At 40.3% G+C, this 509,698-nt stretch overlaps 11 protein-coding genes and 2 long non-coding RNA genes across 31 annotated transcripts; 6 read left to right on the top strand and 7 right to left on the bottom strand.

Annotated features, from left to right (window-relative positions):
- Positions 1-6,872: 6,872 nt before the first annotated feature.
- UGDH (UDP-glucose 6-dehydrogenase) lies at positions 6,873-23,185 on the top strand. Its single transcript, XM_064449308.1, has 12 exons — positions 6,873-7,064; positions 7,630-7,798; positions 10,199-10,300; positions 11,695-11,895; positions 11,981-12,178; positions 12,669-12,816; positions 14,547-14,641; positions 18,134-18,264; positions 18,979-19,112; positions 20,280-20,371; positions 20,462-20,572; positions 21,954-23,185. Exons 2-12 carry the CDS (start codon positions 7,637-7,639, stop codon positions 22,062-22,064), a joined length of 1,485 nt encoding a protein of 494 aa, XP_064305378.1. The 5' UTR covers positions 6,873-7,064; positions 7,630-7,636; the 3' UTR covers positions 22,065-23,185.
- Positions 23,186-27,770: 4,585 nt separating this feature from the next.
- Positions 27,771-38,935, bottom strand: LIAS (lipoic acid synthetase). Of its 2 annotated transcripts, none has more exons than XM_064449306.1 (11): positions 38,456-38,935; positions 37,422-37,594; positions 36,657-36,750; positions 35,797-35,877; positions 35,412-35,568; positions 34,486-34,543; positions 33,106-33,234; positions 32,480-32,625; positions 30,730-30,800; positions 29,834-29,945; positions 27,771-28,897 (listed from the first exon to the last, which is right to left on the bottom strand). In XM_064449306.1, exons 1-11 carry the CDS (start codon positions 38,882-38,884, stop codon positions 28,845-28,847), a joined length of 1,503 nt encoding a protein of 500 aa, XP_064305376.1. In that variant the 5' UTR covers positions 38,885-38,935; the 3' UTR covers positions 27,771-28,844. The 2 variants fall into 2 exon arrangements, with proteins under 2 accessions (XP_064305376.1, XP_064305377.1); XM_064449307.1 differs by lacking the exon at positions 38,456-38,935 and adding an exon at positions 37,924-38,081.
- A 3,296-nt stretch (positions 38,936-42,231) lies between these two features.
- Positions 42,232-64,602, bottom strand: KLB (klotho beta). The gene is made up of 5 exons (XM_009513789.2): positions 63,730-64,602; positions 54,891-55,398; positions 51,361-51,629; positions 48,580-49,723; positions 42,232-46,491 (listed from the first exon to the last, which is right to left on the bottom strand). The coding sequence occupies exons 1-5, from the start codon at positions 64,465-64,467 to the stop codon at positions 46,130-46,132; spliced, it is 3,021 nt and encodes a 1,006-aa protein (XP_009512084.2). The 5' UTR covers positions 64,468-64,602; the 3' UTR covers positions 42,232-46,129.
- Positions 64,603-69,953: 5,351 nt separating this feature from the next.
- Positions 69,954-115,403, top strand: RFC1 (replication factor C subunit 1). The gene is made up of 25 exons (XM_064449304.1): positions 69,954-70,058; positions 75,945-76,073; positions 77,786-77,861; positions 79,925-80,044; positions 93,371-93,603; positions 94,315-94,389; positions 96,155-96,232; positions 97,125-97,212; positions 97,307-97,599; positions 98,720-98,827; positions 99,335-99,514; positions 99,831-99,935; positions 101,096-101,492; positions 102,437-102,546; positions 104,120-104,234; positions 104,693-104,781; positions 105,798-105,935; positions 106,361-106,456; positions 106,634-106,732; positions 107,836-107,990; positions 108,107-108,224; positions 109,154-109,299; positions 109,754-109,967; positions 111,017-111,208; positions 111,768-115,403. Exons 1-25 carry the CDS (start codon positions 70,056-70,058, stop codon positions 111,861-111,863), a joined length of 3,453 nt encoding a protein of 1,150 aa, XP_064305374.1. The 5' UTR covers positions 69,954-70,055; the 3' UTR covers positions 111,864-115,403.
- On the bottom strand, positions 112,704-162,834 carry WDR19 (WD repeat domain 19). 2 transcript variants are annotated; one of them, XM_064449302.1, is made up of 37 exons: positions 162,762-162,834; positions 161,221-161,312; positions 161,071-161,136; positions 158,111-158,236; positions 155,211-155,326; positions 154,499-154,614; positions 153,263-153,343; positions 149,049-149,161; positions 147,596-147,769; positions 146,336-146,406; positions 145,409-145,581; positions 145,197-145,311; positions 144,370-144,476; positions 143,834-143,956; positions 142,916-143,065; positions 142,220-142,367; positions 141,395-141,599; positions 140,664-140,823; positions 139,945-140,055; positions 139,585-139,694; positions 138,664-138,721; positions 137,557-137,703; positions 137,364-137,446; positions 135,959-136,042; positions 134,723-134,869; positions 134,189-134,313; positions 132,695-132,807; positions 131,722-131,790; positions 128,262-128,339; positions 122,235-122,331; positions 120,052-120,176; positions 119,323-119,404; positions 118,530-118,680; positions 116,285-116,408; positions 114,536-114,612; positions 113,680-113,800; positions 112,704-112,882 (listed from the first exon to the last, which is right to left on the bottom strand). In XM_064449302.1, the coding sequence occupies exons 1-36, from the start codon at positions 162,804-162,806 to the stop codon at positions 113,686-113,688; spliced, it is 4,077 nt and encodes a 1,358-aa protein (XP_064305372.1). In that variant the 5' UTR covers positions 162,807-162,834; the 3' UTR covers positions 112,704-112,882; positions 113,680-113,685. The 2 variants fall into 2 exon arrangements, with proteins under 2 accessions (XP_064305372.1, XP_064305373.1); XM_064449303.1 differs by lacking the exons at positions 154,499-154,614; positions 161,071-161,136; positions 161,221-161,312; positions 162,762-162,834 and having other exon boundaries at positions 158,111-158,230.
- A 192-nt stretch (positions 162,835-163,026) lies between these two features.
- On the bottom strand, positions 163,027-230,738 carry KLHL5 (kelch like family member 5). Of its 5 annotated transcripts, none has more exons than XM_064449300.1 (12): positions 230,548-230,738; positions 227,633-227,728; positions 195,842-196,027; positions 187,991-188,127; positions 187,352-187,548; positions 179,495-179,707; positions 175,280-175,466; positions 174,115-174,339; positions 173,661-173,823; positions 169,590-169,802; positions 166,618-166,789; positions 163,027-164,551 (listed from the first exon to the last, which is right to left on the bottom strand). In XM_064449300.1, the coding sequence occupies exons 3-12, from the start codon at positions 195,982-195,984 to the stop codon at positions 164,495-164,497; spliced, it is 1,707 nt and encodes a 568-aa protein (XP_064305370.1). In that variant the 5' UTR covers positions 195,985-196,027; positions 227,633-227,728; positions 230,548-230,738; the 3' UTR covers positions 163,027-164,494. The 5 variants fall into 5 exon arrangements, with proteins under 5 accessions (XP_064305370.1, XP_064305369.1, XP_064305371.1 ...); XM_064449299.1 differs by having other exon boundaries at positions 195,842-196,024; XM_064449301.1 differs by lacking the exon at positions 230,548-230,738 and adding an exon at positions 230,091-230,109 and having other exon boundaries at positions 195,842-196,024.
- Positions 230,739-230,785: 47 nt separating this feature from the next.
- On the top strand, positions 230,786-258,372 carry LOC104051085 (transmembrane protein 156). The gene is made up of 8 exons (XM_064450788.1): positions 230,786-231,055; positions 233,938-234,019; positions 235,961-236,242; positions 237,776-238,036; positions 240,129-240,236; positions 243,400-243,498; positions 248,810-248,914; positions 256,982-258,372. Exons 1-8 carry the CDS (start codon positions 230,786-230,788, stop codon positions 256,993-256,995), a joined length of 1,221 nt encoding a protein of 406 aa, XP_064306858.1. The 3' UTR covers positions 256,996-258,372.
- Positions 258,373-262,185: 3,813 nt separating this feature from the next.
- On the bottom strand, positions 262,186-299,351 carry FAM114A1 (family with sequence similarity 114 member A1). Of its 2 annotated transcripts, none has more exons than XM_064449290.1 (14): positions 298,943-299,351; positions 296,049-296,398; positions 293,829-293,916; positions 284,771-284,884; positions 284,506-284,609; positions 282,877-283,011; positions 280,870-281,022; positions 278,509-278,632; positions 273,207-273,292; positions 271,899-272,066; positions 270,489-270,628; positions 269,117-269,189; positions 266,349-266,402; positions 262,186-264,783 (listed from the first exon to the last, which is right to left on the bottom strand). In XM_064449290.1, the coding sequence occupies exons 1-14, from the start codon at positions 299,229-299,231 to the stop codon at positions 264,682-264,684; spliced, it is 1,980 nt and encodes a 659-aa protein (XP_064305360.1). In that variant the 5' UTR covers positions 299,232-299,351; the 3' UTR covers positions 262,186-264,681. The 2 variants fall into 2 exon arrangements, with proteins under 2 accessions (XP_064305360.1, XP_064305361.1); XM_064449291.1 differs by having other exon boundaries at positions 273,207-273,289.
- An 8-nt stretch (positions 299,352-299,359) lies between these two features.
- Positions 299,360-306,340, top strand: LOC104041712 (toll-like receptor 1). Of its 6 annotated transcripts, XM_064449294.1 has the most exons (5): positions 299,389-299,492; positions 299,918-300,110; positions 301,027-301,181; positions 303,116-303,280; positions 304,251-306,340. In XM_064449294.1, the coding sequence occupies exon 5, from the start codon at positions 304,326-304,328 to the stop codon at positions 306,249-306,251; it is 1,926 nt and encodes a 641-aa protein (XP_064305364.1). In that variant the 5' UTR covers positions 299,389-299,492; positions 299,918-300,110; positions 301,027-301,181; positions 303,116-303,280; positions 304,251-304,325; the 3' UTR covers positions 306,252-306,340. The 6 variants fall into 6 exon arrangements, with proteins under 6 accessions (XP_064305363.1, XP_064305364.1, XP_064305362.1 ...); XM_064449293.1 differs by lacking the exon at positions 301,027-301,181 and having other exon boundaries at positions 299,360-299,492; positions 299,958-300,110; XM_064449292.1 differs by lacking the exon at positions 301,027-301,181.
- Positions 306,341-306,450: 110 nt separating this feature from the next.
- Positions 306,451-318,055, top strand: LOC104050432 (toll-like receptor 6). Of its 2 annotated transcripts, XM_064449289.1 has the most exons (5): positions 306,451-307,700; positions 309,656-309,760; positions 312,649-312,706; positions 313,877-313,961; positions 314,077-318,055. In XM_064449289.1, the coding sequence occupies exon 5, from the start codon at positions 314,167-314,169 to the stop codon at positions 316,621-316,623; it is 2,457 nt and encodes an 818-aa protein (XP_064305359.1). In that variant the 5' UTR covers positions 306,451-307,700; positions 309,656-309,760; positions 312,649-312,706; positions 313,877-313,961; positions 314,077-314,166; the 3' UTR covers positions 316,624-318,055. The 2 variants fall into 2 exon arrangements, with proteins under 2 accessions (XP_064305359.1, XP_009509581.2); XM_009511286.2 differs by lacking the exon at positions 313,877-313,961.
- A 6,556-nt stretch (positions 318,056-324,611) lies between these two features.
- On the bottom strand, positions 324,612-350,473 carry KLF3 (KLF transcription factor 3). Of its 3 annotated transcripts, none has more exons than XM_064449286.1 (7): positions 350,301-350,473; positions 346,125-346,163; positions 339,289-339,385; positions 331,907-332,402; positions 331,442-331,592; positions 326,738-326,898; positions 324,612-325,544 (listed from the first exon to the last, which is right to left on the bottom strand). In XM_064449286.1, the coding sequence occupies exons 3-7, from the start codon at positions 339,343-339,345 to the stop codon at positions 325,363-325,365; spliced, it is 1,047 nt and encodes a 348-aa protein (XP_064305356.1). In that variant the 5' UTR covers positions 339,346-339,385; positions 346,125-346,163; positions 350,301-350,473; the 3' UTR covers positions 324,612-325,362. The 3 variants fall into 3 exon arrangements, with proteins under 3 accessions (XP_064305356.1, XP_064305357.1, XP_064305355.1); XM_064449287.1 differs by lacking the exon at positions 350,301-350,473 and adding an exon at positions 349,742-349,884; XM_064449285.1 differs by lacking the exon at positions 350,301-350,473 and adding an exon at positions 346,741-347,715.
- Positions 350,474-419,729: 69,256 nt separating this feature from the next.
- On the bottom strand, positions 419,730-428,763 carry LOC135313045 (uncharacterized). Of its 4 annotated transcripts, XR_010372612.1 has the most exons (5): positions 428,453-428,763; positions 427,182-427,259; positions 426,830-426,955; positions 423,874-423,938; positions 419,730-421,860 (listed from the first exon to the last, which is right to left on the bottom strand). It is a non-coding gene; the product is annotated as an uncharacterized LOC135313045 (long non-coding RNA). The 4 variants fall into 4 exon arrangements; XR_010372610.1 differs by lacking the exon at positions 426,830-426,955; XR_010372611.1 differs by lacking the exon at positions 426,830-426,955 and having other exon boundaries at positions 423,887-423,938.
- Positions 428,764-428,827: 64 nt separating this feature from the next.
- Positions 428,828-438,302, top strand: LOC135313260 (uncharacterized). Its single transcript, XR_010372877.1, has 3 exons — positions 428,828-428,938; positions 437,217-437,338; positions 437,990-438,302. It is a non-coding gene; the product is annotated as an uncharacterized LOC135313260 (long non-coding RNA).
- Positions 438,303-509,698: the final 71,396 nt, after the last annotated feature.

The raw sequence follows: 509,698 nt of genomic DNA, 5'->3' as shown, positions 1-509,698 counted from the left end.
GCATTGAAGTTTAAAATAATATACAGCTATCCAGAGATAGTGGTAATAAATACCAGAGAAGCAGAAACAAAATCTGAAGTTATTTTTAATAATTGTAATAATTATCATAATTATAATAATTATATTTATAACAAATGCTTTAGGCATTTGAGTCAATTTAGAAACTGTCCAATCTTAATCAGAAATCATTAATGTGTGCTCACCAAGATTTACCCTTTTACTCAAACATGAGGCTATAAATAATACCTAAAACAAAAGCTAAACTTTATGTGTGAGTACACTTGTTAAAACTTTTGTGAAGGATGCACATGCCTATTATGAAAAGTGATGCAGAAAGGAAATTACCTCATATTTAAATTAACTGTGTTGAATGGATCTGCATGAGGCCTGGCTGTTCGAGACCACCAGGTAAGTGGAGATTACTCTGCCCCGAAGTCTGAAAAAAAAAATTGTATCCTATCTAGGATGTTTGGGAGAAATAGATCAAATCATTGCAGCAAAGTGTTCCATGAACAAGAAGTGGGTTCCTTGCGAAAATGGACAACTTACATTCTTTTCTCCTACTACACTTAACTTGTTCAGTACTAGCCAACAGCCTGCGGTGCAATTCAGTGCAAAGATGTGGACCTTGGGGTGGGGGAAGACACTGACTGTCCCATGGTGAACCACATCCTCACTTGTAAAACAGCACATCTCTGTTGGCTTCCAGGGAGCTACACTCATCGACATCAGCTGAAGGTTTGTCTCTTTTCATACAAGAAGAATAACTGAACCTGTGTTACTTGGTCTTGTATCAAAATTATTGCCAACTCTCATAGCAGGCACTTCATAATTAAAATACAATAACTAGAAGAACCTGGCTTCCACATTACCTTTTTAACATCCACGGATAAGAGTGTGGGTCAAAGAGGGTGTCAATAAATATTAACTCATCATATATATCCAGCTTTTTAAAGGTTTCTCTCTTCTTGCTTGCATGGAAGGTGATATTATAAAATATTTTATATGAAGTTAACTGAAAACACAGCAGTCATTTCTAATCAAGGATCACAAGTAGCAAGCTGTAAAAAAAGTCTTTTGCATTTAAGTGTTTTGTTACTACGTCCTCCCAGTTATAAATGATGAAATAGAGGAATAATTTCTGTAACTATGTAGTTTTCAGACTTATACCTGTTTTAAAATTCTTGAAGGTTATTAATTTCTTCTGATGCAAAAAAAAAATATTCTTAAAATGTAAGAGAAGATACTAGAGCTAAGAAAATACATTTCTTAAGCAGACCAACAAAAAAGCCCCACCACTGTACAACATCCTGAAAGTCACGGTTACTGCTTCGGTATAAAAAGTCAATCTTAGAAAAGTAGTAGGAGCTCAGTTTAGAGCAGAACTTGTAGATGAAATGATAAACTGAATATGATTAGCAAGAAAATGATCCACAGAAGCCCCCACAGAACTGGACACTATACCAAGCTCTGCATGTAACCCATCAAAATCTGCTTTGTGGTTGTGGCGATGGCGAGTAAAAATCCAGTTTTGCCAGTTCTCCTAGTTATTTCACACAGCCTTGTTTTCCATCCTCAGTTTCATACAGATGAAATACAAAATCCAAATAAACATTTTTCCCACTTCATCAAATATTAGCTTGCAGTTTGGGTCGCAGGTGCATCTTGGTTCTGACACCTGCTCTGGCTGTATGCTTCTGTTGGGCTTCAGTATGTAGAGGGGAGAGATTACGCCAAATTTGCTTTTAGCTATTCTGTAACAGTGGAGCAAATCTTCACCTTATTTTATGTGAACATGTGTTAAGGCTATGGGACAACTCAGCTGAGTAAACCCTTCAAAGAAGTCATGGTACAAGATGATTTCTCTCTGATGGGGGTGTGATGAAAAGCAGTACCTTATCTGGCTGTTCTTGTTTCCATTGCGTCAGTTTTAGCATTTAAGGCTTCCTTATTGTTGTATTGAAATGGCTGTTAGGCCTGAAATGGCTCTCCTCTTGGGAGATTTAGTATGTCCCACGTGCAGAAAAGCAATACTGCTGCCCACAGCACTGCTTCTGAAGGAACAGCTTTGATGTCTGGTGTAGTGTGTGTAGTTTCCAGAACATCAGAAGGGGAAAAAAAAGGTATTTACAAAACAACAGATAAGGCCATCAAATGTAATCGTGCCTGGGAGGAAGTGTGAACAATTTCTGTCTATACTGAGAGATTTGAATAATCTAATTAGAGGAAGGTCATATCCTGGAAAACAAAACATTGTTGTGCAGGAACTAGAACAAGAGGGTTTGAGAGGACATTCTCGTCAGAGTTTTCAGGGTGGCCTTCCTTTGATTTTTAAATGTTGTTTTAATCCTGCATGGATTTTGGTTTTTATTTATATTGCAATATTGTCCATGAGTCCAGCTGAAATTATTGTCCAGATGTTCTGGGCCCTATACAAAAAGGCACATTGACCCTGACCAAAAGCTCACTGCATTTTGGGACAAATTTTAATAATTGCATTTTGGGGTGCAGGTTGTCACTAACAAAAATATTCTATGAGATTAATCATAAGCTGTTCAGGCAAAGTCTGACCACACAGCAAAGTCGAAGTTCTGTTGAGCCGGAGAGATGGAGGTGAGGAGAGGGCATAAGCTGGGACATGCCAGGCAGAAAATGTCTCTCATAACAACTTGCAACAGTGGCTCTGCAGAGTTAACTGTTATGCTTGGCTCTGAGCACACGGAGGTCGGACACTCGGCTGCCTGCGTCCAACACTGGTGTGTGGCTTGCTTTGCGCAGCTGTTGGAGCCTTTGTCAGAGGAACACGCATGCCCAGTCCCACATGTCCCCGTGTAATCTCTTTAGCTGCATCTCCTTCCTTCCTCCTACCATTGTAAAATACAAAGCATGGGTTGAAATACTGATCCCAGTGGTCTGCAGGCAAGTCTTCTGGGCACTTCTGTGCCTCAGCCTGGGACTGCGGCCAAGTAGCTCTGATTTACCTGTTACACGCAGGGTTGCCTCCTGATTGTGCTGTGTCAAGAGGTAAAGAGAATCTTGACAGACAACAGTGGTTGCTGAATCTGTGTCAGATATCAGTGTCTCAAACTGATTACACAAATACAGATGCTTTTAATTAATGATCAGCTAAATGTGGTGGGGGATTACTCTGACATTAAACACTCCCTAGATATGATACAAAACATCTTTTATATCCAGGGTTGCTTGCTCGCTTTTCCTCTCACCTCTAACATCAGGATGCCAGCCAGGAGATTATGCAGTCATGCACTCATTTGCTCTTTTCTTCTCTTCCCTTCCCCTCATCCCCCAAATCCTTAATAAATCATGATTTCTCCCTCGCATAGCGAACAGCTTGTACACAAGAGGTGAAGAGTGCCCCCTCCACCCACCTTTGGCATTCAGAGCGCCCTTCGCTAAGTGGTTTCTGGAAAGGCGGAGATAAGGCCTTGAGCCCGCTCCCCAGTTTTCCATATAGAGAGAACGTAGGGTCCCATCTTACATTGGTACATGCTCTAGAATTGAGCTGTTATATTAAAAAGACATTACTACTTTTCTTGGCCAAGCTTTTTGAATGAAGCCGTCTTAAATCTTTGGATTGCACACCACTTGATCCTGCTGGTGTTAGCCTTTGCCTGAGCACACATTAAGAGTCAGGTCTGTGAGAGCATATAGCAAAGGGATTGCTCATTTTCAGGATCAGATCAAGATTAGATATGAGGCAGGCAAGGGAACTGCTCAGGCCAGATTAGACTGAGGCAGAAAACGCACCTTTAGGTACCTACAGAAATGTATTGTCAAAACTTGAGTATCTTTTGATTTTATATACCCTTTGGAGTCCATCCCCTAAGACTAGATTATTGACTAGGTTATTAACTCTCCTGTGTGTATCTGTACCCTAAAATTTACAAATATCTCTAGAAATGCCTATTCTCCTCAAGGAGGTGTATATGAATTATGATAACCACCTTTCTTGGACATGGATGCTTCCATGAATTTCAGTTCAGGCTGTTTAATATCAGGGTCTGAAAAGATTATCTCCTAGCAGGATGTGTAAGTGAGCAGCGTTCTTGAAAGTATTGATTACTTACAGGTAAATTATTATGCAAATTACAATCTTTAAAATCCTGGATGAATGGAAGAATGACTCATCAGTCCTATTAGTATCTCTTTCAATTTTCATTCCAAAGTAACACACATGGGAACTTACCTGAAAAAAATGAACACTGAGATGAACCCCACAGTGAGACTTCTGACCCAGGCTGCAATGCATGGAACTTAGTCTGGAGAGTGGCAGTCCTTCACTGGTGCTGTTGTTTAACTGAATGGACACCCTGCTAAGACAACTTTCAGCAACCAGCGAAAGGAGCATGTTAGTTAAAATCTCGAATAATATACACATTAAACTCATAAATTATAAAGCCAAACTGGACTACTATGAACATCTGTTTTGACATCCATAGGATTTGTATTAATTATTTTTTGTACTAGAAAATATCTTTCAGAAAAACTTTTTAGAGATGGACCATCTCTGAATGATTTCAGTGGTTATTAATCTTCACTATTAGCAAACGTCTGTCTTGACTCTGAATTTGTCAACCTTCAATTTATACACATTATGTTTTGCTAATTTGAAGGAAGGATTATCAAATTCCTGTTCCTGCAAGAAACTTTTCCCCTCCCAGCAGTGCGCTAACCACCAGGGTGTAGGCTACAGGGAAACAAAAGCAGCCCTCGTCATCCTTTCTGGGGAAGTTGTGCTGTTCTGCAAGAGGCAATTCAAGAGCTACATCCCAGGCAGGGGCTGTGACAGTGCAGTCTATCAGTGAAAGCTCTTTGCTAAGAGAAAAGAGACAGGGGCCTATTGTCCACTTCCAGGACTGTTCAGACATTTGAAACAGCTCTCAAATCTTAGACTACAACCCAGACCTTCCTCCTCCCAGGAAAGGGCCACGATTACCAGACCGAAAAAATATTGCAACACTTACCATACCAAGACCCTTTGGGCACCACGTAAAGGTGTGAAGTGGATTTGGCCTTGCCAAGAGAGCAACAGGCACATAGGGGAGCAGATGAAGTTCCTAGTAGTACAATTGTATCTGCATTTATGGCTATTCTGAGACCTAAAGAGATAGGCAGGGGTTTTGAAGATGGTGGTGTAGATAAGACTGACTCAGTAGTGACGGTTCACCGAAGTTCTACTTGCTTTGCCTAGGCTTCCCTGGAAAAAAGGATGTGTTCAAAATTAAGACATCTGTGCAAATTAGCAACAAGACAAGGCATTGCTTGTTTTCACTTCAGGATAAACATGGTGAACCCTGCACCTTCAACAGGCAGTTCTTTGGCTAACCGCACTGACTCTGCTAGGATCCCACATGGGGACTGCAAACTTCAGTAGGCTCTTTCAGCAGAAACACACATATTTTACAATACCATTTCTAAAGGACCAGTGAGTTACAGTATGTACTCACTTAAGTGGGCACAGATTCTTCTAGGAAAAGATCAGATCCCCCAGGGTAAAAGAGAAACAGAGTAAAATATAAAACAGGATCAATTATTCCAGTCTATTTTGTATATACTTTTAACATCTATGGACAAAAACACCATATAAGAACAAGGCAATACTTGATTTGTATCATTAACAAGGACAAATATATATATTATCCACCTAATTTGGCAACATTTAACATAGAAATTGTACTCTGTTGACAGCATAAATTACTTCGGTATTGCAGATGCAGCAAAAAACCCCACAGCTTCTAGGAGGTGCAGTAAACATGAATGCAAGAGAGGAGAAAAGGCAGCAGATTTCTCATAATCTTTCAGCTCCCAAAGTCAGATGAGGTATACTAAGAACATGTCACATTTATACAAAAGGAAGAGTAGTATCTGAGAACTTTAATACAACTAGGCACGAGACCCCTGGGCAGTGTGCAGATCACAGGGGCAGGAAAGTGCAAGCTCGTAGTATTTCCTTACTCTGGCAACGTTTGCAACTCGGACTTTAAACACTGTATTTTACTGTTACCTACCCACGTTTCTATTCACATATCTCTCTTGAAACAGTACTACACTATGGGAGAGAGGGCAGTGAGCTTCTCATTTCCCAGTAAGCATAGCTAAAGGACCAAAAATGACTCACACGCGTATTTGACTACCAAAATTTCGTGCTCTTACAAAAGCAGCCTGAGGCGGGAGGGGGACGGCTCAGTACGGCACCCTGCCTGACGCCCTGACCCTGCCGGCGGCACCCGACTGCCCTGGGAGCCCAGGCCTGGTGCACCGCACCAGAGCTGCCGGGAGTAGCAGCAGCGTTTGCGGTGGCGCCCGGAGGAGCTCACGCTCCCCGCTGCGACCTCCCGCCACCATCACCTCTGGGGACAAGGTAGCCTGGGGACACTTCCAGTGGCTCTCGGGGGGGCCAGGCTGCAGCCTAGGCCCCTCTCCCGGAAAGAGGTAGCGAGAACAGCCTCTGGTCCAGCCGCCGTGATGGAAAAAAACCAAAAAATAACCCCAGAATAAAGTCAGGGGAATGAGGTGTAAAAACCCGCAAATGGACACGTGGGGAAAAGGGCGTGGTCCCGCCTGAGGGCGCCCAGCGCCCCAAGAGGCACCGCTCTCCCTCCCTCAGGGCTGAGGGAAGCCACTGCGGCCGGCCACGCCCAGGCCCAGGCCCAGGCCCGAGGCCCGAGGCCAAACCGTGGGTACCCCAGCCGTGCCCGGGGCCCCTGCGGCCCCTCAGCCATCCCCGCGCTGCCGGGATCGGAGCCAGGCCTGGCCGCCTGAGGTGTCCCGCGCCCATTCGCCGGCGGCGCGGCGGGGCGGGGAGGCGGTGGGGCGGGCGGGCTCTGCGCCCGTCTCCGCCCCCGGGGGAAGGGAGGAGCTGGGGCCGGCCTCACTCGGCGTCCCCGGCATGAAACGGCCGCCTCAGCCCCGCGGCGGCCCTTTAAATAGACCGCTGCTGCTCTGCTCGTAGTGGAGCGTCGCCCTGAGCTCACCGAGAGCATCCTTGCTGCAGCCCTCTGGCTCATCCGCGGCGGGACAAGACAGGACCGCGCCCACCCCGGGTAAGTCTCCGGGCTGCGGCTTTGGGTCCTGTGTCCCGGTTCCCCCCTCCCCCGCCACCCTCCCTGGCGGCTCCCCGGCGCGGCGGCGGCCTTTCCCGCCAGCTGCCGCGCCCCAGAGCGCGGGGCGGGTTGCGGCCGGCGGGAACCATCCCGGGGGTGGCGGCGCCTTTCCCCTGAGGGGCTCCGGGGGTCGCGGCCTGGCGCGGCTCTGGCCGCCGTGGGGCTCCGCCCGGCCCTCCCCCAGCGCTCTCGGCTCATGCCCGTTATATCGCGGCGCCTCGGCCTGAGGGATGGTATCGAGCGCCCACGGAAAGCGCTTCCTCCGTGTTCCGTGTGTGCTGGCGGCCCCGGAGCGGGGCAGGCTCCAAAGCCTCCCCGGGCGGGAGGGGGCAGCTGCAGTTCGTCTCAAGACATTAGCTGTAAAAAAATGTTTCCTCTCTGTGGCAGCATAATAAAATCTCAGATCGCTAATTCTCTTTTATTTCCTTGAGTTGTTGGCCAGTATATTCATTAGTAACTCCTGATTCTCTTTTATTCTCCTTTCTCCTCCCCTTCCTCTTACTAGAGCAATCATGTTTGAAATTAAGAAGATTTGCTGCATTGGTGCTGGTTATGTTGGTGGGCCAACCTGCAGCGTTATCGCACAGATGTGCCCCAATATCAAAGTTACTGTTGTGGATGTCAATGAGGCCAGAATCAATGCCTGGAATTCAGATACACTCCCAATCTATGAGGTAAGTGTGTCTCGCTGTTGTCTCTTCTTCCAGCTGGTGTTGCGTTTGTTTCCCTCCCACCACATGGCGTTCACACATGGACTGCTTCTGAAGCTTGATACGTATAGTGCAGTGGTGTCCTTCAAAAAGAGTATCCTGGAGCAGCTGCTTGTCACTGCTGCTCATTAAACCAGATTTTTAAAATACCTACCTGCACTAGACACATTCAGTTATTTAAGAATTGCGTATGAAGGGCCTAGTAAGGAAAAATGTAACTGCATGTATATTGAATTGTGCTAAATCATGCTGACTTTCTTTTGGGACCCAATTTAGTCAGAACATAGTCCTGTTACTCAGTTATAGATATTATCTGCTGTGTTGTAGCATAGTATGAATGTGTAATACCGGGTGGTAAACCTTATTCCCATTATGAATACTGCCAAAATCCAATCCATGCTGCCCATCTTAACCATGTTGTAAGAGGGGGACGGTCATAATCATGATTCACTTGTACGATAAACCTCCAGTCTGGCTTGGGAAGACTAAACCAGAAAAAAAAATGCTTTTAAATGTATCACACTGTCACTCCTTCATTACAGAATGACTTTAATTTGAAGATATATAAAGCATTTTTCTGTTTTGCTTCTCTTAGCACTTGTTATTTTTCACTCTTTTTCACCCATAAAAAAGTCTCTTTCTATCCTTCATTCTTTCAGGAGATAGTGTTTAATAGGTTTGAGTTCTTTAATAGGAGTGAAAAATTGTCTTTACTTTGTTCTCGAAAACAAGGCATGTTGCGTGGTACTAACAGTTACTTTTTTGCTAGAAGTAGTCTTCTGAATCCTGTCTGCCGTACCGCTAATACACATTTCTTCCCCCTCTTAAAACCAAACCTATGCTGTTACTCTTCAACCAAAGATTAATAGACCTCCTTTGTCATACGTATTCAAGGGGAAATACGTATAATGCTCAGATTAGCAGGTGAGACATGAACAAAGATCATGAAAGCAAGTACTTTGTTTTCCATAAACACTTAGACTGAATGAGTTAAAGTAGAGATAGTCTTGGCATGTGTGTGGGTTTTTTTTTTTTTTAAATCACATCTGCTTCCTGGAATGGTGTCCCTTACTTACAAAGAATGTACAAAAACTGCCAAGAATTAGTTCAGACAGTTCTAAAATTGAGTCATTGCACAGTGAGGTTTTGAGGTTTTTTGTTGTTGTTTTGGGTTTTTTCTCTCCAGTGTCAGAAACTGTCTGGGGGGCTGCCTTTCTATTTACATCCCAGTAAGACTGTAGTTGGAACACTTTGATGGGTTGTAACACACACTATTCTGCTTGTGCTGACCTTTTATTTTCCTTTTCAGGAGGTATTTACTATAAAGTGAGACAGCAAAAATGCCTTGCATAAGAAAGCTTCAGCTTTGTTTTCCCCTCTCACCCCACAGTGAACCTTTGCCTTTCTGGCGCTTACTCAGATAGCTGGTGTCATGATAGGCATCTCTCAAGGTGGAGATTTCATTGCAGGTTACAGTGTATGACTTCATTTTTCAAACAAAAGTTAAGGCTTCTTTTATTTATGACAACTACATCTTAGTTAAATAACTTTGTGGACCATTTTAACATGGAGGATTGATCATGTACTCATGGCCTCCTGTTCCTCTCGTCTGTGTGGAGGTGTTAAGAGATGGGAAAGTGTTCTGGCATAGTATGTGTCTCTTGAAAGAGTCTCATCAAATTGTGCCCGTGATTTTTTTTTCACGCTGCAGATGTGGTGCTGTGATAAACTTAATCTGGCCCAAACATGAGTGGCTGTCAAAAGGAGTGGTCTTCATCTCCTGTGTGTCTCTGCTGCCTGCTTTTCACTGGATCTGGGCTTGCTAATTTGGTGGGAGACTTCTTTGTGGGGTTTTTCGTGTGCTGGATCAGGTTTAGATCCAATGTTGGGGAGAAGCAGAGGGGTTGGACAAGATGATCTCCAGAGGTTCCTTTCAACCCCTGCCATTCTGTGATTCTGTGTAGCTGAGGGAAAAGGAGAGTTGGGACCACCTCTTTTGTTTGCAGCCTTGGGAATATTGTAAGACTTCAGTTTGTGAGTCTACTTAATATCACTCTACAGGTATTTCTTTTGTTGTTGCTCTTGGTAATAGAATTGAGCATGGGAATAACTGGAGCCTAAAATCTGTTTGTGCAACAATTCAGTGTGGCCGAAAATTTTGAGACAGCATTTTGAGTGTTTTGAATAAGAAATGGCTTTGTTTTTCACTATGTAAATCTACAGAAGTTTATATCTGACAGACTAAAAACATTCCACACTGAGGAAAAAAGTCTTTCTGTGTCTGAAGTGATGGACATGCAGTTTACTGTTCTTTTAATTGCATTAACCTTAACTGCCTTTTTTTTGCCGCCTGCTTTTTTTCAGCCAGGGTTAAAAGAAGTGGTAGAGTCCTGTCGAGGAAGAAACCTCTTCTTTTCCACCAGTATTGATGATGCCATTAGAGAAGCTGATCTTGTATTTATTTCTGTAAGTTTAGGGGAGAAGGTGGTTGTGTGTACCTTTGATTTTTTTTGTTTGTGTTTTTTTTTTTTTTTTCTTAGCAAATCATTATGTTGCTCTTATGTTGGGAAGGGGCCTTTTTTTGTCATATAGATTGTTAGCAGTGTCATATCAATGTGTCAGTCTTTTCCTTGTCTTTCTGTGCTGTGGGAAAAGTGTTAAAGTAAGCTTTTTATTTTTATCTGTTTCTTAGAACCAGTAGAATGTTTGACAAATGAACAGGCTCTAAGTCAAAATGATAATGTTGATATTTAGTTTGGTTAGATATATGGGGTCTTAGAGAAGAATATAGTGATGATCTGCCACTGCAGTGCACTACTGAAATCTATGGTACTTTAATATTGATATAGTTCCTAGATAGGGATGCAAAGTCATATATTATTGGTTTACAAAGATGGCTTATTTCTAGAAGCTTTTAAAAACCAGTGTATTGATGGAAGAGGGGCTGGCTTCAATATTTTCTAGCTTTAATATCTCTTAAGCTGTTGACGCCACCAGGAAGAGGATCCAGTTAAACATAAACAGTGTGACCTTTTGTAATCTAGAAGGCTGTTCCTAATGCAGAATCCAAAAAGAACGGATTGCTATTCATCTTGATAGGCCACAGTTGAATTATTTTTGTTATGTAAGTCCCCTTTTCTTGAGAGCTTATATTTGTTAGGGCACCTCAGTACAGAGCTCTCTTTCTGATAGTATTTTTCTCCATTCACTAAGTGTAAAATGAATGCTACTTGGTTGGATGACTGCCACTAATACAGCCCATATATTGCCACCTGTCCTTGGCTGAAAACATGCTGTTGTGGTTTACATGCTGTTGCCATTTCTTCTTTCAGCTTGTAATGAAAAGGACCCTCTGTATTAATCTAAATGACGTGTTTTCCCTCATGTTGCCTTTACTGTGTTCTTCAGTATAGCAGTTTTCAGCAGCTCTACACTTAAGTTTCACTGCAAAGTGGGTTTGAACTGTAACTGCCTCACTAGCTGCAAGATTCTGATAATGTGAATTTTCACACCACTAATGTGGGACAGGAATGAAAAGGTGACTGGCTGTGATCTTGAAGAAATCACTGGTGTTTCCAGAATAAAGACTAAGTTTCACTGAAGCCTGCAGAGCTGCTATGAATTGCTCTTGTTTCAGCTCTATTTGAACAGAGGCTAGTAAGCTTCATTTAGAAGATTAAATGGGTAACTAAGGAAAGCTAGTAGCCGTTCATCTGATACGGTAACAATAATTCTGGGGTAGAAGCAAACTGGACTCTGGGAAGGAAAGTGTCTGTCATTCGTAACAATTTAACTTCATTAGTACCTGTTGTGTTAAGAGACCTGTAACATTTCTTCCCCCTCCATATATTTGTAACTAGGTTAACACTCCGACAAAGACCTATGGGATGGGAAAAGGCCGAGCAGCTGATCTGAAATACATTGAAGCTTGTGCTAGGCGAATTGTACAAAATTCAAATGGCTATAAAATTGTCACTGAGAAAAGCACAGTTCCAGTACGTGCTGCAGAGAGCATTCGGCGGATCTTTGATGCTAATACTAAGCCTAACTTGGATTTGCAGGTAAGCGTAATCTTTGAGTTGTGTATTTAAAGACTGGTTGTTGCTTTTGGCTCCTAGCTGTTGTTCTTTATTTCTGTGCCTGTAGGTGCTGTCTAACCCTGAGTTTCTCGCAGAAGGAACAGCCATCAAGGACCTGAAGAATCCAGACAGAGTGCTTATTGGTGGAGATGATTCTCCAGAGGGACAGAAAGCTGTCCGCGCTCTTTGTGCTGTTTATGAGCACTGGGTGCCCAAAGAAAAAATCCTCACAACCAATACTTGGTCATCAGAACTTTCTAAACTGGTTAGTGTTACTCACTGCTCTCATCTGCAATGAGAAAAGGGTGTAAGGGAGGCCAAGTTGAGAAGCAGAAGTTCACTGACACTGAATGATGCAGCTAGGAAAGACAGATGAGGCTGGGAGGACCCAGTACATATGTCAAAGGACATTAATCTTTTCCAGTTATCTCAATTGTGCTAATAGATGATATCAACTTATCATTAAATCCTTTTCTCACTTTTACTGCTGTGTTGTTTATTACAAATTTACTCTAGTGCTGCAGAAACTGGTTACCACCATAAAACATTTCAAACTCTGCAAGCTAAGCATTATGCTAGTTTGCTTAGATCCCATTAACTGGCACTGATGTATTAAACTAGTTCTTACCATTTTGTATCTCAAGAGTTACATAGATATTAAAGTAATCCTTCCAGTAGTAACTCCATTCAGTCTGTGGGCATCTTGGTTTATGGAAGAATCAAGTTCTCTTTACTACGCTTTTTTTTATTCACAGGCAGCTAATGCTTTCCTTGCGCAAAGAATCAGCAGCATTAACTCAATCAGTGCTCTGTGTGAAGCTACAGGAGCAGATGTTGAAGAAGTAGCAAGAGCTATTGGAACAGACCAAAGAATTGGAAACAAGTTTCTCAAAGCCAGTGTTGGTAAACAAAAAAATCCTTTCTTTCTTTTAATTATGGCCTTCAGTTTAGTGGTTTAATAGATCTACTAGTAGTGTTTTGAAGTAAGTCATGCTGTACAAGACTTTAGAGTATCAAATCAATGTGTGGAAAATATTACTGTAGAGTACCAGCATAAATCAGGTTTTCTGGAAAATTTTCTGGGATTGAGGTTGCTCTAGACCCTGGCAATCTGAAACCCAAGAGTTCAGAGTGCATGACTCATCCTGCCTGGGACACTAGAAAGAAAAGTTACAACTTTATTTTTCTGAAGCATGACTGATGGTAGTGCTCTCCAGGATCTCTTCCCCACTGTAACTGCTGTAGTTCTGTTTGGGAGTTGCCAGTGGCCTGAGGAAGGGGATGCCTCTAGGTCAGAATGTGTGATGGCAACTTCTAATTTGTTGGATTAATTCAGTTGTTTATATTTACTAGAGTAAGATGTGATGAAGTGGTGATCAGTACAATAAACTCAAATTTACAGAACAAGACTATTGTCTATCTGTATGGCTACAGTCTTCATGCTAGAAAGTGTGACTTTAAAATTACCTTATTAAATATAACCTCTCATAGTCTATGCGAGAGAGAGAAGTAGATAGCAAATACATTACTAAAATTCCTATTAGGTTATTAGAATTCCTTCTGAAATTCCTTTGCTATATTTAGCATTGGTACAGTCTCACCTTGAATACTTTGTGCAGTTCTGGGCCCTACAACTTAAGCAGGATGTGAAGGTCCTTGAGTATGTACAGAGGAGGCAGCAAAACTTGTGGAAGGGCTGGAAGGCATGTCCTCTGAGGAGTAGTTAAGGACTTTGGGCTTGTCTAGTTTGGAGAAAAGGAGGCTGAGGGGTGACCTCATTGCTCTCTACAGCTTCCTGAGGAGGGGAAGTGGAGAGGGAGGTGTTGACCTCTTCTCCCTGGTATCCAGTGATAGGGCACATGGTAATGGTTCTAAGCTGCATTGGGGGAGGTTCAGACTGGACATTAGGAAGCATTTCTTTACTGAGAGGGTGGTCAAACACTGGAATAGACTTCCTAGAGAGGTGATCAATGTCTCATGCCTGTCACTGTTGAAGAGGCATTTGGACAATGCCCTTTACAACATGCTTTAACTTTTGGTCAGCCCGGGAGTGGTCAGGCAGTTGGACTGGATGATTATTTCAGTTGGAAGGGACCTACAACAGTCTATTCTACAATGTGTTGCTTCTGGGACTCTGCTGAGCAAAGTTCTAGGGGTCAAAGATCCCTCTATTGTCTCAGTTCTCCCTTAGCTGTGGTGATCTTTGGTTCTTGGCAATGGTTAGGTAACCATTTGGGGGTGGGGAGGAAAGAACCTAATCTTAACATAGTTGTTTTGAGAAATATTCATTTAAATCTCTAGGGAGGGAGAGCAAACCAAGGAGCTTGTCCACCCACTTGTAATAACAAAAAGTTAGGGGCTATCTTACCATATGTTTCCCTGAGACTGGGTTAATACTTGCATTGACTTCAGTGGGACCTGAAGCAGATTTTAGGGCTTCTGTAACTGAGAAAGTAAGTAGGTCCAGGAATTGGATTTTGAGAGATCCTTAAGGTTTTCATTTGCTAGCAGTGAAATACTGGGAAAAAAATACAATGCTGACTGTGCCAATGATTGCCAAAAACTACTTGATTCCAAAGACTGGGTTAGAATAGCACCTTAGTCACCTGTGAAATAACAATTTTCTCTTTCAGGGTTTGGAGGTAGCTGTTTTCAGAAGGATGTCCTGAATTTAGTGTACCTCTGTGAGGCACTGAACTTACCTGAAGTAGCCCGCTATTGGCAACAGGTACAAGTTGCTTGCTGATTTTGAGGGGGTGGTGTTTCTTGAGTATTCGGCTTTCAGGCATTGAGCTTCTGAGCATTGTTCACATATAATCTGTGTTTCAGCTTTAAAGTGCAGATACCTTAATGCTAATCACCTTTACATTTTAGGCCCCTCAGCCTAACACTGGTATTTGATACTTGTGGGTGCTTAGGATTTATTGGAGTGAATTAAGTTGTCTGGATCAAATGGATTGGGAAGTTGTCTAGAAGTAGCAGTAGAAAATATGAAGTACAAGCATGTCTGGACTCCTGTCTTCCTCTTGCACTTGGTTATCTCTGTCCACTTTGAATTCAGAGCTTATGATCTTTTCCTCAAGGTCTACTTCTACAGTTCCTCTTCTGAAAGAACTCAGCAGAACTTGCTGGCTTTTTTTAAATAAACATGGTTGATGCTTTTCCCTGATTAACACTAGGAATGGTTGGGAAAACATGGATGCTCTCAGGCATAGCACTAACACAGCGGTAACAGAATGCTCAGTTTGTACTAGCAAGAGTTTCCCTACTAATGGGAGAAGGCACCTCACCCCTTTTCCCAGTCCTGACTAAGAAAGCAGCTTTGACCTGTGTGGTATGGTCAGAAGAGCAGCTTTAGTTTATTGTCCTGATTTAGGCTGAGGTGATCAAGTACAAGGCTGCCTAGGAGATGCCCCAGAATACCAGGCACATGATTTGCCTGCCTTATTGGCAGCTTTCCTTTTCTACAATCTTCCTTTTGGCTAGCTTTTTTCCCCTCCTCACTTTTCTCCATCCCAGTACATGGCCAAATAAACAGCCTGCCCAAAATTACTTTTTCATCATTGGTCAGTTGTGCCACATCCATACTGAAGTCCAGTATTTCTTACACTGTTACCTAGGTCATTGTGGCCATGTGGTACTGGTGATGAGGTTATCTAGGCTCTGTTGGCTTTGCAAGGTTCTATTCCCTAAAAAGTCCCTAATACCCCCCTTTCAATTATTATCTGAAGCTTGGCTGGATCTCACTAAACTCCTCCATAACTGCTTGTAAAATTTAGTTATCCCTCAGTGCTGTGACTTGTATCGGCTTCATACATTATCTGTGATGTCCAATGGCTTTCTACATCCTGTTCAGATAGTTTAACCTCCAGCCAGGGGCTAGTCAGCAGCCTAGTTACATGCTTGCAACTCTAACTCTTATATCAACTGCTTGGCACAAGGAAGACATGGGGTTTATGCTGTCTCCTTCTGAAGAGGTTGAGATTGATGTGGTCCTCAAAAAGTGCACTTCCTTAGGATAGTCTAGCCCATGGTGGAGAGGCTTGCAATCCCATCAGTGAAGCTGAGACTAGTATTGCATGAACCTTGTGCAAGCATCTAGGAGAGGTTTGGTTCAGTGTAGGACTTGGATGCATTGGCATGGTAGGAAAGAGAAGGAGCCCTAGGTTCTGATATTTGCTTCATGAACTACTGCTTTTGCTTGGTATAAGATGTAAGCAGACAACAGGCAAACCCTGGAGCAGCAGGAGCTAACAATTTTCCCTATTCATCAGATTATTATTGAGGTACATGAATAGTCTTGAAAGAGACAAATTGGTTTGGCTCTGTCCTCTGAGATCACAAGGGTCCTTCTCAAAATGCAACCTACTTGGTATCTTGGCAACTCAAAGGCATAGGAACACTTACACTTTGCTCTGTGTGGTGGTGTGGTGTTTTTGTGTTGTTTTTTAATTTAACAAAAGCCTGAAAGGTTACATTGTTAAACAAACTAGTTTACAGTGCTTTTAATGCTCTTATGCTTTCTTATTCTGTTCTAAGAGCAACTCTCTGCAGTATTTCTATATGGCTTATTAAGCTGTGGACAAACCAGATAATAACAGCTTCTGCAGAGTTAGGATAAGGTAGAGTGCTGTGTTCATGTAGTGCAACCCCTTACCTGTACCTTCTGCTTCCTCAGAGCACTGCCATCTTGCAGAGGTCTGTCTACCCCAGCCTGCACTGGTCAAGTCATATAATACACGCACATGTGCACCTGTATAAGCAACTGTATGAACCCTTTGTGGCTTGAGCACTGCACTGTCACCAGCTTATCCCAGTGCATGCACATGGGAGACCTCAGACCAGTCTGAGGACAGGATGCAAATTCTGGAGGATGTGCTGATTAGAGCAGCCCTAGAATCCTAACTTTTATTTTATCTGGCCTTTGGACAGGACAGGGCTCTTTAATACTGAAATCTTCATTCCTTGAAAACGTATCTACAGAAAGAAATGTGTCCCTCTTACCTCATCAGCTGTTAACCTTTGTTCCCCATCACCACCCTGTTGAATTGCATAAATCTCACTGCCTTATTTCTTTTCCTCAAACAAATCTGGTTCACCAGTGTCCTTCTACTGTATAGTTTATACCTTATATATTAACAGCAGCAGCTGTTAATTCTTGATTTGGGTTGAAAGTCTCAAAACCAAGAGGGAAGTCTAGTTCTTTCCAGTCAATGTTGAACGTTAACTAGGTGGGGGAACCTACCTTTCTTATTCTACTAGTGATCCAGTGCCCTCTGTGTCTTAAGGGCTGGAGATCAAAGTATGAAGTGGGCTGGAGGAAAGTACAGGAACAGAGCGAGTGAACCCACTTTCATGTAATAATAAAAGTGAGGCACTTAAAAAATCTGGTTTAACCACACTAGTGTTATATATTGAAATCTGCTTGTGTTTCCTTACAGTACTTAAAGGGGGACTACAGGAAAGATGGGGGCAACCTCTTTAGCAAGGCCTGTTGTGACAGAACAAGGGGTAATGGTTTTAAACTAAAGGCAATTTAGACGATGTAAGGAAAAAATTTTTACTGTGAGGGTGGTGAAACACTGGAGCAGGTTGCCCAGAAAGGTGGTAGATGCCCCATCCCTAGAAACATTCAAGGTCAGGCTGGACAGGGCTCTGAGCAACCTGATCTAGTTGAAGGTGTCCCTGCTCACTGCAGGGGGGTTGGTTGACCTCTAAAGGTCCCTTCCACCCCAAACCATTCTATGATTAAAAAGGCTAAAAATGTTCTCACAGTTGTTATACATGGCATGTAAGGAAGTGTAGCTCTGGCAATGGGATGTCTGTGTGACATCAAGTACCCTAACACTGAAATTGCTTTCCATGTTTCTGCCCAGAATATAGTAAGCTGTAAGATTAAAAAAAAAAAAACAACAAACAAACAAACAAACAAAAAAAAAAACCAAAACAAAAAAACCCTAGGCTTTGAACCGGATAATACATGATAGTATGTGCATATATACATCTACAGTCACTGATTAAAATAGGATTTGTCTCAGAACTTGATAAATTAACTAAATTTATCTTTGGATTACTTATGATACTGAGTAAAAATACTTAGCTTTTCTCTTTTAAGCTTCTGTTAAACTTATGTGTGGGTAGCTTGGCTTGATTGTTAACAGAATCTGTTTATAGTTTAAAATAGCTCCCTTCTGTACCACCATGTTTTACATAATTTCAGGTAATAGACATGAATGATTATCAGAGGAGAAGATTTGCTTCCCGCATTATTGATAGCTTGTTCAATACTGTCGCTGATAAGAAGATTGCTATTTTAGGGTTTGCATTCAAAAAGGATACTGGGGACACAAGGTAAGAAAGTGAATTCAGTTCACTGACGTGGATTCCCTATGCTTGTCACCAGCTATGCAGCCAAACCCCCCAGTTGAATTACCTTAATAAAATAGGTCAGATATGGGACCCTTAATCTCTTGTGACTGAATTGGTTTGTTATAAGGATTAGTCTCTCTTAAATGGGTGAAACAAGTGATTCTTGACCTCTACCACATACCTGAATCATTCAGAAACTAGAGCAGGTAACTCTCTAGTCCTTATTAACTTGTGTAAGCAAAGATAGGTGTTTGACAGAGTCCTCCCGTTCTCCACAGCAAAGAATGAAAACACTTTTGCAACCAGTTCTAAATTGCTGTGTGAAGGCAAAGTTTCAGCTTTGTTTCCCAAAGGTGGTTAATTCTGTTTTCCTGTAAAGCTTAAACTTGATACAACTCTGTCCAACTGCAGTTTGTGGGGTAAGCTTGTAAGCTTGATGCCTTGTTAATTACTATCAGTAGGAGTCCTGGGGCTTAGTATCTCTCTCATGTGATTCAGCAAAAGATACGTAAACTTGTATTCGTATTACTGTCCTTGGTGTCCCTCAAGATTTCAAGTTTGCTGCTGGCATGGATTATCACTAAGATATTAAATGTAAAACTAGTATAAAAGCTCTGGCATTGCATATTATGACACTTGAAGACTTTCATTACTTAGAACATGCCGTCTAGTTCTTTGGTTGATTCAATTCCCTAGAGAGTCCTCCAGTATCTACATTAGCAAGTATTTAATGGATGAAGGGGCAAAGCTCCATATCTATGATCCTAAAGTACCTAAGGAACAAATCATCTTGGATCTCTCACATCCAGGTGTCTCCGAAGATAACCAAGGTAAGAATGCTCATGTAAAGCTTATTCTTTTCCCCTCTTCTTCCCTCCCCACCCTATTCTCAAAATGCACAAGGTCTGTTTAAATATTAGAAATTAATTTTCACACTTTCACCATGGTAATGATGCACTGTTGGCTACACTTATTAGAAGATTGTCATAGTTCAGAGGATTACTGTAACTCTTCCCCCTTTCCCTATAGCTCTGATATACAATGGTATAGAACTAGCATTTATGGACTTTTCTTTTGAGAAATAATAATTTGAATACATGCAAAGAACTTTCTCTCTGCATAATTACAAGAAAAAGAAGAATGCTTAAAGTAGGAGAGACTAGTATTGTTCTGTCAGCTCCTTTGTCTCCTGAGTCGTGTATTGCCTTAGTTCTTCCTTGCATATCTAAAGCAGGAATAAAGAAGTAATTCTGGAATTCAGTGTAGAGTATTCTCCCCTCCTCGTATCACTTCCAAATTAACTTGTTCCCTTAAATTCAAGAAGCCTTTAAAGTAATCATCTATGACTAGAAATTTCTTGGGGAGAAGCAGGGGGTATTTGGGATTTTTTTTTTCTTACTGGGAAGGGGGAGAGTGGAGATGATGGATGGATGAATGGGGGAGAAGGATAGATCTGGCTTCTAGAGGTAAAGAGAATAGAGAAAAATGAACTGTGATGAAGAAGAGTGAAGGGTGTACGTTGTTTGACGTGCCCTTGAGTTAGAGGGGGAGGTGAAGGTTGCCTCTAGGCAGCTGCTGAGGCAGTCAAATGATGAAGGCAGCCCCTAGTGAGCCCTGTGTATCTTCTCCAGTGTGAACTGAGTGATAAACAGGAACTGTCATGTGCTGCTCTGTACGGGGTGTGATCTTTGAGAGCTGGCATTTGAATGCTCCATAGTAACTTCTAATTCTAGAGGTGCTCTTGACTGTTTAAATCAAATTTGAATGCTTAACTTCAAACATCTAAGTGCTCTGACTATTCAGATGTCAGATACAAGCTGCTTTCATTTAAATAAGTGAAATCAAAGTGACAAATGTCTTGACAGAAAACATCTCTAGGTGAGTGACTTGAAACCCTTGTTTGTATAGGGCAAGGAAGGAGACTCATTTGCCAGGAGTGCACCAGATTTATTCTGCACACATCTTTAGCGTCGAACTTTATTTTACTTCTGTTACAGTGTCTCGGTTGGTCACTATCAGTAAAGATCCCTATGAAGCTTGTGATGGAGCTCACGCCCTTGTAATTTGCACCGAATGGGACATGTTTAAGGTGAAGGTTATCTTCAATTTCAACTAAAGAAAAAAAGAGGGAGTGTTTATGCTACTTACTTATTCTATCTGCTTTCATTGCCCTTTACAGGAGTTGGATTATGAACGTATTCATAAGAAGATGCTGAAGCCTGCATTTATCTTTGATGGTAGGAGAGTTCTAGATGATCTTCACAATGAGCTACAAGTCATTGGCTTCCAGGTAATCAGCTGGGTCATGCTGCTTCTTATGTTTATTTCCTTCTGCTCTCTTCCTTTTTGTTCTCTCTCGCTCTCCCTCTAATGACTGAGTAGCAAGGAGAAAAAAACATCTTCAGATAAGGATTTAAAACTAAATGCACCTGAACTTAAGTCTCATCACTAGTCTGTCTTCCTGCATTACGTTACTGTTTTCATAGACTGTTCTGTTAAAATCCAAGCTACATCAGACTATGCTATCAACATTCAGCAGTATCAGCATGCCTGGAAGCACTTCTAGCATAGTCAAATTCTGTCTAATACTAAAATCACCAAATCCCTGAATAATCTGATAGAAGCATCTTGGCCAGACAAAATTGGAACAACATCTATAAGCCAGATCAGATGCACATTTCATTCTGTGTACTCCTGAGTACTGTGATTACTTGCATAATGGCTATAGGCTTTCTCTCTTGATAGTTTTTCCCCTGCTTAAACGAAACATGGTTATTTATCCTGTTTGTGAACAGGCTTGTATAAATTGATTTAACCAGTCAGTTGAAGCTGTTATGGGCAAATATAGTACCTACAGTTCACATGACTGTTTAAACAACCCTTTTCAGAGTTAACTCAGATATCTGAGTTATATCAGAATATATATTAATATATCAGAATATATTAAATTACCTTTCAAATTCAAAATAGTTTAAGTATATTGTCTTTTGATGCTTTGCATCTGACTTGCACTACTGACTGAAGAGGAAAGCTACAGGTCTCCTTACTTACTGGGTGTCTGAACTGTTTTGCTAGTTGGTGTTTTGTCCTCTCCAAGCTCTGTCCTTAGTGATTTACACTTAGTCTGGCCTAGAAATCAGGGGGACCTGTCTCACTCTGAATTTTGTGGTACCTGGCTTTTGTCTGTGTTGGCTTAGTTAAATTCTTTCTCTATAGAGTTGGCTGCCTTTAGCCTTTGAGTTGTATTGTTTCAAAAACAACTCACTGCATTTAGGAGGGGGAAAAAGCTGCTTCTAATTTACTGGATATACATTTTTAGACAAAGGAGGCCGAAATCAAATTTTCTGAATACCCAGGAACACTTAATGATATTTGTACTGACAGTTCTATGGAAGCTGAGGCACGTGAATGTTCAAATTAGCAAGCTGCGGCTTTAAGTAGGCAAAGCAGGCACCTGTGAAAGGCTGTTTTTTTAAACATAAAAACAAAACAAAACTCTTTGGAACTCCAATCACAAACTGTCCCTGGGCACACTGTGCTTTGTGGCTTGTATTACTCTAGACTTCAGGAGATGTAGTCATGGTCTTGGATATAGCTTTTGGATTCCTCATAGGCTGACATGATGATGTTAGTTTGCCACACTCGCTTGTTAAATGTGTTTTCTCTTTCAGATTGAAACAATTGGGAAGAAGGTGTCAGCCAAAAGAATTCCTTTTGCTTCTTCGTGTGAAATTCCTAAGTTCAGCCTGCAGGACCCACCTGTCAAAAAGCCTAGAGTATAATGTTTTAATACGTACTGAAGGAATTCTGTGGACCTTCTTAGTGATAGTAACTGTAAGCCTATGCTTTTTTTAAGGAAGATATTTTTCATAAACTAAAAACCAGTTTTACACTAGAAATGGTACCTGGTACATGTGAACTCAGCCTATTTTCAAATCTCTATTTTTATAGCGATTTTTTTTGTTATTGAAGATGGTACAGACCTGTTTTTAATAATGAATCATCTTTTAAATGGAAAAGCTACTTTCAAACTGCAGATTTCTGCTTCCAGAAATGTTCCTAAACTGCACTTTAATTATTTCAAGTGATATGAAAGCAAAAGAAATAGAATATCTTTTCGTTTAGTCCAGTTCCGGACAGTGATCAGGAACTTCAGTCTCGCCAGTTTTTCATTTCAGGTTTTTCTTTTCCCAGTTGAATGCTTGCTCTAACTGTCAAAAGATAAGTTCTAAGTGCATTTGGTAGGATTTGGGTTGAGCCCTAAAATAGATCTGACTGCGGCAATAATCCCTGATCCTGGCTGGGATCAATTGGCACTGATGCAGTCTAAATGGCATCTGTTGGGAGGCCGGATAGTTCTGCCAGGATCTATCCTATAACTAATAACAATGGACAAGCAGCTATGAACTGATCCACTGGCAAATTTTTGACTTTGATTCTTTGGTTGTCTTGCCTACATTCCATGTGCAGCCACATAAATTATTGATCTAATCAGATTCCTGGGGCAAGTTTTTCATAAGTTTCAGCAACACAATCCATCTTCAGCAGAGGAGCATTCTGCTTGCTTGAATATTGAATTTAAGCAGAATTACCTTAATCAGGTGTAGCGAGCAAGCAAATGCTGACTTCAAAGCTACCCAATAGTTATTTTTTATCTTCCTTTTCTGCTTAAATACTTCAACTGAAAGCAGCTTTCTTAATGAATCTGCAAAAATTATTCTCTGCTGTTAAGAAATTATTAAAAATTCAGCCCCATAACTTAGTCAGCTTGCTACCTCATTTAATTAGCAGGAATGAATACTTCCTATGTTATCTTGATTATTTTGCCTTTACTATTACTTTTATTTTTACTTGGTTTTATTATTCTCAACTGGCCAGTGCTATTAAAATCCTTGAGATGACAGAGCTTGCGTTTGGCTTGTTGCATGGGGTTGTGAAATGGAGGGAAGGACAGAGAAAAATGACCATGAACAGGTTTCAGACTAGAAGGCGTTGATGTCTTAGTTGAATAATAGTAGTGCTGGGATGCTAGAGAATTATCCTCTCACTAGTCACGTAATACCTTCTGAATTTATTAAACAGGTGTGCCTTCAAGTATGCTATAACAATAGTTGAACAGAGCATAAGATCAGTGGTACCTTGGTAAAAAGTGCTATTATCAAAACTGTTTACCCACAGAAATGTAGATACAATTTAAGCTTTAGGACAGCTATTTGAAGATTTAAGGACATGGTATTGTCTACCCAAATTGTTATATAAGACAGCATTATCTGATTGAAATAGCTGTATCACTGAACCAGATGCTTTCAGATTCTACACGTTAATGGCTTCCACATAGGGCCTTACTATGCAGTGATCACTCAGCACTTTGGGCAAATACGCCTCGGGCTTTTTGTCCTATCATAAGGTTCTTCTGTGAGGAATCCTCAGGAGTCACTCAGCGTGAGTGGGAATTATGTGGGCTTAAAATCAAACTGTCATCTTTCATCATGCCATCTCCTCTTCCTGATTCACTAGCTCTCGTATAACACCCACAGAGCAGGGGCAAGCCCATGATACAGTTGTGGTGTTTGTAAGCATTGTAATCCAACTGGTAGATCACCCTATCTTTGCAGATAGGCGTCTTCTTCACTACCTCTGCTCCCGTAGCACCTGGGAGGGCAAGCTGAACATTTCTCCTTGGGGATTAAGAGGAGGGTACTGACAAGTTGTGCTCAAAGGATCTCTTGTCCTGAATTATGTTTAGGGTGGTGCAGCACTGCTTTGGGGCTCATCTTAATTGGGGGTGGGGGCTGGGTGAGTAGAGGCTTCGGAAAATCAGGATGCTCTTTGGAAATTTGCACACAGCTGTAATAGTTGTGCCTCTGTACAGGTCTGGTCCTCATCAGCTTGAAGTAGATGGATGAACCATTAAACTCGTGTGCAGCATTGTTCCTGGTGGGAATGTGCAAGAGCTGTAAGGCTGATCAGTGTTCCTGAGGCTTCTGGTGGCTTTTCACACACTGTCCCAAGGAGATGGGGACTAGCTGTTATACCCTTATTCCTATTTTGTTTCTTCTACAGACTTAGTCAAAGCCTGGATAGTGACTTGTGCCTTAAAGATGATAAATGGGAAAGTTCACTGTAGTGGGATCACTCTAACTTCCCTTTCTTAGGAAAGGGGGAGTGGCAGATCCTTTCTGAAGAGCAACAAGGGGTAGAACTGGTACTGGCATTTCCCTTGCATTCATGGAGAGTCAGCTTTCTTAAGTTTCTTGGCAGCTGTGTTCTTTTAGTGGGGCACTGGGATTGTGGAATGAATCCAGTCTGAACAGCTGTTTGTGCATGCCTTCAGGATACTGAAATACTTACCTTGCATATACGCAAGAGAACCTTACCACAGGCCAAAAGGGCCAGCTTTGCAAGCTTTTGCAGCACCGTGAATCATAGCTGTCCCCTTCACAGTACAGTTGCCAGGGCAATAAAAATTGAAGATGACTTTCAAGCCTTCAAAGCAGGAATGTGTGGTGCATTTAAGAGATGGATTTGAATGCTATTGAGTCTTTGTCTATGGGATCTTGCAGCATGTGGCTCTTGATGAGAATTGTGTGGGATGAGTAATGGTCTCCTGTGCTCTGAAATTCTTTATGGGGTTCTTAATGAAATGCAATTCCACAGTAACACAGCTTTTCACTGCACAAATGTGAATACAACAGCTGAAGCAAATCCAGCTTTAATACAAGCCTATGAATAGTATGGCATAGGCTGCATAAATTAAGCCTTACCCAAGATGTGCAGAGACAAACTGTAAGGTGTACTATTTTTCTTCTGTGTATGTGTATTCAACCCTTTGTGCAGCTAAAACTAGTGTGGTTCCAGGCATATGACAGCCAGGAAGATTGCAAGTGAATAGAACAAACTCTTTTGACCACAACTAGTCAGTATAGGAGCAGTTAGAATGAGATTTCTATACTGGCCAACAAGTTTACACTTCTGTCACTTGAGGTTCTTCTGGGGATCTGGAACTTACAGTAGTGCTCTAATCTTGCTCAACAGCTAAAGTCTGAAATGAATAGTAAAACAATGCAGGAGAGCATAATGGGTTATCTATGATTGCTTTAGGAATACTGGAGTCAATTTTCATTACTTGATTATTTTTTTTTTATTCCAAGATGAGATTTTCTATTGCAAGTTGAACATCTGCAGTAAGTTGCCACATCTTGTAGTAAAGAAGCATAAATACTTGACATTTATTTTTAAATGAAGGGGACGCTGATATTCGTTATTGATGAAGTAGGAAAAAAAATTGAAAACTGTTCTTAAATGAACACTGTGGGTTTGCTGACTTGACCGAAAGACTTGAAGCCACTGGAAGATATAGCAGTTCTCTAGTCAGCTGCATAACGTTTAATTATGCTTCACACAGTGTAACAGATTGATGTAATGATGCTAAAAAAGGCTATTCATTCTTTTAAAGTCTGTGTCAACATGAAGTCATATTCCCAAAACTCAGTTCAATGTTTTCCTGATTGCAAGGAAGATTAATGTTTCTTAAAATATTTTACGGCTGCTTTGTGAAACAAACTGACAGAAAGAAGCAATTGACATACAAAAAGAAAATGTCGCTAAACATGAAACTTCATCACAACAAAATTGAGACAGTTGTGAAACCTGTGCTGAATTTATAACCAGGATTTCAGAGTTTGGTGCTTTAATGTACAGTTATGGAAAAACTTAAATGGGCAACAGGGAAGGAAGATAATTGTAAGAGAAGGATTTCTTAACTAGAAAAAGAACTTTAAGACTTTTAAGACTTGTAATTTTTGAGGGCCTCTCACAATTTGTACTATAAAAAGACCATTAGAAACAAATCTATAAAGTCAAAATGTGGCTGCTTTCCTCAGAAACCACAGCAAAACATACAGTTAGAAAATAGCTTATGTAGCTTCTGAGACTTGGTACCAGCTGGCAGTGTGTTGTGTGATATCATCTTCTAAACCACCCAGCAGCAATTCATAAACTGGAAACAACACTGGACTGTGTTTCATCATAGAATGGTTTGGGTTGGAAGGGATGTTAAAGATCATCTAGTTCCAATCCCCCTGCCAAGGGCAGGGACACCTTCCAGTAGACCAGGTTGCTCAAAGTCCCATCCAGCCTGGCCTTGAACACTTGCAGGGATGGGGCATCTACAGTTCTCTGGGCAACCTGTTCCAGTGCCTCACTGCCCTCAGAGGGAAGAATTTCTTCCTTGTATCTAATCTAAATCTACCCTCTTTCAGTTTAAAGCCATTACTCCTTGGCCTACCACTACATGCCCATGTAAAAAGTCCCTCTCCAGCTTTCTTGTAGGCCTCCTTTAGGTACTGGAAGGCAGCTATAACATCTCCACAGAGCCTTTTCTTCTCCAGACTGAACAACTCCTACTCTCTCCGGAAGCATTATTTCTCTCACTGTAAAGTAGTCATGGTCTCACTGTAAGGAAGTCATGGATAATTACTGTGCAATGCCCTCTTGCCCCAGAGGTTGATAATAGCTGTATGGCTCAGAATTCCTTTTTCCATATTTCTGGTGTTAATATGCTGAAAGGGCAGTAACTTGGTAAAAGCTGCAGTAGTATTACATTAAATCTGCCCTGTAGTGAAGGTGAAAATCATTATTTATAGTAGGATCTCTAATAAAGGCTGGCAGGTGTTAAATGTGTGGGTAGCCTGGAGTTAATGCTGTACCTGTCCATCCCTGCCTGCTGCTGTGGAGGGAATATTGACTTTCCTTGCCATGGCTGATAACCTTCCACTGCTCTGGTATTCAGTATCCTTCAGCTGAAGCAGGGTATTTTTGGCTCAAAGTGTGCGTAGTCTTTCAAAGACTAGTGGTAAGGCTTTTTTTTAATTTTAAAATTTAATCTTTTTTTTTTTAATAGAAAAAGAAGCCTTGCCTTTCCCTCTGCCTTTACAAAGTTCAGCTATTAAGAGTTCTGTTTCTCTGTTCTTCTACTCTGTTCTTCATGGCTCAGGTTCCCCTAATTTACACTTCCATTATACTGTTTAAATAACACATTCCTTCTAGCTTAAGGCTATTGTCTTCATAATGCTTTAATATTGCTCTGCTTCATTTTGTGAAGCATCAATTGTGCATCACTGGCCTCAGTGGTATAATCTGATTTCTGTTGTTCATGACAATATGACGTTTCTCCTGTGGAACTTGCTGATTAGCTGCCCTACTTGTAACATCTGGCAGAGTATGGGGTGGGAGGAGGGTCCACTCATCTTCATATAGGCTATAGTAATTTAGACAAGTACTACAGCCAGCCACAGGATTACCCGCATGCTGGGAGTCTAGGACCAGGTAACAAATTCCCAGCATATTTCCCAAATAATTTCATGAAGATACAGCTTAAGCCAGTTCAAATACTGTAGCTGATGTCCATAGCAGACAACTGAGAATTATTAAGGTGAGATGCACTTCAAACTACCATGACTGTAAAGAGAAGAATTTACAGCCACCAGTGTACCAAAAGCCACGCTTTTATTTCTGCTTGAGCTTAGTATGCTATGAAATGGATTTCACATTTCATCTATGATGCATTCACGTCTCTGCATTCAGATTTAACAGCCAGACCAGGTCTCGGGGTGGGGGGGGATGACACCGCAGGTAACCAGACCAATCAAACACAATCACCCCACCCTTAGACTGTGCTTTTAACGTTCCTTTAATGGTAAGACAATACCCATGAGGAGGAGCATGGTACAGAATGGCAGCAGCCCTGCATACCCCATACTAAAGAAGCACCTGTGCAGCTCAGTCATATACCCACACTAGGCGTAGCTCTAGTTATGCTGTTACGGCCACTCTGATCTTCCATGTCCTTTAAATTATATGATACCTACACAAGGTTAATTCTCTTGCCAGAAAGGGCTTGTTTTCTTCAACGTGATACCTTGGGTTTACCAAGGCTCTCACTTTGAGACATGTAAGCACCTGAAAAGCATTAGCTGTCAGAATGGTACAGCTCGTTTTCTTAAGATGCAGATAGAGATATCACCTCTTGAAGGAGTATTACCAATACTTTCTCTGGCGTGGGTCAAGATAGCCCTAACATGGTACTTCATCACATACACCATCTTTAGAGTTTCTCTATTTTCCAGAGTCCCTGCAGACTTCTCTTACATAATGGTAAGATACACCAAAATCAGTACCTTTCAAATTACCTGTTACTTAGCATCTTTACAAGTACCTAACTGCAGCAATATTGAAGGTAGTTTCAAACCTGAGTACTTAAACCCATCCAATTTTTTTTCAGCTTACATTTCTTCTACCTCAGTTCCATCGCTCTTTCAAAATCAGTTCTATCTTCTGACTTTTTGCTGAGCACCAGAAGTACGATGTAGTTGTAGCCTTGCCAGAGGAATTAGGTAAAATACTGTGAAGTGTTTTGGTGAAAGAAAAGCATTCTGGACAGATAGTAAGTTTATTCATGCATCCACCATCTGGTCTTCTGCATTTCTGGAACTGAGTATAATTATGCGCTGAAAAAAAAGGATCCTTAAAACCGGCTGCTTTAAATAGGTTCACTCTCATTTTCAGATGGCTTTTGTCTTTCTTTTTTCTACCAAGTTCTTCAAGAAGAATTCACCTAATTAAAAGGCAAAAAAAAAATCACCAAAATTATTTGTAGGTATTTCAATGAAATAAGCAAAACAATACATATTCTCATCTAATGTGAATATTCTATTCTACAATACAATTCTCTACAATGGCACTTTCCATACATACAACAGGGATGTAAAAAAACAAAAAAAAACCCAAAACAAACCCCCAGAACTCAAACGCAACCCATAATCCAACAACCCACCGCTATATCTTCAAAATCCTGATTTTCCCCATGCCCAATTTTATGAAATAGCTCTGCTTCTTTGTTCCTTCCAACAGGCAAAGATGAAGTGATTTAATCAAAAACTTCTATTTCATAAAGTACCAGCAGCTTGTAGTGAAACCTGCTATCAATCTCGTTTGAGCTGGCATTAAAACAGTGAGGTGCAAGGTGCCCCAGAAGAGTCTTCTCTGCCCCCTCCTTAGGAAAAAGCAGGATGTTGGACCTACACAACTGTTCCATCAATATCAGCTGCTACTTAATACCCAGTGCTTTGTCAGAAAAAGCACTGCCATAAACGTGTTGAATTATTTCTAGGGCACTGTAAATGAATTCTACCTAAAGCAACAAAATTACATCACAAACAAAGGGCCCAGTTAAACCCTGAAGCGTCCAAGCGGCAGAATGTAAAGGAAAGCTTGCAAATTGGGTACCCTTTATCCCGCCTCATGCATTAAGTATAGTACAAACTAGGTTCGGCAAAAAATCAGCTTAAGCAGCACAGCAGTTGTGCAAATACCAATTACTGTCATTTTGACGCATTCAGCTGACCTACAGAAGCTAGTTAAGTGTAAGTAATTAAAAAGACTCCATGAGGTGTCCTTGAGCTAAGGTGAGCTTTGTTGCGTATTACTTCACCATTTTAACTTACGATATCATAAAATGTTATGTGCAAAAGAATGCTTTTCAGTAATTTACCTGCTTTATATGAGGAGCGCACTAAAGGCCCGCTAGCAGTGTAGTGGAATCCAAGCTCATTTCCCACTTTTTCCCAGTACTTGAATTTTTCGGGAGTGATGTACTCCTCAACCTGCACGACAATTCATTTCGGTCATGTATTAATGCAAAGGAAATGGCTACAGCTAGCATGCAGTGATATGAAACCCCGTTGTACTGCAAGTTCAAAATTTTACAATCTCAAAACTTTCAGCAGTCAAGTCACAAAGTGAATTTTCTCTCTGCTTTATACTAAAATAATGCATTTATTTGCTTTTTCATATTTAACTGAAAAGTTCAGAATTTAATTTCTAGTTGTTACTTTATAATTTTCTTCACTCTGTTTTCAAATGCTCTTTTTGAATAAACCTTTTTTTGGTCCAAGTTAGTAAAAAAACCCCATACAATACTCCTACAAATCTCTTCACCAACAGATATTTCAGCGAAATGCAGTGACAGAACAGAGACTCAAGCTCTGGACAGATGACAGAACGAGAAAATGGTAATTTCCCCAGCTGAAGTGGCACCATGAAGGGAGAGCCTATGAGATAGTGAAGGGGGGCTGGCTTAAGCCATTATGTTTGAGACATACACTGAAACTCTTGTTTTCCAGAAGCATGCCTCAGCCCCAGCTGTCTCCCCAGCTAATAGCAGCAAGTAGCAATGGGAAGCCCACAGAAGATGGAAGGGATTAGATAGCTGAGGTCATTTTTAGCAGAGTCCGAAACCAATGCGGATCAGGTTAAACAAGAAGAAAATTTTTCCCAACAGCCGCAGTTAAGGTAAGGGTGCATATCAAGTCTCAATTTAGAAAGAGGAAACTTGGCTGTGCAAGGTACAGACCATAACGCTGCCTGTAAATCAAAGGCATTTTTTACCTTTAGGTGCCGTTTTGTTGGTTGCATGTACTGTCCTAGGGTCAAACAATCCACATCTGCTTCCCGCAATACTGCAAAAATAAAACTCCCTGTTAGTGGCAGAAGGATCACAAGGGATTGTCAGCAATTAGAAAACTCCTTCCATCCAAGTCTGAACAAAGGTCACTCGGCAGCACCCTGTGGGGTTACATTCAGCTCTCCAGCAAAGGGAACTTGCAACCTCCACGAGTGGTAGCCACGCACCCCTCTGAGCTCCGTGCTGCTGCCAGACCTGAGCTACCTCGTTTAACGCTAGAGAGATCACCGCTGCGCTGCACTCACTGCAGTCACGTGTCTCACTGCAGAGATGACATGCTCTTGTCTTTATCTCATGGCTTTTCATTGTGCCTTCAGGTCAGAGCCTTCATTTGACAGAAAAAATGGATGTACGCACACACACTTGGCACCTCCCCACTGTTTCAAGTGCCTTCATGCTGAAAACACACGGACAGTTCTAAAGAGCTATAAATCCAGGGGAAATCGCTGACATCTTTTGCCAGTTTTATACGCTTAAGGACGTATGTTAATTTTGATGCCTGCAGAATCTCATTAATTTTGCTATAGCATGAGTATGTACCGGACTCAATATACAGCGAATGAGTTCAGGTAATCTCCTTACAGAGGGAAATTCACACCTGATAGTCAGCTAGCCAGAAAAATTACGTTCACTGCAGCTAGTGGGGTATTCCAAACAAAGGGATGGCTGAGCAATCAGCTTAATATCTCAAAATATTTTCTGGCTACTGGGGCTGGTTGCCCCCAAGTCAAACAGAAGGAAAAGACTGTGTTCTGATTACAACACTACGCTCACTGTTAGCCTGGGCTCTCTGTTTAGATTGCTATGGTTCCGTAAAGAAACTGGTTCCACACCAGCACAATTACGCGTTTTCCAGCTCCTACCCACAAGAGGGAAGGAGAACCAAATTAAAGTAACTGGGGTAACAGTTTGTCTCCGAGTACATCCATGCAAGTGGCCTGAAGACAAATAGCACCAAATCTGAACTTTCGTAGTCTTGTGGCTAGGAAATGCTAACCAGGAAGAACGGGAGAATCAGGGACTGTAGTTTTATGTCCCAGATCGTGGGCCAGCTGCAGAAAAACTAGACTGCATCACTGCGTTCTAAATACGGGTTGTTGTACACAAAATAAAGTACCAGGTGGTACTTTCCGGATGTGGGAGAAATGCCACAGGATTTATTAATTTCTTCTTATAAGTGCGTTGCATTCACTTACCACGCTGAGATTTTCTCCTCTATAAAATACATTTTCATGAAAACATAAGAACATGCTAAAGCTCCAGGGGGAACAACTTTTTTTACATCTAACTAAGCCGAAATAAATTATTGTAAACAATAAGGTCTGCTATTTCTAAAAAGGAAAGCACAGTAAGGCCTATGTTGCAAGCCCATTATATAATTATTGCAAAGATAAGAATATTAACATGGTCACACAAAGGTAGTTCTAACTTCCACCGAGATCAAGGGGAGCTGGACCTGCCTGTCAAACTGAATCTGCAATCCCTACAAAGACAAAAGGTTTCAGGAGTTCAACCTTTTTTAACCAAACTTTTCTTTTTTTCCATAAAGCTTAGCAAACATTTCCTGCACCAGCAAACTGATCTGCATGTGGAGGTAAAGATGCTTACGACCATTTTCCAACGCAATAAAATTCATACCTGTGAATTCTGGCATACATTTCACTACCAACTTACGTTTCATTGTTGAATACACTTGTTCATCCGTCTCGCCCAGCCCCAGCATAATGGAGGTTTTAGAGATGACGCCAGGCTGGACCTCTTTGGCGTGCTTCAGCACACGTAATGATTGCTCAAAGTTGGCTCGGGGATCGCGGACCTTCCTTTACGTATTTTCGGCACAAGGGGGAAAATAAAAAGGGAAAGGGTGCGCGGAAGTCAGAGACACCGAGGAAGGTGCCTTCTGCTAGGTTCTACAAAGTGAAAGTGGCAACTTCGCGGGTTTACTTGTTTAGTTCGGCACCGGCTGAGAACCCCCCGCGGGGCGCACGCCGGTTTCGGGCGCGTTTGACTGCCCGAGCCGGGCTCCTCCGCCCCGGGGCGGGGTGGGGCGGGGCCGGGGGCGGCGCCGGCGGGCTGGGGCGCGGCTGCCCCGCCCCGCCACGAGGCCCGGGGCGGGGCGCGGCGCGGGCGCACTCTGCCGGCGGACGGCGGGCACAGCGACGGCGGCGCCGTGCGCGAGGCAGGCTGGGAGCGGGGCCGGCCGGCGGCGCGGCCCGCGCCGCTTCGCCCCGCCCCAGGCCCCGCCCCTTGCCCCGCCCCGCCCCCCCCTCGAGCCGGTTCCCCGCGCCGCTGCCCCTCACCTCTGCAATTCCGGCACCGTTTCCACGTTGTGGGCGTACACGTCCAGCCCCGACAGCGCTACCTTCTCCACGGCCTGAAGGTCCCCGCGAAAATCGGGAGTCAGGCATTCCACCAGAATTTTGGAATTCCTGAAAAGGGGAGACGGGAAATGAATGCGTCAGCGGGATCTGTGTCACTGCTGCTAAAGAACTCAGTGGAGCGAAAAACCAAACAGAACTAAAGAAACGATTCTCTAACAAGCAAAGCAAAGGCAATTTGGGATACCCTTCTAGAGCAACAGATTTCTGCAAATACTTGTGTCACAATTCAAGCAAAACATCGTGTGTTTGATTCCTGATTTTACGGAGGTAAGCTGAAATAGAATGAAAGCCAAACAATAAATACAAAAGCAATTCCAACAGTCTCTAAATCACATTCACTGTTTATACGTGATCTTTCACATGTCTTTCTTGCAGGTTAACTTAACATGGGTTTAATATCACGGCTCCAAAATACAGCGGAGCTGTAACCCTGCCTACTGGGATAAGACGACTCTGCTTTTTTGCCCTGGAATCTAACCTTGGTGTCCAGGAGCCAGAATTCAGCTCAGGCAAGTGCGAAAACTGCAGGAACCTTTTGCGTCCCAAGATAGAATCACAGAATCATTAAGGTTGGAAAAGACCTCTAGGATCATCAAGTCCAACCGTCAACCCAACACTACCATGTCTCCTAAACCATGCCCTGAAGTGCCGCGTCTACACATCTTTTAAATACCTCCAGGGATGGCGACTCTACCAGCTCTCTGGGCAGCCTGTTCCAGTGCCTGACCACTCTTTCACACTGGATAAAGACTCAAATGAGGTTTTACAAATTAAATCTGCAGGTAGATAAGAATGCCATCAAACAGCATTACAGGGCACCGATGCGGCGAGTGAAGAAGGCATAGCTAGGGAAAGTAGGAAGGTAAAATCACAGGCTTAGAAACAGCCATTGTGGGAAAACACACAGCAATCTGATCCCTTCTGAAAGAGACACCCATTTCTTTTGTCACATGGTGACACCATTATCTAAACCCAGTGCTGGAGCCCCAGACTTCAGGAACGAACATACCTCAGAAGTATGTACTCATTTCCTGGTAAACCAGCTGCCTGTTCAAAGAAATATCCAGTGCTTAGCTTGAAATAAGCCTGGGCTAAATTGGAAATGCATCCAAATTCAGAATAGCTTGGGGCCATTATATGAGACAGATAAAAAACAGGAAAAAAGGGACACAGATAGGCTAAAGGCACACTTTTGTATTTGCGTGGCCCCTGGAATAATCCAGACAAAGGTAGTTTTGACCTCTATGCAATACCACATTCTGAAGCTTTAATAATAATAGTAATGCATTAATGATATACCTTTCTTTCAGATGAGAGACTGTCTTTGCAAAGTGTTCTGCACCACCGTCAGGCATATCTAGAAGCATTTCAATTATTCAGTTAACTTTTCAGCTCAAGAACTGTATTTACTCATTAGTAAAGACATAAAAAACCTACACAGTCAAACTTCAGTGCACACTAATAAAGCAGTCAAACCCCAGTCTTATCTTACCACTTATGCTAAAGGTTTACAACAGATATTCTACCAAGCCTTGCTCTGCACAAAGTCTAACTGCGATCGTCTAGGGCAGACTTCAGTTGTTTACTCCAAATTTACCTGTCTCTAGGTTCACTGTCAGCCTGAGCACAGGATGGCTTTATCTAGTTACGCTTTTGGTCTGAGAAACACTTCTGCAATAATTGAAATGTCTGTATTATTGCTCCTTTATTGTAAGCCAGTTTGAAGTTACTGGGCTTCCCACCAAAGTACGCTGAACAGTCTTTACAATGGTTTTCCCCACCTCTGTGGTGTCATCGCAAAGGAGCTACTACAACCCTAGAAAAAGGCAACTTTTAGTTTTGTTACATATAATATATTCAAGGTTTAGTTTTTGGAAGGAAGTTCTGTATTGGTATTGTATATGAAAGTGTGTGGGCATTTTCTTTTGCTCATCAAGTAACAGAACATGGTGTATATGTATGTATTTTGGAAAAATGAGTTATAAAATATTTAGTATTGAAATATTCTTGACATTTAATAACAGTGTAACTGTTATATTTTACCAGACATACGGAAATACTAAGAATAGGTAGAAACTTTCCAAAGCTTCAGCGCTGTCCGCTCTGTTAAAAGAGTAATCCTCAACAATTGCGCTGAGTGATAAACATTTATCAAGGTCTGTGTTCACCCCATGCTAACACTGACGAGAGCTTAGCCTGGAGGAGATGAGAGGCACCATACTAACCGTCTCTGTCCACAGACGTCAGTACAACGTAATCCAAGCCCCACTCAGCTATAGCCTTTGCTGTGTTGTAAGGCTCCTTGGGATCCAGCGGAGGTGGATTTTTTGCTGTCTTTACTGAACAAAATCTGCAGCCTCTAGTGCATGTGTCACCCATCAGCTGAAATAAAAAAGACATTCCTACCTTTACATTTTACACATTGCTATTGCTCAGCTGAGAAACAGCTGCATAACCCAGGTCAGATAAATCCCAATGCTAAGCAAAACAATGAGGAGAGTGAATTACTCTAAATTTCTCGTAATAAACACCACTACAGTAGAGATCCAATGATGCACTACAAACTGCTCAAACATTAATAGAATACTTAAGATATGGTTAATGGCCTACCATAATAGTCGCTGTAGCTGTAGCATATTCACCACCTCCCCAGCATTCTCCAATGTTGGGACAACGTGCTTCTTCACATACCTGAAGTGAAAAGACAGTAATGTACCTGTCTTTTTTCAGTGTTGTTACTGAAAATTATTATTGTATTCTTGATCAATTTCAGTAGTAGCCTACACACAAAACATAATTCCTTCCGTGATAAATGAGGACATTAACAGTGTTACGCACTGTTCTATAAGAAGTCAGTAGAGTACCTAGGAAAAGAATAATTGTTTCCTGATATCCATTACCATTCTTTTCCTGCACTTCACAGTTCGCAAAACTCCTCAACCACATGGCTGCCTTATGAATTAGCACCGATTGTCATTAACATTTTAAATTTTAAAATCAACAAAATATTCACAAACTCTATCACGCATCAAAGCACGACCTTACTCTGACAAAAAAAGGAAGAAAGGCTATCCATGCATATCCAGCACTTCTTACCATCTGGAAGGTGCATTTAATGAAATAGATATATTTCTAGACATTCTTTTCATGCAAAACATGCATGTAACTCTGAAACTCTGTGTGTTGCCATTAAAAACAGCCACACATAGCATCTTCAGATCTCTTTGGTGATGCATGCAGTAAACCCCAGTATTTAAATCACAGCAGGGAAAACATGAAGAACTATCGGATTTGTTTTTATCCTTTATGGGTAAAATTCACTGCTGGCAAAAAGGATCAGCACTGGGCTTGGTTTCAGTGTTGAAGATCATGCAAGACATTATTTCTACCTGTCCTCCACAGAGAAATCATCTTTTACACGTAAAAAATGTCTTATTTCTACAGGAAAACTTGGTTAGTAGTAGATTTACCGTATGAAGGTTTAAACTCCTCAAGGTATTCTTTAGTTTATTGTAGTTCTTTCCCATGGGAATCTTTGTTTTCAGCCAAGGAGGAAGTCGCAGCCTGAATAACATCAAACATAAAGATTAATAAATTATTTACATGGTAAGCTTCCATTAATTTCATAGATCCACTTTAATTTGTTATAGATTCCAACCAGGAAAGGTGTCTTGAAAACCGACGCACCTCAGCAACCAATATTAACATCATTCAGGGTTGTAATGGACTTCTCTCTTCCATGTTTATCATCATCCCAACATTCCAGAGTAGGAGTTTGTTGTCATTGGAAGGTTTAAAACTGTTACCTGTACCGGTGGGATTTAACAGTGCCACAGTGGATGACTGCAACAATTAATGGCAGGGTATGTTACACAGCTATCACAAAGTCTAATCATATTTATAACTGGGAATATGGGGGGTTTAAGCATTTTTTAATTTCGCCTTCATTTTTTGTTTTATTCTATCAATAATATTTTTTCAACAGCAAAGTGGGGTGTCACCTACTGATGTATATTTGTAATTCAATACGGGCCACGGCACAGGGACTCAAGTGAGAAAATACCACATCTTCCTGTTTTGTTATGCGTTTGAAGTTGATGTGTTTGCTTTCTCGAAAAATTACAAAATTGGTAAGCCAATAGGGCAGAATTTAATACAAATACATCGTATACATTTTGTACTTAATAATAACATGGAAGATGGAAGCAATTACAGTTGTTTCACGTCACAATTACCTTTCTCCCTTCTGACGCTTTAAATTGCCTTTATACTCAGCCCACATGCTCTTGTCCGACAAATCTCCAGACACAAAGTCTTGTAGGTCTGGTCCATTTTGCAGAAACTCTTTTTTTTCCTCTGGCAGAGAGCCTGACGCTCCGTACTGGTGACACACCCGGCTCCCGGACACCTAAAAAGCGGAACGCTGTAATTTATTGAATTACGAACGTACTCACCGTATGTGCTAAATCACTACTCATCCTTCTGGGGGTTGACGTACTCTTTGTGTGAGCATCTGCCCAATCGCCTTGAAATTAAACACAGAGCTCTCGCCTTCATTTTAAGTCACAAAGTGAAACACAAGCATGGTCGCAAAGCTTGATCTCCTCCAAAATGCCTTAGTATCAAACTGAGTCACGTAGGTTGGGATATGGATAGCACTGTATGGATAACGTTTACCCACACGACGCTATACAGGAACATGCCGCCCGCCCCCCCGCGGCTCACGGCCCGGCTCACCCGTGCCTGGGGACCCAGCAGCAGCCGCCGGGCGGCCGTGGCGGCGGCGGTGGCAGCCCCGACCCCGACCCCGACCCCGCAGCGCCGGCCCCGCGGCAGCAGCGACATGGCGGCGACTGCCCGCCCGCCGGCCGGCCCGATCGATCCTTTCGGCGCTCGGCCGCCCCACCTGCCCGCCTCAGGCGGCGCAAGCTCAATCGGGCCTCGGCTACTCTCGCCTCTCAGACGGCTACCTCGGCGTGATGACGCCAAGGAGCCGGGTGCGCCTACAAATACGTGATGACGTCAGACGCTACCTCTTTCCGCTGCGGTTGCTGCGAGGTGAGGCGCGGGCTGGCGCTGCCATCCGCCGCCATCCGCGGCCATCAGTCCCCCGAGCTCCCCGCCGGGCCCCGGGCATCCTGCCGGGGCGGAGCCGGGCCCGGCCGCCGCGTCCTGCCCCAAGCCCTGCGGGAGGGAAGCCCCCGGGATAGCGCCTTCCCTCGCCCTCCCCCCCCCCCCCCCCCTTCCCAGGGCCGGGCTCTGTCCCCACCATGGAGCCAGGCGCTGAGGCCGCAGGTCCCCGCCGGTCCCCGCCGATCTTCCGGGGCCGGGACCCGCGCCCGGGCGGGAGGTGTCGGGGCCGGAGTTCATCGCCGTGGCGACTGGGAGCGGGTGGTGCCGCTTTGGCGGGTGCGCAGCGGGGAGGGGCAGGGAGGGCGCCGCCGAAAGGCCTCGCCCTGAGGGGCTGCAGCTTCTCCGCGTTCTCGTTTGCAGAATGAAGACCATTCTCAGCAACCAGACCGTTGACATCCCCGACCAAGGTACGTCTGCCTGCGCCCCTGAAAGGCGCGCTGTGGTGCTGGGCCCGCCACCCTTTAACGTGCCTCTGCCTTTGGTTTCTAGTCAGTGTTTCGCTGAAGGGCCGGACAGTCATCGTAAAGGGCCCCAGAGGAACCTTGCGAAGGGATTTTAACCACATCAATGTGGAGCTCTCCCTCCTGGGAAAGAAACGCAAGAAGGTGAGTGCTGTGGACGTCGTTTCTCTGCCCAGAGATGGAGGGTGGCTTTGCAGGTAGCTTTAAAACTTTCTGACCGTATGGGAGATTGAACCAAAATTCTTACCTGCAGATGAATTGCTTAACTTTTTGCGTTTTTCTGCGTTTTCTGGAAGAGGCTGCTCTCATGGAACCTTGGGGCCTACTCGGGAACTGGGAGTCTTGAAGTTCTGTGATATGTTGGAGTGAATTTGTTGATTGATTTTTTTTTTCTGTAGTTATGGTCAAATAGTTACTGAGAAGGGGATTGCTCGTTAGATGCTGTGTTTTATTAACTGGTTAGTTTTAGTTAGGTGAAGCTAAATCTCTACGGTCTTGAAAGCCACAAAAAGCAAGGGAGAGTGGCTGACTCCAGCTGCTTTTTCGCAAGCATCAGTAGTTTTGTTAAAACACTGGACCCCTACACAGTGTTTCATTAAAAAGTTGATAGATGATACCTGGGAGACTGACTTGAGAACAACCTGTTCACTGTTTAGCATTTGATAAAACATCTTTCAGCTGGGGATGTTAGAATATCTATCTCATCTTCTTTGAAGATTTAGTAACGAAATATGAAGAAAGTTATTTCTTGTACCTCTGGGGCTTTGGACTTAAAAGACGCGAGCTAGGGGAGGCTGTAATTGTCTTTCAAAGACATAAAATACCTTGTGCTTTCATTAGGAAGGCTCTGAAGTAGTTTACCTGAACTTCTCACTCTTAGTTTGTCACAGAAATGTTTCATTTCTAGTTTGTAAGTGTAGCTAAAAACCTTTGCTAATTCTGTTTTTTTTTTTAACATAGCTACGTGTTGACAAGTGGTGGGGTAACAGAAAGGAGCTGGCAACAGTTCGCACAATTTGCAGCCATGTACAGAACATGATAAAGGGTGTTACACTGGTGAGTTTTATTTTGAAGTAGGAGAACTTGTGTCATTTCTGTTACCGACAACAATAGGCACCCTTTTACTTTAGTGAGAGCTTTTCTAAGCAGCCAAGACAGCTTTTTCTCTGTCTTGTTTTTTTCCTTGCATGTGCTGTCCAACTAGTTCTGCAGGTGGAGGGAAGCACGAACAATAAACTCTGGATGTCTCTTGGGCTTGCCTTTCTTAAGAAACTATTTTCAATATATTTTGGTTTGGGGCATCTCTAGTAAGCTTTACCTGCGTTTTACTTTTTGGTTGCATTCTGCTTTCGATATCTGATGATGTTGTTTATCCTAGGGATTTCGTTACAAGATGAGGTCGGTGTATGCTCACTTCCCAATCAACGTAGTTATACAGGATAATGGCTCACTTGTGGAAATCCGAAACTTCTTGGGAGAGAAGTACATTCGCAGAGTGCGTATGAGGCCAGGTGAGCATATCTGGAGGTGTACTTCACTCTTTCTAACCAGGTTTTCTAAACTGGTACCTTTGGGTACTGCCACTGGTAACAGGAGATGGTGAGTGATTGTTGAAGCAGCGTTTGCCTGTCTGAATGTATGTAATCTTATGATACCGTTGCCACTGTTTAGATTTATTATTAATGATGCCTTTGTCATTTATCTTTCGTAATGAGAGCTAGCTAATAACTGGTTTAGAGTTAGTTACTGTAACACGAGTTAAAAGGAGCCCAGTGTTTACTTTCATCATTGTGAGATCTTGACAATGTTTGTAGTTGGTAAACTGCAGATGCTTAATTTTAGATTTGTGTTTCTGTTTTAAATATTGTATATCAACTATTTTTACAGAACATCATATTTTTGGTCTTTGAAGTGTTGTATTTTGAATTTCCTGATTGTGTAGAAGCATGTATGATAAATGTCAAAATTATCGTCCTACCTGTTGGTTTTACATCTTGCATTCTTGAGTTCTAGCAAAATATGTAACACAGTAGGCACTTGATGGAGTTTGTTAAACATCCAAAAGGAGGAGACAAAATATGTCGTAAACACATTTACCTTCAGACTGTAGGGAAGACTCTCCATATCTGTTTTTCTTCTGATAGTTCCACTTCTGGTGAAGGTATGGGTAAGGACAGTTAGTGTGACTGATGGTGTATTGGAGTGGCTTTAGAGGATAGGATCAAACTTGTCCCAAAACACCAGTAGGTACAGTGTGGGGTTACTTACGGTGGCTTTGGCTCTGATGTACTGTGGGATATGAAAGGATGGTTTATTGCATTTAATTTTTTTTAAGATGGCATTTACTTCAGGCATAGCGAAGTGCTAACATCTATTGATTAAATAGATCATGCTGTAAAAACTTGTTTTTGTTACTCTCCTTGCAAATGAGAGTTTCCTGTTAGACTCTTGAATGTCCTAGTGCTTAGTATTAGCAGTGTTGCTAGTATAAACATGGTGCCTGACATGTCAGGGACAGGGTTTTTTTTTTTTAATGACACTTGATTGGGGTGACTCCAGTTTTGTCTTAATGAATGTAAGAATGTGGAAAATGGCACCACCTAGCTGCTAAGCCATGCTGGCAAAATCCCTGGCTTGTACGCAGTGTTGGTGATCAGTGTTGTAATGCGCTTAGTGGCTTTCAGTCCAGAGCACGACTTGCACTGATCTTTTGAGTTCTGAAACTGGGAGGGAGGACAATCTTGGAAGAGATTTGGGGGGCTCTTTTAACAAATTCATAGAAGCTAATTATTGCCTAGAATACTACTTCCCAGATCTGTAAATTGGGACAGGACATGAGTAGTTTCTTTAGCACTTAACGTCTTCACCGACAATGTAATTGTGTGTTTTCCTTTCTGTAGGCGTTTCCTGTGCAGTATCTCAAGCCCAGAAAGATGAGCTGATCCTTGAAGGCAATGACATTGAATTGGTCTCCAATTCAGGTTTGTGACGTAGATGCATGGGAAGAGATAACGATGCAGCCACTTTCACCTGAAGGTGTCAGCTTGGCAAACTGTCTTGTTTTCTGAAACCCTGAGGTAAAGGACAGCTCAGAATCTTTTTTTCCCCTCTAGTCACCAGAATTCCTTTTCATGGTTTCTTACTGCTTTTTTTAAACTTGAGGACATTACTACAAGTCCACAGAAACTTTTTTTTTGGTCAGTATTGATAGTCTTTTTGGCACCAAACTTTTCAGGGATATGATGTGCAGTAATAAACTGTCACTGCCCCAGGCTGCCAAGACGGGCTCAGCGAAATACATTCTGTTTTCATTAGAACTGCCAGGATTTCAGGTTGGAAATTCTTTTCCCCACATGAGTTTCATTTGTTAGTTGAAATATTGGAGAGTAAACAAAGGCTACGAGTTGGTTTGGACCTCTTGCTTTGTGCTAATGGTCTGGTCTTGTCTGCAGCTGCCTTGATCCAGCAAGCCACTACGGTCAAGAACAAGGATATCAGGAAATTCTTGGATGGTATCTATGTCTCCGAGAAAGGAACAGTACAGCAGGCAGATGAGTAAAACTCCAGTAGGTTGGTATCATCTTAATGTGTATTGAACGTATTCCATGTAGAGATGGTTGCTCGATCTGGGCTGCGGTTAGCAGGTTCCCAACGGGGATGCAGTTGCACTTGTAAAAGGCATCATAAGAGGTATCCTAAAACTTAAATTTTGCTAGGTCTCTTGACAGCAGCTTTCAACCTCTCATCATCTTGGTATTATGCCACTGTATGGAGAAGTATCTAACTCTGCAGTGCTGTATTCTGTGCTGGGAATGCTCGTTGCGATGGTGGTGGAGAATTTTAAAACCAGCTGACTTGGCATGAAAGACTGGTTTGCAGCTGTTTACAGAGAATTTCTTAGGCTAATGTTCCCTTGGTTGGACACTAAAAAAAGTGGTCAGCACATAATTCATATATGAAGGTGTTTTGTGTCATTTGTGTGTAAATTCTTGTAAAGGAAAGCCAGTTCAACAAGGACAACTCTTTACACTGTGTATGTACATTTGTTACTGACATTGAGTACAGGGATTTTGGGATAATTTCAGAATGTTAACTGCTAAAGGAATTTGATGCATTTAAGCTACGTATGGTTCCACACACGGTGCAGGATGAGACAGGCTGACTGGCAAATAAAGTAAATGTTGTGTGCCTTCTGAACCTCAGCTTGAGACAGGATGCAGATGAAGCAAGTTTCATAAATTAAAATTTATCACCAGCAAGGTACCAGACACTTGGAAGCTACTGAAAAAATTACTTTTAGTGCTGTTCTGAGTTCCGTGAGGGACGGAACAACTTGTTACCAGCTTGTTACACAGTTGTGAGCTGTTGCATTTGAAGGCATCTTTAAGTAATCTTGTCTGAATAAAATTAAGCAAATCCTTTCATCTATTAATGCCTGTCTTGCATTAAAAGTGTCAGATAAATTAACTTGTCATAGGTCTATAAACTTCCAGTTTCATATTTGCAGTGCTAAAACCTTTCTAAAAGCTCTTAACTTTTTATTTACAGTTGTCTGGATCCTGACACAAGCCACCATGAGACATTGTATCAGCAAGTACCATCTTGAAGGATCTGATACAAAACCCAAACACCGTGAGAGATAAAATAAAGCATATTTCATATCTTGGCCTCTTTTTTTTTTTAAGAACTGAACAATGATTGCCCAAACCGGTTCAAGATCTTTGACTTTTGGAGAAGCAGATTGTCACAGGGTGATGCAAGACACGATTAGTGCTGTGTACACATCGCTTAGCAGTCTCTGAGAGCATTCAGACTGAACGAAGTCTGATGGTTTGGAAACCTTGTGCTGGTGGGGTATGGTCCCAGCGTGTAAAGCCATGAAGTGCTAGTTTTAAATGATAGCATTAAGAAATAGCAAAAGTGTTGTTCTCACAGAAAGGAGTTGAGTGTTCTTTCACATCATTTCAGAACCTCGAACTGCAAAACCGGATTTCTGTGTACAACTTCTGGAAGGGAATTCAGATTAGATTAAAAACAAAACTGGAATTGGTGGAGCCAGATTTAGAAGACCGTTTAAACTAAAAGAGATGGAAGCAGTCCTCTGAAAATACAATGCTTTAGCTATATTGCTGAATTAAGAAAACGAAGGGCTTGGCCTCATGGTTCAGGCAGAGTTTACTGCTGAGTTTTACCAACTGTGGTTTGTGTCCCCTGGGGATGTAGCTCTGTTTTTCCTGGGTTACTAATCTTGCTGTGTAGCAACATACCAAGGAAAGCATCTGCATGCCTAAGAAATGCAGCAAATTGCCCAAAGCACCTGCTTGTATGATTCTGCTGAGTTGGCAGCAGTGTGTGGAACTGATGCCGCTGTGCCTGGGAAAGCAGAGGTACTAAGTTTTGCAGGTGTGTGCTTTGTACCTGGCTTAACATTTTTGAGATGGGTTCATGTGCCGTTTGAATTGTGCAACTAAAGGACTCATCTGTGTTCCCACAATGCACACGGAATTGAGTTTCCCTGTAGTATGTTTCAGTCTGACTCCCTGGTTGTGTGAGTGGTAACTAGCCAGTGTCCTTGGGTGGTGGGAGGATGCATGCACCTCTGACGCTTGCGCTGTTTGGTGAGCTGGTAGAACATGTAGAGTGTCAAATGGGCCAGGGTCCCTCCTCATTTCACTGGTACTTACCTTCTGAATTAATGAGCCTTCTGTGATGTTGACCAATGCTTGAAATGTAATGGAGAAATAGTCTCATGCATTTATGAACTGAGACTCAAGGTTGGGTCAAGTTTTGGGGAGTGTGGCATTCAGCTGATTGCACGTAGCCTTGAAGTAGCACTTACACAAAGTTTCTCGTAGTCTGTAAGTGGCTGTGATACTTTCTGTTCTTGTTTAATTATCATGATACATTACTGTTTACCTTGTGCTTGATGCCATCTTGTGTGTTCAGATGCAGTTGGAAAAGGCAATGTGTTTATGTGCCTCATCTCTTCAGAAGCACCAGGGTATTGATAACGTGTGCTTATCTGTTCTGGGGGTGTTAGGCTGAGGTAACTAGCTTCTAGTTGGAACAGGTTGGGGGGTTCCCTCTGTCTTGAAAATGGTACTAGCCGCTGGAAAATAAGGTTGTAAAGTGGAGGAAGGCATTTAACTGAGGCCTCGTTTTGTCTTTTTGTCCTTTCAGTTTTTAGAGCACCTTCCCTATCCCCCTCCAGAAGTGCGCGGTACCTGCCTGGGCAGCGATGATCTGAGCGTGCAGTTTGATGCAATGACTGAAAAGGCTGGCCAATGTGAATTTTAAATTATGGTACAGTTCACGGAAAAACATTGGGCTCCTTTTGAGATTGCCAAACCAGACCAAGGGAAACCTCTGGGTTTGGTCCCAGAAAAGTTTAAATGAGATTAGAAGGTTCATTGATTCTCTAAGAGCACTATGCCTGGGTTGGTAGCTTTTGTGTAATGCAGCAATAAAAATAAACTCCTTTCATGGTTGTATCCCACCCATGGCTTGCACTGGCACTTGAACAGAGCTAAGAGGAAAACATATATTTATTTCTGTGAAAAAGTGCAATTTAGAATTACGTTCATCACTCTCTTGCGTAGATTAATAGTTACTGTTTATTTTGGTGCTCTCTGCTAGTAAAAATTTTTATGCTGCCCCATTTTTGGAGATGAAAAATAGTGGATTTTATATTATTTTGACTTGTCTCCTGTAGGTCCAGTTACATTTGCTTAAAATGTTAACATCTGATCTATAGTTCACCCGATATGTAAGAGATATGGGTATGTTGGTCGATAATGGAGTTAACTTGGATTTATTCTTGTAGCGGAGCCTTCAGAAGCTGGCCCGGCACATTTCATTCTTGGTGTACTTCATTGGAAGCTTGTGGGTTTTAACAACACTTTTATTTGTAAACCCTAACAACTTGCAGTAATGCTGAACAACATTCATAACATGAATATACATCGCAAGACGCTTTGGTCCAAGGAGGTTCATAGAAAAGTGCATATCGGTTCTCACAGCTTAATATCTCTTTACAAGTCAAACTGTTTGAAAGGTTATTCCAAGGCACAGGAGAGTTGTAAAATTGTCTTTTTTTCTTTTTTTTCTCTTAAATAGATGAATTTTACTTCTACATACAGAAGGTGGATAAAAGTAATTTCACCAGAAAGGAATGTCATCATAGCTCTCCTTCCTGTGCATACAGTTACTTTCCGTTTTCCAACAAAATGCTTGGGGTGTGTTACTGGAGTGACTCACGTAGTGCTTTTCCACAGTTGTCTGATCTGCGCCATCCTCTGCAGAATGCAAACAGTGATGGATCTCACTGACAGTGGGCTTGTGCCCCCTCTTTAAAATGAAACACAGATGCGCTGGATGGCTTTTGCCTTAAAACGTTTTCTTCTTTTTCTTTTGTGAAAAACAATAATGGTTAAAAGCAAAATAAGGGTAGAGAAAAGGCAGCAGGCAAAGAAGATTAAGGGCTTCTTCTGGGAAATGAACAAGCAGAAGCTACACGGCTTTTCTTGGTTGCGGGGATCGCAGACCGAATAGTCAGCAGGAAAGCCGTTGTTGCTTATCAGGTTATTGTAAAATTTTATTGAAGGCTTTCCTTTTGAATCTGAAGTAAAGAATCCAAATCTGGGCTTAGATTTTTCTTCAGTCAGCTTAAATGCATAGTAGCCTTTAATCTTGACTTTATCGATGTAGTATGCTGTGAAGGGGGGGGAAAAAAGAAACAAATGTTTTCAGTAGAATCATAGAGCAGTTTGGGTTGGAAGGGACATTAAAATAATCTATTTCCAACACAGTGCCACGGGAAGGGAGACCACGTACTAGACCAGGTTGCTCAAAGTCCCATGCAACCTGGCCTTGAACACTTGCAGGGATGGGGCATCTGCAGCTTCTCTGGGCAACCTGTTCCAGTGCCTCACTGCCCTCAGAGTGAAGAATTTCTTCCTCGTATCTAACCTAAATCTCCCCTCTTTCAGTTTAAAGCCATTACTCCTTGGCCTATCACTACAGACCCTTGTGAAAAACCAAAATCTTGCATGAGCTGCAGACCTCCTGGTAATGAGCTCAGATTTCAAATAATCTATCCATTTAAAAAGCATGATTGCACCATAAAATATTTACACTTACTGCTTCTAACAGTACTCAGCTTCCACTGTCTTAAGTAGAAACAGTGCATCGTTTTAAACAAAGAGTTAGAATTTGGGAATCTTCTGGACCTACTCTGTGAAAGCTGCATTTGAATGGGGTTAGAGCTAGGAGCTTGCCTTCCTGGGAAAAGCCAGGTGCTGCCCTTCACCAAACCCAGCTGCAGTGACTCAAGGGGAGCACCTGCTCATCTGTGCCATGAGAGGAGCTGTCTGAAAACTCCCGCCCTGCTCCAAACCCAGCTGCTGAGCCCCCCAGCATGCATGACTGTATGTTATACTGCTGCACCCAAGAGTTGGGTGAAAACATTTTAATGAAATCATAAATAGCAGTCCCTGGTACATATATGTCTCTCCAATTCATGTGTAAGCAGAGAGTGTAGTCAGGGATGTGACCCAGACTAAGCAAGAATGTTGTAAACTAGGGGGTTCTTTCTGTGAGTACTATAAAGTATCATGCTGTCCAGAAATTAAAATGGGAATACTATGATGAAGTGCCCTTTAAACAACCTTTTCCTTCAATAACTTACTTCCTTCAATGGTTTATTGTTCTTTTGTTTGCAATGTGAAATTAGCATGGAAAATACATCAGTAAATGCTCATTAGTCCTAAAGGAATTAAGAAGGAGCTAAGCACCGGAGGGGGCCTGCTCTGTTTCTTGTTGATGTCTAAAAATGATGTGAAGCCGTGCTTAGCCACGAGTAAGACCTGTTTCATTTTTATGCGGCTACTTTCTAGAGAGGAGAAACCAGGCTATGTAGACTATGTTTGGGGACAGGTGCCTCAGGCAAGCTTTTAGGCGCCCAACATCCTGACCAGGGAACTCGCTAGCGCTTGCCAGCAGGGAGTAGTGAGGGCAAGGAAGTATTGTGCGTCTCGTTTTGGCTGTATGGTTCAGGTATCGAGGCCTTTCTGGTATCCTGTGGCTTGCTGCTTTCCTTTTAATGTTTGGATGGAGGAAGAGGGATGGGAGGGTTGATGTCCCTGCAGCATTTCTCAGACAATAAACTATTGCTGAAGATCATTGTCTTCAACACTTTTGTCCTCTACCTCCATAATTACTAATTTTTATCAAAGTAAAGAACTAGATTTCTGTAGGTGCACAGGAGAAAGCAAGTAGTGGAACAGGAACTAGAGTTTGACTCTCCCTTCAACAGCAGCTCCTTAAAAATCTGGTGACCTGCTTTATTTCTTCTGTATGCCTGTCCAGGTCTCCTTGGGCTTGCTTGTGCTTTCCTGTTCAATGACTCTAGTTCAGCAGCAAGTCAGGAGGGTCCCACCTTTCTTTGTAGAGTAGAAATTAGAGATATTTCCTGGGAGTTGTTGGTCTGAAGTGCCATCTCCTGCTAACTTCGGAATAACTACTCTGCTGCATATGCACGCCCAGATGGCTTCTCATGTGGTTTAAACTGGAAGCAGCTGGGCTGTGTTTCTTGTGAGAGCTTGATGCCCTTGCTTTGTGTTGTATCTGCCCTGAGAGTGCCTGCAGAATCAGGCTCCTCAGGAATGCTGATGGCTGATTCCTGCGTCTCAAATCAGAGCTGCTTGCTCTGTCTAGGGCAAGTCTTAGGTGCTTGCTTAAGGAACACCTGGGTCTGGGCCATGGAAATGGCTCTGGGAACTTGAGTCTATCATATACTCACCTTTTAAAACCTCTTGTATGTATTTTCCCAAGTAATAATTTCTAAGTTCATCATTGTCTAAGGACTGGTCATCAATTCCGTTTGCTGTGATGTAAATATCGATGTCGCCATAGGTTTTTTTAATCCACTTGAGAACTTTGCGCACTCCCCAAGGCACCACTGCCAGACGCGAAGGGGAGCTCAGGCAGGTGATATCCTGCAGAAATTGGATGTCACGATCAAATTCATACTGGCTCCCGTTCTGAGGTTCGTGAATCACAAATCTGGTGGTGAAATGATTCAGTGCGTAAAAGTCAGCTGCACCTTTGATGAGCTGCATTTCCTCGATTGTGAAAGATGGCAATGAAGAGTACGAGAGGCCTTTTCTGTTTTTAAAGCTGATGTATTCCCTCATGGTAGCTGGATAGTCCCCAGTCTTAAATATGGGATCGGCAAACCAGCCTATTTCAAACTGAAGAAACCTGTCGGCAGCTTTTGAATGAGATTCAAAGTAGGGGTTGGCAGGCTCGGCCCAGTCCGAATGCAGGGACAGGGACACTTTGCCATGCTGAAAGGATCGGTACTGCTCATCGTATATTTTCCAGGCCATGGCATGTGCTATCAGTAAATTGTGTGCTGCCCGGTATGTATCATTGCTGCTCCTATTGTAGACATCGCTTAGCCGGTTAGGCTCATTGATTGTAATCCAAAGTTTAACCAAATCACCAAGTTCCTGAAAACATAAAGCGGCATAGTCTTGAAAAGCGTAGGCAGTAGACCGGTTCAACCATCCTCCTGTCTGCAGCAAAGGAGCTGGCAGGCCCAGGTAGGCGTGAGTTGGATAATATAACGTGACCATGGACTGAACGTTGAGTTTCAGTACTTCACTAATCACGCATCTGTAGTATCTAAGAACTTGCCTGTTGACCACAGACAAATCTCCATTGGGTAAAATTAGTGACCAGTCAAGTGCAAATCTGTAATGGGTGACTTTCATTTTTTCCAGGAGGTCAAGTTGCTTTTTAATGCTGATGAAATCCGTGCACTGTGCTGGTCGGGTTTTTAGCTTCACCCCTTTAACTTTGTGCAGGAGACCGTCTCCCGTGATGTTCCAGAGGTACAGGCTGGAATCACAGAACTGCGGTGAAGAAGCCACGGATTCTGCCTGTGAAAATGAAAATGGTATCTTACGGCGGGGTTTAATTAAATGAACGCCTGCTTATAGTCTGTGTTTCTGCCTGTGTTTGGGTGTAGGATTGGTGCTGGATGTCAGAAGGTCCTGCTCAGAGGCTCCGAGGGGAAGAGCATAACCGACTCACCTGTATGGGCTTTGTGCTGGTGGTTGTCTTACCTGTTCTGTTCCTTCATCTACAGAAAACATTAAATTTGCACTCTCCATTCTATTCAGCTACATGCTGGCATCTGCCCTGCCATCAGCCTACACGACATATATTTTCACACAGATAAACCTCCCAGATTGAGGTCACTCTGTGGTCATGCAAACACAGTTCCCAGGCAGCTGGCAGGAGAGCTGGGTGGTAAGGACAAGCACCAGGGGTGTACGAGGCAGGCACGGATTATTTTGGCGCTGCTGCTGAGATCAGCCTTGTGAAACTGCGGCATAGTGTTCCCTGGTCTTACCGGTAGTCCTTCTGCCTATGCAAACATCTGACACAAGCAGCTTGTAGTGTTTAATATTAGTTATATCTTGACTACCATCTACTAGTTAACAAGGTTAACACAGGATGTATCCTGTGTAGCACAGCACATTTTTTTACTATCCCAATTTTTTAAAAGATTTTTTTGTAGGATTTGTAATACAATACAGTGAAGTTAAAAATATTTAGATTAAATCTGATTTTTTAAAGCAAATGTACTCTTCTGTGCTGTATATTTTCCCAGAATGATTAATAAGTAGAAGCTTTACTTTTTTTTTTCTTACGATTTTCAATGAATAGGTCGGATTATGAAGTTTTGCTGTTATTTTTTGAGGCTGATATTGGCCATTGGATCATCTTTCCGTATGTGATGAGAAAAAGAGCATCCCAACACTGGTCATACATATGGTTAGTTTATCTACCACATTTAAAGTAGAAATAGGTATTGGTAGGAACCAGTTTGGAAAAAAAGATAGTATGATCTGTTTTCAAATGTGAGCTGAAATTACAAAGGCCATATATGCTGATGTTGGCTATTTTTGCGTGTGGTATAAGTCTTTTTAAAGAATGGCTTGTAACCCACTTGTTGAAGTGGCACTGAGAGCCAGGCTCAACCCAGGAATCTGTTTCTGCCTTGTTCAGTAGCTTTAGACGAGACCTCAAGCCTGTGGGTAGCTCTGCTGCTGCCAGCATAACCACCTTGTCCCTGCCCTCTGCCAGCCGCTCTGTCATGCTGTCGTAGGTATCCCTATGGCCACACTGCAAACTGGATTGGGAAACTCCCCTGGTTGAAAAATAACCCAGGAACAATTGGCAGGGTCAACTTCTTGGTCTGAAATTTCCTGATCTGATCTGCCGTGTGGAGACACAAGCAGAGGGAAGGGGGGGGAGGGAGGGGCAGCCTTGGAAGGGATCCTGCAGAGGGGTCTGCTGCTGCAGGAGCACCCAGCACTCTGTGACTAGCTCACCCGAAAACCTGTAAAGTACATTCAATTGAACCTATGCAATTATGGCAAGGCTTAACTTCTGTTTGCAGTGTGCATTGAGATTCCTGAACAAAAGGTGCCATACACAGTCATTTATTCACAAAGTAAAGTCGTTGGTTGCTCTGCATCCAGTGGTTTTCCCAATATTTTATGCTTACCTTGAGAACAGACTCAGTGATACCCCAGGAGAAGTCACAGGAGAACTGAGCTTGCAAACTTGGGGTAGACTCCCTTGGGAAGAAGCCATTTTCTTGTATGATTTGTTTATAATAAAGTGCAGATGACTTGGGAATCCTTTCCTTTTTTTCGCTTTTGAAATCTACATAAAATAATCCGCGCCTGATGTTGTAAGCATGTTGCCATTCAAAGCCATCAAGGAGTGACCAGGCTGTGTAACCAAACACATCTATGTCGTCGTATTTAATAGCTGTTTAAGAGAAAGTAACATCCATGAGACTTATATTTAGGACTCTTAACGTATATAAGGGATATTTATGAGAAAGGTCTATTAATTTTGAAAATCTTCAGGGTTTTCTCAACACTCGTAGGGTTATTGGCCCATTGTAATTCATTGCAAAACTGTGACAGACATTATGTATCTTAGTCCTCATTCATTAAAAAAATACACACATCACTAGTTCCTTAAGAAACTAAATACCGTAGGATCCTTTATTTCTGCTCTGAGCAAACACAAAATATTACACCACATCCAGATTCTAAGTTGCATCTGATGATTTGCAAGTAATAGATACTGATAAAATCAGAGAATCATGACTAAAAATTAAGGGTGCAGCAGTCGATCTTGTTTGTGACTTTGTATTTATCATGAAGTTAAAACTCCCTACCTTTATTTGAAAGATCTCTGCAAACTCTAACATTTAGGAATGTCTATTCAGCTTCTAAATTGAAAAATGAAACGTGTCAGTATGGGACATGTAGTGACTTTAGAAGAAGCTGGGCTGATCAACCCAGAGACTGAAGTGCTTGATTTATTCACAGAATGGGTGCAGCAAATGCATGTTTCTTCAGTCAAATTTAATGTCCCTTCACCTTGCAAAGGGAATATACGTGTAATCTTTCACATATATGAGAAATGACAAAATGACTGCTTTCCTGATTCACCAGGGAGGGCAGCAGAGCTTCCAAAGCAGCTTCTCGCTGGACACCAACTAACAACAATGTTCGTTACCCACCTACAGCATGTGCCGCAGCCTGGAAGAAAAAGTCCAAACTCCATGCCTAGTCATGTTACCTGCCTGTCGCCAGCATTGAGCTAGGAAATAATGCAGGATAACTCCTCACATTAACCTTACAAGGGATGGAATATCAAGGGCAAAGCAGTGACCAAGTGGGGTTGCTGAGGATTTTGACACAGAGAGATGGACAGCCATATTTTACCTGTAGTCCACTGAGAGTAAGCCAAGGAATACAGAGGAGGTTATCTGATATAAAGCTCTATTCTCACCCAACATTGCTTTGCCTTATTTTCTCAGGACATTTCACTTCACATAATTTTATATTTCCACTGAACAACTTTGCCTTAGTCACACTATGCTGCAACTTCTGCAGGAGGTGGTTTTGCACAGTACTTGTATTCGTGCAGCAGAGTAACAAGGTACCCAGCAGTACTCTCTTAGTCAAGCATGCTATTTTACTAGCTTCTGGATGAAGACATCACAAAGCCCAAGAGCTTGCAATCTAAGTACATGAGAAGCTGACAGACAAGGACAGAATACTGGTAAAGAGATGAGGGAATGTAACAAGGCAATACAGTGGCATGTATTTTCAAGAAAAGCAACTTCTACATATTAGGGGAACCATGGGAGAAAGTACAAAAACATCTGAAAATATCAACAGCAAAACACAGAGGTGGAGAATGATGTAGAGGATAAAGAGATAGGCCAGAAGGGCCTTGCAAGTAAGGATGAATTCTTCATGTCTGCAATGAGGAAGGTTGAACAAACAGAAGTAGGCATATAGGGACAGGATAAGTGACAACTGAGAAAACTCTTTTTTTTTCTAGAAGCATACTAAATGGATGGGGTCTAAGTTTAATTGTCAGAGCAAGAGATGTGGCAGTACTTGAGATGGTGCATGTCTAGATGAGAATTTTTGGCTGTTTAAATGCGTAGGGAAAAAAGCACTATTTGTCTATATTTTCTGGTAAGAAGAATTAATAGTTAGGCAGGTGATGGGTAGAGATCCTGTGGATCAGTGTAAGAGTACGCTTGTAGCATTGTCTCCAGTGACAGTGAAAGGAGAGGGCAGAAAAAGAAGTCAGGATCCTCACTGAACATTAGAGTGGGGATGAGAAAATCCTCCTAAAAACCAAGGGGATTGTTGGAGGCAGGAACAAGGGGCTGAAGGTAGGAGAGTTCAGGAGTTAAGCTCCCTGTGTCACCAGAGGTGACATCCATGGAAGCAGAGCTCAAGGCACTTCTGTGTCTGCTATGGGTGGAGCCTTGGAGTTCTTCTGCAGAAGTAGTAGTTTCAGTATTGACAGCCAATAAGCAGCTGTAGTTTGAATTGCATCCTTGTATCATGATCAGGGTTAGTTCATTGCAATGGTGATGTTATACAACACATATTTTCATGACTCGCAGTACTGGAAGATACAGACATACACTACAAAGTTTACAGCACTCTCCTTGAACACACACAGAGTATATCATAGCCTGTTATATGTTATCCTAACAGTCAGCGTCCCATTACAATTTGGCCTATGTAAATGATGCTTTGCGGTTAACATGACCTACCTGATTTTGCTGCAAACAGCAAATTTAAACCTGACTTCTCTGTAAGTAAAAATATGAAAATATGTTCTAAATATTATTCCTGATCAGACAAATTAAAGTTTGCTTCACAAAAAAATGTATTAGTTAAGAGAAAATCCTGTCTTTGAAGCAGAGGTGGAAGCATCTGCATACATAAAAACATAGACATACATAAAAACTGCAGTATGGCATCAGCAGCGGTGCAGCCTGCTGGGAGGATGTCTCTTGGGACCAGCAGCCATCCCCCTACCAGCGCTGAACCTACAAACTGGCTGATGGGGAAAAGAAATACTGGTTTTGCAGAGGCTTTAGGTACTAACAACATTTATATTTCATACAAAATTAAATCTTTGCCTTCAGAGAGCACCCCTGTACACTGGCTTTATGAAGGGAAAATAACAAGATTGGAAGGGTGTCTTTAAAGTGTAGTATCTCTGTTTGGCATGTAATAATCCTGAAGAATGATCACCCTTCTGCTGCTAATTTCCTCTGTGCATTTTATGTTGGAGAAGGACCCCAGTGTGGCAATGACAGTCTGTAATCACTGTCTTGCTCTCCTGCTGTCAAGGTATGTACCTGCACACAGGTTTTACAGTTGGTCTACCAGCAGTGAAAAGTGATATCGAACAGATTGCTTTTCATGAATTTCTGACTCAGTTTTGCACTTATTTAGTTTTAAAATCCAATGCAGATGTTGGACTTTAGCTTTCTGGGACAAGGACTAGGGTTTTTTTCCTGTGTTTGTACAACATCTAGCACCAGTAGATCCTGATCCATGACTTGTACTCATGCAGTATTAATAATTAACTTAGTTGCTATTATTTCTTTAAAAAATTATTAAATCATTTCAGAGCTAAATATCAGAGGATCTTAAAAAGCTGGCCAAAAATCCAACAACTAACTTGTATACAAACCTTGTAAAACTTTATTAATGAAGTTTTTCATCATGTAGATGGCTGTGGTGTCATCTGTTTTCACATGGCTGTCAGTGAACCAGCCATTCTCTGCAATCAAGATTCGAGGACTGTTGTATTCCAGTTTAATCCAGTTCAGTACTTCCCTCAAATTGAGTGACAAATTTTGTCCCATTTTTGGTAGAGTGTTTGGAGGTTTAAAGTTATTAGGACCAAAGGAAAATGCAAAGAAGTCAGCTGTTCCCTTTATGTAGTTTTTCTCATCCTCAGTAAAGCGTGGCAAAAATGATAATTCATTTTTCAGTTCTTCTGGATAATCACCATCCCCGTGGATGGGTTTAGCAAACCACCCGAGTACTCTATCCATAGACTGCTGGCATTTAGAAATGTCCAAAGCATCTTCTGATTTGTTAGGCTCGATCCAGTGGGATCCCAATACTATGGACATCATCCCCTTCTGATACGGTTGAAAGCGTTTTTTGTAGTTATGCCAAACTTTTGCATGAGCCTGGTGAGAGAAAAATAGCATTAAATTGTTACTCTCTAAGAAATCTCCATGTGTGTTGGCAACTAGACAGGCAGGTAGCTGCATCTGATGCACTGCAGACTTCTGTGGAAATATTAACAAACAGTCAAAGCACACTAATTACCCTGCACAGCTGTAATGGGCAATGACTGTTACACTGCAAGGTACCTCCGGATAATGGTAATGCTCCGTATCTCGTGTGCACTGTTCCTATGATATGTTAGGGCTGTGGCTTTTTGCCTTTTAACATAGGTCTAAATTTCATGGGAGGTCCCAGCAGCGATGTGAATGGCTGTTACATGGACACTTTGGGACTATACAGCTGTTAATGCTGGGATTTGAACTCCGTGACCTAGACAATCCCATCTAGGTCTTTCTTTGTCAAGCAGCAACTGCTGATACTGTTAAAATTTTAAACTGCCCTTACAATTGCTCCATAAATTATGCATCTCAAATAATGTTTCCTTTGCCAGTGTTGGCTCTGTGCTATTAACTGCTCTGTGCTATGGGGGTTACCTGGATTTACTCTGATCAAACTACATCCACCCCATCCCTCTTCTTGGGATACACTTCCATTTGTTTTAGTTTCGCCTAATCATATGAGTAAGTGTCCAACTTTTTATGTTTGCACAGTCCCTAAATGTAAAAACTTGGAGAAAGGACCCAGCTGCAAAGTTTGAACCCAAAAGTCAATTTTCAGTTCTGTGCAAGAATTTTGATCTAGGATTTTAGTTAATTTCTTCTTTGAAGCTGCTATAATAATGATTTTTCTGACAGTACATGCAACAGCACAGAATGAAGCTTATTTATTTTAAGTAGAAAGCAACAACACTTTGGTTTTAAAAGGAAATTTGGCAGCAGTATCTCACAAGATCTATTGGCTATGGCATGTTTTAGTACTCATAACCGGTCAAATATTCACTGCCCTAGGACAGACAGAAGTTTTGCTATTCATGTTAGTGACAATAAGAGCATACCTTGTACCACATCTTAATTCCATTTTTCTGATTATCATGTTTTAGAAAGCTCAACATTGTCACACACCAGAATTACCTTCAAACGTCACATTGTTAATTACTGAAATAAGAGAATACAGCCATCAACGTTTACACGAGAGAAGGAATACATGGGAGACGGAGGAACCACTAGCATTGTCAGAGTCCCATGGGAAAAGGGGAGAGCTAGGGTGTCAGAGAAGGGTGCCTCTGGACCACAGCATGGGGACTCTGGATCGCGGTGTGAATCACACCAGAGGATCTAACACAGGGGAGGGGAGCTGACCTCTCCCAGCTGAGGAGTTGTCAAGTAACTCAGGGTTTACCTTATTCCTGAAGTCTGGCTTTGTACTCTTAATCTGGAAAGAAAATAACTGTTTGCACCCAGAAAAAACATTGAGAAGCATTGTGAAACACTTAGAGTGCCGAGTTAGACTGACATCATTACCAAGCCAAACAGCATTGCTTACCTCTGACAATAATTTCAGTTAATTTATCTAAAAACACACAGCCTTGACAGTTTAAAAAAACAAAAGACCTAATGTCAATTAGATATTTGGTTAAGCTAGGGAGTACCAAAGAATTACAGTTTGTGAAATTTTGTATATCAGTTGTTTATGGTTTCTAAGGTCATGCTTGTAACATTTGTTCAAGGTCTATCTTTGAAAATACTGATAAAGTAACATTAACCTTTGAAATGCAGGTTCTGTAGCTGAAAAGAGAAGTCAACAAAATTGTACTCATGAAGCAAATTGCAAGATACAGTTAAAATATTATAAAATGGATTTCTTACCAGTCTCATCAGAAAATTTAAGTGGCCAGTGCCATCTCCTCAGTTACAGTCCTGTCCCGAAGGTTCCTCCACCCTGGGATGGCTGCTGGGGCCAGGCTTGCTTTGTTCTCTGCCTCTAGTGATTTTTCACCTGGTTAGTATATTTTTTTTTCCCCAAACACAGGCTACTAACACCACTGTTTAATCAAAGGTATATGGTTGTGTTGGCACAACAAGAAAAATCCTGCTGAAGTCACCTATATTATGCACAGTGCCAAGTAGCATGACAATAGCACCAGGTAAATCTTAGCAATCACGCATTTCTAGGTGAAGCGGATAAAGACGGCTTTGCCAAAAAACGACTAATTAGAATGCATTATTGACAGCTAAAAGAGAATCAGTGACAACTCACTGCATTCAAATGCACCTTCAAGAGGCTGATTAGAAGAAAGTAAAGTTACTATTAAAAATAATGTCTACAGTAGAGAATACAATCACAGGTATAATTGTACAGGAATAGACCTCAAGTACAAATAAGTACACTTAAAGTGAGTCAATATAAAATCCCCATACACAAATTCATATGTGTCACTGATGTCTCTTAATTCTAAAGGTTAACTCTATTGTAAAAAAAAGTTGTCACTCTGTCTATAGCAGGGGTTTTTACAAATGTAGTAGAGACAATAGCATTTGCTTGTCTATAATTATGAGTTGTTAATTATCTGTAAAGCAGCATAACATTCTCAGATGGAAGGTGCTCACTAAGTGCAAACTATGGTTGATCGAACAAACTGATTAATATAATTTGCTCTTTAAGACAACATATGAAACAAACATCAGTTTAAAAGCTGTATCATACACCAGATTGAGTATTTTGAGTCAATCTTGACTAATCTTTTTTTCAGTTAGACTTTAATCCGTAATCCTTCACTTTCCTTGTTAGATCAAGGACAAATGTCAAGGCTAAGTACACAATGAAAGCAGGATCAATATTGTGTATTTATTCTAGATATATATGACATGTTAATTTCAGCGTATTTTCCTGGTATTAATATAGAAATTATTCTATAGACTTGAAAGTCACCAAGAGTGCTCAGTCAGTATTAACACTGTAAAAAGGCTAGATAAGTCAATTTAAAAAAATTGAGACAACAGTATTGTTCTCTCTTGAAACATTCTCATACTCCTTCAAACTCTGATCCTGTAATTTATCATGTACATACGCAAAGAACTTACTATTGAAAGACCAATACTTTCACATTCTTAAGATATGCCAAAGTCAAGCAATTGAATGTCTCACCAATGAGCACACAAAAGAATGTCAGGGGTATATGGAGCTTTTTTAGTGTGCTGGAGAGCAATAAGAAAACTAAAATTGAAAAAATGCTAATAAAATTATTCTGGCTTTGTGTTTGTTTGGTTTTTAATCTATGAAGACCTAGAATACAGAGTCTCATGATGCTGGTGTTAAACATCACTTTAGAAGAAGGGCAGGTGTGCGTGGCTTATTTGGAGAGTATATTTCAGTTCAAAGCCCTTTTGGTCTGTGGTAAAGATGCCACATAGTAGAGCAAAAGCCCTTATTTTGCAAAATGTCTCTGAAGCTCAATCTTTGTGAAGGAAAAAAGGGCTCTTGAGATATAGGCCACTAAATTTCTATAAGAGTGATTTGAAGGACTGAGGCTTTACTATCAAATTTATTGTATGCCAACCATCTTGCATTTGGTTTGTGTTTTTCTTGATGATTTCCAACAATTTTAAGAAAGCTAACCAGCAAATAACAAATCATACAAAAAAAGTGTGAATCAGTGCTGAAGTTTACATCATCACTGATGGCTACTACTGTGTGAAAAATCTTCCAGCTAAAACATTTACAAGCATAGACAATTCTGCTGTCCACACTAGGGCCATACTTGATGGAGACATACTCGCACTGATGTAGCTTCATCTTTACAGATCCCGAGGAAAGAAAGCACCTTTGGAGGAAGGGAAGAAAGTGTCTGGCTGGATGTAGGTATAAGAATTATTACCCCTTCATTCCATAGAAATTTTTTTTTAAGGAGAATGAATTGTGGGACTTTTCTGGGACATGCTTATCCAAAGGCAGCAGTGTCCACAAAGAGACCCTGGCATAGTGAGAGCTACCAAAAAGCTGGGAGTAATGCAGCTGGGCACAGAGATTAACCTGATCTGTGATGGCTCTATATGGAGGCACCATGTTTGAAAGGGAATTTATTACCTTTTCCTAGAATGTGATATGAAGATGTGTTCATGAAGAAAATCTTTAGGGATATCTTATTCTGGCAGTTTTCTTCTGAGCTTTTCCACTGGGTGGAAAGGAGTGTGAATGATCTTTAACAGGAAAAAAAAAATGGTCCCCTTTCAACCTGTTATGTGGCAAAGGCAGAACTGCCTGGAGGGCACTGATACGGAGGACAAAAAGAAGACCGCTTTGTCTGCAGTTTGTGATCTTTACAAACCTCAATCTAAGTATAAAAGAACATAACTAGATCCAGAGAAAATGGTAATAATATATCAGGTATATATCTCATTTAGCTCCAGCCACAATGATTCGTTTGCTTTATATTTTCTTGCTTCTTGTCAGATTTATTTACTGTAAATCAAAGAAATCAATCTAAGTTTTCTGTGTGCAGTCTTTTTCTTCTCTGCCTCAGTATGAGAGAGGCAAGCTCATAGTTTTTGTATCTTCTTTGATGTGCCTTTCAAATGACGCACAGCAAGTTACATGTTTTCATTAACTGTTTTCTGATGTTGCTTTTGTGAAGTACAGTCTCCTTTAATGAAGAAAGGAGATACACTTTTGATGGCCATTCTCCATCTGGTATAAGATTCCATATGCTCCTCGTGTTAGTGGTAATGATCATACAATTGAATAGAGATTTATCTAAGTGAACACCATAGCAATTTGTAATTGATAAGTGTCAAACTTCAAATTTCCTACTCATTTCCATGGAAGTAGTATGAGACCCTTTAAAATGATCAGTAGCAATTATTACCCCCCGTGTATGAAAAGCATACATAGTAACATGCAAATATGTTTTTAAAATTGAAATTTTGAGTTCTTCTGTAGATTATTTTCCTCATGTGGATCTTCTAAGCACCTTGCTTAGCAGCCTTTGCTTCTGCATTCACTACCCCTCTTTATGGGTCTTGCTATTCATGTAAAGTCAGGACTGTCTCTTAAGTAGATGTATCTGGGGCATTCCCTTAAAAGGATGCAAGGCACAGACAGAAAGCACATGTATTAGATGATACAGCACCTGCAATGCCTTGTGCTAGCCAGCACCACAGGGCTCTGGGGCTTAATGAAGACAGACCAACCCTACTTTAGCTGAAAAGCCTTAACAAGATAATTATCTACCTATTTACCTACCTGAATTAATTAACCGAAGCAGATAATTTTTGAATCACTTCTAAAATGCATGGACTTTTTCCTTACGCTGCCAATTATTTGGGTTTTAAGATGCTGGATTTCTTTAGTCTACTAAAATGTTTAAAATGAACAGAAATTTCTTCAGCCCTCTTCTAGAGACACAAAAATCTCACACAATTGTCAAACTGTTCTTGCAATAAAATAATCCAAAGTCCAAAAAACCAGGGTGTTATGGTTTGTTATATTGTTTTTGTGACTCTATGAAACCTGGCTTCAGTTTATGATTGATATATCATATAAAAGCACTCCTTTATATAATGGTGATTAGTTCTCACACACCACAACTGCAGCAGTGCACTGGTGAATGAAACTAAAAGTAGGACTCATAAGAGAGCCTCGTGTAGTTTATCCAAAAGTACTACAAAAAGACTTGAGAATGATTATTCAGCAATTTGCCATGTAACAGAGTGGTGGCCAAATTAGTTACCTGTTTTTTCGGCTCGGCATATTTCACGGGTGGACCTAGTAATGTGCATAGGGTGGCATGGAGAATGTTGTCTTTCAACAGCCTGTCCAAAATTGATGCCCTGATATGGACAAGAATGTGGCTTTTCCTAAAGCCACTGACATAAATGGGAACGTTTTCAACAGCTTCAACAGGCTTTGCCTCATACTCCCAAAACCTGACGTTTTTGTTGGTCTTTTATTTTTAGGAGGACATTTTGCAGAGGTAAATTAGAAGGCAGCCATAATACAATGTCTGAGAAACAGATTTCCATACACTAGTCCTGAAATAAAAAGCCATGTGAAATTTCTTTAAAGAGAGATTCTTATAACATTCCCTGCGTCTCAAAGAGGAGACATTTCAGAACACATGAATCCTGATTGTGCATCCATACATTATATTGATATGGTATTGTCAACAATACTAAACAAACTGAACATTTAGATACTCACAAAAATCCTTAGGAAAGATTCTGGCTAGTTGGCTTAAAACATATAATACCACCTATGACTTCTGTCGAATGACTGGCTTTAAGTACATTTTAGTAAGAAAAAAAATTTTTATATATATATAAGAAGAGTTGGCCCATGTTGACTGGTACCTCAGGAGCTCCCATTCCACCTCCAGCCCCAAACATCACACTCCAGTTCCTCAAATACATTACTACAAATCTGAGATTCTTCATAAAGACCTAAAAACTTTGGAAATGTTACAGTGCCACAGGAGAGAACTGTTAATACGTTAGGTAATGTTCATGGGGCTGTGAGAAAGATACAACATGAAAATAATTTCTGCCCAAGAATAATAAAATACTAGGTAATAGATTGTGTGTTGCTGAAAGTCTCATTAACTCTTTCATTGAAGTGATCTATTTTATACACAGATTCACAAGCTTTAAAACTAGAACCAACTATCTGATCAAGTGTGAGAGGTAAGTAATATCGACCAAGGAACTTAGGTCACTAATTTTTATATCAGACCCAGCTGTGCTTGGCTTCCTGGAACAGCCAATTGATTCTTCAGCAGAGGCATTGCTCTCTATGTGCTGTCTGCTGCTCACATGGATTTTACAGAGTGGGAAGATGCAGAGACTGCCTAGTTGGTACCCTGGTTTTGATTGTGACACTCAGAAATGAAGGCAAGAAATGCTACTAACTTACGTTGTATCTTTTACATGTATTACATCAAATATATTTTATATAGCACTTGAAAATAAAAAGAATGATTGAGCATCAGTGCTATTTGAGATGCTTCACAAATCTCTATAGTTAAATCATTCTTGTCCTAAGTCTGAAATTAGTTAGTGGCTCGGGATGCTTGATGAGTTGTCTAAGTGTAAAACTTCTATTGACTGCTGCATGAATTTTCTGAAAAATGAGGTTCTGCAGGTTCAAGCCCAGAAGCAAATTCAAGAAATAGAAACAGTCAGCTGCAGAATATTTAGAACTACTCTGGCAATTAATTTTTTCCCACATGCGTACTTATTTCTGAAGGGCAAATACATTCAGTTTTATTTGTTAATTACATTTATAATGTATGGCAGGTAGTAGAGAAATTCTCTTTGTGACAGCTAGAAATGGTTTGAGCAGGGGGAATTATACTAGCTGCTCTATCAAACAGAGAGAGGATAGTGACCTGCTCTGTAAAGTACTTTGAGCACTACAGGTTAAAAAAATGCTGTACTGATATTGTTAATTCTTGTCTTAAATTGCTGTTATTTGAAATTGCTTTAAATTATAGCAAGAAAAGTAAAAATATAAACTTCTATGCATAGGAACTAGCTACTCTGTAGAGTGACATTAGTAATCTATCAGAGGAGATGCTGTAAACTCTGTAATGTTGTTGAGAATACCATGAATGTCTGCATTTTTTTCCTTAAGTCTTTAGTCCCCTTCAGACTTCTCTTTTTGTCCTTCCCAAAGAAAGAATACCATGAACTGAGGACCCAGTACTTCAGCTGTTGAAGCTGCTGATCATGGGATCAAGCCTTTTGGATGTCTAATTCTGTAGAAGACAGCTGATAAATAAAATAAAACTGACATGAAAATTAAAATACTGAGAACATCATAGAAATAATATAATTTTGAAACTCTCAAATACTGAAGGGAGCATTTGTTTTCTTCCAAACTCAAGAACTGCTGACCTTGCTAGTTCAGTGATAAACTTTTTGCAGTATGATCTTACTAAGCTAGAACTTTATATATATATATACACACACATATATACACACACACATCCTCTATTGCTAGTAGAATTGATTCAATATGCAAATAAATGTCATTTTAAACTAGTAGAATAGTCATTTCAGTGTAGTCAAATGAATGGTCACGTCAGTGTGTTTAACTAAGTGAAAAGAATAAGAAAGGAAAATCATGCTCTTTCATAGCGAGATTTTGTAGGCAAAAGCTAGTTTAAATAAAGTAATAAACAAGCACTTTAAAACAAGTAATTTCTGAGTCAGCTGTTGTGACAACTACAATACAAGCAACATGAGGATTAAAAAAAAGACTGCCTTAGCTATGGGTTATTTATTGGTGTTTTTGCATTCCTTGATTTTTCTTTTTTAAACATTGACTATATGATTGATTCATCCCATCATTTCCCGTGGTGGTGCAAGATCAGTTTGTAAAATCTTACTATACTGTACCTTGATCAAATTGTGTCCTACAGAGTAGACGGTTGTTATTCTCCCTCTCTCTCCAGGAGCATGAATACCTGTGCCATACCCATGCCAAGCAATTAAATATGGATTGTGGATTGTAATCCAGTACTTAACACGATCCCCAAAGGTCTGGAAGCAAAAGGTGGCATAGTCATTGAAGATATCAATTACTGATTCATTTTTCCATCCCCCATATTTTTCTTGCAGCATCAAGGGCAGGTCCCAGTGGTACAGCGTAACCACAGGGTCAATATTTCTGTAGAGTAGAGAGTCAATGAGGGTGTTATAATACCGGACTCCTTTTTCATTGGGAGCTGTTACCGCTCCAGTAGGAAAAAGCCTTGACCATGAAATTGAAAACTGGTAAAAAGTAACTCCCAAAAAATCCAGAGCAGACAAATCTTTGTCCAACAAGGTGTAACTGTCACTGGAGGCATCTGTGCTGTCAGCATCCCTGAACTCCGAGTGGATGAAGCTGTCCCAGATCGAGGCTCCCTTCCTGTCCTTCCTCCGGCTGCCTTCCACCTGGAAAGCCCCCATCCCTACACCCCAGAGAAATTCTTTGGGGAATGTGTCATACAAAAACATCTGTGTTTCACTCACGGGGCTGAAGCGTGGGTCCTTTTTCCACACAGATCTTCCCTCTCCAGCAAGCCCAGCAACTATCCTTAAGAAAACTAATGTCCAAAAAGCAACAAATCTCTCCAGTCGTTGGCCCCACATTATGCTGGGTTATAGCACCAGTGTTAAAAGTCAGATTTCTTGCACCGACACTGAAAAAACCTCCATTCGTTTGCTGGAGTCCTCGCCGTGCAGACTGTCTTCGTTTGCCATGAACTGCTGGAGTGTCTTATCAAAGCTCCACTAAAAGCTTGTGATTGTAAAAGCCCTGTCAATGATTAGCCTGAACTGTGAGACTTAAAACAGGTCAGAAAACATCGTAACTTTTAGGGAGGTGGCTGCTGTATGACCACTGAGACACCTATCTGGCTTGTAACTGCAGGAAAATAGGTCGCCTGAACAATATAAACGCTAGTAGCTAGTTTATCATTATTTAAAGCTCGGTCATTCCAGTGGGAGAAAATAGGTGACAGAGGGTGTTAAGGAGCTATCACATCCTTCATTCCTCGTACAGCCGTATTTCAAGGAAATGTGGCAGAAATATGGTTTGGACTGCCTAGTCTCCAATTAAAAGGTGATTTATCCTGTCTGTGTATGGTTGGGAGGGTAGCGCGTCCTTCCTCAGTCCTGCCCTGCTCATATATCCTACTTCTGCTGGAAAATTCTCCTTGGACTCGTGGGAAATTTTGTTGTGGACAAGAGATGTACGCACATCCCACTAATTAATAAAATGCAAAGCAAGTCAGTATTTCTTTCAAACACCTTAAACTGGTTTTCTATCCTATATAAAAGCCTGCTGTACAGCTCTATGTACAGCAGCAGTACAAAATTAACAGGGGTCTTTTCCAGTCCTTAAGCAATTTCCCTGGATTTCTTCAAATAAACACAATTAGCAAAGATAATTAGCCCCAAAAGATGCTATTCCGGTATTGGCCAATTTAACAATCGTGGTATACACAGCTGGGGCATCAGTACAGCAAATATCTTACAGAGTAGTTAAGCAATATAATCATTTAATGTATCTGAAATTACAGCAAAACTACATGTGTTGGGATACAGTGAATGTACTCCATAGAGTAAGACTGATGCCTGCCACTTTCACTTTTCTTGAGGTCCAGCAGAGTGTATCCACACATTGACCACAGTTGCTGACAAGATTTGCGGAACGAGATAGCAGTGTAGAGTAACTTTACATGCAAGAAAGATAGGCACTGAAATCTGAACATGAATGGGAACAACTTACCACCTAGGTATAGCACCTAGGATGAATTAGCCCTGCTGGCATGTATGCCATGAAAGTCCAGATGGACTGCTGGGCTACTGCCACTTTACTGCTCCTGCTACCCATGAGAGTGTGCTTGCAGCATTGCATAGTGCCATTGAGACATACCTTTAGTTTAACAATAAAGCTGATTAATCAATAGAAGATGGAAGACATTTTATTTATTTGTTAGTTACCGTGATTACTGGATGTTTGAATTCAAAACACCCGTGACAGCTGTGTAACACACCCCACTGCTACGTATTGACAAGGTAAAGACAATAGGCTTCTCCCCACTAGCTACAGCAGATCTAGCACCACTGGCATCTTATTGCAGACAATGTGTTGCATCTGCACGAAATGTGAAAGGTGCAGCAGCCACTTGTGCTCCCAGATGCCTGATCTGGAGAGTTATGAACTGGATTTCTTTCCTTATTACTGATATAACTGGGAACGTGCTATAATCAAGATTCTAAAATGTTTTCCAGTACAAGACTCTGAATCCAGTTTCCTACTGTTTTGTCATATTTAATTGTTTGGGCTATAATGTTACTTGATAAAGTTAAAGAGGAAACAATTTAACTGATGAGAGTCATATAGTGACTTGAATTTGGAAGGAGTTTTTGATTAGCTGAGCAAAGAGTTGGGGAAACACTGTCACTGTTATTTTGGAAAACAATTAGCACAGATGCGTGAGATGTGATGGGGCTGTTGAGAAGTGAGGGTGAAAAGAGAGGAGAAGGGGAAAGATTTAATTATTGCACTAGCTCAAGCAGCAGAGCTGGTACAGACTTCAATCCTGATGCTGTACGTGGACATCGATATGGTGCTGCACCGTGGGATTTCCTACCTCTGGCCACGCAATTAATGAATCTGTTTTCCAAATGAATCAGGGCTGGGAGAGGCTGTGGTCTGCGGGGCACTTGCTGTCACTGTTACAGTAGTTGGGAAGCCTAAAGATTATTCAGTTAATTCTTAGCTATCCAATTTCCTTCTCTTCTTTGCCTCTGCCAAGGCAAGTGATTAAAATTGTGAAACCAACTTTTCCCCCGACCACTGATTATGCATTCTCCTTGTTTTAGGGGCTTGGCTCTAAAACCTGGGTTTTGATCTGCAGAAATGATGAACACATTAGTAGAAAGGAGTTTTGAATGTATGCAATGTTAGGCTGAGTAGCCGAGTTAAGACACATTCATTCTGCATAGATATGCAAACTAGAGAGAGAAAAGACCTAAAGACAAAGTTCACTTAGAAGAAGTGTAATGTTTACGTTAACATCAGCTGCTCAGCTCTGCTAGCGTTAGGCGCTCAGAACAGCACGACTTATGTAATTGCCCTCAACAGTGCGATGTAAATCAAGAACTTATCTTTACCTTATACCTTTACTTATGAAGCAAAAACTGTTTGAGATGGGATCAAGCCTTTTCTAAAGGCACATAATTGTGATGGATACTATAGAAAGCCTAATGTAAATAGAAACTAGACCACAGATTTACAAAGAATTTTTGGAATTTTTGGTCTGCAACAAAATGCTAATTCTTTTTTCTACAACATGAGAGAAATTAGATTTTTTTCTTTCCTTTAAAACTAGGGACTCTAATAAGTAGAATATTCCTTACAGGATTCCTCAAATATAGAGCCTAACTTCTAGTAAATGAGTATGTTAATGTCTATTAATGTTATGAAAAGAAGTAGAATTCAACCCAAACTGTCAGTTCCAGGAAACATGTTGTTGTGTTTTCCTAATCATCTCAGCATTATAACACTACACATCTTTGGGGCAATTCCTAACCCCTGAGGCCCTTTGGACACATATGAAGCTCAGAATATCTCTGTTCCATTATAAAGATTTCCTAAATTATCAAGTGTATTGTCCCCTAAAATTATGTTACAGGTTTACCTGCTTTATACTTCAATTAAGTTTCAAATAATTCAAGTTACAAATGCTGTAGAGTAGTACAAGTAAAACATTACTCCAAAACTTACAATGAAAGGTGATTTCATTTTCAAAATTGTATTGCTATATCAAAATAAAAAGGAAAATAAAATGAACGAGAAAAAAATAACAAAAAGAGAATATATTTTATTTTGCAATATAATAAAATTTATTTTTCTTATAAACCTCCTCCTCTCTCAATAAAAGAGACAAAGCCTTCACTAATAATAACAACAGTAGTCCTGGTGTTGTCTAATAGGGGGAAAAAACCCTAAAGCTTGAGAATTAATATTTCAATTATTTATTCATTTATTTTGGAAAATAGCAACATAAAAAGGCAAATAGTCTGTTATTTTCAGAAAAGTAGAAAACAAATCTCATTTCTTTATTTGTCTTAGTTGTAAATAGAATGATGACATTGAGTGTAATTTAGCTACTTTTAAAAAAGCTTTACTTTTAGTTGGGTAATATGCCTTTAAAACGTGACCCATGATCAATTATGAAGCTCAAAAAGGATATCACCTTTATTTTATCTTGCAAAGTGCATCATAATACGAGTATTCCGTTTTGTTTCCTACGGCAGAGCAAGGTTTTTCCCATTTCCAGTGGTTTCATAGCCATGCATGTAGAAACAGAGGTATCCTTTGTCTCCCCACCATACCCAGGAGTGAATTACAGTCATTCCAGGTGTTCAGTCTGATCTCCTTTTGTAAAGGGTTAAACTCTTGCCTTCCAAGAAACATGAACATGTCACAAGCCCACAGATACTGCTCTGCTGGGTGTTATTCTAGGTAGCTCTGTCAACCACAGAGATAACCACCTGCAATAATTCTTTTAGCATTATTTAAACAGTTTGTCTGGCTCTTACGAACGTCAGCCGTTTTAACTCCTCTTTAGTTCTGGTATCAGGAATCAGCACAGCTTTAAAAATTACATAACGAGAAGTAAATATGTAAATACAAACATATTGCTGGAGATGATTTTCTAAAGTGATATCAGTTTTGTTTGCATAGCCATTATAGGTGAGTGCATATGGAATAACTTGCAAAATGGGCTGAAAAGCACAGCCCGTCCTGTGGGTCTGCTTTTACAGCCTCGCTCTGTCATGTGTTTTTTATGCAGAAATCCAAATTCACAAGCTATGCTAATCTTGAAAATATGAGTCCATCTGACCGTGTGCATTCATAAAAGAACAGTAGCAATTTCTATACAAACAGGGTCTTACAATTACCTAAAGGCCAATTTAAAGAATTAAACAGGAATGGTAATAGTTATTTAAATCCCTGTTTTCTCAGATTGGACAAAAAGATCTGACTTTTATCTCTATATAGTTATCTTTGCTGGAGTTTGACCATGCCACCAAGTAGCGGCGTGTCTCTTGTTCTTGAAAAAAAACCCTGTATACAAAGTATACAAATGATAGCACTGGAAATTGCACTGTGAGACAAATAGAAATTGAGCTTGTACTCTTCGCTTTTTTTTATGAGTTGTTTTCTAAATAAATGGCAATATTTTTAATGTCACAAATTCCCCCACTTCTTCTCCAAGACTAGCAATAATAGCAACTCAGTAGGTTGGCAGAATCTAAACGTCAGAGAAGTAATTGAGAGGGGAACTTTTTATTTGGTTTGCACAAGTTTATTCTCTCCCGGTATTGGGCAAGTAGAGGAAAAACATGGAAGAAAACATGCAAGATTTCATTAGAAAGTGATTAGAAATCAAACAGTCGGTGGGTGAAGATGAAGCGTAACTTTCCAGTTTCTCTTGGACTCCTCGGATGGGGACTCCAAACTCTCCTAAGCCTTAAGGCATGGGAGAAAATACCGTGGAGGAATTAAAGCCCGACGCTTCCTGCACAACCAGGAACGAAGAAAGAAGGGACCAAATCACATTTATTACAGGGAACTGACTTTTAGGCGCTGTGCTGATTCAGACAGACTCCTGGTGACTGCACTGCCGAGTTATTAGCTGTCCACCTATTTAGGATGCTTCGTTTGCCCCAGGGCATCGCAACCCGATACACCTCACGGAGGCCTGGCGCTGCTCACTCGTTTGTTAACGCCTGCCAGCTCGGCCCTGTCAGAGGACACACCGACCCGCCGCGGAGCCGCGCGCCCTCAGCCCACCATTTTGACTCGCGCCTCCACGCGGGTTCCGTCCCTCTGCCCCCAGGCCGGGACGGCCGTAGCTACCCAGCCTTCCTGCCGGGGCCCGGTGGAGCGGTTAAAATCCGTTAAACCGCCACTGGCATCCGCACAGAAACCAGGAGCGGGGAGAAAACACACGGCAAGCATACCCCCAACGGCCTCGGCCATACCCCAACGGCCGCGGGGCCCTGCCCCGCCCCGCCCCGCCCGTCGCGGCTGTGACGGCAGCGCCGCGCGCCGGGCTGCGGGAGTTGGCGCGAAGGCGACAGCGGTGGTGGGGGGGTGGTGAGGGAGGCATGGAGCCGGAGTCATCCCGCTAGCGAGACACACCGCCGCTGGCAGCAGCATGGTGAGCCCGCCCCGCCGGGGGCCGCCCCCCCGCCGCCGTTCTCCCGCGGGCGGGGGAGGGAAGGGAGCGCTGCGCGGTGTGGTGTTCCGCCGGCGGGTGGGCGTCTTCCCCGGCGCGTGACTGCAGCCCCGCGGCCGTTGCGGCCCGATGGGGGCTGAGCCGAGGCGGGACCCTCTCCCCTGAGGGCGGCCGCGGAGGCCCCGCGCCGCGGCGGAGCGGAGGGGAGCGGCCGCCGGCCCCGCCGCGCATCCGGCAGCGCTCCCGCGCTTCCCGCCGCTCCCGTCCGCGGGGGCCGAGGCCTGGCTCCCCACGCGTGGCCGAGGGAGGCGCCGGCGATTGTGTCCTTTCCCCTGGGGGTGAAGCGCCTGAGCCTCCCCAGCTTCCCTCCCGCCTCCCGGGAAACCGGGCGGTGAGTTAGGTGTGGGCCCGGACCGTGCCCGGGCGGTGGGGGGGGGAGGCTTCTCTGAACGCAGTCTGCCGAAGGTTTAACTCTTCCTTTAATTTCAGTAAGAGCATACACGAGGGCGTTTCTGCTGCCGAATTGGACGGTGTGCGATATTTGCCGGGAAACAATTCAAGTGGGGAAAAAAAACCACCCTTAAAAGTATAGAAGTAGGCACTTGTTTATAAATAATGACGGATGCAACCCTCAGTAGGACGTAAAGACTTTGTAAATACAAATATGTGTGTGTGTGCGCTTTCTCAAGTGCTGCTCGCTGGTGCAGCCGTTACAAGATAGTATCCCCTCTTCACCTCTGCCTCAGATAAATTTGCCTCTGCTCAGATGGAGTCTCTGTGCGGATGTTTTACTGGCTCGGCTACAAATGGCACTCAAAGACAGCTAGGTTCAACTTTGGGTTTGGACTCTTCATAGACTTTAACCTTGCTTATATTTTACATCTGATGCACAGCAACGATGGGCAGTACAGTCCGAGTCTTTCACAGTACTGACAGAGGTCTGCCAGCACTAAGAATCCTGAAACAAACTGTGATATTTTTGTAGTTTGATATAGGGGTGGCCGATGACTTTAAATTTCTGTACAAGGACCAGTCTGGATCTCCTGTTCTCCTGCTATCACCTCTTTAGAAAACTGATGTTACTGGAAGACTTGCTTTTTCCTTTCCTGCCTTCCTGGGACAGTCTTTCTCCCTCTACCTAGTCTTCTGAATGTCACACATCTCACAATGTCTGGCGCTTCCCTAGATGGAAAGAAGACACCCATCCTTTTGGGGGGAGGATGAGTTGCCTCAGCCCTTTCCCTTTTCAATGCTGAAGAGAAAAGGCTGTACGACCATCAGTGCTGCAGCTGCAGAGATAGAGGCCAAAATGCAGTGATGTTAGTAACCGTGTAACCTGTTCTGCCTGAGCAGTGACAGCACAAGTGTATTGGAATTTGATATCATACCCTTGGAAACAGACTTTTAATGTAATGTCAGATGTAAGTAGCCCCTGTTGGATTGGTTCTGCAGCATCTTCTCAGCTGTGTTGCACTGATGTGTGTAGTTACGCAATGAACTGATTTGTCTTAGAAGGGATTTATTTTCGTACGCAGATTAGTGGCCTGACCCCGTTCACAAGCAGAGAGCTATACTGGTCCAACTGAGGGACTGAATGACCAGGAGTAGGGGCTACTTGAGCTGCCTCCAGCTGCGAGTGACACTCATATGGCCAGAGCTGTAGCATCAGCTGGTGTGCACTTAGAACTGTGACACTGCACGAAAAATACTGTATAGTACCTGTGCTGCAGTTACCACTATTGGTGAACATTAATTAAGCAGGGTTACCCAAGAAAATATTGGGAAGTGATACCACAAATTTGATTTCAGTTAGTGCAGTTTTTCTGGACACACCAGATGTCGGAGCAGAGTTTGCACAAAACTTGCACTGAAATAGGCAACTGTAAATAAATATGATTCTTTTGATGCAAGGCCCTCATGGGCACACTTCAGAATACCTGAAATAAGGTGCAGTACTTTCTATTGCAGTCATTGAGCTAGGTTGGTGGAATCCAGTTTTCTATCTTGTATTGTGTTTTGATGTGTAAATTGAATTATGTGATGTTATTTTGGAAAATATTCTGCCTTAGCGGACACTAGTCTTCTATAAACATTGTGCCTGTTATGGTTAGGCTGAGATGGTTCTGTCATCCAAGTGTTGGAGTAGTTGATCTTTGGTTTAGGATGCTTTTGAAATGCAGGAAAAAAGCCAGTATGGAGCGTTAATGACTTTTAAAACTGATTTTCTTGAGCTGGGTATTTATTAAAGTCTTAAAAGTCACTCTGACAAACCTTTGAGTAACCAGTCTCTGTACTACCTAGCAAAAAGGTTTCAGTTTCTATTAATGTTATTTCTCCTCAGTAAAACTGATGGATACAAAACTTTCAAGAGAAAACTTGCAACCTGACATGATTAATTTCTATGGCCTTCTCTTACTGCGTGAGATGGAGGATTTGAAGCAGTAGTCAAAACTTGCAGGAGCTAGCTGGCACAGCCATTACATCATTTGATTACTAAGATAGCTCAGCAGGAAGCCGTGTACCTGAACACAGCTTTTTAGGCTGTTCAGATGCAGCACCCATGGGGAGCCACACTAATATAGACTCCTCGCTTCTTTAATTTTAGTCTTCTGGGTGAGGGGACCACCTGGGACAGCCATGCTGGCATCTCTAGGATACCCAAGGCTGATGACTCCTTGGGGAAACGTCCCGGAAGGAAACTTGCAATTTATATTGGTACATGCCTTTCCTTATTTCAGTGAGCACAGATAAAAGCTAAACATATGCAGTTTTGCCACCTGGTGAACTAATATTTATATACCAATAAGATGGTCAGTCAGAGTATGTTAAGTAGATAAACCCAGAATAGAGGCAAGTGATCCTACGTGGGACCTAAGCTTATATAATACTTTATAAATAGTCTTCAGACTTGTAGGATGGGAATCAGTCCGATACATACTTATACTGCTTCATTTCTGCAATTAGTTATGCAACAAATTATGGATTTGCCTGGCATTGCTTAATAAATGGCATGAAAAAATTGTCCCTTATTTCACCCTCTTGGGTGAAAGCTTCATTGAAAGATAACTGTTGTTGCACTGTGGAGCATACTTTTCTCCTGAGCAATTCTGAATTCATCATCTGTTATAGTCCAGCAGTGGATAACAAGGTTGTGTTTTCTTGTGAAGAGCAAGGTAGCTGAAGAAGATTGGAGGTTTTGTAACTCTGAAGATTGAAGAAGGTTGTCAGTTTTCCTTTGTAGCTTAGGGCTGTATAGTTTAGTCACTCGGAAGTAGATGGTCTCTATGGGAAATTAAAATTTACTACCCAAATACAAACTTTTATTCAGACACCTCTAGGTGGCTTGTGTGCTTTTATATTCACAGTATTTTCTGAAAAACACCTTAGCACAAGCATGTATCAGTAAAAGAAAAGGGAAAAAAGCTGCCAGTTTTTGAGGACTGAAATGCAGTTTGTGTGAAGAGGATAGAACGAGTTGTGTTAAAATAGGGAGGCTGTTTTGGAATACACAGCTGCTGTAGCACCATGGTATTTTCAAAGAAAACAGTATTTGTATGGATGGTGGTTTCTTAAGAAATAGGTAGAAGATGCTGCTTTGAATAAAACAAGCAAGCAAAATTGTTTATTCTCATTTGATCTGTTGATCTAATGAAATACTACCTGTGTTATGAAAGACAGTAGCAGTTGACTGTCACCCATTTATTTCGGATGTTTGTGAAGTGATCTGGGGAAAATAGCTTGTAAAGTTGACCCGGATTAGATACTATTTTTCAAAAGTTTGAAGTGGCAGTTTAGGTCCTCTATAGCACGTTAAATGTAGCAGGGCGTATAGCCATGACATTCATTTTGTGACTTGAAGGTATTTATGAAGAGCTAACTTGATACCTCATGAGAACTGATGAGGCAGAAAATAATTTACGTGTTAAAATTTGGGCCTTAGCAATTCAGGAGCTGTGATACTAAAATTGTGGAAGAAGCTGGGGCAGACAGGTCAATTTAATGTATTTTCTTTACTAAGTCTGCATTGCTTAAATGGGGAGACAATGGTATTTCCTTGTATAAATGCATTTTTAAAAAATTAAATTATTGCATGCGGTGTTTGCAGAGCAGCTCACTTACTAGTTAACAGATTTTAGTTAAAATACTAGAATTAATAGAGCGTTACTATTGATCTAAAATTAATTCTTCTCCAGGTATTTTAAGACTAAAATTAACAACTATAAAAAAGAAAACAAAACTTAAGGTCACTTTATTTTGCAGCTATGTAGTAAGTATTTAAAATATTTTACTATGTCAAAGATCTAATGAGACTTGTAATCAATTCTTCTCTTGCATATGTTACCTTAAGCCTGAAAGTAAGTCAGTGATAATGATTGAGTGATTGAGTCCATGAACCTGCTTTGAGACCTTTTAAATAGATGCTTTCTTGAAACCTGTTAGCTCTAGGTATCGACACTCAAAATTTCAGAACTTATATAGTACTACATTTATATTGTAGGAGTACATGTAAACTAGCAGAGTGTTGCAAATTTATGCCTCAGGGCATGAATTCCATAGATGGAAATGTGTGAAGTCTCATTAAGGAAGAATGCTTCCCAGTTTACCATTGTCTGTTTGCTGAATCCATGTTATTATATGCAGGTAAAATATAATTTTTACAGGAAATAGCATTTCTGATTCTAGAAAATTGTTTCAAGCTAAATATACTAAATAAATCTATACATGTCCCATATTTTGTGTATGCTTTCAGATTACATAATCCATTGATTCTAAGCCCTGTAGGCTCTGCTAATCCAAATCCAAACTGCCAGGGAGCTAGCTGGTAAGAGAACAGGAGCCTGAAACACCCCTTCTTGACAATCAGATCTATGGACATTTCTTAAGAATTTACTACTTTACTTGTAGTTCCCTGTAATCATCAGAAACTACCCAGATGAACTCTATGATGGGGAACAGCTGTCAGCTGGGTAGAATATAGTCCTGTGCCACACCTTTTACCTGCTGTATATTTAGGCCACATGGGGTACTTTTTTTTTCCTCTAAGATGGCTACTGCCCCTGGAGGTAGTGATACTAACCAGGTACACATTGTCTCAATTGCTTTTTAATAAAATGGAAACATTAGATTTTTTTTTTAGCAGAAGTCAGCTTTGGTTTTGTGTGTACAATATTGCTTTTAAAAATTGAAGGTTCAGCTGCTGATTTTTCAGATTTAGAATGCTTTTTTTTTGGTTGTGCTGTTGTCAGATAATAAAACAAGGTTACACAATGGACCTTTTTGGAGCTCTTCATATTTAATTCTTTCTCTTTATTTAAATCTTATTTAAATTTGTTTCTTGCTGGTTTTTTTTTTTATTGAGATGAGAGCTACTGTCCTAAATGTATAAGAAGGTGGAGGATGCAGTATGTTCCACTACTTGCCTGCTTTCTGGTTCTTGGTCTTTTTTTATCTTTTTACATTGGACACTACTTCATACCTGAGTTGATCATTTAACCTATAAAAATACTTTGGACTAGGTTTATGATGATTAATTGGGGGAAGAATTAATTATACGTCTGTCTTAAGTCACTGTACTTCAGTGCTAATTGAAGTTTGTTTTGAAATGTGTATTTGTGAAGATGTCCAACTAAGGGAAAAATAAACTTTTTTTGATGACTCAAAGACAAAAGAAAGGTGGTGGTGTGTCTGAGCAGCTATGTTTAAGTAGCTGGTCTTTGTTTTCTTGATTGTAAATAAAATGTCCAGGTCAACAAATATATATAAGGAGCTGCTGAGAAAGTAACTTAAGTGCATTGCTGTTTTGTAGTGTGAAACTTCTAAGAGCTATCTGTATTTAAAAATCGATAAATCTGTTTTCCCCTTTACTAGGATATCCGGAAATTCTTTGGTGTTATACCTCCTGGAAAGCAACAAAAACGTGAGACTGTGAAAAAGAGTGAAAAAATCAAAAATGGTGAAGAACCTTCAAGTGGAAAGAAAAAGGGAAAGGAGGCTAAGGTTAGTTATGCTTTTCTTATTTGTGAAGTGTTTGGTTTCTCTGATGTAGGATTGTTCATATCTCTAGCATTTTTTTAAAGTTGTAGTTCTTCCTATATACTCAAAAACCAGACTATGTGTCAGTCATTTTTATAGGCATGTGAGGAAACTACCACTCAGTATTAACCTCTAGCAACAAAACTTTGTAGGTGGTGAAGAAATTTGACAATTTAAAAAATATTTGGGTTGTAGGGCAAAGGAGACGTAGGTAGAAGTTGTTAGGTTAGGTGCTAATGTAGGAACAACCTGATGTATTTGAAGTTATTTTAGCTGTAGCCATAGTTCTCTAAGTAGCTCTGCTTATTTAATTTTTAATTTAATTAAGATTGAGGCTTAAGTGCAGCAGATGCAGGCATGTCATAAAGATGTCATGCCTTCAAGTAAGGTAAAAGTCTGTGGTGTAGGTGCTCTCTGACCAATCTTTGACATGGTGTTTTTTTTAAACACCTATGGGGGAAACATTAACGCTGCCTTTCTTGGACAGGGTCACTTATGTAAATGTGATGCAAAGACCAAATTCTGTAAAATGGCAGGTTAAGGTCAGACTGGGTTCTAGTCTGAGTACTTTTCATGTTAATCATCTGTACTGGTATAAAAAAGAAAGGGAGTGGATAAAGAGGGCTTTAAAATCTCTTAGAGAATGGAAGGATTTCTAATAGGATGGAATGTTTAATGTGAAGCATCAAAATCAAGAAGTAAAATGTTACTTAAAATATTTTGACGGTATAATTTCATTTTTTCAAAGTGAAAGTGAAGAGCCATTTAGTGGAACTGAAAGACAGCAATTATGTGATCTATTACTTTTACTTTGCAATTCTTCAATTATATCAAGGATTTAACAGGTTTCAGATTAGAACTGAATGTGAATTTTAAAACGTGTAGTTATGTTTATTTAGAATTATATTTTTAGAAGCACTTACAGCTGTGTATGACTATAAAACAAGCATAGTTGGTAGTTTGATAGGCCCAGGTCTTATCTCTGCAGCTTGTGATTTTTTTCTAAACATCAAACCAAAACAAAAAAAACTCCAGTCAGAACTTGGGACAGTTTAATACTAGCTGCTGCTAGATTGAACATGTTTGTCGACTGTGACCATTGGTGCAATCTTTTATGGTAGTTGCACTTCGTAATGGGTGAGAGGAGAAGCTGCAAGCAACCAGAACGCCGAATAGGAAGCCAATCTAGCTTCAACTGTTGTATATGCTTTTTTACCTTTTCCAGCTGGCTATATTTTACTCTGAAGTTGTGTTGAATTCTGGTGGTTACAGCAAAGCCATATCCAGAATGGAACCAAAAGTGAAAGCTGAATTCTGTACCAGTAACTTATTGGCCTGTACCACCTCTGTTTCTGGTGGGATCATGCAATTTCTTTCTTGGATCAGAAGTTGGAAGTGCTTGAAAATCTGTTTGTGACATTAAACTTGAATATTTATTGTCAACACAATCATGTATGGTTTGCTTGGAACACGTTTAGCTTTATTGCTGCAGTTTCTTATTTCCTCTGCCCTGCACCTTTCACCCTCCCACTCATGAGTTAGCACAAGACTCTTCGTCAACGTGATTTTGGGAAATAAATAATTTCTTAGAATTTGTTTGAAACTCATAAATTTGAATGTGTAACTGAGCTTGAAAGACCCGTTTACTGATTGAACTAATGGACTGTTATTCTTAGGTGGGTAATTCACCCAGTGAAGATGATTCCAGACCAAAGCGGACAAACAAGAAAAAAAGAATAATATACGATTCAGGTAGTGTTCACAGTTGTTTCTGAATGCTCCTTTGTATCTTTTGCATCAGCATTCAAGCTCAGTTAGGTAAATGGTACATCTGAAAGCAAGCTGTGGTTTGTTTGGTTTTTTTAGTAAATGCAATTAAAAACATTTTTCACAGTAATTATTGCTGGATAGCTAAATATCTTTGATAATAATAAGAGTGCAAAGTATGGCATGCATATAACGTACGGTGCAAAGTAACTTTTACCAAACCCTCTGTTAAAACAAAAACAAACAAAACAAAAAACCTAAACCAAAAAGTCCATTCCCCCGCCCCCTCCCCCCCAAAAAAATTAAAAAAAATTTACTACCTGAACCATCAAAGCTCCAGAACTTTCTTTTTGTTATGAAGAAGTATATACATTGTGGGGAGGTTTAGGTTTCCTGTTCTGTTAGGGATAAACAACATCCTAGGCTGGGTACAGGGGGCTCATCATATAATATAATTTCACATTTCTCTGCGTTCTGTGAACATAATATAGGAGATTGTTTTAAAAGGCTAATTTGTGTTTCCATATGCATCTTTCTCTATTAAAAAAATCTAGTAAATGTTCATCCTATAGTTTTAAATTTACAGTATCAAACACACAGAACATAGTTTAAAGCACTGCTATCACATTCTAAAAATATTCTTTGGAGTATTATAATCAGGGAAACATCTTTTATAGTACTTGTATCTTAAAAAAAATGCCAGCAAACAAACCCCCCCCAAGCACCAAAAAGCATGACCCCATCCAAAAAAGCCCCAAACCCTTGCATATCTAGTTAGCTTAATTTAAAAGCTTGAATTTTCTAGTGTAATCTTTCTGAGCTGTTACATCATGTGACCCTTCTTTGATTGGATTCTAAATCCTGAATATTTCTTGTGAAACTGTAGAAAAGATTTCAGGAGTTTCTACAATTTTTGACTCTTACTGAAGACTGCAGCTTGAATTTTTAGAAGCAATCTTTTTAACTATAGAAGATGGCTTCTCCTTGTAGAAGAAAAATGATCACACATCTGTCAGAGTAATGCTATAGTATACAGAAAAACATGTTCAAGTCTTCAAGAGAAACTGTTCTATAGACAGTTCCTGTTTAGCAGTGAGGAACAGCAGTAGAAATATTTCTGCATTAAAAGGTGGAGTAAAAAAGCAATGTAAAACTCAACTGCTGGTTTTAAAGTGCTGATACTGTCTAGATATTTTGCAAATTCTAGTCCAGTAATAGTAGGGGAGCAAAAGAGAAATGGTGCTCTAAGTTCTTGAAGATGGAAGATTGTGTGTGTTCTACCTTTTTTTTTTTCTTTTAATAATTGCAATATATATTAGTGTTAAACATGGAAAAAGTTAAGCTCTGAAGGGTAGTCCTCTGTTACACTTGCTGGCTGCCTTGGCTTCTTCAGTTTGTCCTGCTTACTTATTTGGATGTTGGGATAAATAATCCATAGTAGTCTAAGTTTGGCATCTTGACAACTTTTGGGATACGGAAAATGGTCAGCAAGGTGAATGGCAGTCTGCCAGCGTTTTGAAAAATCAGAGTACAACCTCAGGGATCTATTTTAGCCTGTTGTTAGCTTTTGGAATAGGTGTCATGGAATACACCAGCATAATATAATACTATATAAACTTAATCAGGCTAATGAATCTATGTTGAAAGTTTGTTGTGGTGCTTTTTTTTTGGGGGGGTGTCAGTGGTGTGTTTTTTTGTTTTTAAGTGATCTGATGTAGTACTCTTGATGGTTGCATTCCTTTTCAGAAAGGTTTTTATACAGGCATAGCAGTTCTTGGAATAAGTAAGAAAATATTTCTTATGTAAACAAAACCCACTGTCTAGACTGAGTTCTGACCAAACTTTGTCATTTATATGCTGGAATAAATGATGGCTAGGCTATTATATGATGGAGAAAAATGAAGATGTGCTCTGACCTTCGATATGATATGTTTTTCTCACTCAATTGAATACGTGTGAAACCGTGTTAACTAATGTTATGTGATCTATTACTTAAAGCCTGTATGTATGTGGTGTAGATCTACATTTATGTTGTGGTCAAAATACAGATTCAGAAGAGGAGGTGCAGTCAGTGAAAAAATCCAAGAAGACACCTGAGAAAAAAGCAGCTACTTCAAAACTTGGTAAAGTTCGAAAGCAGGATCCTGTTGTTTATATTTCAGAGACAGGTAATAGAAGAAATATATCATTATATGTTCAGTTGTAGGGGGGTGGATTATGTTACAAATGGGATGGATTGTTTCAGTAATACACTCTTAAATATGACCATAAAACCTAATACTAAGAAAGACAAATCATGTTCTCCTAAAAAAAAGCTAACCAAAAGCACTTCAGAGGTTTAGCCTCAAGTATTGTAAAGTCAGGAGCAGGGTAGAACTCAGGTGATATTTGCTAGGTTGATTTAAATATGCATATAATTTCATGAGCTAACGCTTCCCTGGTTCCTTCCATAGGGGAAGGAGTTAAGTAAAGGAAATATTTTTAATATAGTTAAACTGCTCACTAGGACACTTTGTGAAGTGACTGTTGGCTGTCATAAATAGGTTTGAAAACCTCGATTTTTATTTGACTTGGTATATGACTTTCCATGTCTTTAATCTCTGCCTAATATGTTGGTGACTGCAAAAGTTCTTGGGTTTAGGAAAAACTGGAATTGGAAAATACAGTCGTAACAAGAACTTGCATTATACCTTGTATATACCGTCCTATGCCATACTTGTGAGTCCTGGATTTCACCTTTCTAAATTCTGTAGCTATTTTTGCCCTTGGGGAAAGGAGTGAGTGTAATTAACCATTCTTGGTCATTTTCAGGTCTCCTGTAGCCTTCTGAAAAAATTGTGACAGTGATTAACTGCTAAGTTCTCAGCAGAATTTGATTTAGATTCAGTCTCTTCTTTTGAAGCTGTATAATTAAACGTAAAAGGCAATCTTAAGCCAAAAGTACCATTCAACTGAACAGATATGGGCAAATTCTGTCAGTTTGATTGAAGAGTCTTATGCATTCGTTTTCATTGTTTGCATGGTGGTTATTCCTTAAAACTGCTTTCAGTGTTGCTTCTTGTGTGATTCTTGACCTTGGTGCTCTCAAGAGGAGTTTGACTGTAAATTTATAGGGAAGACATTAATCTACTATTACGGAAGTTTCATCCAGCAGAATTGTCACTAAGTGTGTTTCCTTCCCACCTCCAAAACAAAAACTGATAGTGATTTCCCCCCCCACCCCGCCCTTCCCATGTCCTTAATTCTATCATGAAGCAGTTTTGTTTCCAATTACTTCCTTAATATTGTGTATTTTCCTCTACTATATTGGAGATATTATGGAAATGTTTTAGTGGCATTAGCTACTGTTGTTTCATAGGTGAATGCCAGTTTATGTAGACTCAGTCTTTATTATGAATTTAGCATCCTTAAAGGTATGCCACCAGAATAGGGGAAGCTACTCAGGTTTTGTGAATTCTGTAAAAATGCATCTGAAAGAAGGTTAATAGAGGTTCTAGTATTTAGCTTAATATTTCAGTACTTCTTGAAGATGGACTTTAAAAGTACTTTTTTTGGCATCTGAGAGCAGTTAGCTGAATGTGTATGCATGTGCATATTTTTGTTATGTAGAGTTGTTTGGTTTTAAAATTTTTTTTCCTTTTTTTATAATTTGAAATGCATATGAGTGCTTGCAACTTCAGGGCTGCTTCTACTACTGGTTGTTCCCTTATCCCATCTTAACTAAGAGATCTGTTAGTGGCACTTAAGCAAAGATTAAGAGTATACGTGGGCTGAAAGAATTCACTTACTAAGATTTTGACGATAGGATGAATTTAATTCCTGTCTTACTGAATGGCATAGATGGCAAGCATCTTAAATTTGACTCAGTTAATTTGTTAGATTAGAAGCTTTTTGAATTGTCTACTGTTCAGAGCTGATAGCATCCCAGTTTAAGTCTCTTGTCATGTTAGGTTCATTTTTTTCTGATTTGCTTTTAAAACAGAAAGGTGTCTTTCTGCACTGGATCTATTGTCTTTCCACATTGATTTGTAATAACACAGATAAACTGAGGTATTTTGCCATTGGATACTGGTTACCACACTGTGCTCACGTGTACAACACAGGCTGTAGAATTTCCTGAGAGTTGCAACACTAGGTGGACACATTTTGGTCGCAGAGGTGTTTCTTAGAGTGGGTGAAGCATTTCTCACTACTTACCCTACCTTAGGCTTGAAGTGAGAGAGACTTAGCTTTTTGTCAGTTGCTGCTGTGGTTAGATGTACTTATTACATCTGGTCTGAGTTCAGCTGGGTCTGTAATGATCAGGTTTTCTGTGTTTGTCTCCTAGATTGGGTTTCACTACTTTGCCGGCATGGATTCTTAGAAACTGTGATAAAATTAACAGACAGGAATATTGATAAAACATAGTTTTCAAGTGTTAGAATTCCAGGAGTTCTTTTGTGATCCCTCTTTGAGTTTTAGGATGCATGAAAAGTAGACACAGTTCCTGGGTATATTATATTTTTTTGTAAGATCATTTCTGAACATAAACATTGCCTCTCTATGATCATACCATGTATTTTTAAAACAAAAAAAGTTGTTTGCTGCAGCATCCCATTAAAAGTGTGGCTCAGGGGGCTTTTTTCCTATACCTTCTTCCTCCTTAGGCTCTTTTCAGAATAATTGTTTCTAAGATGGATTGTGCTTCTTTTACATGTCCTAGATATTTGGCTTAGCATTAGCTGTACTATGTCATGTATTCAAATAAGCTCAGTTTTCCAAAGTATCCTGAACATTTTATCTATCTTATTGGTCCTTTTACTTAAAACTTTGTTTCCTTTGACACTTTTGCCAACAATTCTTTCCTAATTAAAAAGGATCTTTAATGTCATTGATCCCAGAGTAGATAAATTATCAGGTTCCTGGGGAATAAACAGTGCATATTTAGGTTTATTATGCAATTCAAGGTGGTGTAATCAAGTTTTTCTGCACAGGGATACCATGGGAACACAGGTCAAGGTTATTAGTGAAAACCATGGCTCAAGGTTACTCTTTAGATAAGAGTGTTAAGTACACACAAGGTGGCCTTAATAGTCCATGACTAAAACAATGCCTTTATAACCTTGAGACTTAATGCTCAAATTTTGTTTATATTTAATCTGTATAAATTGTTTTTTTGGGCTTAATGGAGCTGTTAAACTGAGGGTGTTTCAGTGGTATTGATACAGCTATTGGCTTGAGGCAAACATGTTTTTATAAGAACAAGAATATAGAAATAGTAGATAGAAAAGATCCTAATGAAATTTGTAGGCATTTGTCCTTTTCTCTTTTTTTAGTGTTATACAGCTGAAAACTTAAGAATATGCTTGTTGGACTCGCTCAAAAGTCAGAATCTCATTCTTGAGGGCTCTGTCAGTGGCAATGTGTTGAAAGAGCCTTTTGGCACCAGTCAGTCAGTAGAAGCTTGGTAGTTAATTGCCTCAACCCATTTTTCAGTTTCATGTGAAGCTTTCTTCCTCTTGCTCGAATTTCTTTTCAGCTCTTCAGTACAAGTATGTGGGATACAGCTTTCTTGAAGAATGTTTGGGGAATTAACTTTTTGGTTTGTATAAGAGTGGATTGATGAGATTATTGCATTGCCTTTTTCTTATTAGCTTGTGAAGTTGTCTTTTTTCTTAAAATGGCAAAAAAAAAAGAAGAATAGTTGATTTTTGTATTTGTATAAGAAATACTATTAAAACAAAATTAAATTGTTTACTGGTGGCTAAAGATAAAGTGAGTTATTCTAGCAGGTAACAACGGGGGAAAAAAGAGCCTTTCTTTTTGATAGAACAGTCTCAGTGGATTGGGAAAAAAATCCAAATGTTTGTTGTATTTGTTTAAAATAACACTTTGTTTGACTGTTTAATGAAGTATGGAACCTTGACCTTTGTTTGTAGAAGTTGACCTGTTATTAAGTTGTGTTGAACATCATCTGGTTTCATCACAGGTGGTTATTTGGCAGGAATTGTGACTTCACTTTTACTGAATACTTAAATCTTCCGTATACATTGTATAGGGGTAATTATGCATATGTAGCAATTGCCTTGACCACTCGAATGTTGCAAAATACAATTTAAAAAGAAAAAGCCCTGTTCTATTGGTAGGCTGAATTATTTACAAAGCTAGAAAAATCAAAGTGGTAGAAACTGAGTAGGTTTGTAGGTTGCTGGAAGACTGTTCCTTGAGAGCTTAGAAGACAGGAAGAGAAGAATAGCTTGTGAATGTGCTTGCTGAATATAGACTCTCTTAATATAGAGAATACTGGGGGTGTGTGTGTGTGGTGTGTGGAACAACAACAACAAAAAACCCCAAACACCAGAAAAAAGTCAGTTAAGTACTGGTGGCCAAAAACCAGTCCCCACATCCAAACACTGGTTCAGATGAGCAACAGATTTTCAGTGAATAAGCGTGTTTTACATGGAAACATTTCATGGGAGAGTGAAAAAATTGTCACTGTTACTTCCTGGGCAATACTGTATATACTTATGGAAATTGCTATACTTATGCAAAAATGCATATGATAAATAGCATTCTGTGTACCAGCTTTCCTCCAAAGTGTTTCCTGAAAGGTCAGTTGAGAATATGTAGTTGGATTGTAAGGGAGTTTGACTTGAAATGCACTTGAGGAATGAGAGTATAGGTTCTGGCAGAAATCCTACGAAGAAACAGGGACTAGTGGTGCAGAGGACGATGTGAAAGGTATTTAGGAGTCAGCCTCATTAAAATTGATTTAGTAGAAGTTGATAATACCAACAGTGCGACATAAGGGTCCTGTAATGGTAAATGTGCTGTTGTATTCAAACATAAGTGGTGAGAGGAGTGTTGCATAAATACAGTAAATGTATGCTACTATCTGGAGTTGAACAGGCAAGTAAGTGGAAAACAGAGGTGTGGATGTAATAAAATATAATATTTTTAATAGACATGATCTTTTTTCTTGTCTCTGCAGAATCTAGAATTACAGCAACATTGAGAAATAAATGTGTTAACTTTAAAAATGAATGGGATTTATTTATCAGAAGACAGTGATTACTTTAGGATTACTTTGTCAGCCTGTATTTCAAATGTGGCAGGACATGAAATAAATTCATTACAGTTTAATCTCTGTAACAATGGTTGTTAGATTTTAAGTTTTTAATAATGGGCCTGTTGTAGCACTTACTTTTAGAAGTACATGGTAATTTTTTACTACTTTTTGGAGGTATGTTAAAAGATGTTCTGGTCAAGTAGCTGGCTAGCTGTAGTACTGTGCTGTTCACTTGATATGTTTGGATTGCAAAATGATTGTTTTAATTGTCAATTTATTTTGAGGAAACCTTCTGGAAAATAATTTTCATAGATCCTTCGTGCTTGTTCCTTCTTTTAAAAATGGCTTCTGTGTAAAAGCTATTGGTTCTGTAGGCTGCTTTTGATATTTTAAAGCCCAAACTATTTTTTAATCTGTTTAGAAAAGGAAACAGGTTTCTTTTCAAATGGATTTTTTTTTTTTCGTAGAACTGTTTAGTGTTTGGGTTGTTAATGTGTATTGATATTAATGGGAAATATAATGGCATGAAGTACCGCTCTATTTAAAAGAAAACACCCCAAACTTCAGGCCTGTAGCAGACTGGATGCGTGAGCCTCTTAAATAGACGCATCGGTAGCTCCATGTGCTGTTACTTTACATTATAATTTCAGAGAGTTAACACTCTTTAATCCTTTTCTTTCCCTGAAAAGCAGTATGAAGTGAATTCTCCTTTTCCTGAATAGCTGGATGCAGAAGTTACCTTGGATAAGTGTAGTAAATGTATCTTAAGTCAAGGAACTGAGATGGTATCCTTAACCCAGTGTTAATTTGATTGCCTGATAGTTCTGTGGAGATAACCTGTTCTTGTAAGTGTTATACTCTTCCATGACTGCAACAAGCACTTTTATTGGGTTTTCTTTCCCTTTACTGTTTCAGTTGAATTTTTGTACCCTTTTAACGGTACAGTGAAAAAATGGAACGTCCTCGCTGTGAACTAGCAGTGAATTGCATGTATGCAGGCTGTTTTTTTCTTTTATTAGAGAAATACAGAGAAATACGCACACATTGTAAATATATTAAGTACCATGAGTGTTTACATTTTGCATTTCTTGGACATACAATGTAGTTGTATGTCTTCAGTGTTGTCTGCCTCATTTTTGATGTTGTGCATCTGTGTTATTTTCCAACTGCGCCCTGACTATTTTTCTCATGCTGGCACTTTGGCTCCTTATGGCATTAGTGTAGTGAAAATCAAGTAGTATGTTCTGCTGGCTATTCATGTGCACATCGGAGCAAGGTGACATTAATGGTCGTGACACTGTAGGTGGTACAGGGTAGTAGAAACTGAGATCTCAAAAGGAGAGCATTTAGAGTAGTACCATGGAAATTGTAGTGTAGGGAACAGCCTTTTTATTTTCAATTAATGTCTCTCTTCCATCTCCAACATGACTTATGAACCCAGCTGAAGATTAGGTATATTAAATTTTTAATACTTAAACAGATTTTAATGTTTTTAGTCCTGTAAGTGCAAATGAATCTTACTTCTCTGCTGTGTGTCCTACATAAGACAGCACATTTTTAAGGTAGGACCTAAGAACATAACACAGAGGTAGTACTTATAAAGTACTTATGAAGTAAGGTAAAACTTTATAAAAATACTGACTCGTGCAGGTTATTTCTGTTTATGAAGTTGCTCTGCCATTGAAAAAAGCAACGCATTGTTCTTTACAACATCAGTAATTCATATACTGGTATTGTAGGCATTTAAGAGTTATGGATACAAATAACTTATTTGCAGGTAACTTTGGTTTTTTTACTTTTTTTTAATAGCAGTTATGGTTCAGAGTTCACATTAATTTATTGGGGCTTTTTTAATGGTATAGGTATTATGTGGTGCACCTATAATGTTATTTGCTCTGTAGTTTTTCAACAGTCAAAAAGGTAAGATGTAGGAGTTAGGGTTTTTTTGGTGTGTTGTGTTTTTTTTTTACAGGTTTCTTTTAGGTTTTTAATTATTTTGACAAAGATTGTGAAAATGGATGCTGGATTTTTGCACTTACTAAAGACCAGTGTTTTCAGAAGATAAAAAGTAGAATTTCAGAAGTTCTTGAGGTTCACGTTGTTTGCTGTAGAGGCTGTCTCTTTGTTTTTTCCAATACTTGCACAAAAGACCTTTGCTTAGAAATACTATTAACTTATTGTAACCATTCAGGATATTGCATTTAAATGATGTTTAAATGAAATTGCTAGTTCCCAGTTTCCTGAACAAACTTTCTGTGACTGTCATACTTAAATTTGTTAAATTTATTTGTTTTAAATTTTTGTGGGACCAGGGAATGAAGCATAGTACCTGTTAAAAATACTCTCTCCTTTGGACCTTCTGGTGCAGCAATTCAGTACTGACTTTTTTCAGTTCCTTTGTAGTGACTATTACTGTGTTGACTGCTAATAGTTTTTTGGAATTACACTATTAGGCATTAAAGTTGCAATTTTCCACATATAAAGCTATTTTTAAGGCCGTTCTTATTGAGCTGCTTGAGTAACTGGGCTTGACTCAGTTAATGTGCTGGGGATTAGTTTAAAATGTAAATGTAAAAGAGGACCTTTTTTTTTTTTTTTTTTTTGGCTAGACTAGTTCATTTTGTCTGAAACAGAACACTCTGTCCTGAGTGGTTCAGTAAGCTGAGCCGCCTGAGCTGCAGCTGGAAAAAAAAGAATGTGTTTATACTTGCCTGGATTATTTTCAAGTTACTTTTTTTTCCTGTTTCCTAATTATTCAGTTGACATTACTGAATATCCCTATCATGCAAGTAACTTACGGCAATTAAACTAGAACATGAAGTTTCATTGCACGGTGGGGATTCAGATCTGCAGCTGTGAAATAATAAAGCTGCTATTATGGTAAAAGTAACCGGTTCAAGTGAATAAAACTCTCTTTAATAAACTGGAAAGAGTTAATGGACCAATAACTTCTCATTGCATGCCAAGGTAGTACACACAGAAGTTTCTATGGCAAGTGTGAGTATTTCATTTGGAAGGAGTTGCAAAATTGATGGTTTTGCAGATGAATATAATTTACTTCAGCTTACAGATATTCAGCCTGCTCATATATTTAAATGGTCCTAAAACTTCTTTCTAAAGATATTTTTAAAAGGTAACTATACATATTTGACTAACAGTTTTCTTTGGTATGTACTTGACAGAAAGGTATCACAGGCTATGTAGTTTGGCACTGAAGTGTATAATTATAATTAGATGTGGCAGTTACTGCATTAAGGTCTTGGATCCCAGAACCTTTTTCCTCAAAGTGAAAAATATGACGGAGGCAAGTTCTTGAAATTATCTTTAATAACTGGAAAATCCATATTGTAAATTGATTTCAGGGAAGTAAAGCTGGAATGGTTCTGGTAAGCTTTATATTTTTATAACAGCTTGGAACCTTGACATGTCAATATAGGAAAAGTGCTAACAATTATGGTTTAAAGTACATGTTTGTAGACATCTAAAATCAATTAGCTTGTTGAGAAATGACATTAAAAAATCTAAATGACTGTACAGACCAGTTTTTTTTAAAATGTAGGTTGCAACTAGGTTTTTAAATGATGAGGAAGATATGAAAGAAAATGCAGTTTGCTAGTCACACATAGCATCTGTTCTTTTTGGAAAGAGTTACAGGGGTTGAGTATTAATAAACTTGATGGCTTTTTTGAGAAGTGGTGGATATCTTAAAGATAATCTTTTTAAAGATTTACTTTAAGCAGAAGATGGATACAAAACTTAGTCCTACCAACTGTTGGGACTGTTGAGTACTGATCAGTGCATATTTAAAATAATCAAAACCTGATACAGTGACTTCTTTTCATACAAACATTATTTTCTCTACCCTCTGTTTTAGCTTGGACTGTTCCTCTAGACTGCAAGTTCTTTAGGACAGGAGTTGTTTTAAGTACTTGTGCAGATGTGGTGCCATTGAAACTGAAGAATGTCCAGAATATTGTAATTTTATACAAGTAATGTAGATTTAATTACTTTTGGGTAAGATCTAGTCCTTTAGCTCTGTTACAAACACCACTTTAATATGCATGTATCATAATAAGTTAGTTATTATTTAACCTGTAGATGCCCTGCCTATATTTTTAGTTCTTTTTATAATATCATAGTAAGAGGTTGTCTCTGCCTTAAAAATTTTGCATTCTAAACAGGAAGCAGGGACATATATTCTGTACTGATGAAGAGCTCAACAGTACAGAAATAATAGATGAAGATGAATAAAATACATTGTTCTGAAGGCCACCTGAGGGTCTCTGCTATGCTGCTTGTCACCATTGTCCCTTCCTGCAATAGATTGCTCCCTTTTTAGATTGGCTGATGTCATTCCTGAATCTGAGCCTTTTAAAATTATCTAATTTAAACAAATTGTTTAGAGCAGCCTAGATAGTTTTGATAGACCTCAGTTAGGGAACAACCATAGATGTTGCTCTGTAATCCGCAGGTGAAACCCTGTTGAGAAGGGGTGAGGTTAGGGAAGAGGAAGAGCAATAATAGTTACAGGTGGGCTGCAGGTGTTAGTTTATTAACCTAATTGTGCTACTGCAAGAACAGCATATAAAATGAAAGCCAGATGTGCTTTAATGTCATGGAATAGTTCTTAAAACCCCCAGGATTTAAGTTGCTAGGGAAGTTTGTCCTTGTACATTGCCTGGCATAATAGGTCCCTGCTTTATGTGTAGTGTTTGCATCCAAGATAATTAATAGCAATCTCCTCCTGGTTGTCATGCCTGTCTGTTCCATTAATTGCATGATTAGCTTTCTCTTTGTTGCATCTACTTAATTTCCAGAAAACTCAACTAGAATACATGGTCTTGACTTGTGTGTGTGATTCAGAGCTAATCCTGAAAAAATCCAGATGAGTATGCTCAGGGTATTCTTTCATGGTATAGCATATATATAAAAAAAATCTGTCGATGTAAATGGGAAATACTATTCTCGGAGTAGTCTTGTTGCACTATGCAAAGATTTTGCAACATAGAAGTGATCTAGTTGATGATAAAATTGATTCCTGTTTCTTCCTTTGTGAAGTCCCTGCCCCTGGGTAAGGCTATCTCAATGGTTCACCTAGCAATTGCTGTAAGAACGCAATTAATCTGCAATTTTTGTAAGCTAGTGTCTGAGTTTTCACTTTTATTTTCCCACAAATTATTGGCTTGCTTGTGTGAGAGAGAATACCTCTCTCCTTTTAGAGGTCATATGCTGAGAAAAGCTGACCTGAACAGTCTTACAGCAATACTAGGTCTCTCTTAATATTTTTGAAGTTGTAAAATAAGTCACCTTCATGCTTGTAAGGAAACTGAAAGTGTACAACTGATAAACTTTGTTCAGGTCTGTGGCAGTAGGCACGTGTGAGCAGTTTGTTTCAAAGAAGAAGTCTCCAGGTTTTACTGAAAAAGTTGATGTTCTTAAGTACTTGAAGTAAGGGGAGTGCCTGGAGATGAGGCAAATTTGTGATGTGCTTATGAATTTACTGAACCTGGGATGAAAATGTAGCCTGAGTATCTGTCCCTTAAAGCATCTTTTGAAACCCACTTAATAGAATTGGGGTGGTTTTGTTTCCTAATGACTACTTTCATGTTCTTATTCTGCCTTTTCTTTATTTACATTTATAGATGACTGTTCATAAGTGCTGTGAGTCTCTTGTCCTTTAGCCACCACTTGCAGTCAATAAATGCGTGTAATCCTGTTGTTTCTAGGAACGACATAATTAAAGCAAAGCTCTCATTACTGGTAATACTTAGTACTGCCATCATAAATGACTCAAATCCACATTCTTTTTAATTAAAACCTAATTATATTTACTCTGTTTTTTTTCTACTCAAGAGAAAGCAATATCCTGTTGTTTTTTGTTGTTAGTCAAATGGTTACAAATGAATAATGAAAAAAATCAATATTGCACACAGATCTGATAACAATAGTGATGGGTAAAGATTCCTTTCTAGTGTGGAACGGTCCTCAGCTTAAGAAAAGCTGAGAGTGGTGGAGCAGAGTAGGATTTGTATCTTCTTTCCAAGACAAATAAATGTAATTACATCTATGTTAACTCTTGAGTTTTAGTAGTAGGTTCATTTTACCTCTGCAAATGTATTTTCTTGTTAAACTGAAAAATTTAAAAGAAGCCAAAAAACTTCTGAAGTTTGAGACAAGCAGTCTCCTATGCAGACCTTAAACTATTGTAAATTAAGAGCCTAAAGCATGTAGTGTCCAAATCTCCCAGATATGTAATCACAGAATGGTCGGGGTTGGAAGGGACCTCTGGAGATCATCTTGTCCAACCCCCCTGCTTGAGCAGGCACACCCAGAGCAGGGGGCACAGGAATGCGTCCAGGTGGGTTTTGAATGCCTCCAGGGAAGGAGACTCCACACCCTCCCTGCGCAGCCTGTTCCACTGCTCATGGCGGTAAGAGATTACTGCTGCCTGGGGAAAATAAATCATGTTGAGAATAGTAAAGCTTTTGGCTTTGTGGTAAAATGTGCTGCTGTCAACTACGGGCCTGGGCTTGAGTTTTCTCTTCCATATATTGCTTTTTGAATTGAATTGACTAAAATGCTACTTGGTCATAGATAATTTTTTATTTTTAGGCATTCTTGATTTAACTACTGAAACAATTTCCTCCCTTACAGGTGTATGTCTGTTTTGTTTTTCTCTGAACTTTCTCTCCCAGGAATAGTCAGGAATATCCCTTTGTACCTGCTGTATTCTGCTTAGTAAATGTTCAGCAGCAGAAAGTTCCAGCTGATGCCTAAAAAACTCTTGTTACTACCATCTATTGAGAAAAGGTGAAATAAAAAATAGTTTCCCTCCATCTTTGTCTAATATAATAGAAATTATAGTTGACAGACATATGACATCATCTAAACTTAGGGAAGAGATTAAGAAAACAAATTTTTGTATGAAAAGAAAAATGGGAGCTTAAATGAGAGGTGACTGGAAATTGAATGTATTTTTGTGATAAACCTGTCAATTTAAGTTCAATTATAAAACAGATGTTTAGAACATTATTTGTTTATGATACGTTGAGGGGAGTGTCTGAAATATCTCTATTTTGGGAAAAGTAAAACCAGACTTCAGTTAGAGGCATGCAAATGAGGTGGCCTCTGTTTCTGTTCCTCTCCTCTTTGTGCTTTATTCTTTCTGTGTCTAATGTTGATTTTTGGGATTTTTCCTGCAGTTAGCTTCTTGGTCCTTGCACACTGAGCTTTTAAAAGATTTCACAAAGAAAGTGCTTTTATCACTGGTCACAAAGTTTGTCTGGTGATGTTTGTCTTCTGTGCTGTCATATTAGTCTAATCATTTGTCAGTGATATCTGTAGGTTTTTGTATGCTTCAGTGATAGCGTTTCATTTGTATAACTGTCAGTAAGATTTCATGACATGACACAAAACTCTTTGAAGTCCTTGGTAATCTTTTTATGTTGATTGATTGTCTGAAGTGTTTGGGTCCAGAATGAATAAATGGCCATCATACCCTCTTTCTCTTTTTCATTGCTGGGAAGACCATGCCCTGGCTGTTATAGAAGAGTCCTAAAAGGAAAGATTGAGTTTTTGTTCAGTGGTCTGTGGGGTAGTTCTTTATGAGACTGTGTATGCCATTTTCCTCCTCCTTTTAAATTAAAAAACTATTTTGTATGCTGACCTCTTGTCTGATTCCTGTGTTCTGTGAAATGACTGCATTTCTTTGAGGTGGTTTTGACTGTACTGGAAGGAGAGTGTGTTTCAGCACAGAAATGTGGAGGGTGTAGAGTAGCTTATAGAATCTCTTAACTAAAATGAAAAAAAAAAAATGGTGTTAACGTGTTTCTTAAAATTTCATAAGCTGTGAGTGGTACTTCAAAAATAACTAGTAAGCTTATTTAAGAATCTTCTTGTAAATACAGTGTTCTAATATTTTCCCCTGGTTTATAGTGTAATATTGAGAGATTCTTAAGAATATACAAGTCTACAAAGCCTATATTAGCTGCTCTGTTAATGAATACTAAAAAGTCATAAAATAAATGTAGCTTTGTACTTCGCCTTTTATGTGAAGGAAGAGTTGTGCTGCTCAATTTGATTTAGCATTAATTAAGGAGGGGGTTGAAATTTCAGTGACTTACATTTTGTTTGTCATCTTCCCTGTGTAAGTAGGGAAGGCATTCTTTGTGAACTTCTCTAAATGAGAGGTAATATATGAACACAAGAAACAAACTTTGAGTCTTAATTTCAATACTTGATCTATTTAGACTTGAGCTATGCTATTAAAGGTGCTAAATACTATGTGTTATGCAACTCAGCCTTTCTTCAAATAACTTCTAAACACCTGCAATATTTTTTTTAGGATCTGAGTTGATGTAATTTGCCAGAATAGTTCTCTTGACTGTTCTATTATAAAAACTTGACTTCTGTGTACTAGAAGTAATAGAGTACTCTTCATGCTTAGATGAAGAAGATGACTTTGTCAATAAAAGAATTTCCCTGAAACCAAAGGAGAATGGGACATCAGCAATCGGTTATCCAGGAACAACTACAGTGATAAAAGAAGATGTAAAACCACAAGCTAAAAGCAAACCATTATCTCCAGTGAAACAGACTCCCACCTCAGCACTTGACTACTTTGGGACAAGTAGTGTCCAGCGATCAGAAAAGAAACTGGTAGCAAGCAAAAGGAAAGAAGTGAGTACTAGTGATGTTCCTTTAGACTGCTCATGTGTCTGATAGCAGATCAGAATGGCTGTCTTAATGACTGCAAGGAGGTACTTAACTGTTTGTCCTACTTAATGTTACTTTTTAATGACCAGTTGAGTATAACTTCAATTCTGATGATATGTGCAGGCATATCAAGTCCTCAAATGCAAGCTTAGAGTAGCATTTCCGTGTTTGAGAAGATAGCATAAAGTTGCTTCTTCTCAAGTGACTTTCCTTAAAATTAAGTAGTTTTCTGAGATTAGTGAGTGGATGGGATGGCTTACTGTTGGGGGCGGAGGGCAGGAGGGAGAGGAAGGAGGTTATTTTCCCAAGCTTTATGGCACACATATTCATAGAATAACAAGGCACCAAATAAAGTATGGAGGAAATTAAAAATTCACAATGTAGTTATTGACTTCTCTTTCAAGCAGGCCAATTGTGATAGCCTCAGAGATGTTCAGCATTGTTTGAAGAAATGAGATATTTATATTATACCATGTTTTTGTTTTGAATAGTAAAATCTCTTGAGAACAGCCTTGTTTAATAGTGTTTAGGTTAGAGAGCTAGGAATAAAATCCTGTATGTCTCATTTCCAGTCCTTTTCTAGAAGTATACAAAATTAATCTGTACATATTAAATTATTATAATTTACACAATATTGGGGAAACTGAACTCATGGTATTTTTTTCATAAATATAGCCTTCACAAAACAGAGACAGCACACTAGATGATGAGGCCATTGCTAGGCAACTGCAGCTTGAAGAAGATTCAGAGGTAAAAGCTCTACAAATTTGCTGCTGTGTGCCAAGAGCAGCTTGTTTAACTTAAAATTATTTTTCCTTAAGAAATTAAGATGGACTTTCCAGGTATGCTATAAATAAGTGTAATAAAATTAATCTGTATGCTAAAATCTTGCCCATATGTGCAAACATAGTCACGCGGTTATTTTTATGGGCATTATTTCAGTCATGTAAACAGAACATCTCAGTCTATTTTCTGTCTTTCCAGACTTCCTTTACCTGTGCAGTTGACGTGTCTGTAATCTTGCTTTTCACACAGAATTCACTTTCTGCTTCCTCATGTGTTTTGTTTTTTGGCCTTTCATGTGGGCTTTATTTTTTTTTCCTTCATTCCCTGGAGTGAAAAATTAAAAGCCATTGTCATCCATGATCTGTTTCACTTGTCGTCATCTGAGTTTTTCTCAGCTATAAGTCGAGAAAAGCGTGAATGACTGTTACGTGCATCTCCTAAACTTCCCTCTTTGAATCAGTGTGAATGATTCTCATATACTAGTAATATTGAGTATCTTTTGCAATAAATACATTGTACATGCAAAACTTGGTCTCATCCTTGACTCCCCCAGAGGTGTGATGAATCTAGCTTTAATCTATTAGAAAGTTAAACAACCTGTCAGGAAAAACAAGGTTGTGTCTTTCTTTTGAACTGACCATACCTATTACACTCTCACTGTCTATAAGTATCACCACAGGAGTGTACTTTATTTCAGGTGTATCTCTGCCTCTGTCTGGTTTGTATTTGGTAGTAGCTGCCATTCCCCTTTGTCACTGTACACAGGGAAGGTAGAGGCATTTCATCATTATGGGCGCACAAAAAAATGTCTGTGGCATACTGGTTTTATAAAAGTCATCTGTTTGAATCTTATAGGATGGCATGTTGGACTTCATGACAATTACGAAAGGATTTTTGTTGTTGTTTTGTTGAAACAATGGTCAATGTTTATTGGCAACAATATACACTCTTCAGGAATAAAAAAAAATGTTTTCCCCAAGGGGCCATATTGGGTAGGGAAGGTAACCCGATGATGAGTTACCACTGTTGATGTTACACTTATTTTGTTAGGTGAAATAAAAATGAAACCAACCTGGCTTTGTTTTTTTACAATTAATAACTAACTTTATGATTTCATGTATGTTATTTGTTCTTACTTTTTCTTCTGCCAAATAAAATCACTTGTCAGTAGAAATATTAAAAAGTTAAAGTATATTTATTTCCATAAAGTAAACAGAACTGGCAACAAGAGCTGGGCTAAGGGCAGTAGCTAAATTCTCCAAACTGCCAGAATGTTTTTCATATGATATGTTTCTAGCAGTAAATGAGAATAAAACATTCGTTATTGAGACACTTGTAATATTTAACAGACATTGTTCCTACTTGTCTTTTGGGACAGCTTTTGGAAGTTTTCTAAAGCCACCAGGCTGCATCTTGGTGCAAGCTGGTTGTTTTTGAGATCCTGCCTTCAGGTTTTGACTGTTTATTAAATAGAAAGGATACAGAAAAATAAAAAATATGAAGGGACAGAAAACCTTTGAAAAAAGATTATACAGGCTTATTAATGTTTCTAGTGCAACAAATCCAATCTCTGCTTTTCTCACTAGATGCACTTTTTCCAGTTATGTGCTGTGTTATTTTAGATAAACTTTTTGTCTTGAACAGCAAATGGTTTTAAAAAAATTATAGTAGAATCAAAACTTGAGACATGAGCTTAAAAATCTTTTTATCTCCCTCCACCCCCTTTCAGCTGGAGAGACAGCTACATGAAGATGAAGAATTTGCTAGAACGTTGGCCATGTTGGATGAAACACCACAGAAGAAAAAGGTTGAATTCTTTTTAAACCTCAGTTTTTAGCAATTGCATTGTTGAGAGTGTTCTTACTTAGACACCTAAGCTTTGTTTTGAGGCTTCCATACAAATGCATTACAAACAGTGAGAAAGTGTGTGCATGAAAATAGCATACTTTTTGTACTTTCCTCCTGGATTTTCCTCGCTCAGTAAATAGTGTCCTTCCTAATCAGAAGCAGGTATCATTGTGTCTTTGTGCTATCTGCTCCTGTTGAAACGGGATTTTAAGCTCTAGTTCTGAGTGAAGTGTGTTGCTGAAGAGAAACGCTTTAGATCAGCATAGCTCTGTGGTTTAGGAGGGCCAGATCAAGTAAAATGAGTCAATGGCACAAGTTGGTGAAACATGATGGGAGTAAAAGGAAGAGGAATACTCTCCTTGCTTTGAGAGAAGGGGCAAGCAGGGATCTTGGCAGTTCTGAGACTAATCCCAGTGGTGGGTATCTTCCCAGTTCTCATAGCTTGTGGTGTAAGGCACAGTAAAATATTTGCTAGGTCTGCTACAGAATACAGAATAGAAAATATTGCTGGGATTTGCTACATCAAGGCTCTTAGAATTTAGGATTGCTGGTTTGAGTATAGGAAGTATTAGTATTTCGAGCCTAATCTGTAAACCAGTTAGGCTCGAAGTTTACTGTAACCTGGAAGTTTGTCTGGCCTGTGACTTAAGGAATGATTATGTTCACAGCTGAGTGCAGAATTTGCTCATCTGCCTGCCTTTGATAGCTATTGTATTCTGATTAGCGACAGGGATCAGCTTTGTTAGATGTTATTCAGTTTGTTGTACTTAACAGTAGGGAAGCTTGGTGTTCGGGACTTAATGGTAACTCGGGACATGCATCTCTGACTTCTGCATTGTGTGTTTGTTTAGGCTCGGAAAGATTCAGGAGGAGAGCAAACAGTACTGAGCACCAAGAGCAGTCCTAACGTGACAAAAAGATATAAGCAGTTGGAAGGAGGTAGGATGTGGAATATAGAAACATTTCAGCAATTTATAGTATCAGTGAGATGCATTCTTACACGTGTGCGGTCCTCCCTCTGCCTCCTTTCAAGGGGAAGCAACAGACTCAACAGGTGAAGCCAAGAGTTACACTGCCAAGCAGCAAACTAAATCTGAACGTTCAAAAGGCTCTCGTTTATCCCCACAATCATCTGATGGTAAAATAGCAAGAGAGTTGACAGGTAAGACCACGCCGTTGAAACCCAGCTCTAAGCTTGTGTCTCTGAAACAAAAAGAAGAGACTGCTGAAAAGGAGAGAGGTTCAGCATCAAAAGAAAAAACTACTTCAGGGAAAGAAGAGAAGACAACACCAAAGAAGGAGAAAATTTCTCCCAAGAAGGCTGAGGTAGGATCTATCAAAATAAATTTAGTTGACTTGGTGGAGTTTGCAGGAAAATAGTTCTCATTTATTATTGTTTGTGTGTTACTTTTGTAGCTTGGTACTTTGAATCTTCTGGGCAATTTTTAAGAATTTGAATTCTGGTAAAGCTTTAAGTTCTAAGCAATTGTAAATATATAGGAAAAAAATTAGCTGGAAAAGCATAAATTAAATCTATGAAGGAACTGGGAGTTACTTAATGCTCAGTAAGGTATGCATATAAACTGCTAAGCCAGTTCAGTGCTTTTTCACATTTAACTTCCCTGAAAAAAAAACAAACGCAAAATGCACGACTTATTTAATGAAAGATTACGGTTTCTGTCTGCGTGGTGACCTTGTGGATCTATACTGGCATTGTTTTGGGGTTGTGGAGCATTTTGGTTTGGTTTTTTCCCCCCTCCCTCCCTAGTTTCCTGTTTATGAAGGATATTTTTTATGGTTGATACGTTATGTAGAAATAGAATTTAGTTTTCTCTTAACCGTCTGATTCAGTAACTGTAATTATTGAGCACACTGTCAGTTATTGGCAACCTTAAAACATCCTTTTTAATCATAAGGTACAAAATATCCAATTTTGACCCTTAAATAACAGTTGTAATTGGGAGGGAGAGCCTGCAACTGTAAAACTTGCTTCCAAAAATTTTTTACTGATTAAAAAGCTTAAATGTCTCTTAAAAGTAGAAATGCTACAAAGCAGACTTTATGTAAGCGTAGGTTTTGTGTATACCTGATCATCGCTCTGAAATGAAATAGGATGTGAATTTAAAGCAACGATTTATGAATTGAGCATGTACATGTGGAATACAGATGAATGTATAGAAACCTGACAATAAGCAAGGGGTACGTATTTTTTTTAAACTCTCAGATGAGTTTTTGAAATCTTTTTAAAAAGAACAGCAAAAAACACCTCAAAACACAAGCACCAAAACCAGAACAAGCTTCGGTATTGCATGTTAATCTGTTTAAAAACAAATGTTATAACTTAGTTTTCCTTTGGTGCATAAAAATATCTTAAACTGTGATGCTTGGGTTTATTTTGTTGTTTTTATATACGTAATAAGTGTATTAATCCCCCCCCACCCCCAAGTCTGTAAGTCCTGAGGACTCTGAAAAGAAGCGAATTAATTACCAAGCCTACCGAAGCTTCCTGAATCGTGAGGGTCCAAAAGCACTGGGTTCCAAAGAGATACCTCAGGTAAGTTTGGCTACAGCAAAATTCTATACGTAGAAGTGGAGTGTGTCATATTGTTCTAAGTGATCTAATAAGTATAAACTAAAATATTTAAAAGCTGATATTTTTTTCAAAAAGGAAGTATGTATTGGAAAAAGCAAAATTGTAATGCAAAACAGTGACTAAATGTAAGGAAATATACCAAGAAATTACGTTCAGTACTTGGTTTATGAAGTAATAATGATGAAAAATAGCTACTAGTCTTAAAGTTGAAGATTGCTGTTACTTATTTTACTGACATGCTATGCTTGAAGCACAGAGTTTTCCAAGGGCAGGTGAACAGTGTGTGAAGCTCTGTTGGTAGCTATTCCTTAATGGCTTTTGATATTCCAAAAATAAGCCTATGCTACCTAGCTAAATAATAGTTATAAAGTTTCATAGGGTACTTGACATAGTAGGGGGTTAAGGTGAAGAGGTATTTGGTAGAACTGCCTCCAGTAACGGAATTTTCTGCAATGCTCTGGTTGTCAGGGAGCTGAAAACTGCTTGGAGGGCCTGACATTCGTAATTACAGGCGTCCTGGAGTGTATTGAAAGAGATGATGCCAAGTCTCTGATAGAACGTTATGGAGGAAAAGTAACTGGCAATGTCAGCAAGAAGACAAACTATCTGGTTATGGGGCGAGACTGTGGCCAATCTAAATGTGAAAAGGTGAGCGTTCCTGTGCCTGAGCAAAGTAGGAATGAAACTGTGAATTGTTTGTTTCTAACTATTGATTTTCAGTATCTCTGCCAAAAAGAGGTAGTATTACCAATAAAGTGCATGTTAAAAAGGAAACGCTGCCTAATGTTCTAGGGCTTTGTTTTGTTTTTATTTATATGTATGCATATATGTATAGATATATATATTTTCAAAAACCCTTTTGTTGTTGTTGTGTTCCTAAACATAATCTTTACTGGAAAGCACTTTGAAGTGAATCATGTAACTCCTGACTTGATTTGACTTTTAATTTTTACTTTTGCTCCAGGCATCAACTTTAGGGACAAAAGTTATTGATGAGGATGGCCTGTTTGATCTTATTCGAACTATGCCAGGCAAAAAATCCAAATATGAGCTGGCAGCTGAAACAGAGGTATGTTATAAACTTAAGGGTGGTTTTTTGTGTTGTTGTGTTTTTTGTTGTTTTTTTTTGTTTTGGTTTGTTTTGGGTGTTTTTTTTTGTTTTTTTTTCTTTGCTTTGATTTTAATTGAAAGGCGTTTTGGTCTTCTGTTTCAGTAGCAGTAAGCCTATGATTGTCGGTTTGACCTTCTAGGTTAAAAGTATCGAAAGTGAATATTTTATATTTGTGTTTAAGGCTTCTGCTTGGGAGCTATAGGGGCTTTTCCCCACCTTTTGTTTTTATACTCTGAGATGATTCTGTATTTTAGGTACCGGGCTGAGAATGTAATTGCATCTCCTTAGATGGTTCCAGTTTTAAACTTTGAGTATATGTTTATTTTTGAAATAAGACAGGCCCAATATAAAATCGTACTGTACACATAGTTTACATATGGTTGTCCTATGTCTACACATAACAGATTTTTTTTTTTGATGTGGTACTTGAGCTAATAACATTACATTTCTTCAGGGAATACTGTGAAAACAGTAACGAGTCTTTTGTATGCAAATTTAAATTTAGTCTGTAGTGGCTGATAAAATGTTATTAATCTCCATTACTCTAGCATGTTGTGCATTCAGTGTAGATGTTGCTTTGGTACTTCTGATGTGGCTAGACATGAATTGTTGTGTGTAAAGATACTATTGGTGTCTTACGGAAAAGCAACTCTAAGCTTACTAACTAATGACTTCCACTCCCTTTGACTTGTTTTGGGTTGAACACGTTCTGGAAGCTTCACGGGTGTCTGGCCCATTTGTTCCAACCTTACAGTCTGACAATCTGACAGGCATCAGTTTAGCTTTTTTTCATTTACTTATTTATTTATTTTTAGTTTTTTTAAATGATGCATCAGGGAGTAAGGGGTTTCAGCCTTGTAAGGGGACTGCTCTTGAAATGACCAGAACATTTCCTGCCTCTTTTTTGTGGGTTGTGGTACAGAACCAGGTGGCATTGTGTTTGAGTGGTTTATTTTTCAGAGAGGAATATTTCTTTATCTGCTCTTGAAGTTTTTTTAATCAATACATAAGCTGTGTTACTTCTTTAGCACTCCTGTACATGTGTTTGAAGACATGTTTATTTACTAATTGGGTTTTTTGAAATTTCCCTTTAATTTTCTTACCTTTATTTTCCTAAGGCAAAGAAAGTGGAGTCAAGACCTAAAAGGACACCACAAAAAGCTGAAGCTGGAAAAAGGAATTTTAGCCCCTTCAAAAGGGAGGCTGATAATAAAAAATATAAGTCTACTCCTGAAAAAGGAGATACAGTCACATCTGTCAAGAAAGAAACCACAGCCGTTCGAAAGCTTATGGACTTTAAACAGCAGACTGTAGAGAAGAAAGAAGCTCCAAAACCAAAGGAGAACTTGGTTTCTGAGGTTAATGAAGATGGAACAGAGAGATTGCTATGGGTAGATAAATACAAGCCTGTGTCTTTTAAGGCAATAATTGGACAGCAGGGTGAGCAAAGCTGTGCCAATAAACTGCTCCGATGGCTCCGAAATTGGCACAAGAATACCTTGGAAGATGGACAAGGTGACCAGCACGGTTAACTTCTCTCTGTGTTCTTCTGTGCCAGTCACGCTGCTTGGTTCCCTGGACTGAGACAGGCTTTTGGGTTAGCAGCGTGACTCTAGAAATTGGGAATGAGGCTGCAGTTGGATGCGTTCTTAGCAGCAGTTGAGCCTTGAGTAGTGGTGCTTTTTTTTTTTTCCTTTTTTGTTGTTGAAGCAGCTGTTCACTTACCACCACTACCCTGTCATGTCCCACCTCCCTCACCCCCAAAAAACCCAACCCAAAACCAGAAAGGTGAACTGCATCTGAAGATATTTTTTTAAGTCTTGTGACAAACCAAAATAACCTACCAGTAATGTATGTAGAAATGGCCTCATATTCAGCTAGTGAATTCTTTCTCACCAAGAGGAATGTTGGCCAGTGCTAACCTGTTTGTACACATCGTGAAAATACATGATAGCAACATGTCTACATGGCTGCCATCATGCACAGGGAAGAGATGAATTTTTAGGGTCCTGGTTCTGCCTGACAAGTAGCCTGTGTCATGAGTAGTGTATCATCCTGTAGACAGTTTTTTCCTGTGATTAAAATAGTGTTTAAGCATCAGTGCTATTGTAGTGGGTAATGGGGTGGTTCTGTGTATGGGTTTGGTTTGGTTTGTGGGTTGTTTTAAGTTTGTTTGTTGTTTTTTATTTTTTAATAATGTGGTGAGAAAATTGCAGAAGTGATTTTATTACATGAGGAACATTTTTGCTATTTTTCACTTTAGAATCACTGCAAGTCTTAAACTAAGAGGGTTTAAACAGTTTTTTCCCAGTTAGGATGCAGATGCGCATGGATTTTTCATATCTAGCCTTAAATGAGGAAAAACTCCAGTGATGCTTGATGCCTTTAAAGATTTACATGAAGTCTACAGTTTGTATTGTAATACATACCTAGGTAAAACCTGGAATCTTCTCTTATAGCAAAGACCAATAAAACTGGAGGCAAAGATGATGGTACTGGTTTTAAAGCAGCATTACTTTCTGGTCCACCTGGAGTTGGTAAAACTACTACAGCTTCTTTGGTTTGTAAGGTAAGTTCATACTAACAGTTGTTCCCAGCACTATTTGTTAGATATTGATGCTGTATGTAGATACAGCGTGCAGGTGGATATCCCCTAAATTAGCAGGGTCTGCTCCCAGCCTAATTCCACCAGCTCAGAACAGGGTTACAGGTGAAAATACGTAGATGTTTAGATACCTTTATCAGATCTGGGGCAAGAACGTCGCAATGGGTGTCTGAATTTTCCTGTTATATTGAGAGGAAGCATATTGGAAATGCTTTTCAAAAATTGTGAGCGTTCGGTGCTAGTTCTACAAGTGCTGAATAGTTGCACTACATTTAGTGGGAGCTGAATTCTAGCAAGCTTTTTTAAAGTTTCTGTACAGGCAGTCATGGTCTTTATATATCTAACAAAGAAGTCTTTCCCAGACTTACTATAAATTTAAATACTACTTTAGGATGAAAGAAGTTGACAGGGCTACACATCCATTTCTAAATATGAATTTAGAAATTAGTTTTTCCTAACTTACTGGAACACTGTGTCATGAGAATCGGCTGAGAACTCCATATTGTAGAAACACCATTAAAGCTAACTAACTAATCGTGGGGTTGTAACAAGTTACAGATTATTTTTGTTCTTCTTTGACTTGCAAGAAGAATGTGATACTACTAGCTTGGAACAGTTGAGAGCTATTGTCAGCTGTCTGATCTTTTTGCTGGGAAGGAGTGATTACTTACCTCAGTATCTGAGTTGTACAGAGAAACTGCCAGTCTCCCCCCGCTGTAGAGCTTTGCACCAGCAAGCTGATGCTACGCCCAAAACAAGACCTGCAGAGAAGCTGTATGTGCTGACTTCTGCTTACTTCTGCACTAGCGTGATCTTTCCTGCTTCTAGTTTCTAACCTAGCTTGCTCACAGCTGCTTCAGGTATCTGCAGAGCACTTTGCTGTACTCCACAGGAGCAGCCAACAAAACTGGGTTGTTCACACGGCAAGAACAAAGCTGTGTGCAGCTCACTGCTGTGCTGCAGCATGCCCCTGGCAGGGGAGTTTGCTGATAAAGGAGCAGCGGGGTTAAGCTCTCTCTGAGACTTGACAAGCAGCCCAGCCTCATTCTGAAGTGCTAGGACTGCTGGGGAGCTCATGTGCTTCCTGGCTGTTAAATAGTTAAAAGCTTGTCTTTTCCTTCAGCTTTCAGAGGGATCTGGCATGTTTCTTGTCCTTACTCTTTGGGCATAAGACTTTAATATGCAGCTGGAAATACCATGGAGCTTACCCAGCCTTGGCTCATAGTTCTGTTTCTATCCCTGGTGGCAGGTTCTGTTAATCCTTCAGAACTGAATCTGTGCCACTGACTTCCCCCCACCTCCATAAAAAATCTTCTTGAGAAAATGTGTTCTGTGTCTGGTTTATAAATATTTTTGGAGTGCTAGAGAAAAGGAGTATATGGAGAGAAAGGAATCAAAGCCACAATTTATATGTGACAGAGGTGTTCTAAGAGCTTTCTTCTGGAGCTCTGAAATATTGTTTCTAATTCTGAGTATCTGTATGCTCTTTCACTGATCTATGTTCTCATTTGTTGTGCGGTTTTTGTGTTTGGACTAGGAACTGGGGTATAGCTATGTGGAGCTGAATGCCAGTGACACTCGCAGTAAGAACAGTCTAAAGGAAGTAGTTGCTGAATCGCTTAACAACACCAGCATCAAAGACTTCTGTTCTGGTATGTCTATGGTTTGAAGGAGAATTTTTGTTGTGTTAACAGTCCAGTTACAGGAGGAACACAGCTTCCTTCTTACACAGTATTGTTAGGAATTTAACTTGCTGAACACATGGAGGGATCCAGCTCTAATAGGGATGGCTTCATTTAGTAAGCTGTTTTATTTCATCTTCACTTGTAGAATTAGGTCCTGCTATCAGTAGAATCAGTTGTTAATCTGCACAAACTACTCAAGAACTCTGCTGTTCTGTTGTATGGGGCTTGTTTCTTGGAAGATGACACGAGGTTATAGTCAGTTCTGTTCTGTGAATGTAGATTCATGTGATCAAGGGGTAGAGCAAGAGGTTCACCACCACCTCAGTTGTCTAGGATGAGCTTACTTAACGTATAAAGCATTGGGTAAAACTGAGCAAGACCCTATTTTATTCCCATCTCATTTTCTTGTCCATATTCATTTTCAGGCACATCCTCATCAGTTAGCGGGAAACATGTATTGATCATGGATGAAGTGGATGGTATGGCAGGCAATGAAGACAGAGGAGGGATTCAGGTGAAACTGCTATAGTTATTAGCTAATGCCATTGCTTAGAGTACATACCATATATAGTACAAAATATTTCAAGCCAGTCCACTGTCCTCAACCCACAGTCCATAAACCGTACTCTACAGAGACTTTCTATCTGACCTATTTCAGAAGTCTGTGTAAGAATTATGTGTTGGGGGAAGGGAAGATACTTCTGTAAAAGAAGCCTGGAGTGATGAACTTGGGTGTGTGCACTTTAGATGTTTATTCCTGGACAAGTGAATCTATCCTAAGGTCTCTGTAGCTGACATCTACCTGCAGTGGGAGGTTTGTAATTGGACTGGGACAGTTGTTCCCTTCGGTAGGCAGTAACACTGAATAAATAGCGTGGCAGAAGCAGTATTATTTTCCTTAGCAGCTCCAGTTTTAGCTTCTGAAGATTTCCTACAGTCATGTGCAATACTGTGACAGTAAATGGCATACAGATCTTTAGCTCAGATGTGGACACTTACATTGCAGGAATATGAAATTGAACTGAATTTCACCTTCATTAGGGCAGGCAGAGTTTGTTCTGGTAAGCCCAAATGCTGAAGCCTCAGGGTGGAGCTCTTTGGGTGGGGAAGAGCTGATCTCTTTACTTCCTGCTTCTTCTTTGTTTGTGGCAGGGTGCAGTCAGGAAGATGTGTGCTCCCTCTGGGCATAGGCCAGGTCAAACTGACCTTTGGAGAAATGAATCTAGTTCTGCAGGTGGACGGTTCTACTCTGGGCTAGCGATCTTCATTGCTTCATGCAGAACAGTCCAAACATGATTACTGGAAGTGGAAAGCGGAAGCGGGAGGACCACAGACTTATTGCGGCTGAGTAGAGCAGCAAATGAAAAAGTAGAAGAGGGGCTAGATTTTTCACTGTGCAGAAACAGTAGGAGGAGTTTTATAGACTTGCATCTGTCAAGGATCTGATTTAAGGCAGGGACTAATGCTGCTTGGTGTGACGTTTTATCATTCTCTGAGGTATCTAATGTAATTGTTGTGTTTAAATCACAGGAGTTGATTGGTTTGATAAGACACACAAAGATACCCATCATCTGTATGTGTAACGATCGCAACCATCCTAAAATTCGTTCCTTGGTCCACTACTGTTTTGATCTCCGTTTTCAGAGACCTCGTCTAGAACAGATTAAGGTAAGGTGGCTGTGGCTGTGTGGGCTGCACTGAACTACCATCAGTAACTTCTGTCTTCATGAGGAAGAATTCATACAGAATTGGAAACACCACTTAAAACTTCATGGATCACCTCATTGAGTTACTCTGCTTTTCGAAATGGGTTGTCTGAGGTTTTTCTTCCCAAAGAATGAAGTATCCCAAAGCCTTTCAGATTTAGAAGTCTATATCCAAATATTTTTTTTAAAATGGTCATGAGCTTTTTCTTTTTTACACCAATGACAATGGACGACATGTTTATGAGAGAAAATTTAAATTATACATGCTTAAAAAAAAACCCTAGAAAAATACAGTAATGCTCTTTCATAGATGTGTCAATGTGTTCTGTAGGGGGAAGAATTTACAGGAATTCTCTAGTGACAGTTTCTCAATTGTGTGCATTACAGGGTGCCATGATGTCTATTGCCTTTAAAGAAGGTTTAAAAATTCCACCACCTGCTATGCAAGAGATAATTCTGGCAGCAAATCAGGACATCAGACAGGTCAGTGCCAGTCCAGCATCAGTGTCTGTTCAGAGAGCCTGTCATGTACATGCCCTTGACTTCAATAAAGTATTTGAACAGTGTTGTTATTTTCATGTATAGAGATGAGGCTGTTTTCTGCTTGAGTCTTCCACTTAAATGCTGTTATGCTACCAGATTGTCAATTTTGTTCTTTAGGTTTTACATAATCTTAATATGTGGTGTGCAAAAGATAAATCATTAACTTATGATGAGGCTAAAATGGATGGCAGCAGAGCCAAAAAGGATATCAAACTGGTAAGTGTAAAATACTGGATGGGCTTTTACTGTCATACTGCTAGATTTTTCTAATCTTGGACTATTTATGTTCAGTTACATGTGAACACATTTCTTTGGCATTTGAGCTGCACAAAATCTGTGTGCGGTTTCAAACAAGCTTTAATGTGCCACCAAGTTGTTCCCCTGTACTCGTCACTGGTGAGGCCCCACCTTGAATACTGTGTTTGGTTTTGGGCCCCTCAGTATAAGAAGGACATTGAGGGGCTAGAACGTGTCCAAAGAAGGGCAATGAAGCTGGTGAAGGGTCTAGAGCCACAAGTCTTATGAGGAGTGGCTGAGGGGACTGGGGGTGTTTAGGCTGAAGAGAAGGCTGAGGGGAGACCTTATCGCTCTCTACAACTACCTGAAAGGAGGTTGTAGCGAGGTGGGGGTTGGTCTCTTCACCCAAGTTGTTATTAGTGATGGAATAAGAGGAAATGGCCTCAAGTTGTGCCAGGGGAGGTTTAGATTGGGTGTTGGGAAATCTGACTCTACTGAAAGGGTTATGAAGCATTGGAACAGGCTGCCCAGGGAAGTGGTGGGGTCACCATCCCTGGAGGTATTTAAAAAACATGTAGAGGTGGCACTTAAGGACATGGCTTAGTAGTGGACTTGGCAGTGCTAGGTGAATAGTTGGACTTGATGATTTTAAAGGTTTTTTCCAACCCAAATGATTCTATGATTCTATATTCTGATATAATCACTAGGCTTTATAAGCATCTTCTGAAGGAAAGCACTGATAGCCTAGATGCAGGGTGCTGTCAAACTTGCCACAAATCATTGAAGAAGCTGTAAATCCAGGACTGAGTATGTATTTTGATGTACTGGTCTCTTACGTAAGATGCAATTACGAAGCTTGTACTTCTCATCCAGAGTCCTTGCTTTAGGCCATAATTCTCTAATATCTGAAGTAAAACTCAATTCTCAAAACCGGTGAAGCAAATACTGACCGTTGAACTTGTACTGATGAGTCCAGATATTGTTGGGTACCACCACTGAAGTAATTTTGTTGATATGGTGCTGTGTCTTATTGTTTGTGTTGACCTGCAACCCACTGACTTCTTGAAATATCATTTACTTAGGGCCCTTTTGATGTTGTCCGGAAGGTTTTTGCTACTGGCGAGGAGGCTTCTCGTATGTCTCTTATAGACAAATCGGATCTTTTCTTCCATGATTATTCCTTAGCACCTCTCTTTGTGCAAGAGAACTACATACATGTGAAACCAGCTGCTGCTGGGTGAGTTATTGCATAGCCTAAATTGACATAGGCTTTCGTGTCAGGGAGTAAAACTAGACTAAAATGTATCTGATATTTCTGCTTTGTAATAATGATAAATTTTGGGTTTTTTCCAGAGGAAATCTGAAAAAACACTTGGTGCTCTTGAGTAGAGCAGCTGACAGTATATGTGATGGTGATATAGTAGACAAACAGATCCGTAGCAAGCAAAACTGGAACCTTCTTCCGACGCAGGTGAGCACTTAACACTCATTTTGTGTCCTTTATGGGTGTCCAGTGTAAAAGACTGATCCCTTGAAATTGATGTTTCAGTATAATTTTACGACCTGTATAGTTCATGTTTCATGTAGTGTGCTGTTCTGCTGGTGAGTAGAGCTGTTCCCCATATTCATATTATTGAACCCATGCTGTATCATGAAATGAAGTCTCCTGACAGTTTGAAAAGCTTGAACTTTCTTTATGAAGCATAGGAGCGCAAGGCATGCATCACTTCTGATGTGTAGTTACAGGCCTACTGTGTTTTATTTATGTGCTTCCCAGGCCAGTATTTCTCCCAAAGCACAGAGGATGGAAGCTCTGTCACTGCTTCTGTTAATCATCACCGAAACACTGACAAGGCCTGTGCTTAAAGGATTATGACTGGCATCAGAGAAAGTATTGTAGATGAAGTTGGAACAGACCTCTGGAGGGTGTCTAGCCTCCCCCGCTTAGCGCAGGTCCAAACAGCTAAGTGCTTAGGAACTTAGCTAGCAGAGTTTATGTAGATTCGTGGCGGTCTTTGGAAATGTCTCCTTCACCGTGTCTGTCTGCTGGAGACTACAGCATTGTTTGTGTGAAGTCAGCTGCTTGTCTGGCTGCGCTTTCAAGTGAGAAACAAACAGGCTTTTTTTTTTTTTAATTTATTGCTTTTAAGCCCCAGATAATTTTGCAGAGATTACAGAACATGGTAATGAATAGGGTGGTGGTACAAGAGATGAAGCTGTAACAGAAAATGGGTTGAACAGAAGCAAGCAATGAAGAAAAAGTTCTCTTAAAATGAGCTGTTTCCACTGTGGAACTGTATTCACTCTCTGCTTTCAGGCAGACAAGTAGGGTAGTGTGTCACGGTGTCAGCAAGACTAATGCATTGTGACGGGAGTTTGGCACGTGTGTTACTTTTCCAGGCTATTTATGCAAGTGTTCTCCCAGGGGAGCTGATGAGAGGTCACATGTCCCAGTTTCCTGTCTTTCCCACCTGGCTGGGGAAGTTTTCATCCACAGGCAAACATGATCGTATCATTCAAGAACTGGCGATGCACATGAGCCTCAGGTAGTACCAACACTCCTCTTCTGATTTATATTGACACAGATATTTAGTTCTCATGTAGTTCATTACCTACTATTAATTCCTTGCTGTGTTTGGTACACACTTCAGTGTATATTCTGTGAGTATGCTGTTGGTGACACTTTCTTAGCATTTAATCTGGACAACAGACAGCAAACACTTTTAGTATAGTTAGTAGTACTGTGCCATTTCCCCCCCCCCCCCCCGAAGCTGTTGTTTCTCTAGGGACGTGTTTCCCTAGAGTGTTTGGTGTTGGAACGCCTTGCATCGGTTATCCTTAATGCATGTACGGCAACAGGAATGGCACAGCACAGCTTGCAGTTAACTTCTAGGGCAGCTGATTGTCTGTTTGCTGAGGCCCTGCCTTACAGGTTGCTTGTGCTTAGAAGCGGGTGGTGGCGGTTGCACAGATTTACTTACTGCTTTCCATTTGACAAAGAACCCAGGCATGCAAGAGGACAGTAAACATGGAGTATTTGTCGTATTTGCGGGATGCGCTTGTCCAGCCCCTGAAAGAGTTTGGAGCAGACGGTGTACAGGAGGCTATAACGTTCATGGACTCTTACTGCTTGATGAAAGAAGATATTGAAAATATCATGGAAATAAGCACATGGGGAGGCAAACCCAGTCCTTTTTCAAAGCTGGATCCCAAGGTAAAATTCAGTAGTGAATTTTTGCCTTCTGTATCTTTAAAAAGAAATCCTAGAATAATAGCTGTGGCATGGATGTGCTGCTGGAAGGCTGAACTTGGTGCAGCTGCAGATGCGTAATGTTATTAACTGCAATTTAATTAATGGTAGTCTTTGCAAATCAGCTGTCAAACATACTGCTGAAGGTTTTAGGGGTACGTCCTAAAAGATAGTCAGGCTGTGCTTGGTTCAGCAGTCTTACACCTGTCGCTTCTGGTGCAAAGGATCGCTGGGAACCTGTTGCATCTGGGGTGTAGAAATGGAACAAAGAAGGGCCAGGGAAAGCCAGTACCTCTCTGCAAGGAAGCTCCTGGCTATACACTGTGTCACCTTCGTGCATTGCACCGCCTTTCTTACCACCATGCAAAGGAGGAAGGACACACAACTGTGTGTGCTGCAGCAGTGTGGGCACTGAACTAGGAGGCTGGCTTGCAGCTGGCATCTTTCACAGTGATGCTCCTCCAGTGTCCAGCCAGGCCACTTCAGTGGTTGGGACCCTCACCTGGTACAACCTGAGCTTAAGCTCAAGTTCCTGCTACAAACTAGACATGTGTGGGATCTGAACCACAATCTCCCCTGTCCCAGGTCAAGTTCTCAGGGAAAGAGAAGAATCTTCTCTGCTGATGGCTGAACCCATGCTACTGTCAGGTGTTTACCCCTCATCTGAATATGCTGCTCCAGTGGGGCATGTGCTCAGTGCTACGGAGGGTAACTGGTGTAAGTGGCTGGGATTAGGTGGCAGCAGGGCAACAGTGCTGAAGTTATTGGGGGCCCTAAGTGAGAAGTACCTGCCGATGCACACTGAGGATTGATTATGTGGGACTCATTTAAAATGAACCTTCACCGTACAGCTCTTGGATGCTTTGTGTCCTTTTGAGTGAGTGTCCTCTTCTACAAATCTTTCATCACATCTTCCCAAAGGAAAGATGATGTGGAGTCGCTACCCAAGAGTTGGCTAGCTAATGATCTACAGTCCCTAAGTTGATGCTCAGTGTTTCCTTTCAACCTAACAGGTCAAAGCAGCTTTTACACGTGCCTACAACAAGGAGGCACATCTGACTCCATATTCACTTAATTCTGCCAAGACATCTAAAAGGCAGTCAGGATCTGCGGTGACCTTAGAACTGAATGAAGACTTGAATGTGGAGGAGATCCAGTCTGATGAGGATGAGCAAGATACTGTCGAAAGTGATGCAATGATTAAGGTGACTTAGTTTCCTCTGTGTTAAACTACCACGCTAAACTGTTTCCGCTTAAGTTAACTTTCTGGGACTTGTGATATCATCTGAATTAAACACAAACCAACCCCACAGTAGATATAAAATACATCATCTCTCAACTTTTAAATTCTTCACTAGTAGTGGTGTGAAGAAGTCTGATTTCTATCCATTGTCTTTTGCTTGAATGTTGGACCAAAGTGAGACATCGCTGCAAGCTCAGGAATGCTGCGTCCAATTCCAAAACTTGGTATTTAGGTGTTGGTGGGGACGGTGCCGTTGGTAAGGAGCAGCCACAGGCCTTCGCTTGTGGCCATCACAGACGGCAATTCCAGTAATACCCTGTGTACTTATCACCAGATCAGGGAACTGCTGTCAGCCGTCAAGCCTGAACCTTGCAGAGTCTTGTACTTCCTGGGGCATTCTAAAACTGGATACATGAAAGGGGAGGGGAAGAGAAGAGATGGCTTTTTCTTTTAACACTGATTGCGTTTTGGCTTTTGTCCAGCTGCAGATAGATTTTAAACTATCTGTATATTCTTTGTAGCAAAAAAAGGTGAAGTCTTCCAAGCCACCAAAAAGAGAGAAAAATGAAGAAACAACAAAAAAAGAAGGGAAAAGAAAAGAGAAAACAAGACAATAAAGAGAATGAGATCTTGCTCTGGATGCAGCTTTGCTTATCGAACTTCTGGCAGGAACATGGAATGGATCCAGTGATGGAGCCAGGGAAGTAGAGCCAGTGCATTGAAAATGCTCCTCTTATAGAGGTGATGTAGCTGCCGCACTCTCTCACTATGCAGTGCTTACTCTGAACGTGCTACAGTGTTACAAGCTATAAATATCCCTGTACAACAGACATGGAGGTGCATGAATATTATGACAACATCATGCTTAGTTACCTGGCAGTTCTGCTAAGTCTTCCTAGGGCTTCACTTTTTTTTTTAAAAAAATAAACACCCTGATATTACGAGGTCAACTCTTGTAAATAGTACATGATGCAAAAAGAAACCCCAAACAAACCACCAAACCCCAAACCAAACCAAAACTGCATATTTGTACATTAGAGAAATTAAGCAGTGTATAAAATTACAATAAAATGTTTCACAGGAGTCATTTAAAATTTTGGTTAAGTTCATGAAGTGTTCTGTCTCCCTCCCTCTCTTTTTTTAGCAAGGTTCTGGCTTTCCAGCATGTATGTGGTTATATTCTTTTCCTACACCTTCCCTTTTGCTTAGTTAAAGACACAGAAAAGCAGTGAGGGATTTAGTTCCAAAACGTCCTTGTGAGTTGTATCTTCAATCAAAACCGGAAAGGAATAGTTAAAAAGTAAGAAATGTGTAATAGAAAATAGTCATGAAAATTCAGAACTGATGTTGGAAAGACAACACTAGTGTTGGGTTTTTTTTGCCACTCACATACCACAGAATGTCCCTTGGTTTGTCTTTGCTGCAGATAAAATGCAAATTTTGCTTGGTAAGACGAGTTAGTTATCAATCAGTTTTATTACTATAATAAATCAAAGTACAAAATTTATCAAAAGCTAAATATTTACAGGCTATCACAAAATAGAAATGACATGGTTGTTATTAAATCTAGTGGAGAAAAGATGTGTAATGTAGTGATAGAGCTTTCCTTGCTGCTTGCCAGAAAACACTTGCAGGTCTGAAATAAAGAGAGGCAGTTAGTTATATCCCAAGATAATAAAGACTGTGATAGCAAACTACAACATTCTCTCAGACTGGGAAAAACTAAAGTTATTGTGGTGTATATATGGTTTTATAATAGCATTTCTACATTACTTTGTCCTATAGGTCGAAGTTTTCACACAAGGTGTTTGCACTAGTAAATCTACCTTCAAATGTAAAAATTACTGAGGAACTTTGTTAACTCATTTTCAGTGACCCAAAACAAAACCCAAGTCTTGGATCTAAGCATATGTTATAGACAGAGGGGTGGTCTCATTCTTTGAAATATAAGTATTCAAGCCAATACTATGTTGTTGTTATCGCATGATGTATTCTTCTGTTTTGTTAAATGTAGAAGCTCACATCATGTAACCTGTGCTTGGGACCTGCTCCTTCCGTGTAGCGCGCGTCTCCCTTCCTACATTTAAACATGTTGGTAGAGCTGTATGATTTGATGATGTGGAGATCTGTGCTGCTAAATCAGAGCTGGTGTTGAGGAATATGTTGCAGAGGACAGTGTGATCAGAGGTGAACTGGTTTAAAGGCCCACAGCTGGAATGATTTAACCACCATGTTACTTGCAGTAGCAAAACCTGCTGCTGTTTGCAGGCCTGAGGGCAAACACATGATAAAGCTGAGCCTCAGTTACCTGAGGCAAGCACCCAGGCTGTAAGTTAAGATTCTTGAACAGGGCATTTCCCTTGCTGGGAAAAAACTCCCACTGTCCTCTAGCATGAGCCCTGTTGAGTAAAAAATACAGGCTCTAACACATACCTGAAGTTATTGGTCTCCTTCTTCTGGTTTGAGGTACTGTGTGCAATCATTTATTTTCTTCAGATGAACAATGTTAATCCTTTCAGAACACATTGGGCATATGTTTTCAGTCTGTAACATGCTGTTTTAAAAGAAGTGTGACTGGTCAAATGATAATTCTAACATTTTCAAAGGAAGAGCTGGGCCTGAGGCAGAAAGCAGAGACCAGAGTTCTGACCTACGCTAATGTGGCAGGCGCAGGCTGCAGCAACAGCTGCTTCTGTCTAGGCAGAGCAAGGGTTTGTTCATTTTTAACATTTGAGAATGGACATCATGGCTGTTTGCAAGGGCACGAGGAAAATTTGGTGATTAAAGCATACACAAAGGAGCTTGGGCTAGAACATGAAGTTTCTGCAGCTTCACAGTTCCTGACAGCTGAACAGAGCTAACCCTTCCCATTCTCACACAGGTGATGACTGGGGAGATGAGATTCTTGCTGCATTAGGCTGGGCCCAGTGCCTGCGTGGCTTGTTTGTGTTGGTGCCTGCTGCTGTGCCTGGGTTCCCCCTACCCCTGTATCAGGTTGTCTTCCTGGAAGGAGCTGAAAACTTACACAAGCCCCCCCATCCACCTTCATTACTCTTCCTGTTGTTGGAGCCCCGCAGCTTGGGCTGGGTTCTTCTGTCATAGTTTTCACTCCACTTTGAAGCGATGTTCTGTGAGTATGTTAGCTGAAACTGCCAAGTCAGGGGGATTCCTCTTCCAGCCTCCCCTCCCCCCCCCCAGCTGTTACATGTTTTTTAGTGCCAAATGAAACAGCTTGCTGCTAAAATATGAACGGACATTGGAATTCTGCAACAGAAAAAACTTAACTTACTTCTTGAATTCTGAATAGAGGGCAGGAAAGTCGCAGTGTGGGCAGACGGTCCAGTCATCTCGTACCATATGGCGACCCTGAAGGCAAAAGCCACAAGTAATTCAAGGGCCTGTGCTGCCCTGGTACACTGGGTGTTTGGTACCTGTTATTGTGATGAAGTCTCGGCAACTGAGCTCTAAAGACAGACCTTGAGGAATTAAAAAACCCAAAGCCATAATGGTGTTACTGTAGTCTGATTACTGCATAACTTCTGTAACTAGAAGAGGAGCACTCAATGAGAAGCAGTGTTTCCATTATAATTTGCATTCCCTTTTTTTTTGATTTAAAAAATAAATCTAAGAATGTATTGAATTACAGCTTTTAAAATTCTTTGAGATTGGCAGTTCTAGAATGTTATCTGTAGCTCTATGTCTAGAGATGCACGTAAATCTGCTGGGATTTTGGTGTTGCATATAGCACCCAAAAAATGCCCCTAAAGCCATGTCACCTGCACTCAGGGGAGTTGTATTCAATACTGTCTGACTGCCTGGCACTCTTTAAACATAAATTATTCCCTCTGTTTTGGTATGGTTTACTAATTTGCTTTTGATAGAAAGAATTCATATGTACCTTTTCAATACTATAAAAACGCACCAGCACCTTGAACTGTATTGAGACACTTATGCTCGAATACGATATGCAACAGTAGACTGTTTTGCCACTGACTCTCCTAAGATACTTAAAAAGCCTTGCTTTTCTTCCTTAATATTTCTGAAATGTACCAGTCATCTCATTATGCTAAACCAATAGAGTAAAAAAAATAGATAATTGCTATTAATATTTTTGTAAGACTTAATTCTTTAGTTTTAATAAAGAATGTTAACTCCAACATTGGATTCCTGTGCAAGTAACTTTTGATTTTTCTGTAATTCTAGTGTGACAAATCACTTGAACCTAATAAAAAAGTGTTAGTTATACAGTAGCTGACCTCAGTATAAATATTCTGTACTGATGCTGGTAACAGTGGGATGCATGGCTCTTCCCCTGGGAAATGCACCCCATCCCTACCTATCCACTCTGAAGAATCCTGAAACAAAAATGTTAGAACTTTGCATTTCTGTAAGGATCAGTAATACAAGAAATGTTGAGGTCTCAGGTGCTGAACTATTAATCTTGGAAGTGCCTAAAAATGCTGTTAGTCTGGCCCTTCCCCAAAACAGATTTTTGAAGCATGGTTTGTTTTTTATTTGAAGTCTTGGCAGCCCGGAGCTTAGGGGAGGAGAGTAGTGCCCTCCACAAGCTCCTATACATGGAAGAAGAAAGGGGGGACATCCATCTCTGCCATTATTGCTGTGCACACCGCAGCAGCTGAGGGCTGGGCAGGCACCGGCACCAGCAGCACAATCCTGTCTGTGCTCTCCCAAACACTGGGTGTGTGCTGGGTGTTCGGAGGAGTCCTGGTGCACGCCCTGCCCTCTCAGCACGTTGAAGTCTTCCAGAACCACTTCATGATCTTACTGTCACCCTCAAGTGCCTGCAACTTGTAAGCGGCAACTAAGGACACTGTGATAGTTAAAGACAACAGGAATGGTCTTCACTGTTTTGGTAACAGCTTGGGGGGTAAAAAAAAACCCCAACAAACCAACCCACAAAAACATCCAGCTTGAATCTACTACCAAACCAAAGATGTTCCGATGAACTTATTTTTAGAAGGAAAGAAAAGCTTTGCACTCGCGTTCTCACACTGCAGGAAGTGCTGCAGACACTTACAGTTGCAATACAGTAGGGGAGATTGTTTTTACAGCCAGGACACAAAAGTTCACACTCTGGGAGCTGGAATGCACAACAGGGACAGGCTGTTGTTGGCTCCTCTGCCTCTGTTGTGTCTGGACGCCTAGAAGTGTGATACAAATGTGAATAAAGATGTTTTACAATGCTGTCAATATTTAGCAAAGTGTTTCTCCTTGGAGTCATTTGCGTAGCTTCCAGTTGCTGTTTTATAGTCTACTATATAATTCCTTTTAACGAGCAACCAAACTTCTTCATAATTATGTAAACGCAGAAAGCAGGTATTTTCCATCTAATTTGAACCAATACAACCTGTTTAAAGCTGTAGCATCATAATACTTTAAAATCTTTCAAACCTCATGGTCTTTTTGTATAGACTATAAAGCTATGGTTTCTGTTTCAGTGTTTATCAGTGACGGGAGTGACCACAAAGACCTGAAGCGACAAGACACAAAACTGGCACCCTGGTAGACTACACAGCTTGTAACTCCGCCTTTCACAGGCTGGTTTTCACCCACGTGCCTGTCAGTGTGATGGCACGGCTCCTGGGCTGGGGGAGGTGGGCAGGAGGCGCCCTTTTTTCAGACCTTAATGTTTAATCTTCTATAGGTGAAGAACTTACTTAGATTCACTTTCAGCATATTTGCCAATGAAGAGGATAGATCTTTCCTAATGTTTAACCTAGGAACCTTGGAGACAATTATATGGCTTCTTCAGTTATCTTGGTATTTTCATAGAAAGCCTAATTTCTCATTTTATTAGCCTGGGCACGTATGTTTCCCTCAAAATGGCCCGTCCCTTCGCCTCCACTTAAGAAATCCAACCTATGGATAAACATGCTAGATTAGGATGTGTCAACATGGCTATTTACTTTAGAAGCTTACTGGAATGTTCCAGAGATAGATAATAACAACAAGGCAATAAGGAAGTACGTTGGATGACTTTAAAAAATGGTTAAAAGATACCGAACAGAATAGGATAAATGTCCCACAGGCCACATCTGTGGTAACCTACTGCTGTGCTGTATGCTCATAAAATATAAGTGAAACTATTGTGATGGCACAGGGGGAAGCCAAAGCAAGGCCTGTTGGAAAAAAGTTTCCACATACAAGATGATGGACTCTGAAATGCTGTTGCTTAGGAACAAGATCTTAAAATTATAATATAGGCTATGAAAACATCAGCTCACTTTAAAAAGTCAAAGCAAATCAAGTAGGCTGGAACAGACCCACATTCTGCTACTATATAAATCCATGGGTTGCCCACATCTTAAATACAGTTTGTAGTTTGGTCCTGCCTCCTCCAAAAAGGTTGTAAAAGAGTTTCAGAGAAAGGCTGTAAGGACCAGTATCCTTAAAAGAATAGCTATATAAGCTGAGTCACTGCAAGTCCTGAAAAGATACGACTGACAAAGGGATAACGAGGAAAAAAAAAAAAAGGTGTCTAAAAAAGCAGAAATGATGCAGAAGAGGCTAGAGCTCTCCCAAGAGGAAAACTATGAGGCATCACATTAAACTAGCCAGGGACCAGTCTTGGCACAATGGAACGTCCTGTCACAGGAGTCATCTGTTGCTAAAGGTTTACATGGCTTCAAGCAGAGAGATTGGCTAAGCTCATGGAGAGCGCAGAGACTTAATAAATCCCTAAACCACCCATATGGCCTCAGCAAGTCCCTGAGCCTCAAAATGGTTAGAGCCTAGTAAAGTAAGAAAAGCATTACATATGCTTGCCCTGCTCTTACACACCCACCTACGCTTCCTCCTTCGGCAGCGAATATTGGCTAGGATCTGTCAAAACAGAACTTCAGATAAGGAAGAAAATATCAAGAATTAATCTATTTTATTTGCCCTTCCATTCTCTTTTTATCTTAGCCATTTACTCAGTAGCCCAACTCACAGGAGAGCGTACTGCTGATGCTGTAGTAGCCAACAGTTTACACCTACATTCCTAACTAGAGAACAACTAAAACCGTATGGCTGCACCTGTGGCTGTATGGACAAGAAGCAAAATGCTAGTGCTGGCTAGGAAGCATCTTACTTGCATGTTCCATTTAAGGTTTATCGCATCCAAGGAAACAGAAGAGCCTTTAACTTTCAGAGTATGGGGGAAATGGCTCTTAGCCTTCCAAATTTGAGACAGTGAAATAACATGAAAACAGGATAAAGCTTGTAGGCTTTATGAGTGAAAATAACATCACAAATAAAGCCTTGATATTAACACTGCTCACCTGACCATTGCCTCAATTTTCTTTTTGTATTTAAGATCTATTTTATTACGATACTCAGGTCTCATCAACATAGCAGCAAAACTGAAGGCTGAGTTCTTCAAACCTGCTCTATGACACTCGATTACAGCCGAAGTCAAAATTGGCACAATGTCTGTAAAAAAATGAAACAATGATGTCAGGTATTTATTTACCAATATTAATGCTGAAAACCTTTGAGCTAATATGGCTAAAAAGGTCCTGATGAAAAATGACAGTATTTTGTTTCTTCCTCATGGTGCACAGTTGCACAATTTGTGCAATTCCTGTAACCATATACAAGAAAATAACCGTTTCACCTCTCACCACCTTGCATTTCTGAAGCTCAGCATGACAGCAGGAGTGTTTTGATTATAACCGTTTCTCCCAGATCTGGTCTGCGCTGTTTAAAGTCTACATTTCAGTCTACATTTTCCATGTACCCAAAAAGTGTTTTCAAGAGAAGATTGATTCAAATTTTGTGATGAAGTCACAGCACTGGTCAGTTCACTACATACGATCCTGAGACTGTGCGTGTGGTTCAGGCAGCTCACGTGCAGGTACAGTGGGTGAGGACAGATTAAACTGCTGGTGAGGAGCCCATCCTGGAGGCAGTATAACAAAGACCTATCCTGTGGAGGATGGCAGAGCACACTCTGTATTTAACACTTTGTTGTGTGCCCTATAGGATCACCAGAGAAGAATGTGCCTTCTAATGCAATGATTAATGAATTGTCCAGTAGAGCACAGCATGCTTTCCTATGCTGTCAGCACTTACGTGACGGGAACTTGCTGATGTTGTTGGCTACACGTATAAGCATACGTGCTCCCTTCATGTGATCACCACGTTTCACGTGAGTCTGGAATACAACAAATATATCAAATTAACTGCAGCCTTTAGAGAGCAATTCTTGCAGCCTGCTCTTGGCGTTCATCCTCTGGGAGCTTCACGCCCACGGCTCTTTCGTGACACTGAGCAGAGGCGTCACCACGCACTTGAGAAAGAACCAGAGACTTTACAGTGGTTCTTTCCCAGAACAGGCTTTCTGGCCTTCCACCCACTTGCCTGCTCTTGCCTCATGGCTTGTAGAGAGGGAGGCCAGAAGCTGGCTGTAGGCTGAATGGATATCCTGGGGAGCCGTGGGTTAACTATTAGAAAGCATTTGAGCCCCGCTTCTTGATTTCATGTACAGACAAGCAGCGATCTGCTTATGAATGATAATTAATAGCAATAGTAGTAGCATAACATATTTGTAAGTATGAATGCAAAAGAAAGAGAGAAAGCGAGATGTAGGCTTTTAATTGTTCGGTATTTAAAAAACAACATGCTAATCGAAGAGACAGAAACAACCAAAAGGTATGGACTGTCCCTGTTAGCATGCACTTGGGATTCTCTGATACAACTTACATGACAAAGTAATTTATATATACAGAGCATCCACATGTACAGTTCAATAAATCAGACACTGTGCAATTTATGCATAAATTCAGTTTCTCAATTCATTACCTTCACTAAAATATAGCTGTGTAGAATCATAAGGTTTGTAGCCATCTCAGAAGGAATTTTAATCTTCTGGGTCTTTAACTCTGAATACATACTGAAAAGAACATCATGTGCATTTCGGTAGTTTCCTTAAAAACAGAGAACACTGAATAATTAATTTCTCATAACAATTTTTTTACTAATGACATATACAGAAGCTGGACAGGAAGTTATGTCAATTATTAGAGCAAAACATTTGCATGACAATTTATCTGGAAAATCACAAGCAGTTGCTTGTCACGGTATCCTATACAACCAGGGACTTAAAAATGAAAAAAAAATTACACCTGGAGAAGTTATCTAAACAGTAGCAAAATACGTATGTGGATGACATTTCATATAATGAAACTTAAAAAAGGGAAGACGCTCTACCCAATACATTGCTTCCACAAGAAAGAGGAGAAAAGTATTAAAGTATTTTGAGAGCATTTAGAGATGTCACTTCTTTTTGTTCTTCAATGCCAGATATTCAAAAGCTGTTGTTTAAATGTTAATTTATCATTTGCTTTGGCAACTCCTTACCTCTGCAACCAAATGAACCCCAAACCTGTTAGAGAGGTAATTAAACTTTGAATGTTAATTCCCTAGATTATACTGCTTCAAGGTTACTGTCAAGGATTGTCCAGAAACCACAGAGTTTCATTAAATTATCAGTGTAGCTGAAAACAACCAGTGCTTAGTATGGGTAGTCTTACTCTTAGCTAGTTATTCTTGCTTTGTTTTGGGGTTTGTTTGGTTTTTTCCATTATTAAAGTATAAGGAAGTTATTACACTCTTTGCAGTTGGAGGCATTTAAAGGAAATTTCAGATTCAGTTATTTCACCAAACTTTTTTCCTCTGTCTCTCTATATTTCTCTATCAGCAAACAATTTTACTCTATAGAGCAATTTGTTATGTGCTGTTACACACTACAATTGAATCATCCAGTCGAATTTGCGTGAGGCAGCTAAATATCACTCCAGACTTTGTTGCTGGAAAACAATATTAATCTTTCATGCTGTGTTACTGACTCTCAGTGTAACAGGATCAGTCTTAAAATCTTGTGATTACATTAAAACAACATAAAGGAAAACTGCACATAAAATGGCATATCCAAAGGAAAATACCACACAGTTTGACTTTTAAGGAAAGAATAAACGATATTGGTGTAAACTTCAGAATCAATTTCACTGAGATCTCCTGAAGGAAGAGGAGGACAAACTAAAACTGTGCCTCTGCAGGGGAAACAGTTACTGCAAGATTGGTGATTTTATGGAGAGAAAAATTGTGTTTATTATTGCACTGCTGCAGAACACATCTATACTATTAGGGAATATGAAATACAGTATGGGATATTGCATTTTAGATATAAGTTTTCAGATTCAGAGAAGCTAGTAAATATTTAAACCCTTGAGCCATTACATTTCCTGCTTACAGAATTAGCACAAATGCATTATTCACTGCTATGATGAACTGGGAGATCATGCTTGCCAAGGGTTTAAGAGATTTTCCACTCTTTAGGCCAATGCTGAGGAGCAGTCCATAAATGTTAATTTGCCTGGGCTGCTCCTGAGGTTGCTGTTTTTCCTTTATAGATATTTTTCTTAACTTACTTGAAATGAAAAGCAAGCAACGTTATGGTAGGGCTGTTTCCATGGCTACAGAGGAAAATGAATAATGGAGGCCATAGCTATTTTGCTTCTAGCCCTGTCTCTTCTTATTACTTTTTCCTATTTCTTATTTCAACTACGTATTACAGGAGAAAAAAAGGCTTAAGCAAGCAGGTGTCTGATCCTTCAACAGAAATCATCTCCCATTGGAAAAAATCATGTGCAAAGACTAAAGGATCAGTGTCTAAGTTGGAAACTGCATGTAGAAACTGCAATTCTAAGATCTGTGATATACAGAAAAGTTGCAGGCAATCTTAATCACTATGTTTACTTGAATGCAATAAGGAATGCAGGTACAATTTTCTTCTTTCCAATATTTAATAAAAAGGTACGAGTCCCAACCTTTTCACAAAGGCTACTTCAATTTCAAAATTAAACTCTAATATAATTAAAAGCACTGATACATATCTTTTCGAAGTATAATCCTATATAAATAACGGCACTGTAAGTACTGCAAGGATGTCAGAGATGCTGTCATATCAGAGAAAACACACTTACCTGAACACTGCTCCTCCCTGGCAATTATTATAGCAGTTCTGGCAGCTTCTCTGTATTGCTTTAGTGCCATGTATAAGCGGAATAGGTACTTGGCATCCTTAATTAAATCATACAAAAGCAATTAACACTAACTGAACACATACCACTGCATTCCCTTTCTTTACCTGCCCATCCCACCACCACATTCTTCAAAGAAAGTGGACAAACTGGCTTATTTTGTGAGAAGCTCTTCATATCAACGTGCTTTAGCTACGCTATGTTCCCCTGTGAAGTTTTGGCCATTAGGACAGTCATATAAACACCCACGTTTAGGACCCTGGCTGAGTTGTGGCATTAGTTGTCAATATGGATGCAGAAAGCCACAGACCATTAGGCGCAGAGAGAGTTCTGCAGGTGGAAACCCAGTAACTTTAGTCATGCAGGTTTTTATGGTGCCAGAAAAGAACCAAAGGATTCCTTTTAGAAACTGAAATCTTGCTAGAAATGCTTAAATTGTGTTACAGATCTAGATGCGAACATTGATTAGTGTGTATAAGGATGACAAAACTTGCCCATTAAAGAGCGTATTGTTTTGGGACCTGATGGTAGACATCCAAGACAGCTAAATGAATTAAAAATTCAGGGGACAATCGGCTAACAAAATGCATAAGATTTATAATTTGCTGTACTACATACTGTTGATGTATTACAGAATTCAAGAATGGCAAATGTTGCAGAGTCCACCCAAGAACTGGCAACCCAACAGCTTAACTGAACATCAAGAAAATTAGTGAAATAATTTTAAAACAAAACTTCAAAAAACAAGATAGCTCTATTGAAGAAAAGAAACACGAGTTCTATTTTTTGAAGTGTACTGAAATTTCTAGCAGACTAGTTAAAAAAAAATCAACAAGAGAAAAGAGAACTGGTCTTTCATAAGGATTTTGAGAAAATTCTCAAGAGAGGTCTTTCCTAAAAATACAGCCAAAGTACAAAATAAAATGACCTTGCTTATGATGAAAAGGAACTATTAAGTAAAAAACCCCCCAAACCTGGGCTAGTGCTACTCTTTTATATCGTTAGTGGTGATTTCTAAAATGGGATCAATAAAAAGTAAAGTCTGTACATGACAATCTATCTTTTAGCTAGTAAAACAAGATTAAATAAAGCTGAAATATTCTATATAATGGTAAGGTTCCAACTTAAATATAGATGAATCAGAAAAATCACTGGAAGCTTTATAGACAGCTTAGCGAAAAACCAAACCAATGAATTCTGCAACATTATTAATAAAAAACAAACACTGGCAATGTGTATTTTGTTAAAATGGTATAAAAGTGTCCTTGAATTGTATTAATCAATGTTGTGCTGTTCTCTGGAATACTGTGTGCTTTTTGTATGCAAGTCTCAAAAACATAGCAAAAAAAGGCAGAAATTAGAAGAAAGAGAACTACGAAAGATATAAAGACATTTCCTTATAAAGATGATGGCTGCGAAGATTAACTCCCTACTTGAGAGGCAAGGAAAAAAGATGACAAATCATAGAAATAAAAGCAAGAGAGGAAGACTGGCATACAGAAAAAAAAAAAGCCATGTCAAATTCTTCTTTTTAACTTGCAATATAATGAAAAATATTGAGTGACCAAAAATAATTACTTTTACACTAATGATAGAGTACAACTTTAAGTAACACATGATCAAAATGTCGAACATCCATAGGAACCATAATTTAACAATAAGGAGTACTTTATCTGGATAATAAAGGAAGCACAACTACTTATACTAGTGGATGTTATTTATCCACTGTAAACTTTCCTGCAAAAAGGAAACTCAGGCTGCTCCCTGAGTGGGGTAAAACAAAAAGTATTATGAATAGTAGGTTATGATGTAATTCTTCCAAAATTCTGACACCTCCATGTGACCACAGATGGCTGTTCCACTGATGACAGCAGAAGGCTGCACTTCTTCCCCATCCAGGCTGCTTCTCCCTTTTCTCCAGCAGGAGAAGGATCCTGCCCCTGCACGGACCAGTGGTCTTATGTGGTATTTTCCATGTCCCTAATTATACTTTACTTAAATAATATATTTAAATTACTTACATGGCAGTCATATGTAGGAAAAAAAAAAGTAGAAGGCATTTAAGAAAAATTAGTCTCATGTTTTACTTTCGTATTCTTACCTTAAAGTTAGCCATTTTAAAGGCAAAAAATGCAGGAAGGAATTTTCAATTGACAAGACATTTCCTAATGTCTTTGGAAAATTTCATTATTGCAACCTGACTGATCTTAATATTAGATAGCCATGATTTTAATTTAGTTTTACTTTTTAAAATACATGTACTTAGCAAATATGCACACAGAAAACAGCAGAACCTTGCTAGTTAATGCTCCCTGAAAAATTACAATTACACGTGACAAATTAAGAATCTTTATATGTTAAAGTTAACAGATACAATAGTTGACATATTAACACAATAAATAGTTTGTAATTAGACAATAGCGTAGCAAAATTTTGGTAAGCATAATAATTTTGATAATATGTACTTCGTCCCACATAACTGCTGGCTGTGAAAGATTTAAAGCAATCAGGCTGCTGTGAGCGATGCCTGAAAGCATTAGCAAGTTTCTGCTGTATGGCTACTTTAAGTTTACTCTTACTTACAGCTTTACAAAAATACTACCACATAAAAGCTGCTATTCTCTAAAACCAACCCCATTTGCTTGATAATTTCAAAAACACTGACTCCATAGCATAATGAGAAAGATGAATTGTTTTTGAAGTAGGTTTTTAAAACAAATATGCATGATTTGATATAATAAAATTTTGTTACTCACTGAGAGAGACTATGGCAGATTGGATTAAAGCATTCAGAAGAACAAGAGAGAGCTTTTAAACACGGGAAAGCAAGCTCTACATTGAAGTTCAAAACAATGTTAAACATGACAATTACAGTATTCACAAAATTCCTAAGTGTTTTCTAAAATCTTTAAAACCTCTTCACTACAGAGACCATACTGTAGCTCACTTCTCTTATCCAGTCCTACGCACGTCTTTCAAGCAGGTGGCTAGGCTGCTGCTCTGAGACTTGATGCTCCAGTTTCTGTCCACCCAACTTTCAGCATAAATGTGAAATTAATTCTGCTTACACTGACGCTGCAGAGATTTTTTTTCATCTAATGCCTCCAACAGCTTCATTCCCTTCTGGTCTCTTGCGGTTGAATTTTGTTTGTTTCACTATGTTTTGCTTCTCTCATAATTTTATTAATGTTCAAATTTCGAATTACAGGTGAATAATATGAGGTAAATAATATGAGATAAATAATGATAGCCACTGGGCTATGATTAATGGAATGAAATTTAACAAGTCAAAATGCCAGATTCTGCACTTAGGACAGAGTAATGCCGGGCACAAGTATAAACTGGGAGTGGAGTGGCTGGAGAGCAGCCCTGCAGAAAGGGATCTGGGGGTGCTGGTCGACAGAAGGCTCAACATGCATCAACAGTGTGCCCTGGCTGCCAAGAGGGCAAACCGCATCCTGGGGTGCATCAAACACAGCCCAACCAGCCAGTCAAGAGGGGATTATCCCGCTGTATACAGCGTTGGTGTGGCCTCACCTGGAGTTCTGTGTGCAATTCTGGGCCCCACAACTTAGGAAGGATGTGAATGTCCTATGAGGGGCAGCTAAGGACTTCGGGCTTGTCTAGTTTGGAGAAAAGGAGGCTGAGGGGTGACCTCATTGCTCTCTACAGCTTCCTGAGGAGGGGAAGTAGAGAGGGAGGTGCTGAGCTCTTCTCCCAGGGATCCAGTAATAGGATGTGCGGTAATGGTTCTAAGCTGCACCAGGGAGGTTTTGACTGAACATTAGGAAGCATTTCTTTACTGAGAGGGTGGTCAAACACTGCAACAGGCTTCCTAGAGAGGTGGTTGATGCTCCAAGCCTGTCACTGTTTAAGAGGCATTTGGACAATGCCCTTCACAACATGCTTTAACTTTTGGTCAGCCCGGGAGTGGTCAGGCAGTTGGGACTGGATGATTGTTGTAGGTCCCTTCCAACTGAAATAGTCTATTCTACCCTATTCCATTCCATTCTATAAAGAGATAGAGGGGGTTTGGGTTCTTTTTTAATTTTATAAAAGCAAGGTTGCCTTGGCCATCAACTGTCCAGTTTCTCTAGAATTCTAAAATATCAATCCCTTAATCTCTAGCCACCATACAATGAGGAAAGAGACAGAATTTCTTATCTCACAACAGAATCATAAACTACAGCTGTAATATAGCAATGAAATAAAACTACTGCACCAAGACCGTGTCATCTCCGTTGTTACCAAACCTTACTCCCCTCAGTAAGGCAGAACTTATTCTTCCATATGTATAATTTTGCACCTGACTGTATTTACTCTGAGTTTGGATGAGACCTTAAATTCCTTGACTAAGGAATTAATTGCAGACTGCAATATCTGTACCTGAGGTCTGGCTTTCACAGTAGAGAAACACAGGTGCAGCACCACTTAGCTCACATTCAAGCTCTGCTGTAACAGGCAGCAAAACTTGTTAGTTCCATGAACTCAAACCCAAATGTGACTGAATGTACCACAATCTCTGTGGACATCAAAGCCAAAAGTGGACTGTAAAACCTGTTTTTTTTAATAGATTGAACTCAGAGAAACCAGACAGCCCATCAGCAGTCACTCTGCAAAAGAGCTGTTTGTCATCTTAACCTCAAATGCTGCTGTTCTGATGTCTAACATATTTACAGTGGACATATTTAATCTGTCCTGGTAAAAAAAAATCACACCAATGTAATAAGGTCAAAATCTACTTGTATTGTATACATAGCACAGATCTAATCTATGTTCTGCTTAGTCTGTGAATGATCCTCTTCCTTTATTTCCAAACCTATGGCATTGGCAACTAATACACAAAAATCTGTCAGCAAGTATCTTCCAACTCCAAAATGCATATACACAAAAAAGATGAAACAGTCTACCAGTCTGCCAAAAGCCTTTTATTACACCCAGTGAATGGTTTGCTTTTAACAAAGGAGCGGGAAACCCAGAAGAAAGTGCAATGGCCCTTTCAAAATTTTATTAATTTATCACATGACATTAAAAGAAGCCTCATAGCACAGAGCACCTCTTATCTCACAAAGCACCTCCTAAATAGCATAAAATAAAAGTATGTGAGGTTCTAAGGATCCAAAGAAGATTTTTTTAGGACAATGATGAGTGACAATGTAAAAATCAGTGTCCACAGTATTTTATTCTCCTATTAATCAAAACTTCCACGTTAGGAAGGTCTGTCACCAAGTGTCTTCAAATGTGCTTCCTGGTTTTTTATTTTCTATCATAAATTAAATATGCAATTGTATTCTCCAACCCAGAAGAGAAACTTGTGTTTTAGTTTTCAGAACTACAGCCTATATCCACAGATGAAGCTGACTATGAATAATCAATTAAAACTTTAAATAGTTTTACACAATAAGAAATCAAAAAAGAAAGCTTTTTTTGGGAACATGGTCATTAATTGCTTAAGAAATCAGCAAGTTGCTGGGTAATTTTGAAAATCTGTCCACAATTTTCTATGTCTTAAATTGATGTATGATTACAGGAACTAATGTATCCTGATCTTTGGGTTTTTGTCTTTCACCTCCTATTTACTGCCTTACTTTCTTCCACTGCAACAGTTAGGCCAACTCCCCACTCCGCAAGAAGGGATCAGTGCTGTAGCTAGCCTAGAGACACACATGTGCTTGACCATCTGTCTGGGAAAAGCAACAGCCAGCTGGCTAACTGGCACGAACAAAGAGCTAAGCCTGTCCAACTACCTGCTTTCATAAAGCTTGGAGAAAGATGATTATATCTAAGATAAGTTACTTTCTTATCTTTCTGAAACTGAAGTTACTGGGTCAATGACTCACAGAGTGATCGCTGCTCTTTAACGAAATGGAGTTAAAACATAGTTGGTGTCTACCAAGAATTTTAGGACAAAATAAGCTCAGAAGATCTTGTAGCACAGCAACGTGACACAAAGTGATAAAAGTACAATACCTTGGGCATGCCGTCAGTCTCTCCCATAAGATAGTCTATCAGCTGATTTGTTAGGGCTTCATCTTTTGCCCGTCCCACCTATTAAAGACAGAGCAATTATAATATGAAAGAGAAAGGAAAAATACTTACAAGACTTTCCATAAAAACACTGAAAATAAACAGATTTAAAACATAATTTTTTTGAATTCTGTGTGCTCAAACCAGATGATTAGTTGGTTCATCAGCTTTAACATGTAGTAGTTCATATTTATTTTCTCATGTGTTATGTCAGGGGTTTATAACTAAATAAGTCTCTACCAGCATGAACTGTTCCTTTGCTTCAGTGTTGGGAAGGTGTCTGAATCTAGGGACCATGAGCTGAAACATGCTGTCACAAAGCTACATCTATCAACCTAGCACAATCTGTGTCTCAGAGGAATATTCAGCGCTGGGCACTAGACTAGAGCCAGCACTATCTGGCCAGTTGAAGAAATGGTCTCAAAAATATGGCTGAGATGCTGAGATTCCACAAGGATACATATGGTACAACTGCAGCAATAGTCTTTGGGCTGTTTCATAGCCTTTGGTTTATTCCTTTGGGCTGAAACATCTGGATCCAGAGGAAAGCATTAGACACCTCAAACTTCAGTCTTACAAGCCCTGCCAACAGCTCTTTGAGATGGAGGGCCTCAAGAGCAGCTGCACTAGCTCTAGGCAGAGTCAGATCTACTGTTTAAGAGTCTGAAAAAACTCTAGTAATACTTAAGATTTTCAAAGCTGTGGGTTCTTCAAGGGAACAGAGGCCATGTGAGCATGGTTTGGATGACAGAAAGTGACAGTCGCAGAGGATGCTTAGATAGAGGTTGGCAATGGGCCTGCTCACGCTGGTTTCCAGCATATATTGTCTAGAAGGGAATCTCAAGAAACAGAGTAGGTTCACATGTACTGAGGTACAGCATGAGCTGGAGACCTGATGGCTACAGAATTTTGGAGATCATGAGGAAAATAACTAAGCAAAGATTGCTTCATCCCAATTTTTTTTTTTTCTAGCTATGAACAAGAGATATTTAGAGATAATAACAATGAAACCCAAAAGGTGTTAGTAAGACAATGCTGCAACTGGTCCTCTGTCTGATAGTGGAAGCTGAGAGCAGTGGATATTATCCACCTTGACTTCAGAAAGGCTTTTGACACCGTCTCACGTAACATCCTCATAGAGAAGCTGATGAAGTATGGGCTGGATGAGCAGAACACAAGGTGGACTGAAAACTGGCTGAATGGCCAGACCAGAGGGGTGTGATCAATAACACAAAGCCTAGTTGAAGGCCAGTAACTAGCAGTGTACCCCGGGGGTCAACACTGGGTCCAATCTGATCTGGATGATGGGGCAGAGTATACCCTTTTCAAGCTTACTGATGATACAAAACTGGGTGGAGTAGCTGATACACCAGGGGGCTATGCTGCCATCTGAAGGGTCCTTGACAGGCTGAAGAAATGGGCTGACAGGAACCTCATGAAGTTCAACAAAGGAAAGTGCAAAATCCTGCATGTGGGGAGGAACAACCCCATGTGCCAGTACATGCCAGGGGCCACCCAGCTGGAAAGCAGCTTTGCAGAAAAGGACCTGGGGGTCATCAATTTGAACACAAGTCACCAATACGCCCTTGCAGCACAGAAGACTAGTGGTGTCCTGGGCTGCATTAGGAGGAGTGTTGCCAGCAGGTCAAGGCAGGTTATTGTTCCCCTCCACTCCAGGTGAGGCCACACGGTGTCCAGTTCTGGGCTTCTCAGTACAAGAGAGAGAAGGACATACTGCAGAGTCTAGCAAAGGGCCAGTAAGATGATGAAGGGCCTTGAGCATCTTACAGAATCACAGAATGGCAGGGGTTGGAAGGGGCCTCTGGAGATCATTTCGTCCAACCCCCCCTGCTTGAGCAGGCACACCTAGAGCAGGGGGCACAGGAATGTGTCCAGGCGGGTTTTGAATGTCTCCAGGGAAGGAGACTCCACACCCTCCCTGGGCAGCCTGTGCCACTGCTCAGTCACCCTCACAGGAGAGAAGTTTTTTCTCATATTGGGGTTGAACTTCCTGTGTTCCAACTTGTGCCCGATGCCCCTTGGCCTGTCATTGGGCACCACTGAAAAGAGTCCAGTCCCATCGCCCTGACACCCACCCTTTAGATATTTATAGGTATTGATGAAATCCCCGCTCAGCCTTCTCTTGGCCAGGCTAAACAAACCCAAGTCTCTCAGCTTTTCCTCATAAGGGAGATGCTCCAGTCCCCTGATCATCTTCGTAGCTCTCCGCTGGACTTGCTCAAGGGGTTCCACATCTTTCTGAAACCGGGGGGCCCAAAACTGGACACAGCACTCCAAATGTGGTCTCACTAGGGCAGAGTAGAGGGGGAGGATAATCTCTCTCAACCTGCTGGCCACACTCCTTTTAATGCAGCCCAGGATACCACTGGCTGCCTTGGCCACAACGGCACATGACCATGCACATTGCATGGTCAGCTTGCTGTCCATCAGCACTCCCAGGTCCTTCTCAGCAGAGCCGCTTTGCAGTAGTTCAGCCCCCAGCCTGTACTGGTGCATGGGGTTGTTCCTCCCCAGGTGCAGGACCTTGCACTTGCTCTTGTTCAATTTCATCAGGTTCCCCTTGGCCCAGCTCTCCAGCCTGTCCAGGCTGGAGAGGCTTTCCTTTCTCCTGAGGAAAAGCTGAGAGAACTGGGACTGTTGAGGCTGGAGAAGAGAGGGCGGGGGGGGGGGGGGGGGGGGCGCGGATCTTGTTGATTTTATAGATACTTGAAGGGAGGGCGCAAAGAGGAAGGAGCCAGGCTCTCTTTAGTGGTGCCCTGTGACAGGACCAGTGGCAGTGGGCACCAGCTGAAACACAGGAGGTTCCATCTGAACGTCATGAAACACTGTGAGGGTGACTGAGCACTGGCACAAGTTGCCCAGTTGTGGGGTCTCTCTCCTTGGAGATATTCAAAAGCCATCTGGACGTGGTCCTGGGCAACAGGCTCTACATGGTCCTGCTCGAGCAGGGATATTGGATCAGATGCCTTCAGATGTTCCTTTCAATCTCGACCATTCTGTGTTTCTGTGACAGAGAGCAAGAATGAAGGCGTATTGTCCTCTGTAACCACAGTGTGCAGACTGGAAAAACCTCGAAAACCGAAAAATCATATATGGAAATTGCTAAAAAAGAAAATTCTAAACTCAGGTGTCTGTCGCACAGCCACAAAAATCTGAATGAATTCATAAACCCTCCTTTGAAGACTGAAAACACATTTTCCTCTGGTGTCAGTATTCACTTATTCTACTTTTTAAATATTTAGGTATCACCTTTAGTGATACAGTTTTCCTTCTACTTGCAATCTGTCCAAACAAACTCACTGACGCTAGGAAAATGTCACAATACTGAAGGTAAACTTTTTGTTACTGAAGGTAAATTTTTTGTTTTATCAAAGTTGCTTACTGTTTCAATTGCCATTTCTATAGCCAAGTTATCTTCTGTGCTTGGACTTTTCATAAAGTGCTTTAATGCCTAAAATGATACAGAAGAAAAGTTAGAACTGAGACACAGGAAATTCACATTTTTCTAATCTTTATCAAGTTATTTCTCTCTGCATTTTGACAGACAAGTGTCTCACTGAAGGCTTTTCTTGACTATCTTACAGCCATTTGGATAACCACATTCACTATAGAGGTAGCAGCTGCTCTTACAGATACTCCTGCAAGAAAAGATGAGTTGAGCCTTTGCCAAATTCTGGTGTATACCTTCATCTAACTTTGAAAGATCTTCACAGCAATATGGTGAGAAGAAATTAATGATTAATGTGCCATTGGACCCCCCCCATGCCCCAGCTGAGCTGAAGGAGTGCTCACCTACAATGCTGTAATTTGCAAAAATCAGTAATATAGTTCTGGTATGTGTTCAGTATGCAGAAGTGAAACATTTAATAAGCATCAGTTCACTGGTTTGTAGCTGATCAAAAGGAAGTGTGTCAATCGACATACTTCAATTAACATATTTCCTTTTTAAAAAAAAAGCTTTAAGTTGGCATGCTACAGTATTAAATGAATTAATTAGTCAGCAACCAAGTCTTCACTGCTCAAGCTAATAAAATATAAATAAATTCTAATTCTATGTTCATGACATTTAGAGGGTCACTAAGAATAGTATAGCATTGATCCACCTGGAGCCTCTACTGCTATGAAAACGTCATGTGCATGGCAGTGTATAATTCACAGAATAAAATGTAGATAACTGTAAATATAAATAGCTTGCTTTTTACATTTACGGTTTTTTACACTTTTTAAAAATACCAGTATTGTCATCAGTTAAGGCAGCTAAAGTCTACTGTGATCTTCCCTGATGCTGAAGTACTGTATTTTGAATGGTTTCTATGAATGTTTGGCTATCACTGTTTTATCCTTTAAGTACTTACCCGTCCATATTGACCACACAGCAAGAAAAATTTTCCCGCCTCAAAATGTTTCTTTTCTCCTTCAAAATATAGTGCGATGCTCTGATAATCTTCATTGGTAGTACTTTCAGAACCTGCAACAGATAGTTAGCAATGACAGCCAAGTATCCTTATTAAGTAAGATAAAAGCCCTACTGAAGGAACAAATTCCTATTCTACATTTTTTTCCTACTGACATTCAAAGAAAATCAAAGCCAGCTAGACTCAAATTATGTGTTATACATTTTTTCCTATTTAATCAGACTAAATGTCAGACATTAGGAGCTAATAATGCAATGAAAAAATTGTTTCCATAGGTTTCATACCGCAATGGGACTCCTGTTTTTTTCACAGACATAATAAAATGGCATAACTATGACCTACTAATTAATTTTTCCATTATGTCTTGACAACAATAAAACAGAGCAAGTGATTATGATATTAGCTGAATTATTTGCACAGTTTTAAGGATACACAAGTATATCTTTATCGCACAGAACAAGACTACCAGGACCAATGTAACCATGTGGTAGCATGGAATACTAGTCTTCTAACCAAGACTCCATTTTACTGTATACGTCAAAAACAAAGACAGCCACTACTCCAAAGTTAGTTTTAAGCCCTCTTCCCACCCACTTAGGTTACAGTTTGAGACATCTTATTTTGGATAGGAGAGAAGGAAGAAAGCATAAGGAGCAGTAGAACAACAGTGGCCACCTTGACAAGCAGCTGCAATGGTACGTCACCAAGTTAGCTGTTACCAAGATTTTATAACCTTCATAACAAGAATACATTTTTTAAACAAGAGAGGAATTGAAAATATGAGATAACTTGGTAGATACGTATGTGGAGCTGTTTCCACAAAGAATGGTGCCTGATGCAGGTGAAAAATATAAAATTTATTGCAAATTGACAAGCTAGCCACTGACTTGATGGCCTGAGGTAAAAGTCAGCTTCTCAGCAAGATCTCCTTTTTGTCTCTCACTGAGAGAAGAGGAGGCCACAAAGGGCGTTAAAGGGGAAAAAAAGGAAAGACAAGTGACACATACATGCTAGAAAATTGCTGGAACCATGAAAAAAGGGAAAGAGGGGATAAAAATCAAGAACTGTACCAGTAAAATTCTCAGTTTTGGAAAAGCAGTACTACATATACCAAGGTCAAAGAATGGGATTCCTCAAAGGACACAAGCAAATGGTCTAGACAAAGGCTTTATCTCTATGGATAAATCTCTAGCACAGGCAAGATTTGAAAACAACTTGGACTGAGGACCAAGTGAGATACCTAAACTGAAAGCAAGGCCTAGTTTATAGGCCTGAATTAGACACAGATTACCAAATCTGTCCATGGTGACTGGAAATGGAAAAGGCTGGGAAACAAAATTTCACACCCCTTGTCTTATGATTTCAAATTGGTCTAAACTAATTAAAAGCACAGCAAAACATATTGTAAACAAACTATTAACCTGGAATACTCACTGATGATATCAGCATAAATCTCCATCTTGTTGTGTTGTTGAGCTAATGTGAAAGCTTCATTATTGCACTTGGACATGACCAGGAACTGGATGGCAGAACCATAGTCACCAAGCTGCAGAAAGAATCTAATCAGAATGAACAAATTAATACCTTAGTACTAATTAGCATAATGAACACACCAAATGTTTTACGAATATAGTGTATTTTGTGGCATACAAATATGATACATTTCTAATCTACTTTAGGTTACTAAAATTAACTCAGTATAAATAACAGAGTATGGCAATTTTTATTATTGTCTAAACTTATTACTTCAGGTTAATATAATTGTAATCGGAAAGTTAAAAAAGGAGAAGAAATCAGTACCTGCTTAGCTGTCGAAATTTGAGAGAACTCAAATCAAGAAACTGAAATACAGAGTCACTGGCCAAGTACCAGCAACTGGAGTCTGATATGTTAGCAAGCCTCACCAACTTCCAATAAGTGCGGCCTCTTTCACCCTTTTTTTTTTAACCTGCATAATATGATTGTTACCTGGCCACCATCTTTGCTCCATCAAGAGACTGTGTTTCTCTCACAATATTAACAGCCTTTTCAGGATTATTAAGGTGATCCAAATACAGACGAATTACACTGTCCCATTGTTTTGCATGCTCATAAGCTATCACAGCTTCCTTGTACCTGCAAAATAATAGTTAGGTATCAGTTTTTCTAACTTTTAACTAACTCTATAATACAGTGTGAAAGAAAAACACATTATTTTACTTCTGAGAGGTTACTCTGTGACACTTTCCTTTCAGTTTGCAGGCGATAGTCTTGTTCTGCATTTACCATGGTTTTTTTTGTCTCTATTTCATTTTCTCTTGGGAGAATGGAAGGTAGACACAACAGAAAAATGTCTACCGCAATACTATTTTTGACATACTCTGCCAGCATCTCTTTTGATACATCTTAAAAGCAGTTCATCTGTTCCGTCAGCAAACATACTTTGTTCCATAAGTTCCATATGAAATCACTTGGGCGTGAGAGAACAATAAAAGCCAAACATAGGATAACTACTTGTACAACTTTAAAAACGAGACTTCTTTTCTGTTCCGTAAACAAGATCAAGAAATTTCTCTTTCTCACACTACACAATTGACATAAATAGTATTTTCTAGTTTCAGCAAAGCAAACATTTAGCTTTGGTGCTGTTTCATATCATAAAGTATCATTATTCTGAAGCACATTCACTTACAGGTAAGGACTAGTAGAAACTGTATTCTGTGATTAAATGTAACATATTTTGGACTTTCATTTCAGTCAATAATTTCACATTATTCAATATTTTGCAAATGCAGCCATTAAGATGTAACAGTAATTTGCTTCTAGAGTAAAAATTTTCTTTCGTGTTTATTCCCCCTTTGAATGACCTTTAAAATCATAGCTAAGGAGTCACTAGAAACAAACTGAACTTCAATACTCTGCTAAGTGGAATATTGCATTGGGTGCAGTACTTTAAAACCCTTAATGATTCTTGTTAAAAAGACATTAATGCTTAGACAGGAAAACAATCAATTAGAAACACTTCTCTGATACTAGTGGAAGGTCCTTAAATTATGTTTAAAACTGTTACACAACACCTTCAGTTTACATATTTCAGAATCCATTTTCCCAAGGCTATTTTATCCAAAATGTAAAGTCTTTATTTTAATTTATTTTACAGAAAGATTAACGTATAACAACAACAACAACAACGTTTTATAAAAGAAGATAAGCATTCAAATGCACCTGCCATCTGCTTCTTTGGCCTTTGCATATTGTAGGTGAATCTTTGGAGATGAAACATGAGGAAGAAGTTCACCAACCTTTGCCCTAGAAAGACAAGATAGTAGTTATTTAGTAAATTTATCTGGTTTCATATTTTCTCCAGTAAAGCAGGCATATTGATATCAACACTGAAAAGGAGGCTAAAAAAGAAGTAATTGAACATTATGGATAAGCTTTGAAGGCACTTTAATATTTTCAAAAAGCTGTGTTTTATAGATGTGAGAACTGGGAATTATAGACTGCTTCATGAACATACTGGCTTAAAGAATCTTTCTTGTCCCATGATTGTGTGCTTATGGCCATAGGTTGCACAGATGACTCCAAGCAATTAGAACCAGATTCTCTGAGTGATGACATCCTTAACAGCAGTGTGGAGGAACACAGACTATGTCAGTCCTTCCATAAATCTAGCTTCAGGAGTTGCACACAGTGACACGATCTATAAAAGCCACCAAACTAAGCAGTGGGCCTTTCAAGGCAAAGGGTGTGTGAGAGCTTGAAGAGAGGCTGACCTTAGATCTCACCTCTCTGCCTAAAAGATAGAACACTCCCCAAACTGAACCTCATTCTGCCAGTACCTTCCTAAGCTTGCACCTCCCACCTTCCAAAGCAAGGCTATCATTATATACAATCTGCCCTACTTAACAGTGTTCTCTGCGTCCGTTCTGATGCCACTGACGCTTCTATGATGGAATAAAATTTTCCTTAGTAAATGAATGTAATTTTCCATCCTAACTTTTAGAGCACTCATATGAAAGATGAGGGGTCTTTCTGACCTCTGGTCCAATCAGTTCTTAATATCAGAAGTCCATAAAAATGTAATCAGGCAAGAATTAAACCCTTAAATCTCTCAGTAAATTGTACTTTTCCACTGGAAACTTGACAATAAACAAATTCACTTAAAAAAATTAAAAATGTCTTGAACATAACGCCAGTGATTTTGACTACTCATGATACAGACTCCACTTGAACCAGCAACTTAAGAGTAATTTCCAAGTACTTGAATATTTGGTCTCAGCTATGTATCTTCAAACTGCAGAAGTTTAATGAACTAAACAGTAACTACACAAATAAAATTACTAAATTCAGTGCGTGCATGCACACACACACAAAAGACTCAAAACTGCAGGTGACTTTAAACATAACACAAAAAAGAAAATACTATCTCCCATTTACAGTAAGACTATATTTAAACAACATAAGCTTCTGAGAGGACACTGTTCCTATTTAAGCCTGGGGGAGGGAACAATAAAGTCAATGAAACATAATTAGTAAGACATCTGGGCTATTCAGAGAATCATTCCTTTCCAAAAAGCACTACAGCAAGTCCTCTGAAGTATAACACTTCCCTGAAACCTGTACTTACCAGTTTTTACACCGGATGTATACTGATGCTGCCTTGTCATAATATTGTCCCTTTTCATACAGTTGAGCGGCTTCTGAAAATTGCTACAATATTGGAAATCATTAAAATATAATTTCTAAATCAAGATTACAAATAAATAAATAGTTTAATGAATTCACATATTCAGCTTTGCTTTATTAATTCTTTTGAATACCTTCATACTCTCCAGAATAGCTCCACAGTCTCTTTTTAGTAACCTACTGGGATGTTTAATGGCCTGGTTTACCCCTCGACGGATATCTCCCATTCGAATGGACATTTGAGCCACTCCAGCAAGGCAAGCTTCATCATGTTCCTGGTACTGGCAATCAAATGAAAAGCTGTAACTATATATTATACATCAGAAATATCAGGTCACAAAAGCCACAGTAACCAAGCACTGAAACAAATTAAGAAAACATTACATGGGCTTAGTTAAATAAATTTTTGTCTCAAAATTCTTGCCTAGCTGCAGCTGGCACTTATTTAGAAGAATGGAGCATAGTTTTCCTCTTACGCTTTGTCTTTAATTTTTACATTTTACTTACAAGATCTGTCCAGACCAAGCATACACGAGGAGAACCTGTTTTACAGACCGCTCACTACTACTTTCCTCTTTCCTCCAAAACCAGCAGTAGAGAAATGGAGAAACTAAAAGCAGGATATTTCCTTTATTTTTTTTAAAGGTGGTAAGGCCACTGATGTTTCATAAAGCCAAATGGCTTGAATTCACAAAACATTGCTATTTCCCCTATTATGTTCCCCTATTACCATTTAAGCTGCTTCATAATAGACATTTTGCAAATATTAGGGGAAATAATGCCAGAATAAGGGAGGATCTACTTATGTTATATTATGTTACTTATGTTATGTTACTTACTATGTTACTTATATTATGTTTATTTTCTAACACAATCCTTGCTTGTCTCTACATAGATAACAATTCTGTAAAGAATGGAAGGAATAATTAGGACTTTTGTCATAACAATGAAAATCCTAGCAATATTTTCTCTGACATTTGCACGTCTATTATGAAACTACTCAAATTATAAAAACCTATGTCTAGTTATGCCATGTTAATACAAAAGCAATACTGCTTTATATCTAGAGAAAGCATCATTCTGTGTATTAAAAGAGAAGTGCAAAGACTACTGTCCCAAAAGCAAGTCACATAGATTTATAGCAGAATAAAAAAAATCTAAAATCAAATTAGTCTGAAACATGACAACTTAAAATGTGTAGGATGGTATTACAAATGCTACCATTACTAAAAAAGAATTACCTTATTGTTTCCAGTGATTCCCTTCTCATAATGTGCCAGAGCATTAATATAATCACCCCTAAAAGAAAATTGGAATTTATATGGAAGAATATTTTAATAGGAAGAGATGGTTACCTTCTTACCACACAGATTATGCATGTATATGTCTTGCTTTAGATGTAATGATGCCATACAAGGTTGTGACGTATGCAAAAGATGGACAGTTACACAGTATATCATGGCACTTCCCATGCACTGAAAAAGTTGTTAGTCAAAGAGGCAGTCCATCTCTCAGTTCCATTATACTGAGACCAATAAACTTCCCTTGAAAGACAGGCAAAGAATCTGCACAATACACCTCAATAATCTCATCTCTACTTCCACATTTTTCTGGAAGATAAATGAAACTAAGCTTCTAAAATATCTAAAACTTTCACAACATAAAAACAAAGACAATTTTTTTTCCTTAAGAACATTCAGAACTCAAGTTACAGATGGTTGCATTGCTTCAACTGCCTCCACTCCTTCCTTTCTGTGACCAAGAAGTGTCCTTTCTCAGTGCTAGGGGCACTGTCAAGGGGCAAGAGCTGTCTAAAAACTCCATTAATAGACAAGTGTTTTTCATCTTGGTTTAAACAGACCAGGTTTCATCTGGGAAGAATCAGATATAAAGCAGTAAACAATATTATAATATAGTGGACCTACCAGTCACAGAGAACCCAGATATACTGAAATGATTCTAAAGTAAACTATTATTTGCTAACATACGTCTCTAGCAAGAAGTATTTCTTATAAAACTACTCTTCCTCATTCTATAGCTGCAAGACCTCACTGAATCGTCTCAGCAATGCAGTCAGCTGAAGTATCTCAATTCCATGTTTTTCTAGAGAGCATGAGTATTGGTTTAATATTCTTATACTGCAACTTTAAAGGAGAACTTACATGAACTCAAGCTGCATTGCATATTCCTTTGATATGAAAGGGATTTGGTCTGGGGCCAAACGCCTAGCCAGCTGAAGTGCACTGTCCCAGTGTTGCAAGTCTTTTCGCATCTGTTAACAAAGAACAGTAACATTTTCTGATGCAAGTATCAAATCCTAAATTCTAATATGAACTTGAATTTATTCTAAAATATAGAACTAGTATTCTAGAAAGATTCAGCCAATCTGAGATAGATTCATCCTAAAAGAATGTCTGCCAGTCACACAATGTCAAGAACAAAACCATAAAAGGGTAAAATATTCCAACATTAAGGTGGAAATGAAAACAGCAGAAAAAAATTTATGTATCTTAAATGAATACCTCAAGTGCAGCAATAGGACAGGAGGATGCTAGATATAAATCCTGAGCCAGATTAAAATCACTAGTAAACATGGCAAGATGTCCTGCTAAAAGGTTGTGGTCTTCTATTCCCTGTAAAAAGATGCAATAGGTGCAAAGGTATTCCGAAAGAAAAAAATTATTTTAGGTAACATAATCTAGTAAGCACAGTAAAACAAAATATCATTACATTTTACAACCATGTGTGTCGGATTCTACAAACCAGAAAAAGCCCTCACTTTCTTATTGTAGCTCAAAGCCATGACAGCTTATACTGTCTAAAATCAGCAATTTCCAGAAGTATATTTTTAAGTTACTATTTCACACACATTTTTTGATGTATAATTGCAGTCTGTTAATTTGCATTGTGGTTTTTTTTTTTAATAGTAATACCAGCCTTAAACATTTTCTCAAAAATAACAAAGGGAAAAAGAGCTTCCAAATGCCCAAGACATGAAGATATTCCGCTACTCTCAAGCAAATGCAGAAAGGAATGTTGTGCATTCCACTAGAGACTGCAACCACTTCAACAGAAAACTAAGCAAGAGTTGTGTGGTTTGGACACTTTTTCCTCTGTAACTATTGAAGATAATTCACCTCCTATTTAAAAAACCTAAATCCCCACAAAAATAAGATTCAGCAATTCTTAAAGAAGAATTAAATCGCTGTACCTCCTACTTAAAAGGAACTTTACATTTTACCTTTATTTGCTCTAGTGACATCACCATCCCAGCATTACCAAAAGTCCGATAAACACGTATCGCAAAATCCACCTCCATATGATGTAAGCAAGCTTTGGCCAGCTCATTCCAACCAGACTGGTCATTCAGAAGTCTGCACACCTCCCATGCTTCAGAAAACCTATAGAAGGTAAAACACATTTAAAACTAGTGTATTACTCATACCTAAAATTCCCTCTCAACACTTTTTTTTCCCCAATATGATGGAAGGGAAAATGTAAAAAGCATTTACTTCTAAGCCATGGAGGCAGAGATGTGTCAGGAAGAAAGGAGAAATACAAATGCATAACTTACAGTTCTGTTTCTCCTGTTTATACCACACTTTTTCAGGAAACCATCTGCTTTCCCTACTCTGGCATTCTGTCCATTATACTAATTTTGCATTCCTTCATTACACTGGGATGGAAGCATGCAAGAAACACCTTCAGCCAGTTTTGGAAGAGCCACTGTCACAGAACCCCAAATCAGTCTTCAAAAAAATTACTTTAGCTTTGACTTGACAGTGGAAAAACAAATAAAGCACTGCTGGGTAACTTATTTTGCTTGGTCTGCATACACAGCTACATGGACTCGTAGATCAACCTCATTTGTCAACAGTCAGCATGACATTTTTAAATCACCAGGATATGCTGCACTGAGCTACAAGCACAGGAGAAAACAATTTACACAATATAATTAAAATGCAGATGTACCTTTTCAACATTAAAGTCTGAGTAAGCATTTGTGTCAGCTCATTAGGTCCAAAATCTTTCAAATTGCCAAGGAAACTGTGAGTGCTTAGATAGATATTGTTTGTTTTCCCACTCTGAGTCTGACAAGTTAATTCTCCATTATACAACAACAAAGGTTTATGGGAAAAGGGGACTTCCGTGCCACCTGCCAAAATAATCTTTGATCCTAGATTCAAAGATCAGGAAGAAAAGAAGACATAATTTTAAAAAATCCTTACATGGTAAAAAGTGTAGCAAGCAGTCACAGCTGAAATAACATATATTTGCAGGGTATTAAATTGAGGTCTCTAATTCTGGTAGTCACCATCTACTCTACAGTGCATATTTTTCAGCAAAGTAAATATACATAGCTTAAATCTTCTAAACTAGTAAGGGCATTTTCCAAATGTCTGTAGGTAAGTTTCTTAATATTTCTCTGTCACAAATACAGAAATTGCTATGACTACAATTTTGGTTAACAGCATAAGTGAATACAAGTTTTGTCACCCTGATCCCAATATTTTCTCATTAACATTTCAAAATACAACTGAAGCACAATGTGTAAATTTCGGACGAAAGGCTATAATGGCAAGAGGCTTAGGGAGTTAAGACCAAAATGCCTTGTTGGAGCATTACAGAGAAACCTAGAAAGCAACTAGTTTTCTATTCATCAGTTGCACTTCAAAAGTTCTGTAAATACTATTTATTTTTATATGCAGTTATGAAAATATTTAAGACAAATGAAGACTCAGAACATGTTTGACTTTATTAACTAAAGTAGTAAGTTTTAAGAAGCATTTACAATACCTTGAATTGCATTCTTATGAAAAACGTAAGTGTACACTTTGTCATCATCAAAAGCAATAAAAACACCTTTATCCATTGGCCAGTTTTCCCACAGGATTCCTTTAATAGTTGGTGAGAAGTTTGGAATCTCATATAATCTATCATCTACCTACAAAAAGTGCAAAAGTAAAATTACTAGTAAGTGACTAAGGAGACAAACCAAATATCCATCCCAGCTATGATTTAAAATAGAAAAAGAATTTAAAAGTGCAGAAATATGAAAATTGTATTAAGAAAAAAGTTTCTTATAAGCAGTGACTCTGAATAACATAATAGTTTAATTCAGAAGGAAAGTAAATGGAGAAAATGCACGACATATGAACGTTATTTACTTTTCGTAGAAAAAAGGTATGGGGACAGGCAATGAAACTGGCAGTGCCTGTTAATGGGCTAAAAAACCTGTATTTGTATACACAAACACATACATTTCTAAAAACTATTGATCAGGTCTTCAGTAAAATGAAATTGTTCTGATCTGATATGACAGATTTTATTCCCTTACATTACCATTAAGTCATCTTCAAACCTCCTTGGCAGTTTCTTCTACCAGCATACATGTTGGAGTGAAAAAAGCTTCTTCATTCTCTATTAAGAACACTATACAGTTGAAGACCCTGCTTATAAATGTAATTGTATGGGTATCCCACACTAACTTACTGGACAATAGACAAAGCCATCACTTTTGTCATCTATGAAAGCCAATCTGGTTCCATTGGGATCTGGAAAAATTTTTCTCACACTGACAGGATGCCGATATTCATTCACATGTTGCCAGTCTTCAATGTAGAAATAATGAATAACTCCAGTCTAATGAGAAATAACAGAAATAAACATTAATGACAACAGTAAGTGGCAAGTAGGTAATTAACTTGGTTGTAGTTTCTCCCATCTTAGAGTGCTGAGCATGAAAAAGTTTAAAGAAAATACTTCCAGGGTTGTTTTTTGCTTCCTTCTTCATTCACAGCTGGTTTGGGCAGGATAGGAAAACTTGAGGCTTTCTGTGGGTGGGGAAAGCAGCAATTTGGGGGTGGAGAAAGCAGAGGTTTGAGGTGTTTTCTGTTGTGTTTGTTGTTTAGCTCACTCTGCTTTCTGGAGACAAGCTGTATTTACTCAGCAGTTCTCTAAATAGGGCAAGTGCCTGCCTTGTTGCTGAGAGCAGCTTAACCTTCAAAGCTGAAAAATCTGCCTCCAAGGAAGAACCACATATTCTTAAGATCAGATGTACCTAATTCAGGCAGGAAGAGCAAACTGATTTGTGATTAACATTGTATTTCAATCAGTGTCGCATAAAGAACACTGAAAGTAAAAGGCAGCTTTTGAAGTCAATTTTAAAATTTGCACACATCAGATTGATCAGTTGTGAACAAACACTAGTAAAAGCAAAACTTAACCCTCCTGCCAAAGCATCCCATATAAATGCAACAGTAAAGGAAGTTGGATGCACTTTTGACTGTATTTGCATAAAGTTACTGCACAGAAGTACCTTTTTTTTTGCTGGAAGTATGAGTAATAATTCAAATAACTCAGAAATATATTCCATATAAACAGATCTTTAACAACAGAAGCAATACTCACATCTGTACCGTATATGAGGAAGTCACTAGTTAAAGCATGGCACAAAATTCTGTATTTATCATCATCTGCTGGGAATAGTCGAGTTTCTCGTTCTTCCTGAGCATCCAAACCTTCACTTTCTATCTAAATATAAAGAACAGAATGAACTGAATAACTCTACTGTTAACAATAAGGTATCATAGTTTTACCTGTATCAAACTGTAAGGCAATGAAATGAAAACACCTCGCATGTGTATCCCTTAAAAACCCAGCATCTGCTTCTGTCACATTCCCACAGACTTTTAGAATAAAACTACTAAATAGTTCACAAGAAAACAATTTTTCTTCATGTGCTCTAGAATAGGTTGTATTTCTAAAGTCTACAAGAACTCAGCTCCATATTTTTATTAGCTGGCAAAAAAAATTCTGAAGTATTTTTAATTTTTACCTTCATTAACTGAAGGTCACTCAATTTTCTCTCGTTTTTAAGATTACATTAACTTATTCAGCTTAGACCAACTCAGCAGTTCAGCACTCCAAACTGCCAGAGCTCTTACCATATGCAACTGGACTTTACCCTCAAAGAGAGCAGCGGCGTAATCAGAATTAAGATGCATACTTGCTACCGTCCCCAGGTACTCCACATCTTTAAGCTTTTTTACATCTGTAGAATTCAAATGGAAAAGGCAAAAATATTTTGATTTTGTATAGGTCTTCTCTTATCATATCTAAATTTACAGCTGAGCACCAGATGTGAAAACACTCAACCAATCAGAGAGGGGACAAGTCACATGTAAAGACACTTTCTTCCTAGCAGCCAGAGAACTGGTTAGAAAATACAGAAGCTCTTTTCCTATGCAACTCTGACTAGTATTCTTACAGTTTTGATAATTCATTATTAGTCAAAAAAGGTGATGCTTAGAGAGACATGAAAGCTTTAAATCCACTGTCTAAAATTTGGACATAGCATAACCAATTTTACCTTGCCCCGCACAAAAAACATGAACATCTACCAAATCACAGTCCCTAGGTACTTTGCCAAATTTAGTATTTAAAGATACGGTCAAATAATGTCTTGAACACCTCTAAGTCCTTCATTGGTTAACAACATGATCTGAAAAAAAAAAAAACCAACCCCAAAAAAGAAACATTCTACATTTCGTTACCAATACCTTGAGGCTGAAGCTTTATTTCTATTATTTACAACGCCTTGTCATAACTGCTTCAGTTTGTGAAGGTCATTATTCGGTCCTAGCAGGACCATATGGCAATTCAAGTTGTTATTGTACTATGTGGAATATCCAGAACTGCTAAACACAATACCGAATTAATAAAATAAGACACAATGATGCAGTAGTTTTAAGAGAACTAAGTTTATGCTTACTATTCTCTCCAAGTGCATAAAACCAAGCCCGATTGTTCATTCCTACAGCCAAATGATAAACACCAATAGCAACAAAATTGGGCTCTACTTCAACAGAGACTGTGACTGGTAGCTCCTGTAAGAAAATAAAACAATATAAAATAATTTTCATCACTATTGAGACTTACTTTATTTATATCTAAACGAAATTTAAAAGGAAGAGGTTATCATACTCTCTCCACATGATTTGCTATAGTAACTTCAAGAAGAGAAGTGAGGTATGCAATCCGCGTACTGCAAGCATCTCCAAGGATTGGAAGCTTTGTCAAGAAAACATGGAGGGATCCTCTTCGTGTAGATACTGCCAATAACTGTCCATCATCTGTCCAAGCCAGCTGATCTACACCTAAAATATTCACAAGTTTTTGCAAAGAAAAAAAAAATCCTTTCTTTAACTACCGAAACCAAAAACAATTACTTTGCTTTAAAATGTAAAAATGGTAGGAATGAATACCTAGGAATATATGTACTAATGTATGCAAACATAACCAATTAATATAATTCCAAGATTAACTGGAATCACTCAAACCAAACCCATAAATTACTATTTTAGCATTTTCCTAAGGGTGAAGACTTGACAGTAACGGAAGTATTTACAGACACTACAAGAGGAGATAATGGTGGTAACTCATTACCCAAGAACATAGCCTTGTAACAATGTCCTGGAAGCCACAGGCACAAAACCTGTATGTCAGGATGAGAACAGGTTAAGCATCGTATGTCGGTACAAGAGATGCTGAAAATCTCAAAAAAACCCACCAAAATGAAAAAATGGAAAGAAGCAGAAACCAGTTAAGTATATTACTTTTGTAATCTGAATTATACTGTATTACAGATTCAAAAAAGCAAAACACTAACAGATCAAATATTCTGAGAGCTGTACTTATCTATACTTTGAACAGATAAAATAAAACATGTTCCTATTTTGCTATGGGTCACCTAATAAATACAAGTTGAGAAAGAAGGAATTTATGATAAATTCTACATTTACACAGTTTTTCCAACAACAGTACTTCCACTTACGTAAATAAAGTCACCATCAAAATTCTGTTTTACTTAATTTGCAAAAATTTCTATCCTAATGGAGACTGTTAACATACCTTTGTTTTCATCATCCAAGCTTATTATGGCATACATTTCTCTCAGGTCTGACAGATCATGGATTTTAATGCTAAAACAAAAATAAACAGTCATTCTCACTAATACAAAGCTCAGTCATCATAAACTGGAAGAAACCCAACCTAATGAAGACAGCCTAATGGAGCAAAAAATAGAGCGCAAACACAAAATTACTTCTGTTTCCTGAAGAGCAACACACACACATTGTTATCCATCACTCTAAATAGTATACCACTATCCCTGTACAAAAAGATTGGCTCAGAGAACTAAAATTGGAGGAAAAGGCACAAATACAATTCAGAAGAATAAAGGGGTGGGAAACACACACTATTTTTGCCTTTTGACCTATTGCAATACAGGTTAGGGTGAAAACACATCCCTGATGGAAAAACACTGCTTGAAACACAGATGCAAAAAACTAGCTTTCAATCCTGCTTCATATAAAAAGGGACAGAGTGAGAGTTTACTTATGCTGTCACGTTACTCAATATATGCTAAAGAACTCCGTAAAGAAATAATACAATAACTGAAGTGCTTGAAAGTTGCACCATGTTTTGCTCATAGTTATACCACTCTTGATGTGCAAGCATGGTCAGCAAATCAGCAGTCTGTTAAGGTCATACACAGAACTGAGGACAGACAGAACAGTCTGACTTCTCAGCTCCTTTTCCGTTGAAGAATTCAGGTATCACAGAATCAGGGAGTAGCAGACGAGGAGCAGAAGATGATATTCTATCATATGCACAACATATTTTGGAAAAAACTTCAGTCTCTCTATTTTTTTTCTTAATTGCTCACATATTTATACTTTTGTCTAGATTGTAGGTAAGACCAAACACTAGAGAGGAGGATATCAGGATATCAGCGTGCTCAGTACAGCTTTAAATGAATGGTTCTCCTATTGCTAAGCTGAGCAGATATTTATGTCCGATCAATACATCAGAGTAAAGAAATTTGGACATTTTTGTAGCCAAATAACATAGTAGAAAGAGAAAGAATCAAAAGGAATAGTCTGTAGTTTAATTTTGTTTGGTTTGCTTACAATTAATTACAGTAAAGTTAGTTACAATTGTAGAGATTTTGGTCAAAATTAGCTTCTCCTAACTTCAGGCAGAGACAGTTCCACTGAGCAATTCATCTCATCTTCTCCACACTGACTTCTTAGGGAGCCTAACTTTAAGCCTAACAGGTACAGTTATGTGAGAGGAACTCCATTCTTTATGTATAAAACTACCACTTACCAATTGTCTCCACATGATGCGGCTTTGTTTAATGACTGTGATATAGCAATGCTGCTTAGATTATCCTTATGATTATGAGCTTGAAAGATTTCTTGACCTATCTCACGAATGTGGGTAGAAATTACTACAAAACACCCTCGTGAAAAACCAATCATAATGTAACCATCACCATACCTGTTACAAAAAAAACCAACAATTAAGAGAGATCTATTTATGCAATACGCAAAATGCATTTTTTTTTTTTTAAAGACACCAGGAGTAACTGTCAATGCTTCCCTTTAATAGGAAAAATAATCAAATTATGGGTGTATATATATAATGTAGAACAAGAGTATAAAATAGATTAAAGGAAAAACAACCAAAGATTATTTAAGGACAAAACCATGTTTGTCCCCAGAGTTTACTCATAAGTCATCTTTATTCTCTCTTCTACATTCTATAATGCCACTTTACTTTCAGCAAGCTGCATATGTGGCAGTGATGCCAGGAGAAAGATCTCTGGTATCTTCACTGGAATAAGTGTGCCAGAAGGTGGAAGCTTCCATTTCAGGGTTCTGGCTGACTTGGTCCCATCAAAGCTATGCTAGAAATAATAATGCCAGCCACCGTGCCCTTAAGGTGTACTACTGCCAACACAGTGGAAGCACCAAAGCTACAATCTGTATTTGTGAATAGTCTGTTTACTTTTCTTAGCATCAAATAGAAATAATGAGGTTAAGGCAGAAATAGTTACAGCCTGTATGGATGAATTCAAACACTATCTCACCAGCCTAGTTGCAAAATAATAATTTCAAGGGTAACAGCCCATGTATGCCTCCTTAGATACATAGCCTTAACTTAAGAAGCATATAGCCACAGGTTTTCTTACACAGTTGTAGTGTAAAGGGACAAATGTCAATTCCATGTTGACTGAACAGGCATTAAAAGACAGGTGTCATGATTCAAAGATATAGAAACAGTACAGCTGCTTTTTGGGTACAGAGTTGAAACTTCTAGTTTGGGATTTCTTCAAAGGAGCATTACCAATAGGATTACATAGCAGGGAGGCTACAAGAACTCTGCACAACTTTGGAAACAAACAAACAAACTGAAGGATACTGCTCCACCCCTACCTCTTTCATCAGTTACTCATCCAAAAAGAAAATGACCTGTGAAACCCCCAGTTTCATCTCCTGTCAGGACAGCAAACAGTATTAGTGTTCTAAAGCTGAGTGTAGCAACAGCAATTACATTTGAAAATACTGCTTTTATAGCCATTGAACTGTCAAGCAAAACAATTACAAAACATAGACTTCTTTGCATTTGGAAAAGAATTAAGGCGGCCACAATACATCCAAGAAAAATCCAGTGTAAGCAAGAGATATACAATTTCATTTCCAGCATTTATCAGAACTACATGGAAAACCTTCAGCTTGTTAATACTAGAATGCTTCATTAAGAAAGTTCTGCTCACCATCTGTAGGTTACAATACTTCCATAAGGCTGCTGAAATTTCAGATCAATCGGGTTATCAGGATCATTCAAATTAAAAAGAAAGAGAGTCTTCTTGCCGACCACAACACTTACCTGCCAATGAATGAAAAGAAAAATTAACTCGATATGAATGGCATAATTTTAAATTAAGGCCCTACTTCTTCACTAAAAGATGAGATTTAGGACTTCCAGTAATCCTTAAGAATCCCATGGGATCTGAATTCTGAATCCTTATCAGCAGTGAAAGAGATTTTCACGACATTCCCGTTGTGAGCCAGTGGCTCACAGATCTAAATGCAAGCCCAGCAGAACATACGTCTCAAATTCAAGACTTTTCCCTACAGAAGCATTAAGTCAGCTCCATTTCCTCAGAGGAAAAGGCAGCAGGTCACAGGGAGTTATCCTGATGGACTCCTCTCACGTGAACTACGATGTGTTTTTTGATCCACAGAATTTTTATTTGGGAGGTTGAAGGGAAAACCATCATAACAATGCTGTCTCAAGTAGCTTTCTGAGATTTCAAAGATAGAAAGACAGTCCCAAAAGAATGCTTAAGCATGCAATATTTAGTTTGATATCAGTCTAGGTCAGTGCATTTTATTTGATGAATTCCATAGAGATGTTGTACTTCATAGTGGAAGACAGGTCGAACTCTGGGTTTTTTTAAATGATTATTTTTGTTACTAGAGTGCGTGTTATTGTCAGGCAAGAGTAAAACACTCATTTTAGAAAAAGCAAGGAGAATCAGCTTGTTTCACCTTATTTTTTGACAAAGACACTTTGAAGGGCTATTTACAGTTTACTTCACATGGCCTTCTGTTCCAGCTCTCCTTGTCTAAAAAGGAGACAATGGTTTATTCCTAAAATAAGAGCTAGAAGAATGAAATACAAAGCTGGTATTTTCAAACTGAGAAAAAGAGGCATATGTTGACCTAAAGATCCATTAATCCAGAATTACAAACTCAAATTCTGACCTATAATTCCTAAAGTTAACCCAAATATAAAAAGTATGTTTTCTGCTTTTTAAAACAGTTTCCTTATAATCACAGAATCACAGAATGGCAGGGGTTGGAAGGGACCTCTGGAGATCATTTTGTCCAACCCCCCTGCTTGAGCAGGCACACCTAGAGCAGGGGGCACAGGAACGCGTCCAGGTGGGTTTTGAATGTCTCCAGGGAAGGAGAATCCACACCCTCCCTGGGCAGCCTGTGCCACTGCTCTGACACCCTCACAGGAGAGAAGTTTTTTCTCATATTGAGGTGGAACTTCCTGTGTTCCAACTTGTGCCCGATGCCCCTCGGCCTGTCATTGGGCACCACTGAAAAGAGTCCAGTCCCATCGCCCTGACACCCACCCTTTAGATATTTATAGGTATTGATGAAATCCCCGCTCAGCCTTCTCTTGGCCAGGCTAAACAAACCCAAGTCTCTCAGCTTTTCCTCATAAGGGAGATGCTCCAGTCCCCTGATCATCTTCGTAGCTCTCCGCTGGACTTGCTCAAGGGGTTCCACATCTTTCTGAAACCGGGGGGCCCAAAACTGGACACAGTACTCCAAATGTGGTCTCACTAGGGCAGAGTAGAGGGGGAGGATAATCTCTCTCAACCTGCTGGCCACACTCCTTTTAATGCAGCCCAGGATACCATTGGCCTTCTTGTCCACAAGGGCACATTGCTGGCTCATGGTCAACTTGCTGTCCACCAGCACTCCCAGGTCCTTCTCAGCAGAGCCGCTTTGCAGTAGTTCAGCCCCCAGCCTGTACTGGTGCATGGGGTTGTTCCTCCCCAGGTGCAGGACCTTGCACTTGCTCTTGTTGAATTTCATCAGGTTCCCCTCGGCCCAGCTCTCCAGCCTGTCCAGGTCTCACTGGATGGCAGCACAGCCTTCTGGTGTGTCAGCCACTCCTCCCAGCTCGGTATCATCAGCAAACTTGCTGAGGTTACACTCTATCCCATCATCCAGTTCATTGATGAATATGTTGAACAGGACTAGACCCAGCACAGACTAGCGGTGGGGAACACCACTAGTGACAGGCCTCCATCCAGACTCTGCCCCATTGATCACGACCCTGAGTTCTGTTGTTGAGCCACTTGTCTGTCCACCTCACTGTCCACTCATCCAACCCACACTTCCTTAACTTGCCTGTGAGGATGCTATGGGAGACAGTGTCAAATGCCTTGCTGAAGTCAAGACGGACAACATCCACTGCTCTCCCTTCGTCAACCCAGCCAGTCACACCATCATAGAAGGCTATCACGGTGGTCAAGCATGATCTTCCCTTGGTGAATCCATGTTGACTGTTTCTGACAACCTGCTTGTCCTCTACAAGCCTGGAGATGACCTCCAGGATGAACTGCTCCATGACCTTTCTGGGGATGGAGGTGAGGCTGACTGGCCTATAGTTCCCCAGGTCCTCCTTCTTGCCCCTTTTGAAGACTGGAGTGACATTTGCTTTCCTCCAGTCCTTGGGCACCTCTCCTGTCCTCCATGACCATTCAAAGATGATGGAGAGTGGCTCAGCAAGAACATTTGCCAGCTCCCTCAGCACTCACAGGTGCATCCCATTGGGGCCCATGGATTTGCAAGGATCCAGTTTGCCTAGGTGATCTCTGACCCAATCCTTCTCAACCTATGGTAATTCTTCCTTTCTCCAGATTTTTTTCTCTCGCTTCTGGGAGCTGAGATGCCCAAGGGCCAGCCTTAGCAGTAAGACCGAGGCAAAGAAGGCATTTGGTAACTCCACTCTTCTCTGCATCCTGTGCTGCCAGGGCCCCTTCCTTGTTCAGCAGTGGGCCCACTGTATCCCCAGTCTTCCTTTTACTGCTGATGTATTTAAAGAAGCCTTTCTTGTTATCTTTGACATGCATTGCCAAATTTAATTCCAAGTGGGCCTTAATTCCATTGCAGCTTAATGATGAAGTATTTAAGAAATGCTATTTCTTAAACTCTTCTAAGAAATTACAGGAATTATTTTTTGTTACAGGGGAAGATGTTAACTCTAGTACTACTTATTTTGATTCAACTTGCAGATTGGTGGTTTTTTTCTGATGTCATAACAGCCTGGAAGTAATTGTTATCAAGCCAAGCCCCCCGCCCCCAACAACAACAGACACCTAGACAAGAAACGCTATGTGGTTTAGAGCTGCTGACGGACCATCCAAGCACAAACACCAAGAGCTACATAACTACAGAATGTTGTCTAACATTTTACAGCAAACTTGAGAGCTGTAATAAAAAACCTGCAAAGCCTAGGCTATCACATGCCCCAGGAAACAGCAGAAGAAATAAAGGCTTTAGTCCTCAGTTCCTGCATTTTCAAAATATCTGTTAATTAAATTTCCCTAGGAAGCAGAAAACATTTCACTCCACGCAGAGACAAAAAAGCCCTACAAGTCCTTGTCAATGTAAACATGGGGAAAAATTATTTCTTGACACCTGTGCTCCATAGATCAAATCTGACTGTGATAATTTAATTATGTTATGTAACTGTATAGATCTGGACAAATTCTAACACTCTACCACCTTTCTATCCATGCATTTTCTATGTCTTGTCTTGGTATTTCATTGCTGATCATTTAATAATATCCTCTGCTAATAGTTATAATTTCTCCATTCTTCTGTACTTCACCATCGACTGAACTGATGAACTTTGATTCATTCAAGAAAGACAATGAAACTGTAGCCATTTAGACAGAGACACGATAACGCTCATGCCAGAAGCCCTGACACCAGGGCTTTTAGTCTCATTGATGCTGAGGTTTGCATAAGATGAAAACCTAGAGAACAGTAATCTGTCCCCAAATTGAGAGCTGAAAACCTGCTCTCTGAAAGGCACCATCTCTGCAATTTTGATAATTCTGCTCCATTTCCATCTGCCACATTGCATATACTGTTCTGTATTTATTTTATGTTGTATGTATTTCTTTAAGTCCATCTATTATATTAACTACTACTGCAAAACTGCTATGTTATGTGTCATATTGCTAACTGCTGCACTTTTCATGAACGCATCCTTAAAGAACAAAGGGGTATGGCTTTACTTTAAAGGAAAGTTTTGGAAAAGGAAAAAAAAATCGTCAACACCAAATTTTAAGTCAAGGAGGAACAAGTTGCTTCCGTCCCCATGCTGGTTGCCAGCAGAATCCCTGAAACATCAGATTAACACTTTTTGCAGTATTTTGTATTGACTTCTTACTGTGCTTTCCCTGGTGGATATTCTTTCATCAGTCTTCATAACTGAAAACTGCATATCACTGGGATCTGAGCTTACCGAGGTCTGCAAAAGAGAAGTTCAGATTGAGAAATCAACAGTTATTGTAGCAAATAGTGATGATAAATAACTGCATTATTCCTGCCCTGTACATTTCAGTGTTAAGGACAGATAGAGTTGTTATTGCATTTAGTACTAAAGCTAGGAAAAAGTTGGAGAAAACACGACCTCTGTTTGGATCATAATGACAGTACTAACTGAAGCAGTACAAAGAAGATCTCTCCATTGCAAATTCAAAGAAGACCAAGAATAAGGCATACAGGTTAAATATTTACAATGCATTTTAATGTGGACATACCTGATCTGGTTTCGGCAGTGATAGCAATCTAGTTGCTTTTGTAGTCAATATGAGGCTACAAAACCTCATAAGCAAGCCTTGCTTAGGTCTCTGCTGTCTCAGCTACACTGCTTCTACTATCTGAGCCAGCTAGTTTAAAGCACAGACATATCCTAATAAATTTATTTGGGTATTCTTCTCCAGTTGCGATCTTCAGACATAAAGACAGAAGCATATGAAATGAACTATCAAAGATTTGTCCTTCGATATGAAATGCTGTTCGTTAGAGTTAAAAAAGTGAATTATATTCATTTGCACATTATACAGTAACTGTTGTTGCTTGGAAGGACTGTGATGTATGCAAACAAACAGAATGCTTGATTAGAGAATCTGAGGGTACCTGGAGGAAGCACTGGAATCAGCCTCTCAACAGCGCAATGGAGGTCCAGCCTAGGAGTAATCCTTGCACTTCAGAGGCAAGACCTTTGTTTAATCGATCTAAAGCAAAACCAACACTAAAACTACCTCCTAAAGACCTTATAAACAGCCATATGAGAGCTGCCCTGTACTGCTACTGGGGAAGTCAACCTAAGACTACAGTCATAGGATGCTCTTGTAACAGACACTGATCAGGATCAAGCATGAGAAGCATGTTTAGGCAGGATAACAACAGAACTGCAGACTCTAATATCATAAATCACATTGCATAACACAGAGGCTCAGATGTTTAGATATGCCCTCATCCTACATGAGGTTTCCCAAAGGCTCCTTGTCCTTGAAAGCAGCGGGACTGAAAAGGCATAAGCTCCCATAGGTCCCAGGTTTCTTGCGAACCAGGAGTATTAATGTATGCCTTAAAATCAAATGGGGGTTATAAACACTACCTGTCTTATAGTATCCCCTTCCTGATTGCTTATAGTAATCATTTTGTCTTCACCGCCTAGAGCCAGAAGGTTTTCAGTACTCCAACAACCACAAGTAATCCGCTTAGTGTGCTTACCTGAAAAGGAAAGAAACCTATACAACACAAATGAACACAACCACAAAAAACCAAAACCAAAACCAACACCAACCAAAAACCAAATAAAAAAACCTGGGATGGAAGTATGCTCTATTTGCCACTCAAACACAGATTGTCATACCGTGAAACCACTTGTCAGAGCAATTACAAATTCAAGAGTAATTTTTAAAAAAAATCTTCTACTCCCAGATGGAAGTCTTTTGACCTTATAGGAACTTGCACAGTCCCTGTTCTTTGCATCAAGTTTCTGGGGACTGTGCTATATCCTTAACCTTTCTGCCCAGGAGTACTCAAGAAGGTAAGAAAAAGTAACTTAGCAACAAGAACAACCACACAAATCCTCTGCAAGAAAGATAACACAAGTTTCCCATGAGGCAGTATCAGGTATGTGTCTATATATTTTTAACTTATATACCATAAAAACACTCTGGTATGCACAACAAAACAGAAGGTGCAAGTTGAGTACGAGCACATTTTTGACTTGCATGTTCATATACAGAACTAAAAAAGAATCTAAGTATATCAGCAAAATTCCACTTTCACATGTGCAAGCTTAGTTTCAAACCAATGCATACCAAGGACAGGAATCTTGCGAGAAGTCTGACGGTTATATATAAGTAAGTTTCCCTTTGTTGTTCCGACAGCAAGTAAAGTTCCAACTCGAGACCATAATAAGAAAGACATTGCATCCCTAAAATAAAGAAAAGTTTTACTTTGTATAGTAGATTCCTTTCATGTGCTTACATATAAAAATATTTTGTGTATTTGTTTTGAAGTTCTGTGAAATCACACAGACCGAGCAGAATTTTTAAATTAAGTAAATGTTCTCTAGAAGTTTCAGAATTATTTAAGTGTGCACAAAATAGCTGAAGTAATAAAAAGTTGTATGAGGTAATGTAATAAGACTTGTACAAATGAAAATGCAAACGTCAGCAGTCTTTGATGGACTCATGGGTAATTTGGCCAAATACGAAGCTTGAGAAAACACTCAAAGATACCATGAAGGTATGTGGAATTTTCCAGTCACTTTCTGCATTGTTTTTTTCCTCCTTCAACAATCCTATGAATTCAGCCAACTCCAAGTAAGTAGGTCTAGTTCTAGTCAATGTAATAAGAAAGTAAGAAAGAGCCATTTTAACTTGAAGTTTTGGATTCAGTAAGGCCTATTTTAGCATAATTTAAGGATACACAGATAACTACTATGTATCACATTTTTAAAAAAGCGCCTCTTAAGCAAAACAGTTTTATTCAGAATTTTCTAACTATTGCAGTTATTTCCATCAATGCCTCTCCTATCTTTTTAAATTTTACTGAAAGCATGCAATAGTGATTTGAAACAAATTTCAGATACTGACACATGATATAACCTCCAATATATATTTGGTTTGCATGTGAGGGGTTTTCTTTGTGCTTTCCTACTGTTGAAAAGAGGAGGATGCCAGAAAAGCCTGATTACCACACTGTTTATATGTCTTAGTGCTTACTCTGCCTAACCAGTAACACTGTGACAAACGGATTAGGCACTTAAATTGACACCTACTGTTCTAGCCAGACTGCCTCCAGAAAGTGATTCACCTCAGATATTAGAAAGAATGATCATGAAGGACTGCAATAACCACATACTCCATTCTGGTTAAGTACCTTCTATGGTCTTTTTTGCTTGCATACTGGCAAGTTATTCTTCCCCCCCAAATACTTGTTCACACATGAAAAGGAGGTACAACATGGTCTATTCCTTCACACAATATAACATGTATATGCATCTTCATAAATTGCTTTGATTATATAAATAGCTATCGTTTAAAACTGACCTATCAAAAAACCCCAAACCCCTACTTGGGAAAACTTCACCAGAAAAATTTTTTTAATGCCAAACTTGCTGTATTCCACCAGAAAATAAGATTATAAACAACAGTCATGATAACATATGTGCTAAAAAGGCATATTGTTGATAATATGTAATAACTAATAAATAATACCAAAACTGTAATGACTAAGAAATAAATGAGTAATCCACAAATACCTAAACAAGATGCCTATATAATGCTGCATATAATTAATTAGACAGTAGGAAAAAGCAACCACTTTAAATTTCTCATTTGTATATACAACCATTTGCTTGTTTTCAAACACGTGACATGTGACATAGTGACATGTTTTACTTGTCACATGTGACAAGCCTAACATGCGACTTAACATTCTACTGACAAACAAGCTTCAAAACATAACTTTATTAAATCACGTACAGGTTAAGTCACTGTGTATTTTGTGCAAAGTGGCAATTCTTCTACTTTTTCAGGACTGGAATAAGTTGTATAGAAGTTAGGTTTTGTTTCAGTAAAGTTCAGTTCAGTTTCAATGTACACATAGAGGATGCCAGGCTGTAACATATGGAAATATCCCATAATAAAATGTCCAATATTCCAAATTAATTTTACAGAGCACAAGTGCACATGTTAATGGAAATACGGAATATGGAATATTCCAGAGACAGAGTTTTCAACCTAAGTCTGGAAAAAACACCACCCTCTCAGAAACCAACATATTCCCCACCTCCCAGTTTTTCCAGCTGAACTGAATTTTTTTTCTTTAATGGCTAAAATGCTCCAATCTCGGTATCTTTGACTACTTAAACAAAACAAAGCACCAAAACCCCACAAAAACATACACAAAGGGAATTTAGAAATGAAGGGTTCAAACAGAAGTAGTGTTTGTTTCAACTCAAGTACATAAAATAGCAGCTGTTTCTCTGCTCAGATGAGTGCCCTACCGAACATGGGGTAGATTTATTTTCACTCTCTTTCCTACAGACAGAATGTTTATGTAGAGTGCAATAGTTCAGTGGAATAGATTCAAAGAAGCTGAAAGTTTAATTGTTAAACCAAGCTGTGTGTTAACCCAATGCTTGATTTTTATGTAGTCCTCAGGAGTTTTAAGCCTTGGCCAAATTCAGAAAGGTAAGGATTTGAAGCTTAGAGTAGGATTGCCTTAGATCTCTCCTCCCGTCCTAAACCTATCTGCTTTGTGAATAGCATTTTAGTCCCCTTATAAATCCAAGGGGAAAAAATCCTAGCACTGCTAAAATCACTTCTGTTACTTTTAAGCTCCCTTTCGGTTGCGTGAAATACTTTGGAGAAAATGTAGCTGGTGCTGATACACAAAAAATTCACCCATCCTTGTTGCTACCACAAAGTGGAATCATTAAAGAGAAGCTCTCTGAGGACTTCAGCGTTGTGGACAACTAAAAAAAAAAACAAAACCACTACCAACCCCAAAACCCCCACCCAAAACAAACACTTCAAAATGAGCAAGGGGTACAAAAAAGAATTTAGCAACAAACTGTAGCATATGAGTTTAACAGTATATGTGCTATGAGGACTCCAATAATATGATGCTCTTTGCAATATATCCTCCATGTCAACATGCCACAGTGGTCCAAGTCTTCAAATACATACTTTACATGAAACTTTCTTACCTCATGCCACTGTCTACTTGGCTTGTTTTGTTTGTGTTCGCATCCCACAGAAATATGGCACTAGATTTGTCTGTGATTATTGCTAAAGTATCTCCATCCTTATCCCAGTCCATAGCAACACAGTTACTGAAGAGGAAAAAAAAGACAACTTTCACTAAAAATGTTAAAATATGTTTGTAAGTGTACAGAAACCGCCAAAATTATTCAGTTGAAGTCCCTGTCCTTCCTTGTCCCTCCCAAGGAATCCCATGACAGACTGCAGATTTATTTGTAAAGTGTACTTTCATAGCAACCACGCCCTTACTCAAATCTCACTGAAATGACGGGCTGAGAGGAAGGTCATAGAGACTGCTACCTACATTCTAGTACTTGAAATACTGCCACCTTGATTTTCAAAAGACAGTGAAAGTCCCCTGTAAGGTTCTATTTTGTTAGAGGCTATTCAGTGTTGGGATTCTTTTTCTCATAGTTCAACAAGTGTAATAGACTTACACAAGAAACCTATGCAGAAGCAGGAAAAACCTCTACTTGCATATAATTCCCAGAATGAAGAGGACAGCAGACTTACCCATAAGTCTCTAGTAAATTAGAAACAGTGTTGTTTACAACACTTATTTAAAGCATCATATACTGCAGACTAAGAACCTATGCTATCTGATACCACTCTTTTCTTTCTAAATAAACTCATAGTTTCAGGTTAAAAAGGTATCTCTATGAAAAATTTCACTCTCGTTACCAGTCAAATGAAAACTCATGCAAGCAATTTCAAAAGTGTCCTACTGAAACATACATTACTGTAAACTAATTCCATAAGCCTTCAGTTCCACTTTCTTCTTTCTTTTTAAAACCTTAGCAGTTTATTCTAGAGAATAAGTATGGCCTATTCCCAAAATGCACCCATGAATACTTAACAGCCTGTCAGAACATCAAGAGTGGGAATAACAAGGACAAAAAAAAAAGGGGGGGGGGGGGGGGGGAAACGCAGATTGATAAGTAGTAAACAAAACAAATTCTGTCAACATAATGGTAAGAAGGTGCTTATAACATCAACTGTTACAGCAGAGAATATTTGACTTTCTGACCTCCATTCTTATGCAAGGAGAGGTCTAGCAGTTAACAACTGCGGTTGGTTAACAGTTAACCAACAAATAAAGAAGCAAAGTTTGTCCTGAGGGGGAGAACCTCCATATAAGAACACTTGTTTCTGTTTAAACTGTGTATCATAAAAATTGAATTTTATTCTAATAGTCATAATTAGAATTTATTCTTTGATCACAGCAAAAGGTTGGAAATAAGAATTCAAAAGAACTACCTAATCTAGGTAGATGATTTGCTGATGGGCCTCAAAAACTCAGTACAATTCGAACTACCATAAGCAGATGTCAATTACTTTGGCAAGCATTTATGATACGTGGCTATTATATGAGTTTTTTCTCTTCTTTGCCTTGCTGTGAGAACACAACATTATTTTAAAACTGGTTTAGATGTTATATGTTTCCCTGAGAGGTCACATCTGTCCATCAGTGTCCACCAGTCAGGTAGGCTCCCCTTCACCCTCACCAACCCACAAGACAGTAGAGGATCCCCAGTTCAACACAGGCTCTTCTCAGAGTTCACCACTGATTCCACACAGCTTTCCTCATTTTTGGAAGTTTGCTGGACAGAATGAGCAGTTATCATACGTTTTGCAAAATACAGCGCATAACAAGCTCGGCCATGGATACTACCAAACAAAAGACACTGGCGTAGCCAGCCCACGTTACGTGTGGCACCTAACCAGAACAGGATTTTGAAACAAAACAGCAAGATGCAATGGTCAGTAAGATACAAGTGAGTCTGGTAAAGACAATGAGAATTGCATCTCTTGGTTTGGTGCAGGGTGGCAACTACCATGAACTGCAAAAACCAGATTTCTTAAGAGTTCTTGGGGAGCTAAGTGATTCTGGCTCACATCTAGTGATGATACAGAGATATGTAAGGGACATTCTAGAAATGAAGGTTAGACTTCCGGATTAGAGGATTCAGACTTAAAGCCTCAGTGGGAGTTTTGCCTTGACTAAGGGCTCCACCTTAATCAAAATGAATCAGGTTGTTAGAAATTAAATAAAAAAAAAATTCAGGAATTTGCATTGATACTTAAGCTAAGACCAGGTAAAACGCTAAAAAGAAACGAGGAGTACACAAATGAAACTATTGCTACATCAGGTAGCAATGGTGCCCAATAAAAGTAGATTGATAGAGCTAAACGGTGTGATGACCTAACGTGGCAGTGTTTGCACCTAGGGAGGTTTCCTCTGGGCCATATCTATCCTGTTCCTATGGATGATTGCCTTTTAGCAGTTGGACTGCATCTTCCAAAGCACACCACTTTTTAAACTTCACCTGAAAGGAAACCAGTTCATATGCTCCACCGCCACTCTCTGATGTGAACACAAGCGTGATAAGCAAGAAACCTGTGAGATTCACTTCAGAAGTACACTCTCAATCTAAAGTAGAAATGCCAATGTATACATTATACCAGTGACATAAGCAAAAGCACTAAACCAAAAGGGTATCTTTCCTCAGTACGGGTACAATAACAAATAACTAGAAAACTGACAGTGGCAAGAAAGCAGTTGCAATAAGCATGACGTGGATGTATACAACCTCATTATGCTCCTTCTTAGTATGACAGATTTTTCTCTAACATTTTAATGAAGTAGGTTGAGTTTATTACTAATAAGGAGTGCTTTGGGTAGAGAATATATTTTTCTGACTATCCATGATAGCTTACTATGAGTTCAGCTTTCACCGTCTCAGATTCCATACAAGCTCATCAGTTTGTCTTCATTTTTAGGTATGTTCCCCAGAGATAGTATCTCTTCCTATGAAGTTCTCACATTGTATAAAGACCACACCAGAAGAGGAGCATGCTTAAAGAAAACAACAAGAAAATAATTTAAACCCATCTTAGTACCTACCCTGGTAAGCTGATTTCATTTCTCTTCTGACCATGACGATCAAAAATTTTCACAGTGCGATCACCTCTAAAAAAGATTAACATATAGAATAATTCTCTTTCTCCATCAGTGATTTCTATGAACAAATGCAATAAATATTTGTAATCTTACCCTGTTACAGCAAGGAAATTTCCCGAAGTTTTCTGCCAAGCAAACTGCACAGGGGAACCAGACCAAGTTTTTTCTAATAGACTGAACACTTGCTGGGAGACAAAAAGAAGTGGGAAGTTACATATCTTAAAATCATAAGCATGTAAAAATAAACAACCTCCTAACACATTAGCATGTGTGAGCACTATGGAGGAAAAAAAATCCCCAAAAATCTCAAACACAACTTCTGGGTGATTCTAATGCACCAAAGTACCAAAATTCCACAGAAAAATATTTTGGTTTGTGCTAGAAAAATTGAAGTTTTTGGTACTGGGAGTCTGCATTGAGAACTCCTGTGACTCAATGACAATTATTATTTTTTCTTATAGAGTTACTGGAATTAAAAAATGGCATGATACTCTCCCCTTCATGTCCAAAGACCAGAATGTTTAGTTTCATAAATTTCATGGGAAAGTGTGAGACCAGAAAGCATCCTTAGTGTGTAAAACACAGAAGGCTCAACATCTATGCTTTTAAAAGGGAGAAAAACTATTTTCTCCCCTCTGAAGTGTTGTGTCTTAAAAGCTGAGACCTAAATGCTAGCTACTCAACCATAAAAAAAGATTCTGACTAAGAAAGTTTCTCAAATGCCTTTTCCTTACACACTACCCGTTTTTTCTATAACTTGGATGTAAAATAAAGTGCACAACTTTGTTTCACAGCTTGCTATAATGACTTTTTTCCTCCCATGTCATCAAATAAACGCCCACATCTGGTGTCCCCCAAATGCCTGGCAGGCTCACTCAAGTCTTTGCCAAGGGTCCCCCCATTCCTTCTTTTGGGTGAACATAAACTGCAGTATTGTTCACACTGAATTTGCATTTCACTCATAAAAAGGGTAAAATTATGAGCAACACACCCCAAAAGCACAAAGAACATCTGACAATTATGTTTGAATTTGAAAAGTTTAATAAATCTGTAATAAACCAAGGATGAAGAAAATCATTATGGGAGCGCGGGCGAGCTCCAGCTCTTCGAGCTCTCGCTGCAGGGTAACGCACGAACCAACCCCCCCAGGGGGGCTGAGTAAGAAACTTCCCTTTCGGCCCAACGGTTTAACAGCTGCCCGAGGAGGGTCTCTCGCCCCCAGCACTACGGCACAGCGACCAGGCGGCGGGAGACGTGACGGGGGAGGCAGGAGACCCGGCGTCCGGCGGTAACGCCTTCGGGCGACGCGGCGGCTCAGACAACCGCCGCGAGAAGGGCCAGCCCGGCCGGAGCTCGAGCCTCGGGCGGCCCGTCCTGGAGGCCATGGGCACGGCGGGCGGCGGGAGTGGCCTGAGGAAGCCCCATCCGCGGCCCCAGGCTCCCGCTTGCCGGAGGCCGACACGAGCGGGCGGTTCCCGCCTCCCCTCCCCAGGCTGCCCCGCCCCTGCGGGCCCCGCTCGACGCCCCCGAAGGGGACCGTGCGGCAGGGACCAGGAACCACGGCCACTGCCCCGACGCCGCCGCCCCGGGGCCGAGGCTCCCCGCCCGCCCGTACGGCGGCCGAAGAGACTCACCTTCATCGCGCCCACCGCTGGCTGCGCGCCCCCCTCCCCGCGCATGCGCCACCCGCCCAGCTCGCCGCCGTCACCCCGGAGACGAAGGGGGCGGAGGAAGGGCAGCACCATGGGCACTGGAGGGCGGAGCCGCGCCCCGTCGTCCAATGGGGAGGCGGCGGGCCGCCCGATGGCCCGCCCCCCGCCGGCGGCGGGAGGGATGCCTGAGGCGCTGCTCCCCACAGCCGCGGGGAGGCGGAGAATAAAGGCACTGACCAAGCAAGGGCGCGCTTAGGTTGAGCTGTATTCGATTGCAAACAGTGCAGGTTTCAGCACAGAGTTTCACGGCTTAGTAATTTCTTTTAAAACAATAAATAGTTCACTGAGAGCGTTAACGCCTTTAAAATTACAAATGTACAAAGACTTTGGGTATCAGACGTTTCAAACTTTTGAAAAACATTCCATGAGCTCACATCTTCCCCTTTTCCTTACAAACATGCACATATTGCCCACTGTTTTGAAAACAAAAGGAACAAGGCACAGAAAAGAAAATACAAAAAGACGTTCCATTCAGACCATTCAAAGCAATTCTGTGTAACAGCATAGGGCTCAGGAAAGGCAAATTATAAAATACCTGAAAAATTAGATAACTGTTAAATAAGGTAACTGATTTGATACAATCCTGCGAGGCACACACAACTCCCCTGTAAGATGCTGGACATGCTTAAGTGGTGGCAGTTAAGCATCTTACAGGATCGGGCCCTTTACACTTCGAAGTAAGCTTACTAGAAAGACAGACAATTGTTTCATCTTATAAAATTATACTTTTCAGATTAGTGCAAAGCCTCATGTAAAAATGTATTTAGTCTAGATGTAATGGAATGCTTCAAAAATTCCAAAGTGCAAATATTAAATATAAATCGGTTAACTTTTAATCACACTTTAGAATTCTTCTAATAACTCATGCTTATAGATTTTTTTTTTTCCTTAAAAATAGCAAAGTAAATATAAGAACGAATGTAGAGGAAAAAGTATAATGTTCTGCATCTCACGTAAAAACTTTGAAAATCCAAAAAAGTACACTGGATCTCAAATCTCCAGCAAAAATTATTAAATAGCAGATTTCTGTTAGCATAATAAGACAATATTTAAAATAAGCCTTTGGTTAAATAAAAAGTTTGCTAAACTAGGAATGATGATAAAAGTGCAAAAGATTCACCAAATACACAACTTCATTTCCAAGGCAGGCATTACGCCTGCTGTTTACAATGGTTTGCATTGGTTTGTCAGCCTGCACTGTAATAGCTGAGATACCTATAGCCACACATTTATTACAGGCAAACTAAATATATGGGGTCCAATCCTATTACTTTTTTCATCCAGAGACAAGATGCAATTATATCAGTGGATGCATATCCATTTAGAGCCATTCCTCTGCAGGTTTGGACTGGTAACATTTGATTATTACAGTGAGTTCTCTAATGAGCTTACTCATTTTTTCGCACTTCCTAAACAGAAGTCCTCTGCTGCCAACTGGCTGGTGGCAGCTGATCTTCTTACAAATAGAATTCCTGTGACGTATGGGTTACAAAGATGATTTTTTTAAAAAGTGCTTAAGACTTGAGACCAAACACTTCGCCGTGGGAGATATCCTGCACCTTGTGGGTTTTTTTGGTGCACTGGTAGTTTGCTTGAGGAAAAAAGAAATTGTCTGAGTCTATGGAGGAGAATGTCATCTTCATAGAGAAAATAATTTACAGTTTTACAGTCACGACACATGCTCCAGCTCTTCCTAAGCACAATGGTGCAACCTGTAAGCAAAAAGAAAAAAAAAATCCATGAGATCAATGCAGTCAGCTTTAACTGGTTTGGTTTTTTTTTTCCCTAAAACTGACAGTGTTTAGTTAATGCTTGTAATAATATTTGTACAGCTGCAGCAGAGTGGCAATATCACTCCTACTCTGTTAATGTGACAAAAAAATTAGCAACTTGGTCCAAAACCTGGATAAAAACACAAAGAAAAGGTGAAGATATTTTATATGATAGAGTGAAACACTATGGAAGCAATATCAAACCCCAAGAATATGAAACAATTCCTATTGATAATTTTAATTTCTTGGTGTTACAGGAAAAAGAATCCTGTGTTATGGTACAAACCAGACACCTGAGCTAGACAGTGCAACAACTCAGTAATGGTCGGCAAAACGATGCAGTTTTCTCTCAAACAGAAAATGCCAAACCTGACAGAGGCAACCTCTCCCTTTTACTTAAATATTTGTTAAAATCCTGTTAAAAGTTCTTGAAATGAGAGTAATTTCCCAATCTCCATTATTTTTTTGTAAACAGAAGTTACTTCAGGCAAGACCCTTTTCTGCTGAGATTCTGTTGGACTTGAAAAGAGGAAGGTAGTTTCTAACACTCACCTTAGCTTCCGCTTTTAAATTATATAGTACTAAAGTGCGTGTGAATATTAGTCCGAGGTCAAAAAAAAAGGGTGTTTATGCCAACTCCCCAATTTCTTTTTTTTCCCCAGTAACAACAGACTTATCCTGAGCTGTTTGTGTCTCTGAAAAACTTCAGTTGAGAAAATTCCACTACCCTCTTTTGAGTTGCATGTAGATGAAGTGGTAGCAGACCACTGACTTAACGAGAAGGAAGGTCCACAGACACTTCCAAATCACTCTAGGAAGCGTTCAAAACTGTCCTATATAGTGGGATCACGGGATTCAGTGTGATAGAGGGTCAAGGCTAAGGATACAAAGGTATCTACAGTCACCACCTAGACATTATGCAAGATTCATTTATATGCAATGGTGAGAAAGACTGTTTCTCTCCTCTGGTACACATTTTTTTTTTTCTTCCTTTAGCAGGGGTTGTCATTACCACTGAAGACCCCAAGCTCTGATGAGCTTCCTAGATGACTTATGTTTTAAGATCTTGCAGCAGTATGAAGTGAGGAAAAATAGACAGCTCAGTTTTCTGTGTTACAAAGATTTTCATAGAGAGCAGTTCAGTCCTCTTTTTGAATTAGCCATTTGGGGCCATTACTGGGATAGTATATTCAGGAGGTCAGAATTCAGCTGCCTAAATACTGGTGTCTAATGCTATCCTAGATGACCTCGGACACTCATCCTGGCCTGCTGCTGGACTCCAGAATGGCCTTGGTCTCCCATAGATTCTGTGCTGTATCTGCCTTCTGTGGATGTAGACACTTTTAGGGTATCTCAAATGGCAGTAGATACCAAAGGACAGCCTGCCCAGCATATCCTTGTGTGTGCTCCTCCCACAGAGGAGCACATTCCTAGAGATATAAAAAAGTAAAAGTAACCAAGCTTTGAATTGACAATAATGGTTTCTGATTATGAATTGAAGATATTTTCTTTTTGTTTGGGGTGGGTTGTTTTGTTTTGGGTTTTTGTTTGGTTTGGGTTTTGTTTTGTTTTTTTTTTGAGCTGGGTAAAGAGAAATGGGAAAAGGCTTCCTGGAAGTTGCACACACCATACATAGCATTCACATCAGGACGGGATTATTTATGAAAAGGCGTCTAAAACCGTGAAGAAATTGATAAACTTGCTGAGAGACATATTAGAGCTAAAACTAATCTACATTTATCATTGATCTTCAGAACAGGAAGTCATGTAAACAGAACCCTTTCTGACAGTTTGGGGAACATGTCAATATATTTCATGAACAGTAGCTGAAACTGTCAAAGAAAATAGCTATACTCTTGCCAAAGAAAAAAGGGCAGTTTATTAGAAGTTAACAACTGTCTGTTCAAGATAAATCATTGAGATGGCAGACAAAGAAAGAAAAAAAAAAAAAGAGGCTCACTTGAAATAACACCATAAATAGTGTATGGTCTGGTCAGAAACTATACCTGTGTCCATTCATTTGTCTGAGGGTCATAAGACTCCACTGTATTAAGGTATGTTTGACCATCATATCCTCCAACAGCATACAACTTGTCACCAAGAAGACATACTCCCACTGCATCTCTGCTAATGCTCATAGAGGCCACAGCAGTCCACACATCTGTTTTTGGATCATACCTAAAAGATAATTTGTGTTATGCTCTAAAGCCATTGCCAAAATTCAATGGAAAGGACATACTGTAATTGATGCTCTCAAGGTAGTAGGAAACATGTATTATTAGGACAGCACAGATTTGTGTGTTAACGTCGAATGACTTTTTCCCCCAAATACTCGCTTTGAAAAGGTTTCTTTAGTCATCTGGCAACATAGTCAGTACTAGCTACATACATATTTTGTGCAGCTTTCCATATAGTAATACATACATACGTACACATAGAGCTGCTCTTAATATATTTCTTATAGTATGTCTAAACGTACCACTCCAGAAACAGTTCTGCTGCTACACCACAGAAAAGCAAGTGCTTGCTCTAGGTGATAACTACTACATGTCCCAGCACAGGCTGTTAAATTTGAGTGTGGTACTAGAGTTACTGGCCATGAAAGATTACCATTTTCAAAAAAACAGCCAAAAACAGTTTGAGAAAATTCTGAGAAAATTTTGAGTTTGAGAAAATACAAAACCCTTCAGATTATTTACAGCACTTCTTTAATCATAACTCCTATCATCAGAAGCATCAGCACAGTAAAAGACAGATGGCTTAATGAGAAACATTAAATGTGATTCTAGAATAATATCAAAATTCTTTTCAAGTCAAACTGAGAACTACGCAGGAGAGTTCATGCTATTCGTATGTCAAGGAACATATTTTAACCTGACGGAAAGAGACAATGTTAAAAATTACAGATGCTTACAGCAGAACCAATGTAATCACAGAGCTCTGAAGGGCTCTAAAGAACTATACAAAGAAAATATTTATTTGGCTAAGAGATAATAGTAAGATCATACTTGCTAAAAGCAAGTTTGGAAGATACTAGTCCTAATTTGTTTGCATGAAAAACATAGATATAATGAGCTCTAACAATTTTAGCTGCGGTTCGCTAGTCAAAGTACTGCAGAAATGCACGCAAGCATCATAACATGAAAATACTGCCTGAAGCACATGCTGCAAATAGAAGTATAACGTAGTGAAAGAGGGTGACTGTGAGCTACACATAGAATTTAATTTTCAATTTAAGTTATTTTATAATTAATTTATAAAGCAATGTATTTATCTGAGAAAAGCAAATTTTATTGCAAAATACAATGGTAAATACTCAGAAGCTAAGTGTGGTTTTATGAAACTGGTAATATTTTAAAGGAACTTACTTCCATGAAGCTGATGGTCCTCAATTTCATCTCACTTAAAGAATGAGGACAAAACGCATTTCAAAATGGTTTATTAAAGTAATGTGTTCTGTAACTTTGTTTCAGAGAATATTGATGCAGAAAAATATATCGACTTACTGCTTTTCTCTTGGGCTTCTAATTATCTGTATTCCTCTAAAACTTTGGTATTTTCTGAGATTTAGGTTCCCATATGCAAATCTTTCTGGGGTCTTTTTAGTGCTACTTCCACACGTTAAGTGGTTAACAGCTCGAGCAAGTCCAGCGGAGAGCTACAAAGATGATCGGGGACTGGAGCATCTCCCTTATGAGGAAAAGCTTGGGTTTGTTTAGCCTGGCCAAGAGAAGGCTGAGCGGGGATTTCATCAATACCTATAAACATCTAAAGGGTGGGTGGGTGTCAGGGCAATGGGACTGGACTCTTTTCAGTGGTGCCCGACGACAGGCCAAGGGGTAACGGGCACAGGTTGGAACACAGGAAGTTCAACCCCAATATGAGAAAAAACTACTTTCCTGTGAGGGTGCCAGAGCAGTGGCACAGGCTGCCCAGGGAGGGTGTGGAGTCTCCTTCCCTGGAAACATTCAAAACCCGCCTGGACGCGTTCCTGTGCCCTGGGTGTGCCTGCTCAAGCAGGGGGTTGGACAAGATGTTCTCCAGAGGCCCCTTCTAACCCCTACCATTCTGTGATTCTGTGGTATGGGCCACACTATGTATTTTGGGGTCTATTACGACACTGAAAGTTTGAAGACTACAGCCCTGTTTTGTGGTGGGGGTTTTTGTGGTGGGGTTGGTTTTTTTTGAGGTTCCGTCGTGTCCCCCCCGATTTTTTTTTTTGTAGAGGGCAAATCACATCTCCCAGCATAAAGAAATTTAGTAAAAGGAAAAGATGGGTAATGAAGAATCACGGTAATTGTTGGGAGATAATAGGAAAGAAGTTTTGCGATTTGGGGTGGGGGGAAGGGAAGAGAATTAAAGCATATTTCAGAAATATTTGAAATGCCAGTGAAGACTTAATGCAGTGCATTATAAAGTATTTACTGTCATTTTTAATTATTTTATGGCTCACATGGGCTTCTGCAATTGTAATACAGTCATTCATAAATAACTTCACGTAAAAACATACCAGCTTCGGAATGACTGAATTACATGCCACTTTCCCCGTGTTGTCAAGGGATACAAGAAAGAACAGGACATTTAAGGATCCGCAAACCCTGACTGTTAACTCTTTTAGAAGTTATTATATGAACCGATGCAGACTTGTCATGTGAAAAAAGTTCTGCTTCATTTTTAAAAGCATTCCATTCCAAGTTGTTCTCAGCAATCAATCATAATTAATTCAATGAGATTGTTAGGGAAAAAAAAATTTTCTAGATGAAGTGCATTAGGGAGAATTCGCTTTAATCTGTCTTGGCAACATTTTGAATCATATTATGACTACATAGGATGGTTTTATACATAAGTTTCCTCTGCTCATGCTAAAAATAACACAGCTATTTTATTGGGTTTCTACTTACAGGTCTTTTCCATAAATCACTCTATAGACTAGTACTATTAGAATTAGTAGCAGGATACGTGTTCATCAGGATATTACCTTTCTACGCAGTCTGACAGCCTGGATGTTAAGTTTGATGCTGGGGCATCGTGACCACCTATTGCATACAAGAACCCATTCCAGGTGGTTACACCTACACCACCTCTTCTTTTCGACATCTGAGCACAGAGAGTCCATTTGTTTGTATGAGGATCAAAACATTCTACTGACTTAAGACAAGAACTTCCATCTCGACCACCAACCGCATAAAGCCTACAAAGTTAAAAAAAAAAAAAAAGTAAATAAGTATTGTCTGAACAAGACAAAGTCTCCAGTGATGTATGAAGGACTTTCAAGTTTGTTAAAAAGGGAAGTTTAGAAAGAAACTTAACTTTAAATATAATGTTCTGTTGCAAAAACTCTGATAAGATTTTGCTCCAGTTTTTTCCTATTGTGATGATCAATGCATAATAAAAATAGTTTACAGAAAATTGATATCTACAGCACAGCATTTATGTTCCAACCCATGCATATAGCTAACATTTTCAAAATTACTTATGCGCCTTGACAGATAAAGGCACATTTCTAGTAAGATCAGAGGGACAAATTCAGTAGTGGATCTGTGCATGCACCAACTCTGCCCTGCCTCATCTTAAGCATTCAAGTATTTTTCTGGACCTGGGCTTCAGTTTATGAGAGTGCTACATCAAGTCCCTCACACCCACTAGGTGGCCTAGTTTGCTCATTTCTAACAAAAAGGTTTCTAGCATTTGGTATTAACAAAGAATTTCAACTTTTTGGAAAGGCTAGAAGAAAAAGATTGGTTTTTGGAACGCTCCATCACTGATGAATCTTTAAAACTAATCAAAGAATCAATCTTGAGAAAGAGTTTATGCACAGAGTCTGTGAGCAATCTATGCTTAGAAGCAGAAATGCCCAGCACTATAATTTGCAAAGGCAGGAACTGAGAAGCCATTCTAAAAAGAAAGCAGTGCATCAGAAGTAAAGTCCAGTTTGAGAGATCACCTGAAATATCATTAATGAAATTCTTTCATAGCCTAAGGCACATTATAGATTGGTTAAATCATAGTGTGAACAATTACAAGTTACTATGAAACACTATTCAAGAGGTCCTCAGTTTGAGAAACACTGTTGTTTTGTTTTTTAAATATACCGACCAACCAACTTAAATACAAACATCTTGTATATATGGTTGACCTACTAGTTCTCAGTAATAAATTTCATATCCTTTTAAAAAAAACTCATTTCCATAGAAGTTCCCATGTTTAATAAAACAACATATTTAAGGTAAGGAATGTACTGAAGGATAGTGACAAATACTGTTGCAGTTCCAAAAAGTTTGTTTAAAAAAAGAAAACCCAACAATCCTTTATGCAACATAGCATTTAAATGAAGCACCCCACCTTACCTCCCCCCAAAACGTGACAGCTTTGATTATTTATGCAGTGATTTCACATTTTGGACATGGAGAAATCTATATTAATTTCTCCATATGAAGGTTTTGAGAAAATAATCTGAAATACGTCAAGTTACAGATAGATATTACTAGAAAGTGCAGAAGTTACTGCTCGCTCAGCTGAAATGCTGTACACACTTTTAAGCTTTTTAGCTACTGGCCAGTGTTGCTGCCTACATTAAAAGTCTAGGGAACATTCTATAACAACAGAAAAATGCGAGGCTCTAATTCTGGTGCTTTTCACACACCTGGGACCCTCTGCTGAATATATGGGAAGCTTCAGACCTAACTTAGGCATCTGAAACTGCAGCTCCAAGGCAGCCCAGGCACTCTGCTTGCTGTTCTTCAAGTTCTTCCCTCCTTCCTGCACCCAGTGAGTATTTCCACTCATTTCTGGCCTTGTTCCAGATCTCACAGGACCCTTTGTAGGTGCATTTCAGCTGTACTAATTTAGCAGGTGACTAACCTTCCAAAATAAACAAAATAGTGAAAAGCTTTTTGCTACCTTACAGTATTCAAACAGCTCAAGGGAGATGCATCAGATAGTACATAAGCAGGAAGTGAAAATCTGCGGTCAAGAGAGTGTAAATGGTCTGCCACAACCACAGTACTACTCAGCAAATCAGGTTAGCTTTGTCTACTGTGGCATTCCCATTGCCACCCTGGCAAAATATTGTTTGAATAATCCCACTACAAGGTTGGTGGAAAACTGGAAGGACTACTGGGCTCAAAGGGCTGTGATCAGCAGTGTGAAGTCCAGCTGGCAGCTGGTTAATAGTGGCATTCCTCCCAGGCTGATATTGCTCAATGTCTTCATTAATTGTCTGAAACATGTAACAGAAATCAGCCTTAGCAAGTTTACTAATAGTATCAAATTAAGGGGTGTTGCTGATATGCTGGGGGCTTGGTTACTATTTGGAGAGACCTAGACAGGCTGGGAAAATGGGCTCACTGTAGTGTCATGAAGTTCAGCAAAGGCAAATGCAAGGTCCTGCACCTGAGATGGCATTTCCCACGTGATACTACAGACTGGGAGTTGACAGGAGAGGAGGCAACGTAGCAAAAATAGACCCGGAAGTCCTGGCAGACAAGTCATCAGTATGACCTTGAAGTAACGGCAGGTGATCCCCTTTATTCAGTACATAAGACTAATTCTGGATACTGTGTCCAGATTTGGGCTCTCAGTACAAGAAAGGTCTTGCCATATTGGAACAACTCAAACTGATGGTAACTAAGATGATGAGGGAGCTAGAACACATTACATACGAGGAAAGGCTAAGGGAGCTGCTTTTGTGCAGCATTAAGAATTCTTGAGACAGCTTAGGAGACATCTTACTGCTGTCTTCAGCCACCTAATGGGAGGTTATATAGAAGACAGATCATTCTCAGAGGTATTCAGTGAAAAAAGGAAGAACAAGAGACACGTTCAAACATGGGAAATTTCAATTGGCTCTTAGAAGAAGAACGTTCAGTTCAACTGTTGTCAAACACCAGAACAGGCTGCCCAATCTCCATCCTTGGAGATACTCAAAACTCATATGTGACCTGAGCTACCCCAGGTAACTTTGAAACTAGATCCAATTTTAAGGCTGGCCCTGCTTTGAGTTGGTGTTGGATCAGATGACTCCAGAGGTCCCTTCCAATCCAAATTTTTCTATGATTCTGTGATTTTCGGAACAGCTTGATTCAAGTACCACTAGTATTTTGGGATGCTATACTTAGTCCAAAGGAAAACAAAAAAAGGAAAAATCACTCAAAGTCTAGGAATCATGGCCTTCCAATAAAAACTGAAGAAGCTGGAGTTTTCAGTCCTGATAACAGAATACTGGGGGGGACATGTGTCTTTAGATACAAAAGGCTGTTGCAAATAGGAAGATAAAGATGTATTTTCCACGTTCACTTTGAATAGTACAAACAATAGTAGTATAAATCAGCAAAAGGTATTTAAGACTTGACGTGAGGAGAACTTCACAGATATATTAATCATTAAGCAGATTGCTTTGGGAAGTTACAGAAACTTTACCACTGGAGGTTAAGAACAAGATCACTCTGGGTATGAGTGTTTTAGATATAACTGATTCAACTTTGGGGTAACAGAATAGATTAGGGAACTCCTTGAGGTCACTTCCCAGCCATTTCCTGTGACTGCAACACAAAATGACCTAGTTGTCTGAATATGCTTTGCATTAGGAATCAGACATATTTTCACTGAAAAACAGCTGTAGAAATTTCAGATACCACTCCAGATTAGATTAATTCTGCCAGAGCTTACTGTTCTGAGTTAATGCAATATAACATAAGTACTCCTCCATGACTTTACAGTAATTTTGGAAGCTGATTGTTCAAACTGTCACAGTAAGAGGAAATCACTGGAGTCTCAGTGAAAGAAAACAACCATTTGCTCCTTTCTGTATTAAGGAGATGGTAAGTACTTATTAAACTATAGAGATGGTGTCTCATAAGCAATACTGAGGGGTACTGTCATGCTGTGGGGAAGCTTGCTTGACCCAACACAGTATCTTTTCTGTGAATGAAAAAACTTGGTTCTTAATGCTGTCAATAGGTATCTATCAAGAGAAATTAATAGTAATTTAGGATGGTCCTGTAATTACATTAAAATAATGAAATAGAAAATGGAAGTTGCCTTCACATACTTTCCATTTAATATTGCTACACCAACAGTGCTCCTTGGAGTTGACATACTAGCTACAAAGTTCCACTGACGAGCCTGTGGATCCCATCTTTCTACTGTATTCAGGTAGCTCCAGCCATCATGTCCTCCTACAGCATACATGGGACCTTCCAATACAGCTACTCCTAGAAAAACAGATATGAAAAACAATCACCTCTGGATAAGGGCAAAAAAGATCATATTTTCCTAGTGACAGTCCAGTGTGCACCACAAAATATTTAAAAACAAGTAAGAAGAAATTTCCTTTTGGTAGCCAATGCTGGATATAATCTGAAGGAGAAAAGACATTCAATAAGCAGTTGGCATTAAAAAAAAGTTTCCACCCCCCTAAACTTAATTTTTGAATGTTTTTTGAGCAATCCTAAAACAGATAACCTTTAAAAATATGCATTCAGCCTTTACAGAACTCTACACACCAAGACCATGACGATGAGTGGACATAGGTGGCATTACACTCCAAGTTTTTGTTCTAGGGTTGTAGCACTCCACAGTATTCAAAGTTTTCAGTCCATCTCTGCCACCAACAACATACAATTTATCGTCTAAGACTGCAACTCCAAACTGTAATCTTCGTCCATTCATGTTTGCAACAGGAGTCCACATGTTGGTACGAAGTTCATACTTTTCAATGCTTGTAGCTCCTGAATGAAAACGTATGCAAGTTATTAAAAACAAAGTCTGGATTATTAGGATAGTTTTTACTTCAGCAATATGCTGATCCCACAAGACAGCATGGTATCCTGCAGTATGTTCTTAATTCTGTGTATACAAATAGTCTTTTCGGACTTCCTCAGGAATTAAGTGCACCATTATAAAGAAGGACCTTCTCAGTGCTTTGTAAGGCAAAAAATCAGATTTGTAATTGCTTTGCAGAATCAAGAATTTAGAAATACTAATGTCAGGAATATAGAACAACCCTTATGAAATGCAGTTATCTATTGAAACGGTTTTGTAATATGAGAAAAATCTGAAGCTATGTGACATGAAGTACTAGAAGTGCTAACTTTAAAACAATAAAGGAAAGAAAACACTTTCTCTGCCATAACTTTTCTAACTTGCCAGATTTCTTCTAACTACCATTAAACACTGTGGAAGTGTCTATAAAAAAGAAAATCTGAGTAGCTCTGACAGAACCATTTAACAACTAGTCAAAAAGCATCGTGTTTTGGGGCTTTCTTGGTTGGTTCTTCTGGTGGTGGTGTTTGTTGGTTTGGTTTTTTTTTAAACAGGTGCAGGTCAGCTTTGTGCCCTTTCTGTCTTTTTCTTCCTTTTCCAAATGACTTCCCACTCAAGTAAATAAAGATTAGTTTTCATTCAATTCAACATTTCACTACTTGGAAATCAGATATTCCCTTGATAATTTCCAGTTAATCATAACTCTTTCTTCCAGAATGTTTACAGCATTATCAAAGCTACATAGGTTTTTCTAACCTAATAAACAGTGTACATTTAAGATGTTTCATGTTCTATACTGCATAATCTTTGAATTTTAGAATTAACATGTTTTAAAAACATCTATCAAACATTTCTTTTGACAAGAACCAAAACAGCTCGTCTACTAATCATTACATAAGCCAACACCTTTTGTTGCATCCATTCCTCCAACTGCAAACAACACGCCCACTGTAGATTTTCTAGGTTTGGTGCGAGGACTTTGCAACATAGGTCGTCGCTCTGGCAACAGATGGTACTTCATTGCTTCCATAATGAGTTTTTGACATTCAATGTCATCCCTAAAGAGTGCATTATTTTCCATATCTGCCAGAAACTGTGAAAAAGAAAGAAAATTAAACAAGCTACATTGCTATAAACCACATGTAGACTAAAAACAAGATTACAAGAAAACATTTTATCCAAAGACTTCCACTGCCTGATTTAAAATTTATTTTCAAAATGGTCATATACAAAAAAGCTAGGGTAAAGATTAACTTTTAGTAAACAAAACACATTTTAAGCTAAGCCATTAAGTACAAAATCAAAAAAAAAAAAAAAAGAGGAAGGCCATCTGATCTTAATGAATGATTTAAGCTTAATGGTCCGAAGGAAGAAAACAAAATCTCCTTGTGTTCCAGTGCCACTACAGGTACGGTCAAGGGAATGGAGTCAGGCTCCGGGTGTATAAATCAGTTTAACCTCATGCTCTTACTCCCAGTTCCACCCAGTCCAGAGGTCTGTAAAAGCTGCTTCAGGCACAGGCTGAATATTTTCATATATATTCTATTCCTCACTCTGACAGTGAGCCAGATCACAGTATATCAATTAATACAAGCCTTTGCTATAAATTTTAAGATCAAGAATGCAAGCAAATTTGACAAGTTTTAAATTTTATATCTGAATTAAAATTCAAGTTAAATAAAGACTACTAATAAAAGTTATTAAGTTTAAATATTCTGCAGTCTTTTGTACTCAGTGTTTGTCAGACTGCAGGAAAATATATTAGTAGGTTGAGTGTCACAACTTCAATTATTAGAAGTCTAGACAACCGGCATTTTTTTCTGAGCTGCAAGACATCGCCTGAGTAACATAGGAAAAAAAGCAAGTGAAGTGCCCCACTAGGACTTGGCAGTTGTCAGAACAATGAGACAAAGGCCAATGCCTCTGAACAGCCATCACAAAATCCACGCTTTGTGAATATTAGAAATATAAGTCCACAAACCAGAATGAGATGTCATTGTTGAGCTGTTGACAGCCAACCGATAACTCGTACAAAATTGCTGTGAAATTAGTAATCAGGAGTATTAAATGGACTTGTTATGAAATAGTTGTGCATAATATGGCGGGCATATCCCTGGCTTAAAGCGGCCTTAGGACAGCAAAGTGGTAAATACGACATCCACAGTTCCAGAAGAGATACAAGTACAGACTGCTAAGCCTGAACATCTCAGTATCAGGCTAATCAAGAGAAACTATGACCAAAACCCAAAAACTTTCAAAGCCCTTCACCAGCGACTTTTGAGAAAACAGAGCCTGATTTTGCAGTATTTCTCTTATTGGCTCATGTTCTGATTCTATTTAAAACAGCAAATTAAAATGTTCTCATGTAAATTAGCAGAGGGAACTTAATTTTTGTTCTTTACTTTCAGTACTTCCCATTGTTTCTTCTCTGGACCCAAAGCACAGTTTGCCACTTGTATCACTTCACAGGGATACTTCACGATTGTAATATATCAAACTAAAAGCCATCTTTTTATAGAATTGCATGCTGGCAGTTAAATTGCACATGGTTTTTAAAAATAAAAATCAATTAATTACTACTGTCCTAAATCATTGGCATAGTTGCATGCATGAAAATTAAGACTCGTACACAACATGACCAATTCAGACCAATCTATTTTCCTGATATACAAGCAGCATTTAAAGCAACACCACTTGTATGTATGAGTTTTGCAACAACAAGATGCAACCTGCATTTTCTCCAGTTTCTAACACCCCTCAACATATAAAAAAGTTTTCTCATAGCATAGAGTCTCAGTCTCTGAAAGCAACTTCATCTCAGTTAGAAAGAAGTGCAATCTAAGATTGTTTTGGTACCCAAAAATCCTGCAGGCTCTTGAAACTAAACCTACTGTATTACAATTTTCTGTAAATATCATTCAAAGAACTTGGAATGAGCTTACTTAGAGAGAAAGCCAGGGTTTTTTCCCAAGTTTTATTATTTGCATAGCTCCTTGTACTAAAACATTTATAACTGAGCAGTTACAAATGGTGTGTTAACATGAAATTATAGTCATTGAAAACCTGATGAAGAGAAGGGTAGTGCAGATACTTCAGTATGAAGAATTTCTGTCTAAAAGGAAGCTGAAGCATCTTGTAATTCAGAAGTTGCTTAATCATATTTTTAAATAATTTATCAGAGGTGGAATACTTGCCACCTTACAGCTTAAGAAGCTGACAAATAATTCATCTTCAGCCTTTGTAAAAGCAAAAAGAAACTTACAAATATTTAGGACACTGCTTGCATTAACTAAAGACATAACAGAATGCTATGTACAAAGAAACGCATAAAAAACATAACCAATAAAACTGACAAGTCATTACTATTTTTTGCTTCCAGTGCTAGTTTCACAGTAGCTCCCAAAGGTTGGGATGTTGTTTTTTTTTTTAAGTGTGTGAATCTAATATTCTTTGCATTTCTGCTTGCAAAGTTATTGATTTCAGCAAGTTGTTCCATTTTCTAATTTCATTTCTTTCAAATAGCTTTAACCCTTCAACCGTAAAATTGGAAACCTTTTCATTATGTTATGTTTGCTGTCAGACTGCCTAATGTCACGTGATCATGAAGCAAAACAGGATTCTGAAAACATTAAGACTGTTTTGGGCCCTTCAAACCAATTTATTCTATGCAGTAATTGTTGCCATATTCAAATTACAGCTTTAACACTTTAATTTGATAAAGAAAGTAATAAATAAAAATGCACCAGAAAAATATTGTATTATAAATAAAAGTATATATTTGGAGAAGATATGAAAAATTAAAATAGTACGTGAAATACGATATTGCTTTTGAGTTTCATTCTGCTATTTTCTTAATCAGTTACTGAGTGGACATAATTTGATTTTAATACATATTTCTGGGATAAATTCTGTACTTTCAGTTTCTAAAGATGCTTCAATTACAGTCAATTAAGTAAAAGGAGTACAGCAGTGGTTACTTAGTTATCAATTAATTAAATGCTCAACAAAAGAATTACTTCCTCCAGGTCAACTGCCTTACACTGTATCATGTTTCTAGAAAAAGTGAATTACCAAGTCAAGGCCACAACTGAGAAAATCTTGCCATCGCGTATATAATAATCAGTATAGAAATGTTAACAGTAAAATGCTTGCTAGTGAATCTTACTATCCAGCAGGAGGTAGTATACAGAATGTTGTGTATGTGATATATCACTATGCATTAATCTAATTCAGTTTTTGTTGTGTTAATGATTTCTACTTATTATTCAAGTTCCATTTAAAAAAATAATATTTTCTTTACTTAATAGTGATAATTCTCACTAAACAAACTGAAAACTGTAAAACAAAATCCTTTGACCGTCTAGTAAGTGTTAAATATTACTAGTGAAGGTCCAACAGGGAAGGCTAGCACAAGAGAAGAAGGGGGTGGTGCGTCGGTGGGTGGGAATCAAACCTAGTTTACATGCATGCTATCAGATAACAAATACGATGCTACACATGACACTAGAGTAGTCATTCCTGCAGGACTAGGAAAACTGTAATTCACAACTATTTAAACAAACTGAGCTCAAGCCTTCCTCAACATTGTGTGGAAATGGCCAAGAAGGAGAAAAAGTATTCATTGGGAAGAACAAAAAGTACCCAGAGATGGTTTATCAAGACTTAATAACAGAAAAATCAATCCAAATAATTTATTCAAATAGTATTTCCTAAACATCAAGGTTTAGGAATAAATAATCAATAATTATATGAAGGAAATGTAATGATCCAAATAAACTGTGCAAGTTCCATAAAGAAATTTAAAAAGGGGCACACTTTCTAGTGACAAACATACCCTTGATAAGCATTTTTTCTAGGCAACAGAAGTTATTTTCTTCTAGCAGCTCCATGCCTTCTTGTGTCCTGACTGATCTCAGGTTAGGATCAGAATATGCTGCAGTTCACCAACACACACAAACTGCCATGCCCATAAACATGCTAAGGCCTTATATTTAGCTTTAAGAATCCAAATCATTGAGTGTCCTGAAAATTTTATGATTTGTCACAATCAATATATCAATGCCGTAGACATTACGCCCACTGTAACCATGGTATAAACTAGAGAGGAATTGAACAATTTACTTGTGGAGCAAGTAGAGGCAGTCTAATGTAAGCCAGGAGTTTACTGAGATCCTTCCTTCTCTGTTCCAAATCATGTCGAACCCATGTAAGTAGTGCATTCAGTATAGTTTCTTCATTAGGAATATTCATGTCATCACTTGCTAAAAGCTTTGCAATTTCAGTGGCTGGCAATAATAGAAATTCCTGGTTTCTAATTACTTCCATGAAGTTTTCCTGAAAAAGAAAAGTATTTTTAATACAGATGACATCATACTTTGAAAACATTTTATGGAACTCCTACTATATCTTCCCCTTTTCCCTCATTTCACATCATCTCTCAGTTGTGCCAGTAAATACAACTGGAGAACTGACTGGGGAAGTGGGGAGGCAGGGGAGGAAGTAAAATAAAAATGTACGGAGTTGTTTTGACACCTGATCATTTCCCCAACCCAACCATTCAGTCCCATGTGTCCCCCATTGTGCTGAAACAACTGAGGGGGAAGCATATGGACAAAAACAAGCAATGGGTTAGGGGGGTTACTATCTTGGCACTGAAAATTGAAGAAATACTGTCTGAAGTACAGTTTAAAAATATAAAAGGTGAAGTTTGTTCCTGTTGGCAATGTAGAATACTTTGTAAGAGCTTTGTCAAGCAAAGAGCAAAATGTGCTACAACTACTGGGCACACTGTTTTCATTACTGCTAGATTAAACTATGATGTTAAGTTTTCAGAGGAAATAAACAACACTAACAATTTTATTGTTGATTTTAAATGGATTGCTTTAAGTTTATTTTACTATTTTGTAGGTTTTGTACAGCTGATCTGATTGACTGGGGAACAAAACATACAAAGAATCCACAGTATTGTACATGCCTTGCTTTATTAACAATATTTACTCTGACAGGATTCAATTTTCTCTTTCATCCTGTCATTTCCAGCAAAGAATCCTTACTTAAAAATAGGAAAGTCACAATACGTAACATTTCCGATACTGATATCCTGTTACTTCATAATACTAGGACTTGCATAATATTCTGTAAGGATTCTCATTAACTTAGGCAGGAATAGCAGAAAAGTATGTAGAAATACAGTCAGCACTATGAACTTACAGTGAGAAACCTGAATGTAACAGAAAAGGGTGAGATCACGTCTATCCTCTTTCCCCATACATGCTTACAAGGCAGCAAAGAAAAGTAAAAGCAGTCTACGAATCATAACATGGTCTTATACCTTGTTAGCTCAAACCCCAGTTAACCTCATACTCCAAACTGAGAGTAACTTTAAGACAAAAAAAACCCCAACAGTATTACAATCAAGTTAGTAAACCTACTGTTGTTTGCTAGATAGCTAGCCAACGGGATGCTGGTTTTGCTCTGCCATCACATGTACCTCCAAAACACCTGGAGGATAAAGTGCATTAGACCCACAGACAGGGAAGTCTAACAGCCTAATATCAAAATTAGCCTTTCTTTTTAAACTATCAAGCAAAATACTAAGTAAGAATTGCACACTGTTGAAAAAACTCTGGATTAGCAGCACACACATGGGGAAAAAAAACCCCAGGATTTTTAGGTCAAAAAAACAGGGAGAAACTTGGGAGCAAAAGCAGGATCTGCACCGCAAAACAGGTATGAATTTAGCATATAAAATGGTAACAAGAACATACAGTACAGTTTGGCATTGCATATGCAAAGGACATAATGACAACAAAGCTAAAAAGGTAACACTTCTTCCTTTTTATTGCTTAGTCTAATAATTTCAAAGCTATACCTCAATATTCCAAAAATATTAACTAGTTAAACAATGCTAAGCAAAGAGGAAAAAACTAATATGTAGTAAACCAGTCCACCTTACATGAAGGCCACACATACATAAGATAGCTACAGGATGTCTAAGGGAAAGATCAAAGTGACTCCACTCCACAGGTAACTCTGGAGTTGAAATTAGGAGAAGAATTGAAAGTATTACCTGTGCACATAACTATATTCCTGCTTAGAATTTGGAAAGGAAAATTTTACATTTAATATCTGAAAAGCTTTCCTACTAGAGAGATCCAATTGGCTACACAAAAGTAGTGCTTCCAAGTGAAAACTGTAGTAGATTAGAAGAGAGATAGAACTGTCTTTTCCTCTTTAATTCATTTAACTCTCTGTATTACAAAATGAAAGTTAAGAAGATTAGCAAGTACAGGAATTAAAAAACAGTGAAAGGACTGTACCAGTATTCAGTAGCACTACACATGCACTGTTATTTATTTTACTCTGATCTTGAATGCTTGGGAGTAAAACTGAAGCTGAAAAACGATCAAAATTCTTTCCACAGTTTAAACATGCAGTTCACAGAAATTCAGATTCCACCAAGTTCATTTTTTTCCACTGTTTTTTTGTTGATTCTCTGTCCTAGAAAGTATGCAAGCTGGAGCTGTGTTTTTAGTTTTGCTGAATAAACAGGCAGTGAGCACTGAAAAAAAAAAAAAGCCAACACGTACTACCTTAAACTTTCCATATTGTCTATCCAGGTCACAGGAAGAGGAAGGGGAAAGCACCTGCATAGAAAGTTTCCTTTGTCTCTGAAGGCAACGACAAGCTGATCTTGCGTAAGTCAGTCAGGGATCCTCTTTGGAAAGTTTTTTTCCAACTGGATTTCATCACTTCAACAGCTGTTGTGTGTAAAAAGCCTGATTTTTCCTTCTTGTTGCTTGCAGACAATTGCTTTCTGATGGGAACAAGTTCAACTTCCTCTTGTTCCCACTCTATTTTTAAAGCAGAGACTCCTTTTGAGCATAGTATCAAAGCATTCCACTGGGAACACAGCCACTCTTTGGCCTATGTCTGGGGTTTTTTATAATCAGAATCTGACAATTCCTCTTCCTCTAAAGACAGAGATTCTGAAGACAAAAAGGAGGAGCCAGTGTATCTCCTAGCATTCTTAACCTCCTCATTAGCCTTTTCTTTCCTTCTTCTTATGGGAACTCTCTGTGGAAGAACAGGATATTTCAGAGAACAAACGGCCTGAAGTTTCAGTCCCTTGCTTTCTGGTCCTGAAAGTGAAGAGTTTCCCACCCCCAAAATTAGGTCCTCAAAGACCTTGGCAACTTTATCAAATGAGTAGTCTTGAGGTTTATGTATTACCTAAAACAGGGACACACAGTCCCCATGCTCAATGCTATGCATTCCTCATTCACATCATAACCTTCAATTCACCCTTCAGCAACTGCAGAGTGAAAACTACTAATATTCTTAACCACAAGTCTGCCTTGCACTTGATACAGAGGAAAAAAAAAAAAGAGCACATAAAAGATAAGATGTCATGACGTTTATTTTTACGTGGTACTTAATTTCCACAGTGGGATCCAGCGAGATGATGTTAGTCTCCCTCTACGCTGCATCTGAAGGCTTAGAACCTCAGAAAGCATCAGAACACCTGCAGGCTGAGAAGGACAGTACACTGAGGTGGCCGAACAGGCAGCTTTAACCACATGGCTCTGTCTAAACTCTGAACCTGGGCAGCCAAAAAGTGAGAGGTGCCTGACTCACAGGATCTGAATGAGAACAAACAGGGAATGTAATTTTGTCTACTGGCTGCTTTAGACAGCTGGGCAACTTAGGTATGAATTCACTAAGAACTGAGCTATCTGACCTCCTGGTAAACTAATAGTCAGATAGATGTCAGTTTGCAGCTACTTTACTTTTAGTCAGCTTTGACTGCCGTGTTAAGCAATAAACCAATCTAGTACTTTCAGTGTGCCCAGGGTTTGTGTAGAGTACAACTACTGTAGCTTGACTCCTCTCTGCATAGTTTCTGGATGCCAGCCCAGGCTGGGCAGCATGCAGAAACCATTTAGTCTTGCCAAGGCAGTACTGATCTATTGTGCTAGGCAGAACTTAGGGAACTTGAAAGGCATAAATGTCTTAGGTTTTCATAGGTGAAAAGGAGTGAATAAGTATTTTCCCAGTCAGATAATTACTGAGCAGGGTATTTTGGACTGCAACTTCAGGTGCAAGGCACTAACATGATCTTTGGGTCTGGCCCTTTGTGGACAAAAAAACTACTGAAATCTCTCCCCTTTTCATGTTCCCCCTACCAAAAGAACAAACTCTCCTGGCTATTGCAAGAAAAAAAAGACAAATTATGCCTCTCTAATTCCTCCTCCCAAATCACAAACTCCATATTACAATGATTTTTTTGCTACCCAACTCCTGCCTTACAGGAGAAAGCAAGTCTAAGTGTCCCACATCTATTCTTCTGCAAAATTCCTAGCTTCTGTGCTTGGCCTCGATCTGTTACTCTATCCTCTCTAGGTTTTTCTTCTTATAAACAGCCATTGGCTGTGCTCAGAAATCATGCAAACTCCAAAATTAACTTTATCTGAATCTTGTAATGTTACCACTGCTCATGTACTTCTAAAGACTTGTGATTGAAATCAAAATGCCTTTCACTCTGCTTTAAGCATGGAAAACTGAGCAACAAAGATTACAAAGCCATCTACACGGGGACTGACTCAGGTGCTATCACGTATAACATTTAGAATGTCTGGGGGTTTTTTTGTTGTTGTTGTAATTAAGAAAGTTAAAATCTAACTACTGAAGAAGCTGTTGACATATACCTATGAACACCTCACTCTTCACCATAGATATTTCATGTTCTGGAAATACCACAGGCTAGCTTTTCCTCATCTGACAGTATTAAATTCCCCTTGGTTTACTTTTTTTGTGGAAGAGCAGCCATTGGTTTTTTAATTCAAGGTGCACCATCAACTGTTTCAAACAAACAAGATGACAAAAGCGGTGTTTCTTTTGACTTTGTGAAGACAGCAAGAAAAATGCACAGAAGGGATTTTGTGCAAAAAGGCTTTACAACTTAAAGTGAACAGATACACTGCTGGCCAACCTAATAAAATTCCAATATTTATAATTGTATGACCCCAATACTATATATAAACTACAGCAAAACAGGATAGCCTTTGTACTAAAGATACCTTTATCCAGATACATCTCATGAGCCTGTCAATTGTATTTTAAAACCCTGATGCATAAAAATCAGAGTTGCCCTTTATACAGCATTAAATCCACTGATACCTTCAGTTTATTTCATGTTTCACTTAATGTATCCTGATGATTTTTCAAGCTTTAGCTTGCAGTGTCAAAAACTGACCTGTTTGATGATAATCTTAAAAATTATTCTCCTCTGAAAACACAATTTATCAACTGTCAACACAGCAAGCAATAAAATAATGGAAGACTTCAGTCCTTTTAGCATAACATATATCTACATCTTTAATATGAAGTGCAAAGTGCAGCATTTAAATCCTTTTTTTTTAAAAAAAAATCGCACTGTATTATGAGATTAAAATCATGCCATAAAATCATGCTAATTTTTTCCAGCGACACTAAATGAACATCATTCAGATACAGTAGGTCTATTAACAAAGGTAGGTCTACTGGGATAACTCACTGATTGGTCCTTCAGTTTAACCAAAGGCTAATTTATCTGAATTTCTAGTCTTCATAAAAAGAACTAGTTCAGTGAAGTGGGTAAGATGATGATTAAATTAGAACATGTGTCATAAAAACCTTTAAAACTGAGAAGCTGTTTTAATTGCAGAAAACTAGTTATATGCCAATCTGATTTTTTTTTCTGCCAAAGGAAAATAAAACCTCATAGAATATAACATATATAAATTAAAATTTAAGTATTTTAAATTATTAATTACCTTCTACTTCAAGTGCTTTAAAAGAACCAAAATTACATGTAAAATCCAGAAGTATATACTACACTCAGTGTAATCCCTCATTGTTCTATGCTGCCCACTGCAGCATAAAAATAATTCATTGTTTTAACAAACAGAATTTCCAGGTACTAAGGGTGTGCTTAACCCTTATGCTCCAATACTTCTTAATGGAAAGAGAATCAAGTGGCTAGCACTTACTACTGTTGAATATTTTCTTTTTTCAAACAGCTTTTAAACAAATGAAATTACTTGGGGATTTATTTTAATTGAAGATTCAATTGGACTATACATTTCTATGCAGTTTCCATAGCAACATTCACTTCAAACTAAAGAATCTGCTTCTCTATTACTCATTATTACTAAAATTCAATTTCATGTCTCTGTTGGAACTAAACAACATTAAAAGAGGCCTTGGGAAGAATCCATCTAGCACAACTAATTAATTTTGAAAATGGCTTTTTAAAATCCACCTAATTTAAATTTCATCCATGTTGAAGCCTTAAAAGCAACAATTTTGCCACTGAAGTAAACAATGGCCAAAAGGCATACAACTGTTTTCCTGTGGCCTGAACAAAAGAAAGATAGGTGGTGTAAAAGAATAGCTTTTAGAAAGTTCACATCCCCTTTCTGCCACAAGTCACGAATTGCCAGTCAAACCAGTATGACTATAATCCCTAACATTCATCTTTAAAGGTGCATTGGTCTAACATTTATTACCATTTTGATCTCAGCAGTCCACTTATAAGGGACATGACAATAGCACAGACCAAAATATATGCTTATTCCGAAAAGGAACAGATGGGTCAGAGGGGGATGTTCTCTTTTTCCGTACTTTTTGTATCACTGTCTTGCTCAACATTAATTCTAATATTCCTCAAAGGCACAAGCCACATCTATCTTTACTGTTTCATCTTACAGTCTACCTAATTGCAGCCTCCTTATTTTTGTGTGAACAATAATGAAGATCAAGAATAGAAACACCTAAGTTACAATCTGCACACTATTGACCTGTTTTTGTAAATTTCAGTGTGTACATGATTTTAAATACATGGGAGATCCACTCACTGAGGAAGAACATTGTATCATATTAAAAAAGAGAGCTATTTTAAACTGTTATACATACTAAACTAAGTTATTTTAAGCTAAGAAGAAATAATAATAAAAATAATTTTAAAAAGTTGTTTTTAAACCAGCAAAAACTAAGGCAGAAAGAGAAAAAGCCATGGATTTCTAATACTAGTTACCAGGCACAAATTACAGCTCTTGGATCTAAGCCCATAGCTTAACAGCACAATGCCACACAAGCAAATTAAGTACTATCTTGATTCCCACATCTCTTACGCAGTATCTACATGCCCTCATTCAGGTCCCAAGAGCTTACATAGGCAAAATTTCATCAAGAAGAGAGAAAAATGCCTCACGAAACTGTGAAGAACAGATGAACTGACTTCCCTCAGAGGTAATTCTCCTGCCTTCTTCTGCTGATAACATTACTAAAATATGCTCGTGAGAAGGAAGATAACATTTTACATTAAAATAAAAGGATTACTATTAAGAAGATGAAGTTTAATTAAGTTGGCAGATCAGGCTTTCTATAAATTAACACCAAAAATATCATTGGCAAATTTGTATTTAGTCACATATTGCCTAGCCTAAGATTAAATTGTTTGATGCCATCCTGACATCCCATTACTAAGAAATTAAGGATAATGCAGAACCTATATTGATGAATGCACACATTCATACCCCAAGTGTAACTTAGAATCTGATTACTCCAGCTCATTACAAAACAAGAATTCTACAGTTTCATTTAGTAATGTGTTATTTTGGACTAGATGGCAGCTTGCCCATTGTTAAGTTTGTAGTTTTTGGCTCACAGAAATAAGAACAAGCTTTTGAATGATTTTATTAAATGCAGATCTCACAGTCCCATTACTGCTAGAGGGAACCATTAACGCTTGCCTGTTTCCTTCCAACCAGCAACTTTATAGTTATTTTGTAATTTCTTATCATGGGAACATATGTGCATTTTTGCTTGGAAAAAGATCAAGGCTTTCCAGGGGAAAAACATTAGTATTTTATTCAGGAAAACATTCTGTATTTTCCTTACTAAATAAAACAGATGATACTTAAAATAACAACATACCATAGTGTAATTGTGAGCCACCTTGTGCAAGTCAGTGCAACCCTGCGCATCAGCAAAAGATCGGATTCCAAGGCAGTTGGATGGGTGAAGCTGCTTCATTAGGAATTTACAGCATGCTTCTACAACCTGAGAGAGCTGGAGAAGGCAAGCTGTGGACAACAGGCACTCAATGTTATCTTCTTTTAATTCAAGGCGACCTAGTAACATTAAAAAGGAGATCACGTTAGTTTGCTCTTATCATTTTTTAAATTCCCTAAAACTCAGAAGCAACAGAATTATTTACAGATTGTATGACAAAATACAAGACTTAGCAAACATCACCCTCAGCAACAGATAACCAGCTTTTCAAAATTAGTACCTTTAATAATGTAAGGAATGGGAAGCCTAATAAGATCCCTTTTTTTGTCAGTCACGATACATTTTTAAAATTCATATAATTTAACTAACTGAATATAGTATTATCAGAGGAACTCTATCCTACCAGGTTACCTCAGGTAACAGCAATGATTTCTTTTTATTTATAAGAAATTAAATAATGAGAATAATAACTTCTAAAGAGCATTTGAAATCTAGTAATGGAATATAATCCTCACAGGAGGACAATTCATGAGATGAAATTCCCATTTTCAGTCTAGTTACCTGTATATGCATATTGAACCAGAGCCCACAATGCATTTGGCTCCACACCTTCCATCTTGATCTCTTCCTGTCTTGCTTCTCTTACGTCATTAGTGAACATTGCCGCAAAGTAGTCCGAAACAGAGGAGAGAACCAATCTGAGTACATCGTGCAAGAGAAAAGGAGAGACACAAAGAGGAAAAGAAAAAAAACCTTAGTCAACCTGATATTTGTTAATTTATGGTTCATTACTTTGCCCTTTGAAGAAACACTGTACTGAGAAAAACATTTTAAAATTGACAAACTGCTCCATGGTCTAGTTCCCCTCTATGAATAATGAAGTACTGTTACTGAATCTACATTTGCTGATGAAGTATATGAATTACCCTTTCAAAGCTCAATGACTTTTAATAGCCAACACAGAAACAACCCACAAAAACCACATAAACTGAAAATGGAATATAAATATACATTACAGAAATAAAAAAAAAGTGAATTGACATGCATTTATATTATGCCAGTGGAGAATGACTTACTAGTCCTTTTCAAAGTGCTTTAAAATGCTTTACTTTTGGTGCACACATATGCATTCATTTACTAATACTGACAACAGAAGTAGGCACAGTAAACATGGAGATGGTAAAGACAGAGCAATCTTTTGTGGGTATGTATTTTGCCTTTTCTTAACAATACTGAGTATTTTAAGATACTGAGTAAGTAAACATGTCAGTGCACAACAGACATTTCTTTGGATTACTAAGAGTAAAACGCTGAGGACATGTCACAATGCCACCCCACAAAATGTGCAAGAGTTTTGATGCCTCAGCATGTCATCACAGGACTAGGGTGAAAGACAAAGGAAATCACGAGGAGCAAGAATATTCAACCTACAGTTCTGCTGTATGAAACCTACCATAACTATTCATGAGGTCTGCTGGTCTCTTACCTAAGAGACTTGCAGGAACAGCCTTGTGGTTTGGATCAATTTTCGTGCTGCAGCAGTTCACTGTTGCCTCGCTCACAGGGTATTCAAATACAAATACACTTGCATATGTACTGCGCTATACAAATAGCAAGCCCAAGAATCAAGCCTACTGCAAATACATCACCCAGTCCATCTGTGTACATTCAATGAATCTAATACTTCATTAAATGTCAGTTTATTCTGTGTAGAATCATTATATTAGCTTGTTAAGATGACAGAGGTCAAGAACCACTAAACAGTAAAATCAATTGAAAAGGTGAGCACCAGTGCTTAGGAGTAAACCTAAACATGTATTAATGGGGAGGATTTGCAGGTACATACACAAAGTCACTAACTACAAAGGGCCATCTCTTAGTTAACTCCAAACTAATAAATTGTTGACTAATTTCAACTACTTTTTTCTTGCTGATTTTCTGACCATCAGGCCTACATAGGGTAATCCTCAGATTTGAGTTAAAAAGCATATGGGGAAAGGTTAACTTTATTTTAATATCTTGTATGATTAAAGTGAAGTTTTGTAATGAGAAATAAAGTTCTGTTCTGCTAAAGAAGATATTGTTCTTGAAATATGAGATTTATTCTGTGGCTGACTTGTGAGAAAAATTAGAACATGCTGCCAAGGCAGCCCCCAGGCATCACTTCCTAGGCATTTTAACCTCAGGTTTAATGACACCTGCAGTTGAATGAAAATAATGCCTCCTAGAGATCTTTGGAAATTTAGTGAAATTAGAGAGCACATCTATGTAAGCATCAAGGGAGAGTTTCTGCAACTGCTTTTGATGCTAGAATGAGATGACAGATCACTTGTATGTACAGAATAGGGGTTTTCATTGGAAAGCAAAGTGTGCAGATGGACAGATTTGAATAACGCAAGTATCACTGCAGGTGCAATTCAGAATTAAAAAAAAAAAAAAGCAGCAAACCAAAAAACTTAAAATATTCACCTCTGGCAATACTGACTTTAACTTCTACACAAAATAGAGCTTGAAAAAGAAAGGTCTCTGCAATGGGAAACAGAACCTAAAACCTAATCTTAACACTGTATTGGGTTTGTTTTTCTTTTTTTTTTCCCCTTCCCCCAGCAGTGCAAATGGTTTAGTTAGTTGCATTATTATTCAGAAAATGGCTGGACCCTACATATCTTAGCAACAACTGTTGAAGAAATGCCAAATAATAACCTGAGGCTCCAGACAAACACCTTCTACCAGCTGCCTGATATCAGCAAATTTCTCCCTGTAATTTCCAGTCTCAACGTCCTCCAAAAGAAATAAGAAATTTAAAATACAATCCATTTACTATTTTTGCAAACTTGTGTTCAGATTCATGAGAAGGTATACATGCTTCACAGCATTAAGTGCTTTCCAGAGAGTGACTTGCATATGCCGAAACAGGATGTGCAGCCCAGGAGTAGATTAATACCAGTAATAAGCATACCAAAGCATAAATTATACTGATAACAATTTTGTAATTATTTTAGCCCAAGGAGCATGTTCACAATGAAAAGCCTTAGAACAGGTATCCACACTTTTCTCTTAATTCAACTAATTTATTTAAAAAGTTCTTTCAGAGAAAGAAAGGGGATTAAAAGATACAGTGACAATGCATCAAGGTGACACTGAGCTAGCATAAAAGAAAACAAAGGCAGACTTTCAGCCAACTGGCCTTTTCTTGTTCTATGTTTTTCCCCTAGTCAATAAAAATCAATGACTTCTTTACTCATGCCATTTGACACTCACTTGTTCATTGATCTTTTAATCTCCTAGTGAGTAACTGATTTTTCTTTCAACCTTTTTTTGGATTCTCTGAAATTAAACTGCATTCCTACATACAGATTATACAAGAAGCAGCTAATACCTTCATGTAACTGAAGAATCCACAGAAGACTTTCCCCATCCATATTTGACCTTTTTGCTAAAAAAATCTCTAAAAGAGCAAAGTGACAAGGATGATCTTTCAAAAGAAAATCTGTGCAATGACTATAAAAGCTTCACTTATATTCACAATCTCCTTGTTAAATAGAGCCATCGTGGCTCTGTTAGTATTTAACAAAGATAATCTCATTGTGTTATTTATTCATAATTAAAATTAACATATTCATCCATATTAAGAGTTCACTGAGAACTACTAATGCTACAAAATACTGCCTTTCCTCAGTTTAGAAACTGAAAAAGCAAAAAGCTATGGGTTTTGTATTCTGAGTTTGTAGTCTTTTTTTCCTCCCAAGGGTAATATTTTTCGTAACTGGCCCAACTAAAATGACATTAGAGAGGCCTCTTAATAGTACAAAAAAAATTTTTTCAAGAAAAAGCCTTAATACAGTTGGTGTGTTGTTCGACTGTGGATGTTGAACATACATACCTTTACTCTCTTAATTACCAGCTACTGCCAAATACTCAATTCTCCACAGATAAGATTACAAGAATTTGGCTACTGAATTATACGCTGTAGGTTGGCTGCTCTTTTTCAGAGCACAGAAAAAACGTAGAGAAAAAGGAACACACGAATACCAGAATTTTTAATCTGGGAGATTGTATGACGTCCAAACAATTAATGGAAAAACACTCAACATCTATGGGCTAAATACTGACAAAATCTGGGTGTTTCAGTACTTCTCCCTGTTCTTACAGGAGGTTCCAATGATACTGATGTCTAATTTCTGTTGGTTTTACTGATCAAAAAATAGAAAGATCCACCATGACAGTTCAACTTATTTTGAAGAGTTTTCTATTAAGAGCCAGTAAAATATGTGTAAGCAGGGTGGCACACCTGAATCAAATTGTACTACTTGTTGGAATTGCCACAAGCTGCATAATCGAGACAGTCTTCAAAGCAATTATTACGTAAAATGGTGATAGCTGTCAAACCTGGCAATTTACAGGTTTAGTATCTCCCAACCTGATTCACCTGACAGAATGAAGTGAAGCTTCTTAACATCTTAGAAGATAAAAGGGATGCTTCCTAGGCAACTCCTTGTTTGCGGCTGTGTAACAGATAAAATCGTCCTAGGGAACTCACGAACAGCATTCACTGAAGTTGTGAGGTGATACTGAATAGTTCATGTGTCCTAGTATGAAGCACCCCATCCGCTGGTGGCTTCACCTAGTTTCTATTCTTGATAACAAACCATGTCAGTAACAAAAATACTATATGAAAGTGGTACTATCCCACACTATCAATATAGCTATATTTATTTAGGTTAAATTTGTTTAAAAGCAAGCAATACCTAAAAATATGTGCAGTATGTTTACGTTAAATGATTTCCAATTATAGCTCTGTTCCAGAGAAATCAAACCTTTCAAAACTCATTTGCTGCTTCTGACACTGAAATGATTACAATAAACCCTTTAGTAAATTTTTCAAAACAACCACAGTGTTAGTACCAATAGTACTTTTGAAACATAAAGCTATGACAGAACTGCTTTTTAAATGTATTTTGACTTTTTAGAAAGACACTTTGAGTAAAACCTTTATAAACATGTAGCTAAAACAAAAAAAAAAAATGTAGTGAAGGATTTAGAAACTAAGGCAATACAGACTGTAAAAGAAAGTAAGCATTATTAAGCCATACAGAAAAGAAGTACAAAGATAAATAAGCCTCAAGATAAAAATTGTGTGCGAACCAGGATTTGTGCTCTTCCAAACAAGCTCCATAACCCCTAGAGTACTTGAGCTTCCATTTGCCTTCTTTCCTTCAGTCCCATGTCTTTTGTATTTCCATCTTTCAGTGTCAATAGGAAGAAAGAAAATGGCTCTGCACAGATTTTCAGATTGCTGGTTAAAGGATGCAGAGCAGGCTTTAAATCCCCTCCGGCCAGGAATTTACAGAGACCTCCCTTTTCTTATGTGAATGCTCTGATCAGCAGGTTATCGCAAAACAAAATAAGCTGTTATTATGGATATAGCAGTTAGTTGAATGTAATAAATAGGATAGTAATAAAGACATAGACATCTGAAATTGCAGTGGATACAGAAAAAGCACATGATATAAAAAAAAATAAATTAAAAGTCTGGCAAAATTTCTTTATGGAACTGTATGCTAAGGGAGTGGGAATACAATGCATTTTTTCCTTGTGGAGAACTGTCCCCTTTCCTACTTGCTTCTTGATCTCCTAAATAAGTTGTTACCTATAATGTCATAACAGAATGAGAAGATAAACAGTCTTAGAATAATAGAAAATGCCATATTCAGAAAAATCATGACTACATGTGATACTCTTATTTCTAGTAAACTCAAAGCCTGAATTCTTTGAATAGACACCAACCAAGACCCTTCAGAATTTTACAGTAATGTATTACATGTGCATTACTATGTGTCTGCATTACTATTGCAGACACCAAACTCACTTTTCTTTTGTCTAAGAACATACAACATACACCTAAGAACATTCAAGTATTATCAAAAGTAGAAACTGAGAATTAAGCAAAATAATACAGGAACTATTAAAAATATCAGGTTCAAAACAGAAAATCTGAAAACTCTATATATAAGCATGATGATGATGATGATGATAATAATGACAAGTGTTCTTTTTTACCAATTCTATGTGACTGCATATTAAGAAAAACCCTTTTATCTTTCGTAAGGAAAAAAAGAGCTGTCCAGCATAAGTGAACTTCATATTTTCTTACACACCTCATAATGCCAAGCCATTAAGCTAATACCTATTTAATACATCTTTTGGTGCTTTTTAAGTCTTAAGATAAAATAATCACTAGTGTTCTAGAATACACTGACTGCTCCAGCCTGTGGGCAATACTAAAGAAGTCAGAACTTGGATGCAGGCAGTAAAAAAATCCTACAGAAATTTTCTTATAATATAGGCTACTAAAGGACATAAAGCCAGTCTTCTTACTGAATTCCTATCAAATTCTGAACCAAATTTAAGATTTCCATCTTTGTCTTTCCCACTATGGAAAAGTTCAGTTTTCAGTGAGGTACTTTGGATATACTGAGATGAAGACTCTAGTTATCGCTATGTTTCTCTGTAAAAACAAAACAGTTAAGAGGAAGAACTTACTGTGCAAAAGGCAAAGCTTCAAGTTGCTCCAACATTATAAAGTGAACTAAGGACAATCATAAGCCTCCCACCTCCTGCTACAAGCACAAGGTATGCTTCTTTGGCCTTAACTTTCACGCATATTTAAAACACAATATACCAACTACAGCAAGATGGTTCTCTTCCTAAGAGAAGACCAGAGCAAGTAACAGGTGGTAGCATATGCCTAATACACCACAGAAATACAGAGTAGCAGGCACTGAAGCAGCAAAGTCAGTACTCTAAATGAGAAAACCACATTAAAGAACTTTTTAGCATGTTGTCCTTCTGTTTGTTGCAAAAATAATCTTCCAGTCCTTACAAGATATTCGCAGCTGTCCTCTGCACCCTTGCTACACTTTTTTAAGCATTACATAAAACCATACTCCAGAACTGTATACTGCAAAGGTGCTACCTTGGCCACATAAGGAAGTAAAATTATTTCCTTATTATAATCACTATTTTTCCTGTTTAGAGCACTCCAAAGCTCTTCAACTTCTAAATTACTTCAGTGGGTGCAAATCCACTGGCTGTGTGTGTACATCACCTGTTTTCATCTGATTCATTCTTTCCACAGGGACAATGCAGTTTTGCAACTAATTTGAACAAGCTGAAGACCAATCTTAAGGGACTCTGTAGCACACAAAAAGCCAAATCATCTTGCTCACTCTGTAGTCTCTCCAAAAAGGATTCATCATCATCCACTGCTACGTGGCTGTAAGAGTTTACAAAGGAATTCAGGTCAAGGGTTGGGTGGAGAGCAGGACCACCCGTTTTAGCAATAACTGCAGTAAGATCTGCTTAAAACAACTTGGAAAAATCAGGGGTTGTCTTGACTGTTTTAAAATTAAGTTTCATGAAATGAAGTCTCTGAAAGCAACAGTAAGTTACAATACAACTGTCTCCCTGCTCACGTTAGTTCCCAACCCCATGCTATCATTCCTTCAGTTGGGTCAGCGCAACGGTGTGGATGATACCTGAATAAAAGCAGAGATCTGGATTCTTAAGAAAAATAATAAACCCAAACCAGCAACCTCTTCCCATCTTTTTACTACTATTGCAGTATGAAGCTGTAGTTTCATTGTGGGGGTAGGAATGAACAACAGAAAACAGGATGCTTTAGGCTGCTATTTCTGTTGTAGACCTAATCTTATGAAACCACAGATTTATTATACCTAGGTTCCTATTCAAACTATTAATACTGTGCATTAAGTACTGTAACATGCTTCAGGTATTCATACTTTTGCTTCACAAAAGCTAGGAAAATCCCAAAGATTAAGTGGCATGCTATATGATCTGTTAATTACACAGATGACAGATAGGGTAACATTTGATCTAATTTAGCCCTCTGACACTTATTGTCACTGTTCAATAGTCTATTGTCAAAGGACTCTCCTTACTGTAGGAACTAAAAAAGTTTATGCAGACAGAAAACTATCCTTATTGCTTATTATGGTTCCAACAACTTAACTGTTAGTACGAAGAAAAAATTATAGCTAAGAAAAACTTTTTATGCCATTCTATGCCCCTGAAACCACTACTTTTGATATTCTGAAGGGTGCATTTGGGACTTTTGGGGGTTTTATATTGTTATGCAAATATCTTACTATGAGCTTGAAGACAAAAAGCAGAACGTGAAAACATCATGATTACTTTTGATGCTGTATCACATACAACAGAAAGAAATTAAATTTTAGTTTCCAAATAAATGTTTAAAAAAACATAAGGATGTTTAAAGTATTCTAAATTGTTTAGGATGTTCTGACCTTTTTCAAACAAAACACAGGACACACTTTGAAGGTGCATTTGTCAACAAATATGAAGTTACGTCTTCAAATTAAATAAACTTACCTGTGAGCTGGAATTCTACGATCACCAGCAACTAACACCACATCACATAGTTGTTTGTGCCTAAGATAATTCTCCATCTTTTTAAAAGTTTGTTCAGCGTGGTTGAGAGCCTGAAAAAATTCATCCGAGGTACAGGGCTCCATAGTTTGACAAGATGATAAGGTATGACTGCTGTTGGAGGTTCTGCTGAAGACAATAGCAGGAATCTTAGATCACACAATATTAAGGTACAGCAATTCTATCTACAGATGATAAAATAAAAATCACATGTGATTTTAAAATTGACATACATGATTTCTTTTAATATATATTCCCTTGCTGTTTTATTTCCCTTCATATTCATACTTTCTCTCTTCCTCCAAACCTAATCTAAACCCTTGTGAATAAAGTACGATCATCTAATGTTGTACTCTTCAACTAACAGACACACAGTAATCGTATCTATAGCATTGTCAGATGGTTAAGGAAGAACAGACATCAACCAAGACCCCACAAACTAAAAAAGCAATGGAAGGATGCAATCAGGAATCAAATGTCTCCCTGCCACATATGTTAAAGTCTTGTTTCACACTTAGCCTAAGGTGGCTAGGACAAAACTCAGCATACATGGAGCAAGTAAAAGAGCATGGGCATGCAGGGGGAAAAACACATCGAGAAACACATCAATATACTACCACTCCTACTGCATGAAGCCTTGTGTGTCTGAAATAAGATCTAGCACAGTAGAAGCCAATACAGGGGAAAAGGGTGGACAGACAGAAAAGTTATTCCTGTTCATACACACAGCAGCTTGGGAGAAAAGAGGAGCAGAGAAAACGTAACAGGAATGCATGGACCTAGGGCCTTAAGGAGATCAATCCTTATTATGTACACTGAGGGAAGCATCTTTTATTGCTCACTGTTCTTTAACTGACTACTACTTACTTTTCCACAATGCAGGCAACTTATAAAATACTCTAGACCTACCATAATATTTGGAATGACATGGATTCACAAGATCTGCATCCAGACCCCTGGTTTCACAAAGATGTCATGAACTCAGGCAACATGCTCAGGGCTAAATCCACCAAGAGACTTAGCTCTGTTCTTAGCCTGTGATATACATTTCAAGACAGAACTCCTCAAAATCAAAGTCTAAATTTTCAGCAGAAAATGTTCTGTAAAGGTTGTTTGGTGGGGGTTTTGGTGGGTTGTTTTTTTTAAAAATTTTTGGGTTTTTTTTAATGTGCCCAGCTAGCTAAAAAGGCCAAGCAGTTTGGCAATTAATTTAAACCTAAATCTAGTAATGGATCAGAAATTAGATACCTGCCTACCTGCTTCCCTTGGAGGACTTAATTTTAAACGTGATCTCTGAAGCTGTGGTTAGCCGTATATTTAAGCTGTATCAACATCTCACCCCCTGTGAGTCACTTTTTCTGTTCTACCACTGGTCCTCTGACAAGCTGGAACAAGTATCCTTTGAGGACATTTTGGAAACTAAATGAAGGAAATCATATGTAAAAAATGTAACCATAAAAGCCATTATATTGGCAAAACTGGGTGGCATTCTCAAAGTGAATGAGCAAGAAGAACTTAGGGAAAGAAACTCTCAAAATCAGCAACCCTGCAAAACAAACAGAAGTGGAAAGAACAGAGTGCTGGCTAACAAGAAACTGCTTACAAAATTCTTGTTCCCTATCACAATTTAGCACATCCTCAATTGTGTTGATACAATGTGCTGATTTTGGCTGAGGAGGGGTTAATTCTCTTCACTGTGGGTGTTGGGCACCTTTCCAGTTTCCCACGCTCTGCTGGTGGGCAGGAGGCTGGGAGGGGCACACCTCTCATGGTTTTCCTTTCTATTGCATTGTTGGTTTTTTTTTTGTTTTTGTTTTTTTATTTTAATTATTAAACTGCTTTTATCTCAACCCACAAGCATTACCCTTCTGATTCTCTCCCCCATCCCACCGGTGAGGGAATGAGGGAGCGACTGTGTGGGGCTGAGTTGCCAGCTAAACCACAACATACAAGTTGGTTGTTTTTGGTTTTTTGTTGTTTGTTGCTGTTGAACCATATTTTAACCCAAATTCCTCAAATTAACCCCATAAATAATTATTTAAAAATTACAAGATATCAGCTATTTGATTTATATTACAACCTCACGAACAGTTGTGCACATAGAACTGAAGAAGCAACAAGCTTGGATGAAGAAGGAAAAAACTTTCTAAGCCAGCACTTTGCTGGACCATGCCCTCACTAGAACTATTGCCAGCCCCAAGACTGTACGTGTATATTCTGCACGGAACCCAGTGGCAGTCACTACTTTTGTTCAATAAGGAAAAATAATTGCAGTGGTGTCCGTTTTCCACTACCCATGGTAAAGCACTTATTCAGGACACAACAAAGCCAAGCTTAGTTCTTTGCCTCACCTGAAGAAGTTCAACTCTATACCTGTGCTCTAGCCTGTAACTTACAAACCATTTCCCATAAGGAAGGAAAAGAAAAGAATGTTTAAGCTTCAGTGGTCCATAAAGAGAACGTGGAAGAGATAGTCTAATAGCTGAGGTACTTGCAAAAAAAGGAAAGATATAGCTTCAAGGGTTATTTATGCCTATTGCCCAATGACTGGTTATGAAAAATTAATATCTCCCTCCTTCTCCAACCTGTTTTATGAATCTGTTTCTCAGTTCAGTTTGCCACAGCCCTGACAGCTTGGGAGGATACACAAATAAGGAAAGAATAGAGGAAGGGAAGGACCTACTTTTCTCTCTGCCAGTAGTACTGAAATGCCTTCCAAAATTCTTGGCCTACATCCCTTCCATCTAAAGAGAGGAAACCTGGGTTTCTAATGCTGACCTGTGAATCACATGCTCAGAGCAAACACCCAGCTGCAAAGGCCTGCAGCTCTCCTTTTGGATTTGGTTCTTGACTCAAATTTAGCTTCAAGTATAGTATGAATAGGCTACGGGTATTGTTCTCTCTCTGTAGTTACGTAAACTAGAGGTATTGCTACTACTGCACACCTCACACATACTGCTAAGAAAATTACATTAAAGACTGAGGCTGTCAGTGCATGAGATAAGTGTATCAAAGAACCCTTTCTGCATATTTCTTTAAGATAGTATTTTTAACACGTTACGTGGAAATACTGTTACGAGTACCTGAGAACATTAGTCTGTAGGGTTTCCTTTTTGTATTATTTCTTGGTCTTTCTTTTCTTTCCCTATTTATGTCAAAAAAATCCCATCTAGCACTGACGAATGTTTATTAAGTATGGTACCATTTCAGGATGACTGCAAAAATACAAGTTACTCTAAGGACAAGGTCTTTCCCTAGCTAGCAACACATTTTACAACCCTGGTGACAAATATTCACATACTAAAAGGATACTACCTTTCTTCAACTTCTATGTCTAATAAAGAATTTATGTAAGAGGATGCCTTTCGAAATCAAAATTATGTATAAGCCATGCTATAAACATATGCATTTTTAAAGGATTTTATTTCTTGAAGTAGGATGTTTGGAACAAGGAGCTCTACCCAATACAACAGTTCATTGCAAAGCAGTGAAGCAATTAACTGGTCTAGTAAAGTGGTGATAAATGAGTTTCAGAAGTAAAAGTATATACGACGATGACAACCAGAGAGGTGAACTCACACCTTTCCTTCTGCTGCTGTTTCAGGCTTCATTGTTGTAGCTTAAACAAAGCCACAGCACAGCCTTCAACATAAAAATAAACCAAACCATAACATATACAAGCCTTCTTTCCTCCAACTTTTACTAAACTCTCTCTTTCAAAAGAGAGGCAGCAAAGTCTTTCAAATATTAGGGGGGAGAAACAATCTGTCCCTATTAACAGGAATTGTTACTTTCATTATTTTAAAACACTGAAATTTGTTTTAAAGGAAGAGTTACAATGGTTATTTTATTGCAGTCACACACATTAGTTAACAACCTATGAATTCCAGAAAGTATTAACCTTGGTTATAACAAAAGGTTGCAAAACTTTTTTCAATAATTTTATTTTATGCGTTTTAAATTAATTTTAGAAAGACATCTTTTAGGTTAAATGTTTCAATGTTTGTCTTTGAAATAAAAATGAAGTAATAAAGACTTCATTATGACTAAGAAAAATCAAATACATATTTCAAACTTCATTTTGGAGCAGAGATAGAGGAACAAAATCTCAGATTCAAAAATAATTTTAAATTTTTTTTCCTGAAAAAAATGTGTAAAATTCTTCCTGAAAAAAAATCTCTGAAAATTATGTGTAAATTTACTCATATTTAAAACTGTTCTATTGTCATGATCGGTTCACCTAATTTAGCCATAACCTCATCTGTACTTCTAAAAAAGGTCAACTTCTCCACAAGATAGTATGAAACCCTTGAGTCTGCAAAATGTAGTTTTACTGCAAGATAGGAGTGACACGGCTAGATCAAAGGTGTGTAGTACAGATGCTGACCTTTATATATAAAGTACCACCTTGCCTCTTCTAACCTGTTGCAGCAAGTAACAGCTTATTTCCTTGCATTAAAAAGTCATATTTCTTTTGACAGAAACAACATCTGAAGTACAGCTGGTTACTAGAGCCCTGACTGGACATAAGAGTCAGGCAGCATTACCACAGGATTTCTATCTGCAAAATCTTGATGGAGAAATGTGCTGGTTTTAGCTGGGATACAGTTAATTTTCTTCACAGTAGCTAGTGTGGGACTGTGTTTTGGATTTGTGCTGAAGACAGTGTTGATAACACAGGGGTGTTTTCGTTACTGCTGAGCAGGGCTTACACAGAGTCAAGGCCTTTTCTGCTCCTCACCCCACCCCACCAGCGAGTGGGCTGGGGGCGCACAAGAAGCTGGGAGGGGACACAGCCAGGACAGCTGATGCCAACTGACCAAAGGGATATTCCACACCATATGACATCATGCTCAGTATATAAAGCTGAGGGAAGAAGAAAGGGGGGGGACATTCAGAGTGATGGTGTTTGTCTTCCCAAGTAACCGTTACACGTGATGGAGCCCTGCTTTCCTGGAGATGGCTGAACACCTGCCTGCCCATGAGAAGTACTGAATGAATTCCTTGTTTTGCTTCACTTGTTTGCACGGCTTTTGCTTTACTTATTAAGCTATCTTTATCTCAACCCACAGTTTTTCTCACTTTTACTCTTCCAATTCTCTTCCCCATCCCACCAGGGGGGAGTGAGCAAGTGGCCATGTAGGGTTTAATTGCTGGTTAGGTTTAAACCACAACAAGAAAATATCCCAAATATACTGCTGCTACGTCTACTCAACTGGGTGGTTCACAGTATCAACAAATAAAGTCTGTTTGTCCAAAAGTTTTCTATGCTCTGTCTCCCTTTCCCACTCCATCTACCACTGCCCTCAATTCCCCTACCATTCCCCTCAATTCCTTAAGGCATTGCCTCACTAGGCAAGAGACAGCAAATAATGTGACTAACTGGAAGTTGTGCTGTGCAGCCAGCTTTGCAGCAGAATTCTGCCCTTTTTCAGTGAAGACAGTAAGCCGGGTTTCTCTCCATTAACTATCTGCGATTTGTGAGGAGTGACATTATCTTTGAGAATTCTGCCTACCCTCACATTAAGAGGAAAATGGCCCATGGGTTTTAAAGCTAACAGGGAAATGGCAGAGGTGACACAGAACACAACTGCATAAATTCAGTCCCTTTAGGAAAACAAAGTAAAAGCAAATGCTATATCTATGTTACCGAAATTTGTGGGCAGCGCTATACACCAATCCCAATGGCTTTCATGGATACAACAAAAATGGTGCAAAAAGGGAACAGAAGCAAGAATGACCTGTGCATAGAATTGGCTTAAATTCTGTTTTACGTATGTTTCTCTAACACAAACTGGGGGTAGATGAAAGCATTAGAAGTAGTAAACACTGACAAAACTGTAGAGATGGGAAAAAAGTACATGCTTTTCTCCTCACTACTGTTTCCAGTGAACACCACTTTGTTTCTCAGAAAATGAAGTAAATGACATCAACATTTAAAATATTAATTAATGCATAACGAATATTACCTTTGTAAATATGACAAACAGAAAATCAAACAAAATAGAAATCTCAACGTATACACATACTAAAAAGCAAATGTCATGACATTTCAAAGAATAAAACCAGTAAAATTATTAGTTTTATTCACACCTCAAGATGTTTCAAAATAAAGTTCAAAATAATAAAAAAGGTTTAGAGATAAGTGATGAAAATTATTAAGCATGTGCAGGAAAATGGGTACAACTGCGTTGTGTGTAGACAAGACAATGAAAGGAAGAGAAGTAATGCATAGTACCTCGGACTGTAAATTACATGCTCCTGTTTACATTTGTGACATTATTCTTGGGTTTGCATTACAATGAAATCAAAAGCCAATGTTTGACTGGTCAAAGGAGAGCTCTGCATTCATAAATGAAGCATATGGAATTTACTCTAAGGAATCACCAATAAGCTATAAGTTTCACTACTGTTCAAAACCAGCAAAGGCATTTATTCTACTAGAACAAACAAATCTCCAGTAGCTGGACTTTCTAACTTTTTTTAAAAAAATGTCCTATGCAGCCAAAAGGTAAACTAATTGCCTTCTTTGAGACAGGACACGGGGTTTGCTATACTGCATAACAAACCCATGATCTCAAGGTATTTTTTTGATAACAACATAAATAGAAGATCTGTTGCAATTTCAAGTCATCTTTAGGCTAGGGTAGTCAACTGCTTAGGTCATACACATTAGAGAAGGTAGAGTATGTCTCCCTTTGGACAAATTAGGATACATATTGAGACACATCTTTAGCATTTTTAAACAAATCGTAATTTTGCAACTTTCTTGCTGCATTAAGATGGCTTCTTGCATTGCAGTTTTTACATACAATGTTTCAAAATAGTCTTAAAAATATTTTTTCAACAATTTGGTTGCTTACACTGCTGTCTTCAAGCTAGCTGACATTTTATAGCAGAGACCAGAACACAACTTACTAAAATAATAACATGCCAGCTTTTAATCCAGCTTCCACAATTTTATATTTTACTTTGTAAAGAGTAAAATATTTCCTTCTTCAAATTTAGTAAATGAAAAAAGCAAGCAATGGTAAAAGTCAGGACACTCTTCCAAAGGCTGGCAAAAGCATAAATAAAAGGAGGAAGCCACAGATGGTAACAACAGAGACTTCTAAAAATCCATAGTCTATCATAATTCAAGATAAGAAAAGGCAATGGAAAGAGGACAAAAATGAAGTGGAAAGATCGAAGAGCACAGTAAGGCTATACATGCATGTGAACTTGAGGGCTGGTGGTTTACTCTATGCTAGAGAAAAGAATTATAGCAACAGACAGAACTATAATCTTGCAATCAAAAGGCAGAGGTTCAAGCAAACACAAATATATCTGCATTAACCTTAATCAAATTGGCATGAACAACAACAGACCCAAGAAGCTGGAGCACAGACTCCAGCATTACCTATGCTAGCCCAACAAAGACATTTATGCACAGCCTGCTAAAATAATACCACTGCATCTTTACTTGTTTCTAATTTTACTAAGAAATAATGTAGGCACGTTTCATTGCAGCTAGAACTTTGGTTATAGCACTGATGCTTCCTGTGTACTTTAAGAGATATCTTGGATTTAGTGCAACAAATTTGTATACCCACGCAAATGTCACCAGTAACATGCATCCCATTTGGAAAACAACTACTCACGACTACCTCACAATACATCTACATTGCAGTATGATCGAGAAGTCCAGTAGTACAAAAACATACCTGATGAAGCTTTAACGTAGTCAAAGCATGTGACAATCACTGCAAAAATACAACTGTCTTGCATGGAAGCCCATTCCATCCAAAGAAATAGCTGGAATCCCCTGTGGCTTTAACAAGTCCACACTGAAGCCTCTTCTTGTTACCTTACCTTCATTACAAAATCTATTATTCAAGCTTACTAGATTTAATCTCCCTCATATATGCTATATAATTGTGCTGCACTAACTCTTTTCAAATGTGCATAGACATAATCCAAGTGAAGATGTAATAGGCACAGAGGAAAATGAAAGAATTTTAGCAGTAGCACAGAAGAAATGAGGCTAGATATTCTTTCCTGCAAAACAACTTGTCTTTCAGTAACAAAGTTTCTTATTTTCGTTTAATTCATGCATCTATCTAGTAAAAAATGATCTTTTATCGTTTCTCAGTTAATTTCAAGTATCATATTACTATCATGCCACAAATAGGGAATCTATCAACTGTCCTTATTTCACAGGTTGCATTATTTCATGATAGGAGATATAAAGAAATATACAGAACCTTACAGCCTCAAAGGTCAGTAAGACTGACATGAAAGAAAAGTCATATCAAAGGCTTCTCTAGATTGAAAATTTAGAAATCTGTTGGGGGGGCAGGGGAGAGCAGACTTGGATTGGAAATTACGACATATTAACTCCACAACTTCATACAGAGCAATACAGCTGAGCAGCTACCACCCGGTACCTTCTGACTCTGTCTTAAAATCAGTCACAGACATCTTACTAAACTGTTCAAGGTTAGGACACAACTGATGAATTCTGAAATATTGGTTGTGCTTAATGTTCAAAAATAAATACGCATTTGATATTATATTTTAATATATTTCCATACTTAAATCTACAGTAAAGTAATTCCAATATTTTAATGCATGCCTGGATGAAATGAACCAGATACAATACTCTGCATACTAGGTATGTTCTAGGTATTTTTAGCTTGATATCCACTGTGCCTTCAAGGTCTGTGGACTGCTGTTAAGGCACCCACAAAAAGTTAAGAAATCTATTGCTAATAGGCTTAAATTTGCTATATGACAGTCTGCGCTGCACAGCTGTTGGAAAATTTTAAAAAGTGTGCAAATCCAAAATTATGACCATTAGCTCAGGAATGTAGAGAGTCAACAAACAGCAGCAATAGAGGAAATCTAGGAGACAAAAACCAGCAAAAGAATTCAGTCCTCACTGGCCCAGTAAACAATCATTCAAGCTAATAATGCTGGTTACAAACAACACATAGGAGTATGATGTGAACACCATTATAGCTGACTAGGTCTGATCCCTGAATTCAGATGATCTGTTTGCATCTCAGATGCAGCATTTGTCAAAGATATGGTACTAAACTTGGAATTTGCTTATCCCTCATGCCACCAAGCTCTATACTAATAATAAATTAATTCTACAGCAGCTCTCCTCCAAATGAATCATGTAATGATCTAAAGCTTTTATAATGACAAAGACCTGATCTAAGTGCTTTTCTACCTGTGCTACATGACACGGCAGAGAGGAAGGATGATTGATACAGACAAAGCAGTAGAGCTGCTTCTGTCACTTCATGCTTTTAAGGCTTGTAACTGGGCAATAAGTTACAGAGTAACGAAGTAAGAAGGTAACTCCATAGCTTCCACAGAAAGGTTTTTTAAAAAAGGATATTTTCATACACACAATTTTCCATATAAACCCTGTTACCTCCATTAGAAACAAAAAAGCCTGTTGAAAACTACATAGATGAAAGTGTTAGGTTTTTTTATCTCAAGTCAATGGATAAGAAGCTATATTTCAGACTTATGAAAAGACCATTTAATTACGTTCTTAACATCAGAAAAATTCCAGCTGTTAGGCAGACTTATGTAGTCTGCCCAACAGCTTATACATTCTTAACAAAGGGAGTGAACAAAACATGGTTTAAGTAGTCTCCCCGTGAGACTAGAGACACCGATAACAATACAAAGCAAGTTCTTATATTACCATTAGTTACATATTAAACTGAACTAAAACTTTATCTAAAAGATTTATTTTAAAGCACAAAGGTAAAACACTAGCAAGCATTACAAGACAATAAAGGAATTACAAATAACTCTAGATGCTATAGATGATTAAGCTCATAATTAAAAAGACACTTCAAATTTACTAAGTTCAAATCCTTTGTGCATTTCCTGTAATATACAACTCTGCCTGCAAAAAAAAAAACCCACCCAAACCCCCAATGATGTATAGCCTTCTCATGTGCCCTAAATAAGTTATCCAATTCTAAAAAGTAACAAATTAGTTTTGTCATATGTAAATTCTTCTCCTACAATTAAGAACAAATTTGTCGAAATTTCAATCTATACATTTATCTCTTAAAATTACATGTTTTTTCTACACTGATTGCTTTGCTATGGTGAAAATATCCTATTTGGGGTAATGCTGCACATTAAAATTTCACATCACAAGTAGAAGTTGCTGAAATGGAAGGTGATGTTACACCTATATCATACATATTATCCAGTGACACAGGTATTTAAAAATTCATACCTGAATATAACTTAAAATAGGACCTCTTCAGAGCTATGTTATTTATAGCTATATAGTTGTTGCAGCACAATAAGACTGCTGTTATGAAGCATCAGTATGCAGGATTTCCTTTCCCTGTAATTCTAGGACTTTTGTCATTTAGTGATAAAAGCAAATAACACTCTGTTGACCCCTAAGCATTTTTACCCTCCCTCCCTTCCTTAAATCTTTAATGGTTATACAAAACATAAATAGTTAGTGTTTATATTATGGGCTACTTTGCCATTACACTAAACTAATTCTTCTCCTAGGGAATGCAAAACACTAAAACTGCTATAACTAGATTGATCTGTCTTTAATAGGCTTTATTAAACAGTGTACCCTTTTAAATGGCCATACTTTCTGAAATGCCATATCATCACAAACTTATCTTACAAGCAAGAAAGCAAACATCATAAAATTTACTTGAAATGATAAGCTAACTGTCGTGCACTATGTGCACTATAAAACAAGAAAAATACTTTTAGCGAAGAATGGCTGACCTATGCAGTAAAAGGAAATAAAAGAATTAAACTGATCCTTAACAAGAAAGATTAACTTGCCTAATTTACAACAACCAGTAAACACCTTTCATTTAAGAACAAATTTTACAGTTTCATCTTTAGTAACAATATGTAAGAGAAGAACATCAAAACATCTTTATAGGCACAATAAAACCATTTTTGCTTTTTAAGCTAAACACAGTTTAAGACACCTGGACAGATAACTGCAATCACTTTAAAGGACAATGAATTTTTTTTTTCCTTCAAGTTGCATATGCAGAAGAAAAAAGAATTTATTTTTATAGTCTGAGTATTTTTTACAGTTTCATCTCTCTCATTTATAGAAACGTGGAAACATCACGTAAGAGTCACAAGAAGCTTACATTTTCATAGTTTTCTCCTAATGGCATGGGACTAATTCTCAGCATAACTAAACTATCAGTGTCACTTCAAAATAATTTAGAAAGCACCCTGTAACATTACCATGTAATGGACAGTATCCTGTTCATAGCAGCCTGTACTTGGCATACTATTTAAAACACCAGTGAGTGCATCCATGCTTGCACTTTATTTATCCAAAGTTCTCTTTTAAAAAGGTCCTAGTGAAACACACAGAACACTGATTATAAATAATTTTCTATTTCTGATGCACAGCAGCTGCTAGGTTTCTGAAGCATTTTAATCTAGAACAAAGGCTAGCCTATATATCCATGCTATCTGTAAACAGGAAATGAAAACACATTTCTCACAACAAGAAAGTAATAATTAACCTGCACGAACTGCTGTCCGATTCATTTTCTTCTTCGCTTGCTCTGTCATCTGTTTCTTGTCTGTCAAGCCAACGTGCACCTCCACAGTCTTCTGCTGAGAATTCAAACGTAGGGATTTCTGAGGTGGATGCCATTGGCCAAGCAGGTGAATTCTGGAAATCCTGTTGGCTGGACCTTCTGTAACCAACTGATGTTAAAGGTAGGTTACCTGCATCTAAAAACTTTGTGCCACCAGTTGTTACATTTTGTCCTCTATTCCAGAAGTCTCCCTGGTGGCTTTCAATTGCGGAGTTAGGGGCTGACGCCTGATGACCAAACCACCTCCATTTGATTTTTAAAATCTGCTTCACGTCAAACTCTTTACGAGAACCAGACATCCTTAGTGAAAGCCACTGATCGTCTAGGCAACAGGGCAAGAAGCAGCACACATAAAAGAAGATTTGTGCACCGAACCAAGACAAGAGAAACACATGCTCTGCCTGTCTGTGGCAAGCAGATTTTCTACAGAAGGAGGCGAGAAAGCATTGCATTCACATAGGACAGGCTTCTTTAACGGTATGCCATTTGAATATAAACAAAAGGCAATAGACGGTGAAAAATCCTGAGATAAAAAGGAGGTGAAACAATCCCCTCAATCGGGAAAAATGCCAATCGGTTTATCCTAAAAGCTCTAAGGCTGTTTCTGTTGCTATCCTCTGACCATTAGCTTTCGAAAACACCAAACAGTATTCATTAAAGCCCTTTCAAGAGCTGAATACCACCCCCTTTTCTTAAACCACAAATGACAGCAAACGTAATTCCTGTACTGCATCTCAGAATCTCTGCTTCTTTTTCTGTTAACTCTTGCTACTACAGAAGGGAAAAAACCTGCAAAAAGGAAATTAAATTCTTCCTGCACTGCTAAAGAATAAATTTACAGAAAAGACTTAAAACCAATCCAAAGATAGGTGATTATGCCAAGGAGAAACTGAACTGTAAATAATTCTTTTTCCCATTACAGGACATGCACTAACTTAAAAAGGACAAGAACAGCCTGGAAGGCTCAAGGGACTAGCACTGGGTTATAGAGCCTTTCATCTTGATGTGCTTTGATACAAATCTAGGTCTGCAGTAACTGAAAATTTCTATCTGAAATGAGCTAATGGTTTCCATTCACTTATACGTTCCTAAAAGCAAAAGCAAGAAAAATCTAACTGGTCACTACCTAAGACACCAGAAACACCCCCGGCAAAACAGACAACAAAAGGCGACTTCTCAAAAGGCTTCTTTCTAACCATATACAATCAGCTGTTCCAGATCAGGTTAAAAGTACTGCGACAGAACAGTAAAAAAGAGAGATGGATACTTTTGAGACAGAACTCCCTCTATATAGGTAATTTATGTAATGTTTTGAAATATCCAACAAAAGTTTTTACTTGAATGAAGAAGAGAAAGCCAAAAAGTCAAAATACACAATTACCAGTTTACATTTCCTGTGAAAAACAGCCTATTTCCTCTATGACACATCGAGCTAGTTAGGTATAAAATGCTGACGCTCATTTGAATCACATGCAAACAGTAATAACAAATTTAGAACAACAAAGAGGCAGTGGATTTTACCAGTCCTTGATAAACACAACTATGCTTTCAGTCTTCACAGTTCAGTTAGTCGGTTCAACTCTCCAGGGCATATATGCAACTAATTTATAATAAGTGTTTCTTTTCTACCTACAGTTTTCATCAAAAGTGAAAGTCACTATTCTCTCAGATATGCAGTTCATTATGAGCTACAAAATATGTGATCTTGTAATTAGGTTACCTGCAGTGTCCTTTAAAACAGGATACAGGCAGAGTCCATATGAAAACTTAAACAGTGCCCAGGTTTACCACCCAAAATACACATGCTCTGTTTCATACTCAATGACAGGAGTAAATCATGCTATTTTCTTGGGAACCAGAATACTGAAAGGGCTAGTCTTAACCTGGAAAGCTCACGCATCTACTGCTCAGAACACAGTTATTTATGAAAGTCCTCACAATGCTACAAAAGCTCATTTCTATAGAAACAGCATTCCAGCTGTTCTCTACAAAAAGATGCTGCATTTCAGAGTGCGTGCCTCACCAGCATCCTGGCCTACCAGAAACTATATACCAAGGCCTTTGCAGCATGTCCAGAAAACAGTTGAAGATACTTGGAAGGTGAGATGATTAAGTAGGTAAATATACAAAGTTGTTACTGTCTTTGCTGTGGATTTATTTTAAACAAACAGGGAAATATTTAAGAAGAGCAATGATTTAATATATCAGCATAAACACTGTACATACGTTTAACCAAAATGATACGAGACGCAGACCCTACAAGATAAGTAGGGTAGCTAATTGGTAAAATCTTACCTGCAGTGTTCAAACACCATTATTTGTGCAACTGCAAGTTGGGTGAAACTCCAGTACAGCTTAAGGAGTAATAACAAAATGGCTTCTCTTTATTTATCCTCTCCTTATATTTTGTGTTGGTGTCAGGTGTTGATCAAGGGTGCTTGTCAGCAGGACAAGCAACTGCTGTTATTTGCTAACAGACATCACAGCCACAGCAGTAGTATTTTAATTACCCATTTAGCTATGAAAAGTAAACTTTAAATACCTTTATTTCTGCTAGTATTGTAAATCCATTATACTTAAGGACTGACCTGGATTATCTTTCTTTTGTAACAAACTCATTTAAAATTCAAACTGTCCCAGCACAAGTCTACTAAGACAATGGCAGATTTGCTGATTTAGTGCTTTTTCAGCACTTCCTCATGACATACTGGGAAATACTGCCTAATTACTGCTTTTCTTCAGCTGTGAAACTACGCAGTCAAACAGAGATTAGAAAACAAAATGTGCTGTAGTTTTAAGAGACCAAAACACAAAAAACTGTTTTCTGTTTTCTTTCATTTTTTCTAGATAATACAAACTCTTGCTCCTCTATACACTCTCCCAAATTACAGTTCTAAGACAGACTGCATAAATATCTAAAATATTTCTGTTTCATATAAATTTGATACAAATTTGTATTACAAGATGACAAGATGAGACAAGTGCCACTTAATTCTTCAGTTTAAATTGACATTGCTTGGAAGTAATTGAGGGCCTCTTCTTGTTCTGGACAACCTTTATTACTGTGAATAATGTGATAGCTTTTATCAGGTCCCCTGCTGGGAGTTAACAGACTTGAGAGATCTCAAATGATGAGCTGTTAGGACTTCCATTTACTAGGACCACCCACACCTCACCTTTGATATCTCCCCTGGTGAAGGATGCTCACAAATCCAAATGCCCACTCCTAGTCTATGGCCTCCCACCATGTGTCTTTCTAACACACTAACACATTTCTGAGAAACCTGCTAAAAAGGTAAGCTGAACGGGACCATCTCAGTCAAACACAATATACACAGAGTTTGGAAGGATTCTGAAATATTTTTTCCATTTACTACAACAAAAGTTTTCATTTAATGAAAAAACAAGAGTGCTACACCCACTTTTTCTGACTTTTGTCACTGTTGCAGCTGAATTTTCTATTTTGTGGTGAATCATAACAACATTTTAAATTCAGGTACACTGTCCTCTTTGGGAAGCATAATGCTGTTCATATTAATGAGGTCGTGTAAGCTTACTGTGAAGGCAATTCTGAGAACTCAGATTTTGACAGATCAGATTGATATTGCTAAGGGTGGAGCACCTGAGCGTTTAAGTACTTCTTTCATATGAGCAGCTCTACTGCAGTTTGCAGTGGGGGACAGTTTCCCAGATTCTGCCTTGTGAAGAAAAGGAAAACATTTAAATGCATACCATATGTTGAATCTCCAATTGTGCAAGTAGGTCACACCAAGAACATAGCATAACAACTTTATAAATTGCTCTTTTCAAGTTCTTCAGAACAGTTTATCTCCACTGAGATAGAAAAACCTTTATTTTTTAATAGCCAAAAACTTTGCTACACTGACATTCTTTGATATTATATGTAATATGTTAAAGGAAGATTGTAATCCAGCCTAACTAGTTAAAATTTAGACAACATTTTTACTCCTAGGATACTTCTGCTGTATATTTTGAGGAAAGATACACTCTAAATATTAAGTACATCACTGGGAAACAAGGAAAAAATTATTATTTAAATAATCAAGTCTAAGCACATTCATTATAACTTCCTTTTTCACTAGGAAGTCAGTTAAATTTTCAAATAAATAGGTTTATGGAAATTTTTTTTTAGTCACTTTTAAGATTTGAATCTCAACACTACTTTTCATGGTAACATTTTTTCTGTCACTGCTATGTTTTGGCTTCAAAAAACTATCATCACTCAACTTCAGGGCAAATCAGACATAATATTTTAAAGGTATTTAGTCTCTCAAATGGATTTAAAACTATTCATTTTTAAATTGAAGGTCTAGGGGCATAAAGGCTCACCTAGTCATTAGAAGATATTAATCATCCTTTTAAGTGCCAATTAAGAATAAAAATGTCAAAATAATTAGATAGTCTGTTTTGCCTGCAAGAGTTGTTTCTCTTGAAAAAATACTACTTCACAAAAGCATTAAATATAAAAAGATATACTTTAGCAATAACAAGACTCATTAAGATGTGATAAAGTAACATATTATTGCCAATGTTTAGCGATATGTATTCTAAAGCACAACAAAGGTTCACCAACCGTAAGATGTTCATCAATTAATCAAATGCATACTTACAGCATTAAGGCTTTCAAAATTTAACACTATTTTTTTAAAAGGGATTTTTAAACCTTAAAATATTAATTTGAGGCATTAAAATAACCATTCAAAGAAAACTTCTATAGACAAACCCCAAACTGCAATCCTGCTTATACCTAAGCTTATGTTAAAAGAAATGTTAAATGTTTACTTTCTTTTTTCTTCCCTATTCCTGTGTTCCAGTCCCAAAATTACAGAAATAGCTCAACAAAGACTTCAGGAAGATAACTATGTTCATACTCTGTGATTCTATAAAACAATAACCACTTCCTATCCCAAAGTTTTTTATAAGTGCAATCACTTCTGGTTCATGGTTATGTGAACAGTCTCTTGCAGCAGCCACAGCATAGCTCATCCAGGAGAAAAAAAGAGGAAGACACCCTACAGTTAGTGACTGTATGTACTTAAATTCATTGTTCTGACTGGCAGAAATGAGATGCAGCCAAATTACTGGCAGTACATCACAACTTTCTGCCACTTTGCATTGTGCATTTCCCTTGAGAGGTACAAGCCATATATTTAGAAACACTGACTTTTTTCACTCAGCTTGAAAGGAGCATGAAAAGACCTGTACAGAGAAACAGTCTGGTTTGCTGTTTATTTTATTCAGATAAGGTGGGGGGGAGAAAGATTTCCATATGTGATAGAAGACTATATTGTCAGATCCTAGATTGATTTTTTTTTAACTCAAGCATCATACTAGTTCACACAGAACAATAGTTGTGATCCAAGACATTTAAATTTCTTTAACATTAAAACATTAACATTGATTTCTGTTTATCCAAGTAATATCCAAGCATTATCAGGGACTGCACCATCTGCGAGTAAAACCATAACACAGAGCTATTTATTCCTGAGTAAACAGTGCATAAGTCCCCTGAAGCTTATTCACCCTCAAAAAGTTTGCATTCCAAGTCCGTCAGGTCAGCTGTGGTTTTTCAGTTAAAACTCATTTATAATACAAAATGGACAACACTGTGAAAGGCCAGTCCCCCAAATCACAAAATCAGTCCTCCGTACCAAAAGGCTCAAGCAGCCACACAAAGATTAAGACAGGCAAAAGGTTCCCCATTCACACACTCCGGGAATACTGGTACTGTCAATTCTAATGAAAAAAAGGTAAGCCACCAGTCTAGGGACAGTAATACTCCAGCACAACTCATCTCCTCTAGAAATTTCACTGTTAAGGAAGAGTGTTAACAAAAACACTGTTCTGCAGATATTTAAGGAAGTCCTGCTGAAAGTAAAGCCATTCTTTAGAACTAATTTCAGAAGATATTGCCTGATAAAGCTACAGAAGGCCATATACCACAGACTGAAGGACTACAGCAAATCCAAACAAAAGAACATGGAGATAGTTTCCTTTTATCAAGATAATATAAACACAGCCAAGGTCACAGGGGGGTCTTTCTACGAAAAGTTGCAGGCAAACTGCAGAAGACATTTTTACATATTTCCAAGAGAGCAGCAGCTTTATTTCACCACAAGGCATTCAGTTTTCCTCAAAAACCCACAGAAAAACAGGTAAAGAGCAACTCTACCAACATTGTCAACAGCAGAGTGGATGCTTGTTTGAAAAAACATTACAGGTACTCACAGTTCTACATTAGGCCCCATATAGAAAACTACCAGATTATGACACAGTAAAAGAACAGTGAAAAAGTAGATTTTTCAAGTGATAAGGTAACACAAGATAGTGCTCCATGCCGACTACACAAACATCTAAGAGAAATATATAGAGGTCCGTGGGCGAAAAGTTTACACTGTGTTTAAATGTCAATCTATGCAATGCCACATCTATTGAAGCGAAATATTTCAAGATAGAGACTTGAGCATTCTAAATGAATGATTTAACTCCAAAAGACACCACAAGAGACTCACTATTTCTCTCTCAATGAGGATGTCTGTTTAATTAGCAGCTTCACTTAACACCCCCCACCCCCCAACTGAGACTTTCAGCTGCATAAGGGATAATACATGAGGAGATCATACTTTATTACATATTTATAAAACAAATGGTGTGACCTCATCTGGAATTCCTTCTGTGCAATTGGTCACTGCAACTCAGAAATAGCATTGCAGAACAGAGGGTTCACAGAAAGGCAAAACAAACAATCAAAATATAAAACCAACAACCATCACACTAAAAGGCAGAATGCTTATGAGAGTCATATCAATGTTTATAAGTATCACATTAATGTTTTGGAGAACCATATTAATGTCTCATTAATATGAAAACCAGAACTTTTATTTAGTTTTAAGAATTAATATTACATCTACACAAGACACACTTGTGACATTTTAGGAACCCAATTGTGCGTAACATCACAGATGCCAATCAGAATTTCTCATAAACATCCTTGCAACATAAAAGAACTCTACCACTGTATGCCCACCTGGAGCTGAATCTCACAAGGGACATCAAAGGCAACACGAGTGACTTCTAAAGGTACACAGGTGACAAAAAGAAGACTAGGGAGAATGTGGGCCTGCTGCTGAACAGGGCAGGGTCCTGGTGACACAGGAGATGGAAAAGGCTGAGAATGCCCTCTGAGTCTGTCTTCACTAGCAAGATTGGCCTTCAGAACTTCATGAAGTTCAACAAAGGAAAGTGCAAAATCATGCACCTGGGGGAGAACAAACCCATGTGCCAGAATATGCTGTGAGCCACATGGCTGGAAAGCAGCTTGACAGAAGAGGACCTGGTGGTCGCCAAGTTGAACATAAGCCAGCGATCTGTCCTTGCAGCAAAGGTGACTAATGGTATCCTGGGCTGCATTAGGAGGAGTTTTGCCAGCAAGTCATGGCAGGGGATCCTTCCCCTCTAGGCAGCACTGGTGAGGCCACACCTGGAGTGTGGTGTCCAGTCCTGGGCCCCTCAGTACAAGAAAGACATGGCCATACTGGAGGAAGTCCAGCGAAGGGCCACAAAGATGATGAAGTGCCTGGAGCATCTCTCATGAGGGAAGTCTGAGTGAGCTGGGACTGTTCAGCCTAGAGAAGATTCAGGAGGGTCTCATCAGTGTATACAAATATCTGAAGGGAAGGTGCAAAGAAGATGGAGCCATGCTCTTTTCATGACGGTCCAGCAATAGAGCAAGAGGCAACAGGCAGCAACTAAAACACAAGAGGTTCCACCTAAACATAAGGAAACACTTTTTCACTGGGAGGATGCTGATACAGGTTGCCCAGGAAGGTTGTGAAGTGTACATTCTTGGAAATATTCAAAAGCTGTCTGGACATGGTCCTGGGCAACCTGATTTTGGTGACCCCACTTGAGCAGGGGGGCATTGGACCAGATGACCTCTAGAGGTCCCTTCTACTCTCAACCATTCTGTGAAATGTTGATCTGTTTGTAAGGTGGCAAAAAAGAAATCAAGTATCTAGTTGACCACCATCTACTTATTCAATGGACTTATGTCCCCTCCTTAAACTGACGTTACAAGAATGGCTGCTGGGACAAGTAAAGAATTATTTTAATTAATAACAATCTGCATTTATCATACAAGTAATATAAAAGCAACATAACCTATCAAATGAGCATCCTAATTCTATTTGTACACTCACATTGATGGTATCAGAGCCTTAAGCCTTAAAAGTAACAGCTGGATAGAAACAAACCATTTTGGTAAGCTCAAGGTTAGACAGATAAAAAGGAAAACATTTTGATCTACTGCCAGTTTGTGGTTATGATCCTTACAAGTACAGAAGATGACTGCCAAGCATGGTAATTAGATGTATATATGTGAGAAATACAACTCATCAGTTCCGTGCTGCTGAATGGAAATGTTAGTCCATAACAGGTTATTCTCATCCCCCTGCTAAATGAAATATTTTTCATCTTCTAGACATATAAACAAAAGTAATAAGTGCCTTACTTTTTAAAGAAATACTTTAGAAGCATTTTGTTTGTTAGAACATTATCAAAAGAAAACTGTACATGCACATGTTCTCCCTTCTCCAGCATGGTATTAAGATTTTCTATGCCAACTCTAAATATATATTATTTTCTTTAATACAGCAGTAGGGTACAGACGAGCATTTTACCAATTCAGCTTGCCAGTCATGATCGCTCCTTACACAGTTCATTGAACACAGATGAAGCAATGACTATGTAAGAAATGCCACACAAAGAAATTATTTCAATTTCTTACAAAATATATGTAGTAAAGATTTTTAAAAGAGCATTCATGTGTTCATACTCCAATTAGGGACTTTGAGATGAATCATCACCAATGATGACTAAAAATCCTGTTTACAATTAGACCCATTAATAGCTGACAGATATACATTACTAGAAAGTATTATCTTGTAGACCAGAAAACCCAACTCTTTCATCTTATTTCTTCGTTAAAAGTGACATTTACAGCAGTAACTGTAAATCTGAAATTAAGCACTGAAATAAGAGATCAATATCAGAGAACAGTATTCATAATCAAACAGTCCCAGAGATGTTTAAATTGGATTATATGTATATTTGTTTATAAAGACACAATAAAATGCCTTGTATTATGTGCTTTAATTGCAAGCATGGTATCCTGATGATAGATTTTTCACATTACAATAAGCTTCACAAAGCTGTAAAAGCAACATGATTAAATCAGAGATGATAATTAAAGGTTTCCATTGATTTTACCAGTGATTTGGCTCAAGGAAGTATTATTAGGGAAAAAGCCCATGCAGAACAAATCACAATATAGTTAATTTTCCCCTTCACTCCAAAACTAGTTCTCTGCCTTGGGTCAACATTGCTTAAAATAATGTGCCTGAAGCACATAAGGAAAAATATCCTTTAATTCTGTATTTGAATACTATTAAATCTCAGAGTAAGCTACATATCAAGTCACCATGTATTCCTAATTACAATTAGAAAACTGGTTTCTTAGGCTCTCCATTCTGTCTCTGCAGTTTCATGCAGAAGTAATCTCAGGTTCCCCACTATTATTTATTTTCCACGCTCTTCTAAAAATAGCTCCAGTTCTCCTGCATGCTTCGTCTCACATAGCCTCCTCACCTACATACACATATATTCCCTCCCTGCCAGGTACCAGGACAGGCAGGACAAGCAAATCCTTTGTTGTATTCAGACTCAGAAACAGATGAGCTCATCAGCTGGCAGGTTAAGTAGTATTACTTACTTGGCCATCCCTGCCTACCCATATTTTCAAAACTTTTCAGGAATTTAAAAACAATAAGGGCTCCATTCTGTCAGAGTTTGACTGAAATTGGCAAGTAGACAGAAATGTTATTAGGGAGGAATTGATAAACATGTCATAAAGCTAACTCGCCTGCGGAACTTACAGACTCACAAGCTGCATACCTTTTGCTTCTGAGTATGCACAACTGCCTTACCTTGAGTGGCCACATCCTTTTCTGAATTCTAAGCCCAGGATTTAGAAAAGAAGTAGAACAGAAATAATGACAATACGTGACTGATTGTTCAAACACAACTATGCGTTCCTACCCCACCACAATTTTGTAAAACTGAAATGACCATGAGAAAGAAGGTAACAATGGTAGAAATCTCAACCACTTATTCAACCTTTAAATCATTGAAGTACTTGCAGAGTTGACTGTCCAGCTATCCTAAGAGGCATACTGATCCCCATCCTAGCTGCCTCACCCTTGTTTTTACAGGAATCCTAAATAATTTCCTGTTCTGCACAGAGTGTGGTAAGTAGACATCTGCAATATAAATAAACTGCTGGGATGAAGACAGTATACTAATCCAAACTGTTGGCACTCCTAGGGGCATGAGGTCCACTACTGAAGTAGCATCCCAAAAAAAGAAAACACTTGAACCCAGATAGCTAAAATGTCAGAAGAAGGAGGCATAACTGAGAAAAAGCTTTCATTGTTTGCTTACCAAGTGTTTTTTTCTTTCTCTCCTATCACCTCTGGCTAAATCTTAAGGGAAATACAAAACTAACATGTTGTACTACTGCATGTGGACCTCATCAGATTTAGATAGTCTGCAATCATTTGCCCATCTATCCTCCCCATTAGCTCAAAGTTCTAAGAATTCCTAATGTAACTTTCAGTATTTATAAACAGTATTTCTCATTCATTGAGCTTGTAAGTTTTCAAACAATAATGTTTTAATATTTATGGAAACTATCATTTAATCTGTTTCAAGTACAATTGTTCTTTGGTCAAAACATCAGTCAATTTCTTATGCAAATCTGCAATTTAAATTTGTATCTGTTAGTGAAAAAATCTATGAAGTGAGAAGTCATACAAAGGAGTGAAGTTGTGTTACTTATCACTTGATCTACCTATGTTTATGAACTCATAGATTAATTTTAGTTAATAACTTTTATTTGCTTGGAAAATAATTTCCAGCTTAAAATGCTATGATTCTTGGTGAAGAGCTTGCCAAGCCTTATCAAGTTATGATAACATTATTAAATGCTCTACTTTCTTAATGTTTTGATTATAGTTTGAATGCACAAGCTTGTGATTACATTTACATCCAAAGTACCATTTCTCTTATTGCATGTAAAAGAACAAGATTTAAACTTTGATCTCATCTTTGGCAAGGACCAAGCAATCATTTAATATTCAAAAGTACTTCTTTTTAGAATATTAGAATATATTTTAGAATATCCATCAGACAAATGCATATGTCTCGTAATGAATAATCAATGTAGAATGTTTTACTTATCTGGAAGGCAACTGTCAGGCTAACAGCTTATTTGTGCAAAAGTCAACATAAAATGGCTACTCTGGTAACAAGTAAGAACTTGCTTACAAACAATCCAACCACCAAAACAGCTGACAAAAACCTCATCTTCCTATGAGCTTCTCCTATGTCTCCTCATCCCATACAACTACTTGTAAGCATTTAATTAATTTGGTAATTCAGTCATATTACCATTTGTATTCTTTATAGTTCAGGTTAGTTAGGAAACCTCTCTGCACTTGATTCTTGTCTTATTGTACACTATGAATATGTACCATATTACCTAGCCAGGTGCTGTGAATATTTCATCTGTTCTATGGGTGTACTTTAGCCTGATTTTGACAAGTTCTGTTGGCTTTGAAATCGAGGCTACAGTAAGTGTAAGAATGGTGTGCGCTTTTTTAAAAAATAATGAATTATACTATCTCCACTCAAACCAACTGAAATCTGTGCCAGACAGATATCATCATCTCACCTATATAGCCCATTATCAAAATGTTATCAGTATTGCCTCTTACAGCTTCATAACACTGAAGAAAGGAGGGGAAGTAGAAGAGATGGAAGACATCACAAAAACCACCAGAATTTTAAAAATAATCTAAAAGAGGTTTGAGATAATGTAGTTCTCTCCTCTTTTTGGTTCTGAATAGCTATGATCGCACAATAGCGTAGCATACTTAGAAATAAATTTTTAAAAGCAGGATGGTATAAAGACCTGACCACAGGTTCTTCTTTTCTCTCTGTTCCTTCATTTCTCTTTCCCTTTTATGAACAACATATGCAGAAAATAGAATCAAAGGTGCCAGAAAAAAAAACCAAGGGGTGCTCAGCAAGTTAAACTGCTTACAGTTTGATAAGACTGCAAGATCTTCCTATTCAAAGACAGTATTAAATATGTATTTGTAAACAGTTCCTGTAGTTGAGAACATGGCTGCTGATAAGCAACACTGAGCATAGAAGGGTTACAAAAAGTACATCATACTACCACACCCTTTCACCTATTCTGAAAAAATTGGGTGAAACTTGGAGGGAAGAATAGGAAACACATTCTGCTCCATCTAAGTCCAGCTTTAAAAATGTATTGCCTATTAATTACACTGATTAAAATATATGGAAAAGAGAACTTCAAGTAAACTAGTAGGAAGCAGATAGAGCAGAAATAGTTTAATAGAAACATTTCACTCAACTGAAAGCATAAAACTGCAAAGCTGAACTATTTTTGTTTTGTGTTTAGCTTTTCAGAAGATTGGGATCTTTTTCTTTTCTTTTTTGGTAATGGCTATTAATATGGCATTTCAGAAGAAAGCCATATCTTGGATACTAGTTAGTAAAGAAACTGTTTCCTGCAGACCCTCTCTTCTCACAAGTTTAGGTTCTAATCACAAGTAAGATTGGAGGGAAAGGATTTCTTTTTAACCAAACACAGAATACTATAATCACAAAACAAAAGAGTGATGAAAGAAATAATCACAGTTCTGGCCTCATAATACCCAACACTTCACAAAATGAATTAATTTTTCTTTTAATGTTGTCCTTTCCAATGCTACTGGTGTAACACCTCACCAAGGTGAGAATTGCTTTACTGTTGGGAGACAGAAAGCCTATTTAGCTGAACAAAAAGTCTTCAATTGCAACCCACAGGAAATAATTAAGGAAAAACTGTCAGAAACAGGTCTGAAAACATAAAGCTGTCCACAGCACTCTTGTTAGTTTCTTAGGCTTTCACTCTTTTTAGGTAAGATACATTCTGCTCCTCCTCCCCCCATGAGCAAGGTCTGCAAAGTCCCCTGCAAGGAGAAACTGTACCAGCAACATACAGTAGACATCGTAAAAAGAAATGATGAGTGCTCATGGTGGGTGACTCTCTGTTGAAGGGTACTGAGGCACCCATCTGCCGGCCTAACAGGGAGTCACGAGAGCTATGCTGCCTCCCAGGAGCCAAGGTTCGAGACGTGGCTGAGAAGGTACCACAACTCATCAGGAGAACAGACTACTATCCACTGCTATTTCATGTAGGCATGAATGACACTGAGAGCCATAACTTGGGTAAAATCAAGGAAGACTTTCAAGCCCTGGGGGAGCAAGTGGAAAACATTGGTGCCCAAATGATCTTCTCTTCCATTTGCCTGTTCAAGAGAGGGGAGCAGCCAGAAACAGGCACATAATGTATATCAGCTCCTGGCTACGTGGCTGGTGCCACTGTGAGGGGTTTGGCTTTTATGACAATGGGGTGTTCTTCAATGACTACAACACGCTAGGGAGGGATGGAATCCACCTGTCCAAAAGGGGTAAGAGAATTTTCAGCAGTACGCTGACTAACTTGGTGAGGCAAGCTTTAAACTGAAGGACTTGGGGGGTGGGATTCATTGCAAAAATGCTCACACCAGCACGTCCAACAGGGGAGTAAGTCAGGCCAAGCAGTGTGGTGACAAATGTTCTGTAGCTGTCTCCCAAGAGGTGAAACAGAAGAGTAATGATCTCAAGTGTACAAAAATGCACGCAGTCTAGGTAACAAACAGGAGGAACTCGAGCTCCGTGCCCACTGAGGTGGTTATGACATCATAGGAGTAACTGAAACATGGTGGGACAACTCAAATGACTGGGGGATCGCAATGGACGGTTATAGGCTCTTTCATAAAGACAGGCAGGGTAGAAGAGGTGGAGGAGTTGCACTCTACATTAAGGAAAACATTGAATGTATCAGAGTCAGCTATTGTGATTGCGACTGCTCTATTAAATGCCTCTGGGTTAAAGTCAAAGGGGTCATCTCCAAGCAGGACCTCACAGTGGGCATCTGCTACTGACCTCCTAACCATGATGACAAAGCCAATGAAGCAATGCTTGGGGCACTAAAGCAAGCTTCTGGCCAACAGAACATGGTCCTGATGGGTGACTTCAACTGCCCAGACATCTGCTGGAAGAACAATACGGCAACTTGCATGTCATCCACCAAGTTCCTGGAATGCATAGAGGACTGTTTCCTGACACAAATGTTAGGTGTGCCAACCAGGAAGGAGGTGCTGCTGGACTTGCTATTCACAAACAGAGAAAACCTGCTTTGTAATATCTTGGTTAGTAATAGCCTTGGCTGCAGTGAACACAATATTGTGGACTTTGGGATCCTGCTGAGCATACTGAAGGTCAGCTCTAAGACAAGAACTTCAGTTCACTAAGGGCTCATTTGGGAACGATTCCATGGGATGCTTCCGTGGAAGACAAAGGAGCTGGTGAGTGCTGGGAGTTCTTCAAGAACTCTCTATTGGAAGCACAAAGCCAATTTATCCCCTACAAAGGAAAGGGAAGTAAGCGGAGCAAGAGGCCCCCTTGGCTCAATCATGACCTCCTGGGTCTACTCAAATCCAAAAGAGAAGCATATCAGAGATGGAGAAGTGGAGGATTATCCATCGAGAGCTACAAGGGCATTGCCAGAGCGTGCAGAGATGCAGTTAGAAAAGCAAATGCCCAGCTCGAATTGAAACTGGCTGTAGATGTCAACAAGAAAGATTTCTTCAGGTATGTCAACCACAAGCAGAAAAAGAAGGAAAACATAGGCCCACTGTTAAACAGAATAGGAAAGTCAATCACCAACGATGCTGAAAAGGCAGAGGTCCTCAACACTTTCTTCACCTCTGTCTTTACCAACACTGTAGGGTCCCAGGCTTCGGGAACAAAATTGCCAATTGATCCAAACACCGACCAACCATCAGTGAAGTAAGAGTTAGTACATGAATTATTACAGGAGCTTGACCCCTACAAACCAATGGGCCCTGATGCCATCCACCCAAGGGTGTTGAGAGAGCTTGCTGACATCATCGCAAGGCAACTCCCCATAATCTTTGAGAAGTCGTGGAGAACAGGGGATGTCCCAGAGGACTGGAGGAAGGCAAATGTTACCCCTATCTACAAGAAAGGCTCGAGGGAGGATCTGGGTAACTATAGGCCCATTAACCTTACTTCAATCCCTGGGAAAGTTATGGAATGAATCCTCCTGGGGGCCATCACAAGTCAAATGAAGCACGTGATTGGGAAAATCCAACATGGCTTCACTAAGGGCAGATCGTGCTTGACAAACCTGGTGGCCTTCTATGACAAAGTGACTTGCCTGGTTGACATGGGGCAAGTGGTGGACATTGTCTACCCAGACTTTTCCAAGGCCTTTGATACGGTCCCCCACAGCCTCCTCCTGGAGAAATTAATGTGTTGTGGCCTAGACAAGTGGTCTGTGCAGTGGGTGGGGAACTGGCTGACAGGCTGCGCCCAAAGGGTGGTGGTAAATAACTCCTTTTCCAAGTGGCAACCTGTCACAAGGGGAGTCCCCCACGGATTGATATTGGGCCCAATGTTATTCAACATCTTTATAAGTGATCTGGATAACGGGATCAAGTGTAGCCTGATGAATTTTGCGGATGACACCAAATTGAGCAGGGAAGTAGACACTCCAGAAGGGAGAGACACTCTGCAGGAAGATCTGGATAGGCTGGAAGAGTGGGCCAACAAGAACCTTATGAAGCTCAATAAGGACAAGTGTAAGGTCTTGCACCTGGGAAAACATAACCCAAGAGTATAGCACAGACTGGGATCCACCTGGCTGGAGAGCAGCTCTGTGGAAAGGGACCTGGGGGTCCTGGTGGACAGGAAGCTCAACATGTGTGAACAGTGTGCTGCTGTGGCCAAAAAAGCCAATAGGATGGGGGGTTGCATCAAAAAGGGCATCACCAGCAGAGAGAAAGAAGTCATTATCCCACTCTACTCAGCACTTGTCAGGCCACACCTGGAGTACTGTGTACAGTTCTGGTCCCCGCTATACAAAAAGGATGTGGACAGGCTGGAAGGGGTCCAGAGAAGGGCCACCAAGATGATCAGTGGACGGGGAAGCCTGTCATACGAGGATAGGCTGAGAGAACAGGGTTTGTTCAGCCTTGAGAAAAGGAGGCTTAGAAGGAATCTCATTACAATGTACCAGTACTGAAGGGGTAGTTACAAAGAAGATGGAGACTCCCTTTTTATATGGAGTCACATGGAGAGGACAAGGGAGAATGGACATAAGTTGTTCTTGGGGAGATTCCAATTGGACATGAGAGGAAAATTTTTCACAGTGAGAACAGTCACCATTGGAATAATCTCCCCAGGGAAGTGGTTGACTTGTCCACGTTGGACACTTAAGATTTTGCTGGACAGGCTGCTGGGCCATCTTGTCTAGACTGTGCTCTTCCTAGAAAGGTTGGACTAGATGATCCCTGAGGTCCCTTCCAACCTGCGATTCTGTGATATAAAATCCAGGGAGTGTAGGCATGAGAAACACCTTACATTTTCAAGATGTTTTTCAAAGGCTTAAAAGGCTGTAATTATGCAAAACACTTCGGCAAACTGTGGCTTTTTGAAATTGTAAGGGGTGACGTTCCTCAAAATTAAAAAAGTATTTAATCCTTAAGTAGGAAAGCACTTATATTCTATATCTAAAAAGATGTCTAGAACAATTAATACAGTCTTTCAAGAACTTCACCCCCCCTCCACTGAATGTGTAATACAGGGCCATAGGATTTTTTCACAAAATAAAAGTAGAATGTCAATTTAAGTGGCAATTTATTGAATTAGAAAGCACTGCAAATTTTAAGCAAGGTGGTGAAATGCTTGTTAAGTTTTAAATTCTTTTCAATAGAGTCAATACAACGCACATTGACTATTTTGACAAAAATATCAGCTAAGGCAGGGGGACAAGTCTATCTGGACACATTTTAGAAGAGTTGACATCAGTGCTCTACCTTAAATTTCACTGTTTTACAAAACATCTTGTAAAATTTTATACAGTTTTCCATTAATTCTGAAAATCTGATGGATGCCCTTGGAAGAATCCAAGGAACTAATAAAAAATTCTTCTTCAGAGTATATCCTGTTGTTACGGAAGACACCAGGATTTTTAACATCAGTTGCACTTAGAATTGCCAGAAGGGGTAATTAATTGGCGAAGTATTCCTCTGAACAGATTGAAATCAATACCTCTCTCAACTTTACAGAAATCTGTCCTCTGGAAAAATGCCAGCATAGTCCATAAGATATAATTATTAATCAGCAGCCCTGCTTGATAATTAGTCATTCTACTTTGCAGTAAGACGGGAATAAGGATTTCTCCCATAGTTGTGCACCTTTTCAGTTTCTCCTCTTTGGAGTATATTTTGGCATTTGTTTCAAATTCTTTTTAACTTCCATGACCACTAGAGAAAAAGGCACAGGCCAAGTCTAAAAATTCTGACAATCTGGAGGAGGTCAGCTATTTTGGTGAGTAACACATTTTGAACTACTGCAAAATAATAAAAATAAAATGTCTGTTCTCAAGCTAATTTCTGGAGAACCTTAGCAGTTCTAATAATTTTTAAAGCTCAGAAAAGTGTTGATATCACCTCTGGTGGAAGATACCAACAAGGATATAGGTTGACTGAGGAGAAAGAGAAATGGAAAGGGGGAAAAAAAGGGGCAAGGGAAAAAAGCCTTACTGGAGGGCAATCCTTCATAACCAGAAATTAAATAAAGCCTATTATTTCCCAGAAAATATGGTAGTCAAGGAGGACTGGTTTCCCCAATTGCTTGATGCCATTCATATACGACTCAATGACAATCATTTTCTGATTATCATTGCTGTTGCATTAACAGATTATCTAGGAAAGGCTTCTAAACATACAAGGGAGAGGATAAATAAAATGGTGTCAACAGCTTCATAGACAGAGCTGAATCTCAAGGTACTTGAAGGAAGACCAACTGACACTTGCTTGAGTTTCAATCTCTCAATCTCATGTTCTTTATAGCCCTGTGCTTTTAATTTATCAGACCTGAGTAAAGACAGAGGAAGACGTCAAGCTTAAGCAGGTGCCTCCCAATCTCCATCTAGGCAGTAAGTTGGCAGCATCAGGTACCAGAAGCATCACACTGCTATGCTATGCTAAAATATTTGGTATTGGTGAGAGTAATGCAGAGTGAGAAACAGGTTCTTGGTTTGGTGCTATATAAGTAAGCCCACATTGAAGGAAAATGCACAGTAGACTAATATATCACCAAATACTCTCCCGTTGTTGGTCCTGGTGATTATCATAGCTAGTTCCAGTAGTTTGACTGACAATCACTTGCCAAAGTCTGTACCACTTTGGCAACCATAAACTTGGAGCAAGCTCCTTGGGCGTCTTAGAAGCATTTTCTTCTTTGGGACCACAGAAATAGGAATACTAAAGTGCTATTTTGATATATGTTTCTAAGTATAAGAAGCTTATAAGGATTAATTTCTTTTAGCCCAAATACTCACCATACGAACTGAAAAAACATTATCTTTTTTGGTGCACTAATGGGGGAAGAAGTGAGTATCTGAAATATGCAAGAAATTTATAATTCATCTATACAAAAGAAAATAAGAATACTGAAATTTCTCCCAACAGTTTAATAAGGAGCAATACAAAGAAATGAGAGGATGGCAATGGACTCAAACTCTAATCCTCCCAAACTCATAATTGTCAGCTCATGAGTGTCACAGCCATGCACAGAAAATGCCTCCCCAAAAAGCAAGATCTTGTAATAACTACACCCAGAATTCTCAAGTACTTTGTCATGACCCTTAATAAAAATATGTATCGAGAGTTGTGTACTTCTAGGCTAGAACTGTTGCAGCAGATAGCCACGAAGGACACTACAGCTGGTGCTCAGCTATCACTGGGCTACATTTATTTGAAACAGACTTCCTGTTATTCTAGCATGTAGAACTGCAACATTCCTCTAGAATTCTTGCTCCTGGAAAGCTAGTCAAAGGTTACAGCCCCCCAAAATACAATTATTATTATGCCAAAAAGTTCATCAAGAACCAGAGAGGTAGAAAAATCCACAAAAGAAGAAATTAAAGCATCTGCTCTTAAAAATGTTATGTATATGGTAAATTGCCAGTGATGTGACAGATGATAACATGAACAGTGAGAAAGACCATCTCTCTTCTATATTTGCAGTGTGACATCAATACATTCTAGACAATAAAGGAGCATGTTTCTTTATCAACATTCCCAAAGCAGAGAGATATCAGTCAAGATAGCAGATTTTTTAATTGTAGTAAAACTTAGCATTCCTAAATTAATTGGAGTGCTTTTCTCATCCTCACCACTGTTTTTTTCAGCAGTATTTTACTTTACAGAGAGTTCAGATAAAGCTAGATTCTTGCATGTATTCATGTTTTCAACATCCTTTTATCCCTTTGCTTTGTGTAAATGTCAAAGCTATTCCCTTTGAAAATTACTTTAGCTTAGACCAGTCTTACTACTTTCCTGCTAGAAAAATGAAAAAGTGAAAGCCAGTCAGTATTATTGGAGTAATGAGATCTGACTGGGCAGTTGGTGGGCCTCCATTCATAAGCATTTCTCTAAAGCAGTATTTTCTCTTAACAGGTTCAGTATCAGCTTTTCCTGTTTTTCCTATAATGATTAAAAGATTCAAAGTTAGAGGTTTCTCATGCATTTTGAAAAGATTAAAATTGAACTTTATAGTAATACTGACAGTCTTCTATAAAGCATGCTTTGATAAAGAGCAGAAGTGATGAAATCACATAAAAGTGTTCCAAACACTGGGATGTGAAGTCCACAAAAGCAAAGTCAATTCCTGCTTGTGTACACTCACCAGAAGGAAGGCCTCAAAAGACGTATAACACAAAAAGGATGACATTTCATATGTAAGGAAGAGCCAGTACTTTTGTGGGATAAAATCATGTTCCTTATAGCATGACTTACTGTTAGAATTGAGTAAATACAATAATTACCTATAACACTGGAATAATCTCTAGGTGTTCAAAGAATCACGTAGTTCCATTTGCCTTCCTCCTTCCAAAAATTTGAGGTAGCAGGAAAAAGAAAATCTAGAAGCAGAAAAATAACAATGCAAACAAATAAGAACCAGCCATTGGAAGGGGGAGAATCTTGAAAGCATATATAACTTCAGATATAACTTCCTTCCATTTGTCCTGTGATTCCTAAGTTTCAGGGGGGGGAAAAAAAAAAAAAAACCAACCCCAAAAAGACTCTACAGAAAGAGGGGAAATTAATATGAAATTTGAATACATAAACTCTCAGGTAACTCTGGGATACAAGACAGTTTATTTTATTTTCTTTCTTTTTTTTTTTTTTTTAAAAAAAAACAACCTTAGTGTATTTTCACCCCTATTTTTGGTTAGCTGTAATTCCATGAAGCAAAAAGCAGTGAAGAATTGCTCTGCCACATGAAGCACTTAAACTGAACACTGTTGCCGAAGAGTAACATTGACCGTATTGGTGAATAAAGCCAAGTACTACCACTAAACATGCTTCAATAAATGAAGTAGCTCTACAAGAATTCACACTTACTGTTACAGTGGTTCTCAACCCTTTCCTATTTACAGGCCACTAAAAATTTTCCAGATAAAGAACCTCTACTCAAAAAACCTGGCCTGCTGAAATAGCATGTCTCTACTTTCAGCTTGGCACCAAACAAACTAACTATACGTGTTTTAAAGTAAAAGAAAATGTAGCCCCATAGGCTACCTCTATGTATAATGTGACACCTAGTATCTGACCTCTCATGGTCTGATCTTTTTTACCAGCTGCAAGAACCTCCTAGCTGTCTGAATAGTAGTATTCCCTCGTTCTTGCATCTGGAGCGTGTAACCTCATCTCTCCCATAGGATTAGTTTTTTTAAGGCTATACAGCCATTTAATACATGTATTTATGGTCAGAAGTTGCTTTGTTGGTAATTTTGAATGAAAGATTTTGTTCTTATGAAAAAAGCAAATGGTGGGTAGTTAGGTTTGTAATTAACGCATTCTTCTACTTGGTAAGATTGTGGTAATAAAAGGCGATTAAATTGATAGGGGAGTAGGCACCCTTTCCCATTGTAAGAGCTTTGTAAGGGAAATGTAAAAATCACATTGTAATTTCTTAAGAGCTGTAGAAACTTTCATCATGGGGTCACGTTATGTCTAATTAGGTAATCTACTCTACCACATCATGAAACACTGAATTACATCAACAAAAACACAAGACATCGACACAACCAAAGAACAATCTTTTTAAAAGCACTGGTGATACAAAAGTCCAGAGAGTTGGAACAAGTTCATCAATATGAATTGTCATTGTTAGCAACAGTTTGCAACTACCATTTGACCGTAATGGTCTAATGTAAGATTTTTTAATCTTCATTAAAATTATTTTCTATTTTAAATTTGCAGGCATTGCACTTCCATGAAACATAATGTGTTAAAATTTACTGCCGTGGTGTAAACATGCTGGCTTGCTAGCGAACCTGCCCATCCAGAGGATGGTTCAATGAAGCTGATGCTCGGCAGAGGAAAACACTAGCAGACTTGGATTAGGGTTGTTATTATTATTATTTTGGTTTTATCCTGCTTTATGCTCCTTAGCATTGCTCAGCAAGTGGAAAACAGGAAAAACACAGGATGGGAACACTATCTCCTCTATCGGGAATGCACCTATGAAGTTCAAGAACAAGGTGCTTTTTTTTTTTTAATGTTCACCCACATATGCCTCTGGAAATTCTCATGCAAAAGTACCTTCATGAGAAACGATCAGAGATCTTTTCTGGCAAAATTAATGAACAGCTCATGAAAACACAATTTGTGGTCTGTTTTTGAAAAGGATCCATCCTCACAATACAGAGGATTTGTCTAGATACAAAAGCTACACCAACATCACCATGAGTTCAAATTTTTACTCCTATTAATGCTAGTAAGAAGACTTGCATGATAATTTTTACTTGAAAATAAGACTGTATTGAGAGTTTAGCTTATATAATTTGATAATTAACTTTTAAGTAAAAGAAATCAGCAAACCCAAGCCTCCCTTTTTTACTGTTCTGACATCAGCAGCTAAAACCTGACACTTCTGCTCGAACACTCTGATAACGAGCCATGGATAGCTTGACTTCAGCTGGACTGCCAAACCAAAGCACTGCTAGCGCAGCTAAACCAGCATGAGTTCAAAGCCCAAAACCACAAAAAGGATTTAAGTAAGAACATGAACCAATAATATATATATAAACATCAGTCCTCTGATGTTCAGCAGTTATACTACTTTTTCCCCCCATGTGATAACATCCCTCCACATTTGGGCATTTGGCAGTCCCTGCTCTACTCCGTTCGACCAGTCTCGAAAAAGAAAAAAAATTAGTTTTTCACTATTTCATACTACGACCGTGAAGATTAAGAGACAAACAAATGGGCAAATACCTACAAGCCTACTGTGTTAAGTGCACTTTTACCGGGTCTTCGCTCTGAACCGAGGGACCCACGGGGGCTGCCCCGCCCGCCGGGACACAGACTCCCTCCCCGCCGGGCTCGCTGCCCACCCCACCACCACCCCCCCGCATCCGGCCGCCGCCCCCCGCCCGACTGCCGGCACTTGCCGGTGGCAAGAGTCCCGCGCCCCCCACCCGGCGGGGCGGCCACCGCCGGGGGGGGGGGGGGGGGGGGAGAGGGTTCCCGCCTCAGCCCGCCCTCAGCCCGGGACCGTTACCCGCCCCGCGGCCGCTCCTCGGGGCGGCAGCCGCCAACCGCTCTCCGCAGCCGGCAGGCGGGCGAGGGCCCGCCCCTCGCTAGCCCTCACCCTCCTCCTCGCTTTCTCCTCCCCCTCCCGGCAACCCCAGGCCCCCTCCTCTCGCCGCCAAGCCCCGACCGCCCTTCTCACCTCTCAAGGTCCGGGAAGCGGGCGAGGTTGGGCGGGGAAAGAGAAAACTCGCAGGGGAGGCGCCGGTGCCCCGCCCCGGCGGCAGCCAGCGCTCCCGCTCCGCCGGGGGAGGCCGCGGGCACCGGCCGATCCCTCCCCGCCGCTAACGGGTCCCCGGGGGCCCCGCTCACGGCCCCTCCCCCGCGCGCGGGGGCGGGGAGGGGCGGGGCAAGAGGGCCGAGGGGCGGGGCGCCGCGCCATGCCCCCACCCGCCCTGCCGAGCTGCCGGCTCCGGCTCCTGCCCCAGGGCGGGAGGCGCGCGCCGCCGCCGGGCAACCGCCGGCTTCCGCGCGCCCGAGGGCATGGGCAGCGCCTGGCTGCCTGTGGCGGGGCAGCGGCCGATACTCTCAGGGATCAGGCGGGCGCTTTTGCCTTTCGTGGGGTTTCTCTTGATGAACCCTACAAAAGCTCTCCTCCTGCCCCAGTGTACTCTCGCCTGTCCTCCAAAACCACAGAGCGAAGCGTTTCCGTAACTTCCCACTCCCCCGTTTAAGTGAAATAAATCTGTAGTGACACACAAAGCAACCGTTAAGCGCCCCTCAGAATCCTGGCACCGTGTGGTGCTGAGGCAGCCTGTACTCACCATCTAATGAGCATACACGCTCCAGCCTCTGCCACCCTTGCTATGTAACGCCTTACGGGTGACCTCTGCCATACAAAGGTAGAATAATTTTCCCAATTAATCAACTGAGTGACAGTCAGATGTGCCTCTTACTGATGAAACTAATTTAAAGGCATGTGAGATTATTGCTGAGGCGTGGTTGTACGAGTCTGATGTAGTAATGAGGCATATAGTCCTTTCTTTGTCTAATTCTGTGAGGAAATGTGGCCTGCGTGGCCGTGTGCTTCATCTGTCTGCCAGTTCTCCTCCCGGCTGACTTTAAAACATTTAGCCAATATTAACGACATTTGACCAAAGGATAGAGTTTTCAAAGGTACTGATTGTTCCAGCTGTGTGAAAATTATTAGCTAGGTGGATGGAAAACCCATATTCTTCACTTCAGTTGGCGGGTCAGGCCACACACATGTATGTGATTCAGCTAGTTTACATGTGCACAACTGCTAAGGGTAATAATGTCTAAAGCTTAGGGTGTCCCTGGGATGTGTGGACAGATCATATGTGGGCCTCCTGAACTCAGACGCTAAAATAAAATGTGTTGTACAGTAGCTCTAAAATATATATTCCCCATCTGCTTATTGCAGAGTTCTTGGAAACCTTCTTCTGTAGAACCTGAAACTCAACACATTCCACGAGCTATTATATTATTATATGATTATATCAGGCTGAACTTGGGGTGTGATCCTGTAGGGCAATTTCTATTCTATTCTGACCCTGGATACTACCAGCAACGAAAGTCTGAATGTATCAGAAAGGGATAGATACACATATTACCTGACAAAGTTCTTCTGTTATTTTCCAGTACTTTCTCCATTCCTTCTGGGCAGAAAGGATGGGTGAACACCATGCAACACTGAAAACAAAAATATACATAACTGATGTGGAAGATATTTCAGGGGCAATGCAGTCTCTCACAAAGTAGAGCTAATTTGCTAACATGACAAATATAAAGCGCACATATCTGACTCACGTGGTTCTGACTCATTTTTATAATGAGGGTCTGACTAATTTTAAAAAAATCTTCTAGGACAAATGAGAACAAATTTCCTTCACAAAGGTGATCCATTTACTGTTTAGAAGATCTATGAAAGTGGCCGTTAGGGGGTGGTGTTCCTAAAACAAAACTACCCCAAATGAATAAAATAGCTTCTATGCATGATTTTTCTCTTATTTTCATTGTGGTACATGAATTTTATCTTCAGCATGTGCATTTCAATGACCCTCATCTGTACCACTGTAAGAACAGACTTGGCCTTCTACAGCTTAACGTAATGAGAAGTAAAAAGAAAAGTTGTATTAGAAAAAAGAAATGAATCGATGTTATTTTGCATAAAGTCTGCACTAAGTTAAAAGCTAAACCAGGAAGGAAGTTACCACCACTATGCTAGATGGGAGTGCTTCAGTGACATGTGCTTGCTTTTGAGAAACTCAGAACTCTTCAGATTAGGACTAGGAATAATTACCATGTTTATTTTATGTTTACCTGAATTTTTCAAAATCCATGAAGGTGAGTGATCAGTTTTTAAATTAGCCTTTTATTTATTCTAAAGTCTGATTGCAATTGAAAAGTTGGCACATGCTTTCCTAAAAGTGATGCTTAGGATGCTGTACTCGTATGGACTTTGCAAAGCATATAGGTTTTTTTCATTAGATTTTTAACCAACAGTTAATTTTATGCATATCATGGTTTGTTATTCATTTTTGTACACTGCAAAATTTTTGGTAACTATTTCCATGCAACTGTACTTTTACTTACTATCTTTGTCATTAAGAGAGTAGTTAAAGCATGTATGTTCTTTTATAGCATGTACTCATGTCTTTAAAAATAACTTTTTTTAAGTTTCTATACTTAAATGCCTACGAAACTTTGTATGATTACTGTCTGGTATGAGATGCTGTCTGTGAAAGAGATATGCCATGGTAATCTGGCAAGAAGTAGAGCAGAGTAAGTGTAACTCAGTGAAGAAAATCTTTTAACATAAATCCCAAATATATCTTGGTGATCCTAAAGGTTGATACTGGATTTGGTATGAATACAAAATATATGTGTGGAAGTTATGCATTCAGTGCTTTCTTACAAATCCATAAATAAATTAAAATTTGAATAGTTTTGTCATATCCATTCCTAAGTTTTTGAATAGATAAATGTTATAATCAAAAGCATGCCTTTGACAAGTGGTGTGTATTCCCAGGCGTCATGAAATACATTATTTATGAAGCATAATTTTCTGAAAAAAATTAATATCAAAATATATCCAGATTAGCTTACTTATATTTACACATCTATTTTCATTAACCACAAAGAATAAACATGACAGTAACTAGAATATAATTCATAGTTCATAAACAAACAAACTTGGTAAACTGTCATAAGTTTTGAATGTCATAAAATTGATGAGTCAGTTTACAATGTTGGAATAATTAATGGTTTACCTCCATGCAAAAGTAATCAAAGTATTTGCTAGCACAGACTATGTAAATAAACAATGACATGACTATTACCAGAACAAAACACTGACCTTACTGTCAAACATCAAAGAGTGAATAATTTCATTTTAAAGGAATTGGATTTTCTATGGAAAAACACCCTGTAAATAGAGGCTTAATAAAGGAATTTCATAATCACAGAACTTCCTAACATTAAGCATGCGGGTTTCAGATCTTTGAATATACAGCAATTTCCTAGAGATGCTTTGCCTGGTTTCATCTCAGTGGTCCTCTCCACTTTTCAGGCTGCCTGCATTCAGGTTTCACGAAAACCTTTCCACGTTTCTAGTGATTATTACATTTGGGAGGGCTCTTCCCTGTCCTGCAGTAAGGAGCAAGCCTCTTGTGGGTACGGCTCTCTCTCTGCTATATAATCCACTGGGAAAGTCTAGTCTTTTTGCAGCCCTGCTTACAATGTTCAACAATATATATTCCTCCCCTAGAAAGTCCACAGTCCTCTGAGTTGGAAGAAAATAAAGTTTACTGATGCTAGATAGTAATTTGAATTACTTTCTCAGCAGAGATCTTTCAAGAGGATGGTAAGCACCTTCCCTAACAGGACAGCATTAAAACTTTTTCCACTCAGGTAACGGGCCTTTTACATGTCTACAGTGTGGCTCACAGGCAGCTCTGGAGCCCGTCTAGCCCTGTGTGAAGTCCAAAATGGACTTCATAGTGCTGTACATGGACTGCTGCCACAGCACAGCCAGTGGATTCCCAAGTCCCCCTACAAATTTCTTGGTGAAAGGGGTATGGTAGGGAATTACCATTAGTTGACCTTGACAGGTGTAGCAGTGGTTTTAGACTGGTTGCCCAGATGCACACATACCTTGCCAGGAGTGCAGAATAAGCATTCAGTTTCTGCTCCTGGGTCATCTCCACAGAGAATATCTGCAAAAACACCTACTTCAGCTGGAAGAACTTGTCCTCAAGAGCCTGCTCCACTCCAGGTTGCATGGGTCAGACCATAAGTGCTTTGAGGAAAACATTTTGACTCTCCTCAGGGAAAGATCAAGCCCCAAATTTTGTCTGGCATTTTTCCTTTTTTGATTAAAATGAATTATTTTCTTACCTGCATTAGGATGTGTATCTTACATATCAACTTATTTTGTTTTACGAGGAGTTTATGACTCTCTTATGTAGTGTTAGTAAAGTGAAGATAATTGGCTTTGGCATTGGATTTTATTTCTGTATCCTGTCTGAAATCCTTCACTGAACTGTTTCTGAGGTCAGACTGCTGTGATGTGAGCACAGGTGGCCTGTTGAAACTGTCAGATTGCTGCTGAGCACTGGAGCAATTAAAGGCTATGTTTTTCTCTCTACATAAGGATTTATGAACATGTTACTCCAATTACTCCTAATGGAGTTCGATGCAAAATTTCCTTTTCATAGAAATGCAAGGGTACTACTAGAATTGGAATCCCAGCTACAAAACTCTAGGTTAGTGCTGCATCAATGTCAGGAAGTGGTTATTTGTGTTCATAAATACATATTTCATGTTGGGATTCCAGAAATGTTTTATTCTTAATTTATTTTTTCATGTTGAAAAAATAGTTCAAAGTAAACTCAAGTAAAAATGCATGTTTTGTACAGTAAAGCCTTACTTTAACATGGAAGACAGCTAAAATAACACTCATTAATAATTAATTCTATGTGTTTTCTGGTGCTTCCCAGAACTGCATTAATGTACTCTAGCTACAGTAATTTGATACTGAAATTTGACTGTGGATACCAAAAGCTGTGGTCGTAATTAAGGTTCATGTTTGTTGACTGAACAGAAGAGAACAGGAAGGGTGTGGTCAGAGGATGCAGCAGCGTTTCTGTGTATTTTCAGTGTGGTTTCAATGTTGTTGGAAAGAAAGTTTTTGTTCTGATTAGAGCTATTTTGCAACATAATTGCACTGGTGTGTTGCAACTGCACAGTTCCAGGGCTAAGTTACCCTTCCAAACATGAGTGCTTTCATCTTCTTTTGAAGTACAATCAAAACCGAGGAGCTTTGAAACAGGGATGTAACTAGATACTGCTGTAAATTCAAGTTAGTATTACAAGACATTTCATACAATTCAGCAATAAAGTCCAGTACTGAGGTTGTGGGAAGACTGTGCTTGCTGTCTCTCACTTGTTGATGCATTCAATAGGCTGCCATAACCCTCAAGAAAGAAAGTGTAAGATGGTTAAAGTAGATGCTTCTGTGCACATATTTGTCCATTGGTCCTATATGACTGTCTTGCTAACATAGTACCTTTTTTTTTTTTTTTTTTTCCCAGCTAACACTGTAATTGTCTCATGCCTGGATACCTGTTCATCAAATAAGACCACTTTTCCGCTTTGTACTTTTAACAATTCTTGCAGAAGATCACTGCAACAAAGAAGAGAAAACCAGACTGTTTTACTGAAGGCAATTGTAAACCATTCCAGTTTCCAAAATATTCTGTGTATTTGCCAGTCCTCCAGGAAGGAACAAGAGTCCCATGCTAAACACACAGAGTGTGAATCCAAGAGAGATGTGAACGCTGATCCTCAAGGATCAGGGTCAGGAACTAAAAAAAGTAAGTAGGGAAAGAGAAATACTTAATTTTTATCTAGTTAATTGTGACATAAAAGGCATGCTTTCATTTGGTAGTTAAAAGAAAATTATAATATGCTGGTTCTCTAAGGTGTTTGAAAATCTATGAACATTTGTTTGTTTGTTTGGCATAGCTAGAAAATGCAGGTTTTATGCCAGATTCTCAGTAGCATTCATTCCTGGCTCTCACTGAAACATGTCCCTAGCAAAATGCTGATTTCTTTTCTTTGAAGATCTTGTATAAAATTGGGGGGGGGCTGTCATTATCTTCAGGGGGCTTTGTACTTGTTGGGAAGGAAGACGCTGTGAGAAAGGAGTGCCTTATCCAGCAACCACCTGGAATATTTCTGCTGCAAATTTGACCTCTGCCACCTGGCTTTTATGAATGCTCTTGTAACCCCATATTTATTCTTTTAATCTTGCTAAATTTTCTAAAATATTTCATTTATTTTTAAGGAGTTGTAGTTTCTGATTTGTTTTCACACTAAATTGGATTTTGAATGTCATTGTGGAACTCTACATGTTGATTGCTGATATTATATGAAGATAGGTTGTGGGCAAATATCTGAAGTACTAATTCAAAGATGGTAACTATTCAGATGGCAGCTATACGAGAAATAACCATTTTTGTGCTTGTAGTCTATGATATCCATAACTGCGATGTATCAGAAATGGCCTTACATGTTTCTTAGAAGGCAGCACTGAATAAGGACTGCCACAGCAATACAGAGAAGAGTTCAGCAACATACACATCTTTTCAGAGCAGTAGCAGCATATTCTCTCTGGGCCGTATACACTTGCAAAGTATCTGGAAACTTTTGGGGAAGAGGATGCCCCTGGATTTTGCTTTCCTAGCATTATCAGCAACAGGGTGAACAGGCCAAGTCCTGAATGTGAGAAATGGAGTTCTTTACCAAATGCATAATTTTCTTACTACAAAATAGCTGTCTCAACAAATATGGAAATTAACAAAACAAAAATATGTGGACAAATTCTGTTCTCTGTTATACCTGTAAAATTCTAACACTTTTGACAATGTCTCACCTGCCTGTGTTTCTTGTTAACATTGAGCAAGTCTCACAGCTTGTGTGAACTGAAAAAAGGACCTTCTGCAACTGATAGCAGATAGACTAGATGTACACTTCAAAGCTCTATCAACATATGGCTTTCATTTGGTTTTTATTTATTTCATAGCCTGATTTTTGTCTCTGCACCTTTGATAACAGACCATGAAATAACAAAAACATGAAAAGTTCTGAAGTTGGTAGTAAAGCAAAAAAGGGGCTATAATTTGCAGGGGAAATATATCTTGTATGGATAATAAATACTTTTCAGATCTGTTCAGAATTACTTTACATGGTATCCTTTTGTCCATTTTATCATAGCCAATAATGTAGAAGCCTACTGTACCTTTTTGCAAATGAGACAGAGAACTTATTTTATTTTTCTTTCTGACAGCCATCTCTTTGTCTACCATGTTATATAACAGTGGGTGGTTTTTTTTTTTTATTTTTAGTTCCAAAAGCAAAAGGCTTACTTGAAGTGAAAAGAAAAGATGTTATTTATTTTTATAAATATTTTAATCTCACTACGACTTCCAAGAAAGAAGAAGTAGAGCATAATACTTCCTATCTGCTGGAAATCCACATCAACAATTCTATAGTCAGAGGAAGAAATGCAGCTGAAGAATACCTAAATCATTCCTGCCTAGTGGCAATGACGGAAGACCAAAACGACTGTATAAATATTTCACTGCAGCTCAAGTCTTATGTGGAACGTAAGTTACAAAGGGGAGTCAGAATGGAAATCGAACCAGAAACAATATGAATCTGGCAAAAAATCTCCAGTAGGTAGTTCTCTGCTTTCAGCAAGCATTTGAAGGTATTTAAGTATTTCACAAGAAAACAATACAGTTTTGGTCATCCCTTAGTAAAAGACCAGTTTTAGTAGGCAACTGACAGTATTTATAGTGATTTAAAGCAAGTTTAATTGTGGCTTTTTCTTTCCTAGAAGCAACACAGCAAAGTAAGTGTCTGTACATTTTTTTGCTTAGCAGTGATGGACTCACAAATTGCATGTGTGACAAAAGCTGGAATTACTTTTTTCCTCTCCCCTCCCCCATAATGGCATAACCCCATTTTCTTGGAGGTAAATTAAAAAATTCCTGTTAACTTCAGCAGCAGAAGAACCAGGAGACAGGTTTGGCTTTTCTTAATGTCATACTGCAGTATCCTACTATACAGGCTTACTACAGTACACTTAAAAGAGAAATCTTCAGCTGAACTAGGCTTAGTTTTCCCAGAGGACAGCAAGTCAGCTTTTTACATTTCCCTCTGTGCTGCAGGAGTTTTTTGGCTGATTGCCTGACCACATGACCGGAGCTTCCAGCACATCTGTATGCAATGCTTGCCATCTGGGAACTGCTGAATTATTACTTCCATTTAGTTCTGTATGGCAAATGCATTTTATACTATACCTTTGCCAGAAAAAAAAAGTGTTTTGGAGTTGGCTAAACCTATGTTAAATAAGTCCAGGTAAAATTCTAGAGAAGAGAGGGAAGCTTAGGTTTTTTTAAATAAGTAGGTCTAGCTATGAGAGGAGTACAGTTTGTAACTTGCCTGCTAACTTGTGTCAAATCTATGAGCTAACCACCCTTTGCTGATGGTGATTTACCTGGGAAGTAGTTATCTCAAATTAACAATAAAAATTAACAACACATCTTTTTTCTCTTTACTTCAAAATAAAGCTAGAGAGGTGTTCAGGGCTTTGACTAGGCAAGGTTGATGCACGAGTCATTACCAGTCACTACAAGATGGGGTAAAGTACTCTGAAAGGAGCCAGAATGACTGTATAATAGATATTTTTAGTTTTGAATTAGGAGGGATGATCTGTGCTTACCTCAAAGAGCCATGGGGTTATTGGCAGTTAGCTCATGACTTCTCAGTGGAGAAGATACACAAAGGAAGTTGATGTAGGTCTAATTATATTATATTAAGTCAAGGAAAGCAAAACAGTGGTTTGGCTATAGTCTGTAATTTGATTTTGTATGAATCATAGTAACATAGTTGGTTTCAAAAATAGTTATTTGACAATGCTAAGGTATGCATTAACATGCAGCTGCCAAAGAAGTTTGAAAGGTCTTTCAAACAACTGGGGAGAAAAGTTCCCCAAGTCCTTTCTCTGCGGTATATAGTCCTGGCTTGTACTAGTTACTGAACTAATTCCCTGTGGAATGTGGGTGCATTTCTGCAGCAGCTGTTGTCCAAAAGAGCAGTCTACCTCCTACACCCAGTCCCATGATGATCCTCCCCCAAGGCAGCTATGGTTAAAAGAACTTCCCAGAGGGGCCCTGTTAGTGCCATTACTTCACTTGTTGATAAGAACATTTCTATGTGTAGTATCTTCTCCTGTATATGAAGATAGGCCACGAGGCTGAGAATGCCAGTACAGGTCAGTGTTGGACAGTGGACCAATTCCTTCTGTGCTCCATCCAAACATAGAATGCATCCAAGCAATGGGATATATATTACCCTTGTTCTACCTTAAAAATAAATGTTGATCTTTGAAGCATTCTTTCCTGGCTGAGTTGCTTGTAACAGTTTATACAAATAGGAAAAGTTTTCATTCACTTAGCTATGTATAACTCTTTCAGACGTGGGGAGGTACAGGTGAAATGAAGCTAAATTCTGGATAGGAAACTTAATTTCAAACAATAAAGAAGGCCAAAAGAAAAAGGCATAATCTCTTTTGCTTTAAATTTTCATGTGTGGGGATAGGCATGTTCCAAAAACCTACCAAGATAGATTGTTCTGCTTTTTTCTGCCAGTGATTTCCTGCTTCATTTTATCTCTTCTACATTTTATGGACAGATCCAATGTGTATGACAAAGATCATCTGGCTCACTATGATCCTAGTAGTTCTTGTGTTTACTATTTCAGTCGTCATCTACAAAATAGTCCAAGAAAATGAACAGAACTGTAAGTAACAAAAGGTTAATCTATATTAATTTAAATATCTGTGCAATGAAAAATGTCTTAATTTACAATTAGAAAGCTCTTGATTATGAATGTTGTTCAGACACTAATATTTTAATTGTATTATGGTAAAAGCTTCTTACTGATGGATTGAAATACTGAGATAATTGATACCATCACCTGTTACTTCTGAATTGTAGATGCAAATCCAGGCTTGTTGATGGTGAATGAAATATGGGGGTTTTGATAGATGCTTGGTGGCCTATGATCTTTAGTGATATAAATTTCTGGTTTCAGACTGCTTCCAGTAGATAAAACAATTACAGTTGAACCTTGTTAAAGGCCTGAAGCAGAAATGCCAATGACCAATATAAGCAGATTGAAATACCCTTTCCTTCCTGAGGATGATTCATCTAGGTCAAGGTCAAGAAAAATTATAGGATAGATATGAGGAGATATGCGCTCAGCTGTCTGTCCTGAAAACTGGTTGTCTAAATTCAGCGGTGGTGTAATCCCATACAGGTCAACGAAGGTGTGCCTTCTTAACCCCAGAGCTGAATTAAGCACAGATAATGTTTATTCTCTTTGCTGTTATTTTGGCAAAGAAAATATTGCTGTGGTTTCCAAACCAGCACTATTTACTATTTCAAGTGATTAAAACTTTCCTATGAAAGAACCTGTCCTTAGTTCAGAGACTGAAACAATTGTTTCTACAGAAAGCCTTCACCAGCCAAGACAGGCTCTTCCCATGCAAATCACTTGGGTTACAGGCTGAAATTGGGCTTTTCAGTATTTCTTCTAGTAATATACAATGCAGAAATCAAGAATAAAATCGTAGGTGTTCCCTGAGCAAGAGACTTTTGAGCAATCAAGATACAGTCCTCTGCACAAAAACAATGCAGAATATTGACCGCTTGTCAGCTGCTGGTCTCTGTTTTTCATCCCAAGTCAGAGGTAGGTGGTACAGGGAGCATGCTCCCTTTCATCAGTGTGAGAAGAGTGTTACTTAACCTGTTACCTGAGATAATAGCTCTTGGTTGCTTTTCACAGCAATTTCCTGAGGCTTTCTACCAGTGTTAGCCCTGCGCGGGCAGAATGCCTCCAGAGAACCAGCATTTAGTTGCTATTACCAGGTGGATGTCCATTACCCTTGTAATCCAGAGCAGCTGAATGGAGACCTTGGTCACAGGGGTAATAAAAAAAAATGAGGAGCCATATCCATTTCCCTGATCTTCCTTACTGTATCCACAGGCAGTTTTGTAATGAAAGAGCAATAGGAGTCTGGCTTTAATCATAACTGAAGAGAAGGAAGAAGAGTGCCCCCACACAAAATGTTTCTGTGATTTTTTCGCATAATGTAAATATTTTATGCATATATATTTTAATGAATGAGCAAAATACTTGCTTGAAATGGTAAATCTGTGCCCCCCCCCCCCCCCCCAATGATTAGAGAAGCTCTTTATGGGATTATATTGGTTAAAATATGTGATCTTTTACTTATTGCTAGACCCAAATTCTAAGACCTATTTTATGGGTATTAAAATCCCACAAAGTCTAAATTAGGTCTTTATAAGTGGGTTATTAAATGCTATAATGTAAAGGACTTTTATTTGTAATTTCAAAGCTACCTATAAATGTCATATGATTTCTAAGCTTTGAGTCATAACATCCCGTTTTTAATGCAGAACTATTAGTAGTGATGAGTAATGATTTACTGTCTTTATTCTTAAACATCAGTTTTCTATTAAATGCACTTTTTTGAGAATTGTCATGGACATGAGCAGGGAGAAAAAGATGCCCTTCTGAGGCTTCTAATTACTGATTTGATTCTACAATACTGTTAATAGAGAAATAGTGTTTTTATTAGTTAAATTTACAATATGTAACATTACAAAAAACATCAATGTGTTACTGACAAAAAGACAAGCACATAAGAATCAGATTTAAAGGTTGTATTCCTTATGTGTATCTATTGCAATGCCACCTTTAGTTGCAAGTCTACATACTGCTTTTTTCAATGCTGCCCAAGGAACACAGCAGAATATTTACTATGTGCCTAAAACAGCTGCTAAGAATTTTTACAGTCATAATTCAGTCAGTAGTTTTTCTCTTGATTTCTGAGCGCTACTGAAATTTGTTAAGAAATACAGAATTATTCATTTCCTCTTGAGACCTTCTAAGACATTCTGCTAGGCAGACTCTAAGAATCTCTGAAACATTAATGAAGTTATTTCCATGAGTGCATAAAATAAAATGTCCAAATAAACTTGGTGGAGGTTACTACCAATGCACGACAAAGGAGGTAAGTTAGAAATTAGTCCTTTGCCTTTTCCCTTCCACTCTTGTCTTACGACCACTTCCAGAGCTTGCTTTGACATTGACTGTTACAGTGCATGCTTAGGGCTTCAGTGCATTAGATCTCCACTGGCTATTCATAAAAACATCATGACCAAAATAATGTAATGAATTTCTTAAAGAGGAAGTTTTCTAGTGTTCTCAAAAGAAAAAGATAAAAATCAATTCTATTATGTAGAATTGGAGTGAGCCTGTAACCAGAAGCTGGCTGAGCCCTGAACAGCTGTCATTGTAAACCAGGGCTAACCATAAGAGCTGCACATCAACAGCAATAATCCCACCAAGAGCATAGTATTAGGAAAGCAGCAGAAGGATGGAAAGACTGAGGAGTTTATGAACTGGGTGCTGAGGAGAGTCAGAGGTGCTCAACACCGCTCTATCTTTCTCTCTCTGGGTGGTGTAGAGCTTGGTCTCAAACTGTGCTTCCGAAGATGAACACCCCACATGTGCAAAGAATTCATTAGCTCCCTAGGACGCCAGTACAGCCTTTCTGTTCCACTGTCAGCAGTGTGAGTCTGAACCTATACTGGAACATGTATTTCTTTTATAACCTTCCAAAATTTGTTCAAGGTGTACAGTAGAGAGGAGGGAAGGAATAATTTGAAGGGGAAAGCCTGAATGGAATTTCCAGAAAATTTCCTTCAGGAAAATATAAAATGTCTGGCCCTAGGTTTTCCTTATCACCTTATTTCAAAACCTTCCTGTTTTTTGATGGAAGGTGTTTAACAGTTGAAGGTGTTTACCAGCTTTCTGTCTAATCAGTGCCATATGTAATTCTATGGTTGAGGATAATGCATTTTGTTTAAAACAGATTGTAAACACAGAGCAGCAGATGTTTCTACCATTCTAAGAAGAAAGAGTTCTAGACATGCAAGAACCATATCTGCTACTAAAATCCATCCTTTTCCTGGTAAGTAATACAAAAGTGAAATAAAAACCTAACAATTCTTGAGGCATGAGGAGGTCAGGAAAGACCTTTTAAGTTTTTCCTGTCAGAGGATGCTTCAGGTTTGTTTCCGAGTTGCCTTGATCCTGTACAAATTTTATCTGGCTTATATTATGGAAACATTTTTGTATCATAAACAGATAATTCTGATGACGAAACTACAAGAAGACTTATGTATATCTTGTGGGAATGCTTCTCCCAGTCTTCCAAATATGTTGCATTAATGGCTTTGGGTTTCTTACCTCCATTTCAATTTTTGATCATGTTGTGTGCCACATTTGGGGCTTGGCAGCTGAGTGCTTTGTGTGTGTATGAAAAGTATACAGACATGGACCCACACGTACGTATGCTCTATGTGTTTAGGACTCTTGATAAAATCTGCTATCAAAGGATGGAATGGGTGGCTGTAGACTCAGAGAATTACTCTTCTGGCACTTTGTAGCCTATTTCTAGGGGAAAATGCCCACAAAGTACAATTCTCTAGTCTCAGATAGGAATTCAAAGGTGGTCTTCTGAGACTGTAGTATGTTTAGCACCAAAAAATTAAATGGCATGGCTAAACTCAAAGTTTTGGTTCCAGAAATTCTGATTTGGTAACAAATCTCTGTGTGAGGGGAAATTAGCATCTGTAGCTCTGAGTGTTACTGATATTGCTGGAAAAGTAATATGTTTTAATGAATTCCATGGATTTTCGGTTCATGAAAGGAGCTCTGTCTTTAAAAAGATTAACATGGACATATAGAATAATAGCTCTGAATGGCGAACTAACCTCCCTCCAAAACAAGAACAACTACCAAGCTGGCAAATGGAAAAAATGGTTTTAAATTTGGCTAGGCTTGGGCACCTCCCTGTATGTTTTGTGGGTTCTTCAGAAATAAGGGGAGACTCAATAATTTCTCTCTAGAACTCAGTAACTCATGGCATTTCAATTTTACCTAGGAAAGAGTGAATAGTTCCCTGTCTGTCTGAACTCTCCTGGGAGTACAATTTATGCTCCTCACTTTTAAAGCACTGGCTACATCTAAGATGTATTTATGAGCTCATTATTTTCATCCTGCAGGAGAGGAATTATCTTTCTGACATCTTTTGTCTTGAGTATCTTTACTGATACCATACCTGTTTTATCAGCATGTTCACGATGGCATTTTTAGTGTTGTATATCCAGAGGCATTTTTGATAATGTATTTTTATGGAAATTCAAATCTAGTTTTACTAGATTTTACTCAAGAGAATAGGAATCCCATATTGGTCTGTCATCCTTACTTCTATGTTCCTCCCACTTCAATCTATCTGTTTAACACAGAAAGATGCTTAGTTGTATGAACTGCTATAAAAGGTTTTATTTTAACAGGAAATTCCTTGATTTCACACACCATAATTCCAGTCAATCCAGTCAATTTCCCAATTTATACCAATATAATTTAAAGTGGAATCAACACCATATGAAAAGAGTTTCTTTTTTTCCACAGTTGCTAAGTTTAAGGTTTGCTACTGTGATAAGGGATTATAAATAGCTATAGATGACTACTTCAAGAACCATTGTTAATATTTTCACTGTCATTAGTCCATAGCTTGGAATGTTGAAACAAAACATTGAGATCCACTGAAGACAATTCAACCACCCTGGAATCACCATAATGAGACTAAACAACTATGTATCTGAGAGGATGTGACAGTATCTCATACAGATGAAAAGATGTAGAGGTACTAATAAAAGTTTTTCACAGTTTAGAAAGGATAAGGGAAGAAAAATAAGAAAACCTTTACTTCGAGATTCAGAATGATTTCCTAGGTAGACTCAGGAAATTACTGTCTTAATACCACTGTCATCCTACAAAAAGATAATTTACAGCAGGGATGCTAGTTTTGGGAAACTGTTAGTGGCTCTGTGTCCACGAATCATTACCATTAAGTCCGGTGGCCAGAGGAAAGGAGGAGTAATGTGTACTATGTTCTCTAGGGTAGGATTAAAATTACAGCCTTTCAAATTCATGGTGCTACAAAGGATTGAGCACATATAGTGAAGACAGGGGAGCTTTAAAGCATTGTGGTTATAAATGTTGACTAAACATTGTCTGTGCTGTTAAGCCAAAAAAGTATGCACTGGAGTGTAGGCTGTACAGAACATGTTTTGTAGACTTTGGATCTGTTCCTGCCATTGCATTTATGTGAGACAGCCTCTTGAATGGTATGCATTGACAAAACACAGTTGCCCTTAAATGAAGCCACATGAGAAGGGAAAGAGTAGAGGGTGTTTTTTCTTCAGTGCAAGAGGTAAGTATTCCTCAAGTGGCTAATCCGTTTTTCTAGACACAGAGCATTTTTGTACCAAGTAGGACTTGATAGTAGTAGCACATGGAAAATAATCCATAGAAGAAAAGTTAATTCTTTGCTTTCTGTTCATGACAGAGAATCTTAGGGAGATTCCCATATAAGAGACTTTTATTGCAAGAATTTCTTTGAGGAACTTTCTCAAATCGAAGAGGCAGTAGAAGAGGTTTTGGAACAACCTAATAAATTAATAACAGCAATTAGAAGGACTCGACAGTGTTTTAAAAGACCTCAGATAGAAACTGCTAAACTGTCATGTGCAGCTTCCTGCTTAAATCAGCCTTAGTTCCAGAGAAAGGGAAGGCAGTTATACTTACTCTGCTCTTTTACCTTTCCCTTAGCCCACTTTCCGTAAACCACCTTGGTACCTTTTCCACTGCTAGTAACTGATTTAGTATAGCTATTCTCATATAGCTGTATCCTGAAAAAAAAAAAAGCCTGGGAACATGGCACAGAACTACTCGTTGGGAGCAGGCCAGTGTGTGTGAACACTACATCATTAAAAAAAAAAAAGTTGTTGCACAGGAAACATTGCATAAATCAGGGCATTTAACACCTAGACTGAATCTGGCTAACAGGGTCTTTTCACACTGGAACTTTCATTGATATAATTATATGGGTTATACTTAAGTGTGAATTTATATTACTAGAAGTCTACCACTATAAATTTCCATATAAACATCTTACCGTGGCATAAGAATGACATTTCTTGTTTATTCTTATCATATTTTGAAAGTCCATTGGAAAAAAGGCCTTCTCCCATTCCTATGCTAGAATGGGACCATGCAGATAGGGACTTGTATTGTCAATATAATAATTTATTGCTCTATGGCCTGTGTGGTCAGTAACCTTAGTTGAAATACAATGCCTTATTCTACACTGCTCAAACAGTATGCTTCTCTTGTTTTCAGTGATACTCCATCGGCTCATGGAGTCACAGTTTGGTTCATTACAATTTAGGATACAAACAGAGGATTCCCTGACTCACTTGTCTGGCTCACAGTAATGCAAAGTTAATTCTGATGGATGGTAATTTTATAACTTATCCTGAAAGAAGGACATTGTAAGATCATGGTGACAACTAGGACGCAGAGAATAAAACCTCAGGGTTTCTGGCCTGCAGTTGTTTTCTGGACTGTTTAGATTTTGTGACATCCAAAGCATTTGATGTAAGTGGGCTTGACAGCTGTTATTTGCACAGAAGATACAACAAGACAGATTTCCTCTCAGTTATTTGAATTCCTGTATTATTTTCTGTGCTATCCTATTAAAATAATAGTTCCTCTTCTACAAGAGTAGAGGAAACAGGCGAAATTCTGCCATCTCTCTGATGTATTGCTACAGCTTCAGATTAGCTGACAGGTTGGAAATAGACGCAAGTGCTGGCTCAGTAGCGTCAGGGCTGGCATCCCAGTGAATTCAGACTCACTCCTCCTTGTATTCTGCAATACATTTTCTTCTTAGCAAAGAAGACAGGCAAGAGACATCTTCTACAGCAGCAAATAGATGCAAAGCCGAGAAAGGAGAAATGTGTTTAATCTTGGCCAAGGGAAGCATCACCTATTTGTTTCTAATCCTTCTCAGTTCCTGACATAAATGAATAGTTGTCTTTTCCTCTGCAACTTAGATGAATAATGCTGGGGAAAGCAAAGCTTGTCACAGTATTCAATATTTAACACAGACTTACATATTTCTGAGGTGCAACATTGCCAGAGAAAGATGTGAAGCCTTATGACTTTGTGTTTCAGAAAGGAGGATAAAATCTGTAGGATGCAGTGAATTTGGGGGAGCTTTTCATAGCCGCTGTAATGCTTTCAGTAGCACACTGATGCACAAGGGGCCATTTGTCTGCTCAGCTTGCGTGCATGCAGAACAGTGGTACACACAGGCTCTGAGGGGATAATCAGCCTACATTCCCATTCTCTCCAGGTTCATTTGGAGTGTGAAACAAGATCTATTGCTATTTTTAAATCTACCCCTTTTTTATTTTATCTTTGCTTTTCATATCTAATTACCAAGATTGAAACTCCATTTTTTAATTGCATTTGTAAAGAGAGAAGCCCAAATGACATAGTAAGTGGAATAGGGATGTAGCTACATATAAGTGACATGGTTCATCCTCTTGTTATGAACTCAGTAGAAAATCCATTTATAGGTTTACAGGAGTTATGGCTGGGGACAGGGTGGACCTGGAGTTAAGATATTATTTGTGTTCTACAGTATTGCTTTGAAAAATGCATTATATCAACAGCTCTGACTTCATTAGCCTGACAGTGCTATTTCTGCATTTCTTTATCTGTATCCCAGTAAGATATCATATCAGTATCTGTGTTGCCAGTGTGCTAAAGGCATCACCACTCTTTTCCCTGCTTCTGAGGTGCATGCTGTCATCTTTGTAAACAACTGGATGACACCCAGTAGCTGTCTGTGTGTGTATGACAAATTAGCTGAGGCCACACCATGTGTTCCTGAGTGGCAATCTGGGCTGCCCTTATGTGAAAATGAATCTCAAGGTTCACACTCTAAATTTCAGTTGCTTCCTCTTAACTGGCCAACTGTAGGGTTTTGAATTTTAGGACACTCTTAGTTAACCCCAAGCTTGCATGCTTTTATATTTTCACTACTCGTAAAATTTCCAAGAGCAATTTAGTTGTCTACCTTTGAGCTGCTTCCCAGGGAGACTTAGGACCAGTAGTCCCATTAGTATTAAGAGGAAGTTAAATAACAGGAAGTTAAATACAAAACATTGTTAGTACTTTCAGGAGTTCCTGACACATATCTGCATCTCTAGGCACTGCAATCCCACCGGAAAACTGGCTGTCCACCTCTGCCTTGTGTTCAGATAGGTCTCAATTATTTTCAGTCTTGCAGATTCAATGTTTAACAATCTGCAGATGTATTTGCTGTGTAATATTATTGATAAAATGCTTTTAACATTCAATAGTGAAACCCAGCAAACAACAGATTCCACTTACTGCACAGATCACAGAGATACTGCCCGTAATTCCTGAACAAGAGCATTGTCATGTGGGTGCATCAACTGTAGAAGGTAAGTAATTATCTTACGACTCTGATTATTCTGTTTTGCCTCATATGTTTAGAATTAATAGTATGCTCAAAATAAATTACTACTTTTTCTAGCCAGGTATATGAGATGACAAACCGGAAAGTGAGTTCTGGGAGAGCTAGGTGGCGGGAAAACAAAATCAGTTTTCTTTCTGCTACCAAGAGTCATCTATAAACAAACGTGTTAGCCTTTTAAACTCTGTGTGTCCCTGACGGCCCCAGTGCAAATTCTGACACTATTTTTCTCAGGTAGAATATTGTGTCCTGGACTTCAGCATTATGTTGACATTTGTTTCTGACAAGGGCAGAGGAAAGAAGTGATATGCAAATGATCTCTGAAGAGAATTACATGTTTGAAATGATTAGTTTGCTGGTCAAATTCCCCAACCAAAAGAAATCAATTGCTCTGTTGTTTATTACACCAGTCAGAAGGAGTGACAAGAAGCTGGTTTCAGCTTGAAGCTAAAACTAGTCTCCCACTTCAAACTTTCTCCAGCCCTTGTACTCCAGTAATTGTTTCAGGAAGTCCAGATGTAAGGAAACAAGTCTGAGAAGAAACGTGCAGTAAGAGATACTTTTTCCTGGTGATACTTGTAATGCCTAGAAATGGAACAGATGCTGCTTGAATAAGTAATACAGACTATCAATTGCATAGGCAAGGTTATGGCTACTTGCACAGATTATATTACTGGTTGTGGTGAATTCTTTAGGTGAAAAGCTTAAGATCTTTCTTTACATCTATTTAAATTGGATGGAGTTTTATTGAAAACTCAGTATCATGTCATGCTACCTTTTTAATGTGCTAAAAAAATTGATGTACTGAAGAGCGGTTTGATTTTTGTGCTTCATGTGGAACAATAAACAATTAAGTTGTATTCTGAGAGCAGAGCTAAAGAAGAAATTTGAACAGCATTGCTGACAAAAGATGAGGTACTGCCATAATAAATTAATAATTGAGCTAGATTATTGTTTGGCTTTTGAGAGACACTAGCTCAGTTACTTGACAGTGTATTATAGCAATTAAAAATAGTGACCACTTTTTAAGTGATTCCCATCCATAGATCTTATGAGGATTTTCAGAGGTGGAAAGTTGTCATTACTACTATTCTAAAATGAGGATACCAGGAGGCAGAAAAAGATAACATGACTTGGGAAGTCCGTGACATAGATGAGAGCAGTTCTCAGATCATCCGAGTTCAGCTGTTCACCATTTGGACGTCATGAGCTTTTGCTGAGCAAGCAGGTCCTTTTCCAGGGCCCCATCAGCCTTTCTATGGGGCAGCTTCTTCCTTTCTCCAGGGCTCCTCCCAACCACATCAGTCCTAGACCATATTTTTCCTGATGCCTGTCAACTGTCTCTCAGGTACAGCTTTATCTTACCATATCCCTGTCTGCCACGTACCTGCCCACCTTAATTGTTTCCTGTAAGACCATTTACTCTTGGGTTAAAAACAAGACATTTCTAAGGTTGTAGTAGGATGTGTTGCTAAGGGGGTGCTCACTAGTATTCATTACCTTCATTTATACAGTATTATGGCTGATCAGTAGCACACTTAGTTCTTCCAGGATGTTTGGTTTACTAAAACTCATCTTTTAGCAGAAAAAAACCCCAAACAACCCATGGCTCTTTCCCATGCAAATTTAACCTCTGTGTTCCTAGAGGTGGGAGTAACTGCTGGGACCTACCTGCTAGTACTCCTTTGCTGTCATTATCTTAAGTGTTATGTATTAAAGGGCAGAGATAGAACAACTTCGCAGACCTTTGGTTGCTTTGTGAGACAATATATGAGATCCAGGACACTTTGGGATGAAGTTATCCCTTTCCTTAGTCTCTGGGTCAGTGACTGAAAGCAAAAGATCTTGAGAAACCCTAAATACCTTGTTCCAGTGCTGCGCTGTGTAAAAACAGGCTTGCTTTCCAGATCCTAATGCACTCTTCCTGCCAGAAGGACTGCTGGCAGTGATGTGGAAGCTGGATGTGAATTGTGGGATTAATGCTGAATACATGAAATTGCAATGTTACATGACATTGTGTGGAAAAATTATTCAAGGGTGTGACTGGAGAGGTATGAACTTAGATCTAGATCTTGCCTTTCATCACATTAGGTTTTCAATAACATTTCTCAAAGGAGTACTGTCTCAAAGCTAAGTACTCTGAGAAAATAATAAAAGTTTTCTGCTTTAGTTTTGCTTCACTTCCTGCAAAGAAACACTTCCCCCTTCATCTGATAAGGTCAGTTTCAGCTCACTACTACTTGTGTTCGTGGGCGGCTCAGTGGCTAATGACACTGCAGTTACAGGAAAGCTCTCTAGCTAGAAGTCCTTTCGCTTACTCAGGCTGTGGAAGGAGATTGTGGTCTACTTTTCTCTGAGCACCAGGGTTGTCTCTAGAAAGTCTCTAGGATGCTACTAAAGACTAGATGGCTCAACAGAGAGGAGCTGGCTGCATTAGAAGTACTGCTCATGAACAGCTGAGTACTGAGAATGAAAAAAAACACCAAGGTGATTAAATTTCCAGAACCGGCAAAGACAGTTACAGACTCCACCAACTTGATAAAACTCAGTAAGGAGGTGGGGTGGAGTTAAGAAGTGCGTACTTGGAGCTTCTTGATCAAAAGCATCATCTTTGTATCACACTACCAGTTGTTCCCCTGAGGCATGTGCATTTCAAACCACCAATACAAGAGCCTCAAACAAGGAAGGGTTCTAGCCTGACCTAGAAACCTGAGAGAGTTCCACTGGGGATAGTGCTTACATCTGCTCTTCTCTGGTTCAAATTGAGCTTCAGTCTCGTTGCTAAGAGTTACCTCAATGCCTGCCCTGGATTGAACAGGCAAGATGGGGACAGGCAAACCACTTTTGAGTTATGCTTCTCCTCATTTCCAGCTAGCTGTAGCTGCACTCAGAGAAAGCATTAACCACAGCACACAGTGTTTATTTGATTTTTGTGTGAGGAGGCTAGCTACACCAGAGGTGTGCTAGGTATATCAGCAGCTGTAAGGAGGATGAAATGGAAAAGAAAGGCTTGCTCTTACCACCATCATTACTGCTACTGAGCTGGAGAACCTGCTGATGGTTGCAGCAGCAGCTCTCAATCCAGCACACTGAAAGCTGAAAAGCCCAACAACATCTGTTTTAGCCACAGGAATTTAGTAAGTTAAAGCCCAGGTCAGACAGGAGAGCAAAGTATAAGGCATATAATTTGCTCATTGTTCCAGTCTGCAACAGGGAAGTATTTGTCTTGTTAATAGATGGAGAGAGAGCAGTAATCAATGACACATTGCTACTTTCTGCTGAATTTTTCTTTTTATGTCAGAAAAAGACATGTTTCTTTTTGTGTTTTTAAAAATGTCTTTTTCATGTCCTTATATTTACAACAGTACTCTTGATCACAGAATGTAAGTCTATTGATAAACATACAGCCACACACATGGGTGTGGGCATGTTTATCAACATGCTTATAGGATATGTGTGTGTATATCTATATATCTGTAGGAGCCTGTGCACACCGAGGTGCATGCACATGCTCTGTTACTTCCACTTCATCAGTTACTACCACACTGGCAGCTAATTCAGCTAATAAAAAAATGTACCAGCATCTGCACTTGTACCTTTGCCAAAGAGGAATCTTCTCAGCGTAGGTCACTCAATGTCTCTGTATTTTCATGGTAACTATTATTATTACATTTGAGTGCTGAAGTTGAGAGTCCTTTTCTGTTTCTGCCATCTTTCATTAAACCACCATATTAGTAACTGTCCTGGAAAAAATGAAGGAGCCAAGTCTCTCAAGTGCTTTAAGACAGTCCTCTCGTTACATATGACAGCTGTAGCTGTATTTCCCTAGTGCTGTCAAAATTACTGTGAGTTTCATCGCTGCTGTTTATTTAGATAGGAAGCACGAATGCTTTATTCAGGGCAAACATTTGCATTTGGAGGCAATGCTGTTCAGGGGACGGCACACTAAAACAATGCTCTGGAGACCCAACTTCTTCTTTCTCTGCCGGTGACACATCATTACTAATTTGCATCGTGGTAGTAACTGTTTATCCTCAGCTAAAACAGAGGTTGTGTAATGCTTTTAATTTTACAAAGCACTACGTGCATCAACTGGTACTTTTAACTTTAAAAGCACTTCTTGCATCAACTATTATTTTTAGCAGCTCTAAAGTGCTGTGGGATGTATATCGGGGTCTGCTTTTTTTTTTTTTTAAGTAAATACTCTCTTCTGTGACAGAAGAAAAGACAGAGACAAGCTGGACTGATAGCAAGAAATCTGGGAGAGCAGACCAGAAGGATAAATACAGAATTTATACATTGAAGTGAGGCTACTAGTCCCCTTTACTTAAAACAATGCAGCATGTGAAACCATAAAAGGAGTAACATTTCTGAATGTATGTGGTTCAATGGCCATTCTTTAAAAACAGTAGCAGCAAAGAATTGACAGAGTAAGAAACAAAAGTGGGCAAATAAGAGCCAAATCACCACGCCCATTAAAACACCCCTATGTACAGCGAACAGCCTATCTGAAGGTATCAGAGCATTCAACAAGATGATTTTCTGATGGTTAGCCCTGAAATCGTTGTTATGTAGGGAACATTTTGGCTAAACTTGCCCTTAGAGGCTTAAGAAAGCCTGTCCCAAGGAGTGACTTCTCTCTGTGTCTGCATCCTGCCCTTGTGGCAGTCTGTCTTTCCCCAGCAGTAGGGCCACACGGAATCCCAGAAGACTGGCCTCTTCCATGCTAAAGGTGCACTTCAATCTTCCAGTGATCAGGGCAGAATAAAAATCACGTGTCTATAGCATGAAGAGTAATTGTGAGCCCTCTCCTGCAGTACTTCTGTCCTCTGCTTGCTTAAGGGGAAGCAGCATTGAATTCTCTGAATCGAAAGGAGAATTAATGGATTTCATTAACTTTGACTAGGGACAAACCAGTGTTCTCTCTTATTTGGGGAAATTAGAGACAGATACAGACATACCTGACAGTTCCTGGATGAAGTGCTGCCATTTTATGAGGAAAGAAAGAATGAAGACTCAGTGTCTTAAAGCCAACTGTTGTGGACTTTTTTGTTGTTTTTGTAAAGTGTCCAGTGTCATGCTCTGAGATGTTGATAGATCAAATTCACACAAACTGGTCACTTCACCCCAAACACTTTATTTACTGCATCAGTCTCTGACAGTCAATGCTCCAAGGACAAGATGAAACAATCAGTGTCCTGCCTCCCATTAATCCTCTTAATAAAACTGGTGGATGTGTCAAAGGCTGCATAAAAGCTAATGAACATTCCACATCAGCAATTGCCAATGATTTTTAGCACACTGCTGTTTGCCATCAGCACTTCCATCTCTCTTTGTAAAGGGCTTTGAGATCCTTGAAAATGTAAGGTGCTTCATGTCTCTCTATTTCTGTCTGAGTGACAGCGTAGCTGTATAGTTAGAGAAGACAAGTTGGTTTCCCAGCGAATATAGGATTTAAGCCACAACCTTATCTTCAGGTGAAATGGATTATAAAACTGGAGCATAAGGTAGATGACAGGTAACTGACAGGGAGGACACACAGGGGAAGCATGTATATGGCTAAAAAAGGTGAAAACCTCTTCCACAGAAATTGTAAATAAAAGAAGTTGATGGGTCCCTTTCCTCTCTTACAATCTAAAAGCATGTGGACACGAAACCTCCCATGTGGGGTGGTTGGCACATGAGATCAGCAAGCAACTAAGTGTACAAGAGGCTGATTCCTATCCAGCTACATTCAGAGTATCATCACTGCTGTAATTTTCCCAGGATACCCCCTCCTAGAAATTTACAAATTTAATTGTGCAGAGTCCAGCCTAATACCAGGAAAATTCAATGCAGGTCCCCTGGGGTCCACCTGGGCTTTGGCTCAGGCCCCTGCTGCCTTTCTGAAGGGGTCCTTAAATGCCATCATCATAGAACTTAGTAGCATGAACAGAAAGGGCAACTAAAAATATTCTGCGCCTGGTTTTCCTCATGTGTTTGGGGCTTTACAAAAATGTTTTTGTATTTAAAAGAATCTTTCTCTCTGTCTTCAAGCAAGACACCCACACAAACAACAGAAGATACAAATTATGCAGGGGAAACAGTGAAACTTGTAGTTCAAAACATTCTAGCAAAGGCACGTAGCGAGTGTACTCAGGAGCCAGAGGAAGGCTACAGTTAAGCAGATTTATAAATCATGCATGTATTTGTGATTTTAAATTGCTGGTATCCTTCCAGTTATGCTTTTGACACCCTGAAAAGCACTATTCCAATGCTCAGTAGTGATAGTACTGTGGTTAAAGTCATCATAAAATTGGGTGTGATGCTGCTGAAAGCAGGAGTTTCTACTAGTGCTGGCATACTGGGTTTGCCAGTTGGACATTTTTGTAAGAGACAATTTTTTAATGCTTTCATGAATTCCTGTAGATAACTATGAAAAAAGATTTATGCCCACATGCAGCTTTAAATTGTTTTCAGGGCTGCATGCTGTCACTCAATTACATACTTATTTTTTAAGTATCACGAAAGATAATTCTTCCTCTGTTTCTGCTTCCATAATTGATTCAAGTTTCAATCATACATTAAAAGGAAAATTCCTTTCAGTACGAAAGAGCTCACAGAATCACATTGCTGAGCACATTCCAGGGTACTTGGCACAATTATTGGGCTCTGCATAAAATGCATGCCGGGATGCTTTTTACTCTGAAACAGACACTTGGAGGTTTTTGAAGGGAAGCACTCCTGTTTGCTTGCAGAACTGGGCTGTAATGGGAACCGTGCAGGCTGTTTAAACCCCCTGTTCCATTAGCTGGCATCAGTTTTTGATGCATTGTATCCTGCCTACACTTGTCATTTTCTAGCTCACTTCAGCAGCTGCTGCCTTCAGTACAATTTCACAGCCAAAGACACTCCGTATCCCAGTTCTTATGATGTAAAGGAAAAGGGAGACAGATGTTGTTATTCGGCCTGCAGCTACATGAACTACCAGAATGGGCGACAAGCTACATTTGCTTTTTCACTCAGTCTGAGAATAAGGAGTTTAGAAATCCTGTGCTTTTACCCCCAGCATTGTCTAGTTCCTAAAAACTAAAGATGAGCTTGGCTGGGACCCAGGCATTTTCATATTTTCAGGTTCCTCATCACGTGCTACTTTGGGAGCTGCAGTCCAAACCCCAGAATTCTGTCTCACTGATGATTACTGAGGAGTATTTTTCACTTGGCAGTGTGGAAAAAGCTGTTTTTATTTAATCATTTCCATTTTTTTTCCTACTGTAAAGGAGTACAGTATGGAAAATGCAGTTGGGCACAGGTCTGCAAATTCTTCTGTCCGGCTGGTGGTTTGGATTGGTCTATTTTTATTTTTTCCCATTAGGTTAATTTAGTTTATTTTGTCTCAGCTGCACTAAGACCTTGACAATACCCCAGATTTACTTCTGAACACTCTGCTGCAGGTGGAGCAGAGTAGTTCATGCAGAGATGCCCAGGAGCTAACACAGAGCAAGAGATTCTGGAGGGGAGGCAGATATCACACAAATCCCTTCTCCCTTCCTCTAGCTGCCAGGAGGGAAGAAGAGAGCAAAGCTTACTTGGTAATTTGGAGGGAAGAGACCTACCACCACCTACCTTTAAAAGACAGTTCCAGGCTGAACCCTGTGTAGATGGAGACACTGCAGAAAATCAGTCTGAGGCACTTCAGGGAGATCCTTACTGGCGCTCCTCATCCTGGTGGGTGCGGTGAACGCTCTCGAGGGCAGCCGCTGGCTCTGCCCGTGCCCAGCTCACCAAGCTTCGCTGAAAGTGACTAAGGTCCAGCGCTTCTCACTCAGGTTCTGTATCGCACTCATGCGGGGCAGATGCCATTCTTAGGTCTTTTGCTCCAATCTGGTGTGTGTCTTCTATTTTTCCTGCCTCTTTAGTTATATTGTTGTTTTCTTTTGCAATAAAGAGGAGAATTCATTACTGCGGAAGTCAAAAGAATGACATCTAAGATAAATTGGAAAAGACTGCTTTTTTAACCTCCTCTTTTTTCTGATATTGTCGTCTTTGGTTTCAGATGTTGCTGTATGAAATACGATTACTACTGGATGAAAGGAGACACACCATACACCCCAGAAGAAAGAGGGTCCATTTCTGGTTTGCGGAGCTATGTTACCCATCTTTTCACAAAAATACCAACTATGCATTTTAGTGGAGAAGCTCCATTTTATCTATCATGAGAATTCTTTGGTATTAAGAAATATGAGTGATGGACAAACATGTTTTGCTATAGAACCAAATTCAGTAGGAGAGTATACATTTCACATCAATTTTCAGTTCATTCATAATTTACACTTAATCATACGGGTGTGAGATAATCCTTGCAATAATTTAATTTTCTATCTGCGAATAAATTTATTTTGTATTCTCCATAGGATAAGAAAGGCTGTTTAAAGATAGAAACGATCCTGTATTTTCATGGAACAAGCACAGTTTTCAGCCTATTTAATGCTCTAGGTGACTGGATGCTTAAAAGATACAGTTCCTGGCTGTTGTGGAAGGTGGCCAAAGGATCACAGGCGAGAATTCTGCAGTACATTTTAATTTCTGCAGTAAACCGGGAAGACCTTGACAAATTCTGCAACATCCTAGTGGATTACGATAAAAATGTGGAAAAACACTAATTTGGCTTCAAACCACAAAATCATTATTATTGGTCTTTAATAACTCATTAAGACCACATGGGTTTCATACTTTTTGATAAATTGCATTTCTATCTTTTGTACTAGCTTAGGGTATTAGTAGCCAGAGCCATTAGCTCCTGGGACTTTCCTTACTTTCCACTGCTCCTCTGAGCGTAACGGAGCTGTTTGGGCTGAGCAGGGTCCCAAAGTCACTCTGTGCTAACACGTTATTTGTAGGTGCGGTTTGGCCATCAATTACTAGGCAGAGACAGAAATTGCAGAGCCAGGACTTCAGACTCCCTTGTGCTAAATGCATCAGGATGAACAGATTGCAAACTGCCCATTGCAAATATGATACGCAGCGATTCAGCATCATGTTAATACCTGATAACCTCCGTCCCTTACATTTATGTGGCTTTTCCCTCCTGAAGCTTTCTGAAATTGGTTCTCCAGTCATTATACTGCACCAGGCAGTTCAGATCTAATAGGAACAGTCGTGAACATTAGCTTCTGAATGATTTGAAGCCATATGGAATTTTTTATATTTAGTTGGATATGTCTGAAGCATTTGTTTCTATTGTCTGTTACCATCTTATAAAAAAAGCAGAGAAAAATACTGACTTTCTTGATTTGGGGACTTTTGAGGCTTTATTGCTTATCTGTGACAATAAAGCTTTTCAGAAATGGAATTTTTTACTACAGTCTATAAAATAAACTGCTCACAATTTGTTTCTGGTTGTTTTTTTTTCTTCTTACTATAGAACAGCAACTCACAGATGAAGAGACAAACCTATCTCAAATCACTGCTGAATTGCTACAGGCATTCTACTCATTGTTTAAATGCTTCAAATGATGATAGCTATCTATCACTCTTCCCATCAGTAACACAGAGATCTTGTTGATAGGGACAGCCCTGCTCCCTGTGACCCCAATTTAATGTCCTTTCTCCTGTAATTTAATTCTTTTGTTCTTGCTGCCTGTAACCTCCCTCTTGTCTTTTCCTTGGATGGCTAAACTGTGACTTACTGTTTTATTACCCACAATTACCCACAGCTCTCTGTTTGATTTGACTACCCTGGAAGGTTCCATCTTTCAAGTTACCTTTGTAAAACACCAAGAACAAGTAAACCTAAGAGGCTTTTACAAGATTTTAACCTTTGTTGAGTAGAGCTTACCTTGTCCTGCAGCTCTGACCCAACCTGCAGGGAGCAGTGGGAGAATGGGGAGACATTGGTAAGAATGGCAAGAAAAAATATGTGATCCTAAGGTAATTCTGTCTGAAAGGGACCTCAGGCAGGCTCTAGCCCAACCTCCTTACACGGGAGGAGGGAGAAGCGGACTGAAAAGCAACAGGTCTAGTGTCTTCCTGTTTTCTCCTGAAGTCCTCTTGGTTTCTCTTCTCCCATGTTGCGCTGGTTTTGGCTGAGAAGGGGTCAATTCTCTTCACTGTGGTGGTCAGGGACCTTTCCAGCTTCCCGCGCTTGGCTGCATGGCGGGAGGCTGGGAGGGGCGGGGCCACAGCCCAGGCAGCTGACCCCGACTGGCCAATGGCAGGTTCATTCCATACCATGTGACACCATGAACAGTATATTAAGGGGGGGCAGTTTGCCGCTCGGGGAGATGCGGCGTCGGGTGCGGTTTGTTTCGGTGGTTCGTTCCCCTTCCTTCCTCCCCGCCTCCCCAGTTTCGCACCTCTCGTTGTTTTCCTTTCCGTTGCATTTTTGTTGTTTTTTTTAAATTTTATTTTATTTTAATTATTAAACTGTTCTTATCTCAACCCACAAGCATTACCCTTCTGATTCTCTTCCCTATCTACTGGTGGGGGAGTGAGCAAGCGGCTGTGTGGGGCTGAGTTGCCAGCTAAACCATGACACATGTTCTCTCATCCCCTTGTCTTCATCTCTGGCTTTATCAAAACTGAATGTCTGAGGAGAGGAAGGATGTCCTGGTGCAGCTTCTCAGGCACAAGATGCTGGGCAGGAGGGAAGAACCTCAGAGACCAGTGGGGGGAAGGAGACCTGAAAGTGGAGGAGAGTGGGGTGAGCAGAACCAGTGGGGAAGGCAGAACTGGTGGCCTACAGAAACACGCAAAACGGACACGGGGCAGAAATGGTGAGGGAACTGGAGGAAAGGAACAGGCCACCTTAAATACCAGCGTCATATAAGCCACTGACACAGTGTCCGAGATAAGCAAGGGCAGGAGAAGCAGGACCGCATTTTTCCAAGTCTAGTAAATGGGCTGAGAGGCTTCTGGAGGTGTTTAAATGTTGTTTGAATGACGTAGTGTTCTGCCTTTCAATTAGGTGACAGCAGCTGACTCCAGAACTGGCACCTGTGGTCCAATGCCTTTCAGCCTCCACCCTGTAGTATGGAAGAGAAATAGCACACATCTGTTTGAGTAATGCCCTCACGCCTTCCTCTTTACTGCAGCAGCAAATTCAGTTCACCAGGAATTATGATTAGTCCTTGCTGCTGTTTTTTTAGACTCCTTTTGCATGTTATTGTAGCGTTGCATAAGAAATATTCTTTCACTCCTTGGGTAAAAGGTTTGAAAGGCAGAATGAATAGCTAGTGCTCTGCTTTGAGCCTATTAGAGCACCTCCTCAAAAGACTCTGAAGGGAAGCTGTGAAGAGGAGATCAAAGTGGGGAGACTAATAAGAAGTTCTTAACAGATGCGTGCTCAGGCATTTTTGGGGTGCAGGCAATAAAGGGAGACTGAGCACTGCAGATCTAGAGCGATCAAATCAACTGTCTGTCTTCTTTCCTTTGAGTTCTTCCTCTTTGAATGTTCTTATCTTTGACTGACTTCCTTCAAGTTCATGCAGATTTTAACTTTACTTCAGAGGTGCCATTATTCCAGTTCTGCTGGAACTAATCAGATGTCATCTCCTGTTTATTCTGAACAATGCTGAAAAATTCTTTTGTCTTTTCTCAAATCCAACCTCAAAAATTGTTGCAATTTCCAGAGAGCACATCCTGTTTGTTTTCCTTTGAAAATAATTTTCCCACTCTCATCTTTTTGACACAGCTCGATTTTTGACACTTAATTTTCAGTTTTTTACTTCTAAAGCTGCACACCATTGGCAATATTATGAATGCTGAAGTAGGAGTCAGAGCACAGAAGATGTAGAGGGTGCACACTAAAAGCAGCTGGTTACGCCCTCCTGTTCTCAGCAACAAATGTTGACCTGAGACAGAAAAAAAAGCATTTAAAGTCCAGGGGGCTTTCTAGTCAGACCATAAGAATTTCAAAGGAGGTCAGACTGGCTGATGGTGTCACGTTAAGTCTTGCTCCAAGATGGTTTTAAGAAGAACTCAGGAAAGTCCTTTTACACTCTTTACATTCCTTTGAGACTAACAGAAAGGACAGGGCTGTCATTTGAAATAGAAGTGGAATGTCTCAAAGATAATCCTATGAGCTGGGTGACTGCTTGGATGATAAAAAACACTTTGGTGAATCAGAAAAAAGATTAAAATCTGTATTTGTCACTCAAAATACTGTGGTGTTTCAGACCCACGGAAGTTGTTATGAATTCCGACTGGTGGGTGATGCTGGAAACATCATTAAAAAGCATCTCAAATGGTAATGATTGTGATTTTGTATTACACCATTGAGGCACATTTTAGAGGAAGGTATTGCTTTGGCGGATGATCTAAGCAGCATGAAAAAAGTGGAAGAGACAGTTCCTTTGTTTAGCTGTCGCAAGCAATGGATGCTGGAGTGTAGGAGCAAATCATGGGGAAGAGATGTTTACACATGAATAGATGATACCCTAAAAAGCAGCAGAGAACTTACAGCTTGCTTTATTCTGTTCGCCTAAAAAAAAAAAGGCAAATACCTAAAATATACAAATATAGCAAATGACTTGCCTAATAGCTTACTTGTAGCTCATCCTTCACTGATGGCCTGTAAAGGCTGTAGGTATGCAGGCATTGCTTTAAGCTTCATTGTGATAATTTTCTCAGCTTAGCGAGTGCAAAAGCCTGCCTCCTTTGTCTCTGCATTAGAAGGGGTTCTCAAAGGTGAATGGAATGCCACAAAAACCAGGTCTGCTCAAGAGAACAGGTAATTTTCACAATCACCTAGGTTGTTTTTTAAAAAGTACTTAAAACCTGGTAGTTTGAGTTCCAAGGCACACCCAGCGTACTGACCTGGAAAAAGGCGGTGATGAAAGAAAGAACAGCCTCCCTTAAAAGCTTAAGGCAGTGTCTGTTTTTGTCAGACTCTCAATAAAATCATGCTCATCATTCCTAAGGTAAATCACAAAATCAGAAAGACTTCACCAAGTACATCGCCCCATCACATCATTCTTCAAAACATTCTTTTTTAGTATATTGCCTCAGTTCAGTATCTCAAATGATTTGACAGATGCAAAACCACAATCCAAATCCAACGTAAACAAAATATTATTATTATATCCACATAGTCCTTTTCTACTGAAATTTTATTTACCTAAAATTGATTTAAAGATGTAACATTCAGTTTTCCTAGGATAAGACAATGGCATCTGTGATCGGATGGAGTATCCCGGTGCTCGTATTCTGCCCTGTTTCCCTTCCCACGTTGCATGGATGTAAACACTTTAAGTCCACACGTTATTTTTATAGCTTCTTTTACTTTAGGGTAAGGTACTTTATTCAATACATACATAATTTAAGCAAGACAGTGAAACCTCTAGTAAGGAATATCTCAGACAAGCAATCTTTGTCTTAAGAATGCCCCTCGATGACTTCAAACATTATCCCCTGAAGCTTCTCGTACTATATTGTTCAGCCTCTGCTAAAAGGCACCACTACTAATTGACACATTTTTCTGTCATGTTTAACACTATATAATCTGCACTGTATTTCAGAGAAAAAAACAAGATCCATACAAAAAAGTAACTAAAATCATTTATGTCTGAAAGCGTTAACTCGGCATAGGAACAATATGAAACAGCCACTGCCATGCTCTATGCCTTGTTTGGCAGTGATACCACGTCTACAGATACCTGATGCAGAGCTCCACTCCAATGTGGATAGAAGGGCTTCTCGATGAAAAATAATGATGAAATTGAAGTAAAAATAAATCCAGGATGTAATGATTGATAGGTGAAAACACTAGACTCCCAGGCACTCTTCATTTGAGAAATTAGCAAGCTTTTAACCAGGTATTATATTCTGCTTGCCAGCACAGAACAGGAAAAAACACTTAAACAAACAGGCCTTTTTACAAGCTGCTGAATGCTTGCACTTTTGAAAAGATGCTTTCAGAAATAAAGCAATGCCAGATGGAAGTGTCATGGACATAAGGGCTGGTGGGAGCTGTATCCCACTTTTGGGCTAGTGAGTCTGCTTACCAGTGGCATTTTCCTGTGTCCCTCTTTTTCCCATGTTGTGGTAACGGTAGCTGTTCACTATGGCATAAATACCAACGATGTCAAGCTTTGTTCCCTTGTTCAGCTGCCAATGGGCTTTCTTATTTTTGTTCACATCGCTGTAAGTTCCTTTTTACATTCTGTGCACACAGATTTGAAGACTGTACCCCTTCTACTTACCCAGAAAGATACCTCAAATCTGTTAAATTACAGGGTGGTAGAAAAGAGGTTTTGTGTAATAAACCTTATCTCAGGGGTAGTGAAAATTTCATCTCTAAATAAAAAGAGATGGAAAAGTCACAATGTGTATGACAGCAGAGCAGGGACAGCAAAGGTGTAAGAAACAAACAGACCTTTCGTTCTGCAAAGCCGATACAGTTTCTCATTTCTGACAAACAGCATAGTATTTCCTCACGCCCTATTTCATTAATTTTATGACATATGAGCTATGCTTCTATGATTAAACATATTCAGACATTAACTACAATTAAAAAGCATTTGAATACAATTAATTGAGTATATCAGGAGGGGAACAAATACAGAATAGGTGAAAGAAATCTAATAATTAAAATCCAGGAGAGCAGGCCACATAAATTATTGGAAGGTTCTTCCTGTCTACGAGGTAAACTAGCCTAAACAAATTCGGAGGTTCACAGCTCAGGATTTTAAGCTAAGGGTATGGACAAATTATCACGGTTGCTAGTATCACTATGAAATATCATTCCTGCTGCTCAGCTACTGCCTCAGAGAGCATGTGGTTGCTCTGAAATACTGCCTCCTCGCCCACAGCGAAACTTCTTTTCACAACTTCCTGTCTATGCCCAAAACCTGCATTGCTGAATTGTTAGTATCAGTAACTCAATTTGATAAAAAGGATCATCATGTTTAAAGCCCAAATTAAACCCCAAAGTGCTAACCTGGTAACACATCTGAGAGAAGATTGTTTTGGGGGTGTTTCAACTGCCAAACAAAAGGGAAATTTTCTATTCCTTGCCTATTAAAAAGATTACTTTGGCTTGCAATGTTGTTCAGCCATTGGAATTAGGGCATAGGCATAAATGAATATAAAATTATGGGTCAGCAAATATGGAGCTTTACCTGTACTCTTAACTGGCTCAGAAAATTTCTTTTCAGTATAATTCTGTATGCATACCCTCCATGATTTTAGTAAAGTTAATGCCTATTACTGTACAACTCTTTCAATAGGGAGTGTTATGTAAGTGGTACAGTTTATTATGATGTTGTAATTATTTGCTACTCTAAAAATATTTAACAGGCAGAACACTATGATAATTTGTTCACGTTGGCCAAAATTAAATACTGAAACCAACTTTTGAAATACACATTTTTAACTGACAGTCAGGATGCAAACAATGGAAATGGTCATTTGGGCCGAAATGTTTTAAAAATCTTTACATTCTAATTTGCTTCATGCATCGGCTACAATTGAAAGGGTCAACATTTAGAATCTGTATTTAAGTCAAAGCTAATATCAGTAAACTTCGGTTTAAATTAATGCCAAGAATACACTCTAATGGAAAAGACATGACTCACTTTACGAACTACTTCTGAAGTTTGAAAGTTTCAAAACGTTGTTCGATATTGTATGTGCAAAACCGCATTTAGTGTCTTCAGAGGACTCTGAGTGGCCAGGTATCTCTTCTATCTGCATATGATAAAGACATTAGCTCTGTGGTTTCTGTTAAGCCCCGTGGTGACAACTGCTGGGGAACTGTCACTCTTGTGCTTTCAAACAACTGGCCTGGATATGTGAAATCTGCAGAACTGGAAGCAACAGCTGGAAAGCATCCTGAATATAAGTAGTACTGTTGCAGCCCTAATAGGGAGAGAAAACATGGGGTTCATCAGGATAGCTGCCACGTATTTCAGGAATTACACTGTACTTTTTAAATAAACCTGTTTTTTTTTTAACGTCTGCATCATGCTACATTAGCATATGTATTCACACAAGATTTTAGAACCTGTAGAGAACAAAAATGATAAATTACAACAGTTCACAGCTTACAAGTTTACAGCCTGAATCGCTACATAAAAATCTGATTTCCCCTCAGTTTGAACTCTTGGATAGTTTTGTTTGTAATGTGAGTACAATAAAATGCCACAGTGTTCAAACATAGATTTGACTTTTTAAATACAAACCAGCTAGTCTTTCCATCAACAGAACTAATTTTGAATTTGCTGTAGGTGGAAGAAGTGTCACTGAAATTAACAGTTTGAATTATTATAATGGTTTTAACACGTAGTACTACTTGTGGAATTTCTAATACTGAACGGTACAGTGAGTTGTAATTTTCCATGAACCTAGGCTGTACTAACACATATTTGTATACAAATATGGGATTTAAGAATTACAAAACATCATATTCCACAATTCTGGACGTTCCCAGATTTTGCAATTCCTGGAGAACAAAAAGATACATCAGCTGCAACAGCAAATTTACCTTATAACATAAGGAACCGTATAGTAACTTTTACTACAGCTCTAGTAGAGTTTCCATGATTTTCCTTAAAGCTATTGTTAATTCAATGCAAAATTGCTTATTGTAAAACAATCTTTTCCTCATTTTTAAGGGAGCACAGCTATTAGATACAGAATGACAATTTGCAGTCACTTCTGTATGTTTATTTATAAGAAAAGTGTGATTAATTAGCACAGTTAAAAGAATTCATGCTGCAGATCATACACATTTTAGTACTTTATGAGCATATTACTCCCTCTTGACATCTTCTTGGCAAAACTGGGGCGCATTTTACTCACTGTGCTTTTCTATTGTGTCTAATAGAGTAGGTCACTCCTAGATCATGGAGTCTAATAAAAGAAATCACTCATTAACATTTTGGTAATGTCTGACACATGGTTATCCACATGCTGACCAAGCTTGCTGCTAGACAGGGAGCCTATGTAGAAATCTAAATGCCCATGGATGGGAAGCACTGTAGCATACCTGCAACTCAAATTTTAAAGAAAAGAGCAGTCTGAAACTCTCTGTCAGCCAGAAGTACTTTGCAATATTTGAAGCAGGTAACGGAACAGTAAGAACAGACTTATCCCAGGCAACTTGTGAATAGGTTAGAAAAGCGCTCAACATCACACAGCAAACTGCTGTGCTCTGACCAGTGCAGCAGCAGAATTTAAGAACTGGCCAGTCTCACTGCAATCCTACAGTTCTTAAGAATCCTCAGTAAATGCAATATTACTACTATAGTATTTGTGGGAAAGGCTGAACACAAAAATGAGAGGTTTATGAGCTGGTATTGAACAGCCAGAATGATATTGTCATTGCTTCTTATATAGTTCGTTCTTCAGACATAAATGCGACTCTTTCATTTCAAAATCATTTTACTAGAACATTTCCTAATGTGAAAAAAGTGAAGGCTTACCTCTAATAGCACACTGTTGATGATGGGGTTAAGAACCTCTGCCTTCAAACTGCTCTGTAAACCGGAAAATAAAATGAAATGCCAAGAAAATAAATACATTTAACAGAAATACACTGATATCTGAGAAGTGTTTTTATGAATTCTATAAAGGTCTTGCTTCACCTTGATTGTTATTCAGATTGTTTATCACAGTATTCCTGACAACTGTGTCTAAATTTCATACACACTTCAGTACACCCTATGTATTTCTATCATCGAGTACAATGAAGCAAGACGGGCCCAGGGTTTTTCTTTTTCATCAATTTATGTACCACAGAGTTTCAAATTGCCTGTTTCCTATGGATGTGAGATTTATGTGATGACATTATCTGTCCATCTGTCTGTCAGTGCCCTTTTCATCCCCCCCTCCACCCACAATTTTTTAGCCCCTTGCTCATTTTCAAGGAAACAAGAAGGAAAAATACAGGTCAGAAGGAAAATTAAGTTCTTAGAAGTTTCACAGATATCTGTGGTTAGGAGGAAATGAAAGGCCCAGATTAGCTGCCCTACAGAAGGAAACCCAGGTGAAACTCAGATCCCCAAACTGGAGGCAGTATATGTGGAGTTATACAGTGTAGGCTGGCCAGTAAACATAGCTCAGCATGCATAGCATTTTTCTCAACCACCAGATAGAAGTAAAGACGGGTACAGTAAGTAGTGGCACTACTAGAGGCTAGAAAACCATGATTCGTCAGCTCCTCTGCTTTTTACAATGGTGAAAGTTCTTTTTTTTATTTTCGCTGTTCTTTGTACTGTTTTTTTAGAACAACAGTAACCTCCAGCAAGAGTTGCTCTCTTTCAATACCAAACGGTGGACTTTATTAGAACAAAGTAAAAACAATACTGATTAATTTAACTGAAAGATTTCCACCTACAATCTTGCACTTTCATATTACAGATTTAAAGAAACATGAAACACCTTAATTTTAGTTTGTAGAAAGATGGCAGAACAAAGGGAAGATGGTTAGAGAAAAGAAGAGCAATTTTGCTGTTGGTTACTAGAAAATCCATTACTAAGTGCACTGTTTAGTTGATTGTCAATAAACTGAAACATAGAGAACTGTATCAATTAAATACATTGATTGTATGAATCAATAAGTTAAAGTTTGAAAGAAATCTTGTGTAGCAAGCAAAGCTGTTATTTCTTACTTCTGCATTACTGCTCACTCAGAAACATTGCCAACGTTAGAGACCATGTGTACAGCCAGCACTACCGCCAATGTCTGAATTACACAGATGTAACTACAGGGATGGCGTTATGTTTGAAAAAACCCAGTATTTTCTGTTCCAAGCTACTTCTCAGTCTCCCATGAGTTAATGCACGTTGCAGGATACCAGAATGTGTTTGTGAACCCAGGTGCTGTTGGAAGGTTAAGAAGGAAGTTGAACAACTGGGACATGCAAGAAAATTGAGGTTTTCTACAGTCCTGTGTGACAGGTGCTCCTTTTTTTCCTACTGATCATGGTGAGCAACAGGCCCACATCTTCCTCCAAAAGCTGACAGAGGTGGGTCAGCACATAAAGATCACCAGACTGCCCTACTAAAACTCACTTCTAGGGAGTATTTTGACAATGGGAAGTGTCTTTGTGCTCAATTTCTTATGTGACAAAACAAATGTCCGCAAAAACAATCTGGTCCTAAAAACTGAGTACAGAGTCGATAAGAACAAAAGCTAATGCAATGCTTATGAAAGCTTTAGTTTCCTATTTTCTGAGCTGGGCCAGCTTAATATTTAATGTGCAATTTATTTTTATATGTCTGTGCATGTATTTATTGCATGCATCACACAAACATATGCTAAAATACAATCCCAAAATGCAAAATAAGCAGTTTCTCCCAGAGTAATGGGAAAGAATGTAAATTATTCAGAATAAAAGCAACCCAATAAATCATGTTCTCTACAAATAACTCTGAAAAAACCTGCTCAGAGATGAGCTGCAAGAGCTCATGGGGGAACTGGGAAAATTTCCTTTGATGTACATTCAAGTTTTCATGGAATAATCAGGAGAGCCAGAGTTTGTTCTTCTCTGACGTTTACAGAACTATTTCAGTAACAGCACGATTTTTCCCTGTGGATCCTGCTAGAATACTCAGAATACTCAGTCATCTTTGAAACATCTTGAAAGGCAGGATACTAATTCTAGCAAAGATGTTCATAGATAAATGGATGTTCCTAAACGGAGTATCTTGAGATACAAGACAGACTGATTTTTTTAAGATGGATGGCCAAACAGATTTTCTAGTCTCTTAAAACTTTTGGAAACATGTGGCCTTAGGCCAGGGGATTTAGCAAAGGCTAAGGCGACAGCTCATGAAACCATCTTAAGGTACTGGAAGTGCTATCTGTTAACGACTTTTACACAAAGGCGTTCAGAAGGGATAGGGTCAGTAGAAAAAAATATCATCAAGGTGTGGGACCTCAAACGTGGGGCCCTTTCAGTACAAGAAGATAAGAAGTGTGGGTGGTGATCAGGAATAATGGGAAATGGTGTCTAGAAAAAGATATTTTAGAAGGCAGGGGACACAGTGCAGTCTATCAAGGCTTATAAACCTTCCCTGCAACAGGGAATCTGCTGTAAAAATGCTCTGTGTTCTTGATCTGAGGAAAGAAATGCCCTCTTTGCTGGTACCTCATGTAAAGCCACTGGACTCGGTAATAATTTCTATTTTGAGAAGTGAACTATGTTAAAAAAAAGCCCAAATGCTACAGAAAATGCTGTTATCTTACCCCAGCTGCTGTTAAAGAATCGGAAAACTTCTTTGATAAAGATGAAACTTCATTGCACATAGCACTTGTTAAACTGGTTTAAAAAAAAAGAGACAAATATAAAAATACATCCTTGTCCTGTCAACGGATAAAAACCCTATCACTGTCCCAGGCATGAACTTCATCTTAGAAGCCAAAAATGTTTTTAGGGCAATTTTGCTCCTAGTAATTTTTAAAATATTTTGGGGTAGACTTTGTTAATGATATAGTTTTTATATTCCCCCACTCAAAAACTGATTGCTGACTACAGCGACTACAGCAGCAAAATTATGTCATGTTGGCTCAGACACTAGTCTTTTTTGATAGGGCCATGTTTCAATTTTTAAATTGTAAACTTCTAGTTTAACTATTGTTTTTCTGATGATTTGAGCAACACAGCTCCTAAAAATACTGTTGGAAATAAATCAACCTTTAATGAGAACAGTGAGAAGTTTCCTGTCTAAGCAATAAAACATCTACTCTACATTAAAAGAGGAAGTACTCTTGTGGTTAAAATAAAAGAGAACAAGGAGATCTAGTTCTCTTCCTAGACTTTTCACTGTTTTGCTAAACATTCACAAGTGCATCATATAAAGCCTCATCCTGCAAGGTGCACCATACCTTAGCTCCAAATCTGAAAAATACTTGTTCAAGTACTTTGTTATCGACTGAAGTGTTCCTATGGACTTTGCTATTGTTACTAGCATTCCTAAGGATAAACACTTGCTTAAATACTTCACTTACCTAGCAGTCGAGTGCTTACAATATCTGAATGTCAAAACCCACTGAAATCAGTAGAATTGATTACTACAAAATTTAGCTTGAAGTCTGAATTTTGAGTCCTACTATATAAACTGGCTTCTTGAATTTATGTATCTTTTTTTATGGTTTACTACAAAGTTGCTGACAAATTTGGTCTCAATGTTTAGAATCACAGACCGATTTTTGTATACTTTTGGCAGATAAACACTAGGTAATAAAACTATCGGCAGATATTAAGACTGCATTATGTGCTCTAAAAGTGAATTCTATCTATGCTAGCACAGTATCTTTTGCAGAGGGAACAGGAAATGCAACCCAAATTAGCATGTGAATTCACTTGCTGGAGCAGAACCAACTTTCAGCCTGTGAACAGGTCATGTTTTTGTAAACATACATATGTTAGCCATGTCAAAAAATGACAGGTAGCCTATGTGACTTGATTACATGAGAAAATATAGCACCAAGACCCCTAAAGCCAATGCTGTTTGTTGATCCATGAACCTACTATGCCTTCAAGTGCCAAAAGCTGAGCAGAACTTTGTGAGTTTTAAGCAAATGTCAAATGTTCATACATGAAGTACATAATACTCACTTTGTCAGCACTTTTGCTTGATCTTGAGCTGTTTTCTCTACTTCCTGTCCATGTAGAATTAATTCTGCTACTTTATGAAGCTGTTCAATACAACGAGCAGTTACCTCAGCCAGACTTTCAATGGACAGCATGTAGATTTCCTTAAATTAAAACCAAGGAATAATACAATCAATAATAAAAGCACTGATAAATATACATATAGATATACATATACAAAAGAATTTGAAACACAGAAGACCCACCCCACCCCAATCGGAAATACCACTGCATACAGAGTGAAGTAATATCAGCCATAATGCTATCCTCACAAACAATACTGGCAATGAAATATCCACATATTACAAAATACAGACCTTATACTCATCCTGAAAATTAGTAAGAACAAGTCTACTATTTATTTGATGGGAACTAGGTCAGGCTCTTAGATTTTCTAACGTAGCACTTTTAAACCTAGTCCTACCAAATACAAAGATATCTTAACTCATAATCGTAAACTCATAATTATGATCTTAAGTCATGATTACTTTCATATGGAGCCAAAAGTATTGAGTCATCCTTCAGATGAATCTCCAGACCAGAAATAGACAATATTCCCAATAAAAAAAGTGGCTTTTATCAACAATGATAAAAAATTCTACCTAGCACTATGGCATTACAGCTTTCATAAGCTGATGCCAGCTGGAAGTCTGCAATCACATAAAAATCTGTAATATATACAGTGTAACTGTGTCTCCTTTGGATCTTTTCTGTAAGGAAACATGACACATAATTTCTTTATTAGAATTAATTCACAAAATCTTGACAAAGATACCAATCACGTTTAATATTTCTATAACTTGTTGTAAAACATTCAATCACAATTAACCTTATCAACAAGAGGGGCTGTCTAAACGGACACAATACTTTTAGCCTTAACAGCTATCTTTCATAAGGAGAACGAACACTTGTGAGCTGCCTAAATAACGTCTTTTCTGTTTGTGATTTAAACTGTTGAAGAGTTTAAATAAAGTTTGAGAATTTTTTCCATGTATTGTCACTTTGGGAAAGATATGCCAAGGAATGCTGAGATATAACTTTGGATGTGCTATTGACATTACACCATAGAATCCCTCAGCTCACTGTATGTTGTGTTTACACATGCATACACACAAAAACATAAAAAAATAAAAACAATGCGATAGGCAGAGGACCTGCTACTTTGATATTTATTTATAGGAACAGACTAAAAGTAAAAATATTTTTTTAAGTTAGCTTCCTATTGTGTCTACAGTGAATAGCTATATATTAGTATTTTTAATACATCTGTAAGTTTAAAAAGTAAGGACAACATATAAAACGGACACACAAAGATAAAGAAGTGACAAAGTATGACAATTTGCTTAACGAAACTTATCCTCCAAAAGCTTTTACCTCCACAGTTTTGTTTTTATCTGCTTCTGCTTTAACACTGTCAGTTTCATCTTCTTTTTCAGTCTTTTCTTCACTAGGTTCTCCAGGTGTTTCTTTCAGCTTCTTTTCTATGTCTGCTGGGGTTGAAAAACTGGCTTCTTCCAGCCATTCATAAGCTTTTTTCCTAGCCTGCCAAACAAAGAACCCAAGCCCAAAGTTCAGTTCAAATAAGGGAATATCAAACAATATTCCTGAACATTAATTAACAATACATTTAATTATGCCTTTTTTACATTCAGAAGTTTAAAAATATCAAGCCTCTGCGTGGCATTTAGTTAAGAATATATTTAAGAAACTGTAGGGAGAAGCACTTCTGATTGCATAAAGATGGATCAGCCAGGGATAATTCCTCTACAGGTATGATATTTCTAACCAACACATAGAATTGGCATCAATACTGAAGTTATTAATATTTCAGCTTTATGAGGTATCTTTCAAAGGAATTTACAGAGACGTAACTTTCCCAAATAAAAAATAAGAAGGTGGCATTAAAAAAAAAGGAAAAAAATATTGGAGAGGTAAGAAAGATGCGCTAAATCCTTAAAGGAAAGCTAAATAGAAAATCACTGTATTTTCAGCTGCCTTTCAGGCATGAAAGTAGATCAAAGTGGAAAAGCCTTGAAGTTTTATACAACTTCAGACTACTGTTATGGTTAGTAGGAAATTTACGATGTCTCTTTTTAACATAAAGTCAAATTAAAATATGTTAAGACCTAAGCCTAAGCTAGTTATCCATAGTCTGTCTATGTAGCCAGAGAGACAAACATTCATCCGAGCCTAAGATCAGCAGGTGAATCACCTTTAAAGGGGCCTGATAGTACAAATATGACTAGTGATGGCTTCTAGCCATCTAACTTTTAAATGATTGAAGCTAGATGAGAGAAATCCAAGACTTTGCTTTTAGCAAAGAAGGTCTGGACAAGTCCCTCAGAATAATAAACATGATGAACAAGAAAAATAATTCTGAACCTGACCTTTGATCCCAGTCCATAAGACCAAATCTGCTGTGCTCATAAACTCTGTTCTGCTAGGACCTCCCTGGTTTAAGGTTTTCTAACTAGCTAGTCACTGCCACTGGACTGCCTTACTAATCTCACTTCTTCTGTGAAAGCTTTTCTATATTCATCATTTTAGTCCCACCGTCCTGTACTTCGCTTTCTGAACTGTCTGAACTGAGCTAGATACTGCTCTGTATCACAATTCAGAACAAAGCCCTCCCTCTTTGTCTTTGTCCAAGAAACAGAGAGCAGCTCACTAACAGGTGCTAACCTTATTAAGTTTGTCAGGAGTAGCAGCAACATGCAATTCAAACAGCAGTTCGGTGAGCATGCTGACAAACTCTTCTCCCATATCTGCTGCAAGAAAAAACAAGACAATTTTTGTTAGGGTGTTATCTCTGTAATATTTTACACAATCAAATCCATCCAGTCAAATAGTTTTCCAAAGCACTCTAGCACTTGAAAAACAGTGACAGTGATACAAGAAAGGGGTGTGTGTGTGTATATGCTCAAATAAAGAAGAGAACAAGCAACAGAGATACCTGTACAACCAGATACGCTAGCTTGACACTGACTACTCTTTCCACCCCATTCTAAATTTCACTGAGTTTCACAAGAACAGGTAAGAGGAGAAGAAGCTGCATATCCCTTAGTTACAAAAATACATGACCCACAAAATAACCACAGAAAAGATACCAAGCTTTTTGTTCAAACCAAAGAATAAAAACTGCAGCCGGGCCAGATACAAGTAAGTTTCAGAGGAATCATACTGGAAAACATGTTCTTTACTGCTCTGTCTGCAAACCACAGCTAAGAGGTGTTTTTTCTTTCTATTTTAAGATTGCGCTTTGCTTAAATGAAGAATGTTTTCTGTTCTACCTTGGAATAACGACACTTAAAGAATCTGCACTTTTATTTCACAAGATTCATGAGCAAAGGTAAGTATCACTCGTACTCAAACTTCGTCTTTATTTTATATATTCCTTTGACTACTTGCAATTGCCATATTCTAACACGCTCTAAGTTCCTAAAAGTTGGTATTTTGGTTGGTTCTGTTCATCTGCACTTACTGAGCTTGGAATCTCCATTAACATTTCCTGGTGGAATATACAAAACCCAGGTTTTTTAGCCTGATGATGCTGAAAAGGCAAAGTCCCCATACTGAGCCTGATAAAAGTCCAGCTACTTCAAAAATTAATTTCATGTCTTGCTGTATTCCCGCTTCTTTTGTTCATTTATTAGGTAGGGCCAGTTTTTCCATTTTTATGCAAATCTTCAGTACGGGACTTAAAAGTGGACAGCCATTACTCTCCAGTGAGTTTGCGGATTTTGGTAGAACTGTTTACAGTCCACAATACCTTACGACATGTGGAAAGGAGGTGGAATCAGATTATACTCTCCTAGAGCAAAGGATATCTCACCCTTGCTTGTAAGGAGAGTGCCCATCTTTGGCACTATTAAATAAATTAGTATTTAGCACAAAGAACTCCCTACCTGCAAGGACCAAGAGACTGAGCTTTCTCTTTAACAGCAGGGGAACAGGTGAAGATTGTGTTCTGGCAGGCCAAAGAGATGCAAAGAGTTCATTCCATTGCTGCCCTTATCAGTAAATTTTGGCAATAGGATTTCCAGGTTTTGCAGTACAGCACCTCTTGGATACACTGAATTCACATGTTCTTTAAAAAATGCCAAATTGTTTTGTAAAAGGTAGCATGCTGAAAACTGATACACAGTTCACTGGATGAATGGAAAATTACCAAAATTTTTGATAGTTGATTACTGGCATATTCAATTCAATACTCACTTTAGTTACTGTCTCCCTTAACCTCACATATGAAATTTTTGGTGTCAATAGCTTTCAAGATGTAGGTAAAGCTACTTTTACAGATATCCTCCGCTCATTATTTTATAAGCAACTGAAAAGAAAAGAGGCTGCAGTAAAAAATACATTAAAGGGTTGCATAATCAAAGTGAGAGTAAACATTAGAGAGATGGGTATGCATTTGGCTTTCCCCTACTTGTATCAGAAAATATCTTTTCCTTTCCTTTCTTTTTGTATTGATTTGGCACCTATCTGATTGTTAAGCAAAGACACAAAAAAACTACAAATCCAGTTTCAAAGTTGCCAAGAACAAAGCCTAGCCCCAATCTTTTCCCAAAACAGTCCTCCAAAGATCACTACAGTAATTTCTCCTTGTGTAGGACTGAAAGTGTTCATGGTAGAAACTAAAAGCAGCACTGACATCTCTGAATGAGATCCTGAGAGTCTAGGATAAGAAGGGATCCTGAGAGTTGACATAAAACAAACGGCCACCCTTTTCAAACACTTGAATGCAAAGTACTGGCTTTCCTCCCAGCTACTCTTTTTTTTGCTGAATATACAAAGCACTGACAAATGACACCATACAAATAGCATGACTTTGATTATGAGAAAGTGGTAACAAATTAGCAATAAGTGGTAATTAACTTGTTTTCAAATACTGCTCAGTGGTTAAATGAGATTTAACGTTTTCAAACACCATTAGTTAATCTCTGTCTTTTTTTAGGGGTGTGGCTTCCTAACATAAAGTAAAAACCTGCAAGTTTATTGAGGTAGAAAGCACAAATCAAAATCCTACTGAAGGCAAGTTAGTTGTAGTTTTAAACTGTTTAGCAAGCAGGATTAAAACTCAAAACTCCTCCACATAATCTGCTACCTCTTGCTAGATTAGCTAGTTTAAGTAAAAATATATAATTCTGTATAAAAAATACGCTACTAAAAGAGTGTATGAATTACTGACTTGATTTCGTAAGTGTAAAAGATAAGTGTAAAAGCTATTAATGTGCTTAACAGGACCTTAATTGTATTAACTAGCTTGAGCTAAGAAAACAAACTAGAATAAAGCCTTCTCTTCACAGCAAGACTTGAGCTGCATTTAATCCTGATCAGCCAAACTGGTGTTAAATTTTACTGTCTTTTATCTACACTGGATGTCAAAGGATGTTTAAAATTTTTGGTAACATTAAACACAGACCATTTTCTTAGCTAAATATTAATTACACCACAGAAATATGCTTAAGGTGCCAACAAGTAATTTCAGGTAAACAATTCCAGTTTAAAAAAAAAAACCAAACCCAAACAACTCAAACCTAGACCCCAAAAGATCAAGTGTGCTCCCAAAAGGATACATATTGATGCCCCCCTGAAAGCTAAATTTATTTGTAAAATAACCTGGAATACTAAGCGTAGGCAATAGCAAGTCACTGGGGTCCAACTTAAATTATGCAAAGATTGGCAAACTGAAGTATCAATGAAACATTAAACTGTTCAATAGAACTGTCCTCCATGAGGGGAAATGGATACGCAAATCGCATACAACATTACAGGGAAAGGCACTGGATATTGTTTTTATCTAAAAATGGCAGATGATTGTCATATAAAGGCCTATTAATCGAATTCTTTAAGTTTTACAACATTTTATGCATTTGCTGCATAAATGCACTTAATAAAACCTCTTTTGATCTTGTACATTAAGAAGTTCAGGGGAAGGTCTGTTCTCCCTGACTCACGAGGATCATAAGAAGCCTTCATTCACTGTGACGAAGCTAACATATTTTTGTGAGGGGAAAGGTACCCAGACTAGGACACTGTCTAGAGGGGATGTGCCAAAGCACTATACTATGTCAAGAGCACTATTGATGTAGTGTTGCATGTACTATGGATTATGGGTGAGAGGCTGAAGAAAGAAGTAAAGGCCACATGTCCCAGGTCAGGGGCCTGACCACAGAATTGTAGGCTCAGCCCTAAGAGTAAGCTACTTTGAGAAGTGATTAACCTTTCTATTATTTTGGTGTCCTCCAGTAGAACTAAAATTTATCCAACTTAATACTAACAAATGAAAGTTATCTGTAGTTCAAATACTAATAAGTCTTGACACTGATCACACTAAAGGATGTGAATCATATTGAACTGCAGCCTGAAGTAAAACCCACTCAGCTGTAAGGTGGAGACAACATGTGTGTGGTTATTATTTCCGCTGTCACAGAGAAGAGGATATGTTTACCTGCTGACTGGTTTGCTTCTGCTGGGGAAAACCTGCAGCACACTCCGATTTGGTGTTTTGTTTTTTATGGTGCTCACTGCCTTGGTCCCAGCCTATTTAAAAGGCCAGTGCATGTTTCAGGGAGCATGATCAGCAGCTGTGCTATGCTTCACTGAAAAAACCAGAACTTCTGACCACCAGAGAAAACATCACTTTTTTCAAGAAATAGAGCTTTTGCTAGGGACTGGTTTCAAAGCTATGAACTATTTCCCACAGAAATTAAGGAAAACCAGACATCTCATGAATCCTCACTCTTAAGCACAGAGGAATATGTGGTTTTAGAGAGTAACAAGGGAAAAAAAAAAAACCAGCATAAAACTCTACCATACTGAGGCTTTACACTGAACACTCGCTGTCCCCTGAGCAGAAACAATAAGCTCCCTGTGAGAGACATCAGGCATACTGAGTAAGCACTGCCAGAAAGAGCAGTCTGAGCAGAGAAGACTTTCCAGTCAGAGTATGTGGATGTTAACACATTTTTTCTAACTTTTTGGAAGGCTAGGGAAATAATACCTCACCATCTTGCAAAATGTAGGTTTTATGGGCAAAGCACCCCTGAGAAGATCAAGAAGATATGGAAGAAATATCTTTTTATGTTTCTGTGTTTCTGAAACACAACATCATGCTGTTCAATGGCATAAGCCAGTCTTCAGTCAGGTCAAGGGGATTGTTTCTATTAGCTAGAGGAGGTTTGGTATGGATCTGACAGACCTGGAGACATGAACTATGGTGGTCTTAAGCTAACTTCTTATCATTCTGTTCTCAGCCTGTTCCAAGGAATGCCAAAATTCCCAAACTGTTTAAGACACTTATTTTGCCCCTAACCAAACCACCCACTCATTTTGTTGTAACTTTTGCGAGCTGACCTACAGACTGTCATGCTGGTCCCATTCTCTTCAATGCTGTGCACTATGTCATAGTTATGGTACGTTTCTGCTACTTCAGCTTCTTTCTCACACTCCACATGCCACGTCTTCCCAAGCAAAACCTAGAAAGCAGCTTAGCCACTATGTTTCAAAGTGACCTTCCTTGAAAAGTTTGGGTTCTTAAGCCTCTTTATAGCACTCTTATCTTTTCCCTACCTAGCAAGGGAGGGTGCAAAGTGAAGATGAAGTTGCTAAACAGAAAAGCATTGCTAAGCACTCCAAAATTTTCAGATTACACAATTTCATAAACAGATTCTGTAAGAAAACCAGTTATCAAAAAGGTTATTAATTTCCCTTATTTTTGTTTTGCTTTTACTGATGATATAGCAAAGTAATACAATACTTCCTTATGTTATATTTTCTATTTTATCATACTTCAATTACAATATAAATTCAAAATTAAGCATTGATCAGCTTCCAGAACTTTTAGAGTATTAATTTTAGTGACTATCCTATGAAGAGTATTAGGATATCAGAAATTATAGTTTGGATTGTAATATTTTACATTACTATTTAGAGAAGTAACAATTATTCATATGGTGAGGTCTCTGTATTTCTAATTTACCTTCCTGTGCCTGCACCACTTCATCATCTGATTCCTTTGGAACAAAAATCTCTTTTATAGCAATTAAATCACTTTTCACAGTCTCCAACTGCTCTCCATCAAGCGTTGCTAAATATGACTGAATCTGTAAAAGAAAGGACAGTAAGCATTCCTAACCAAAACAGAGCATTTATTGAATTGCTAATTTAGACCCTGATACTAAAATATGCTAAGAAATGGCAACTTCCATTATGCTCAAATCTTGTCTCTAACCTTCCAATGTAGACAAGTTTTCAGTTCTCATCAACAACATTTGTTGAGTATCACAAAAATTACACCAGCCTTGCAAGATCATCAGGTCTCTACCTTCTCCCAGAACATTAGTTTTGAATTATAAATCTATGGCTTAACTGTAAACTCTAATAAGCATTTTGGGACTACCTGGATGAAGGCAGCAGGCAAAAAGAGCATGGGCAGAATTCACGCTTAGTCAGCACACTCGGGAAGAGTTGGAAGAAGCAGCCTGTCTTCCCTCCTTCAAAAAGCAGCCAAAATTATTGACAGTCTACCAGTCTGCCTGTTCTGAAGAATGTATTGACAGGTCTTTGCATGTCTCACGTATCTGCATATCTAATAGGGTGGCATGCCTAAGAGGGATGCAAACAGATTCCTTGAATCTGTTTGCACTGCAGTTACGCGGAGTTAATCCAACGATTGCACTCTCTACCTATGGAAGCAAGAGAGATGCCTTTTCTCCCTTTGATACAAAATTTCACTTTTAGGTTTGTTTCAAGGTTGGTTTTTTTTTAAGCTTGCTAGACAGAAATGCAGACTGGCTCTGTGACAGACTGGAGGAAGGCATTATGTTCTTCCTCGATGTGTCCAGCTCATGTGCTCAGGATTAAATGCAAGATAAAGCTGGGAGACCCAACTCAGGCTGTGAAGGCCTAGGGCTTTTTGGCCCCCTCTATAGCATTGCCAATTTCACAGGATTCATTGGGACCTTTTTTTTAATGGAAACTTTCAAAGTACAAGCTTTAAAATATTTTCAAACCCCTGCTGTTAGAAGGACATAAGACATTAGCAATGCCTTCAGTCTCTCTTGTCCTCCTGTGGCCCATCAGAGTGTGCCTTTTGGGCTGTTAGTACAGGTCGCAAGCTTACAGTACTGTAAGTGAGTATTTTGTGTGTGTGTATGGTGATTGGAATATACTCCGTGAGTCTTTTGGAATATGTATCAGGGAATTGGACTTGTTGACCCAGAGAGTTGCCTTCAGTCTTGTTGGAGAGAGCAGGACTATGAACCAGGGGTTATCTAGGACATAACATAAAGCACATCAGAAACCTCATGGTAACAACCTGCACAAGTCTTTCTTACCCTGTGGTATTTCACAGTACAAGAAAAAAAATCTTGCCACATGCAATTAACCTGAACTTGTTTTCTATTTACCTCTTTCCTGTTTTCTGGTTTCTGTCTTTTTTTTTCTTTTTCTCAAAAGCAGTCCTTTGAACCTTACCTGTAGGTTTTGAACTTAGAATTTTGCATTTAGACATAATTGCAAAAACAAAAACCAACATGGACAGTATGTACCTAGCTGTTTCTAAAATAAGCTTCTTTTATTTGTGACAGTACATAAAATGTTAAAATAAAAAGTTGGTTATATTTTATTAAACATAACCCGGATAGCAAGAGTGCTAATTACTAAAACAAAAAAAGAAGAAAACATGTATTTCAATAAATTTATTCAGAAAATTGTTTCAGTACAACATACCACTACTGGGAATCTATAAAAGTTCTATTAATCTACTGTAAGAGATCTACTGACAACTGAAATTCAAGAATGTGTTTATCATATAGGCCTTAGTAACTTCAGAATGTTCTTCAGAGACATAAAACTTTTGTATACTTACAGCAATTTTATCTTTGGGTAGTTTTATGTAAGTTTAAAAACTAAGACAATAAAGAAAACTTAGAAATTGAATAAGTAATCTGGAATGCATTTTAATTCACTAGCATCTAGGTGTAGTAGGTCTGCAGTTCCTGAATGTACATATCAGTGCCTCATACAAAACCAAAAGACATCAACCTCCTTGTAAATTCTGAAAAGATGTCTGCATGGTATCACAAGCTAAAAAATACACACTGGTGTATTTTTAATCCTAACAAAAGTAACTTTCAGTTGTGAAGTTGTTTGTTTTGAGTTAATCTGGGAGTTAAATTTTACATGTATTGAGATTGATTTCCTGAAGCCAAGGACTGGCCTATGGGACCACTCCAGCTTTCTCTGAAGTTGATGAAAAACTTAGTGTTCATTTCACATGCACCTGCAAAGCATACATTTTTTACCAACCGTTTTGATTTATACTGTCTGAATACGGTACCTGGACTTCACTTTCATTTGACAGGATTTCCAGAGCTTCAAGATGAGACAAACCCTGGAATTCATCAAAAAGTAGTCCATAATGTGCTGTTCTTTCAACTGTAACTTGCTGGGCCCGTCTCTGTTTCTCTTTTTCTTTAGCTTCTCGCAACAGCTGCAAAAATAAACATCATTCCTGTTGTTTTACAGGTAGGGCTGTAGGTATGGCAGATTTTATTACTTTCTGCTTCTGCTTGTCTAGGAAGTAGTAATAAAATTTGGGATTATATCACACCTGCAGAGCTGGAATTTTAGAGATGAAGTATCTAACTTTTTAAAATAAACTTACCTAACAAAACAATTAAGTAGCATTCTAAGCATGTTTGTTTTGCAATGGTAATAGCTAACCATCTCTTTTTTTTAAAAGACACTGAACAAACAAACAAATCTTACTTATGTTCACAAAACCAATGTCAGCTATGGATACCATATAATAAATTTAACCAGCAGCTACAATGAAAGAAAAATAAAAAGGATTATTTCATATGCAGCCTTGAAGGGTCACGCAATCCATTCCATGGATCACAAAATGGGAAGCATATTATTTTCAGGACCTGCCTACCTACTTGCATAAACAATGCACCTACATAAATATTTCCTATAAAATATTTTTAGCAGATACTACAGTCAGTTTTATGTGACAGCATGACTGCAGAGAGGTTGGCCTAATAAGGTATGACTTCCCCCAAAGGTGGGGCAGAGCTATGCTCCACATACTTGGGGATATTTTGGAGTGATGATCTTATACACTTCCATTAGTATATAAATTAAAGAATTATGTAACAAATAAATAAATAAAAATCAAGGTACCCATTAAAGAACAAGGTACAGAATAGGATCTTGTACTCCTTCTGTCTATTCCCAGGAAGGAATGGCCTCTCGTATGAATTTGCTACAGTAAAGCTGATAAATACATTTGAACTGCATCTTAAGTCACATACAAGCTTCTGAATACAGATGAACTATTGCCACTTACACTATTCCATCATTCAGATTTCTACAAGATTTTCTTCAGTTATTAATTTGCTACAAAGGGCTTACAATGGCAAATTTTTCAGTCTCCACCTTCAAAAGATCACTCACAAAGTTTTATTTACAAATTGCCAGAAAGGAAGCACTGTGTTATGTGACCCATGAGAACTGATTTATGTCACTTTCTGCCTCAGATTTTATGTGTGAATTCATGCATATTGTTTAGGAAGATATTCTCAAAAGGTTATTTTAAACCTGTGGGCCTTAACAAGAGTTACTGGCTTTTGGCCTACTACAACAGTATCAGTCTGTTCACACTTAAAATGACCAACGCTAAAAATGACACATCTCATTAGAAGAAAAATACCTTACTCCTCTCTACAAGGAAGTAAACATGTAGTAAAATGACAGTTTTTTCAATGTGTATTGATTTCCACAGTCTCTCTCCTTTCAGTGTCTGGAGAGCTAAAATAATTTTGTACTGACAGCACTTATAATTCTGATCCGTTGTTATCATGTCTCTGAACTTTTAAATATATGAGTCACAACTATGTAAAGGTACCAGTAGTTTAGATGCACATTAAGACAGAACTCTTCACAGCTTTAATTCCTAATGAAACATATGTCATATTCCAGTATTGCAAATTTCCAAGGAAAGTAGTGTAGTGATGCTTATGCTGGAAGATATCTATCTACAGCTGTTACAAAAACACCAACAAATTGATTCTGTCTCCAGAGCGTAATGATGGATCACCACATATACTATCTTATTAAAATCATCTATTGTACATGTGGTTATGCAGAAAAGATGATTTTACATTATCTTTTGCGGTTCTGTGAAGAAAAAGAAAGTGGAGCAAATAGGAAGCATAATATTTATATCCATAAGCCTAGCCAATATCCACCGCAATAAATAAAGCCTCTCCCTGAGGCATCTCAAATTCTGGAAAAAGAATCTGAAACTGCACTGACAGAGCTGTATTGAAATAAATCCAACCTGAGACAGAGAAACTGTTCTTGCCATCAGCGTTTTGGTTCTCTTAAATCCAGGATCGCTTTCTGCAAGGACATTCATGGTTGTCTTCCCAATAAATTCCAAAGCATCTAAGCCTCCAGATAGTACACTTTTCCCCTGTATAAAATAATGCAATGTGGTTATTTTCTTTCCACTTTATGCTAATAAGAACTGTGAAGGGTATTGCTTTTGCTGACACCATCTTTGAACATTCAGGTCCTGAGATTTTCTATGCTTTAACTAACAATAGGATTGATACGTTTATAAAATTATGTTACTTTGTTCTGAATATATTTTCAAAAAGAAAAAAATTAACTATACAAACATTTTTAGTTAATTAAAATGCACACTAAAGAAGAATTTTCACTGGCTAAAGATTTCCATTTCAATCTGTATTATGCATCTGTCAGATACTCACATGCTGATGTAATCTGATATATACTGGAAAACTCTATCAAAGTCTCAAATGGCATTACAGGCAACTTTGTGAGACCTTAATTTATTCTTTTCGGTTGGTGACATTCATCACTTTGATACGGTAGCTTCTCTAGGTTTGTATAAGAGCACATTTCTCTTATCTGAAGATCTTATACAATGCTCAGGTAATCTCACTGGTGTCCAGCTCTGACAAGCCCTATGATGCTCCAGATTCCATAGCAACAGTCTTTGGAACAGTCTACAGGAATCTCCCTCTGCTCCCAAAATCTCTGATATTAGAGTGATGAGGCACTCAGAGTGAGCTGGATATGCACTAAAGAACGAACTGCCACTTCATAAAATATGCTCAGTGGGGAGTTAGTCTTCTATGCTTTTTTAGCCAATGCTTAAAGTATTCTCAGTACGGGGAAACACCATACTGAGAAGGTCAGAGAAAAATCCCTTGCTATGGTAATAGTGTGTAAAAAATATTGGGGAAGATGACACAAAAATTGATTTGGAAACATCATGTTTCCAAACAACATCATCATGTATGGTACAGGATTTTCCAAAAGCTGAAACACAGGAAAACAGAAAAGGATGAAGTGCAACACACAGGAGATATATGGAGAGTGTAATAGGAGAGAACCATGGACAAAAGAATTTGCCTTACTGAGTCTGCAATCAGACGACCTTCTGGGAAGGCGAATATGAAATGAGAGACTAGACAGAGAGGTGAAGGTAAGGGCCAGAGACTAACAATACAGAGTTTAGCAAAAGCCTTAAAATAAGCAAATGGAGTATCTTCTTGGTTTATCTGCCTTCAAAAATGGTAAAAAACCTTATTGTACTTTCTCTGGAAGGACTTAACTGTAAAAAAGTTTGATGATGGTACCATAACTATAAAATAGATTTCCCAAGAATTCGCAGAATTCTATAGTTTAGGAGAAGACCATATTTTTCACTGAAATTGGTGCCAAAGTGGTAACTGACTTAGTTGTGTTTAACTTTTTTTTTTTAATTTGATCCAGTTATTTTGCCATGGAAGAGACTCTAAACAGACTTACAACAGAACTGCTTTTACAAAGACCTACAACTTAACAAACTCTACCTGTTAAATGTGACCTACTGTGAAGTTGCACCTAAAAATGATGAAGAATACCTAGAGCAGAAAGGCCCACTAAAATGACTCACTGTGTTCTGTACAGCATTAGTGATAGCTGACAACATGCCACGAGATCCAGATGGAGAAGAAGGAATATTCTCAGAAGAACTTTGGTCCAGAGAATCTTCTGCTTCTAGCAAAAGAAAAAAAGAGAAAGCTACAGCATGCTTCCAACTCTACAAGTCACAAATTACAATAAACTGGACTCCGTGATCAGAATCTTAAAATTGTGTAAATTGGACTAATCTGGCAGTGTCAAAGAATTTTGTCCAATTTTAGTTAACTTAGACTTACGTCTAATTTGTGTTTCAGCTGCAGGAGGTTCTCCTGTTTCTGAAGATGCTGAACTTGCATTATGAATTCCTAGGGTAGTTCCTGCTTTTTCCTTTACTGCTGTTATCCCATGACCTGCAGCAGAAGCATATTTTAAATTATATGATTTGAAAACTTATTACTAGCAGTGCATAGTATACTTATAATCCACGAATTATAAAAATCAGAATAGCTATCAAACTTACCTCAATTGCTTAATTTTTTTTCTAGGTTAACAATTCACTTTTTCTACTCTATCCAGTATATTAGCTGACTAGAAATTATAAAGCTGAAATATAATATAAGCGACACTGGATCTGAAATGTAAAACTTGTTTCAGCGGCACATGTAAGTTTAATTCCTTGCTTTTCAAAATGCTAAATATTCTATTACAATTAGTTTAAAGAGAAATCAATGGTCCTCCTAATGCTGTAGGGTCTGGCCTCATCTAGTTTTCAGAAGTTTAGAACAATTAACCTACAATTAATAGACTGGGTGACTGCAGGGCTGAGGTAAGGAATCTGTTCTTCAGTCTGCTGCATTTCTTAGGTAAGTATTTTAGGAATACTGACCTAGGTCCTCAAAGTTATTTCAGGATTTAAGCTCCTCAATTGCTCATTTGAAGTCAAATTCTAAAGTGTCTCCCCCTAAAGCTGCTGTTCAAATATACTTTGTAAAGTCTGTTGGTGTCAGATGACACAGACAGAATTATTGTTCCAGTGGTAGCTAATCTCCTAGAGATTTTACCACCTTTACCTGACACATATGTAGTGACTCCCTAACTCTGTTCTATTAAAATGGTCTAGTTTAATGTAAAGAATGTATGTTGTTAGTGGTTTTATCTGAATAATTTTCCAGAATGGGATTGCTTTGCTGTTTTTCTACACAGAGTTTATTTACACCGGCAGATCACACGGACTGGTAATATCCTGCTATAAGACAGGGTAGGATTGTCTGGTAGTCAGCAAAAGGAGGCAGTAGCTTCCTAATCTGCATCAGCTGTAGTTGAAAAACACTGCCCTTAAAAAACACTACCCTCAAGTTGTCTGCCTATTCTGCTTTGGGATATGTCTGTAAGTATGTTTATGATATGCTTCTCTCATTACAAATGATCCAGCTAGCACATCTTCCTTAGCTAGAAGTTTCTGCACATGAGCTGAGACACAAGAAGTAAACAACCAACCAGGCAGGCAATATTTCTTTCCAACCAAAATGAAATGGCCTATTTTATTTTTTGTTGCACAGTACACTGTTACTGCATCTCACATAAAGCTGATCACTTCTAGCTGTAGGACAATTCAGAGTGCTTTAACTATCTGCCTAACTACTTATGAGAAGTATTAATGACAATTTCATACTACTTTGTTTTGTTACCTTAAACTGACCTGTAATAGACAAAGGATTTCAGAAAAGCCATTAATACAGATGCTCAGGCAAATACCTAGACATCTAAGGCATGAAGTCAAACGTAATGATTCATTAAATGTTGTTCATACTTTCCCACAATTGTGTGCACTTACTAACAGTAAGCGTATCTTCCGAGTTACATTAACTACAGCAAAATAGCCTATGATTTACCAGTGCTCTGCAGTGTTCTGAAATATACATATACATGTGTGTATGTAGTCATACAAATATGCTTTTGAGTATCTGATTAAAGAAGGATACAGCAAAACTATTTGAAATGCCGTAGGAAGAAGGAAAGCTTATATTTATGATTCTATGATCTCCAGATGGGTTGCACATCAGGTGCTCTATGAATTCAATAATAAATATACTCTAGAAAACATTGTGAAGCAGCACTACTGAAAGATCACAGACATGAAAACTGGAATATCTGGAGGTAAACAGAAAGAACAGATGTCCCCTAAGGAACAGATGAGCAGAAACAAGTAATTTTCTATATGACAGCATAAGCTGCATGGGGTCCTGCTGGTTTACACTGAAACAGGGAGACTAGGCAAGTAAATGCTTTTACCCACCTAAAGAAAATATGACCTTTCTCTATTTTATCTCATGTCTTACAAAATGGAGCAGTATGTCCAACTGTACAGGACATACAAGGTCATGCACGACAGCGATATAAGTCATTGCTGGATAACTTCTTGCCTTTTGCAAAATCTGTTCCAATGCAGATACTGGAGAGCAGCATACTACACCTAATCCCAATCTCCTGCACATTTTAATTGGTTCAATGAAAAAATTAGCATTAATAAATTCTGGAGTCATTTATTTACTCTCCAAATTACTGGAACTCACTTAAATAACAATTAATTGTTCTTTTAAACGACTGTAATAGATACTCCTTTCCATTTTTCTGCTCACAACTTTTTAAATGAGCCGAGGAGCTCTCTTCATTCCATTGACTTAATTTTTTTAAGGACTTGACTTGATAACAAAATATTATTGCCTGTAATTATATAAAAAATTAACTACGAGCATTAAGCAAAAATTTCCTTAAACCGTGTGCAAAAAGAGTTATGGATTTTTGGATTAGTTTTTCAGTTTTTTTCTGTATCTAAAGATTTTTCTTTTTTTGATATATATTCTGTACTTTGATTCTCATAGTTTTGCAGACAAGCTTATACTTCCAAGAAAAGGAAGCACACAGTTCCTGTACTGATACTTACAGACTTACAAAAGGCAGCATTTTCAGGGCTGGGGTTACATGCACTAGAATGATAAGAAAGTATTTCAGGTCAGCTAGGAGTGGTTTTGCTGAACTAAGCTGTATGGCACGTACGATTGACTACAACTACAAAACAAGATGAGATCAGAAGACCGCAACTGAAGCAAGTCAGCACTGTTAGATAAACATACATCCACAAACACAGCAGAAGCGCATGTTGCTCTAGAAATGAAAAGGATTATTTGTAATTTCAAAAGGCACAGAAATCAGAGGTTATGGGAGATGAGCCTACATTTTAGAGATAAAGGTGTACTGGTTTGTTACACTGGGTGTGGTAATACAACTGAGCTGATACTGTAAACTTAGGAACACTTCTGACGTTTCCATTGATTCATCTGTAACAGCAGTGTCAGAAGAGCTATGCAATGAGTATTGTTAACTGCTTACTCTTTGAAGAAAGCATTCTTTTTTTCCTGTGTTGTTGCTTGTTTTTCTTGCCTACAAGATTTACCTTTCTATTGGCTGGCCATTTCAGCAGAATATAGTTTTTCATCTTGCTAGCTGGAATCTTTCATTTGAAAAGGAAGGTTTTGCAAGCAGTGGCTAAAAATGTGGCCTGCCTTTGAGTTTGCCTGATCTGCCCAAGGCCAGATCACAGCGCTCACAAATGCTTTAGTCAGAAACACCCCACTTCACTTTAGGCACTCTTATCTTCCACTTCCCAGCTTAGTAGCTTTGATTCCCCACAGAGCTGAAAGAGGCAGACAAACACCTCCGGAGGGCAGTTCAGCATGCCTGAAACCTAAACCACTCTCTGTAGGAATTGCTGTCCCTCATCAGTCTAGTACTCCCAAGCAACTGGGCTCCCTGCTCCTGTGGTACAGATAGGGAGGATAAGTTTCAGATTTTGTCCCTGGCTACCATACAGTCTTTGTCACCTGTGCAGCGCCATGAGGACACTTCTGATGAACAACAAATCAAAATTCAGTCTAGTAAGATGAATGAAGTTTCATCTGGTTCAAGTTAAAGATGAAGATTGAGGCCTTAAATTAGCATCTGACACTGACTGAGAAACTGAAGAACCTGAAGATGACTGGGGTGGATATCACTGCACTAAAAAAATGGGCCCACATTGTGCTCACTTTCAGGCTATCCTAATGGCACTCCATTTCCTTCAAGGCTTCAGAAAAATTCTCTTCCTTGTAGTTAAAACAAAAACACAGGCTAGATTCTGATAACACCTATGCTATCCAGTCTGTAAATCAGGAATAACGCCAATTAAATAATCAAGATAGCAGAATGTTAATTACAAGCAATGCAGGAGAGAGATGCATTAAGCAGCCTTATAATATGAATTTCAGAGACCATGTAAATATAATAGCTGGGTTCTATTTTTTACTACTTTTATTGTGTAAGATGTATTGACAGATGTTAGTCTTACCAATGGCACTAGAGGTAAAAGACCGAAACTTACATGGAGGGAAGCACACGCATACAGCATGACAGAGAACAGACTTAGCTTGGAAATGCAGCTTGCTGAGCACCATAACTTAAGCACCTTATGAATGACATAATTCATCCATACAAAACAATACAGCATATGAAGGGCAAGGCCTGTAGGAGAAGGTAGTAACTTTCATTAAGCTAGGAGATAGCTTACTTGGGAAAAAAAGACGACAGGCAAACTCTCAAGCATAGAAGCTGTTCTTGAAAATGGACATCACAAGCTTTAAGTACAAATGTATGAGAATACATTTTGCCTCACTTAAGCCCTTCACACAAAAGGTTTGTGTTACAGCTAAGCTGGCCTAATGGCTTCTTGGTGCTGATATGGGAGGTTCTGCTCCTTCTATGTTCCATATTTGTCCCTACTGCTTGCCCTGGCACTTACCTCAGTGAGTTGGTTCAAGGAACTAAAGTGGCAGAAAATGGATTTTTCTTTCCTCTAGAGTTACTTATGTCAGTTTAGCTTCCTGAAGTGGATTACCAGGAGCTCAGAGGAGCATAAGTGTTGGCACAGGGGGGAAGACAAAACATGTAAGGAAAGGAGAGGTGTAGGACTGCACATTTCAGTGGCTGCTAGCCATTAGATTGGCTTAGCTGCAACGGTAACCCACTGTTAGAGCAGAGTTTTATCACCACTGTTACTGAAACACAGGCTGTTGTAATTACTGATTTACTAAAAAATAAAATTGAAAAGAAAGAGGGTAAAATGGTGACAATAAGTACAAGTTGTTTCTCCAGATCACAGTGAGCCTACTTCTCATCTCATCATCGCAGCAACTATTCAGTGGCTCTACCCCACTGTGGTTCCACAATGAGGAAAACCAAACTTCTTGCACCTTTTAAAAACAAAAGTAACCCTTCACCTCATTAATGAGGCAGATTCACTACCTTTCTTAGTGTGACATCTAGTGTCAGACACTAAGCATGGTTCAGGCAGTGACTGCTACTAATCCAAATGCAGTATAGATTCTGTTTTGTAGAGGAGTACCACATCTGCCTTGTGGCAGGGACCTTGATCCAAATGCCAAAATCTGTTCAAAGAAAACAGACATTTTCTTTAGAATACCCTAGAAAACCATCGCCAGAACAATTGCTCGCTATATGTGTGCAGTTAGTTAAAGAGAGATAAGATACTAATTATATGGAAACTACCTTATTGTTAGAAACTAAAATCAGCTATGCTAAACAAATTATAACGATGCAGTAAGAATGTTAATCAGTTTGGGATGTCTAAATCAGGGTTTGAAGGATAATGAAACTGAAATCCTTGGAACAACTATTTCACCTCAGTCTTAAAGAGAAAGGAATGTAAGGAAGATGTTTTTAACAGTAGGAATGATCATTTAGTGGAACAACCTCCCCAGGGACATGGTAGAGTCTCCATTACTGGAGGTTTCAAGATGCAACTGAACAAGGTGCTAGATAATCTCATACAGGCACCCTTTCCCACAAAAGCCTGGACTAGATGATCTTTCAAGGTCCCTTCCTACCTGGGCCTTTCCATTATACTATTTGTTAAAAGCTGAATATACTTGGTTGGGCCTTTCAGATGTTATCTAGTCCACTTCGAACTGTTTCTGTTATTTTTAGAGAGCACAATTTTGAAGAAAAATATAAGGAATAGTAAGTATTTGTCAAACTTAACCAGACAAGCTGCTGTGTCATACAAAGGTATGACAGAGCAACAGAAAAGTCACATACCAAAGGTGTTGCTGATAAGCCCAATTCCAAGAAAGCAGCTTTACTTATACCATTTGCTACACTGAAGGAATAAGCAACATTAAAACAGACTGGATCATGGCAAACCTGTTTTCTGATGTAGAACAGGAGATGAAGTTTCAGTTGAATTGCTCAGATATTATATAGAGTAACTTGAAGGGGAATAATAAATATTTAATAGAAAGAAGAAAGCTTATAGAAATTCCCAATAGCTTTATTTTTTCCCCCTGTCTCTTGCTAGGAATTATCACACTTATCACACACAGTCCCACAACCTGTCTATGACACTGACAGGTGGGAAATACTTCACAGGATCAAGCATGAATTTCCATACAAACAATGAGGAAATAAGCCATCTGTATCAGGAATAGAAACCATTATCTGCTGCATTGATTTCCTGGAACAAATCTAAGATTATCTCTGCGGTCTTCCAACTTACCTTGGGTTCCATGAACATGGAAGAGTACGTATGATTTCTGCTTAATTCAAAGTCTATTTTATTTAATAAATTCACAGAGAAAAGTTAGGTCCAAAATTATTAGATAGTGATAAGGGAATTCAACCCTACCCTGACCCCAGGGTCATGAAGTCTTAAGTTGTAGAACGCAGGAAATGGAAAGAGAAAACAGGGGAAGTGCTGCTTTACATATATCTGGTTTTAGGCTCTCTTCCAGCTGCTCTTGGTCACTGCCATAAACTAAATAGTAGATGGGCCTTCAGTGTGACCATTCTCATGGAATATTAAAATTATTTTAAAAATTTCTTTTTCCTTTATTGCATGTGGATGCTCCTTTGCCTAGGCAACTTGACCTGTTCCAACTGTGCTCATTTTTAAATAATGATAATTCTAAAAATACATATATACATGGTGGTGCCTATGTGTGTGTATATACATATATATGTGATGATATGTCTATTCAAAATAGACAACATCACACAACTTTATCAAGTCAGGCTGCCTAGACAACAAACTTTTTTGCATATTTACACTCTGTGAAGATAGTTATGATGCTATACAGTCAGATGTTACGTTAAAAAGCCAGTATCAATTAGGCATGGATTTTAATGCATATGAACAAAAATGTTATATAACCTATTTAAAAATGATAACACATAATTAAAAAGTCCATGGAAATCCACAGAGACACGACGCTGGCAGCAGGTTTCATAGACAAAAGCAACAAACAGCTGTAAAAAGATATGTCTTATTTACTTATTAGACAGTAAGAAGGGATACAGCACACGTTCTTGTTTGTCTCCCAAACTTTCTGCAACAGCATTAATTGTTTTCAGGCAAGTTCACATCAGTTGGGCAAGAAAATATCTAAGCCATACTGCCCCACAGAAAATGCATATGCTTGGTGACGCTAAACTGATTGCTCAGCGAGGCTGAGACTTCTAAGCAACAGAAGACTGTAGGTGCAATTGCCACTGCAAGCCTGCAAGAACTGTAACTGCTTGATAACAAATACTCTTATTACTCACAAACAACATTGGAATGTCCATTTGGTAGAGTACTATTTAATGCAAAAGCTAAACAGAATATAACTATGGCTATCTCACAGCAAAAACTGAATAACCTGAAAGAGCTCTGTTCCAAAAAAACGCACTGTGCAACTATAAAAATGAACTGAAGAATTCATCAGCATTACAATTCCAACTGATCAACAGTAAAATTACCTTTATGCACATAAATTTTCTTCTTTAGTTATTTACACTAAGCAAAATTCTTTCAGAATGGTGTTGTCATGATGGTCTGAGAATGTAAAACAGGTAAGGCTCATGGAAGTCTGTGAAAGTAGTACTCTTTATTAGACCTACTAATAGTGTTGAGCAAAAAATGGGTAAAATTTTCACACAGAGGCTCATCAAGTCTGAAAGAGAAGCACTAACTTTAAGGTTAAATAGAAATTGAGACCACTTTTGCAGTTCCACAGCGAGTTAAGCTACCCTTGGATCCATCGGCATGTTCCGTTTTCCCATCGTTCCCCAGCATTTGGGTGATCAAGTGGTGAGCCAGATTAGGGAATTTACAAACTGATCTAGCTGAAGATCCAGCTCTTACTTCATTTGTACTTTTCAAAATCAGTCCCATAAACCAGCTCCCCACACCACTACATGAAGGCTACCATTAGCATAAGAGAAGGAAGAAATATATTGCTGGGCCAGGGCAGGCCTGCTCCTTTCAGCAGCAACCTTCACTTATGCCAATTTCAAGACATTTTAGAAACCCATTCTGAGCTTAAATACATTAATCAGTCAGACTATCCGAAAGAAAAGGTAGTTACAAACTTTTGAGTGCGGGTGCTACTGAAAAAAGAGAGGATAGGGAAGTTTCCTCCTTTTCTGAAAAATAGAAATAATTTATTGCCCGTGGAAAAAAGGAGGATAAGGGGAAGAATTATTTAGCCTTCTATGGGATCATAAACCCAAAAACTCTGTTGAATCCATTATTTTTAGTAACTAGCAATTAATTTTAATTCTTAGGTTCATTTTTTGAAGGTGTTTGGTGGATCCTTTTATAAGAACTGATTAGTTAACAACTTAGTGGCTGTTTTGTGAGAAATTATTTCCCACCAATAACTGGGTGTTTGCGTGCTTCACTTATTGTCTCTGAGTTTTTGATGTGAAATGATTAAGTTTTACCTAAAGCCTTCACAAGGACGTTTTGTACTGACATACTATCAGAAATCAGAGTACAGGGAGAGGGAGTACAGGGGCCATGTTTCAAGAAGTCTGGTGTGATAGCTTAACAGTTTTGCTGGGTGTCAGTGAAAGCTGGAACGACTTACAAGAAGTGAATTCATATTGTATAGATAGAAGTCATGGTGTATAAACCACAAAGACGCATGTCTATGAATCTGTGTTGGCATGCTTTGACTTCAAAAACCATAAACCTTTGGCTGTTAGTATTAGATGCTGTGTCCTTCCCGTGAAGAAGCCACAATGAGGTAACTCACTAACTTTACAAACAAGCCTAGTACCTTGTCCATAATCTCACACGAAGAAATATTTATACGCTTTGACAGTTTAGCAAGGTCCTTCTTCCTATTAAAAAAAAAATCATGCTTGCCAAGCATAGCAGGATGAAACTGTCTATGAACCTTTAAAATACAACATTAATGCATCTAATGACACATTAAAATTACGATTTATTTCCACGTACTTTACTGATTGAACACTTACCGACTGTGGCGGAAGCTGATGACAGGAGAGACTTCCCCCAAGTACCCCAAGCTCCCCATCTACTTGCTTTAGATGAGGAGTCTGTGGCCTATAAGAACAAAAGTATTACTTCACTGTCTAAAATTTATGTTATCCAAAGGCAAGATGAAACACAAAGAACTTGTCAGGCAACAAAGTCCAGCATGTAATAAATGACGATATGAGTAAAAATGGTTGTGCCACTACTTAAAGGGTATATGACCCGAAAATAGGCACTTTGTAACATAACTCCTGGCTTCCCATCAAGGTGATGCCTTCAGAAGAATGATTTTCAAGAGGCAGAACATACAGAGAAATAGCCCAGAATGATGACTGACAGAAGCTTTGCCAGCAGCTCCTCTGGCAGATGCATAAGCTCTTGTGCAAAGTAGTCCTCACATGAAAGGCAGCACTGCAGGGTTCTTGCTCTTCTCACCTCACACTTTCTTCCCCCAGGATGAAACCAAGGTCATCAACCTCCCTCTATGCCTGTGAAACTGATCATTTGGCTGTTTCAATACCAAGTCAGATAGGCTAATTTGAACAGCCTTCTGTAGTGGGTTAAACTAACCTTGCAGGCTTTAAAAATAAAAAGGCACCATAATGGGTTCTGCAGGCTCTACTCACAGCGCTAACTTTAGCTGAAGAATTGTAACATCTGATTGGGAAGGTGCTAATACCAGCACACACATCTGTGCAGTGAACAGGCGACCACAACTTCAATGTGAAACAAGAGTCTCCATATGGAGAATTAGTTAAGAATTTGGTGTCATACTAAACTGAAGTTTATTTCACATATAGTAACCCTGGGCAGAATGCCCTTCTCTAGCTTTATTATAATGACTGATTTATACTGCCTTTATGTTCACAGTTTGGTCACTAAGGCCGATCTTTAAAGGTCTTTTCATTCCTAGAAGTGCAACAGATTCTTAATGGGATCCTAAATGTTTACAGCCAGTGGTAGGTTGGGTATTATGTGGAGTTCAAGCTTCTGTGCACAAGAAAGCAGAATGGGAAGCTTAGTTCAGGTCACCTATTCCTGAAAGTGCCTAAAACTCCAGAGATATCTTTACACGTGTCCTAATATTTCTTCAGGCACTCAATTCTATAAAGCCATACAAGTTTATTGGGCTATTGTTAGGGAGAGGCAGGAACCCATCTCCTTCCTGAATTCCACCACGAGCCAGAGTTAAGGACTTCTCTGCCTGAATCTCCTCAGAGGTATAACCCAGTAGATATGCACAGGGAACTCTTAATGACTGAATTCAATAAAAACACAGCCAGAGGAGGTGCTTCCCACTTTTTACATTACTGTGTGGTACTAAGCGATTATCAGTATTCCACATTTAAATCATATTAATAAACTGTTGTCTCAAGAAACTCTCCAGTCTACACAATCAACTCAAAACAAAAAGCTGAAGTATCCCAAGACAGCTCTGCGCTGTGCAGTGTACAGATCCCATCACCTCTCCTGGATAGGTCCCTCTCACTTGTGGAGGGATTTAAACCGTGTGTTTTAACCTTTTCCAGTTTGTGGATGCCTAAAAACTTTTCAGTGGACATGAGAACATCTTCAGCTGTGTCACGTGTATTCCATTTGGATGTTGAGTAGACCGTAAAAAAGCCTCATTTTTCTTATTTTCTTTTATTAACTTATTGCAGTTACTCACAGGACTCCCAAAAGTCTGTGGATCACAAATCAAACACTACCAGCCTACAACAAATCAAAAACTCCCAACTGTTTCAGAGTCTTGCAAACCAAACACTGTTTTTGTAAATTCAATGACTTGAAAATTAGCAAATACAAGATTCAGTGCTGCATATGCAGCTTCAATTCTGCCCTCTTCTAGTTCATTCTGTGACCTGAATGAAGCAGATTTGCACAGAAAGCCAGACAACAAAATCACAGGAGTATTATATCTATATAAAATGGAGTAGATTCTTAATAAGATTTAGGCTCTGGTATAGTTTTACTGCAACCAGGCTAGAAAGACCAAATTAATATCATATTGACAAAGAGAAGTTCAGCTGTTCCTAGTTTCCAGAAGCTTGGTGTTGCAATTGAACTTATTTTATTCCCACGCAGGTTCTCTGTATATAACTCCCTAGGCTTTTGTGAAAAACAGTATGTACATTGTACAAAATTCTGTCCTTACAAAGCAGGGACAGGAAGGCTTTTATGGAAAAGAAAGGATTACTTACTGGACTGCTTTGTTCATGCAGTGTTTCTTCAGATTCAGGTTCCGCATCAAGGCTTACAGTTTCATTGCAGTCAGTAGGCATGTCTTCAGTCACCTCTCCACTGGAAGGCAGACTTTCAATTACTTTTTCAGTCAAAGGGGTTTTGTTAATAAATATGTCTCCTTCCTGTCCATTACTGGCATTCTGAGTGGCCTGTCCATGTTCCTCATGTGAAGACTCATGCAAGATCTCAGCTTCCACGAGGTGTGGTACTGACTCCTGAGGCAATACCTCATTGCTGGGAATTTCCATTACTTCAGGTTTTTCTTCAGATGGGATGCCATCATGTATGTCTTCAGACATTTTCAGTTCTGAATACAGAAAATAAATTAAGGCTTGTAGGTTCCATAAATATTTGAATTACTATAAAATAGGCAGAATTTACCATAAGTTATTGCTGAAAAACAACACAGCCTTGATGTAAGGCGTCCTGAAGCATGGAGCCCTGTGGCACATACATCATGCCGGCACTGATATCACGATGATGCTCTGAATACTCTATTCTCCTTGCAGGATATCACTCAAGTACAAAGAGCAGTGCTACTATTTTCCAAAATATGGTTTGGTGAGGGAGAAAGGGTGTTCATTTGTCTGGAGAAGTCAAATATAAGAACTTCCACATGGTTAATTCCTCTGTTCCCTATTAGATGCGTATGAGTGACCATTGGAGAACAGGATAATCTGAGCTGCAACAGCCAAGCAGCTCTTGCTCTCCTCATCATGTCCGTGTACACAGATTCCTACAGCCTGCTCACTGATGGAGAGGAGGATGACAAACACAGTGTGACTAGAACTGTGGTGATATTTATGTTTTGGAAAAGGAGCATAATTAGAGAACATAACAGAGCACGGTCCCTCCAGCCATTTCATAGAGAGGAAAGATTCACTGCTAACGCCTTTTCTGCATCACTTGTCCCAGGGGCTTACTGTTGGGGAGTGCAACACTTCTCACCTACTCCTAAAAGTCCAGACATCAGTTCTGGAATTAAGCTGTGTGATTAGATTTCAATTCTGGAGCCAAGATAATCTTGCATGAGGTACAGTTATTGATTTTTTTTTTCCCTTTGGTAGGTTACGAATGCATTTTCTCCTGTTTACTCCTTACCTTCCAATGCAACTTTCTTTTTCTAAGTATTTTCCACCACTGCACAGCCATCAGGCTGAGGATCCAGGAAGAGAAAGAATGGCCATTTTGCGAGCTCTGCAGCTGATTAAGGAGTGGCACTGGCAGAGTCCAAAAGGACTACTGTACAGTGATTGATACCACTTACTTGTTGGCAATAACAGTATGCCTGGCACTCTACTCAGAAGACAACCCTTGACAGAGAGTTGTAATTGCAAGTTCTTGACCATATACAGAGTTACACAGCATAAATTAAACTCACAGAACCCTCTCAGTAGATGCCATCTTTTCACTGACTCCCATATTGATTAAACATGGTTTGAAGCTTTGTACCTGTTAGGAAGGATCGAGGTTCTAAAAGAGACCAAACAACGGGGGGGGGGGGGGGGGGGAAGCAAAAAGCAATGTAACTGGGATTTAGAAGAAGTTTGCTTAAGAAACATGTACTTAAATTATCATACTTTATTAAAGTCTACAGAATTGTGTATGTTTCTGGCTTTAACAGCCTGTTTATCTCACTTGAATATAGGTCAGCTGTTTGAACAGTCCAAAGAATAGCATTTGGGATCAGTGAACAAGAAACATAAATAAACAAATAAGCACTTGGTACCACTTATATTACTTTACCTTACACTATAACTTAATTATCTTTAGAAAACATGCCTTTACCAGTCAGAATCTTTACATCTGCCACAAGTGTTTGCAGTTTTCCATTACAAATATAGCAAATACTACAAAATGCTTCAGTGTAGGGAAATACTGCCATTGTTTTAACAGTACTCACTGTGTGATGGCCAACATCACCTGAAGAAAATTTTTGTATTTGTAAACCAAATTCCACCATCAGAGATGAGGATCCTCTATGAAAAACCTGTAAAATCTGTATATGGGTGCACCATAATTTTGCATGGGGATTAGATCTGAGTAAGAAAATGCCCAACACCAATTTGTAAAGAGTCACATATAGACATGCACATGAATTTTTGCAGGACTGGGTCATCTTTGGGGCCACTTGGGCCAAGGTCCCTGCAGTTGTCTGCTAAACCTTCCTTATGAGAGCAAAGCACCTAACAACAAACGATCACAGATGTCAGAAACCCCGAGCTGCGCTTGACCCCGGGGTAAGGCGTCATTCATGCTGTCATCCGTGAGGCTATACTGATCTAAACCAACTCGGACAACTCCGCCCAAAAGGAATTAAGGGAATGAACTGATAGTTCATGAAGGCGACGCCAGCGCCAGCTCGGGAACGGCGGCCCGGCAAGGCCCGCGCCCGCAGCACTCAGCCGCCCTGAGGCGGGCAGCGGACGGCGGGACCGGCCGCCCCTCAGGCGGCACCTGCCGACCCGTCGCCTGAGGAGTTCAATCCCGCCTCGACAGCACAGCACAGCACAGCACAGCCGCCGACAGGCGCCCTCCGAGGCGGATCAACGCCTCCGTGAGGGATAACTTTTTTGACCGGCGGCATCGCGCTCCCCTTTCGCTCAACGCCCGCTCTCGCTTCCCCCTCCACGGGAGGCGGCGAGTACGACCAACTGAGGTGGCGCCTCCGCGGACGCCCCCCGCCCGAGGCGCAGCAGGACCAGGCGAAGCGCCGCTCCCTCAAACCCGCAGCAGCCACAGCTTCCCCTTTTTTTTTTTATTTTCGAAATCCCCTCTGGGGCAAAGTTATTAGTGAGGAGCCCGCAATTTCAAACCCGTGAGAGAAAGAAGAAATCGCTGTGCTCCTTACCGCTCAGCGGTCCCCTCGCCGGCGCGCCCCCTCCTCCGTCCCCTTCCCCGCCCCGCCACGTCGGCAGCCGCGGGGGGAGGAGGCAGAGCAGGCCGGGCGGCCGCGGGCCGGGCGGCCCGCCGGTTGGAGGGAGGGTTGCCTCTCCTTCCCCCGCTCTCCTTCCGTCTCTCCAGGAGGCCGCCTGTTGCGAAGGGACTGCTCCGCGCCGCCACCGAGCCGCCCCAGGGCTTCGTGCTTCGGGACGGGGCGGCGGCGGTGACCCACGGCGGAGAGCTGCCCCGGCCGCCATGAGCGCCCCTCACCGCTGCCCCGGCCGCCATGAGCGCCCCTCACGGCCCCCCGCTTCCTGCGGCCCCGCTCGGCGGCGGGGTGCCTGCGGGACACGGCGCTCTCTCCCGGCGGGGGAGGCGGGCCCCCGCCGGGGAACCCGCCGGCCAGGGCCGAGGGTGGAGCAGGGCCTCCCTCAGGGGCGGGCGCCCGCGCCCTCCTTGAGCGGGCGAAGGGGGTGAATTTGACAAGGCTAATGTTACAACGTCCATACTGAGGCATTGTAAGTGTAAATGAGTCTAGTCACCCAGCTGGCGTCAATTTCTTTTTTTTTTTTTTTTTTTTTTTTTTTGGTGGTAGAAAGTTTACTCCTCAAAGCGAGCTGCTGCTAACCACCTACTGAAGCGTGGAGCTGCGGAATTAAGTGTCTGAGAGTTCGCTTTTCAGATGTCAATTTGCACCTTCATTATAAACGAAACTGAGAGGTGCAGGCACACGTTTCCAGTAAGTTAGTGTTAGCACTGGGTGCCCGCAGCCACCTGAGAAATACTTGGTTGAACAAGGTTCTTGCCCAAGAACCTCTGGTTCTTGTCTCTAATTCCTCATCCTCTTTCCTCTTTTTGCCACTTCATTTTAAGGCGAAGTGTGCCCTTTTGCAGTGACAAAAGGCAGTTCTGTGATTCATTGTAGCTTCTTTTCTATCATTAGTCTTACTCCGCCAAAGAAAGAAAACTTACTGTTGTCACAGGAAGCAAAAGAATACATGTGAATCACTGAGGAGAGCTGCTATAGGAGGTCACAAAATAAAGCCCCAGTTCTCAGAAGTGTGCTTCACAAATATGGATCACACTACGTGACTTGTACGCTTATCAGGCAAAAGTCTCTGAGGTTTCCCATTAAGGTAAGTGCTAGAAGAACAAATAATTGTGTCACTACATAATAGGTTTATTCTGAAGGTGTTTCAATGAGAATTTAAGTATTGGGGCATGCTGGCAGTTCTAGCATCTTTCAGGTTAATTCGTTAACATTTAGATGTATTTATTGAAAACGAAATCTAGAGTGGCCCTAAGACCAGAGGTCCCTCTGCTTTTCAGTGGAGATTGTGGAAGAGTCAGGGCAGTGTCTTAGGAAGAGTCACGATAGGTGAAGCTCAATAGCTGGAAATTGTTTTTCCTATGATGGATGGTAATTTTGACTGTAAAGTGGATCTTATGCTGCCAGTTTTGCAGATTCTGTACAAGGCCATGCATGTTTTAGAGCTGCAGGACAGTATTAATCACTATTGTAATATAAAGTTATTAATTCAGAATGAAATTAACATTATAAGTGCATAAACGTGTATGCCTGCCTATTGGAACAGAAGGATGTATTAGATTCCTGAGTTCTGAGATCACTTTCCTAAATATAGGACCTGCATTTTCTAATTTTCTTTCTCTCTCACTTTTTCACTTGTATTTTCTTACTATGGTAATATTGCAAATGGTTTTGGAAAAAATGAGCAATAGAGATTGAACACCTCACCTCAGATTTCACTGAAGTTTGTTGTTACTGTAAGTTGAGTGTCATCATCTTCCTAGCGGGTTTCAAAAAAGATACTTCCCTTTTAATAAATAGATAAAGAAAAGATGGAAGGAAACATCTACATTTGACTGCTTTTAACAACACACAGAAGTATGGATAACATTTGAGGAATATAATAATCTTCTTCCAGTGACTGCACAGGTAAATCTGAGTTGTAAATATGAGGGCTAATGGCATGCAATTAATGGTAATATGTTTATTTTGCTGTGTAATGTATGCTTTATCTGCCTTTATAGTGCATAGACAGAACTGGAGAACTCAAACTATTCCAGTGGCCAGCTCATACTGTTGCTTAATTGAAGAAATACTCTCAAATAAGAGTCTCTAATTTGAAGCAGTTATTACATGCTAACCAAATGTATGTCTGGTGCTGTTTTCATTAGACTAATAGGTAGGTTATGGTCAAGCAATTAAAATGTTACATTCCAAAACAGGAATGAATGTTTGGTCATCCTAAGGTCTTGCCTTAGGATTTTATCTAATCCTAAGGATGGATAGCAAAATCTTTCCAGCTCTAAGGGCAGACAATGGTGAGATTTGTATGTAACAGCAATTATGATGTGTCATGTGGAAGCCAGATGTGAATACTCTTGTCTGTATTGACAGAAATGAAGAAAGAATCACAGAGTACCACCATAAAGCTCATCGGCATAACAGCTGAGAATATGAAGTGTCCATATTCTGTCGCTTACTACTTGTCCTGCCTTTTCCTTCCTTTTTTGAATGACCTCTTTTCACTTGAGGCTGAGAAATGAAATACAGTGTGCAGAATAAGCATTAAAGTGAAAAAGTAATTCTTAAGATAATTTCCTCTGCCTCCTGAATCTCTGAAATGTTAAATCTTGAATGCGTTATGGTATGCTAACCCAGAAAGGGAAGTTGTAGTGTGGCAGTTCTGTATTTAGATCTCAGCTAAGATGGGATAGCTGACCAACATTATACAGAAATAAAGAGACTATTTTATGTCTTTGCTAGGACAACAAGTCAAGTGTTTGGACATTCAGTACCGAAGTTGAGTTGCTGCTCTCTTTTAATTAAAAAAAAAAGAAAAAAAAGCGCCCACCCACTGTTTCCATGTCCACTATTTAACCCAGTCACAACTCTGTTGGAGCAGGAGAGAGAGATTATTTTTCCATTCCCATTATGGAAATTAAAATAAGACAAACAGGACTTTTATTTACCAGCCTTGATAAGAACTTGACAACTGAATTGGTATAGCTAAATGAAAAAAAATCATAATAATGCATATAAACTTAGATCATTATTATTGCTCAGGAAAAGTACTTATTTTTGTATTCATTTGTATTAATTTGATGATGACAGAGAGTGGGTTAAAAGATAATTTTTTCCCCCTGCTTAATCTCTTGCAAAGCATGAAAACACGTAGTTCAATTATATTTAAATAATGGGGAAATTACAGTACTGTTGTATGTGGAAAATACATCTGGAGGAAAGCAAATGCCATTTCATAAGGTGTCAGTAGGTGGCGCAAACATTTACATAAAAGGTTTGGGCGTTCCTAAATGTTATTACACAGTAGGATAGAGTTACAGGAAGTTTTCTTTCTGTCTTTTCCCGAGTACATTTTCTGCTTTTTCAGAGCGCAGGGATTTCTGGTGAGAAACTTTTAATTTTATTGATTTTATGCAGTTGCTAGTTAGCTAAAACTGTTTTATATTCTGCATCTTCTTTTAAAATGAGCCATGTTTTCTACAGAGGGTTATTGGCAAGTGTGTGAGGTACTTTCAAATGTATGGGTAAGAAATTAGAGTAAAGTTGCTTATGTCCAGTAAATTTATCCAAAGAAGCTGGCCAAATAGCAGTCTCTTTGTATTAGCACTACACCCCTAATTAAGGGGGTCACAGTGATTGAATGGCAGTCATTTTTTTACAGGTCAGGAATGGGTCTAACTTGTTTCATCCATGTGAAAGATATATTTTTAACATTTAAGTTTTGTATTATGCTGATAACTTGCAAAGCACATGCCTTAGTACTGAACCGTCATAGCTCAATGCATTCTGTACATTTCTTATATGGAAGTTTAGTCAATTTATACTGAGTTTATACTGGAAAAACTCTTAAAATCTCAATTTCGATTTCTTCTCTCGCTCTTTAAACAACAGGACAATTTCTTGTTATGGCCTTGGTTTGCTACCGGATTGCTTCTCTGCTTATATCTTGATAATATTCTTTTTGTCAAGTCTGAAGACTTGAGGATACTTCTGAATTAAAAGGGATATGACTATAAAGGATGATTTATCCAGTCTTAGCTCCCAAATCAAGGGTCATGTGTTACAACAGTTGTTAACTTTGTTGCTTCATAGGATATTCTAAAGAAAGTTTGAAGGTACTCGTAAATAGTTTGACCAAATACAAGGATACAGGAACGAGAAAGAAAATTAAGTACATGTGGAAGAATCGTATCCTTCTTTCACCTAGTCCCTGGTTACTGCTGAAATTTTGTCCTAAGAAGAAACAATGATTTGAAGGTAGATTTTTTTTTCTTTTCAGATTTCTCTTGAAGCTACATAATTTGTTTGATCACATACACATTAGTAGTGTTGCCCTAATAATTGAAAGAACAGGATAGAGGATGCCGATTATCTTTTGTTATCTGCATGTGCCCAAATGCCTTTTGAGAGCTATGATGGTAAAACTGCATATAATTTTTCCAAATGAAAATCTGGAAGAAGGCTGGAAAAATTTTGCTGCTTTGCCCCACTATTTCTAGATAATTTCCAAGCCTAGTTTAATGTATTCTTTAAAAAAGAACAACTCAGTGGATTCTCTGGTTTTTGTTGTATTGGTGAGATATCATAATATAGGTTGTGTAAAATCAGGCAGAATGTACATTTTAGACCCGGTAATGTAATCCTAAGAAAGCTTGTGGAATGGTTAATGCTGCAGAGGATGTAGTCCTTGAGTGTGCGGCTTTAGTCCAATAAGTGACAGCTATTACTGTCTCATTGGAGGGTCACTAGAAATCATGTTTCAGTCCAGGTTTTATAGTCACAAGTCCATATAAAAAATGTCTCTTGAGTCTAGTTCATATCCTTCCAGGGGGAATCTGATGAGAGGATGACCGTACTGACCTCAGATACTGTACTTTCTGATCAAAGTGTATTGTACAGTTGTAGAAAGCCTTCATAACACATTGAATCACAACAGTAATTCTGTAGGTAAGCAGCAAATTTTAGTCTCCTATGAAATCAGACATGTTTTGTAAGAAACAGACTCACTATATATTAAATACAGCATATCTACCAAATAGAAGTTTCAGTGGTGTTCTCTTAATAAAGAATGCCTCTGCTGAAAGATGATAGGTGCCTTCATTGTTTTTTGAGTCAAAGGGAGAGCTGAGAAATTGGAACCTTAAAAAATCAGTCTCTGTGATGGCTCCTGCAAAGCCACTTAATGATACAATATGGTTTTTGTTTTTATTTTTTTGTTTTGGTACAGGATTAGAACAAAGATGGACAAATCAGAAAAGTATTGAGCATCTCTGAAGAACAAGAAACCAATATTTCAGAAAATATGAGATCTCTCAGAAACTTTTTTCTTTACAAGTGTCTGTTTGCATTAACTTTTTGGAACCATATCAGCCTGTCTGTGGAAAACGAACTCTTTACATCTATTTCTAATGGTTTTCCAGAAGACGGTTCTGACAAAAAAATCAAGACCCTGCCACTCCTGTATACAAATAGTCATCAGTCCAAAGCTAATTTTGATTGGGTTGTGATACAAAATACTACAGAAAGCCTGTCACTGTCAGAAATCACAAATGGCAATCTAAAAAAATTAGTAGCTTTATTATCTAATTTCAGACAAGACTCCAGGCTACAAAATCTGACACTGACAAATGTGGCAGCAGACTGGAATGCTATTATGGACATTTTTCAAACTGTATGGCACTCATCCATCGAATACTTCAATATTATCAGTGTAACACAATTGTCGGACATCACAGCCTATAACTTTAACTATTCAGGTACCTCTATGAAAGCACTGACAATGAAGAAAGTTAAAATTGAAGATCTGTACTTCATACAGGATGACCTATACAGAATATTTGCAGACATGAACATTGCAGCCTTGACAATAGCTGAATCAAAGATAATACATATGGTGTGTCCTTCGTCTGACAGTCCCTTTAGATACTTAAATTTTTCAAAGAATGATTTAACAGATCTTCTTTTTCAAAAATGTGACAAATTAATTAATCTGGAGACATTAATCTTGAAGAAGAATAAATTTGTGAGCCTTTCCAAGGTAAGCTTCATGACCAGCCGTATGAAATTGCTGAAATATTTGGACATGAGCAACAACTTGCTGAGTCACGCTGCAGCTGATGTGCAATGCCAGTGGGCTGAGTCTCTGACAGAGTTGGACCTGTCCTCAAATCAGTTGACGGATTCCGTGTTTGAGTGCTTGCCTGTCAACATCAAAAAGCTTGACCTACAAAACAATCAGATCACCAGTGTGGCCAAGGGGATGGCTGAGCTGAAATCCTTGAAAGAGCTGAACCTGGCATCAAACAGGCTGGCTGACCTGCCAGGGTGCAGTGGCTTTACGTCCCTGGAGTTCCTGAATATAGAGATGAATTTGATCCTCACCCCATCTGCCGACTTCTTCCAGAGCTGCCCACGGGTCAAGGAGCTACAAGCTGGGCACAACCCGTTTAAGTGTTCTTGTGAACTGCAAGACTTTATCCGTCTGGAGAGGCAGTCTGGACGGAAGCTGTTTGGCTGGCCGGCGGCATACACGTGCGAGTACCCGGAAGACTTGCGAGGAACGCAGCTGAAGGACTTCCACCTGACTGAACTGGCTTGCAACACGATGCTCTTGCTTGTGACAGCTCTGCTGCTGACGCTGGTGCTGGTGGGTGTCGTGGCCTTTCTGTGCATCTACCTGGATGTGCTGTGGTACGTGCAGATGACGTGGCAGTGGACGCAGACAAAGCGGAGAGCTTGGCACAACCACCCCGAAGAGCAGGAGAGAGTTCTGCAGTTCCACGCGTTCATTTCCTACAGCGAGCGTGATTCGTTGTGGGTGAAGAACGAGCTGATCCCAAACCTGGAGAAGGGGGAGGGCGGTGTCCAACTGTGCCAGCACGAGAGAAACTTCATCCCTGGCAAGAGCATTGTGGAGAACATCATTAACTGCATTGAGAAGAGCTACAAGTCGATCTTTGTGTTGTCTCCTAACTTTGTGCAGAGTGAGTGGTGTCACTATGAGCTGTACTTTGCCCATCACAAATTATTCAGTGAGAATTCCAACAGCTTAATCCTCATTTTACTGGCACCCATCTCTCCGTGTATTATCCCTGCGAGGTATCACAAGCTGAAGGCTCTCATGGCAAAGCGGACGTACCTGGAGTGGCCGAAGGAGAGGAGCAAGCATGCCCTTTTCTGGGCTAACCTGAGGGCAGCTATTAGCATTAACCTACCAATGGCTGATTGAAAGAGGTGTGGGGAAACAGATTAAGAATCTTTCTAATGGTATTTCTTCTGTTTTTTCTTGGTGAAGCAATAAATACTTTATGAATTCCATTGCTTGTCTATGTATTTAACTTTCTGTTACAGAACCTTGTTTCTATGTAGCTGTCTATGCTGCCCTTGAACTGTAGGCAAAATTCAACTACCTTAGTGGAAATGTCTTGAGGTTGATACAGAGATAACAAATCATAAATGAATTTTGATGTGGATTTTGAAATACAGCTTGAAATACTGTAGTGATTTTTTTTCAGCAGAATAAAATCTGGGGCAGTTGCTATAGTAATGTGTAAGAGTGCTTGAGTTTCTGGAGAGTTTGCAGAGCTGCATTAATCACAAGGCTTAGGCAGCTTGGTCACAGGACCTCTTTGTGAGAAAGAACATTATGCATCCTGAGATGATGTCTAAAAGTCCAGAGCTTGAGGTGATTCCTGGGTAGTGTTTTCCCAGATTCAGTGAAGCTTAAAAGGATAAGATCCAGGTACAGGGCTCTGTGACCGTCCAGCACAGGTGGACAAAAATGGCCATGCCACAAAAGAGGACTGAGTGAGGAAGAAAGGTTTTGGGGTTTTTTTCTTAAAAAGAAAAAAAGGAAGGATAAGCTACTTCACTCTTTGTGGCTCAGAGTTTGGCACTGCTGTGAGGGAGAAGCACTGAATTGACAATCAGAGCTCTAATTCCCATCCTCTGATAGAGTCCTGGTACCGTTTCGATCCTGAGAGATACCCTGACCAAAGGGACTGAGAGGGTATCTGCAGTAATATGACTGCCTTCATCATCGTTGGCTATATGTTGAGAAACTTTTGACTTCTCTATATCCTGCTTAGTTTATGCTTATTATTAAACGAATCTGTGCTTTTCAGCCAAAACAGTATCTTTTGCAGCACAGCTATGGGTTCTGATCAGAAAGGCAATAACCAGTCAGAGGCTGAAAAAATTTGCCCAGTCTTGGACAGCAGGTAACACCCTCTATTCATGGAGTCAGAAAGACAAGCTACATTTACAGTATTTGCTGTCCTTTATAGAAATACAGCAGGCCCTATTATCTGCACTTGTGCTGTTTTGCCTTCAAGAAAAGGGGCTGGGCTCCAACAAACATTCACAACTGCTGAAGATGATCACAGCGAACTTCCTCTTTGCCCCCAGAAGGGTGGGTGTTTGCCATCCGGAACACCAGACTTAAATGACCAGCAAGCAGGAAGTTTTCCTTTCAAAACTGCATTTCAACATGAAGACGAGAGAAGAAGGAATGTTAAAATGAAATCCTCATTTAATATAGAGTGTTCACATTTTATCTCATTCTTGTCTTCCATTATTATTAACAAAAGATATTAATTTTGTGTGGGGGGGTTTTTTGGTTTTTTTTTTTTCCTGATGTCTAAGCAGGCTGAGGTCTCTTGACCTGAAGTTGTGAAATGTAAGTAACTGTTTCATGATTTGTAGGGGAAAGATTAAATTTAACACCTTGAGCTCTCTCATCCCACTTAGCCTCAAAATTAATATAACATACCTATTACCAAATTGCAGGCATTTCATTCAGGACTGTGGAAAGAATGGTTTTCTGTACTTCCTCCTTCCCCTCTAACTAATGCTTCAGTGTATGTCTCATTTTAACCCTTAGAAAACTGAAGATGAACAGACAACTTGGTTTGCCTGTCCCTTTCACATAGCCAGGGACAGCTGGGTTGTTACACAGTGTCTTGCTTGGAAATTTTCTTTGAAAGCCTCAGAGTTTTAGGTCAGCAGCCCTTGAAACTTCTGCAATACAGTTAACATCTCATGTTGCATGTGAAGCTTTAAGAACTTGTATGGCTTTTTTTGTTGGCTGGAGGACAGAGAAACCCTCTGAAACTCAGAGAGTGCACTAGAAATCCTTCCTGTTACTCAGGTGGGAGAACACAGCTGTTGCCAGAAATTAATTATTCCTTTCAGGAGTGAAAGGTTTTAGCAGGGGGTTGCTTGCCACTTTGGAAAGAACTTGGGAACTACATGACCTCTGGCAATGTAGCTGATGCAATCATAAGCAGAAATATGTAATTACAGGTTTCTGGTATATATCCAAAATCCTTTTGTGAATAATGTTTGAAAGGGAGGCTTGTAATGAGCATGGGAAGTAATTAAAACTTGTATTTTGTAACCAGAAGCCCACATACTATTAGATTTTTGTCCATGCTATGTGCCAGATAATTGCCAAAACAGGTACACGTACAGTGAATTACTGCATCTAGTTGCTCTGATTCCACAAGAGAGAATGAGTTTCTCAAGCAGAACATATCAGAATATTTGAAACAATTATTTTGGCCTCCACCATAGTCTGAGCACTTTCTTTAAAAGCAGTTTTAGTCCAAGAAGAAATTTTTCACATAGGTGGGCCCTTGTGTTAGTCTCACAGCCCGTGGCAGCCACTTATCTGCACCTTGTTGATGTGAGTCTGCAGCTGGTCCTGCACTGAAAGCTGCAACTGCTAATGCACTCCAGGGATCAGGAAAAGGGAGTATGTAAATATATTCTGATGTCAGATACTGTATCAGAGCAGATTCTTGGCACTTGACTAGTCATCTTGGTGACTAGCACGAATGCTATTTTTACATGCATAATAATATCAGCATACAAAACTGATAACATGGGTGTTAAACACCCTCTAAAACCTAGAAAATATGCAGAATGAAGTGAAAGTGTAAATGTTTTTATATATATTTAAGTAGTGTGTAGTATAAAGGAAACCAAACAGCGACCAACTGGCTGTCCTGACGCAATGTGGGTTGCCCTGCTGAGAACTCAGCTCTTTTTTAGCTTCGGAAATATTACGAAGCATCGTCACTGAAGCTCAGCTACAGAGAGTCAGAGCAGGGAACAGCACTTTAGGGAAGAATGGGACTTGGTGGGAGATGAGGCATTCTGCTGAGATGAAGGTTCAAAACCTCTGTGAAACCCTTGTTTTACTCAGGGCTTCAACCTGGCTGGTTTTTCTTTCAGAAACATTTACTGAGATTGACTATAATGTTCTTTTGTAGTCACTGTTCAGTCAAGAGGGAGCAATGTTGATAAACCAATAAATGAGAAAGTTCTGTATTCTGCAAGGTGGCTCTGGGTTACCAGTTTGATTTCCACAGCTTTGATCCTTGTGTCTGTCTATGCCCAATATGCAATACAATCTCTGCTCATTTTGACTTGTCATGGCATTTAGCCCTTTTCACCTACTTGACACACAGGGTTAAGTTGTGACAATGAGAATGGCAGTTGAAGATAACGTCCTTGATATGACCAAACACTGGCTTTGCAACCTTTAATAATTGTATTAACATTTCATGAGTGCTTGGATGAGTCCAACTGCTCTGGCTATGTTTTAACTCGGTGTTTTGCACGTGTAAGTTCCCTTCTGCAGTTCCAGTGGAGAGATTCTTCACGTGTTTGGGCATAGTTCTGGTCCTAAGTAGCTTCGGTACCCAGCCAAGTGCAGCTGCGGTTCATCTCTGGGTAAGTAATCACAATATACAGGCAGAAGTGTAAAATGTACGTTGAGGAAAGGCTGCTTGTGAAGCTAGGTGCTTATCAGCTACAAAAGCACCCAGCAATATAAACTTCAGAAATGGAACAAGGTATCTGCATGAGTGTACACACATGCTGACTGTGGAAAGCATGGTATTTAGCTGGTACATTTCAGGATGCATGGATGGAAATACACTGCTTTTTAGTTTTTGTGTATCATGCAAAACAACTTAAGCATTAAACTGAAACCAGCCCCAAACACAGCTTTGCTGAATTGGTTAGTAAAAATAACGTTATGCAATGTTCCTAATGATTTAACAGAGGTATTCAGAAGTATCGGTTTTATTTTAACTAGTTTCAAATTTTTCTTTATGGCAAACTGTTTATTTGGATGTATTTTAAAGTCTCAGAAATAAGGGTGGTAAGGAAATTAAATGTACTACAACTAAATGTGTAGATACTTTTGCTTTTTACAGCTCTGTGTGCACTGGAGTTAGTTCTGATGAAAGCTGATGGTGTATTTGATTTTGTCCATGCACCAAAGCTTATTCATGGATCACATTGGAAGTAAAACTGCCACTGATTTGCATAGTTCAGTTCTCAATCTGATTATGATATTAATGTTCTGTCAACAAGTGCCTTAGTCTATTCATTTGCATGGATTAATGCCCAGCAACGGGAACTTGTCCTTTAACTGGAAGACAAGACAGTATCAGTTGACAAGAAACTCTTGCTGCTTATTGAGAAATGTTCATAATCCCTGGTCTTGTCTTGGGTCACAGACATCTCAGAGTTTTCTGTAATGTATTGCTCAGGTTTGCTGGACTGAGGAAAGCAGAATGGTTTCAGTTCAGGCTATCTTACTCATCAATCTCAAAATGAAGAACAGACATTTTCTTTCAGCAAAGCAAAGGGTTAAATTCTTTACAAAATTGAAAAGGTAATTGCAAAAGAAAAGTTTAAAATGGAATTTAATGCAAGCTTGAAATATAGCTGGCACTGCTATCTGGAATAAATTTTCATACTTTTCAGCTTTCTTTTGCTGAATCCTTTCTTGCCTACAGCTCTCCTCCAAGACGCTGTTATATGGGGCGGACTAAGCTCTAGACTGAGTCCAGAATAAGCCCCCTCCCTGCTAGTTTGCTCATACCTGAAGAATTCATTACATACTTCACGAATTTAATTTTAAACTTAATTAAGATTAAATAAAGCTTCATTCATTTATTCATCTCTGCTTCTTTCTCCCTTGCTAATTAATCTTACTGAAGCATGTCATATTATTTCAGAGGCTTACGGGAGCAAGGTGTGGTTTTGGTTATTGTCATCTGCCTTTGCAATGCCCTCACTCTCTGCTCTGCTGATTTGCTCCCTAGGCTCATGTCCCTATTCAACACATTAACTGAATGGCTGCTTTACTGAGTTCCTCCATCCCCAGATTGCCCTATATTGCTGTGTTCTTCATGGCTTCTTTACAACTTTCGCGTCGCAGCAAATATTCTATATAGTTCATTTTTTATAATTTTTTGAAGAAAGCTAAAACGTGGGCATCCCTGATAACCATCCGAGGCACCTCTAGTGTAAAGATGACTGACCTGTAAAGGTTTTGAACTGTGCCAGTTTGCCCCTGTTACTACCTTTTGAGATCTAAGCTTTGCCATCTGTCAATGTGCTACATTAATTAGTCTGCTTGCTGAGGAGAATAACTCAGCAGGGTAGAGCTCTGCAAGAGATTTTGAGAGGAAGAGACGTTGGTGGTGAGGGTTCTGCTTCCTCTTTTCTGTGTGTGAAAAAGAGGAGATGCAGTCAGCGAATTTCTAGAACATCTGTGTAACCATCAGAAGCAGATTTGAAATTAGAAATGCAGAATTATTTAAACAGTCTTGCCTTGGTGAATATTCTGTACCGCAGATAGGTTTATTTCCTTCTAAACTGTACAGTTATGTAGATATTACAGAAGTAAATGTATTTTGAGTCCGGACTGTTAGAAGTTTACTTTCATTGTGCTCTTAATACCTGTACTGTAGGGAAATTCGATTAATTCTTAGAATTATATAGCCTATATAAGAAAACCCTGTTCTTTCTACTTCCTGAGGTAGTAATTATTAAGGAATTAGCATCTCATGTGAGATTCCCCAGCCTGAAGATTACATATGCTTGAAATTCTCTTCTGAGGATGTTAACCGAGTATGCAGAGGTCTTTTGCTGGTTCTTCGATTGGAGATGAATTCCACACACAAATGGTGGGTTATATTTGCTCCATTATCTATATTTTTTTTCTTTTTGCTGTATGTGTTTTGGACTCCATCAAATCTCAGGTGCTGGTGTTTCTTCACTGTTGGAAGATATTCTTGCATTTTGAAATTTCAGAGAAAATTCTCATCTATATGTTGAATTTCTACAAAGAAGAAAGGAAAAAAATGTTTGGTATGGCATTTTTCATTCTCAGCCATCTTTAATACTATCATAAAAGTGTTGGAGGGGTAACCGTTGATCCTTAATATTGCTTTGCTACACGTATCTGCTTTGTTCTTTGACTGTGGCACTCTTCAGTGCTATATGGTGTGCATCATCACTTCTTGCAGTGTATAGCATAACATGAACAGTAAACTAAAATTCATCTGGCAATGAAGCACGGACCATTGTTTTATTTCTCTCTTCAGAACATTTCTTGCTTTGTCCCTGATGTCTCTTTTGCCCAGTGGAAAATTCCTCCAGATACTTCCAGATAAAAGTTTATTTGATTCAAGAGGTTCTTTACCAGCCTGGACTCTGAAGCACAGGGTCAGCTGCTCTTTGAAAGAAGCTGGGTCAGATTTCCTTGTCTTGGTTCTGTATTTTGACCAACCATCCCAGCTCCATTTCTATTCTGTACTCAGATACCCCAGCACAACTTCCTGAAGACAGAAATTGACCTCTCAATTGGATTTTACTGAGGTAAAATTTACACTTTACTGATTATTCTTTTATTGCTTTTGGTGATGTTAATTACGTGTATTTTTTGCTTTACATATTTGAAAGAAAACTTGATTAAGCTTGGTAGGAGACTTGGAGGGGAAAGGATGAGTTTTTATATCAGTCAAATTATTGGGACTAACACATGTAGAAATCTAGAACTGAAATAAGCTTTTGGGTTTTATTTAACAAAAGATTACACAGGGCCAGAATTTTAAAACTTTTTTTTTCCCCAAACAAAATCAGCACAGGAGGAAAAAAATGGGGCTGTTTGTCTCCTGAAACAGTTTATGAGTTCCTTATACTTCAGGTTGTCTGTGTGTTGTGCTAAATGCTTGATGACAAGAGAGTAATGCCCAGGTCATGCTTTTTCATGATAGGACTGATGCCTCTTCAAATCTGTGTAGGCTATTGATAGACATGACCGTATAATAATTCTATTAGACCATTTTCCATATCTACAAAACATTTCCCTCCCTGGGCTTTTTGATCCTTGGAACTAGACTCGTTGTCCCTCATGGTTTCTAGAGAGGTTCTTTGTCAAGTTGCAGCTGTGGGGTAATTTGGAAAATGTGGAGAATTTCATAGGAGACCTAGGAAATCCTGGAGTCTTTGGAAGTGTCAGGTGTTTTCTTTCAGATTTTGGGTACCACTGTTTCATATGTGGTGTCCAGTTATGCTGTGGTTTTCCTGTTAGTATGCTTTTGGACAGACCAGCATTACAATAATCATAAGACATTGTAATTCCTCCTCCGGCTCTTGGCTTACTGGAAAAATGGACCCCTATGCCTTTGTGCTATAGCAAAGACAAAGTTGGTCAGCTTCTCTGATCGGCTGACCCTGAGGGGGTGCATGACTGTGTTCTGGGTCTTTGGGGTGTGAAGAGGAATATCCTTTGGCTTTTTTGACTGAAGAGGTTGCTTTTGCTCCGGTTCCTGTGAGGGTGCATGGGGCTTTTGGAGTTCTGTCCCCAAATGTATCTGGACATGGGGTGTAGTGAAAGAGCAGATAGGAGGCTGCTTTTGTTCTTCTTTACTCCTGAATGCATTGATGACTGTTTGAGTTTTTGAAGATTGTTGAGAAATTTGCATTTCTTAACATCTTTGTGGTTTTTTTTAACTCACCACTGATTGTGTTCCTCGCATTGTAAAGGAATTAGTTTCTACTTAACTGAGAAAATCAATAACTGGAATTAAAGAATGGGAGTGAGGAGGATTGATAAGAACTTAGAACAAGGGTATGTAAAAAAAAATTTTATTATATAAATTTTGTATTTAATTTTATTTTAGCAGTAAAAAGCAAATTCAACAGTTCAACAATTTCAGCAAATTCCATGTGTTTTCTTTTCATAGGGCTGGACTCATCACTGAGACATGTTGAACAGCAAACAAAGATATGCTTCTATATTTCTGTAAGGAACCAAGATAAACCTGGAAGGCATAATGGGACCCCGTACAAATGTCTATGTCTTTGCTTGTGTCTTTACATTCATGCTATGGAATAGTATCCAGGCAACTGTGGAAAATGAATTTATTGCAAATTACTCAAGCAGTTTGCTAACTAACATTCCAAACAACATTCCAGTCCATACTCGTGTATTAGATTTATCACATAATAGGATCTCTGGACTCAGTATCTCAGAGTTTATTTCTCTTTCTGACCTTCAAGTATTAAATCTTTCTCATAACCTAATTACAGAGCTTGACTTCAGTGCCTTCATTTTTAATGAACATTTAGAATACTTAGATTTATCTCATAATAGCATTTTGAAAGTTTACTGTCAAACTCTTCCATATCTTAGACATTTAGATCTTTCTTTCAATAAGTTTACTGTCCTGCCCATCTGTCAGGAATTTGGGAACATGTTTCGTTTGGAGTATCTAGGATTAAGTGCCACAATGATGCGAAGGTCAGACTTCAGGTATATTATACCTTTGCAGCTTCACACAGTCTTCCTAACCTTAGAAGACTTTTCTCTGTATGAGCCTCAGAGTCTGACAGCCTTGAATACAAGGAGCCTCCATATTGTATTTGCAGCAAACCAAAACTTCAGTTTTTACCTCCTGTATGATGGAATGAGCACTTCAGAAACTGTAAAAATAGTTAACTTAAGATATAGCTTGAGCTACAAGGATTTCCCCTCTCCTACTTTAACGCTTCTGAAGAAAATCAAGACAACAGCTCTAATGCTTGACACTGTGGATTTACAATGGCCTATAATTTTGCAAATTTTCCTGTTTATTTGGTATTCACCTGTGGAGCATTTGACTGTGAGACATTTGACTTTTCGGGGTCCACTGCGGGAGCTGAATGAGTATGAATTTCTACTATTATTAAGCTCTCTGGAACAATTAATGTCTGTGGGTGGCCAAATGAAAGCGCTAACTTTGGAGCATGTTCGTAACAAAGTCTATTATTTCAACCAGGAGATTCTATACAGACATTTTTCAGAGATGAATATTGCCAGTTTGACAATATATGATGCATATATGCCACACATGCTTTGCCCCAATAGGACAAGCTCATTTCAGTATTTAAATTTTTCTCACAATGCTCTGACAGATGAATTGTTCCACAATTGTGGCACTCTGACAGATCTGAAATCGCTTGTTTTGAGGAGGAATAAATTTGAGAGCCTTTCCAAGGTAAGCTTCATGACCAGCCGTATGAAATTGCTGAAATATTTGGACATGAGCAACAACTTGCTGAGTCACGCTGCAGCTGATGTGCAATGCCAGTGGGCTGAGTCTCTGACAGAGTTGGACCTGTCCTCAAATCAGTTGACGGATTCCGTGTTTGAGTGCTTGCCTGTCAACATCAAAAAGCTTGACCTACAAAACAATCAGATCACCAGTGTGGCCAAGGGGATGGCTGAGCTGAAATCCTTGAAAGAGCTGAACCTGGCATCAAACAGGCTGGCTGACCTGCCAGGGTGCAGTGGCTTTACGTCCCTGGAGTTCCTGAATATAGAGATGAATTTGATCCTCACCCCATCTGCCGACTTCTTCCAGAGCTGCCCACGGGTCAAGGAGCTACAAGCTGGGCACAACCCGTTTAAGTGTTCTTGTGAACTGCAAGACTTTATCCGTCTGGAGAGGCAGTCTGGACGGAAGCTGTTTGGCTGGCCGGCGGCATACACGTGCGAGTACCCGGAAGACTTGCAAGGAACGCAGCTGAAGGACTTCCACCTGACTGAACTGGCTTGCAACACGATGCTCTTGCTTGTGACAGCTCTGCTGCTGACGCTGGTGCTGGTGGGTGTCGTGGCCTTTCTGTGCATCTACCTGGATGTGCTGTGGTACGTGCAGATGACGTGGCAGTGGACGCAGACAAAGCGGAGAGCTTGGCACAACCACCCCGAAGAGCAGGAGAGAGTTCTGCGGTTCCACGCGTTCATTTCCTACAGCGAGCGTGATTCGTTGTGGGTGAAGAACGAGCTGATCCCAAACCTGGAGAAGGGGGAGGGCGGTATCCAACTGTGCCAGCACGAGAGAAACTTCATCCCTGGCAAGAGCATTGTGGAGAACATCATTAACTGCATTGAGAAGAGCTACAAGTCGATCTTTGTGTTGTCTCCTAACTTTGTGCAGAGTGAGTGGTGTCACTATGAGCTGTACTTTGCCCATCACAAATTATTCAGTGAGAATTCCAACAGCTTAATCCTCATTTTACTGGCGCCGATCCCTTCGTATGTTATCCCTGCGAGGTATCACAAGCTGAAGGCTCTCATGGCAAAGCGGACGTACCTGGAGTGGCCGAAGGAGAGGAGCAAGCATGCTCTTTTCTGGGCTAACCTGAGGGCAGCTATTAGCATTAACTTGCCAATATCCTTTGAAGCAAATGAGGAGCAGAATCATATTACTTCTACTGGTAGTGTAAGTCAGTATGTGAATAACTGACTTGAGTGTCTTGCATTAAATTGTGTTAATCAAATTTTTATTGTATCTTACATCATTTGTTGTTTATAGCAAAATGTGATTGTGATACATGCAGAAATTGCTCTTGCTTATTCTAATCATGAAAGTAGTTAGAAATCTTCTTTATTTGCCCACCATCAACAAAGGGAAGGAGAGAGAAATTTTCATAATGAATATACTGATTTTTGTAGACTTACGTTGCCTTTATTTTGGACTTCTTCCATTGCTTCTAGCCATATTCGAAAGTAACAAAAGTAGTGGTTGGTTCAATGTCATCAGGACTGTCAAGGCATGCATTTAATCTTTGTTCTTACATGGATGTTTTGCGGTTAATGTGGAAGGGATTTGCTCCCTTGGGTTTAATTAAATAATACAAAGAAGAAAACTATTGTTTAAATCCTTTCCTGTACATTGGTCTAGTAGATGTCAAGGGTGCAGTATCTGTACATCTTCAGATCTCACTGAGTCTTGTTAGGAGTCTGTTTTCCCTTCCTGGAAGTCTTTCCCTTCATCACAGACAGAGACTTTTCTAGGTCAGAGCTGAAAGTTGGAGCCATTCGTCCCTGTTTAATATTCTTCTTCCTTTGCTATACTGAACATTCCCACTTACCTAGATTCAGGTACCAAGTCACAATTTCACAGAATTTGCTATTCATTATCTTCAAAATAATAGCTAATATCTGAACTTATGAAATGTTTATAGTATTAGAATATTGCTGCTTTCTGCTATGATCATGTCAAGCTATAGTGGGTTGCTTGTTTTCTTGTTTTCTGAAACATAGTTATGTATTTCAAGAAAATATTTTTCTTATTATGAGCTTTTTCATCTGTAAGAGGATAGAGAAAAATGAGATGCCTCAATCTATTACCATTTCCTTACAAAAATTTCCCTCAGTTGTGCCACCGTAGTTCTTCTGAAAATTACGAAATATAGTTTATTTCTAACTCTCTGCAGCAGCTAATAATAACCTACATTATAATGTAGTTTTATAGGTATTTAGAATATGTTTTACATTATAATAACAGGAAACCCCCTCATATTTATAGAAAATTGGCAATGCTGCAAATGAACAGGAGGAAACAGAAGTTGTGCAACGATTGAGAAAGAGTGGTATTACCAGAACTGTCACTGAGTTAGGTCATTTATTAAGTATTTAAACTCAGAAGCTTGATGTTTGGAGGTAAATCCCTTTTATTGCCAGACTTTCACTGAACTGTATTACCTTGCCCTTTTATTAGCAGGTACTGAGGGGCATCATGCAGATGAAAAAGGAGTAATTTTCATTGGGAGATAATTTATCTGCTAAAATCAAACTGATTAAACTAATGGTGTTTGTGGATAGGAGACATCTAATCATTTGCTGTGCTTGGATTTAATTTGACAATCTAATAAACCTCTAATTTTTTATCTGTTATTAAATTTCCTGCTGTCATTTCACTGGTGATGAGCAGTTGTGTAATTTACCACTTCATGGAAATGCATCCCTCTGCACTCCCTCTGATCACAACCATGAGTGGCACGTGAGGTAAGCAAGCCAGTAAGAGGATGTGATCCTTGACATTTGCCAAGGCAGCTGACCGAGTGCCTGCCAGGCATATGTGGTGGTAGCCAGACGAAGCAGTGGCCAGGCAGCTACAAAACAGCCTCCTGGTGTCCAGAGGTGCTGAGACGCCACCACGCATCCACCTGCCAGCTCAGGTTAACTGGGTGTCGCAGTAGGATGCTAGGTGCCTGGCTCTAAAAGTAGGCCTTTGGAAAGAAGGGCTAAAAATCTCTGTTAGGTCTTAATTTCAGGTGAAGGGAAATTGGCCACTGACTTGTCTGATAACACATAACTGGGATCTCACTCTTCACAAAGCCAGGATGAAGCTTTCTTTATGTACATTAAAAAGTGCTGCTAAACTCTCAGTACTTCAGAGGGAGCTGGTGGATGCAGCGTGCTTGAGAAGCAGGTTATTTATGATGAGGGGAGATGTCCAAAGACACAGAGGAGCTTAGTGCTCTGCAGGAGTTTGAGGCTTTACCCTACCTTAAGAGTCACTTGTGCTTCATGGCAACCCAACACAGTGGCCAGGGGCATTGGGCACAGCAGGGTCCTGCCAAAAGTGCATCACAAACCTCATGCACCAGCCAGCCTGCCACGGCTCTGCTGCAAGGTGCTTTCCACAGAAGTAGTGATGTTAAACCTGAGGCTGCAGCCTGAATGCACCCCTGGAGCTGAGACATTTCCTTCTTAACAGGTTTTTCCCAACAGTACAGCATCTGTCTGGGTGCAGGTTCTTCACTTCCTCGGGAACATCGCTGTCTGCTCTTAGGCAGTTGCCTGGCTGAGCTTTAGTGGCTTCTTTATTTCAGCTACAACCGGAGTTACAACTGTCTATAATTTAGGGCTTGTGTGCTATACTGCTCTCAGGTGCTCAAGGAGCTGTTCAGTTGCAGAGGCCACTGCACATTAAGCTGGTTAGGAGTTTTGTAGCCTTTACCTCTCCAGGGCTCCTCTGTGCTTTACAGTGCTACCAGAAAACCTGTGCCCCTCCTTCCTAAAAGACTTCTCCCCCTCCCAAACATTACAGTCTAAGGACAGGATTAGCCTTCACACTTAGTGGTAATGTTTTAATGGGCACATTTTCTGTCCTGTTTACTAGATGAGAAAAGAGGAAGTAAAATTTATCATATCAGACTTTCTGGTCTCTACAAATGTAATGCATCAGCAAACTGGGGTTTATGTCCTAAATAATGTACAGGGTCTGGGCTGTGGGAGAGTCCCTCACCTTTAAAACTGTTCTGAACCTTAAGTCATAGGTAGGCATGAAAGGAATAATTTGGTTTCTGAAGTCTGCCAAGTATATTGTTTTTGGATATTAACCCTGTACACCCCTTTATTCTGTCTTTCCTACCTCACATGCACATGCCAAGTATTTCAGTTATTTACACACTGTACCATACCCAATTGCTGCTTAAAATACACCTCTGAGTTCCTTTGATAAAGCAGGTTAATTCTGCATTTTGGTTTTGGTTTTTTTTTTTTCTAAAGTTAGCATTTGACCGTGTTTCTCATCGCTTCTCTGTTGGAACTTCCTTTTTTTCTTCCCTGAAACTGTTTCTGTTCAGAGAGTACATAAAGTAGTGATTATTTTTTTGTTTGGCCCAATGTAGCAAATTCTTTTCTTTACAGGTTTTTATTGGGCAATGTGCTATTGAAGATTTTTTTTAAAAATGTGTTTGTAGAGGTGTTTCTTAGGGAGAAGCTTTCAGCTGTTTCAGGACATGAGTATCTGGCTGAACTCTTGAAATACTGTCATGCTAATGTACATAATTATGAAAATTATGTCAGGTGCTGCTTTCACTGAGCTCACAGGCCTGGAAGCACACATTAAAGCAACATTGTGTATCGACTTTGTTAGTGTTCAGCCAGACTGGAGTTTTAATTGTAGAGGATGTATTGAATGTGTTTTTATGGCTAAAAATTGCAGTAGAGAAATGAAGATCAGTCTTGAATCCTTGAGCAGATTTCTGTGCATGACAGGATCTGACTCAGTGATAGAAGGTAAGATAGAGGGAACAGCTTAATTTCTTAACTGTGAGAAAAGAAATATTTTCTTAAATTACAATCTCCTAAGCGTAAATTTTGCCATTTTTCTCAGATTAAGGGTGACACCCAGTGGCTGATTAAATTATTGCTGACTATTTCCTAAAAATGATTGCTCATGCAAGAATACATACAATGCATTTTGCCTCTGAGGAGAACTGAAATAAATAATCACATTGGCCCATCAAATGCAGGAGCCTCTTGCAGGTGTGTGAGGTCTAGAGGAGGCAGGTCAGGATAAGCCCTTCCTGGTGGCAGCTCCTGGGCTGAGTCAGCGGCTGTGACTCGGTCCCCTACGCCATCAGTCCCTCCTGCCGAGCAGGCTGTGGAGCGCAGCAGGTACTGAGCGGGTCGCTGACAAACGAACCGTATAAATCAACAGCATGGTGTGAGCACTGACTTTTGCTTTATTTTCAAGCAGAACACCGAGACATACAAGCCAGTCAGTTTCTCACATTTTGTTTGCTCTTTGCAGTGTTTTGCTTTTATGCCTCATTTCTGCTGTACCTGCTTTCCCTTCTGTACATCACCACGGCATAGACTTGGCGCCACAGGCTGATCCCTGGGGTCCCAGGCAGCATTTGACTGACATCCCGATGCAATGACCTCAGCAGGAATGGAAAGTGTTAAGAGATGCATAGTGAATTCAACTGGGCTCACTCTTTTTAGGCACCTGAAAAGGTGTGAAGAAATAAAAAACATTCTTCGCCCACTCTACGCATCATCAGCTCTATCATCAGCTCTCAGCAAAGCCTGCCGGTGTGCCCAGAGGTGAGCAGGATTTGTGTGCATTGATGCGCTGGCGGTCTGTCTGCGGTCTGCTCCGGCACCCTGGTCTGGGAAGGGGCTGTGGGGGAGACATGGCTAAAGGAGCAGGCCCAGACAGACGTTTTACAAGTGATAAAAAATGCAAACTTGCATGTCTGGTGCTCCAGACCCACCAATGGACTAATTAGAGTGCCCTAATTAGAAGCGAGTAAACTATTTTTGTGAGTTTGCCACTAAGTGCACTGCTGGGCACAGCTCCTCCACAGCACAGGAGCTAGAAGTGCAGGTGCCTATAGGCAGCGCCTGCAGTGCCTTGCACTCCTGCCTTGCCTGCTCCTGCCCTCGGTCGTGTGCGGGGCAGGTACAGATGGCGGGTGTGCGGGGGCGAGGCAGAAGAGCCACCCGAAAACCCAGGGGCTCCCGTGTGCTGCCTGGCACCAGCAGGGATCCCTGGGCATTCCCCGACCCTTGTACCTGCGACATTGCTCCTGGTCATAGGGTGTATGATGACATGACCACAAACAATATTCTGAGGGTTTTATTAACAGGTATAACACATAGGCATCGTATACTATATATAGCACGAGAACTGTACAGTACAAATTTATGTTCACAGTTTGACATGACAAAATGTCATTACTGAATTCCCATTGGACTACCAAAGTAGAAAACAGTGAAAGTATACTAAACATTCACATCTTTAGTAAGAAAAGATTACCAAAATGTCTCCATATTTGCAAGTTATAGTAATGCACGCTAGAAACCCTTACCCATTCAGTCTTATTAGCTTATAAAATATATTACATTTTATTAAAAAAATTCTGCATAGTTTATACAAGTATTAAAGTAAATAATATCCCTGCTATATTTGCAGGTGAGAGATGCTAAGCAGAAAGATTATTTTGACCCTCTAATATTTTAAAGTACGTTAGAAAAAAGTGCTAATATCTGTAAAATATAATGACAACTGGTGTAGCCCTCTTTATATGTAAAATGCTTTGTAATTTTTTTATAGAAAGGATTTGTATTCATCTACGTGTTGCTAATCTTGACAGAGACAACATATCTGGACAAGATGCGGCATTGGAAATATCACTGCAGAATGGCGGTGTGTATTTAAACAAAACCATACACAGCAATACCTGCCTAGCTTGTTGTGATTCTCTTAGAAACTAGTAATTCATTGTAATCAAATGGCTTAAACAGGCACATTTTAGTAAAACAGTATTACCTGTTACACACTGCACAGTGCAATACTGCTAGTGAAAACGTGTGGCTTTTTTTTAAATATACATGTTCTGCAGGATTAGGGTTTGGTATCTTTATATTTAAAGTGGCTTCTCTTCAGGGCAAAGATGGAAGGACTGGCTTTTTAAAAGTATTTAGTTGTGTATTTTTAAAAATTACGAGATAACACTCAAATCAAAGTTTGCTCGAATAAGTCAACGAGCCAGTTAGGATGTAAATTCACATTTTCAGCTGAAAGATGTATGCGAATTTGTGACTTTTCTGACATTCCACAAAAAAGACACCAGAGACACAAGTGGAAAATCCTATAAACAAGGCATTTGCATAAAATAATCTCAAATATTTATGCTTAATATTTAAATTTCTGTTGTCCTAAATAACAAGGCATGTGGATAAAGATATTTAAAAGTTCTATTGCATCTTCACTGTATTTGTCCCCCGTTAGTATAAATATTTTCAGAAAAAAGGTACATAGGCTAATGAATGAACATGGTAAATAACCTAGATTAAATTCTCCAAAGTAACTCTTAGTTACAAAGAAGTTCTGCTTTTAGGGTATTTGATTTTAGATTTCTTGTTTTAAAAAGTTAAAGGAAACATTTTGTGAAAGCCTTGAAGACCATTGGAAAGAAATGTTCCTTAAACATCCCAAAATGTATGCATTTGCATTTCTTAAGCTAAAATGGGATCAGTTGCCATTAAGCTGCTTATTTTTGTAGGATCTAATCTGCTTTTTTCCCTAGACTATAGTAGGCAGTTGTTTTCATCCCAGGATACTACATATCTCTACGCTTGTGACTGATGCTACAGGGGATCTGCACGGCCTCTCAGTGAATGTGTCTGCTTTTATGGAACTGCCATTAGAACCTAGAGCCTAATGAAGGCCGATTCTGACTCCACATGATATTGCTACTGCTGGAAAAAAAAAACCAGCAAAAATCCCCACTCTCAACCAGCTTTGCATTAATATTGTTCTCTTCCCTGCAAGTTCCTCAATGTTGGTAACAACCTGGCCAATCAAAAAAAGACTGATTCATCGCCCAGGTTTTTCAGCTCCATAGGTCAGCAGAGGCGTCAGTTACAGGCAGACAGATCTGGTGTCACTTCCCCCGGCCCTCGCGAAGCGGTGAGGGTGTATGGTGCTGTAACCGAGCACACGGGTCTTCCTCACAAAACCTTTGCAGCAATGTTTCCAGCCCTGCTTTGCAAATCCCTGTTCTCCCCTTTGCAGAGCACACGTTCGGGGCTCTGTTCCTTAAATAAAACTGACGGTTCTGTCTTCCCACATGTAAGATTTGTTACACAACTCAAACAATACTTTGCATTTCACAGCAATTGCTGTAGGAGCGCTTTTCTGAAAGAAGTACACATCCTCTCCCTAATTCTACAGGAAGATGGATGTCACCACCAAAGGAAGGCTCTTTGCACTCAAACCCTTGCATCTGCAAGACTGTTTTAGTCTGCCATTGGACTCCACGGGATGTAGAAGCACAGCCTACCTGCTCTGTAAGCTCAGATATACCCACCTGCAGATGGACGCTCCACCTGCCTCCTCCGGGAGAGTTTGTGAAACTCATCCTCCCCTTACCTCTCCATTTTCCAGTGGCTTTTTCCAAGATAAATGAAAATTTTACTTCAGTATGTTTAATTTGCAGGGAATGGTGTTTACCTTATGTAGTGGAAAGAACAAAAAATGCGCTGGTGCGTGAGAACCTACAGAAATACGTCCTGTTTCCTTGCAGTGCCACAAAGTCTGACAGCTAATAAAGACAGAAACCTTCCTTTCAGCGGGCTTCCAGAGGCAGGAACATTTCTAGGGTCAGCTGCAGGTTGCTTGAATTCAGTTTATTTTCACTATTGAGTTGTGTTTGCTAACTGACATGGAGTTAAGATTTGCTGATGGGGTATTTTACTGCAACAGCCACAGCCACAGGAAAGCCTAGTCTACTTAGTGTTGAGAGACTACCAGAGTCACAAGTCGGAGTTATCAAATGGACGATTTGGTATACCTTTTTATCCAAAACAGATACATGACTCAATTTATCATCAGAAGTGCTTCATATCTGGTGTCATCTTCTCACAAAAATATTGTGCATTAATAATTTTGAATACTGTAGTGTATTAAAGTGACACTCATTCGCAACAACATGGTTTGGAGCATTTTTAACGTAACGATTGCTATTTTCTGAGGTACAGCAAAGAGAAAAAATATTTAGAGTAGAGGAAATGTAGGGGAGTGATTGTAGAGGAATACTCTCTATCCCTGAAATGAGGTGTGGTAGGTTTCTATGAATATCATTTAATGCCGCGTCACAGGAGAGTACCGTGTGCGTTCCACCCATACACTTGCACAGAAACCAGACATACAGAGTCACACAAGGTCTTCATTTAACAAATCTACCAGGGCATTATGCAATAAACCCAAGGATATATATACTACACTGTAATACAGAGGATAGACGACATTGGTTTGGATGCACATTATTATGTATAGACCAATTCCTGCCAATTTTTCTTCTGGTCTGGGGTAAATGACACTACGACTCAATCTTTCTGTGAAGTAATTATATTGCTTAGATTTATTTCTACAGTGTTATTCACTGTTGGGGCAGAGGGGATTTCTGAATCAGGTGCCTTTCTAAGACTGCTGTATTAACCATATTGCAGAAATCAACATGGTTGGGAGTCCGTTCATTGCATTGTTGAGCATAAAATGAGAGTGTATCCCTTACAGGGCACATAAATAAGTCTCTGGCAAGGACTAGCATTTCAGATATTCAATAATGTTTACTACTTTATCAGTATATGCTGGGTTGATTATATGAAGAAACCAACAAAAGCTGTTAGTTTACAAATTCCCTTATTCACAATGGAATACATTAAACATACTGTCTGCAGAAAGGGTTTGCTTAGCATCCCCAGGAGGAGAAAAAAAAAAAGTGTTCACATTCTTTAGGTCTGACCCGTGGCAAGGACATAGAAGGGTTAGATAACATCTGTTACTGACCATATGTAAGCTTTTAATGGTATAAACTCAGAGATTCAGACCAGCTGAATCCAAATTAAAATGCGTGAAAAAAAAAGAAGTGTGACAGGAGTCAGGGACAGAAGACATTCAGACTAGCATGTGGCGTTTTCTGTGAAGAGCAAGATGGTCCGAACGTGAAAAGCTACGGTCACAGTCTGGGCACTGAAAAGGTTTGATTCCTGTATGCTTGCGGAAATGCCGCGTTAGTTCATCAGAACGAGCAAACTTCCACGTGCATCCCTCCCAAGTGCATTTGTACGGTTTTTCACCTGGAAAAACAAACACAGAAGTGGGGATTTAGGACACAAACACATCAGTTAAATATCTGACAGATTTATCCTCTTGCCCCGTTGTATTTCAGCATGTACTTCAACACTTACTCAAAAAGCCTCCGAACAGCACTGGGCTGCAGAGTACTCTGCGCTAGAAACTGTGTAGTTGAAGGTAACAGATCAAAAAATTGCTTCCTGCCACAACTTATTTTTTTGTTGTCTCTCTGTTCCTCCCTCTGCCACATTAGCACTTGTTTTGTCTCATCGAGCCCAGAAGTGTGAAGGTTTAAGCATTCCTTCAAGTATTTTCAAAACCAGGACCTCATATTCTAGATTAGTTGGGGGAAAGGACTGGTGTCACCATTCAGCACAGCAGGTAGAAATCTTGTTATGACCTCGTAAAGTTACTGTAGTATAAATAACTGGCACCACTGTCACAAGTAGTTCAACTTAAAATCTCTCTCAGTCATTACTTTCTAATTCTAAAATCTAATTCTAAACCTAAGATCCTCCTTCTCCTTAACACTGTTGTGCTGCCCAACCGGTAAAGGGCTGGCTTGTGTAGAGATGTAGCACAGACAGGAAGTGGGCTCCATTTTACCTAAAAGCATCCCGTATCTTTGTAAAAATCTTTAATGTACATATATTCATTCAGCATGCCAAGATGAACATTTCTGCGGAGAACAGAGATGGGGATATGTGTACTGGAACACTCACTCAGAAAGCAGCACTATCGGACCAGTGGTCAGCATGTCCACATGAAGCAGGTGTGTTTGTATTTGGCATACAGTCCAGACTTTTGCAAATGGGCTACTCCCATGGAATTCTCAGTCAAATTTAACAGTGATGTAAGAGGTGAGGTAGTGCAATTTGAACTGATTTGGTGTTTACAGGGTGTGTGGAATGAGTAATCTGCAAGCAACTGGACTGAAAACGAGCGAAGAGCCAGTGAATGTAAAGCGTACCAGCATCCACCATGATCCTGCTTTGGCTTACAGTCTCTTGTTGTGGGTTTTTCCTGCTACATCCTCTGACTTTTGCACAGCCTAAATTATATTCAGAACAACGCCAGGTCTAACTTCTGTCACTTTGTTATTTACACCTGTGGTCAGCTGGCTGTTGGCACAAACTAAAAGCTTAGTCTACTGTTTTACCATAGACTTGGTGAAAAAGCATAGCAATACTCAAACCTGTATGGGTTCTCCTGTGAGCTTTCAGATGGGAGCTTTTAGTGTAGACTTTGTTGCAGCCTTCATAATCACATCGATGTATTCTGCGTTTTCTTTGCGTGTCCGGAGATTCCACAGGTAAAGGTCTCTTTCCTGGCTGAACTATAACTGAAGGGTGATTCCTGCAAAGTCAAACTGCATGTTAAAAATGAAAAACATTTAACACAGCAAACCTCAGCTAACGTTGATTCATGACAGAGCCCTTTCTTCATTCACTACCACTATGTCTCTTGGCAGAAAGAACAACATTACATGCATGTCGAAAAATTCAAGAGGGTTTAGCAAATTTAATGTACTCTAGCAGTATTTTTAAATGTTTACTCACTTTGTGGCATGATGTAGCCATTTTTACTACTCTCTAGCTTTTTTAAACTTACAAAGGAAAACCCCCCCTTCAAATTCCTGTTTTTCAGTCAAATGAGATTTCTCAAACTCTTGAGTTCATAGTGACCTTTTCTTGTATTTTTTCACAATTCTTCTTCTTCCTTCAAACATAACTGATTTGCTTGTAATTGGAAACAGCGATCCCATATTATTAAAGAAATTGTATCTTTAGGGTTTCAAAACAGAACTCAATCTTTATTGTTCCAGCCACTCCTGTAGAGAGTAATTAAGAATTTCCTGTTTGGTGCTGGCAGGAGGGTGCGGCCTCCCTATACCACTGACGTCAATTCCTAAAAGTAGAGTTTAGCCCATGTGGCACACCCACAGGATGTCTGAAGTTGTCCCTCCACCTTCATAAACATCATTTTTTTGCTTTTGAAGCCCACAGGTACAGTGCAGGTAAGACACGTACTAACAACAGATGGACTTTTGTAACAAACAGAAACATAAACATCCACACATGTGCAAACACACTGAGCATCTTGAAAGGTGTCATTGGCTGTGGATATTTAGGTTTGAACTCCAACCCCAGTGTAGAGCTGGGGACAACCTTGATTCTTTCTTCCATGTCAATGTTAGAAAAGCAAATATTTTCACCAAAAAGGTATGTGGCATTACAAATCTTGCAACCTCACAAAGTTGCATTTTCAACCCATTAGCAGAACTGTATCAGTGCGTTTAATATATTTTTCAGCTTTTAACTGGAACTTAGTATATAATGTGCAGGTATTAGCATTCTTTGTTGCAAAACCAGCGCCTCCATGTGACTGAAATAAGCTTTCTACAACTCCTGTCTTTTCTCAGTCACTGTATTTCACATTTCTTTACTGATCAAATTATGTTTTATAACACTAGGTTATATTAGTGACTTAAACCAAGTTCCTTTAGGGCCTAACTTTCAGAAACACATACTTCTGCCAGCAAAATAAAGGGCACGTGCTAAAGGTCCTTTGGTTAAAACTAAATAAAAAAAAGACTTACCAGGCACAGCAAAGAAAATCTTGTGCATGGTTTAACAAGAAAAAAATTTTCTATTACCCTCCATAGCAGCATGATGGGAATTACCCATGTGGGGAAAGTTTAATTCTGTTATTAATTCTTTTATTAGAGTTACAACATTGCAATCGGCAGCCAAATACTCTTTCTTGGGTGTTTCTGTGACTGTTGAGTGATGTACTCTTCAAGTACACATTAAATCTAGCTAAAAATATTGTAATGGCAGGACAGCCCAGATGGTGCTGTTAGACACAGATGTACATGCTCTCAAAGGCAGGCTTTTAGCTTCCAAATAAATGCTTCTCTAGAGCAATGCTCAGTTTTAATGCTGTTGCGTGCTAGTCTTTTTGGAGAAGCTCTTCCTTAGGACAGCACGCAAACTTGGTTTAAATCCCTATGTGTGGATGCTAGTTCTGGACATGGCCACATCTGGAAAAAGGGACAAAAAGGATATTGACTGTACACCGTTTGTGATGGTTTTCAATCTGAGAGCGTGTAAAAAAAGCGCTGAGAATTTGTCTCTGTCTCATTTTCCCTTTAGAAGGAAGGTGGCTGGCAAGAATACAGAATGTTATCAATAAACATATAGGGTGTGGCAGTTTTAAAAAATGGTTATAGGTGGTGTCAAAAATCAGAGGTAAATATTAAGTAAGTGCCAATAATAAAAGCACAGCCCTATTTCATCCTCTCTTGCACAACAAGGTTCAAATTCACATTAAGTCTAACCATTCAATCATCATTCTTTAATAGATAGAAGTGTCTTCCAAAAATCATGTTACAATTTCAACAGCTTTTTCTCCCTCTTTACCAACAGACCACACTATGTTGGCAGCATGAGTTCGACTCTGACACTTGCACTCACAAGAAAATAGAACATAAACGAGGCTTCTTGTATTTGGTCAGAGAATATTACTTAAGGTTTGATTTTTGAAGTAACTGCACTTACATCGACTATCAGACATACCAGAAAGTCCAGCAATCCCTACAGAAATGCCACCAACAGTTTATATATATAAAAATGCGTATGCCAAAAACTAACACTAAAGCAGAATCAGTCACTTAAAAGTGAGGCTGAAGGTTTCCTATGTCCCTTTCAATGTAGCTTATGTGTCTAAATAGTGTGCTTTGGGCAGTTGGAACCTATGAACAGTGAAAAAAAAACCTCATTGCCTAACTATAGCTCATAATGCAGAGAGAGAGGATGATGAAGCTGTGAGACAACAGGAAATTTTATAAAGGTCTACGTCTCTCATCTTGTAACTTGGGTCATTTGTCTATGTATTCTTTTAAATGATAAAAAGATAAACACTACCCTTTACTAACTTCTTGTTGCGGATACAGCAGAATGTGAACTTGAAAGGGCTGGCTTTAGGAACGAGCAAGAACTCCAGGCTCTACAGGACCGCCAGGAAGCAATTTAAGCCTTTACAATATCAGGACAAGGTCTCTGTAAACATGGAGCAAGCATGGGCAAGCAGAGGAGATGCTTTGGAAACATGGACTGTTCAAATGCTTTCTGTAACAATGCTACCTACACATTATACCAAGTTTTGTATTCTTTACTCAGCAGATGGGTTTCCTGTGGAAACTGGACCCATTGGGAAATAATTGATGCAAATCACTAATGCAGGTGACAAGTCTGCAGAAGTCTCAGCCCTGGAGGAAGGGTGTGGTATCAGCCAAGAACAGCACTTACTGGTTTGCTCTTGTTAAAGAGGTCTAACGAAGAACAAAACTAAACTGAACCATTTGATAGCCCTGACCTAGCAGAAGTTAGTTCCAAGTACATACAGACCTGACTCCCTAGTGTGGCAGGTCCATTATGGAAGGTAAGTAGCGACCTAGTAAACACGGATGTTTACTATTTTATGTTTATTATAATAAAATATATAAGGTTATTTTAAAATAAACAGCATATAGTTTATGAAAGCTAGCTGGAAACCAGTTAACTGCAAAGAGCCTGCAGTCTAGAAGCTGCATCTAAGCTGGTCAGAGACTTGAAAACGAGGAGGGGTGCCCACAAGAAGACTGCGCAGGATGTAGTCAGCCCCAGAGCCACAGTGTGTCTTCTAACTGGGGAACGGTCATGAGCAGGAGGAAGAGGCTGCCTTCTGAAGGAAATGCAGACGACCACCTGCCCCATGCTTTCTCTCTCTTTCTGAATCGCTCCACACTCACACACTGGTTTTGGGAGTCTGGCTTGGAGTGCTTCTTTGCCACCCTAGGAAGCGAGGTCTGTACAACCGCTCGGAGGGGGCGTGAGCAGGAAGAAAGGGCAGAAATGGATTCTGAGGACATGTGCCGTGAGCCCAGCTCAGTTCCCAACTTTAGCTCCTGCGAGCGCCACGCCAGCAGCCTCCACACCTGCCCAGAGCACTGCCCGCTGAAGGATGCGCTGGGGTCCAGGCCATTCTGTGATTTTGGTTGACAGAATTTGCCATAGGAAAATGGGAAATGGAAGGGTGCCCATGGCTCTTCAGGTACTTCCTGAGAAGCTTTTAATATTTCCCATTAAAAAGTTTCTGCCCCAGATCTCACTTCTTTCTAGCCCTTGCTCTGCCTTCTGCCCACAGGACTGTTTTAATCCAGTTAGATCTGTGATCCCGTTCATCCAGTGGCCCCAGTAACGACTGTACCAGCACAATGAGTTGGTATTGGGGTGGAAACAAGTGGCTGGGAGGAGAGCGAGCTTCAGGAACTACTTCAGCTGCCAAAAAAACCACCCACGGAACAATGGCCTCAGGTAAACACAGAATTTCACTGGATATACACAGAACTTGTAGGCTTGAGGGGGTTCTTTCCACCAAGTAGCCAAAATTTTTTTAAAAGACAGAGAGGTCCTCCAGGAAAAGAAAGTCACAAGAAAATTTTTAAAGAAAGGTATTTTATGTAACATAAATAGAGAGATCAGTATGAAATGTCTTTACAGTATCTTTTCAGTTTGCTGCTGGTTTTACATAAACAGATATCACTGGCTTATTGGGAGTCCTACTTTTGGTAAATTGTAGGATTGGGATTAGCATTACTTTAGAAATGCATTATATAAATGGCAGATCTATGTGGTTGTGATGTATAAATACCTATAACTCCTATATTGCTGAACAGGAGAAAACAAAGAAGTTGAAATCTCATTTCACAGTGGCAGTGGTGGGGAAGGATATTTTTCTGTATTTCAGATGTTTTAATGCACAGCAACACGCCCTCACACTCCTCAAAATTGGTAACTGCTGCAATGAGCTGCTTTTCATTCTTCTGCTGATCTTGGGACTACTGTTAGCTACTTACTCTTGCAACATTACTTGCTGGGGAGACAATGAGGTCATCACTGGAGGTGACATTTGTTCAGGATAGAAGTCAGTCTTCGATGGTTCGCTTCCTGGCTCTACTTTGATAGCTTTCTTCAGTGTAGGCTTCTCATAAGACTCAATGACAGGCACTGTATGGGGGAGGGTAGGAGAGGGAAGGCAACACATCAAAGATACAGTGAGTTATGGAAATAAAAATCAGTCCAACATTTTTATCAGTCCAAATCTCAGTAGATAAACAGCTTTATGCAGGTATAAATCAGAACACAATATGACCTTGGTAAGTGTGGTAAAATATTTACACAGTAAATTCTATGCCTGCATACTTTAGAAGAACAGGAATTATGTTCCACTTCCTAAAATGCGAAAAACACACAAGAAAGTGCTTGGATATACAGTTTCCCAGGATGCGATGGCATAAAAAAGAAATGCTGACAACACCAACCTTGCATGCTACTTGGAGTTTCCATCTCATCTGCAAGAACCGTGGACACCATGATGGGCTGCTGAAGATGGGGAGCATACATAAAAGGAACCGGCTGGACCACAACAGGCTGTATAACTGGGAGTATTCCAGGGCTTCTCAGTCCATGGCGTGAAAGAGCAGCGGCCATTACAGGTGGGATTGTTATTGGCATGGAGATAGGCTGTACTCCTGGGGGCGATGGTGTGAATTTACTGAGAGGCGAGCTGGGTGAGGACAGAGTCAATCCAGGTGAAGTTCTCCTATGCACAGTCTGAAATTTTAGGGGGGAAGGAGAACTTCCAGTTGAAGGTGGTGAGCTCCGTTTGTTCACCGTAAGGTCTACTGGCTCCAGCTGGATTCCGTTTGATAGTCCTTCAGGGTTTGGGTAGAATTTGTTGTGCAACATACTCGGTGTAGAATAAATGACACTGTATTTGTTTGGCTTCATTTGGTCCATGTAATTGGACGGGTATGACTGTCAGAAGGAGTGGGGGGAAAAAAAAAGAAAATCAAATAATGAACACACACATAATTACTGCTGAAAAAGAAAGATGGCTAATAGAACTGAGGCAAAATGAAAAAGTTTCAAGAAAGCACTTTAATGTACTTTGCAAATAAAAGTGAATTAAATAAAGCCTAAGGTTTCACTCAAAGGACGTTATTCAAGTACTGACTCACTGTTTCAGAAGCAATGTAAAACAGATGATGGAAAACAAATTGTGAAGGCTTATTCAGCTCTTTTTCTCCCTCAAAAACTACCTTTCATGTACTAAGCTCCACATTACTTAACTGACCTGGGAGATACATGGTGCTATGCCCAGCATATAACTATATACTGAGGAACACAAAGTCAAGCAAAAGGGGAGTTAAATTGGACTTAGAATTTCAAGTAATGGGTCCCAATCAACTGCTTAAGTAATTGGAAAACAATCATCACTAAAGCAAGAAATTATGTATCTGAACCCTACAAGCAATAAAAAAAATACACTGCGGAATTATATAAGCAATAGGTGAGAAACTCAGGGGTGCAAAAGGGAAATTCCAAACCTTTTCTTTTTTTGAGAAATAAAGCAACTAACTAGCCAGTCTGATTTTGGAAAACTAGTACAAGGATAAATATTTGGCATGTTGGAAGAATATTCCTGTTAGTAGTAACTAGCAGTTTTCACTACGAGATCATATAAACCCCAAAGCTAATCTTGACCTACATGGTGATCTCCACATTTTAATGGAAATAACTTTTGTAAACCAAGAAGTATTAACACTCATTGCAGACTATCCAGATCAATTTTGCATTTTAAAAGTGTTGAAAACTGAGGTTGTTTACTAACAGACAACTTAAAATGGAAACCGATGTGCTGTTCTAACAGAGCAGAGAGACATAGAAAATGCAATACAATGTCTAAGGGCTAAATGGAAATTTTTTGAAATAAAATGCTATCTTTGGATTCTAGTAAGTAAAGCTTCACATTAAGGCCAAACAGTTTCACACCAATATTAAAAAAAATGCTAAATTCTTTGCCACCAAAAAGACTTTGATGAGTGGGTTTTTAAAAAGTTCAAAATAGTAGAAAGTGAAGCAGATTAGAAGTGTAAAACTACTGTGTTTTTATATAAACATTCCCATGACATTTCAATTATTTTTCTTCTTGGGGTGAAAACTTCTAGCAATACATCTTCCTGTTTTCTTACCTTTGTCTTCCCAGTGAGGGACAGTTAGTTGATTTTAAATGTCAATGTTAGCTAAAAGTATTTTTGCAAAATGAGACACAAACGTATTTGTCTTCTTTTCAGCTACTGTTTGAAACAGTGAGTTCAGAAAATATTAAATTTTCCTGCTGCGTTCATAGCACTGTGATAAAACAACAAAGCTGAGTCACCTATTTCATAAAATACTCAAATAAAGCAGCATATACAATTATGATTAATCTTCAAATAGTAAATATTACATTAAAATCCTGAAACTTTATTTATTCTCTTTATGACTATTCTTACAAATTCAATCTATAAAAACGTTCACCTTTGATGGTAATTGGCTCCTCAGAATTCTATTAAAATGCCATTACTGCAAGCAGCGCTGGCTAAAACAAGTTCTGTAGATTTGCCACCACTGTTGAGCCAAGTGATGGAATTATTAGCATTCTAAGTGACTGAACACTGACTATTGACAGAGTTTAGTATTTATCAGTATTTAATATCTACTAAAACTGATCAAGTTATGGTCATAGGCAAAAATTCAAAATTTAAACACATAAGAGATATTAATTGCTTCTGTTAAAATTGCTGTTATTGGTTTATAGTACAAAGTCTACTCAGTTCCAACAAATGGTAGACGTTGAACTACTAAGCATCAGTGCATTTACAGTGCTGCAGGTTTGTCAGGGACCTTCACAAGGTCACCACCTATGAACATTTCTGCCTCTGTAAGAATACTAGAAAAGAAAAAGACTATGCAATTTACATCTTAGGGAATGTTTTTGCTCAACAAGGCTATTAAAGAATGAAGCATCTCCAGGCTGTAACCTTTCTGTATAAACAGTTATCCTCTTTTCAACTCTTCAAGTAACACCGGAGGTATGTGTGTGTTGAAAAAACACCAAACTATTAAAATGTTGCACAGAGAACTGTGAACTGGACAAGTTCAGTAAAATATATTTAGACAAGCAAGAAATACTTCCCAAGAATTAGGAAGAAAATAATGATGTTTTTAAGACATTATCATTTTAGAGACTTGGTATTTTATCCCATATGCCTTGCATTATTTTGCTTAGAAGGCTTTCATTGTTGTAATTAAGTTGGTACACAGTTAATATCAGCTACTTTTTCTGGGAGTTTGGGGAAGCTGAATCATTTTTCTAAACTTTTCTTCCGTCTGCTATTTTAATTGCTATGTTTCTATCTGAACTGCAGATAAAGTTGTGACAGAAAAAAGTGGAGTGACAAACCATCTGTGTTGGGAAGCAAAAGGGTGAAAAAGTCGAGAAGGATGTCAGAACAATGAAAAGGAAAATATCTGCTGTCAATCAGACACTCTTTGGTGGGAAACAGTTTTGCTTCACTACCAATGAGGTGTGGTTGAAACCTGGTTCGTTCGGAGTAAGTCACACTCAGATCTATCTCCTGGTTCTGAAGTTAAGCTTCCTGTACCTTTTAGCACAGCAAAGTTTCCGTTTCTAGCTCCCTGGGACACAGCAATTTCCATTAGATTGATATGAACCACTGCTTTCAAATTGGTAAGTCACTTTCTTTGCCAGGGAAGCGGACAGTACCCCTTGGGGGATATGGGATGGGAGAGTAAGGATGACTTCAGAGTCTCTCTCTGTGAATTGGGAGCATTAACAATACCAAAAAAACCCAAACAAAAAAGTCCAACTACCACTATTTGGCTTTCTAAATGACACTAACTGCAAGAAGCATAAGTGTACTTCATAGCCTCCAAGAGCAGCCTCTTCCCACCTATCCTAGAACTTACGCAAAGTATTCTGGTGGAACAATGCAAAATTAGATATCACTGCTCTGTTTGCCTAAAATATTTAAGCTGATACATTTTCCTTGGATTTCTACTATGGGAATGAACAGTGTAAGTAGGAGTTTTGCCTAACTTGGATTGAAAAAAACCCAACAAATTCCCACTTTCCTGTAAATTCTGCTTTCTTAAACATCCCTGTGCAGAATGGTATGTCACTACAGTACATCACTATCAAGATGCAGGATTGTATTTCAACTTATATTCCTTTACAGTCTCCACCTAGCTCTTTATAATGTTTGATATCATCACTTTCCCTCTTTGGGCCTTACAAAGCAATTCATTTATCTTCCCTCGCTGTTTGTCCATAATAAAACCCAGAGCACTAAAGCCACAAAGAAAATGGAAAATAAATCAAAGGAACTTCTAGTATTTTTGAGTTATATCCATGTGGCTCACACAATTACATCAATAAATTGAAAAGAAGCACCACAATGCTTTTCCTCTTGACAATCTATCAGGAATAAAGACTGGCCAAATAAGTCATAAGCACACCTATCACCACCAAGAAGACCGCTGCTTCTACAAGGGGACGTTATCAAGCACTAATTTGATATAATTTGCTAAATTCTTTTGTACTGCCGCAATGAAACATCTTCTTTGCTGTACTGGTGAACAGATTTTGAAGAAATTCACCAAGTCTTTTATAAACTACCTAAACCTAGGAATTTAACTTAAAGATTTAGCCAGCCTCTTAGAAAAACAGAAGCAGGTTGAGAACATGTTTACCTACTTACACTATTTGTCAAATCAGTATCATGTAAGAGGATGAACAGGATTTAATCCCAATAGCAGCTAATACATGAAAAAGCATTCTCACCACTTGACATTTGTATTCCAGTACATTAAGACCTCAACCCCCCCATGTAGCATATAGCTACCTTTAAAAATGGGTGAAACAAGTAGTTTTGGGACTGATGGAAAGACAGAGAAAACCTCTTTATTTCAGTTCAAAGAAAGATGGTAACACATAAAACTCAACTTCTTTCACTGAACCGTCACTGGTATTTGTCCAAATGTTTCAAAGGTTCTTACAGCAAATGTGTAGGTAGGACTCATGACTTTGTCACTTGTTCAGTAAGAACCATCCTAAAATATGTTCAATACTTCAGTCAGTAGCATGAGCTGTCGGTAGAGTGATGAAATACTGTGGGTGTGAGCTTCAGTCATCAGAGAAGTATAGTTAATCCTTTCAGCCGCACACCCTGAAATACAGTGGTGTCAAAACCAGAATTTGTTTCCTTTTCCCACCCCAACTAAGGGGATGTTTTAAAGACAGACTTTATACCTACAGCCAGCATATGTTCAGGTAAAATAATGAATAATTCCTAAGGGACTTCATTTAGTTTGGTCTTTAGTAATACTATCAGAATGACAGATACAATACAAATAAATCCTGATTTAAGAATTCTGGGTTATGCCAGCCCACAGAGAACTGAATGCTACACTCAGCACCTCCCAAACACCACACTAAGTTTCTCTTTCTTTCCACCTTCTCAAAAGAAGGTCAAGAAAACTGCCACGTTCAGTGGCTGCTATCCTTTCCTACGTTCTCTCCATACCATGATTCGTCCCTTCAGAGAGTGTCTCCAGAGCAGTTTCTGCTGGGGAACTGTCTGTGGTGGCAGGGCTCCAAGGAAGCCACAAGACCAAAAAGTGCTGGGGAAGCCAGGACCTCCAGGTCTTGGGGCTAAGCAGCCTGTCTGCGTACAGAAGCTGAAATGCACACACTCCTCGGCCTGAGAAAAACCACAGTAATCTCCATAAGGGGAATCTCACTCAAAAAACGTCCTTTCCGCTGGACTTTCTGCTTCTCCTTCCCCCCCTTTTTTTTTTTCATTATGCAATAACAAAAAGGAAAGCATACAGATTTGGTAAAATGCTCTGAATAGTCTCTAATGCCTGGTCGATTGCACCAAGTTATAAGAACACCCAAGATGCCTCCAGAGGTCCAGCGCATGGGCAGGTACCACACCTCTGCAAGGAGCACATAGTACAGAGTAAGCAACATTTGGAAATACAATCTTGAAATGCACTTGGCTCAGAAATGCTCCCTTGTTCTTCCAATTGCAGTTTTTCCTTCATCTGCCAATCTGGGGAAGACTGCTCACGCCTCTCCTGGTCAGGCTGCTGAGGGTGTGACCCTGCCCATTTTGCAGCAGCACACAGCTGTCTGGGGCACGACCTTCTCTCATGCGCATCATCCCCAGTCACTGCAGAACCTTCACTGGGAGATGAAGGCAGATGTGTACAAAAGATAGCCCACAGTGTCTCTAGAGTGTTATTGTAAAAGTGGCCTTTGATGGACACCATTAGATCTCCTTAGATAATTGTTGATAATCACCACTAACTTTAATAAGGTTATGCAAAAATTGTGATTGAAGTGTCAGGTAGACTGGCCAGTACTAAGGTTCTTCCTTGACCCAAATATTGGAATTTGTCATATTTACACCCTCAGTGATAGATAATTTTTTTCTATGATTGCTCTCAAATAGATAAACCCCATGAAATTTAAACTGTCATTTTAAAATACATATAAACTTAACTCTCAAAAAGTGTTATTAACACATTGAAGAAATCAGACTGCTTACAGATGGATTTAAATTGATGACATTCTACTTTTAAATAAAACAGGAAGCAAGCACTTCACTGAAAGATGCTATTCAGATCATGAGTTTAATGCACTAATTTATGCGCACTGACTTCACCCTTTTAATTGATCAGCCTTTCTAAGGGTGTGGCTTCATGTTACACTTAATCTGATCTTATTGCAGGCTACTGCTGAAAAGGGAGATCCCATTCTCTCATCCTCAGTTCTCCCCCCTCCCCTTGCTCTAGCGTTGAGCAGCTGCAGACTGAGTCAGATCAGCTTCCTAATCTGACCAAAGAATAAGGGTATTTTTGGATGGTTAGCAATTCTGACCATTCAATGAGCTGACCCAAAGGATCCAAATCATCCTGTGGCCACCCAAAAGTTTCATGTCGTACAAAGGAGACAGAAAGCTGGAAAGGAGGGAGAAAAGCCTGAACCCTCCATATCAGCAGCAGCCTGCAGTTGAATACGTGAAACATACATGAAACTGCTTCCTAAGGCCTTATTTCCCTAGCAGCCTAAATCATCACAATTCCCACTGTACCCCTCCCAGCTACTCCTGCTGCTCTCGCTTACCAGACTCTTCTCTGAGATGACCCTATACACCAAGTTGACGGAAAATTAAATCCAATTGTAAAGAAAAGTCTCCCCTTTCCCTTTTTCCCCCATTCCTCCTCCACTGCTCTGGTTCTCATCTGTTCACATGGTAAGGCAATGCACCCAGTCTACTCATCAAAAAGCAACTACTTCTTTGTCAGGATTAATTTTCTGCTGTTCACAGCACAGTTAGCCCCAGGCACCTGTTTTCAAAACCAAGAGAGAAACAGAAAAGGGGACAGTGAGCGGCTGTTCATTTAGTTCAAAGGTGTAACAATGAAACCACAGGCTCTTGCCACTGCACTGTGAGGTCTGGCAACTTAATTTCAACCCACCTCCATCAGCAGCATGAGCTACAGAGATCATATTTGCACTGCAGTGGCTGAGAAGTATGTGGATGTTCTCTCCTCTGCTCTGGGGACGGGAAGACCAGCAGGGGTAACGGGGCAGGTCATTTAGGGGTAATAAATTAATAAACTACAGAAAAAGTTTTCATAGAGCGTAAATTTGATTGCCCTAAAACCAAAATATAACTTCACAGCCTTTCCTAGACTAGTCCAAAGCTTAGAGAAAACTTGGTATGAATTGAAAGATGGAAAAAACTATAGAGTCATCACAAAGGCTAAAATATTTTAAAAGTCTTACCACTGAAACAGGATCCATGGCTTCTTGCTTGATTGGGACCGGGTCAAACATTAGCATCTTTTTTATTTGCTTGTTCTGATGACTCTGATGTCCAGGCCTGCAGGGAAAAGACAAGGTGTTAGAAAGCTGCAGAAGCCCCCCTAACCAACTTTCTGAATTGTAAAGAATTTACCGTTTTGTCAGATTAATTTAAATACTTATCCATCTCTAACATAGCTTCTTAAATATTTGACTGAGCTAAATTTAAATATTTCATTTATTATAAGCTTATTCTGTCCCAATTGCTATTGAAACAAAGGGACATCTGCTCACTTTAATAAAAGTTAATTTGAATTTTTGTTGTGCATGTCAGCATACCAAATCACAGAACTGTCACTTTCATTAGCTGTTATTAGTGTGTAAACACATTACAATTTAGACTATGCATTTCTCATCAGCACTATAGCTTCAGAAAAATCTTGTTTAACTGATAATACAGTGAACTGATTCTGGAGAGGGTATTTCTTGTCCTGATAGAAAAGTTGAAACTTTCACATACAGTAACACTGAAATCAATGTGAAAGATTAAAATGCAGGACTAATTTAGAGAGGTACATTCAACATGCTAAAATGACTTAACATAAAAAATACATCAGTTATTTCCATGAGATAATAGATGTAGTGACAATTGAACAATTTGTGCTAACTGTGCAAAAAAAAAGCCCTTCAAAAAATCTGCTTGTATTCTGTGCAGCTTCAGTTGTTTTTTCTACAGTGTTCAACCTCACTTGTCCAATTCTAGATTATCTCAAATTGCCTGAAATAGAAGTATTTAGCATAAAGGATGTCATAACTATCATACTACACATTTGCTGTGGTCAATTTGGAAAGATGCTGTGAAGGAAACGAGGAGATATTCTTCTGGGATAAGCCATAAGGGTACCGAGTGAAAACCAAGAGAGGCAAAGGAAGGTTGTTCTCAATGATGTTTAGAAGTTGCAAGCTTTTAGAAATCACTTGAGGTTATACATTATATGACTGATGTTAAAGCAGCAAGTTCTGACCATGCCCTGTACAGTGCACAGCCCTGCCTGGAAGTGGTATGACCTCTATTAAGATGTGAGGCCAAAGAAACAAAACACAAAATCAATTTTGACCAGTAGATGGCACTGGAAAGAAACGAATACAGCCAACCTACACCATCCAATTTCACCCTGTGAAAGCAGGCTAAAGGCTCAACAACAGATTTGTAGCTGGGGCTGGAAAACTCTCCCAGAAATTTAAATGAAGATTTTAAGATGTACCTCCCCAAATTAAAACTATTCTAATAAGCCTACACTAATGAACAATCTTGCAATTAACTACCATGTGTTGTTTATATATAAAAATCTGTTAAGAGCTTCCTGAGAAAGATGGCATGAGTTGTTACAAGTCTATAATTAATTATTCAGGTCTATGAAAAAAGTTTAAAGACTTCTGGAAAGTGTACATTTTGAATAATGGAAACGAACAAGTATCAAAAGTAAAGTATCTTCATAATTCTTCTCAGAAAAGTCAAAGGCCTGACAAACCCAAATCACAAAAAAAGTGAAACGAATAGAGAAGCTCAATACAATTTCCAGTTTAAATTTAACATGTAGTTGTATTTTAGAAGCAGTTATGTAAGATGACACTATTTTCTAAAAGTTGTGATAGTTCTGAAAATACTTCAAGTATGTTTGTGAGAAGGTTATTAACTATGCTATTTTTCTTTGAATTGATAACTTTTTCAGGTTTTTAACATTTTGCATAGATAGAGCTAATGTTTCAGACAAATGTCTTCCCAGAAATATTTCCCCATATCTATGCATTAAATACATATATGTATATCTATGCATCACTCACACATGTTCCCACATGTATGCATGGTAAAAACAAAAAAAGTTATACATTTAGACATTTAAAAGTTTGCAGTAAAATGTAGCATCTCAAACCTCATATACAAGAATTTGGAACTACTTGCTTTCAGGTTTCCAGAAATTTTCAATTTTTAGTTTGTATGTGCATAGATAAAGCAACACACCAATTTGTACTTCAGTGAAGAAAGGGAGGGAGAAGGAGGGAGGGAGGGAGAAGGAGGGAGGGAGGGAGAAGGAGGAGGAGTTTGTTCTAAACAAGTAGTCATGCTCCCAGGCTACTCTTTTTGTCATTTTCGCAGTTTTAAAATTGGGTTTTCTTCAGTTTAAGAGTTACTCCTCTTCACCTTTTACTTCAAGAAAGTGTGTGAAAGACACTTGATACACATTTCACATGTCATGCTACACATTTGAGTGTTTCCCAAGAGTGCTCTAAATTACTGTGCAGGACTTAGACTGACACAAACAACAGAAAGTGTAATGCCCTGAATAAAAGTGAAAAGTAATTCTCAGTCTTTCTCAGGTGTAGTCATCTAAGAACAGCAGAAGAAAACACTACTTTTATTGCTGCATCATAGTACAGAAATTGGTCAGTTCTTTATCACGTTACTCTTAAGCAGTAGGTTCCCCATTTGACAGTGACTGGAAACCAATTTTCAAGAAAGGAAAATTAATACATAATGCTTTGCCCTGTTGGCCCGGATCAGAGGGTCAGATTCTTATTTGGTGGAAACTGACAGAGCTGCTATAGAGTCAATCTAAACCAGCTTTGGGTCTGGCATTTAAAATTTAGCTCAGGACACTTTCCTAATGCCGCAAATAACCTCACAAAACAACTCTTTTTGTATTTAAAAATAATGCTCCAAATTGATTGCTTGGACCACATTCACAAACAAAATACATGCATGCACCCTCACACACAAACAAAGCATTCTACTTCTAGAAAGAAGTGGGTAGTTTTCCCTGGTCTATTTGTAAAATTGTGCCTACTAACTCAAAACCTCCCAATCTCTCTCTCCTAAACATTTGAGAAAGGGGCAATAGGGAAGGTAAACAGCCTTATCTGTTTCTATTACAGAGGAATGAAAAAACAGTTGGGTTCTACTTTACACACTGATTTCATAATGTACTTGTTTGAAAGCCTGCAAATTGTTTAGTAAATATAACTAATTTCTGGAAAATCAAAACACTGTCTCTCACTCCTGAGGTACCCTGGAAAAAAACAGTGAAGAGACAACAATATATTCATATTAAGGGTATTAAAAAATAAGGGCCTTTGTATTTCACGTTATTAGATAAACTATTCTGCATTAAAGGGTTTTTTTCATGTGGGTTAAAAGAATTTAGAATGCATGTAATCTGAAACTAAATAATTAACTACAATCCGGTAGGCAAACATTCCACCCTCTCTTTTTTTTCTCTCTCCCTCTCTTTTTCTGCTAACAAGCCACCCAGTTTTACTTTCTTGCCTCCTCCCATTCACTCCACCCTGTGGATCTCTGCCAAGTCAGTCCAACTTGTCCAAACAGGACATGGCTTTTGATAAGATTTTGCTCACACCCTGTACTTCAGAAAGACAAATGAAGCAATTGGGTTTTGTATGCAAATAAGGACAGGTGCAAGGTAAAGTCCAGGCAAAGTCCCTCAGTATTTTCCTATATGAAGTCCAGTGAAGAAAGCAAGCCAGAAAAAGCACAAACTCTGCCCTTATGATCCAATATGCAGCATTCCAGAAGGGAAGTTCATCATTGGTAGAGCTCACTGTCTCATCAGGATTGAAGACTTCTCGATATTAACTCCCTGACAGATATGGTTTACTGTTTCACAGACATAATTAAGAGTAAATGAAAGCTTAAAGGTACTTAACATGTATTCTGACAACAAGGACTTGTACAGATTATTTACCCTGGATGAAACGAGCAAAGCGATTAAAGAATGCACTCAGTCTACACATCTGCACTGCAGAGCAGCTGGAGAAGCGCAACCGTACTGCAGCTACTCCTGGCAGCTCTGTATATCTACCTTCAAGGTCCACCAACTCTGCAGACCTGTTATGAAAGGAAAGGGTGGGGTGAAGGGCCAGTTTTGACTGTGCACATCTAGCAACTACAAACCCTCCCTCTAACACAGAGCCTTTGCTCTCATTAAATACCTGGAAGAGCAGTCAGTGACCCAACAGATACTCTTGCTGCGGACAAGGGGGTGCTGACCATAAATACTGCCTCTGTTCACCCTGGATGAAAGCATGCATGGGGTTTGCTTTCTCAATCTTTGTGCCTGGGGGAAGCAAGAAATGCTGCCCTGTGGTACTGTGAGGCTTTGCCTCCAAGCTTCAAGGTATGATTGTTATTGTTGGTATAATTACAGAATAATGTAATGATATCTGCTAAATTAGCACTGCATGACTGCCCTCCACAAAGACACTGCAGCTCCTGCAGCACTGTTGGTATCTAGCAGCCAACCTAAGTCATGTGGCCAAAGCTCTTCACTCCAAGCCCTTTGGGACTTATGCTGCTGATCTGAAAATGTTACTTCTCTGTGAGCCTCAAGTCAAACCTCTCCTGATGCTATGGAGAAGTGATAATGTCAGAAGACTCTCCACTGATGAAATCCAAATGGTGGGTAGGTTTTCTGAACCTGGATGAGAAGTCTTTTGTCAGTGGAACCTCGCAAGAGAGCTTGACAGAGGAAAAAAAAAAAAAACAGTTTCTGAGAGCAGGATTCCCTTGAAAGGGTAGAAAAAGAGTTTTCCAGAGCTAGTAACAAGATGTTTGCACTTACTGTACCAGTTGCTCATCAAGACCTGAGTCAGCAAAAAGTGTTTCTGAAGTTCCATTAGCTTTAATGGGAAGTAAGCAAGCGCTTAACTGCACTGGGCCCCAAAATAGCAGCAGGCAAAGAAACTCTCCAGCTCAGCACAGCAGTCAGACTTAGTCAAAGCAAGCAAGAGCATGGGAAGGAGCAAAGGCCCAGACAGGGTGCTGGGGGAAGGGACCAGAGCAGTCAGTCCCTGAAAAACAGAGCAGGGGGAGAATCATGTAGTAGTACACCAAGAAAACCCTTTACTCATTGACAGCCTTCTCTGTTTACTCACTGGATTTCCACTGGGAAACTGCAGTAACTGTTGAGAAAGTCAGGATATCATGTAAAAAGAAAATAGTACCTGAGCAAAGATTTTCTGCTGAAAGTTTTACTTGACAGGCATGAAGAGAAAGAATATTTCCATAGGATTCTATTATTTAGTATTTCAGACTATTTTTGCTTTTTATTGACTTGAAAATCTTTTACCTTTCTCCTTTCAGAAATGCTAGCAGGTGGAAAAATCTGGGTTTTTTGCACAACTTGTGCATCCTAACTTTGCTGATGTCACTTTGTTTGACTTAGAACTACTTTGACATAATAATTTATCAGCTGTGTAGCAGACTAATCAGCATTTCCATTAAATTTGCTATAATACTGTCACAGGCTCTTTGAAGCCATATGCCTGCAAATGGCTTTCTTGTATGTAAAAATTTTGGGCAAAAAAAGTTCTTGAAGCACTCATTAAGAAAATGTCTTCTCTATCAAGAAAAAATGGAGCCTATGTAAACCCTGTTCAGCCTTCAGTTCTACATTTACTATGGGAGTTCTACATATTTCTCTAAGGGAAAGAGAAAGAAAAGCTCTTGAGGCACCTCCATTAGACAATACTCTCCCTTATCAGGGCAGACTGCTGTCTGGTTTCCTGTCTCAAGCTACTTCTTCGAAGGAGAAACAGTCTAGTAAGGATAAAAATCAGACTTTCGAAAACAAGTGAAGTATGTGGAATGGTATGATAATCTTTCCTTCCAAACTGAACTTTGTTTTTGTTGTGTTTTTCTTAAGAGGTTAATTTTGAAGAAAATTTAAAAGAATACATAGAAATCCTACCTTTTTATTACAAGGGAAGAATGACAGAAAACACTGTTCTCATACGTAAAGGGTTCTGCTATTTCATGAAACATATGAAACAGAAATTCAACATTTTTTATAGTACGGGGAGAAGAAAAACAACCCCTAATCCTAAAGAAAGGAAATGTACATTCATGAATAATAGCCTAAATGATTAATTTGAATGAGGATTTGAATACAGGGCAAATGTCAATGAACTTCTGTGTACCTACGGAAGTGGAAAAAAAAAAACAGGGAGAAAAGCTGGACAGTGTAGTGAGTACAAATGAGGCAGTGATCAAAGCAGCTTAGACCCTTTAAAAGTGGAAAGTCTGTCATGCCTTCACGGATCAAGTTAGTTTGTGGGTAACACACATTGACTGCATGATAGTCAGTCCACACGTTTGGGTTTTTTTTCCATTCTGACTTAGTTTACTATTAAAAACCTGTTAGAGCTTTATCTTTCCATTTGGCTGATCTACACTTACACTTCCCCTGGGAGATACCCATTACAGCTACAAAACCCTCAAAGGAAGCCTCTGCATCAAGTGAGTGCTTAACAGGGAAGGGTTAAATCTCTCCTAAAACCAGCTCTGCCAAACTTCATATTCTGGATTGCAAGCAGCTAGCCTTGGAATGAAAACACAAAGCTTCAATGCTGACAGCATAAAGGAACTCTAAAAGACCTCCTGTTAGTGGTGTTAATTAATATTAAAAAGTTGGTTTACAAAACTATTATAATTTTAATCTCAGTCCCCGATTATGTAGAACTTCTGGCTACAAAAAGGTATGAACCACAAAATTTACTGCATTTATTATACACCAGTTTCCAATATCAAATGCAGTTAAATGCAAAACTTTTTTTTTTTTCCTCTGTCATGGGAAAAATTATTAAATATGTTTGAAATCCTGTGCAAACTAACAGTACCAGAATTAACATATTTAATCAGGTTCTAAGGATAAGCTCACCCATGGTATTCTAAAATTAACATTAAAAAAACTAAGTAAAACCAACTGAGAGTAACAAATTAAAAAAATCAATAAATAACTTACCAAAACTCTGTGGCCAAATACTTCTCGTTATCTGGATTTCTGAACAGACAAGAAAAAAGTTGATGTAAGGATGTGCACATAATTCAGTAAAAATTATTTTTCATATAAAATTAAACCCTGAAAAAGGAAGTTTAAAGAATGTGTTTCCAATACTTTTTAGAAGATACCTGCAATGACCACAAACAGCTAACTTTTAGCATCTGAAAGAGCAACAGCAGGAACTAGAAGAATACTTAAAAATGAGTGAAATAAAGAAGGGGTAAAATGAAAGGGTGGAAATATTTCTGTGTGCACAGAAACCATGTATATTCCAGCCCATAAGTGACAGAGAAGAATAAACACTCCATCTTGCATTTTCACCCAGGGCCTGGTTCAAAGCCCACTGAAGTTAATGCAAGTCTTTCTCTTGATTTCAATGAGCTTTGGCTTGGGTCCTTTAGCCCTTCTTCTGTCAGATCCAAAGCAACAGAAAAGATTTACGGTCTCTTTCTGAGTTTCCTCTTGATGCTTATCTATGTCTGCCTGCAACAGGGTGGAAGGAGAAGACAAATGCAAAAACAGGAGTAAAAAAATTTATTTTTATGCCTTCAAAGTACAAAATATGGGACCGCCATACCTATCCATTCCAAAGAAAAGTTAGCCAGCAGTGCCTCATTTTCTGTATTACATCTGGAAGACAGTGAATCTTCTAGTCTGTATAAGGAGAAAATAACTATTCCTTCTGAGATCTGGAAATACAAAGTGCTTACGGTGGGCCATTCAGATTGGGTAAGGGCAGAAGCCAAAACCCTCTTGGCAAGCATGAGCCTACAGGTGTGGATTCTCTTCTCTCTTACACTCTTCTTACACCAGTGTAACTCCGTGACTTTAATGGCGCTATTCCAGACCAGCTGATGAGCAAGTGAGTGCAGAAAACTGGCTCACAACTTTCTGGAGACTCGAGTAGAAGTTTTCATCAAAGGGAGAGAAGCTCTCCAGTTCACCCCCATAAACATACTGGAGTCGAGGGCGTGCGTTAAAGGTTAACTTGGAAACCTCATTATGACATAACACAGGCATCTTAAGCAATCGTGAGTGTGTAGAGCCATGATAACTCATTGGGTGGGGATTGGGAGTTGAGGGGCAGTGACAAGGGGCCCGGATGAGGCTACCGATCTGCCAGAAAACAGCCTGAAACAGGAAAGAGCACCACATATGCCACTTGGAATGTGTGACGCAAACCCCAGCCTTGAAACAAAGAACAGGAAACAGCTCTGCTGGCTGCGCTGGGGAGAAAGCACAGAGAAACATTTAGGCGGCCCTCCCTGACCCTATATTCATGAGCAGCTGGAGTCTTTTAAAACAACAACAGTGGGTGGAGGTGTTTGTTCATTGGGTGTGAAGAAAAACAGTGTCCTTATGCAGGGGACCTGCCCTATTTACAAACAGGCTCCCTTAACGTAAGGGAGCGGGAGATTTTTAGACACCATGGGTCATGACGATTAGCTGAAACCTTCCCTAGGACTTGTTGGTTTATTACTGTATTTACAGAATGCTAGTAGCTAAAAAGAGCTAAAGCTTCATAACATCAAACAGGCAGCACCCAGCCTGACAGCACCCAGCCTGACAGCAAGCACCTTCTCTGTAGACAGAGCTAGGGGGATCAGACCATTGCAGGAGTGATTTGTAAAGCTAGGGGCTGCTCCTGGACAGTGTCCCACTTTTTTTTATTCAGTACTGATCAATAGCTGAGGACCAACATCACTCAGTACACCCAAGAATATTTTTCTAAGCCAGCACATGCTTAGCCTTCTACATCCCTGTTTCATACGCACTCAGACTGCGCCTCAGGACCTGACTGCCCATGGACATAATGCTTTTATTTTTGAAGCACCCAAATATACAGCTGAATAAATGAAATAAGCTGGCAACATGAGGCAGAGGAAAGGCACATCTTATCTAGATATCATGCAACAGAACAACTTCTACATTCATTTTCCTTCAAAGCCATGGTTTCAAATACTCTAACGTACTTTGCATTGGTTATTTATATACCATGGGCCAGAGATCTAGTATTATCCAATATGAGAATGTGTTAGAGCAAATTATGTGGATGAGTACTGCAGTAACACTAATAATTGCTGTGGGGTTTCATGGCTCAAGTTTAACAAGGCACATGAGGTGACAACCAACTAGTACAGCATCTACACAGCAATGTGTAGGTTTTACTCAGATAGTGTCGGTTCCTTACTTTCTTCCTGCTGAATCTGGAAATATAAGTAATTTGGTGGTTGTATAACTGCCATCTCTATTACCTTGGAGCCTTCGACTAATCTCACTCATGTTTACATCATCATTTATCTGAAGACTTTTGCTTTTGGCTAAACAGGTGTTGCCTAGGTCAAATCCTCACAATACCTGAGGGCTCCCTCACAGCTCTCCTACTTAGGAGTGATTTTGCTCAGATTTTTCTCAGGGAAGGGAGAGAGACTATTTAGTATCCTTTTTTTTTTCCCCTGCCCTTACTCCCAGTGTCCCTTGTGGTCTATAACATATCTGTAACAGGGAGTGCAGGGGGAAAAAAAAAGTATTTGTCTGCTTGGGAAGAAGTAAGAAAGGCCACTCAAGTCAGCCTCGGGTTTTTTGTATTTTGATACTAGAAAAAATATTCTTAAAAATACAAGGGGAAAGTTAGCTTGAAATAAATCTCTTCTGGGTCAGGCAGGATTATCAAATCCAGATGTAATTCCTCTCACACAAGCAGCAGCTCCTCATGTGATTATCAAGACAGTGTATCTTGAAAGTATTCTATGGAAAAATCATTAGCGGTCAGCTGTGTAATCCTTTGTTTTCAATACAGGTAATGAACATATATGGATATTAGTTTAAATAAAGACAAGTCTTCACAGCTCTCCTATCAGCCTCCCGAATTAATCTTTTCCCAACAATAAAACCTTCAGAGTTCGGCTCCACAAATAGTGGCACTTCCTGATTTTTCAAAGGCAAGTAAGCAAATAAAACAAGGCAGACAGTGCAAGTACAGTACCCGAATCACCAGGGGGGTACACAAAGCAACTTCAATGTATTTTTTTTCCTATAACTCTTGAATTATAACTTGAGCTATTCTGAAATAGGTCTTTCTCCCAACCTCTGACTAGGTGCTGTGATCTCCGAGCACGGGCTCCTGTCGCTGAACCTTCCTTTTCCAGGGCTCCCCTGGCTGTGCCAGGCGCTCACCTGACAAAGGTCCAAAACAAATAACTCCGACTCCCATTTCGGCTTTTTAAAAAAAAAAACAACAAACAACAACACAAAAAAAACCCAAAAACCTCAAACAACAAAAAAACTCGGCATCCAGAAAAGGGAAGCTAATTACGGTCGTTATTTCTAACTCCACACTTAACTGCCGTGCTGTCCCAGGCGCCAGCCTTTCAGCTTCGCCTACATCCTAGCTAAGCGGTGCCAAGGTTAGATGACAACAGGAGGGCTAAATCTTTGAGAGCCGGTCCCATCCCCGACTTCCGCGGGAGTTAAACCGGGGACACGGCGCTGCCGATGGTACACTGCCAAGAGCCAGCTCCTGCCCTGCCACTTCCCCCACTGCCCTCACGACCGAGGGAACCAGCTATAGTTTTCACCTCGGCGTCGTCCGGCGCGATATCCCGGGCGGTCTCTAACCGGAGACGATCCTGTCACATCCCGGCGGGCGGCCGGGGACAGCGGCCCCGCTCGGCGGGAGGGCGGCCCGGAGGGGCGGGAGGCCCCAGGCCCCCCGGCGAGGAGCGCGGCCGGCGGGGGAGGGCGAGGCGGCCCCAGCCCCGGCCCCGAGCGGCGCCGCCGGCCACACAGGTGCGCTGCTCGCCGGGGCGGACAGCAGCACCCCCCGCCTTGCTCCCGCCGCCTCACCGCGCAGGAAGTTTCACAGGCTCGCCGAGGGAGCCCCGCTGCGAGCCCCCGCGCCCCCCCCTCTCCGCAGCGGCGGACAGACGGATGGAGAGCCCGACCCCGCCGGAGATCCCGTCCCCGCCGCCCCCTGGCCCGGCCGCCGCTCCCGCTCCCCGGGTTGCCGGCGGCGTCCCGCCCCCCGGCCGCCGCGGGCTCCACGCCGCTCGCAGCGCCTGCAAACTTTCCTCCCCCGGCAGCTCCATCCCGCAGCCGGCACGGCCCGGCCCGGCCCCCCCTCGCCCTCACACTTACGCTGGGCGGGCGGTGCGGAGGGCGCCGGGCCTCCGTCGGTTCCCGCAATGCCGGGGGTCGCGCTAGGTGGCGGGGGCTGGGGGCGCTCCGGCGGCACCAAGGCCGGCGTCTCCCGCGGCTGAGGCGCCTCGGCGGTGGCTCCGGCTCTGTGTGCGAGGAGGAGCTGCCCGCCCGCCGCCGCCCTGCCTCCCGCCCTCCGCCCGCCCGCTCGCTCCCCTGCCTTCCCCCCGGGCTGCTGGCACCGGGCCGCGCTGTCACATGACGCCGGCGCCGCTCGCCCTGCCAGGCTCCCCGGGCCGGCGGGGTGAGTGGCGGTGGGAGGGTCACGGCGGGGAGCGCGGCCGGGCGGGCCGGGCGGCTCCCCGCCCGCGGGGTGGAGGCTCCGCCGAGGGGCCGGGGCGAGTCACCGCGCAACAAACAGCCGGGCACGCAGTGACTCCGCGCCGCCCGCCCTGCCTCCCGGGGGCAGACGGACTCGCACAGACACTAATTATCCCCAGCAGCCCGGGGAGGGGAGGGGAGGGAGAGGAGCGGGGCCGCCACCGCCCCGCTGACAAACCTGCCCGTCCGGCTCCTCCTCCCCGCCCGTGTGTCGGGCAGAGGCGTGCGCCTGGCACCCGGCTCGCTGCGCACCCCGTCCCCTCCCTCCCTCCCTGCCCACCCCGGCCGACCTGCGGCGGCAAAACAACAGCAACACCCAGCGCCCGGGGGGGAAGGAAGGGAGGTGCTCGCTCTGGGGCGCTGCCGCCGAGCTGGCTTCGCCGGCGGGGGCTGGGAAAGGGAGCGGGGCGGCGTGGAGCCGGGCGGCGGTTCTCCCGCCCCTGCCGCCGCGGGGCTGCCCGCGCCGCGCCCCGTCGCGCCGGGGAGGTGGCGGGGCTGGGCCGGGCGCGGGGGGGGCAGAAGGTGGGGGCTGCTGAGGCGCGTCCCGGCGGCCGGAGCGCGGCGGGCGTGGGGCAGGGGTGTCGGCCCGCCTCCGCCCCGGCTTGGCGGCTCGCCCGCCCCGGCCGCCGGGACCGTCGGCTGCCTGGGGCCCGTGCCGGGGTGGTTCTTTCAGGGCTGCCATCAGCCCGCCGTGCCCGGGTGCGCTCCCGCCTCCCCGCGCCGGACGGAGAGGAGCAGGCGGGGAGCAGCGCTGCTTGGCTCGGCCGCCCCCCCGCCGCCACCCCTGCCCGCCCAGCCCCGCCGCCGGCACCGGCCCGGGGCAGGTGTGCGGGTGTCCCTCGGTCCGTCCCAGCCCTCCCCCTCTCCGGGCTTTTCTGGCAGCTGGAGGGGCAGGAGCGGGGCGGGGGCGGCGGCTGCCTCCCTGCCCGGGGGCGGCTGGGCTGAGGAGGCCCGGCCCGGCCCGGCCCCGCGGCGCCGTGCGGCTCCCCCCGCGGCCCGTCGGCGGGCAGGCTGGCTCTGCCCCAGGGCTGCGTTTGCTGCTCGAGTCGGAGCTTTCGGCGGGGGGGCACGGCGCGTTACCGCCTGTGCAGGGGGAGCCGCGTATCGCCACGCACACGGACAGACGGAGGGACTTCACCCAGAGCAAGGGTTGTTAAATAGATCCTGGCCCGCTCTCTCAGCTCCGTCCTTAGGGACAGGCGCTGCCACTGATTCACTGTATCGTGCTTACAGTTGTTATAGCGTGCCATATAAAATCGTGCCCTCTCCTGATTGATACGTGTTACTTAAAAACGATGCCAAGGAAGGGGCAAACGCTGTGCTCCGCAAGGCCCCATCCTCCCGCGCAGACTGCGTGGCCGGGTGAAAAGCCAGCAACGCCTCTTGCGGGTGGAGAGGTCACCCTGCGGGACCCCGGTTGCCTGCTCTGTCTCGTGGGTAAAGGCAGTGGTAGGTTGCAAGCGTCTCCGGCCCCGCAGGGTCAGACCGTGTATTTAACTGCCTGAAGAGGACCCTAATGGTAACATACCTGTATTTTACATGTCTGGGTTGAATTTTCTGTTCTCTTTGATTACTATTAACCCAGTCAATAATCTGTAACACCAAAACAGAGAGGGAAAGGGAAAGGATCAGGGAAGAGTTTTCAAACATGCTGCTGTGTGTGGGCACAGGTTGGGTATATGTCTTTATTTCTAGGATGTTTTAATGCATCCCTCGACTTAGCCTGCTAGTCTGTATTGCTTTAAAAAGCAACTAAGACACTAGTCTGAAGCCCTGAAGGGTATGACTCAATAACAATAAATTGTAGTATCTCCTGCTAAGTAATTACACCGTATCATGTCACAACAAGGTATTGTTGAAATACTATCATGTAGCTAATAAAGTGTCTTTTTTTTTTTTATTATAAGCCTGTAAAATAAACAGAATTGCTGTGCTAGAACATATATGGGGACACAAACCATTTCATTAGGGCTGTGAAAAGGAGCTGCTGTAGTTTTCTTGCGTGAACATGCTCAAGATAAACTAGTTATGACCCAATTTTGCATTCTTTTATTCTGAGAACTAGCAGAGGTTACACAGCTAACTAGAACCCTTAGGCCACAGGCAGAGCTGTTTTGATTTCAAATCATGAGAAATGCCAAAATATTTAGTAGTAGCTAGTGTGCATCTCCTGGTAAAGTCATTGGGTTTTCCTGCTACCTATTAGCTAGTTCTGGCCTCAGGTGAGCCTGCTTTAATCTGGTGTAATTTTACTGTCTTCTTGTGAAGATGCTTTGGATTTGTATTGGCAAATGAGAAGAGAGGGAGTATTGTGAATGATGCTTTTGTGATGCCAAGCAAGATTGTACACCTGCCAGCATTTCATTGCCTCCCTGTGTTTAGTCTTCATACTTCAACAATTCAAAAATTTGGAGGGATGTTAAAATTCTGCTGGGAGCACAACCTCATTGATCTTAATGGGAATTGAAAAACTGGGAGGGAGAAGCTGGCAACACAGAGAGCCCTTACCATCTGGTTAGCAGACCCAGCAGTTTTAACCAGGTCTGGAAGTGTTTCTAGATCAAAGGACTGGCTGATGGCAGCCCTTAACATCTTCCAGCACAACACCTCCTCCATCCCTGCTCTGCCCATCATTCCCACAGCATTTCAAATGTTGACATGCTGAATGACTTCTCTCTCAAAACAGAAGGAAGATAAGTGGTATGTAAGTCCTTGGTATGGAAAGAATAAAGAATATTGCTTGGGTGTCCTTTGGTTTGTTGCACATGGCATGACCTTTTGCCATGAGATGGAGCATTTGACATATGTCGGGGCCTTGAGGATCCATACTCCCAAGCATTAGGTGGTATGTAGAGTGGGTAGAGGGGAACGTGTGGGTCTTTGTCATGAGCAAATCAGTATTAAAATGTTAAATGAAAAGGTATAATATGTTCAGATGGGCCAAGTCCAGCCGTGGTGAAATGAACCCTTGCTACCATCAGCTAAATTACCACTTTGATGAGTGTGACTTAAATTGTATAAAAATTTATGGCTTTTAAAGGTAAAAGCCATATTTTGCTTCCCAAAAATCAGTTAAAAATAAAAGTAGTAGTTAATAATTTTGTGTGCTTTTTCAGTCCTTAATTCAACTTCAGGTAATGGGGTGAAGTTGGAGTGGTTTGATGGTCCCAAGCAATGCAGGTGTTAAGCTGGCTTCCAGGAAGTGTTTCTTCCAAGTTGCTCTGTGTAACAAAAGGTACTATATAGTCAATGAGTGCTATTTATGCCACAGATAGAGGGTGAGGCCTTAACATGTTTGAGGTATTTGGGTATCTGTGTATAAACTTACTATGTTCTGCAGCGTTTCAGGTCAGATAGTTACCTCGTACATCTGGTACTCACTGAACTGCTTCTGGAATGAATGAAAGAGAGGTCATCACATAGCCAGCAAAATTCATTACTTTTGTTAAACACATTTCACATCTTGGAAGAATCATAAATTTCACCCTTAAAATTATATTTGTTTATTGCACCCCAATCTTGGCAGTGTTGTAATTCCAAGTTTTTAGAAATGTGGAAGCTGAGACAGTGGGAGTTTAAATAGGAGTTTAAATGATTTAGAAGTTTCGGTATTTGTATGCTGCAGTCACAGACATACCTGAGCTGGTTTTAAACTAGTCAGCTGGGGAGGTGGTAGCAATCCAGCTGCGGCAGCCTGGAACTCAGAGCTGGCTGGAAAACATGCCCAAAAAGCTGGGTAAATACTTGAGTGGTTAGGCTGGCCTGAACTCAATGACTAGACTACTACCGGTGCCCAAGATAGCTAATTTAGAGCTTGCCTGGCTATGTTTACACTGTATTGCTGTCACATCAGTTGTGACTATGGTATAGACATACCCTCCTGTGAATTCTGTGACTCCCCGTCTTTTGGCAGATGATTCCCATGCTGTTCTGGGAGCCATGTGGGTAGCATCAACTCACTGGTCCCTGGGAAAGGCTTTTGCAGGTATTGAAAATCTCACAGTGCAACATAAGATACACTTTTATTGCACTGAAACTTCCCATATTGAAATGGTGGGCTCTCATTCTGTAGCCACTTGGGCACGTGAGCAACCCATGAGTCAACCCACGTGTTTGCCTAATTGAGACCTTATTGTTTGCTCAGAGGAAGGGCAAGGCAGCGGGGAACAGCCAGGCTCCCTGGATCTGTCGCACAGGTGCGGGCAAGAGGAAACCACCCGAGGAGCTTGGGCAGAGCTGGTGTTGAGGCTCATGGAGCCTAGGGCAGAGGCAAACGCCCGAACCCCTCCCTCCTCCTGCCCGCACGCTGGATGACGAGTCCTGCTGCCTGAGCTGGCCCAGGTTCTACCTCCCTGCCTGCCCCTTCCCGTGGCCTGAGGACCAAGACAACTGCTGTAGTTCCTCACCCCTGAAATGAATTCTCATTTTGTGCAGAAACAAATTTCAAACACCACAACACAAGGCTCTTTTGTGTTCACCGCCTCACACAAGGAAAGGATGGATGACTGCTCTTTCTAGTTAAAACCACCGAGTCGCACATGACTGCTTTTAATAAAAACCAGCCCTCCAAGGGTCAGCCCTCAAGTCCACTGTAGCAATCAAAATTACAGAGACAACATTTGGGGACTGGGGGGTATGTGTGTTGAATTTCTTGTTACATGTTGGTATTTTTGAGATCAAGCATGTTTTTGTTGCAGGTGTAAGTGCTACTGAAGGCTGCTTGGCTTGAATTTCATTATTTGAATTGTAGAAAGGCCGTTGTATTAAGTATTGATGTCCAAGCTGTAGCTGAGGGATGCTTGAGGTTTCCATAGCAGAAAGAATAGCAGCAATTTTCGAATAGCAGATATGTATGTGTAAAGATTGTTGGGTCTGGAGACCAAATTCTCATCAAATTTGTGCTGACATGAACTCAAGAGGAGGTGTGGATGGTGATGTAACCGAGAACGCAGCCTTGCCATCTGTGTAGATGCTCTGTCTCTTACTACTGTTCCTGAGCTTTATTAATATAATGACATTTTCCTCAGTAATGGGGCTGGCATTTCTCCTCGGAGTGTAGAACAGGAAACAGAACAATGATGTGATTTGCTCATACAAAAAATATACGCAGTCAGTGATTTGGTTATAAAAATTCTATTGCTTTTAGTCTCTTGCCCACTGTTCCTTCCCAACAGAAAGCAATGGGAAACATGTGGGTAAGAAGTGAGTTACTCCGTTCAGCTCAGTTCACTGGATATAAAATGTAAACTAGTCTGCCTATGTAGCTGTTGACTTTCACTGTATAATGATTTGCTCTGTGTTCCAAAATACGCTCCAAAAGTCTTGAATGGGAAGTCCCGAGAAGTAATTCTGCTCTTTACTACTCTCAGAAAATCTTGTTATGTGCCAGTTAGACAGAAAGTCAAGTCATTAACAGATGAAATTTGACTTTGCTGTGCAAAAAGAAATTTAGATGTATCTGTTTATGTCTATTGAGGGTCCATATAATATAAAAGTCACCTTGACTTTTCTCAGTCAGGCAACTCAATGGATGCAAAGCCAGATTCGTCCTAGGAGAAAAATAGATCTTGGATCTTCCAGGAGACAGTTAAGGCTATCTAACTCTAGTAGCCTATAGCTAAGGTTGCTATACCTCCAGTTATTATTTATTTGCTTGGCTGATGGGAAAGTGGATAAATTTTAAGATATTCTGGTAAATTTTTTTTGTTTAATCAAAGCATTTCTTTCTCCATTTTGTCATATTTTATTATATATGGCTTCAGCTTTATAAAACTTGAGTAGGACACAGATCGGCCTTTGGAAGTCCCATATATCCAGATATCAGAGTTTTTTAGGTGTCCTGCTAAAATGGAGGAATAGCTTTGGGTCTAATTTGGGTGATTGAGAGGTGTCTTAAAAATATGGAAAAGGCTAACACCCATTTTTGCATTTTTTTTCCTCCTTTCACATTAGGGGGGGTTTGTTTCCTTGTGTAATTTAGGACGTACTGTCAGAAATTAAAGAGTCCAGTTCAGGTCTGTCATAACTCCATTGACTTACTGGAATTTCCACAGTCACAAATGACTCATAATGCTCAATATTCAATAACAACCTCCAAAAGCATGCAATTTTGGGAAACAACTTTTTTGTTTGCTCCTTTTTTTCCTTGCAAAACTGGTATTGCATGAAAAATGTATACTAGCAGAATTTGGAAAGTTAATGTAGGACTGAAGAATGTTGTCTTTTTTACTCTAATGTCATAAAATACTTATGGGAAAGTTAGCACGTTTCTTCACTGAATTGTGAGGTCCTGAAATGACTTATCAGACAAAGCATAGAATTTAATTCCTTTCTCTGAAGAGACATTCTGAAGTTGGTATGATATTAGTTCCTTCCCTTGCTGTTTGAAAAAACTTTGCAGAATCTGACCAGTTTGGACTAGCTGCCATATTTAGCTAATTTTCTGTACAGTAAAAATATGTATCAGTATAATAAAAATATCGCTATATAAAAAAAAGTATTTTAGTAAAGGCTCTGACAGCCTGGAGAAGAAATGGCTCCAGGGGTCCTAGTAGCAGCCCCCCCAGCACCCACAGGGAGGTCACTGAGAAGCTGAAGCTGAAGCTGAGGAGCACAGTGTGAGAATGGGAGGCAGGGGTCAACATGGGAAGGGGGTGGGGGGGTGGGGGGGGAGGACAAGCCAAAACAAGAAAAAAATGGTTTTTGCCATGAAGTTTTGGAACAAGTTGCCCAGAGAGGATCTTAAACATTTTCAAAAGGTTTTTGGGATCTGACTGGATAAAGCCTAGATAAATCTGTTCTGAATTCAGAGCTGAACCTACTCTGACCAGGAGATTGGACTAAATGACCTCCTGAAGTCCCTTCCAACCTGGCCAATGGTGTGATTCTGTGATGCTGCATTAAGTAACACTTTTAGGGGAAGGTAAGGATCATTATGTGCTCTAAAATCAGGCTGTGTATGGCAGCCACTACCTGTAAAATGCTGTACTTGTTAAATAGAAAACCTGAATGAAAACAAATTGCAAGTTGAATTTACCATAATGCAGACATTAACAACAAAGCAAAGGAATGGCCAGTGGCTACCATCTTCCATACCTGTATGTAGTACTATATACTCCAGCAGGAATGCTATCTGTTGGTTAAAAACAGAGAACAAGTGCTCTTCTTTATTTTTACCATCAATACCATAAATTTTTATTATTTTTCCTTTACTGCATATTCTAAGTACTAAAAGCAAAGAAGCAAAAAATACATCCTTTCAGAAATATATTTTTTTCTTATATCAGCATGTCTAATTTTTTAACCGTAACTGCTGTTTTCATGATACTTCCAGATTGCTTTTGTAAAGCGATGCTATTTAGAATTTCAATATATAAACAAAAAGATTAATGTTCTGGGTGATATCAGCTATAGTGTGAAATACGAAAAGTAATTCTTTGCCATCTACACAGATACCTAGTAATATGGTTATTGATCCACCTTTTTTAATGAAAAGTGATTTGACAGAAAGTTTTAGTTACATACTTAGCAATACAGTTTCTGTAGTAAGGAAAATATATCTATCTGCAGAACAAGATTCTAAGCTCATAAATTAATGAGAGAAAGCATCTATTGGATGACTGTTGCTTTGACCACCCGTGCCTCACGCTTCCAACTACAGTATGAAGCATGGATGAAATTTCACTAATACAATATGGGCAAATGCTTTGAGACAGTACAGCCAGCAGAAACTTGAGATGAGGATTATCTTGTAGGTCTGGTTTTTCATCCTAGCTAGGGTGTGTTACCTTAATAAGTAAGCCAAATAATTACTTATTTACAGATTCAGCAAATGGTAAGGTCACACTGGCATTTTTGAGAAAGAACGACACGAAAACTGATCGGTTAAAGTGGCCTGAATTTCTTTGAAATACTCTGATAGTGGTTAGAATTCAAGCGAAGTCTATGGGATGGTAAAAGAAAAGGTACTGGGATAGGAGGGGATGTGGCATTCAGAACATCCAAAGACATGGTGAGGTACTATATAGGTATCCTGCCTACAGCTCAGTTTATTGTACAGCATTTCATTAAGAAATACTGAGTGACATTAAAATGACGTGAAAGCAAGAAACTATTTCACAATATGTGCAAGTTTTCCAGTTGTGCTCGTAGTTTTTTCAATACAATAGGAAAAGCATTTGTACAGTGTGTTTCGCCAAACACCTTTGTAATTTTTCATGAATCAGATAAAACTAGCACCAGAAAAACATTTTCCAGTCTGAGCTTTAGGGGAAGCCTCACTGTTTCTGTTCCTTACTCTACAACGCTTCATGTTAGTATTATATTTTTAAAAATGACCAGGTCCTTTTTAAATCCTCAGCTTTTTGATGTGCATCTTGAGATATTTTTGAAGGTATCAGATTGTCAAAAAGTGGAGGAGTCGGTAAATCCTATAAATTGTTCTCTGTTGGCATTTCTCATGGCAAACTGGGCTTTTTGTTTGTTTGGTTGGTTTTTTTACTTTTGTTGCTGGTGACTGAAGGAGGAAATAGAATTGAAATGTCCGTGTGTGTATATATATACACACTACAAGCACTGGAGTCATGACCGTCTGCTTGCCTTCTCAGTGCTGGATCATTTAATATATCCCTCTTTATATTTATATAAACCCTATCTTTTAAATGTGCAAATGCAATGGATCTGTGTCTGCCCTGTTTTACATGATTTGGGAAAACTCTACTAACTTAAGTGGACTAACTGTACACTTCCTTAGAATGGTGTCAGAGACTATTTCAGGTACAGTACTGCACGCGTAGCTTGTGAATATTTGCATCAGTGAAGCGTATGTAAATGGCCTTTGTTTGATTAAAAGCTGCACAAGTTAAAAGCTCCGGTATCAGTATAACTGAGGAGCATTTGAGGAGCTGTGAGATATAAAACTGGGGTGGCAGCTGTGTGCAAAAAAACAGGGAAGGTGAAACAGGACTTCTGTTCACAAAACCTGCCTACCTATATTGCTGTGTGATGTTAATTCTTATTCACTTCTAGCCCTAAATGACTGTGCCTGATGTCTCTGTCTTGTTGAGCTCTCTCCTTTTTTTACTGAAGAAGCAGCATCATCATCTGTACTGGTTGCAGGAGGAGCATTTGTAGTAGTTGTCAAGAAAGGCAAGATTACAACTGACACTAGTTTAAAAAACAGTTGGGCGTTTTATATGCCTGCGATGCAGGGAATCTCTATTTCAGCTGTCTTTTTCTTCAAACTTTGATGATAAGCGTCACTAAGTCACTAAAGGAATTTCCCTTTGCTGTGCTTCTGTGAAATAGGGAAGCATGATCACCATTTCATTCGTGGAAAACGGAGATAGTATTAGCAGGGAAAGGTGAAAATTACAGTGGCTGAATAGTAGATGTTCTGTGAAACGTTCAAATGCCTATCTCAGTTTGGAAATATGGACTTAGACTTTGATGTTTCAAGGGGTCAGGAGTTGAACCTGGCTTTCTTCAGAACATTGGGAAACTGGGGAACATTGGGAAATCACTGAACATCCTTCCCCTTCTTACATGCAGGTATCCACTTGGAATTCAGCTGTATTTGGTGGAGCAATAGAGAATTGATAGGTTTTGAGGATAGTGGACTTTTTCTAAGTAATTGCCAAAATTATGAGTGTGATGGTGAAAAAGCCAAATGCCTTTAATCATTTACAAGTTGGTTTAGAAACAGCTTTTTCCCTACCATATGATAAAGAAATATGCATGAGTAATAGAAAAATGCCTGAGGCCATGAGCATACCACCATGGTTAGGTAACTTTGCTCAGAGTTTGCTCTGAGCAAGCTGGTGACTTTTGAACTGTGCTTAGCCAGCCACCACTGCAGGCCTTGAGCACGGAGACAGCGCTGACACGACAACTGACTAGCTCTGCTTTTTGGGCTAGTTAGCTGGGGTGCATGGCCACACCGGCACTCTGGGCCTGGAGTTAGCTTCTTCCAAGGTGGGTTCATTTCTGTGCACATCCCTGTCCTGAATAGTCCAGTCAAATGTAACATACCTTCATTCCTGTTTCCAAGCTGTGGAATGTCTGCTTGCATGTGTTGCCGTCTCTCGATGTCTGAAGAAAATCTGCTGTTACCCTTTCAATATTTTTAATGACTGTCCTATGACTAGTTTCACCCAATCATTCCCAGATGCTTCAGCTGCGTTCAGTCCCTGATGGGTCTGAGGGCAGGCATGCAGCCTCCCAGACTTGGAGAGAGGTGTGAGGTGTACCTTTCCCTCCCAGAGCTCTTGCACTGAACTCTCTCCTCTGCATAGGGTTTGCACAGGAGGATGTGTCCCTCCTGACGGCCTTGCCCTTGCCTCTGCAGAGGCTGGTTATGTAACTTTGCAAGGCTGTATTCCCAGTATCTATAGTAACATTTAAACAGAAATAAAACAGTTCCCAAAACAGGAAAAAGTTACTGAAAACTATCCAAAAATGAGATCTTACCTCTCCTGGGCAGCAAAACGTGGGTTGCTGGATCTATATAAGCTATAGATGAGATCCTTATCCCTGTTGTCTCCTTTCACAGTATGCAAGAGAGACGGAAGAGAGGAAAAGGTCTTCAGAGAGGAGACAACTGACCTGGAATGGGAACGGGGGAGGACAGCTGCATGGCTGCTTTCCACAGATGCTTTCAGAAACTTGGTAAGAGGGTTTTACTAGGGATGGGAGTGGGAAGAGCCATGGGGATGTCAATAACAGCTGCACTTTGAAGTGTGTTGGTGCTGGGAGCACTGCAGCTTACATGCCAGCTGAAGAGTGTGCCTGAGATGTCTGGATTACATAGGACTGAGAAGACCGGGATTGGGAGAACATGAAGATGGCTTTTCTGTTAAGTTTACTCTCCTCTACACAGAAGGCATGCTCTCTTCAGGCTCCTTTGGATCCCTTATGAACGGCAAAGCTACTCCTCTGGTGATCACCTCTTAAAAGAACTCCCTCTGCAAAACTTTTTGGTGAGATATGGACAAAGCAGGTTCATGTCAGTGGAGAAATTCCACCTTTGGTGAACAGTTATTTAGGAATACCATCATAAAGATCTGCTGCAGCAATTCTGAAGCTTGATTTAAAGTACTTATAAACGCTCAGTATTCATTCTTGAGCACAAAAAGGTGTCCATTCACATTGCCTTGTGCTTACTCAGTGCATATACTTTTGAGGGGCATGTGTGCTGTATTTATTTCTGCAGGCATCCTATTTGCCCTGTCATCTCTGTGGGGCATACAATATCCAAAATCTTCCTTTGATCTGTTCCCATTGTCCCATTGTGCCTGTTGCTATCTCTCCTCTTTAAGAAGCCTTTGCAGAGAGCATCAGGAAAGGACAATACATTGCACATACTTCTAATAAAAGGCCTGGACAAACTGCTAGTGGTCAGCTGCATATTCCAGGAGTAGTTGGAAATGTAGAATTTGGGGCTTGTGGAGCTTCCAGTAGTTTACAGAATATACATATTTTTCTTGGATAACTCTAATGGCTTTTGCTTCTAATGCAATTTACAGGTGTTTTTTTTTCTTTATTCTACCATGTTTGAATGCTTGACTTTAGAAAAGCAAATGTGATATAATTGTAGGATTAAGTTCTGGTGCAAAATTACATCTCTTTTTGGAGTGTGCTTATGGCAGGGAAGAAGTATAAATTTAGAATACAGAAGTCTCAAATCAGATTTTTTACTTACTGGGTTTCAGAGATGCTAATAAAATGTGTCTGTTATTTAAGATGTAAAATGAAAACAGAAGAGCTGCTTAAACTTAAGGGTGAAGCTTTGAGGAGATATTATTTTAAAAATTATGATAGGTAAAATAATATTCTTATTCAAAAGCAGTTGAATTTTATTGCTTTGGGGAAAATAATTATAGAATTAAAAATGCAAATGAATGTTTTTCTCAAAAAGGGTTATGTACTTCCTGCAAAATTTGCCACTATATCAGAAGTCTTTAAACTCTCAAATCTTCCCAAAGAAAATTGTTGTGAAGATAAACATCAGTCCTTTGGGGCTGGAAGTTCTCAGAAATAAACATTTGAGAAAGTTAGAGCTTCTTATACAGGCACCATCAACTTAGAGAAGTCCTCAGTGACATGCTTTTTCCACAGTACTCCAGAAACCAAGACTTACTCTGTTAACAAGCTAGCTTTTAGTTACAAAGTAATTAATAAAAGGGTCACTGATCCATTTAAACTTTTTTAAGCGGTTATGATCATGGCTGGGGAAGAGAGTAAAAGGTAAAAAGAAAAAGGATCAAACGTGGAATATTTTGACCACAAAAGTTATAAATCTGACTTCAAGTGTACAAAAAACTAAAACTAAGAACACTGCTTTTGGCAGGTAGTAATGAAGAATTGGGAGGATCAGAAATTCTAGAGTGGAAAATTAACATACACACCCACTGGACAAAATTCACCCATGTGTAAACAGCCAGCAATGGCCCACTTCCTGCATAAATCCCATTTACATCCTTAAGTTGGAGTAAATGTTTAGGGGTAATTTTAAAGGCATACTCAAGAAGGGAGGATTTCAGGTTTTGTGAATTAATAAGTATCCTGGATTCTGCAAAGACTTATGTATGTCCCTAACCTAATATATGGCAAATACTTCTGGTATGATAACTTAGAACATGTAAATTTAAAATGCTTGCTGTAAAGGTTAGGTAGAATTGGAACCTAAGCAAAGAAATGTAAGACATGAAAAATAAATTGTAAGATCTTACCTTTTAAGTATGCGTCAACAGTAACAGAGTAGTTAGCATATGCATAGGACTATATATATTAGAAGCATTGTCTGGACAAGGCTCCAGATCCAAAATGCCAGTATTCATGTCAGTAGTCCCAAGGAAATTGAAGGGGCTACTTTGGTAGTGCTGTAGAATAGAGCCCCTTCACTAAGCTTTACATGCAACAGAGTCACCTATGTTATTACCACTTACAGTTTATGGATGAAATAGCACGATGGGGTAAGAAACAGATATTTGCTTCTTTTTTACATTAGTAAACGTCTCAATGAAGCTAAGAGAAAACACCTTAAGGAACCAAAACAAGTCATTATTAAGTAGCCTTGTAGCCAGGCATTAGTAAGGCAAGATGGTGTTGTAGATTTCTCACTTTAAAATTCATGTTAAATAGGGATACATCATGCAGTTGGGAGCCTAATGAAGAAGAAAATGTCCAGATTTTCTTTATTTCTTTAAAGATCCCATTCAAGGAAACTCCTAAGCGAGTAGGTTCACCAAAAGGCTATTGAGCCTTCAGTATTGTGTGTTATACAAGGTGGATTTCTCCTGGGTTGTTGCCACGGTTTTAAGACTTGTGGTAGGCACTGCTTGGACATTGCTGTGTAGCCAAGCAAGGATTGTTTGCTTTAAGAAGGTGCCACATTGGCTTTGTATTTGTGACATCTTCCTTCCAAATGGTGGACAGTTAATTGGGCCGTTTTGCAGAAATGGGGAGAATTCAAGGTTTGAAAGCATGGTAAGGTCTGCCTGCCCATCAGCACCCAGACTTTTCAGGCTAACCTGATTTCTTTCCAAATACCCTCCACCTCAACATTTCTTTGTTGTTTTTTTTTTCTTTATAATTTCTTTTATTGTTTGAACTTCTGTCAATTTTGCAGACTAGAGCTCCTGTTTCTGTATAGATAGATAAGAAGAACACACCAAAATGGGATTTCTTTCAATCTTATAAATGGTTCGCATATGCCAGTGGATAGGGGAACACAAAGTGCACAAAAGATGAGTGGAAGAAGTAAGGTGGAAATAATTCAGATATGAATGGTCTGCCCCCTTTCTTTCAGCAAAATCTTCAGTTCTTAATTCTCAAATAATTAGACACAAATCTTGAAAAAAAAATCAGTGAATACAGACTGAATTCCCTGCTGACTTCAGATGAGTTGCACCAAGAAGTTATTTGCCCCCACATATTACACAGAAGATATACTTGGGTGTGCCTAGCGATAACTGTACTTGGGAGAATGCAAAGCAAAGCAGGTCCCTTTTTATGCCAGTGATTTGCACACTAAGGAACCTTGAAAACTCTTGTTTCTCAGACAGGGTATCTGTGGAATTCCTGCCATCTATGTGCAATGAATTCAGACTGAGATCTTAAAATTGGCTTCCTTCAATCGAGTTTTGTTATGTACTTGGCATGCTTTCACACCCAAACCTCCCATCTGCAGCCTGCACCTGCATTGCTCAATATTTAACTCAAAGATCTCTGAACTTCCTGGACCACTAAGGTGTTTTTTGGTTTGTGGCTTGCTGGCCAGGGCTGTTGCTTACCATAAGAAAGAGGTTTAGATGCAGTAAATAATGTAGATTTCCAGTTTCCTCAGTTTTGTTTCTGCTCATTGAAAAGAGCTCCTTTCAGGCGTGCTGCAGCTTTTCCTCTGCATGAAGCATGGGGCATGAAGAGCAGGGTGTAGCGTTTACAACCTGAAATTAAAATGCCATTGCTTTACATTCTTACATGTTCTCTTTCTGCACAGTAGTGAAGTGAGAGCAGGATATACTGCTGCCTTTACCACAAACAAACCCGCTATTTTCTGCTCTCAGTTACTGAACTCTTTAAAAAAGAGCAAATCCTTCTCTTTGTCTTACAACTGTTTCTGACAAACTGGCAGTAAGAATTCAGGACTTCCATGCAGGCTCTTGTATGACACAGCTGAGCTGCTCCACAGCATGCCGTCCCCAGCACTCCACGGGGAGTTAGCAGCTCCGTGGACTAGAGACACACTACTAATTATTTGTACCAGTTTTATAGTCATACCTCTCCCTTCTGGGTCTTGTGGGTCTCCTCAGTGCTCTGAAGGCTGGATCCGGCTTGGTAGAGTGAAAAAAATCCCTCTAGGGTTCCTCTACAGGTGTATACAGATTTCTAATGAGCTGTATACCTTATTAATAAGACAAAATATTTAAATATCAGGAATTAGTTCCTAAAAATTATAAAATTGTGTGCGTGTGCATGCAAACACTCTTGGGTACCCCCAAATATGCATGCATAAATACAGATATGCACTCAGATACATGTTTATAGTGGCTTGGATAATATATGAACTTGAAGATTCATTGGCCTGACTTTTACGGATGGGAGATGATATAGTACCTGTGAAGGCTGGAGATCTGCTTTACACTAGAAAATATGTTTGGAGCTGACAAGGCTTCCACAGTTATGATCAGAGGAAAGATTGCTTTTGCTCATATCCCTTCTTTACTGGGGGGAAAAAAAAAAGCCCTTTCTGGTACACCTGTGTCTCCACTGGAATTTTACTGAATCCAGAGCAGTGACGGATAACTTGGAAAGGCTCTGGATGCCACTCTTGGCTCCTTTCTTCAAGCCAGCTCAAAGGGGTTAGGGGACATGAACTGGCCACACAGTTCCAGAGAATCCTTTGTGTGTGACCACTTTTTATTGCTATTCAAAGGCAAGGCACTACAAGCAATTAATAACCCGTGTAAAACTGCTATTGAGATGTCTGCTGGCAACAAGTAGAAAGACATTTGTTGAAAGAGGGATAGTTTAATGGTCTTAGCACAGGACTGTGATTGAGGATCTCCTGTGTTCTTCCTGTGATTTTGACAGGGATTGCCAGCCTGTCTTTTGAGAGGTCATATATTCTCTATGTGCTTCTATTTACCTTCTCCGAAATGGGCTAGAAAGCTTTACTTAGCTTTTAAGAGCCAGAAAGAATTAGTTTCTGTTTACAAAATACTGTCAAGACATACAACATCGATCATCAGTCTCATCTACCTTTATTTTTCTGAATATTAGGTGTCCTAGACATGTTCTGCATTTGGTGGAGAGAGACTTCTCCAGAGGGTGAGACCTCCCTACATGTCAGCATGGGAGAAGTTTTCCTTCCAAAAGAAATTTCCCCTTTCCAGTTGTTGTGGAGAGAATTTAGATGGTTGGGGGATGATGACTTTTAGATGGCTACGGTGAAGTGAAATGAACCCCATCCTGGATGCTACATTTAGGGTTTTTTATACACTGTGCAAAGAAGACAGAGTTTGCACTTCACACCTCTGATCTCTGAAATGAAAAGATCTGCATGAATGAGAGTGATGAGTATTTCACAAGGGAACACCTGAAAAAGAAAGATTGTAACCCAAATTAGAAGTAATTTAGGTACAATCTTCTAGTGAAGTGGAGTTGTTGCCATGAGCTAAGATGAATGGGCTACAGGACTGCTTGGAGCTTTAGGAATGGAACAGGGACACAGGCTCATGGAGTATTTCAACAGCCAGATGGCTGGCTAGGAAAGAGAAGATACAAGGCAAGAAAAATAGTAATTATAGATATTATCATTGCTATGGAGCAAGGCCAGTGCAATAGCCTGATTATGAGCACACTACATCATTGGGAAGCTGAACAAGAGGGAGAGAGTTTTAGGCCATCCATCTGAGTGGACCAGTAGAGAGTCAGTGCTCAGAAGTGATCTCAACTGCAGGGGGAAAAATGCCAGCCCCATTACCAAAACAGTCTCCTTCGCCCGCTGATCTCTTTGGCAGTGTTGGTGTAAGCGAAGCAAAACAAGGCTTAATGAGATTGCAGGAAGAATGGCAGGCAAGCCTTCTTTTCAGTATGCAATAGCTGCAGTTTTCCACATCACGTGCGGTCACCAGGTTGCAGATGGGGTAGGACCACCCCATCCATCTGAAAAGATGGTCTTTGTTGAAAACAGACTGAAGTCAAAGAGCTGGGCTTTGAACACTCCAGGATCCACAGCTCATGTAACAAACTGTCCTCTTGCTGAGAGCCAAAATTTCTAAATCCTGTCTGCTTGAACTCTGCTAGCCCCTCACACAGTCCTCTGGGTTTACTGCATGTTTTGTGCAGGGTTTCCAGCTCTCTGAGCGCTTGTGCTCAATGCGTGGCAATTTGCTGTGGGGATGTGTCACTGGGCAGCACTCGGCAGAGGAGCCTGCACAGGGATGACAGCAAGACCCCGTGCAGCACGGGCTTGGGTAGCCGATGAACTTGAAGGTGCTTGCAGCAGTGACTACCACTGCCTGTGCATCTGTAGCTATAGCAACCCAGAGTGTTTTCACGAAAAAAAGTAAACTTGAGTAGGCATTGCCTGAGAGCTCTAGATTTTAATTAAAAAGTGATTTTGAGATGGTAGCTCCTGTAATCTGTTGCAATCCTTGAAATATTGGTGAAGCCTGGTCTGCTGGAAGTGGCTGAACCCCAGAAAACCTGTGGCGTATACCATCCTTACAGGATTAATACCAATCAGGTAGGATGATACAATTTAAAAGGACCTTTTGGATCGTCAAGTCTGTGTCTTTCCTGTTGCAGACAGTTGTGTCATACAATCCCTTTCACAAGTTAACTGAGTTTCTCTGTAAAACTAGTTAGGTTTCTATTTCCACTTTTCATAGTCTCTGTTCCAGAACCCTATCTCTTTGTTGGTTAAAAATCTAAATTATGGTGTAAATGTATTAATTACAATTTCCATCAAGTGTCAGCATTATTCACTAGCTGAAAAAGTTACTTCAGCTTTCTGGTGTTTATGCTGTATCCCTAGCTGACCCTCATTTCACTAGGTTAAATAAACGAGGCTATTGTATTCTTATGTATGGTGGCCTATCTGTTCTTTGGCTCATGCCAGTCATCTGCACTGCCTTTGCATCCTGAATTCATCCCTCCTGAACAAAGGGTGATTAGAACTGTATATAAAATATTTCAGATGAAGGTGCAGCAGTGCTTTGCACACTGCCGTGTATATTATTCCATTTCTAATGGAAACATTTTGTCTGAAATATCCCAGGACCACATACTTAATCCATAATTACATTTGGGTCTAATGGGCATTCAGTGATCCTGGTATCCTCAGTTGTGTCTTCTGTGTTTCCAGTTAATTACCTCCACCACACTGCAGAAATTCTTGTTTCTAATCCTTCGATGCAGGAATTAATATTACATTTAATTTCATTTTAACCTAAGTAGCACTTAAGTAGCACTTTGTTCAATGGCGAATTTGTAAAGCGTTTCATGAAATGTCAGTGTCTGATATCAATGCAGAGATTTCATTAATTCATTATTATTTTTATTTCACATGAAGAGAAAATTGGATGTACTCAGAGTATATGTTTCCTAATTTATGAGAGCATTATCATTTGGGTGGGTAAAAAAGATACTAGTAATAATAATGAGTACTAAAGGGGGATCTTTAGTTTAGATTTCTGACTCATCCCAACTTTGCACAATTTTATCGAATTTAACTGGATTTCATGGTTTGTCTTATTGCAGCAAGGAGAATGCATTTACTGCATTTTCATTCCAAATGCATTAAATAACTTTCCCCCAAGTAAAACCACACATTTTTTGTTCAAGGATAGCTCAGCAATTGGACAGTTTAACCAAAGTTAGCTTAATTAATAGACCTTTGCAATTCAAGTATGACAAGGTTGCAGAAAACTGGCTGAGGTGAAGTTCTCCAACCTATAGATCTGAAAGGGCCAAATATTGCTTTTGGTAGAGGATATTATGCTGAGTTGTACAAAATGTGGGTTTATGTTGTTTGTGCTGTTGGAATCACCAATATTTCGCCTGTTCATTTCTATAACAAATCCCGTATCTTAGAATAAATACAGGAGGGTAAAGTTCAGGGACAGCATTTTATTTTAAGACTGCGTTTTTCTGCATTTGAAATGCTAGATTTCTCAACTCTGTAGCTGCATTAATGGCATTCTTTTTCTTGACATCTCTGTGTATTTGTGTGCATGTGTACTTGGTATCCATAGCATTCCTGAAGATGCAGAAATATTGTATACAGTGCAAGAAAGGCTTATCCATTGTCTTTTCATTACTGGCAGTTCCTGAGAGATGGAAAACAGTGCTTACTTTTTTTTTTCTTTCTTTTCTTTTTGCTCTGTTTCAAGCCTAGAGATGTGGCCTTTGGGAACTATGACATTGTTTTTCCTACTTTGAGGAAAATGTAACTGTCATCCAGCAGTGCCTTATCTGACACATTTTCTCTGCTTGAAGCGATGTTTTATAGAAGTACTTGCTTGTAAGTGTAGAGGATCTTTGGCTACTACATGCCCTCTGGCTTTAACAGCTCTTCCTAGGAATCTGACCCGTCATATTCTTTCAAAAATAAAAGGTGGCAGGTCATTTTGGTGCTAACACTGTTTGAAAAACATAATAAAAAGCTTTATAAAACAAAATATTAACCAGACTAGAACAATGCCACATTCTCCAGAAACATTTCATGCTCCAAGTGAGTTTGATGTTCACAAGGGAAGGACAGGCCTGTGGGTAAATAGGCAACTTTCTGTTTTTCCCAGTTCTCAGCGCAGCAGCTGGCTGAAGCCATGATCCTGATGTCCCTGGTGTCAGCCATGTCTTTCCCCTGGCTCCAGTGGGCTTTGGGGTTTATTTTTATCTTCTTGGGGGTCTTTGGGATCGGTTGCATGCAGATAACCACTTATGTCTCATGGGTATTAGGAGGTTTGATTCATTAATCTGTTTAAAGAACATTAAAAGCCTGGCATAAGGGTTGCTATAAAAACTGTTAAATATTAGTATTAGTTTGGATTTTCAGAGGCAGGGAAAGGAGGTGGGTCCCCCAAAGGAAGCTAAGTCCACTAAAAGTCATAGGAAATTTAACTGTTAAAATTGCTTTTTCTTCTGGCAATCCTTGCCACTGTGTACAGAGTGCATATGTGAATTAAGATTCACAGATATGTGACATATGCCCATGTCACATATGGCATGCTAACAGTTAAAGCCATAAATGTCAGCTGGTTCAGTTAGCAGGAGAATAAGGAAATTGTGGGTAAAATATGGCTACATCATTTGATAAAAATTGGAATCCTATCAGTTTAAAAAAGAAGGACTTATGAGTATGTATTGTGAAAGCATATCTCCTAGAAAATCTCACCTTCTCCTTCTCAAAGACAGCATGTGAGTAAACAGCAACTGCAACTTTCACCTTTGAGTCTCGTCTTTGGTTGGTGAATGTCTGATATGCCATGCTGAAGAGGATCACAGAGAGTCTTTTAAAAGAGGAATTGGGATCAGAGGCAGCGAAAAGTAGGGGCTGACTTGCCAGCTAACCCTGGCTGTTCTAAAAGTGTGCAGTTTTAAGTTAAAAATCAGAGTAGGTTCCTTATAGTTGAAATTTACACAGTAGTTTGAAAAGAAATAATGAAGAATGTGATTTTATTTTTTTTCTGCAATAGTGACACATCTGGCTTCTCCAACTTTAAGCTAACCTGTACTGTTTTTGCAGGAAAGCGTTGGTGTCTGTATCTGAAAAACATCATTCCACACCCTCCGATAAGCTATAAGCAACTCCAGATCCTGGAAGCTAATCTGTGGGGATGAATTCTGGTGTCCCAGTGGAGCCTCAAGGTCAGAGCCTAAGGAAAAGAGTAACAACAGAAGTGCCTCCAGGGTAAGGACAGCGTTTTGCCAAGAGTAGCAAAAGAAACTATAATGTTTAAACCAAAAAATGAAATTTGAATAGCAGACATTTTTATTGAGCAATTATACAGAGTTCAAAACAAAGTCATCTCTGCATTTACCCTCCCCTTTTTATGATTTTCTTTGAAGTTTATTTTCTATTTAAACAAACTTGCTTACTTCCCAGAAATTAATTCCTCTTTCTATAAGTAGATTCATGAAGCAGAAATTGTCTTCATGTTATACAAACTCCACACCCTTTGTGTTTTATTGCACTGCTGGTAGTTTGGTCTCGTTCAGATGTTTGCTTACAAGGAGGTATGGGGCTCTGTTTGTGATAGTAATTTATTACCTGTTTTATTGTTGCCATTTTCCCTGTAATTTTAAAGGTAACCTGAAACTATTTCCTAAGGAAAGTGTCTCCTTGGACTTGTGTCCCCAGTCCTCCGGGATGCTCAATATCCTCAAACTCTTGTACCGAGTACATTTAGCATCATGTTGGGTCTGAGCCAAGTGCTGAATATCTCACGAAAATAAAAAGAAAAAAAAGAAAGCTTCAATTTAAGTTAACTTCTTCCAGGCCTGTCAAAGAGTTCGGTTAATGTTTTAACTCAGAAGATACTTCCCAACATTTGCTATGTGGGTAATGTTAAGTTGCCGTGTGGTTTGCTATGTGAGCAGTCATGCATAGATCCACAAATCGCCATGTCAAGGGCATGGAAGAAAAAATGTGTTGTAGGTGCCAGCATAATACCCTGGAGACCAGCTTTCATTTCCTGGGCTATGCCATCAATTTTAGGAAAAAATGCTTCAAAAATTGTTGTGTGTTTTGAGCACAGGTCTGGGCCTGCTCTCATTTCCAGAGTCTGTCTGTGTCCATATTCACAGATGCAAGAGCCCAGCTCAGGCTTGTCATTGTAGCTTCTTGGCCTACTGCAGCAATGTCATGTAGGTAGATCTGGCTGGCCAAAAGGTCCTAAAGGCACATCCCAGAATGGCAGCAGTCAAGCTGCTGTCAAGGGAATATGGTCATGCGGTACAAGCTACAGGCACCCTATGGCTGGTAACAGGAGTGTGTGGGGTGAGAGGCAGGGAATATACCCCTGCTGGAGGCTGATCTCTGGCTGAACCCTCCCATCCCTACTCTCCTCTGCTTTCTGCTTTCATTTCTTTTTGCTCAGCCATTTTTTTGCTCCATAATACAAGCAAGCTTTTGTCTCTCCCACCTTAAAAAAAATCTCCACCTTGGATCTCAGTTGCATCTGTAGCTGCTACTCCTGCTTTCTCCTCCTTTTCATAAGGTTTTTCAACACTGCTAGGATTTCCTCTCTGTTTTGTGAGAGACCTCGTTCAGTCCAGTTTTCTTTTCACTGCAGCACCATGCAAGTCTTAGCTGAATTTTAGATCCAGCCTGCAATTTCCAGCCTCTTTACCGTATCAGGCATCTCTGGCACATAGTCTGGGCCCCTTTTCCTCACATGGCCCTGATTTTACCCCTGAATGTTTCTGCAGCACAACCATCAGCACTCTGCCTGGGTCTCTGGAATCTGTCCTTGGCCCATGTGTGTCGAAGCTTTGCGCAGATCTATGCGCAAAACAGTACAGCAACAACTGCACCTGTGGCTGTACGTGCAGTTTTCACATATGCATGTGATAAGTAGGTAAATAAAGATGTGGATAATAGAAAAGGACAAAAATACAAAATCACGTTGGGTTGGGCACATTAGTTTTGCAGAATTTCTGCAATGTCACTGCCTTTGTAAAGGCAGTAGCGGGGTGCTTTGTGCATGTGTCTTTGAATGCACCTCCCTTGTTTGAATAGTGACCTTTATGGTTCTGTGCGGCACCTGGGGAAGTTACGTTCAATGGTAAGTACACGAGAGGTGACAGAGAGCAGTACACAGAGTAGTTTCTGTTGAGTCAACAGCCCATGTGGATCTTGCTGATCAAGGAGACACCGTCTGTGAGGAGGTTTATACCTTTGGTCTCACTAAGAATGAAACAGTGTTGTTTCAGGTTTATTCCTTGCCAGCTTCTACATTCATCTTGCACACAGCCTTGTGCTTGCACAGCAAGTGATCACTTGGCATTGCCACTTGGTTTTCCTTCTGTCTTGCTGTACTGCAGAGCAAGCAAGGACGTGTGGTTTCCTTCTTTATCAAGAATAGCAAAGCTGAAATGGTAATATTCCACATTTATGGAAATGACCTTCTCAGGGCTGGAATAACAATTTTAGTATTTCAGTTTAGAAGTGCCACATTTAAACCAAGAGTTTGGTTTTGATATGAGGGTCTTTAACAGCTGAAGAGATGTCACTGGTACTTATTTAAGTTACTTCTGCTTGGGCCTGTTACCCAGACTCATGTCACGTCTACATTGTCATGTCAGTGTGTCTCTCGGTTATCTAAAATACTAGATACCTGCTCACAGGTGGAAGCAGTCAGGTGCCATTGCTTCCAAGAGAATTGCAAGTCAGCTCCAGTCCCAGAGCTGAATCGCTGGTTAGGATGGGAGTGTTCCTATTCCAGCCAATCTACCTGAAAAGCAAGATTTATTGGAATAGACACATTGCATGCTGACATATCTCCGCTCCATGGCTTTCACACCAGAACTGGCTTTTTATGTCCTACCTGATAGAAATGAAAATAGAGCTGTGCAAAGGTGTCTCCTTCTTTCCCTTTTCTCAGTATTTCTTTCCTCTCTCTGCAGTCAGCTGGTCCTTTCACTGTTTTGCTTCTGATTTCCATCCTTGTGTTTTCCTCTTACTCTAGGTATCCTAATCTCTCCAGACTTTTCAGGCAACTCAATCTGAACATCATTGTAGAACTTCAGAATCAGCTTATCTGAGGTTGAGCTTCCCAGGAATTTGGACAAATTTGGATTTGAACGGCATATATTGGGTAACTCATTTTCAGTGGAGGTGAGACTGAATTGAGATTTTGGGTCTGGGTCTGAGTTTATGTTAAATCAAATCTGAACATTGTTTTGAAAACCTACAAAGATGGAAAGATTAGATCCAGGTCCAAAGTCCTAATCCGGGATTTAGGTGCAGTTGTATCCAAGGTTCTAATTTGCCATACCAGAGAAATCAGAAACTCAGATCTATAGTTTTGGCCATGACCTATCTCACAGTTTTATTCCATAAGGAGTGTTTCACAGCTTGAATTTATATCCGTTTTCTAATACATATTAATAGTCCTTTACCTCTCTGTCCTTCTGCAAAGGTATCAGATCAGGTTTCAACTCTTTAAACATTGATACTGGGTGTGCCGCCTTGTTCTGTAAGTCATTGTGCTTGTCACGCTCGCTGCACAAGCCATTGAATCACGTACTCAGTGTTGAGCTTCCCGGTACTGGAGCTGCAGGTCTGATTTTTCATATGCCACACTTCTGAACAGCCAGCAGTAAATACAGACTTGCCTGTATTCATCTTTCAAGTGGTTTTGGGTCTGATTTGCTTCCCACCAAAATGAAGGGAAAAAGCTCCTCTGATTGATGTAGGATTGGCACTATCAATATGGGGGTGTCCTTAAAATGATGCTCTCTCACTAAATGGTTATCCAATTATAAGGAGCAAAATGGTTTGGTTTTTTTTTTTCTATAAATGAACAAGTCAGACTCTTGGGAAAATACAGTGCCTAGAATGGAAACGATGGCAGAAGAGTGAGTAAGGCTTTTTTATGTCACAGATCTCTTTGGGCACAATGTTTAACAGGCGAATTCCTACCATGGAGCGTACCCTAGGGTCTGCAATGGGAAGAAATGCCAGGTTGGGGGTCATGGCCTGTCTCTGGCATGGGACTGACAGCAGTGGTCCTGAAGGGAAAAGGAAAGAGATCAGACCTTGGAGAGGTGGGAAAGAGGGGAGAGATGGGGCGCTGAAGCTATAAGGATGCCCCAACATCCCAGTGAGCTTGGCTCAGCCGGTCAGCCTGAGGCCCATAATGTGAATAAAATTCAAATCCTAAATTTTGGGATTTATACAGAAAAATCTCTGGGGAGTGCCAGACACTGATGAAGAACATTGTAGCCTTGCTGTACTTATAGCAGCCTCTGCTGAAACTTAAATCCTGGAGCTCTTTAAACATTTTTATTTTTTGAAGATTGAAACTACACTGAGGATTAATTAACCTTTCTCCTTTCCAGAAAGCTACCTGGAATTTCACCACATTGTTCTCTTTTGACATTTATCTACAGAAATGCAAGAATTATGAGGCTGCATTTTGTTTAAAAGTGCCAATTTGTCATGGCATAGTTCAATTTAACAACCAAGAAGACTCCTTGGAATTACTACAGTCATATTTTGTAAGGATTTCCTGATGTAAAAATTAACCAACTTGGCTTCATTTGAGTGTTAGAGAAACAGGTTGCTCCTTAGCTGAGACTCAGCACGCTAGATTTCCCTCTTGGCTGAGCTGGGAAAGCCCAGGTATCAACAGCTCTAGATAGTATATATAAGCAAAGAATTTAGCCAGCCAGCACAGCTTACACAAAGGCTATATGAAAATTCACAGCTACTACCATGAAAAGAGATGTAAGAGAAACAATGGGGGATCCTGTTTGCATAATTGGAATTATGATTAGCAAAATAAGTGATCACTTTCCATTCCTTTTGCCCACAAAGCCCTCTCTCATTGGGAGTAATGGGCACAGTTGTCAGTGAATCAGTCAGCTAAGGCATGGTACACAGAGCACTTTGGGTGGTTCGGCACTGGCAGAGATCACTGATTTTGGGAGAAGTGCTGATTAGGGAGGCTTGGAATTAGGAGGGAATTAAAGTGGAGTTAAAAGCATAGAGGGGCAGTAGGAAAAGATGATGTAGTAGTAACTTTCATGCACCATATACTTAGAAAATATGGGATAATATTTCATCATGAAAAGATTTCACAGTTTTCCTATGGAAAGTATTTATCTTTTCCTGGATGTAGATGTCTTGTGCAGGATCTTCTCACAGAAGTGGGGCTTTTTGTTACAAGTGCCTTAGGTGCTCTGAGACCAAAGTTGGCCCTGGCCCCTGGTACTGTAAGCAAAACTTTTTGGAGAGGTCCTCCGATTTAATTGACCTCTGAAGCACACATAGCCTCTCTGATTGTCCTCCCCTGAGTTACTCATCAGCTGAACAAGTACAACATAGAGCTAAAACAAATAATAAATGTTTGTGTGTGTACCCATTGCATAGCTCATATAGTATAGTTGCCTTGACTCTCTTATTTGACTATACTAAGCTGGAGAGAAAAAAAGACTAGAAAAGGAGCCCCTGTGAGTATTGTGCATGGGAATTACAGGCAGAATAAGTGCCTGAAAGTGGCATATCCAATGGGTTAGCACAGCACTGAAATTAGGTGGCTTGAAAGGCTGCGTAGGTGGCTGTCTGCTATGTCTCCTTTGCAGGAGCTGGAGGGATCCAGCTGCACAAATAGTTTGGCTGTTCAGAGGCCGGGGGTTTTCTTCCTCAGCTCTGCTGCACTTTTTGTGTGTGTTCAAAACAAAGCAATTACATGAGGTTGTATTGCTTGAAAATTATGAAAATATAGCCAGCCATGCCACTAGCAGTCCCTCCTTTCTATACCAGTCTGCAGCTCCAGTTTTGCCACCTGATTCATGTATGGAGGTATGAACTAAATGCCAATCTGCATGCACATGCAGCCAAGACCTACAGAAAAGTCTGAGGCTCAGGAATTTAATGGAAATTCCTAGAAAATTTGGCTTTCTCATATGAATGTATTACTCCACATCAAGTTATGACAAGTAAGTTTGTTTTCCTGCTGGCTTGCTCACCTAATAAAGGCTATTTATGTTCTTGGGCAGATTTTTATGTAATTCATTAGAATATTAAAAAAACACTCCCATAACTGTGAAACTTTGCCTGGAAGTGCAGTAACGTGTAAATTATTGACCATCTTGATGCCCCAGAGCCAGAGAATATGAAAAGAATTAGCATACCTGTTGGAGAGAGAGACCTGCTACTGAAAAAGTTTCAAGTTCATATAAATGGCAGATTTGTACATCCACATTCTCACAGATGAGTGTTCAGGCATTCAGAGAAGGGTACAGGGGCTAGTTAAGACATTAAACTCTGATGGTTGAGCTCCTACTAGTTGTGACATACAGTTCATTATTCTCACATGGTAAGAAAAAAAAATAGGTAGAATGTAAGCCTTCGAGGAAGGCTGAAGGCAAAATAAAAGCCTACCAACTGCAGTTCCTGAAATCTGTTGAGGTCAAAGAAGCTTAAAGAAGATCCCAGTGAAGCAAATGAAGATTATCACAGAAAAACAAAAGATCTGAAAAAGCAGCTGGTAATACATAGATCTGAAACTGAATCATCAGGAGAATGGGCTTAGCTTGATGCTGTTGAGATGAAAAAAACCCTGAGGCAATTAACTTTGTGAGTTCAGAGGTGTGAATGAGTCCGGTTTTATAGGGAGAGGTAGTGTCTTTGCTTGAACAGCGCGTGATATTGCAACAGGGGGTGGAACCGTGAAAGCAAGAGGGAAAAGCAGGAAGGAGAGCAAGAGAAAGGGGGATATAATGTCCACAGCAAGAGTAGGGTAATTGGGGCCCGGAAACAACAGCAAGCAGCAAACACGATCTTTTCTGAGAACCACAGGGAGCTGAGGGCTGAGGATGCAGTAAGCTGGCAGTGAATCAACAGATGAGGAAATGGTGGAAGAAGGAAGGGTTGAATTCGTGGAAAATTAGTTTTCTTTCTCTGGGAAAGAGGTTGTTTTGTTTTTGACAGTCTCATTTGAACAGAAAGAGGAATTTGCCATCTGTGGAGACGCCACTTCCAGAAAATCTTAACCTTTTCCTGACCAAATGTGGAGCAGCAGCTGCCTCACACACTGCGTGGCAGCTCAGAGCAGTCTCATTTTTCACTGCCATTGTTTTGAAATGTCGGGGTTCTTTATAACCTTGTAATACAGTGTTCTTTGGTTCTTCTAACATGACCTTTTGTGGCATTACACCACTAGAAGTACAAACCTCCGTTTTGGCCGTAACTCACCTCCATAAATGTTATATGCTTACACCCAAGGATGTAATGCACAGTGTCACAGCTTTTACTACAGTGAGGACTGATTGCTAGGATCGCTGGGAAGCTAATCTTATTACCTGTCCACTCTGCACTTTGAAGTAAGAAAGTTGTATTTTTTATCTTCTTTCTGTTTGTCAATATTTGGGGTACTGAAATAGCCTAAGTGATGAGGGACATGAAGTACCTGGACAGAGAGAGAAATTGGTAGGTATTATTTGTGTCATACTGTCAGGTGTATGATACAGCAAACTAATAGTTAAATTTGAATTACAGTAAATCATGTTAGGGCTGCACAGGAAAATAAAAACCAGCAAGAAAGGCTAATTCTAAAAATAAAGCAGAAGTTGTTTGTTAGGGTGGTCCGGAAAGAAACAGGGCAGTAAAATTTGTAGATGTCTTTTTATAAAACACTAGAGGAATGTGTAACAAACATGAAGAATTCACTGCTTTGTTGTAAGGAAAGGAAAATCCTGGCTCAGGAAAAAGCGGAGATGTATCAATGAAGAAAGCCTATATTCCTCAAAGATACTGACCCTTGGAAGAATAGCTGAACTGATATAAAGTTTTGAAATGGAAATTTCCCTTTGAAAAATGCTGCTCCACTGGGTGCAAAATGTACTTCTTGAAGTATAACGTTGAAAACAACTAGCCTTTTGAATGGGATAATTTCAAAGACCTTCAAAATTGGAATGGGAGATCCCATTTGGATATTCTAATCTTGTTTTATTTTGATTCTCCTGTATCACTTTTCCTGAATTTTCAGTATGGTATTCTTGTTCTTTTTTTTTTTTTTTCTATTTTTGTGCATGCAGGTATGTGCGTGAGTGTATTATATGATAATCTTTTAACATTATTCACATTTTTTATTAATTGAAATAATTTGGATTTTTTTCTGCAAAATATATCTTCTGTATTTTTCATCTCAAATCTAGTTGAAAACAGACTCTGGTGTGCTGGAATTTCCCCTGGTCTAAATGAGCTCCATTTCCTGAGGAGCTGTGCTGCCAGCTAATAATTTAGTTGGGGAACACCTCACCAACCCCAACATTTCTGGGTTTTTTGTCTTGTTCTTTTTTTTTCCCCTGTAGATAAGTTATTTTCTTGTTACCAAATTTTCTTTAATTCTTTATTGCTACTTCCCCTTCATAGTTACAATGATATGAAAATCCTCATAACTTGTTAACTACCACTTCCTTAATTAAAATATGGGAAGTGGCCATGAATGCACAGCATCACAGACTAATTGAGGTTGGACCTCTGGAGACTCTAGTTCAACCCCCCTGCTCAAAGCAGGTCAGCTGGAGCAGGTTGCTCAGGCCACGTGCTGTCAGGTGTTAAGTATCTCTAAGGATGGAGACTCCACAGCCTTTCTGGGAAACCTGTGCGAGTGCTAGGTCCCCCTCATATTTTCCTTATATCTAACTGTAACTTCCCATGTTCCAGTGTGTGTCTCTCGTCCTGTCCCCATGCACCCTCAAGCAGATTGTGGCTCTGTCCTCTCTGCACCCTCCTGTGACCCAGTTGCAGTGAGCACTCACCAAATGGTTTAGGTGCATCTGCTTTTACTGGGCATCCCAACTGGCTAGCAGCACCCAAACTGTACATTACTGCCTTGCAGTCTGCACAGTAGCTACGGTTCAGGGATGTGCTGACAGATGTGGAGTGGCAGCTTATGAAATACAATAATACGATTGCAAACACTTGTTGGATCATATAATCAGCTCTGCTGTTATCTGTTACAAGTTAATCAAAGATAAACCTTTATCTGTGGTTCAAATCCATGGATTTTTACACAGTATGGATGAAGGTTTTCGGGTGGTGCTGTGTGTTTTGCACATGCAGTATGTCTGTCCCTGTCCAGATAGTACAGTGGTTTACTCTTTGGAGTCATTGGGCTTTTCCAAGAAGCTACAAACCTAAGCAAAAAAAAATTTTTAAACAGTTAGTAGTTATTACTAGGATTCCTCATATTTTTGATGTTGGTTTGGTAATTCAAGGATTGTGCACTTACCTGAAAGAAAATGTGTGCATGGTAAGGACTCTCACCAGTTATTCCTGCCCTCGTGAAAAGGAGCATTATCACAGCTGGCTAATCTTCTGATTTGTTAGTTTATTAAATACTGGGATTAGAAAAAGAGCATAACGATTTTGTGCTGACTGGCAAAAGGCTCTCGGAGGCTCATGTGGAGCCCTGAACAAGAGAGATGGCGCGATGGCAGCAGAGATAGGTGCGGGCTGAACAACACCCGCCATGGCTGGCAGGAAGCACTGTCCTCAGAGCGCTGATTCAGCAGCCAGGAGCTAATTGTGCAAGGGGAATGGCACTTTTAAGGTGTTTACATTCTCTTACCAAACCAGTCAGTGTAAATAATGCCTTTGTCAGCAGTATGGCTGTGACCAAAAGGCTTTGCGAATGCAGCGTAAAGATTGCCTGGACCTCCTATAGCAAGGTAAATCATGGTGTTCAAGCTCTTGGAAGTCCTTTAGAAAGGGACAGGAGAGTTATGACTCTGCCATGATCAGAGAGTTGCTTCATCCTGTTTCAACTAATTTAAACAAGCACGTCTCCATTAGCTTTAGAGAACCTATGCTGATTTAGGTCTAGTTCAAAGTACCTGAATACTCTGTGATAAGAAATGCTGTAGCTATGCAATATACCCTGGTACATAGGCTACATATGTTATGACTGGTTTTATAAAGTAAAAAGCTTTCTTTATTGTGTGACCATTCAAATTACATATATATACATATATATTTGCTGAATAGAGTTGTTTAAGATTCTGTTTCTGGCCAGTAACAGCAACAGGTTCTGCCTTTAGCTTCTAGGATCAAACAGAGTATACCAGTAAGAAAAAAGAGGTGCAGAGGAGATTTGTGATTTGTAGTGTCTTGACTTACAAGATGAGGAGTTTTCATTCCCACCCCATTCTCATCTAGCAACCCGGAGAAGAAAAGAAAAAGATAACTCGCTTTTTTTCAACCAGAGATGAGTTATCAAACAAAATTTAGGCTACTAAATCTCTGTTTACAGCCTCAAAAATATTTAGAACTATATGGCCAAGTAAGGCAATTAGATTCCCCACATCAGTAATTTGACTCGAGAAACTTAAGCTTGAATATCAAGTCTCACAATCAGTGTGAGGTCACTGAAGTTACAAGCAAATTTACATTTACTTTTTTTGTCATAGTTTTGCATCTTTCCAAAATTTAATTGAATTAGCAATGGAAGATACTAAATTGCCCATACAGGTGAAGCTACCCCACTGTATAAATCCATGATACACTCCCACTCTGAATACTGTGTGCTGTTCTCAAAAAGGGTACAGTAATATTATACAAGGTATAGAGAAGGTCTAAAAATATCATTGAAAAGATGAAGTAGGTTTCATATCAGGAGTACTTAAATAGACCACGATCTCTAAGCCTGAGAAAAGATAACTGAGGGAGGGTAAACTAGCAATCGATAAAGTGAACAGAAAGGAGGAGCTGTGTGGGGATGAGCTGCTTACTGTTTCTTGCGGCACAAGAATTAGGGGGCATAAAATAAAATCATCAGGTGGGAAGTTCAGACTAATGAGATGATACTTCATGCAACATGCTATTAAAGCAGAATTGGCACCAAGTATTGTGGATACTAGGTGCCTCTGTGGTTTCAAAAAGTAATTAAATTTAAGTAGGAAGTTAAGCATCAAGCACAGTGAGAGCTCTAAAAAGACAGAGTAAGCCAAAGCAATACTTAAGCAATTTATTTTTTATTTATTATTTATTTTATTATTATAATTTATTCAGTAGAGAAATTTTTAACATAGTTTTTAATAGCATGTTTATTCTATTTTCTCTTTTTTTTATCACCTCGTATTTTTAAATTGAGTTACTCAGAGCAGGGACTATCCTGCATGTTTGTTCAACATTTCTGAATTTATATTCTGTAAAGTGACAAGTATTTTTGTGGTGCTTTCTAAACGGTAAGCAATACTGATTAGTCTCCCCACCTGTGCCTGATGGTGTGTACCTAGCTGCTTTTCAGGAAGAAAATACCTTAAGTAAAAATACCTTAAGAAGAGTCAAGAGCAGATCCAAAGAAGCAGCCATGTCACTGCTACGCTTGTCATCCTTACGTGTCCTGCCAACATCTTGGTGTGCTCAGTAAAGTAAGAGATGTTACTGTGGCTTGTACAAACAGATGAACCATTATGCCAAATGCAAATTAGTATCCTTGCAAATTTTGCTCTAATGAAAGCAAGAGGGTGGAGCTACAACCTTGTAATGCAAATGTAACTTTCAACAGAAAAGTATCAGTTTTACACAAATTAAACTTCCACCCGTGCCACAGAAACTTTCTCAAGGCCAGGTGTAGGTTATTGCTGCTGAGGTCCCTGTGGCGGTTTGGGTTGAAGACAGAGTTTCTCTTGGATGACACTGACACAAATAAGCAGCCTGAGAAGCTGCACAAGCCCTCCACCCTGGCAGCTGCCTGCCTGCCACAGTCGTCTTCAGGCCCCGTCCCTTAAAACACTGTCAGTGAGTGGCACATGAGCTACACCTCCTCAGAAAGGCTTCTCAAAACAATCACAAGGAAATAAAACACATATAAACCATACTCATACAGCACCGGGGGGCAAGCGTGGGGAAACAAGGTATGGAAAAGAAAACACTCTAAATGAACGCTGAGAGCTTAACCTCATTTTTGGTAGTTGTATATAGGTCTTGTGGCTGTACTACTGAAGATGATTCGAGGATGTTTTGGGGTTTTTTCACTCCAAAATTAGGTGGTTCTTTGATCAAAAAGGGTAGGGAAATGCTGTTTTAGTGTTAAGGACCTTCAGGTCCTGTAATAGCCATGAGCAACCTGTGATGCAGGGGTCTGGCTGCCCGTTCTGCAGCAGACAAGGTCTCCACCACTGTGTTTAGAGGGTGCCTGCTATGGCAGCCAAAATAATAGAGTTCAGGAATTAAAACCTGCTTATGCTAGTGTGACGTGAACATACTGATGCTGTACCTGTTTCCTAGAGGGATCTGTTCATGCTTAAAACGCCAACAGAAATCCTCCCCGAGCAGACAAATCCCCATAACCCCCTCATGTTTTATTTTTAAGTGGCAGCAAATAACTTGTGATTGTCAATAAACAGAACCATCACTGAGAGATGGGATATCGCTTCCTTGAAGGTAAATAATTTACTGAAATCATGGCTTTAGGCAGATAAGTTTATAAACTGCTGTCATTTCGTCAGTACAGTATATGCAGATCAACTGTGGTTCGTAACCTGTGATGGCATTATTGTTTGCGTTACCCACATAAATCTTCCAGCATCTGTGTATTTCATAAGGGAACAAACATTTCTGTCTATTACATGAACACGACTATTGTAATAAACTCATGTTATGACAGACTGTAATTACTGCAAGCAGTCTCCCTAAAGCCTACAGCCAGGGTGTTGCACTTAAACAAGAGTATTTCCAGAAGCCTAGAGAGGATTAGCAGATCAGGCTGCACAATAATGCATATTTTCTGTTGGTCCTTCTGTCTCCAGTCCCTGTGGGGACTGGAGACCAACAGCCGAATACCCCAGGGCTAAGTATGCTGCTTTTTGCCCACCGCCTGTGGAGAAGGTCAGGGAAGAGTTATCTCGCCTCGGGCCAGCGGGGCTGTTGCAGAGGGAGGGGAGGGATGTGCAACACCCTTGGGTGGCTGTGGTGCACACACCCAGCTTTGCTGGCTCTGCCTGGTGTGGGCAGAAACAAGCTCCTACCAACCAACAAGGACACAAAGCAGCAACTGTTGAAGTTAAACATTTTTAAAATCTCTCCCCAAAGCGTCACTGAAGTTGGCAGAGTGGCTTTCTGAACCGCCAGTGTTAAAGCTTAGCACACAGAGATGTCTTGCAGAGATCTGCCTGTGCTAGTGCTTAAAAATTGTAGCAAATTGAACGGGGAAACTTCTTCGGTCTCAGGTAAAATCTTAGAGGGGCTGTTGTAGCATGCAAATAGTGAGCAGAAAGGATAGTTGCATAATTAATGCTCAGCCATGTAGTTTTGCGGTAGCTGGATTTCAATTTGTTAGCAATTTCTCCCCCCAGTTCCAAATTAGAAATTGGACTAACAGTACTCCTCCTGCTACCCGTTAGACTTCTGAAAAGCATTTGTCCCTGTAACATAGATTGAAAAAGTCCCTGACAGGAAAGCAGTACAATCCCACTGCATTAAGTGAATTAAAAATCGCTTAACTGATAGCTCTCAAAGAACAAGATTTTACAGGCTTTGTTATGCAAAGAAGCAATTTGCAATAATGGTTTCGTTTGCCTTCCATTTCCATGAATCCCCAACTGTTTCCTGGCCCTGTAGTTTTCTCTCTGGAAAACACGACTACTAATGCTGGGTCTGTATATAACTGGATCTCCCAGAAGTACGTTTGATTCAGATCAGGTGTGATGCCGGATCGCACTTCTGTGTAATCATCCAAGGCAAGCCTCTGTGTCCTGGCCTGGGTGGTGAAAATCTAGAGAGGGTCAGGCAGGCACGGTAATGGGTCAGGCATAAAGCCTGCAGATACCAGTCAAAGTGAACCCAACAGGGACTTTTTGAACAATCTCAATTTTCAGAATGAGTTTATACTAGTTCGGTGCTTTGCTTATGGGGTTCTGGTATTTTTGATCCCAGCTGGGAAGCTTCAAATCCAGATTTACATAGCTCTTACCATACCAGCAGTAGCTGCTGTAAGGGCAGAGGCTCTGTTTCTCAGTTTTCTGATTTCAGGATGAGTGCAGATGCATTGCCTTGTCCTACCATGGCAATGTTGTACAAGAACAAGCCACCCGCCAGCCCAGCCCTGTGTGGAAAATATGCCAGCAGCAATGCAATTGCTGGATGCTGAGAGTGAAGTATCACAGAGAATGTAGAAAGAAGCAGTTTTTCTCTTTGCTTATTTTTATTGTTTTTATTCAATTTTTATTAAGTGGGGCTCCATCTTCTAAGTAATTTTTTTTAGCTCTTTCCCCTGTACCACTCCCAGCACAACAAAGAAGGAAAATAAAAGAAATCTCCTTTGAGACTGTTGATTCTCCAAAGTGGCCCTATGTCTTATATCTGTTTCATGTATATTATATTCCGCTGGTGTTCAGCCAAGCGACACACAAAGGACATGCCACTGACACAGGAATGGGAATGGGCCAAGCAGGAAAGGGGCAGAAAAGGAAAGGAGAGGAGTGATGGATGAAAGTTAGCCTGTACCTAGTGAAAGCTGCAGTCTGGGTTTTGTGCAATGGCTTGAGCAGAAGCTGGTTTTTCCCCCTGGACTTCATTTGAAGTTCAGCTTCTCTGTGGTGAAGTGGTACCTGTGACCCCAGATTGGTTCTGGAGGGTGGCTGGAGAGATTGAGAGAGGACCAGGAACCCCAAGGTGTACTAAGCTGGAAGCCGGCACAGGCACTGAACAGCCTGGCGCAGAGGGGCTGGGAGCACACAGCCGCCCGCGCTCATCCACACCTGCCTTAAGTGAGGCATCGCTGTGGCAGGGAGCTGGACTGATTCAGATCCACCCTCTTTTTCTAATAGCTACATGTGCCTCTTCATTATCCTAATCCACCGCTTATTCCATTGCTATGTGCAATACCGGCTCCTCCTTGCCACTCATGCTCCAAGGTGCTTTTTAAGGTCTATCACCAATTTGCAATGAAAAAATCAATCCTGTCAGAAGACGAAACTTCATCAAAGCGGAGAGAGGTGCTGGTTTTGAACTACGTGAATAAAACATCTCTAATATATTTCTAGGGAGCTAGAGCAGAGAAACTATCTAAGCCAAGGTTGACAGTGATATTGCACAGATATGAATCCTTAAGCAATAATTTATAGAAAATATGTGAGAGGTATAATGAACATTATTAAATATATAAAAAATTAAGACTATCACAAGTTGTTTTTTTCTGAGAGGTGTTTACAGGAGGGTTCAGCCTTTACAAACATATTTTCTTTCTTTTGAGGTTGTTGTGGTTGTGCTGACTAAGGAGTACTGAGAAGTTTTACTGTTGGTGTACATGTATGAAAGACATTTTGAATATTGACATGTATTTATGTGCCAAGACATACATTATGTAGTTTCATTAGGAAATTCAAATATTAATTATACAATTCTTTATGGAATTATACAATTACATTTATTCAATATACATACACACACATATGTATATATGAAAGAGAAATTTTTTTATATTGCCAAAATGAACATTTTTAACAAAAAGGAGTGATTTATTTTATGAAGACCTAAGGCAGACCTAGCCACAATCAGTGATATTAAAGAATGTTCTGCCTGGTTAAAGCTGGCTTTTTGAGGTCAGAAGAGACATAAAAAACATAACTGAGATTCTCTTGCAGCTGAAATATAATTAAATCCACAACTGCTACTGGCGTCACATCTTCTAAACAAAGTAAAAGACAGATCTGTGTTCTGTCATAGCACACCAAAGTGGAACTGTGAAAAGAACCAAATTTCTTCTGTTTCAAAGGAAAAGCTGAGTCATGTTTGTGTTCGCTCAGGAAGGGCACTAGCTGGGAAAGAACTGAGGCAAATGCAAGCCAGAGAGGTTTCCTACAGCTGAAAGACTTCTCACAGGCAGAGGGGAGATGTGGGTGTTGGAAAGTGAACTTGAGCTGGTGTGAATATAGATGAGTTACTTGCTTTGCTGGCCTGACTGATGGCACCATCAGCATGTCACCTCCTAGCAGAGACTCTCCCTCAGGTGAGGATGCTGCAAGAAACTTGCACTTCAGGCACGTAGCAATTTGCATTGAAGTCCCCTGCAGGTAAAACAGCTGTGGAGGAGAAGGGGCACTGGATGCATTGGTGGATTGTTGGGGTGAGTGGCTGTTGGTATCAGCCATACACTCCTCTTCTGGCAGGCGTGCATGAGCCCTGCCTTGCCCTGAGCTGAGGGAGATGGTTGTAGGGCATGAAGGTGGTAGTGATCCCTGATGTGAGGGAGGTTGGGGGGCACCTCAGGCTCATTGTGCTGCTGCATGGCTCCTCACTGGCTCCTCAAGCAGGCATCTGCATTTCCCTGCAAATGCACGTGGGCACACTAAGCCATGCTGCCAGCAACATGCCCTTAGCTTTACTGCAGTGCACAAAATGCATAGAGGTTTTTGCACTTTATCCATAAAACCCTCTTTGTTATCTCTTTCTTTCTCTCTCCAGTTCCTACGGGGGAAGACTCCCCAGAGTCGTGCTGGAGAAGACATGTAGCAATACCTTAAAGTAAAATTTCTGCCTCTCTGAGAGGCTGGCTATTTCAATAGAAACATTCCCCTGCACAGTCCTCCAATTCAGGAAGTCACAAAGATTTTACCTCTAGATGCAACAGAGACTTTTATGTTTCCTTGGGACTATTGTAGTATGACTGTATTGGAGAAAGAAAGGAAGGTTTGGATTTGAATGAAGAATCGTGGTTGAAATGACAGGTACTTGAGCTGACATTTCAGTAATTAACAATTAAATATCTGTGCTTTTAACATTAGAATTTTTAAACTGGATTAGAATTCTGATGCTTTTGTATTGCTGTGAAACTTGACTGGCAAATTGATAAAGCAAGTCAGTGAGAAATACGAACCTTCATAATGAGAACAAAGATTCCATGTCAAAGAAGAATGAGTTAGAAAAAAGGCTGTTCTCAGTACAATTAGACTTTGATTTATGGTGGTGTGATTTATTACCTGGATATATTTAATTCCTGATATTAAACTCACCTGTTTGCTACACTGTAAATACAGACAAAACCTCCTCTATTTTGCTTCCTGTAAGCTGTCAGTTACATCTGGATCGCCCACATTCATAAAAACGCACAGATCTGTACTTCAGCTACGTGATCTGTAAGGCCTTCTCCCAGGCAGGGGGAGAGAGCTGTAACGTGCAGGGACAGGAAAACAGCACGGATGTGGCAGATGTTGCTGGGAAGACAAGGTGAATGTCCAAGTGCATTTTCCCACAACATCCTCATGTATGTGCATCACACCTTAACAAAAAACTCAGTGAATTCATTCAAATAAATTTCTCTTAATAGCACCCTGACTGATAAAAAAGTAATGCAATGTTTGCAAATACTCAAATTTTTTTTTCCATTCCTTTCAGACTTGCAGTCTACACAAATATGAAACATCTTACGTTTCACAGTGGGAGAGCAGATTGTGGAAGTCACCAATTAGCCATGTCACTAATTACCCATACTATACATCTGAGTTTTAAGTTTTCTAGCTAAAAATACTTGCTGTAGTCTCTCTGAGGTAGAAAGCAAACTAAGGAGAATTTTATTTTCTCCCAAGACGTATGACTGTTACCACCCTCCCTAATTTATATCCTGTCTTTCAGTCTCTTACTGACTTAAGCAAGGGTTTAAGAGGTGTTTGCAGCCTTTTTTTCTTACACATCCAGCTTTCTGCTGTATGTTTCTTCCAATCTTCCTTCTCTCTCCAACCCTCTGATTAATAGGAGGCTTGTCAGCTCTGGGGGTTTCATTGGGAGCTTTGTTCTGTTTGGTGTAGATCACATATTCTGGAGATAAGCGATTAGGGCAAAATCTCGTCTTTATTTTTGTAATGGAGGAAAGGTTTGCATATAAACCCTAGAGACTCAAAAATCAGATGGCAGATAGAAAGAACAAAAATGTCATTTTCCTTCAAAATCTTGTGATTCTTTGGGGCCTGACTCATGACTCTGGTGTGCCGGGATTTGGCAACATTCATTTCTTCCTCCCTATTCTCTATGCTCTGCTCTTCAGGAGTCTTTCTAGGAAAGAGCTTCTTCTACCTTTCCACTTTTTCTTTGTCAGATCAACTTTCCTGCCTCTTCTGAAATACCCCTGCCTGGTGGTCACAGTGGCCCCTGCTGTGTGAGTGAGCACACACTATTGTGTCCATCCTCACAGCCCTGCTGGTAGGCGGATGATCCAGCCACTGCAAGCGGAGTGGAAACAGAGGGGGTGTGAGTACTCTACCCCTGCAAAGTGGGCTCCCATGTGGCCTGGAGCGAGGGTTCTTCAGCAGCAAAGCATCTCATGTTTACATTCCCACTCACACTTGTAGTTGGCCTGCGCTCAGATAGCCCACAAATCCCATCTGCACCTGTGGCAAGAGACATTTCTGTCTTACTCCATGTGTTCTTGTCCACCTGATAAAGGTCATAGCTAATGTCTGCCAGGCAAATGGGCTAGGCAGAGGGTTCACAGAGTCCTGGGACCTGTTTGCACTGGATGGGAGTAAGCGTGCCCTTGAGTGCACTTCAGTGCATGGGGTGCACATAGAGTTCATCCCTGTAAGTACCAGCTGGGCTGCCCCAGAACCTGCCCTAAAGGTGCTTCTGCCAGTGAGTAAGGTGGATAGGAGGTGAGTCTGGCCTGGAGCCTTAACATCATGATGCTCCCCCACCACAATGGAGATGCGCTCTGGAGATTAAGGGCTAGATTAACATTTAGGCTGGTGTCTGGCTAACTTGATGCTTCCATGTCACTGAGGTCATCAGAACCCCCTGTGCAAGGTTTGCTTAGCCTGGAAGGCACTTGATGTCCCCTTGCGTTGACGATGGCAAAAGTTAAGGCCATAATGCACCTACATTTTTGCTGTGGGCATGCACACAATCCTCTTTCCCCTCCCCAATGCCTCTGAGCTGCTAATAACTGCCTCCTGTGTGCATTCACAGCTTCAAGTCTCTCTACCTCACCTAAAATGTGCAATCTGAGAGAGCATGCCTTCTGTATTGCACCTGTCCCAAAGCATGAGAAGCAGGAGTCCCTGCTTCTGCATGCCCCACAACCTAAAAGGAACCACCCCAAACCCCCAAAACCTTGCACAGACATGGTAGAAATTCAAGTCCTGATCCCTCTTTTCCTGGGTCTAAACCCAGTTCTCCTGTAAAAAGTGCCCAATTCAATAGACTAGAGGATATTCTGCAGTGGGTCTCAGTTCTTCCAGTTTGTATAAAGTTCTTAAGTGTTCACTGGATGAGGGCTGGAGCGTTCATCCCGGATCACTAACACCAGGGCATGAGAGCATGTTTTTTTGTCTCTGGCAAAACGAGTATTTAAAAATATTATGCAAAGCAGTGCAGTTGACACTTAGAAGCCCGGGTGACAGATGGCTTGCATTGAGAGCACTTGTTTAGAAGATGGAAGACCTGAGATTAAATCTCTACTCCAAGTCAGGCAGAAGAGAAGGCATCCAAACCTGAATCTTCCACCTCCCAGGTGAGTTCCCTTGCCCGGGGCTACTGGGTGTCATTTCTACCACCACATCCTCCTCCTCCTCTTTCCGTGTACAATCACTGACCTGGTTTAGCTTGCCCCTGATTGGAAGAAGGCATCTTTTTGCAGCCTGGACTCAGGCTCCGGCACTTTAGGAGAGGCCTGGCTTAGTACTCATCCCTCTCCTGGCATTTCCTAGGTCATGTTCAGCATCTTTGCACCCGTGCTGCATGAGCATCTCCTCCTTGTGCACTGAATGAAGAGCTTGTGAAAGGCAGTGGGTGTATGCATGCCAAAGGATGAGAATGAAACCTACATATTACATATTTATCCCTTAGGGATTTGTCTAAGCCGCACAGGATGTCTCTAAAAGTGGAGGGAACTGCCAGAAGTTCTCACAGGTCCCATGCTTATGTCTGAACCAGGACCATCTGTCTCCTCTCTCTGGAGATCCATTTCTATCTTTGATGCTCTCCTGTGCTGATATAAGCAGATCCCCATGGCTGGCTTGTGACTCTGTTTCAGTTTGTCTTTGGGCAGGGTTTGTGTCTTCCTTTTTTTTCCACATTTATGGTCCTATTAACATAACCTGATTTTAATGGGACCTGATGGACTCTTCTGGCGTATGTTGAAGTTCTTGCAGGATAGGCCTTTGGACAATAAGTGTGTGTGGCCACTTAGTCACTTGAAGCTGGCTGATTACCAGGCCCATGCTGTAATCTCTTGATCGTCCTATGTACATTTATTTGTCAGAAGCAGAGCTATTGTTAGCCTGTCAATATTGCTCCACGCAATGTCGTAAATACGAGATTTTTCATGAAACTTTGGCATTTCTGCTCCTGAAGACAATCCTTCACAGATGAAGAGGCTGCTTTTCAGTCCACAGATGTCTACTGTGGGAGAGAAACCTAATGAGACAGGAGATAAGGTGTATAGGGTAGGGCGTTGCACTGTCTCTTAGGGAGGGAAAGATTAACGTCCCAGTGCCAAAAGCAATGATTTGTTAAGTGAGCCATGGCTGCACGGTCTGCGAATGGTGCGCATCCTCCTTGTATTCATCATAAGTTTTTAAGTACTGTTTGTGAAAGACATCTCAGGTGAAAGGAACTTACTATTAAAGACACCTAACTTCTGGCGGTATGTAGAGCAGGGGAGAGAGAAAACTCCCTGTAGCTTCCTCCTTAACATCTACTGTGAACTCCACCATTTCAGGAGAGCCTAAAAGCTGTGTTTTAGAGAGTGGCCTTGTATGAAAAAAACGCTAACTAAAATCAGAGTGGAAAGATCAGTTTGGGTAGATTTTCTTTTTCAGGAAGTGACAGATGATGAGTGCTGATATGCAAAATCACTATTTTTTTTGTGTGTGATCACTGGGATTCAAAACACACTACTTGGCTGCAGACCAAAAGGCAGAACAGTTTGCCACAGGAAAGCCCATAGGGTTGACGGTGAAAAATTAAGGCAGATTTTGCAACTAGTAGTGAGAAATATTTAAAAGTTTTCTCACAAGCTTGAAATGGGTATGGTGAATGTAATTTTTAAGGTCAGTTACCAAAATGCAATACTGGCTACTAAACTTTATCTCAAAACTAACCAGCATTTTTGCAGAAAAAAATAAAATAAAAAAAGGACAAAAATTATTTATCTTCTCATTACTGCAATGCTAAATACAGAAATATCAGTTGTCCTTTTTCAGTAGTCAGTGGGTCAGTCTGTGATATTTTGGGAACGTTAGTCCACTGCCTATGCTGGCAGATGATGTAAGTGGAAAGAGGGGTGTTGGCATTTGGCTCTGGATGTGCCACAGGTACTGCCAAATATAAAGTGTGTGGAAGTGTATGGAGACAGTGAACGAATGCCAATGACTTGTTTACTCAAAAACAGAGTAGACAGGCAAAAAAAAAAAAAAAAGGTGAGAATCTCCTGGAATTTATAGGTATTGGATTGGCCAGCAAAATAGATAAGATTTGGGCTGTGTGTGACAAATGGGACTTTTTGATATGCATCTTAACACCAAGCAGTGGCCATTCTGAAATGCATGCAACTAATTAGCATGGGGTTTTTTTAGATATACAAAGAGCAAGAAGTATCCCAGTCATGCTGTTTTTCCCCCCTGCAGCTCTTCAAAAGAGGAAGCCAGAATGCCTTTGCCGCCTTAGGTGGAGGAGCCGGTGCCGAGAGGGGCCAGGCCCGGGTTGCTGCAGCCCTGGGGAAGGCAGAGGCAGGAGAAAGGGAGGAGCAGGGACAGAAAGCCCCGGGGGAGGACGGGCGAGCAGAGCCAGGGCTGCTCCCCGGGGAGGAGGAGGAGGAGAAGGGCGGGAAGGGCGCGGGCAGTGACTCCTGCGGCGGGGTGGGGTCCCCACCAGCCTGAGCCAGCAACCTCAACGCGGGGCTCCACCCGGGCCCTGCCCGCAGCGGTGGCGGAAGGCCGCGTTCAGGCGGGCCTTCCCGGCCCCGCCGCGGGCAAAGCAGGCAGGAGGGCTCCCGCTGCTGTGCCTGCGGCGCTGGGGGCTGCCCGCCGGCGATGCCCGGGGTCGGCCCCGAAACCCGCCGCTGGCACCGCGGAGGCTGTGGGGTTTGATGAACATTTTATTTGGAAGGATGTCAAGAGAGGCGTTCCTATCTGCGTATTGGGATGAAACAACTTCTGTTCCATCAGGACCTGGAGGAGAAGTTAAACACTGAAAAAAACAAACCATCCAGATAACTTACCTCCAAACGTTTTAGCAGAGTCGTTCTCTGGAGTGTCTAATTACTCATGGCTGATGTTTAGGGACTCTGGATACTCTGGAAGAGCTGGGAATCTGCACTAACTTATGGTAGATAGAGTATGGCCTATTATGAATCATGGGCAGAATGAACAGCTGATTAGGACTAGATTAAAGAAAAATTAAAGGAGAAAAAATTAATGCCAATCAATATTACTGTATGTTAAATCAATAGTGTAAACCTTATTTGCCACTTTTTTTGATGAGGTGGCAAGTTAGTTTGATAAGGATGATGGAAATGGCCGAATTGACCCAACATCACACAAGACAGAAATTAAGGAAGCCAAAAACCAGAAAATCAACGTGGCATGTGTTACATTGATTGAAAGCTGGCCAGCTGACAGGTCTTGGAATATAAATGGAGAGTCATCACAGAATCATTTAGGTTGGAAAGCACCTCTGCAGGTCGTGTAGTCCAGCCCCTTGCTCAAAGCAGTAGCAGCTTCAAAGGCTGATCAAGTTGCTCAGGGTCTTATCCAGCGGAGTTTGGGGTGTCTCCACAGCTGGAGATTGCACAATCTCTTGTTTAATGTGAAAGCTCCTCTTCCTTAAACAGATTTGTTTTTAGCAAAGTTATTTGAGAAATGGTTCTTCTGTCTATGATGTTCAGTACTTTTTCCAAATATATGGGAGAAAGCACAGAACTAGTGCAAATGTAGTTTGCAAAGGACATTAATACTGAAGAAACTAGCAAATGTCAAAGGAGTCAGTATTGTAACTCTAGTGACCTTGGACTGCTTGTTTTAACATAGTCGAATATAAAGTCATTGGAGAGAGAACAAAAATCTTAGGTCATACAGATGGAATGGACCAATCTGCACTGGGGAAGAGAGATGTTGAGAGGGACATGGTAAACAGGGTGAATAACTGTCTGAGCATGAGTTGCTGGTGTAGGTCAGCGAAAAACAAACTTCTGTGACCTTCCAAGTTAAAAATATGAGGAAATTGGTTAGAGAAGCTTATAGAGTCTATATCTATTCTAATCAGTAAAATGGGCCACATTCAGTTCTCTGTCTATGAGGGCAGTGGGATAGCACAGCTTGCTTCCATATACCTAGACTCCCCCAAACACAGTGGCGTCACCCATACTGCTTGCTTGAGAAACTTGTCTCATGCTATTCCTCCAGCCATGCTCAGGCATTGTCTGGCAGAAGGCTGGTTCACATATTCGCAAAATATGCTATTGAACTAACCATGACATAGTGTTAGCAAATGTGTGCCTGTACTTGCAGCGGTGTTTAGTTTTCTCATGCAGACACTGCTGTTAGTTTTGTGTTTAGCACCAATTTAACAATTACTGGTGTTCAGTGTTCAGTCTGGGAATTCAGAGGACAAGAAGAATGCTATCATGTTAGCAAGGGTACAAATGGAGTCCTGAAGAATGGCATTCATGTTTTACTGGGGAGAAGGTAAAGGAGAGTCCTGGTTGTAGTCTGTGAACAGTGCTTTGAGAGCATTGTAACGAATTCCTCAGTGTAGCAGGTAGGTAGGAGGCTCTGATGGCCAGAAGTTGAATCAAAACAAGCTTTAACAAGAAGTAAGCTCTCAGTTTCATAGTTCTAACCTTATGAGTAGGTGTTTTCCTAGTAGATTTTCTGTAGTTTAAGATGGGATTCATGCAAGGAGGGCAGGTTAGGTGGGAGCAACAGATCTGCAATCTTTGAATCTTTGAATTAATTAGTGAGATTTTGAGATATGAATGAAAGTCTGACACTTGGGTTCTGTTGTTGTGCCAAACAGGGGGACTGATAGAGCTTCAAGGCTTCACCTTTCATCACTACCTTATATGACTGTATACTGACTGGGATGATTCCCAGCACAGAATAGAAAGATTTGGTTAACACTTCTGCTTTTTTGTATACCGATACTGAAAATTTTACCATTCTCATCTCATTATATGTTATAGAGGCACTGTAGAATCTGTTCATTATAGAAGATTTTTCTTTTTCGTAACATACTAATTTTTTTGGTTATTGTGCTTTTATTTCTCTGTCGGTCCTTATCTTCTGGCTGGTAATAATTATTATCAGCTTCCTTTTTCCTTCATAGGAGTTAATGTAATATCTGCCCTCATATTCCCTTCCTAAGGGAAGGGATGGTTGCCATTGGCATTTTGGAACTGTGTCTTATTGAACATCCACTACAGTTTCTCAAGAATTTCAAGTTATCATTCACACGGTTTGTTTAAATTCTTAATCTCATTTGATTTAGCTCATAGCTATTTTCTGCTTAGTGACATTTGTCCTTTTAAATCATAAGCTGAATATGTTACTGGTTTGGACTTCACTGTCTTGACATGTAACTCACGGCATATAATCCCTTGTGCCAAAAATACGGTTCTGTGATCAAACTATCTTCGATCAAGTTCTAGTGTAGGTTTGCCTTACATCAGATGCAATTAGTTTTCAAAATAGGAAATGATTACTGCATTTTTGCATTTTTTTAGTGGCAACAGAAGACATGCAGCATGCTTCATTCAGATTGAAGATCTGGGTGATAATGTGTTTTTCTACTCTGGCACTAGAGATAGCTAGACGTCTAGCTAATTGATTTGATTTGATAGCCTGCAAAATAGACCACCTGCTCACTCATCTTGAACTTCATAAGTGACAATATTAATTAATAAGTTTTCAAGATAATTTTCTTGCTTAGTGCCAGCAACTCGGATATTAGTTGTAGGGGGTACACTTTTAAGAGAGCAGCTTGGTTGCAAAGGGCCTGCGGTGGCTGCGCTGAACACACAAACTGAGTGGGCAGATGTTTGCCAAGCTTTTTAGCTGTGAGTGATTTCTGAGCTGCACACACATAATGATGTACCTTACATGACATACAAGGCCATCTCCCTTCCTCCCCATGCCTATGGAGGTCCTAGCAATTCGTTTTAACATATTCATCATGCTGGGCTCTGTAACATTGTAATGGTGCTCATAATTGTGTAACTCCAGTCCCTCTCATCTATTATCCAGCTCTTGGTGCTGATGATTAGGCAATTATATTTTTTTCTTTTTGTGTCCTTTGGCTTCATGACTAATTTTGTTCTCAACATCTTGATTTTGATGAGTGTTCTTTGAGTCTCCCTTTTCATTCACTCCTTTTTTATTAGTTTGCCAGCTTCCTAACTCATACAGTGAACTTGTCTCTTAAAAAGCAAGCTTTTCTGCCGGTGCAGAGGCCAGCTGAATGCCCAGCCCCTTCTTCCTCTGCTCCACAGTTTCGAGCCCATACAGTTACCTCTTCCAAAATTAGGGAACTGTTTGCCCTCTATTCTCCTTTGGGCGTGAGACATCAAGGATTTCTGAAAATGCAGCCTCCTCTGGTTTATCCATCTTTTGTACAACCTCCTGAACTGACAGCAGGTCAGTCCCTTTAGGGTGGGATAATTGCTGGAAGAATTGCTGGTAGTTACTGCTTGCAAGTATAAACAATGATGCCCATGTGCTGAAGGGACCTAATTAATGCCAGCCAGTTAAAAGCAATGAGAGGAAGATCACAGTTCCTGGGCTGGTGCAAATGCTGGTAGCCAGTAAACAGAACTCTGCCTGGAAGAACTTAGCTGAGTAGCTCTGTTATTGCTAATGTTATATGACCTCTTTTGAACACTTTCAGGTCTTCAAAGGAGTCACAATCCATACTTTGAGAAACATTACTGGAGAATGATGAACTTCATGGGACACTTGTCATTAGTAGGGGAAAACAAATCAAAGAGATGGCTCAGTCCTTATTAAGGAAATGATATTTCTGAAATCCATCTGGCTCATAAATCATCAATGGGCTCTGCCACAGACCCACTTGCCTCTTCACACACAGAAATGACAATTATGTCCCATACATGCTGATAGAGCTCTCTCCTTTCCTGGAAAGGTATTAAAAGTCATCTGCACTGCAAAGTGCCAGTCTGATTCCCATTAAAGTCAATGGCAGCTTTTCTGTTACGTTGAGGTGTGTGGCAGCTTATAATTTTTGAAGCATTAGGGTCCCACAGAGGAAGGTACTCTTTATAGGCTAAACTTTCTGCATGGAAAGCATATGAAACAGTGCAGAAGGCTTTCCTTAGTCTTGCTGGAGAAAAAGAAACTTGGGGCAAACCCTAGAACAGTGTACACTGCTGCTGGCACTAATAATTCTTGAGGACAGCATTCTTAAAACAGGAATTCTAGAGTGGAACTGCACATGACCATTTTCAGCAAAGCTTTTCAGATGGGTCCTGCACCACTGAAATCAATGGGACATTCACAGGACAGGATGGAGCTTTAGTGGTTTGTTGGCTGCAATTTCCCGTTGACATTTTCTGGGGTTGCCTGAGATCACTGCTGTAACTAATGATAAAGAGCAGCAAACTTCAACTACCTAAATAGCAAATAGAGCTACATTTTACTTCAAAACTTTTTAATCTCGAAAATTTAGAGCAATTGTGCACTTACTGTAAATGAAGTTTTTGCTCAACAAATTCATTCCTTGAACTGTTGCTAGGTGTGGCTTCAAAACAGTTCTAATTCTACCAATATATCCTCTTAAATAACAATAAAACATGACTCTTCAAGGAATTAGAAATGTGTTTCAACAATGTCCCTTCTGCTGGCATAGCTTTGTTGGTTTGTTATGTTTTGTATTAGTACTGAACATAGATACAAGGCACGTACTGTAGTTATATAAAAATGCTGTCTCCTATCAGAAAAGCCATTTAATAGAAATCATATCAAAATTCTCCATCACATACTGTCAGTCCTTAGTGATTTAATAAATTGTCCATTTTAACTGTGTGCAAGTTTACAAGTCACAGCCTGTATGCATGTGCTTAACAATAAGTTATTGCACTGAATTGGTGAGGCTAATTACAGTTTAGACTTGCAAATCATCTGTGGCCATCAGAGTCCTAAATTATACATTCTCATTAATTTAGCTGTGAAAATCTAGAAATTTTACACTACGAAACCAGAGAAAAACCTGTAATATATGTCCCATGCAGTGAGTCTATAAAGGTGCTTATATAAAGTAATAGTTTGCTTTTTGTAAACCAACAGAAAAAAGGTGAAGAAAATAGCTTAGCATATTTTATAGGAAAATCATTAGGCAAATAATTCTGTATTTAGTAGTACATGTAGGCTTTTAAAACATTTGCAAAATGCAAAGTTTATAACTATATTTTCAGTAGTTTATTTTTATTCAATTAACAAATATTTGTTGCTACTAGAAAGTGTCAATTTGGTCTAATTTGGTCATTCATTAATTAATTTCAGGGCTGTGTGTGGGTGTAGGTCTGAGAGCATTTTGGTGCATATTATTCTATATGGTGATACTAACTGCTATGCTCTTTCTGGATCACAGCTTCATAATTTGAGGTTGTTAAGGAAAACAGCGCAAGATAAGATCAGACTGAGGCCTTTCCTAAACCCAGAATACCAAAAATCAAGGCAGTACTATTTAAAAATAAACTTAGATTTGGCTTGCAGCATGGTAGGCAGCTCCCACATTTCCGCGGAGCAGGAAGGGATTAATATTCTCTCCCTGCAGGCGGGAAAGCAAGTTGGCACCCTCCCCTCTATACCTACCAATGCAACCCAGGGAGGAAGGAGGGGAGGATATCTGGATGGATGAAATAAAGAAGAGACCAGTCAGGGCCGGAACTGCATTGTTGTGTGGAGGGATAATAGATGATGTCTAGGACAGAAATGACCTAAGGGGATTGCCCCGGGTTACAATCAGAGTTGTTAAAAAGAAACATGAAGAGTGGGCTGAGTTTGTTTATTTTCCTGCCAGCAACTGGAGGAGTTTTAACATGATCTTCATTTATCTTTGGGGTTGCTGATTTTGACCATATCTGAATAATTTAGCAGGTGTGCCCAAGACTCCTGTGAATCGTTTTAAATATTTTTTTCTTATATAATCAATTTATTCCAAAAGAGTTTTTAAAAACCTGGCTCTTGTTAACTGTCACTTCCCCAGGGGTGGTGGGGCATATGTGTTGTATGTCCTGGTTTGGATTCTTTGTGTACATTCGATGAATGCAAACCGAAATAAATTTTGTTTTTATTATTCCTTGCACAGCTTAGCTGTGAAAAATGATGGCATGCTTAGGACATCTCAGGGAAACTTTTGGTCATTTTGGATGTCATGATTTCTTCAGTGGTGGAAGGGACTGCCTCACCGGTGTTATCTGTGGCAATCTCCACAAAGGAGCTCTTCCCCTGTTATCTAGTTTTTCCTGTCTTGAGAGGGTTTCACAATGAGCACTTAATGTGAACAAAAGCGATGTAATCAGGTAAACTGAGCTGCACCAGGTCTAGGATTACAAGACCGTGATGGCGTGGTTACACGGGCAGTGTGAGAGCGGCTCAGTTACTCCTGTTTCTTGTTGGGGCTGGGACCATTGAGCACGCAGAGGTTGAGGAGAAGCACATGTATGCAAATAGGTGCAGCAAAACAACCAGGGATCTGAAATGATGTTTCCAGCCCAGCGCCCCAAAAGCCTTCTGAAAGCTTTGTTATTATGGACTTTTTTTCTGGATTCAACAACATTTCTCCTTCTCCCCTTGAGAGCTGCAGCCCCAGCACTTTATTTCTCCCCAGTGCTGCAGGAGGAGGAAAGCACAGCACCTCCCTTGACAACTGATCTGGAGCCATCTGGTCAGAAGGATAGATTCTGGGTGCCATTTCAGTTCAGCTGTTTTACTCCCTGCACTTCCAATAGTGTGATATTGATACGACTCAAAATTGCTTCCCACCAGCCCCATGCTCCCGTGCATGGTTTCCCCAACAACATTTGACTGTGGCCATTAATTTTGCCTTGGTAATGAAAAATGTGAGTAGGATCCTTTAAAATAGATTCCTGTTGGTTTTGTGTTGTTTTTTTTTTTTTTCTGTGAAAATGTTTAAAACAGGTTTACAGTATGTTTTTACACCTTTTCAACTGCTTGTAGTCTGTTGCATTCCTCTGAGGTTGGCTTCATATTTTACTGTCTCGGGCTTCATATTTTACTGTCTCGGTCTGGAGTTCCTTGTGGTTTTTACTGCTCTCTGGGGACAGCAGCATCCTAGCACCACAGAGAGAGGTGCTTTGAATGAAGTCAGAGTGATAGCCTGCAAGCCCCAAGATAGGTAGCTGAATAACTATTCTGTATGTTCATGGCCAATGAAGTCCCTTTGATTTAATGGCCACTGCGGGTGCTTAGAGTATCTCCTCTGGAGATGTGCCCTTTGTGTAGGAATTACATTTACTTTTTAGAGACAAATAGTGAGGACATACTGCATGCAGCAGAGCAAAGTGAATACAAGTGAAAGAAGCATTCAATAACAGAGCACGGTCTGCAGTAAATCTGGTGAGAAACCATATTAGCCAATTTTATGCGAGTAGATTTGACCTACTTGTAGGGGTGCTTCAACTTGGACACTGCTTTTTCTACTCATTGAAATTCTTTTTCAGATTTGTGTTCTGTGCACCTTCATAGTCATGCCCATGGTGTTTGCAGAAATGATGTTTTAGACGTGTAAACCTGACTAATAACACACCCACCCATGGCTGGCAACCAAGCGCTGCAGCCTGGTACTGAGGGATGATCTAAACCTGGGAGGTATCTCTGGCCCGAAGGAAAGCAGGGATGGAAGGGTGGCTTCTCCAGTGGGTGAGACACACTCTGTGGCCCTTAACTGAGGACTTGCTCATCCAGCAAAACACTGGGAGAAGTGTGGGCCTTTCAGTAGCCATGTCTGGTTTGTGAAATACCTCCTGTACCATGCCTGCCTGCAGTAGTAACACTCAATGAATACGATTCCTCAGTCTGACATTGCTCTTTCTGGATTTTCAGGCATCTCTTCCTTTTACATAAATTAATTCTGGTTTACAGCTGGGCCAGCTTAGAAGCTGAAATTTTATCTTTTCCAAAGATGGCTTTTTCCTGACGCTCTGCTAATTTGTTCACTGCTGATCAGGAATCACCACCTGAAGGGGGAACTGGTGATTTGCTCCAGCAGGCACCTACACCACTGTAGGAGTTGTCCTCAGCATCACCAGTTACTGCTAGCTATGGCAAGGTGGTGTCTGTAGGAGGGAAACCTTGACAAGAGGTGATGAAGCGCATTGTATGTGTAAATCAAGAATACCTCCATAAAAGTCAGCAAAGTTAAAAATCTCAGGCTGTTGCTGAATCACATCACCCGCTCCAGTTATTAGTTATTTTATTAGAGAGTGGTATTTTCAGATGTTTGGGGCCATTAATTTGGGTTCTATGTATTGATAGGAGAAGGATGATGATAGATAGGGTGAAGGACCCTAAGTAGGCTTCGATCAGTCCGGTGTGAAGGGTGGTTGCGGGTTTGGCTGCCATAAACTGCAAGTTGGTGAAGCCTTCCGGTCCTATTTTTTTATATCAGTAAAGGTCAATTAAATGGGAGGTGATTTTTTTCCCACTGTTTAGGAGTTTTTTAGAGGTGGTGTGATGTATTAGAGGGTTGAAGTATCCTAGTGTGGAGGAAAAGTTTAGGAGGGTGTTTTGTTTTGGTTGAGTTATGGTGTGGGTTATGTTTGAGAGTTCTACAGCCTGGATGATGCCAAGGATTGTGATGGTGATAGCTGCAGTTTTTGTAGTTGTGGGCATGGTTATTGGAGGTGTTTTTGTTGGGGGGATGTAGGATGTAATGAGTAAACCAGCTAAAATACTGCCTAGGGCTAGGAGGGTGATTGGGTTGGTAATTTTTGCATCTGAACTAATAAAGAAGAAACAGTTTCTGGTTCAGATTCTTGTTTTTAGATATGACTAATATGAATGTAGAAAGGTGGAAGAATTTGGAAGAAACGACTCACAAGAAAACCAGCGTCTTGGAAAAAGTCCTTCCTTGTCTCCATAAGCAATGGGTTGCCTTGTGACATGAGGTGAGCATACAACCTTCCAGTCTCTTAAGAAGGCTCTTATCTAATGCAATTTTGGATCCCTCACTGTTCAAGACAGGTTCAAGTCCTTTTAAAAATCCTGCTAGGCTTTTGCCTTCATTAAACATCACAACTGAAGTTGCAGTGCAGGTAAATGAATACTACTGTCTGTTTGTTTGTTTATGGATTGATGCTGTGGTATCGTGTGTGATACTTCCTAGGAAATTGCATAGGTCTGGGAACTTGGCCATGGATACGGTGAGCTTTACTTCCCTAGCCATTTTTCTCCTTTTCTTGGTTTTCCCTTCACAGGCATTTCTTTTCACATTTATCGTCTGAGCAGCATGCACTGGCACTGGGCGGGAAGCTGGCCCTGGGGATTTGGGAGGGGACAGCTTGGGTGCAGCCGTTCCCTCCCTCCAGGGCTGCTGTAGGTGCTCCCTCCAGTGCCAATCCCAACCTGCTGGCTGGGGTTTGGTGAGGAGAGGCCTCTGCTACACCCTGTTCCTGGCGGGTACAGTCTCCCTTAGGGCACGTGGCGCCTCTGGCTCTGCTAACAAACCACCGCTTCCCTGTCAGCAGGCAACACCAGCCCCAGCGCTTTGCCTGCCTCCTTTGCAGTAATGCAGAGAAGAAAAGGGCTTCCTGGTTTATTTGCCTCTCTTGTGTCCTTTTTAGATGCTGTGACGCTAAGCCCGACCTCATTTACATATAACTCACTGAGCTTGTCTCTTTAAATTATAAAGGCACACAACTGTCCATCAAATGGATTAACAGGTACATGTAGTATTTAATTAGCATTGCATGGCCTCTTTATCTGTTTGTTGGTGGGCTAGTACAAACAAATGCAACCTTCCAAAAAATGGCATCAGGCACGGGCTCTGCCTGAAGAAGAAAGTGTTTGTCTGTCAGAGGTGAAGGGGACAGGAGCAAGCCCTTCTTGTCACCATCACGGTTAACAGAGAGCCCTCCCACATCTGAACCCCCCCACTACTGAACATCCACAGATCTTTTGTGCAGATTATGTGCAGTCAGTCTGGATGCTTCCTGAAATGTCGGGTTTGTAACACATGGTCTATAGAGCTCATTCACACATATTTCCATCTGGGAAATCCCAGAGAAAACGTTATGGCAGCCTGACTGTTAATTTAATTTTCTATCCTTAAGGGCATCTCGACTTGCCAGCAGTCACAGTTTTATCCTCTGAAAAGAAATTCTGAAGTTATGCTTGACCAACCTTAATTATTTGGCAATTTAAAGTTTGCATCCTCTTGTGAGCTGTCTTCAGAGCAACTGACATGAGCCTGCTCTCAGGGCTCAGGAGTACCACCAAGCACCCAGAGGTAAATGCTTTCATTCTGGTTCTGTTCCTCATTCACTTCATATCTACCACTACAGTTGCCTTTTTTCTTGAATTTACTGGACTTGTCATTTACAGGCTGGCTGCTGGTCTAGCAGTGGTCAGGGTTAGGTGGGATGCTGCTAGAAGTGGACACTTGGTTGTACCCTGAATGGGCAGGGAAAGACAGGAGGGGAGTCCCTTGTGAGGTCAAGCTTGGGTGGTGACTTCAAGTGGTGTGGTGCCACCATGAACAATAACATAGGGCAGCTCAGCGCCTAGTCACACCTGTGGGCCTGGGGAAACTGGACTGTTTCCAGTGTTAAATATAACATGGGTGAATTCAAGGGGGTGTGTCATGTCATGCAACCTAGAGCATGAATCAGATCATGTAGGAGTGGGAGGAAAAGCCCCTGTGGGTACCCTTGAGAAGTGGCTCCTGGGGTACCTGGGTGTAGGTTCAGCATGCAAGGAAATTAGGTTGCCCAAGGGCAAAGTGGGCAGTCCTGGGTCTCCCTAGGTGTGTTGGGCCAGGGAGAGCTCTGAGCCTGCATGGCTGTGCATGTGTACGTGGGTTCACAGGTGCATGGGCTGCAGTGATTTGGTGGGCACTGCGTGTGTGAGATGTGGGAAAGGTCAGCCCTTGGTGGGTGTGGGAGCTATGCAGCGAGAAACTCCGGGATGCATCACAGGAGGTCTTTAGAGAAAAGTAGGATTTTTTCTTACCAGAGGAGATGAGGGTTCCCACTGGAGAGCCCCACAGAGCAGCACCTCGCCTTCAGTGTGGGCAGGAAGGGGAGGTGGTGGTCAGAAGGGAGGTGGCACCTCCTCCCACTTGTCAAGTGGAGATGGGAGCTCGGCCTGCATTTGTGCTGTATGTTTAGATTTCAGACTTTGGAGGCAGGTGCTGTCCCTTCCTGTTTGTACAGTCCGTGGCCCAGTAAGTCCTGGTCTTTGCCAGGACACCCAGGCACCTCTGCAGTACTAACAAGCAATAACAGACCCTGCGATATTAACTCTTTCCGTGCTCTCTACAGCAACCCCCAGCTACACAGGCAGTCAGGCTCACAGAAGAACAAGGGGAGCAGGGGGGTAATTCTGTTGGGATACGAAGGAAGGGACATGAGTGCCTACCACTCAGCAACTATGTGCAGGAATGGTGGCAGAAATGAGTTTCCCGGAGGCAGCTGAATGAGATTTGACCAGTGACTAAAGCACAGTATGGAGATATTTGTGGGACAAGGGAGACATCCGCAGATTGGTTTCTAAGGGACTGTGTAATAGAAAAAGTGTTTGAAACACTAGAGAGTTTATGTCTGGAAGCATGAGGGTGTGCAAATTTGGCTGAAGAGTGAAAGTGGAAGTAAGGAGGTTTAGTAGCCTAGTCACACCAACACAGTCAGGGTAGCATCTCTGCCTCTGAGCCATGGTTCTATAAAATCTGGTTGGTTTTGTACCTCTGAGGTACCAGGTCAATTAGATTCATGATATACTTGGAGGGAGCTTGAACTCTTGGCAGGAGAAACTCCAAGCCCTTACTTACAATGGCCTTCCAGGGCAAGTAATTACACTTCGCTCAGTTTATGTGTCAGTATTTCATGAATTAATGAGATACCTCTCTACTGAGTGTATAGGTACTCTGCCCTTTAAGATTAGCTCAGGGGAGGACTGATTGCCTCTCCTCTGAAAAGTTCAAATTCCCCAGTACTATTAGAGGGTCTTTATTTCTCTTCCAGCTAAACTGAAGTGGTATGAATTCAGTGAATTACAATATGTGAGACACTCCCTAGTGCTATTTTCTGTCATTTTTCAGATTAGATCAAGTTGCCCTTCCCTTTGAAATGAAAGTAATCCCTTTTTATGTGTTTGTTGCAGTCTCTGTGTTACTAACAGGAGAAAATCAATATCAGGGCAGTCAGTCATTTCAGTGTTGTGCTTATTTTAGCTAATGCACTATATTCTCTCAGTGAGGGAGTTTGGAGACCTGGATTCTTGAGATGCTGATGATAGAGGGCTCTTGAGATAAAAGGTGAAAAGCAAAGGAGTAGAAAGGAGGGAAAATAAGCTGGTTAAAGTTAGGTGCTGGCATTACTTGGCATATTTTCTAAATAATTTTTCAACCAAGCCGAGCATTTGGGCACTTCTGATTGCATTCATTCTATTCTGTTCTTCATACACGCGCACACCTCCATCCGTCTTAAATTTTATTTTGAATCTATGTGCCCATAATTTTTGATCTGTTGTTGGGTTGAAGATGCACTCATTAAAAAAACCTAAAAATCCACCTAATGCTCCATGAAGGACAAGTGATATCTTCAATCCACTGGACCATCTAGAATGCCATACCCCTTCCTGGAATCTCAGGGAAAGGTTTTGGGATGCTTTATTGTCCTAGACTTTAGGAATTTATTAGGCAACAAGTCGTTGGCTTACTAGCTTTTCATCTAGATGCCATATGTTCCCTATCTGGGCCGTTTTCCTTTTGGACTCACACCCTGGGTGTGGGACCTTGTTACTCTCTTGTTACTTGTGATTTCCACAGGGGTGGTGGGGCATGTGTATTGTGCGTCCTGCTTTGGATTCTTTGTGTACATTTTATGAATACAAACTGAAAAAATAATATTTTTTTATAGGAGACAGAGAGTGCCTGGAACATCAGCCTAGATATGGGGTGAGTCCCAGTTTGACCCAGAGGGCTGCCCACTTGTCCTCTTTTTTGAAAAAAATCTGTTCACATTTCCCTACATTATCTACATTATCTGCTCCCCGACAGTGATAACATTTTGGGGTGCTACAGAATGATGTACAACTATTCCCTTTAGCTTTGCTGTGTAATTGTAAGAGAAAAAACCACAACCAAACAAAAAAATCTATACCTGAATTCAGAATTCCTTGGGTGGAGAAGCAGCCTGGAATTCCAGATTCTTGTAAAAGCAATAAAGACACCACCATGCATTGCAATGCTCCTTCTTTACATCCCTCCTATTAATCAGCTCTTTTTTTCCCATATACCTTTTCATACAGTCATTGAGCAATCTGATGATTTGCTCTTGTTATCTGGTGCTCTTTGAATGGAAGGCACAGTTCAGCTTTCACCTGAACATGCCAGGTCCTATTTCTGTCTCATTCTGTCTTCACATCCTTTAATACTCCCTGGTGGTTGCCATTCCTTTAATCTTTTTTCCTCCTTTTTTCCTCCTTTTTTCCTCCTTTTTTGCTTGTCTCCCAGGATATTTAGTGCCTTTTGATGCAGCTAAGAATTTGCATCAAAGCGCTCGGTTTTTGATGCTTAAGGTAAATCACTTAATACAGACACATGAAGAAGTAATGTTTATCAGAGGTATATTTGTTTTAAACTGAGAGAAGAAACTTCTGAAAATCAGCTTTTGTAATTTTAATAGATCAGTCCTACTTTCTGGAAAACATGGTTGGGTCTCTTCCTTATGGGCTTGCAACAAGGAAGGAGATGGGTGTGAGACAGAAGGAGAGAACAGGGAGATAAAGTAAAGCCTTCCCTTCCCCTTCCCCTTCCCCTCCCCCTTTCCTCTTCCTTTTCCCCTCCCCTGCCCTTGCCCTTTCCCTCTCCCTTGCCCTTTGCCTTTGCCTTTCACCAAAAACAAATAGTCAAAGAATATCCAAATGTGAAAAGTTCAATTAAGATTTGAAAGGCATAGAAAGCCAGATATAGGCTGCAGCTCGTGGCTTTTATCTGAACCTCTCTCAAATGAAGAGCCTTCTAGCCCCTGGTCCTTGACAGGGGGCAGATGAGGACACTCTTCCAATAGTATGGCTGGATACTTGGATGATCTTTCTTATCACTGGTCAAGAGTATGTCAGGTCTTACTGTAAGAACCAGCATCTGGGCACAGAAATCATCACCAACTTCTGTTGCTCGCCCCGGGGATGAACTGCAGTCTGGTCCCTCACTGGCCCAGCTCTACTTCAGTGTTACCACCTCTGGGACAACAGTGACTTGGGCCACCAGGTCCATACTATAAAATGGCAGTCCAACCGAAATGCCCCAGCCTCTCACCTTTGGGGTGGAAGGCATTGGGACACCACCGGGGAGCACCACAGACCAGAGTGGGCTGCATGAGTTCCCTGTAAGAGCAGGCAGGAGACTTGGAGGTGGCCATATTGAGGCCACAGTGCCCTGCGCTTTTCTGTAAATGGGGGCATGCTTGGCCTTGTGCTGCTGGCTAAAACAAGGTCAGATGCACCACTTGCCCATCCCCAGCAGGCCTCTCAGTACCTTGACCCCGTGCCTGAATGTCTGCTTGTGTCTGCATGTGAGGATATGTACAAGCTTGATCTTGAGCACAGACCTGGGTTTGTACTGCACGTGGCAAATAAATGTAGTGCTGGATTGCAGAGTTGTAGTGGGCAGCAAGCTGTCCCCTGAAGATATTGTGCTAAGGAGGTCAGCAGGATCCTTTATTCTCATGTGCTTGTCTCCTACAGCTACAGGAGCCGTGAGATGAGACAGGGTCGAGAGGAGGTTAGATCAGCAGAAGGCTAACATTACGGATGGTACAGGAATTAGTTGTCACCTACCATTAGGTATGAAGTGATGGGACATGATGAGTGTAATTAGTGGCCCACCATGACAAAGTGGAGGAAGAAAGGAAAGGAATTACAGTCATAAGACTAGGAAGTCTTGCAGTTTGGGTGAGTATACTTGCTCCTGGCTCAGTTAAAAAGTCCTTTTTTGAATCTGTAATTACTGGTGACGTGCTTCTCTGGTGGAAGAACAGAGCCTCCTGAAGGGATCTGGAGAAAAAAAAACACAGTCATTGCCATGACATACCCATAGCAGGGGGTTGTTCCAGGTGTAACAGGTGAAATGGAATGGTAAGGGCTGGCTTTCTTCAACCTCAGAATACACAGGCCAAAACTATTGCTCCAAACAGCTGTACACTGCAAAAATCAAATTAGTACAGTGCTAACTTTCTCCTGTTTGTGCAGAAAAAACCCGGGTATAGTTCAGCTCCTGTCTTGGATTAAAGCAGATGTCCCAGTTTTGAACCAATATATTACTTAGAAAAAATCAGAGAGTCACTCCTGTAAGTTTGTTTCTTCTTTGTGGAGGCTGGAAGCTGGGTGTGAATTCCAGGGAAAGGGTTAAGTGTATCAGGAGATTGTCAGCCATTGGTCTGACTTTAAAACAGGGTGCTGGAGGGCATATCTTAACTTGACATGTTGCATTGTTAATTTACAGTTTGGGTGTGGAGGGACCTGCCTTCCCTTCTTTGTAATCTATGCAGGTGTGCACAGGACTTCAAAGCCAGTTGCAGTGGAGCTTAAGTCTGTGAGAAAGCCTCTGCTGAACAAAAATGTGCTGGGAGATGCAAACCCCAGCTCCCTTGTGCAACCGCCTGCAAGTCAGTTTGCAAATGTGGATTTCTGATGGATGTTGTTTATGCAGAAGGGTTTTATCCGGTCTCTGTAGGCCACAAGTCCCCCACTGCAGATTTTAGATGTCATGCTACAGTAAGATTTAAAAACTATTTTTAAAAATGTGTTTGAAGTCACATATGCACACTAGTCACTTGCTCTGATTTTTTTCCTCTCCTTCCCAATCACTCGTAAAATGCTCTGGATTTCTACCAATGTTTTAGTTTGCAGTATTTTGAGGCATCTCAGAGGAGAGAGTCACAGACCAGTCACAGACTTTTCACACTGAGAATTCACTATTGATTATTTGTCATGCCAGACTAGGCAGCTAAAAGATATTCTACTGGTCTGGACTGGTCAGCTAAAGCTCTTTAAGCCTAGAATAACGCAAATGCACAGAAACAGCCTGTAGTGGGTGGTGAAGCACAAGTGAATTTGCTCTTCCAGACCCTGTGTGCAGTTGTTATCTGTAAGAAGTGGAGCTCTTGGTAGGGTTGGCAAGGTGGGGGTGTAGCTTTGCCCACACAAGCATTTACATACAGGTACATAACCATTAACATTTTGCAGCTGAGCAAAGAAGAGATCAGTCTATCCCATTTTTCCTTCTGCAAGCTGGAGGAAAAAGATTTCAGCTATGTATTCAGAATTCCGAAGTGTTTTTTCCCATAATTTTTGACATTAGTATAGGAAAGTTACAAGGAAATTAAGTGTGTCAGTGAAATTGGACCTCACAAATTTTGCTGATTTATTTAATGGTTCCAGTACTTCATCGTTGCTTATTATTGTGGTCCTAATTATGGAAAGAATAATGGTGATTGATTCCTTATGGCTCTGCTTTGTTCGGTGGTTTCTTTTATAGCTTTCTCTGTCCATTTTATGTTTTCACTTATCAATATTTTTGGACCTCCCCGAAAGAAATTCAGCATTAATATATAGAGGAGGGTATTACAGCTGCAATTGTGCAGCAGAGAACAGTATTCTTTGTTAGCATTTTTTAGGCTTTGACATTTGGCTTTGGTCTGATGCAAAATGAGACTTGCACCTTTCAAATGCTTTTGGGGAAAGGCACAAGGGTAGCAGTCTCTGATGGCCAAGTAGGCTGGTACACCGTCATGCTCCACGAACAACTAGTGAGACACCCGAAAATGGCCTGTGAAACACTTACTGGCTCCAACTGTTGCTAATGCCTGACTGCAGACATAGCTGGGAGCTGGCAGGAATTGCCAGTATTCTTAATTGAAATGTTTGTAGCTATAACAGTAAAATTATGAGTTTGTAAAACAATTGTTTTATATAACTTTATATTTATATCCTCTTTCTGCAATTCCTCTCATCTCCTAACCACCAAAGACTAATGGAATACAGAATGGCCTGGGGATTTTTTCTTTGCTTGTTTTGCAGAGGTCGTGAATCCCTTGTAAAAAGCTATGCTAGTGATCGCAGTCCTCTTTTGGGACAGAAGAGGTCCAGGCTGAATTGGACAGATACATGGGCTTTTCCTCGTCCCGAGAGGGAACTAAAACTCATGATATATGTATCTCAAGTGAATACTCAAGGTACCAAGCTATTCTCTCCTGTAGGAGCCGTTCCATTTTGAATTAAATATTCATTAGGTCAGAAAGAGAAAGGAGTTACTCTTTTGCCAGCATTTAACCATAAAATGTCCCTGAAGCCTCTGCCATTAACAGTCACGCCGTTACTCATGAATGGGACTGATGAACAGATTCCTTGATCTTATGTATGCCTTTTTCTTGTAAAAATGCTATTCTTACTGTCTGTGAATCTTTGGAGAGTTACAGTTTAGTGTTGTGCTAAATAGATTTAAAAATGTGATTTCTGTGAGTGGGAGCTTAGATCACTGACCAGCTTCTTGTGGAATCGAATGGAAGCCTTGAAGGTGGTCAGGAGCAGAGTTTTAAGTGGAAACTCAGCATGGAAAACAGAGCCCACACAGCTGAAATGACAACCTTAGAGGATGCAGATGATATATGGGAACTGGTCTGGGACAAGAAAAGACTGCCTAGAAAGATGGGTAAAATAAAAATAAACTGTGGATTAGGCCCCATATTTTGGTCTTTTAGGGGACTTCTGTTTATCACAAAACCCTACATTAAAGAGTGCAGATGTCCTAGGCGGGAGAGGTCGCAGGTCATGGCCAAGGACCCAAGGACTGGTGTCCGCAGCACGCCTGGGAGGGTGCCCGGGCTCCAGTTGTGCATGTTCTTATCTGTTACTTTCTGCACCCGGTGTCAGATGAACACAAGTTTTTTCTTTTTAAAGGAGCAGACAACGACTGTGTGACCTTTACAAAGGAAAATACTTTCAAGTCTCTGATTTTTCTTTTAAGCTTCAGCAGAACTAATTTGGGAAAAAAATTAAAAAGATCAGAAGGGGAACTAAGAGGAAGATATAAAAGGAAATAAACATTGAGAGGGAAACCAAGAGAGAAAAGTACAAAAAGGAAATTAACTTTAGTAACTACAGCAGGTCATTTACTCCCCAAATGTTACTCATTTATGCCAGAGCTGTAAAGCTAATAACTTTTTTGTTCAAACAGGTTGCATGTTCTCCTGTCCAGTGGTTGCTAACTGGCTTCTAAATATAAGGACAAGGGAGAATATCAAGCTACAATTAAAAATAAAAATAAATTCAAGCTTGCCAATTGCAGCACTGAATATCCCTGTGGCAAGCAGACATACTAACATTTTTTTTTTTTGTATCTGCAGTTGACATGAAGAAAAAGTATGTGTCTTTTTCTCTAATTCTGTGCTCAGAAATGACCAGGAGAGAAAGGGTCCTGGCTGAAGCAGCAGAGAGCAGGCACAGAGCAGGTGGAGAGCAGGAAGAGAAATAGTAATGCCTGTGAGGAAAGGTAATGAGGAAACCTGTGGAGTGAAACAAACAAGAAGCCCTTTTTGAATGGGATCCTGGGCTGAAGAGAGAGGCAGTATGCTGCAGTGTGAATGGGGCAGCAGAACTTTTCTGTGCCTCTGAAGAGGGGTATTCATACTCATACCTGGGGACATAGATTTTTTTGATTTAGGAAGGGAATTTTGGTAGGAAAGTTGAGTGGAGATAAAGATGCAGATGGAGAGTGTTGGCAGAGGTGGAGTCCAGGTGACAGAGTACAGGGGATGGATTACAGGGGGTGGGTGGATCTGCCCTGGGGGATCTGCCCATTAGCTCATTTCTGCTCTATTCCAAGGCATGCCCAGCAATGTGATGGGCCTGGCTGGTTTCAACAGCTCCAAGGACACTGAGCACATGTGGCTACGGCTGATTAGGGTATCTCAGAAAATGAGTGTCTTCCACTGTGTGCATTATTTATTCCTTCACTCACCAGTAGTCGCACGTGGATCGAAGAGAGTGACAGTCCATCTCCCCATTGAGAAGCCCCTATCTTTCTTTGCAATTCCTTGGGGTGAACTGCACTTTGGGGTTGCCTGCCTGCTTGCTGCCCTCTCCCAGCAGCCCCTCCTGCCTCTGCCCGTCTAGGCCGTTGCTGAGAAACCCCTCAGATAGGATCAACCCAGGCACATCTTGTATTTAAAAATAATTTACAGATGTTGTTCATGCCTCACAAGGTCTTCTGAAAGGTTTGCAGACAAAAATCAGCAGCTGACGATGCCAATACATAATATTAATATTACAATACTACAATATTACAATAATAATATTAATGTTACAGACACAGTTTCCCACTGGGAAATTTGGAAGATGATATGCTTTTAAAACATTTAATAAGATATTGTCATCTCTGCTTTGATTAGCCTATCTGCGGAATGCGTTTTCATAAGGTGCAGAGCTATGTTAGATGTGAAACTTATTTTAGTACTCAGTTTCCTTTGTGTGACCCCTTTGACCATTTGGGAATTGGCCATGTGTGAAGATAGGAAATGCAAAATCAAGTGCATTAGGGGAGCAGCCTAACCTGAGACCTCCTCTTCTCTAGGCTTCCCTCGTGGCTGTGGGTAATGTGGGACCTGGGGGTCGGGAGCTGCAGTGCTCAGCTTTGCTTTTGTTCATGGTGGCAGAATGTGGGATATTTTGGTTCTGAGTGAGAATGTCTTGATGGAGGAACAAAATCTTCCATCAGAGGAAACTAGGTTTGGGGGGGGGGGGGAAAGGATTGTTATCCAAAGCTAATTTCCCATGCAGAAAATAAAATAAAACAGAAGACTGTCAAGCAATTTTGGGCACCATGACTCAAAATGAACAGAACGTTTAGACCTGTAATTCTGAGGAAACACGCATAAATTAGGAGCCTGAAATCAGAATTAGGGACCTTAGTATTTTGTCTGATGTGGGTCTATAAACATAAAACCATAAATCAACTGCAGAGACTCTCCTCATTCTGAGCTAGGCAGACTTGTTTTTCTCTTTACCTTTACTGGCTTCACTGGTCTCACTGGGCTTCAAGTATCCTGTGAAAATGGTGTGGTCAAACTGAGGCACTTTCAGAGGGTACACAGCTGCCTCAACCGCTGTCATCTCACCACAGCCCTGGTCTCCACTGTCCAATTAAGCTCAATCTAATTCTAAGTCTTGTTTAATAATAACCTCTGATTTATTGTATTTGATTCCCATGGGCCTTATCTCTCCACTGGCTTGCATGCTGCAAGGTCCTCCCAGCGTGCTGGCAGTTTTCACCCAGCTGTAGCTGGCAGCACACTTGCAGAGCTGGGAGAATTAATCTGGTCATCTGTTACTGGCTCTGCCTTCTCATTCCCTCCTGTGAACTGGTCCCTGACTTGGATTCAGGCCACAGCCCAGTACAAATGGGACTGAAAAAGAATAGATTTATCTTAAGAAAATCACAGAATCACAGAATCAATGCTTTCTTCTGACATAACAGGTCAGATTCTTAACTTCCTCTGCATCCAACACTTGTGGAAATTAAGACTTGCCATCTAGTCCCAGCTCTTTGGAGATTTTTTTTAAAAAGGTTTTGGTTTTTTTTAAATTATTATTATTATTCTCTAGCTTTCCTTCCATACCTTCTCTGGTTATCTTAGAGCTCTGTGTTACTATTAACTGTGAAGTCATGGTTACTCCAAAATGTGACTTTTTTTGGCTTCCATTTGTACTGTGTTGGAAAACTGGTGAAACCTGCCTTTTCTCACAGCAAGGGACTGAACGGACTCCTTGGGATCTCTGCAAGGTGCCTCCTTCACCAAAGCATACACAGGCATACACTCACCTCCTGAGGACGCTGGGCTGCAGCTGCTGCCAGCCAGGACTGTGCAGCCAAGGAGAAAGTGGACTGATCATGGGTGTGTAGACCTTAGAGAAAGCCCAAGGAAAACACTGGACTATGGCACTCTAAGTACCTGTCAGAACTTAGCCAGCCAAAACCCACTTTCAAAAGGGTTTTTTCGTATGGAATTCTGCACTCTGAAGATAATAACATATGCAATATCAGCAATAAAAAATTCACATCACAACAGTAACTAATAAAACTCATTCAAATCAAATGAAAAATAAAAGCAATGCTGAATGATTATTTTAAAAATGCAGCAAATAGAGAGGCATACATATTTTTTGTTAGCCCAATGCAAAAAAAATCTGCATGATTCTACTGCCTGGTTTTATTCTCCTACTACCAGGTCAGGACCTGATGTTCTTTGCAAGACTTTAATGAATAATATTTTGTGTTTTCCAGGTAAAGATGTTGCATAACGTGCAGTGGTCCAGTCTCCAGGAAGGTGGAAGTCCCAGACATATGCATGTGCCATAGAGCAGCGCTGAGTGTTTTCTTGCCTTGAGAATCTCCTGAACTGTAAACTGTGAGTGTCAGGGATTTTTTTGTTTGTTTAAACGTCACTAAATAAAAAAAATCCACTTAAAAAAAAATATCTGGAAACCAAACTTTAGTCAAAAAAGCATTAAGGAAAAGCAAGAGTAGGAAAAAATGCAGCTAGGATATCTGTAAGCCTGTAAAGCATCATTACATTAGAAATAGACCCCCCTGAGAGCAGAGCCATGGCTACTTTACCTGCAAGTGTCAAATCCCATCAGCTGTGTAACAGAAATAACAGGTAGAGAGAAAGGAAACAGGCTCAAGATATTTTACTACAATGTCTGGTCCCAGCGCTACTAAAGTTACCACCGAGAGGATGATTAATTGAACCTAGCGCTAGCAGCTCGTGTGGGCAGCAGCAAGGCTTTGGCAGTCTCAAGGGCAGCCTCCCAGAGTCCAAAAAAACTATTCAAGGGGAAAAAAAATGACTTTGCCCTTTTGTGCCTGGAATCCGGATGTCTGGCAGAGGGGGCAGGGGCGGAAGGGAGTTGCAGCTCTGCATTGTCCTTCGCTGCTTGCATTACTGACACACCCTGATATCCTTCTGCTGTGCAGATCCCTTTCAGCTGCCTGGTCTTAGCACCTTTGGCTGAGGAAGGGCTGAATGCTTTCCCACGTAGCGCCCCGGCAGTCCCCTTCCTACCATTGCAACTGAATAAATCTCATGTTTGCAGTGCTTTCTGAAACATAGGCTTGATATTCATCTTGATTTTTGAGGGTCTCCCTGGTTTAAACTTTTTCCTAACTTGTCTTTGCGCACCCTCGTTGCGTACTTCCTCAGCCTCCTGAGTGGTTTTGCTGTTGCAGGTGCTGGAGAGCTGCTCGCCTACCACACACTTGTGCTTTCTCCCTCCCTTCATCCCCAGGCGCCAGGCCGTGCCCTGCACAATCCTGACTGACCACAGCGTCTGCTCTCCTTCACAGTCCACCCTGCTCTGCCAGGTTGCTCACCGGCGTCACTCCACCCTGCTCCAAATCCTGATGCTCACCAAGATGTTCACTTCTATGTAAATTATTTCAGAGCATTCAGGGTCTTCTGGGCAGGGGTTGCAAGCTGGGAAGGCCATGAAGGACATTTTAGTGTTGTATACTACTCAAGGCAAGGAGATACCACATACACAGGGGTGAGTTGTGCATGAGAAGGCAGCCAAGGTCAGGGCTTTGCAGCTCCAGTGGCAGCATCTCACTGCTGATCAACTTGAAGTACACTTTTGTACACAAGTCATGGGAGCATATGGAAACACTGATGGAACTGAGCTAATGTAGGTTTAGTTTTAAGCCATATTTTGTTCAGGGTTTCTAAGGAGTGGTTGCAAACATAATTCTTTGCCCTTGGCTGTGGAAGGCCTTATGAATTGCACTAACTATTGCTTACAATCACATTTTTTCTCTCACTGAGCAAGGGTGTGTGTGGAGTTTCCTAAAGAGGCACCATCAAAGTGACAACATCATCACTCATTTTCAGTCAAAAGAAAAGCACTGCTGCCCACAGTCCCTCAAAGGCAGGCTGTGGTTCTGCAGCCAGCTGCTGCTGCTCGAGGTGGGTATCCCACCACTGGCTGATGCAGGCTTCCTGCCACTATGCACTCCAGGCAGACACACCAAATCCCCTGTGCTGAGCATGAGATGAGCATTTTTTGATCCCATCTCATGCCCTCTCCCCCTGTTCACTTGCATTTGGGTTATGGCGACACTATTGCCCTCCCACCCAGCAACCTGCTGGGACCTGCTGGGGACATTTGTCATCTTGGGTCTGTTTAAGATGGAAGTAGTCCTGCACAGAGCAGTGATGAGGACATGGACAAACATAACACTTGCTTCTGAATGCATCCAGTCATCTAAATGAGCCTCTTTGCTCCCTTGTTTTCTAGGTTGATGGTTTTCTTTTTTGGTTCTCTCCCTGTTATAGCATTACTCTGCAAAATTTCACATCTCTCTTCACATCCTTACATATTTTTTTTTGGCCATTCATAAAAGCTTTGAGCAGTCTTGGCCTGTGGTTTTAAAGTCTATGTGTGGTAACAGTAGTCAGTAAATGTCATTTTTTTTCAGTGTGTGATCTGTAGTGCTGTGAAGATATTTCTGTATGGAGCAGTTTCAATGGCCAACTGCCTTTAATAGTCATTATTTACAGAAGTCCTGCCATGAGAGACACTCTTTCACCCCTACTTTTTACATTTCCTTCCATGTGTTTTTTTAAAATATGTTTTCAGGACATTCTTTTTCAGCAAACCAAACAGATATGGTACATAAATGAAAGGTGACCTTTATGCACAAGGAAAGAGTTCTCGTGAATTGCAGGAAGTAATAGACTATATGGGAAAAGCACCTCCTGCTCTTTTTTTTTTTTTATGGACAGCATTTCCCCCAAATTCCAGGACTGTAAAACAGAAGCTTAAGTACCAGCCAGAAGCAGACTCCTGAGTATTTCATATTATTTAGCTTTACATAGTTCCCTGCCTTTGTCCATAGACAAAAGGCTGCAGTCTATTAAATTCTTCTGCTCAATTTGAAACGAAGGCCATATTAAATAGACTTCATTGTGCATTTCTATAGATAGAAAATGCGTTGGGGGTTATCAGAATGCCTGCTGCAGCCATCTACTGCTATTTGGTATAAGTAAATGCCTATTTAACCAGGCTTTGAAATGGAATATGATTGGCAGAGTAGCATTACTCTCTCCATATCCCCATTCCCATCTTTTCACATATTCACTGTGTTTTTCTAATAAACTTAAAATCCAGACTACAGCTTCCAAGATATACCTCCCAGGCCAGCCCTTCTCCCTCACCATCTCCAATACCTTCCTAATTTCCTTTGATCACACACTCCGGCCTCCCAGTAACCTGGCTCTTCCCTTATGACTGTTCTGCATTACAGACATTCATTTACTTCCAGTTGTGCTATTTTTCTTCATCCTGTGATTGTTGCCTCGGTGTCTGGCTAAACCAGCCCAGCTCCACCTGCCAAAACTTTATGCCAAGCGTATCCTCTCCTTTCAAATAAAATGGCTCCCGCCCCAGGCTGGCAGGAAGGGGCTCTAATCTATTCCTCCCTGCGAGTGCTGGCTACCATGAATTGGCTGCTTAGTGCTTCTCCCTCCCTGCTGCTGGTAAAATGTGTTTCATCTCCTTTTCCACCCTCCTAAAAGCCAAATAATGTTTGAGGAAACCCTTATCTTTCGCTTTTCCCCATATCTGTGTTGTCATGGGTAGAGCTTGTTGAAATACTACCTCTGGGAAACTAGCATTTTTGGGTAGGTTAGCCTTCTTTTCTGACCTAGTCCTCCCATTTGTTATTCATGATGTGAAGAGAGAAAGAGAGACATAAGAACAAGCTTCACAGTAGGGCATATTCACTGTCACTTGTGCCTCTTGTTTATTAGAAGCATGTATTTTTTATCTAACAATAAAGGATTGGATTAGGATGTTTGATCCTTGATAAGATGCTGTGCTTTCTACTGAGAATGAAATTTTCAGATGAGAATCACATTCACAAAAACCTCCAAGTCCAAAAATGGAATAGTGAAAAATGAGGAATAAATAATGTGCTTCTAATATGAAATTTGAAGGCGTGCTCTTACTATCCAGCTGACTCACACTTGCATGTAAGCAACTGCAAGGATATGAGAGTGAGGCAGATTTGTGAAAATACCACAAGCAGCTACTCTGACACCTTCCAGAGGCACTATACCATTATAATGTGCTATAACATTTCCAAAATTTTTCCTCCTTGACTCTTACCAAGTGGCATCCTGACCCACATACACCTGTACGTGTCAGGTCTGTGAGAACTACACACACCACTGGTCACTGGTTTAAGTAAGTATTCTTCATTCTTAGTGTCTACTTTCCTGATGTACTAACTTGAGGCAACTGAGAGAAAGTGGTAGTTGGTCTTGGTATATCAGATTTTCTAAAGCATTTTCAAATCATTTTCTCAATTTATTCATATATTAACCATGCTTTCCTGGGCTCATTTTTCATGGCTGCATGCTCAAAAACTACCACTTCTCAGTGGCATGAATCTCCAGTAACATGGTAGGGAATCAAGCCCAGTGGGACAACAGAAAATCAAGATCAGATATATTCCTTTCATCACAAAATGCTCACTTTCAAAAAAAACTGAACAAAACCAAGTCAAAGCAAGGACATATTAACATATTAAACAATTTCTGAAAATAAGGTCATATGATATAAAACTGTTTTAAAAAATTACTTCATTATTATATGCTAATAACATTGATCTGGGGAAACATTGCTGGAAAAGCTAAGAAGTTGGAACTGTGTTGTGGGGATGATTTCTTCTACTTTCTGCTAGTGCTCCCATTAACTCAAGTGACACCTTCTTCAGGTGTGGTGGTGTGGTGATTCCTATTAGATTTACTTGATGGTGTACAAAATTCATAGTCATCCTGATTCAGTGGAGGGGTTGGTTCCTAGAAGACAGGAAGGCACGAAGCCCAGCAAATAGAATATTTTTGCGTGCTTTTTGCAAAAGCATGCAACTGGTGCATTTAGGATGGTACACTTCAAGTTGTAATTTCTTTGGTCAGGGTTTTTTCCTCCAGATGAAGATTAAAGTCTCCAGGGACTCTATGGAGGCAACATCATAGCTCAGAATGGCTGTTTCCGTCTTGACATTGTGTGGACACATTAATAAGCTTTTTTTCCTCCTGTTCAGCTTTAGCAAATTTGAACTTTATTTTTATCAAGCTCCTGAATCATTACTATGTATTTAATTACTTTTCTCTATTTGCTTTTATCTTCCTTCTACATTTATGGTCAAGGCAATTAGATACCAAACAGCATCTGCTAGAAAGAAAGGTTGCAGAAGGTACAAGAACAACTTTAATATTCCTGTACTCCTCTGGTACTTATTCTGTGATAAATCTTACTATGTTTAAAGTAAGATGACTACTTCCAGTATAACGCTCCTAGCTGAATATGATTCTTAATGTGCGTATTTGTTTATCTGAAAATGTAGGAATTAGTCCTGCTCTTACTTACAGTAGTTTAACACTAATTTCTCCAATGTTTTTCCTGCCTTTGATTTATATTGTTATTTGTGAAATCAGAATCAGGTCCATGGGGATTGATTCATCCTTTCAGGATACTGCCTATTTCCATTATGGCTGTGAAAGACAGATTCAGTTTAAGAAAAGGTGGTCATTATTATGAATCACATCATTTCAGCCCCAATTCAATGTTACGAGAATCACTTTGAGTTGTTCAATTCATTGCAGGCTAGGATAAGAAGACAGTCATTGTAATGCTCAGCAAACTGCAAACAAAAACGATCACTGAACTCCCCTGAACCAGGACATCTAAGGGTGGCTCTCACACAAGTCTTTTCCCATGGAGCAAAATGGAAGGAGAGAGAGAAAACACAAGGTCATCCAAAACTATTTTTTCAGTCTTTCAATGGTTATGTTCTCAAACTTCCCTATTTCACTCTGTGTAGTTTCAACTCTATGTGGCTGAATGAGATAAGGCAGGGCTTCATGAAACCGAAGAAACAAACTCTGTTTAAAGGGAGAAAGCTGCTGTAACAACACTGAGACAGTTCATGAATCCATGGAAATTTTGCAGAATTGTTCATATAATATAGAAGCGTTTAATAAAGTAGTTTGTTAAATACTAAATTATCACTTTGAATTTTTTCAGTACTTTTGGTTCATCAGCATTTTATTTCAGAATTTCCTTTAACAATATTTAAACCATTCAAAATACTTGAGGTGATCAGACTCACGCTGAAATATTTTAATTAGATGTAAGCATTTTGTGATAACAAGCATCCTGACTGGCTTTTGGTGGTTGACTGTATTCTTGAATCACCAGAACTTTAAAATAGCTTTTTCAAACTTACATGATCTTTTAGAAGTCACAAATGAGAGAAAAAAAAAATTTATTTGCTTGATTCAGTTCTACAGAGGGATGTTAAAAGTTATGTGAACTGATGGGCTCCTGGGAATGGCTTTGGTAGTGAGATGCCCATGATTTTGGGACTTGCAAAATTTACTGTTCAAGGCGATGTTTGGTCTCACTGAAGTTCCTGAAGGTTGGGGAGGTACATCTTTGGACCCAGCTGGTGGAGGGGTACCAATGCCAGTGGAAGGCTGAGGGTGTGCTCTTGCACTCAGCACCAAGAGCAGGTGAAGGCATCCCAGACGGCAGAGACCAGAATCACAACTCTGGCAATGCTTCTGGCTCCTGCCCAACCCATGCCCCACCCCACAGCTCATTTCTGCAGGTGATACGTACCCATACCAAACCTTAGAATAAGGGAGCCATCATCCCTGCACACTGCTATTAGTATAGATAGAATTAAACATAATCTTAACATTTTATTCCCATCCCATAACTACTGGCTACATTTCCGACATCTGTATCATTTGGCCAGGATGCTTCTCATCCTGCTTCTCATGCATCTGTTTGTCCTGGCACCCCAGTCCCCACTCACGATGTCAGCACTGCAGCCATCAGCACACATAAAATGCATGGCATATTAGTTTTGTAACTGCAGATACGAAGTGTGACAAAATCAATGGGAAAGGTAGAGTGGCTTAGCATGCCATTAATGGCCTTGGGTTGTAGTACAGCTGATCTTTCATATGGTAAATGATCCAGATCAGGCCACAGAGACCTTTAGAAATGCATAGAGTTTATGGCGCTCTGGGGTACTTATCCTTAGAAGAAGCAACTGTGGATCTGAATGCATTTTGCAGTGTATCTCAGAGTAACCTGTAGATGTAAGGAAGAACTGCAGGCACACATAGGGCTCAATTTCAGTCTGTACATTGCAAGGCAAAGCAGCTGCTTTTTGGGGGTGACTGCCCAGCCATCCAGTGTTTAATTTCTGCACCGGTGAAGAGGCACCACCTAACTAAACAGCAGGTCTGTGTACCTTTGCGGGTCAAGGTCTATAAGAGTTTCCTGTGGATTTATTGTAAAATAATAGAATGCAAAATTGGTGCAACATGTGCAGCTCTTGTCCTGTTCATATCTATCTTCAGTGTGTCTCTTGCTTTTTTGCCCACCTAAAATCTCCGCCATCCAAACAGCCTGACAGCCCGTGGTTTAATGAAGTGAAGCTGGGGCTGGAAGTATTTCTATTCATCTACTTTTTCTCCAGCACCTGTAAAGTTAAAGAAACAACAGTGTCTGAAAGGGCAGGGTCATTGTTCTTACTCCCTCCTTTCCCTGGAGAAGAATGGGATGCAGCTCTCATCTTGGGTTTTTTGACTACTTGGGACTACTTTGCAGACACCCCGTTCTCTTGTTTCCTCCTCTTTTTCTGGGCTTTCTCCTTTTCTGTCACAACTTTGGTGGAAACCTGTTGATATAATAAGGAGAAATATTCACCCTTTTGGAAAGCACAACCATGTAACCCCCAGGCTTTCGTAAGCACGCTGGCATCCTGCACGCCTTCCTCCTGTCTAAACATCCTGTGAAAGGCTTGTAAGCTCAGGGACCAAAGGGTGCATGAGGATGTAGCTGTCCAGAACCATTAATTTGACCAAGTGCAGAGCCACGTGCATGCAGTGATTAATGATGAACGTATCTTAGAATGACAAAATGGTGTGGAAGCTCCTCTGATAGCTGCAATGCCTCAGAGAAAACTGTTTTAATTTATTGTAGGTTTTACACTGATAAATAGTGGTTCCTTTGCACAGAGCCCTCCCTCTTTAATTCCTATTTATCTTTTCTGCTAAAAAACATGACTGGAGTTTGACTTGATAAAGAAAGGAAATTCTTCAAGAGAGTAAAATGTCCAGTGTCACTTGGTATCAGATGATAAGAAAGATGACAAACCTACTGAAAATACTTATATATGTCTTTTAACCAGCTGTTAATTTGTGTTCTGTGCAGAACACTTTTAACACATTGACGTGGAATGAAAAATATTTGAAACAAATCCCTGTGTGTACTGAAAGCTAGAAAATCGACTAAATACATAAAATATGGTTTGGTGGGGGGAAGGTGTTCCCTTACACTTTTGGCAGATGGTTAAATCCATAGAATAGGAACAAATATAGACTTAAACTTCACTGAGAAAGCTGGAAATGTACTGCTCTGTAATACAATTTTTCTTCCAAGAGAGCACAGTAAACTCCTCTGATGGCTGGATTCTCAGCTTTATAAATAAAACTCACAATACAAAAATCACAAGAAGGTTCACAAGTCCAGTCTTCTTTTTCTCCATGCCTTTTTGGGTGGTCTCAGAAATTATGTTCTTGATTTTTTCCACCCATAGCAGGGTGGAAACAGGGTGGAACAGGGTGTTGAATCTTTAAGAAACAATTGTTTCCTTTAAAAATTCTTGCTGAGTATTTGAATTGAACAAGCACTCTAAGAAACAAACGACTGATTAAAAGGCAAACTATATTCAGTTGCATTGATTAAAAATTGTCAGTAATTTCATTGTTACATCTTTGAGAAATAATCTGAAATCACTCCTAGATGATTGAGACTTCAATTTGTAAAGTGGAAAGTAAATTAGGACACAGAAGCTCTGCAAAAAGGGAACAAAATTAAATCTTTCAGTCCTTCAATGTAAGAGTAATAAAGGAATATAGAATCTGAGGTTATTCACAGAAGTAAAGCACTTCTGCTTTTGGAGCCTAATATGAAAATTATTTTTTTTTCAGATTAATGGTTTGTGTAGTGAGACTAAAATGCCATCCTGATTTGGCTGAAAATATTGGGAAAGTTGTACTGAATTCAGTGAACCACCTTAAGAAATATTTTTTAAATGGTTAAAATAACTCTTATTTTTAAAAATTATATATTTTGGTCCTTTTTAAGGGGAGCTATTGAAGGTCAGACTTAGTTAAATTGATTTTTCTAATTATTAATGAAATTAAATAAAATATAATATTTGACTGCCCCCCCAAATGATTTTTTACTTTATATCCCCTCCCCAGACTTTTCTCTCATAGTATTGCACATCAGCTGCTGATTAATCCCATAACTCCAGTCACATCTGGGATTCTCTGCTCCCTACTTAAAGAAGAGAAAATATTTTTCCTCTGGGATTGGGAAGATGCAGAAATGTAAGCTCCCCTCCAGAAACCAAGAGTGTCATCTCAGATTTATTTTGGTATATGGGAAAGCAGGATTTATCCTGTGGTATTGTTTTATTTCTATGAGCGTGATATAAAAAAGAGGCTTTCTTGTGTATGCCAGCTGGAAAGGCAGTTTCAGTGTGACTGACAAGCATGTCACCACTGTATTAAGTAACGCTGTGTAGGTGGTGGGACAGAGAGCTCCCTAGTGTCCCCAAGGCATCTGCTGGGTCCCCCGTGGCATCCCTCTGGCCCCTGCATCCACTCCAGCCGGCACTCACCCGGTGCACTCACCCCACGCAACCTTCCTGTAGTGGACGTGTACCCACGTGTCCTCTGCTGCTTGCTGGGAAAAAAGGAAGGATGGAGAGTCATTAAAAACAACTCTGTATGACTTCAGAAGCCAACCTTTTTGACATTTATAGGGTTAAACCCAGAGATAGAGCAAAAAGGCAAACACCCCCTCAAAGATTTGAAGGTAAGGTGACTTTCTTTACTCAAAAAACTTCCACAAATTACATGGGCAAATATATGAAACTTCATTCTCAGGCTATAAGCCAGTCTCGAGCCATTGCCCTTCTGTGGTATCCTGCCTGTTCTGTACCTGCCTGCAGGGCAGATGTGAGTTCCTGAACATTTTTCACCTTTTCTCATGCTAACGACCAGGGCACCCAGTGGACCTGATTCGGCATGGCCAGTCCAGTGCTCAGAGCTCATTCTGGTTTTTTTTTGCTTGTGCAGAGTGGTTGGATGAGAACAATTTTGACTGTTCAAAAGTCTGTGTTGACTAGCCTGTAAAATGAACTTAACGTATCATATACCTATAGATTCACACATGCATAGTTTCATAGAATCATAGAATCATAGTCTGGTTTAGGTTGGAAGGGACCTCTAGAGGTCATCTCGTCCAACCCCCCTGCAGTGAGCAGGGACATCTTCAACTAGATCAGGTTGCTCAGAGCCCTGTCCAGCCTGACTCTGAATGTTTCCAAGGATGGGGCATCTACCACCTCTCTGGGCAACCTGTTGCAGTGTTTCACCACCCTCATAGTAAAAAATTTTTTTTCCTTATATCCAGTCTAAATCTACCTACCTTTAGTTTGAAACCATTACCCCTTGTTCTGTCACAACAGGCCTTGCTAAAGAGGTTGCCCCCATCTTTTCTATAGTCCCCCTTTAAGTACTGGAAGGCTGCAATAAGGTCTCCCAGCAGCCTTCTCTTCTCCAGGCTGAACAAGCCCAACTTTCTCAGCCTGCCCTCATAGGAGAGGTGCTCCAGTCCTTGGATAATTTTTGTGGCCCTCTTCTGGACCCATTCCAACAGTTCCATGTCCTTCTTGTGTTGGGGGCTCCAGAGCTGAACACAGTACTCCAGGTGGGGTCTCACCAGAGCAGAGTAGAGGGCCAGAATCACCTCCCTCTACCTGCTGGCCACGTTTCTTTTGGTGCAGACCAGGATATGGTTGGCCTTCTGGGCTGACAGCACACATTGTTGGCTCATGTCCAGCTTTTCATTCACCAGTACCCCCAAGTCCTTCTCCACAGGGATGCTCTCAATCCCTTCATCCCCCAGCCTGTATTGATAGCAGGGGTTGCCCCGACCCAGGTGCAGGACCTTGCACTTTGCCTTGTTGAACCTCATAAGGTTCTCACAGGCCCACCTCTCCAGCTTGTCTAGGTCTCTTTGGATGTCATCCTGTCCTTCTGGTGTGTCTACTGCACCACTAAGTTGGTGTCATCTGCAAACTTGCTGAGGCCACACTTGATCCCACTATGTCATTGATGAAGATATTAAACAGTACCGGCCCCAGTATGGACCCCTGAGGGACACCACCCATCACTGGTCTCCATCTGGATATTGAGCCATTGACCACTACCCTCTGGATGCAAACATCCAGCCAGTTCCTTAACCACTGAACAGTCCACCCATCAAATCCATATCTCTCCAGTTTAGAGAGAAGGATGCTGTGGGGGACTGTCAAAGACCTTACAGAAGTCCAGATAGATGACACCCATATCTCTTCCCTTGTCCACTGATGCAGCCCCTCTGTCATAGAAGGCCACTAGGTTGGTCAGGCAGGACTTGCCCTTGGTGAAGCCATGTTGGCTGCCTCACATCACCTCTCTGTCCTCCATGTACTTTAGCATAGTTTCTAGGAGACTCTGCTCCATGATCTTCCCCGGCACAGAGGTGAGGCTGACAGGACAGTAGTTCCCTGAGTCCCCCTTTCTACCCTTTTTAAAGATTGGCACAATGTTTCCCTTTTTCCAGTCACTAGGGACTTCACCTGACTGCCATGACTTTTCAAATATCATGGAGAGTGGCTTAGCAACTACGTCAGCCAATCCCCTCAGGACTCTGGAAAAATTCCCTCAGGACTTTTGCTACAGGAAGTACCTGCTAACTATGCAAAGAGAGACAGCTTAAGTAATACACCATCTAGAGCAATGCCATGCACTTTCTCTGGCACTCACAGGCTTTTACTGAGAAAAGGAATTTTAAAAAATGGTAGTTCTACAGTGTTTGGGAGATTGGCCCAAGCTTGCACAATGCTAATGCAACCTCTGACCTATGTTAAGGCCAGGAAGCTCCTGACCTGATATGGGTGCTCAAGCAGGGAGGAGGGCACAGAAACATGTCTCCAGCCCTTGCTGGTTGAACACAATGTGAGTCCTATGGCAGATGGAACACAAAGACTAGAGATGTTGGAAGGAGCACAAATGGAGTGATTGGAAAGGGATGGATCACTGTGCCCCCAAAGGCAATCCAGTTTTGGTAATCTGTAGGAGTTTATCATGACATCTTCCTGTGCCTACACTAGGTCTCTGCAGCTGCACAACCCCAAGAAGAGTCTGTACGTCACGATATGCCGTCAGTCTGCAGAACTCAGCAGAGTTTGGGTAGGAAAGCTCTCACGCGCTTTCCAGTCCTTCCTGCTTATTGTTGGTTTTCCATTACTCTGCTTCTGGATGGCCCTGAAAAACCACAAGAACTTCCTTTCTTGTAGTGTTTCATCACTTTGGCCTCAAAATGAAACTAACCAAAATGAAAAACAGCCGTATCAAAAAAAAAATCTAGTAAGCAAATAAACAAACAAAACCAAACCTTCAGAAACTCAGTTGATTTTAATTCTGTATCTGGTTTGGCCAAACTGTGCATTCATTTTTAGCTCTTTTCTTCCCTGTTGGTTCATACATTCTTCACAAGAAGAATCACATTTGCTTTCAGTCCCTTACCAGTCTCTGATCTTTACTTCTGTTTTGCTGCTGTTCGGCAATTGCTTTGCTTCTATGCTGCTGCTTATGTTGTAAAACCACACCACTGGTGATTTATGACTTAAACTCCAAGTTTTTGGTCTGCACCTAGTAAAAAATTATGATTTTTTTTTTCATTTAGGATCTGGAATACTTTTGTCACCTAGGTTGATGCTAGCATGAAAAGTTTTTTTTTTCTAAATCCACTGAAAAGTTTTGTGGCTGTACTGCCTCATTAAACACAGTTTGTATTTTCAGGCAGGTAAAAGGTCAGTCCTAAAAACATCACTTGAACAGAGGTGGATACGATCAATCAATAATTAACACTGTTTACCTCCAAGAAGTCCAAATTCCTGCATACAGAACACTTCTCTTGGCACATCAGGCTTGTCAGCTTCATTTTCAATTTTACCTGCCAGCAAGTGATAGAAACAAAATGAGAGCAGACATTCTGCAGTTTTTTGTGTCCTGGGTATTGTTTGTTCGTGGTACTAATTTTATAAAGTAAAGCACACAATAGGAAGTAACTAGGAGAAAGAGGGAGTTTCAGAGCAGGACTGCTGGGAAGGGCCTCTAGATGATTACTTTTAATACAGATTATTGAAAAATAAGCTGTTCTGTGCCAAAGGAAAGGTATTTGGGGGCATGAAAGAGGAGGTAAATGTCTGTATGCATGTAAAGGACAAGTGACTGGAAGCTGGGGAATCAAAGTGGGTTTATTCAAAGGAAAGGTACAGCCAGGCAAGGTTTTCCCACACTGCCTCCTATGTTAATGCCTGCCTGATCTTAAAGAATGACCATTTCAGGTCTCCTTGGTGCTGACCCCCTCCTGAAGGGAGAAGTAGACACAGCCAAGCCAACCCTGTGGTTGTGCAGGCAGCTCTATGGGCAGATGTCTGCCAGGAGAGCTCCAGGCTGGGCCTTCCAAGCCCCGCTCAGGCAGGACCTCGGGAGGGACTTTAACCCCAGCCCAACCGTGAAGGGAGAGTGCGCTATCCTCCCATCTGCGCCGTTCCTAATCTCTCACTGCTTTATGTTTTTAGCTTCTTTGTTTTCCTTGTCCTGCTGCCAGCAGGGCAGACAGTGCAGGCAGTCAAAGAGCAGCTGCCTACTGGAGCTCTGAGGTTCACATCACGCAGGCAGGACTGCCGAGGGAGAGTGAGCGAGCAAGGGGGTGAGATTAGGTGAAACATTAGCCACGTCCTCTTGGCTTTCCTCCAGAGCCTTTCAATTATTTCTTTATGTGCTGTTGGTGCTCTGCTTGTTTGGTGTTTAAAAGGTATGCTCTGAGAGGATTTCGCAATGAGCTGCCATTTTACAGTTCAAAACAGATGCAAGCTTATCACCTATGGAAATTTGTCTCCATGAACCCCTTCCTCTCCCCTCCCTTGGGGCTCACAGCAAAGCCACTCCAGGCAGATCAATCATGAGGACTATGTAATAGGCTAAAAATAATGCAAGTAATAAAAGTCTGGAAGCTGTTGCTCATTTTGGGATTTGAAGATTCAAATGTCAGTCAAAACCAATGACTCTAGAAGCTGAACAATAGTAGATAAGGGCCAAATAGTCTTCTAAGGGGATTAACACGACTTGCAATCCACTTACCTCAATGCCAGTTGCCAAACTGTGTCTCCTCAGTTTCCCAGGATGCAGGGAACAGGCAAATATGAATACAGTTTTTCAGGAGCGGAGTTTCACCCTAGATCCAGAAAAATAGGGTTGGAAGGCAAAGCGAGCTGTGCCTATATCACTCCTGACAGGTGCTTGTCTAACCAGTTCTTAAAGACTGGATGGAGACTCCACCAGTGCCCCAGGCAACCTGTTCCAGTGCTTCCTTATCCTTCCCATTGGAAAGCTTCTCTTTATCCAGATGGGAGAATGGGCTAGGTTCCTTATCTACCTGTCCAGCCACATAAAGGCAGAGTGGCATGTTGCAACACTACCGGTGACTTGCAGGGTGTCCTAAAGATAGTACTTCCTTTGGGTCAGGGTGGGGATGGTGAGAGGAATACTGCAATAAAGCCTGGAGTGCAAATTCAGATGGCTGAAATACATCTGCTGCCCGGGATGAACAACAGAGAGGTCAGAGAAGTAAGTAAATGCAGGCATGAGCTTTCACAGCTTGGATGAGCATCGTAGGATTGTATCTTAATTTTGTGATGGGATTCGTAAGATCATTGTCAAGGGAGGCTAATGCACTGAAGATGATTCTAACGAAGCACTATCCTTTAAAGGAACAGATTTGAGTGCTCAGTGATAAAATATTTTTTGTTTAATCTGGACTGTCTCTTTGACAAATTTTGTTGGCTGAACTGTTACACTAGCGCTGTGTTAACACTATAAAGATGGGCAGAGCATTTTTTTTTAAATTTGTAAGGAATAGGTAATATTCTGACTAACTTCCAGGCAGTTAGCACTTTTTTTTGAGCTGATTTTGCTTTTGCATCTCCTGGCAGATACCACACACAGAGTACCTTGAGAAAAAAAATGTGCCTGCATTTTGACACATGTGAAGCTTGCCAAGAGAGGTCACTGCAGCATCCTCAGCGGATACATTCACAAAGGCATGAAGCAATGCACTCACAAGGGTAGTCTGAGGGGGCCACTGTCTGCCTCTTATGGTTTGGATCTTGCACAGGACATTTAACCCCAGGTGTGAAGAAAACTCAGCACTCCCCTAATCATGGGAATGACCTTAATATCATGAGGTATTTCAAAAAAGGCTATGTCCCTTTTTTTTTCTTTTCTTGTGTGTGTAAAAGAGAAAAGCAGACAGTGACTGTTGCCAGTTCTTTTACATGGACAGAGTGATACCCTCTTCTGTAAGAGCTCTCTCTGGCCTCCCAAGAGTAGGAATTTTCCAGCTGGCCATCAGATTTTTAATTTCTATTTAATTTATTCTAGATCCTACCAGCCCACATCTGCTCTCTTCTCTTGCTCAACAATTAGCTATGCAGCTTGAGCAAAAAATGCTATTAATTCCTGAATTTCCAAGCTCAGTTCTTTCACTTAAGAATTCTCGCCCATCTCTCTCCCCTTCCTGCAGTTCCTGGGTTCTTCATCCCAGGGTGGAGGAAGGCAACGCTGGAGATGTTTCACTTCCCTCACAGACGTGGTGCTGAGGGATGGAGGGTGAAGGGGGAGCAGAGCACAGGATGAGCCTCTTTTCATTGACCGATATCCAGAACGAACCATCTCACATGTCTTTCTGTATAACATGGACTAAAGTGCTTCCCTGCATTCATTCCTGTTTGAACTATTGCTTTTCTTTGAGTAAAACAGCCAAGTTTAATTAAACCATGCCTAGTGACAAAGGATCTATCCTCTGCTCTCTGTAAATTTTTCCAGCAGTTAATTTATCCTCACTGCTGACACCACATGCCTTGTTTCTAAGGCATATTGTTTAGACAGATGTGTGTGAGAGCCCACTTCCAAACTTTTGCTCCAAATACAGGTACTCCTAAATTACACCTGTATGAACCCTTCCCTTTGCTCTAGTGAAGAGCTTCAGCTTCTGGAAACTCTTGCTGTGAGATGTTTTCCATTCCTCAGTCATCCAGTCGACTTCCTTCTGAAGCCCCTTAATATATTATCATTCTTCTTGAATTGTACACATGACGCCAGGACACTTTTAACCAGAGACCAGCTATAGACTTTTTCCATAGCATCCGGAGTTCCCAGGTTCATATGCACAAAGATTCCTCTAGCTCTTTTGTTGGAACAAACATTTCCTCCTGTTGGGTTACCTGCCTTGGTCCCTCTGCAGAGTGACTGCTTCTAAGGGCTCCATTAAACTGTAAGGATGCCCTGCAAGATTTGTCCTCTGACAAATGATGACTTTTGGCTGTGCTGAAGTTCGTATCAAAAATTGGTTGCTTCTGTGCAGTTTGCCAAGTATGTCACATTGCTCCTTATCAGGGATCTCATTGCTTCATTAATGACCACTCCATCATTTCATGTGACTTTGGGTCTGTCCCTGCTCACAGGGCTATCCATGCATTTCACATCAGATAAAATACGCAAGAGGAGTAGGAACAAAAGATCCTCTGTCCCACCTGAGCTCCTGAACCACAAGGTTGAATCACATTTTTTAGGCTCACTGTTATTTTCGCTGCCTAGTGGAGAAAACAAGGCTGTGGAGGAGGACCTCCAGCTCATCTCTGCTGGTTAACAAGCATGTACCAAATTTGCCAGGCCTGCTCAGCCACACCTGAGGATGATGTCAGCCCAGGTAACATTGTAATCTGTCCCACTGTTCCTGGAGGAGATAGGAAGTATTACTAGAGCTGTTCCTGTAGGGAGCCTTTCTAAATTACCACATGAAACCTCCTCATCGTGCCATAACCCAGATTACAGAGCAGCCTCCACCCCCATCTCCCCAGCCCCTCACCACAGCAGTGCAGAAACCTTGTTTAGTGGCTGATGATGGATGAGGGTAGAGACAGCTATTTGCTTCAGGGGATGCTGCCTGCTCCTGTGTGTTGTGCCACCAGTATTGGGTCCCAAAGCTGATAAAAGTGGGTGACTGGTTATTTTGGAAGATATTGGGCTCCCCCACAAGGTACAGGGCCCTGTCTGTGGTGGTCTGCATGAAACTCAGTGCTGAGGTGTGTCCGGAGTGCACCCACTAGACTGAGCCCTTCAGGAGATCTTAATGCTGGGTTGCTGAGTCTGGGATGCCACACAGCCGTGGGCATGAAGTAGGTGGGTGCTAAGAGTTCAGCATGTATGAGATGGTGGTGTCTCTGGGCTGCACAGAAGACCAGGAAGGCTGAGGTTCAATAGTGAGGTACCACATGAGTTTGGAAAATGGCCGGCTTGGCCGCAAGTGTCTCAAACAGCTTAAACACCCCCTTCCCCCCCCCCCCAACCCCCCTCCAACACCCATATCCTTTACTGGATTTAACCATGGTAATTTTAACTGCAGACCCCATGTATTGTTTCCATCCTCACTTGGGCTCTATTTGCTCAGTTCTGCCACTGTCCGTTCCTCTTCAGCCGCTTTCCATCACTGCAACAGTTTTGCTCAGAGAGGTCCTACTAGCTGAGATTTCTGCCAAAGTTTAACTGGTCATAAATGCAATGAGCCAGGTTCTGATATTATTTACTTCTGCAACCTCAACAGAGTTCCTCTGGACTTGTACTGATGCACATGAGAACAGATACTCTCCCATTTAATTTGCCTTACTGCATATTTGCTAAGTGCTAACTGCATATTTGGCTCAGTACAGAAGGCAGAGGACAAAAAGCCTGATGCATAATAGAGTGCGGTTACCTCCCAGATGCTGCTGCCTGGGCTGTTTGCAGAGCGCTGTAGTCACAGCAGTGGCTCCTCCCACAGTGTTCCTACACCAGCTCCAAAATTACTAAGATAATTTTTTCTTTAAACACCCTGCTAACCTCTAGGTTTCTTGCTGATTTGTGTGCAATCAGATTTAAATGTCAACACAATGTTAACATTTAACAATTATCACCAGGAACTTCTCACACCTCTTCCTTAGAAGATATAAAGAAGTCCAATGCCTACCTGTTCCTAAAGCCCTATCACCAGTTTGAAGCAGATTTAGGTGATATGTTGAACCTCTATCAGTTATTATCACCTGCAGTAGCCCCTGGCACAGGTTTGCCCTAAAATGCGCTTTCTCTGGGAGCCTTCCAGATTTCTCCAATTGCAATCTCACGAGCCGGAGAGAGCCTGTATTGTGCAAAACAAGAAATAGAAAAAACAAAACCCGAGAGGAGAAAAAATAGCCTGAATGATTTAATTTCTGTTATAATTCCAAAAATACATGAGACCCCAGACATTTCCCACATACAACTCCTGTCTCTGCAGCACAAAAAGGATATATTTTAAATGGTACTGTTAATGGAATGGTATGTTGCTACTGGATAATGGTCTGCTGTGGAGAGATAATTGTTGAGGCAAAGCTGAGGTATTTATTGAAGATAAACATTGAGGCAAAGCCAAGATGTTTATTTTCTAAGCACCGTACTGTAATGCAGGCAAAACATATAATATCATTAGCGTTATTACTAATGCATTGGAAGCCTGAACATGCCCCATCACAAACTCTTGTTAATTCGGCAGTGGAAGAACTGGGCCCCAAATGAGAAATGCACCCAGCCTGATCCAAATACTGCTAGAGGGCAGCTCTGTTGATTGTATCACAGGCAACACCCGAGGGTTGCCCCTCTTGGCTGGTGACTGCCCTTCTGTAGCCCCAGGAGGTGGCAGAAGTGCTGCCTGGAGACCTGACTGCTCACAGGTGAAGCGTCAGGAACGTGCACATGTTTGTCTCTCAGCATTGGTGAAGTACAGGCCCATACAAGCACGTGGGCAGCGTCAAGCTGAAGCAGGGCCTGGTACCATGTGGTAATGGAGAAAGATGGGCTCTGTGTTACACCTGGGCGGTGTGTGCAGCCGCTACTGCATGTTTGGGTGCGGTGGGGCTCCTCTGGGAACATGCTGGTGCAGGTTTTCATTTGTCCATAGGAGGATGGAATCCCAGCTGGTGTTGGGTGCCCTTTTGTCCTAGCAGTATCTACCCTGCACCTCACAGCAGTGCTGAGCAGGGTGCCAGCCTTGCTGTTCACAGAAGTCACTGGTTTTGGCATTGCCCTTGATAGATGTAGAAAGCTGAGTTATCTCTTGTTCACCATTCTGCCCAGGGATGGGTGCAGGTCCTGAGCGTGTGAAGATGTTTGAACACTTGGCTCCTACTAATTACATTGGTCATCAGGCACCTAAATACACCCATGGGCCTGGGCATAACTCCCTAAACCCATTCAAAGAGGACAGCAACATCCTTGAGTGTTTTATGCATCTGAACACACTGGTTTCAGATTGGCTGCAAAGTGAATATGTGCACCTACAGAAAATACCCTGTGCCAGGCTATTATACAGAGTTGAAAGACAATAAAAACTTCTTAGACTTATTCTATTTCTCAAGGCTACAACCCAGATCCTTTTAAAAAACATAATTGAAAATTAGGCCCTCACATACCTATCTTATGTGTGTGACTGATTTTCAAAGGTACTAAGCATCCAAAGTTATGTATCAGCATCAGCTGAAGGAACAAAAACTTCCAGGATCTCCATCCCTTCAGAGAAATTCGACCATTTCCAAACAATCCAGCCTTTCCATATACATACTGATGTATTTAAAAAATAAAAAAAAAAAAAGAAAAAAAGGCAAAATAAGCATGTAGTTCTCTTTTATTTGGACTATGGTGGATGCTTCCATTGTATCTCTGTCACCAGCACTTTCCTTCCTCAACCCAAAGCATAGGATTGTCTTGAGAACTGCTGATTTGGTTAATCCTGCTCCTGTGGGATTAACCTCTGTGTGGCCATGTGTAGTTCACTACAGACTGGCTGTGCTCCGTAGTGACCTGCTGCATCTCCCTTTCTGACTGTCTTGTGGGTTTCCACCAGTAAATGGGGTGACGAGGGAGATGGTGACCCCTGGGGCTTGCCCTAGCATGCCATCAGGATGCAGCCAGGTGTCCCTGCAGGACCAACACGGAGGGGCTTGCCACAGCGCAGACCTGCACCTGTGGGGTATAGCCAATCTTACTGGGAGCTATGAATTAATCCTAATTGTTTGCAAGGCTCTTTACAAGGTTTGCATATAAAAAGTTGGCAACCACAGAAATGCCAAGGGAACATAATGTGATTCAGGCTTGTACAACAAGTGCTATGAGGTAAGTTGACCTGATTACAGAATAGTGTATTTCTAGCTTTTCCTTCAGTTTTGGCAAACCCCACAGAGCTATAATTTTGATTTTAGTTCTTCACTGAATAAGCCATATCTGACATGTAGATATTAATTATTATTACTTGTATTTTGATAACATTAAAAGTCTCTGACAAGATCAACAGCAGTCACCATATACTCATTCATAAAACCATGTTCATCCCAGACTAGCTACAATTGTCAAAGAAATCTGGGTGGAAGGATATGATGTTCAAGCAGAAAAACCATTGAGAATTTATAAATGTCAGGTTGGTTATTCTAATGATTTTGTCATTAAACTACTTCTGTAACTACTCATATATTGAAAGAACAAATTCACAAGGAATATAGCATAAAAATAAAAGTTGTATGGGAATTTCTGATAGTTACCTGAGTTTCAGACCTTATGCCTGTTTGTACCATGTTATCTCCCGAATCATCTGTACCTGTCATGTATTTGACAATACATGTTTTGTCAAGTCAAACAGGCTTCATTAGAAAGAAAGAGATGATATTAATATCTCCCAAGCAGGATTCTGTGTGTTTAATGCCGAGGTAGTCAAAGCTCTTTCAGGATCATACAAAATAGAATTCACATTATGTTTTTCAGAAATTAGCTTTAACTTGTTTGTATGAGTACATACATTTGCAAATAAAGACATAAAGGCAAGTTGGTTTGCTTCTGAGAAATCCCAGGATTGTTTTAATGCCAACTGCATCAATGAACTCCAGTAGACTTGAAAAGGAAAACTGTAATTACTGGATTACTTGGTGCTATAATATTCAGTGTTATGGTAATGAAAGATGAATTAAACATGGTATAGGACTGAGGAACCCCTGCCTTCTAGACTCAACTTCACAGAGGCTTTAATTGGGTATTTAGCAGAAGGCAGCTGGATACATATTAGGGCACTCACTTAAGTACTCTGACATTTTATCTAATCCTTTCTGCTTCCATACCCCCAAAAGTAGTTGTAAGTCTTGCCCTCTACTCCTGAGCTGCATAAATGGAAAAATAAGAGTAAAACCAGTTGCCATTTTGGTGTGATCAATGCACTAAAGCATAAGTTGTTTTGATCCGACAGTATTACAGCATAAAAACTGTGGTTCAAGAAGGACAAATGTGGAGATAACTTTTTCAGTCCTTCCTCAGACAAAATTGATTTCTCTGATGGATAGCTGGAGATGGCAAACAGCAGAAATAGCATGCTAGCTGGAAGTCTCTGGCAGGGGCAGCACTGCATTTTTGTCTTTCAAAGCTTAATCGATTTAAAGGATATTTGCATACTTATTGGCCTGTTCAGAGTATTTGCTGTTTGCACATGCACCCTGATCTTCCCATAGTTGATAAGGGCAGTGTATTCTGTTCTTACATAGCCTCCACCGTCATGGGTATGGGATCTGTACTTTACAGTAGTGATGGACATGCATGCCATGATGTGCTCTGCCAGGCACCCCTTGGGGGTGGGCCTTCTGCAGCCATCTCTTTTGGTGGGATACCTGTCGACACATTTCTTTTTATTATTGTTAGAAAGAGTTGGCCAAATACAGTTGGAGCAGGAAGTTCTGTGGTTTGTGGTGGCCTTTAACTCCTTGGAAAGTTCATTCTGCAGATTCAGAGCTCTAGAAGAAAGTTCTAACTTCTGCCAAAAAGATTTTTTTCTTACCACAGGGACTTCTGTACCTCAGAGGATTGTGGTTGAGAGCACTGAGGCTTAGGGCAGTTTTCGCTCTGCAACCCTCTGTGGCCTTTTGTAATGACCATGAAGGGTCTCAAAGATTAAGAGCCTGAACTATGCTGGAAATGCCATTAATGGCTAGGGTAGATAGCAGGAGACAGGTTAAATTAATTCATAGCAGCTCATGTTCAGCTGCAGTCTTCTGTAATATCTGGAGCTTGGTATCATGACATGCAGGGTGAGGAAGACCACCTTTACCTCCCCAGCAGGCCCCAGTCATGGAGGGTGTCAGGTGGAGTCTTAGCAGGGAGGGAGCCTGGCAAGTGCTCCCTGCAGAAGTTGCTCTGTGCTATTACTGTGTGTCAGGAGTTCAGAGCTAATACCCAATTACATATTGGCTTAGCCAATAGTGGGATTGCATTGTTGGCTGCACAGTGGCTACAAAGTCTTCAAAAATATTTTCCTCTGTTTATCAGAATCTTCTCTTTTACTGCAATTAGCTTCAGACGTCTGTTCTCATACATACAGAGTGCTGATTACAGCTGAGGTCAACAGGCATTTTGATGTTGATTTTCATAAGTGTATGTTTGAGTACCCATTGCATATGTTATTGTGCCTTTTCTTCATCAAGGCACGAATACAATGCTTGCTGGTTTTGAAAAAAGTGTATTAATTATGTGAAACTCTGAGCCCAGCCCAAACATCAAAAGGACTTGTAGGTGCTCACCTTCTCACTGGAGGTTTGCTTGATGAGCCCAGTGATCTGTGCTATACTATGCACGACCATATTCTTTGTCCTTAACTTCTGCTGGTTTGCATATATGTAATAGATCTGAAATCATTATGGTTCCCATAATTCTTCCACACATTCTTAATTGCAAAATTCATGCTTCATTTAAAAAAAACCCTAAGTTCATACTAGAGATGTTTTCATTATTTTATGTTTTGCTTTAGTGATCACAGAATGAGGAAGATGTTGAACCTGCAAGGAGAGGGAATGGAAAGAAGGGTGGATGAGAAGTGGCAAGAGATGAAGGAAAAGAAAGGAATTTTATGTCTTATTCTTCAAGCAGAAGGTAATCCATTGATATTTAGTAGAAGAATTCATAATAGATTTAAAATTAACTTTGGCAATCTTGACAATAGCAGTATTTACTAAGTGGAGGGGTAGTCCCCATTTCTACCAAATTTGTCTACTGACAGAAGTGACTGCTTTTCTTATTATCCCATTGTGAAAATTTTGCGCACAAAACTTTTTGTTCTGTGTCTTCTAGGGGTTTGAAAAATCACTGAATGAAACAACTACGAAAATGACTAGCAAAGTGGCCCTGAGGTGCGGAAAAATCTCAAGTCTTTCCTCCTTGAGATCTCCCATTCTTCTGAGTTGCTGCTCAAGCTCAGAAGGGAAAAGGAGACTGAAGTGAAGGGAATATCTTTCTTTAAAAAATTCAACTTGTTGAAATTACTGCTTTGCATTGTTGACACTCTTTTAAGCACTAGCAGGGGGCAATGATTTGGACCCATTTGTTTCTCTTCAAATGAAATTATTGGTAGGATTGTGCCAGCATTAGCTGGTGAATTCTTCTAAGCAACATCAATTGGTGGCAATGACAACATTCCAGAAGGCTAATTTAAAATATAGAGTGTATTGTGTAATTCTTTTTATTTGTCTGTTGCACAATATATTTGCTGATACTTGTTTCTTTCCCTCCCTCTCTCCCCCCTAGGCTATCAAACAAAGCTGCCCAACCTTACACTCATCCATCAACCTTGAGTTATTAAGAGAATAACTGCGGAACATTTACAAGTGGATGGGATGGAGTGCTGGCTGCTTTTCAAGAACACAGAGTCAGTGCTTCAAAAACTTTGCAAGATGGCAAATTTTCTCATGCTGCCTGTTCCTTGCTCTGCTAGGACCTGCTAGAAGGAATGGTTTCTTGAATTTAGGATAACTAATCTAGGTTGATGCCAAAACTGTTAATCATATCATATCTAGGACCAGATCATTATTTTATCTGAGTAAAATATCTTTTTTTTTTCTTTTTGTAAGTATTTCTCACAAAGGCTTTGGGATATATTGGAGGGAAGGAAAGGATAGGGATAAGTGCAGACATCCTAGGACTTGTGTTATTCGACTTTCTCCAGGATAGGCTTAAAAAATCAGTGCATGAAAGTAGAGGTTAAGAGATTGTAAGTGTCTCACACCAGAAGCATAACAAAATGAAAGTAAAATGGGTCATACTAAAGGACTTTTTCTCACTGATTAAAAGAGAGAGGTTGTGATAGAGTGAAGTTGCCATGCAATAATCTAAGAATCTGATCAACAATTTAGGGTGTGCACAAAGACATCTAAGCTGGTGCAGTACAATTTACTCCTATAGCTTGAAAAGGTGGGAAGCTAAGTGCAGAGGCTCCATGCAAGCCTGCACTGAACCAGAAGCAATACAGCCCTGAGTGCTGTGCCAGCTGAACATGATTATTCTGCCTCTCCGTCCCTCTTGGCATATCTGCACAGTACATTGCTGTGTGGTGTGGACTTGCCAAATCAGCCCAGTGCTAGCTTGGGGATCTCTGCATCATATTCTCTGCAATGTAAATATACCCTTGGAAATTAAGCCAATCTGTTTGATTTCTAGAGGGGTAGGAGAATGATTCCTGGCTAGCCGGCATTGGTCTAATTAAATGGGACTGTGGGAAGAAGAAAACATGTCAGTCTGTACAGTGACTTTATAGACAACAATATCCCGGCAGGCACTGAAAAGCTGATCACTTTGAGCATCCTATATTCTGTTCAGTGAAAAGCTTCAGGCTCTACTTTGCTGATGTAGAGGCTTGAAAGTCCAGAGACCAGCAAGCAGTTAAGAAGTTGCTCCCAAGAGGGAGCACTCAGCTGTCAGGAGCTGCCACTGGACACATGATGATATGGCGGAGAGGCTCTGGAGGCCAGAGAAGCAGCCATCACAGTCAGCCTTAGTGGGAGGCATGCAGACAAACTCGAATAGATAGCTCTTTTGTTGTGCGTCCATTTTCTCTGCCTTGCCTTTTTTCCAAGTAGATCAGGCTCTGCTTTAGCAAGGCTGTTTGGTGATGGACACCGCAGAGGCTCCTGGAGGCAGAAGAACTGAAGATGAGTCAGGACCATGAGGTCATCCTGGCTGACCACAGAAAACTAGAGCCTGGGAGAGTCATGGGGCTCTGCAGCAGGAGATGTGGAAGCTGGGGGCCTGTAACTGGGAGAAGGGGCATCTGATGAGATCAGGAATGTAATTTCACAATTATAACGACAAAATTTATGAACTTGCGTTTTTAAATTCTTCTTTTCTGTGTCAGTTCAGGAATTGGCTACAAACTTTTGTTTATAGTCTGTGGTAAATTTGGCATGTCAGAGGGCATTTAATATCAGGAAAAGTAGCATAGCTACACTACTAAAATATGACTAATTTTCAGCAGCTCCCACACTGTCTGTATTTTGTCCACTCAATAACAACAGTGCTTGGTGCCTCCACCCTGCATGCACAGCAGTTAGATGGCTTTTACCGCTCTACTTGATGTCGTAAAGGCCCTCAACAATGGCAGCACAGAGAGTAGTGTTAGGGAGAGTTTACCAAAATTGTCTGTGAAGAAATATCACAAATTCAGCCACAAATACTTGAAACACAGAGGGTAAATTCCTGTGATAGCCTTTACATGGGAGGGAAGCTGAATGAAAACCGATGGTTCCACTCCTGCTAGCTGCCCTCTTCTCCCTCCTTTGTCAGTTCATATCATATCCTCCCTCTGACTTTTATTCCTACTGCACATTGCTGTGGTGTACACCATGCCTGACACCACCCAGCCTTAGCACACCCCATGCCTTGCCTTTTGGCTCCCCTCTTCTCCCACTCTCACTCTCAGTGACTTGCATTTTCATCCTCAGACTCTAGCTCATTCATTAGGCTTCCCTCTGCTTCCCCTCCCTCCTGGTGTGGCCTACTCTGGCTGAACACTTTTAACAAAATCCCTTGTTATCAACCTGATATTCATCAAGCACATTTCCCTTCCTCTTGTTTATCTCCTTCAGCACTGCCCTTATCCTTTGTTTCGTTATTTGGTTCTTCCACTGCTCCCAGGCTACGAATACCCTCAAAGCCTTCTTTGCTCTTGATCTACCTCTCCACCACTTCTCTTTGAGCTTCTGTGTTGCATTGACACCATGAGTACTCGCTATAACCCTGATTGTGGCCGGAGGAACAGTGTTTCCACATGAAAAAGCACTAAATGTTCATTGAAGTTCACCCTGATTTTAGGGACAATTTCCAGACCCATCCTGGTACATCTGGTTCAGAGAAAAATCAAGTACTAGTTGTTTACTTTCAAATCTTTCTTCTATATGTTATTTTAGGTCTATCTCTAAGCAAAATATCCCTGCTTTTTTTCCCTACAGTACTTAGCATGTAGACCTACTAAATCGATTTTTCTGCTCACTCTTTGATTTCTAGGGCAAACAATCTGCCAAAATAGCCCAAGAGATATCCACCCCTAGGCTACCACTGACCCAGGGACCAGCTTGTTAGACAGCACTGCTTTGCACTCTTCCCTTGTTGGCTTCTTTGTCAACCAGCTTCATACCATCATTTGCCATGCTGCAATCAGTCACAAGCTCCCTGTTAAAGTTTATAAAACTTCTCTCTTACAAATTATTCTGTGTGCTGCTCCCTTTGTTGCTGTTGCCTCAGAAGCAGTCCCACGTACAAGCGCCTGGAAAAGCAGAGAGGCTTATTCTTTTCAGGACAAGCCGTGCCAGGCCAGAAGAGAGCAGCGCAGTTGGATTCATGCTTTAAAACTCTTAGTATATCAAAAAGATCTTATACTGATGCTATTTTCTGTTTATTTGTATTGCCGCTCTTCCCATAGTTTTTACCATCCTCCTCCTCCCTATGAGGTCCAGTGACATTATCACTACATCCCATATGGGCCAAATCGTGCCAATAGCCAAGAGGTGTGGTGGAATCTAATCTGGGTCACACAACTTTCAATTGTGTATCTAGGCCATCCAGTCCAGAGTTATTTCAGGTAATGAGTTAAAGATAAATCTCCAAGCCATTAAGAAGACAGTATCAGTTGCTGCTCTGTTGTTTTCTCTGTGAACAAAATTCCTAGGAGCATTGATTTCCAAGCTGATACAACAGGGTTCGGGTTTTTTTCCATTGTCTCATTGACTAGAGCGCTCACTTTCCATGCCAAACCAGGAACGGTTGCAAGAATTTTCTACAGAACGACCATTCACATAAAATAAATGCATCAGGCATCTGTGAGAAACAGAGCAGACCATTCTTGAAAGCAAAAACTCTCAGCTGACATCTTGGCTGGAATTAAAAATCCTGTTGTGTGATGCTGAGAAACTTCAACAACCGTCTGCTGAAAGGTTTAGGAAAGAACATAGATTTAGTTCTTTTTCTCCCTCTCTCATTTTTAATATTAATTTAACTGTGTTAGAGAGAGCAAAACTGAGAGCATGATGAGAGAATGACCTGCTGCTTTTTCTGAGACTGCAAAACCTGCCTTGCTGTCTATTGTTGGTGGGCACAATCCATCCTCAAACAGCTGGTTTCTACAGGTCACCATCAGAACTGTAAACTCACAATAACTTATCGTCACTATCAAACTAAGTGCGTTAGGATCACAAAACAGATGAACACAAAAACATAAATCTTGATTTGCCATCATCAGTCCCCTGAAGTGCCTGGCACTGGCAGAACAGCTCTTTTAAAACTGTAGACCAGCTGCTCAGCTAGTGTAAATCAGCATAGGATGTTGTGAAGTGGAGAAACATTGATACTGCTTAGAGGTTGTTTTAAAGAAATCAGTGAGTAACTAAATGTTTAGCATGCACACTAGGAAGGGTATAAAACAGGAGTCTAATCTGCAGAAAAGAAGATTATTTAAATAATTTATATATATAAAAAAATAAATCTGGTGGCTAAGCACCAGACAGGCTACGTTGCAAACCGCCTTCATTGCAGGTTTGTAAGAACTGATTATACCAACATCTGCCACACATGAATGATTCTGCTCCGGTGGAAGGGCTGAACTGGGTGTGCTCTGGAGGTCTCTTCAGTGCTTTTACAGCATGGAGGAATGGACCTCCGTGTTGAAACGGTTATGGGATTAGCAAAACACCTTTGGCTCCTTGCTCCCTGCGCAAGACAGGCCAGAAGATTTGCAAATTGGTTCAGTCCCATGTGTTAACCTCCATGTTATTCAGCCAAAGTTTCTTAGCCTGCACTTGATTTCTGAGCATAGCTAGGAGAGGAGACAGGCAATGCACTTAAATCATTCTAGCAAGTTAACTAGCAAATGTTAAACCATTCCAGTAAAATTTTAATATTCCTTTTCCTGCTAAACTGAGCTATAACAGCTATTTAACTGTGTTGTAGTTAACTACATTATATAAGTATCTAGTTATTACTATATAACTATATAAAATATAGTTATAAAGCTATACCTATTAAGTAGCTATAATAGCTACATGGGGGTTTTTTTCAGAAGGTATTTTATACATTGAAAGCACTGGAAAAGCTTCCATTGGCTTTCATGGAAAATGCTTCAGGATTAAAGGGAGAATATTAGTATATTTTGACATAAATTAGTTTCAAAAGAAAGTGATAGGCACAGCAGAGACTTTACGGTATCATAGGACTGGAATTCAAGTGTACGCTCTTCCAATGGATTTTCCTAAGCATGTTAGAGTAAAAAAGATATTCTCCCATCTTAGTTTGCCCTTTAACATCTGTTCTAAGAAGCTATGAGTATTTTAGTAGTGCATGAGGCAGATTTTAGAGGCAATTTTATCAGATAGCCTCTCTTCTGTGGGATTCTTAGCGCTGGCTTGCCCAGTCTCCTGCTTTGTGTGTGGTTTAAGGACCATAGGCTTTATCAGAAGAGGAACAGGACAATTGTACTTTGAGAAGAGCATTGTAGTTCCTCCAAATCCCTGTGTTGTTGAGGCCACTTGAGTAGAATTGTTTTGAGGCAGGAAGGGGCTTTACCACGTAGCACAATTAAGACTGAGACCAAGGTTGCGCAGGGGTGTTTCTCAAATTATGCCTGTGGGATGGGTTGTGTTGCAGGAAGGTTTGCAGGCACCTGCAGGCTCAGGGGCACTTTTCAAGGCTAAGCCTGGTCACCTGACACTGGAGGGGTGGGGAGACCACACTGTGTCTGGCATGGCAAAGAGGAGGTCAGATCCCTTGTGAAGCCTATTTAGCCCACTGCTAACCCACCAGTGGTGAAGGCAAGGTATGAGTACCAACACACATATTACACCAGTGTGTCTGAATGCTATATGACAGTCAGAGGAAGTCCAACAAGTGGAGACTAGGGCCCATCATAAGCACCTGGAAAACATAATGTAAATTCCTGGGTTTATAGGAAGGCACCTGACCTGTGTTTTCTGAGTTTTTTTAAAAGGATCCCGTAGATAGTTGACCCTGACACTGCTAGATGCTTATACCACCAACTGTGCAACATAAATTGCCAGGCCAGTTAACATTCAGTTACCTATGGTTGTTTTGGGGGACTACTCTACTGGATGGCAGAGCCAGCTGGGGACCAGCTGCACTTAACTGGTTTAGGGGAAATGTCACCCAGGCACAGCCCTGCTGCTTGCAGAGCCAGCTCTGGTTTGGTAGTGGTTTCACGGAATCACAGAATGGCAGGGGTTGGAAGGGACCTCTGGAGATCATCTTGTCCAACCCCTCTGCTTGAGCAGGCACACCTAGAGCAGGGGGCACAGGAACGCATCCAGGCAGGTTTTGAATGTCTCCAGGGAAGGAGTCTCCACAACCTCCCTGGGCAGCCTGTGCCACTGCTCTGGCACCCGCACAGGAAAGTTGTTCTTTCTCATATTGAGGTGGAACTTCCTGTGTTCCAACTTGTGCCCGATGCCCCTTGGCCTGTCATTGGGCACCACTGAAAAGAGTCCAGCCCCATCCTTTTGACACCCATCCTTTAGATATTTATAGGTATTTATGAAATCCCCCCATCAGTCTTCTCTTTTCCAGGCTAAACAAACCCAAGTCTCTCAGCCTTTCCTCGTAAGGGAGATGCTCCATTCTCCTGATCATCTTCATAGCTCTGCGCTGGACTTGCTCAAGGAGTTCCACATCTTTCTTAAACTGGGGGGCCCAAAACTGGACACAGTACTCCAGATGTGGTCTCATTAGGGCAGACTAGAGGGGGAGGATAACCTCTCTCAACCTGCTGGCCACACTCCTTTTAATGCACCCCAGGATGCCATTGGCCTTCTTGGCCACAAGGGCACATTGCTGGGTCATGGTCAACTTGTTGTCCACCAGCACTCCCAGGTCCTTCTCAGCAGAGCCGCTTTGCAGTAGTTCAGCCCCCAGCCTGTACTGGTGCATGGGGTTGTTCCTCCCCAGGTGCAGGACCTTGCACTTGCTCTTGTTGAATTTCACGACGTTCCCCTCGGCCCAGCTCTCCAGCCTGTCCAAGTCTCATTGGATGGCAGCACAGCCTTCTGGTGTATCAGCCACTCCTCCCAGCTTGGTATCATCAGTGAACTTGCTGAGGTTACACTCTATCCCATCATCTAGGTCATTGATGAATATGTTGAACAGGACTGGACCCAGCACAGACCCCTGGGGAACACCACTAGTGACAGTTTCACTGCAGCTGTGTTGCAGTCTCAGGACAAAAGCAGGACAGCTAAACTGAGCTCAGTGGCTTTAAACGGGGTAGTCCTGCTCCTGCCTCCTTTCTCCCCCTTCACCCTCCCAGTCCCACCCTTCCCCCCCACTCTTCATTTTCACCCTGGTAATAATAAAGCCTTTACCTTAAGGAGCTGTGCTGGACTCCAGCTGACTATGTGCAAAGCCACCTCAGGTCCCTTCTGTTGCTTTCTCAGCACCAGGACTGCAGAGCATCCACACTCACGTCTGGCATCGCTGGCATTAAGCCCAAGATGGTAAATCCAGCCAGATCGCTGAGCACTGAACAGAAGAGCGTACTTCAGAAACTTGGTAGTGGGATAAGTAGGCTTGTTATCTCTGGCCATATGCCAGTGCTGTTAGTGCTGTGTTGTCTCTGGGTAACACTATCTTGATGTCCCTGTGTCACCCTCTCTGATGCCTGTATTGTATGTTTTCTACCATTGCCTGCGGTGTTCCAGCCCTTCTGTTTCATCCCACAACTTCTTTGAACTGTGCCACTTCTTAATGTATACTGTGCCATTTCAAAGGTGGAAAAATCAGTGTTTACTCTGTCCTTGTAACTTCTAGTTGGAGTCTTGCAGGGTAGAGTACAGTGGATTGTCATCTCCTGGCCTTCAATGGTACAGGAGAACAATTTGCGGTACTTTTTGTACCATGAAGAGTTCATCACTAAGAAAGAACAGGAGAAGCACATGGACATTCAGGATATTTTTTAAAGTGGACACTGAAGGAGGAAACTGTGAAGTAGGAGTCTGGGTGTGAGAAAAGACTACAGCTTATTTTCATTTAAATGAAATCTTTCTGAAATTTGATTTTTTAAAAGTCAAAATATTTCAAAAACCATATTAGTTTTGTCAGGAAGAGTGGCAGGCAAAGTAATTGAAGAAGTAGGCACACATCATGCTCTGTGATGAGGTGCTTAAGCAATTTCCTAGACTAAGATCCTGGTCCTGACACATTCCCTACTTTTCTGTAGGATGGAAGGATTTGTAAGTGAGCAGCACAAAAGAAGCTTGTGTGGGAGATATTGGAAGACCTATGCTCCACTCCTAACCCACATTTGCCTTCCAAAGTGGAAAAGCAAGAGGCTTAGTCTGCAAATAATATGTCTTAGTACAGTTTTGACAGAAGAGTTATTTGAAAAGCATTATTTTAATCTCTAAAGAACAAAAACAAAAATCAAATTTCAATACTTAAACGTGGCCATAAACAACTTCGGTGGCACTTTTGGTCCATGCTAGTCTTGTCATGGGATTGCAGTAATGCTTTATTGGAATGAGTCTGGAGACACTAAAAAAGAAGTGATAGCACATGATGTATATGGCAGAAGGGAAAGACTAAGCTGGTAGAGAAAGTCTGGAGTCAGAAGCTCGAGGAGGTTAGGTTTTTGCTCAGCCTAGACCTGCGGCTATTTCTATCTGTCTGAGGGACCTAATCTCAGGGTCACTCTGAAAGCAGTCTGTGGATCTCATTGGCTACTTTGCAATTGGGGTGGCAGGAGAGCCTCTGGTCACGCAACCAGAGTCTGTCTGGGAAGTACCAGTCCTGTCACACACATGTCCATCAGCTCTGGTGGGGGGAATGTATGGAGAGAAAATGCCCACTGAAAAAAAGTGCATGGACAGCCTGGGCAGAAAGGCACCATGGCAGGATAGAAAGGACAGTAGGAGAGAGGGTTTAGCAGAAGAGAGAAGAAATGGGGTATAGAAAATTTAAGACAGCTGCATGGTGCCCAAAACATGTTTCAAGCAGAGTACTGGGTGTAAGCATGAAAGCCCAAAGAATCTGTAGGTGTGTAAACTGGCTATGTCACAGGGCTTGAGGTTCAGAAAGGCACGTCGGGTGGGCGCCTGCCTCTGAAGCAGCAATCCAAGAAGGGTCTGTTCAGCTGCTCCCAAAACCCAGCACTGCCTGCGCTCATAAGAGAGGTCCTGGCATGCCCTAGGCACCTCCAGCTCTGCTTCGCTGCTCGACCAGAAGCACTGCAGCCTGTGTGGCTCCATGCCAGGAAAGGCGGGATGTGGGAAACTGGCAGCTCCTGGCCCTGCTCCCTCGGGACCCGTCCCACCACCTGTTCCCAGAGCACACCTAACACCCACAGACGGCATTCAGCTGCCTGCAGAGCTCAGCAGGGGCCAAGCTCTTTGAAAACATGCCTTGGTTATGATGGAGAAGGTAATGGGCATGGCACCCATGTGGATTTTTCTTTTAGTTAATGGTGCAGTGGTTCGGGTGCCTGCCCAAGGAAACCTCAATATTAGGTCTTCCTCAGCCTGGAGAAGCTCAAGTGTACATTTCCCAACACAGCAGCCTAATAAGCAGGCCAGCTGTAGGACGGGGAGAAACTTGGAGCTTGTTGTTGAAGCTGGCTCTTGGCAGAATAAATTATATGTGACTCAAAGGGCCAGGAAGGGAGCAACCAGGGGCAGCATGACTGCAGCCCGGCGGCTACAGCATAGCTGGGAAGGGAATAAAGCTTGGCATATCCCCAGCTCCATGGCTGTTTCTCCATCTGAGCCCATGCAAAAGACAGTCCAGCGTGGGGTGTGAAGGTTGCCTTTCTCAGAAGAAGACATTAACCTTACGCCACAGGGCTGGGCGCATTCATGTCCCTCAGCTTTTCTTCAGAATCCTTATTTCTTGGTGGCTGCAATATACGTGTTTGAACCTGCTCAGGTTAAAGACAGCACTAAGCATAGCTGTTTCTTGGGCATTATTTTCAAGTGCTTTAGCCAGCATGTAGGGGAATAGACAGGGATCGGCGACTGGAAGATCACGGGATGTGACGGAAAGATAGACTCCTCCCCATAGGAGTGACAGGAACAGGAACCGCAAGAGCTATATAAGCGTGTGACGCAGCCAAATAGACGGACATTTTGTATCCATCATATTGGTGTCTGTGCATCACTGTCCCCAGGGTGGGTAGAGCCCTGTGTCCCGGAGGTATGCGGCCCAAGATAAGTTCTCCCGTAGAAGCGTACAGCTACACCAGCAGGATATCATACAGGACTTGAGTACTGGCATCACCACTGTCCCAAGTTTTCAAACAAACTGCAGTCCCTGCTTTTTCCTTTTTAGGAAATGGTTACAGGACTTTGGGAGAGACTTGTTGGAGATGGGTTCCAAATAACTGGGTTCCACCTCCTAACTACATTTCTCTGTGACCGTCCCAGACTCTGGAGAGTGGTTCACAGAAACACAGGGTAATATGGGTCAGAACAGACTGCTGGGTGTCATCCAGTACAACCTCTTGCTCAAAGTATGGTCAAATACAACAGGTTGCTCAGGGCCATGTCAAACTGAGCTTTGAATATCTGCAAGAACTGAGACTCCACAATCTTTCTGGGCAACCTCTTCCAGTGCTTGGTTAGACTAACTGTGAACAATTTTGTCCTTGTATCTAGTCAGAATTTCCTTTGCTGCAACTTGTGATAAATGCCATTGTCCTTTCACTGTGGATCTCTGAGGAAAGCCTGGCACTGCCCTACCTTAGGTAGCTGATGGCAGGAATTTGGTGCCCCGTTGCCAGGGTTTTGCACTGGCACGGCTCCCTGCTCAGTATTGCCATTCAGAGGTGCCTAACCCCCCCTGCCCCCAGTGTGCTTCGGCAGCTACCACAACATCCTGCTGTTGGTTTGGGAGGACAACCCTGGACATCTGTGTTGGATTCAGCCATGTGGTAAGCTAATTTATCATATCCCACTGAATTTTCATCTACGATCTCTATTTCCTTGCAGTTTCCCCAATTCCTGTTTAAATCTGCAGCATTGCCTGAGTAAAGAATCATAAGGAGTGTATCCAGCTACTATTTTTTATTGAAAAGAGTAGACACTTTAAAGCAGGTAGTGTTGAACAATTATAAATCATCCTCAATACCATAAATGTTTCCAAATATAAGCAGATATTCAGGAATGAACGTACAGGAAAAGAGAATCTGTTTATTATGTTGTCACTTTATGCAGCTAAACCATTTACTGCTTTGTTTGCACTGAGATATGGGTCCTTTGTAGGTGGCAGCTGTACACCAGCTGTGTGTGTAGTTTCCTCTATAAAGATTATAGAGGGAACACACAGGATGCAATGTGGAAAAGGAGATGCAAAAGATGTGCTGGGCGTTGCCCCTCTATGATCCATGCAGAGATTGCTCATCAAATGTCATGTAAATGGCACCAGTCAACTCCATTGCCAGTGAATGGGTTACCTGTTCATTTGCTAAATGGCTGATGGTTTCAGGAGTGCCTGAGCTGGCTGTGTGTAGGGCTGGAGCAGGTCCAGAAAGATCTTGACTGAGCCTGATCTAATGAGCCCCAGTAAACTCATATCTGGTCTTTGTGGACATGAAAGTGGTGCTATGCAGGGGCAGCTTAGGTCTGTCACTGTACCACCAAGAACCAGCCTGTTAGGGTGCCTCAGCCTCATGCTCCTGGGCTGGGGAGACCTGCAGCAGTTTGGCTGCTACTGAACCTGTCAGCTCAGGTGTTTAAACACCACTATGTTTGAGCTAAAAAATCCCTTTCCATTAAACTAATGTAGTCCTTTTCCATTAAACTCCCCATTTAATGTAATTCCTGATTATCCATCCCCATGACCAGAATAGTGGAAAGTTGACTGCATGTGCTTTTCCTTGTTGTCATCTAAGATTTATCCCTTAAAAGAAGCTGGAAGCCAGAAGAAAATCTCAGGCAATAGAACTTTTAAATGAAGAGCTGGGGCTTGGTGAAAGTAGCAGCAAGTCTTTCTCTTAAAGATAGTGGAGCTGCTTGTGAAATGAAGAATTTGAGAGCTGGAGTCCAACAAGGTAGTAGACGTTGTCACTCCTACCAAACACACACTGTGGAGCCCCAAACAGAAGCTGGCATATCTCACGTCTCTGCTACTGTGGAGTTTTCCAGCTGTCCCACATCTCAGCAGCACCTCACCTACTGCAGAGTGCTCAACCAGATCCTCCCCTCCAATGCAAGGTTAAGAGCCAGTTTCTCTGCCAGGTGAGTTTGCCAATGCTCACTCCCAGATGATTTTTATCACCAGTTTCTGATACTTTGAAGAATAAGATGTATTTGGTATGATATCAAAACCAAAGTGAAAACCACAAAGGACCTGAGATTATGCAGAATGTAAAAATGACCGGGCCAAAACCCATTTGTACACGCATGGCTGAGAGTTACAAACTGGTGGTGAAAGCAAGACAATGCAGTCTTCATGACAGCAAATCCATCAATAACGTAAAGTGCTTCTGCCTGTCTGTTTCTTCCTCTCTCTTACATGGGTTGACTTGCTAATGTTTGCTTTAATAGTTTTCTGCAGGATTTATCAACAATGGATTAAAGCCTAGATTATAGGGCATGCAGCATTGGTTTGCTTCTTGTGGTATCCAGTGGCTGCCCTATACTTAAGGCGTTTGCCAGACCAGGTCTAACTAACAATATATACAAGTACTCGACAGCAATCTTTTCTTCAGACTCTCTGTCTGAGATGATTCAGCACTGAAAGATTCAGTCTCTAATACTGCATTTTTCTTCTTGAGCCAGAACTTTTTAACTCCTCAAAGAAACCCAACCCCATATTAATATAAGACACAATTACAAATGCTCTTACCTGACGTACTGTGCTGAATGCATTCATAATGTTAAATTAGCCTTTGTGGTGCTTTGAGCTGTTGCTTGGACCTGTGTGGTTCCCTAGAGACATCAGCCCTGCTGTTAGAGATGGTGAGGCCCTGGTACAAGATCTGACAACAGAACATACTATCGTTTTTTACTCTCGTCCCCGCTCCCCAGCCGCTTAAACTCATGCTGATGAACCAGAAGCCTGTTGCCAAACATTCTTAGGAGCCCACAGGATTGGCTAAGCACACTCACTTGCTGGCCTGGAGAACCTCCTAGGAAAAGTATCTCAGGAAAATGAGAACAAAACATAGGATAGGCAAATACCTTTTTGACAATAAGAGGAAAGCTATGCCTGCTTTAATTTAGAGAATCAATTTTTAATGTGGTATTTGCGTGCTTTCTTCTGCTATTCTTTTCTAAATTAAACTGTCACCTGTGTAGCTTCCTGTACCAACACACAGTTGTTTTCTCAGGAAATATGTTGGGTGCCGAATACAATTAAAATATGAGAAAACAAAGACTCCTAAAAAAGGAACTGGATGTACAAGGATATGTGTTGTAATGCCACATTCTTTCTAAGGGTAGCATCTAGGCTGCTGATGACACATCAGGTTAGAAAAATGATCAGCCACATCTCCAAGGAATGTTCCCCTTTTTCTGTGTTTGTTTAATTCTTTTGGGCCTATGTGTAAATACAGGATTTAATTCTTTAAATCTAAAAGCCCAGCTAAACAATTTTATTTCTTTCACTTCATTTTTTAAGTCACAAAGCCAGGGGACCATGGCTTTGTTTTATACTTTGCTACAGTACAAGGAGAACTTTTGTAGGCATGATCTTTAAGACAGAGCATCAATTTCATGTACTTTGTGTTGAATGTTGTGGTGAAACATCCCCAAATGCTTCCTCTGTGTACTAACCCCTACGATTTCAAAAATAGTATACCTTGAGCCAAAAGGCTGGGTTACCTGCTAAAGAAGTAATGTGCACTTTTTTACCTGGACTTTATTAAAAACATTGGCAAATTCTGAATATATTGTCAAGGGTTAATTTTGTATCTCCCTGGGGCCTCCTCCTAAGCATTTTTTTCCAGATCTGAATGTTGATCTGACTACTCTTAATGGCTCTGTAGCACCTTCTCTTCCCTCCTCCCTCACCCCCCAAATATTTAAATTGCTGCCAAGCTCTATTTTGTTTTCACTGAGTACATTACTCCTCAAATTTCCTTAATGTGACACGTGGCGTGTGCTAATGTACCTAGCCTGTGCCCTTGATTTCGGCCAGGAAATCTGCCCTCCTCTTCTCTCAAAGGCTCTTGTCTGTACTGCAGTTGCTGAGCTGCCATAAATTAGAGGCAGGTGATTAAGGGAAGATGAAATGGATCCTGGTTTCCTCCAAACTTGAGTGGTGAAGGAGCTTCATGTGCTGCTGAGCTACCCCTGGAGCAAGAGGAAGGACTGCCAAAAGAAAGCCAGGACAGAAAGCTAGGAGTAGAAACCACCAACATTGTCCCAAGCTAAGCCATCATCACTAATGAGTCACATGTGTTTAATGATGTTCATTTAAAAAAAAAAAAAAAAAAAAGCTGCCTATTTGGAGGCAATAGGGATGAAAAGTTTTTAAAAATTGTGCAGAAGTTCAGCAAAGAGTTATACGACTACTCATGTGGAAGCTGGAACCACACCTCCAGCTAGAAATGCATGAAAGGTGTTTTGTAAGACTGAAAAAGGAACCATTTGGCGTATTCAACTTCTTTTTCAACATGTGAAAAATTTTGCAAGCTCAAAATATTAGTTCTAACTTTTCTTATTTTCCTCTTTTAATTTCTTATTTTTCCAGTAAATACAAGAACCTAATAGCAGGCAGGTTAAGCTTTTTCTTCCCTGTTGCAACAAGCAAATGCATATTTTTCTTTCATTCTTCTGCAACTTTTCTAAATGTTCTCAGGTTTGTAAAGATCTAAGTGACAGAAAGGAAAATGAAATTAACAGAAGCTATTCTGTCATTACTCAGAACTCCTCCCGTTCCCACAGTAATGCTTCCATAGATGTGCAAACTTTGAGAGGGTGCAGAATTACAAACAGGGTGAGAAAAGCGAGAAAAGAAAGTGAAAAATAAATATAAAACCCCCAAAGAATAAGCTTTTAATGCTAGTTTTCCTTCTGTTATAGTCTGATGGATGTTGAGAAAAGAATAGCCTCATAACATTTGGAAAATCTGAAATAGAGAAATTTTTGTAAGCCAAACTAACAATTTATGGTCCTAATAATAAAGATGGATTAGAATAATTCTTGTTCTGCTCTTGCCTATCCAAGTTTTTTAAAGTTCTGTTAGAAGCTTATGTGGTTGTGCTGGAAGGCACTGGTGTATATCTAAGATATTTTCCAGACACCATTGACAATAATGGGTGGCTCTTTGGGCCCAAAAGATACTGCTTATATTTTATTTGATTCCAGCTCCTATGTACCAATAGATATATACACACACATATACATGTCATACGCGTATTTGTATATATGGATGCTTGCGCTTGTATGCACATGATTTAAAGAATTATGAATTCCTCTCTGAATTTGAAATTAATGCCAGGAAGTACTACCTGTTTCAGGCAGGTAAGGGGAAAACAGGCATCAATCTCTTTCTATACACTTTTTCTGCCCATTCAGCTTCTTACTTTGTGATTATAGGATGCAAATATGGGAGAAATCCAGAACTTCAGAGAACAGAGAATGTGATGGGTGTTTTGGTTTTTGGTTTTTGTTGTGGGTTTTTTTCCAGAATTTTGAAACAAAGTTCAGTGTGTACTTACTGAGATTTTTAGAGGGAAACTGTGAGCTTTAAACAACATCTCAGATGCCTATATGCTGCACTAGCAAGGTATAGCATGAAGTAACTGCCGTATATGAAGTTGTATTCAGAACATCTCATGCACTTGCACTTACAAAAAGGTCAGATTAACCCATGGATTAACCCAGTGCATACTTGCAGTTAATGTAATTCCTTCCCATTGCCTTCAGAAAGCTTTGGGTAGCTTAATAGATTCACTTTACTATGTTACTTGCATACAACTGGAAACAGGGAAAGGAGGGAAAAAACCCCGAAACTTCAACGTGTAGAGAAAAAACCAGAAACAAATCCCAGTTGCAATCAAGTGCCTGTTTTCACCCTCACCTTTCTTCTTTGTTCTCAGCTCGGCTGGCATAGAAACAGCCTTGGCAATGATGCAAAGTTAGTTTCTGACTTTTGAAGCCAGTCTAATGTCCTCAGTTTTACAAGATAACATCCTCAGTCTCTTATATACCTGTACTTCCTGAGAAGCTTGTGGATTTGAATATGAGGGAGTCAAGAGCCTGAGACAGCCTGGGATGGTCACGAGTCAGGAGCCTCTTTCACAATATTTCCAGTCTAACCTGAAATGGATGGCACAAGACATTGCAGAGAAAAGCCTACTCCTAAGGAATTTCTAGGGATTTTTTGCAAATGGTGGATTTTAATTGACAGAAGACTAGAAAAGACACTTTTTTTCCTTCCCATGCTTTACGCTAGAATCCATTTAGATATGCTTGTTACCATTTCAAGACATGATGCTGCTGTTCCTTCTGACCTCCTTGTAGTTCTGCAGTTCAAAACAATCACATACTTCTTGTAGGTGGTATTAGAGATCTTTCCGTCCTATTCTTGGTCTTCTCGTCCTTTCTGGCAGTGAGGAGAGCCTTGCATTGGCCTAAGGAGGAGGTGCAACTGCTCCTTACCAAGCAGCCCTGGCCTCACACGACCTGGAATGCCATGGGTCTTTGGTGGGATTAGTACCAGCACTCCCAAAACTGATTTAATATTAGCTGAGCAGCTTTTTCTTAAACAGTCCTGGTATTCCAAAAATCTTCACACTCAGCCTTTATCTCACCAAAATCTGCCAAACAAAGAGTAGCCTCTGTTCTGCCTGAAGTGAAGCCTGGAGCAATTTACTACCTGCACCTGTGTAAGACACTTCTGACCTTCTTGTGATGGGATAATGTAGATATCTGGCACCGTTTGTTCACCCCTCTTGTGAAGCTGAATTTTATAAATACCTGGGCTAATTCTCACTTGTCTATTGGGAACCAAGTCTTGGCTGGGAGGAGTTTCTGTGGGAAGAAAGAAGAGTAGTTATAAAAAGTAAGAATTAATTGCTGTTATCTATGGAAAGACAGCTCACATTTGGTCCTGCATGCAGGAGGATATATACCTGTTTTTCAAGCAAGGAAGAACAATTGCTCTAGAGATGAACACTAGCCTCAAATAAGGCAATTTTCCTTTGTCTTAGAAACACCATTGACTATAACATTGTATCTGAGGTGAAGCTTCTAAGGAAGGCACTGACGGCAAATTAGTTAAAATACCCCACTGTAAGCTTGGGCATGATGACTGGACCTAAAATTCAATGTGGAGTCTGCATGAGAAACAGCGCTGACATTCTTGTCAACCCGTATTAATCAATGGCTGGTCTGCTGTATTGCATCAGCCGGGATTTCTTCATTGTATTATGTGCAATATACTGGGAATCAAGACAGGACTAGATGCTACAGTTAAGTCTGGGTGTTTTGGGTTTTTTTTTTTTTAACTCATTACTTGAAAAGGCATATTTTCTTGAAGGTGTTCGAACTCCCAGCAGCAAAGGGAAGCTGAGAAGATGCATGCTGTTATGATGCCTCAAAGGCTGCAGCACTATGAAAAGTTACCTCTTTCTCAAAGACAGGGAGCCACAGTGCTTCTATGATGATTTATCTAACAGTGAAAGGACTGAGAATATGTAAGGAATGGGTCAAGAGAGGAAAAGCACAATTGCCCCATTAAGATACTGTCCTCAATAAAGACATCCTCATTGCTCTATGTAGTCAGCTTTCTACACGCATTAGGATTGAATCTTTTCTTCTGGAATGTGTCAAATGCAAAATTGTTTTAATGGGAGAAATATTTATCCTATTCTATGGACGTTTATTAGTCTGCATAAAGAAAAACCTGAGGGCAGAGTCAGTATAAAGTGGTGAAAGTCAGTGATGACAAATCTATTTTCCTGTTCAGTGTTTTTAAGAAGTATTTATAAGAACAGATGGTGGGCAGCAGCAGAACATGTTCAGTTTTATCAAGACATTTGGCTAACAAGCACAGACTAAAATGCATTTCTTTGCTTCTCAACTTAATAATTTTAATTAGAGGCAAAAGGTGTGGTAGTCTCATTGTCTGGAGGCGTATGTGCAATATTGTCTTGGATGGGCAGGACTGGGTGGGAGAGAATATCACTGCCTCTAATGAAGGGCGGTGCATATCTGTGCAATCTCTATTTTTTTTATTGTCTAGTAATCTAAAAAATGCAAATTCTAAATCTGCTGTTGCACAACATACATAGAGATACACTGAGGCTATGCTTTCAGTTAATCAGAGAACAAAAACATGACTACAAAATGCATGCAAGTAATGCTGCGCCACTGGAGAAGAAAGGCTTTTTAACAAATAGTGGGACATACATTTATTATCTGGAGGGGGAATTTTCAAAGCTACCTATGTAACTTAGCGGTCTCTGGAACTCCTTCACTATTTAAATGCTTTTGAAAATCTCACTTATTAACTAGTCATTTTGAACTTCATATACTCTCTCCCTAAGGACATCAAAGTGTTCTGGAAATAGTAATTAAGGCTCATATGCTCTAACCAGGTCTAATGCTGTTCTCTTCATTTATGCTACTTATCTCTCGTCATATTCTAGCTTTTTCACAGAGCTGCTTGTGAGGGTGATGATGTGCCTTTTGTCCTTTACCACCTCGCCAAGCTCCAACCCAGAGCTGCTTCTTCTGCTCTTGCACCCCGCGGTGAGAGGTGGGGAGCATACCATTATTGGGCTGGTCCCAAAAGGAAGCGTTGAAATGACGTTCGTACCCTGAGCAGCCCTGACATAACATTCTTACTGTGTGTTCCCTTTCTTGTGTATGGGTTATGAAAATATTAAAAATGTCTTCATCTCATAAACATGCACTTAAGATCTGTGTGCTTCTAAGATTTTCTGTGAGAAGCTAAACTGTCTTCATGCTTTGCCATCATAGTCCTCATGAAGGTGGCTGTCTGATATATCCACCACAAAGAAAGGTCATAGCATTTATGTAGAGTATTTTCTAACTATAAATCTGCCACTGACTTCAGGTCTGCGTTTCACATGATTGTAAAACTTTAAACCAATAAAAGAATTGATTTTATAAGATCTTATTGAAGGTTTTCCCTTACTGACTGAAGTTCACTTCTTGAGAACAGTTTTAAGGACTCTTATCAGCGTCCTGGCTGTAAAAAGGCAACACAGTTCTATCAGTCATTACTTTACAGCCTTTTAGTCACTACTATCTCAAAGAAAGTTCAGTTTGCTGTGTAAAGCTACCGGTATTACGTCGCTTTATGACTAGTAACTTGCTTTTGCATCCCTTGTGACTATAAATCTCTGAGATTTACAAGAAGTGGCAGGCTGCACTGCACTGCATTTCACTGCTGCCTGGTGGAGGCAAAGCCTCAGTGGGGAGGGGCGGGCGGGAAGGTCTGTGCTGCCCGGACCCTGTGTCTCAGGGCAGGAGGTTTCCCATGCACCGCTCGAGGGGGAGAACTGAGGTTTTGTGCCAGTGCACAGCCATCAACTTCACACAAACTGCATCAACCTCTTAGCAGGATTGTCGTTCTAGTCCTTATGGTCTGCCAGGTAAATGATACACGGCCTGTGTGGTGTATCACAATACATATGTGCCCAATAAGCCATGGTGGTTTGTTACATAATATATACTTTCAAACTTTAAGTACATATTTAAGTTTTGGCAAGGGGGACTGATAAAAAGCCTGATTACCAGTTATGCCAGAGTAGTGGAAACAAAACAATCCACTTTCCATCACCTTCTCCTTCCATCACAGACCTTTCCAAATATCAGATACATGACTGAACCTGGAGGAAGAGGCAGCCATGTTTTCTTGTGATGGCAGTGCTTTGGGAAGTGCCAGTCCTTGATGGTCTGCAGTAAACTAGGGGCAGCAAAGAAATCAAGGCCAGCCTCTGAAAAAGGTATAAGCACAATATTCCTAATATCAAGCTGTCTGCATTTACCAAGCCATCACAATACTGTGTTGCTTACGTGTGCTGGTCACCTGAGTTGTTAAAAGACCAATGATAACAGAAAGCAAGCTAAAGACAGATCAGAAAGCATAATAGGTGAACCCCAGAATTTCAGCCTTATTTCATTTTGTCTGTTTTGGGAAGATACTTTTTACACAATGTCTGTATATTAAGATGTGCGTAAGCACATACGCTTGTGTCTGTTCAAAGTTTTTAGACATTGCAATGCCATCAATATCCTTAGTCAATGCATGTTGCTTTGTGATGCTAGACCAGCAAACCCTGGGGGTTTATAGTAGATGAGCATCTCACCCTCTGAGGCATTGGTATGTATTGGTGAATGCAACTCCAGCATTAAACTGGGTGCAGAGGTGGGGCTGAACTCCTCCCTAATGTACTCTGCCATGGGCAATGTCCATTCTGGGAGACACAGTACCACTCTCCTCTGAGAAAAGGGGTTTTACCTGTGGAGAAGTAATACCAGGTTTACTTCTCCCTTCCTCCGTATCTGTACTCAAGCAGTGCAGGGCTGGGGAGTCTGCGATAAACTGCCACTATTCTGGGAAACCCCTAATTATTAACAAATAGGAAGGACACCTCTTTTGAACTATGTTGGTTATATTTGATTGGAAGGGCAGGTCAATGTGCTAAAACAATTTAAATTTAAATAAAATAGTATTATTCCATGCTTTTAAAAGTTCAGAGTGCCTACAAAGCAATCTTTTGGCTGGAATGCTGTTTTACAGACAGCATAGTCTATGTTTCATGGTTCTTCTATTTATACCTGCTTGTAAGACATTGCAATACATAAAACAGTAATTGTAGATATTAGTGTAGATACGAAACCTAGATAAGCAAACCCAGGTTCAAATACAATGCATTGCACTTAATTGAGGAAGTGCTGATGACATTTTCTAGTCTCTGTTAAGCAAGAGGACTGACTAAAAGTTGCTCTTGGTGTAAAGACCCCTGGATTCATGATTCCTAGCAAGGGCAAATTTTTTGCACAATATGTTTTCTAAACATGTTTTGAAGGCCTACTGCTATAAGCAGATAACTTCAGATTGCTCCTATACGCAGACAGACACATGTGTGGTGGTTTGTAGATCTGATCTGAAATGGCACAGCTGGCGCTACTCCACTCTCTTGAGAAGAGCTACTTTGGTTTACATGTGGTGAGATGCTGGCTCTGAGCATCCACTGTGCTTCACACTATTGGTCTGAGATGAAAATGTAGATTTTGCTGGCTTACAAGGGTAGGAAGGGTGTATCTCCTATAGGGTGTGTCTGATCAGTTACATTTCATAGATGTTGTGTACTGTTTTTGAAAAAAGAGATAAACGGTTTACTAGTAACAAACCTGTCTCACCTCATCTAATCACCTGGAGTAAAAGCTGTTGAAAACAAATTTGCTCGTTCCTGTGTGGCAAAGCATCAACATCAAACCTTAACCTTTCCTGAGACTCCAGCAGTCTTGTAGCCACTTGTTCTTGTTGCCTCTCTTACTGATTGAGGCCAAATATCAGTAAATAAATATCTTCCCAACCATAAGCTGATTTATAGGTAAATGAGTCAGATTTTGCATGGCCTCCCTCCCTGCCCTTCTGCCCTTAAATTGAGTAATATACCACTCTGCAAATAGATCCACTGACTTCATATCACTGTTATGGATATGTTGGGTCAGCATCAAATGCCTAGCTAATTCACATGCTGCTAGACAAAAGCGAGGACATTACCTGTAAGTTTATCTTATCTAAGCTGGAATTAAAACAAATCAGCTGGCTTTGTTTTAGGTGATAGAAAAATAATGCAAGAATGAGAATAAAAAAGCAAAGCACCAAGTTTTTCCCATTTATTTGCACAGATGTAGGGATGACCTAGGACATTTAGAGCAATGGATATTCACATTTTAGGGGGATGTAAATTCTTAGCTTTGGTCTTTCTGCTGTTGCCTGGGGCTGACTGGTGACACGGGTGATGGACTTGTCACAATGCTGTCAGCGTGCCTGCCTAAAACGGGCTGTGGAGCATGCACTGCAAGCTGCTATCTGTGCTATTGCTTGGTGGGTTTCACAGGGGGCTTTAAGGAAATAGAAAGGCTCTTGAGTACCTTTTCTCCAACCACCTGCCTTCATCAGTGCTGGGATCTCAGAGGTGTTCTGAGGGAGTCCAGAGCTCCAGCTGTACAAGATATACTTCCAGAGAGCTTCCCAGCTCAGCCCTGAGTGCAACGGCTTGAAAACAAGCTTGTTGACTCCTTTCCACCCCATTTATTCCTTCCAGACAGGCTGAAAGGAGGGCAAAGTCAGCAGAGGATGGTGCCGAGTAGGCAGTTTTGGAGGTAAAGAATTCCTGTCTGACTGCATGTTGACAAGTATCAGATAAAGTAATTGTCTGTGACTTGACAATGAACCCTACATAATGTGGGGAAGGAGGACTTCTGGCATGAGGAACATTGTGCACTCACCTGACATCATCTTGGAAAGTATTCAGGAGCAGGATAACAATAGGGCATTATTCCTTTAGGGAAAAGAAAAAGGAAAATGGTGAACCCTCCAAGAAGCCATCAGGGTAGAAACCTAACGAGCTATTTGAACACAGTGGCTGGGGATAGCAAAATGTTTCATTTCTCCTTTTATTACAGCTGACAGAATTACAGAGAAGAGTAGGGTTGATGCATGGGTGCAGCCAATGAGCTATGCCTCTGAAAAACTGGGCTAGTACATTCAGACTTTGAGAGGCTGTGTCTTGCTCATGCTGTCTTTCCCTCTCACACACCCAGTACTGACTGTCAAAAATTCCTATTCACTGTTCAGCCTCTCTGGCTTCTCTTTTTTTCTCATACAATTACTGGTTTTACTTCTAGTGAGCTGTAACTATTAGGTCAGAGCACAAGCTGTTGGTTGTATGTGTGGCAGAAATGCTGAACAGGGATAAACCCAGAGAACATTTCAGTTCCAGTAAGTTCCAGTACCCAATCCGCATATGCCCATGCAACACATACTGCATGTGCAACTTCTACAGCACTGCAGAAATATTTTGCTGTCCTCATACTATGTTTGACATGAAGCTTTGCTTCTGCTATCATCTTGAGATATTGTGACTTGAAAAAGAGTGTGCATAGGGCAGGGCAGCTCACTGAGAGCTCAGAGAGAACACTGTAAAGTTGCATTAAACTGGCTCTGAAGGATGAACAATGGAAAGCTGGCAGTTAATTTTTGGTGACTGGCATAGCACGCCCCTCCACAGAACCTATGCACAAGTGTTACCAAAGTGATTATTCAATAGGCAAAAGCTGAGCTCGTATACAACGTACAGAGCAGACTTTTCACATACAATTAATTTAATTCCATTAGCTGATTTCATGGTTGATTTGTCTATTTACTAAAGCAACCTAGGTAAATGTGATTGATTGCCCTTGTTGGCTTCTGCAATTTAATTTTTTAATGTTGTCATTTCAGATGTGGAATTCAGATATCTGAAGGGATAGAAGGAATATAGGAAGGAAGTGACTGTTTGACTAAGATTTACATCAGATATATAGCAAGTAGAAATTTAAAGAACCACATTTGGGACTTAAGAGACTAAGGAAACACTTGTTATATAAAGGAATACTTCTGTGATGTAAATTCCTATATGCCAACTGTTATTTAGCATCCTTATTATTATGTGATATGTGAATGACAATGTGAAGTCATATGCCAGTGTTTCCTGGTTTTTTACACTCAACTATACAATGTGTGTATGCATTTTGCATGTCCAAAACATTAATTAAATTATATTAAGTAAACTCTACATTTTGGGTGGGGGTATTTAATTTGAGTAAAGCATAATAGCCATTAAGTTCATTTGCTATAATTTAGAAAATGCTCCTCTCATAAAACTCTACTGCTAGTACTCAAAAAAGAAATGTAAATTACATTATGGCAAGCTGGTTGCAAAAGGACTAAACAAACTATTCTCCACTGCAAAAGAAGAAAAAGTACAGGGCTCATATAGTAAAATAACAGGAGTAGCCAAGTTTTGAAATGTATCCTAAAGGCTGAATTTTTCAAGCTTCATTCAGTGAAAACATAGCTTATCATCAGCCTGTGTTAATTTTCTGTCTGCATAACTATCCCCCCTGTCAATGGCTCTCTACTCATGTTCCAACCAGGCAGCCACATCTAAATGAAGAAAATAAAGGACATGGATGATATGCTCTACAAGGGCAAAATGATATCTTGAATAGCATCAGGAATGATTTTGAAGTGATGGGAGTCTGTAGAGCATGTATAAAACATGGTCCATGTGAGAGGCTTTCAGAAAAGTTACTGAACAACTGCTGAGCTGAAAACCATAGTGAAACTGGGGGAGTGGGATCTCTGATTCTTACTAGAAAAAGGCTAATGTTACATCCGTCTTTAAGCAAGGCAAGAAGGAGGCCCTGGGAGGAGGAACTGTAGACAAGTGAGGCTTACCTCAATCCCTGCAAAGATCATGGAGCATGCCCTCTTGGAAATAATTTCCAATCATGTACGGACAGAAAGGTAAACCAAGGGTAAATCCTCCTTGACAAACCTGACTGCAGCCTGCGATTGAAGGACTGCCTATACTGATGGGAGGAGAGTGTTGAACAGAGTATCTATTGACTTTAGGGATGATTTTGACATGTCAGAAGCAGATGAGAAAAGCAAACTCCTCTCAGAGGTGGCAGACGATATAACACGCGGCTATAGCCACAAACTGGAGGTTCAGGTTGGATGTTACAAAAAATGTTTTTGCTAGAAGGACAGTGCAGCACTGGAAGAGCTTTCCTGTGGAGGTTGTGGAGTCTCAGTCCTTCGATGTTTCCAGGACTCAACCTAGGTCACAGGTGACCTGATCAACCAGTGCTGGCAGCAGTCCCGCTTCCAGAGAGAGGTTGGAGTCGATGACCTTCACAAACCTCCTTTGAACAATGTTTCTGTGACTATGTATTTCCACTGACCTTCAAGCAGCGCTTCAGCAAAGTGAGCAGTGCGTTGATACCATTCCTTCATGTGACATAGTGCAGCCACACATGTCATGACTCTTGTTCAGACTTAGGCCCTGCTAATGTAATTGTGTCATTCCTGGCTTGACTTCAGTAACATTTTGTGTGGGTGTAAGAACTGCCAAAGATCCCTGCAATGGCAATCCGCATGCCAAGTAAGCCAGGAAAAGAGAGTAAGGCTCCATCTTCCCCCTGACAATTTATTATCTGCAGCATCGAAGAGAGAGTGGACTTCATCAAGTCATCTGCATCACCGAGTTAGTGCCATCTCCCATTGTGTTGGTTTGCAGGAAAGGGCAAGGCTGGGTGGAGTGTCAATCCCTGCCTGGCTCCTTCCACTCCCCTCCCTGGCCACTGTGCCTGCACCAGAATGCAGCACGCCACACACACCACTGTCTACAGCCCTCCATGGCAAGAAGGATCTGGGAGATCAAACGAAACTTGGTGCCCAGATATGCTTTGTGGGTTGTTTTGGGCAACATCATTCCCCTTGCCGGGGAAAAGCTGTGAAGAGACAATGCAGCAAACAGGAAATGATTCACCAGTTTTCTGCACACATCAGGCAGTACTTGTGCTACAACAAAGACACCATTTAATTTTGCCTTAGAAAGTTCTTATAAAATTAACAACAAAGAAACATAATTTTGTGTTTTTACCTTTTAAGAGATACAAATGTCTATTTTAGATTGCCGAGATATTGCCTGCATTGAGTTGTTTACTGCTGCACAGTGTCTATTCTTCACTGACTAACTTTCCTTACAGAGCCTGCCAAGCTCAAATTAGGTCAACCTAAGCAGCAGTATGAAATGTAATTAGCCAAAAACTTTCTTAATTAGTGCTGTTATTCAGGGTGGGGAGAGCTTAGCTCACAGTGAATTGGGGTAGGGCAAGTTGGTAGAGAGACTCTTCCTAAAGAAAGGTGGATCTAACGCTGGATACCTGCCCAATATCTTTTGAAATTTTGATTGCAATGTTTTATGACCACAGCGAGGACTGTAATTTGTGCCTGTAGGGTGCTCTGCGTTGCACTAACAGATTGCAATAAAACAACAAACAACAAACTAATCATTCTTATGGACAACACCTTTTTGCAACTAGAATCAGCGATTCTTGGTCTTCAGACACTCTCTATCAGAGTCACAAAAATGTTGGTAAGAACTGTTTCTCTCCTGACAGAGGCACTAATGGTGTCTTGCTGCCTCTGCAGCTCCCATTGGACTGGCTGACCAGGGACTGGCATCTTCTCCACTCTGACTGTATCTCTGGGGTCCGGTTTGGGAACCCACTTCGCAGGGGATACAGAAGATTGATCAGTATGGCTTCCAGTGAGCAACTACCCACAACACCATGTTTGATATTATTGGCATCTTAACTGTCAGACAAGCCTGGGACTAGAGGAGTGTGATTGTTAGTTTGATACCTCTGAAGACAGTCAATTCATGAGAAACTTGTGCTAGCCCTTACCCAAGCTGTATTTGGATGAAGAGAGATTTCCACTATTTGTCATCAAACAATTTTCACATTCTCTCACCTCTCTCCTTCAGTCAGTATAAAATACTGACCAATTTTAAGTAAAAGTAGAAACACTAGCCCAGCTTTTCACTTCTGCTACTCTGCTCAGTTTTTCTTACCCTTATAATCCATTTTGCATATGTTTTGCATTTTTACATTTACAAATGCTGGTGTGTACTGATGCAGGACAAGTTACTGATTAATAATTCTGATTAATATATAATACATTGATGATAATCTCCTGGAGTGAAGGGCTAAATATCATATAGGTGGGCATAGACTGTAATAGAAACATACAAGGGACAATATGGAAAAATACACATGGCAACAACCTACAAAGCACTGGCTGTACATGAACCAATTCATGTCTGAAGGCAGTCTAGCTACATTCACGCAGTATTGCACTCAAGCTAATAAAGCCTGGAGAGAGGTATGATAATAGGATAATGTGTGCAAATTAACATTCCCACTGAGTGAAATCATTACAGTGCAAAGCAGAACCCCAGATCCACACATAAGTCCTTCGCTGAGTTTTAAAATATGGTCCAAGTGTGGTATAAACGTTGTGCTGATCAACCACACAGAGTTTTTTGCATACTGTTATCATCATGAGAACTGCTTTTTAGCAGGAAAATTCACATCACTTTCAGGACAAAGAACACCCATTTAAGTGCCCTGTATTGAAATCTCGTCATCTGGACAGTGCAGCAAGTTTCAGGGTTTGCCTTGGTCCTTATCTAGGTCTGATTTACTGAGAAAGTGTTATAATTCTAGGAATTAGACTGCATTCATGATCACATTCATTCAAAAGCTGAAGAGCTGACTATTTTAATATATGGTGTGCGAGAGCAAAGCAAATCTGACTATAAAATGCTTACATCAATGAAGCAGTAAAAAAGTTATTCAAGCTCATTACCTAGATAATTTATTTAGACTTATTTTAGTTTCGTATAAGGCCTGCAGCCATGGCCACTAGAAACCTGTCACAGAATGTAAAGATGTGTGCATATTTTTTAACTAGTGTGGCCTGAATTTATCAGTGATTTCTGTGTATCCAGTTAGCAAGAATGCATGTGTGTATCTTAGAATTAAATATCTAAGTGCAAACTTAAATAGGCAGACTAAAAAGGTCTGATCTTCAGATGCTGTAGAGACATACTTCTGAAACAACTGACGCTGAATGGGCCCATCAAAATCTCTCCCAGATCTCTGTTCAGATGGGAAACAGTTACCTCCTGGACTTTCAGCATTCATTCATAGCTGAAAAATGACCATCAAAAAAGGAATGGGATCCTACCGTGTGGTCTGGGCTGAAGCATCATTGTGCCCTCGTAATGAGTTCAGTTCTGTCAATGGAAATTTGGAAGTATTTCAGTGAATTGAACAGTGATTAAAACACAGACATTACAAAGAAATAGTGAAACTGGTTTCTGAGAACTTAAAAAGAAAAATATACTTAAAGAACTAGTTAAGTTATGCTCACCAAAAAGCCAATGTTAATAACTAACTTTCAGTGACCTCATTTTAACCTACTTTTCTGGAAACCTCTAAAAAATATTGATTATTTCTGCAAGATCTAGTGGGCTTTGTTTTTTCACATTAGTGAAAAACATTTTAAAGAAAATACTACATAGCTGACAAAAGTAGGCTGTTCTGTGAATACTTCAATTAAAGATTCACCCTTAATTCTGATTTTAATATTTTTTCATTTTATTGTTTAGGCATAAATGCATCAAAACAGACCTAAATTAATATTTCTCCTGTAGTTTTATTCCTGACTTTATTAAGTTATGTAGATGTGGTGCTTAGGGACGTGGTTTAGTGGTGAACATGGCAGTGTTAGGTTAATGGTTGGGCTTGATTATCTTAATGGTCTTTTCCAATCTAAATGATTCTACAAGTCTACAATTCTATGTTTGCCTTTACAGAAATACTTAAATGCTTACCAGAACAGACCTGTATCTAATTCCAAACACACGGGTAAACGTTTCACAGACAACCAAACCCATTTCTACTTCAATCATAGGCTGAGATGCAGTTTTGTGCTCACAGTACATACATTTTTGCCTCTGTGTAAATCTACCTATCATTTATATCAAGTGTCTGATAATGCTGTTAAAGTATTTCATACACTTGGAAACAAAGAGCTTTAGTGCTTATGTTGACAGCCTTGCTATATGAGTGCAAAAACCAATCCTTCCTCAAACTGAGGATTAAACAGCTACACAACAATGATCAGTTTTGTAATACGTGAATTATGTGTCAAATCTAATAACCAAAGTCTGCCTAAATAAAAGAATGTGTTCAAAAAGATTAGTGGATTATTGCAGGGTCACACAGTCTGATGCTACTTTTCATGCTTCTTGGATGGCTTTTAGCACGTCTCAGCTGCTGCCAGTCAACACATGTGCTCTTTAAGCATGGAAAATAATGCAGGAATTTAGGAGAGCAGTGCTGATGGTTTGAATGAGATGGCTATTTGGTAAGCTGGTGACATAAAAGGCTTTTCTTTTTCATCAGAAGGATTGTCTACAAAGACTGGAAGAGATCCTGCGCTTCAGTTAATACATACCTAATTAATACATGTCGTCCTCGTGCAGCTCTCGACTGCAGGGGGCTTAACCAGCAGATGATGATTTACTCTCACAGTTTCTTGCCAGTCACTGTACACACTGCTCTTCAGACCTGCATTAACAGCCACTGCCAGAGGGATACAGCTGCTTACCAGGGCCAGCAGCTTACAGCAGCACAGATAGCGCTGGTCAGGGTGCATGCCCTCAGCCAGGAAAAAATGGGATTTTATGTGTTAGGCTAATGCATTGGGCAAATTGTCTCTCATGACTACGAAATTGATTAAATTTGCTGTTTTGTACTGGGCACCAATGGAACTATAGTGCTCTTGCCTTACTATGTGTGGACTGTGGTCTTTGCACTGCATCTTCAATAGCCTGATTTTATATACTCAGAAAAGTGGATCAATAAGCTTCTAAATGATGGCAAGTAGCTACCTGGTGTGATAGCATCACCCACAGCACACTCAGATGCTGAGATAATGATGGCTTTGACAACAGGCTTTAAAGATTTGAGTTAAAACTGTACAGTTTGCTCTTCCTAGAAAGGTTGGACTAGATGATCCCTGAGGTCCCTTCCAACCTGCGATTCTGTGATTCTGTCTGTCATTGATGATTCATCTGCCTGACCAATTTTGGGAATTCTGTGTTGGAATGTTGTGACTATTCAAAAATTATTGTGATTAAACTTGAATTCTTTGAAATTGGTCTCTGAGGACTAGCGGTACACACTTTGCAGGAGCTAATACTTCCTTAGCAGTGAGGCAATTCTCAGCTTCCTCATTGCCAATGCACGTTTTTACCTATGATTTTGATTTAATGAGAAGTCTGCCTTACTTAGAGTTTTCATGAAGCATCCAAAATAGTTCCTTACCTGTTTTTTTCCCTCTTACTCTGGAATTGCAAGTTAAACACCCTAAAATGCTAATGCTTTCAAAGCCTTTTGGGCTGTTTCAAGAAAAATTCAGAGATGTTTATCATAAACCACAGTACTCAATAGTTCTGTTAATGCTGCGAGCCAGTTTTGCAGTTCAAGGGACACCTCTGTCACACCACCACTGGTATCACATACTAATGTTATATTGGTCACAAACAACATATTGTTTGATTAGGTGCTAAGGCAATTGTTCCTTAGCAGAATGACTGCACAGCTGTTGCCAAGAAGGCTCAAACTTATTCGTAACACTGCGATAAGTTCCCACTATTCATAGTGTTTCTGTGAAACTGCACAGGGTAGATATAACTTGTAAAAATGACAGTGCATGAGACAAACCCCTGTCATCTCATGTGTGATATCACTCACGGACAGAATGTGCGTGAGACAAGTGCAATCCCACAGAGTCAAATTCAGGTATGTTTTCCTAGACACCTCTTGCAATCTTTCCATATTGTGTGTATCATGGGTAGCTGACATGCAGGCATGTTATTGTTAATTTCTGTTAAAACTTCAGGGTCTCGATGTGTTGCAGGGAACTTCCAGAATGCCTGCAGAAGGTCTTTGCAGTTAATCTAAACCTAAAACCACTACTGTTGCAACTTCAGTATCAGCTACTGTCTTCCAAACTACTATTTTATCAGGTGATGGTGGGACTATTTTGTTTTCTTTCTGCTCATCAGCAATTTGTCAATAATGAAATTTATTTTAATATTGCTTAAAATGTATTTAAAATATTACTTTCCACATTATAATTTACTAAGATGAGAAGATAAATATGGCCACTTCTGCTGGTGCAACGTACTGATTGTAAGATGAGGTCTACTCTGATTCTGTTAAGTTCCCACAAATTATTGAGTGACTGTCAGCTTTCATGCTTTCTATAAACTGCTGTGAAAATTTGACTTCTGAAAATGTGTTTTTCTTAGGTTGACACAATATTTCATAATCTTGACTTTGATGTCAGGTTTTTTAATTTTTCCATCTGTCTCTCATACATGATTGAGCAAATTTATTTCCTTGTGACTACTGTTGTGGGACACTTGAGTCTCCAACAGGTACTGTTGCACAGTCTTTCTGTTGTGTGGTCAATGTACAGAGTACATTTCTGATAGACCCACGCAGCAAAACCTCCACAAACGTGCAGCCAGATTTACACAGTTTAATACAATGAAGCATTCACAGTCATTCTGCTTTTCATCTCCCTGCTCCGAAATCCACTAAGAGGAACAAGTAACATTCATTTTGAACACCACACACCCTAATCACATTGACCAGCTAATTACTGATTAGGTATGAAACAGGACCCTGTTAGACCCATCAAAGCGATCACCTGTTGTCACATCCCAGTCAAATGCTGCTCAGTGTTAGTGCTCTGTTATCATTGTCTTTAGTTCTCAACTTCTTTGTATACCAGTTACTTTGAGCACTGAGCAGGACAAGAGATCATTAGCTATGATGAAATGGTGGCCTTTCCAGTTTTGAAATGGCTGAGGCAAATGCATTAGGATGGGCAGTACCTTGCTCCTGGGGATGGGAACACTCCTCTCTTCCAGTGAGCATCTTCAGGCACTGCTGAAGGGGCCACCATTTCCCCCAGACTGCAAGTGTAGGAGGGAGCAGCCCCGGGTTTTGGCGAACTGTTTGTACCAGGCCGCATAAGCTCTTCCCATGGTCACAGGTGAAGCTTTGCTTCAGCTTGAAGGACAAATAGGACAAAAGAGAGTTGGTCACCTACTCCCGGCATAGCTTTCCATGTGCTAAGCACTCCGTTCCTGCTGCATTTCCATGGGTGATGATAGGAAGCAATCTCCCTGCTGCAGCAAGCGACAGCCGAAGTGGCTGCTCAGTGAGGTGGTAGCTTCAGCTTAATCCCGGCAGGTGCAATGAGGTGTGTTTATGCTGAGGGAGCCAGGATCGCAGAAGGGAACCAGACGGAAACATATTATCCTTCCCAGATGCAAAATGGTCTGCAATTCCAAATGGAAAACATTCGCTTCCCACCTGAAAGCTATGAACTTTGCACTTTTTTTACACCTTTTAATTTTTTGTGAAATACCTACCATTTTCTCTAGACATTTTTCTGTGAAAATTTTGATTTGTTGAAACACAGCTTTCCATCACAAGTAATAAATGATGGATACTTCCTTACCAGACTTTGTTAAAACTGCATAAACCCAAACAAAACATTCCTTGTGGCATTAGAAGGCTAATGCAATATATTATAAAGGTCATATTTATAAAAGGATGTTTTATACTGCATAGTTTTAGTGTTGGAAAATAGCCCAAGCCACGTCCTACTGCAATAATCTTTCCTTACCCTTCGTGCCCCCTCACTTCTGCAGTATACAGGGTGTCAATAAACAGTCATGTTCCCTCAAGTACTATGCCCAATGGCACTGTACATATCAGAAAACTGCCTGCTGTACAAGTTGTGCTTTTTGAATTCTCTTGATACCATAGGAAAAACACTATTTAAGTCCTTTAGCAGGCAAAACCCTAGCTGAAGCCATTAATCAATAGACTCCCAATGAAGGGAGAGTCAGAAATTTGTTTGCTCAGCATAAGGTGAGATGAAAGCAATATCTTGTGAAAAGTCTTTGACTCTTTCCCTCTTGAACTATGAATCATAGTAATTGCAGGAGGGGCAAAGCAAAGAAGTAAAATAATAGCTGTTATCCTGATTATGTGGAGTCTCTATTTTGTGTTAGGATGAAGCTTTAGGTGTGGTTACTATCTGTTTGATTTCATTAATGAGACTTCATAAATTATAAGCCAATAAAGAATGCAAATGGGAATGATTTCAGGCTAAGTGTGAGGATTTTATTGCTGGCTATCAAAGACCTTCTTCTAAAATGCTAATTTTTTAGACATAGTCCTTTGATCACTACAGATAATGAAATGTTAATCAGATAAAACTCTGACACAGTTCTTGTTATTCTAAATGGGAAGTGAAAAGTAGTCTGCCAAATTTTAATTGTTCATTTGGGCTATACTGCTATCACCGTGCAAATCTCAAAGCCCAATATTAGGGAATATCCTTCTTAAGAACAATATTATATTTCTGGAGACATGCCTGAATATCACTGGCTTGAGAGCACAATGTATTCCTCACTTCTGAGAGCTAAATTAAGACTCTTACTGAGCACTGCAGCAAGTTATAGTGCTGGAAATGTTGCAGGCTTGCATGAGGCAAGACTGGACACAGTATTTCTAAGTTAGCTGGGAGGTGGGATGATGAGGCCTGGCAGACTCCTCTGACAAGGCCATGGCAAGGCTGTGGCACAGTTCCCCCAGCTTTCATCATGCTGTTTAGGCTGGAGAAGTGAGGCTACCACAACAATCTAACCCACTAAGTCATGGCCACTATGGACCTTGCAAATGTCTCCTTTTGACACACAAATCATGTTGCCGGCCAAACTATGGTTTGCTTGGAAAAAGAAAAAAATGGTTAGGGCAGAAAGGAAACACTTTTGTTGTCTTCGGCCTAACAATCTTCTGATGGGGGAGCCATAACTTAACACCAAAGTATTAAGAAGCCTTTTTGATTAGGTACTAGGAGAAAAAAAATATACCCTGGAGGAAAAACATTGCAAGGGAGCAAAACAGCGCTCCCCCCACCCCTTCTTAAAGCCAGGTAATGCATGTTTACTTTACTCAGGTGTTTATTCTACTATAACATAAACTCTACACTGAAGTTAAACCATTATAAGGTAATTTTTGTAGAACATTTTTAACATAGACTTTCAGGTATGAATCAAGATACTCTGAGGGGGAAAATGCTCATTCATTTAATAAATCTTAGGATTTTTTAAGCAATCCTCTGTATAAAATTCTGATAAAAGACTTTCGTGAGCATTTTATGTGGATCTCTCCTGTTCCTTTTAAACTTCGGTTATAAGCTTCTAACCTCCTTTAGGTGGTTTAAGAAGGAGTAAAAAACTTTGCAAATACATAAACATGTACAGTTCTGACTCTACACCATAAATCAGCTCTTTCCCATGTAACAAAGGGAAGTTTCTCAAAAGAGGTGAGGAGAGGGGCCTGAGGAGAGGATTGTGGAGGAGGTACCACCACCATCTTCAGGGGTCAGCATGAAGTTCCTTTAGAAAGGTGTCGAGAGCCACTTGAATGGCTCTGGAGGAGAGGTCCTCTCTGTAAGCACGTCTGGGTGATGGTGAAGGGCAGACACATGGTGCCTCACCCCTTAAGGTGATGAGAGTGGCTTTCTCACCACCCTGGCACCGAAGCATGCATGTGCCTCACAAGTCAGGAATCGCTGTCCCTGGGCAAGTGCCTGCTGCGGGTAGGGGCAGGCAGAGGTGGGGTGGGAGTGCACCTTGCCAAAGCACCCATGCTGGAGCCCGAGGCTGCCTTGGAAGGAGGCTGCAGCCAGTGCCATGAGGAGGGGCCCCAAAATGGGAGAGGCAGGGAAATTCCAGAGGGTAAAAGTTATGCTGAGAAGGTGTGGGGACCTTTCAGGGCGTCTGTGGAAAAGACTTGGGCATGGCTCTCTGAGAGGCTAATATTACTCTTTATTAGTTCAAGGGCAAAGAGCAAAGGCTCTCTTGTGCCTGTTCCTCTCACCCCAATGGTAAAGAGCCATCATAAGCCAAATTAATCTTTGTGCTAGTTTTGGCTGAGATAGAGTTAATTTTCTTCAGAGTAACTAGTGTGGGGCTGTGTTTTGGATTTGTGCTGAACAGAGTGTTGATAATACAGGGATGTTTTCATTATTGCTGAGGAAGGCTTACACAGAGTCAAGGCCTTTTCTGCTTCTCACCCCACCCCACCAACGAGTAGGCTGGGGGCGCACAAGAAGCTGGGAGGGGATACAGCTGGGACAGCTGACCCCAACTCACACCAAAGGGATATTCCACACCATATGGCATTATGGTCAGCATAAAAAGCTGGAAGAAGACGGAAGGAGGGAACATTCAGAGTGATGGTGTTTGTCTTCCCAAGTAACCGTTACACGTGATGGAGCCCCGCTTTCCTGGAGATGGCTGAACACCTGCCTGCCCATGGGAAGTGGTGAATGAATTCCTTGTTTTGCTTTGCTTGTGTGTGTGGCTTTTGCTTTACCCATTAAACTGCCTTTCTCTCAGCCCATGAGAGAACTCACTTTTACCCTTCTGATTCTCTCCCCCATCCCACTATGGGGGGAGTTAGTGAGCAGCTGTGCGGTGCTTGGTTGCTGGCTGGGGTTAAACGACTTCCTCCTGTTTTTCCTGGGAACTCTGTATCACAGTGATGCTGGTGGCTGGGTCTTCCTCAAGCACATGCAAATAGGAAGGTATGTCTTTCTTATACCTAGAGATATTGCCAAAATAGCCTTCTGACATAGCGCCTTGCATGCAACATGCTAAGGGGAAACGCTCCACTGTCCTGGAGTCCTCCCTTGTGTTTGCAAGAGTTCAGATCTTGCCAGATAAGCACAGGAGGAACAGTTTTAAAATGTTTTATTTCAAAATGGAAGTGTAAAGCCTTTGTAAAGCCTTTAGTTACAAGGCAAAAATTGCAGAGGTATCATCAGAAGTGGCCTCTAAATATTTTTTTCACAAAGCAAATGGCATGAAGCTCACTTCCTCAGAGCTCCCCCAAGGTGATGCTTTTCAGGACACACCATGGCAGGATTCATCTCAGCAAGAGACTTTGTGGGGTACAATCTGGAGAGAATTTCATTTCTTCAAATACACTGGCAAAATTTATAGTCAGAGTAGGAAGGCTGCTTAAAGTAAGGCTGGGAAAACTGTACTTTTGTGTGCAAAAGGTTATTCTGCCATACAGACACATGCACATACCCATCTCCAACCACCATGGTCTGTCACCATTAAGCATTAATTTCTCCATTTAACTGCACTGGCAGCAATGGAAATGAATGTAGTTTCTTGAAAGGCTGACCGCTTGGCTTTGAAATGTCTTTCATCAGCAGACCCAGGGTGGTGGGGCCTATGCATAAAACAGAGAAGGATACCTTTACTGCATTTGGACGTGTGCTCTAGAAAGTACCAGCATACCAGCAAGGAAGTCCCAGTGCTGGCCCTTGGGGCACACTAGGAAGAAAGTGGTCCAGAAAGAGAAGAATCTAGGTTTAAGTCAATGTGAATGTGTGCAATGGTGATCTGGCGAGAATACAGCTAAAGATGGGATTTGGGGGGTTACACTGTTTTCTCCTTGGCCAGGTAGATGTCTATGTGGTCAAATGATGACATTATAATTCTGTGAAAGCCATGCATAAATACCTACTTTGATAAAGATGTGATCTGCATTAAAATGGGAAAACATGTATCAGGAAACTAGATGATACTTCTTAAATAAACCTTATTCTGATTTCATGCAGTGCATCTTTCATGTGCTGCACTGCATTTTATTTAGGTAGTGTTTAAGAGCTCCTGTGATAGACCAGGCATCTCTTTCACACAAACACAGACTCACAAGATTCCCTGCCTAGGCTCTGGGCCATTTTTTTCTCCTGCATATTATCTACTGCAGTCCCCAGGATGTATACACATGCAGAAGACACCAGTTTGTAGCAGTGTTTACTGCTATACTGATAGTATTGTTGAAAGGTAGGATGAAAATTCAAGAAAATTCAGGCCTGAGATAATGGTGGAACATATATGAGCATTACCCACAATGAACTTACAGGTCTGAAGGCAAAAATTAGCAGAGTTTATTGCAATTGCACTGCTGGTATGTTTATTAGATTGCATAAATGATGGTAAAAATAGTCCATGGTAGCAGCAAGCATGTAACCTACGGTAGAAAGTAAATGATGGCAAGAAAAGAACCAGAAACCAGCAGGTAGTTCCTCAGTTCATTATGGACATTGTCCTTCCCACACTAACAGTCCTTCAAACTTGGCTGAAGTGAGCTGTAGCACAAGCCTATTATGAAGACATAAAATCTTCATTGGAAGCAAATTTCTGCTTCCTCTTTCATTCTAGTGAGAAAAATAACATTGCAAAAGTCCATTTCTTCTTTAACCATAGTCCATAAATGCTTTTAATTATACCACCTTTCATGGTATGACATTCACTACAGTTACTTAAAAGGCTATGCATGGCTCAGGTAGCACAGAGAACATTTTCTCCTGGCAAGTGTCACTAATAAAAGCATACATGATAGAGCTATAGATTTAGGGTCAATAAATATTCATTTTACTTTTGCTAGACATTATAAATCTCTTGAGATGGTTAAAGAAAGAATTTTAGAAAGTAACTCTCTGGCAAAGGAGATTTCCAATACACATAAAATTCTTTTTTCCAACAGGTGTCTTCAAAAAATTGCAAACAGTAGAGAATGTGTAGTAAACGCCATTTTCCTCTGTTATTGTTTATGGATAATGTTGCACACACATGACTAGCACTGAACAGAAAAAAATGTAAATATACCTGAACTCTCTTGATTAATGTACATGCCTTTCCTTTCTTTGCAGATCAAGTTCAAACTGGGTACAATCAGGTTATCTGTGAGAAATGAATTATAAGTATCATCTATATATGGCCATTTGGAGGAAGTAAAATACTAAACTGCTTTTCTTGCATATTTGTGACAGTGAGACCACTCTAAGTTTAATTGCTGATAAAGAACAGTATCATAGGATTGATTTCTTCTAGTTGCAGCCATCTCAGAATTAAAATAAATTGTGGAAAATATCAAAATTATCTCTGCCAACTGATTTCCAGTAAGAATATTTTTGAGATTTCCCTTTTGCAATAGCTCTTCTGTAAACAGAAAACAGAGTTGGGGTTTTTTTGTGTTACAGTGCTTATAAAATGGGCAAAATTTTAATTTAATTGTTCATTTAGAAATGGTCTTGGAAGCAATTTTCAACCAGCTATATTTCTGTGGATTATTCCCTCATGACATACAGTATTACTAAATGTCACAAATCAGCCTAAGACATCATGTATTGTACAGTGCAGATTATTTAGTTTGCCAAGTCCAAGTTTTACTTTCTCAGCTTTAGAGTTTGGAAACAATCCCAAAGGTAATAGGGAAGTTTGTGAACCTTCTCTCAAATATGCCTCTTGCTGGCTCCCTTTCCTGTTTTCTTGGCCTCTCCAGGGACGCATAATCAGTGCAACTCATGTAGGCCTTGTGCAGTTGTGTACAGGCCTTCTCAACTTCTTACATTTCAGCCATTAAAAAAAATTTGAAAGGCTGCTTTGAAAACTAAGCTTTTTCTTTAATTCACAAAGTCTAGCTACTTTACACTGCTGGGTAATGAAGCTACAGGTGACTGCCTCCAAGTCTCCCACATCTGCAAAGTGAGGTGCTATAAATCAGATGTAGTAGGTTGCCTTGTTTTGCTGCTAACCAGCTCAGTCTCCTCCCAGAACAAAATTCCAGAAAGCAAATAACCATAACAAGTGGTTGCTGCACATAATGTTTCTCTATCATTACACAAAGAACTCCATAATACCCAATTATAAAAAACCTGGACTCGTTTTGCAGGGATTTCACAACTGGAAGTAAGATAACTTGAGGTATCTCAGTTTGTCTGCACTTGGATGCTCCTTTTAGCTAGTTGGGTTTTCTTATGACTTTAGTGCAAAAAGGTTTGGTTTTTGTAGGTCCCTTTGTTTACTAAACCAAAATCAGGCCAAAAGACATTGATGAAGGCCAGAACAGGATTTGGATTAATTTATTTGTTTATAGTTAAAAGGGAGAATGAATGCTGAGTTCCAGCAATAATTACATGAATTTGAATCTAGCAATAGGAATGCTTGTCTGCCAATTTAAAAATCCACCTCTCTTGAAGCTTATAGGTCTAAACTAATTTGTCATTAATCTCATTTTATATATTAACAGGTATGATAAAAGAAGAACTTTCATTCTTTCTGATTCTGGAGATGTTTGGCTTTTCAGGACTTGCCTCTGTCACTTTTGTTCTTGGAATAAGTATCCCTTGCCCGTATGTCTGACAACAGCCTCCCACGCATCCTGCCTTTTGCACCCCTCTCCCTGACTAATACCATGTAATATCAATGTTGAGAAGAATCAGCTGTGCTTTGAATGAAGCAGAAAGTATCTTGAAAAAGTAGTAAATGTCAGGTAGTGAAAGTGTTATCACAGGAAGTATGCCAAAGGGGCTGAATTGAGACATTTAGGCCTTTTGCTAACTTATGAGACATCTCCTAAGCAAAGTTTTGGAGCTCTGATTTTCCAGCCTTAATGGCCTTTTACCATTGTTTAATCTCATATTAATGTGATAGCAAACCTCACTCAGGCCAACCAAAGCCCACACATACCGTCTATCATAAAGCGAAAGCAACGTTATAATCATGCATGTATTCTTACCTGTGGCCATATGTCACAAGTGCTGTTGTCACATCCTCCCCGCATCCCAGACTCCTCAGAGTAGTAGTCCTATCAGCGCTGCCACTGTGAATGTAATGTTCACAATTCTGGATATGTAGAAGTATTATAGAATAACACAAATAATATAAAATGAAAGCCTCAGAACAATACTGTCAGAAGAGCATCCTTCTGGTGGCATCCTGAGCCGGGAGATGCTGAGATACATGTGACAGTTTCTGAGAAGAAACTATGAGCAGATATTTTTGTATAGTCCCTGCAGAAGGGGTCTGTATTCATTTGGAACTCATTTTGTGCTGTCAAGTGGCTCCGTAAGGGAAGAAATTATCTCCCTGGTGCTATGTTGCCAAAGCATGTTCAGCTCTGGCAACTCTGACAAGTGTGCCCTGGCAGCCAAGAGGGCCAACCGAGCCCTGGGGTGCATCAAACCCTGCATTGCAGCCAATTGAGGAAGGTGATTGTCCCACTCTACTCTGCATGGGTGCGGCCTCACCTTGAGTACTGTGTGCAGTTTTGGGTGCCACAGTATATTAAGGATATAAAGCTACTAGAGAGTGTCCAGAGGAGGGCCACGAAACTGATGAAGGGTTTAGAGGAGAAACCATAGGAGGAGCAGCTAAAGTCACTTGGTTTGTTCAGCCTGGAGGAGACTGAGGGCAGACCTCATCGCGGTCTACAGCTTCCTCACAAGGGGAGGAGGAGGGGCAGGTGCTGATCTCTTCTCTCTGGTGCCCAATGACAGGATCTGAGGGAATGGCAGCAAGATGTACCAGAGAGGTTTAGGTTGGATGTTAGGAAAAGGCTCTTCACCCAGAGTTTGGTGGAGCACTGGAAGAGGGTCCCCAAGGAGGCAGTCACGGCACCAAGCCTGACCATATTCAAGAAGTGCTTGGACAACGCCCTCAGAGACATAGTGAGAATTTGGGGTTGTCCTGTGCAGGGACAGAACTTGGACTTGATGATCTTTGTGGGTGCCTTCCAACTCAGGACATTCTATGATTCTATGAACAGAGAAAGCCATGAGGAGGGAAAGTCTAGGGTGCTGGGATGCAGCGGAACGTGGAGAGGGGGACTGGGAAGGTTGGCCTACAAAACCCAGAGAGATGCAGCAAGCCCAGATAAAGCATTAGCTTTGGTTTGGGAGGGATGTGTTGTCATCCAGCAAAAAGGGTGTTAGGTGTGAAGTCAGGAGGCCTGGACCACATATCCTCCATGTTGCTGTCAAGCGCTGCCATTGCCTTACTCTGTGTTACTTTGGGTCACCTCTCTGTGCTTCTGCTTCCCATCACAGAGTCGGGCAGTGTGATCTAGCTCTTAGGGGCCACTTTATGGACTGACAGCACTTGCTCAGACCAGTCCTGACGCCCACCCCCACTTAAACAACAAATAAGGGTAATGATGCTCTTCTGGAGGTTTGAATTCACCTCTGGTAAATGTGGCCAGAAGATGTGCAAAGCCTTGCTTTTTCTGTGTTTAATCAATTTCTATTCAGGAAAACAAACAAAAAAACAATTTTCTGGATTTCTTGCTCATGATGGAATTCGCTGTAATCAGAAGACACAAGCACAAGATCTAATAGGTATAACTGATTTTTTAAAAAAGATTTTGAACCTTTTAAGTGATTCGTATGTCTTTTGCTGACACTATGCAGTAAGGAAATCTTCAGTGATTCAGGAATTCCTTTGAAGGCCTTAAGCAATTAATATGTAGGCGAACTGGTGAGTCTGTTACACTCAAAATATTGTTTGTGGGCAAAGAGGAACCACACCTTATATATAAGTAAATAAAAAAATTTGTTAGTATAATGGAAAATTTAGCAGTCTAATTCCAGAATCGTTATTAGTCTATATCTAATTATTACAGAGATAGAAAGAATAATAATGCTTTTAGAAAGTGTCTCAATGGTAGTAATAATACAATTAAAATGATAATGCACCCAGTTCTTAGTATCCTTTTTCTTGGGGTAGTGATCACCCTTCCACTGCTCCTTTGGGTGCTGAGGTCAGCAGCTTTGGGCTGCTGGGGAGGGTAACACTGTAAGTCGTCAGCCTCTGAAGTCCCTCTTCAGGAGGAAGAGTCTATTGATGCCACTGGTTTATTCTTCCCCCCTCTAGGATTCACCTGGGGTAATTTTATGTTTAACATGCTTATACACCTTTCTTTTTCTTCCTTCGTCTACACTGTTATGTTGTATCAGAATTCAGTATGTATGATGCCACCTACATATATGAGATATTGTTTCTTTGTTCTCTTTGTTATCCCTAAATCCAGTTTAGTGCAGCTCAAGGTCTGCATTTATTTAACTGACCACAGGTAATTTGCTTATAGCCATGGGGTCTCCAGTGCCAGGCCTGTAGCCTGTCCCTTATTGCCCGTACCTGTCCTCCTCTACTCCGCACCCTGTGTCTCTGCTTCTCAGGGCCTTTGCTATTGTACAGATCTGTATTTCCCTCCATCACTGTATGAGAGTTGTAAATATCTTATTCTACATAGAAAAAACTGCTTATTACTGCTACTTACACAAAACTGAGATTATACGTTGCAACAATAAACAGAAATAAAACAAATTAGCTGTAGACACCTGGTCAGTTAGAAAAATTGCTGTTACAGCCAAACTAAGTAAAACAAAGCTGCAGGCAGGTGAGGAGAGCAAGCCTGACAAGGCTCAGTCCCAAGGCCATGCAAACGCAATAGAAGGCTGACAGCCTGTCTATAGCAATGACATGGCCATATTACAGAGCTACATGGTTACCAAAGCCCTAAAGTTTTCTGCTCACAGGTAGTAGGGCTATCCACCTCACGGCAGCAGCAATCCTTCTTATTCAGTAGTTTAGGTCAGAAGGGACCTCTGGACATCATCCTGTCCAACCCTCTGCTCAAAGCAGGGCCAACTTCTGTGGCCTTCAAAAGACAACAAGGGCTCTGCTCTTCAGGGCTGTTCTTAAAAGTGGCTTTTCTCACTGAGAAAAAATCCAAGGTGTGTTGCTGTGGTAGTTTAACCCCAGCTGGCAACTAAGCCCCACACAGCTGCTCATTCACTCCCCCCTCAGTGGGATGGGGGACAGAATCAGAAAGGTAAAAATGAGAAAACTCATGGGTTGAGATAAAGGCAGTTGTTTATTATTATTATTAACTATTATTATTAATGAATAATAATTCTAATAACATAATCATTTGTAAAGAAAAGAGGGGGGGAATAACAAAGAGAGGGAAAAATAACACCCAAGAAAGATGAGCGGTACAAATTAAAACAATTGCTCACGGTCAACTGACCGAAGGCCAGCCAGTCCCTGAGCAGCAGCCCCCTGCCAACCTTCCCCTGGTTTTATTGCTGAGTACGATGTCCTATGGTATGGAGTATCCCTTTGGTCAGTTGGGGTCAGCTGTCCCAGCCTGCTCGCTGGTGGGGTGGGGTGAGAAGCAGAAAAGGCCTTGACTCTGTGTAAGCCCTGCTCAGCAGTAATGAAAATATCCCTGTGTTATCAACACTGTGTTCAGCAAAATTCCAAAACACAGTCCCACACTAGCTACTCTGAAGAAAATTAACTCTATCCCAGCCAAAACCAACACAGGTGCCATAGAGTAAAGGAAGCCAGTAAAATATAACCCTCAAACATCCCAAAGATAGTTACACGAATAGCACTCTCAAAAATGGGTTCTACTGTATTAGTCATGATTATAAAATAATGGATTTCAACTTTTTTTGTCAACTTTCTCTAAGCAGCTACATTGCACAGTACTCTCCCATAGTCTGAGTACTGCCAGAATCAGATAATATCGGTATAATATTATTTTAATTGAGCAAGATGGAGAAATAAAAACCTGAGTAAGACATTGCTGGTGTATCTTTCTAATACAACTTCAACCAGAAAGATTGCCAATCAGTTAAAAAGCCATTTCTCTGATGATGCTACACCTATTCCTGCTGCAGGGCTGTTCTTTGCTGACATGGCGGGGCACCGGGGTCCCCAGAGGCTGGAGTGTGTCTGGCTGAGTGAAGCATGAAGCCCAGCATTCTGGGGGAGGCTGGGGGAGGTAAGCAAGGAAGAGGATGGCATACCAAGTCTTTTTTCCCTGGAGCCCTTGGTGAGCTGGGAAAAAACCTGCCAGCTCAAGGTCCTGTACATCCAAGATCACCGAAAGCAGCTGTATTTGTGTGATTATTTTAGAAGTACGTGTTTTAAAGGAATTTACTCAATGTGTCAGTCTACTTAGATGAAAAAATTTGGCAGGGGTAATGGTATTTTATTTAAACACTCTCCTTGGTTGCATTTCACTGAGCTTTATATACTTAAATAAGTCAGAGGGGTTACTTGAGTGAACCAGCCAGTGGCCCATGGCAGAGCTGAAAAAGACCAGAGGCTTCCTGCACCCCTGCATATTGAGCTGCCACTAGGGCATTGTGACCTTCTAGCTGGCCCAAGGAGAGCCCTTCCTATTTCTAAAACGAAAGTGAGTTCAATATGGCAAAAGTAAGATAATGATCAAAGACTGTGAGTTGTAGTGGAGCAAATACAGGCTAGAAAGCAGTAACAGCAATTAATCATGCAAGGGCTTTAGATGCTGCAGGCTTTCTATCTCTCATTTCTAAATAAAATTCTCTCCTAAAAATATGTAGCTATTTGGAAAAGAAGTCATTCAGGCAAGTGTTGTGACCCATTTGTTTACAATGTAAAATGAAACATTTACTGATATACAGTATTGATCTCTACATTTCCAAACCCTCTAGTGACAAAGTGATGTAGACACTATTTGATCTCAGTTTAGTAATTAATTTGATCTTTTATTGACTTGTGGCAGATTTTCTTATAATATATCCCCATAATTGAAATTACCATCTTCTGGCTTACTATTTGCAATATTCCAAGAAGTGAAATTACTCCATTTCCATTATTTTTTTTTTTTAAGTAAAACATCAGCCCTACCCAGTTCTTTTCTCTAATGACCTTCTTAAATTTTCCTGTTTCAGACCTCCTGTAAGAAAACCAGTCATGAATAAATGTGTCAGCTATCAGCACTATGAATCTCAGCCTAAATCAAGTAAGTGTGTAGACAAAGTCCTGACTGATTTGTAGTAATGCAGAAATTTTTCATAACCCCAAATGAAATGTAGTCTTTCTTCTGAATGCAATTCTTTGTTGTCATATCCTTAAATGACCTGCAGGTAAATAATGAGTGTTTGCCTGTATAAAGAATTTCGTGTTAGGTATTAGAAGCAGACATTTATTTCTTAGCTTTGGTCCTTAGCCAGTTTATTTTCAGTTGTCCAGCAGCCTACACTAGGGATGGCTGACCAAAATGTTGATAATAGATCAGGCAGCTGATGCTAATGTTGCATTGTGCAGGCATGTACTGCCTCTAAGCATTTTGAGATTTTTTGTTGAAAATAATGATAATATTTAGATATATTCCCCCATAGATATAGTTAACTTTCTTCACTGTAGCTGTGTTTTGAACTTAGTATGAAAATAATGTTGATAACACACTGATGTTTTAGTTGTTGCTGGGTAGTGCTTGTACTAGTCAAGGGCTTTTCCAGCTTCCCATGCTCTGCCAGGTGCACGAGAAGCCGGGAGGGGAGGGGGCACAGCTAAAACAGTGGATCCAAACTGGCCAAAGGGATATTCCATATCATATGATGTCATGCCCAGTATGTTAACTGGGAGGAGCTGGCCAGGGGCAAGCAGCAATCGTGGCTTGGGGACCGGCAGCATCAGTTGGCGGCAGGTGGTGAGTGGTTGCATCGCTTGTGGGGTTTATTCCCCCCCCCGGGCTTCATTTCTCTCTCTCGTTATTTTCATTTTTATTATTACAATTATTATTATCATTATAATCATTATTATTATCATTGCTATTTTATTTTAAGTATTAAACTGCTCTTATCTCAACCCACAAGTTTTCTTGCTTTTTATCATCCAATTCTCTCCCCCATGCCACAGGGGTGGGGGGAGTGAGCGAGCGGCTGCGTGGTGTTTAGTTGCCGACTGGCGCTACACCATGACAAAGCCCTGTCATACCAACACTTTTTTTTTTCCTGAAGAAAATAGCTATGCTGATGCATCTTGTAAATATTTTTTTCTCACTTTTGACTGGATCAGAATACAAGGAAGCAAGTAATGTTACTTGTGACTGTCCCATACGGGCTGAAAAAGTGTGGACTGAATTGAAGGGAAGGAAGAGTTTGTAATGAGGTTTGAACTAGGAAGACAGAGTTAGCTTGACTGGTTAAGACCAAGAGAGAAAGGGGTCAATTTGTGGATGTTGGTGAAGGGGAATTGTCAGGGTGTAGAAAGATTAAATGGAGCAATGTTAGCTCAGTGGGTAAGAGCTATGGGCCTCCTGCCTTCCAGGCTTAGCTCCAGATTTGTGAAGCCTGAAAGCCTTTCTTTTATCATTTGAAGTGGTGATATATCACACGTTTGACTTGCAAAGGAATCAGCCCCTTCTTTATGCCTGCCTCACAGGGCTCCTCCAAGAACAAGCTCAGCCATATCTTCTGATGCTCTATCTGAGGAAAACCTTTCCCAGTCCCACCCCTCTGGGTATTGATAGGGCAGCAAATTAAAAACTCAGAGCCTCTGGCATAGGGGTGGCTGTTTCAGATACAGCAGAAACTGAAGATACCTCCTCCTATCTTGCGTTGATAGTAATCAGATATCAAGACATTGGCAGCTTCTTCAGCACTCTGGCTAAACGAATGATGTAATTTCTACAGGTAGGCTTGAAGCCCTTGGCAAACTGGCCCTGTTTTTTTCCGCAGTCCTTATAAGCTCTGTTATTGCTATTCCTGATTGAAATTCAAGGTCTTTAGAAATTCACTTGATGTTAGAGCCAAACATAGAACTCTGGAGCTCTTGATTACTGGGCACCTAACAGGGCTCAGGAACACACATACCTCCTGTGCTTCAGCTGGCATGCCTAAACACCACAGGCGGCAGCTGGGTGATCAGGTCCATTTTCTGAAGGGTCAGCTTGTCTTTGGCTACAGCCACAACAATCTCTGTAAGATATTATATGACAAAATATAAGTGTAGTTGAAGTGCCAAGAACAGACATACAATTAGTGGGTCAAGAGTCTCTCATTTTTTCTTCTCTCACAAAACGCTCATGCATTACACAGTACTCCCAAAGCCCCTTGAATCCACTCTTTATGCCATCTCATGTATGCACATGAGGAGCTTCTCACTTCATGCCCTGTCCAATGCCACATAACTTTTATAAAGCATATGATTTTATAAATTAACATTTAATAATCAATTCCTCATCTCTATTACACAGTACCCTACCATGACTGGAGACATTAAGATGAAGAAAATCATGTCTAATTCATATCTGCTCAGAGACCCAGCCTGCTCTTCAGTGACTCCTTCTGTGCAGCTTTTTTTCACATGTGCTGTCACTTAATTTTATACTGTGCTCCCTCATAGCTGAAATGGAAATAGATTTTCCATTTTCTTTACAGTTTTTTCTTCAGAAGAAATGGTAATTTACTTCAAGGCAGCTTTGCTGTAACTAGTTACACAATTCAACTCAATGATGGTATAACCGTTGGCAAACAATCACACACTGTAAACTATAGATCCTCCAGAAAACCATGGTAGTGGTTCTGTAGGGATTCAGCAAGCAATTGAGATTTGTTGGACGAAAGAAACCCAAATAAGATAGTAATTTGTAACCTGTACATCTTTTAAATTCAATAATAAACAAATACATGGCTTGCCTCCTTGTCCATATCTGGGCATTTAGTGCCTTTTAAGAGGTCTCAGGGTACATGAGACACCCACATGCAGTTTACAGCTATGACACGTGGGGCATCTGTCATGGGATATGAATATATGAAAAATCCATAGCTGGGGAATGGGTGGGTACCCTACAGTATTCTCAGTAGTATAGACAACTGTACAGAAGCAGCTGAACTGAGACTTCTGTGTCTATAACAAAGCACTTTACTGAGGGTTTTTTTTCCTAGTTTGCATGTGTCAGCTCATGGCTTACATCCCAATGGTCATTATTCTATAAAGCAATTTGCATAAAGGTTTGGTAAATATTGTCAGGATCAGAATTTCAAAATAAACGTTGCTGTTTAGCTGAAGAATTGTTTGTTTGTTTAAATTAGTCTTTTCTCTTCTGTATTCCTAGTGGTATCATTAACTCCTCTTCTTTGCCCATACAAAACTTGGAAGGTAGTGGGAGACTAGCGTTCCCCTCTCAGTGCACAGTCACATGAATTCCCAGTGCGCTCATTGCTCAGAAATGGCAGGCATGGCAGAGGCTTACACACAAGGCCAACATGGAAATAAATGGAAAACTTAACATAGCTATAAATAGGCAGAGCTATTATTTAAGCTTCCACATATAGGAATTAGCTGCCTTAAGGAGGATCTTTGGTATGAAAATTCTCTAAAGAGGATAACTGGAGAGGCCCCAGATAATCTTATTTATGTTTGCCAAGTGACAAAAGTAAGTAGTTCTCTGTTTAAAGGGTATTGGAAAGGACCCCAGAAAAGAACCATAACATCCTTTTGAAGTGTGATAAACATGAGGAGTTAAGTCAGTTGAGATTATGAGAGATAATATGGGCAACCCCATCCCTACAGAGAGAGAATGTTTTTCACAGTAGTAGCTACTGAGTCTAACAATAAGACCCAGTGATGCCAGACTGAAGCTAGAAAAACTGCTATTGGAAATGAGGTATGAAATTTTAATTGCAAAGTTGATTAACAACTGGAGGACATCAGTGAGGGCTGTGATGGATTGTCCACCACCTGAAGTTGATATAAGGACTGAAAGTCTCTCTGAAACTATTTTGTTATTTTCTCTTGAGATTAGTGGACTTCATACAGAAATCACCGTGAGAAATTCTGTGGTCTGTATTTGCAGAAGGTGTCAACATGGTCCCTTTTGACCTTGAAACTTATTTAAAAAAATCAGGCATTTTCCTGCTTTGTAATAAGAAGCCACTCCATGACAGGTCAGAAGGTATGAATGATGAAACATGATTAACTTACCCCAAGAAGAAACGTATCACTTTACTTACAAAAGGAAATATCAGGCAGTCTTGCCGTTGCTGTCAGTCTGTCGCTGGAAGGCAGATGAAGCGCTGTGTTTATATAGCATCTAGCACAAAAGGAGGCTAATCTCTAAAAAGGTAGGTACTCTGATAGAAAACTAATAGTCTGTATAAAGGAAAACATGCTCCTTGGGATTACTGCTGAAGTACAGCTACAGAGGAGGTTCCTGAGGCCTTCAGCCTCCAGGTCAGCACAAAAGGGCAGGCTGGGTCGAGTTTCTCAAAGCTATGCAGAGACTTCACAAGAACACAGGCTAACTGCTAACTTTTAACATCAATGTGGTGGGTTGACCCTGGCTGGATGCCAGGTGCCCACCAAAGCTACTCTATCACTCCCCCTCCTCAGCTGGACAGGGGAAAAAAAATGCAATATGAAAAGTTCATGGGTCAAGATAAGGACAGCAAGAGATCATTCACCAATTACCGTAATGTGCAAAAGAGATCTGACTTGGGGAAATTAGTTTAATTTATCACCCATCAAATCAGAGTAAGTTAATGGGAAAATAAAAACCAAATCTTGAAACACCTTCCCACTCACCCCTGCCTTCTTTCCAGGCTCAACCTCACTCCTAATTTCTCTACCTCCTCCCCCTGAGCAGCGCAGGGTGGATGGGGAATGGGAGTTGCAATCAGTTCATCACATGTTGTCTCTGCTGCTCCTTCCTCCTCAGGGGGAGGATTCTTCACACTCTTCCCCTGCTCCAGCGTGGGGTCCCTCCCACAGGAGACAGCCCTCCATGAACTGCTCCCACATGAGCCCTTCCTATGGGCTGCAGTTCTCTAACTGCTCCAGTGAGGGTCCCTTCCATGGGGCACAGTCCTTCAGGAACAGCCTGCTCCAGTGTGGGTCCCCCACGGGGTCACAAGTCCTGCCAGCAAACCTGCTCCAGCGTGGGCTCCTCTCTCCACAGGGCCTGCCAGGAGCCTGCTGCAGTGTGGGCTTCCCACAGGGTCACAGCCTCCTTCAGGTGCATCCTCCTGCTCTAGCATGGGGTCCTCCATGGGCTGCAGGTGGATATCTGCTCCACCGTTACCCTCCATGGACTTCAGGGGCACAGCCTGCCTCACCATGATTTTCAGCAGGGGCTGCAGGGGAATCTCTGCTCCAGTGCCTGGAACACCTCCTCCCCCTCCTTCTTCACTGACCTTGGTGTCTGCAGGGTTGTTTCTCTCACATATTCATTCTCACTCCTCTCTCTGGCTGAAGTTGCTGTTGGTTTTCTTTTTTCGCCTTTCTTAAATACATTAACCCAGAGGCACTACCACTGTCACTGATGGGCTTGGCATTGGCCAGCAGTGGGTGCGTCCTGGAGCTGGCTGGCACTGGGTCTATCAGACACGAGGGAAGCTTCTAGCAGCTTCTCACAGAAGCCACCCCTGTAGCCCCCCTGCTACCAAAACCTTGCCACAAAACCCAGTACAGTCAAATTCTATATATTTGATATAGACTGATACTTTCAGTCTTTGCTGTTTTGAAGACCATAGGCAAGTTTAGCTGTTGGTTTCTGCAGAAATAGGATTTGACTCTTCAAACGTGCAAAAATGGAAACCTGAGCTTGGTCCTCTTTTCTTTGCCGCTCACTTAAGGCCAGGACTGTGACTTTAGTTTCAGTAGAAGGTTTCCTGGATAAAACAAGTAAGAATCTGGTTCTGTGCTTTAAGTTAAATTTTCAAACAACCATAACAGAAATAAAAGCTGTACCGTCTTCTGGGACATGACAAAGATTAAAAAACAACCCCCTGCAAGACAAACAATATAATTACAATAGCAGAAAAAGGCATGTCAATAAAGCAAACCAGATCCACCAAATGAAAACATGATGACACTGTAATACTACCTTCCTTCACCAAGCTCACCCAGGCTGACGTTCAAATAAATCAGGCAGGGGTGTGCTTAAGAGGGATTAGTTCGCTGAAGGTGTCTGATCCCAGGTCAGAAACTGAATAATAAACTGCTTAGCTCCAGGCACTCACCTCGGGATTGAGCAGCTACCTGCATGGATATGCCCTGCTGAAATGCATCCAGGTGCTCTGGTTCATCAGGTCAAAATGATCCCGGCTTCCCACCCTACCCTGTGTCCCACCTGGCTTGTCCGTAAGTGGGGCACTCTTCCTCTGGGCTCCCCGTGGCACGAGGTCGAGGCAAGCTGGAGGAAGGCCATGGATCAGCCCTCTGGCAGACACACACTCCATTTCACGAGGCAACAAAGTAAACACAAATGTGGCATTTTCAGAAAATCTGCTGTCTAAGTCAACATGAAAATCCCCGCTGATGTCAGCAGATGTAGGCTTAGGTCAGTGCTTAGTGCTTTTAAGACTCTCACCTGTCCCTGTAGATGGCAAAGCAGGACACCCCGGCACATACGTATCCATCAGGTGCTTACACTGGTGTGGAGGCAGCAACACAGAGATCAGCATCAGCCCTTGGCTTTAGGAGGTCTTGGTTCACTTCCAAACCAAACATGAAGCTGAGGAACAAGCCAGTCAGGGATCTGCAGAACTTGATACTAGGGGAAGGCAGCCTCCTGCAAGGTCCTAACAGCCTGGCCACATTGCCTCCAATAGAAGGAGACTCTTCCTGGAGATTCTTGAGGGAGAAACTCCTTGGGAGAAACTCCTCAGGAGAAATTCCAGACCTGATCACTTAGAAAAATAAGGTGAAGATTCTTCTGTCTTACTTCGTTTCAGGGAAGTCCATTTTTACCAACAATTGAATCCATTTTGATGTATTTCCTAACTAAACATAAACAGTGAGCAGAGCCTTTTTCCTGCACGGCATCCACTTACATTTTCTCCGCAGCAGGCCAATCCACCTCCTTTAAATGAAAATACTGAGAGGATAGTTGGATCTAGTGGTGATTTTCCTTGTGTTTTCTCACAGTGCACAGATAAAAGGCCAAGTATATCTCTTTACTAGAGCTACCTCGGGCTGTTCAGGATGGAAATAGTTGTTGGGATAAAGATATACTCCAGCTCCACCCTGCATTTGTCTCAGGGCAGGCCAGGCTCTCCTGTCCCTCCACCCCTCGCCTTTCTCATGCCCTGGAGAAGCCTCTCTGCTGCCTTCTTTGCTCCCACACCTGACCTGAATCCTTGCCCTCCTCCCTTGACTTTACTCCAGATCCCACACCCAGCACAAATGTCCTTTTTCCCTTATGCAAGGCAAGGGAGGAGCTGTGGTCTGGCTGTAGACATCACAGGCTGGAAGTCTCCCTGCAAAGCAAGGTTAGCTTGAGCTGAATGCTATAGCAATATCTCATGTGAAATCTGATCTTCACATGCAATGGTCCTGTGTAGCCACCTCTGTAAAGGTAGCCCTGTGTTTCTGAGAAATGCCCGCCCAGGTGTTTGTGCAGAGAAGAGCTGGCTGCCCTTACCTATGCTGAGACACGGCTCAGGGAGGCGAATGTGGTGGCTCCCCTAGTGAGACTTTCTCATGTGGGTTCAGACCCTGACCAGGTGTGAAACCAGGTCCTGAGAGGTGGACTTAATGGAAAAAAACCCATACGCTTAAACCTTTCGGGTTTCACACAAGTAAGAGTAGTCACATAAGTTACTGGCATAGATTAACTCGGCTGATGGTCCCTGCAAATGCCCATATATCCAGTTCGTCAGTGGAAAACACTCAAAGCAATTTCACCTGAAATGGCCCCAAGAGTAAAGAGCAAAAATAAGGACAGTGGGGAGGTGTATTAGCAAATGGATGGGATATAAGGAAGTTAGCGTAATTGTATGACACTGGAACATGAGACGGCATCCTTTTACACAGCATTACAAAGAAATTTCAGCAAGGTGTATGATTTGTGCCAACCAGCATTGCCCCAGAAGCTGTCATTACAGCAGCTGGTATTGGCTACCTGGCAAGCAAGGAGTGCTGTGAGACATTCAGTTTCTCCAGTAATTAAGAGCTCACTCCCGCCAGCTGCTGAGCATTCCCATCTTCTGTCCCCTTCAGCTGAAGACAAGGAAAGTCATATCTGCATGACAAGAAGCTTTGGCAGGATGAGAGGCTTTGAGGGCCAAAATATTCCTCATAGATCATCTTAAATATTTACATGTTAAAAAAACATATCCAGACCTAAAAGACTTCCAAAAATCAGCAGTTCTGTGTACCAATATGTAAATCTCATTTTCTTGCCTCCTGATATGGGTTTTTAAAACATGCTGGATTGCTGAAAGTTATTTCAGCCCTGCATAATGAAAATGCAGTCTATGGAATGGATGAATCTGGCTAAGCTGTTAAATACAGGACATGCAACCTCTACTGCTGCCACAAATGCATTTTTTGGCATAAATTGGACAAGACAAAAAACACCTACAAGTGGAAGGAGGTATCTTGATTAAATACCTGGAGGAGGAGAAAGCTGATTTCTATATCATGCATACTCTTGTCAAGAGCCTTTCTGGACAATCTGAGACAATCAATGGATTCCTAATTTTGAAATTGTCATGTCAAACTTAGAATACAGAAATAGTAATAGGATGATAAGATTGTATTAGAGCTATCTGCTGTACAAAGCATCCTGTGGCACTCATATCAACACCTATATTTTATAAACCTTGAGAACACATTTGATCTGTGAAAAGTTGGGCCATTTATAAGTTTGTTAATAGACCAGAATTCTTTTATGTTGCAATTGAGAAAGTAGCTTTTTCGTAGTCATTCAAAGCAGAGACTCCTGTGAGAAAAGCAGGTTTTTGAATACTCTTGCTACTCCTTCCATTTATTGACTGAGGAATACCATTGACAGGGACATGGTGAACATCAGTGAAAGTCCTGGAAGACCTAGATTTCACAGATGATATTGGAATTGTTGACCAGATGTGATGGCGCATGACTGCAAAGACTGACAGCGGGACAAAACTGAAACAGGCAAATTTACAAAGCAGGAAGCTGATAAAGGCAGTGAAGATAAAAAGAATGCCGAATAATGTTCAAAACACACAGACTGCAAAACTAGAGTCAATCAGGCTGGAAACTTTGTGAGTCAGTCCTATGACATAAAAAGAGATAATTGTACTGGGACTGGAGAAGAACCAGTAGGCTTTACTGTTTCAAAGTGGTGTGGAAATGAAGATTAACAGAGAAATAAACTTCAATTCTGAACACAAATGTAAAGGGAATGTTACTGAACAGGTCAGAGACACTGGGGACCACAAAGGAACTGATGAGAATACTTCTAAACGTTGCTATCCCTCCATGTTTTAGACATTAATGGGTGGTTGGAAGGATAACAAATGAGAGCACAGTATAGTACAAGAGAGATGCATCAAAGCTACTATTAAATGAAGTGGAAATGGATTAGCCACTGTCTGAGGAAATCAGATATCAGAGCTAGCAGGCAAGCCCTGGAGTGGAGCCTACAGGGAACAGAGGAAAAAAAGGAAGACCATAAATGTTTGTGCTAAAGAAGATACATCTGGCTTGGAAAGACATCAAACAGCACTCTAAGACAAAGATGAGTTAAGGATCATCTCAGAGGCCCTAAGTGTCTCCTAGGTAAGTAATATTAGCAGGAGACTTGCTCCAGTATGTCTTTACATAAATAAGTCTCTGTGAATTACACTGGAAAATGGAGCTCTGTTAAATAGAAGGTTGACGCTTAACTGTGCATTAACAATACACTGGCTACTTAACTGTTATCTGGTTGTAATACATGGCAACTGTTATATATGCCATTAAAAAAAGAGCACTTTTAGTATTTGCTCTGTATTGCTATTCTGCTGACAGCTGCTAATGCCCAAAGCAATCAGGACGAAGACACATTTCAGCTTTTTCTTACCCTGCCACGGCAGTGACCTCACTCTGCTCTCCCTCCTTCCCTCCTCTCCCTAACTGCAGTTCATTCCCATTTCTCACTTTGTTCCATTCCACCCAAAGCATTTCTTTTTCTCAGCCACTCGTTTTATCTTCACCTTAGCCACCGGCCTCCCCAACTGCCTTTACATAAATTTTATTGTTGCAAAGAAGCAGGGACCACCGGGTTGACTTGAAGTTGTATGGAGGAGAGGAACAGACCCAGAAGGGGAACAGACACAAGGAGCTGTATCTTCACACATGCTTTATGAAAAGGATATGGGAAATAGAAGTCACTGTCCTTTATGGAGGGACCAAGTTTCCCTCCTAGCAAGCTACAGCAGAAATTGCTCTCAGAGGAGAAGCCAGAGAAATATTTTGTATTCCATATTGGGGTAAAGTTACCTAGTAACGTTGGGGCGAGCTAACCAAACCGTCTTAAGAAACTATATCAAGCACACACAGAGCTTTCATGTCAAGAACCTTGCCGAGAGATTGCACCATGCCTAGTGCTTATCAGTCCAGGAATAATTTATCTGTCTAACCAAAACCAAGCTTTTATCATGCAGGCTATTGGAACTAGACATATGTGGAATTATTGACATTTAGAAACTCATTTTCAGAGCCAGGCATCAGCCAAAAAATGGGGAACATCTAAGCCAAAGAGGAGATTGTAAAGCACAAAATAAATAATGCACACACTGAATTATTAATTAATTGTGTCATAAACAAACTTTTACTGCCTGCCCTTGCAAAAAGTATAAACTAATCTGAGTAAAAGAACAGTCAACTCAAGCTAAACCAAAGTGAAAATTATTCTGGCTATTGAAAGCAGAGAAGTAAAAAAATCTTAAAGAACATTTTTGCTAAACTTCCTGCCTCTGGGTTAATGAGACTGGAACTACCAAAACACCAATGAAAAAGATGGTGTCTCCAGAGTAATGATATATCAAAATACTTCACAAACTTCTTAACATACATGGATAAGAACACAAACTTCTCAATGTCATCTCCAAACAGAGCTTCTAGTTATCCTAATATTCACTCATCTTTAATTGCCAGTGACTTCACTCATGACTTATTGACAGTTCCTGCCTCAAGAAGCTTTGCCAGTAGATTAGTTATAACAGAGTATCAGTGACACAAATATTCAGTTCATGCAAAACTTTTTTGCCTTTAAACACACCCCTGTTAAAACACATTTCCAGAAGATGTACAGTTATCTTACCTCGGAGTTGCACACAGATATTTAAGCTATCTCCTTCTGTTCCAAGCTGAAGGTCCCAACAATTCCCAACCCAGTCTCAAAGAGAAATATGCTTCAGCTCAATTTTTGGAATCAGAGTTTTTGGCTGAAAATGCTTCGGGGAAATTTCTCTCTATTATAAACTCACACAGTAAAGCAAGCATAGCGTTAAAAGCCCTGAAGTGAAGTAAACCCAACCATTCCTTGACCCCACTAAAAGTAAGCTTTGACACATGAAGACTTAGTTGTTCTCCCAGTTTCCTTGGCTGCTTCCTAACATATTTTCTGAGGAATACTTTCTGGTGGAAAATAGTTTCCCCATCCCACAAAACTGATAAATTTCAAAGTCTTTCCTATCCTGAGCTGGAAGGAGCCCAAGACCTTTTGAAGGACTTTGCAAAAATCAAGATGCCCCACCAGCCAAGAGCCTGGTCTGAGGCGTTCAGCACTGATTGCCCTTCTCCCTGGGCTAGCAAGCCAGCCATTTGGTCAACCTGCCCCAAGGGGAGGGCAACCATTAATAGAAAAAAGAAACAATTATTTCTGTAAAATGAACAATTTTCTATGACAAGTATAGGAGCTTTCTCAGAAACCATTGGAAAACACATTCCTTATCATTCCCCAACAGAGAAAACACTCGGGAGGGAAATCAGTGAGTGTTCCTTTGGCCTGGTGCTGGCAGGGGGTGGATCCAGACTTGGGCTCTTTCCTCATCCCAGAGGAGGGCTCTAATCACCCCAGTGCTGGCTGCTTGCAGGAAAGAGACTAACGGGATGTTATGACCAAACAGCCTGTTTTGTCCTTATGAGCACTCCTCTTCCTCTCTCTGTCTTAAAAGAAAAGGAAGAAAAAGAGAAAAGACAAAAGGAAAAGGAGGAGGAAAGGGAAAAAAAATTGTTCAATGCATACACATCGTAGTGAAAAAGTCTTTGAGTCTCATCAGAGCAGGCAATATCTGATGAAAAACATTTGGTTGCAAAATTCATTAACAACTCTGGTTAAAAACTGCTATTCAGAGGTAGCTCTAACCACTGAAGCTCTCACTGGGCTCCTCCGTGTTTGCTTTTCCATATCCCCTGGTAAATTTGCACAAGGGTTCAAGGTCTGCTGCTGCTGTATGTGTGCGCTTTGCCAGCCTGGTTTCTATGACATACTCAGGAAGCTACACGGTGACCTTTACAGTCCGATTTTAGTGCTCGCTGCAGTCAGGGTGAGCTGCAGCCTCCCTCCCCCCTGACCCTCACCCTGGCCGTAGGAGAGGACACAGAATGCGCGCTGTTGAGAGTGGGATGTGGGCTGTTGCCAAGTGACTGCCTATCGCATGAAGCAATGCAGAGCTGCTGGGGCTGCCTGACCCTCCGGGACAATTTCTGACGCTTGGCCCACGGTGCGCAGCTCTGGGGCGGATGTGATTTCTTGGCTTTGCCCCCAGCACACCCTTCCTGCCAATTTTTCTGCATTTGCATTCTGCTGGTGCTGCTAATAGAAAAGGCACTGCTTCCATAAACACCAGCCACACCTGCCAGTGGGTCACAGCGGCCTGATTCACAATGCAAACCTCCTGAAACTTCAGCCTGCCTTACTGCACCTTCTACAGCTGGCTTGGAGTGTCCTGCGTGGCGCTTTCCCTAAGAATTGAGCCTTTTCTACTTCAGCCCCCTGTTCCTTTGCCCTTCTCCCTCTGGCACCTTGCACAAGCCAGCATTTCTAGAAAAAAAACCCTCTAGAAGAATAATTTTAAAGGCTATGTTGGTCACTGCTCTAAATGTAAAGCTGAGAGAAGAGGAAAAAACCCAATTCTAGTTCATTTGCAGATTTTTGGTAACAAAAACTTTCTAGATCCTACAGCTAAAATATTAGAGAAAGATCATCAGCAAATAAAATTTATCTAGATGAACAGGAATCTCTGCAAAGGAAAAAAAAGGAGGAAAATTAGAGTACAGTGCAATCAGACAACTAGAGTGAGGTGAAATCCACAGTGGGATCAGGTGGTTGGCTATGGCTAAATTAAGAAGACATAGCTGAAGAAACACAATATTTTAGGCTTGATTTTCATTAGTAGGTAAAATAAGTATGCACGGAAAGTAATCCAAACTCATTGTGCACCAGCTGCTATGAGGGAGTGCAGTGAGGACAGCTCAGGCACTGGTACAAGTTGTACACAGCCCTAAGAGAGTCTATCCACGAGCCACTTCTGGCTGCACTTTTTCACATGCCAAAGGCAATGCAATTGCATGTGCTTTTGCTTTTCTTTCTCTCTTTTTTGTTTTTCTGTTTGTTCTTTTTTTATTTAACTACTCAGTTTGTAACTTAAAAAAGGATGACATCACCTAGTACAATATAATTAGACCAAAAGAGGGAAACTGAATTTACTAGGAGGAAATCCTGCTTTTGCTCTAATGCTTCCTGCCTGTTCTGGATATTAGGTTTAAAAAGATCAGAGAGAGTACCTGTTCCATCATAAGCATCTCTTTCCTTAAAAACTCTGGACAACAAATTTACGTTTACTTTCCTAATCAGCATTGGTATTTACTCATAGCCCTACTGACTGGTATCTAATGACATCAAAAAGTCAACTTGCAGCACATCACATGTGCGGTTTAGCTACTTCTAGCTCTTCTGCAGGAGGTTTGCCCCAACTGCCTATACCAATTTCAGTACTGCTGCGCTGCTTCCGCAGCCCACCTTTTACCTGTACAGGCTTTCTTCCCTCAGTCCTGCTCATATTTCACAGCACACAGATGCTACAGGTGAAGTATTCAGCTCATCTTAATCTCTTTTACCTAGTGCAGAGGTGTCAGCTGCTGAAGAGGCTCGAATCAGGTGAAGCAAGGATGCTCTGGGGTTAGAAACTGAGGGAGCAGTTTTTTGGCATCTTTCACAGAAATGGGTTGCACTGGGGTGCAGCTTGCAGCTGGCCCGCCTGTGCTGCTCCAGTGGAGGCTTGGGATGTATCTAGCTGTCTACCTCACACACCAAGGTTGGGAGCTCAAGCAGACACCCCCATGCTGGATTAGGTATGGATAGCAATGCAGAGCAGGAGCACAGAGCTCTGCTCCAGATACGAAGTCCTTCAGAAACAGGCAGTTAGCCTGTGGGAAACAAAGCCACGAGGTTACGTTAGGCCATGGTTCCTTTTCCAGTCCCATGAACAGCCCTAGAAATTTTGTTCGTGTTATCCTCTCCCTGGACTCTGCCTGGTCCCTTGTACAGATGCAGCACAGGATCTCACCACATGTATCCTCAGCAGAGCAAGTTCAGCTCTAGTGGCCTGCCTTTTCCAGAGGTGTTTTCTGCTCCACATGCTTTGCTCTGCACAGAAAGTTATGGACAGGGCCTATCCGGTTGCCTGTTCAGCCTGCGTGTCCTGTGCTCCAAGGTGGTGTCCCTCCAGGATGCACAGGCAGTGACACAGGTGAATAATCTGGGAGACTGAACTGTTTAAATTAATTGAAGTCACATCTTAGTGGTGCTCAGCAGCTCTCACACGTTGATGCTTTTCCCAAGCATTAACAGCGTTCCCTTTTGGGTTTGCCACCCCTGCTCACACCAAAGGTGAAGCTGGAGACTTTCACCTGGCACTGCTCGGCGAAGCTGGGCTCCCGCAGCCCCTCGCCCTGGCCCTGCCCTTCTCACACATCCCTGGCAGGGTGCAGCAGCCCCTAACCAGGCGAGGGGTGTTTGCTGTCCAGGGGTGCCCTGCCCGGCCTCTCTCAGCTCACTGGTGCTGCATGCATTTCTTTTGTTGCATGGGAAAAAGCATTAGCCTCAGGGTTCTTGGGGTTGTAGTTTTTTTAGAAATACATTAATTTGGACAAAGGAAGTTAATCACCTTTTGCTGAAAACAAGCAACGACTGCCGTGGAGATCTAGCAGCAATACAGATCTGGGGTCATTTTAGGGCTCGTTCTTGGAAGAACAGCTAAATATTTCAGCATTCTAAAGGTTAAGATACATGCTTAATAGTGCTCCATTTGGAGCATAGAGTTTAGACATGTAATGTATAGTCAAAAGCAAAAAAGTAGTTTTTAAAAACTTTGGTTGCATGCAGATTGCTGCTTATTCATATGTCTTAGCACCACCACCCCCAACCCAGTAATACCTTTCAATACTTTCTGCTACGACAGTTCAGCTTCTCTCTCCTGGCTCAGTGCCACTGTGCTCTGTACTTTGACTAGGCGTTTATACCCAGGGAAGGCAGGGCTCTTTAGGGGTTAGAGTGGTGGAGAGGGGCTAAGGGCTCTCCAACAACTGTGTCCCTTGTGCCTCTGCTTCTGCAGAGCAGGGTGAGCCCAAATAGGGCCATTTAAACTCATTATGTTTCCACTAGTGTGCTCACAAAGAGGGAGAAAATGGGATGTCCTCTCTAAAGCACTTGAAATCTGAAGATTAAAAGCTCTACAGAGGAGCAGAGAAATGTAATAATGCTTTCTAACTAGCTCTTTTCTAACAGAGAGCTGTAAAATCATGGGGATTTTAATTTGGCATGATAAGTGGAAATAATGAATTTTTTTTTATAAGATTTTTTTAGACTGCCAAATCACAACACCCAGTATTAAATTAGATTTCATAATATTGTGTGATTATGGGAATAATAAGATTGCAGTACAACACAAACATCTGATAGATTTCAACTTAAACAAAAAAATCTACATTGTTCAGATCTTTTTCTCAATAAAAGGAGAAATATCACCAAAACAGACTTTTTCTGTTCACTGCATTGATTAAGCCATGAATTAATTTTCCAGTAAAAATCAGCTCTAACACAACTCATATGCATCCATCCTTCTCTTAGCTGGCTTTGTGGTCTCGGCAATGGCGAGTTACCTAGGGAGGCAGCGCATGTATCTCCAAACTCACCGGTGACCCAACGGCAGCGCCACTTGTCAGCGACATGAAACTGGTTCTGCCCCTCAAACCTGGCTCAGAGCAAAACTGTGGGGTCAAGTATTGCCCTCACCTCTGGGAGGACAATCCAACAATCTGGTGAGGACAGCTGACACGTTCCAACGTCTCAGAACCAGCAGGTACAAATTAGGAACAAGAGCAAAAAAAGGGTTTTCTGGGTCTCTTACATGTTTTCTCTGTGAAAAGCACATCGAGGTTGCTCTGCTGACAGGCTGACAGCCACTTGCGCTGTATAACGTTGAGTGGGCCTTATGGGTTACTGGGTTACCTGGCTGTCACTGGTTATGGACAGAAATACATTTAGTGGGTAGAAGATGAGTTGCCCAGAGGTTTTTCTAAAAAAGTTTGTTCTGCAAAGAGCATCAGAAAGGCTGCTCTCTTTCTGTGTTCAGATGATCTGCAACATGAAGAAACTAACTCTCCACATAGCTAGAGGCTCACAATAGTCTTAAAGGTCATAATGACATCATGTTAATCTTAATTATATTGTTAAGTATCAGAGCAGCTGTTTGTGACAGATGACCGCTAAAATCAAAATATATGCTGCAGTCTCCAAGTCTTAGTGTGGTAACAGAAGACTGGATAACCAGGATGAAGTCACCCTTCTTCTCAGGTAAAGCTGGTCTTTGACCTTCAGTCCTGCGCTTACTCCTTTCTGAGACCATACTCCAGTGGAAACCAGTGGCAGTTTTGGCTGAGACAGCATCATTTAGCACCTTTAGAATTAACAGCACATTTATCTTTTAAACTAAGCTTCTTCTGCCTGGCATGCTTGCTAGTCAGTTGGGGATTGAAAAAGATACAGCTGCGAGAAGGTGTCTTTGGTGGGTAGCTCAGCAGAAACACCCAGGGTAACCAACATGGTACGCATGTGATAAAAGCAAGCGTGTCTCACTTTTATTCAGTTCCAATTTTGCAGCTTTCTATCTGGACAGTTGAATCTGAGCCCAAATGGTCATCAGATGTGTCAGCTCTGATTAAAACTATTACCTCTCGTTGTCAATTTTGCCTCTCTAGATAAGGTGGGGTGCAGCAATTGGCAATGGGCAAGTGCCCTCAGAAAGGTCTGCAGAGACTCCCAGGGTGTGAGATTCATCTCATGACTCCTGAGAATGGGATAAACCTCTTTTTCTCTGATTTAAAGCAAAAATGATAGTTATCCATCTTTCCACTAGGCTGAAGTGTGCAAGCAGTACAGAATAAGGAAACGGATGCAAACTTGAAGCAGAAGCATTACATTTGCCTCTCTCGATACAAATTGTTCGTTTCCATAGCTGTATCTATAGCATAACCATACCAGCCATAACCATCTCTGTAGCCAAGGCTTGAATAATCCTTTAACAACAATTAATGGAATCGCATCGCAGAACTACCAAAATCAGGAATCTTTACTTTAAATTGAAAGTCTATTGAGTTGTTCCTGGTGGTATCTTCCTTACTCTCTTGATCCAAGTGAAAGGTCTTTTTTTAAACTTTGCTTTATTACTAAAAATAAAACTAGCACAGATGAACTTTAAAGTATATGTAAATTGAGTCTCATGTGATCAGAGGTTCCAGTGTTGACAGGGACTCTCTTAACTTGATGTAAATTAAGTGATGATGTTAGCCAATGCTAGTGCAGAATATGGTGTTGTTTGCAAATAGCATAAATCTGCTTTTAATTTGTAACATCAGTGGATCACCTCTAGGAAACAAACTGAGCTAATTTTAGGTTTCTGTTTGCAATACTGCAGTTTAGATCTGTGAGCACACTAACGTAAAATTTAATGTAAGAGAATCCACTGAATTTCATGCTAAATCAGTACAGAAGCTGGAAAACCTTAGGTCAAGATCTAAGGTGGAAACCATATTTAGCTTTAATGCTATGCACTATTTAAAGACTTACTGAAACATTTTCCAGGGCTGCACTGGCCTGAGATATTGCTTAGGAGCAGGCCTGCAGCTGTTTTCTTGTAGCACATAAAGGAACTGTATTTCTCCTTGTGGGGCATGTTGTCCTTTTTTCATTTCACAGTGGTGGTATTTTGCTGAGTGCAAATAAAGGTAAGTTATGTTTCTGTGATAAAGGTCCCAACTCCGCAGCCCACATTCACTGTGAATAGTAAGGTGCTTGTTCCCTGATCTGATTGTTACCACAGAGGACTAACACTACCAGAAGCCACATGGCAGCGATTCTCTCCAGTATCGCTGCCCAGCACCACCAGCACTGCCACCAGCTCCGCACCTGCAAGCATGGGTGTGACGGGCTGCAGGGTCTGACCAGGGCCTCCACTGCGTGCACACCGTCGTTCGTACTTCATCTGAGTATGCCAGCCTGGCCGTACCAAACCCCAGGAGGCAGGTGAAGAGGAGCACAGCTGCTATTTTACCCCAAGGATTGCACTGATGGAGCTAGTGAGGCCTTCTAGCACCGCTGCAGAAATAGTCTTTTGCTTCCCTGTCTCCATTGCCATAAAAGGAGACTATTCTTCTACTTCCCAGCAAAACTGTGGCTAGAAGCAACTAAAGGATTTTGAGTCACTCAGCAACAACAATGGGTATCAGATATGAGTATAAAGCAGAGAGATAGTTCTGCATGTCTTCTGCATTTTCTGTCAATTAATTAATTATTTTTAGACATTTTCAAAGTTGTTTCATGAACAAAGACTTCCATGATCCTAATAATTACAGCACACACAAAGTTTTCATCAAAACCTTTTCAAAACAAAAATGATTTTCTAATAAATAGAAACTTTTTTCCTCCCCGAATCATCCAAAGATCACTTCCTGGACAAATCTCATGGATTCCACTTCTTTTTGGAGTTGTTGGCAGAGAAACTCCTTTCAACACAAATCATCTGAGACAACATTACCATCTAGTGGAGAATTTGATTCACCGCTGATGTGAATTCCTTGACGCAGAAATAACTATTTGTGACTCTTGCACAAATGCAGAATTAGGAAGTCATTTAAATATTCGTTTTGAAAATCAATGCCTAAAGTTAGCTGACTGTTTTAATTGAAGAGTGAAAGACTCTCAGTCATAGCGTAGATCAGGAATATTAAAACTATGCTAAATGCAGGAAATCAGTACAAGATTCTTTAGATAAGTTTTAATTCCCTAAGCTTTTCAGAAGGAAACATTGTTTGATGATCACTCTGGCCAAGCATCTAAATCTATATCTGGAAAAGAGATAACAAAAATACAATTACTCTCTCTATATAAATTGTGTAAAAATTAGAGCCTGAATTTAATCAATACAAATCAAACCCAAATCCTCATCTTTCAGGCTGGTGTAAATGGAAATTGTGAGGCAGGCTCAGCCTCGTGGCTTCTTCTGGAAACTTCATTAGGCCCCACCAGCTGTCTTTCACATGTTCACCCCCTTGCATGCAGGAGGTTTGACGTCTCTGGCGCTGAACACTGTGCAGCACTTTCATGTGTGCAGGACAGATGCCAACGATCAGTTGGCTAGCGGCGGGCGGCGGGACAGGACTGCTGGTTACAGGGCTTTCGCTTCCTGTGCCCCGACCCTGCCCTTTCTACAGTTTCTCTCTGACGCTCCGTTTGTTTATCGGGTTCCTCTAATGTGTCCCACCAGTTGCTTCCCCTGCCCAGCCTTTGGCACAACAGCCAGCATTTCAGTCAGGCCGCCACAGTGAAGCACAACGCTAGGAGCTTGCAGGACGCATAGCAACCCTCTTAAAGCTGTCTGGTCTCATCTGTCACCCTCGTCCTCCCTCACTTTTTTTCCTGATTGCCACATTTATTTCAGCATTGTAGCTGAAACCAGTTTGCAGTTCTGTACGTGGCTAGCTCATCAATCCCCCGTGGCCTAAATCCCTCTGATTTAGGCAAAAGCTAACTGTTAGGAAAAACACACCATCCTCTGGGGACACGAACTTTATACAGCACTCAAATGCCAAAGTAGGAGGTTTGATAGAAAGATCATGGTCAACGAATGCTTTTAAATCCACCCATGATCCAGGCCACATTTTCACCTGTGGAAGGCGTCTGCTTAGAGCAACATGCACACGTGTGAAAAGCCATACCAAGGACTTGGTTCAGCTCCTCTACTCTCCTGTTTTTTCTGTACAACACCTGGTATCATTTAGAAAAACTACATCTCGTGGAAGTTGATGTCTGGAGGAGACGGAAGCATTCTGCACAGCACAGCACTCAGCAGCTTGCATAATACTGAACAACAGCATTACAGCACCTCCTTCGCTCAGGGTCACAATCGCTGCTTTGCTTTGGAGATTATAGGCTTAGGTCTTAAACTCCAAGGGTAATAAACACATAAAAAGAAAACCCAGCAACAACAAAGGAACCCCTCCCCCAGAGGCAATTTGTTATCTGAGGTAGCAATGATAAGGGTACCACCCTGTTCCTGTTGGACTTGATGATTAAATTCCCCCTGGAATAAATTTGGGTCCTTTAATATCAGGCACTAAAAGAAAAGTAAAACAAAACAGCGACAACGATGTAGTTTATATCTTTGCCAAAAGTTTTGTAGGTTTCCTTTTTAAAATCAAATTTCTCCCCTTCCTGGTAGGATGCAGCAGGATAATTCTTCATGATGCTGGTGTTTTGTCCCTTACATAGACAGAACATGCTAGATCTGAGAGACAGAAAGTCCTTAAAATTTGTGATTAAGAAGATAGTTGCCATCTGCCCAGTGTAAGCCTATATAATAATCAGCCTGATTTTTGTGATGGGCCTGGGTATGACAGCTGTTTAATTTTTAAACCTCCTCCAGTACCAGCAACGGCTACATAGCCAGGCTAGTTACCTAAAGCTTTACAATCATTTTGCAGAAGATGGCTGGAGAGAGCAGGAAAAAGCTCTCTCTTTCATTACAGTCAGAAAATAGTTAGGACAAATGGCCAAACATATTAGGGCAAGGGAATGAACTTGGCCCTTTTTTTTTGTGGAAAAGGCAGCATATTATGATACTTATGTATATGTGTGTATATATGTGTATATACATACATATAAACATATATATGTATATACATACATATATGTGACTTATAAGTGTTTTGCCTCCAAATTAGGCCAGCTTAGTAGGCAGTGAGAGCCTTAGCATGTGCTGAATGTTCAGAGATGTGGTAAATTAACAGTTAGCAGCTCTTGAGTTGCTTACATGCAGAAGTTGCTCCTACCTTCAAAAAGTTCAAATAATCATCCGGTCTCAGCCCAGTGCCTTGCCCACCCATGTAGCAGTGGGGGCTGGAAACAGGGGAAGCTGGGTGATCATGATGTACGTACTTCCAGACTGGAAACTTCAGTGAATCTTGCAAACTTCCACATGGGGATAAGAAATGTAGTTATAGTTTTTGCCCACAAATGATATTTCAGAAGATAAAAGTTTAGGAAGGCTTCTGAGTGGTCTTGATTGTTATACTGGTATGCAGTCCTAAGGAAACAGAATATTTTAATGCAGTGAAAAATTACACAATTGGGAATGAATGACCTGTGCCATAGCTACAGAATAAGCATCTGGATGCTGGAAAATGCCATGACTGAAAAGCCATTGGGAGCCACAGTCATTGCCAGCAAATTTAACATGAGTTCCCAAGGTGTGCTGGGACAAGAAGATCTAACATAATCTACAAACATGGAAAGAAAGGACTAACCAGGGGTGTGCAGAAGATCACCAACAGAGCATCACACAGTTTCTGTGCCTGCCTTACAACAATTATGAAAAATTGAAGCTGTTACAGAAGCCCACGACATAAATGGTCAAGGGCTGGAAAAAAAATGCTTCACAGTGCTTGCGTACTCATTGCACCTTAGTCAAGAGGAAGCCTTGAAGTTGACCTGATAACACTCAAGGTCTCAAGGTATGTCTCCATGGAATGGTGTAGGCTGACATGAGCGAGCTCCTTCTGTGCTCCAGGCTTGCTGGGCACAGGCTAACTCCAAACTGAGAGTCACGTAACTGCCACCAGGACCCTCGCACTGAGCCCAAACTAATAAACTTGGCTAGGAAGCAGAGCAATAAGGTGTGGGTTCTGGCTGAAATCAACTACTCCATTTGTTAAGGTTCAGTATATCTCGGATCACAGACAGCTTTTTTTAAATCTACCTCTAGAGAAGTGTGGAGACATGCCTCAAGAAAGTAGCCAAGGATCAGGAACTGAAGGGAGGAACTGGATTTGAAACCATGCATTGGAAATGGAACACGGCCTAACATACAGCCTTCAGCTGCTGACTAAAATAGCAAGATCCTGTCATGCATAAAAGCTTTCAGACTGCCCCTGTCCTTGGTTTCCTTAATACAGGTGAGAGGGCTGGCAGTACCAACAAGTGCTGGGCAGGAACTTGGTAATGAAGGCAATGAGAGAGAAAACATAAAATCTTTTAAGAACTCTTCATTCCAATGGTTGATCTGCCTGATCAAAAAAGGAGTCTGTTGGCTCTGTAGAGTTTTCAGCCTTTCATTCTTGTTCGTCCTTCTCTCCTAGATCAAACTGTCACAGAAGGTGGAAGAGTCATCACATCTTGACGCCTGCTGGATCTCATCCTGCTGGTTTTCCAGAAGATACGCTTCACCAAAATGCACAGGATTGGAGTCAGTACGGAGCAGGTGATTCTTGCAGACCCCACAAGCTGAAGCAAATACCTTAGTTCCCGGTGATACAAGTTTTTTTTCTTGACTGGTTGGCTCATCATGACATAGCGGTTAAGTGACAGACAACAGATGTTTTGCCTTGTGTCTGTGTTACATACATGTCCCTTCTTTATGTTGCAAGATAGAGTGGCTGATAGGAGGGGAATACAGGAGGGGCTTTCAAGGGAAAGTATACTATAACCTTTTCTCTGAGATCACAATGCAGTGAGTAAAAATTCCTGAAATTTGAAGGCCACAGCAGCGAGACGTTGCATGTTGTTTGCTGGGAACTCTCTGGAGGTCGTACAAAGGTTTTGGGTAAATCCCTGCTGTCAGCGCTTTGCTTCTGAAACTCTCATTTCCCTCTTCTCTCACACACACTCATGTTCCTTTAATCATAGAACTTCCTACTTCTTTTTAAAGCAAAAGCTGACCGTGGAAGTTTTTATCCTTTGTTGGGGCATGAAGCTTTAAAAAAGGGGAAACAAGAATTTACTGTACTTGGAACAGCAAATAATAATTAGCTCAGATCCGCTCAAATGTCTAAATATATGTATTCCTTAATTTGTACACAATTTTAAGAAATTTTTGCCTTAATCTGAACCTATTTAGAAATGTCTTATAAACATCTGCCCCAGTTAAAACAGTTCTTCTGCCTGGAACTAAGATGCTTGGAATAAATTATGAGAATCTGAAATGTTGCCTTTTTTTTTTTTTAAATAAATGCTAAGAATTTTGGATGCCTAAAGATGGTCTGAGAATAGAACATGCTATTTATGTGTGCTTAATTTAAGCCAACACAGACTTATTTCTCCTACCCCATACAGAGCGTGGCAGCTACCAGAGCATGGATAATGGCTTGCTATGGCACCTTTCACACTAGCCAGCATACCTAAACTAGCATACAGTAACATTAAAGTCAGTAGTTATATATGACTCCATCACACAATCCCATTAAATCCTGCAGGAGCAGAGTGAGCCACCTGCAGTTTCTGCAGATATAATTTCTGTACAGGTAGGGTAAACCACCTACATACATTCTGTTTCACCATCCTTTTTATTATTTTTGTACAGTCAGTACATTAAAGCAATCTTTCTACTCTGTTGATGTAGCTTAGCAGCTTAATGCCAAAACTGAAGTTAAAGTCACAAATTTGACAGTCACGCAATAAAATCCAAATTTCATGAATAAATACCTTTTTCTTGTCATTAAAGGTAAGGCAGGTGGCAGGTATCACCAAGAGAAGTTTCAGGCAGGGGCCTTACAATAATAGGCCAGCATCATGGACTGTCTTCATTTCAGCTCCAGCGAGGTTCCATATTGTAAGTGTCCATGGCTGGAAGCTGCTACTTAAATTGTTATTTGATTGTTGTCTCTAAGTACTATTGAAACTGAACCTTGGTCTCTTCACCATGAAGACATCAGTGTATCCCAGAGATATGCCAGAGGTGGTTGGAGGATATTTTTGTATTAAGAAGTCTTCCTTTATTTTCCGTTCTAGCAGGAAGCAACCTTTCCTGACCCAATTATTAGGTTACATGCTGAGATCTTATTTGACTTTCTCCACTGTTTGAAAAGACACTGTTTGAAAATAGCATATCTTCCTCATCAGAGAAACCTTGCTGGCACTGCGGCCCGCCTCCATGAACTCCACCAGGAACAGGGAAAAACCCAGAAGGTTTTCTGAGGCTTATCCAGATCATTTCACTATGCCCAGATTTGTACTGCCTCTCAGTTCAATGGCTATTTGTACCATAACTCTTCATGGTATGTTAGACATCCTACTGCAGGTCTTGAAAATGTCATGGCTTTATCATGGCAGGCCCTACATACTCTCTTCTTGACGGTCCGTCTCTTTCCATTTTTAATATGCATCTTAGTTTTGGCTTCTCTCAAGATCAGCATAATGCTTATTAACAACTTTCTTGATGAATTTACTGCATAGAATGTACTCCAAAGGCTCTATTTCTTTCTTACATACTGTTATTTATATTGCTACTTTGTCAATTGCAAGCTTCACTGCTCCTCTGTATCTGCCTGTTACCTCAGTCTCTGACCACTGAAACCACCGTCTGAGATTCCTTACCAAAAGTACTAGACACAATTGGTGTAGCAGGCCATTAAATACTAAACGGCAACCACATTTCAGGTTTTATTTAGTTTGTTTTGGGATCAGATTTTTTTGTGATATGCCTAAGAAAAAACTGTGAGTAACATGTACCACGAATCCCATCGAGGTTCTATGGCTTCATGAGCTCAAAGTCCCAATCAGTGGCCAACTCTTCAAGCTACTCATCTTGACTTAATACATGGAAAAAGCATGCTCTTTGAGTCAGCTGTTGCCTTGGCAATTCCAAATCTTTGACACTGCAAGACATTTCACTATCTACAGAGGCAGCAACATCCAAAGCATCAGATGTTGGAAACACAGAAAAAGACTCTATATAGGAGTGTTGTAAGTATTTTTTCATCCTGTAACAGATTATGAAAACAAATCTGAGAAAACAGAACTGGGAAACTTCTTAAATGCTAGTTAAACAGTCAACTCCCCTACACATGCACACTTTCAAGAGAAGTAGGGCGAATCAAGTTCTAGCAAGAGGTTTTTTTTCCTGAGGACCATCTTGATTAGACTGACTTGCAAATAACTAGTGAGAAACAGAAACTCGCTGTCTCATTAGTAACAGAAGAACAGAGAGATACAAAAGATAATTATCATATTCTGCTTTTAGCTGGAAAATGAAAAATGTATTTATACCTCCTTTGTAGACAAGCAGTCTAGTGTGACATGTTAGCAAAAGGAAAGGTATCACAGAAGAGTGCTAGACAGTGACAGAGAGAAGTAGGCTTCCAGCTGAGCCTAGGACAAATATGACCGTTGTCAGAACATCTTTGTTGGTCATTTTACTCCTAATCAAAAGCAGACTCCTCCTTCCATATCTTTTTGTAGCAGCAATTTCTACTAGTGAAATATAACACTTTAGAAATGTCAGGAAAGCTTCCTATAATCTCCTTGGGCTTGTGAAATGTTGCATGAGATAGGGAGCTAGTCCAAGCTACTCCAGAACCCCTGTTTTAATCACCTCTGTTCTCTCTGTAAGAGGAGTTTCATCATCTTTTAGCATCTATAGCCCCAAAGCTTTTCTAGCACCATGGAAATATATGATATAATTAGAAGAAAAAAAAATCCATTTATACAAAGGAATAAGTAGTGTCTTCTACATAATGAAGTACTTGGATTTGCTTTGGGTTATGCTGAAAAGGCCTACTTTGAGGCACTGAATTCTGGCAGCCTCAGGTTTCTTTAGATGAAAGGAAGACTTTCTGGCAGCTGCAAGAGCAAATGAGTACCCAGTGATCCACCCTAATTTAGGTTATGTAAAACTTGGTGGGTGTAAGGCACACGTGTGCCTTCCGAAGGCAATGCCTGGGTTGCACTCCCAACAGTTAGCTTGGCTGCCAGTGTTCTTCTCCCTCCCACATACCTGTTCTAGTAAAGCTCTCTCAAAGAAAAATTACTTCGCATCACTGGGCGTGACACAGTATAAATACTGTGCAATGATCTAAGGTGCCTCAAGCAATCATGGCATTCATTCAGCTGTAGTCAAAATGTATTCTTTTCATTTTAGGTGCTTTTTTGGTGTCATCAACATAGTATGCAAACATGGTGCACTGTTTGAAGTGGAAAAGAACACGATCACAGTGTTTTGAAATCGGTGAGAGACTAGTAAGAGCCCTTTTCCACAGTGTGGCCATTGTGTTGGAGGTCCCTAAGCAAGCTCTAAGAGAACTGGCTTGCTTGCTTGCTCAGTGAAGAGCAGTGGCACGCAGAGACACTTCAACAAGCTCTGACTGGCCCAGCACTGGAATCAGAAGCAATGTAGACACGTAACGTGAGCTGTGCTATGGGGTTGTGTGTTGGGGAGCAGCAAGGGCAGGCACTGCTCTGAAGGGGAAAGTGAGCCAGGAGCTGAGGGTGACAGGCGGGCAGGCAAGGGCAGGCAAGGGGGGCTGTCCCACAATACCCAAAAAGGACAAGCAAGGCAGGTCAACAGTCCAGGTCGGCAGACAAGGCCATGGTGGTGAGGCAGGTCTGAGGTCAAGCCAGGATTCAAAGTCCATTGGTGAGGATCAACAAGGGTACACGGCCAGACACAAGTGTGGATGCAGCACAGCTCAGGCAGGGACCGAGCACAAGAGCCTCAACTTAAATGCAGCTCCTAAGAGATGGTGGCAGCACATGGCATCTAGCTCTTTGCTGAACAGCTGCAAGGCCAGCAGGGATTGAAGCCAGAAGCCACTGGAGGCCAGAAGTGCCTCGCAGCTAGATGTCTGCATTACCTAAGTTGCAGTATCTAATCAAGCAGCCAAACCCCCAGGAGAGAGGGGAATGCACCGAGGGCACTGACACTATCCCAGCTGATTTGGCTAAGAAGTGGCGGTGTGCTCTGCCATGTTGACATAGCAGGCTGTTCCATTATTGTGGAATTGCGCCAGCTCTTGTGGTGGACTTGAAGCCAAAAGAACTGGATTCAGCTGCTTGCTCCACTGAATGATGAAGATCACAAAAGAGAAAAAGCAATAGCTACGTGGTCCTTTTTGCTCTACAAATATTCCTGTCTTTCATTCAGAGTCCTACTAGCTGCAGCTTCATGACTTTGTCCTGAGTAATCGCAACTCTTATCAAAGATTACCATGTTTGAAAAAAAATCCCAAGAAGATTGGTGATGCTATACTACAATCCTTGCTACTCCAGATTGCTGGCACTGTACCTACTCCAGCGTAACAAGCAAGAGCTAGAGGGTGCCAGGTACCTGCAGAGGAGGTACCTTCTAAGGAGACAATATGCTTTAGTAGGACTGAGAGAGTTACCGTTGGGAGGGAGGTATAGTTGTCAGGAAAGGACAAGGTTCCAGCGACTGTGCTTCCTATTTTACATTGTTTTGGCAGAGCGTTGCAGGACTAGTGAGTACCCGTTACAGACCTTCTGGAATAATCTTTCAGTCAGCCAGCAAGACAGTTTGACC

Source organism: Phalacrocorax carbo, chromosome 4 (assembly GCF_963921805.1).
Source record: "Phalacrocorax carbo chromosome 4, bPhaCar2.1, whole genome shotgun sequence".
Taxonomy (NCBI): Eukaryota; Metazoa; Chordata; class Aves; order Suliformes; family Phalacrocoracidae; genus Phalacrocorax; species Phalacrocorax carbo.
This window is presented reverse-complemented; position numbering and strand designations above follow the sequence as displayed.

Excerpts from the sequence above, each read along its gene's own strand:
- KLF3 (XM_064449285.1), bottom strand. Across the intron at positions 339,386-346,124 it reads TATTTGGCCACAGAGTTTTG|GCCTGGACATCAGAGTCATC; the intron begins GTAAGTTATTTA and ends TTTTCCCTGCAG. Across the intron at positions 326,899-331,441 it reads CAGCAAGTAATGTTGCAAGA|GAATCACCCTTCAGTTATAG; the intron begins GTAAGTAGCTAA and ends TTGACTTTGCAG.
- KLHL5 (XM_009501198.2), bottom strand. The coding sequence starts at position 207,818 with ATGTCTGGTTCTCGTAAAGAGTTTGACGTGAAGCAGATTTTAAAAATC. Across the intron at positions 188,128-195,841 it reads CGTAGAATTCCAGCTCACAG|ATTGGTTCTCTCCTCTGTTT; the intron begins GTAAGTTTATTT and ends CGATGTACTCAG. Across the intron at positions 169,803-173,660 it reads GTAGCAATATTAAATGGAAA|GCTTTATGCGGTTGGTGGTC; the intron begins GTATGTGAAGGC and ends TTAACTTTGTAG.
- KLB (XM_009513789.2), bottom strand. The coding sequence starts at position 64,467 with ATGTGGGGCCAACGACTGGAGAGATTTGTTGCTTTTTGGACATTAGTT. Across the intron at positions 55,399-63,729 it reads TAGGACACAATTTGATCAAG|GCTCATGCAAAAGTTTGGCA; the intron begins GTACAGTATAGT and ends TTCTCTCACCAG. Across the intron at positions 46,492-48,579 it reads CATACAAGAGGTTTTAAAAG|CATACTACATCGATAAAGTC; the intron begins GTGAGTATATGA and ends CCCCCTTCACAG.
- RFC1 (XM_064449304.1), top strand. Across the intron at positions 97,213-97,306 it reads ATATAAGCAGTTGGAAGGAG|GGGAAGCAACAGACTCAACA; the intron begins GTAGGATGTGGA and ends CCTCCTTTCAAG. Across the intron at positions 99,515-99,830 it reads GCCAATCTAAATGTGAAAAG|GCATCAACTTTAGGGACAAA; the intron begins GTGAGCGTTCCT and ends CTTTTGCTCCAG.
- LIAS (XM_064449306.1), bottom strand. The coding sequence starts at position 38,884 with ATGTGGTTAAAATCCCTTCGCAAGGTTCCTCTGGGGCCCTTTACGATG. Across the intron at positions 37,595-38,455 it reads CCTCAGCGCCTGGCTCCATG|GTGTCCGGGAGCCGGGTGTG; the intron begins GTGGGGACAGAG and ends TCCGCTTTTTAG. Across the intron at positions 34,544-35,411 it reads GACGTCTGTGGACAGAGACG|ATATGCCTGACGGTGGTGCA; the intron begins GTTAGTATGGTG and ends AAATGCTTCTAG.
- WDR19 (XM_064449302.1), bottom strand. The coding sequence starts at position 162,806 with ATGCGCGGGGAGGGGGGCGCGCAGCCAGCGGTGGGCGCGATGAAG. Across the intron at positions 154,615-155,210 it reads TCGCAAGATTCCTGTCCTTG|GTAAGCACACTAAGCGGATT; the intron begins GTATGCATTGGT and ends TTTCCTTTTCAG. Across the intron at positions 139,695-139,944 it reads GTCCTATTGCTGCACTTGAG|ATGCGAAAAGACTTGCAACA; the intron begins GTATTCATTTAA and ends CTTTGTTAACAG.
- LOC104041712 (XM_064449293.1), top strand. The coding sequence starts at position 304,326 with ATGAGATCTCTCAGAAACTTTTTTCTTTACAAGTGTCTGTTTGCATTA.
- FAM114A1 (XM_064449290.1), bottom strand. The coding sequence starts at position 299,231 with ATGGCGGCCGGGGCAGCTCTCCGCCGTGGGTCACCGCCGCCGCCCCGT. Across the intron at positions 296,399-298,942 it reads GGCGAGGGGACCGCTGAGCG|AACTGAAAATGTCTGAAGAC; the intron begins GTAAGGAGCACA and ends TTCTGTATTCAG. Across the intron at positions 269,190-270,488 it reads CAAGCAAAAGTGCTGACAAA|TTTAACAAGTGCTATGTGCA; the intron begins GTGAGTATTATG and ends TTTTTAAACCAG.
- LOC104050432 (XM_009511286.2), top strand. The coding sequence starts at position 314,167 with ATGGGACCCCGTACAAATGTCTATGTCTTTGCTTGTGTCTTTACATTC.
- LOC104051085 (XM_064450788.1), top strand. The coding sequence starts at position 230,786 with ATGCCCCCACCCGCCCTGCCGAGCTGCCGGCTCCGGCTCCTGCCCCAG. Across the intron at positions 240,237-243,399 it reads CCAAGAAAATGAACAGAACT|ATTGTAAACACAGAGCAGCA; the intron begins GTAAGTAACAAA and ends TGTTTAAAACAG. Across the intron at positions 243,499-248,809 it reads TAAAATCCATCCTTTTCCTG|TGAAACCCAGCAAACAACAG; the intron begins GTAAGTAATACA and ends AACATTCAATAG.
- UGDH (XM_064449308.1), top strand. The coding sequence starts at position 7,637 with ATGTTTGAAATTAAGAAGATTTGCTGCATTGGTGCTGGTTATGTTGGT. Across the intron at positions 12,817-14,546 it reads GTTTCTCAAAGCCAGTGTTG|GGTTTGGAGGTAGCTGTTTT; the intron begins GTAAACAAAAAA and ends TTTCTCTTTCAG. Across the intron at positions 20,372-20,461 it reads CCGAATGGGACATGTTTAAG|GAGTTGGATTATGAACGTAT; the intron begins GTGAAGGTTATC and ends TGCCCTTTACAG.